The sequence below is a fragment of the Stegodyphus dumicola genome, chromosome 7 (genome assembly GCF_044657685.1).
Source record: "Stegodyphus dumicola isolate Sdum_Otavi_A_Nest chromosome 7, ASM4465768v1".
NCBI classification, from domain to species: Eukaryota; Metazoa; Arthropoda; class Arachnida; order Araneae; family Eresidae; genus Stegodyphus; species Stegodyphus dumicola.
This window is the reverse complement of record NC_140774.1, coordinates 104,815,530-105,293,697: the sequence shown is the minus strand read 5'-3', so window position 1 is coordinate 105,293,697 and position 478,168 is coordinate 104,815,530. Positions and strand designations below refer to the sequence as shown.

Sequence of the window (478,168 nt, the reverse complement as noted above, 5' to 3'; positions counted from 1 at the left end):
TACTTGCTTAAAATGACGTCATACCTCAAAATGAAACTTGTATTCAAATATAATTAGTAAACACCTTGCCTACAAAAGGATGATTTGATATACTTAAAAAAAATAAAAATTATGATTATTCAAGTTCAATTGTGATAAATGCGTCATTATGCTTTTCCACTCAGCCCTACCTTCAGCCACTATGATCTTCTCGGTCATCTACTCATTTTAAGATTATATATATATATATATATATTATAAACTAGGTTGTAAGTACAATACTAAAAAGACATATATTTAATCGCTGTCTAGAACAAAAACGTTATTATTTATTTCACAATAATTCACAGTTTTATGAAAGTAGCTTTTCAAAATATCCAGCAATCTTATTCATTTACCTATCGAAAACATTCTGTGCTTGGCTGTACACATCTTTAACTTTTGAAGTTGAGTCTTAGTTGAAATCCTCTGCTGTCTAATTGTTGAAGTCCCTCTGAAGCATTTTACTTTTATTCACCAGGTATCTGATCATTTTGGCATTATTTTCATTTTTACTTTGCCGGCTTTAACCAGGGTACACTTGAATTTAAGAAAGATTATTTGGCAGCATTTACTGACCGTACCGCTCCCATTTCTTCCGAATTATAGTACAACTCCAATCATCCGAATTCTGACTATCCGAATCGCTTTCAGAATTTTCAGAATCAACCGAAGAAGAGAAGGAAAAGGAGGAAAAGAAAGTTCAAGAAAAGGAAAGGGAAGAGACAGGAGAAGATGAGGATGACGTGTGACTTGAGGAATGAAGAAACAGTCTTTTGAAAATTTCCCTAAGGTTTTTCGTACTATTAATGAATACAAACCACAACTAAGTTATGATAATTTTAGAGTGACAAAATGTTGCAGTTATTCAGTATTTTAGTAGACCTACTTGGAATTTAATGCATCGTCGGCGAAGGTATTTTCTCTTTCTGTCTTGAATACATAAGCGCTACAGGAGAAAGTATTCAACAAGAGCGAAAAAATAAGAACTGGAAGTTTGTGAAATTGATGAAAATTTTTCCAGTTCTTCAGAGACTTCCTGAAATCTTCAGAGACTTGATACAAACCACGAAAGTTATTTATAACGTAAGATAGAAAGAAATCGCATGCTGTAGGTTTTCAATCAAAGAATTCGAAAGAAAACTTAGACAAGGATTTACTTACAAAAAATTCTCTTTGTTCATCGTAGATAAATATCTTAATACTCATAAAATGTTTATGATGCCACAGAAATTCTCTCGGTGGATATTTGAATCTCTGTCTCGTTGTTTCTTACAAATAAGTAAAGGTAAGCTGCCACTGAATCTGAACACATTATTTCATTTTATTTTGTCCAATTTTCGGCTAAGTATTTAAGATAACCGAACACTTGTAGCTCAACCCGGGTTCGAATATAGGTGAATGGGCCGAGTGCATGCATTGTCTGTGTAGTTTCCCTTGTGTGTAATGAGAATAAAATAATTTTCCCTTTAAAGTTCGCATACGAAGGCATCCCCTCTTAATAAGATAGATAGCCTTCGTTTGCTAAAATAACCAAACCAAATTTAATTTTAATTCATATAGATTAAATGTACGCAAGTCTTCAAAGGATTTTTACGAATATATATTATTGGATTTTCTGTATCCAACTACAAAAGAATAGAAAATCAATTAATTTTCATAGATAATTCTATACTTTTGTAAGAATAGTAATTAGGAATTACGAAATAAATAAATAGGACTAAAAACTCGATTGAATTACTTAATTAAGATAAAATACTACAGGATTATTACCCCAAACTCCACCCTGATTTTGATATTATTTCTCTTTGGGATGTAATTCTGCAGTCTCATAGCCCATAATATAAGAAGGATACATGGATTTCATTTGAATGCGTTACCTTTTAGTAGAGATATTGCTATTAGTATAGATAAATTTGTTGTGTTTTAATTCGCTTTTATGCTCATTTTCATAATATACATTCTAAACCAAAGAATCAAAGTAATCTAAATTTTTAGAAGAAAATAAAAGTGACAGAGGGATGAAAATGCATTTAAGATGCAAATCGATGAATGGAATATTCAGTCAATGCTAAGATAAGAATTTAAACCAGTTGTGTATACTTTTATTACTAATATACTGATATTTTTAAATTACGGTATACAAATTACACAAAAAATTACCTGTTATTTTTTATGCTGTAGGATTACTTCTATGTGACAGAATTACCACTAAAGATATATTAATACAGATATTATTCGTTTGATTTGTTTCACATCTTGCAATTTGCAGAGACATGTTGGATATTTTAAAAGTTATTGAAAATTCCAATTGAGAATAAAGCACATTGCACAACTTACATGATTAGACAGAAACACCGGTTGATTGTTCCATGATATCACCAAATAATAAGCCTTACTCCTGCATGTTCCATTTTAAGTTTCGTAATTACACAAAATATCTTTTGAGAAAAATATACACCCTGAAGATCTTAAAAGATTACTGGACCAGCGGCCGAGCAAGAAGCTAGTTAAAACATAATACTCTGATTCCATTTAAAATCACGGCGAACACTTGGCTGCAAAGATACTGCGTAGTTTTCCTCATACGCAACATAACTTTCATGTTAATTCAGAAGTCAAACAACAAAAATCAGCGTTATATTTCCAAATTTTCATAGGACTAGTTTCGATGGTTTTACCGAACCATCTTCCTCAGCTGCAAAAGCGCAAATGTTCAATGCGCTTTTGCAGCTGAGAATGGTGGTTCGGTAAAAGCATCGAAACTAGTCCTGTGAAATTTTAAAAATATAACGCTGATTTTTGTTGTTTGGCTTCTGAATTAGTATTTGTTAGGCGTGTTATTGTGTCTTAATAAGTTTCATGGTTTTGCCTAGTTCTCCCTGAAACGACCTCTATAGCTTTTTCTAGGCAGATAACCCTATGTACTTAAATGTCGTTGCGTTTTATCTCCCTTCTCTAACAATAACATCAGATGAAGTCCATAAATTTCGACGTAGCCAAGAGGCAAAGGTAGCCCTTGTTAAAGCTTACGACTTCAGTCCAGGTTTGCTCCTTTTCAAGACATACGACTTAGGAACCAAAGTGACAGTTCACAGATTTGAAGAAGAATTTCGTACGGAAACAGATCCAAAAGTCTCTTATCGTTCCCCCTCCCCAACCTCACCAGACTAAATCGGAGGACTTTCAACCCGACATTATTTTAAAAGAACCCTATGCGCCCCAAATACACTATACATTTGCAAACATCCATGCCTTCTCCAAACACTTGGTTATAGTACAGGAATTCGCTATAACCATGCCAACAGTACGGCGTACTTTGCAATAATCAAATAAACGACACGGAAGCTTGTGAACTTCCGTGTCGGATTTGCGGCAGTTACTGCTACTTCTAAAAAGGTTGGCTAGCTGAAAGTCCCCTTGAATGATTTGGTGGTAGAGAAAGTGTGGCTGGAAACCCTTAGACGTTCCTTTCTAGTGTGTTCTCCACGAAAATGTGGCTCAGCTGAACATTTACTACTATGGGGTTAACCTGCCTGGCCAATATGAAATATTAGTGTAATTTATCTGTACATATGTCCTTTGTGAAGCTGCACTGGTCAGTATAGTGGTTAGTGTTTCTGGCTACCATATCGTTGGGCTGGAATTTAAATCCCGGAGAAGGTATGGATGTTTGTAAATGTTTAGTGGTGTGCTGCCTGAGGTCAGGACTTAGAATACTGGCCAAGCGAAAGTCCTCTCGAGTGGGTTGGTAGTGGAGACAGGTAGGAGATCTTTGGATCCATCCCCCGGGTCTTTTCCCACCAAAATTTGGGCTATATAGTTGGTGCGGTGAGTTTGTATTTGTACGACTAGTAGTAAAATTCTGATATCCAACCACTACTACTTTTACCTGTACCCGCTGTACAGAATACTGTTAAATCATGCTAATATTCTGATTAAATTTTTATGTAAAATGCTCATGAAAATGTTTTTACTTTTCCCTTCAAATCACCATAGAACCGGTTTCTTGGATGCATTTTTCTACGTATTAAATCACAAAAATAAGTGTAAACATAAGCTTTATTTACCATGAATGCATTCAAGATAAAAGAGTTATTACGCATAGATAATTTACGCGTAAAGTCAGGTATATACCACAAAATATATAAATATATACATTAGAGGTCACATTTGTCACGTTTACAGTAATTGGTAAACGGTTAATGTACAAAAAAATCCATTTCACAAAATGGTTTAATCTAAATTATCAAACAACACGCACCATATTTAATACAAACACACAGCTTCCATAAACATTACAATAGACTCATTTAGGCTTAGTGGCAGTGTTCCATTTGAGCAAAAATATATTATGGGATGTAAAATAAAATAATCATTCTCCTGAGCACATGAATTTTAATTATGAAGCCAAGGCAATACAGATTATTATACTAGTGGGAGTTTTTTGCATAAAAATACTCTAGTCCTGTGCGTATGTGCATACATAAATATTTAGCAGATTCTGTGTTAAAGGTATTCACACTTCAGTAGTTTAACGAACATTAGGTAATATTTTTCCAGAATATGAGATTCTATAACTCTGAGATCGGTATCATTTAATAAATAGCGTTTAATTTGCATACAGCCCCCTGTCATGAATGTAAACTGGAAATATTGTATTTCTAAAAGATCTTAATTTACATCAAAGAAAGGTTCCATGTGTTAAATGAGATTCTTCAATAAGAAAGATTTGTTTTATGGTCGCTATTCTTGTTACTCAACCGTAATCGTAAGCAATGAAATGTAATTATCGGAAACATGTTAAATCAATGAGAATTACGTCTTTGCTCGGATTTTGTGACACGTTAACCTGTCTAAACCTTTGCGTCATCGATTTTGACATGCTGCCAACATCATTTTATTAATAGATAAGAGCTTTTAACATTATCATTTGGAACCAGACCATCTGGGAAAAGATAGTCTCCATGTAAAAATTAAGGAAAACCCAAATTCATATTTACTGATCAAAGGGAAAGAAACTTCAGAGAGCTTTCGCTAAGATACCGTGCAATATCTTTTGTGTGAATGTAACATCAAAGCATTATTTCTAGAGTAATTTAGCTTTAAAATTTAATTTCCTTCCTTTAAATCTATAGAACTAAATGAATAAGTAAATATGTCAAATGAAACTAAATGTCAAATGTTCTCTTTCACTACGAATAGAAATAATAATTCTATTCGCAGTGAAATGAATGAATACTTTGATAAATAAGGCAACGTATAAATGCACTTTATCCATTAGTAGTAACAAGCACTTGTTTCAGTGGTTAGAGAACGGAACAAAATCTAATAAAACAATAAAATTTAAGTCTGAAATATATTAATTTTAAGCAGATTTTTTAGTAGATTTTCAGAATATATTTAAATGAATAAGAATAACATAGTATGAGAGTTACAGAAATAAAATATTGCTAGGAGTGAAAGAGAAAGAAATTGCAAGGTACGTAAAAATAAAGTTATTTTAAAATGTAATTAAACTTGTGCTAATAGTCACAAATATCTTGTGTCATTAATGAAAGAAGAAAAATAAATAATTTCAGAAAATTCATTTCTCTAAAACACATCTAAGAAACAAAAGAATGCAGTATACATAAAACTGATACTTATAATTATGAAGGGATACTTTAATTGTTAAAGAGAGATTTTCCTCAGCTAATTAGCTGAAGAGGCCTGCTAATAGAAATTCTCTGATAGAGGCCAGCTAATAGAAAAAGTCAGTTAATTAGATTGGATAAAGGAATAACTGGTTAATTATTTTAAAAAGTCATACAAAATACTGCTCATAAATTGTCGATAGAAAAACCTATACGTTTGTTAAATATTTATTTGTTTTATAAAAACACTAATTTTTCTTTTCCACAAATTCCAACCATAATGCCTTCTTAGTAACTTTTATTTTCAGTTTCTTCATAATGTTCATTGATGACAGTAATTTTTCAGATTCTCTTTACTAACAAAATATTAAAATTACCTTCTGTAGTCATTTTTTGTAATAAAAGTTTGTATAGTTTTCAGTTATAACTAGAAATTACGAGGAATAAAGAATAGCTGTTATAATGAGATATTTTTTATTTATTATTTAACGAAAATTTAAATTCTTGTAGCAGCACCATCAAAATCAATTGTAATTAGTTATTACGTCGTTTAGCAGAATAAAGCGATAATCCATGTACCTATATTAAAAGATTTTATCTTTTTACTTTACACTTTTCTGCAATATTTACTTTAATAACAATGAAAATACTCAACAATCAATGATGATGGAAATTATATTTGAAAACGTAAACACTGCATAATTTGATTAATATTCTTTAAGACATATTAATTAATTTAAAAAGCATTTAATTAATTTAAAAAAAAGCTCACTAACAAAATAATGGAATTTTATTTTAACTATTAATTTTTCATTCGAAGAAGTGATAGATGCCTTCGTTGTGCTTACATTGAGCTACATTTCTCAAATAAAAGCGAATAATGCGAAATGATTGAAAGTCATTTAATTGGATTTCAAAGTTATATACTATAAATATTTCAGTATAAACATTTTAAATATTTATTCAAAATAACGTATCCGTTAAAATAGCTTAGTTTTCGCATATAAGAAGAATAAAGTATTTTATTTACTACAATATATTAATGCCGAAGTAAGTAATAACGTTTTATAGCTTTAAATTTATTTTGCTTAAAAGGAAAACAAATATTTATTTTAATAGTCAGTGAAAGAAGTGATACTTTTTATACATATTAGTTATGAGAATTAATATATACAGCAACACTGGAGATAATTCTTCATATAATTTAAATTTCAGCAAAATTTGTGAAAAAGGAAAAACGCCTAGGAAAGTTTTCTATTTTGTATGCATATTTTTCTGAAATTTATTATTTATATGATTTTTTATATTTAACTATGTAATGTAAATACGTGCTGTTGTGAGAATGTAATATAAGAACTCTTATAAAAGACTTTGAACTCATTATTTCAAACGTAATTTTGTAAAACGTTGTTTAAATTTCGGCAGTTAAGTTTTAAATTTATTTTACTACAGCTACCTAAAAACTACTTATTTTATATATGAAGAAAATAATTAAAATATGTACTTTTTATACTTGTATATTTAATGATGAATAAATAATTTTTATAAATTGTGTTAATTTAAAGAGCCATTTTTTGACTATACTTGCTTGATATCATTCTATATTGTATTCTTTTATTGACGGAAAGTATGCTAATGAGAATAAAGAATTCTATCAAATTACACATATATTTCCAGAAATCATGAACTATTATTGTTTTCATTTTTGAGCTCATTAAGTTGACTTTATCATCAAATATATATATAGCAAGTTATGAAGTTAAAAAACATAGAATTAAGAATACAATTGAATATAAAAAATATCAAACAACTATCTCATTGTTCTTTTAAAATAAACAAAAGTTTTTTAATGTTAATTTAACGTAACATTTCATAAATATTATTAGATCACAGAAAATTCAAAAATGTATGAAAAGAATCAAATATCTAGAATTTTTATAAATAGTCCTTCAAATTATTTATAAGATCATGCTTTCTTTCATGCATTTAACATGTGACAAACATGTAACAAATTTCCATTCGAGCACTTAAACGTGATATTAATGACGTGATTTAAAAGTGATTAGTTTAAAAAAATTCTTTAATTACATATCAAATACGAAAGTTGATTTCCGGTTATGATAAATGAAAATGTAAATTCAGTAGTTACAAACAGGTCTGCATCAAAGCATAGAAAAATGTCAGCAATGCTTACACTCATTTTGTACAAATATACAAATTAATATTTCAAAAAGGCTTGCGAAATGTATTTTTACTATAGAAAAAAAACTTAAAAAAAGAGTTAGTACTAAAATATAAATAAATATTTGGAAATAATTAATAATATATGGCGTTTGGAAATATAAGTAAACATTTGGCATAAATAATTTTTGTTACCAAACAAAAAAGAAATATATAATTTGAACAAATAAAAGATACAAAAATACTACTAAAATTAATTCTCCGAAAATCATCTAAGCATAAGTTTGAAAACATAATGTAATTGTATGTTATAAATTAGAGGCTAGACATGAAAATTGATATATTTTTTATTCTTCATAACACTGCATTAAAAAACTATTTTAAAAATTTATTAAAGTTATCAGAAAGAACATACATCTGAGTAGCGTTTGCTATATGCAATAAATTTCTATGGATTAAATAATGAACCGTTATATGTATTATATATTCGCCAATCGAAATGCGAAAGGTCTAAGATTATTTAATATATACAGTAACGAACTTCGTGTTACGGTCTCTTGTATAAGGAATTAAGTTAATAACGCATCTAAATAAATCGACGCTACTGAAACTATGCATAATTAAAGTTAATAAATTAAAAGTTAATCTGATTATAACTTATCATTCATTACTAAGTGAAAATGCCAAAACTAGTCCCTAATTTGCTTAAAATATGTTGCTTTAATCATTCTCCATCAAAGCAGTTATGATAATTTTTAATATTAAGACCAGTCTGAAAAGTTTGCAGAATATAAGCCGTGATTAGTTAAAATTAATTACCATTTTCGGAAAACATTTCTCTTCACTCAATTTCATCATGCAAGGAATAACTCAAACAGCATTGCATCTTAAGAATTAATTTTAATTCTAAAGGATTTGCTTATTATGAAACTGTTAACAATATGAATATGTGTCATTGCATCAAAAGAATTTAGCTTATCTCGAAACTAGTATAAGTATGTGTCCTTTCATCAAAATAATTTAAAATTTGTAACAGAAGCAAAACATTATTGCGAACTTTAATGAATTGTTAGATAAAACTTTAAATTTGTATTAACCACTTAGCAGTTCAAGAGATTCCAAAAACCCGGTCCCCAAAATATGTACTTTTATGCCGAAATTATAAGAAAACTGCATTTATTAACAAAATATGTGTACAAAATAATTTATTGGTGAAAAATTAAGTATATATATGTATGTAGAATTATATTGATTATCACAACCACTTTAATGATGCCATTTTGTCATACAAGAGTGTAAAAGTAGTAAACTTATTCTCCATTCCTTGATATTTCCTGTGAATTACAGATTTTGAAATTCCTAGATACAAGTCAAGATTTCAACTCCGTATGATATATTTTAAAACAGGTTACAATACAAAGTCCCGCACTGCAATCCGGATTTGCTTAGAAAATAGGGTCGTTGTTTTCAGAACTTCTACAGTCATTGCTACTGTAGTCAGATTAGGTTCACACACAAAACAAATTAAGAATAAAAACTATATAAAATAAAATTGTAAATCTCAATTATTAATTTTTCATAATAAGCTTCATATAAAATTTGTTATATGGATTAGTAATGCCATCTATGAATTAAACTAGAAGAAATTATACGGATAATCAGTGCCGTGAACTTTGAAAATATGATGCGCGCACCACATACGGGCAAATCACAGTGTGCACAAAAAAAGAGTTATTCTTTTGAGGAAAAACTGCTAAGTGGTTAAATTTACGAAGTAGTAAATAGTTAATTAAAATTCACATTGAAAATTAATTGTTTTCCTATATTTTCCTTAAACTGTAATAAGTTATTTCTAGTACGTAAAATGTGCTCTAATAAATTGATTGACAGAACTTGCAAAACAGCGACAAAACTATCATACAGAGATATGACAGTTTGAATTATAGTAAATTACTGATTGTTTGAATTATAGTGTTTCAGAACAGAAGATTGAATATGTACAAACGATTTCTCTCTTCCAATACTTTTAATTTATGTTTTAATTTTTTATTTTTAATATAATATAAACAGTTTTTTAGTTGTATCAAGTATGAGTTATTTTCTAATTATGCAGTAGGTGTTCACATGTTATACAATAGCTCTATTTATATATAGGATCTTCCTGCATCCTTTTAACCCTCGATTGAAGTATTCTAAAAATACAGAAGAAGGCTCTGTGCATAGGAAAGCTAAGGGCTGTACCGATGAAGGTATTACAGATATTGTATTACGGATTATTGTATGTATTACGGATTAAAAAGTTTTATTATGCATCTAAATAAATAAAAATTGGAGAATTTTCATCTAAAAAAATTAAATAAAGTTTTTAATTACGAATTTCTAGCGAGATTTCAATTCAGTATGAATAGGCCTGCAGTATACACCTAAAAATACTTAAACTAAAATACTAAAACACAGATGATAAAAAGTGAAGTAAACGAAAATCTATTGCAAATAGCTCTTTTAATATTATATATTTTTGTAAAAAGGACCAAAAAGAAGATTCTGATAACACTATCAGTTTTGATGGAATTTTCGGTGCTGAATGGAATATATGTATCCTAAAACAAGGTCAAAGTAAAACTATCTCAAAAGACTCCTTCCTGGGACATTGCTTAATTTTATTGGCTTCAAGGAAAGAAAAGAACATCATCACATTTTTCGAAACTATTTTTTATATCCATTCAAGGTACTGTCTCAGTGAGATAATCCTTATTACACGGATTACTAATTGCTAATGTGCATTTCCTGTCACTTAATTCACATATTTAATTATCCAAAAAAATTATGCAAATGTAGTAGTACATAATAATAAATATAGTATTGAATTTATTTCACTTCTTATCATCTGTACACACGTTATGCGCAAAAGCACGTTTTCCTGTATCAGAGAACTCTCCAAATCTTTGGAAATGTTTACCTCGCTTCCCTTTCGAGATAAAAAATTTAATTTCGTCAGTTTGCTGTCAAAGTCGATATTAATGTCTGGAGTCGGCGGAGGACAATAGGTTTCCTTTCAGTAGATCTTGGCTTCGGTATAAAAATGAAATGCTTACTTAAGAAGTAAGTTTTAACTGTTCAACAATGCTGAGAGAGACAAAATACTTTGAGTGTCCGTAGTGATTTAGAGGAGAACGCTGTTAATGAGGACTGAAGCTTTGATGGCAAAGAATCATATTTTGAAAGAATTTCTAAATGTTGATGAAATGTGATCTAGTATATTAAATTATTTAAAGTTAGCACCGCTGAGGAATATTTGATTGCAAAATACCGCAGCATAAAAAATGATAAATATTTAACTGTATTTGTAAATATGAGAATTCAAATTTGCCTAAATTTAAGTAATTGCAAGAACTGTAATATCAATAAATACAAAAGTGCTATATTTTTACATAATAACAGAAGATAACAATAATTAATTATTATACGGTATCTTACATAAAATAATATGTTGTACGAATAAAGTATGCCATTAAGAAGGTTAGAGGAAATGATAATTTTTCAAAACTTCAATATACCTCCTTATTCAAATTATGAGTTCTAGTGTACTGGTCTTTCTATGTTTTATTGCCTCGTTAAGCTCATGAGAGAGAGAAAAAGAGATGATACAGTTTTCTTTTCTTGCAATTAACGCTTGGCAAATAACTTTTTATTTAAAAATTATCAGCTGCCAATGCTATAAAGTATGCCTTTTGAAGCCATTTCTAATTTGTTGGGCCTTTGTCTTGGGAAGGTGGCCCTCTTGCCTGTAACACATTCATGATGTCAGCGCCTTGATAGCTACAAAGTTCACAATAACCAGGAGCTCCTTGTGGTCCTGGAGGGCCTCTCATTCCAGCTATTCCTTGCTTTCCAACTGGTCCTCTTTCACCAGGTCTGCCAGGAAGTCCCACTCCAGGGGGACCAGGGGGACCTGCAGTAAAAATACGATCAATAGGTGACATGCGCACAAGAATTATGAAGTCAGTATATTTTTAGATAGTACTATCTATTCTACTGTTAATAAATGATACATCGAAAGTATTTAGTAATATAAATTTGTAATTGTATTACATGTATATGAAATGATGCCTAGGGAATGGATAACGACGGATGTCTCAACGAAGAGGTGTCGAAGTTTTGATTATATTAATCAGGCGATTAAACCAGGTATGTCAAACTCACTATCTGGAGCGGGCCAAGTAGTCATTAGTATACACTGCAGGCCGCAAGGTAAAAAAATATATTTTCACACTTAATGATGTATTTTAAAAGTGAGTAAATACTTACTTGAAACACAGATTATATAAAAATAGAAAAAAATAGAAAGCTTTCCAGATGATTGTTCAGATGATGGAGAGACAAATGATTGTTCTTAGAGACAGGTATGAAAGATGAGACAGATGATTGTTCTTCGGGATACCACCTTCACTACATTTTTGGTTGAGGTTTGAGAAAACTTGAATTTCTATTAATTTCATATGTAAATAGGGCCGCACTTTCTTCAAGTAGAATGATAAAATATTTTTAAGGAGAGACAGTCTTGAGAGTTCGTTTCAGCTCCAGAGGTTGTACATACATCTCGGTATTAGGTAGAAATCAAGTTTTTATGAATATATTTTAATTATATACTTTCTGTTATTTTTTGAGGCCAACAGAGGACAGCAAGAAAATGATTCAAGGGCCGCATGCGACGCACGAGTCGCGAGTGTGATATGCCTGATCAAAATCAAAATGTTCTAATCAAAATATTTCACATTTTATCCGCGATTATTTATATTTATTAGTACTCAAAAGATATTCTCTTTGAAGTTAAAAACGTTTCGTGAATAAATCGATGACTACAAGTAATAGACAGTGTTTCGGACAACATATTTATTTCAATTGATGCAAAAGTAGAAATACACTGATGAAAAGCGTTAGCTTTAAAATGTATGAAACACATTCAAGTTTTAATATATTTTATGCGGCAATTCAATATTTTATGATACAATTTTCATCATTCGTTATAGGATAGGCATCTCTCTAGCAGATAGATTAATTTCTGCCCCAATCTGGAAAAAAATGACCGATTTAATTGGCTGGTTGCTTAGTTGATTCGTTCAAGGCAAACTTACTAAAAGCCAAGAAAGAGATGCGTTCAGAGACGGCTTTACAAATAAAATTGGAAAACTATTAATTTTATATATGAGGAAAATGCTCATGTAGTCAGTCCACAGCGTTCTTCAGAATTCAAACTAGCCCGAACTACCGGTATTCAGTAGTGCCTCTCGGTATGTCGGTGAACCTGCTCGATATAATACATTCCACATTAACTGGGATATAGGTTTTGCATTTCACGTACGCTGTCAGAGAATTGTTAATTAAGTTCCAAACATTATATAGACTCATATTATCTAAATAACAGCGTTTATCTTAATAACCAGCGTTATCGTATTCGAATTTCTCCCTATTCTACACACTCATACATAAAAGTACTTTCTGTTGGCAAAATTCTTCTTCTGTAAATTAAAGCCACGAAAGGAAGCTTATACGTCGAAATTCATTAGAAGCTTGACTGTCTAGTCTTATGTCGTATTTGGCGGCACAGGACTGCTACAGCCTTAAACCGTTCATGTGAGCTGTATGCTGCCACTGTAAAGCTTCATAGGATCACTAACTGAAGGCTTCACGAGTGCCAGAAGACCCGCTGTTTTGTGTCCCGTTCGAAAACATGCGCCTTTGATCAGACCTCAAATGGAGCACCGTTCAATTAGTACTTACATTCAGCGTACTCGGAGAGCCTGGAACATGATCATTAAGGTGGTTTTAGATGTAGCAGTATGAGCAGGCATTATGTGGCACGTCCGCACACTCTGCATGTGTTTTCTAAAGATTCTCTGACTTCTGTGAGGTATAGAGAGAAGATCTATATGCCTTTGTTCGCCTTTTTTAAGGTCACAGTTGATCCTGGGTTCCTGTTAGTGGACGGCAAAAGTTGCCCATACAGGTCTTAGCTGGTTGACGATTAACTGGAAAGTGAGAAAATCCACCGCATGTATTGGCCAGCCAAATCCCCTGACCATAACCCTATGAAATATGTCTTCAACATTGTTGAGAGGGTAATTTCATCTTGCCATTCCCCTCCGAGAATCACCCCAAAGTTGAAAACTTCCTTGCTGAGTGGAATCGACTGCTCCTGTCCAATATGTCGTCACGCTGCGTGACCTGTCTGGCTATGAGATAGGATTATACCGCACTCATTTAGAGTTCCATATTACAATGTGAACTTTCAACATCCCTGCACTATGGGCTGTACTGATAATCATATGAGTACTTAAAATGACTTCTGTGAATATATCTCAAATGAAGAGCTTCATATTATCTGATTAATGAAGGGAAATCTAATGTAGTTTATTTAACTAAATAAATCTCATTATTCCTAATAACTAATCCTCTTCGAAAATAGCTTTTGCTCGATCTTGTGAATGACAGGTTCTACTCATATTTTAATTAAAGCACTTTTTACTGACAAACTGCAGGTAATTTAATTACGAATAACGAGACATTGACATTTCAGATGAATCTTCAATGAAAGCGGTGACAACTATCTCAATTAATTAATTTTATCCCACGCTTAAATCCTTACAAATGCATGTTTTCCAAAACAGTCATTTTTAAAATACCAGAAGTAATATGAATTTACTTGTGGAAATGTGTAGAGATGGAGAAATAAACAATTTTGATGTGATTATTTATCTATTCACAAGAGTTCATTATTTTAATGAAAAATGGGGAAAAATGTTTAAAATGCCGTTTAATCAAATTAATCATTAAACTGTAGATATTTACTCCAGAATCACATTTCCAACTGGATTATTATCTAAGCCTAATGCGTTGGAATGTTATTCTGATCATTTTCATTGTAGAGGTGTAGAAAAAAGGAAGCATAGTAACATAAAGAAATACATCAATTTACTAATAAAAAATGGTCTTGAATTCCTGGAATAATTATCGCATTCTTTTTTCCAGTTATAGGCAATTATTAGAGCAAAGCCAAATGTTTATGCACTCAGTTAGCAGATATCTTTAAACTCATTTCCTGACAATTTATAGTAGAATGCTGTTCAGTAAAAATTATTATTTTTTCCACGTTTAAAGAAACGACAGGAAGTCTGAATAGTATTTTTCTGACTACGCAAACTACAGAGAGAAAATAGAAATAAATGGATACGTTGAAGTTTATAAATTTAAAAACATTATTAGCTTTTTAAATAATCTATAGCTGTGCTACAATAACGGGTGAATATGCTTGAGAATTCGTGTCATTAATGCTTTTACTTGACTTTTCCACGGCCACAGCTCTTTGTGTAAATATTTTTTCATAGGTATTCAGTAATTTTAAAACTTTATAATATGAAATTTCTATTTCCCTGCTCTAAGAAAAGCATTTTAATTTTCTTTTCCGGGAAATGAAAACGTATTAAGTACGTATACATCAGTACGTATACTTCATGGTAAGTTTTATTAAATTCCAGAAAAACGATATTTGTACGAATATAGTGTTATCAGACTAATGCGGTAACAGAGATCAGCACGACGATAACGATAATTGATGGTACAATTTATCTTGCTTTATTTGCTGTAATATGCTACCTGATATCCTTTTATAATTTGCTATGTGATTTCAAACTCTTCTCTGCTAAGAAAATAATTATATTACTTTCAAATTTTTATTTTCCTACATTAGTCCTGTCATTATAGGTCATAAACGTATTCGCCTGCAGCCCGGTGCACAAGACGGCTGAAAACAGGTAGTTTGGCCCGGGTTCGATTCCTCGCGAATAGGTTGGCTGCATGCGTGGTTTTGTGGTATTCCCCATGTATAAGAGTCAACTTTCCTTAAAACATCATAAGACATCTACCCTAATCACGTGTGCTTTGCCATAATCGAAATATCCTTAGAATGTCCTGAATGTCCTATCCTAAGACATTGAAGCGGTTAGGAAAATAAATTTAGTGTGCTTTGCCATAAGTTAATTAATCTAGTCCAGTGGTTCTCAACCTTTTGACTAACGCGTATCATCTAAACAAAAATTGAAAACCTTTAGTACCACCACTACAAAGTGCTACTACCACCACCACTCTTGAACAAAGCTCAGATCGCACAAATTTACGAGTGTTAGAGAAACAACTCGATCAAGATGTTGGGGTTTTAATTTTTGAATTGAATAGTTAAAAATACTTTGCTTCTTTGCGTACCACCTATTTTTCTCTTGCGTACCACCGGTTGAGAACCCCTGATCTAGTCATTAACTTTGTTTCTGCGAGTAGTATGCAACAGAACTTATTCAATATCTTGCATGTCATTTTTCGACAAAAGTTTTATATGTTTTCCCCATTGCATCAGAAATACCAGTTCTAGGGTTTTAAATTTTGTCACTAACTCTTTTTAAAATTGCTAACTCACGTCCGACATTAATAATTAGTAAGCATAATAAATGCAAACCGAAAACGATATATTATACGCAGTAAAACTTTATTTAATGAACTTAGCAAAATAAAGAACACTCCTGAGTAATTGAAATTATTAAGATATTAATGGAAGAAAAAATCATTATTAAAATTTTTTAACGTATAATTAATATCTTCGAGAAAAAACAATTTCAATGAGACAATAAACTTAAAAACGATTTCGAATAGCTTTGTTAAGTACCATTAAAGGTTAATTGAAATATTAAAATAAAAATAATCTTTAAAATTAATGAATTCGTGCTTAAAGAAATTTAGAATTCGCTTCCTTTCTTCCGTATCTTTCAGTTTTGTTTTAACCCGCAAGAACGCGCGTCGGGCCTGCGAGGCCCGGTCTTTACAAAAACGTGATACACAAATTTCTCTCTTTGGTGAAATATTTCGACCTTCTCAGTCTTTGAAAAGTTCATTAAAAATTTCAAAAATTTACAGTCTTGGCGTAATGGACCGAAAATCACAAATTTGCTGCAAAAATCAAAATGTTTGTGGCAAACACAGCACGATTATTTGTAAAAAAATCGTGAAATGTAAGTTTTATTTTGAAATTATTGCTGTAAAAATTTAATATTTCATAAATTAGTACTAAATTTCATTTGCGCTCAAAAAGAAATCAGTTTAATTTTTGTTGTTAATGATAAATAATTTCAGTCTTAAAATTGTTTTAAAATACAATTTTATTAGATTTATTAAATTAAAAGTATATTTCTATATTTTATACACTTTGTTTTTATTATTTAAATGTTTTTCTTCAATTACACAAGCAATTTAATTTTTGTTTTGTTAAGAAAAAACGCTTCGGGCCTACGGAGCCCAACGAGCGTCGTCGCGTACCTAAAAGTAGAGCGCGTCTTCGCGGGTTAATAGAACAAGTCTACTTGTTAAGAGGAAACATGAAGTTTCATTATTTTATAATTTCCGGTATTTATATCTAAAATATAGTATGTAAATGTATAATGCCATTAAGAATAATCTACATACATATTTTACATATGTATTCTACATACTACATACTATATTCATATTACATACATATTAGTTTTACATAAATATTTTGTAGTACATTCTACACAGTATATGCATATTCATGTAAATCTAATTATGAAAAGCAGTATACCTTTCGGTTAATTTTTTCTAATCTTCAAAGCAGCAAATAATTTTACGATTATTAAATCTACACAGTTATTTTTCATTCGTAATTTCAGTAACATTTTATATAATATGAATTATTTATCATAGTTATAGTTAAAGTGTATTTACAGCAAAAGGAGCGTTAGCCCAAATGCGCTACTAGTCTCGAAACGAAATTTTGCGTCGATTTACTATAAACGGCGCATCACTTTGAAATTGTTGCCACCAAATATTTATCGCCCTGCATTATTTTTAAAGAAATCAAATAATGAAGAATCTCTGTGAATGTATGCATGTTTCTTGTATAGTCAGCTTCCAGCATGGCTCAAACTACACGTCCTTCGAGCCCAGTGTCCGTCAACTCGGAAAGTATGCTTTTGCCACCGGAAAAAACAGCAACAGTACGCCAAGAACCGCATATAAGAGCCGTAAATCTTTATCATGCATGTCTAGATCTAGCCAGTACTAGACGAGGCGGAAAACGCATCATCCCACCAGGAATGTTCACAAAGCTTAAAAAGATGCTCGATGAGCTCAGAGATATTGCTACAAGTAATGGGATCAGTAACGTAAGCGACGTTCCGTTTCCGATAGGTATTCCGCATCCCTCCCACGCCGTCACATGTCAGTGCGATGATTCCACCACAGACTTAATTAATACAGAAACAATGCCGTCATTATTAGAGGATAATAATGTTCCTAAAATTTCATATGCTGATGCTGTAGCAAAGGTACCAAGAAAAAATAACCCAACTATTTTGCTATACCCAAAGCAAGAGCTAAAATGCCATATTACAGAGAAACTAAATCAGATCCTTCCCCTCAAAGAATTAAATGCCAATATTGATTATATAGCAAATATTAAGAATAGAGGCATCGCGATCAGCAGCACTTCAAAGGAAGAACTCAACAAGATTACTAACGCCTGAAACGTTTCCGAAGAAGCAAATAACTTAATAGAAATAAAAACACCAAGGGTTAAAAAACCGAAAATCTCAATCAATAATATCCCGAATACATTACCACCAAAATTAGTTCTCGAAGAACTAGTTGACCAACTAAGGATTGATAACGAGGAGATTTCACCTCTCTTTTACACAAAAGGCAAAAACCCCAATACCATTAAGTGAGTTCTCGAATGCTCCCCTCGTACTCTATCAAAATGTTTTGAACGTAGGAAAATTATAATTAATTGGAGCATTCTCCCAATCGCAGAATTCTACGGAGTGAGGAGATGCTACAGATGCCAAGATTTCTCACATTCTGGTAGTGCATGCAAATTTAGGACTTATTGCGCTTTCTGTGGCGGACCTCACTCCATAAGGAATTGCAAAGAAGACGTACCGGATTGTATCAACTGTAAACTGTTCAACTGCGCATATGGAACCTACATCAATACTTCACATGCTGCATTCTCCCCCAAATGCCCATTATATCAGAGGGAAATCTCAAAAATTAAAGCTGCTGCAGTTTACACATCAAAGCAAGAAGAATAGTTAGCTTACTACCTAGTTTCTTTTAAGTTAATTTAAACTTCCCTTTCTGTACATGAATCCATCAAGTACTACCGCCGCCCCTTCAATTCCCCAATCTCAACTGTTTACGACAATTTTACACAATAATTCGCCTCCACAGGACAAGCTTAGAATCCTTCAAATAAACTTAGGCAGAGGAAAAAAGGCGTCAGAACAACTTAGTGAAGTAATTGAAAATAACAATCATGATGTAATTTGCATTACTGAGCCGTATTGCGTAAAAGGTGAAGTTAGATGCCTTCCCCTTCACTGGCAAATATTTCAATCTACCGAAAAGGATCCTCTAGTTAACCCACGTGCCAGTATTATAGTCACCAATACCAAATGGTCCCCTACAATTATATTAAGCCATAGAGATGTGATGACGATAAGTATTAACTGTAATTCAGAACAGCTATTAATTACTTCCATTTACTGCTCACCACGAGAGGATATGGGGCCGAATCTCCACACATTAGAAAATATCTTTAGTAATTTCAGAAGATCACAGCACGTGATTACAGGTGACGTAAAGTAAACATACTAAACGTTAATAATATAAAGACAAAACAAAGTTGTGTGTAGCCATTTTAGTAAGAAAACTGAAAATGGCTATGATAAATTGAGCAAAGACTGAAAGAAAAGATGTACACCAACACTTAACGCTGTGCAGGGAATATTAAACATATACTGGTATACAGCTTTTGAATTTTTTAAAATTTTGCTATTGAAATGTATATGGTGTAAGTACAAAGAAATTGATGCTTAGTAATAAAGGGGGAAAAAGAGTTAACAGGATTTGTCACAGTGTGCCCACCAGGAACTGTTGCATTTCCCTTGTGCGATTTTATCGTATACATAATGAACAACTCGAGAAGACAGTTGTAAAATGCTTGATTCGAATCCTGACAATCATAACACAATTCTCTGTTCCTCAAAAACCTTAAAGTTATTTACAAGTTATACTCCAAAAATTGTATGTATAATTCAAATATTTCACATGATGCAAAAGCGTTGTGAAAATACGTATAAAGTGCAATTAATTAATCACATACAGTGAGATACTGCTAATATTAAATAAAGCAGTAATAAATTTACTGTTTAATGCACTGTGCGCTTCAATTTATATTTACAAAATGCTTTCATTTTAATTCTCTCTCTTAATCATTAGAACCACTTTAATCCTTTTAACTTACCAACTAAAGACAGACAATACTACTACTATACTGTACAGAATCGTATACATTTTCACGAGATGGCAGACAGAAAGGAATCACGCTTTCTATCAAGTATTGTATAAGTCGCCTTAAGGTACATGAGGGCGGAATACACGACTGGAAAATAACTGACAGAGCAGATTTTTTTTTTTTTTTTTTTGATAGAGCAGATTTATAAGTCGCCTTAAGGTACATGAGGGCGGAATACACGACTGGAAAATAACTGACAGAGCAGCGAAAAAATGAAACATTTTATTGACTAAATAAAAAAAAATTATAAATTTTAAATTTAGTTTACTAAATGTTTATCAAAACATGCATGAACAATAATAATAATATTGCAAAGGATAAAAATTCAAATCTGTATTTTCGATCTGAAATTTTAAGTTTGGTACGGGAAAAACTTTTCTGTTGGTTACGCTTTCTAATTCAAATATACTAACAGCTAAATATTAAATTCTAGACTGACATTCCTTTCAAATAGTGCTAACATGTTCATTAAATAACTTACTTTAATTTAAACTAAAAATAAGCAAACAATGAAAAGTTTGCCAGCTTTCAGAGAAAACTTTCCAAGTGGGAAAAAACTTAAGAATAAATAATAACAATTTAGTCCCTTTCTCTTATTTATTAGATTTTTCTTCGACTCATAAATAAAAATACGTATGTTTGTATGTAAATAATTATAAACTTCTTTATTTGCTACTATAGCTTTATAATTGATGGCATTTCCGTTCTGATAAAGTTTGTAGCCTTGGACTGAAATTACTAGAAATTACCTTCAACAAGGACTTTAGATGCTGATCGGTCAATCGGGTTTTCTCTTATTAGTTTCCAACTGCGAAGAACGTTATTCACATATACATGTATTTGCAAACAAAGCAATTATTCTTCGTGAAACAATTTTCGTCTATGAGGTTTATTAAGTTTTTGAAAAGTGCAAATAAAAAGTAATATATCTGCATCTTGAAACTTTGAATAAGATATATATCCTACTGTAAATTAATTAATTCCATTTATGCATTTTTGGCGAGCTATTCAAGTTCGTCTTTAATAGACATGAATACAATATTAACTCGAGCTTTAAATAACTAAAATCTTGAACCATTTTAACATCGTTTTTGCAACAAATACATAATTGAAGTGTCTTCATGAGTCGTGTAAAATTGCTTCGGGGACTGCATGCGAACTATGGGCCGCCAGTTTGAGGCCATTGGTGTAAGTAACGGGTCAGAACCGCGCATGTGCATATCTGTTTGTGGTCTAGATTAACAGGATGAGACAATATTTCATACAGATTACTGCTCTATGTTTGGTTTGGTTTAGTTGATTATGGCAAAGCACACTAGAACTATCGGTATAAGGTGAGGGATGACTTCGCAAAACGTTTTCGAAGGGAAACTAGCTTGTTTACACGATACATATGCGTATAAACCATGAAAACTCCCATTCAGCCAGCTCGTTCGCCTGGGATCGAACCCAGGTCGGAATTACCAGAGTTCAGCAATTTTACCGCTCGACCTTCGGTGCACCTTTGCCGCTGTATACAACAGTCAGTTCTCCCTTGGTATACGTTATAACGGTTTATAATGGCTTAATTTTTTAGAATGATTCTTTTTGTTTAACTGGTATTCGAGCTTGAATATGTTATTAATGATGATATATTTCAAGAGTTTCCTTTTTCATACAGCACCTGCTAAATATATTCAAAATAATATTTATTATGTGTTTTAATATGAAGCTAAAATGTACCTGGTAGTCCTCGTAGACCCATGGGTCCTTCAATTCCAACACCTTCTGGTCCTCTATCACCTCTGTCGCCCTTCTCTCCTATTGAATCAGGAATTTTTTTTATTAAAATTAGGAATCTGAATAGCAAGCAAAAAGGCAGAATGAATAACATAGAAATAATATAAAATAGAAATAATATAAAATATATATATGAATAAATAAATAGCATGCGATGAAAGATATGTTTAAGTGTAATGAAGGATGCACTTAATATCTTGAATTATGTATCTAATTTCTATATTGCAATGGCGTTAAAAATTCAGATTAATAAAACTTCATAAAAAGGACATTATAGATGTTGTAATTATAACATCAATAATTATCAAAATCCTTATATACGGATGCTTTATAAATTACTACTTAAAGAAATTTCTTTTTAGTCAATATGATGGTTACGAAAATCAATTGCGAACTTCTAAATCCAATAAAGAATTGAGCCTGCAAGTACTGATTGAGATAATCAAGATGAACAGGAAAAAATGTTAATTGAAGGAAAAGGAAGTAGGAGACAGAAAATAAATCCTCTTGTATGTTTCATCGCAAACTTAATAAGAATAATGTCCGAATGCATGCTGTAAAAATCAGTGTTTTTGTTAATAATATTAACGCTTAAAGCAATGTGTTTTATCTGCTCTGATGGTCTTCCATAGGGCACATTAGTGATTACCATTCCTAATTTTAGAGATTAATGTCTTTTAATAACTAGTAAAAAACTACATTTCGAATTAAAGAGCTATGAAAGAGGTACTGAGAGCCACAATAAAGTTTTTGCAAGGACAATTTAAAACAGTATAATGGGTTTCACAAAAAGAATCACAATTTGCAAGGCATTTTTCCAGACACACTTTCCGCAAATACGTCAAATAATATTTTAAATATAACTAAATATAAAACTATACTGGTATAACAATATAAAAAATATAAAATGAATGAAAAAAGTAATGAAACATGTCTTAAAATCGTATAGAGGCAACTGATGAATTGATTCATGACAACCCCTATTAATTGCTATTTCAAAACACTCAAAATCTTTCTAATCATATGCGAGAAGATGCGACTTTCATCTTTAAACCTCTGAATTGACACCTGTAGATATCACTGTAGATGTTTCGTTATGACAGTTTTCTCTTTACTGCCTTCATTTATCTCCTTGAGATTTTTATGTTATCGGTGAAGCAAATCTATATGAATTTCTTTCCGAATCCGAAGTTCATATGTTCAAAACTGATTTTAGGAGTAATAGAAAGACTTTCATAAGGAAACTATCGCAGAGTTGGCTCAGTGCGATTAGGGCTTCGATATATAATGAGTAATAGTTTTGAATGTGTTGTTATCATAAAGTGTCTGTAAAATGTAGTATATCATGATGTTAATGTTCCATAGGCATAGTATCAAAAATTAATATCAAACAGTATCAGAATTTTTTAAAACAAATTATCCCAATATTAGCAACGCAATATTGAGATTACAATGCAAACATTTGCAATATGTTCTTGAAATATTAATCAGTTCTAGACAAAAAGTAAGAAATTTAGAGCCAAATTCCCAATTCGACGTGGAATAAATGAACTTCAGTAAAATCCAAAATTCCCAATAAATATGTAGAAAAAATATAAATCGCTTGATACCAAACCATACGAATTCCCGAAAATCGCAGCCATAGACAAAAAATAGATAGGAAGAGGAATACAATAAAAATCTGATTCAACTTTATCAATAGGAGGTAGATCAGATTCAACTAAGTCCCTCATCCCAGGAAAACCACTACGTCATATTGTGTTACTCTTCAGTGTATACACTGGTATACACTGAAGAGTAACACAATATGAGATATTAGATAAGAATTCTATTAAAAAAAACTAAAACATTTTGAAAAGTATCTGAAGTAAAAATTTGTAATTAGAAAATAAATCCGCCGATGTTACATTTGAAAAGAAGAAAATTACCCTCAAATTCTATACGGCTTGATGCAAATTATACGCCCATTTAGGGTTGCATTTTTGCTTAATTTTAAATATAAAATTTGTTCGTAACAGCGGAAAGTTTATGACCATAAATCAACCATATAATCAATAATTCTTATCTCATAGCTCAATAATAAATTATGGATGAAAAATAATCGTTGAATTAATTTTCCTACATTTTATTTTATATAAAGGGAGGTAGGAGTGTTGATAGGATTTAAAAGAAACATTTGCAAAATTTGCCTTATATTAATTTCAAAATAATGCGTATTATTTCTTATTTATATAAAATCTAAAAGACTACACATCACAAAACATTATCACATCCAGTACATACCTTTAGGTCCCTGCGGTCCTGTAGGACCAGGCATGCCAGGCAATCCCATAAATCCTCTTTCTCCTGGAAGACCAGGAGTACCTGGATCGCCTGAGAAAAGAATACAATTCACATTTTATTAATTTTTATAATTAGTTACTCTTAAATTAAAAATGTAACAAAAATGTATGTTTTCGTACAATTAATAACACTGCGAACTTCAGTTTGAATTACGTCTGCAACTATTTTGCTTTTAACACTCAGCTGATTATTTTTTACCATAATCAAATACGTAGCTCTTAAATAAATAGCTTTCTATGTGTATTTCACACATCAGAGCAAATGAGTTTAATCCAGATTATTTACGAACATGCAGTGACCAAATATACAAATGCCCTCTCTTCTCGACATTAAATGTCGTAGTTCAATATAAGCGCGATAGCAAATATGTATTTGATCGTTTGGATATGATATAAAGTAACTATGAAGGATAATTTAAACATTACTCTAGCATTTAAAATCTTCTAAAGCAATCTGGAAATATTGTCAGTATTTTAATGATAGCATTTACACATTACTTAATAAGAAAGAAAAATATATATAAGAAATATTACATAATTAGGAAGGGTGTATGAAATAACAAAGTTTGTTAAAATATGGCTATAAATGTAATTTTCAGACAAAAACTATGCAGAATTACTAATTAAAATACTTTATAAGGTATTTCTACCGCCTTCGTGGTGTAGTGGTCAACATGCTCGGCGCGTATTCGAGTGGTCCATGGTTCGAGTCCCGGTGACGGCATTGCTCATTTTTCATTTCTGCTGCTTCCAAAAAAATCCTAATTACTCTACAACTTTAGAATTGTTAAAGAAAAGAAGCTAAATAATTATTATTGTTAAATAATTAGCAAATTTGTATAAATTATTATGGAAATCAGAAAATTTATAATTTCCTTTATTTATTCTATTTTTTAATAAAATAAAGCAGCGAAATCATATGTTGTTAGTCTAAGCATCTCTTATTCTAATGCAGGGGTTCTCAACCGGTGGTATGCGTAATACTGGTGGTACGCAAAGAAGCAAAGTATTTTTAACTATTAAATTCGAAAATTAAAACCTCAACATCCTGATTGGTTTTTTCTCTAACACTTTTAAATTTATGCGATCGGAGCTTTTTTCAAGAGTGGTGGTGGTAGTAGTACTTTGTAGTGGTGGTACTAAAGGATTTTAATTTTTGTTTAGATAGTACGCGTTAGTTAAAAGGTTGAGAAACGCTGCCTAATGGATAAACTGAAAAGCGATATAAATCATCAAAAGGGGCAATGTGCTTTACTTCCTTGAATATTGATCTCAAATTCATTATTTGGGCTACAAATCTTAGTAGCGGGTTATAAATGTACGTATTTCTTAAAATACCGAACAGAATGTTAAGAAACGTTCCAAGCTCTGAAAGTTGGAAAGGTTCTGTAAAATAAAATTCCAATTTTTATACGATCTAAATAATAAAATGGGTGAATAAAAATGCCAACTCGTGAAATATCTTAATTAAGAGTAATGCACTCCAAGTATACATGCAAAATTCAACGGAAACATTTTCGCCGAAAAGAAAAGGATCAGCTGCAAATTTAACTGCGTACAATCTTCACACAGGTAACATCCTGTTCAAAGTACCTAAGCTTCACGGTACTGCCTATTTAAGGCAAAATCAATCATCAGTGAAGAAAACGGCTGTAGTTTTAGATTTACTTTGGTTTACTGCACAAGAGGGTTATTTCGCCTAAGGAAAGACATGCCTTTGTAGCTTTTAAGTAGTAGGTAAAAGTGATCTACTGGTGTAGATGATCATTCCTCTTTGTAGATTTCCGAGCCGTAGGCATATCTATATGAACGTGGAGATCGTCGATATGTATTTGATCTATGAGATATTGCGGACGGACGGAAACAGGGCAGTTGGATAAAGGGGAAACAATTACTTAATTTAAGCGGGTATTTTCTCTGTACCACCTTTGATTATCTGCTTTGTTAAATTCCTGAGCGTCATACATAAAATGTATGTGGGCGAGTTCCGTGTTAATGTAGCGGTGCATTCCGTTCGATCTCTGCACAAGTAATGCTGATTTCAGAGGAAAGCTTTTATCTATCTCTCAACAACTCCCTTTACCACTTCAATATCGTCATTTCCGAGTATAAATTCTGCTGCAAGATTTGCTTGTTTCTAATACACTTTAATTCCTTTATACTTTTGTCAGATATTTTTGAATCACCCCGAAGATGTTAGGCTTAAAGGTGCCTTCACCGTGCGAATGCTAAGGTTAAACAAATGTGTTCTGCTCAAGGAACTCTTGGTGTACAGCTGATTTAACACGGTCAGTATATATGTGTATGCAATATAAAAAATATGTAAAGCAAAATTTTAATTTCAATTTGCAATGGTCCCTTTTCTCTTAATTTTAATTTGGATATTCCGCTTTTTAAGCTTTACACATAACGCTGGATGACGAAAATAATTCGGAACTGAAATTCCAATTGTAAGCTAAAATCCTTGTACACAGGCCTCCATATTGTTCCATGGCTCACTTCGGTTCTCCTTCTCCTAATAACAAGATCTGCTACGGTTTTCCACTTCAAAATTGTTTCTAAAACGTAATCGGTATGAGTGTTATTCTTCTGGAACGGGCACTACGACACCCAGTTATTTGAGTTGGCTTATTAAAATGCTTAGTCAATTAAATAATATCTAAACTTCCTCGATTGTAAGTTTGTTCTTCAGTTAAGTTTGTTAACCTATCAGCATGATTTATAGTATTTCTATATTATACCGTAGCATTTATCGTCAACGGATCTTAATTATTACATGTATATGTAAATCATAATTTACTTTCTGAACTTTTTCGTGATTTCAGGATAATTACTTTACCTGCCATCACTTTCAAAAATATGAATTTAACTAGTTTCACCTGATTTAAAATACACCAACTCTTGCACAATATCAGTCTGCTTGCAATTATTGACTCTGCATCAGTTTAAATTTGCATATTAAATTAATTAGCTAGCATTGGAAATTAGAGTGAAAATAAGTGCTGACTACGATAGAAAGAAAATTTAAGTACTTTAAGTCTATGATGAAGGCTCGATAGCTCATGAGAAAAGGAAAGAAAAAGAAAATCTCACGATAAATAAATTAAAAAAATGATTACCGTTTATTAATTTATATAGGATACCTATTACACATCTTATATAAATTAACGATAAGGATATTATCTTCCTTAAAGCGCTATAGAGATCAAAATATTTTCAGTACCTTTAAAAAAAGTTCAATTTCTTATAGTAAAAGTAGAAAAAATACTAGATTTACTGTAAAACAGGAATATTGGCACTCATTTACTGTAAAACAGAAATATTAACAGTTTTTCACTGATTTCAGTTGAGAGTGCGGTATTTTTAAACCGGTAGAAAATTGCATATTCTGTACAGATTTAATATTATCATTGCTTTCCATTCCTAAAAGATTATAGATTAAAGTGGAAAGCATAGACTACCTTAATAAAATAAATACGTCATTTATTAATGCAACATTTTTGTTAATTAATGCAATGACTCAATACACATTGAGGCAAAATACAGGCCTGCGTTTAAGCAGATTACGATCTACCAGTACAATGTGCTCTGTTTGGCATTTTGTCAAAAAATTTTAAATCCATTCAGGAAGGGATTAGTTATAAACATCAGAACTAAGGAACTCGACGAAGGAATAGCTGAAAACGTACGTTAGAAGTCTTTTTGAACATCATTCTTCCTAAAATCTTGATATCACAGAAAAAGGCACAACCTTTCATTGCAACGTTTTGCAAATTTCAAGGTATGTTAAGAGACGCAGGCTAAGCAATTTTAATTATATTCTCACCAATTACTTCGTTACAGAATATGATAAATGGCTGAAGATTAGTCTGTTAAGCTACTATCAGTTATTTTAATAATCTCATTCCTACTAAGCTAATTTAAACTAATGATCTAAGTTTTCAATAGTAGATAATTAGATATGCTTTAAGGTTCTTGAATAAAGCTTAAGATTAAGGGATTAAAATGGCTCCAAGAATTCGCTCATAAATTTCATAAAACTGATATCTTTAACAATGACTTAATGACGAGACTATGCACAGCGTGATTGTTTTGCGTGGGAAACCAAAATGGTTTATTATAACACAGATCTTTGCGAAGATTATTATAACATAGAAGCGTCGCTATGTAATCTTGCAATGTGTCGCATTGCAACTAAGTAAGGTGACCCAGGTTGATCTCGATTATATCTCAGACATGATGACCCTAAAATAAGAATCTTGATGCTATACGGTAATCAGCATGAACCTTCTTCTTCTACTCAGTGTCATCACACACGTCCTCAGGATGGAATCATAGTTCATTGTGAAACTGGTCACCTGTAATATGCAGACATGCTGATATGTTGATAAGACAATAACGGACTACCGTAACCTGTAAGATATTGTAGTGTATAACTGAATTACTTCTACCTACCCTCCAAGCATATCAAATAGAATTGTTAGTAGAATATGAGTAAAAGCTTAGCAAAAGGCCACACATAACAACCATCAAGGCTATCCTTTGCAAGGTCATGGTGATTCCTGTGGAGCCTGATCGCCAGAAGATACCTCATGAAATCATACTCAGTGGAGCATGAATTTCGTTTAAGTATAACGTTAAATAATTTTCTTGAGCTAACTAGTCTTATTTTTGAGCCTGCAAGGATTGATGAACTTCACAACTAATTATTTATCATGCAACATCCAAATAAGAAACTCATCAGTTCAGAAGTATCCGTTCGCACGGCCTACAACACTTGTAGAGTCATTAGGATTTTTGGAAGCAGAAAAGATGAAAAATTAGCAATCGCCTTCGCCGGGAATCGAACCACGGACCTCTGGACTACCGGCCCAACATGCTACCGTTACACCACGAATGACGCTTGGAAAGTGGGAGAAATACCTTTATACACTTATGACATTTATATTAGATGACGCCTGATGCCAACACTTCTTTCATAATTTAGTCTTACTTTATTTTAATATTCTGGTGGAAGCAAACAGAAAAGTAGGAGCATAGAACAGATTTTAATATAAGCAAAAACGAGTTAGTGAAAACAACGTCCCTTTCGAAATGAAGGCTGAGTGATGCTTCGTAATGACTGCCAAATAAATGATTTTGCTCACAGTTGCATTATCTTTGGAGCTTCAGACAAAATTCATGGTATCACTTTCTTCAGGACAGTATTCATGGTATCAATATGACACCGATATAATTACTGCTTTCCATTAGGTGGATCTAAAATTTCACTCTGTAAATTCGACCACTGCTAGATTGTAATTATTAGCAATCAAAATTTATTTTTAAAACACATTTCTCTGTGCGTGACATTTTGTTCTTTAAAGTTGAAGCATTTTTTATAATGTTGAATTTTTCTGTGAAGCAGTGTACATAGTGCCTAAAAGCTCTCTTAGAGCTGATTTTATATGTTGTCTAGTATTAATAAAATAAAAACGCTGAAAATTTCCAATTGCACAGATCACATTCTTCAAACTTACCTCTTAAATAATTTATTCAAATCGCACTTTTGTATCTATCTCATGATCGTCCTATCAGTGATCATATCGTATTAAAAATATTGGGAATAGTCACTTTAATTTTCTTTTCCCAGAACTCTCTTAGTAAGCTTAGCATGACTCGGCTATTTCATATGCAATGTTTTGGAAAATCGACTTATCAGAATACGAACACTTTGGATTTCAATTGCTAGCCAGATATGCTTCTAATTGCACCATGAAAGCATGCGGTTTAGACTAAGAAATGTCTAAGAAATGTCATTCTCCACTATTTGAAGGATATCTGGGGTGAAGAGAACACAGTCGCTAAATCCAGGTGGTCATGACTTAACTTCCAGCCCACATTTTATTTAGGGCGTTTTTTCTAGAGCAATTCTGATATTTCTGTAGGGCCCAGAAACATGAAGAACCAGCGATGTCATCGATGGGACTCCAACTCCGCACCTATAGCCGATTTCCTAACGGGATTTGTTTCCCAATTACATTGCGTAAGCAAGTGGTAAGAAAGGAGAAAATTCCTTCTAAAGTGACAGTTTCCTCAGTTTCATATAAAATTTATATGTCTAAATTATGTACTTAAAATTTAATGCAAAAATTACGTGCGTCTGCCGTTACTGATTGCTTAACTGCGAAATGCTTTTTTTATAAGTACAGTTACAGTTTTACGAATTTTCGTTAGTAGTTTTTATCCCATTTCTGTGAGAAGAAAATTCTGTTGTGTACACCACTTACTTCTACCAACTATTAAATTATATGCACTTTTTGCTGCATTTCATTTAAACTTATTTCTTCGAATTTCATTAGAAATATATTTCTCATTCAATTAATTCAGTTCTCACTAAGCTCCAAGACAAAAATATATAAAAAAACTTTTTCTTTATATTTTTGTCTTTTTTATATTATAATTTCTCAGTTAAGCAATCAGTAACGGCAAAATATATTTATTAAAAATTGAAAAACATAGAAAATATAAAATACCAAATGAAATAATTAGAAAAGCAATTTTTGCAATTAAAATTAGAGTTTCTGCTCAAAAGCAAGCAATTCGGCCAGTGCGCAAGAAGGCAGATTTTTCGATGCACAAAACTAGCGTTTCGATTTTCCTTTTGGCCCCATTCGGCAAAAAGACTCTGAAGGTGCAGAAACTGACATAATTCGCTGTTTTGCTAAGTTTCATATGTAAACAAATATGGTTGCTATGGTAAAAAAATTAGGCTTTTATATTGTTTATAATTCAACAACTATTGCATGCAGATTAACTAAAGGCATAAAACCCTTAACCGGAAGATAAGAACAACATAATTCAAGCATTTTTAAAGCAACAAATGCACAATTTACCAACATATAAGAATAGAAAAAACGAGCTCATGGAGCCGAGTAATATATTTTTGATACGGCTAATTGCTACCAAAAAGACAGGTGCTCAACTACACGTTATAGTAGTCCTATATATAAAATTTCAACATTCTGAGGCTACTCCTTTATGAGTTATGCGAGATATATACGTACGTAAGTAGTTACAGATATCACGAAAAAAAATCAGTTTTTTTATCAATTTTAAATCCTTTACGCAACCCGTTTTGGGTAAAAGAGTCCTTTATTCTGTCCTTACGTACAGGTGTCACCAAAAAACATCGTTAAATTGCATTCAATAGAGCTCAGAATGCATATTTTGTTGAAATATGATAACCGAAAATTTTCGCGATCACAATACTTCCTTCCGATTACAAACACCTGAGCTCACGGAGCCGAGTAACAAATAATATATATATATATATATATATATATATATTTGGTTCTTTATATATTTTTGGTGCGCCCAAATGCAACCAAAAAAAAAGGGAGGTGCACGACTATATGTTATTGAAGTCCTATATACAAAATTTCAACGTTCTGAGGCTATTTGTTTTTGAGTCAGGCGAAATGCATACATATATACATACGAACGGATGTACAGATGCCACAAAAAAAAGTCTCTTCTGAATCTATTTTAAATCCTTTTTGCAACACGTTTGGGGGAAATGAGTCCTTTATTCTGCCCTTATGTAGATGTCAGTCAAAAATTATCGTTAAATTACATTCGATAGCTGTCAAAATAGATATTTTCGTTGAAATATGATACACGAAAATTTTCCCGATTACAATACTTCCTTTACTTCGTACAAGGAAGTAAATATATAGCTACTGTATAAGTTTGTCTTAATACGAAATTATTACATCCGGCAATGAATTCTTCGTTATAGGAGTAGAGTCATATTGCATCTTAATGAATGCAATGCAGAATAGTATTAAAGTATTACAAATATTAATTTTTAATTCTGAATTAATTTTTTCTTAATTTTCATGGCATTTATATACAAAGGTAAAAGAAGAAAAGTCTTTCAATAAAAACAAGTCAAAAAACAATAGATTTTGAATAAACAAAATATAACAACAAGTTATTTTTTTAAGCAAATTACTTTGAATCTCTGCTCCTTTCAAATAGTAATTAAAATTAATGAGTTATTTACAAATATATAGATAGTATTTTCTAATTTAAAATTAACTCCACATATGTATTTTTATTTCTAGAAGCACGTTACAAGACATCAGTATATCTATAAACTCAGGGCGTTCCTCGCCGACCACTATTCCCATACATTTAGCATGTCACTCCCATATATTCATTCATTTTTAAAACATTGACAGTAAAGCAGTTATTTGCGATGCAATAGCAGAGAAAATTCGAACAATTACACATATTTTAATACCTTCATGTATTTTATTTTCGTATATTCATACAAAAATAAAATAAGCTTTGGCAAAATTAAGCTTTGGCCGTGAGATGATAGGTTAAAAAATGAAAAAGAAAATTAAAAAAAAAAAAAAGAGCTCCTTAAGAGGGGAGAAAGAAAACTAATTTAATGAATACTTTTTCCACCTTTATCTCTTTTAATTTTATTGATATTTTATTTCACGATATTTAGGTAATTACTTAGGTGCAAGCAAAATAAGGATAGGAATATTGTTTCTAAAAGAGCGGATTATTAATCAGCTTGTTTGATACTCTGTTCTTCCAAAAATTCTTCTATACAGACAGCTGTGAAATTTAATACTCTTCACTCTTATGGTGTGTAACGTTTACTTTAACAAGTGTGAAGCAACATGTTATGACAAGAGAGTAAAATTTGTTTAATGAAATTTGGGCCTAGCTTGAATCCGACCGGATGACATTTAACTATTCGGGGTCATATAGCTTCCTTAATAATAGGCCGCGATTGAATGCTCCTACGCTCTTTACACTAACGTCAGAACAAGAGACGATCCATCAAAATCAAGCTTCAAGTAGAGAAAAATAGAGCAATTTTAGAAATATATTAGCGGTGGTACATAGGCAAACCACGGAAGATTAAAGTTACGTCTCGAAAATTTATCACGCGAACTGAAAGTTCTTGCACCCAAATTAATAATGAGCTTTCAAACAGGAATATATTCTTAAAGAAAACAAGTGAAAATTAAGTTTCACAGAAATAAAATGTAGACTAAATAAAATTTCACGATAAGTAATTCCCTTCTTACTTGTCCAAAATTTATATTATTTAATTATTTTGCATTATTTGGTGTATAAAATCAAATCAAATGAAACTTTAATATTTGAGCAAATAACTTGCTTTTGTCTTCTTAAAAACATCTCATTACTCATTTTGGGTGATTTCTAATATATGAAAGCACCTTTTTTTTCATAAATATTTCCTTTTATTAGACACTAAATATTTGTGACAATTCTGTGTCAAAAAACTTGAACGATTATATGTTATAAATGTATTCTCATTTCCTGTCTCTGTCTCATATTCTGGTAAATTTCACATCATTTGAATTATTATTATTACTATTGACATCCTCCGAAACAATTGGATGTTAAACAATGCAAGGAGAAAACATTGTCATACAAAACATCGTAAAGAGAAAAGAAAGTAAGGAAGAAATATCGCAGTTCTTACATTGTGGTAAGAAACATCATCGCAGAAAAAGTAAAGGCAGTTCGAAAAATATTCCAGTTTTAAAATATCACGGTAAAAAATAAAGCACCTAAAACTAATCACGTGAACAACATAGCAGACTTGCGTTTCCAAACTTTAAAAGTTTTGCACATGAAGATGTTAATAACACGTTAAGAAGACAAATAATCTGAACCTCTCCCCCCCTCCCAAAGGGGGAACTGAATGTTTACTCAGAGTATCGGATTATCAAATTAGAAAGGAAATAATTTTGCAGTTCGATAATTAATTAAAAATATAGTATAATCATATAGTTAGTCATCTTCTTTTTTTCACACTCTATTTTTGAACATAAACTTCCAGTTCAGCTTTAAAAAAAAGATTGAACAATGATATTTAATAGCTAACTACATAAGTTAAAAAAAATGCCCACCAGCGGCCGAGCGGTAAAATCACTGAACAGTGGTAGTTCGGTCGAGGCTCGAATCCCGCGAAAGGGCTGACTGCATGTGTGTTTTCGTGGTTTTCCCCATGTGTAACGTGTATACGAGTCAATTTGCTTAGAACGTCCTCCACGAAAGCATCCCTCCCCTTAGGCAGATAGCCCTCGAGGCTTTGCCGTAATTAAGTAACCTAATCTAACCTAAGTTTAAAATTCTTTTAACTGCTGTATCTACCATTAATATCCAGTCATTTTCAGTTTCTGAATGCTTAATTTTCCTTCTTGCGTTTTCAATTAAAATTGTTAGTCAATTCAAAAATATGAAGTACAGTGGTAAAAATATTCCTTTTTCCTTCTTGCTCTCTCAGTTTAAATAATTCACAAATCAAATGCGAATATGGATTTAAAACTTTTAAAGTTTGAAAAAAAAATGTCTGCTATGTTGAAATTAAGTGACGATTTGCAGGTGATTTATTTTTCACCGTGATATTGACTTTTTTACCGTCATAACAACCAAGATTTTCACTGCGAATTTTCCAATTTTCCTTTGCATTTTACGATGAAGTTTTACATTATGAAGTTTTCCATTTATTTTCTTTCCTCTCAGATGTTAGAAAGTCCTCCACGAAGGCATCCCTTCCCTTAGGCAGATAGCCCTAGTGTGCTTTGCCCTAATTAAATACACCACCACCACTTCTCAGATGTTTTGTACGACGATATTTTCCCTTTGCGTTTTCTTCTCCGTGACATTTTCCATCTGCAGTATTTTTTCGCCATTATTGTTATCATCATCATCATTATTTACACATATAAAAATGAAAGCAAATATTGATGATATAACGTCCTTTACATATTTACCTGTACTTTTACTTGATAATGATGAAGAACGTTTACCTGATATTAATAGAGAATAATAATAACAAACCTTTAACTAATAATAACAGCGAAGAAAAATTTTTAGAAGAATTGTATATTATTCTGCATGTTACATCCTTGTTGGGTCCAGATTATCAAATAACAAACGATAACTTAAATAAGTAAAATAAGAAGTCCCAATTAAAAGATACCTTAAAACTGAAACATGATATTAACATAAATGCTGTTAAATCTATTACATGTAACTGAACAATTACAAACAAATAAATATTTACAGTGTTTTTATAAAGTGTACCCGTAGCTGAATATTCCAACTACCACCTCTGTATATAACTTATTTGAAAATCATAAGTAATAGAATATGAATGAAAATTTATTTAAAGACCGGAATATTATTTCAGAATACACATGAAAAAATAACTGAATAAAATGAAAAGCAGGAATTTTGGTCTCATTTCAAAAGCACATTTATATATATTAGCATTGTAAAAATATGGATGAAATCAAAAACAAAACAGTCATTAATAAGCCACTTCTGATATAGTTGTAAGGAATAAGATTCTTCTTTTGATTTTCGATCCATGGATGCGGAGGTCAACATTTCAAAATAAAAAAGAAATAACGAGAAATAATGAAACAGAATAATTTTTTCTATACTTTCGGTAACATTGAAGTTGCCTGTCTAGTTTTTGTAAATAATAAGCTAGTTATCCACTTAAGGATACAGGCAACTTAAGAAATGGCTCACACGTGTGTAATATATACATACCTCTTTACGTAACAAGTTTTAAATTACATTTTGTAACGTCTTGAAATTCGAAATGAATAATATTCATTATTTAAAAAGCAAACCATTTTGTTATTTGAGCTGATTAATTTATTCGGTATGCCATTATTTGAATAACACATTTTTAGCTGCTGCGTTCCTAAAATAAGTTCATAGATAATGTATGTAATTAAATTATTATCATTGCGAAATTAATTATTATCATTGCGAAATTAATTATTATCATTGCGAAGGTGCAATAAATTCATCTGGAAGCTGTAGAATGATAACCACTTTTACAAACAGAATAATACAATGCAAGATGTCTTTCTAAGACTACAAAAACGCAAGCTATACAAAAAAAAAAAAAAAAAAAACCCAGAAAATTGGCTAAGCGTCTTTTCTTTTTTCTGGCGTCATGCTAAGAAAACAAGCCGTAAACTTATCTATGTTGTTTCTGTATATTCGTTTGCCTTTTTTAAATAATGTCTGCCGACTCCTTGCAGTGGTTTTCTCTGCATTTCTATCTCCTACATTTTTAAGTATCAGGGTTGCCGCTAGGGTGATGGCCACTTGTGTGCCCACATAGTTTTCACCGCCCCGTCCCTCCCCCCCTTCTCTAGAGTACAAAATGAAGATCGTTGAAATGGAATACAATTTATGTAAATTTCTACCTTTTTCCAAAGAATAATTTTTCAGCAAATTTGTCTTAAAAATATTTTTCTTTTCAATTATAAAACTTCAAAAGTCAATGTCTTAATATAAAATAGACCTAATTTTTAACGAAATCGTTTTAAAAATATAAAGAAAAATTAGTAAAATTGTGGGAACTAAATCAAACGGATTTAAAATAAACTTACCTTATAATGGTGAAAAAAAGAACCTGGGAGCTTTAAAACACTTCTCAAATTATTTTTAGGATAAAAGTTAAAATTGCACTCTCCGAGATTTTGTTTCCGAAAATTTTTTTAACACACTATTAAGGTCTATGGTATCGCACAATTCGTGTTCAATAGATAGAGTTGCCAAAACCGATAATCTTTCCTGACTCATGGATGATCTAAGATAGTTTTTTATCAACTTGAGCTTGGAGAATGAACGTTCTCCAGTTGCAACAGTGACCAGTAAGTTCAAGAAAATTCTAATTAGTACGGTTAAATTGGGAAAAGATGACGATAAATTATTTTCTAGTATGTATTCAAGAATTCCAATTTTATTCATATTAGTTTTAAGATGGGTTGCAAAACTTTAATTTCTTTGAATAATTCCGCCCCGTTAATGTCGCTATGATTTAGCTTCTTGTCTGTCAAGGCTAGTTCCGCTTCGGCACAGTGGGCTTTCAGTTCATTGTCTTTAAGGTCGCCATATTCGTGTATATTATATAAAATTTTAAAGACGTTAATATGTTGTATAATAATTGAAATCTCTCATTTATAGCTCCAATTAGTCTTACGTGTTTTCCTCGCATATTAGCCCCATTGACATAACCTCGTCCACGTAAATTATTCATATCCAGTTTTAGCTCTTGAAGGTTTTTTCTATAAACTCATATAATCCTTGACCAGTTGTATCTGTAATTGGGCAGAATCCCAAGAAATGTTCATAAATCTTAACTGGCGGGGCGCAAGGAACACATCGAATTATAACAGTTATTTGTTCAGCATGTGAAATATCTGGAGTACACTCTAGAATTATAGAAAAATATTTTGCTTGTCGTATTCTGTCTAATATTTGTTCTTGTATAGTTGTTGCCAATAACTTAATCATTTCGTTTTGGTGTTCCCAACCTAGATAGTGAGGCGCGTTTTTGTAATTTTTGGATTGTATTCTACGTAAATGTTCGGAAAGAACTGCGTCAAATTTGGAAATCATTTGAGACAATAGAAGGAAATTTCCATTATCTGGCTGAAACAGTTTTTGTGATGAACACTTAAAGGCCAAGCACTGACGAGATAATTATCTGACAATAAGCATCAATCTTTCAATAACGGCACGCCAATGATTTTTTTCCAGTTCGTATAATCGCTGATTAGACGAGTCGATTGTCGTACCCTTTTTCAGTGCTACACTCAAATCATGCATTTGTTTAGTATATTTAATATGGATTAATCTGCTCTCATGCCTTTTCAAGATTAAAGATAAGTGTTGCCAATCGTTCACTCCTTCTTTACCATATATACGCTCCTTTTTCTCTGTGACATCGGTGCAAAATAGTTTACATGGAGCACATAAAACACTATTTAAAGATAAAGAATATAATAACCAAGGACGGTGGATTTTTTTCACCATTGCTTAAAAAACGGTAAAAATATGACTGAAAATTTTTATTTTGCTCATCTCTGGGAAATGCTATGTTTTGAACTTGGGAAATTTTCAATTATATATTGTACCTGACTGTGGGTTAGGTTTATAGGCCATTTACCAGGATCGTCAGAAATTAGGCAAAGAGCGTCGTCTTTTTCTAAAGATTTAAAAGTAGTTAAAGCATCCAAGTCTTTACCTGTTTCAGTTGTCTGCTCTACTTTTTCCTTCTCCCATTCTTCCATTTTCTCTTTTTCGTGATTATCAACATCATGATTTTTTTCAGTAAATGAAATGTTTTTCCCTGCTTCCCAGCACACTACAGATTTATCTCTTATCCACCCGGTATCCACAGAAGTTGATGCACCAAAATTTACAATATTTACATTGTCATTATTACTTATATTTCTTGAAATTTCTGTTGTTGATTTGTCACTTTTAATATCACTATTATCACTTCCAGTTTTCAAATATTTTTCTAAGGCACCGCTTTGTTGCTGCTGTTCTTCAAGCCTAGCGTTTCTCTCTTGTTTATATTGATAACCTGACAGTCTTTTAGTTTTTCTGTCAGACATTTTTAAGGGTCGAAAATGAAAACCTAAATAGTAATATACAAAACTGCACTGAATCTACGCACGTTTTTGGTAACAAGTATGTAAGTATCAATGTAACAAAACGGTAGCCCTTTCTAAAGTACAAAGTACAAAAAGTCAGAATATTCATTAAAATATAACATCTTCACATCGCACACGCAAAATCGGCAAAACTATGCGATCGCACGGGGTTGTTTAAGCTAAAATTTAAATTTGTTACCTCACACTTGCAGTGGTCCATTCTTCGCATCTACTACAAATTTACAACGCAAATGTAAGAAAATTAAGGCGCAGCTAAATATATCTGCGCATGCGCTTGGTGATGTCTCCTTTTCGTCTGTCGAGTCTCTAGGAGGGGGAGGAGAACGCCTTCCTCGTATAGGGGAATGCCATCTGTTTGCCACAGCAAGTATTAACCAACAATTGGTTATTTTCGCGAACTAATAACCCCAATTATTAGTGTGGTCCGCTGTAATATTTTTCAATCATCAATTCTTTGCTGCATCGGCGGATATTCCATAACTCAATAAAGAACAAAATTTGACGACTCAAGTGTTTATTTCCTTATGTTGTTACAATACTGTAATACAATACAAATTTGCGAAGAAATACGTTCGGCTTATTTTCGTTATTAAAGCTTAATGAGTTTATGTTTTGGAAGATTTATTTTCAATAAAACTCGGTGAGTAGGATTTTTTGCTTAAAGATCGGCGGTCCGCGGCCGCCTCTCTTAATCGGCCGCCTGTGTGTTTTGAACACACCGCGCACATGGTAGCGGCGGCCCTGCTAAGTATAGAAGGATAAACAGCATTACAGTGAAACAGACCAAGATTCTAACTCCCTATTATTATACAAAAGGGAAGACAACTTTCAATATATTACCAAATTGTGATACCAATAGACTAGTATCTATACAGCAAATAAAGTAGATTGTTTCAGGCCATGATCCTGGGCTCCTCCAATAGACTAGTATCTATACAGCAAATAAAGTAGATTGTTTCAGGCCATGATCCTAGGCTCCTCACCCAGGATTTGGCGTCTGGATCCTCTAGAAAAATACCCAGTCGCTCTTTAAAAGGGGGAGTATACATACTTGCATCTACAAAGAATTAGGAGATGATCAACATTACAGATGCAAGTTCCCGAAGCAAACGACTTCCATATTCTTCACCGGTCACAAATAATTCTAAGAAACATAGTCTTTCTCATCCAAATGAAAGAGCACAAAAGAAACATAATCAAAATAATGAACATGGCAGCAAGGCACAGATTTATGTCATTCCTAATGAAGAACGCTCCATCCCACAACAGATTTAGTGTACTCAACAGTTTCCTTTCCCGCCTTCTCCTCGAAATCCCGTATACAAGAATTATATTGAGTTATTAGCTTCCATATTGCAACTTATAACCTATATTTTAGGGTGGTAACTTCATACGCATAGTGCCGTCAAAATTCGAGGGCCGCACATTTACAACTTATTTTTACGAATACCGTGCTTAAAAATTTACATACAAAACCCGCTTAAGCATTAATGACCAACTTTGATTAAAAAGGCTGTCGCAAATCTTCTCAAGCGCTAATGCTAGTAAAGGAACGCACTCTGAAAAAGTGTTTCAATCACAGAGAGTTCCAGCCGAAAGCTGATACTGGCTCATAGACGGTAAAGTACTGTTGCACTTATCTGCTTTCAGAAAATAAACTATCATTATATACAAAGAAAAGTCAAAAAGTAGATTTAAGTTAATTTATTAACAAAACGTTCTCATTTTGGTTTGAAAACACTTCTTTATACAAAGCAGCCGAAGATAAACCGAACAGGATATGGAAGAGAAATCAATAACCTTTAGTATATTTGCTGACATAATGGAGCGACAAATTCAGCACACACCTTCTTTAGAAGCAGTGTACCAGTTTCACATCTGACAGGATTGTCTGCGATATCCACGACCACCTGATCCATCTAGCTGAGATTTTAATTTGTGAGGCTAACTGAACGCCAAAGTTTACGAGAAGAATTCCACGAACTCTGACTCACTGGAATAGAATATAAGCAATGTCATCACCAAAATTCGACGAGACTAATCACAACAAATCACAATAAAAGTGATTCATCAGGCCAAACTGTTCCTGGATCATGACGGTAATTATAAATTTTTGCTTAAGTTAAATACGATTTGTGTGTGTGTTTTAATCGCTTTCTAATTATTTTTTTCTAATGCAATTGTTCTGCAGCACTTCATTTAATAAATTGTATCATTTGTTAATCAAAACTCGAATTTGAGATTTTGTATTCTGGAATACGATAATTAGCGAAATGGAATTTTAAAATTCTTTTAAACCGTAATGTCTAACTTTTTAGCCGATGCCCTATGGTAAAAGAAAATGTTAGTAAAGCTTTTTTAAGATAGAGGTTTTTCTTAGGTAAAAAGCGATATTTTTTATGATTCCATATAAGGCCATTAATATGCATTTTAATCGAAACTTCAGTTTATTTATTTATTTTACGTTACGTTACTTGTTTTGCTAAACTCAGTGAATTTTCTTTTAAAGCCATCTCAAATAAATCGTTCATTTTAGCCGTTTCAGTCTCCCTTTGCTACTATAGGAGAAACCTCAATAAACCGTCATTCAAAAACCATTATACTTCAGTGGAACGACAGAAAGTTTTAGAAAACTTTAAAGGATACTTTTAAAACATTAAATTCCTGAAGCACTTTTAAAACGTTAAATTTCTGAAGCAAGAATACTTTTAAAACATTAAATTTCTTTCCGAACCAGGTGTAGAGTCTCACACGATAATTTAATACATTCGGGAGCATAAAGGCTTTAATTCACTCTTTCTATACATTCTTGAAACCTTATCCAATAAGCCACACAAGGAGAAAGTATAATGAGAGTTAAATCCATTAAAAGTTACTTTGGTTTGGCATCAAGTTGAACAGTTAGCTATTCACATTTTCTTTCACGGTCGCTTAATGTGATGCAGCTTTAGTATTTCTAATTTCGAAATCTCAATGCGTAGCAGAAAGACTTAACAGGATTACATCTAATGGTTCATATCATTTTCTGTCACTTTACTTAACGGATAAAAGCATAATTTTTCTCATTTACTAAAGAAGACACTGGTGATTTTTATGTATAACTATAATACGTTTAAACTGTGCTTAATGTAGTAGCAAAAGTAGCAAAAATTAATACATTACATATTTAACTTTATTAATCACTTAACAGGTTTTTAGAAAGTAGAATATGAGAGTTATAATTTTTAATCTATTGAATATTTTGCTTTGATTTTTTTATAATTAATTATCTCTCCTTAGTTCTTTCGTTGCATTTTCAATTTATTACAGTCAAAGGCCAGGAGCGGAATGTATTTTTATTATTCAGAGACCAAGTTAGGGGAAAGTATTATGATTATCATTATTAATTGTAAATTTCTAGATACTTGCACATTGAAATTTTTAATCTAATGCGCATTATTATAGTCTAGTAAAGAGATGGGAACAAGCATTTGCAAAATGGTTGATCGACAAAAATACCCCAAAGCTAAGAGGTTTTTAGCAGGATATAACTGCATCCATGACATGTATAAATAGATTGTCTAACTTATAGAAATAATCAGCTTGAAAGTCATGTCGAACAAACCGATTGATTGCAAACCAATTGAACATTTTCAGTAACTGTTGCAAATAACAAGAAAATGTGAAAATTGACTTGAACGAGTTGTTCTTGTTGATTTCAGACTTGAATTGCATTTTAAGTTATAAAAAGCCATTTAAATTTCTTACATGTGTAACCATACATTTCATAGAATAATCTGAAATAAATATAATTATTATACTGAATTACTAAGCATTGCATAATTAATGATTATTATTATAATTAATATGCATACTGAATTAATCACTATCTTTCATTACTGAGTGTATTTTTAAGCACTGACTAAACAAAAGACATTATGCAACCGGGTAGAGGAAATGCATATCCTACAACGACCTCCGTAGAAGCAGAAGTTTACCACATTTGATTTAAGAGACATCACAAAGTGCCTAATTATCAGAAAGAAAACCAAACACCAAACACTTTGCTTTTACGGCGAGGTTTATTTCTTAATCTTTTTTACGTGGGTTATAGGGACCAATGTTTTCAGCATTACGGTTAGTTTTACAGGAAGGAGCACAAAACCAAGTAAACCCAATCTTACACTTCCTACTGCGTATTAAAAAATAAATTTTAAATCTCCGTAATTTACTGAAATTTCTTGAAACTCATTTAAAGAAATGAACGTGCGGGGCATAGATGTCCCAGGCCCTGGAAAAGGCTAAGTCCTGAATACACACGTCATTATTCAAAAGCCAGTATTTTTACAGAGCTAAATAACTGTATTATTTATGCTTTAAAAAGACTCGGGATAAAAAACCTGGAATAAAAAATAAACTCTTTACTATCATCTAACTGCTTATATAAATTACAAAAAATGCATTGCTATTTATATCTTCAATTATTTCGAATATCACGTTCTTCCTTAAAATTTCCAATTGCTCGTGTGGCAGATTAATTTCGAAGCCCATCGAAATTACTTTTTTACAGGTAAAGATGTATGATTAAAAATTAAGAGATAAATAAATTTGTATTTTTTTGTGTTTGTGGGTTTTTTCTTCCTATATGTACATCGTGAATGAAATTCAAAATCTGTTAATAAAAGATCATCTAATAGAATGCCTGTTTTTCAATATTAATCGCAAATAACCTTGCGATTTGCATTTTGTTTACCAATAAGCATTAATAGGGCCATTTGTTATACATAATTTCCAAGCAGTCATTTTTATTACATAAACACATATTACAATATATTTCTTATTGGAAATGTTTTGCAATTTTTTATTTTTTCACAAACAACACACAGACAAGAAATGTAAGTAAAAATTAACGTATTAAATAATAGTTTTGTTAACGCATTAAATAACAGATAACTTATTAAATAACAGTTTTCTTAGAATTGACTCTAACTGCATAAAGGTTTATTTACATGTCATTATACCACCTAAGAACTTAATAAATTCTTCATTTTGTCCCTTCCCCTCTGTTAAGTTAGAATACAGCGCCACCTATTGGATAAGGAGAGAAACTCTCACTTGGCCATCTGGATTCGGCTAAGTAACATGCCACAGCATGTATTAGATCTGAATAGTTAATTACTGTAAATAAATTAGTTTAGTTCTTTTGGTATACAGTCCACTTATTAGTTTAGAATCATAGTACATGGTCAGCAGAACCGGAGAAATGAACAAAATGCTTGCATTAGATAGAAATAAAACTTCGTTAAAAGCGAAACTAACTAGGTTAGAAAATGTAGTGAAGGAATATGATGATAGTTCGAATAAGAATGAAATTCAAATAAAGTATAGATCGCTACAAAGCATTCAAATGGATATTAGAAACTTGAGGATTAGATATTTCGAAAGCGTTGATGAAAAAGATGTCGCAGCCATCGATGAAGAAATCGCCGAAATGGAAGAAAGGACGGAAGTTCTAGAGGTAAGAATTATGGAAATTCTATCATCTATCGCACATTCTGAAAATGAAAATGATTGTAATAAATTTGATCCTAAAGTACAAATACGTTTGCCAGAATTACCAATTCCTAAGTTTTCTGGTAAATATACCGAATGGAATAATTTTAAGTTTCAATTCGAAAACATCATAGCGAATAACACTCAACTGACAGAAGTTCAGAAACTCTACTATTTAAAGGCTGCATTAACTGATGAAGCAAAAAATCTTGAAACTGTTGATGATACTTTTAGTTCTCTATTTAAAGCTCTTCAAGATAGGTATGAAAATAAAAGAATATTAATTGAGACGCATATAAAGTCAATAATGGATTTACGCACTTTAACATTCGAATCGTCTAAAGGAATAAGGTATATAATAGATAATGTTACTAAAAACGTTAGGGCTTTGAATGTTTTAAAATATGAGAAAAATAATTTATCGGATATTCTGTTATTAAATATCGTACTTCAGAAACTGGATTTTGAAACGCGCAAACAGTTTGAACTAAGCATTAATTCTACGGAAGTTCCTACGTTTGATGAATTAATTTCGTTTTTAGAGAAAAGATGCCAGTCATTGGATAACATTAACCGTAGTACTAATAAAATGAAATATCCGTTAGAAAAAAATTCGAAATCAAAGGCTCTGATGGTTAATACTGATAGTGTTTCGATTTGTGTTATATGTAAAAATGATAATCATCCACTGCATAAATGTGATTCATTTTTAAAATTAAATCCAAATCAAAGATATGAAATAGTTAAAACCTATAAACTGTGTCTAAACTGTCTCAGTAACGAACATTTAATCGCAAAATGCAATTCTAAGTTCAGATGTTCGGAATGCCATAAAAAACACCATTCATTAATACATCGCCTGCTCAGAAATGGCGCCATTCAACATAAGTTAGACAAAACAAAAACGGAAGCAACGAGTGACGAAATTATAAACAAGAACGCAGATGTCTCTAATAAAAATCAATCAAGTTGTCTTTTGACACGCAGAAAAAACGTGTTATTCGCGACTGCAATAATATATATTTGCAATTCCGAAGGAAAAAGAATCCCAGTTCGCGCAATACTTGATAACGGCATCATGAGTTGTTTCCTGTGTGAAGGAGTTGCTAATTTGTTAAATATAAAGAATTGCTAATTTGTTAAATATAAAGAAAGAAAGAATTTTTGCATCTGTATCCGGAATTAATGAGAACGTTATAAATATTAATTATCAACTAGATGTACAGATTTCGAATAAGGATTTAACATATGTAAGATCAGTTAATTGTTTGGTTATTTTTAAAATAACCAGTGTAACTCCATCAAGGTGTTTAGATGTGCAGTCATTAAATATTCCCATTGATATTGAATTAGCGGATCCACAATTTGGAACACCTAACAAAATAGATATGTTACTAGGGGCCGAATTGTTCTTTGAGATTTTAAAAGAAGGAAAATTTCAATTAGAAAATCAACCGTTGATATTTCAAGAAACAGTTTTTGGATATATCGCGTCTGGTGCATGCAAGAGTGACTCAGAAGTAAATTATTGTGGTTTAGTTCTAAATAGTGAAGAAAGAGTTGAAGAAATTTTGCAAAGATTTTGGGAAGTTGAATCCATTGAAAATATCGAGGATGCTTTGAGTGAAGAAGAAAAATACTGTGAAGAACATTTCAAGCGTATTCACTATGAACAAAATGATGGAAGGTACGTAGTTCAGTTACCCATAAGGGAAGGTGTAGAATTAGGAGAATCGAAAACGCTGGCTGAGAAAAGATTGCATCAAGTGTGGAATCGACTAGAAAGTGATTCGAATATGAAAACATTACATAATAATTTTATTAAAGAATATAAGGATCTAAATCACATGGAAGAAGTTCAAGAAATTGAAACATCGACTTGCAATTATCTTAGTCATCATGGAGTTTATCGGCCAGAGAAAGCCTCTACCAAGCTTCGCGTTGTGTTTAATGCATCCACGGCTACTAGCAATGGAAAGTCACTGAACTCAATATTAATGAAAGGGTGAATACCTCAAGAAGATTTATTTTCTATTATTATTAGATTTCGAAAGTACAACTATGCATTAGGAGCTGATGTTCAAAAGATGTGCAGACAAATATTTATTGAACCATCTCAACGAAACCTGCAGTTGATCTTGTGGAAGGAATCTGGTAGTCCTGTGCAGACTTACCGTCTAAGGACTCTAACATACGGAACAGCAAGTGCACCATTCCGTGCAAGAAGGGTCCTGAAGCAGTTAGCAATGGATAAAGCGACAGACTTTCCTCATGCCTCAAGAGCCATACTGAAGGACTGTTACGTGGACGACATTATTACTGGAGCTATTACGATGCAAGAAGCCAAGGAGTTGCAGACACAGTTAACCTGTCTTCTAGAACGTGGTGGAATGCAGTTACACAAATGGTGTTCAAGCAATCCAGAATTATTGAAGAATAAAGAAAGTGCTACTCAGGATTACTCCTTTAAAGTTACGGTAAAAGCCTCAGATTACAAAGGCCTTAGGAATGTCATTGGAATATGTCTATAGACTGTTTTTCTTACGATTTAAAGATACCTGACTTTGAAGAAACAGGCACGAAAAGACATGTCTTATCAACGATAGGTCGCCTCTTTGATCCGTTAGGTTTAATTGGACCTGTTACGACAAAAGCTAAAATATTTCTACAAAAACTTTGGCTTCAAAAATTAAATTGGAATACACCTCTTCCTAAAAATTACTCTGAAGAATGGAAGGCATTTCTGCATAGTCTCAAAATAGTCAACGATTATCGCATCCCCAGATTTGTTCTAACCAATGGATTACAACAAATAGAAATTATAGGATTCTGTGATGCTAGTCAGAAAGCCTACGGTGCTGCAATTTATGTGAAATGTATGTCATCTTCAAATGAATGTTCATCAAGACTTCTGTGCAGCAAGTCTCGTGTGTCACCTCTGAAGTCAATTACCATTCCTCGTTTGGAACTTTGTGGTGCAGTTCTGTTGGTAAAACTAATGCAAAGAATACTAGAGGCCATTCAGCTGCCTATAGTGAAGGTGTATTACTTCACCGATTCGTCAATAGTGTTAGCATGGATTAAGAAGGAACCTTATCAACTAAAGACATTTGTTGCTAATAGAGTATCTGTTATTCGAAGCATGACTGCGGTTCATGAGTGGTACCATGTTAGCACTCACAATAATCCAGCTGATTTAATATCACGTGGAGCTGAACCTAAAGATCTTCTTCATAATGATTTATGGTGGTGTGGGCCAACTTTCTTGACTAAGGAGAGGTTTTTGACTAATCCTTGTGAAGTAATTTCATCTGATATGGATGATGTGGAATACGTCAAAGAACTCAAACTTAAGGATAATGACTTAGTTAATCTAAATGTGAACTCTAATTCTCTTGTTTTAGATCATATTCTTAACATTAGTAATAACTATATTCGTATTATTCGTGTGTTAAGTTTTGTTTGTAGATTTATAGCCAATTGTAAGGGAAAAAATTTAATAGGTTCTCTAACTGTTAAGGAATTGGATGACGCTGAGAAAATCATGATCAGGTATGTACAGTTACAACATTTTAGCAAGGATATTCTATTTTTAAAAAATAAGAATTGTGTTTCTTCCAAAAGTAAGTTAAACTTTTTATGTCCATTTCTAGATAATGATTCTCTTCTGAGAGTAGGAGGCAGACTTGCCGATAGTAATCTTAATTACAACCAAAAGTTTCCTTATGTAATGCCAAAAGATCATGTATTTACTAGATTAATTTTTCAGTATTACCATGTTAAATATTTACATCTTGGTGCTCAAGCACTATTGCATCAGGTTCGTAGTAAATTTTGGGTTATTAATGGTCGAGATATAGCTCGAAAGGTTGTACATGAATGTGTAACATGTTTCAAGGTAAACCAATTGTATGTGAACAACTTATGGGAAATTTGCCTAGTGAGAAAGTTAATCCAGGGTTTATATTTAATACGTGTGGACTCGATTTTTCTTGTCCATTCCTCATCAAGTATAAAAATCAGGGAAAAGGTAATTATGCAAGAGTGTACGTTGCTATATTCATTTGTTTAGCTACTAAAGCAATACATTTAGAGGTAGTAACTGATTTAACCACAGATTCATTACTTGCTACTATTAAAAGATTTATTGCTAGACGTGGAAAATGTAATACCATAATATCAGATAACGGTACTAATATGGTTGGTGCAAAATCAGAACTGAAAAAAATTGTATAGTTTAGTCCTTAAATCTAATTCTGATATAGCAGATTTCTTAACATCTGAAGGTATAAATTGGAAACTAATTCCACCTAGAGCGCCAAATTTTGGTGGTTTATGGGAAGCAGGTATTAAGTCATTTAAATATCATCTTCAGCGTACAATCAGCAGTTATAAATTAACTTTAGAAGAATTTTGGACTGTTGTCACACAGATTGAAGGTATTCTCATTTCTCGTCCAATTTTACCTTTATCAACAGATGCGAATGACTTTGAAGCCTTAACGCCGGGTCATTTTTTAATTGGACGTTCCATTACTTCATATCCTGAACCAGGTTTGTCTCATCTTACAGATAATAGACTTTCTAAATGGCAAGTTATTACCAAGTTTATCCAAGTTATTTGGAAACGTTGGCAAACTGATTATTTAAATCATCTCCAACAACGCACCAAATGTTTTATTAATAAAGAAAATTTAAAGGCAGGTATGTTAGTTGTGTTAAAGGAAGATAATCTTCCGCCATTTAAATGGTCTTTAGCTAGAATTCTAGAAGTTTTACCTGGTAAAGATAATAAGGCCAGAGTTGTTAAAGTGAAAACATCAAATGGTGTGTATCTTCGATGTATTAGTAAAATTTGTTTATTACCTATCCAAAATAATAATGCTTAGCTTACATTATTATGTTCTTATTGAAAATTGTGCTTTACATTAAAATGGAACTGTTTAAAGAATAAGTTCGATTGTAGAATAGTGCATGTTTATGTTTTTAAAATGTTGCATTATTTTATATTATATTCATGATGAAATTATCTATTAGCTTTCATATTGTAGTGTAGAATTAGTTTTCCTTGAATTGTTAAATTGTATGTTTGTTTGTAATTTACATGTTGAAATTTGTAATTTCAACGGGCGGCGGCATGTTAAATTAGAATACAGCGCCACTTATTGGATAAGGAGAGAAACTCTCACTTGGCCATCTGGATTCGGCTAAGCAACATGCCACAGCATGTATTAGATCTGAATAGTTAATTACTGTAAATAAATTAGTTTAGTTCTTTTGCTCTACAGTCCACTTATTAGTTTAGAATCACAGTACATCCTCTTTTTTCCTTTTCCCGTTTTGCAAATTCTTAGGAAAATATTTCCTTCCAATACAGTAAAAACGTTTTTTTATTAAAAACTGAACTGAATTTTTTGGATTTCTAAAACTCGCAATCAAAGAAAAATAGAAACACACCAAAGAAAACCTCATTACGTTTGAATGCATTAGAAATAATAATCTTTAACGCTTTCAATTAATCTTCTTTAAAGTATCCAGCATCCTGGAGTATAAAAGTGCAGCAAATCACTTGAAAAATGCCAGGTAATATTAAATATATATTTATTTTAAATATTTGTTTATTTTATACATTTTCTGTAATTACGGAGAATATTCTCGAATTCGGAAAAACATTAATAATTAAAAAAGCGGAAATATAAATATTTCGGGATTATATTACATAGAATCCATTTAAATGTCAAACACAATTTTATTAACGGCAAGTTAGCTGACATATACAGATTACCATGGGACTTTTACGCGTGTGGAACACCTGAGCAAGTGCCCTGTGAGACATGCTTTAAAAAAGCACTGCGTTTAATGATATATGCAAAGAATGATAATGTATATAAAGAAATGCTAATGTATATAAAGAAATTTAATATTATGACAAATAAAACTTTAATGGAGTACGTAGAACAACACTATTTCATTAAGCTCTGAGCTTACATAAAATTAGACTATTTGGAGAAACTTTTTCATGCCGCTCCATGAACATCAAAGTATATTTAACATATAAAATATCTGTCAACTCACTGACTCCCATGAGGACCTTAAAGACATTTTCCCATGAAGACATTGTCACGCTTATTATTAAATATTCGCCTATGCACGTGTTTCTGTAAGAGTTGAAAGAGAAAGAAATCACTGACAGCAAGGTTTAGCAGGTATGAAAGGTGACTTAATAACTCGCTCGAGCAGGGAGGTATGTATATGATGGTACATAATAAACGAAGGGCAAAGTTTCCCGACTGAACGTTTTACATCGCATCCCTTTCGATCAATAGCCAATAAAATACAATTTTTATTAAAAAAATTAAGATAAGCATTTGATTATGCTGGTATAAATTTAGAAAAACAAGTTTTCGTACGTGGCCAAAATTTTGTATTATTTAATTTTGTATTCATACGTGGCCAACTTTTCTATTTTTTGGAAAAACAAATTATGTTTGTTTACAAACAAATGAGCAACCGGAAATGACACTTTTCTAAAATTCATATTTATTCAAAATACGGAAATGGGAGGTGGTCATGTGCTGGATCCATCAAATTTGTTTAATATGCATTTTAACTTCTTAACCTATTAATCACTTCTTAGATAAATATTTACAACTTTTCATTTATGTTTCGTTCCTGTACGGACCTTAATAGAATCTTGCTACTGTTCAAAACAGCAATTAAAACTACTCCAAGCTTGAAGTTTTACAGGTGTTTCTTTTTAAAATCATGACATTATTCAGTTTTTATTACTTTTACGGATGCTATTCTCTATATCTGATTTCGTATATTTGTTCCCGTATTAAGGTTATTTTAGACATTTTGTCGACATATTTGCAACTGTTTCTACAATAACGTTGTAAACAAAAATAAACATTAAACTAAAAACGTTATTTTCTTAAACATTTCTGCGAAACAAAGTATTGCCACCTTACGTTTTAAATTATTATTATTTATTTATTTTTGTATACTACTTGATGTTAGATCAACTCTAGTAACATTGGCGATACTCTCGTAAAACTATCGAGCTTAGTTATTTTAAACACAATTAAGTTAAATTTAACAATCTCTTTCCAATTTCTGTGATGTTATCACTTTAGCAAAATGTATTTAAATTAATCGCATAGTTTTTGAGTTAATGAGATTTTTTTTTCTTTTAGATCAAAAGCTCTAATTTCATATGCAGAGAGAAAAGCTCAAGAAAACCAAATTGCCTCGCATAAAAGTTCTAAAAATTTGAAAACTATTAAGAATTTAGAACGATTTAATTTTCTTTCAAAAGCCTGCTTAAAATAAAATTTACTTGCTCTAACACGGAATAAATAGAAAAATGAATTAGCTATGAAGAATAAGTCACGGATTAAAAAACTTATGTGTAACGAATAAATGCCATATTTTAATATAAAATCTTGAAATAAATCCAAAAGTGAAATATAAAGAAGGAAGGGGCTTAAAAAGAAAAAAAACTATTAAATAATTTTATATATTAAAGTTTAAAATGCTAAAACTATTTAGTAATTTTATATACCAAGTACATTAGTCATTCATCCATTTCTACACACCTTGCTGAACTTTTTATATGCATGTATAATGAGAGCGATTATAAAGGTTGTTTAATAATTAAATATCTCTGGAATCGTAAGACGTAAATTAGTGGTAGCAGTTCAACAAATAGATGCAATACGGTGGGCTTTCTGACTAGCTGAATATTTCAGTTAAATGATGGCTTTTGGTAAAATATAAGAAATAATGAATTACTATGAAAAAGCTGCTATTCATAAATTGTTTCTCATTCTACATTTTAAGGAGTAATACGCACGATTAGAGCTTAAAACTATCAAATTTGTGTTATTTACGCACTTTTATTCGAAGAAAGGTATCAATTTAAAGATTCTACAATAATAAATGTCCTAAAATATAAAATTCTAATTTTAGTATTTCTACAAAACTGTAAATTTAAGTCAATCTATTTTTATGATGTAGATCTATCGTATAATTTCTTCTTTCGACAACCTTCATCAGGATGAAAATTCGGTACGACTGTTAATTTGGTTTGGCTCATTTAATTATGGCAAAGCACACTAGGGCTATTTGCCTAAGGGGAGGGATGACTTCGTGGAGGACGTTTTAAGGAAACTGGCTCGTATACACGTTTCACATGGGGAAAAACACGAAAACGCCCATGCAGCCAGCCCGTTCGCGGGATTCGAACTTCGGGCCGAACTACCAGTGTTCAGCGATTTTACCGCTCGGCCGCTGGTGGGCCGTGCGACTCTTCAAGTCAAGGGTTTCGAAAGTTTTATACATTCAGGAGGCGCAAGACTTTGTTAATAAGGACTGAACAACCTCTACTTATCTGGGGAAACTACGTACCATGTAAATAATGTATGTTATTTGGGGTAATCACTAACCAAAGGCTCAGACGGATTTCTCATATTAAGTATGTTATAGGAAGCGCCTATTGTATCGTCAACTAATATTTAGTACTCCTCGGAAACTACCCTGGACAGTAGGCTTAACAAAAGGCTATTTCTATGCTTCGTATTTTCAGCATGGGCGTTAGCTTCAAATGCGGTCTTCCACCAATTTCAGCTAGTACAGAATAAGATTCTGAGAAGAACTGTAAATGTTAATTACCTAATTAGAAACAAGTTTAGACATGAGGACTTGAAAATCGACTCTACAGTGGACCACATTCCTAAACTTGATAAGCATTTCTTCAACAACGGACATAGTTGTGATGCTGTAAATAATTCAGAAGTCCTTAATTACCAAATAACTTCAGAAGATGATCATTCTATTTGTTGCCCGAATGCTTACTGTGACATAAGCAACTTTATAACACGTATGCATGGACAGCTTTTACATATAGAGCTTTTGGCAGCCAATTCTCGTTAACTTTATTTTTTCCTCCCCAGTTCTGATAAGTTAGTATTATGGCATTTGCCATTTTGCTAGCCGAAGTTTAGTCACGCGATTTAGCCTTTTCCCTCGGGCTATAAAATTTAATTTTCTCCTTATTCGCCCCAGTCTTTAAAGTAGTCAGACAAGAAGGAAACGAAGAGTATTTCGGCAGAGTATGGTACTTGCTACTCTGAATTAATTAAATCGCAAATTTTAAATCTGGATTGTGAACCAAAGTTCCTTGAGCCTTATTTAATGTAGTGAACGCTTGAGATATGCCTTCCAACAAGAAAATGTTTAAGTTTTGGGCCAACGTTCAGTTAGGCCAATTAGTATAATCTCCAGTGACGAACGCATTTTAATTGTAAATTCAACTGTCTGATATTTAATACCCATGTGAGTTTGATTTTTTACGAACAAGTCTTTCCTTAGATTAATTCAAGTTTTAAGAAAAGTTTTATGTGCTGCCTACATAAAAGGAAATAAACACATAACTACATAAATAGGACTTCGGAATATTTTTCAGAGACAGAGCGATAACCTGTTGATCTGTCTAAGTAGGGTCTGAAGAACTTTGAATTAGAATGATACAAGTTAGTACCATATAAAACGGTTTTTGAAACCAATATTTTAATTTAATTTTTCTGCATAAGTTAGAAGTTTGAGAATAAATGTTGATAATTCTCATTCGAAAAAGGCTTTTTTATTTACTCTTTTTCCTAGAGACATCATATAAAAATTTACGTTTGGTAAATTTTTACTAAAAGGTATTTTAACCGAAATGGTCGTAGGCTGAAGGTCTGCTTTATTTTCTTAATTTACTAAACTAGAACCATAAGATTAAGATTTACGTGCTGATGCAATCGTATTTGAAACATCATGCATAGCGGTATCATAAGCTGTACCGAGCAGTACACTGTCGCTGAACGCTAGTACTTCGGACTAGTGGTTTTTGTCATGTGTAACATGAATTCGAGCCGATTTCTTTCAGAAAGTTCTCGACGAAGGAATCCCTCCTCCAGATAACATTGCCGTATTCAAATAACCTATATTAAGCAAACATTAACTCATGCAACCAATTACGGGGTTAATTATGCAACCAGTTACGGAGCTTAACAAGACTTAATTGCTATGATTTGTTTTCAACAACCATGTTACACATTCGGCAATTGGTGAGGTGAGGCAATTGGTGAAGATCGTGTTCAATCTGATTTTATATAACATAACAACCTAATGTGAAACATGGCAAATCTTTTCTCATATTAATGTTATGTAATCTTAGAGACACAAGTTTTGAAAACTGAAACAAAATCCAAAATGAAAACATAAATTAGCAGTATTTTTATAACGCTCTGAATTTTCACAATCAGAAGCATTCAATTAGCATGAAAAGAGGATTTTTGATAAAAATATAGTTATTGTTGTTTTCAGTTCAAACAGTAAAATATGTGCCTTTTTATATGTGCTTCCTCTTAGCTGTATGATAAATTAAAGAAAGTAAAGCTGTTTAGTGCAAGGCAACAGCTACTAAAACAGCCTGAAACTGCTATTTTAAAACAGCCTGAAACTGCTATTTTAAAACAGCCTGAAACTGCTATTTTAAAACAGCAGCCTTAAACTGCTATTTTAAAACCGGAACTTTTAGTCTTGACCTTTTAAATAATTTATCCAGCTCACCAATGGCCGAGCAGTAAACTCACAGAACACTGGTAGTTCGATCCGGAATTCAACTCCCGACGAACGGGCTAACCCCATGGGCGTTTTCGTGCTTTTTGCATTGTTTAACGTGTATACAAGCCTGTTTCCGTCGGACAATCTTCCACGGAGGCAACAGACCCTTTAGTCAGATAGCCCTTGAGTGTTTTGCCCTCATCACATTAACCAAACAATACGTCGTAATTTTAAATGGTTTTTTTTAAGATTTTTTTTATTGTTTTTAGTTAGGACAGCTGCGCTACTTGCGTTTCAAAGGTAGCATATGTAAACTTTAAGTGTTTCAAATGTAATATTTTTATGAGTGCTGTGATTAATGGTTTTAAGATAATTTTTGTGTGTTGTATGCTCATCACAATTTAGGCTCATATAATTCCAAAACAAATGCTTACAAACATGTATCTAATAATAATAAGTTCTTCCGATAATGAGTATTATTAACGGAATACTAAAGACTTTCGGAGAGAAATAAACTAAAAGAAAATATGAAAATGAAATACAAAAAATAAAATATCACTAATTCGCTAATGTAGACGCTAGCTAAGAAAATTCTGTTTGCTGTTATCTGTGACATCTAGCGGTAAAGATACAAGGGTTTTCATCTATTTTCTTATACAAGTATTGGTCTTTCATTTCCAAGCAGGTTCTCGTCTCTACAAGCTCTAATACCAATCATGAAATGTTACAGGTATGATTAAAGAATATAATGATTATTTATCTACAGTGTAATTAAAGCATTTAGAATATAAAAGGATGGTCTTTGGAGGACTATAACATTGGAGGGGTATTGTAACTACAGAAGCTGTTCGCACGATTTTGCTTTGCTGTATTTTTATGAACGGGATTTCTGCAACTGTTCTAGATGCTCTCTGCCCATCCTTTACTCTCTACTCATCCCTGAAAACAACTGTAATAATGAACAGATCTGAAAAATAAACTAATAGAAACATGATATTCATATTTAATGCTTCTGCTTTGAACTTTTTGAAAATAAACTAACTGTATAAAATACTTTACATCACCGTATGTTTGATTTATATAATTATGGTAAAACACACGCTATCTTCCTAAGGAGAGGGATGTCTTCGTGGATAACTTTCTAAGGGAAAATGACTCGTATCCTCGTTACACAAAAGCAAAATTACAAACCGTCCACTCACCAGAACGTTCGCCGAGATTTGAACCCCGGCTGAATTACCAATATCCAGAGACATTACCGGCCTGTGGTAAGCACCTAACTATCGCCTGAATCGTAAAGTGACTGGTAATTCGACGCAGGTTCAAATACTAGCCAAGTATTTAGCTATATGGGAAGCTTCTATGGTTTTCTCTATATTCAACATGAATAAAATTATTCATGTTTAATATTAATTTATGTTTCCCATAAGAACGTCATCCATGACGGTATTCCTCCCTTTTAGGAAGATAGATAGCTCTTATTGCGTGATTTTTCATAAGCTAAATAATCCATGCATAGACAAGTTTGCCAATCATATGGTATTTCTTTCGCTTAAGGGGACTCATACAGCTTAAACCCATAAGATCTTCGAATATCTGACTGTCGCAAGAATTGAGATTACTTATTTATTTTAAGAGCCAGTTTTCCTTTTCCTGTTTAAGAGCCAGTTAGAAAATCCTCCACGAAGGCATCCCTCCCCTTAGGCAGATAGCCCTAGTGTGCTTTGCCGTATTCTCAATACACACTTATTTATTTTAAAAGCAATTACTTGCAACGTTTTACAGCTGACTGCGTAGTTAAACTGCTTTCTGAAATAGTAATCAGAAAGTTTACGTAGCCACAATATTTTTATAATTTGATCCACTTTGTGACAAACTCTTTCGTCATGTTTCCATCTTGCGCGCATAGAACATTCTGTGGCATAATTTAATTTCACATTTAATATATAGCTTTTATAGCATTTGGAAATTAATGTGAACCAAAAATTCTAAGATTTCATGTTAAATTTTTATTTTATTTGGATTTGAGTTTATAAAATGTATTTTATTAAACAAAAATATGTAATGTTTTTGTGCATACAATTTTTTAATAATAATGTTTTTGTGCATACAATTTTTTAATAATAAATTCATCAGATTTTTGGTTCAGTTAGAAAATAGTGCCCATATAAAGAATTCCATCAAATTTCAAGTATGCACCATTAGCCATTTTTAAAATATCATGCGCGCAAGGTGGGAACATGACGAAACATTTTGTCACAAAGCGGATTAAATTACAAAAATATTTGTGGCAACACAAAATTTCTGAATACTAGTTTCCAAAGCAGCTATATATTATGTAGTTAGCTGTAAAAATTTGGAAGTAATGTTTCTGAAATAAATAAATATCCCAATTTTTGCAACAGTCACATATTCGGAGATCATAAGGGATTTAAGGTGTATGAGCCCCCTTAAGAATCGATTAATACACACTGTTAAGTGTAACATATGCATTTAATATTTCATACTTATGATTAGTTTATTAGGCTTCATAGCAAGTGGAGAAGAACCCTGTGTTTTGAATAAATTTATCTTCAATAAAAAATGCAAATTCACTGTGTCTTTTTCTTAGATTACAGTTAATTGTTTGCAAAAATCACTTTCTTGGAATGCAGTAAGATGGAATCTGCAAATGAAAGAGAGGATATAGGTCTTGTTTGATATAAACCAAACAAAACATGGTATACTTTGTATTGCGGTTAAGATTCCTCAAGATGATTTTTTAAATAAATTATATTACAAGCTTATTAATTATACTGACATACGTAACTACCTTGAATTCCTGGTTTACCAGCTCTTCCAGGTTTTCCTATCTTTGAAGGACCTGGATAGCCCCTCGGTCCACGCAATCCTCGAACCAACTCCTGGTATCGATCTGGTAGGTGAGAAGACATATAATGGCATGCATAATTAGTTTTCTGGCTACGAAATATATTGTATAGCCGTGCAACAAGGGCATCCAGGGCAATCAGGATAGACAGGTCCATGCAAAAGATGCGCATGCATAGATAATGTTATTACATTTTCATAGTGCTTGTAATCATTTTTTCTTTCTTTTGCGTAAAAGAAAAAACGTCTTTCTGGAGAGTTTGGTGAAACAGTAAAGCACAAGATAGTTTTCTGAAATGAACATTTCTTGTATTTTAGAAAAGAATCTAAATATACGAAAGTAACGTTTTTGGAAAGAAATCGAAGGTAAAGTAATAAGCGTATGAAAAATAATTTTGTTTTTTGAAAGAAATATTTTATTTAGAAAGTTTCTAGAAGAATTGCTTTCTTTATAGCATCTTAAGGAAGAAACAGAAAAGTAGTATTTGGTCGCAAAAGTTGAAATTTCTTTCCTGCTTACAGTTTTTTTTTTTTTTTTTTTTTTTTTTTTTTTTGAGGATGAGCTATATGTACGTAATATGTACGTAATACGTGCCACAAACTAAAACTGGCCTGTGGCTGTCTTTTAAGCACGTATCGCACTTCATCAAAATTGCGATTTAAATCAATATTGCCCATTTACTTGTTTGCTTATTTCAAATTCTGCCATAGCTTCAAATCAATAAATACACACTGTTATTTGTCATATGCCTACGAACTCCTTCGCCATTCTGCAATTAAATTGCCTACTTGCAAAGAAACACAGATTTGGGATGAATATTCTCAGTTTTTCCTTAGTTCCTCTCTTTGATAAAACTGAATATCACCATTCGTAACTCTCAATAAAGATTTGTTGTATTGCCAAATAGTTACAGAGAGTTGTTTTCTATTTAGTCAAAACTATTTATAAATGAATAATTGAGAGTTTAGGAGGAAAATATTATGGATCATCCCATAAATAATGTGGTTTCTTTCAGTTGTGAATGCTTCTCTCCCCTCATTTAACTGAAGGTTGGAAGAGAACGAGATAAAATGCCTGCATCAATCAGCTATAAATGCAGGTAGTAATTTTACTTTATTCTTTCTTTTAGTTCAAGCTTTTAACAGTGCAGTTTAACTTTAAGAACTGCATTTTCAAAGTTATAATAAAAGTGACAAAGTAGTATATTGTGATTCTTGAGTTCAATTAGATAATTATTAAGAGGAATATTAAGGTAATATATGGGGACTGGCCATAAGCTAGTATTATTGGTGTTTCTTGAAATTTTTAGCCGAAAAATACAGCCTAAAAGGTAAACTTCGTTCTGAAAGATCTGTAGATCTCGACGAGGGCGTCCTACAAACTCTGGTGGAATCTCATCGTAACTACTGTGAAACTACCACAGGATGAACGACGGTAAATTTCAATTTAAAAAAAACTTTCTTACTTAAATTTGGAAACTAAAAGAAATCTAAAAATTTCATTATTTATAAGATGTCGAATATATTCAAAATCAAGAAAGATGATGGTAATGGCAAACGTCAACCGATTGTCTGCATGGGACGCTTTAGATTGTTAAACATTTTACTTCTGACTGCTAAATGACTATAGACTTTGTTCAGTATAAATTATTCTTAAAATATTATATAAATTCATAATTATACTATGTTTATTATACATATATAAAACTGAAGCAAGTTTTGAACCAAACATAAACCCTAAGATTATTAGTTTACATATTCAAACGTTCCAAAAACCAAAATCTGAGTTCAAGAAAGGATACTCTATTTGCAGTGGTCTAAGACATATATATTTATTTTAAGTGGGATGTATATTTTTTAAATTATAACGTTTCATTTTTCCGGCGAACAAGAAATATATATATATTTTTTTGATGAATTAACTTACTTAAAAGATAGTTCTTGGCATAACTAGTGCATATATATTTAAGGTTCATACAATTTGAGAGAATGTAGAGTCTGGTTGTGGAATATCAAATATAGAAATAGTATAATGTTTAAAAACATTGTTTGAACTTACTTACTGATTTTATAAAATTAACTACTTAAGACAATATGCGTAATGAGTAAAATAAATCTTGTGTGATGGAAACGAGAATGAAACGATTTCACCATGAAAACAGTAAATGTGAAAAATTTTTCCCAGAAGGAATTAATACCTGATGGGCCCTGGAAACCTGGTGGGCCTGGACGCCCTGGCTTGCCACGACCAGGAGGGCCTGGAGGCCCTCTTAACTTCGCAGTTAACTCTGTTAATTGTTCTACAATAAGCAAATAAATTTGCTGAGTTAAAATGTACACAGTTTGCAATAAAGATAATCATTAAAATGGTATAAATTAATTAAAACTACTTTGTAGGTATCTGAATAGAATTTCAATGCTTACTCTATAACCTATGAATTTTACAACATTACATACCAGTTTATAATTTAATTAACCTACAGTATGCAAAAACATTTCGTAAATTTCAACTAAATGATTTTCATGAATGATAGCCCTAAAAATGTGCATTTCATTTTATTATAATGAACTAATTCTCCTTTTACATATTTACAGATATTAAAGATATTTCTATTAAGGTATTTAAACATATTTTAAATTCTTTTACCAAAGAATGCTTTATATTTTTTGAATTGCTTATAATTATATAGCTAGTAAAGGAATTTTTTGTCATCCATTAGTAAAATTTTATTAGATAATCTGAAGAACAAATGATTTTCTTAAAGATTACAATATTATTTTTACAAATATTTTAGCTCTTTTCTATTTTTAAATTTTCTGTTTAGATGGTAATTTCCTTAAAATGTGAGAATAAACATTTCAAGGCCAGAATTGCAAGTGTGAATATTCAAACACAAGTTATGTGTATTGTAAAAAGAGCATGGGCGGTTTCTCATATAAGCAAAATGTTCAATTACATTCATAGCCAATAAAATCCACGTCATAAAATTAAAATGTCCTATAACTGAGAAACTATATAAGTAGGTTTAGTACGAATTGGTATGTTAATAGTAACGATTTCATACAAATGTGCATGGTAGTACAATTTACAGAGGCACTACGAACAACCATGACTGGCAGTCGGTCTTATGGGATTCTTAGTCGACATCCCAGAAACAAAAGCAGCACCGGTAGGTGCAAATGAAAGTACGAGATGAGAAGAATGCCAACTGGACATCAAAATCGTCGATTTGTTAAAGTCTCCAAAAAGGGGATTTATCTTTGGGTTAAAAAACATGCACAGTGATCGTGATCGGCGCGTCATATAGCTCAATAGCGGCACACTCAAAGGAATACTCTGGACAGATCATGGGTTCCACTGGTAGAGAAACGGAAGGATCATGCGGCAGACATGTGTAGATTTCTCACTGATGAAGACTACTTCACAGACACATGTAACAATTTCGTTATCCCCACGATCCACTGTATTGTGAAAGCGAATTTATGATTAAAGCGCCTGTTACGGAGCCTCTTTTTAAGGACAGATGATAACTGCTTTCAACTGTGGATGAAGATTCCATAAATTACTCAGCGTCGCTGTTGAGCGGCACATGTATCCCACTGACAGCATTATGGATTGAAAGGCCATAGCTTACGACAGCTTATCCACTTTAGCAATGGTACATAAAACAGTGATGACCTAGAAGTACGAAGATGTGATCTTAATCTCCTTTTTTATGGTAAATATTCCAGATGCGATACAACAGCAGGTTGAGGCCCAACCGTTCACGGCCACATTGTAACCAGATATTATCACAGCCACTGCCAGCCCGCTCACCGAGCATATCACCTACTGAGCCGATACTAGACCAGCTAAAATGTCTGATGCCCAGCTAAAATGACCAGCTAAATGACCAGCTAAAATGTCATGCCGCAATACCTGGGATTTGGAAGATATCATTCAAGAGATATTGTCCATTCTTGCCGTAGGAGACCAAACACCTGCTTGATTCAGTATAGGATTTTATTGAAGCATGTATTGCCGCATGAGACAGTGCGATGCTGTATCGAATATGACAAAAGGCGTACTGAACAGCTTTCCTTATTTCCCTATTGCTCTGCCAACAAACATATCAATCAGGTCTACATACGTCGATAAAATTTCTGTTTAATCTCATTGTTCTTTTTTGTGCATTAAGAGTGTACTTTCTAATAATCGTGAAATAGAAATTTCTGTAATAGCATGCTCTGGGCACTACATGAATGTTTTTAATTTAAATGTGTCTCTTGATTAACAGCACTGCTTATTACTTATCGCGGGTAAAACAACCTATTATGAATGAGAGCTGTCTTTTTCCCAGCTAATCATTTGCCTCAATAATGCTTACATTTTGCATTAAATCTTATGTCCCTCTCTCCCTCACTTCCGTCTTATATATATATATATATGCATCTATATAAACTAATAATAAATGAAATTATGTTCAGCAGAAAAAAATATTTCTATTTTGTTTAGAAAGTCTATTTTAACACCTTACACTTTTTTCGTATTTTACTATGTGTGTTTGTGTTTCTATATATATATACATATGACATGTATGTGTGTATATGCATAGATAAATCTAAAAATAATATTTCTTGTCCATAGCAAACTAAACTTATACTGTATTTATTCGCGTAACCTCCCTCTCTTTTTTAGTAACTTCGTTTTTTGATAAAAAGTTTTAGATCATTTTTGGTAATTTTATTTTTTGATAACCGGAGGAGGAAATTTATACGTTGTTTAATCACTTCTGTGAAGAAAGCTTAAATTAACAAATTATGAATTTAAGACGAACGTTTATATACATTTACTTGTATTACATATTTCACTTGTATTGCATATTTCAAAGTAAATTAACATTATGACTTTCAATGATATTCTTTGTACTTAACACAGTACTTTCCTATCTGCGAATACATTTCACACTGTAACCATAAATTAGAAGTTTTCAAATGATATACTGGCAGGAAAAGCAGCGAGGGAGGGACATATGTGAGTGAATACGGTTATTTACCATACTAAGCATAGCTTTAATCGCAATTTGTCAAATAGCAACCAATATTCCGCAAGTGTCGACTATTGTTCTGAGTTCTCCATTGCAAATTGCACTTCGTTTACGTAACAGATCTTCGAGGAAATCACTATAGAATGAGAGATTATTTAAATGAAAAATTCTAACTTAGACTTTTCTTAATACATTAGAAACATTACTAAAAGAATCTTTACTTTGAAGGATTATTAGATTAAATTTGTTTATTCTGTTAAGGAAAGGATTACTGCACTTATCTGCCTAATTGATACTAATTCTGACCGAACAACACTTCAAGGAATAGAATATCACGATCTCCAAGATTTATTTTCTCTTAATGGTTATCGCTGGCGAGAGCATTCACACTGATAGATTTGTCGACTCTAAAAGACGATGCAATCCAAATGTTCACGATTTATTTAGGGAATTAGACCTCTATCCATTTGTGCTCTAGCCAATTTCCACAGGCATCTGTCAAGGTCCGTAGACAAACAAGGTTATGCTTTTCAATGAAACTCTTCTCTCACCAGACAGTGAAATTTAAACTCTCGAGCTAGTGATGTATTTTATCCATCTGCCTCAGATTTACCAGTCAAAGACGTAGACAAGCCTTTGCTAATTGGCCTTGATTGAGAAGATCAAACGTTGCGGTATATTAACCTTCGCATTCTGACCAGGATGGATGGAAGTTTATTGCGAATGTAGACACTAATCAAGCAAAAGACTGTCAGACAGGGTAAAGAATAGTATTGTCTGGAATTATACTATACTTTTAGAATGAAGGAATTGCTAGCTCAGACCGATTATACTGCAAATTTCGGATTGTCGATGTGCTTCAGATCAGTTGTTATCATGAAAATATGTTGAGAAAATTTTATATTTGTGAAGAAAGGATGGCATGTACACTCTCTGAGATTAAATTATTAATTCTATTTCTTGATGTGATTTTTACTATTACATGTTACAGTACGTACCTGTATGTTTTTAAAGTACTTGTATTTCAAATATTCAATTTTTAATTTCTTAGCCTTTATATACATATCAAAATAGATTAATTAGATGTGAAATTTCATTAAAACATTATGCAGAAAGAGGAAAAGTAAGTATATATATGTATATATATATATATATATATATATATATATATATATATATATATATATATATATATATATATAGTTAAAAGAAAATTCCTATTTCGTACGCTGAAAAGTTGCTTAAATACTGTGGTTCCGATATATGTACATAATTTCTCTTGTGCATTTCAGAATAATACATTAATTTAAAATTTTTATTAGTTTTCTGTCACATAGTATAGTCCGTTAGTTTAAAACGGGCACTTTAAGGTCTTTCCGACTCTTCCTCATTTGCGATCGTAAAAACATGTATCGTCATTACCAAGGAGCACTTATTTTCTCCAACTCATTTGAGACTGAACCTCAAGTCAACTTTCATTCGAACTCTTTTCACCAAGCGAAACATACTAAACAGAAATTAAATGAGAAAAACAGGTTGTTCTACCGTCTACCTCAGCTGTCACTACCATGGTTATAAAGCAAATTAGAAGAAAAAATGAACTTGAAATGCTTATTTCAACATTTCTTATTAACATTACTTAAATGCCTATTTTTATTTAAAATAACATTTGTGGTAAAATAGCAACCTAAATGAAATTGTCTAATATTTAAATAGTATGATAATAACACGAATAAAATAATCTAATACTTAATCAATGTAATAATAAAGTAAATAAAATCGGCTAATATTTAAATAAATCAATTGACAATAGTTTAACACAGATACTGTTTATGATTAAAATAAGAAATTAAAAATTAAATTTAAGTAGAAATTCAGAATTAATTAATTTAGAAATTTAAGTAATTCCAGTTAGTTTTGGAAAGAAGCTACAGTACAGTACAAATCTAAAATAAAAGAACATATAATTTCACCATGGTCGGTAAATTTAGGATATGATAAAACACTAAATATATTTAAAATAATATAAGCTCGTTATATATATATTTATTATCTACAAGAACAATAAACTATGATTTCTTTTTATATTTATATGAAGAGAGTTTATTCATTATTTTTAATATTCAAACACAATATATAAATATTATAAGTATTACCTCTTAAGACTGAAGCGCATATTTCTCGCATTTCTTCTTCTGTAAATCCCCTTCCCTACAATATAAATCCAGTTACGTCACAAAAATAAGTATATTACGGACAAGAGGGGAAAAAGTACTTTGGTATGAAAAAGAAATATAACTTTTAATCTTTCCTTTCGAAGTTCCGAGGGAAGAGTTCGAACTTCTTTAATCAAATGAAACTAATGGAAAATCAATTAGAATTATGTCAGAAGCTCTGTTAAGCGAACGCTGGATCTCCCATTTAAAAGAAATAGTTAATTGAATTACTTACCGGCGGACCTGGTAAACCTGGCATTCCTGGACTACCCCGATTCCCAGGGTTACCTGGAATGCCGGGGGGACCAGCAGGACCAGGCATTCCTATTTGTCCAGCTGTTCCAGGGGAGCCTCTTTCTCCGGGCGGGCCACGTTCACCAGGCTACATACAAAATAAAGGAATTTTAATCACAGTTACTCTCTTTACTTTTTAAGACAATTTTGAAAATGAGGAAAGTATTTTGAATTTTTATTTGAAATAAAGAATTTTGCAGTAAATTCCTAAGCATGTAAAGCATGTCGTGTCGAAATTTTTTACGTTAAATAAGTCGCTGTGAGTTCAAAAATAGTTTACGGATTGATTTCTTAATTTAAAGGATAAAAAAAGTTCATCCTATACATTTGAATTTACACATCTGAATTTCTTAAATCAAATTACCTCAAAACGTATTGTCACGTGATGTTTACTCCCTGTTGTATAGTAATTCAGATTCTCGTGCAGCAGGAAAATTTGATAAACAACTATCTTCATGGCAGGAACTGAACCGGGGACTCTTTAATTTCTCCCAGAATGTGATAATCACTACACCACAACTGCAGCATGCAAGAAAAAGCCAGAACAGCATATAAGGAATGGTTGTCTTCTGCCGTGTACTCTATCATGATTTTAGTAGTTTGCCTTATAGTTTGTGAAGTGGAAATTATAGCTCGAATCTTGGAGAGAATACACTTAATTTTTTATGTTTTCTGCTCTGAATAAACTTAAGAGCCTCTAAAAAGCGTTAACAGACTTTCTAAACATTCTGTTTTGAAGCTGTTAAGGAATTATTAAATTTAGCAAGCTGTATTAAATACATAAATATGGACTAGAACTTAATAATATTTTTATTTTATTTTTAACGCAAAACATCATTTTGATAAATTATTCATGTGATATGATTGGTAAAATTCATTACTCTTTCCTGGGAAGAAAAATACGAAATGGTTGTAAAATGTATAACTAGTTAGATAATTTAAATTTCATTGCCCAGAATCAAAGAATTTTTCATGAAACTTAGATATCTTCAGAATGCACTTAAATTATATTAACGAATAATTTTATTCTTAGGAGTAATTTAAGGTACTATGATTGTAAATAACAAACAAAAAAAAATTGGTAAATATTTTTCACGTTAGTACGTAAAGATTGACTCATGATAAGTGATTTTAATCTATTATTAAGTTACATTCTGTGTTATTAATGAAGAATTATATGACTCATATGCCTTTGGTTTCATAATTAACGTCTATAATTATTAATTTACATCACGGTTTCCGAGACTAATAATATGGATAAGCATTTGTTTAATAATGAAGCAGAAATATAATAAGAATGGGATTTCTGATTCCCTCAGCAATTATAAGTTTTTAACACTTTTATATTTCACTTACAAATATGATTTGGAAAATTAACTGAAGGCTATTTATAATAAATTGACTTACGGATAACTTTCAGATTCATAATTACTCTTGGGAGGAAGCGCACGCAGTTTAAACATTTAAAATTTTCTTATTTAAATTAAGCGTTTTCTATCTAGAAATGTTCTTCTTAATATGTATTTATTATTCTCAAAAATGTGCGCGAAAATAATCTTTAATAATAATTTCCTTTATTGAGTTAGTTTTAAAACAGTTAATGTGTCTTTTGTATCCAATTTCATTTTTGGCATGATTTTCAAATTATTTAGCTACGTGAAATTTAAAAATAAAACTTAATTAAAATATAGGGTTCGGATTGTAATTTGAATGTGCTCATGGTTACTTTCTGAGAAACTCAAATCATAAACAAGTGAAACTTCATAGTTGTTAGTTCTTTGGGAGTAAAAATTCTTACATTAGTTTACTGGGAAAGCTTCAGCCGCCTTAAGAGTATACAAGCAAAACTTATTTTGTACAGAATCATATGTTCATCTTTATGAACAGAAGCATCTCTGGCATTGGCGATTTTCTACAACATTCGAGGCAGATATTTGATCCCACCTCTAAAGAATTAAGATAGCTTCAGAAACGAAAATATCTACCAAACACTCATTCGCTAATGTTCATAAACAATTGCTTGTCCTATGAGCACTGCAGATCAGCGAGTGGAAAATATAAATAGTCTGTTAGTGTAGGTATGGAATGTATTGAAGAACCTTGGGTATGTGCTGTATTGCAAATAAAGGGAAACTTCTCAGCTGCAGCTTTAGTAATTTTTGACGAATCGCTGAAAGCACATGGTGTCTTAAACTGTTTTCAAGGAACTGAAAAAAATGCACCTAATGCGCAATTCAGTGTTGTCAAAAGACGCTATGTAAGACGAGGGGTAAAGTTTGACAATGATACTGGTGCGCAGTGGACGCAGCTGTTCACAAGGCTGTAACTCACGATACTAACCAAAAGTACGACGTCACTTCAATGAGTGAAATCTTATTTCCTATGATGCCTAAGGTGCTCTTTTCACTTTATAAAGTTCTTACATTTGACGCTCAGGTAGAGATCTCATTCTTGTGAAGATTAACTCTAATTAAGTGTTGCTGCAGATATAAGCAACAGAGAAACATATACTTCAGCACACAGATTGCTGGTAGCTGAATCATACCCTAACAAAAACTCTTTCACTGTTGCAGGAGTGTACAAATAGCCGTCATAGGGATATTATACAATTTCTGGTGTCCCTTTGAAATTTTTCCTACCGTTCTGTGTTGTTCGGCTGCGGTTAAACGTCAAAAACTGTCTTGAATTAGACTTCAAAACTAAAATTACCGCAGGGAAGTCTGTAAGTTAATAGAGGCTTACACTAAATTATCTTAGTATATCTACTCTGAATGTGGTGAAAATGCAATGAATCTACTCAGTGACAAGTGGGATTAAAGACAACTTAATAGTACATGTGTTATAAAGTCTAAAATAAGACAAAAGAAATACTGTAATATTGCTGCAGCTGAATTAATGCTAATACATACCATTCCTGGCGGGCCCATTGCACCAGAATTGCCCTTAAAAAGAAAATATTATGTTCATTAATAGTATTCAAACCTTCGTAAAAAATTAAACAATTTATTTTGTAATAGGAAATCAAACATTTAATTTTTGCAGTGGCAATTTGTTTTTTAAATATTCCATGTAATTGAAATAAAATTCTTTCCTACCCACCTGAGGTCCTGGTAAAGACACCAAACCTTCGATATCATAACTTACAAGATTGCTTTCTCCCTAAAAGAGAAACGAATTAGACAATGTTAATTGAAATACAAAAATATAGATACACCCAATTAATTCGTTAAATACACTCACTTCCAAACGTCAAGCACGAAGATGTAAAATGCAGAACAAATCAACAAATACTGCTTTGATTGACACAAAATTTGGCAGGAAAGTAGCATATATATTTATGCATAAAACAAAATCAATAATTATATACATAGATGAAAACAATACTAAATTTTTGTAGGTTATCAGTAAATGACATACTGGAGACTTAAACAGAATTATGTATAAAGTGAAAATAAACAGCATAAAATGAAAAAAAGGACATTAATGGGGTATGTGATCCCCCCATCTGTATACAAAGTTTACACCTTGTGACCATGCTTTCAATTAGGTGGTCAACCACCGCAGAATTAAACAATCACCATTCTTCTTGTAGAGCAGTTTCCAGCTCAATAAGAGTGGCTGGAGGTGGGAAACGGGAAGATACGATACGAGTGAGAGCATCCCAATGATTTTCAATGGGATTAAGGTGGGGCGAATATGCTGGCCACGCCATACGCGCAATCCCTTCACTCTCCAGGTAGTCATCAAAGATGTCAGCTCTATGGGGACGTGCGTTATCGTCCATTAAAACAAAAGTAGGGCCAACTGCTGCATCGTAGAATCTCGCAATGGGTTCTATAATTTCATCTCGATACCGGACAACCGTCAAAAAACCCCGTTTAAAGATGTGCAGGTCGGTACGGTATCCTAATAAAATCCCTGCCCACACCATAATGATTCCGCCTCAGAATGCGTCATGTTCGGTGATGTTTTCGAACTGATTGCGTGTTCGTTGTTCACGCCATATCCTTATAAGCTTCTCATCTGGCTCCAGAGCAAATCTTGACTCATCATTAAACATGACATTGTCCCAGTCAGACATATTCCAATTGACATGTTCCAGGCACCACTGTAATCGTGCCCGTCTTGATTGGACAGATAGACGAACACAAACTAGAGGTACCCGGGCGTACAGTAGCTGCAAATATCGCCTTACCAATGGACGCTGTAACTATAGATGTCACACTTGTGGAGGTCGCTCTGCGATTCCGCTTGGCTACACTAGCAATATATCGATCTTCCGCGGGAGTTGTAACCCTTGGGCGACCGGCTACGGGTCTTCGGACAACTGTCTGTGTGGTTTGGAATTGTTTCCATAAACATGAAATTACAGAATAATGAACGCCGAAGAAAAGAACAACATCTGTGATCGACTGTCCTGCTTCAATGCGGCCCACAGCACGCCAGCGCTCAGAATCTTCCATTTGTCTTCTGGAAGTCATAGAAACACGTATGTCATGAAAACAAATTGTACGAAAGTTTTAAACACCTTCTATCAGCACTTAGAATCAACTTCTGTAACCCTTCATAAATCTGGCTTCTTATAAGACTGCCTTTTTTGCATATTTCTTGACATAAAAGCACGTTTGGCTGTTACCTAACATATTTGCATACTTCCATCTACCTCTGAAGCAAATCGCATCATCTTCAATTCTGATTGGCTTCCGGAAATTAGCATTTTCCTCTCCGTGCTTAACTTTTGGAAGTGAGTGTAATGCATTCGAACATTTCCATACACATTTACTTATATGCTTGCCTGATCCACTCTGATCATCGTTAGTTAAAATCTTTAAACAATATAACTATAAAATTATAATAAGCATCCTTTGAACAAGTAATATATAATATTGTTCTAAATAAATGGCAAGCCTATTTGAAACAGAGAATTTCAACGTGAATTGTTTCTATGAACAAAAGAGCAACACACGTAGAGAAACAAATCGCATCTGACTGCATAAATATCTGATTATCTGAATGAATAGAATAAATCGCATTTTATCTCACAAATTTCAGTTAACTTGACATGCGTTAAAGCATCAAATATGAAACAGCATGTTTTCAGCAAGTATAATATCAAAATGTCATTAATATGATTTATTACTCAGAAGAAATATTTTAATAACATATAATGCTCTATTATAGAACAGCACGGAAAGAATACCCGTTTAAAATGATTAATAATACATTAAAGCAGCTAACAGGTAACGATAATAATTAAAGTGCTATTAATATTATCATCTAAGGTCATCAATTATAAAAATGAAAAACCAGGAACATAAATCTCATATTACCCGAAGTTTCCAAAATAGTTTCGTAGGCTTTTTTATATTTTCTTGAATAGTTTTTCAGTACTACTTATTTAAAAAAATTGGTTTTCTCAGATACTTTAAAAATATCAGTAATGGTTTTATTTAATGTGATGCTATGTAATATATACGATGGATCTGTTTAAAGGGTTCTTGGTAATGTCAGGTGCATGAAACTTGCCCTACCAGATTTGGCTGCTAGAAAACATAAGCTAAAGAAGATACTCTATAGAAAATAAATTTATGAGGTAACGCTATCTAAAAAAGCAAAGTTCATGCTGAAGACCAAACGGAATTAAAACATATTTCAAGCAGTCAAGAAAATACTGTACTTTGAGCAAAGACGTATGGATTTTTTAATAAGATAAAAATCTTTGTTATAATCTTAACTATTTTATTCGGCAGCAATTTTATCCTCTTACTTCTATACTTCAGACAGTTCAAAACATCCAAAACTACGCGATGGTTAATGTATAACAGATATTAATAAACACGTTCTATAAAAGCTTCCAGAAAAGTAAGAAGCACTGCAGCATGCATGTGCGCTCCGATGAATGTTACGTCCATAGTTAATAAAACATAATTTTTTATTTGCCCTATAAGAATTTTCGGCGAATGCTTTTAAATAACATATTTTGCACTGAGACTAAAATGTATTAGCATACCTTTAATGACACCAAATGAAAAAAAAAAGTAAATAAATAATTAAACCTTACCTTTGGCCCTGGTGGCCCTGGTGGACCTGGAGGACCCTGAAAGTAAAATACTTATTAAAAGTTTTAGGCATAGCACTGTAGACTTTGAAATAATTTAATCTACAAGGTATGACAATAAAGTTCTGGGAATGATGTCATTAAGTATAATAGGATGGCATAGTAAATAAGCAGTGTGTATTTCTATTAGGAACACTCTACTATGCAGAAGTGCAGCAGTGGTTGTGAAATGAAGCAGTAGATAAATTTAAAGTTCTCTTTCAGATTAGTAAATCTGAAGATGAAAGATATGGCAGGATGAAACGGGATTACATATATAAAGTATCTTTAAGGTTTCTCCCGCGGATCGACTGGAAGCAATCCCATCATTCTGGTTAGGTAAAAATCTAGACAGACTCGACTTCTGGGAAGAATGCATTAAATAAGTGAAGGTAATTTTAGACGAAAAAAGCGACAATGTAGATATGGCAAATTTATAGGCAAAGATCTGTCGTGTACGTCCATAAAAAAGCAATTTGGACTGTTCGTTCTTTCTTCATTATACTGCCTGGAAACATTCGGCCTTCACCATGAAAGAATTTATGGCCTGTAGAAGAACTACAGCTCTCGATCATCTACAGAACTATCTGATCCTGCTTCAATAGACTTCTTTCTGTTACCAAACCTGAAATGAAATCTAAAATGAGAATGTTTATTTGGATATTCTAGGCGTTCAAAGCCAAATAACGGAGGTTTTTCATGCGATACTGAAAGGGGAATTTGTTCCAAGTTTTCAGGAACTGTATAGTCGTGGTCAAAAGTACATTTCAAAAAACGAAGGAGTTATTTGAAATGAATATTGTTACGGTTTTTGCATTTAGTTTGCTACTTTTATTAGAATTGTAATTAAGTTGTTTCATTTTCCTTTTCAATGCTGCGCGCGACGAGTTTTAAGAGAAAGCTACGTCGAAAAAGTAAAAATCAGGAGCACGTGCATTTAACATTTCATAAATAGATATCACGTAATTATACTCTTTTGCTTTCCAGAAACCTTGAGAAAATATCAGAATGTTCCCGTGCATAATTAAAAAGCTTATAAAAGCCGGATTAAAACATCTCAGTTCAGTTGTTTACTTAGTGCTGTTATTGATTGTAAAGAATTCGCGGTGAGATCGAATTAGCTTTCTATGCTTTGAATTGTGTTCTGTTTAACGTTTTAGTAGTTTAAAACAGTATTTTGTTTTATTTCTCGTGATAAGAATAAATTTTATTAACTTTTTATCGACTTGCGCATTCGATCCATTGCGAACCCGTATGCACGCAATAATATTTTAATTGATATTTTATACATTGTTCTATACTCTGTTCCATTTATATATATACCTATAGAATATTATTTAAGGATTCCATATTAAGTACTATATATAAAACCAAAAAGTGCATCAATAATTTATTTTTAAGTACTATTAACTTGATTCTGAAGAATTTTCTGCAGTCTAGTTTGTGTCATTTTATTCATAAGTCTCAAATTAAAAACAATTCAATGTTTATGTGACATTAGAAAAATTAACCAAAAAGCAGCGATTGCAATGTAATTGAAAAACAGTCCTTTAGATGTGAAAAGGTTGAAAGCCATTTGGTTTGGGACTATTTTCTTAGATACTCAGATACTTCGCATACATATAACATAGCATTAGAAATGCAAAACTCGGTATTTACTACAGATTCATTGATGTAATAAATATCTTTCTATTCCTATGGATTTTAAAAAAAGACGTTGCTTGTCTTACAATTTATCGTTCAATAATCCATTTTTATTGTACAAAATTGCATTCATTCGAAGAATTCAGGCATTCAGTCTACTCGGCATTGACAAAACCCAAACGACGCTCTTACATTCCCAGTCGGACAGTATGGTCGAGAAGTTCAATCGAACCATCCCTTAATAACCTCTCATTGGTGATTTCCAGAAACCAGCAGGACTGGGACAAGAAGTTGCCACTGTTTTTATACGCTTACCGCAGTGTTGTCCGCGAGACTACCGGCTATTCTCCATCTCAGATGCTCTTCAGCCTTGACCTTCGTCTGCTTTATAATCTCTTGTTTGGTCGCTCTCTGGATACGCCTTCATCGCTTGAGGAATTCATTCTAGATCTCCAGGCCCGGTTTGAAGTGATACATAAGTTTGAACTAGAGCGAGTTAACTTGGCGACGCAGAAGATGAAGACCCGATACGATACCAGAGCTACAGGACATACATTCAACGAAGGAGACAAGGTGTGGTTGTGGAATCCGACTCGACTGAAAGGACGCTGTCCGAAACTACAGTCACCTTGGGATGGCCCGTATACAGTCTTAAAAAAGCTGAACGACGTCGTGGTTCAAATCCGTAAGCCATCGAACTCAAAGTCTAAAAGTCATTCATTACCACAGGTAATCCGATCTCACTGCGAATTCGCTACAATCAAAAACAGCACTCAGTAAACAACTGAACTGAGATGTTTTAATTCGGCTTGTATAAGCTTTTTAATCATGTACGAGAATATTCTGGTATTTTCTCGAGGTTTCTGGAAAGCAAAAGAGTACACTTACGAGACAGCTGTTTATTAAATGTTAAATGTGCATTCTCCTGTATTTTTACTTTTTAGGCGTAGCTTTCTCTTAAAACACGTCGCGCGCAGCATTGAAAAAGAAATTGAAACTATTTAATAACACTTCTATGGTTACTTACTATGGTTATAGTACCATAGTACCATAGTCCTTACTATGGTTATAGTACGTAATGTATATAATTGTAAATAGTATAAGAACACGGACTTTTTTTTTTCTAATTGTGTATTTGATTTTATTTGCATTTAGTATTTGATTTGTTTAAAGTTACTTATTGCAATTATTGTTTATGTTGCTTGCTACCGTAATGCATAGTTTATTGTTGCATTGATGCTTTATTTGTAAGCATCCTGTTCGTGGATTGTTCCTGTTCGGGGACTGTTTCCTGTTCGGGGATTGTGCTGCCCGGGACGTGCAGTCCTTGCGAAGGGGGCAATGTTACGAATTTTGTATTTAGTTTGCTATTTTTAGTAGATGTGTTATTAAATAGTTTCATTTTCTTTTTCAATGCTACGCGCGACGTGTTTTAAGAGAAAGCTACGCCTAAAAAGTAAAAATACAGGAGAATGCATATTTAACATTTAATAAACAGCTGTCTCGTAACTGTACTCTTTTGCTTTCCAGAAACCTCGAGAAAATACCAGAATATTCTCGTACATGATTAAAAAGCTTATACGAGCCGAATTAAAACATCTCAGTTCAGTTGTTTACTTAGTGCTGTTATTGATTGTAGCGAATTCGCAGTGAGATCGGATTATCTTTTCCTGCGTTTTTGAATTGTGTTCTATTTAAGGTATTAGTAGAAATTATTGTATTAGTATTGTGATATATTGCACTAATATCTCAGAGAAAATATTTCAGCATTTTGTTTTATTTCTTGTGATAAAGAATAAATTTTATTGATTTGTGCATTCAGTCGATTACGAACTCGTACGCACGCAACAATATAAAACATTTTTTTTTTAAAATTTAGGCAAGAATATTTCGCTTTATGAACATACTCAGCGAATTTCATAGTCATAGCATGTACAATTTATACTTTTAAAAGCAAATGTCGGTAAATCATTTAATCTGATTCGAGTTCCGGTGGCAGTCTGAAAATCTTAATTTCTTGCAGTCACTTCAAGGTTTCTTCAAAATCACAATGACAGAAAACCGTCTTGGAATGCAGTTGTTGCTTTTGACAGCCTTTAACCAGTCTGTCTATTAAATAATTTGTTAAAAATGGTTATAAGTAATTAGTGTGACACTTTGAGGGATATTCAGAGCTTGGTCGATCTCTAATTTTGTTTGTCTGATGGAGTCTATCAATTAACCACCTCTGCCCTTCATTTAAAGGATGTCAAATATTAATAACTAATGAACACTGCTAACTCTCTTAAACCACATTACCTTTAAATAACACTGCTCGTCAAAACTCCAGCATGGGTTCATTGTGCAACACGTTATCAGTTCTCTAATTTACATATTGCATGCTGTAACCTTTATGCAGAAGTTTTAATTTTGTATTTAATTTCTGATAATTAACTGATGATTTTAATTAGATACATATGTTTCCAGATTATGCTCTTCTTGACGGGAAGTGCATAGTTTCAATTATCGCATTTGTAGTGTGTGATTATATCATTACAGCAAATTATTTGAATGCATCAGAATGTTCCATAAATTAGTTTATCTACAAATCACTGATAACTCGAGAAACACATATGCATAATTCGAGAAACACATAAGCGTCGATTTTAAACGGACATTTTTAGCATACACTCTTGTTTAAAGTCTTCAAATTTACGTTAAGCCTTTCTATAAAACTACATATTCTTTTTTAGCATATGTGTGAATGTACAGTAAGCCCTTGCCGAATGTGGACCTGCGGAATGCGATTTTGCGTACAAGCGTTTCCTTAAGTATCTCCATTTAATTGACCCAATGCGAGAATTTCAATAATTTGAGGTATGCTGAAAAGCGCCGACCACATTGCGATAGTTCTCTTTAATGACTGGTTTGAAAATCCATTCGTTAAAGAAGCCAAGCATTGCTTAGAGCTGCAAAATCTCAGCTTTAAAGTTATCCTAATTCTCGATAATGCTCCAAGAGACGGTGCTGAAGCCCTCACATTACTTTCAAAATGCGTAGATTTATTTCTTCCACCTAACATCACTTCCTTAATCCAACCAATGTAACAAGGAATGATAAAAACCCAAAACCTATTATGTCAGGCATGTTTACGATTCTGCAAATAAAGCATTAAACGAAGGAAAACACGACACAGTAATAGCATTTGGGAAGCAATCCAATACAATTCATCGCATACAAATTATTAAATTCCCATGGAAACAAGTGTCATCAACAATGAATGCTTACTGGCATCAACGCTGGCAAGAAGTTGTCAATAATGTTAAAGGACTTGAAGTCAATAACGTTAAAGGACATCGATTGAAAATGAAGGCAAAGAACTTGTATAAATTTCAAAAGCAACAGGCTGTAATTGATTTTCGGATATGGAAGAAGAAGAAATCAAACACTTAGTCGAGATTGACGATCATGAAATAAAAATAGAAGAACTGAACGATCTTGTAACACCAACAGAGAATGTATTAAAGAGCCTTCAACTTTGCATGAAGTTAAACGAATTATTAAAAAATCTGATGTGTAGACCACATGTACGGAATATGAAACTATATTCATTTCTCCTGCATTTAATTTAAATTTATTTCCCCGACTTTCATTAGAAATATATTCCCATTCAATTAATTTAGTTCTCACTTTGCGACAAGACAAAAATACATAAAACGTCAAAACATCTTTATTAAAAACTGAAAAATAGAGAAAATTATAAAACATAAATACAGTTAAAACAATTTAAAGAAAAATATTTACAAATAAAATTAGAGTTTCTACGCAAAAACAAACAATTCGGCAAGAAGGCAGATTTTTCGGTGCACAAAACTGCAAGTTTACTTTTGGCCTCATTCAGCAAAAAGACATTGAAGGCGTAAAATCTGACTTAATTTGCAATGGACGCTATGTTGAGTTAATATACTATATTAGATAATTTAATTACTTAAATGGATTAAGCATGATTTAATTCGCAATAATGAAAAAGACGTTATCTTTGTTGCTACGAGGATTAGTTTCTCTAAATTGGAAACAAATCCACTATTATTCTAAGTTTTAAATGTAAACAAATATGACTGCTATGGTAAAAAAAATCAGGCTTAGCCGCACTTAAACAATTTTTAAATTGTTGATAATTGTACAACTATTGCATTCAGAGAAACTAAAAGCATGAAAACCTTAATCGGAAGGTAAGAACATTACAATTTAATCATTTTTAAAGCGAAAAATGTACAGTTTACTAACATATAAGAATAAAAATCTGAGCTCAAGGAGCCGAGTAACTGAGATCACAGAGTGGTTATATATATATATTTATATATGCCCACTATATATATATATATATATATATATATTTACATACTTTCGGTGCGGTCGATTGCCATGAAAAAGAGAGGTACATAAGCTACATGATATAGCAGTCCTATATACAAAAATTCAACGTTCTAAAGCTACTCGTTTTTGAGTAATTCGAGATACGTAGTACGCACGTACGTATGTACAGACGCCACAAAATATCTCGTCTGAATCCATTTTAAATAAGTTTTATAAATCGTTTAGGGAAAAAAAGTCGTTTATTCTGCCCTTACATACAGATGTCACGCAAAAACAACGTTAAATTACATTCGATATCAGTCAAAATGGTTATTTTGAATAAACTGAATATATAAAATATGGTAATCGGAATTATGCGTGATCGCAATACTTCCTTTACTTCTTACAAGGAAGTAAAATGGTCCAGGAACAATGCAATGGAAAGTGACCCAAATTGAAGAAATAAGAAGATACTTTATAAGAAATAGTTGAAAATTTTGCACTCCTTACGGCAAAACGTTTTATGAGTCTGTCCAGACTTTGTCTTAAGCAAAAATCACTATTTATTTAAAAAAGTAGTATTATGTACTTACTTATTAAACAGTAATAGAAATCCTTTCAATAACATTTGTTTCAGATCTCCTACTTAGGTTTTTATAAATTATACAGACTTTCTCAGTCTGAACTATACAGCGAAAAAAAACAGGTCCATGGAAAGTTCATTTTTCCCCGGAACGCGATTTTGCCTTACTCGCAATAATTCGCGTATTTCGGAAGGGTTTACCGTACTACATTTTCTCTCCTCAACAAAAATTTATTTTTCATGTAAAAACCTAAATTGCATACGTACCGCAGGTCCTGGAAATCCGACTAAACCAGGTAATCCTGGTGGGCCAGATGGTCCAACAGGTCCAGGAGATCCCTAGAAGAAAAACGCAGAAAAACAATTGAACTATAAAATGTATACAATGTAATATCAAAAGCTTTATCAGGGAAAGAAAATAACGAAATGTGTATATCAAATAACAGTTTGCTTTTAAAAATAACAAATATTTTGAATAATATTCAACGAGTAGCAAAATTTGTATAGCTAATTACAGTTCCGTTTGAGTTTATTTCAACCAAAGCGTTATTATTGAGGTAGTATACGCTTGATGCGGAAGCTGTAGTGCTTGTTCCGAAGAAGAGAGTTGGGGCTAACAAGAGGATTCCATGTGCTTTCCACACACACATTCTTTCATTACACTTCAATACAACAAACACTGCACTTTTACAGTGTTTAACACTGTTACAAAGACGTTTAGATAATGTTGTACTAAGCACGGAATAAGGAGGAAATATGTTATCACAGTTTCGTCAGCCATAAAATTTTTGCGTGTTTGTGCTAACTATTACGTTGAAATTTTCTATTGTTTTTTATATTAGATGGAAAAATGCTATTTTTTTCAAATACTTAATAACTCTCCAGGAAGTTTCCAATAATCAGTGACATCTGAGAAACGTTAAATGACCGATTTTTGTTTTTGGTTGTTGTTGTTGTTTTATTTTTTAGGTAGAGATAAATATTGTTGAGTGATAACAATTTGTTTACAAATATCTATGTTAAATCTTTTATTGTCTGGAATTATGAAAGCTAAAGATACGACAAAGTTTAAACAGAGTCTTCAAATATAGTAGCTGCAGACTCTTATTTTCTTAATCATTTGTAGAGTCTTTTTATTTCGTGCGCCACTCGCAGATTCAGAAAATATTTTTGAAGCCGTGAAAAATGGGCAGTGCCGCAACCGAGATCCGAATATCGTATCTTCCGCTTATTAGCTTGGCGTACTATCCAGTTACACAGTGAACGCACGGAATAAGGAGGAAAAAATGAAAATACCTTATACATTGTTTCCAAACATGTACTACCTCCAAATATAAATTGTTTCCACGTTGATAAAATGCACTATACTCGGTAGAAATGCTATAATTGGTCAGATTTATGACTTTGGTGAGCAAATCAGCATTTTGTTTATTTAAACATATTAAAACATGATGAATATTTTATTATGTGACCATACTAAAAACTGAATCTGATATTTACAGAATATTCTTATACATAGTACTAACTGCTTTTATGATTACGGTTTATACTTTTATTTATTTATTTTGATAAACGTTGTAGCTGGAAGTATATGTATAAGATCAGTATTCAAGGAAGTAAAATTTGTAAGCCACCTTTTCGAACACTGTAGAATGCCGAATTTATTATATACGAATAATAGTTACAAAAGACAATTTATTATATTGTTAAATTAAGTTTTCTGAGGAAGTATTGAAACGGATAAGTGTGAACGTTAAAACTTGGCTGTCAGGCACAAATTAAAATTTATATAACGTTACTGTATAAAGAAATGTATCTATAAGACATAAATGCACTTACGGAAATTAATTACAACACATCTTTTAATTAAAGGTTTTTCTCACTGTAGCTTCGAAAATCTGAACGAAAGTCTACTGAAACAGAGAACTTAGAAAAGTCTGTCTAGAACTAAATGAAATACTTCGACATAGTTTTACAATAAGCAGAGATAATATTTACAGAAGTATTTTCCTAAATTATAATGAATCTTTATTTAATTAAGTCTCAGATTCATAAAATAATCCAGAAACTTTACAGCAAATAAATTAATTAAATTAGGAAATAACAATTTAAATACGATTAAAATGTGATTCTGAAACCCACAAAATTTGCAAATGTTGCAACTTCTTATCTTTATTAAATTACTTATTCAGGTTTCCTCGTACACGGGTGACGAAACGCTTTTCCTGAATTGAAAAACAAACACGTTTAATTTCATCAAGGTATTATAAGAACATTACTCAAAAATTAATACTTCTTACGCAACCACAAATAAATATTGCGAATGTTCTCTCGTACACACACACACACAACCATATAGACAGCTAAGGCATAAAAGATTGCGTAAATATTCGCAAACAATTACTATTTCTTTTTCTGTTGTATATACGTACTTTCAGGAGAAGGACTCATTTTATGTGAATAGATTCAATTATTGTGCCTAGGACTTCAGCGACATCTTTGCAGCCATAAACTTGGAAGTTAGAAGTTTTAGGAAATGATGGCGTTCTTAGAAGTAATCATCAGAAAATAAATTCCAAATTTTTGAAAACATTACCCACGTTATCTCACTGTATAAGCACTTTGGTGGAACTGAGCAATGAGCATTTGACCAAAATCAATCAGCTAAATTGAAAAAGAGAACGAAACAATTTCCGCATTGCCTTAAATTTCGAATTTTTTAGTTTTATCAGGATACTGATCAAGATGATGCTGTTCTTGTGTTGCCGTTTCTGAAGATGATAGAAGAAATGCTAATGATACTCAAAGGAAGCTTCCTATTCTGAAGCGCATGTCTAGAAAACGCGACGTATTATATTCTTGAAATGACACTTGGCATGTACATACCAGATGCAGTATTACCATCGTAAAATAGTGAATTAAAATACTTTAGCTTGAAGTTATTCAAATCATTTCAAATCCCCATTTTTCTCGAGTTTTACAAAGTTTCCCTTCATAGTGTCTCTTTCTTAGCGTTGTTTTACAAGTTCAGAGTTTAGTGCAGGAGTTTTAAAAATATGTACTCTAACACGATCATTATGTAATTATTTTCTTTTTCTTATGTATTAATATTTCTATGTTTCTTTTTTGTTTGTTGTTTTTCTACTAAAGTTTCAACTTAAATGTATTAAACAGTTTCTGGAATTAGATATTCGACTTCCTTTAGAGACACGAATTTAATATTGGTTCAAATCTCAGCGTTATATAAAGGACACATACTTTCAGACTGCAATGTCTAAAAAAAGATTTTTAAATTTCGTATTAAATTTCTTAAGATAATTCTATGTAAATATTTGAATTTCAATTAAAAAATTCACTTCCATGTATCAGGGGTTAAATATTAACCCCAAATTCAACGTTATAACGAGAAAGCCCTGCAAAAAATATGCTTTAGTGGTCTTTCTAAATGCGAGGTAAAATATAATAATATTCAGATTTTCAAAACGTCAAAAAAGAGAATATTTCCACTTCACAAACATGCACATAAGAATTTAAAAATATTTGGCAGGCAGTTTACGAGTCAGTGATTTATATCACTTGGGACGCAGAAAATATATTCTAGGCATACTCGGAGATCTCATTTGTTATAAATTCGATTTTCAGATTTCAAGGAGCTCGAATCAAAATATGCCAAGAAAATGAAAGTTGAATTTTCTACAGTGACTCTTCTTACTACGAAAGATGGATAAGCAAACAAAATTGCTTTTATAGCTTTCTCAAAAAATGTCAGATTAAAATTTCCATTTAAAATTTTACCTAAGAATAAATATCGAGAGAAAAATTAATTTATCAATTAATATTTTTAAGACTACTATGCCAAAGAAGTAAATTAGCTTCAAATTTTTAAAATTTTGGAGCAGCTGTTTGCTATATAAAAAGCGCAGTATGAACCATTCATTTCAAAACTATGAAAGTCTGTTGTATTCTCCTTCAGATTCTTAAGCATTTTCGAAAAATCTGGTAAAGTTTCCAGATTTACCCACATTTCCATTAATTTAAATGGCAATGTGGATGAATAGTTGATTAATGTGGATAGAATAATTGATTTCCATTGATGAAAAACAATGAAAATATTCATAATAACTTGTTTACAAACAGTGCGAACTTTACCAAATATGATCATATGCCAAGTAAGTGAACACCGTGTGTAGTATAAGAATAGATTGTATCAATTGAAGTAATTAGATAGTAGTATAAAATGAACTATTTGAGAGAGGGTCGTTGTTTTACGTTCTGAATATAAATTAGGAGAAAAAATAGTTATTTTTAAGTAAAGACTTACATACATCATTTATTAAACGAAATGTAATGGAGTACTCCCACATCGCTCAGGCTCAGATAATGAAGGTCTGGATTTGACAGCCCGTAGAAAACAAATATATTCAAACATCTCGTCAGCGGACATTCATGGGCTAAAAAGTTTGTTAGTTACCGGGTAGTTTTCCATTAAATGGGAGTGCACTGATTTCTTTTTGCGAAGATCCAAAGATTCAGGAAGTGCTCATAAGTGGGGAGTTTCAACTAAAGCGAAGGGTTCCTAAATAGAGGATCGTTTGTAAATGCTGTTAATTTTTAAGTGAACCAAAACCAGCATTTGAACTCAACTACATCTTCTCTCTGCAGCAGCTACCATACCATCTCTTACTGAAAGGAAAAATTATGATGGAAGGTAAGATGTCAATAATTAACCAACTTTTAATTCACGTAATAGGTGAGAGTTACTGAACTACCTGCAGAATGAAATTCTTTCTCGTACGTAGTAGCCGCCTTATTCTCCCGACCTTAATCTCATCCAAAATCTACAAGGATGCTTTCGGGCGAGCTGTCTTTGCATAGGTTTCTCCTCCAGTCAGTCTTAGATGTTTGGAAATTGCCCTAATGGAGGAATGGTCATTGGTAACGTGTGGGATGGTTGATCACCTCAATGAAAGCAGGGGCAATAGCTGTAAAGTGAAGGTCCGAGGTGGTTGCATAACTTATTGATGTAAGTTTTGTTTGCTTGTTTTTAACTTTAACGTAAATTTTATAATGAATCATAATGTGACGTCATCACACAATTTACAAAAATTAAATATTGTTTTCATTTTAAAACATAAAGCTTGTTTGCTATTATGTACGAACACATTTCATACCTTCACATGTGCAATATCACATAAATCAATGCATCATCCCCCCTTTTTTTAAATTTTACCGTCGTTTGCTTAACATTTGAAAATCAGTTCAAGTGAATAATTGAAATATCATTTTATATATTTTTAAATATAAGGGGTTCAGAAGTTTTCCAGATATTTTCAAATCCTGAAGATCGCTTCTATGTAGTTTGTGACAAATTTAGAATATCGTCCAGCGATATTTTGTAAACTCATAGATTCTTTTATTACTTGGCAAGTATTACTGTATCACGTGCATCACTTTCCCTCCTTATCTTACTATAGCGTTTAATTGGACAATGGAAAACGAGGTTCTGTGAGCTTTCATAAAATACGATTATGACATTTTACTTACTAAAACTTTTATAATTGAACAAAGCAGAGATGATTTAGACTAGAAATGGATTAGATTGGCTTAATTAGTGTAAAGAATTCTAGAATTATCTGTCTAAAGGAAACTGACTAATATATATAATACACATGCAGAAAACTACGAGCAGCCAGTCCGTTTGTCTAAATTCGAACCCGGGACCGAACTACAAGGGTTCAGTGACTTAACCTCTCGACCACTGGTACATCCTATTTTAAAATAGAAGCTTCAGATTATAAATTGCAGTAATAATGAATAAAATAATTTACGGTAAATTATAAATGTTTTGTCAAGAAATTGACTCATACCATTTTTCTAATAAATTAACTTTATAATACCTGTTAAATGCATCTACTTATGATACAAGAAACATTCGATTTTGTCTGAATTTCTTTTTATATCTATGGATGTTAGTTAATACAATGCTCCCATGGGAGAAGGTTTATTTAAATCACCGTGAAATCATTCTAAGAAATTCATTTACGTCGTGTAATGTTCCATATAAAAATAAATGTCTTATACGTGATGCATCCACTCCCTAAAGTATTAATTAAAGAGGAAATATGTTCCGTTTACTTTCATTTCATTCTTTCTTGAATATTTTCACTCCATTTTAATTTTATTTTCAATGATGCCCTTTTTGGCGCGTATTTCCAGACAGACATTATGCAGACAATATTTTCCCTTTCCTTCCGACATTTTTGTTTTATAAATACCTTTATACGTATTAATCTGTAACGGGAAGAAAGAGTAAAAATTTACAGCTTTGAGCTTGTGGAACGACACGACGCTGAAACTTTTAATGATATATAGAGTATTTTTCAAATATCTCTTGAATAACCGATCGTAAACTTCTGGTTCCAAATGAAACGGATAGGATTTCAGACCATGGTGTTAAGTTTAGGATTATGTATCCTTAGATTGCCAATAGATGGCGGTAGTGTTTGAAAACGAAACTGTGATGTCATAATTATGTATATGTATCAGTTCGTCAATAAACGTTCTGTGGAACAACGCTCCTCTGTTTATTACTTTACATTCGATCCAGTCTCATTTATTAGAGACTTACATATATTTTGTTTATGGTGCCGAAACTCGGGATTTTTACAAACCAGAAAATCGACAGACTGAATAGTTCGAAAATGGAGGGCGTTCTTGAAAATTTGCAAAAGAAACGATCGGTTGTTAGACAATTAACTATGAAACTGATTACCGAAGTCGAAACGAATTTAGCAATTAATATTCCGCTAAATGAGAAAATTGAGATAATCGAGGATTTATATGAACAGTTAATTGAGAAAATCAACGAACTGAAAAGTTTAGATTCAGAAATAGAAACGAAAGTAACTTCGGAGGAGATTGAAAATGAAGTTACTTTAAGTCAAGAATACCAGGATAAAACTGTTATATGGAGAGAAAAGATGCAACGATTTTTGAAAAAGAATTCGAAATCTTCTAGAACAGTTCATCAGAACGAAACGGCTAATGTTATACTTCCAGCTGAAGCGAAAACAGTGAAGTTACCACGTCTGCAAATCGGAACTTATTACGGAGATTCGCGTAAATGGTTGGACTTTTGGAACCAGTTCGAAAATACAATTCACAATCATAGTGGATTGAGAAAAACTGAAAAATTTGCGTACCTAAAATCCTTACTTGGCGGTAATGCTTTAGCTGCCATTTCCGGGTTCGCTTTAAGTGACCAGAATTATGATTCCGCAATAGAAATATTGAAAGAACGTTTTGGAAGACAAGATGTTGTTATCACTTCGCATATGAATAAATTATTATCTCTTGAACCAGTGGGGAACATTTCAAATGTTAAAGCACTGCGTAAGCTGTACGATGAATGCGAAGTCAACATTCGAAGTTCAGAATCGTTAAACGTTACTTCTGGAAGTTATGGAAATATTCTCTGTCCTATCATTTTGCAGAAATTTCCAGAGAAATTAAATTTGGAATTTAATCGAAGTCGAAAATTGGAAGCAGGATTTGATATAAAAGAACTTATAGAATTCTTAAAAAAGGAAGTTAACTGTCGAGAAGCTGCAAGTTTAATGATCTCTGCGAAAGGCGAATCATAAACCATACATTCGTGAAAATGAACAACGCATGAAAGCTTATCCGAATTATAAGCCGAAAGTTCCGACTGCTTCAGCTTTATCAACAATTGGATACAAATGTATATTTTGTGACAAAGAAGATCATACGAAATATAAATGTATTGAGGTGAATTCTGAAGAGAAACGCAACATATTGAAACGTACGGGAAAATGTTTTCTGTGTTTTGGATGTAAACATTTAGCTATCAACTGTAAGAACAAACAGTTTTTCTGCAAAACGTGCCGCGGTAAATATAATGAAAGTGTGTGTCTAAATCTCGCATCAGCTGTCTCCAGTGTAAAAAATAAGGAAACCGAAACATCGGCGGAAATTGTTCAAAATTCTTCTGCCAAAACCGGATCTAATATTATGCTTCAAACGGTGTATGCTGTGGCTGAGGGCAGAAATAAGAATTTTATTGTGAGGTGTCTTCTTGACAGCGGTAGCCAAATCTCTGCAATTCGAGAAGATTTATCAAGAAAATTACAGTTACCAGTGAAATGAGAAACTGTTTTAAATCTGCATACCTTCGGTGGAAAGAACGGGAAACATTGGCGTCGAAAGAAAGTTGAACTTACGCTCCGAAATATTAATGACCCTGAAAAATCCATAAATCTCATTGAAGTACCAGTCATAACAAATGCCGATATACGGGTACCAGATGTAGAAATGAAATCCAACCTCCAAGCGTTCGGCATCACTTTGACAGACTGCTGCGGCGCCGATGGAATGAGTCATATTTTCATTTTAATCGGCGCGGACAGTATGTGGAAAATAGCAAGCGAAGAAATAAAAAGGATAAACAGAAATGCCGTAGCGATGGAAAACTTTTTTCGGTGGTGTATACAAGGCAAATTTTCTTCATCAGACTTTGAAATCCATGATGCGTGTTTAAACGAGCGTTGAATCGTGTTGGGATATTGAATCTATAGGAGTTAAAAATATTTCTGACGAAGAACAAAATGAAATGGCGTTGCAAATATTTAACAACTCGATTACACAAGAGAGTGATAGATACGAAATAAGACTTCCATGGAAAGATCAGAATGCGACTTTAAGAGACAATTTTAAGAATGCTGAAAGACGATTTTTAAATCTGATCGAACAATTTAAATCAAACTTGAACTTTTATGCGCAATATAAAGAAGTGATTGACTATCAGATTAAGGAAGAAATCATAGAAAAGGCCGATCTTGTTTTTCCATCTGGGAGACGAACTTACTACATACCTCACCCTGCTGTCATCCGTGAAGATCATAATTCTACAATACTTCGCATTGTTTATGATGCCTCTTCAAAGGAAAAAAATCATGAATCTCTAAATGATAATTTACTACAAGGACCAAATCTTCTTCCTGAACTTTTTAAAGTTTTAATAAATTTTCGACTTCATCGAATTGCATTTACGTCAGATATTGAGAAGGCGTTTTTGCAAATTTCTGTTGCACCTGAAGATCGAGATTCAATGCGATTTTTGTACATTGATGAGAATTCAAGTTTGAGCAATCTGAGAATTCAAGTTTATCGGATGTGTCGTGTAATTTTTGGAGCAAAATTTAGTCCATTTTTGCTGAGCGCTTGCATTAAGCATCATTTAAAGAAATTTGAAAACATCTATCCCATAACTGTAGAAATGTTAGAAAACTTCATGTATGTTGACGATTTTATTTGTGGATCAGATACGAAGGAGGAAGCTATAGAAATATATCATGAAACCAATGATATAATGAAAAGGCATCAATGACTTTGACCAAATGGAATTCTAATTCGGATACTGTAAAAAACCAGTATAAATCAAGTGACAACTTCGTCAGCTTTAAATTGCCTGACTGTGATTCCCCCTCAAAGATTCTTGGACTTCAATGGGATACAATTAAGGATATCTTCTGTTTTAATGCACAAGACGTTATTGATTTCATTCAGTCAAATGACCAAACAAAACGTTGTGTTTTAAAAGCCGCTTCAAAAATCTTCGATCCTGTTGGGTTTCTTGCTCCATATGTTATTCAAGCAAAAGTTCTGTTTCAGGATTTATAGCTGAAAGGTGTTGATTGGGATTAAATTATACCACCAGAATTGCAAGACAAGGGGAACAAATGGTGTAGGCAACTATGTGATCAACCTAATATCCAGATACCTCTTGGGTATTTTCGTGATGTTGATGAAACGCCTGAAGCACTAGAACTACATTGCTTTTGTGATTCATCTCAAAATGCTTACGCCGCAGCAGTGTATGTGAAATTCCGTAGCTTAAAATATTCTGGAGCAAGTTTAGTGATCGCCAAGAGCAGAGTGGCACCCCTGAAAAAATCATCTTTACCAAGACTCGAGCTTATGGCAGCAGTGTTAGGTGCAAGACTCTTAACTACAGTCCGTGTGCATTTTCATCAAGCTAAGATTCATTTATGGACAGATTCTCTTATTGTGCTTCATTGGATAAAGAACTCACCACGGCGACGAAAAACATTCGTACAAAATCGAGTGTCCGAAATTCAAGACAAAGCATCCCCGAGTATGTGGCATCATTGTCCTGGCTCAGATAATCCGGCCGATAAAATCACACTCTGTGTTAAAGTGAGTGATGTTGTAGTAGATCAAGTGTGGTGGCATGGACCTCCATGGCTTCATCAAGATGAAATAAATTGGCCTAAAGTGAACGAGCATTGTAACATAGTAGATAGTGTTGAAGAAAGAGTTGTGACTCAAGTTACTAGCAGTGTTCAACAACCTGTGTTAAAAATAGAAAAGTTTAGTGACTTAGGAAAACTTTTAAGAGTCACGTAATATGTATTTAGATTCATTAATAATTTAAAGTCACAGAATAGAGTGATTGGTCCTGTGACCAAAAATGAAATATGTAATGTGTATGTGTTATTGTATTATCTTATCACAAGGTGAGTATTTTTTTGCAGAATTGAATGATGTTAAATGTAAAAAATCATTGCCTCATAATTCCAAATTGTTTGGGTTAAATCCAGTAATGGATGAAAAAGGTTGTTTAAGAGTTGGAAGTAGATTAGTAAAATCATCATTAGATGTCGATGAAATTCAGCCTGTAATATTACCAAATAATTATTTTTCTCGTTTAATTATTTTGAATTGTCATGAAAAGGTACTTCATAGTGGTTGGTGTAAATGAAACTTTAGTGCAACTAAGAGGATTTTGGATTTTAAAAGCTAGACGTTTTATAAAATCTGTGTTACATGATTGTAGATTTTGTAAAAAATATGATGCTTAAGCTGGACACGAGATATCGGCTCCTCTTCCTGCTGACCGAGTGGAGAAAGCTCAACCATTTGAGGTAAGTGGCATAGATTTCGCTGGCCCTTTGTATTTAAAGGATAGAACAAAAGTGTATATTTCATTGTTTACCTGTGAAGTAACTCGAGGAGACCATTTAGAATTGTTATCAAATTTAAGTACAGAGTGTTTCATTCAAGCCTTACGTAGATTTTTTGCACGTAGGGGTATTTGTAGAGTTATTTATTCTGATGATGCTAAAACCTTTAAAACTGCTGATCGTGAATTAAAATATTTGTATACATTATGTAATGATGAAAAGGTTCTAAATTTCCTTGGTTAAAAATAGGTTTGAATGGAAATTTATTGTAGAAGGTGCTCCTTGGTGGGGCGGATTCTGGGAACGTTTGGGAAGATCTGTAAAAACTTGTTTAAAACGTATCTTAGGTAAAGCTTCTTTATATTATGAAGAACTGTGTACAGTTTTAGTTGAAGTTGAAGCTGTTATTGATTCTAGACCTATAACTTATGTATACAATGAACCAAATGAACCTGATCCTCTTTCACCATCTCATTTTTTAACTGGATCTAGATTGACTGTTTTACCTTCACCTGAATCTAAACTAGAATCTACAAGATCTCAGTTGATTAAATGATGGAAGCATAGACAATTAATATTAAAGCATTTTTGAAAAAGGTTTTATAAAGAATATTTGTTAGAATTAAGATCAGTCATGTTTTCAAAAACTCCAAAGAATTCTCCCGTGTTTAAAATTAATGATGATGTACTTGTACGAGAAGATAATGGGAAACGCTGTAACTGGAAGATAGGTAGGATTAAGGAATTATTTCATGGAAGAGATGATAGAATTAGATCTTGTGAGATTCAGTTGCATAAGGGTGTTGTTAGAAGACCAACTGAAAGACATAATCTTGAAGTTCAGTAAAATTGATGCATCCATTAACGGATGCATGGGGGGGGGAGTGTTAAGTTTAGGATTATGTATCCTTAGATTGTCAATAGATGGCGGTAGTGTTTGTAAAAAGAAACTGTGATGTCATAATTATGTATACGTATCAGTTCGTCTTTGGTGTTCGTCAGTAAACATTCTGTGGAATAACGCACCTCTGTTTATTACTTTACATTCGATCCAGTATGATTTATTAGAGACTTACATATATTTTGTTTACATGGAAGCTTCGGTCACGTGGTTCTTATAGGAATAATCCGGAATTTATATATTTATGTGATTAAGTACAGAAAAAGTTCCTAGCAATATTTGTTTTATTTCACTAACAATTCTTCAACATCTAAATCGTTCAAGAGTCATCCACACATCCAAAAGTCCAAATTGAAACGAGAAAAACTTGTTTTGGAAAACATTTTGAACATTACATAATTTTCAATCAAAGAAAACAACATCAAAAAGTGTCACGCCAAATTACATTCAAACTAAATTTCGTTGCATATAAAATTCTGAATATGATCCTTTCTGTAAATGATTATTTGACATTGATTCTTCTGCATTAATTTTTTTGTAATACAAAAAAAGTCTTACGTTCTGTCAGAATTATAATGCTCTAATTTACAAATTCGCATGCGAAAAATGAACATGCACAACTTTTCTTAGCATTATATGATTACGTTACTCAAAAATTTTAAGTACACCTCGTATAATTGTTGCCCCGCGATGGCTTTTTATATTTTCATTTTTAAAATTTCTTATTTTTATTTATTTGTTAATTTACTTTGTACAGAGATTAGGTTATTTCCTGGCAGAAGAGATGAAAAACGAGCAATGCCCTCGCCGGAACTCGAACCTCGGACCTCTCGAATGCGTGCCAAGCGTGCTGACCATTACACTAAGAAGGCGGGAGGAATACATTATATACTTTCCCTTTTAAAGGGCGACTGGGAATTATGAAACCCGGTTGACAAATTCTGGTGGTGGAGAATCATCATCCGCCACATTTTAGTTCGGATTCCACTGTAGAGACATTAGTTTATTTCCTGGCAGGAAAGATGAAAAATGGGCAATGCCCTCACCGGGACTTGAACCTCGGACTTCTCGAAGACGCGCCGAGGGTGCTGACCATCACGCCACGAAGGCATGCTAAGAAGCGGAACATTGTCATTGTTATTGGTAGTATTAATGTAACTTCTCTTTAAATCTGAATTGTTTGTCGCTGAAAACGTTGTTAATTTTCCTCAAGTGATTGACAACTGTCCAACATATACCGTATTTGACGGCATATAAGACGCACTTACTTTTCCTAAATTTGGCCTCAAAAATGTTACCTGCGTCTTATACGTGAAGGTAATTGCATTCAATAATTGTTTATTTGGCTTTTACGAAACGTGAGAACTAAAAGAAACCACGCTATTGAAACTTTTTTTCCTTGTGTGTGGCCCTCTAAATACGGGTGCGTCTTATATGCCGTCAAATACGGTATGAACTTATATTCAAGTTAAAGCATTAATCTGTGTTACCCTCCCCGATTTAAGTTAACATAAAAACTATGTTTAGAAATGAATGGCGTTTCTTCAGTGGTCCCAACAATTTACGCAAATAAGGAAAATATTATAATGTATCACTCATTTATAGGGTTATTGCTCGCACGACGGAATATCCCCAAGTATTAAATAATAATAATGAAATAAATGCTTTGCAAATTTTCTAATTTACAGCATTTCTCAATATGATTAATTACGGCATCCAACATAGTAAAATTAAGTTAAACAAATATTTTTTAACAACATGCTCCATGTGGAAATTTGAATTTCGGTTCATTCTTTCAAAGATAGCAAGTGATTAGCATGACTGCAGTTGAACGAATTATCTTCTTAATACGAAACCTCGTAAGCTAACCATTGTTGAGATATCCTTTTGCATAAGCTGTTTGAAAAACTCTACTCTGTACGCTATTCGGTTTTGTGAAATAGAAAGTGCGTATGAAATTCTAAATAAATTGTCTGCTTTAATCAATGGATAATTTCAATACTATAAACGCCCAATGAGTTTAATGCTTATATTATTTCATTATCCATAATTTATTACATATATATAATTGTTGTTTATGAAAACATTTTAATTACTAGTGCTTGAGAATACCTATTTATTTACTAGATGTTTTTAACGTTTTTATTTTAGCCCACCAGCTTTAGATTATTTGTGTACCTACTATTCTAAAATTCGTTTATTGGAAAACAACTAACTGAGTGTTATAAAACATACATCCAATCCGAGAATCATCCAAAATTCTCGTACTACATTTTTATGACAGTAACATGGAATCTATCTTGGACTACTAAATAATTCCTTTCTGGCTCATTTTTAAATCATGTCCTGAAAAGATTTAAAAAATCTTTTTTTAAGTAAGTAAAAAATATAGATTTTTGGTGGTATAACCTAAGCAAATTGATGTTTGCTTGAGAAAGAAAGTTTTATAGCTTTCAAAACTTTCTGAAAATTAGTGAATGGTAAACTAACTTTATAGAAATTTTCTCTAGCTATGGCTGAGGCTTAAAAAGCTTTTACGTTAAAGTTTCCTTTGTAAGCAATAATCTGGTGTTTAAAAACTATAACTGTATTTTAACCATTTGAAAAAGAATAAATCTAATATTATTATACTTCCACATTATACAAAATAACAGTTTAATTTTTAAACAATAAATATATTCTGTTGTTTAATAGATGAAAATTTGAAACGTATTTAAAACATAACAATATTTCAAATTATGCATAAAAGCAAACTAAATTTATCGTAGATTTAAAATTACATTTTGAAGACTATCAGATAGAGATTTCTAGAACGCTATCTATTTTGAGAGCGATTTTCTTCAGGGCGATTTTTTCGTTGGGTTTTTGTTCCTCCTTACCACTCCAGTATAAGACCGCCACTGAAAATGATCACTACTTCTGGAAACATAAGCATCAACATCGACAAATATAACAATTTTCTCTGAAACGTATATCCTTTATTCCATTTTTTAATGAAATATATTATAACCTCAGTTACCACAAAGCATAATTTAGCGGAACTATTTTATATGCTATAAAAATCAAGAAACTATATTTTCAACTTTTACTAGAGCAACAAAAGTATTTTTATACAAAACAATCATTCCTGAATTACTTATTGTATCGTTTCTTAGTATAATGTAATACTTCATGTGGACTTCATTTAGGTTAATGGTAAAGACACGTCCTTCCTCACATTCTTAAACTGTTTAGAACCTTTTTCTGTTCTTCATTCATTCGGTTATAGTTAATTCGAAAATGACATTTTAGTGAATGTACGTTTGCATTGTTTATTTTTTGTTTTCTGAATCTTAAATCATTGACTTTGCATTAAGGTGCTTGAATAAGTGTAAATTAAGACGTCTATAAAACAAAAACAAAAAAATTAAAGCTTTAAAATTTGGAAAACTGAAAGTTATTGAAGGTGTTGCTTGCGCTTTTTCTAAAACGAAGTTGGCAGGATAATTATTTTTTTATGATGTTCACATTGTTGTAGATAATAAAGAAGAGGTTAAATAAAAAGGAGCATCATGCAAACATTTATTGGACGAATTTTACGGAAGCAGCATAGTTAGTGCTTTTGAAACTGCTAAAAAAAACAAATAATATAAGAGTTCTGTGATACATTTGCTTTAATCATAAGATCCATTTTCCATTTTGCATCATTGCACCCACTTACAGTAATACAGAAAGTCAAGAAACCTGTTTTTTTGGTTAAATTCCTGGCTTTACATTTACTTCATTAACTAGAAATTTTTTTTAGCTCACCAGCAGCCTAACGGTGAAATTGCTGGACACTGGTAGTTCGGGTTCGAATCCTGGCGAACAGGCTGGTTGCATGGGCGTTTTCGTGGTTTTCCTATGTGTAACGTGTATACGAGCCAGTTTCCTTAGAAAGTCCTCAATGAAAGCATCTCTCCCGTTAAGCAGATAGTGCGCAAAAGCTTCTCCATATTAAAATAAATCATACCAAACGAAACGTAATTTTATTAATATAAAACGTAATTTTATTAATATTAATATAATATTGCACTAAATGAAATGTAAATCGAATATTAATAAACCGATTTATATTTCATTTACTGCAACATTTTACTTTAACAGACTCCGGAATCTTCGAATAGGCTGAATCCTTTGTGCAAATAATGGATCGTCATCAGCTATAAATATCTTACCAAACAGGACTACGTTCAGAAATGTCTAAAACCACCACTAAAGCCGCTCATTGTCTTCTTAGAGAGGCGTTCAGAGAATTTCAAGAAAAGCACTTTAATACATGCCCAGAATTGATGTATATAATTTATTTATCTATTACAAATTACTTCACCTGACGGCTGAAACAAATGCAATATATTTCTTCTGATGTTTTAACGGCCTATTCCTAAATTTAAAATTTTATCAAAATTATAAATGTGAAACTGTGGATTTCTTCAAGATACCTTTAAAAGAAGCTCAAAATCACCACGTATTACGCTTTAGGCTGTAGAATCCATATACTATGAATATATATGGACGTCCGCTTTCTTTCTCAATAATCAAACGACTATATTTTATATCATGCATTGTTACAAATGAATTACACAGTCAGTCTACAACTCAATGTTATAATCTGTAAAAAAAAGAAAGGAAAAAAACCACTTCGTGTGATTAAAGATTAATTTTATGAAGATAAATATTAAACATAAAATAATACTTACTGATGAGCCGGGTGGGCCTCTTATTCCTTCAAGTCCTCTAGGTCCTTTGTCGCCTTGATCACCCTAAAATTAATTAAAAAGCTTTGAATAACGAAAACTATTTTCAAAAGGAAGCCAGGTTATTAATAAACAGATGTGATAAGTTTACATATTGAAGACGAAATATAATACAATTAAGAAGTTACATTTAAGTTTATAGTGGAATCTCGGATCACCAATACCTCGCATTATGAGAAAATCGGTTCACGAACAAATTATCTAGAAAAAAATAACTCGGATCACGAATTGTATCTAGACATACGAACACTCAAGTAGGCAAGAAGTAACATTTAAAGGTACTTGAGTGACATTTGATACAAAATTAACACTCAAGATTTCTAGAAACATTATTTTAATATTTTTCTTTATTTCATAAGGATAAGTTTTCCTTATTTCGCTTGTCTTTCATGTCGCAAGCCTGGTATTAAATGACGTACAGGACTATGACCTGGAGACCAAACTGTCTTTAGGCAGAGGTTTGACGGCCATTGACGCAGAAAATGTTTTATATATGATATTTTATCACTGACGTAAAAACGAAGACATGGAAGGGTTACTACGGGGTCATAAAATAAGCTCAAAAAGAAATAACTGGAAAAACATCACAAATAGCAATACGCAATTGTAGAGGAAGTGTCTTTAGAGGGAAGAGCAGATGAACCTAGTACTTTGATCCCTGAAATTTGTACAGAATGGGTTGACGTGCAAAATTTCATGCAATGATGTTGTTGTAATAAAGCAATAGCAAACTACAGCATAAATATATTCAGTGGGGCAACCAACAATAACAAACCACATTAGAAAAATCCTGATTGAAGCGGAGGCTGTTTGAATTTGAAGAAAGGTTGAGTAGCACTAATAGACAAAGCAAAGATTAAAAGAGCTTGCACCAGAAAGACATTTGCTTGATGTTTTTATGGAAGGGGGACTTTTCATATAATGATTAGGTCTCCCTTTTATTTTCGCTTATGTTGTCCACTTTCTTTCTTATGGGTACGGTAAAATAAAATTTAAAAAAAAAATCGTGTATTTTATTTTTCTAGTATCGGTTTTATCTTTTTACTTGTCTTAGGGGTAATTATGAACTTACTCAAAAAATATTGCTGCAAATTTTAAAAAAGTCATCATTATTAGCTTAGGAACGGATTAATCTGTTTTGCAAGAATTTTTGTAGGAAGTATAATTTCGGTTTACAAAAATATCGGCGTTTAGGAAAGAATCAAGTTCGTGAACCAAGATTTCACTGTATTTATATTTAATTAGAAACTAGAATATCATACTTTTGGTCCGGGCTTTCCAAAGGGACCTGGTTTCCCAGGTATACCAGGCTCTCCCTAAAAAGTAGATAAAATATATAATAATATATGGAAAGTCAATTCTGCTTATTGAATTGTTTACTTTTGTACAATAACTGAGATTTTCTTACTGGTAATCCATCTGGTCCTCTTGGTCCGACATCACCTTTAGATCCTTTTGGTCCCTGAATAAGAAGAAAAGAAAAGCAAAAAAAAATAATTATCTAATTAATTAATTTATTATTTTATGTTTGATAAATTAGAATAAACCAAAGAAATTTAGCTTTAATTTAACAGCGTTTTGCTTTCAATTTCAAATTTTGAATTCTTCAAAAAATTTGCATAGTAGATGTAATTTATTTAATATGTGAAAATTTTATTTTAAAAGTGATATGTCGGTTTAGGAAATGAAGTCAAAGATAAGAAAATTAGACGGAGACATTTTTATTCCCTGCTAAGCGTTGTTTTAATCATGAAAATAGCCATTGCGCAGCCCAGTTAGTTACTCCATTATTTAAAAATTATACCGTCGTAAAACTGCTGCTTGCATTGAATATTTATGAATTAGAAGAATACGATGCGCTAATAATAAATACACAGCTGCAATCCTTATTCAGATAAGAAATCCGTAAAAACTAAACAGTTTAATAATGAAAAAACTCCTGCATGTGTGCAGAATATGTGGTATTTAATATATATTTTATTTTAATATTCTGTATAATATATTCAGTTACTTGCAGGTTCCGAGAATAATCGATTCTCATTAAATTAGAACTTTTTTTTTCTAGATGAAAGATTTTATTTCGTTTAGTTTTTGAAGAACTGTTGTGAGAAGTATAAAATGGGTATCTAATTAGTGCTTTTTAAAAATACCTCCAAAACTTTACTGAACGTGTTTTAATGTACAGGCAAATGATTAAATATTTGAGAATTAATTTAAGTATATTTTATAAATATTTGTGTGTAAAAAAAAAGAGTCCAAAGAAGATTGAATTATCAAGTGTTTTTTCTGAGTGGGGGTTAACTAAATATAATTAAAGGGTCGACCAACTGAGATAGTGGTTAGTTACTTTGACTGACGTGCCAAAGTGCCCGGGTTCGAATCCCGGACATGGCGTGGATGTTTGTAAACGTATAGGGTCTGAGAGGCATGAGGACACTCTAAACATGCGACGAGCAGAAAGCCCTGTCGAGAGGTTTATGGTAGGAGAAGAGAGATGGAAAAACCTTGGACCCATCCCTCCGAGGTGCCCTATTTCAAAATTGGAGAGGGGCGGAACTGAGCAAAGTCGTATATTCACCTGTATGATGGACAGGGAATCTTGCCAACGACAGGTGCAATCTTGCCTCCTTGCCCCGATGAATTTCGCAGTATACTCTGATATCAGACAAGCGAGATTAGTCACAACAACACAGTTATACTAAAGCCTAAAAAAAATTGTGCATATGCTGCAGAAACATATATGTTAATTATTAGATATCCAGCCTGATACAGAAAAAAAAAATCCAGCTGAAAATTTTATTTCGTATTGCTTAAATTAAATATTTAGGAACAATTACTAATTTTTTCACATTTCTCTATGATTAGGGGATTTTCGAAGCAATACAATCTCTTTATAAACACCTTCGTTTGTAATAAATAGTAAGAGAAATGCATTTGAATTAATTATATTAATTTAATTTATACTCCCGCTTATGCGTATTTTCTGTAAATTATTTTTGCTCAAGTGAGTAGTTTTAGGAATTTCAGCATTAATAAATCACGCAATTTCTAAAATTAATTTGAAGAAATCTGTTTAAAAATGGAAGTCATATAAGTAATTTGGCATTATTATACACATGTACAATTTAAGCACCTAAGACAGTTCCTTATTCCTAAAATATAACAATTTTTAATAACTTTGATACCTTTGTGCCGTTCTGGATTTTGGTTATGAATTTAAATTCCCACGGAATTATCTTTTTACGAAAAAATTTCCATCCATTCGTATTCTTGCTGTTGCTGTATCCCAACAGTTTGTGAAGGATGATGGGTTTGAAAATGGATGTGTGATATTTTTATGCAGTCTGTTATATCATTAATCAGAAACTTCAGTCATTAATGCAGACAGAATACCGCACGGGATCTAGAAACCTGAAGGATTAGTAGTTTCAGGTTTTACAATCTTTTTCTCATACCAATAGTTCTTCTCGAAAATCTTCATACTAACATATATCTCGTACCCTCATTCTCTGTACACAAAATATCTCTATATTACTTGGGATTCATATCAGAACTCATTATTATGAGATATATTTTCATTTATCAAATACTGACCAGTCTATATCATTACAAACGGAATCGTAAAACGAACTTGTGGAAGGTGAGTTATTCAAATGTTGTATCATTTTGCTATAGTGGATGTTTTGGTTCCAAGTCTATTGTTGTTCATACATACATTCTTGTAATTTGAATTTAAATTTAAAATACATTGAGTAAAATCCTAAAAAATATTCTTTTTGTATCTGCCATTCTTTTTGTATATACGAGGAGCATAAAATATCGCTCATTTTGCTTTTTATTATAATTTTAGATAATATTTATATCTAACATCATGCTTGATTGCGATATTTACTTTACACATTGATGAAGAGCTAACAGTAAATTTTTTCTCGAATTATAAATAAGTATTCTCCATAAATACGAATGGCTTTTATCTGATACTTTATTTATATATTTCTAACCTCTCAGCTAAGGTATAGATTTCTAGATACAGGTAACAATAAATCGGGCTATATATCTTTACGAGATTACGTTTCCCAGTCCATACAAACAAAGAAAGGAAAAACATTCTTACTTCCGCTCCTTCAATTCCTTGAGGGCCTTGCGGTCCGGCGGGACCCTGCAATAACAATAAAAAAATATTAATATGATGCAGTACTTAGAACACGACATTTCCCTTAAGCTAATGAGCAGCAATAGTCGAAAGAGTAATAGATCAAAACAGAAATCACTAGCTGAAAAAGTTATGGAAAAACACGAATGCGAAGCTTATATGTTTCCTTTTTTTTATGAAAATAATATGGAATAATTGGTTCATTCATTTAGAAATGCGGAATTATATTATTGTTGATGGAGAAAAGCAGTAGAAATGATACATTAGAAATAGTGAATCAAGCTAAACAATTCATAGTTAGTTTAACAAACCCACGCTGCAGATATCATGTAAATGTTATTACTTCAAAAGATAAAAAGTAATTATAAATTTATTTTTTATACTTAAAACAATTTAATTAGCTAGTTACAAAGAACTTCCTTTGAATGAACATAAATACTTATAAAATTAGAACAGTTGTAAAAATATACATAAGGATGATCAGTAGGTAGTAATTATGTTTATGCTAGCTAGTCTTGCAAGAAGTAAAAATATTTTAATTTGTTGAATATTTATTTCTAAAATAAAAAATGTATATGTATCAGGTTTTGGTGTATGTGTGTGTCTACGTGTGTACGTATGTAAGATACAAATATGTAAATAAATGTTCTAACTTTAATTTGCAATAATCCCTTAACTCTCTATTTTAGTTTCGTTATTTCCGCTTATAAGGGTTTTCTGCTTCCCTTCCGCATCCCTTCGTTGTGTAATTGAAAGCACACTCGACGTATGTTCCAGAGGTCCTGAGTTCGAGTCCCAGTCAGGGCATAGCACAATTCTCACGTCTCTTCTGCTTCAAAAAAACTTAATGGCTCTACTGTGGCGCCCAAACTAAAATGTTGGGGGTCGGTTTGGCGATTGGGTCCCCTAGTCTCCAATCGCCCTTTAAAAGGGGGAGTATATGAAGCAATTTCTCCTTCCTTTCCGAATGCAAAAGAAGACCGGAGTTCGAGTCCAGGCGAGGGCTTGTCACATTTTTCACGTCTAAAAAACTATTTAAAAAAAACTAATAACTCTACACGCTTGCCGTCTTAAAAATAGTAACTGCTTACAACAAATACCTCTAAACTGCGTTGTTTCAAAACTGATCCATGTCATAATGATCCTTGCATAAAGCTAATGACGCAGGTACTTACACAAGGTCAATAATAAGTTTTAATTTGCAAATCGATCATATAAATTTTTAAATAATTCTGAGACATTAAGCAATATCTGAAACTTATTCTAATATTTACCTTAAATTATTCATCTCATAATTAAGGCATTCATTCACCATAATTTCAAATTACTATTTTTAAACATCTAACTTTTAATTACACTACCAGTAAGATATGTATTATAATCATTCAATTTCATGAATCATATCGGTATTATAAGCAGCTACTATTTTCAGGATGGAAATGAGAAGTAATCAGAATAAAAGAGAGAGTTTAGGGACTATCGCAAATTAAAATTAGAATTTAGAATTTAGAATTTTCATTTATATACTTTTTATCTTGCATGTGTGCTAGATAAATGAAATGTAAAATAAAAACCTAACGTTAATTTATAATATCTCTTTAAGTCTCCTATTTAATTTGGTTGCCCTAAATACAGTAACATGTGTATAATAAATCTAAACTGTGTCTTTTCAAAACTGATCCTTGTCACATGACTCTTATATTATGCTAACGCCACAGTTAATTGCATAATACTTCAGCCATCGTAATGTTAAATTTTGCAGACTAAATTAGCTAATATGAGTAAAATAAAATTATATATCACATGATATATAATTTTATTTTATTTAAATAAATATATATGAGTAAAATAAAATTATATATTATCCAAGATGATATGAAGATTTTGTATGCTCCTGTAAATAAATAATATAATACTCTATAAGAATGCTAAGCTTTAATAAATTTACACACTTAGTAAGCTCAAAACTAAAATTCTTTACATTTTCAAGCGGTTAATTAGCAGAGATATTTGAGAGCAAATTTACTGATTTAGATCACACAATAAATATGAAGCATCTTCACTTAGATTTAAAAAGAAATTGCAAAATAAACGTTACTCGCTTTGGCAATTATCAGTTCTGTAATGGATGGAACAGTTTAATCTATTAATTTCGAAGGTGATTCATGATGAAAATATCGTATTTATTTCATTCTAAGACGGCATGAATTGAAAAGTGCAGTTCTTAGTTTTAGTATCAAAATAAAACAAAAGAAAGCAAACAAAACTCTTTAATTCTACAATATATAAAATGAACGAAATAAGAAGGTTTAAATGTATCTAGCTAATATTTTATTCAATATATTAAAAGTAATGACGTAATTGTTTTAGTGAACATTATAAAAAATTATAATGCTGAAATATAGAGTAATGTGGGGAAAATATGGGATTTTAAGAAGATGCCGCGGATTCTGAGGCGCGATTGCCACTTCTAGCCGTATTTATATGAAAAAAATATTGCATATTAGAAGCAAGGAAATAACGTTATTAAATGCCCCTGCATCGCACATTTTGGTTGCAAATGTATAGAATGTAAGATGCGAATTAATATTTAGTATTTCAGTTTTTCACCTCAGGTGTATTTAATTATGGCAAAGCACACTAGGGCTGTCTGCCTAAGAGGAGGGATGCCTTTCGTGGAGGACTTTCTAAGGGAAACTGGCTCGTATGCACGTTACACATGGGGAAAACCACGAAAACACCCATGCAGCCAGCCCGTTCGCGGGATTCGAACCTCGGACCGAACTACCAGTGTTCAGCGACTTTACCGCTCGGCCGCTGGTGGGCCGTTTTTCACCTCAGAATTATGTTTAAAAAATTAGATTTAGAAACTTAAAAGGTTTGATGTTGAACTTTCCCAAGTTCAAGTTCACAATAGTGTCATAATAATCTCTTATTTAAAAAAGTTCTACAACTGGAAATATTTGTCTAAATTAAATATAAAAAGGACTGCGGTCAACTCCTTTTTTAAAAGATTTAGTTTGCAATTTTTAAAGCAACAGTTTAACTGTAGAAGAAAAGTGAAATGTCTCTTACTATATCACTTCATCATAGAAGAATTTTCATTTTCGTATTCAGGGAAGAAGGTGTATTTAGTTAATGGTCCAAGTTAATGCGGATAATATATCTCAGTTAATGGCCCTGAGCAGCTTGAACTAACATTCGTAGCGCTCTAAGAATGTTACTTACTCAGCATATGTACATATTTATAGGTTTCAAAAGAGGAAAGGAAAATATGGTTGATCTTCTGACAAGGTTTTAAACATACCGGCAAGAATATTTGCATATACTATATATACAAGAAAAGCACATTCTAAGTAAATATATATTAAATGTAGAAATATTCAATCTAAGAAGTATGAAAACGTGAAGTTAAATATTTATGCAGGAAAAGTAAGATCAAATGAATAACTAATACCGAGAGAATATCTCCATCATTTATTGATGTATATGTCCATAAATAAACATGTAATGCATAAATGCTTATATACGGTAAAAGCGAGATTACTTTCAGGCAAACGGTTGAGAAAGGCAAACGGTACTAAATTACTTTATCGCAGCGTGATTTAAGTATTAAAGATAATAACAGTTATCTGCTTCATTGTTTTTTTTCCAGTAACATCCACGTATAAACAAATACAGGCATACAGGCATAGGCGTTGAAATAGTGGAATAATTGTTTATATAATAATGTAAGAAACGTTAAGCATGCAAAATGCACGTAAAACGTTTTAGGACTAAATTCATATAAAATCTAAAGTTGATGAAAACAACATTCTTATTGTTTAATCTTCAATATAAAATCCTTGTGAGTCTGACCAATTTTTGGCATGTTCATGCAGCTAATTGAATTACTTACTCAAAGTTTAAGTATTTGGTTATGACTTAACGAATCTTTTCAAGGTTATTAATGTAATGACTTCTGAGCCGCCCAACCGGAATAGTGGTTAGCGGGGCGAGAGGAAATTCCTCTCGAGAGGTTGATGGTAGAGAAAGCGGGGTGGGAGACCGTCGGAGCCGTTCCCCCCACAGTACTCTCCAAAACTGGGAGAGGAAATGAGCAAAGTTGTACAATCACCTGTGTGATGCTCAAGGCTCTTGCCAACGACCTGCCCAATCTTGCATCCCCTGCAACGATGGATTTCGTAGGCTTGTTCTGATGTTACTGTCAGACAAGACAGATAAATTACAGCAACAACAACAACATTAATTCTGAGGTAAGACCTTTTTAGGGAAGAGAAATTAGTCTTCAGGTGCCAAATATAGCAAATAAAGAAGGTTTTTGAGAACTATAATACTTTTCTTTGCCAAAAATTCCTTCACTGGAATGGAACTTCGTGATGCACATTGTCGTGTAGCAGAGAATAGTTACTATAAGTAGAATGAAATGTTCAAGCCTAACACGTTATCTTCGAAAGGATGTCCGTCCACTGCGTCTTTATAAAATGGGAAGCCACTGTCTGTACACCAGAAACGCATTCCTTGATATCAATAAAAATGTCCCTAACAAAGTCTTTGTTCGATGTTCTGAAACCAGAATTTCTATTATTATTGTAAACCTTCTCTAATCCAAGCAGATGAATGTCATTTTGTTTCAATCTCATAAGCAAAATGCTTCAGCCACAAGTTATTTGTAGAAATCAGAATTAATGTCTGCTGTTTGGATCAAATTACTTGTTCAGTTTTAGAATTCACGGCAGCAGATTTTCATTGGACAGAAGCAAGTAATTAACTCCATAGAAAATTGTATCCATAAACAATCGTTATTTTAGGACAAGCAATATAAAGTGTCACAAAAATAAATGTCACTAATTGTTTGGCAGATTTAATGGAATGTGCAAAAATTGATCCTACAACTTTGTACACGTATTGTGTGTTATTGCAATTGTAGATATCAAAAATAGATTTTTACCTTACGAACTCAAAAATACATAATATGAGTATGAAATTCTCTTGATTTATCTTTAAATCATACAACATATGTCCGCAGGATTAGCTTCTATTTTGATTACACTGCGTACACTGCTTGTGTATAAATCCGTTTGTATGATCTTTTGCGCTCATTAACTAAAAGCAGATATATTAAATAGCTAGAAATATTATTGGAACGTTTCAGATACTTACAGGAAGTCCTTGAGGCCCCAAGGCTCCAGGAGGACCAAGTGGACCTGGAGGACCCTAATGATTATAAGAGAAAGGTTACATAATGATAATAAAAATTTATCATGATTTTCAATTCCATTGTGATAAAAATGAGGTAATATTTAAAAGTAATATTTAAATAAGTAATATTTCAAGCCATTTTTTATCCAAATTTCCTCTTTCATATGTTTAACGTATTTTGATACATTTTCTTAAAACAATTTTAAATTTATTCGATTATTAGTTGTCATTAAAGGAATTAATTAGCGTCACAGAATCAATTATTGAAGTATTACATCTTGATTTATTCCTCAATAAACCATGTGTAAATAACCAAAATTTACAAGAATCGTAATCAGGAGGATGTTAACTCATACTTACGAACCCTAGTATAATTTTTGCCTCTGTTAGAACTACCGGCTATAAACTGTAGTTAGTAAGAAACAGACGGATAACATGTATATTAGATCGTACATATTATTTATACACTATATACATTTTAAGTTATATTTCTGTTATACGTTATTATCAATGGAAACCGACATTTAGGGGGGAAACCTCACAGTTAAGATAAAATGCAGTTATGAAACATTACTGCATTCATAATTATCATAAGTTTCGGTCATCCCTTTATAAGACTGCCATTCCTATTACCTTATAAAAAACACTACAGATGTTACACAGGAATTGAAGAAGTTATGCCGAGTAGGGCAGAAGAATGTGAAATAAAAGTTTAAGCACAGTTGAAATATTGATGTATTGAAAACGGTTATCGATATGATTATTTTATAACAAAGTTATAAATTACGTTATAAATTCATTGTAATAAGAGCGAGGTACAGAGTCTGACACAGAGAGTTCTTCGCCACGAACTTCTCCCGTTCCATAATGTCGGTAGATTTGAATGGAAAGAAGTTTTATTATAAAATGATTGAGGAATTACGTATAGCTAGCTGTATATGATTGTCTACTACTGCTGTTCTGAGTGAAGTGTTGCGCGGTTACGCTGGTTTTGATGTGGACGTTGCAGATGAATCTAGATTAGATTTTGGTAAGTGGTACGTTTGAGTTCTGTTGCGGACAAGGCAAGCCTGTAGCTTCTAGCCTAGTTGGATTTATTTGTTGAATTTATAGTAATTGCGAAACAGCTGATCCAGTTGATAGGCAACTTTACTTTTATATATTTTAATTTAACACCCTAACAAATGGTGAAATAAACTAAATTTAAAATGATTTTACTTCGGTTTGCTAAATAGTTCTAAATGTTTATAGTGATAATTCATTTTAGAATTTAGTTAGCGATTTATTATTATGGAAATGTGAGCTAACTAAATTACTTGTACCTACACAGCTGTTACCGTATTAGAATTTGAACACAAAGTGCTATCCCAAAGCTACTAAATGCATTTCAGTAAAGTATTTAAGTGCATTTACAGCGAATGATAAGGCATATAAATCTATAAAATTGTGGTTAAATTATTATCATTTATTCTAGATGACTTTGGACCTTGTAATCCTGACTACATGACTCTGAGATTATTGTCGGTATGATATGCTAGTATTAAATTATTCTGTTACAAAACAGCATTATTCGTGGAAGCAAAAACAAGCCCTAGATTTATTGATATTCATTAAGGATCGAGCTTTACCCAATACTGCTTTTCCTGCACACTAACCTTGCTGCACACAAACCTTTCCAGCTTCTGGAAACAATGCAGTAGCAAGCTGTCACTTTTGGTACATATGGTCATCCAGACCTATGATTTTTATTACCGAATGCTTGAAGACAGACTACCCCAGTGATCCCCCAATGTCAGTTTCAGTGGTAAATACATTATCTCCCGCATGTATCCATCCCTACAGAAAGGATATTTCGTAAACTTCATAATAACTTAATTCCTCTCTAAGTAACACTGAACAATGTTAGCAACTAGATGCAAAGTTTATTCGATATACTTCGCATTCTGTTGATGAAAGATCATGTGGTAACCGTAAATTAAATTTAAAAAGTTTGCGTTATAAATTACGTTACTGTAAACTGCGAGGTCACCGAAACATTAATTTCCTATATGTTTCCTAATTTTGAGATTAGCTTGTGGCTTAAGTTTCTTAGATTTGAATTTAAGACGTTAAGTTCATAACTTACGTGATGTATAAAAAGGTTTATATGACAGCTCTGGTGTTTGAAAAATGTTTATATGCCTCATTAAATACATTATCTAGTGATGATTTATGGATCTTCAAAATCAATCATTCACTGTATATTTAAATGATGGAGATTAGAATTCAACTGATCAGCTTTTCGATAAATTCCTTTTTGCAGAATTTCGTTTAGTAGTAGTGGTTTTCGTTTATTATAACCCTGATAACAAAAGTTTCCTATGCAGCTACGCCTAATGAAAAATCGATAAATATAAAAAGTGTATTTGAGAATATTATGTAGAATAATTTAGGCTTTAAAAGAGCTCGTTATACTCTTCTCCATCTCAAAGTGGGGCGCATGTTGTGATCCCATGAAGTTTAAAATTTAAGCCTCATAAAAACGAAGGAAGTAGTTTCCTCGCCTTTGTTAGACGTCGGTTCTTTCAAACTACATACTTTTTTCCGAAAGGTAGGAGACCATTACGCAAAAAATAAGGAAATATAAGAGATTAATGTTATTACTAATTAAATTATTTCATATATATGCATTAATCATCCTTTATAATTGATAGAATTTAACGTAATTAAATAAATATCAAATCAATAAACACAAATCAGGAAATTTTGTAAGATATTAATATTTTAGAATCAGTTTTTCAGGAAATATGCTAATAACTTAATTTTTAATCATTTAATGATAAATGATATATAGATATTTTAGAATTAGTTTGCTTAGTATTATATAGAAGTCAGATAAAATGCATTTAATCTCTCATAGCCATTATTATGACGACACAGAAAAATCTGCCTTCTCTGTTTATAAAGAGATTTATGTATTCAAATTTACAAGTAAAAAAAGATAAAGTTTTTAGTTTCACTCTAATTTGTATGTGATTCACATTTATTGTACTAACGTTTTCAGCATTATACAGAGTAATGCTAAAATTCATCCGCAATCCAGCATGAATAACGTAAAAATTATTTGCATTCAATCTGTTTATATCCACTCATGTAGTAGTATTTACCATCTTAATCCTGCATTCGTGTCAAGCTAGCATAAATAGTAAAATTTTATATAGAGAGAGATACTGATTTAAATTTATAAGATGAATTTAAAAACAAAAATTACGTACTTTAGCTCCATCAATTCCTGGCTCACCGGCAGGACCTGGAGGACCTGGTGGACCCTACAAAAAGTATTAAATAAATATTTATTCACCAAGTTTAGATACTAAGGGGGAAAGGAAATTCATATGCCATTACATCAGTAAACGAAAGTAATAATTTAATTGGTTTATTATTTATTTATTTAAATAATAAAATAATTTCTAATACATTTTCTGAAAATGTGATAATATGTTAACTACCAGAGACATTTACACCATTTCTATTATAGCAAGCACTAATAATAACCCTTAAATATATATATATATATATATATATATATATAATGATATTTTTAAATCAATTGATTAAATTCAATTCTAATCATATTACTTAATAATGTGTTGGCGATTCTCTACCTAAATTGCATCCCTGTTCCTAAATTTTGGCGAAATCCTTACTTATAATAAATTACTTTATTATAAATTATATTAACCTGTTGGCGCCCGCCAAATCGCCAAACTCATAAATCTGTCATATTACATAAAGTCCTTAAGAACACTTCTGATGAGGAGATAGAGGCACATCGTGATTTCAATTAATATCGCTGATTGGATGAGCACCATGAAGTACACATATCTATAAATAGGGCTTCTCCTAGAGGGACAGGAGGAACGCTTGTGAGATGGTTGCCAAAATAAACGTATCACTTTATAATTCCAAAATTTGTCTCATTCCTGTTACTCCGGCTGCACAACACACATAATGTATGAGAAAATGCATTTCATATATATAGAGAGAGAACAGAAGTCGGAGTGAAATATATCTCATATATTATAATACACAGTATGACTCATACTGGCAATTATTTATCGATAAGTCATTAGTATGCATGTTTACGTTTTACTAACGAAATGTTATTTTAATTTATTTCTTTCCTTTCTGCTTCTTTTCATTAATAAACTCGCTGATTTCAGAGTTTATATAGATTTGAGTAGTAAGTCGATTCACTATACATTTTAGAAATTTACGAATAGAATGTGAAAGTTTGGCCTGCCTTTTGCTGCCCTGACGATTAAAGAAAAGAGACTGTTGTCGACTCCAGTGCTGGTCTTGCTGAGGACACTTTAGACTGAGTTTAGATGATATTTGGTATGTGTATGTTCGAAATTCTGTTGCTGCCTAGGCAATCTTGTAGTCTCTAGTCGAAAAAGATTTATTTAAAAAAAATTATATCCAATTTGAAAGCGTCATGCTGAAACCGGTTCCAGGTTGGTTTGTAAATTTTATGTTTGCATATTCTAATTTAACCTCTCACACGTAGTGAGGTAGAAAAACATAAGATTTTAATTGTTAGTCTGTTTGTTTGCCAGTTAGCTGTTCTGGCGGTTATAACTAACCACACAGAAGAAACGTAACACCTTATTTTTGTGGTAATTTACATTAGTTATTTAAAAGAGACAGCAAGTGCTACAAGTTAAAATTGAAGTATGTCTCCTTCAATCAAACCTCAGTCGTTCTCTTTTAATACTTCCCAGAACGTTTTAATTTAGTTGTTGGCGATGTATCAGTTTCAAATATACTTATTCTTTCATAGAAAAGCAAATTTTCAATAAAATCGAAATGTAGTTGAAATCATGATTGTATAAGGAACCATTAATAACATATCTAGGTAATTTTATCGTTCACAAATTATTTTGAATTTTGCACCAAATGCCTCATTTACAATTCTTAACTGTATAAATAAAAATAATTGGGGAACAGCTAAAAATCGACTTAAGTAATAATACCTGTTTTAGAGATACTAATCAAGAAACATTGTTAAGTATTATTGAATAATAATACAAATTAATACAAATTTGTATAGCAACTTGTAAATTTTTATACTAACTTTTATAGTAAACGTTTGAGCATCCTTTCTTCGGTCTGGCATACAAAAACATGTAAAATATGACAAACGAAAAAAGAAAGATTAAACTAAAAACACTAAAATCAGGACTTGGTGCTCTTAAAGAAAATAATACCGTATTTCCGCGCATTTCCCTCATTTTTATTATTAATTTTGTCGTCGTAAAATGTAAAGGGAAACCTATCAGAGTAATTTAATTTCCGAAAACCGCGGTTTCATAAGCACATATCAAATGAAAAGCAGTCATGAATAATTCGATATCTGCTCTGTGTCTGCTCGTCTCTCTAATATGAGATGAGCTCACATGTCCACTCACAGAGTTTCTGTTTTTTAAAATAGAGATATGATAAAAAAACATATTGTTTAGTATTACTGAATACTGTAACAGGAAAACTTTAATGAGACAGTTTTAAAATTTTTGACATTATTCTAAATTTACGCGGTTAATTGGTTAAATATTTGTTCTCCAGAAATTATCCGCGACGTTTCTTCAATGTTGTGAGCTGGATTTTCTTAGTCTTTCCCATTCACATAAATATACCCCCTTTAGCCAAAGAGATTAACACTAATCTACTTATTCCCAGCTCATTCAAGATTTTAATTTCTCGCATTTTTTCAACTTTTATTGCTGTTTTCCTCGAGCGATGGCGTTACGTTCGATTCCTGTTTGCTCTGTTTTTTTTTTTTTTTTTGATTTCCTTACAAAGGCTGTTATTTCTCTCCCCCCCCCTCCAGCAAAAAATATTTGCTTCTGACCTAAGACATATCTATATCAGATCTCATTCGAAGCTGACAGAGTTTTGTTCAATATCTGTGGGAATAAGTTTATTCTCTAATTCAAACTCCAGTATGTCATTTACTAACGTTACAATAGAGTGGTACTTCCGTATACGTCATTAATCCCTTCCGGATCCTTGACGTACACCAAACGAACTTTCCCAATAAGAAATAAACGGAAAATGATTAACCCGTTCTTACGAAGAAACTCCTGCTGTTAATCTCACAATGTTTAATACTAAAACACAAACGGACTGGGCGAAATATATACTGTGCATAGAAGCACATGATACTAAGCATATACGAAATATTGTGCATAAATATTTTTCTGTTATCCAAATTAAAAATATTTCTGCTCTAATGTCTTTGCTCCTTGTTTGGTAATCAATTTCAGCCTTTCGCAACTTTAGCAGATTCAATAGCGTCTTTGTTTTTCACAACCGCAAATACCGTCGTTCTTGGCGCACAGTACGCAATAGTTAGGTCCCAGATAAACCATGCCACCTTTACACTTTTCAACAATCTCTTTTTCACCTCCGTGGTCATCCTAACCATTTTCTTCATACTGCTTCACTCTTTTCAATAACTTTTTTGAAACACATTGTTAACGTATTTACGGAAAATATACTCGAAAAAAAAACTCAAAATCAATTACAAATTCTGAGTTATAGTTATGATTGTTTCCTGAATAGTAGCAACACACGTAACTGATGCTTTTGGGTGGTGGTAACGTTGTCTCGAAAGAAGTAAACAAGTGCAGCGCCCCATGCAGACGTGACTCATCGAATTCGAGTCGTGTTCGAAGCAAACATCGTATATTTTTGCGTCCAGACAGGGCGTATATCAAGTTTGATGGATTTCAAAGAGGGCGTATATCTTAATGGCTAATAATAATAGATAATTTTATAAATTTCCAGCTAAACGCAAAACTTTATCAATGATAGTCAGATTTCATAAACAGCAAAAATTAATTTTCCGAAACATCCTATCTGATTTAAAAGGATTGTTCACAACTCAGATTTTAATAATCAAGAAACGACAGAACCTCACCCACTGTAAGCTTCTCGAAAATCTAGTGGAATTTCATAAATTAGTGTTCAGTATTTCAAGGTATTTTTCAGCTTACAGAACATTTTCCATTGACTTGTTGCCATATATGTACAATATAAATGCTGTTTAAATATGATGTATTCAAAAACCAAATAAAACTATACTAATTACTTACACAAGGCGAATATGTTCTTGTTATACCATCTTTTACTAAGAATTTTATAAAAATGTTTTAGGAATATAATCTATAATTAATGATCGAAATGTTAAACCTGCAAGCTCACCATATCTGTTGGTATAAGGAAGGTATAATTAACGCAGATGTTTTGGGCAGAGGGAGGACCGACAATAAGATAAAATTGCATTCATTATGAGCCCTCATTAGTCCAACTTAATTATTTCAGTTTTACTAAATTAATGAAGTTCATTTTTGCTGCTATGGAGTCTTAGGGTTTTAAGCTTGTAAAATGAAGTCGCCATTTGCTAACTTGAGCTTTGCTAGTATGAACATAATTCTGTTAAATCAACGTAACATTCTAAATGGAGCAGTTTTAAGTAATTTTATTTAATTATACCTGCAATTAAATGTTGTTTGAAGCATATCATAAAATGCATAATATTTTGATTTTTTGCAGAAATAATTCACTGTAATTGTGATTCTAAAAGAGCTAAACATTACGAAAGAACTTTGTTGTGATATATTAGGCGAGAAGAGTATATTTTGCTCTTTAAATTCAATTAATAAATATACCATAGTGCTTTTACATTCATAATTAATTGAAATTTTCAAAACCGTATTTACCGAATACGTTTGTTAAAATATCATGTTGTGTTGATAAGACCGTACTTTGAAATTGATAATTATTTTGATCTAAATATATTTTAAAGTTTTTATTGTAAACTATAATATATAATAGTATATTTTTTCTTTTGTTTTCCTATTTATTCCGCATTTTATTTTACTCAGTTACTCGCAAAGAAGAAGTCAAGCATATTTAATTATGCTTTTCATACTTTAATCATCCGATCATGATGTCTAGGTAATAACTTTTTCATACAGACTGAAACGAGTAAAATCTGCGATATACTCGTAGACCTTGACCGATCTAAAATATTTTTACTTTTACCAAAAATGTAGAATATGTGCCAGCAGCGTCTCTTTTCGAGCAATTGTTTTGTTCAGATTACCACAACAGAATCAAGAAGTTTATGGTGCATTGCGCTTGTTGCTTTAATTTTAGTGAAGAAGGAAGAAAAATATCTTTTCATGTATCGTATTATTAACCAAGATTATCTGAGAAGTAAAAAAAAAAAGATAGTGACAAATATCCTTCCTGGTGCATTTTATTTACCACGAATCACATCCATAAATTTCAGAATTTAGAGACAAACTAGATTCTGTATTTTTATTTTGATACCTTCATTTCTAGAAAGGTAAATTTTTTGGAGATCGAAGAATAAAAATTAGCAAAGACTTCCTTTTCCAGGCCAAATTATTTTTTCATATAACCAACTAAGAACAACATTTTAGACCACTCTATTTTGAAAGGATTGTTATTTTATATGATTTTCATGTAAATAATTTTCGCCCTTAAAATGAGAAGCATAAAAAAACCTAAAATAATCCTCCAAACGTAATCTATCTGTAAATACGTAACTATAAGATTGCTGAGCAAAGTTTGAATTATATTTTAATTGATCAACCTTCGTTTAATATTTATTTATTATTTAATTTTTAATGCTTCTTTATTCTCATGGACAACTGTTAAAATATATATACAAATTTAAAGCTGGATTTTCTTCTCTACTTCTGAATTCTCCCATTCTCATTCCGATGTAGTATTTCATACCGCAGAGTGTGTCACGCATTCGCTTATTCGATTCGTTGCAGAATCGAGGTCTAGGATTTATAAAACTGGACTTAAATTTTTAATTTAGATTTAAGTGCTTGCTGAAGCCAATAATTCGCTAACAAACATACAGTCTGATTTAAAACTTCTTAGTGGAAACAACCAGAAGATACGTGCTTTAATCACATCTGGACCTTCTAATATTATAAGGAAAATGTCGCGAAAATTTTCTTATAATTGTGTTAAAGGAAATACAATCAAACTAAATGTGTGTGCTTTCCAGACGGTAGAATATAGACACAAACCCCACTTGCTTCTTTTGATTAAAACTCTAAACATAACGTAATCTCATTAGATAACGGATTCAGCGTTTTCTAAAACATTTATCGCTGAAAATAGAAGGAATAAGAAAAGGATCAAGTGATTACAAAAATGATAAAATGATGTAAAACGTTACATAACATTAAATCATGTTTTTACAGAAAAGATAATTTAGGTATTATTATAACTACATTGTATTACATCCTTACTTATAAAAGAAGACATATTTTTTTTTCATTTTCTTTAAATTCTTATTATATGAATCAAAGTATCATGTGTAATTATGGTTAACTGAAATAGTAATTTAACTTTTCCTTAGAACAGTTTTTTCAAGTTATATGATAAAACATCAATTTTCTATGAAAACTGAGAACTTAGAGATTACATGACACTTTTAAAGAAACTTAAAATTCTTTTATTAATGAATTTAATCAGGCAAAAGTGTTTTAATTAAGGATTAATTAAATAACTCAAGATTGAAAATTAATAAAGGTTTCATGGCTTAATGTTCCACCCGTTAATGATCGAGTTTAAAAATTAGCCTTATAAATAAAAAAGCAAAAAAATCCCATTTCTCTACGTTTAAAAATGTTTAATAGATTCTTAAATGAATATTCATGATGCGAAAAAATGAAGCTTCATTTATATTCATTTGTTACATTTATGTTATCAGTAACGTATAATTATACACACACACACACATATATATATATTGTTGTATATATATATATATATATATATGTTATATATATATATATATATATACATATATACACAACCACACACCTTTAAAACACTTTTGAATAATGTTTTTAAAGGTCTGTGGTTTTGTATTTAAACGGGTGTCGATACACTACAAATTTTAATTTGTTTGATGGAGAATAAAACAAAAACTAAGGAAGAGTTTTGGTACCTGCCAATAACTACTCTTAAACTTGAATTATTGTTGAGTAGCTAGAATTATTGTGTTAAGTGTGTTTCTATATGCTTGGCTATACAAAATCTGGTTGCGTTCTTAATTGGATTTTTTTGTTAATGATTTTAATTTAATATTATCTGGGGAGAATCAGTTTTTTTTCTTTCTCCCCCACTATTTATTTTGATCCAGTTTGTTTCACGTAAAAGCCGTTTAATGTAGTCATTTGGTGAAAATATATCTAATTCAAATAAATAGTTCTTAAAATGTATTATTAAAATAACATATTTAAAAATATATTCGGAACGCTAACAGTTTGTTTAATATTATAAAACTGATTTGATTTTAGATTTTACACAGATGAATGTGTCTATTGTCAAAAAGTGAAAACATGTAAATTCTAGTTAGTAATTCCTTATATGTAAGTAATATGTTTCCATTTGTATTTTAGATGTGTGATATATCATTTACCTTATAAAGATTAATCTGTTTTTCACGTTTATTTATTTATCATATTTTTAAATCCTATAATAAACTAAAAATATACTTTAAAAATAAAAAAAAAATACATATAGATCCAATCGAAGATTTTAATATGACTTTTTCGAAAAACAGCTGATTATCGGTTTTCTCGTCTGGCATCAAAATTCTGCTTTTCCCATACTCCATATCTGGACAAGATTTTTGAAGAAGCCTGGTAACGGTGAAAAAACAACACTGAATATACTTTTTTAGGAAAGTCTAACATGAATATTCGAAAAATATCACGGCTTAATTCTCAGGATTCATTAAAACTAATGCGAACTCAAAGAACCGAAAGCCTTTTCAACAGAATTTTAAGCAGTTTCTTTTTTCCTCCACATGTCACCAAGATTTTAAAATAAGGTTTGACAGCAGCATAAAGAGATTTCATGTTCCTATGGAAACGTGTTTAGAGCCCTGTATTTTTTTTAACGTTTTGAGTAGCGTCGGAGAAATTTAAACTCTTCTCTTACCATAAAAATAAAAATTTATAATGCCCAAATGGTTTGCAAGAAATTAAATGAAAACTTGTTTTCTAAAGTTTCTATCTTGTTTGCTTTTGTTTAGTCTTCATTTGTTGATACTACATAATGCTGGAAACATAAACATGTCTAACCACTGTCATAACTACTACTATCATAACCACTTTATGGTTAGCTCTTGAAGATATAAAATATCCTGAACACTATGGTGGTCAACCGACGGATTGTCAGTCAGAATTTCACGATGTTTTATCAGTGGTCGAGTCATTACGGTCCCTGAATATTGGTCTGAATGGTTGGTAGACTAACAGTCTACATATGTTAACTTAAAAAAATTCTTTCAGGAGGAAAAATGCACAATTATCTATCAGTACTTTATTAGAAGACTTTGTTGGAATATATCAAAAATGTATTACATGGAGCGTCGGAACCCTGTTCCTTTTTCAATAACTACAGCAGTAGCTTTAGAAATATAAATAATGCAGTTTATGCACTTTTTAACTTTAAAACCTCGTTGTAATGAAGAAATGGATTTTGTTGAATTCTTTTAAATAGGCATAAAACACTCCCTGATTATGTAATGGGTCGCTTTTAAAATTTCCCTTACTTTTCTTATCTTTCTACTTTCATCCTAGAACCTGGAACAGCCATAAACCCTATACTAAAACTTTCTTTTCATAACAGGAACAAGCTTTTCTACCTTTTTTCGTATGATTTTTGATTGTAGGGTTATTAACACTATTTTTCACAAACCAGTTATTTTATGTTTCGGATCTTTACTGTCACTTATCTTTTCTGTTCCCCAACCAGAATATAAATGAGGTAAAAAGACACAATATTTAAAGGAAGTTTTCTGGAGTTTAATTCAGAGCGTGTTTTGACTCAGGGGGTCGCGGTACTCGGTTAGCTAGCTCATATAAGATTTTATTATTGAGCTTTACATTATAATTGCTTATATTTAAATTGCTACGCCAGTAAGAAGTTTTGAGCCAGTTCCACATTAAATCCTGTGTGCAACCGTTGCCTAATAGACATAATTTAAATTTGAAATTTTAATTTATTATTTTTTTAAAAGTTACGTCGCCACAGGTGATTGGCTGATTTGTAAGCAAGCTTTGTGCATTGATGTTCAAAAGTTCTGATTTAATAAAAAGATTTGTGTAAACCTCCTCAGGCCTCTGTCGTTGACTACAGATGGAGCGATAATTCTTTCCCAGTCTGTTAACAGTTATTACTTAGCTACTAAAGCAAGCGATACTTTACACGATAACAAATAGGTCCCCAGTCTTTTAGGTAAAGCGAAGATTCATGATGGGTCACAATGTATTTCACTTTATCTTGTGTTAAATATTATTTTCGAAACATTCTACAACGTTTATGCGTTCAGCCACATGTCTGGGCTGAATTAACATTCTAATATTAGCTTTTTCAAGTTGTAAATCTTTGTCCATTATTCATTGACTTTCATTAGAAGTTTACCATACTTCTGAGCAATGTTCTTATAGAGTATTCCTTCCATGTGAAAGTAACGGCTGGCGGTTTTTCCCTTCCCAGCAAATAAATATTGGGTAGAAACTTAAGAATTTTAAAACAATGTGCTTTATTTCGTTTTTGAATTGTGCATTATTAATATATCGCTTCAAGAAAAGCAAAAATACATCATTCAATCCATAACTTGTTTATATGCAAGAAGAAGAAATTTTAAGGTTATATTTTCCTTTAAAGTTACACATTTGTCAAAATTTTTATTTTTTATTCCAAAAATTAACACTTTTTATTCCTTCATCAAAATTGTTCTAAAATCAGTTATCCTAATAGTCCTCATTTTAGCAGGTAAAATAGCAGTTTGCTTCATCACCATTTAAACAAAAGTAACACTTATCAGCAGTTGAGGACTTCAAGTTGATCCAGTGAAGAAAATTTTAAAAAAATTGCCGGAATATGGATAACAACTGAAATAACAGATCAAATGGCATCATTGATTGCAATATATGCTATAATACCGAAACAATTAATTTAACAAGTATATTCACGAAGTCTACTATTGAAATAGGATGGGAACTACTTAGTGTAGTAAAATGTATTATATAGTGTGAATTGATTCAAATTACAGCCTGTCCGAGTTCCGCAACACAAAGAAATCAGTATATGTGTAGCTGCTATGATTGGGAATAACTGCTGCAACACATATCGGTATTTCAAAGAAAGAGGCAATGTCAGTTTAAGCCGTTTTGGCTATTCGTCTGAAGTAGCCGTGGGTAGCATATGCTAGGTTACTCATTTTCCATTCGTTGACCAGTCATGTTCTGTGGCTAGCGAAGAACTGTTAAACGTTGCATGCGATATACTGTCACGTATTGTCCTGTTGAAATTTAGTCCTAGCAAACCTTGCAGTTATGAAGTACAACAGGCTCCAAAACTTCAGAGGTGTAATAGTGCCAGTAATTCGTATTAGACGGTGCAGAAATAAAGTTCCGTGGCACTCCAAATAATGAGCCGTCATTTTGATTCAGAATGCAAGAAACGTGATACCTGTCACTGCGTTGCCACCAGACTCTTATGCGACCATCCCGCTGCTGTAGATAGAATCAAAATGAAGCTGTAAAAACCGTGCAGAGAACCCTGTTCTGAACAGAACGGTGAACAGTTCACGTTGATTCGGGTTATTGGACAAAATTGCAAACTAGTCCAGCTAGCTATCGGGAGTTTCGAAATTCGAATCTTCATGAGGGCACTGCATGTTCATCAAGTTTCCTTCTTCGACAAACTTAATTGTCTCTACATATTAAAGAACAATAAATAAAAAAATAAGCAATTCCCTTCCCGGAATTGGGACTCCAAACCTCCCGACTGCTAGCCGAACGTTCTTTCAATTACACCGTGATCGAACTCGACAAGAAGGGAGAAAATACCTTACATTCTCCCCTATTTAAATGGCGACTGGGGATAAGGGGACTAATTTGCTAAATCAAAATGATAAAGAATTATAGTCCACAACATTTTAGTTGGCGGGGCATTGTATAAGAACTAGGTTTATTTCCGAGCAATAAATATAAAGAAATGAAAAAAGCCCTCTGCGGAACTGCCGGTGAGGGGAGAGAAAAGTTAAAAGGTAACTTTCAAAATACACTTTCATTGATGGATTATGTCAATTAAAATTAAATTTGAATTATAAGAGTTCTGCAAAAGCAAGTATAGTTTAAAATAACGGGGGTATCAAAAGTTTTAGCAAATTATAAAATACATTTTGTAATATATCACTACTGAATTTATGCATTTATTTAAGAAAATTTTGCTGTGGATTATCGCTGATGTTGACAATATTTTAGAAAATAATTTCGGAAAATTAAAAATTATTTGCAGGATTTTATTTTAATTCCTACGCTTTTATTTATTGCACTTTATTTTTGTAAATGTTTAAGTATTTAAACTGTACTACACTTAACATGAAACATAGATTTTTGAAATTTCATCATTAGGACATTGGTTAAATAATTTTAAAATAACCACAATTAAAGTAAAAAATAACAAGATGTTTTTATTATAATCCCATATTACTTCTGTTATGAGTTTAAAGGAAAACCAAAATAAGAAATATCTCGAGATTTATTTTTATTCAAAATTAATGCGATTGTTTAAATTGATGTGCACAAAAGTGAGCCATTTTATACATTTTTATGAAACACAGCCTGACTAGGAGTTACTCAGAAAATACATAATATGAAATAGTTTCCTTTAAATTAAATCGGATAAACGGAATTATACTGTATACTGTACTTTTTAATTCAGTAAAATTTTAGAAATTATTAAAGCATTTTGTTACCATTAAATATGTAATGAAACGGAATTCGTTACCGGGAATAAAACGATCATAATTAAATATATAGGAAACCAAAATTAAAAAGAAAAAGAAAGATCATAATCATTCGCCTCTTGTGACGGATTCAAAACAAAAACTACACATTGTATGCAACATAAAATACATTAAAATATTGCGGAGTCATTGGGAAGGACGAATCGCTGGATTCAAGCTTGTTTGGCGAGCATTCAACAGTAATCCTTGAAGAATAGGGTGATGGATGTTTATTTCGTTATTATTCTTGGTAGATGTTAAAGATAGGCGTTCATGCGTAACTGTTATTTCTTACTCTGTTGTATTTATGGCACTCAAGAATTACTTTTTTACGAATCGGGTTTTATTACTGATTACAATTTACATTCTTGGTTTCGAATTCTAGAAAGAATTACCAAATTTAGTTTTCTTTAGTATTATTTCAATAAAGCGTAATGATAACTTATGATCAACCTAAACATTACGATAAGCCACAAATGAATCCATTTATGATATTTTAATTATGATCTGCTAATTGTAACATGGATGGATCTTATTGGTTAATTGTTATGTACACTGTGCACTGCACTAACACTTACAGGAGCAGATATAAGAAAAATATTGTACAAGTTGATTTCTAAAAAAAATAAAGCGAGTTTTCTATGCATACTTTTTGTATGGGTCAGAAACTAATAGCTAGAAACTGTCAAGAACTTCTGAAAATTTGCTTTCACTCATGTTGAATGAATACGCATCACCTTATCATGTCTTAGAATTGATCTCATCTTTCTCGCACATATGTTGTTCTAAGATGGATGCTATAGTAATTCCCCGAGGAAGTGGTTTTTCCGAGACTTTTGAACAGCTAGATGATGCAAAGGCGTCCAGACTGGTACAGGTGGTCAGCACCACCTACCAATCCCGACGTCTTTCAGTGAACTCAAAAAAAAAAAAAAAAAAAAAAAAAAAAAAAAACGTTTTATAGCATGTCATGGACAATAAAAAATCTGAATATCAAGAGATCACAAGAAACAGTGATGTTGCCATATTATACCATTCTACCGATTTATCAAGAAACAACTAGCACCGAGTCCTTAGACTCTTGCTGAAAATTGTTGATCACTTCCAAAATATAACGTGATTAATTTCATGCAGATTCGACAAAAGACGTTACATTCGCCCGTATGTTACAGCGGATGCTCAATAATGCTCTTTGTCATATTCAGGCATTTAGTTTGAAGTAGTTTGAAAACGTGGGAAATTCCTAGAGGAGCAGTAGTAGCAATTGTTTTTTAAAATTTTGTCAGTAAAGTATTTTTTGACAACCGCATATTTTTAAACTAAAATATAATGCTACTAAATCATTAAAATAATTTAATGATACGATTGAAATGCGGTTTGGCCCACTGCTTGGCGATTGTTTTTCAATGGGCAATAAACGTGCCAACATGGCTAACCCGATGTTTTAAAGCTGTGTTGTTATTCTGTCTGTTGCCACTAGATGTTATCGCCCTGTGTTATATTTAAAGAAATTAAATATTGAAAAATCTTCATAAATGTTTCTCGCATTGTGATAAAACAACGGTACCTAGAGCCATCAAATTGTACATAATCATAATAAATTTTGAATAACTAATATGGGAATCTGAAAGCCCAAACTTGGAATTTGGAATTTTTTTAATTATCTGATTGATATTTTGTAAAACTTGAACGAATTTCTTATTAACAAGCTCAAAAGATTTCAAAGCGAACAACGGCAACACAGTGCGTGTAAAAAATTTAAAAAAAAAAAAAAATTACGTGCAAAGCGCAAAACTGTGTATCGGAAATTCAAAAGATATGCTCATTTTAAAATTTTTTTGCGATATTGCTGTTGAACTGACTTTTATGGTTTAAGTGTAAAAAACATTATATTTGATAAAGAAAGGTAACACACAAAACGTTAAAAAACGCCCCTTCGGGCGTAATGTAAAATCTGAAAGCTTTAATTTTTTTTTTTTTTTTTTTTTACTTGGTAATTTGAGCAGTTAATTCCGTTGCGGTTTGAATGTTCTTATGTGGTGGTTCTTTTTCGAGTATTTTTCCACCAGTGTGTTTTTGCCTTTTTTCTGTATATATTACGGAAACGGAGTATAAAACGTTAGTAAATTTATTTAAAGATTAGAGGGGTTCCAAAAGAGTTTCCCCCTGAGATAAATCCCGAGTTTGTGCAATTCTCTGATGTTTTTTTAAGTGAAAATAGATCGATGTGTACATGGGCAAACCCAATGCAGTGCGCAATGCCGAGGTTGTGCGCGATGCCGAGTTTGTGCAATTCTGCGATGTTTTTTGAAGTGGAAATAGATCGATGTGCACATGGGCAAAGCCAATATGGGACGCAATGCCGAGGTTGTGCGCGATGCCGAGTTTGTGCAACTCTGGGATGTTTTTTTAACTCGGCGGAAGGCGCACCAAGAAAAGTTACTAGAACGGGCGCGTGGGGTATCACATACCCCAATATTTAAAATAGAATAAAAATAGTTTATTTAGTTTAAAAACTTTTTTTTTTGTTTGTTTTTTGTTCTCGTGTATTATAAATAAGTGAATAATAATTGGGTTTCAAAAAATTAATTTCCGAAATAATCTTAGAGTTAAAATTAAGATAAATGAAAATAATAAACATCATGCCTCTAAGTTTCATTGCATCTCTAATACACCATGCTTTTTTTATTTCTTCACACTTTGAACGAAATACAGTCATGTGTTCTTGGCACAGAATGTTTTCATATTTTACACATTGCATTCACGTTCTTCTGTCCTTGGCGCGAGGGCAAAAAATTTATCACATCTTTCATACTTAGTTGTTTCTAATTTCATGTATTTGTTTTAATTCTTCATCGAAACTTCTGCTTTTGTTTTGCATGCAGTACGTAAAAGTATTAATCTCTGATCTTTGTTCAATACTTTTTTTCATTAATTGTAATGCTAAGTCCTTCAAAAACAGACTTCTGTTTCTTGTTGGTGGATTAGCATTTGAATGTAATATAATTCAAGCATTTATTACAGCAACATTCAGTGCAGGAAAGAAAATTACCATTGGCCACCTTCTCGTTATTCTGGCAATTGAATAATTGGCTGACATTTCATCCCCCATATCCACTGCTACTTTAATCATATTATTAAAACATATAATTCCTAACGTTTTATTTTCTCCAATAGTATCATCTATAGTATGATCGTTATATAATGTTATAATGTTATAATGATCGTTATATAAAGCATAAGAAGAGTTTTTCCTTTTTTAGGAACATCAGGAATTAATGCTTTATCTTTTTCGAAACCAAAACATTGTAGAAAATATTCTTATTTTCATCTTCAGTTTCCGAAATGCAATCTTCATCGCTTTCAAATCTTTCTAATAAATCTCGCATGCGTTGCATCTCCAGTTCATAGGGACTCCTTCTTTTTACCATAATGCAGTTAGAAATTTTTAAGAATTTAATGTCAAGTACTTTAAAATCACTTGCGAGTAGAAATATTTACTGTTTCACTCTAGAAATAAATTTCTGAACTAAATATTCAGTCAGAAAAACACTTACACGGACAGGCGCGTGGGGTGTGTCATACCCCAGTTCCAACAAAATACCGATAAATCTTTTTCTGAAACACACAAGCAAAGAAAAAGCGGTTCTAAAAGTCAACCACAACTAGAAACTCAGCTACTGAAAGCAGCACAGAATTTCAGTTTCACAAGTTAGGAATAATCCACTTTTATGTAGGGTTGGGGTATGATACACCCCACGCGCCTTCCCGCGGGTTAAGTGAAAACAGATCGATGTGCACATGGGCAAAGCCAATGCAGTGCGCAATGCCGAGGTTGTGCGCGATGCCGAGTTTGTGCAATTCTCTGATTTTTTTAAGTGAAAATAGATCGATGTGTACATGGGCAAGGCCAATGTAGCACGCAGTGCCAAGTTTGTGCAATTCTCTAATGTTTTCTAAGTAAAATAGATCGACTTGCACATGGACAAAGCCAAGGCAGTGCGCAATAAGTTTGTGTAATTCTCTGATGTTTTTAGTGAAAATAGATGGATGTGTACATGGGAAAAGCCAATGTAGCGCGCAATGCCGAGTTTGTGGAATTCTCTGATTTTTTTTAGTGAAAATAGATGGATGTGTACATCGACACCAAATTTTTGCAATTCTTTGAAGTTTTTCGAGCGAATACATATCGTTGTGCACATGAACAAAGCGAGGCTGTATGTTATACCGAGCTGTAATGTAACATATTTTATATGCAATGTTTAATGTGCCGTTTGCGTATTTTAAATCTGCATTGTTGTTTTAATTGCAAGTTATACTTTAGACATCTTTTTTTTATTGTATTTTTAATTGTTTGGTTTTGATATGTTGATAATGCTTTCCGAAAAATATCGATAATCCGACGATCTACTCAATAGTAGCAAAATTTGACCCTATAAATAACTTATACTTTTTTTATTTTAATACCCAGTATTTGCTATCGGATTTGCACTTGATAATATGAGTTCATTGATAATATGTGTGTGTGTGTGTGAAGCATTGCTTAGTGTTCCAAATTTGTAGTGTTTATTTTCTTTTATTGTGAGAAATTAGAATTTTTTTATTTGCAGAATGTATAGAATTCTAGTAAGACTATAGAATATGACGTGATTTAAGAATTTAAAAAAGAGTGATATGAAAGCTGTGTATGATGTTGATCAGCAATAAAAATATTTTTTTTTATTAATGTAAAGTTTAAAATTTTTAGAAAATAATGAAGATTGTCTACTTACTAGTACCTAAGGGATTGTGTCGTTACGTAGCAACAAGGTAATTTGTAAAAATGATAAATTAAAATGCTCGTTAATATGAATTTAAATTTGTTGGCAACTATTCCGTTAAAAAAAAGAAAAAAAAGAGGGAAATAGTTTTTGATTCGAGCGTATTGGCAACAGAGAGAAACCAGACGAAAACCGTCGAACTAGCGCTTTTTTTCAGAACTTGATCTCGATTTTTGGTAGTTTTTGAATCGGCTGTAATCGGATATTGTTCTTTAAATGATTATCCGAGCTGTAATGTAACGTATTTTATATGCAAATTATATGGAATTTTAATGTAACGTATTTATTTTTAAACTAAAAATGTAAATAATATTATGGCAATATAAACCCTCCAAAAAATCAAAACCATGTGTATGATTTATTTTACGTTGATTCATTCACAAAAGAAGAAGTTAGTATTTTTCTAGTAGCTATCCGGAATATAATCCAGCATCAAAAAAAACCATGAAAGGCGGTAAGTCTTGAAATTTATTAAGCCCTTATATTAATTGATTTAATGTAATTTGGAATACATACTATTTTATAAGACACGCTATAATTTGCAACATTCTGATATAATTGCCGCAATAAATTTAATAATAAAAATCTTTTTTTATTTGTATAAATTCTAAAATCTTTGAAAATACTGAAGCTGTATGAAATACAAATATGAGAGACTGCGATGTTGTTTACCGTTTTAATAACTGGTACAATTCACTTACTGCATTATTATAACTTAATATATAAAGAATTTATTATACTTATTTCTATATCTATAGCGAATACATTGTGACGTCACAATTTTAGTCGCACCCATTTATGGACGTCACTTAGGTCCGCCTTAGCAACTTTGTTTACGCAACGTATTCTGAGATTTTACTGGCGTTTTGCATAAAATCGCTACTACTGAAAATCGCCAAGCAGTGGGCTAAAGCACATTTTCACCAATAATAGGAAATGCGGCATGAAAGTAAATTCTTTAAATTAGAATGCAAAATAAGCTTTCGTAAGTGTAATTATACATAAAATATATTTATGTGCATAAGTATGTACTATAATTTAAATTAAATGTACGTGTGCCTTCTCCCTCAACTCTAAAAAGCGGAAATGTATGATAAAAAATATCTTCTTTGTTAAACTAGGAAACAAATTACTGCATGAAATTGTTAGATCCAGCCTATTCTGTCTGCCTGCCAATATTAAATTTCTACCTTTCAGCCAAGCATTTCAGTAAACAAAAGAAAATTCACTCACCAATTATTGGAAATGTGAATTGGAATGCGAAAATCTTTAAGATGGTCATTCAGTATAATTGGATATGGAAGAAACCCAGTGATTTGAAATAAATAAATGAGATTCTTTTCCCCCTTCCTTTGAAAAAGGAATATGGGACTTAGTAAAAAGTAAGAAATTTATCGTTAATCTTGAAAAAGAAGAATATCTCCGAGAAAAATTCCTTGACTCGTTCTCTCTGTTTTATAATGAGAAAAGCTAAATTATGTTTAATTTTTAGATTTCCTATTATATACCAAGGTGACTTTAATAATTAAATGTGTTTATTTTTCGTGTTTAATGTCACTATGGTGTACTATAGATATCTATAAGTTTACGAATGATGCCTATTAATTATTGTCTTAATAATATTATATTTGAGATCTCCAGCTTTATATTACACAGCGATTTCTTAAATATATTAACATATATTTATATATACTGGGTGATCCAAAGGTCACGCACATCCAACGTTCCAAAACTCTGCAAATTGTAAAATGGAATATTATGGACAAATAGTTTAAACAGATAATTACCGTATACTATTACATGTACTATATCACTTGTACTTACAGTAATACGACAAACTGGCTGCGTGGAAAAACTGAAGCTTTCTAATGTTTTCTAGAAGATACTATGAATAAGAGCTCCTTTTTTCATTACGAAATATATTCATCGCTATTTTTCCCAATAACTGGTGCAGAAATGCTCAAGTAATCTTAATTTCGTAAGAATGTTAATAACTTCTTTTAGTGTTTGAAAACTTACAAATTACTTCTGTGAAAATTCTTTCGCCATACCAAATGCAGCAAAGTAATAAATTAAACACACTAGTAAATCGTGAAAGAATATCATTGAATGGCATTTAAGAATTTAAAAAAATCAAGCTTGAATTATTCTGATTTATTTATTAATTGACTTCTCAATGCAAACTGAATATGACGTCAAAAAGCGCACATTTTAAAATTAAGAATCTCGATCAACTTTTCTCCCTGAAAATAAAATTTTTTATCTTTTGTTTTTTACAATGAGTGTAAAATTTTCATAAATAAAAGTTACATGATCGAAGCAACGTATAAAATGTTATGTCTCGTAATTTTTATAAAACTGATGCGTTTAGATTTCTGATCGCCGAAACACAAACATTTTAGCCATTTAAAACAATGCTGCAAATGGAATTATATGTCTGCAAACAACGGTTCCAAAATGAAGGTTGAATAAGGACTTTTGCGGAGATGGGGTATATGATGTTTTCAAATCTCTCTCATTTTAAAGTAAATGTAAAGTCAGTCTCATGTAAAATCAGTCAATTGTTGTATCAAGCTTATCTATCCTTATTATTTTATCAAGGTCTGCTTTGAGCCTAATTACTTTTCACAGAGACGGATTAATTCTGGTATAAAGTGCATTTTAGTTCAAATTTGCATCGGTAGATAGCGCTGTTAATTGAGAATAAAACTGAGAGAATTATGAGAATACAATTATAAAATTAAGATTATACAGCATTTATTTATTTGCATTCGCGAACGTAAGTGTACAACATTATTCAAAATGCACATATCCTCATACGTTCTCAGTTCCATATCTTCTTTTAAAGGTTTTTCTGGAAAAATTGCGTAAAATAATTTTGGGCCTTGATGAAAGCTGACCACTGAAAAATTAATTTGAAAGCTAGAGAGTTATTGTATAAAATCAGCATCAGTTAAGATTCTGCTTCATTTAAAAGCGCATAAATTTATACATAACTTATTACACTGCATAACGCACTTATTTATCATTATGTTACACATAACTTAGTGTCCACAAGCGGCCGAGCGATAAAATAGTTATATACGTATTGGTAGCTTCGAGCTGGGTTCAATTACAGACGAAAGGGCTGTCTGAATGGGCGTTTTCATGGTTTTCACCATGTATAATATGTATACGAACCAATTTCCGTTAGATAATCCTTCACGAAGTATCCCTTTCTTTAGTCAGATAGTTCTAGTGTTCTTTGCTATAATCAACTAAACAAACCGAACTACAAGTTTGTAATATTTCTTTTCTTTATTTTACGGAAGTGAATAAAGCCTCAACCTGCTGACTTTAAATATATTGCAAACTTAGAATCATTGGCCTGAGTAAAGTATTTTAAAATGCTATATAAGCAAAGAAATATAATCTGCATCGAAACGTTTTAATTTTCGAAACACCGAATCGCTATATTGGTCGATAATATCCAAGAATAACTATTTCATTCTGAAGGTTGTACATTAGGTTGCAAAAAAACATGCACATCATTTACTTAGGTTCATACGTATCATCCACATAGGTTGTTGGAAATTCTACAATTCTCAGCCTTAAATAAATTACTACACACTTTAAATATGGAACAGTTTTGTGTATTTTTATGCGCCTTTTATAATTTGAAATCATACGTTTGGCAACTCCTGTTATCGAAACACCTTAAGTAATTTTATGCTAGCTGATTTCTTTTACATTGAAATTGCACTTGTTTTTGGTAAGCTAATATCGAAACAGAGAAGATATTATTAACTTCTGCTTGAAGTTAATAACTTAATAACTACGATTATCTTCAAAAAGAAAGAAGCTCAAAGCATAGTACGACAATCCAAATCAAAATATTATGTGCAGTATAAATATAGAAAAATAAAATGATGCTTCTGGTACACTTACAGGATCCCCTGCTTTCGCTACTTCTCCTGGAAGACCAGGCTCTCCAGCATCGCCCTGAAAAAAATGGAAAAAGTACAGTACAGTAATTACATATGTTAGACAACGCAGACATGAAATTTCATGTCACAGCTGTTTTATCATTCCAAGCAGCTTACCTAGCCTTACTATTTTTATCTAAATCTTTTCCTTCTCTAATATGTTTTATTTTATATGATATTTAAAACTGTTGAAATTAAAAATTTTCACTCTAATCATAATAAATAACATTTTAAAAATGAAATCAGTCTTCAAACTAGACAATTCATCAATACTTTCAAGTACGTCCAATTCTGCTTTTGATATTAAAATGTCTTTAGCGTAATTTTTCTAATTTTTGTAGCTGTTACGTTATATTACACTAAGATTATCAAGTATTAAAGGAATTCCTACACACACACACACACACACACACACACAAAAAAAAAAAAAAAAAAAAAAAAAAAAAAAGAATTTTTACAGAATTGTGGGAAATAGCCCAATCACAGATTCAATTCTGTTGCTTTATAATAAGAGCACTTTCACGTCGTACTGATCCTGCCCTCATTTACGATTGTAACGTGTGTTAACATTACTGCACATAGGGCATTAGAGGCTAGAGTAATCGGCCATTTTCCGCAGTGGTGGTTACCATGGTTGCAACGAAAGCCGGAAGCAATGGAAACGACCTTGAAGCACCTATTTTAAAGTAACAGTTTTCTATTAATTTTTTAATAATTTCTATTATAATAGCTCAAAATATAATTCAAATTTTATGAAAAAGAAGATTTAAGACGTGGTACAGTTTAGACCTTAAGGGACTCAAAATATATAATATTAGGCGTCACGTAAGCGCAGCGAATTAATGTAAATGTTCTTGGAAATGCTCTAAGGCAGGTATTGTATAGAATACTAGGCAATGTATAGAAATCTCAAAAGTTGGGCCTCGGTGTAAAGGATTAATACTTGAAACATTTCTAACGCATCTTATGCAATGTCAAAAGACAAACCAACAAAATATAAAGTATTCCCGCTAATAGTGTCACATGGTAAGGGATATGACACTGACGCTGGCCTCAGAAACAGAATTCTCCATCTGAATTTCATTCTTTTTTCAGAAGTGAAGAAGTATTCTACTTTGTGTTTTGTTAAGCAAAGCCTGTAGCCCACACTCATCCGAGAAGGAATCAATCATCGTATGTTGACATTCAATGACGAGTTTACGATGAATTATCTAAAGTTCGAACTAATGTTTTCATAAGTGAAGAATTCTTACCCGAAGATATTAAGGAAAAGGCCCAGATAAGTACTAAGAAGGAACCAAGGCACTATTGGTCACTGAACTGCTAATCTATGATGTTTGTTGAAAAAAATAAACTAATTAAAGAATTATTTAAAGGATTAATTAGTTTATTTTTTAAAGCTTTAGTGCCATCTAGTTTTAGATCTTGTTTTTGATAATATACATATATATGATATTGTTACGTTATATTCTTCATTCACGTTCGTACGGGGTTCGTAGATTTGGAGGGAATAACGTTGAAACTTGATGAAGTATCGAAACACACTTTATTTACCAATATTAATCAGATAGCTCCGAAATCACTTTTATAGTCGTCGAACTGTTATAAACATGCTGATACGTTCAGCGACACAGCCTTCACACTGTCAGGTCCACACAGTCCACACTAACGGTGGAGACAGCTTCACTGCAAAACACCCTTGGTTGTTCTCGGAACTCCAAGTACTCTCGAGACTCTCCACGCGATACACTCGATGATATACAAGAGTATAGCTCTCGACTCAGCACAGTCTAAGACAAAACTCGACGATGCACTAATTCGCGATGCACTAAAAGACTCTCTCGATGCACTTGGCGCTAGACTTCGAGACACTCGCTCAATGACTGACTATCGGCTCGTTAGACGAGGCACACACACTAACTGACTGCGGACCAGCAGGGTTTATACAGTTTTTGGCTTGTGTTCGAGAACATTCTGGGCTAAACCGGTAAGAATTCGTTCCAGAAGGTTCTCCATCCGTCCATGGTATATCGCCAATTTTGTGGCCAAATGGGCGATTTCTCGCCAAATGTGACAACTCTGCCTCCCTTGCCATTTTATGGCAACCCTAAAATTACTTTGCAGGGAAACATCTCACCGCGCCTGTACATTTCGTAACAATATTAAAAAAAGTTCAGATATTGCATACTTGACCCGAAAGCTCCAGGCATTCTATATATTGCCTAGACATTCTTGGCTAGATTGTCTGGTTTTCATGCGTTGCCGTTAACATATACATTTTCTTATCTACAGAGTTAAATATAATGATATTATATATTATATTATAAAATATATAAATGCTGCACCTTTATTAAATACATAAATTAAATCTTATTTTACATATACCATTTTAAGCAAAAATAAAAATTTTCCGTCAGTCTTATTAAATAAATGCACCATTTTATTAAAAAATTGGACGTGTCATTAATCAATTACGCGATTGGGCAAGTGTTGCATGGTATCTGTCGTTACATCAATTTGCCTTCCATGTGGCAAGGAAAAGAACCAGCTCGTGAAGTTTTGTCGATCCGTGGAACATACCACCTTTAATTTACCTTCATAAATGTACTAATACTCCGTAACAAACTGAGCAGTTCAAAAGCGAAAAATGCACTTTTTAATAATTTATAGCTTTTAAAACAGTGTATCCATCTGATACATTATGTTTGTACATTTAATTTACGTTGTATAAAGTTATATTGTTATAAGCAATCACAGCTTTATTATGATTAAAAAATGGATTCCTAAAGACATGTATTGTCCACCCTAACTACAAAATTGTTTCGCTTTTATATGGATTATTCTTTCATGACTTTTGTTCATATGGCTTCGAAAAAAATCATATTTTACTTCGAAAGACCATATTCTATAGTTTCTTAGAACAACCTTTTCAAAAATATTGGACATTGTATTCTTGCGCTGTATGATATTACCTTATGCTAATGTATTTATCACTCATGCGTCTTGACAAGCATTAAGATATTTGGTCTATCTTCTATTCAGCGTGTTCTACTGCAAGGTTTCTTACACTTTTTTCAATCGCGACCCCTTTTTATCACTGAGATTTTTTCGCGACCCCAGGACCCCATAATATTTATAAAAATTTTGTGGCACCCAAATAAGTATTGTCCAATATTTTTATTATATAATATTCCCAAATAAGTACAAATCCGACACACGCGTGAGTTAAACTGTCAATGTTTTCACTTGTACTGTAATATACTATTGCAGTTTTATTTCATTAATTTTAATTTCTAATTTTAATACATAGAATAATGTGAAAATTTTAATAACGAAATGACAACGTCACATGCAAAGCAAGGAAAATGAACATTTATATTATAAAAAGAATGCGTCGAAACGTTTTCGTATTTTTCTTGGTCTATATTGTCTTATCTTTATCTATTTTCAGATACATTGTGTAAAAATGTTTGGTAATTGTAAAATTATTATAATAAGTTAAAGAAATATCAAAACTGCTAAAATTTTTGGCGACCCGCTGCTGCAGGTCCCGCGACCATTACAAGGATGTCGCAACCGACAATTTAAAGAAACCCTGCTTTATTGAAATATGACTTGATGTAGCATAAAACTTTAATTTAGACCTCAAGTTATAAATTCTTAACAAACTGAACACTTTGAAAACAATAGATGAATTTTTTAATACTTTAAAACTTAGCCCATTTTAACAGTATATTTAATTTCATTAATTAATTTTACATCTAACTGATAGCATTTTCAGTTGAACAGTATTAATGGTTGATATAATATTGTTATTTATAAAATACGTTATAAAATGCTTAACAAATTAAAGATTTATAATTCTAAAGACTTTTTATTATATTTAAATTTTATAATATATCATTTATTTAAATTTTTAATTTAAAGAGAATTTAATGTATAATAAATTTAGTCTTTAATTAAGAACTTATTAATTAATAAAAAAAGCTTTCTAATTCAGTACACTACGTTCTCTGTTTAAGAATCTTTCGCTTTATTCTTTTTACACCACTATTTTCATCCAGCACAAGATTAAAATGGCTACTTTTTAAAAACCCCAAATTGAATTAATGCTGAGAAAATATTCCTTTTAAAATTCCGAAATTTGAATTTGTACTAAAAATGTCACTTATCATTAGATATTTCAAATACACTCATGTCCATAAATTAAGGATAATGCAAAATCAAGCAAAGGAAGAGTTAGAAGCAAAACAAACTTGACTTATTTGTAAAGCTCATTTATTAAACAAAAGGTGAAGAGTAAAAAAAAGATGCTATATGTTTGATATTATTAAAAACGTTAGCGATTTTTTTCTCCCTGAAGCAAATTAAAAAAAAAAAAAACTTATTTACAAAAAGCCAATATTACATGGTTGGTATGATTGTTAATAGTATCAAATTATCGATCTGATCTTGGGGGATATTGCACCACTCAAAACACAATGCTCTCCGAAGTTCCGGTAGACATATAGGAGGAGGTTGACGGGCTGCAACTCGTCGGCCAAGCATGTCCCACACGAGCTCTACTGGATTCAAGTCCGGTGAGAATGCTAGCCAGTCCATGCGGGTGATATCCTCCGATTGAAGGCATTCGCTTACGATGTTTGCACGGTGAGGACGGGCGTTGTCATCCATAAACACAAATTGTGCGCCCATGGCGCCCCGAAACAAACTTACATGTTGTTCCAGAATGACGTCACGATAGATTTGGCTTGTCATGGTTCCAATTTGAACATGGAGGTAAGTTCTGGAACCCAGAATAATTCCACCCCAAACGAGCACTCCTGCACCACCGTAACGGTGTCGTTCAATGATGTTTTCTTGGTGGTAACGGGTACCTGGAGTTCTCCATATGAAAGTCCGGCGAGAATCAGACTAATACTCCGTAACAAACTGAGCAGTTCAAAAGCGAAAAATGCACTTTCTAACAGAGTATCCATCTGATACATTATGTTTGTACATTTAATTTACGATGTATAAAGTTATATTGTTATAAGCAATCACAGCTTTATTATGATTTAAAAAATGGATTCCTAAAGACATGTATTGAAAGCTAAACTTGGACTCGTCGGAAAACATCACACAAGCCCACTGTTGCGGTGTCCACAATGCATGCTCTCTATTCTAGGCTAACCGCAGGCGACAATGAGTTGCAGTAAGTGGAACGCATGTGATAGGTCTACGAGCATATAGACCAATCTGCCCTAAGCGTCTGTACACGGTCTGCCTTGAAATTGTCGTACCAGTTGCTGAAGAGAGCTGACGAGACAGGTCTGAGGCTCTGCTCCGCCGGTTTCTTTTGGCCGTAACTGCCAAATACCGGTCCTTATTCCGCGTAGTAACTCTGGGGCGACCTCTGCTGTAACGTCTACTCACATTACCATCATCTTGGAATCGTTGCCAAAGCATGGAGATGACACTCTGGTCAATTCCAAGTTCGTCTGATACTCCCAGTTGAGTACGCCCACATTCCAGATGGCCGATAATTCTACCACGTAAAAAGCATCCAAATGCGTCCTTTGTGTCATAACTATTCGGTTATTGCACTGAAATTCTTATAAAGCGCCTGCGAACAATTTTGCTTCTTTGCCTGTATTCCTTATATATCACTCTCTTACACTCTCGTCATTGTGACGTACCATCGGTGTCATCTGGTTACTTCCTGAAATTTGCATATGATTCTTGAAGATGTGTGTAGTGATTTTACAGGTGATATATTTATTTTAGAGTTCGATTTTCGCGTGACTCCGAATTATCCTTAATTTATGGACATGAGTGTAGTTCTTTCTAATAATTGGATACACACTTTCTCCATTAAATGCTTAAAATAGAATCTATGCTAATATGATTAGGTAATTACGTAACAAGTTTTATCAATTTTAATCTATATAACCAGTAAAAACATTCTCTGTTTCTCGAAATTTTCTGTTCGATTAGTAGAATTTCGAAAATAAAAATTAATTTATGAGGAATGAATGGGGAATGAATGAATTTATAAGGAATGAATGAATTTATAAGGAATGAATGGAAATGTTAAGTTAGTTTGAAATCATGATTACGAAAGTACCGTAAGAAATTGATTTTATTCAATAAGATATGTCATGGAGTATCTGTTTTCGTGTATGAAGTAAGAACTATTTAAGCATTCATTTATGTGAAAGCAGAATGCGCTGGGACGTTTACATGACTAGCAATTTACGAATGCGCATCTGCACATTACAAGCCAGAACAATGAAACCTTAAAGCAGTATGAAAAGGTGGCAAAAGAAGGGATTTTTCTTTCGGAAAACACATTTATTCCTTATTTTGTGCGTTAAGATTATATTATGCTACTTTTTAAGAAAAAAGGCACTAGTACTAGTGGAGTTTGAATTCGTACTAGCATAGTCAAACAATCTCGCTCGCTGCCAAATCGTAGACTACTACCGGATTATCTAACCCTGCACTTATTGTTTGGGATCCAGTGACTGTATTTGCAGTCATTGGGTACAGAAAGGCCACAATGAGCATCGTGGGAGATCTCGTTGAATGCCTTCCATTTACTAATATCCGAGATAATTGATTTCTTATCCACATCGCTGTCAGGATCATACAACTACAACAAATACCCTAGTTCAGGAAACCAGTGTTTTTATATCATCAAGCAACCGAACATGCTATGAGACAACATCTGCAATTCCACGTATTATCAGCAAAGCGACCTTTGCATGGTCGGCTTCCTTTGAAGCTACAGGGCAGGCGTCAGAGCACCTATTTACAATGGCGATGCTCATAGATGCATCAAATGCTTCATGATTTCTGATGAATTCTGTTTCTGATTGGAGTACGTGATAGCTTATCCGTACCAAGTGAAATGGTTGTTGAAAGGTATATTCTTAATCATCAAGCTGGTCCAGCATCTGGGATGCCATCCATTCCATTTTTAGATCGCAAAGTTGGCACTTTGACCATCCACATCAACATTACTGCAGCACCGTAACTATCATCTAAAATCTGTTCCACTTCATGACCAGCTGTGTAACAGCTTCTGTTGCCACATGCAGATGCTCTGGATACTGATTTCTGCATATTTTGTACCTCAAAATGCCCTGATATTTTAATTATTTCATACTTCTATTCTAAGATATCGTATTACATATTCAATGTAGAATAACTATCATATACATATACATCTTCTGTAAAAGCAGAATCGGGTATACTTTTATGACCTATAACAATTTAAGGTAAAATATAGAAATCTGATAAAAAAATTCACGTTTGAAACTGTTTTATTTAATGATTCTTCTTACCTTATCACCTTTTGAACCTGGAAGGCCGTTTGTTCCTGGTATTCCCGAAGGTCCCTTAAATATTGGAAAGACAATTAAAATTATTAGTGGAACTTTAACAATTCAATATTTTCAATAAGTCGAATTGAATGTGTTGTACAAACAAAATATATTAAGAATTAATGCTAATTATATAAAAACATATATTTTACCCCGTACATTATGCTGTTACGTTAGCATGATACTTACCAACTATTCGAACTATGTTTTTGCATAGTAGTGTTACCCTTAGGAAGGTATTGAAAGGTAATTTATTGTACACAAGACCGGGTGGACAGCATGTTTCTAAAGAGTTGCCATTTGACTAGAGATATATCTTTAATTTTATTTAATAATAATCAAACTATACCTCCATTGCTTAGTGAGAAATTTGAAACTAATAAACATATTCTAATAGCTTAAAACTTCACTTTACTTTTTAATAATATTACAGATTAATATAATTTAAAACATATTTCTATCTTCTTAAATTTCTTTTGCCATTCTTATTCAATTGGTTCGCTAATATCTGCACAACAGAACAATTTCAATTGACCATAAATAATAATTGAACGTTTGTACTGTAAACTGATTTCCTTCGACTGAATAACTGACATTATTCTACAAACAAACTCATACTCAGTAGTTTCTAAGCACAATATTAGGTAATTTTCCAGCTATTAACCTGGTCGATATATAGAGAGGTTGCTGCATATTTTAGGAACCGTCAGAGTAAATAATTCATATTAAAAATGAAAAAAAAATTATTTTCAAAATGATATTTCAAAGAATTTCCACAAATTCATACAGTAAATGTTCAGCCATATTAAGTTAAATCATGGATCAATTTATAACGCGATTCAGATTTCACAGAACTTCGAAGCATTATGGATATGCGCATTTTTATAAAGATTAAATATCTGTTTTAATGAAAGGGAAAACGACAGATGACATGGAACGACTTCATCATAAAACTATTAAGTATTTCAGAAGAAGAAATACCTCCGACTGCGAAAACATAAATCTAAGTTAGTATAAAAAATTAAATTAAAGCAGACGTTGCTTATTTTTTCTTGCACGTTCTTCTCTACGAACTTATTATGTTTTCAAACGATCCCATTTAAAGCTATTTCATTCAATAACATGCTAATCGAAAGGTATTCTTTAAAGAGACCCATTTAATGCTATTTGAGTTTTATTTTTCTAGGGAAGCATTCTGAGCAATAATTGGTGTTTATAGCATTATTATCATATACATAAAGAATCCTGACATAAGATTAATCTTCTGAAAGTGACGTATATTTTTATGAATGGATTTTTCACTTAAATTTCATCTTATCGAAGATCGGCAGCATTATGTTTGACAATGCTGGAGACGTTTGTTGATAATAAGGAAGATTGTTTTAACAGTGCAAAATATTTACCGGCATCCCAATTAATCCTGGTTCTCCTCTAAGCCCTGGAGCACCTGGAAAACCCTGAAATGAAATGAATCATACAAATATCGAAAAACTCTAGAATGCAATTCTCAACATGTAGATATGTAAGAAAAGGTTAATTCACACATACTCTTTCACCTTTAGCACCAGTGTTACCAGCCGAACCAATCTCTCCTTTATCACCCTATAAAAATTGAAGTACGATATCACTAAAAAATAGCAAATTAATCATTAAAATAATTGCCATCATTAGAGAAATCATTTTTGATAATCTAAATAAAAACCTGCCATTTTAATTTTCAAGGGAATATGAGCCGTATGATTTGCGTAATAGCGATACTTGTGATAAGGCTTGGCTCATCCTAAGATGGATCATTTGTACAAAAATATGCCTCAACTATTAGAAGACATGAAAAATAACATTAATATATAGCAATTTGGACAGCTGATAAAGACATTCTGCGGAGAACCCTTGGTGAGATAAAAATTCGAACGTACTTTGATATAATACGTTCGAACCATGCGCACTGCGTGAGAAATTTGCACTATTTATGAGAAATGCATATACATTAACTGTAAATTTAAAAAATTTTTAATCTATGAAAACAATCGAGTGACTGTTCTTAACCTTCCAGTGAAATAATTCCAGATGCAGAAGAAAGTTTAAAAACATCTCTTTTACGAGTTTTGGTCTACCAGTTCTGGCTCAAACCCATAACCTAGCTGGCAAATATGGTTATCAGGTTAAAGTCGAATTCAAGCAAATTCAGAAACTTTGAAAAAATAATGTCGAGACGCGAATGTTACTGGAGAAGCTATCCTGAAACTCAAGAACTCTTTATTTTGATATATTAACTATTTTGCGTCCTAGTGGAATCCGACGAAAGTGACAGTAAAATTATAAGCTGTAAAATTATTAACGGATTAATGGATATAAATATCCACATGCATGCATGGGTAGCACTATTTCATTAAAAAAATATTTGAAATGTCTATATTTTTGAATTAATAGTGAATGGTGAAATATACACATACACTGATGCCGTTCAGGTAATTAAAATTCAGCTCTTACAATAGAAGTGTATACAGTATACAGCGGATAAACAGATGCCGACCTTCACAAGATAACAAAAAACCTTTGTTTCCTTAAATATCGAATCTATGTCCTTTTTAAATAATGGTGTAGACATAATAATTTTAAAGAACTGTGTATTTTTTCAAAATATGGTGTAGAATTGTATTAAAGCAGTCCCAACAATACTGGGTAAAATATAAATAAATAAAATTAGCTTTTATATATTGCTTCGTGCAGTGAAAAATGCCAATCAGTAAAATATTCGATACTCTTCTGTTATCGGGACCGGATTCAGAAATATCTGTGCAATATAATTAAGCATTATGGTGGTGCTGCAAAAACTTCAAAAACTGCATTAAACTGCAAAATTTTAGCATATTGTTTCGTGCGTGGGTTCGTAATAAATTGAATTCAAAAGTTCGATGAAAAGTGAATAAAATTTATTATTATCACAACAAATGAAACAAAATGCTGAAATTTCTTCAGAGATATTCGTACAATATCGCAGTATCTCACAGTAGTAATATTTTAAACTACTAAAACGTTTTACAGAACACAATTCAAAACAGAGAAACGTAGACAAAGTTAATCCGATCTCGCCGCGAATTCGCTACAGTAAAACACAACAGTTTTCTAATCAACTCAATTGAGATGTTTTATTCAGGCAAAGCAATTACGAGCTATCTATTTATTAAATGCGCGTGCTGCTGTATTTTAACTTTTCCGGCTTAGCTTTGTCTTCAAATATGTTTCGCGTTGCATTGCACGGGTATATAAAACAATTTTTAATTCTACTAAAAATAGCTAAATAAATACAAAAATCGTAACAATATGTATGGAACTGTGTGTTTATGTATGTATGTACATGTACCTACGTATGTATGTATGTGTACACACACAGACATATCCTCTCAGACATCTAAACACACGTGCATATATACATATACAGTGGTGGCCAAAATTGTGGACACTTTTGGAAATTTTTGTTTTTGAACTTTGTATGCTTATAGAAAATGTTACGTTTCGCAAACAGCAAACTTGTATATATCATTTTAAAGAGAATTACAAAACACAAAATTCAATTATTTGCAATACAAAAAAAAGTTATATGTACTTTAATATAAATAAAAAACACAGTTATGAAGTGGTTTGTAATGTCTAGCTTTCCTGGCCAATCTCTGTTCTTGTTCTGAGAACCAATCAAATGTTAATAACTGTCAGTAGAAGCTGACATCATGTTTACACTTGAAACAATTCTTCATTATTTTGCTTTGTTCTATAGAAGGATGACCTGTTTCTTATACACTGGAATTACAAGTAGGAAGTTTTGTAAAAAATTTTAATACTTAGTCAAGAAGCAATGACATCAAATAAAAGAGTAGATTGGACACCTAGAAAGAGATGTAATATTATTGTGTTACGAGAAAGTGGTCTTTCCTATGCTGAAATTGCAAGACAGGTGGGTGGTTCAGTGACTATATCTGGAGTCCGAAAGTTTTGTTTACGATATCAGGACACAAATTCAATAAAAAACAAAGAAAGAAAAGGCCGAAAAAGGTGCACCACATCTATTGATGACAAAAGAATAAAAGGACTATGTCTCGAAGATAGAAAAATGTCATCAGCGGCCATCAGAAGTGATTTGAATGATGCTGGTGTTTCTGTCAGTTCAAGAACAATCAGAAGAAGATTAACAGATGTTGGACTGAGAGGTAGTATTCCACGAAAAAAGCCTTATCTTAATTTTCAGCAACAAAAAAAAAAGACTACAGTGGGTAAAGGAACACATTAATTGGGCAGATGATCAGTGGTCACAAGGTATATGGAGTGATGGAACTAAGATATCGTTATTCGGTAGTGATGGGCGAAAATATGTAAGACGTAGAATAGGAGAACAGCTACATCCTGATTGCATTCAAGCAACTGTGTTATGGTTTGGTCATGCATGTCAGCAGATGCTATTGGTCGCCTTCATGTCATCGATGGGACACTGCATGCCAGAAAATACATTGACACTATTCTAGAACCAAAACTTCTACCTTCCATCAGAGATCTCTTTCCCAACAATGCTTCATTTATTTTTCAGCAGAATTCTGCTCCTTGCCACACGGCCAAAATATCGAAAGAGTGGTTTGGTACAAAGAGCATTAAATTGTTGTCATGGCCAGGAAACAGTCCTGACCTCAATCCTATCGAAAATTTGTGGCGCCGTTTGAAAACTCTTGTCCGAATGAGGCGCCCATCAAATAAAAGGGAACTAATTGAAGCTATAATTGTTTCCTGGCATCATGTAATAACGAAAGAAGAGCTTAAAACTCTTGTCAGCTCAATGAAACGTCGATGTGAAGCTGTAATCAAAAATAAAGGGTACCCTACTAAGTACTAATAACTCACTGCAATCATCACTATCTAATGTATATCGATAACTATTATCGTTTAACTTTTTTTGTATTCCAAATAATTGATATTTGTGTTTTGTATTAAATGCAGTAATAAATTCTCTTTAAAATGATATATACAAGTTTGCATTTTGTGAAACGTAACGTTTTCTATAAGCATACAAAGTTCAAAAACATAAAAATTTCCAAAAGTGTCCACAATTTTGGCCACCACTGTATTTTTGAATCAGGTCCTTATAACATAAGAGTACCGAACATTCATTATGATTTAATTGCGCAAAGCAAAATTATCCATGTACGTGGAAATTTTGCAGAGATATGCTTAATAAATAAATTACAGGAAAAGAATAAAAATATGATAATGCATTTGGTTAATTTTTTTTTTCTTTAAGGGTGTAAATGTGCTTGTAACAATTCTTAAATATCCTTTAACAGCTTTTCTCAACCTCTGGTCTTCAAATCGTAAGTTGTCCTTAAAACATCCTCTTGTGGTCCTTCAGGTATTTCTTGAATTATCTTGTATTATCACGAAACAAGAGAATATTCATATAAGTAGAGAGAGTATTGAATTTTATTTCCCCAAACGACGAATTCGTTGCAGCCTGTAGCTGAATATCTCACAAAATTACACATGGCATTCATCTGCCACGCTTTCAAGGGTAAGTTTTCGAAATTTTGTTACAGATTGCTTCCCACTTTGGACTTAGAAAATAAGAGGAATTTAAAACACTATGACTAAGGTGCTTTTATCAGCCTACAGCCAAATATAGAAAAGCTATACAAGCTATACCAAATATAGGCAGTCTCCTCCCTCTCATTAACGTGACTATCAACATTTTTTTAATCCGTAGTTAATATGGTAAGGATTATTCAAACTGTAACAGCTTGAATTGTTAAATACAAATATATTTTTTCTATTATTTTAAATACTAGTACTAATATAAAATTACTTAAATTTTAATGAATTGTACTTTAAAATATAACTATACTCAAAGCTCATATGCTAGAAAATTGTTAAAAAAGGGGGGGGACAAAAGTTAAGGAGGTCCGCAGAATAATCTTGTTTTTAAAAGTGGTCCCACTTAAGAGAAATTCGAGAAAGGTTGCCCTGTAAAATTTCTGCAATGTAATTGATACTTAACGTTCACTAACATTTTCTTAAAAAATACAGCATGTAAGTGATAACAATATGGATTTATAAAGTATTTCCATCACTTTATAAGTTATGTGTGAATCATAAATCCTTTCCCCTGTCTAGAAATAATGGAGAACGGAATTTAATTCAAAAGTACCATATGTCCACAATATTTGGAGGTGTTTGACAGATAATTAGCCTTATCTCATAGCACTGTTTACTAATTTCTTTGTATTATTTTTGTGCTTATTTAATAAGATTTCCTAAGATCATTCGATAACATTACTTACCTTCTGACCGTCAAGACCGGAAAATCCTGGATCTCCTCTTTCCCCTTTGTCCCCCTATAATAAGAGATGCAATATATATATATATATATATATATGAAATTTAATAGTGCAGCATATTGGTTTTTGCTCTATAATTTCCTATGAATGAATAGTATGGAATAAATATCTCTCTTTCTCATTCAATACTGAAATAAATTATGAAATTGCAAATATAATTTTAAATAGTCAATAAGCCTTAAAATTAGCAAAGCATAATAACCTAGTGCTTGGCATAAATTATAGTCAAGACTCTATCGATTTTAGGGGGCAAAACAGGTGCAGGTCCCTCTTTATTAGGAGCAAAGAAATCTGCAACGAAGGGAAAGTCACGGTTGTACTTATACCCAAAAAGGCGTAAGGCAAACAAAAAGGACCGTGTATCTATCAACTCTTTGTTGTCGAAATGGTTATTTTTGCTTTATTGTTTTATATTCTCCATTCATGCTTCATTTCATATATAAATAATAATATGCATGTCGTTTTAGCACATAATGTAAAAACGACAATTTTACTTTTATATGCCAATTAAAAATCTAAAGTACTTCACTTGTTATCTTTGCATTATTAGGCTGGTAATACGTAATTGGCATTTATCCTTAATAATTTCTAAGAATCGTAGCTGCAACCTCTGAGATAAACTATTAGAGGAATTTATATGTACTAAAAGACGCATGCCCTGAAATTAAATACTGTCTAATCCCCTATTGTTCAGATTTAGCCCGCCAGCGGCAGAGTGGTAAAATCGCTGAACACTGATAGTACCGACTTGTATTTGATTTCAGGCGAACGGGCTGACTGTATGGGCGTTTTCGTGGTTTTACCTATGTGAAACGTGTATAGGATCCTTAGAAGTCTTCCACGAAAGCATCTCTCACTTTAGGCAGACAGCCCTAGTGTGCTTTGCCATAATTTGCTAGATGAAGCCAAATCAGATTGTTTAGTGTTGTTATTTGAACAGGAAATGTGTAGTTATTTAAATTTAACCGCATTTATATCTTCGAAGCTCATGTACGACTGTTAATCGTTTGAACTCTGGACGTTTCTGCAAAAGAAAGAGACCAGTGATTCAGGTGAATTTTTTACATACGTTTATCCAAACATAAATATGAGTTATTTAAAAAAAGAGAAAATTAGTTTTATCTGTCAACGTTTTCATTGAGTTCTGTATCATTTCCTTCAAAATATTCCACGGAGCGATAATGAATGAATCCCTTTTCCTTAGACATTTCACTCTAAACTATTGTTTTATAAGCAACGCGTAAGCTTTTTTGAATTGGTTCTGTACTGAATTCTAAACAATACCCTTATAGACAAAATACGAAATAGTTATCAAACTTTATGATTTCTCATATATATATGAAAAATAATGAAGTACTTAATGAACTATAAAATAAGAATTGTAATTTAGTTTATTGTAACTTACTTTTAAAATTTTTAATTAAAAAGAATTCAGGATTTATACAATACACAATAAGCATTCATAGGTAAACAATTAAAAGGATATTTCATCTAAAATATCTAGTGGGCAGGAGCAAAATAATTATATTTCTAGAGAAAGTTTTTTCTAAAGTTTCTGTTTTCTCTAAATATATGGAAGGAAGAACAAAATCATATATTTTCGAGTTTTTTTTTAAATCCATCTGTTAAAGGCCATATACAATAATTAAAACATTGCATTCAGGACATTGATAGGTTTTGCATTCTTACCACATAACGTCTTGACATAAATAATAATAATAATAATAACAACAATAATAGTAATATAGCGGAACACTTTTGTCATTATTCACAAATAGGTTTAGATTTTAAGTCAGAATAACACATTTTTATTTAAGTGTAAATTTTTTTCGTATAAATTATTTTTATTTTTTGCATGTTTCTAGATTAAATATATGTTTCACATTTGTAGCTTAATTATTATTAATGGTGTGGTATATTTAATTACGGCGAAGCACACTAGGGCTATCTGCCTAAGGGGATGGATGCCTTCATGGAGGACTTTCTAAGGGAAACGGGCTCGTATACACGTTACATATGGGGAAAACCACAAATCACCCATGCAGCCAGCCCGTTCGCGGGATTCGAACCTTGGACCGAACTACCACTGTTCAGCGACTTTACCGCTCTGCCGCTGGTTGGCCCAGTTATTATTAATGTCTTGAATTATATTTTAACTAAACTTTATATAACTTCATTTATGTTTATGTTAAACTATGTTGCTGTTAACTTTAAAATCAACACGATATAATTACCTTTGGTCCCAGGGCTCCAGGTATTCCTGTATCTCCTCTTGAACCCTTTTCTCCCTAAACAAAAAGAAAGAAATAATTTCTAACAACACACAGGTGACAGAATATTAAACTAAATTCTAGAAAACATTAAAAAGAAACATTTTTTTCGAATAGGCTCGAAATTTTTTATCTAAATTAGTATTTTAGACATCCTTAATAATTATCACAAGAATGGTCAAAAGCCAAATTTAAATATCAAGAATAAATGGAAAATAATATTATTAAAATTCGTCAATATTATTACAAATGACAACAAAATTAGTCATACATTTCTTTATACTGTTAATATTTCCGGCCATTCCTACGGAGCCTTATTCTGTAGATGATCATTGGATGGTCGAAAAATTGTAGTAAAATAATGCAATATTTTATATTGTTTTGGGAAGTTTTTTTTTTTTTTTTTTTTTTTTTTGTGTGTGTGTGTGTGTGTGTGTGTGTTTATGTTTAATTTACTCTGACACTTCATTTAAAATTCAGGCTTAAGTAATAAATGTTAATAGTGCTTTAATAGTTATTTTCCTTCTTCTTAATTTAAATACAAATATATCTGAATTATTTTATGCTTCTAATATTGGAAATTTAACGTAAAAAATATATTCCCAGCGTAACAGATGTATATAAGAAAAATTAAAAATTATTGTAGCGATTGCAGTTCCTGATAAAACATATGCTAATAATAATAATTTAAATAATAAAAAATATTTTGGTAGTTACAAGAATATTAAAGAATAAAATATTACAAGAAACAATATACTCACTCTTACTCCTGGTAACCCTCGTTCTCCTTGCTCTCCCGGCAGTCCGGGAGGACCCTGAATTAAAAAAATAAATAAGTGAGCAAAATTATAATGTAGTACACATAACTAATAGCAGAAAATCAGCATGCTGCACATTAATAGATGTAATACTCCGATGTTTAAAAAAGGGCTATATACGAACAGCTAGACAAGAATAGATATAGCCATAGAATTTATTTTAAATGCTGTTCAACACATGCCCTTTTAATTGCCAGACTTCTCAAACCATGCTTCAGAATCTTATGAAAACAAATTCGGCATTATGAGTGAGAGCGTAAATTAAATATAATGTTATCCTAATGCAAGTTCTCTGTAGGGTAAATTAAATACAAAATGTTTCATAACTTTAAGTTAAAAAAATTCTATGATGTATTTGAGAATTAATTTACAGCCTTATATCACGTTTCCTGGCCGAATTACAGACCTCAATTAAAAAAAAAATGTTGAACAAATCTAAGCACTAATTACAAATTATTTCTTTTTTATTTTGGAGATTAATTATTAGGTTGGTACAAGAGGTTGTGAAATATCAGTTGCCCATATATTTCAATGAAGTTTTCACACAATTCTATGGATAGGTTTGCATTTATCTTTATTAAAGCATAATTAGCCGCCCTGATCTATACATTGGTAAACATTGTTGGTTGACGTATCTTCGGACTCCTATTTAGAAGCTTGATGTTTGCATGTGCGTTTGATTTTTAAAAAAGCCTAATTTGATTTAGATAATTAGGTAAGCCTGAAATGGCATTTAGGTAATTTAAACATTTAGGTAAACTTAAAATCGGGTATAACTGTAGAGTCATTAGGTTAATTGGAAGCAGAAAAGATGAAAAATATGCAACCGCCTTCGCCGGGAATCGAACCACGGACCTCTGGAATACCGGCCTAGCGTGCTACCGTTACACCACGAAGGCACGCTAGGCAAGTGGGAGAAGTACCTTATATAACTGAATAGGTGTTAGTTAGATTTGCTAGAGGCAAGAAAATCAACATACATGGAAGTTTCAGAATAAGAAGTAAAACAAAACTGTTAACCATAATAAAGGAATTTCTTAGAATGCTTGTTCGGTCTTGAAACTTGTATTTCTGTTGCTAATAAATTGTTGTAAATTTGTGTCGCAATACATGTCTTAATACATCATTCTTTGAATCAGTTTACTTTGGTCATTCCACTATTATGCATTTTTTTCCTAGTTATCTTTATTTGATTATTTTTATGTGTGGTAATCTGCTTAGTACATAAAATCAAACATTGCAACGTATGCATTGAAATTTTATTTAATATATAGTTTTAAAGCAGATTCAATTTAAGGGGGATTGAGAAATAAATGAAACAACATCCGCTTTAAATGCCTTTACATAAAGTATGTTTAGCTTAAAATAAAATTTAGAGCTTCTGTGAATAAATAAAAAATTAAGTACTACAGAAACATCAAAGACTGAAACAGTTTCACAATCAATTTTTTTAGAATACTTGAATTTATTTCTCTTCAAAAAAAAAATTCAAGATGTCTGCAATTCAGTTTACACTTGAAGAGATTGTAAAATTGTTTACTTGCCAAATATTATCTTCATTGAGATGCCAAAGAATATAAATACAAACTGGAGAATTTTGCTAGTATAGTAGAATTTCAAATATCTGAATTAACCGGAACTCCATCCACATATTCGTAATTTCAAATAATTATGTCCTCCATTTTCAGAGGTTTAAATTTTATATTTACTCTATAACAGGCGAAGCAGTTTTATTTAACATATTATATTTATTATATTTTATTTTAAGAGAGAGTTTACATTAAAAACGTATTTTCTTTCCAATAAAACAAAGCATAAGATTTTATTCAACAAATTAACAACTAAAATTTATTAAACATATCTATTTCTATTTTATCTTAATTAAAACAGTGAACATTATTTCATTTAGCCAGAAGTTGTAAACCTATGCACATTATTTCTACTTTTATTTTTATGGTATTAGAGTTAAAACCTAAAACAATACTTATAACCTTCTTCTCTTCAACTAAAATTAAACTAAACTTTTTATTGTAAAGTAGTAAACGTAAAAATTAAATAACCGTCAATAAATGTTTTATTTACTGTTTATATAATATTTGTTCTTCTGATTAGGCAAAGATTGAAAAGACAAATGTTTTACGTCATAAAGTCAAAGCAAAATTCGTAAATGCTTAAATAAATTACCAACAAGCTTAGCACACGTGATCCAGATAACTAAAATCCTGAATATCTGCAATCCGATTAATTAGAGCTGTTTACTATTGAGGTTTTTAATAAACAAACTAACAGAACATAGATGACAGATTTTTCAACTACAAATATATTTAATTTTAAACGTATTTAAGCTGTGTTTACTATCTACATTATTTCCATATTATTTTTTATTTTATTTCTAACCTGATAATGCAAAAAACTAGAACTTAATGAATTTTATACATTACTAGGAAAACTGTTGAATTTAATTTATAATTCTTTACCAGAAAATACATTTCCTGAATATTTCAAATACTAAACGTAAGTACTAAGGAAAATATATTTTTAGTATTACAGTTTAAAGACATTTTCTTGACAATTTCGAAAACGAAAATGGAAATATTACAACAATAGAAAGTTCTACTAATGGAATATAAAGTGCTTTTAGTATAGATCGATGGGAACTACTTTAAACTATTGCTGAACACTATTTTCAAGCTATTCCATGGATATTCCGAGCAGCTGAAGCTATGACTAGGAAACTATATATTGGGGAAATGATATTTTGAAAGACTATATATAAGAAAAACTATATATCGTTTTTATTTTTCTCATAGAAATTTTTCTACAGCTCTTATGTTTGTAGTATACACTGCGATAAATATACTACATCGCATTTTTCATTTTGTTACTGCGTATGGGCAAAACGCACATAAAATGGCTAGAAGTGTATGTTTTGCAACGCCTTGTATTTATAGTTATAAAAACTGAATTCCTTTATTGTACTTAGAAATCAGTTCATTTAATTTACTTGTAAATAATCAGAAAGAGAGTAAAAGGTTGAAATAAATTTCTTTACTTTTATATCTCAGACACAGCTTCGAATTTCGATACTGAGTTTGTAGAGACATTAGGTTCATTTTAAAAGAGGAGTCGGGAAAAAGGAGCAATGTTCTCGCCGGGAATCGAACCACGGACTGCGCCAAGCGTGCAGACCACTACAACACGAAGGATACTAAGATGGCGAGAGAAATACCTTATAAGTTTGGGTTTGAAATGTTATTAATATCCTCGATAATCTGTCTTTAAATTTTGCAATGCAAATAAAATTACGTATTTCCAAACAAAACTATTTCTTGTGATAAAATATTTAATATTTCTTATAGCTATTTGATTAATTAAAATGACAATTTCGATTAAAATGCATCAGAATGGAATGACAACAGCAAAAGTTAATTTGTCACTGGAAATTATAATGCCTGTATAAGGATGAGTAGTTAAATGACATCTTCATTATCTTGCAAAGAATGGAAGTTTTCCAAGAGAACTCGAATATATGAATTCGAATAAACCTCTGCAGCACTCTTTAATCTGATTTTTGGATTGTTAATTTATATTCTAATATAAATGTATGACAAAAACAATAAAAGGTTGACATATTTACGTCTGAAACATGTTTCACAGTTAGTAATTATATTTTAAAACAAATACGGGGAAGAGAAATTTAAAGCTATTTAATGTAATTAAAAGCATATAGTTTAATATTTAAAAATATGAAACTATTTCATGTAAAAAAACATTAGTGTTAAGATATGCACACACTGGCAAATGAACTAGAAGCCCAAGATCAATATTTTATTAGACCACTTTTTTGCACGATAACTGCTCTGGTTCGTTTGGGCATCGAGTCTACATGCTTTTGGAGTGCATTTACGTCCAGATAATATGCAACTTTTTAGATCTTGTAAATTAGATGGAAGAGGGGAGTGCTGTCGGATGTGTCTTTTCACCATATACTTCACATTTTTATGGGCTAAGATCCGGCCTTGCGGTGGCCAAGAAAGGTGTTGGAAGTCAGAGTGATGTTCAGTGAACCAGCTTTTAACACTTCTGGCACGGCACGATGCATAGTTGCATTATCGTCCATGAAGAATCTGTCGCCATCAGGGTAAAAATGCAACATTGCAGGGGGCACTTGATCTACCAGCATATCTAGATATCTCATGGCTGTTTGTTTACCCTTTTTAGGGCACCACTTCCACGACAGCAGAACATGCCCCATATCGTGACATTCTCACTAGACACTTGCACAGTGCGAGTAAGGCAAAATGGATTCATAGCTTTATGGGGTTCTCGCCAAATTCGACGTCTTCCACCAGTGCAAAATAAAGTGTAGCGTGATTCATCCGACCACATTAGTCGTTTCCAATCCTCAGATATCCAGTATTTTCTTTCCCGAAACCACTGCAAACGAATTTTTGCATGTCGGGTAGAAATGAGTGGTTTTTCTCATAGGCGCCCGATTAGGCATTCCTATCTTCTGCAATTCTTTGCGCATGGTTTGAGATGAAACCTGTTTGGCAGAGCCTTGGTTGACGATCTGTGTCAGTTCAAGCAGAGTAGAATCCCTGTTCTGCCGTACTATTCGTAGGAGATGACACCGATCATTCTCTTGGAAAACTCTGCTCGAAACGCTGTTACGTCTTCTAGACAAGGACTATGGGTTCTGATTCCAAGTTTTGAAAACCTTTGATATGGCTGCTTTTCAGAACCCAGTAAGATTTGCTGTGTTCGAAATCGAGTCCCTGTTAAACTGATACCAACAATAAGCTCTTTTTCAAATGGTGAAATATATGTTGTTTTTCCCTTTCTACTTCATTCATCCTGAAAAGCACTCTTACATCTTAGTTATACTAGCATTCTATTTACATGCAACATACGTAAGTCATAAGAAAAATTTGCATACTTCATCCCTAACACGCATTCAAATGAAAATCTCACACATTTCTAATTCATTTGCTAGTATGTGTATAAAAAGATTTTAGAATATTAGAAACATAAGCTTTTAACTATATACTTATCATTATATGCACACACACATAATCACTAATATCTTGAAGATCAGGAGTGATCAGGATCCTGATGGTGTCAGGATGTATCATGGGCTCAATATGCACCAAACGCTTTTAATACTGTTTGAAATTTACATCTTAGACAACGGAAGAAGCACAGAGGTGAACGACGCTTGTTAGAAAGGGCGAAGGAAAGGCGGAAAAGTAAATTTGCCTTTAATATGCATTTAACAGGGAAGTGAGAGAGAGGTAAAGAGTCGGTTCTCTGTTAAAATTTTTATCTGTGATTGGATAAAAGATATCCGCTTCGCTACGGGTTACATAAGAGAAAGAATGAAAAATCTTCATTTCCTCATTTAAAAAAAAAGCATTAAACTTGGAAATCAAATCATGTCTGAAACAGTGTGTAGAATTTTAATGTCTTAAATGAAAATTTAATAGATACTTTTTTCGGTTTGTGATCTCAAATGAACCAGGAGAACGAAACACGTTTCGGAAACATATTAATCGACTTTTATGAAGATTCAATTCCTTTTTATCTAGTGAGTTGTGAATTGGAGTTTCAGTAAAAAGGAGAATAATTTTTATATTTTTATTATGTTGTAAATTTTTTCCTTTTGAATTTTTCTCTCTCTCTCTCTATATATATTCTATTCATATATATATATATATATATGTCTAAGATACAAAAAATGTGTAAACGAAAAGTCTAACTTAAATTTCCTATAGTTCCTTAATTCTTCATTTTAATTTAGGTATTTTCCCTTTCTCTTCTAAAAATAGTAATAACAATAACGTTTCTGAATGCCTTCACTTCTAGGTTAACCCATAATCCTCTGATGAAAATAACTAACTTCTCGCCCTAGCAGGATTTCTGCTTTCTGTTTCTCTTCTTATCGTAATGTTATCAAAAATTTAAATGTTCTGGAACAAGCACGATTAGTGTTACCAAGTTATTTGTGGCCGCAATTGTTAACTAAAATAAAAAGATTTTAATAGTCCCATTAACTTGTCTTTCTTTATAAGCTGAGGGAAATTATGGTTACTTCTGATTTTTGTTTAAAAGCTTTTATTACTTCCTTGTATGAAGTAAAAAAAAAGTATTGTAATCGCAAAAAATGTCGGGTATCATAATTCAACGAAAATATCCATTTCGACCGCTATCGAACGAAATTTAACGATGTCTTTGCGTGACATTTGTACGTAAGGACAGAATAAAGGACTCTTTTCCCCCAAACGAAGTATAAAACTGATTTAAAATGGATTCAGAAGAGATTTTTTTGTGGCGTCTGTACATAGGTACTTATGTACGTATGTATATATCAAACACGCGTAGCCCCATAACGTTGGAAATTTGTATATAGGGCTGCCATAACATGTAGATTTGTATATCCTATTTCAGTTGCAACTGACCGCACCAAAAGTATGTAAATATGTACATATATACCCACTCTGTGATCTCAGGTTTTTATTTTTATATGTTGGTAAACTGTGCAGTTTTTTGTAAACTGCGCATTTGTTTCTTTAAAAATGATTGAATTACGTTGTTCTTATCTTCCGGTTAAAATTTTTATGCCTTTAGTTAATCTCAATGCAATAGCTCTACAATTATCAACAATTGAAAAGTTGTTTCAGTGCGGTTAAGCCTAATATTTTTACCACAGCAGCCAAATTTGTTTGCATTTGAAACTTAAAAGAATGGTGGATTTGTTGTCGTAAAACTTTTGTTGCCAGTTTAGAGAAACTAAATTCGCAACAACAAAGTAACGCATTCTTTTATTATTGGGAAATTATGCTTAATCAATTCTGGAGTATAAATTATGCTTAATCCATTCTGGAATTGTCATTTAAGTTAATAAATTATCGGATATTTTGACACAGCATACCGTCCACAACAAATTAAGTCAGTTTCTACGCCTTCAGTGTATTTTTGCTAAGTGAGACCAAAAGTAAACTTTCAGTTTTGTGCGCCGAAATATCTGCCTTCTTGCCCGTTGCCCAAATTGTTTGTTTTTCCGTAGAAACGTAGAAACTGTAATTTTAACTTAAAAAATACTTTTTTTAATTGTTTTAACTGTATTTGGTGTTTTATGTTTTCTAGATCTTTCAATTTTGTCGCGAAGTGAGAACTGAATTAATTGAATGAAAAATATATCTGTAACGAAATTCGAGGAAATAAGTTTAAATGAAAACCAGGGGAAAATGCGTATAAATAAATATTCCGTACAAGTCATATGGTGTACACAGTTTTTTTTTTAAATCTTAGATTTAAATCGAAGCTACTGCAGACACAGTGATCACATGGATTTATTTAAATAAAGTTCTGATTTCAGAGCAGTATTAATTTTAGAGATTATGTTTTGATTCAGTCTGATTACAATTTTACGACAAAATTTAGTAAATATTTATATAGTGACTCTTAAACCTTAACTAAGTTTTACCGCACGGAATAAATGAAGTAATATAATCACGTAAGAATTCCGGGTATCATATTTCAACGAAAATGACCACTTTGACGCTACCGAATGCAATTTAACGATGTTTTTGCGTGACATCTGTACGTAAGGATAGAATAAAGGACTCTTTTTCCCAAAATGAATTATAAAACTTAAAATGGATTCAGAAGAGACTTTTTTCGTGGCGTCTGTACGTATGTACGTATGTATGTATCTCGTATAACTCAAAAACGAGTAGCCTCAGAACGTTGAAATTTCGTGTGTAGGACTGCTATAACATGTAGTTGTGCACTTCTCTTTTTGGTTGCAATCGGCCGCACTAAAAGCATAGGTATATATACCCACTCTGTTACTCTGCTCAATGAGCTCAGTTGTTTATTCTCATATGTTGATACATTGTGAATTTTTTGCTTTAAAAATGATTGAATTATGTTGTTATCTTCTGGTCAAGGTTTTTTATGCCAGTTAATCTGCGTGCAATATTTGTATAATTATCAACAATTTAAAAGATGTTTAAGTTCGGATAAGACTAATGTTTTTTTATATAGCAGCTATATTTGTTTACATTCAAAACTTAGCAGAATAGTGAATTAATTCTTTCTGCATCTTCAGTGTCTTCGTGCCGAGTGGGACCAAATGGAAACTTTGAGTTTTGAGGACACCGAAAAATAGCCTCCTTACCTGCTGGCCAAATGGCTTGTTTTCGCGTAGAAACTGTAATTTTAAATTGTAAAAATTATTTCAACTGCATTTGGTGTTTTTTGTTTTTCTATATGTTTCAATTTTTAATGAATGTATTTTGATATTTTATGAATTTTTGCTTTGCTCGAAGTGAGAACTGAATTAATTGAATGAGAAATCTATCTCTAATGAAATTCTAGGAAATATGTTGAATAATGCAATGCAGAAAAAATGCGTTTAATTTAGTATTCCGTACAAGGATGTCATGTGGTGTAATACACCAGCTTTCTTAAGATGTGTTGCACAGATCTCCGTATGGAATTCATAATCCATCTAGAACTTACATCTCTTATTTTCTAAAGATTTCTCAAGGAACAATCTTATTCTTTCTATAATCAGGCCAGATAGCAATCGTAAAAATATTTTTTAATGAATTATGTACAACTCATTACATTTTTTAAATTAAACTACAAAATGTAATTAGAAATAGTAAGTTTTCTGCACATATTTATAAACTGACCGTCAATTAGCGCAGGAGATTTAATATACCAGAGTAGCATTAGTAATCGAATTAAGGAATTTTTTTACTTCATAGAAATATTTTATATCAATATATTAAATGCTGTAAATTTTTTAGTTTACAGTATCTGAGTTTTTCTAACATTGTTGCGTGGGAATGGTAAACAAATAAATTTGTCTAATATTTCAAGTATGATTGGAACAAAAGTTCTTTTAAATATGTAGTTATACATCAGCTTTGTTTACCTGCAATACTGTTAAATTGCAGTGTTTCGTAACTGGAATTCAATGTTTGGTACCTTTAGAAACATTTTGAAAACTTATGTTACATTAGCAGTAATTTTTGCTTTTAAAAACGCCTTGAGAAGAAACTGAACATTTGTATAACTTTTTCCTCTGAATAAATAGTAATATACGAATAAGACGCAATGCTCCTATCCCGCTTTGTAACATTAAGCATACTGCAGCTCGTCACCACTGTAGAGTAGAGCCATTGAAAACAGCCGTGTATTATAATTTAACTCTTGTTATATTACGTTCCAAGTAAACATTAAAGATAAGAAAGTTTAATAAAAAGGAAATTTGTTTTATAATATTAAAAGAAAAAAAAAACATTTTATAGTCGTGTTCAGTCTTTAGTAGAGTATAAATACATAACGACTGATAAAATGCGAGACCTCCAAAGAGTGACCTTAACATAGTACATCATTTTTCTTTTACCTCTTTATGGTGAATAGAGTGTGTCTCTCCAGTTTTGGAGCACTAGAGACAAGCGTAGAGGATGTACAAAAGTAAATAAATTGCTGACACAGAAAAAAAGAGCTCCAGATTTTTATCTCAAGTGCAGTAGTAAGTATGTAAACAGCAGTCATCAGAGAAACTGCAGCGTTATACATTAACCCCAAACATGAAGGGCTGCTATGCCTTATCTAAAGAAAACAAATTTCAATGACAATCATAATAACATACGTACGCTCAGTTATTTTTGAATAAAACACAAAATATATCTAGGAAAATTATACCTTTCTTTAGCGCTTCTTTAGTATACACTTCTCTTTTTATATTTATTTTTTACTAACATTGAAAGATTTAGTGTAGTTCAAATTTTATTTCTTGTATTAAAAACTCTGTCTTTCACTTCTACTGTTTCGTCTAGCCCAAAAAAGTAAATAAATTTTTAAATAAGTACGAGAATTAGAGTTAGGGAGAGAGGTTTAGCAACATCAGCTTGATTTGAGGATATCCCTTTATTATTATTTAGTTTAAACTATGTTGCTGCCACGTGATGAGTTTGTCTTCAATTGAAAATTAAAGTGGTAGTCTTGGAATAGCAGTCTCATTTTTTAGCTTTTAAACTTGAATAATTGACTAGTAAATAAATATTTCGAATCATTGTTGTTTCTTAGTCTCATAAGAAAAAACGTTAAGTTTGATAATTGTTTTAGCTCTTTTCTTCAAACGGAAGTTCTAATAAACTTTTGGTTGTTTTATTGTTGTTGTATTCACTTAGTGTTCTAGTTGAAGCAGTTAAGACGAAATAAATCTGATAAGTTATTTCTCCCGCCATGTTAGCATGCTATCGTGGTGTAATCACCACGCTCGGCGCGTATTCGAGAGGTCGGAGGTTCGAGTACCGGCAAAGGGCATTGTTCATTTTTCAAGTCTGCTGCTTCAAAAATAATCCTAATTACTCTACAGTGGCGCCTGAACTGAACAAGATGGTGGATGATGATTCTCCACCGCCAGGATTTGGCGATTGGGTCCGTTAATTCCCAGTCGCCCTTTAAATAAGAGGGAGCATATAAGGTATTTCTTCCGCCTTCTTAACATGCCTTCGTGTTGTAATGGCCAGCACGCTCGGCGTGTATTCGACAGCTCCAAGGTTCGAGTTCCGGCGAGGGCATTGCCCGTTTTTTGCATCTCCCGTATCAAAAAAATATATGTTTCTACAAACTTCGTCTGGCAGTCAAGAAAGCTATCAAACTGAGTTTTACCTTATAAACTAACACTGAAGAAACAAAAGAAATCTGCAACAAGAATTACTTCTGTCTACGCTCAGTAATATCTAAATACTGCTAAACGATTTCATAATTACTCTAAAATTTATAAATCGAAACTTCTGATTCATAAATACATGATCTATTATTCCATGTCACGAACAATTTTATTTCACGCGCGAAGGGATGCAGTTTATGTATTACTTGAAAAAAGGAAAACTAAAAAGGAAACCTAAAAATGAGTAAATAAACAAAAAGGTTTATTCTCAACTAAATATATATTAACTTTTTAAATAAAACGGTTTGCAACATTTTTATGAGTTCACAAAATTCAAATTATTGATTCCTAGCACCTTAAGCAAATCCTGCAGCTGAAGTTTAATTTTTCTCAGAAATTTAAATAGCTTCTTGAAAACTTTGAAGACTATAATGAAAACAAAAGACTAATTATGCTCATAATAGATATTTTCGGAAAAGAATGTTTATGGTTTGGGGCAAGGATTGTGAGAAAAAAGTAAGGTTTTAGCATTTCCCGCTAAATCCATAATATGCTTTATAAATGGCAGGTAAGAAATTTTAAAATCTTGTTGTACTCTGTAGCAATATTTCTTTTATTTTCTGCGGCTGAATATGTGGAAAAGCTTTTGCGAGTCTGCAAGTACTATGTGTAAAAAAACAAACAAAATTTGAAGGCACAATTTAGAATTTTGATACTCTTACTCGTAAAATCCAAAATTACTTGTATATTTTACATGTATTCATCTCTAAGTAAGTTAATACAAACGAAGGTAGTTAATTGTAGTTACCTCGACCAGAACTGTGAACAGAGTTTCGCGCATGCATAATATTGATTAGTGATAATGACTGCCTTACTGAAGGGCATGGGTTCGAATCCCGTGGAAGGTATGAATGTTTGTAAAGTTCTAAAGGCTGTGCGACATGGGGCACTCAAAATATACGAGCGAAAAGTCCTCTTGAATGGTTTAGTGGTAGGAAAAGAGGGGTGGGATATCCTCGGATCCCCTTTCCCGGGTGCTCTCCTACAAAACTGGGGTGGAGCTGTGAAAAGTCCGACCGCCACCTGTATGATGTACAAGGGCTCATGCCAATGACAGACGCAGTCTTGCATGCTTTTTCCAGAATAAAACCGATTAGGTCAGGAAAGTGCTATTAGTCACAGTAGCATATTATGAGCATTCCATTCAATTCCTGAACTATTATGAGGTTTTCCTGCCTTCTAGAAACTGTAGTTTGTGTTTGTGTATATGTGTAATGTGCACTTTGTTACACAATGTTATTTTCTATGCCAAACAGTCAAACATTTAGGGTTAAAAACTGCCATCCCCCTCCTTAAATCAATGAATTCTATCAACAGTTCTTAAATTTCCGAGAGCAAAAAAAATATTCTATTTGAGACGTATTGAGTTTTAAAGCTAGCCGAAAGAAAGCCTTTCGGAGCACAAAATTAACTATTAGCCCAAAGGGCGTTAGCCCGGAAGGGCTATTAATTTCGTTTTGGCGTTTCGCGCTGATTCACTATATACGGCGAATCACTTTTTAAATTGTTGCCACCAAATATTACAGCCCTGTATTATATTTCAAGAAATTAAATAATGAAGAATCTGCATAAATTCATGTATGTTTCTCGCAGTGTGATAAAGCAACGGTACCTACAGCCATCAAATTTTGAATAAAGTACGTCTCCACCCAAATATGAACATTTGAAAGCCCAAATTTTGAATTTGGAATTCTGTTTTATTATCTATTTCATATTTTGTGAAACTTTAACGAATTTTTTATTAACAAATTCAGCGATTTAAAGCGAGCAATGAAAACACTGTAAAGAAAAAAGAAAAACATTTTTATCTCCAGCGCACGAGACTGTGTATCGGAAATTCTAAAGATATGCTCATTTTAAATATTTTTTTATACTGCTGTTGAATTGAATTTATGGTTAAGGTATGGTTTAATTTTATGGTTTAAGTGCGAAGAACATGATATTTAATAAATATACGTAACACACAAAACGTTAAAAAAAACGCCCCTTTGGACGTAATATAAAATCTGAAAGCTTTCGGACTTTTTGTTTCTTATTATTTGTTCAGATATCGCTTTTTAAAGTCATTCATTTAACCCTCAGTTATATCCTTAGCTAAAATTATGGCTATTTCATTAATTTACTGAAATCTATTACTGGCATGGACAGCTGATTTTAAAATGGAAACTGTCCGTCTTAAACACAGACGGCATGGTAATCTTAATATTGAGCATATGTATAACATTAAAATCATGGAATGCTCTTAAAAATAATTCTTTTTAAATAAATAAATCTTTGAGGTAATTTTAGGTTTTTTTTTTCACTTGTTTATACTATATTCTTAGTAAACTCGAACGATAAAAAATTAAAAGGACTTAATTTTAATATATTTATTTCTTTTTCCGCTTAAAAGCATGTTCAGTGATGAAACAATTATGTGTTTTAACAACCATGTTTCAACATTACTTTGATAGACATGGCTCTATGAAAGATTTATTTTCATTTGACTACAGATGATAGATAGATAGTATTCAAATTAATACGGGCATCTGGCACTAGAAGCCAGAAGGAAGAAGCTATGGTTCAAAAATAGGATCGCCGCGACTGAGAAGGATGATAACCAATGAGTAGTGTATTTGATTAAATATCATCGATATTTAATATTAATAATCCTCAAGTATTCAGTCAGCGGAGTTCTAGGAACTGGAAGAACATGTGAAAAGTTAAATTTCGTAATATTTACAAAATTTATTCCTTAAAGTTTAAAAATGCCACGTTAAGATATTTTTGTGTCATTTAAGACATTTTTGTAACTAGAAGTTTATGTTTGCTACCAACGGTTGCAAAAATAAACACCAGAGTAACGAGATTTGAGGACACGGTGTATACATTAATTAAGCAAAATTAAGAGAATTTGCATCCATCAGCGGCCGAGAAGTAAAGTTACTGAATATGAGTAATTTGGTCTAGGGCTCGATTTCCGGCAGACGGACTGGCTGCATGCATTTTTTCGTGTTTTTCCCCATGTGTAACCTGTATACGAGCCAATTTCCCTTAGAAAGTCCTCCCTGAAGCCATCTTTTCATTTAGGCAAATAGCCCTCGATTGCTTCGCCATAAAAAATAAGCCAAATCGAGTAGGAGAATCTGCATATTATGACCAATTTCTGATAAGCTACTGGACAGATATTAATTAATGTACAATTAATAGCAGAGAAAGAGATGTATCATTGAAAAGTCATTTCGTGTAGGCATGATTATCAATAAAGCTCATAGTGAGAGATGTCCAAAATCCACGTTATGATATCTAATTGGAAATACGTCTAATACGAGGAATGCTTTCCTCTCACAGCCAGAGAGGCATACTGGACAAAAGGCAGCTGAGAAATACCTGTGGCAGTCCATTCCATTCCCGCAGCAAGGCTGTTATCAACTCTGGAATAGGCTTTCAGAGGGAGATCTCTTTCAGTCATCCATACTTTCGTGGCTATTCATTTTAGGTGATATCTTACCCAAGTCTGCCGAAAAACACGGCGAATATCATGATGGAATGTGAGCACACAAATAGCCGAATCCCCTTCTTACGTCCCTTACACCTCCGCAGACACGGGCGCGTGCACTTGCGAATAAGACTCTGAATATTAGCAAAATGCTTCAGCGGCTAATTAGTACCTTTGGTTCAATATTTTTCATAAAATTAGGCATAATGTGAAAATTCTCTCAATTTTGTACGCAAATATATATGTGTGTGTGTATATTCAAATTTGAAAGATTTTGCAGAGACAATAATGAAGATTATAAATACGAACAAAGATAGAATTGGAATTCGGCACTGCGACTCAGATGTTGGACTTCATATGTTTTTTCTTATGTTTGTTTTTTCCTTGGCAAGCCCATCTTTGATCATAGGGCCGGCTTGTGCCGGCTAGGAAGATCGCGCCTGTGCTCTTATAATGATATATTGATATAATGTGCGTGCGTATACATACATGCATACATATATATACTATATATATATATATATGCATGCTGTAATGTAATCACACACATATATGTATATGATTACATTATATATATATATATATATATATATGTATATGTATGTATGTATACATAAAATCATAAACCATAAAATTCCTTAAATTTCTTTTTATCGATTAATGATTTTTCCTTTTGCTATTGCGTTTATCCTTCACATAAACGAGATAGCTCAGGATTCCTTATTTCAATGAGTCCTTTCTATGCACTAATTGCTGTCATGGTTTTCTTTTTCAAAATGTCATTATATTTTATTGGTGATGTTCCAATGAAATTCATGATTTTGTTAGTAAAAAGAAGGAAGCCAATATGTCTAATAATATATTGTCTAATAATAATAATACACTGTCTAATAATACTATTTCACGACTCAGGTTTGAGCTGAAAGAAATTTGTGCTCTTAGAACTCCCTCTATGAAAACAGAGTTCCAACTCCAATGAAAGTATTTCAATCACCTAACTTCGTTTTTCCTATTGTACTGATTTCATGAAATGTCTTCCTAATGTCATCTGAGCTTATCCAAAAGTCCGTTGCTGAGTGCAAGTCTACTTTAGAATATAGCGAGATCTGTAAATAAACTGCATTAACGTGCCCCCTTCTTTATGCCTAGGGTTGCTTAAGAAGATTAAAGAAATGTTTATGTTCAAGTATTTTGTCAGTCTCTCTCTACTTGCCAGATTAGGCGTTCATTTCTTTTAAAACTGTACATACAAATGAGATTCTGTTGATTAATTTTGATTAATACATATAATCTATTATTGATTAAAATTTTTGTAATGCAAGTAAATGATATCCGATACTTTCACTCCAAATTATTAAAAAGGAAACATTAACGCACTTACCGGAATAACAGCTACTTCAGTACTTGTACCAGGGATTCCATCTCGTCCAGGTAAACCCTATAAAATTTTATCAGTTATTTAAACGAATTAGTTATTAGATAAATGCATTATTAATATTTTTAAATTTCCAGTTGGAATTTGCTGAAATGAAGATACGTATTAATATCTTCTAGACACTGGTATTTTATTTCATAAGAGACATTTCTTATATCATAAAACGTATACTTATTTCTATTTCTGGCCTAGTAAAGTTAATCTAAGCTTTAGAAAGCCTGACGATGTACGTTTTCTTATTAACAAAAATTTATCAGTTGGATACTTAGATTCTCCAAACGATTTTAATTAATTGTTTTAATGTATCATTTCCAAAAATTAATGTTTTGAAAATTTAATGTTTTGAAAAGTTTTTTCTTTAAATTTATATACATTTATGTCACGACCTTCTCTTTTTGTAAGACTATTACAGTAATTTTTTTTTAATTTCATACACCTTTATATGTAGACATTAATTTACGAAATCTGTCAAATACTTTTCTAATATTGTGTCGAAATTAGAACTGATAACAGTCTCATTGTCTTTAAGTGACTGAAGTCAAATGTTAGAAAGAAGAGATGCACTTCTCTCATTTCAAGGCAAAAGCTAAAAGTCATTAATCATACAAAGAATGGCATCTTGAACGCCGAGACAATCTAAAATAAGGCCTCTTACGCCAAGCATTAAAACGAGCCGTGAGAAAGGAAAGAAAAAAAATTCTTGAAGAATATTCAAAGTTCTTCTCCAGACAACATAGCGAACTATAAAAAAGTAAAAATGACTTTCTATTTGATAGATTGCAATACAGAAACAAAACGTTTCGATGTGGGAAAAAATTATACTTCTCATTTTACCACAATTTTTGTTTTACTGAGCGAACTAGAATTAAATCTGTAATGTATTTACAAGTACTCGAATATATGGTGTGGCGTGGTGTATTGAGAATACGGCAAAGCACACTAGGGCTATCTGCTTAAGGAGAGGGATGCCTTTGTGGAGGACTTTCTAAGGGAACTGGCTTGTATACACGGTACACATGGAGAAAACGCCCATGCAGCCAGCCCGTTCGCGGGATTCGAACCTCAGACCGAACTACCAGTGTTCAGCGATTTTACCCCTCGGCCGCTGGTGGGCACTCGAATATATGTGAACCATTTATAGCACTGTTACACAGAAATAGAGAAACTCGCTTTTAATTTTACCGCTTCGCTTTTTCATCGTTGAATCGTTGTTAGGCGAAAGACATTAAAATGCGATAAAATGTGAAAGTTAGCTGGCATTAGATTTGTAGCGTAGGGAGATGGGTTATTTTATATTCAGCGAAATGACTTAATGGGTGTTTTTGAGTATAAGTAGCGCTTGTGTGATCCAGCTTTGTGATAAATTACTTCGCCATCTTAAGTAAGCATTACACTCCTCTTGTGTTAAATTATCTGAAGCCAATTTTTAGAGACTGACAGTAAACATCTGAGCTTATCCTTTTTCCTGGATGTAAAAATTCTATAAACACAGTTTCATGTTCATCCCCAAGCAACTCTTTCGTAATCTTCTTTCTTACACTTCCGAAGTTTACCTTTTCTGAGATTCGGAAAAGCCTATTATATTTCGTAACCTGACATTCCAATTCTGGAATTATAGTTGGAGAGGATATCAATATTTTGTTAGCTGTAACAGTGTAGTTCTTCAAGAAACCATCGCCCAGTTCTATTCCATAGAAAAAAGGAGTTTGTAAAACGTCCACTACTGCTTTTTAATGTCTTCTTCAGAAAGCCTTTCTAGAACCCATCGAAGCATAGCTTCGGCTGAGGCAAACTCGATGAGGTTCGCAGATACGGGTGCCCGCGTGTAGATGTTATCCCGGCGTAATGATTCCGACTTTCGAAGTTCGAACATTTTATGAGTCATATCAAAGAAAATGAAAGTTCAGAACAGTTCACAGTCTGGGTGAGCACATAAAAGAGTCCAACAGAAACACACCTGCGGTGCAGGCTATGGCGAAGATAAGTGCGCGGATAAGCAAATGGCGTGGAAAAGAAATGCCTTAGCTCACAGAATTTGAGAGTCTCTCATGTGTAGTGTTTACATATTAGGAGTAAATAACATAAAATGACAGTAAACATAAATGCAGAATGAAAATATAGGAAAATATATAAATATATACATTATATACAGGTAAATATATACAACCATTAGCAGCTGACCAGAAAAATAATACAGTATGAGATTGTGCATAGATATAATTAATGTGGGACAACTGGGTATACGAATCATTAGAAAGACAGTTAATGATCAAGGTATCTGAGGACCGAAAGCGGCCGTTTTCGTTTGCTGTCAATATTCCAATCATAATTTAGCACTGGTATGGTGCTTTTATTAACATTTGGTATATTTTTGAAACATTTATCTGCAAGACTAGCAAAGTAAACATATAAAGTTGGTACCTTAAGCTCTTGGTGAATTGCCGAGTTTCTGACGAAACATCGACAATTCGTCGCTTGTCTGAGTAAGATATTCTGCAGTATTTGGAGTTTCTTTACATTAGTAAAACTAGCATATAGGAATATCTGTTTGGGGAAACAGGACAGGCATATGAGAGGATGGGACGCAAAAGGGTCTTGTAAATGAGTAATTTGTTGTCAATAGAAAGAACTGAGTTCCGGTCAATTAAGGGGGTAAGTGTTCGTTTACGGAACTTGGCTATAATCTGTGTAATATGTGGGGTCCAGGTGAGTCGCCTATCCAAAATAATTCCAAGGTATCGGACTTCCTTAGTCCATTGAATAGGGATGTCAAACACGTGGATGCAGTCTACATTATCGATGTTAGTCCTTTTGTTGAACCAGACGGCCTCAGATTTATCCACATTGATCTTTATTTTCCAGGCGTTTAGCCAGGACTCAAGTGTATGGATGTGTATTTGGAGTGCTTGTATGACTGGGCCAGGAGATGCATTTTTTGAGAGAATTGCCGTGTCATCGGCGTATATAGCCAGGGTAGTGTGTGGTGATTGTGGGATATCGTTCGTGTAGATATTATAGTTTTGTCCATATGTAATTGTGTCTGTATGTCCTTGTTTATATGTAATCGTACCCATGTATCTACTAGTATTATCAAATATCTTGGCACTGTATAGTTAATATACATCTATTACACACTGAATAATCATGTACCTAATGTGTCTGTACTCAAAATGTCTGTATATATATATATGAATTTATGTTCTGTATATATGACAATGTAATTATGCATTTGCACATTTTATCCTGTAACACAACACCGTATCGCAAAAATCAAACTAGGGTCCCACTCTAAAATTAGTTGCACCAATCATCTGTTCAGCATTGTATTAAGTACCTATTGTTAATGTATGTTGAAGTAGCACTTACCTGCCGCTTGGGTACCCACTGATTAACCTAATACACGTGTTTTAATATCTTTGTACATTGGTTAATGTACTTAGGAAACAGCACAAATAATCCAGTAGCAAGACACTGTACCACACAGTACTAATCTAGAGTCTAACTTTTAATTCACTGTACTAATTACTTATTCCAGCATAACATTGCGCACCTAATATTTCAGTATATACATGTCTTGTGTATCTAATGATAATGCTTCAAAGGATCATAGTGTATTCAACATATGAGTACACACGTTATATATATATGCTACCGTATCCATGCTTTTGCATACACCTTGTAACATGGCAATGTATTATCCAGTGTTTAACATTAATTAGCTTTAACGCCACTGTATTAAGTACCAAATTTGTATGTACGCTTATGTGTTAGTGTATTAGCACAATTTCCACGTATGGTTATCTAGATAAAGGTGGACATGGCGCTATACCGATTAACCGTATTGGTAGAGGGGTGGTGCCCACGCCCTCCGTTGCATGTCGCATGTAGATATTATAGTAAATGGGCCCAAGGAGGCTCTCTTGCGGGACGCCAGCCTTGATAGCCCGTGGGGTAGAGAGTGAATTGCTTACACGAACGATAAAGTGTCTATCCTTAAGATAGGAATAAGTGGTGGCTATGATGTACTCTGGGAAGCTCAGAGTGATGATTTTGTGCATGAGGCCCGCGAGCCAAACATGGTCAAAGGCTTTAGCTACATCGAGGAAGATGGCACCTGTAGTCTGATAATCTTGGAGGCCTTGTGAGATCAGCTCAGTGACCCTATACAGCTGGTGTTGAGTAGAGTGCTTCTTACGAAACACATGCTACTGTGGAATAATGATGTTTTTTAATTCAGTGCATGCAAGGATTCTCTGCAAGATGATAAATTCTGCTACCTTGCTTAGTGAATGTAAAAGGCTGATGGGTCTGTAAGATGATGGCTCCGATGGTGGCTTTCCAGGCTTTGCGACTGGAGTGATGATGGCGATTTTCCATGGCGAAGAAAATTTTCCCAGGCGTAACATGGCATTGATGATTGCAACAAGTTTTAAAAGCATAAGAACCCCTATGTTTTTGAGCATCTTGTTTTAAATTTTATCCAGTCTAGGACTCTTCTTGACTTTCTCGATGTAGCCGTAAACCTCTGATGGTTTGACAGGAGTAATGTTGTTCATGCGTGGTTTTGAGAGGAATTGTGTTAGTGTGCTGGTAACCAAGTGTTCCGTGGAGAGTGGGAGATGTTGTTTGTGCAAAATTGAGAAGCATAGTGATCAGCTAGTGACTCAGCGTTCTCAAGTTCTGTGGTGGCAATTTGTTGTCGGCCGTTTAAGGGCGGAATGTTGGTGTAGCAACTCTTTAATTTTGCTGTCGCCTTCCAAACTGAGCTTTTCTCATCTGAGAGGGAAGAGAGATAAGTGGCTTAGTCGCGTTGTGCGTGTTGACGCGTAAGACCCTTAACCTGATGGTTTAATCGATTTAGTGCAGTCTGCACTAATGCGCTGGATATCTGTACCTTTGCCATTACTTGCGTGCAGCATTTCGTTTTTGAATGAGCTTTCTAAGTTCAGGATCAGTGGCTTTTTTCCTATGTGTAACAGGCGTGCTGTTGCCATCAAGAGCATTTACCAGATCAGTAGTGAAGCTGGTGACCAATGCGTCTAACTCATCACCTGTGCGTGCTGTTGGAATGTGTAGTGTAGTGTAGTTTAAGGCTTTGGCATATCCTGCTCAGTTAGTAATAAAGGCCTTTTTGTGTGGTGTGCTACAGACAGAGGTCTCCACTTTAATCATGACCGGGTTGTGGTCAGAGGATAACTCGTTAAGAGTTTGGATGGATCTTGAGGAGCAACCTTTGAGAAGGAAGAAATCCAGAACATTGGCTGATCTGTCATTGTAGCGTGTTGGAGTATCTGAAGCTGCAATAGTAATTCCTGCCTCGTTGGAAAAACCGTAAATTACAGAACCTAGGTATGTGGAATGGTTGCAGTTCCATGCTCGATGTAATGAAGTCTCCGCCTATTATTGTTTTTCTGTTGAGTTGGAATAGCGCTTTAAAGTCACGCGCAGTATTCGCTTGTGGTCTTTTTTTGCTTGGGACATAGGCAGAGATAACTATAAGTGGGTGTGAAGTGAGTGTAGTGACTGTAATAGCTAGGGCATCAACGGCTAAAAGCTGTGGCAATGTTGTAAGGTGGTGGGTGATGGAGCGTTTAATGAGGATGATGAGCCCTCCTCCAGGATGCCTGATACCTGTGGGTTCACGATCATATCTATAGAGGCAGTAGTTTGCAATCTGGAAAGTAAGTTGTGAACTAAGCTTGTGTTCTAATAGGAGTAAAATATCAGGGCAATACTCATTTACAAAGATACGTAATTCATCTAGTCTATGGCGTAACCCGTTAACGTTCCATGTTAAAATTATAAGATTAGTATCCATAAATTAAACATTATTAGCTAGCCCGTGAATTTCTTCAAGAATAATATGCAAAACATGAATTTTGCCTAATATGTTGTCACATTTGCGAAGTTCGGGTAGCTTACTTTTATAAATATAAGTAATTTGGCTGATATTACATCCAAATATGCTTTCAAACTCTTTCATGATTTTAATTAACTCAAATATATCATTTGTACTATTTTTTGCAGAATTTGAATTAACAGGGGGTAATTCTTGACTTTTAACATTTGCAATAATACTATTACCCTTATTAGCAGGAATATGAGAGGAATTAGTTGATTCATTTTGCATAGTAGCGTTACCCGCATCCGCAGAGACATTGGTGGCAGAGGCCTTGCTAGAGTTTGTTGTAGGTTTTATTGCTTGGGCATAACTAATCCCTGGCTTGACATTAGATGATTTAATAGACTTTTTATAGGTGGGGAACCTAAGGCAACCCCTATAGGACGCGACATGAGGCCCAAGGTAATTTACACAGACTGTGTTATCAATTCTGCCAGGTTTGTCACTAAGGCCAGTTTTCGAAAACTAGCACATTTGACGCACCTGGGTGCGACATGGCAATTTTCTGACGAATGGTGCCACTTCTGGCAATTGTGACATTGTGGCACCTGGTTCTTAGATATATATTTTTCTATAATAACACTGAAGTACATGAGATGTTTAACTTTATAGATTTCATCAATGTTCTTATCTGGAAATATCTGTGCCTGAAAAAGCGGCATTAAAGCTTTAGTGCGGAATCTCGTTAATTGAACAACTTCGTTTACATTGTAATTTAACTTGCGCGAGTTTCAATGACAGATTTTATTTCGCATTTAGTTTAATTTCTTATATATTCTAAGGTATCAGAACGGCATAAAAGTATTTTTGAATTTCAGTAACTATATCATTCGGTTTGCAAGAATAATTCAAAACGAATCACCTTTTCGTTTTCAATATAATGGAAAACGAATCAATATATGCACAATTTGTAGCAATTATCGTTTAAGAAATGTTGCCAAACAGAACCTAAACTCTGAATGTATATTATTTATGTTAATACTCATTCCATGCACTGAATTAATAGGAATTCAATAGAATAATTTCCATCATGAAATTACTCGACTGTGTCTCATTATGTATACTTGTCTGTAAACCAGAATCCCACTGAAACTGAATTTCACAACGATGTATTTCGTAATCGATAAAGAGATCGTCCTTGGATTGAATTGAATACTTTATACAAACAAAATCGATATTCTATCGTCATTGGGTTGAACTGAAACCGTTATAATAGCAAAGTCAATATTCTAATGCTGTCTGTTTTGTAGGAAATAATTAGAAGTTTTTAAATAAGCTGATGAATAGAACAGAATGTTATAAGGAAGTTCGTATTCGTTCATGAAAGAAGGCGCCAATTCATAAGGTGCCACTGATTTATAAGTACGTTTATGATTGTACTTCAGTTTATGACAAATTTCAATGTGCTTAATGAATATATCTTCTGTAGCCCTGTTTCATGAAAATGCATCCCATTATCTCTTTCTTTCATGAAATATGAAGTACTTAAAGCGTAGACAGTTTATTAAAGCAAGAGGTAGAGGTTCGATAAATTTGACATCTGAAACTTCGGTGCCAGTACTATTTTATTTCGGTTTAGAGGATGAAGATGATTTGTTTTTTAATTGACTCATATACCAAATTTCATATTTTTCATAAATGAAACCCTATTCCATTTAAGAATTTTTATTTTAATCGAAAGGTTACATCATTTTAAGATTTTACATCTAGCTCATGAACTGAAAAGTAGTCATAGGTACATTTCTAAAAAAATAATAATGAAGCTATGAGACATGACGTGAAGGGGTGAAAATTTGTAACGAGTAAGGCATCTGTCGTTTCTAACAATTATCGTATTTAGGTATAACGGAATTTTATACATATTTTTCCATTCATATTCCGTTCTGCATGCTGCCCTATATTTTTAATTTCAAATACATGTTATTTTAAAGCCTATGAAAGTTGTATTTTGTATTCATCGCTCAGTTTTCTTTGTAGGGCAACAGATAATTGAGTTATTTTATTTTTATTTTATTTTTATACTGTATAATATAAGTGCCTACTTCATACTAAAGGCCTACTTTATACTGTATAATATACTGTCTACTTCATACTACTTCTACTAAAGGCCGCAAAGAATTATAATGAAAAACACTTCTTAAGATTTTACAGAACTTAATATTTTATAAAATAAAAAGAAAAAAGAATTTAAAGTACGAGCTACGTTTTGGGTATTTCACCTTTCCGTTTTAAAAACATCAATTATCGATTGCTTATGATTAACTTTCTCTTGGCTATGTTACTCGTATTTCCATATTTATGTCTTTATGAATTATCTAATCAAAATAAAATCGAAATCGAAGTTTGCCTTCTTTGAATTAAGATTTCATTCTGAATACATCACAATGCGCTTCTGATATTCGGCCTAACTAGATTGCTGCAGATCTTCTTACTGCAGCGATATCAAAAATAACATGATCTGCATCGACACATTTAATGTCTAAAATAAAATGAATTTTTATTTAAATCTGCTACGACTGTTTCTTATTTAATCTGCCCAGCCGCCAAGCTTGCACTCCATTACGTATTTATGAATCAACAATTACCCAATCAACTTTCCTACATGATCATATATATATATGTGTGTGTGTGTGTGTGTGTGATGTACCAGCTTTTGTGCGGAATAAATATATTGGTGAAGAAATATAGATGTAGTCGTAGCTTAAATTATCAGACGATAAGTTTAAAAAACAGGATCCATTTATTATTGGTCAGGAGAAATAGCAGTTACAAAAATCATATTTCCGGAGTAAATAAAAATGAATTACTAATAAATTTTTGTATGAAGTTTACTAAGAAAAGACCGCGATATTCCTTTGCGAGTCCTTTTATAGCCTCTGGAAAGGCGGAGCTTCAAAGAAATGACGTCAGCCTCGTCAGCCATTCCAGTTCGCTTTAAATATCTCCAGAACATTCTATAACTGTACGTGTAGAAAAAGGCGGGATAAACAACTTGACTACGGGGCTGTGGATTTAATTCCACGTACTTTCAAATAAGAGACCGTCGCCATTAAAAAATGAAAAGAACATACAGTTAGAATTTTAAGTGTATTTTTGACAATGGAATTTTATTATTACATGATGTCGATGGCATAATAATGTATTTGCAAGTAAGAGAAATAATTGCTCTCATTGTCGATTTCCTTATTTCCTTTTATTCTTTTAATTAACACTTTTCTAGTCAGTACCTCTAAAACGGCATAAAAAGCGCTTAATCTAGAATTTTTAAATTTTTTAAAAAGAAAAAAAGCAGTGACTAAGTAGCAAGAGACGCTGACAGCGAATGCGACGTGTTCAAGATCAAATGAATCATTCAGAATGAATAAGTTTCGGTTTTAGACGTATTCTGATTAATTAATTTTGAGAGTCTAAAATTATTATTAGGTAAAGCATTTACGTAAGGGCCTGCGTCATTAGCGTTATGTAAGAATCTTAGCCATTAATTCTGAAATTGCGCAGTTTCGATAGGCTTGTATAAGTAGTCCCAGTTTTTAGGACAGAAAAGGAAAATATACAAATTAAAATAGAGAAATAAGAGACTATTACAAACTAAAGTTAGAATATTTCGTTACATTTTTTAATATCCATTATAGATATGACAATAAAAATGGTTTAGCATTCTAAATGCATTATGTACTAAATACATTAAAACAAGCAAAATGCAAGATATTATAAGTAAAACATTATTGTAATAATACTTACTGGCAGACCAGGTGGACCTACAGGTCCAGGAGGTCCTGACTCACCCCTTTCACCCTGAAAAAGAGAATCATCGAAAATAAGATTTCTAAAGAAAATGTGATTAATATTGAAGCTTGTTAGCTGTGTCTATACGTCTGCATTTGCTGCTTTGGAAGAAAAACCACACAACTAGAAAACTACTAGTTTAGAGAACAAAAAAGATTTAATCAAAGTGTAACTGAATATTAAGGGTGTCACTAAGAAAAATTAGTGATACCGTTTCACATAAAATATAGCACATTTTTGTTTTGACTATGACATAAGCGAATGTCACAATTTTTGAGTTACGCCGGTTTTCTTCAAAAGCAGCGACATCCTTTCGGCTGTTACTCAGAAAATTCATCGAAATTTCTTTTTATTTCCATCTGAACCATAATGTTTGAGCACATGCATAGCTGATACAGTAGGCGCCGCTTTATGTAGTCGCTGTTCATGTTATCATTCGGATATTGTTTTCGAATTGCTGAAGTCACGCTCATTTGTATACTGAAGCACGGAAAATGCATCGCTTATTGTGATCAAGAAGTGCTTTATCAAATATGAATGTTATCAAAATATTATAAAATGAATTTTTTTAACTGAAGTAAAGTCGGTAAAAAATGTTGAAACACAGCAAGGATCTCAAATTTTTGCCGCATGCACCCCTTTCATTATTGTTAAACGATATTTTTCTCTCTCTTTCCCAAACTCGAAAAATACATGTACATTTATTTAAACTTAGATTATTTTAATGTGTTTATTAACAGTGTAATTATGTGTAAATTAAACAGAAAATTAATTTTAATTAAAATTTAATTTTAAAATATTTAAAATTTTAATGTGTAAATTAAACAGAAAAGTATGAATACCAAAATTTGAATAAAGGTAGTTTTATATATTCACAAACAATAATTAAATAATTAAGATTTAAATGAAAGGGTGATGGCATTCCATCTGTAAAACTGTGAATTCTTCCCTAGAAGAGAATTCCTCTTTGGTTGCGAAACCCTGAAATAGAGCAACTTTATCGTCAAATGACACAGCTATATCACCAAATAAGGGATGAAGTCGCCAAGCATCTCGATTTTGATTTAGTTGTTGCCATTGAGGTAAGTATGAAGTTTTAAAAGGAAACTATGACGATCAAGGGGTCGAATGTATATAGAATATACACAGCAAAAATTTAAACATAATCAAGATCCTATAGTTTACAATAAAAATATTAATTATGTTCATATTTAAATATTTATTGATATGGTATATCATGATTATTTTCGGTTTTCTTCCGAAAACTGACTGGTTTATCTCGAGACTGAATCGAAATGAATTCCATTATTTTGATAACTTAATGCGATTGTCCTTATTGAAAATCATTCATTTTCTCAGAATATAAATGAAACGTCACTCCCGTTTTCAGGCATAAATGCTAAGCATTTCCATAGTCTGTAACTTTAAAATAAGAATTTCTAGGTTATTTTCCGTCATCCGTTTTCGACCACTGCTGCGAAATCATAGAAATCCACAGTTGCAGAAAAAAGCGCGGTTCCCTTAATTTTTGTTTTCCCACCTCATTGCCATGTTCGCTTCTTCATGAAAAGCAGGCAAGTGAGGGCTGACTTGAAGTGCAGTCTCAAATGGCGTATAGAAAATAGATACTATGTGCTGATGACGGTACCAGTTACCATTGCATAAGGAATAGAGGTGCTCCCAACAATACTGAAATGCCTATTTTATTGCTATCTGCAAGCACTGCACGAAATTAAATATGAGAAAATTGTGACTGCATATATGACCAGATTATAATTTATCTCCGAATAGTCACGTTTCGGCATTAGCCTACTATTCCATTTTAGGTTCTCACGTTTTGTGTTCTAAGTTATGATATTTTGATATTTTATATGTGTGTGATAAATGCTCCATATTTAATCCAGAAAATGTGTTTGATAAAATAAATGTGAGATTAGAAAAAGAAATTTGTCTGAGCAAGTCTCATGCATGTGGGTTATTGGGTAAGTCAAATATGTAGTTATTCTTGTCACTAGGGTTTAATTTGCAATGTACTACCACAAAGAATTCAGGCCAGTAAATATTGCGCACATGTAAATTTAATTAAGGATTTCTAGATAGATATTTGGTTAGATTGTCACATTACAACGCCTCCTACACTGACTACCAATAAGTATTTGGACACCTGTGATAGAAAAGAAAAACTATTCAAAATCAATAGTTGGTAGAGCCTCCACGAGAGGTAATTACAGCGTGGACCCTCCGGGGTATACTTTCCACAAGTCTTTGTATGACAGCTAGTGGTATTTTCTTCCACTCGGCTTGGAGAAGACATAGGATTCCGTGAAAATCCGTGAAGACATCCTTCAGGAATTTTGCACGGGTAGTGCACCCATGAATTCGGCGATGCAACTTGTCCCAGAGGTTCTCGATAGGGTTCAGGTCTGGACTCTGGGCAGGCCAGTCCATTCGATGAACTCCATTGGCACCATACCAAGCCTTGGTTAACGTCGAAACATGACAACTGGCATTGTCGTCCTGACAGTAACAGGGGTCAAACCCGTAAACCTGCCACAATGTAGGAAGCACATTGTCATCCAAAATAATGCAGTAGGTATCGGACTTGAGCTTACCATGAGTGGGACCAAGGGTCCTAGCCCATACCAGGAGAAACACCCCCAGACCATAATTCCATCCCCGCCGAACTTGACTGTTGGCACAATGCATTCTGGCAGGAGACGTTCTCCAGGTAGACGTCAGACCCAGACCCTGCCATCCGAAAGGTAAAGGGTGAATCTTGATTCGCCACTCCAAAGAACCCGTTTCCACTGATCTACGGTCCAATTTCGATGTGCCTTGCACCACATTAACCGAGCAGCACGGTTGGACTTTGTTATCAAAGGCTTATGGGCAGCAACACGACCATGAAAACCAAGCAGATGTGCTTCCTTACGGATGGTATTCATTGAAACAATACTCCCGGAGGCCTATTGAAACTCCTCGCGGATGAAGGCTATCGTGTGGGTGCGGTTCTTCCGAATTTCTCTGAACAGCACTCGTCGGTCTCTACCCCCAGTTTCGTTGGTCTGCCGACTCGGGGCACATTCCGACAATCACCACTCACCTTCCACTTCTTAATCACATAGGCCACTGTCCATATTGGGTACTTCAGATCGCTAGATATTCTCCTTAAGGATCGGCCACATTTGTGATACCCGATAATTATACCTTTCTCGAAATCAGAGAGCTCCGAACTGCGAGGCATCTTGCATGCGACTAAAGCCGATGCTGTTACCTACACGATATATACCGGCGTGTCCGTGGCGTACCTTGGGACCGCAGATATCGTCATTTGCATAGGTGTCCAAATACTTATTGGTAGTCAGTATAGTAGTGTACACCACTACAATCCACAACGACGACTGAAGATCGTTATTTGGCACTTTCAGTTCTACGACAGAGGACTGCTATAGCTTCAAAGAGCTCTCAAATAAGCTGCTGTTGGAGCCCAAGTTTGGGCCCACCAGCGGCTGAGCGGTAAATTCGCTGAACACTGGTAGTTCGGTCCGAGGTTCGAATTCTGTGAATGGGCTGGCTGCATGGCCGTTTTACCCATTTGTAACATATATACGAGACAATTTCCCTTGGAAAGTCATCCACGTTGGTATTTGTTCCTTTAGGCAGATAGCCCTCGAGAGCTTTGCTAAAATCTAATAAACCATGGCACCTGAGTTTCACAGACTATGCTCACTGCAGCTGTGCTGCTCACTGTAGCACACAGGAAAGCGCCTTTAGCATGGTGCAAAAAACATGCGCTTTGTATCAGATTTCAGTGTAGAACTATGTTTTTTACAAACAAATGGAGATACAGGCTAGATGTGGATTATCGGCGTATCTGTATCGGGAGCGAAACTGGAACACGGTAATATATTATTAGGTATTTCTCCCGCCTTCCCATTACACGACGAAGGCACTTTCGCCGCGTGCCTTCGTGGCACGCGGCAGAAGTGCTTTCGTGGTGTAGTGGTTCTGCACGCTGAGCCGGTATTCCAGAGGTCCGTGATTCAATTCCCGTAGAAGGCGCTTGCTAATTTTTCATCTCTCCGGCTTTTCTAATTACCTAATGTCTCTACAGTGGCGCCCGAACTAAAAGGGTGTTTTCTCCACACCCAGGATTTGGCGATTGGGTCCCCTGGAAACCCCAATCTCCCTTTAAAAAGGGGAGTATATAAAGTATTTCTCCCACTTTCCTAGCTTGCCTTCGTGGTGTAGTGATTCTCCACGCAGGGTCGGTATTCCAGATGTCCGTGGTTCGATTCCCGGCGAAGGCGTTTGCTAATTTTTCATCTTGCCTGCTTCCAAAAAAATCCTAATATCTCTACACTATCTTCCTTGTTAGGGAACAGGAAGATTACGGTGGAGGTATAATCTCAAGTCTTATGTTCGATGGCAGTATACCTCAGCATGTTTTTGACAAATACTTCCTTACTGCTTTGAGATACAGGGAGGAGATCTTAGAGCCCTATGTTCAAATTTTCAAAGGCGCAGTTTCTTCTGGGTTCCTGTTAATAGACGACAACTCTTGTCTATATAGAGTTTAGCCGGTTGACGATTACCTACAAAGGGAAGATATTCGCTACGTGGACTAGCCTGGTCATTTTTCTTTTCTTTTCTTGAATTTTAAAATAATTTTCAACCTTGATTACGATGATTAGCGTATTAAAAGTCATAAAACTACCAAAATTTTCTTATTTCCGATAGCATATTAAAAGTTATGAAACATCCAAACTTTCTTATTTTATACTTATTAAATTAGGTTTATTATAGAAATAAGTCGTTACTAGAAATATAATTCCTGAAATTTCATTGGCTTGATATTACTTTATCATTGTTTTGCCTTTATAAAGTTTCTGCCTGATTGCTTTATTGTTACTTTCCCTTAAGCATATTCGTATTATATTCATACATGTGTCTTTAGTTATTCGCATTACAAGTACGAATTTCAATACGTTTAACTTAATCTCTACTAACTCAGCTTATTAGTCATCACGCTGAAATAAATAATAACTCATTCCCCATTAAGAGAACATATTACTATTATCATCTTGATGTAATTATTTATCTTTAGCACTGATATTATTCTGAATGGTGTAGAGCAGAAAAATAGAAATTGGAAGCTTATATTATTTGGAACCATTCTTTATTTATTAGAGGTCTGAATAATAATTATTATTAAAAATCAGCATTTTTATATTTTGAGATAAAAATTTACTTACTGGAAATCCTCGTTTTCCTTCTGGGCCTGGCAATCCAACTGGGCCTGGTTCCCCCTGAGAATATGATTTTGATTATTAGTTTTAATTTTTATAGTTTCTTCAAAATTCAAAGATGCATTTTTGCTAACAAAATTCAAAAATTGTACAAATGTCAATACACTGTCCACAAAAGATTTTACCTGGCCTTTATTTTCGCAACAGTTGGTCGCAGGCATATGTTTTAAATCACAAAAATGCTTTAAATGACCCAAATATATATGCTTTGGCATTATTAAATAAAAAAAAAGAATTAATTTTGTAAAAATTGCGATGTCTAAGTTTTTATACAGTCCTCTTTGTCCCTATACTTATGTTTACGAAAATTTTAGAGTCATTATAAAATATATATATAAAAAAAAAGTTTGTCCCGTAAGACAAAGTAAGTTGATTTAAATATTTAATTTCACTATTTGGAATATTCGGCGCTTATTTTCGGCTTACTTTGAGGAGTCTGTTAATAAAAAAATTAGAATAAATTGAGTTAAATTGTTTCCCTTGAATGCCGTCCAGGGATATTGCTTTACGCTTTATTAATTTATAACATTCTTTAGATTATAATTTTTTATCCATATGACAAACGAAATTTCGCACAGGAAATTTGGAAGTTTCCGAATGCTAAAAGTACATTATTAATATTTTTGTGCGTTTCAAATCATAATCTAACAGTCATATCAAAATTCATTAAACTAGAAGTTTTTTTTTTTTAATTTATGCATATATAATATTACTAGTTAGCTATGTGACAATACTGAAAGCAGTCGGATTTTCTTCAAAAAAGAATTGCTACGAGATTATGAAAACAAAATCTCATTTTAAAAACATTATGCTGATCAATACTTTTCACGGCAGTCTGCATATAAATTCCCGTCATTTAACAAATTTACTTATCTGAGATTTTCTAAAATAAATATTTAATTTTTACTTACGTTGAAATGCAAACGTTTCGCTGTTCGAATCGTATACGGGCCATTAATATGATCTATAACTTTAGAACGAGATTTCTCAGCACAGGTTCTATATTTTAATTTTTAGAATGAGTACAAATTTTTTCTAACTATAAGTACAGTTAGCGGGAAATATACAAATATCTATATTTCAGAATTACTGAAAGCAAATGTCTACGACCAAAGGATTAGAAATAAAAGGACAGGTAAGGACTTCTGTATGCAAGGTACATACAGGGTGGTCATAAAAAAGCTTCTCCGGTGTATGAACCCCTAGTGGTCTATCCGTTTAACCAATCTAAATGAAATTTCTGATAGTTTTATTTGAACGTATGCGGTCGAGATTGTGATTTAAAACAATAGAGCTCTCACAGTTACGTTTACAATGAATGCATTTCGAAATTTTCGAATGACAACACTCATATTTTCCCTGCTCAAATAGATCAACACACTAAAAAGCCATAAATGGCATTGAAACCATACACGTAAAAAAGACGGCAGCTGCTGGCATATAACATTTGTAAACAAGAGCACTGTAAAGGACCAATGACAACACAAGAGAGAATAGGGAAAAATCTTTTATCAGAATTAACAAGCTTTCAACGTGTATTACGCATAAAATAGAGTCGTCGCGATAGCCATCGCGATCCCATGACCTCACTCCAAAGGATTTCTGTTTCTGATCCTTAGATTTCGTGTAAACTAATGTTACATCAAATGCACTAGATCTGTGAGACTTGAAATATGTCATAAAACTTGAAGACATAGACGATTCATCCTGTGATGTTATGTTCGTCACTGTTATTAACAATCTCCCGCATGCAATGCGTTATCCTCTGCGAAGGTGGACACGTTGAAAACATCTAATAAATTTTTCCCCTGTTCTCTCTTGTGCTGTCATTGGTCCTTTACAATGCTCTTCTTTGCAAATGTTTCACGTCGATGTTTTCCTCGCACGTGTATCGCTTCAACACCATTTATAGTTTATTAATGCTCCGATCAATTTGCTCGAAATGTTTCTACTGCAACCATAATCGTAAGATCTATGTTATTCTAAATCACCACAATTTCGAGTGTATACCTTTAAATAACAAATATATGAGAATGTATTTCGATTGGTTGAGCGGTCAGGCCGCTGAGCTTTCATACATCGGAGAAGATTTTTTTTATGATCACCCTGTATATATTTAGTTATACATGGTTACAAGATTAACAATTTGAGAATTCTAAATCAGTATGAAATATGTACAGTTGCTTCCTCATTCATTTGAGAAATACCTGAATGCAAAATATTACTCTGTTCTTTTTTAATATAAATTTTCTGTATATTTCTGTTTTTTTTTAGGGGGTCATCATCTAGAACGATTTAAGAAGCTAAGGTACAATGAAAGAGTTCCTTAAAATGATATTTTATTTATAACGTTTCAAGCACATAAAACATTTCGAAAGAAATAGCTGCCAAGGTATTTTAAATTATATTAAATATTTTAATATGCTTCATAAATTTAATTCTTGAAAACAAATTAATCCACTTTTTGTTAGAAGAAACTTCTTTTTTCACATTCTAAAAAGCTGCTAAAATATTTACATTTTTTATTTTTTGTTGCTTTGGTAGCAGAAATTTAACTCTGAAGTTTCTCATATTTGTATCTGAACACACATAAACAATATTTCTTCTAAATAAAGCTTTGGGGCCAATGTAAAATAAAGAATTTGAGTACCGTATCTTTCATTCATTCTTCATGATTTACTTTAAAATAACTTATGTTTATGTCATAGTAGATCAGTGTGCAGAAGAATTATGTAAAGAAACTATAGTTCAAATTGATTTTGGATAGAAATATAAGTCGTCTTTCTGGTTCCACCTAAACCACAAGCATAATTAAATGGTCTAAATTTAAAGTTATTCGAATGAATAAATATATTCGCATCTAAATCGCTTTACACTTGATGCTCTGTTCACTTTCACTGTATGTTACGCAAGAAGGAGCTACGTTAACACTATATTATTAGTATGTGAATGTTATCATTCTTGGATTTTTGATATCAGATGACCTGGTCACATATGAACTGATTACGGCTGATAACTGAATTATCAGCCGGACGTGCTTCCAATCGCATCACGAAGGCAGTTGGTAAAGAGTGAGAAAACACATTCCATTTTCTGTCATTTAAAGGGCGACTCAATCGTTAAATCGTGGTCATAACGAATTATCGTTCACGACATCCTTGTTCGAGACAATATAGATTTATTTTAAGCAGAAGACATAAGAAATCAACAATGCTTTCTCCAAGACTTGGACTCCAGATCTTCAAATGCCTGACGAACGTGCTTTGTACCACAAAGACATGCGGCAAGATGAAAAAAATACCTTACATTTATATCAAATTCCATATATTAATTTCTCGGCTACTTTCCATGTGAAATATCTCAGATATGAAAAGTACTGTGCTTTAATACTAAAAGGGTATTTTATTAGATAGTTTAGATATAGAATCAGCACTAATTTTTCTCCCCATTCTACATAAAAACATGGATTTTCTTCTGTTTTCAAACGACTTTAAACTTCTGCAACAATTGTTGGTGATGTAGAGTGGCTTTCCAAAGGTTAACCACGCTATGCAGATTAGTAATTTTGAAAAGGTAGTTAAATCTGGGTAGTTGACGATCGTTTCATATGAAGACAGCAATATGTAAATATCATATGTTACTCTTAATCACAATTGCGTGTCCGAACTAGTTAGTCATTAAAGACGTCAGCATTCTGAAAGGTTTGAGGAGGTTCATTTAAATGTTGATAGGAGGCTTTTGCGAGTTTCGAAGCAAATTGTTAACGATATTCTTGCTTCTACGGCTGAAAGCAGACGAATGGCAGATGGTGAACTGTGGCATGCTATCAGATCCATTGATGCATGACAGTCAATCAAAGATATCGTTCTTTTCATTAGCGTTAATTATTTGGTAACTTTTCGAATGTGGAAACAATTCCGAACAAGTTAAACAGTTGTCTGAGACACGTGCCCTGTCATCCGAAGGTTACAACCCCTTCTTAAGATTGTTAAATTGCTGTCAATCGGAACTGGCTAACGACTTCCATATCTGCTACATTCATGGTTCCAGCGTCAAGATAATATCTGCAAGTACTGCGCATTGAAAGCTTAACGTGAAAGGAATATATGTCCGAGTATTAAACTGTCGCAGATTAGCGCAACATCCTGTTCACTTACAACTAAAGACTTGCCCTGGAATCATATGATAAGCTTGTAAGAGTCTGTAGAGAACGAGGCACAGAGAATCAGGCCCAGAACACCATCGAATTCAGACCATTAGGATGTGGGCTGGAATTTCAGAGGAATATCGCTCCATCTGAAAATATTTAAAAACGGCTGCGCGGTATACTATGACTGCTGCGGGATATCGTGATGAAGACTATACTATGACTATTTAGGTACTGCTGCGGGGGGCACACACTATTGTGAGACTACGATGCAGCTGTTGGCCCTGATTTTCTCCGTATGAATAATAAGATAATGCCCGTCCCAGTCGAGTTGAATGATACCTCAAGAGTGAGGGCATTTCTCGTATGAACTGGAATCCATATTCTCCCTAACTTAATCCCATGAAAAGTCTTTGGCATATTCCTGGGAGTGCTCCTGCTGTTGTGTAGCCTTTTTGCTATCAGTTTCAATGATTTAATTCGGTATTATTTTAATTTGTGTAGCTGATTAACTTTTAATTTAGAGTGATTTTAATATGTTATTCATTACTCTTGATTTTTTGAACAGCTTTAAGAACTTGGTTTAAGAATTAAGGAGTTTTCGATTCAAGAATTTGGTTTAAGAATTAAGGGTTCGAGTTGCAATTGTTTTATTTAATTTGTAATCGTTATTGTTAAAATATCTCAATATTTTTTTAAGAAATTCAAAGCATATTTTTTTAAAAAATTTTTTGGAAAGCTTAACTGTATGGTTAACTGTGTTTTTGCTTTAATTTCTGCCCTCATTCTATAAAATTTACGGATCATTGATTTCTGACTCAGATGGTATATTCGACCTTTAGGATATTATTTTTAGACTTTTAGGTTTAAACATTCCTTTCATCTTTGTACGAAATTCTTGTTTGCTTTCATGCATAAATACGTTTGCTACCTTCGTGCCCAATTTAATGTTAGTTAAAGCTTTACTTTTCAATTTTTGTTGATTTTACGTTCTTAAATTCTTGGAAGTCAGTGTATACGGGAGAGTAACAAATCTCTCTATGTAGCAAGTGCATTATGCATTTGCTTTGCTTTCTAAACAACGTAAGTTATTTCTTCTCCCGATTTTAATTCTTCAGAATTTTTTTTCCTTTAAAAGGTGCATAGTATTTTTATCTTAGGAAAACACTGCTTTCCCTATATGGAAGTACTGAATCCAGTATAAGCCAAACAGTCTGTAATGCTGTTGAGACATGCTGCGAAGGAATTATACGAGCGTCGGGTTTATATATAATTATGTGTTGGCGAGAGGAATTTCCATAATTTTCCGTGAATGCTGCTACATTCTCATGCACTGCGGTACAATGCTAATCTAATGTTATGTCTCTACATAGAATGTGTTTCAAAACTTTTTTTATTTTGGTGGGTCAATCTAGGGCTCGAAGCCTTCAATAATTTAAATTATATATATACAATACTGTAAAAATCATTTAAATAGGTAGTTCCTTGACATTATCAGCACAACCAAGTTCTTTTTATATTAATATTTTAATTTTTGAATTTAAGCTTTTATAAAATTAATAACTGAAGCAATATTATTTATTACTGTTTTTTCTCTCGCTTGATAGAAAACAGCTAATAAAGACAACTGCGAAGAAATACTTGCGAGAAAGATACACTTATTTTAAATACATATCTTCAATAAATAAATTTCAGAATACCAAGCGGATAATTTAAATTATATTTACCTTATTACCCGGAAAACCTGGAGGACCAGGAAGTCCTTGTAAACCTTGCTCACCCTATACAAAATTAAACATTATTAATAAATTATAAAAGAATGTTCATAGTTACGGTTTAATTAATTAATTATTAAATATAAATGATTACAAGTTATTTAAAAAAATAATAGTTTTATAATCCTATAATCATTTCCAATTCCTGAAGCTTAAACAAGCGGCTGAATGTTCCTGAATTTTCGTTAAAGTCTTTAACAAAGTGAAATAGTTAATTGTTTTGGAAAAAAAGATTCAATTTAAAAAAAAAGTTATCTTACTTGAGGGCCCAAAGCACCTGGTTCTCCTGGTAGTCCAGTAAGTCCTTCTACCTATAAAAATATTCATTAATTTCATATTATTAGCCTTCTGGACGAATGTGTATTATTATTAATTTTTTCATTATTATACACTACTGCAATCGTCTCAGACTACATGCGGGCCGAATGCACGATCTAAAAGCAGCTGAATAGCCAGAAAGATTTCTTAACAAATTTTAAAACTCTTTTAGCAAACAAAAAAGCATGAAACTTAATGAGAAATTTTACTTAAATATTTATCAAAACTTACATAACAAAAGTAATAATGCAAAGGAAAAAAATCAAATTTTTATTTATTTTCTGTCTCAATTTGTAACTTAAGCGCACTATCAGCTAAATATACAATTGTAGACTGACAAGTATTTTAGGTAATTCCAATATGTTGAATTAATTACTAAATACCTTCTGGTAATTCTGGTTTTCGGGCTGATAAAATATACTGACTGTAAAAACTGTAGTTTATATTCTGTCACATTACACTAGTCACGCTCCTCTTGTACAATATATAGAGCTTAAAGCCCCCGCCTATATATTCTATCTTTTTGTCTTAGCCTACTTATTCTATCTTAGTTTTTATCGTTCTTCAGTGTTTATTTTAAAAGAAAAAAAGCAAAATTAATTTCTGATTTTATACAAAAATTATTTTTCGGGAAATTTTTCAGAAACTTGCACAAGTTCTTAAAAAATAAAAACAAATATTCTTGAAAAATTCTCTACGAATTTAAAGCGGAATACAAATCAAAGGCCGCTTTTGTTATACATTGCGTTATGCTTCCTTTTGTTAGTAGTGTTCTTATCCTGCAGTCAGAGGAACTTATATCCGTCAGAGATATTGTATAAAAAAAGCACATTATGCAAAGATTATTTAAATTATCTTTACTTACAAAAGTGTACGGATAAAAAATATTTAGGAAACTGATAATATTTATCTTCCAAAAAGTGCTAATAAAATTTTGGAATATATTCTTTTAATTATAAAGTAAATGAATAATCTCAATACATTACCTCTGAATTATAAAAACACGATTTAAATTGTCATTTTTGTAATTGTTTATCAGTGTCTGATACTAAAAGCTAAATTACTAATAAAAAAGCTCTTATCTTTTCACACACATGCCTCTAATTAACCATCTATAGAAAAACTGTTATGTTATCATAAAGAAAATTATCTTTATTTTGTGGAACTTTACTCACTACAACCGCATCTCCAGGTATACCAGGAGGCCCTCTTGGTCCCATAGGTCCAGGAAAGCCCTATTAAAGAGGAGAAAAGGGTATTTTATAGCAATAAGTATTAAATGTACGTTTTAGTCTCTTATCAAAAGAAAATATAAGAAACACTGTTAATGGAACCTTAAGAATAAGATTAATTATACTGTCTCTAGTAATTCAAAATAGAAATAATATTTGTAAAGAAAAAAGTACAATGATTCTGGAAAAAACAGTTGTATATTATTATTATTATTATGATTTGCATTGTATTTGATCACAACGGGCCTTTTACACTTAAAATCACCGAAGACGAATAAGACCCAAAGATTAACTCTACATAATTTATTTTAAAACAGGTCATCCCATAAAAAGTATCTGTGTACTTCTTTTGTTTGGGAAAATTTAACATAAACTTATTTATTTTTTAATTTAAAATGTACTCCCTTTCATTCTTTGCTGGCACCTTAATTGTTACGCAGAGATTTTGTTCCACCAGAGTTTGCAAAACGTCCCTACCAAGTCTATAGATCTTCCAGGATGATACTTGCTATTTAAACTATATTTTCCTGCTTGGAACCACCGTTGACACCGGATTAGTTTTGTTGTCCGATACTCATTACAGCATTAATATCCTTCATAACTATATTTTATTGAACTCAAAAATAAGAACACCTAATATGCTCCATGCTCATTTTTATTATAGCTTTCAGAAATAAATGCTCAAATCGAATTGCGCTCTTCAAAACTTGCATTAAGAATAAGGTAAAATTACAGTAGGTCGATACAGGTAAATTATCCTGTCGCCCTCCAACTTTCATACAAAGGGAAAAAAACGCATTATTTATGGGATGATCTAATACCTTTTTATATCACCTTTTCTTGGAATAAACAGTACTCAGCATATGCTCTAGAAACTTTTGATATCTGCAGCTAAGGCAAAAGAAATTGTGTATTCTCTAAACATGCATAAAATGTGGTTATTATAATTGATAGATTCAATATTTTGTTATAATTCATAGAATAAGATGAGCTCTATAACAGTGCCTTTTTAGATCATCGCAAGAGAGATTTTATGAATATCCACAGCACTGCTGCAGGTATTTGCAGAATAATTAGATTCTTGTAATTATTCTGCAAATACCTGCAGCAGTGCAGTTGATTTCTTAATAGATTCTTGTAACTCAGGAAAGAAATTCAATGCATAAATATTAATATTATTTAAGACTGATTAAGGTTTCGATTCTTTTAAATCCTAATCCGACCAAATTCATGCTGGGTAATTAAATTTTAGCTTTTGCAAAGGCTCTGCGTAGCAAATGCATAATATGCTTGTTACAGATATGTGCATGTGGAAGTAAATTCACATAGTCCAATCAATTCTTCCACTGGGGAATTATATAGAAAATGTTGTACAGATAATAAATGCACAAACATACACACACGCACACCAAAAAAATATTAACATACAAAACAGATTTAAGTAACTCAGCTAATTTTCTCATACAACTTATATATCCTACGTTCTTTAAACTTTAAAATAACGGGGCAAAAGGTAAACATCATGTTTATTAAATGTGGTTTATAAATTATATTTTTATTAAAGTTAATCCATATACAAACCGGAGGCCCTGGATCACCTTGAGGTCCTGGTTCACCTTTCTCTGCTTTCGGTCCCTGTCAAACAAATAATAATAAATTAATTTGAGAAACTTAAATGCAGAATATAAATACGTCTTCCCTTAGGTAATATAGCTTAATTTTTAATTTAAATGATAAAATATAAGTATTCCAAATAAGTGAGGTTGTGCAATCCTAAAACTTATCACCTATGACAAAAGCTCTGCAACCCAACTTCTTTATTACCAGATGTATGAAATATTGTGTGAAAGCAATAAATGAAACAGAAGACCGAAATGTTTAATGAAGCAGACAGGTACAGAATATGCAACCTTAAATTGTTCGATTAAAAGCTATTTTGGAAACATTTGTTCAATAAAAAAATGTCCCAAACATGTTCAACGCAATCTAATATTGTAACGGCACTTTATTGAGATATCATATAACTGTGTAAAAAAACTGGACCGAAAGAATTCTGGGATAAAATGATTAAATAATATCAATTACTTGGTGTTGAAGGTGACAGATCAGAACTGCACAACATAAAGAACACTAGATATAAATGAATAATAGGCGTACGTACTTAAGACGTAATACGGTAAATGAACAATGTACTTAAACTTATGAGACGTGGAAAAAGAAGAAAACATAAACAAATGTTGAGTGGATCATGATAACTGCTGTGCCATGTTTATCGGTCCACTTAACTAAAATGGGATATGTTGCTATATAGTATATACCGACCGAGACTTGAAACTGACACTCTACTGGACTCCTACTAACGCCCATGTCTTCTACAGCTACATCCACGTTAGCATTCCATGCCTCAACGACGACGAGAGCTAGACCCACGTCAGCCAGGCTGCTACTAGGACTTAAACACAGTTCCATATTTCTTCCTTTCCAGCACCGCGTAGACGCAAGGGGAAATGCATGTTTCCCGACAATAATAATAATAAGATATAATTATTTATCAATGATACGACTAAATTGGTTTACTTAAAAATACGTGATCAAAATCAGAAGCAAACTCACACATATAAATCAGCTGTTATAAGACAATAAATAATTTTATAAAACTATTATCCTTAATTGTGACTGATAATCATAATAACGGTGATGCGTGAAATGAGTATCCGTTATTTCCTTGGGCAAGGAATTTGCCAGTCGTATTTTATTTCAAAATGTGGATTTCATTTCCAAAATTTCGAAAAATTTCATTTCCACTGTTTTTGTTTTTCTTGGTGTTTGTTTTTCAAAACTTAATATTTTTCTCAAAGGTAAAAAAATGTGATGATATGAAGGCGTGTCCTATACTTTCAGAACTACTGTTGTACGTAACACATTTATTTCCTTAGACAGTGAAACACACAGGTGGAACAAGAGACTTGTTTGTCAAAGTAAGGATATTTTACGACTATTGATTTTTCTATCATAAGCTTACTTCGGCAGAAAATGCACGCAAAGGAAGTTATTTCTAACGATAACATCTTTTTTTTAGGATAATAGAATTATTTACTTACCGGCACTCCAGGTAGTCCAGTAGGTCCAATATCTCCTTTGATACCAGGCACACCCTGAAAAAAAAATATCTATTATTTTCGGATTTGTAATCGATTGCGCGTTATTGAAGTGCCATTTAAATTTGAGCGTAATTTTTTTATAAATTACACGAATACGTAATAAGATATGTAAGAATCAAAGGAATGATCTGAAAGTTTTTAACTTACGCGGCGTAACTTTAATTTCATAAATACTATTACAAAATTATATATTAAATCAAATTAAAAAACCGGTTTATTTTTAAGAGATTTGACTTTCATAATAAAATTAGAATAAAAAGAAGTTAATGTAGACTAAAATTTTGAATATCTTTCGCTCATTCGGCAGTCAAAAGGATCATAAAAGCTAAAACACTTCGAAAAAACAGTTAACCTTTTACTTCTTTGATACGTTCTTTTTGTCACATTTACGTTTTGAATGGCTGAATAGAAACACACAGTTATAGTTTAAGAAATACGAAAGTTAGTCTTTAGCCTTGACAGTTTTGGTATAACATGAAGTTTATTTTTTACATGAAAGAAAAAAAAATCTTAGTAAGTCATGCCTTGTTTACCTCTTTTTGTTTTCTCTATAACTGCTCACAAACATCAGTACTCCTATTTGGACTATTCAGTAAACAAAAAGGTTCTAACTCTGAATTTTCAAGTAATTTTGTGTTTTTTCGCGTAAATGTGTTGTAAATTCGTTAACAATGAGTTTTAGGAAAGTTAATGAAAGGAATCAAGCAACGAAGAAAATTGTTAGGATCAATATGCAGGTTAAAAATGTGCTGCTGTAAAATATGAAGATAACGTGTTTATCCGATACTTCGCTATACAATACCGTATGACGCGTAAAATCGTGTCTAGAATCGTGAGAAACAAAGATACCATTAAGGCAGCTAAGATGGCAAACGGGTTGAAATCTATTGCCAAACTAAGGTCAGAGACGCTGCTGCATGCTAAAAAATTGCTTTTGATTTGGATAACATCAAAACATTTACGTACAGTATAATTTGCAATGCTTCATTTATATATAGTATATATTTTAACAACTGCATTAGTGTATGATTATTTTCATAGGAACAAATTAGTGATTTTCCCTTTATTGAAAAAGTTCGTAATTTCCTTTGGTATACGTTCAAGACCTGAAACAGGCTAATAACGTATACTATTGTGGTTGTAATAATGATTTGCATTTATGGGGTAATTATAAAATTTCTCGGGAATATATTTTTCTGTACTTAGAGCGAACTCGCAGATCTTTAAACTAAGCATAAATAAGTATATACAGTGAGAAAAGTGAAACTTTTTCAAAATCCCGGTACTGCAATTTAAAAATAAAATTTAATTTTCGGAGCTTAGTCTTATTGTTCGCACTACTTTGTCAGTCCTACAAGACAATCTTAGAAGCTTTTAAAATTTTTCTGCCAAGAAATCTCGTTAATGACGTAGTTTCTCCTTGGATGCTGTCAGATTTTTACAATTCCAAGTGAAACACAGCTGCAACTGCGCCCGCTACTTCAACAACAACGTTATAATAGTTACACCAAGCTCCAACGAAACTGCAGCTTGCGATAGATTTTTGACTACATCTGCTAGTTACATCGGACCTCTTCATTTATTTACTCTGCGAAAATATACAAACTGTATGACTTAGATCCCTTTCTAGCGTTTCTGCAAATGTGAATGGAATCCATGATTCTAGTTTCCAGTACCACCCTTAAAAGGCATTTTTTATAAATTATTCTTTTGAAACTTCTGCGTATCGTTATAGTCACAACTATTTACACTCGCCCCTGCCCCCCGAAAAAAATTAATGACTCTGGTAATAATATGAGGATGAAATTTTTTTGTTGTCGTTGTTCGACTAATAGGATGAAGAGAAACATTTTTTACATCCGCACCTCTTTTACCCTCTATAATCTATATTTTATATATTATTTATTCTGTATTTCTATATTCGTATAATCTATATTTTATATATTATTTATTCTGTATTTCTATATTCGTATAATCTATATTTGATTGTGTATTAGAAAACATTCAGTTGTAGCTGGATAAAGTAAAAGGAGCATTATCATGTTTTAATTAGTCTACAGTTAAATAATTTTATTTTTGATAAGTTATTTTAACTTATAAATCTTTTCTTTTAAATTTTTATGTAGATAATTTGCTGCTCCTGCTAAGTTTGCATCTTATGCGAATGTTTCTATCTCCCTATTTTTCTTTCGATCGGGGATAATATAACCAGTGCCATGTAAACACTTATATAATAGTCTCATATACATCTTAAAAAAATTAATTTTCTCTGGGCAAGCTTATTGTTAATTAGAAATCTTCTCATAATCTTTTATGATTAACTTTGAAATATTAAGAAAGGGAACCGTGCTTATAGGTTTTTTATTTGCATTTAGAAAATTCTTTTCATCTCCATAATTTTTAGAAAACACCTTCATTACATTTAGCACCTATTTCGAAATTATGTAATCTTAAACATTCCTAATTAGTCAATTCTATGGATACTTGATTGCGTATACTTGAAAAGTCTTCGGAAAAGAGTAATTATTTTTTTAAAAAGTTCCACAGAACTGATTCATACTCAGTTAAGATTAAATATCATCCTAAAACTCCGGATATCAATAAACTGAAAGTAAAGGTATGATTACATTGCAAATAAAAACAAAATTTTATGTAAATATAAATTATTTATAAAATAAAGAATTTAAGTCGCGTTTTTGAAAGAACAGCCGTTAATTTTAAGAGTGTTTCGTGAGTATATTAACATAACACAGCATTAGATGAGTGATATTTTAATAGAGGAACTTAGTTTGTTTATTTAACTTATTAATGTATAAACTTATTATCAATCTCTTTTTATTTTATAATTATTTTTACAATACCAAACGGGTTTCATTCAGTACATTTTAAAGATTTTTTAAGAGCTATGTAAATATTGTGATTACGTCATATTGTCTTCCGAATTTATTGTTCAAAATCAGCCATTCCGCATACGCACTCTAAAACCTTCACATAATTATTGCTTTGCAGTAGAAATCATATCAGAGAAATCACAAGTGTAGTATACCTGATTTATCTTTTCTATCAGAATAATTATAAGGTATTTCTTAAGGTATTTTCTTATTTTAATAATTATAAGGTTAATTATAAGGCTCCGTGGTGTAGTGGTTTCGAACACTGGGCCGGTATTCCAGAGGTCCGTGATTTGATTCCCTGCGAAGACGTTTGCTCATTTTTCATCTTGTCTGTTCCCCCAAAAAAAGTATCTAATGTCTCGCCATTTCGGACGCCACTATAGTGGCGTCCGAAATAAAAGGGTCGTGTATGATGAATCTCCACACCCAGGATTTGGCGATTGGGACACCTAAAACCCCAGTCACCTTTTAAAAGGGGAAATATATAAGGTATTTCTCCTGCCTTGCTAGAGTGCCTTCCTGGTGTAGTGGTTCTGCACGCTGGACCGGTATTCCAGAGGTCCGTGGCTCGATTCCCGGCGAAAGCAATTGCTCATTTTTCATCTTGCCTGCTCCCTTTCCCCACCCCAAAAAAATACCTAATGTCTCTACATAATAATTCTTTTATTCTTATTTCTTTCATTATAATATTTTTCAGTTTGCAGTTTTGGATTCTGATTTTCTAATAAAATATTTCCTCCAGGTATATTTCTTTTTATTGCTATACATATGTTTTAGCTTTTATGCCTCATCAAATGTTTATTCTATTTGCTTGATATTTAGCTAAAGATAGCCCTTTCATTCTAAGTAATAAAATGAAAGATTAAGTACATCGTTCATTTTAAATTTTGAAGTGATCTTTCAATATATCACAAAGCAGATTCTCAAGTTGCACTCGATATGCTTGCTAATTCTCTGAGCCGATTAGTTATCCTTTTGTTGTTTCACATCAAATATTTATTTTGTGAATAGACGGATCGAAGTGCTGGGATACAATTTAACTTATGGATAGTATATAATATGAGTTTACCTCTTGTCTGTTATCTCCAAAAAAGCGGAAGTAATTTTGCATTGCATTTTTTTTTTTTTTTTTTTTTGCAGATAGTTGAAGTCTAGAGAACATATTTCAATTATTTTATTTTATTCGTTTGTTGCGCGCATTTGGGACTGCGATACAAGTCGTAACGCAAATTCGTATGCCAGGCTTTGTACCTTTTTTTTGAAGTTTAGATAATCTCTTGTTTTAGAATAGGCATATCAAGGGTATTTTCTTCGCAAACCGTGCCCCATAACCACGACAACGACGGCTGTGGAAAAAATATCGAGTTCTTTAATTTGCTACAACCCCTTTATTTCAGTCGCCCGGCGATGACGACGCACATTAGGATCGTAAATAAGGGATGTTCACGGCGGCCTTGATGTGCAGAATTAGAATATAGTAGACTTCGAGGAATAATGAGTTTAATATTATAAGTCAGCATTTGGCTATGCAATACAAAGAAATGAGAAACGTTTTTTACAACACAAACATTGTAATGTTTATTATATAACTGCATAAATACTTGCCAGGCTGCATTAATTATACATTGTAAAGTAACAATCCCTCGAAAACGAACTTCAAGGAACTGAAAGTGGGACTCACTACTCGGGTTAAAACAGCTGAAGTCCCTTGGTATACCGAATTCAAAATCAGCTTCTGTTAATTCCTATCTCACAAAGACCCACTCTAAAATGGGTTTCCGCTCTACTGACCTTCTGGCGAAGCAGGCAGCTAATGGCACGGGATTACTAGAAGACCAACTTAACTTCCTTGGCCTCAGATTAAACGAGCAACTTTGATAAGCTTACTATAAAACTGGCAAAGTAGATAGATGGTCGGAGGCAACATAGAAATCAAGACTCATCGTGCTAGCCTAACACAATTCGTGACAGGTCATGGGCCACTCCCAGTATATTTCAACAGATTTAGGCTTAGGGCTACAGTCTTCTGCGAATGCGGAGAGAAAGGTGACACGGACCATTATTACTTTCATTGTGGTAATACACAGAACATGGCAATTAATGAAGCCAGCGGACTGTGCCTGGGTAATGTGAATGTCTAACACACTCAAAAACGCAGCAGCCCTGGGTAAAATAAAGAAAATCTAAAGACGCGGAGTAAACAGAAATCACCATGTTTTGTTACCTATTGTGTGTGAAATTATCAGAGTTTAAAGCAGATAATCAGGATAACGCTAGGAGTCTGCAGTTAGCAAGCTAAATCAAGCCCCGAATTACTAGTAAATTTATCATAGATTAGTAAGGCTTGTTTTCATTCAACAAAACGCATAAATTTAAACGATTGTTTCAGTTGCTTAATACGATTATTGATATGAACTTATAAGGTATTTCTCCCGCTTCCTAGCGTGCCTTCGTGGTTTAGTGGTTCTGCACGCTGGGCCGGTATTCCAGAGGTCCGTGGCTCGATTCCCGGTGAAGGCGTTTGCTCATTTTCCATCTTGCCTGCTTTCCCCCCAAAAAAAACAAATAAATCGCCTAATTTCTCTACAAACTAATTTTGGCTAAGAAAGTGTAAATATAGAAGTTGCTATATTCAACATTAAAACTTTGAAGATTTCCCCGCTATGATGGTATATAATTCCGTTTGGTTCACTTCTTGTTGTCGGAAAAACCATCATAGCGGTGCACTCTCACTCACACGATCGGATAAAGAAACTGGATTATCTCACAAAAAATTTAAAAGTTGATTGATGAGTAGAACGAAATTGATTAACGTTGTCATGTATATCAAACGAAATGAATAACTCTAATTTAAAGATATATTTATTGTTTGGTAATAGTTAAATTTGTTTTTCGACCCTTTTCAGTTTCACCATATGTTGGTAATTTTCACGATAAATTATTTAATCTAAAAATCATGGTTCACATATTTTCCTCAATATGCATGATTTCCTGTACAGCACGTATTTGTAATAATAAACATTCGTTTTAGTGGCAATGTATAGTAGTATCATAAGATATGTTTATTTTATGTTCTGGGATTCAAAGAATTGTGTGTTACACCCGTCTTGCAGAGACTTTGTTTATAATACAAAAGAAAGTGGGGGTACGATATAGCTAAAAAATAATACAAGGATGGTATTCCCTATAATAGTAGCCGAAACAAAGGATTTTAAGCATTAATAATCTTTTAGTTAAAATTTGCCGAAATTTTGAACCAAAAGAAATGAAAACTGTAACATAAAATAATTAGTAGGAGACATTCACAGAGCTCGTTATATCCGATTTTTATACGTTTAGAGGTTTGCTATAGTTATAAAAAATAGAATTGATAGAGTATGTCTCTCTTGTTCCACATAAAATAGAATAGACCTTATAATGACTTCAAATTCTCGCACAGACGTGAATAAAACTACTGACTCAGACGAAGGGTAAAAATAACCCTTTATTAATTCAAACTAGTTAATAGAAAGGCACGGACTTCGTGCGTTACAAAGACACCGTCAACTTGCGGTGGAAACTAAAACGTAGAATATAATACGAGTCAAACGTGAAATAAATAGTCCAAGATCGCACTTAAGTTACGCCTAAGAGGTGGACTCACAGGAATCTAACCGGCGTGATACTAATCTGATAAGGCCAAGAGGCTTACTAGCGTGGCCGCGAAATAACAAAGAAACGTGCAATTGGCTAGTGAAACACGCTCTGAAAAACTCAGATATTCACCCGTTTAAATAAGCACTTTACTTAACTTTAAATTTACATCCTGGCGAGAGAATGTGACGGGAAGTTGACAAGTCTAGAATAGGTATCAAATTTAAAATAAATTATGCAAAATAAGGAAAACCCTACAATATGAGTTTATAAGAAATTGAACGGTGTCAGAGAGTTCCTTCGTTATTCCTGAGTTTTGTTACAGCGGAGAGTAACTGTGCAATGTAAAGACTCAAAAATACGGAGTAACTCTACTAAAGATGCTTTTAACATCAAACAATTATTAAGATACAATTCTAGCCCAGATAATAAGCTGTTTAAATATACAGAAAATAATAGCCTACCTCTTAGAGAGCATATGTCATAGCTCTTAAAAAATGTGCAAACATTGCTGATTTTAGTTTGCCTGTGATGTTCCTTTTTCAAAAGCTTTACAAATGATGGTAAAAAAAAGCTTTAAAAATCACTATCTACTATTTAATGCTCTATTAATCCCTTTCATAGTTTTACTGTAGATAAAATATTCATTAAATGCCTAATCTTTTCACTTTCATTCAAAAACAGTCTTTTAAATACCTTTCGTACATTTTAAATTTATGAAGTCATCTTCGGTTTCTAAGATGATCTTTATTCTGTCAGTGCCAGTCAATAATACTTTCGTAGTATAAATAAATAACTTATTCGGAAAACAATAAAAATCACGTAAACAGATTTCTAAATATTATTAATATCATGAAAAGATTTAATTCTTTGTACTTAATATATCTATACAATAATTAATAGCATATTTCAAAAGTAAAGAAGTGTTTAATTACATTTTTTGAAAAAAAAAAAGAAATCATAAGATGCAAGGTATCTAATAATTATTAAAATAAATAATAAATGCGAAACCAATTACATTTATAACATGAACTTTGTGCTAACATACGTTTGCGAGATCAGCCAGAAAAAAAGTACATAACTTGAAACATTTCACTTATTTTGAAGACTGAGATCAGTAAATTCGAATTTTGTATAAATTTTTACTTTAGATATAAGCAGTTTCCGTTTTAAGAAGTTTAATTAAAGAGATTTGCTTTTCGAGAAAAATGAAGAATTCACCAAAGGAAAACTTCATTAAAATAAACGCTCGCAAAATTCCAAAAGTGATTATTTTCTCTCTTTATGCATTAATTGCGCTCCACCTGTAAGTGTAATTAACTCCATCTGTTATTCTTCGAAATCTAATACAACATTAATACCAAATGTGGAAATCAAGCGAAGGGATTTTCCGTGTAATGAGTTAGCAGTAAGTCTGGAATGGAATTATTGAGAAATCGATCAAATCTCTTCCGTGAATATAAAGAAAGAATATAAATGATGTTCATAAGGAAAACCTGAAGAATTAATCAGTAACAAAGTAAAAATGATATGTGTAGATCATGTGTTGCTACGGAAGCAACCGTAGAAACAACTTACTTACTTAAAGTGCAGCGTGAAAGCCATGAAATAAATAATTGTTATGCATCTTTTCTTCTGTTTTCTAGACCATAAAATATTATTAATTTACTGATTTGTAATCTTTTTCGCCGAATTAAACAAAAGGTAAATAACAACGTTCGTATTTTAAGAAGATTTTCATTTAGTTTAAATGAATATATACCCTAGGTATTGGCCTAAAATACTCGAAAAATGTATAACCTATTTAACTTTATTAGTTTATTTATTAGTATTTAACGAAACAAGTTTTCTTTTCTTTCTAAAATCAGACTGAACAAACATGGTGGCGCTGTGTCAGCTCTCTTTCCCCACAAGAAATCTCTATAATAGAATATTCAACACAAAAACGCAATCAGCTATTTTCAATTAACCTTCTGATATACGTCTCGTTCTTTTTATCATTAGTTCCTCATTCTGGGTGATAGAATGTGATATTTTCCCTTTGAGACGAAGTGTAAATTTATGCATATTTTATTATTTTACGGTTCAGATTTAGGATTTAGAAGAGTAAAAATAAATGTAATTATTTACTTTTGTTTGAAAAAAATTGCATTGCTTGTTTCAGCAAACTAAAAATAATTTCTACATTTAATATATTTAAAATAAATACATTTTGAATATGGTTTCATGAAAATATTTTCGCTTTAAGTTGCATTTCAGTAAATACATATTTTGCGAATAGAAAGAGGACAATGATTTTATCCGGATTTCGAGATTAATCGTCGTTTCCTCCTTAATTCGGATATCTGTAACTGTAATACAATCTACTGTTAATTTGCAAGAATTTAACTTTAAACTTAATTGATAGTCATAGATGCAATAGCTGATGCAATTTAATAGCACATTAGGGTAATATTGTAAACGTTAATACAGCTATTATCAGCTTTTTAAGGAATTAATTTTATTGATTTTGCTTTCGTTTACATGTTTTAAATGATAGTATATGTTTTATCATCTATTTTTTAATTTTTCATAAATACTTTTCTTGTTAATTTCTACCTATCTTTTTCCTAACATTGTTTGTTTTTCTTAAAACGTAATTTTCTTTAAATATGTTCTATAGATTTTATTCAGAGTATTTTAAAGATGTGTTTCAGAACAAAGTAAATTTGTGATTACATCATATTGTGTCCTTAAATTATTGTTTAAAATCATCAGTTCTGCATTTATGCTCTGAAATCTGTACATGATTGCAGATTTTCAGTAGAAACTAGATCACAAAACTCCCACTTTTATACCTGATTATCTTTATACACGGAAATAAATTACCACCCAATTATTCCTTTGTTCTTATTTCTTTTGTTAAAGCATTTCTGATCGCAGTTTTGGTTCTGGTTTTCTAATAAAATATTTTTCAGTACGCATTTTTTTATTGTAATATATATAGTTTTAAGCTTTTATGCCTTTTACATTTACTAACATTTTATTGATTACTGTAAAAATATATTTTCTTCCGTTCTGCATTGTCTTGTAACCTCACTGTCATCTTCCATATATTTTTGTAAGCTATTTCTGTAAAAAACAGCCATTTAATATGTCTCTTCTTGAAAACCCGCATGCGAAAAATTGCAGATTAAACTTTCAAACCCAAATTTCTTTATCATTTTCTTATTTTTCACATGTTTGACTAATTTGTAGGATAGAGTGGTACAGAGAACGACTCAAAGTCCCACCGCGTGAAACATGAATGGCCAGTTTTTACGGTCTAGGACTTTTCGTCGTGGGGGGTTCACCGTGGCCGTTCAGATTTAGATCAGAATCAGATTTATATCGCGGAATAATCATAACATACCGGGACTATGGACTATCCTACTGCGAGATTGCTCTTCGCGATAATCAACTTCCAGTTACTCTTATGATAATTTTCAACTAACGAGTAAAGGATGGCATACCCAACTGTCATTTTTCACCTGTAGTTGAAATTATAGACATTTTGACCGCATTGCTATTATGGATCCTGCATCCACATCCTCTAAACTGGGACAAGAAGTAATTGGGTGAATTTCGCATCACAAGTATCAGCATATATGGTGCGACGATGCCTGCAAAGCTATGGATTATTAGAAAGTGCATCATTCCTTCGACTTACCTCGATATTACAGAAGTGTCTATAACGATACATTCAGTTTTATTCATCAATGGCGTATGTCGTTTTCTCAGACAACTTCACTTTTGCTTATACCATTAGGAGGGCGGATCCTTTGTAAAGACATAGAAGAGAATGACAGTTGGAAGCTTGCATTCTTCATCTTCATAGCATCTGGATATATAATATAGTCCAACTGTATATACATCCCTTCGTCTCTAGTCTGCCCGGTAAAATAACAGCAACCATCGCAATACTTAAATGTGAATCTCCCTGACTGTCATATATTCGGAGCCTTTGTCGAATATCTTTTTAGAGTGATAGAGAAAAGTGAACGGAGAGCCAAAACTTCGCCAATGAACTTACGGGTGTGTTGTTTTGCCACACAAATACTACATACAACACTAGAATAATGTCCACCACAAAGACACACAGCGCCGAGTCTCAGGAACTGGCCCATTGAGGAATCCACCAGACAGCTGGCAGTTTTCTCGCCTTTCTCCCACAAGTCAGCTCCTTCGCGTTCCCGGTCTTATTACCATACCAAAATGCCAGATTGCATGTTGCTAAGATTGCCCTACGCTTCTTTAACACCTAGCCGTATAACATCTGCTAATACTGCGAGAAGCGGAAGCTCGGGTTGCGAAACATAGGGATTACTGTACGTTCTGTTCACCAAAATGTTCCACACCTGCCTTCGGCTGCGAGTTCTCCATATCCTTCCAGGCAAAGAAAAAGGGCTGCGCCTTAATAGCAATGGCGTTTATAGACTTAATTTATTTGTTTAAATTCTGGATCTACGACTCAGTGTAAGATATCTTAATGCAGAAAGATTGAACAAGCAAGCATGAACGAAGTAATTTCGAAAGACGCAGTCCAAAAAGTTTTTGTAGACAATTTATTACAGAAAGAGGAGATAGCCAAATTAAAATGGGAAATAAAAAAAGATTATTGTCAAATTAAAGTTAATAATTTTGGAATACATGTTTTATACCTTGCAGATAAATATATAAACTTAAACAATTTAAACAAATTTAATAAATTTAATTATAGCTAGAAACAGAAAGAGGTCATTTCATACAATAACATACACCGAAAATTCATTTTACCCTTTCCTCGCGTAAGTCAAAATCATGAAATATACCCAACTAAAGGACGTTTTCTGGAGAGGGAAATCTAATGTTATATTTTACATTCGCATGTTGTTTTGGAAGGTTCCTAAAACGACAAATGTTGAATTAAGTCGAACAGTAATAAAGTCTTTCGAACTTTCCTCTGTTTGCAAAGTTAGGGAAATGATTGTCTGAAAAATGTTTTGTCTTTCATTTTAGAACAATAGATTTCATACACTGCTGACAATTTCCACACAATACATAGATGTTAGAGTCCCGATTAAGAAATAATATATTTTTATCCATTTTTGGAATTGAAACCGGATGCAAATTTGCAGTCGGAGCGACAACTCCTTTCAAATGGAAACGAATTCCTTTAAACAACTCATTTTGAATGTAACAATGGCTTTTAAACAGAAACGAAGTGCGAAATGATAAATAGTTCCTAATAAGTGAAGGTCTATATGAAACCTTGCACGACCGAATAAACACAAATATTGAATTTAAGAGGCAAACACATTTATTTTCTAATCGAATAGAAGTTTATAAATTAAAGTTTGTGATTCTTACAGTCAGCTTGTGATTATCACAAGAAAAAATTATTTTTAGTCTGAATTTTCTACCAGTTTAGGCACATTGTGATGATAATCCAATTGATTCTTACTGCCTAACATCTATTTTTGTAAGGCACTAGCGTAGTCTTTCAAACGAAGCCCCTTCAAACTTGCGAGTATTTGGATGTGACTAACGTTGCCAGTTCAAGCTCTGATTAGCTGAGATCTCAGTAGTGGGCTCAAGAAACAGTAGAAAGAACTTTTGGATGCATATGTTCATAAACATCTCAATCTGCCCTGACTCTTAAACTGATATTTCATTGTAGCTGAATGAGTTGAGTATTATCAAGTATAAGGAAAGTAATTATTAAGTGCGATTAGAAGGACTAATGTATGTACAATAGAAATCGCTTAATGTGATCACGGTTAATGTTATCACTTAGATATTATTATCTATTTGACCAAGGCCCACGCCGTTTGTATATGAAAGTATGTATTGTACTGTATGTATTTTGTGGGAAATACATCGCTTATTTCTATCAACATTTCAGTTAATATGATCAAACTATTGCTGAATACATTTTTAAACTATAATGATCAAATAAAAGGTAAATTAGCCAAATAATGTTAAAACAGATTATGAAATTGTTGTTAAGTGTCAGAGAAATGTCCCCAAATTAAGAGTTAAGTCGCCGAAAAGCATGGTTTCGATTTCAAACAACCGTTTAAAATTAGCAAAAGAGTAACCTTAGTTTGACGTGTACTTTGAATAAGTCTATCAGTTTTGACGGAAATTAGACACAAGTCCTTCTTCGTCAGAAGCAATAATTTAAAATTTTATGCATATAAATATTTCGTGGAATATTATTTTCCAATGAGGAATGCCGAATATTAAGATTAGGGGTTCAGCATCGGTTAAATAATTTCCAGAAATGTTATGACTAGTTCATAAATGAAATTTCGTATTAGAGACATTATGAACAGTTCATAAATAAACTTTTATTATTTTCATAATTGAAATTCTGTAAAATTAGTTATTTATAGAAATGATCCTATAAAGTACTTATTTATACATCTTGGTATTTTTATATTAAATTAATTCCCTGTTAAATAAGATTAATCCTGTCTGTCATTCACAGACCAGTTTATTTTCTACCGTTACTAATGATTCAAACATTCGACAGAACCCTTCTTTACGAGTATAAAGCATCCATCCATCCATTTGCAAAGCATGCACAAGCAAATCTAATTTTAAACGATTATCTTTACAAAATCGTTTAATAGAATCAGTACAATATTTTCGAAAAATATTTTTGAATTACATTATTAACTTTCTTAATTAACAAGAAATTAAATAAAGAAAATCTGAAAGCTTTCAGATTTTATATTACGCTCAAAAGGGCGTTGTTTTTTAAAGTTTTGAATGTTACCTTTATTTATTAAATATCATGTTCTTCGCACTTAAACCACATAAAATTCAATTAAATAGTAATATCACAAAATATTTTAAAACAGTATATCTTTTTAGAATTTCCGATAGGCAGTCTCGCGCACTGGAGATATAAATGTTTTTTCATGTACAGTGTTGCCATTGCTCGCTTTGAAATAGTTGAGTTTATTAATCAAAAATTCGTTAAAGTTTTACAAAATTTGAATCGGGCTTCCAAGTGCTTTTGCTCGGTTGGAGGACTACGTTATTCAAAACTCGATGGCTCTACGTACCGTTGTTTTTTCATAATGCGAGAAACATTCATGTAGGTGTTTCATTGTTTAGTTAATTTAAATATAGTACATGGCGATAATATTTGGTGGCAACAGTTTGAAAAGTGAACAATCGCAGAAAGTGAAACGACGCAAAATGCAATACTGTTTTGTGACTAACAGCCCTTTGAACCTAATGCCGATTTGGTTTACTAAAATAATTATGTTAGGACATCGAACAGTTTAAGTTTACTTATAACTCTGTAAAATGAAATAAAATAAAATAATTATTTTCCTTTGGACATTAAGTATTTTTAGTTTACCATATTTCATATATGTATATATTATTTGCGTAAAAGCCACCCCACTCGTTCGCAAGAACTGAGCGTAGATCATCAGCCGTGCTGTGGCCACCCCTGCTTTGGATTCATATTTAATGATGACAGTGATGCATTAATACTATTTTTAACCCTAAATTGAACAGTTTATAACAACTTTAGCCTGAACCTGTGATAAAAATGGGTTTCATTAATAATATGGGATCCCATCCTGCATACTATTACATTTTTAATAAGTTTAAAATCTTTTGTATTTTTGCTCAAGATTTTTTAAAATTTTAGATATGTATTTTTTAGGAAACGTAATAAAAAATTAACTTGAAAGATTTTTTTGCACATTTCCAATATAATTACCAAGCTCTCTTCAGTTCGTTTTATTTGGCCGATTTCCAAAAAGCCTCTGAAGATAACAAAATAATTTTCGGAGGAATTTCTATCATGGGTTTGTAAAATAAACGAAATTAGTTTTTGAAATGTTAGTAGAGCAGTTTTAGTAGATCATCTATATCTCTTGAATATCGATTTTTGAGCCTTGTTGAATGATTGATTGAAAAGAGTTACTAGTCATATTGAACTGCCGAAACACAAGGCAGAAAGCCAAACAGGAGGGTTCGTTACTACGGCTTTGTATTTCACATATTCTCTCATATGATACATTTCGAAAATTCTTCATTTATGCCAAAACAAACGCCAGATTCGAAATTTTAATTCCAAAGAATTACAGTATTATAGAGAGTCACAAAACAAACACTTGATAATTACAGATGTGGACTGGATTTCACTCCATAACAAGACGTACAATTCATATTTAAATAAAAATAATTAATTAAATTATTAATATTTCATTTTTAATAAACTAATATTATAGAATTCTGTATTAAAATCAATCATAATTATAAACTCACAAAGGTAAAACTTTTGCATGATAATGTTCTTATACCATATCCCTTGAGTATGGGATACAGAATTTAAACAGCGCAGTTTTGTAGCAAATGATCTTAGGATATCCAGTTAAAGTGAAGCAAGTAATTAATAACATATCACATCTTGTATTTAAAGTGTTCATGACTAATTGCGATTTCATAACATTTTATCTGTAGAAGTTGTAATATGTGTGTTCAAACTTTACTTTTCATCAGTCCCTACTTATGAAGTGCTCCAACGAAATCTTCAAGTACGCAGTAAACACAACCTTTCGATAATACTAGGTAACATCATGAAAGGAGCCTAGCGCCGGTTTTTACTAAATACTTAACTCAAAATTCTTTTCAATTGTTTTCATAATTTGTTTATCAGGATTTTTCTTTATTTTATAATGATTTTAAGCTTTTTGTCTCGAAAGAAACAAGCATTCTCCTAAAACAATAATAATAATAATGCTTTGTTAGAGTTACTAACTTCAAATAATCGTTCACGATACAGTTTTTAACTCTATTTAGTCGACCTCTTGGTGTTTCAAGCTCATCGACGTTGAATCGAAAATGCACTTGTTCCAGAGTACGAAAATGTGCAATACTTGCTTGCAGTTTGTACTTAACTGGTACTATAAAACTCAACAGGTTCCACAGCTTGTTACTTTTAATCTATAAAGCCCTTAATTAAGAAATCCCACAACATGATACTAACTATACTACGCTACTCAAGAGGTCTTGCAATAAGGTATTTTTAACTGGTACTGCATCTCAACAGGTATCGCAACATGATACTAACTGATCACAACAATAAAAAATCTCGCAATAAAAATTCATCTATCAACAATCTCACAATATGATACTAATTGGTACTATGTTACTCAGGTACATGTAATTGCACTACGTTACTCAGTAGGTACATTTAATTGTACTATGTTACCGCAACATAATATTAACTAGAATTTTCTACTTAACACTTCCTGCAACATACTAGTACTAATTGAAAGTACGATACTCAACAGATTCCGCAACATAATGTCAACTGGTTTATAAACGGCCTCGTAACATGATTTTATCTGGTACTGTGATACTCAACAGACCCTGCAACGTGGTAAATATTAGTACTATGCTACTCAGGACCTGAACCGGCTAAAAACTATTCAGTGCATTTAAGTTTAAATATAAGATGTCTGAATAAAAGCGTCGGATTTAATACGGTAAATCAAATCCTTTATTTTTAGAGAATGGAAAATATTTTTACATGCTTATAAAAAATAAACGTTCCGCTTTAAGAATAAAAAATAATGTCTGGCATGTGTCCCCCATGCTCTCGAGCATTGTACTCTCTCGAGGAAATTAGTAATCAATTTTTCACATATCTGCCTATCGAGGTGGCTGATGAAGTGTTAACTATCTTCTTTAAGTTCTTTGTTGTTTCTCATTAAGTTCGGATATTTTTTTTTATTCTTACCATAACGCTGTTACGCACAATAGCGATGTTTTCAACAGACCGGGTGGGTCGACAGCATGGTGATTTAAGTCTGCTGTCGAAACTGTGTCCTCAAATTTCATTATCAATCTGCGAATTGTTGTTTCATTAGATGCACTTTTACGTCCAAAGATTGCGCAAGGCTTCCTAACAGTCTACGCATAACACTCATAATTCTTGTAATGAATTTTCACCATCAAAATTATCTGTTTCTTTGTGCAGTACTCCAGGTCGACTCCAAGGCTCAATGACGCAGAAAATAAACTAACAGCGATAAAATGCCTGGGTTGCCAGATGAAATCAAACTCGATATTTTTAAATAGAAATATTTACTGATTGTAAGTAACAAAAGTATTTTCCATTTTGTAAAAATTAAGTACTTTATATGCATTTTAAATCCGGCGCTTTTCTTGGGACACCTTATACCAAAGATGCTATGAGTGTGTTCTATATATCTGTCAAAGACAACGCACGAACTTTCCGTGACCGATATTGAATAAATTCTGCTTAGTTAAAGAGCATATTAAAATGAAATTAAAAGAAAGGAAAGCAAGCACCTCCTAAAATAAGAAAGAACTTTCAGCTTAAAGTAGCATTAGTATTCTTTACATTTTATCGCTTGCGGATTTGTGCATATGATCTGCCAAGGAAAATGACAGCACTACAGACTTGAAATCTTCAGTTTGCCTCCCGCGGCAAGCAGCTATGTTTTATTTAAATCGCGTTATTAATTTGTTTATTATTTTTTAATTTAATATATTATTTTTAATTCAACTTGCATATGAGACATACTTTTTATAGAATGATGTGAAAAATGATGTTAACTACGTATGAATATTCGGTAATTAAAACATATGCAGAATTTCCTGCTAATTAAAACAAATGCAGAATTCCATAATTTCATCAAAAAATAGTTTTATATAGAAGCTGCATTTTAAAATACGCCAGGAGGCATAACAACAACTTTTTTTTACCCTTAACGTAGTATTATTGTTACGACCTGTCTTCCTTTTTATTATATTGTTCTTTCTTTTCATTACTTGATTTTTTCCTTCATATTTTATTATTGTTACGACCTGTCTTCCTTTTCATTATATTGTTCTTTCTTTTCATTATTTCAGTTTTTCCTTCATATTTTGAAAGGCTTTATCAAAATCTTCTTATTCTTAATTTTTGCGTCGTACAACACAGACTAAACTTTCTGTAATTAAAAAAAATTAAGTTATTTTTTGTTATTAAAATAAGTTTATGAAGCAGGAATGTGCGCTGGAATAAAAATGCGGGTCAATCTAACATTTTATGGGATATAAAAGAAAGATTTTATAAATTTTAATATACCCTTGAAACGCTTTCTCAAAAACTTTTATCTGTAATAAACAAACACTTATTTGACTTTCTTCATGTAGGAATATTTTCAAAGTTATATGACAATTTATTTTCTATTAGTCTTAAATACAATGTTTACTCGCTTATTCTCTCTTAATTTTTTGTTACGATTGCAATCTGAAAAATCGAGATGGGAAACTTGTTTAGTGTATACAGTTTCTGGGGAAAGGCACAGATGAACTTACATGATTAAAAACGTATAGGAATTCTGTCATAATATGTTAGTTATTACCTTCAGTATTGTTTACTGATATCGTAGTTAATTATTTTAGTAGTGCAAATATTTATGAACGCATTCCTGAAGACTGCATCTCTAGAGTGTTATGGCTTCATTTTCATTATCCCTGCTGGCTAATTTGCGTAACGTTTTTACTGAGATAGAAAAGCTCCACGTACTGGAAAGTGATCAAATGCTTAAGTAACATGTATATATTAAGTAACGTATCATGAAATGTCCAGGTAAACAAGAAAGCATTATATTAAGAGCTGTTTTGTTTTCCCTCTGAAGTGATGAAATGGTTCATGCATTTGTTGACACTGTAATTTCTATTTTTAAACCTTTCTGTTGCTGGATTTTAACTGTTAGCCCAGTGCCAGTAATGTTGATTAATATTCCAAAACAGTTTGTTTGTTTGATAGTTGTTGAATGATAATTTTTTCTTTAAAGTAAAAGTAGCCGATGGTTTGTTTGTGTGCAATTTCAATGCTAGAATAATATCGTCTCTAAAAAATGGTAAAGATTTGCAGAGATATAATTTTAGACTGGAATTTTAAAAGGAGAAATAAGAACAATTATTAAAATGGAAATATAATGTTTTAGTGGCGACAAAATTGGATTACAGATTTCCAGAGTTTTGCAAATTTCAAACATTTATCTCCTACATGTTGGTTTACTGTTGTAGATAACTTTAGGAAATGCTAACTACTCTATAAATCGATCACAAAATCTTTTATTTAAAACTGAAGCCCATCAGTGACACAAATCGAACATTCCGACATTAGAAGCAATCATAACGCTAGATCACAAATCGATCACAAAATCTTTTATTTAAAACTGAAGCCCATCAGTGACACAAATCGAACATTCCGACATTAGAAGATATCATAACGCTAGATGAATCAATATTAGAAGAATTCTTGAAGTTTATAATGTAATTTTCCTAAGATAATAGAAATATTTAAACGCATCCTCAACAACTCATATTTCTAAATTCAATTATGAGAAAAACTTCAGTAAGATAGGTATCAGCATTGCCTGACAAGCAACTATGTTTATTATAAATGTTTATTATGACATTAACTAAAGGTGGCAAACCAGAACAAATTATGGAATACCTGAATTATTCTGGAAGAATATGAAGCTAAATCCTATGTTAGACTAAGGTTTTGTTTGACGTATATACCTTACTCGCAACACATTTGACACGTCTCACTGTCCCTCCGCTGCATAATTTGAAAGGCATTTTGCTGGAATCAATAATATGGTATCACAAAATGTTCTTCAATACAAACTGAGATTAAATAGCAATTAAGAGATTTACCGAGGTACAAACAAATCCCCAAGTACTTTAGGAGTAAACGAAAGATTTTTCAATTTTTTTTTTTTTTTTTTTTTTTTTTTTTTTTTTTTTTTTGCTGCTGGTCACTAATGAAGAGTAAACTCAGAATGTGTAAGAAAATTATTTTCATTGAACGCCCCGTTAGTATAAATATTTTAGTTTATTGCAAGGAAAAATACATTTGTAATTTGAATGACACATTTAAAATGAAACTTTTACATCTTTCACATAACAATTTATTACTATTTCTAGCCTTTGTAAGGATTTTAAATAAAAGTTATTGAAATATCATGATTTGATTAACTTTGAGCTTCTTTAAGGAAAAATATTTCAAAACATTATCTATGTTATACGCATCAAATTATAGAATGCAAGATATACAAGACTGATCACTTTGGTATCCTAGCAATTAATTCCTTCATTAGAGACCTGTCAAAATATATCGCTTTCTCTATAAGTTTCCTTAATGGACTGTAATTTGCGAAACAACTTAAACTCTGCCTTATCTCTGGTATGCATGCGTTCCAGATGCTGCTACTAAATGATTTACCCGCTCCATCCTTAATGATTATTCAACATACCAGTAAAGAGCATTTTCTTCTCATGAACTCAGTTATTGTAGGACGCAAATATAGTTATGTTCCCAACTCATTCAGCCGGCATAAATACCAAAATATAATGAGTTCTAGAAATTAGAATGTGCTATTTTGTTCATGCTTTTAATCTTTGTCTTGCCTCTGAGACATTATGACACAGTATTTAATAAATTTCGCATTAATATTATGAAAGGCCTATTTTTGGTTGTTCATTAATAACAAAACATATTAATCATATAACGCTGACATATTTCAAGTGATGAACACTTTAAAAGTTATTGAAAATATTTTTTCCCTATATAATGGGAAAATTAACTCAAATCTAAAATACTGAAGAGGAATCTAAGTACAACGAAGAACTTCAGATAAATGAAGTAAAGAATTTTTCATAATCCATAAATGTTACGGACCTTTTCTACAACCGTATTTGTGCAATTAGTCAATGAATATTAGTCAAGGTATTCAAAAATGAAACAACGTTACATATAATAGTAGCCTTTCATATATATAAAATGCTATGTAAAATTAAATTTTTATCTGAAATGTTTAAAAGATAGAAGTTTTATCAAATCACCAGTTACAGTGAAGACTACCCTTCTTTGAAGGGATGCATTCGTGTTAGAAGTAATAAGGTAAACTAGATTGTACTCATGTAATGTAGATTAAGATTTTTCTTAAACAGTCAGTTCTTAATATCATTCATTATACAGATATGAATTCTGAAATGAAATTCCTTGGAGGTTCGAGATAAATTCTTAATTAGATAAAATACAGTTTTTTTCCTATACATCGTCTTATTATATTATTGCATATAAAATGCGTAAAAACTCGGCAAAATTTAAAAGCAATATTTTCATTCCCTATTCACTAAATAACTGATTTAAATAATTAGAAGTTCTTATTACTTATATGAAGATGAAATGTAAGAAACCTCTGCATATTTATTGCTGCACTATGTCAATCGAACTAACAACAGCAAATTAAAATATATTTCATGATTTCATTTACGTTAACTATTAAAAAAAGTGACAATTAATTTCAAAACTTATCATACCAAAAAAAAAAATAAAACAATAAGATTTGAACAGAAAATATTGCGTTTTATTTCATATATCACTAATCATTAAACCTTTTAATTTGACTAGCATTTCTCTGAGAAGTTAATTAATTAAACTTTTAGAAAGTCATAATAAATCAAAACGGTTTAAAAAGCAAATTTCATATTACTTTATTTTAAACTCATGCTTAACTAAAGCAACAAGCGAAGGAAAATTTTATCTTAACGATGTTACTTTACTAATTTCTTACTCGTAATTGCTTTTTCCCCCTCTTCGTGCATTTAAACTTCAAGAATCCCAATTTGTGAAAGAGGTTCTTTTTTATTTCTTTATCTCTGAAAAGCTTCAGAAATTTCATGCTTAGTTTCAAGAAAGTAAAACGAAGAGAAAAGTTAATTAACCTTCTCATATAATGATGTAACTCTGCTCTCATAACCGTCTCTGACAGTTTGTTTGAGTGAATGTATGCTCAAGCAAGATATTCTTACTTGTAGTTAGGTTTTAAAAGGCTCATTCAAAGTAATTTCATGATGTTCTTATTTAAACTTACTACTGTTTTTCTATATTATATGTCTTTCTCAGATTTATCTTTTCTGAAGTTTTGGAAGTATAATAATTACTTTAAGAAATGCTTTTTTTTTATTTCTTAAGGATTTGCGGTTCTATTCTAGGAACAAAATATAAATTCTAACTTCCACATGCAAATATTTAAAGATTCACTGGTATAATATAAATTTTGTAACGCAGTAATCCAAACTGTAATGTTAGCTTAAGTAAGTTATGTGAAATGGATATCCTTAATCGCATTATTTTATTTCCTGAATATTTATGACTTTATTAATTCGCTTCATCTTTCACCGGACATTTTATTTAGCCTGCTTATAGAGCAGAAAGTAAATTTTTAACACAAAATTTCACTAATCTCCAATTTTTATATTCTGTTCTATTAACATTTATATTAATAGTGAACTTACAATGAATATAAGCAACGTAGGTCTTCCAGAAATCTCTTGAATAATTTTGAGTTTTCTACAGTGGGTTTGATGAATGCAGGTCTTCTGGAAATATCTCCAATTTTGTGTTTTCAAATACTAATTATCTCCAAGCAGATTGAGAGACATAACTCAAAACAGAATCGTAAAATTTTTCACTTTTATTGCTTAAATTCTGCTTATTTTACTAAAGATTCTATGAGTTATTCCGAGAGAGTATTTTCTCAGACAAAATTTAATAAAAGGGCTGAGTTTGTTACAGGAATTCTTTAATTATACGTTTTCTAAATTATGCTAGGGCTTACCGGTGACCGAATTTATTACTTTTAAAGTAAATAAACAATGATAGTTCAGCCAGGAATGGCTTCTATGCCTATTAATAAACATTTGTTACCGTCTGCAATAGATCTATAACATACACTTGTAATCATTTACAATAGATGTTTAATATACACTTGTTACCATCTAGAGTGGATCTATAAATACGCTTGTTATCATCAAAAAATGCATATAAGAAACGCCACAGTCGTGGTTTTAACTTTTAACTGAAAGTTGAAACCACGCAATCATTATTTCCAAGTTGAGTTAGTTCAAAATAGAATCCTGAAATGTCTAGGCTCCTTTGTGCCATCATAGATTATAAGCGTTCTATCTGAGACCTTGATTTCTAATTCTGAGGGAAGATTTGGCGCGGTAGTTGTTTTTATTAGAATACTTGTCCAGTATTTTTTTAAATATGCTAAGGCTAACCAGTGGCAGAATATCAGAGCTCAAATTGCGCAGGAGCCCACCGGAGCTCTAAATAAAAGGAACTTCTTTTACATAAATGAACCAGAATTCCAGCAAACAAATTTTATTTCTCGAAAATTTAAAAAAAAAAAAAAATGATTCTAACTTCTGAATTCATGCTTGTGTTTTCCTCGGAAAGAAACCATTTGACGAAGGTTGAGACTATTAAGGTAAGAAAAGCCCCTCCAACGCACATATGAAAAGCTTATTCTCCATAATGTGCAATAAACTGATGACAGAAGGTAAATTTCTAGTTTCTGAAAGTGTACTTTGGTCGAGAGCATACAACGCTAATGATTTTCCACCACAGAAAGCTTGCAGACTTCTTGAAATAATGTAACGAAACATGGAGAAAGAAAACTGTCGCTTTTGCAGAGACGTTACGTTAGTCTTCCATATGTTTTTCGAAATTTTCTCCCTTTTCGTATTCCGCTTGACGACTAGAATTACGTCGGCAGGGCATCAGGGTCAGAAGATTTTGAACTTTTCTCTCTCTGTTTTCGAAGCTATGCTTCTCCACTAAAATTTCATTCCATATTCTTCTACCAAATATTATCGCCCTGCAATATGTTTAAAGAAATTAAATAATGAAGTCTGCATGCATGTACATATGTTACTCGCATTGTTAAAAAACGACGATATTATCAAATTTTGACTAACGTAATCCTCCACCCGAACATATCCAGCTGAAAGTCCGAATTTTGAAATTCCAATTTTATATTTCATATTTTGTAAAACTTAAATGAACCTTTAATTAACAAACTCGACGATTTGAAAGCAGGCAATGGCGAGACTGCACGGAATAAAACATTTTTATCTCCAACATGCGAGACTGTCTTTCTGAAACTCTAAATGTATACTGTTTTTAAGTATTTTGTGATTTTGCTGTTGAATTAAATTTTATGTGGCATAAATAGTATGAAGGACATGATATAAAGAAAGTTAACGTAGAAATCATTAATAATAAAAATACAAATACAAACTTTTTCACACTATCTTAGTAAGAAAACGGAACATTGATATGAGTAGGAACTGAAAAAAGACTGGAAAAAAATAGAGAAACAATTAAAAAAAAAACTGAAAGCTTTCAGATTTCAACGGTCATCCAAAGGGTTTGTTAATTTTTTTTTTTTTTTTTTTTTTTACTTTTTTACACTTTTGCTAAGCTCGCAGTTTACTAGACTGCTCTTGCACTCACTCCTCCTAACCCATTTCTTTTTGTCTTTTTAGTTTTGTTATTAAGCATCATTTTCTTCGCACTTACGCCATATACAATTCAACAGCAAAATTACAAAAATTTTAAAAGCAGCATAACAGTATATGTTTGATATTCCCTATGCATTGTTAAGTGTTGAAATAACATTTTTCTAGATTTTCAGTCTTTTCTCAGTTCATCATATCACTGGTCAGTTTTCTTAGTAAGCCTGCTTACGAAACTTCTTTTTTGTCGTTTATGAGTTAACTTTATACATTAAATATCATGTTCTTCGCATTTCTGCCGCATAAATTCAATTCATCAGCAAAATAAAAAATATTTAAAAACCGTATAGCTTTAAAATTTCAGAAAGACAGTCTCGAGCGCTGGGGATGAAAATGTTTCATTCCATACAGCGTTGCCACTGCCCCCTTTAAAATCTTTGAATTTATTGAGCATTAAAGTTTTACAAAGTAGGAAATTTAAAATTCGGGCTTCCAAGTGGTTATATTCGGGTTGAGGATTACGCTATTCAAACCTTTATGGCCCCCGGTACCGTTGTTTTTTAACAATGCATGGATCATGCATTCATGCAGATTCTTCATCATTTAATTTCTTTAAAAATAATCTAGGGTGAAAATATTTGGTGGAAAAAATTTGAAAAGGGATTCGTCGTTTATAGTGGATGACCCAAAATCCCGTTTCGAGACTAATAGCCCTTTCGCGCTAAGGCCCTTTTGGGCTACAAATGTATGCCAAAACTTAATACTGCATCAAGAATTCTAAACATATGCTGCTTTTAAATATTTTAAAATTTTGCTGCTGAATTGTATGTGGCATAGATACGAAGAAAACAATGCTTAATAAGAAAACTAAAAGACAAAAAGAAATGGGTTAGTAGTTTAGTGTTGTTTAAAGCTACAATAGTTGATAGACTTCCCGTCCAACGAGAGTGTACAAAAATGTTACTTAAACCCTCTTATGCGACACTTAAAATTTGAAAGTTTTAACATTTTTCTTTTCCTCCATGTGGTCTTGAGTGCTGTTCTCATAATAAGTATTCAAACCAAATCCTGTTTACTTGAGGGTATCTTCACAATCTAAAATGTAATTTTATAATCTAGTTGGCAGGACTTACTAATAATAATCGCTGATTAATTATAATTTCCATATAATCAAGAAATAATAGAAATTTCATATAATCTCTGTTTTTAATCAACAGGAAAAACATAATATTTTAATCATTATATAATTTTACTCATTTTCCATCAACGTTTGTTTGTACATTCTGATATATATCATGAGAACTTATGAAGAGGACACTATAAAACATCTAAACTGAAACAAGCTTATTGAAACTATCAAATCTTCAGTTTTCTTGACTAAGGAAGTTATTTGCAAGGATATACTTTTGGTGTTAAAATTTAAATATTTCCATTAATATTAACTTGACAACAATGTACCCTTTTCCTGTATCTCTTATTAATTTTTCCTTCTGAAAATTTTTAAGTGTTTAATTCTTATTCTTAGATATTTTTATATTACTGTATACAGTAATAGTTTCCAAGTTACTCTTTTCTGTTTTCTGTATTGTAGAACAATGTAGCATTTCAAATGATCGATGGTCATTTTTATAAATTTGTAGATTTTCAGTTATAAATTTGCATTTTCTGCTTATGTTTTAAATAATTAATTAGTACGAACAAATAAAAATTCATATAATTACAATGGATGGGATAATTTCTCACTTAATGTTAACAGGTTTCGAAATGTCTGCATAACTAACAGTGAAAAATTTAGAATTATTGTTACTGCGTTTTCTTCAAAAACTTTATTTTATAAAAGTAAATTAATATCGAATCTTCCCCCCACGATGCAAACATTTATCTATTTATTACATACAAAATTCTTATAATTTAGACAAAACAAAAAACATTAATTTCATTACATAATGCTTATTTTCTTTAAAAGTAGCATACACATTTTTGAGATCAAATTCAATCAACAGCATTTTCTAGTAATGATAATAGCAAAATGCTTCCTAAATAAATTTTAAAATGCCGTAATAAATTACATAAAAAATAACGATTATCCGTTCATCTTTAAAAAACTTTGTGATATGATACTAAAAGCTTTAAATAGTAATTAAGGAAGTTTGATAGAGAATATATGTAAAATTTTTCAAAGGACTATTAAAAAAGTCTAAATAATTAAGAAAAGAAAATTACTAGCAATTACGATAAATCGCAAGCGAATAAAGAGTACACCATTCAGATCAAAGTCTTTCTAAATCTTTGCAAGGAAGATACAAATAAACAGTTTTTTAATCTGTCTTTATGTCATAATTTATTATTATAGTTTTACATTATGCAGCAATTGTTATTAATTATCTTTATATATTTCCACGCGTATTTCTCTCACAGATATTTAGAAGCGCGGCTTTTCTTTAATTATAGTTTATAGAAAACATTCACAATTATACAAACATTAATATTATAGTTTATATGCAAGGTCTGTTTACTTACTGATCTTCCAGGTGGCCCGATGGGACCTGGAGGTCCTATTGGTCCTGGTAGACCCTATATAATAAGGAAAAAACAAATATTAATTATCATTTATCAAGTAAATGAAGAATTTTGAAAGAGGAGAAAAATATAAATTATAACAAGAAGAAAAATCTAGTTTAAATGTAGAAACCGGATTTAGATAAATGAAGAAATTTATTATCCAAAGGTATTCGGACTCTTTTTGCTCTGATTTTAAATATTGTCGCATAAGGAAATAGAACTGACGATATTTCCAAAATTAATCATTCAGGAATTCGAGATTTAGACGTTTAGCTATTATTAGAAATTTCTTTCTTTTTTGCTTTTCTTGCATAACCCTCTCTCTGATTCCCTGAGAAAACCATCACGCATTGATTCGCAGGAGTATGCTAGGCTTCTTCAAATACAATATGATTAGCCGGACCTCTAGAAGTAAATACTTGCAGATTTCATTGCAAAGAATATTTTCTTCCGCCCCCCAAAGCAACCACTACTAATCAGCGCTAAAAGAATGTAATGAAAGTAATTTTCAACTTCAGAGACTTTTATAGAGAACAAAACTCTCCGTCTCTTTTTTTGGATGCTTGCGATGCTTTAGAAGTTATTTGTGAATCGATACCGCAAGACTGAGATTTTGCACACTTCGCAGATCAAGGAAATGCAGTGCCAGGCGGCAGGAAAGCTAACTATATTTGAAGCGGACGACAAATTTATTTATGATTGCTTACTGCTGCAGAACGAAATTCATTTCGTTGAGCTACTGTTTATTGAGTTAAAACAGCAAAATAGTATTTGCTAACTCACGGTACTGAATTTTTTCAACTGTAGATCTGAGATCCCCTAAAACCCGTTTCTTCATAAAATGAACAGTAAAATTCTAAGATCAAAATATATTTTTAAGTTGGGAAATGATAAAAATTGAACAGTTTTAACACGGAAGAGTAAACATTCTTTTCATAGCTAAAATGAAAATGGAACTTTACTAGCACGCTTCCAACAAGAGTTCTCGGCGGAACTCTAAACGAGCTTCGCTTTTTTTTTTTTTTTATAAACATCTTTTAAAATTTTTTTTGCTTGTCTCTCATTTACAAAGCTTGGCAACAAGTGACTTACAGAGCCATGAATTCTGCCTTGAGGAAATCTGCCCAAATTGAGTTGCAGCAGATATTTTAAAGGTTTTGAGAATTTTGTCACCTAGGATACTATGTCTCTAAGCTTGGAAGTTTAAACAATGAACACGTAACCACTTACTAGGGAATGATAAAAATGAGATCAAGAAAAGAATAATCGAAACACCTTCAGAAGCAGACACAAAACGCGATTGTGCAGGAAGTGTCTTCAGAGAAAGAGTTCGAACATTGCATTCGGTCTTTGATCACGTTGGATAAATTGTGAGCGAAGTGGAGGATGAGCGGTCTCAACCAGTGGTGCGCTAAGACACAAAGAAAACGTAAAAGAAGATTTAAAAAAAAATCTAACTGATGTTTTTATAGAAATTCTCATCTAAACAATAATATCTCTTTGTTTTCCCCTCTTCATCAGTTTTCAATTATGTTGTTTATTCTCTTTCGTACAGATATGATAAAATTTAAGTTAGGTTTTCTTTTATTTTTCTGTTTATTATTATGTTTACTTTTTTGTATGACTGTCTTAGATGTATTAACTTATGTAACGGACATTATTTTTGGTACAACGTAATTGTGCACAAAGTACTACGATAAAGTTTAAATAAGGAATCATTTGAGGTCTAGAAACGAATTAATACATTTTGCGTTTATTCCTGTGGAGGGGGAAGTTTAAGTTTACGAACATTTCGTATGATCAATGGCCTTTAGAAACGAATTAAACTCATGAACACAAATTTCACTGTATTTCATGCTACCACTTAATGCAAATGAAGTTGTAGGGTTTATATTTATTTTAACTAACATTTATTTTAAGTTTAAGCTAGCTTTCCTGTCAAGCCTTTACTTATCCCTAGAATTGCCAATGCCAGAGTAAATCGTAGTAGAACGCGCAGAGTATTCAAATTTTAGCAGAAGTAATTGAGTTTAAATAGAAGGGAAGCGAGATTGTAAGTGTGCTTCTTGAATCACGAGCGTGAAGGTTGCTTGGTAGAAAGTTTAAGAACCGCGCGTTTCGGCCTGTGTGCCTATTTCGACAGTTCGTTGAATCTTTCAAATTCTTAATCAGAAAGTTTGCTGAATCTCAGCTGTATCTTAGAACGCGGTTAGGTTAGTTACGATTAAAGAGCCTCGTAGGTAGTGACTTCGTTATTTATTCATCCTGTCATTTATTTTTAGTTGCATTTTTGTCTATTTTGTTCAACCGCCGGGTCGGCGTAGTTTGTGAGCGTCAAGTGAACGCAACTGTGATTTCTAAAGTGAAATAAAAAGGGAGTTAAACCCTTTTAAGAGTTTGTGTAATTTCCAGTTCATAGCAGTCACTACTACTGTTGCTGACAAGTTGGGGGCTCGCAACATCATAAATATAAAGCAATATCCGATTATTCGGTAAGATGTCTCATAATGAGCACAAATGTGTGGGTTTCATTGACGAGAAACAGTTTCCTGGCATACTTCAAATGACTCCTCCTTGTTGATTTGCCATGTTTCTCCTTCCTTCACTTTGTGCTCAAGGCGCTTTTGTGAGATAAGGGTTTTCCGATGGATGCCGTTTTGAAAGCGACTAAGCAATATTTTGTTTTACATTTCAAACAGCAAACATTCAAATAACGTTTTTTTGATTTTCTGAATGTAGATATGTATACCTACGAAAGAAAACGTTTTGTATTGAATTCAATATCTACTAACTGCAACCCAGCCCAAAATTAGAATCTGCATAAACCATTACTGGCAGCGTGGTTCCAACAATCTTGACTACAATGCCAGGTGATACAAGAAGACCAAAAAAGTAGTTTACAAAACCTTCACTAGATCTTTTTGCGAAATTTAGGAAAAGACTTACATATTCTACAGCTGTGATACTTTGTCTATCATTTGTGTAACCTCAACCAAACAGAGGCTGTGATTGTTGTTGTTACAGTATTATGCTTTTATGCTTAAACCGTATTGCTTAAAGTTTTAACTATAATCTGTACCTTAAAAAATCTTATTAGCTTGACCTATTCCTGTGTTGCACTCGATTGTGGCTAGATCAAATAACAGCTTCATTGGGTTTAGTTGCCAAACTTATGTTTTTGCGTAACGGATACTTTCAACATTAACTGCTCAAATTTAGTGTATTTATAAACTATGCGTTAATATACTTACGATAATAACATAAAAAGCATTTATGCTGATCCACGTTAAATACAAAACAGAAGCAAAATCCATCAGTAAGCCATAGCAAAGGGCATTTAACTCAAAATATTGCATACACATCTCGGCACATTTTTCAGCAAAGAAAACGGTAACCAATTCTCCTTCTTTTAACAATATTAGTGATAGTTTTTCATTTCTAAATGCTAAACTAACGAAACAGTGAGTTCTACCTTTTCTCGAATACGAATCCAAAACTTTAAAAGTGCTTTAGTGCTCACAGAGCTTTCTAAAGTCTACATTCTCAAATAATTTATATAATAATAAGGATGATGATGATGATTATGATAAAAGTTTTTTTAAAAATGTTCTGTTAAAAGAGAACTACAAATCTGAGTGAAATGAAAAAAGTTGAAACAAAGTTAGAAGTTTTCAAAATATAATTATTTGTAATAAAAGAATGCAAACGAAATTTGATAATTGAAATATCTCATCATTTGATAAAAGTCTTGTAACTTAAAGTTCATTTTCTCAATGTACTAAACTGACAAAAATTCTGAGTAAGAATTCTTTTTATATTTATCCGTATTCTTTTTAAATCAATGCGAATACGTAGAGGGGAGAAATTTTTTCAAGAGTGTTTGTTAAACCAAAAGGTATTGGATTTACACGGAACACTGAATTCTTTTCGTAAAATTAAGATTCTAGCTTCTCATAATGGTTAGAGTGTTACATTTAATGATCCAGTCCCATTAAAATTGTAACTATACTATTTTGTTTTAAAATGAAAGCTTCTACTGGGCCTCAAAAAACTCACCTTCTAATCGTCTTAAGTAAAATGCTGAGCTTTTTTTGTTAAGATTCGAAATGTTCAAACGAGAAAAAGCTTTATTTATTTTCAATATGAGAGAATAATTACATTTATTATACAAAATATTACTTACATTATTATACAAAAATACTATAATATACAAAATATTTCATAAATGTAAACATGAGACAATAATTCTGAAAGGTTATTATTCAAACACCTTGGCGTTTTTGTTTCTTCTTTTGTTAACATACAAGTCCCTTAGTCTGCAAAAGCATGATTTAACCAGACATTACGATTCTAAAAATAGAGTATACAATTCATTTAAACAGAACTCGCTTTTTTTTTTTTTTTGCTTTCTTTCTCTCTCTCTTTTTTGAAACCTCTATCTGTTTGCTGGAAATACGCCAAGGACCATCCAGTTATGCTAGATGAGATTAAAAACAGCTTTGTTCATTTTTAATTCCTTAAATATTTTCACGTGCTGCATTTTAGTTTTTAGGAAATAATAAGCTTATAATAGCTTATCGTATACGAATACTTCCAGATGTATCCCAAAATATATTCAGGGTAGAATTTTTCAACAAATCTGTCAAACACATAAACACATGTAAGGCCACAATCTTTTAGCAATTAGCTCACTGTTCATTAGACTGCTATCGTAAAAAACTTTTCATAAAAAATAAATGAGCTTTCACTATTTCTTGACGAATTCAAAATAATTGTAGAAGCTTCTACTTGGGTCAAAAAAACCTTAAACATCAATCTAGAATTGATTACTAATTGTAATTATTCTCTCATATTGAAAATAAATAAAAAATTGAAAGACAGCATATTTAAATTAAAAGAATGTTAAAGTATACATTGTCAGGCTACTTGCAAGAGACATCCCAAGAGAGAGAGCTAGTTTGCCGTGAAAGCCGTGAAATTTTAGCTAAAAATCACATAAAATTTCACGGAATGCTGTAATTATCTAGAATTTAATGCTTAGATTTGAAACATTAGATTTAAAATGTCTTAATATTTCTTTTCATAATTTTTCGATTTTAGAATAACTTCGAGATAATTGTGGAAAAAAAGTAAAATATTTTAAGTAAGTAGGAAATACATAAAAAAAATCTTATAACAAGGTGAAATTTGCGGTTGCATCGGTTTCTGAATAGTAAAGCCGCTAAAAACTGGTTGTTTAATCTGGATTCAAAGCCAGGCTGACGGGTAGGCTGCATGAATGTTTTTGAGATTTTCCCAGGGATGACATTGAATACGAGATAGTTTCACAAACAAAATCCTTCTCGAAGGTATTTCGCCTCTTAAACAAATAACTTACGTGCCTTTAGCTATAACCAACTAAACCAACTAACAAACATACTACTTAAAAAATTAGAGAAGTGTATGAATATTTGCAAATGCTGAGGTAGAAGAAAATGACGAGAAAAAAAGACATAACTGAATGAAAAATTTACTCTGGTAATAAGATTAAAAACAGACGTCATGATTAAAAGTTTTAAGGACGTGTGCAATTACAATTGTGAGAATGCAATGCACGGCAGCCCATTTGCAGTGCCGAAGATGTGAAAAATGAATAACTGCATTTAATTGTTTTACATTTTCCGAGAGAGGCTAATAAAAACAAGCTAAATTTAAGGCTTATTAATAGAATTAAGATAAGATGTCTGTAGAGAATGTAATTAAATGGTAATTAATAAATAATTTCTGAGGGTACATTAATGATTCTGACTTAAATTTGTGACAGCTATTTCATTAAAATAAACTTTTCTCGTCTGTTTATACTTAAATAATAAAACTTATAATTGGAAATTTAGAAAAAGAGTTATTTTAAAATACATATATTCCTGGCAGTATTTCAAACACATAAAATTAAGCACTTTATCCATTAAAACGCGCTTCAAAGATTATCTTCTGATGACTTTGGTTTTAATATAGCAATAATTTAATACTTAAATGAACGTAAGAAAAAGGTATAATTAGGATATAATTCGAGCAAGATGTAATCTATGATTTTCAAATGATATCCGAGTAAAGTGAGAAATCAGTGAAAGAGAATAAAGGTTAAATACTGAATTACAAAACACTTCTTAATTATATAAATAAATAATATATCTGTTAACAGATAATCGAATCACATTAATTATTCACCAACATTTCACTTTCTTGCTCTACGTGTTTAAATTTCTGAAATAATGGACAATAACTTACCGGTATTCCTGGTAAGCCAGTCTCTCCTCTAGGTCCCTGAACGCCTGGCACTCCTTGTGGTCCCCGTTCGCCAGACAAACCAATTGGTCCAGGAATTCCCGGAGGACCCTGAGAATGTATAATAACGGAAAGAATTAGATATTTACACATGAAGTGTTACTTGTGAGCGTAGTTTATGGAGCCAAAATGCTATAAATTCAGAAAATTCTGCTTCGTAAATTGCATTTTGGGGCTTTCCTGAATTTCACTTCAGACTTCATGAAATGAACCGTGAGTCAAAATAATGATAAATCCGATTTTTCCTTAAGTATTTCTGAAACTTTTAGAGCTATATGTGCAGGTAAAGACGGTGAGACGAGCGCTCTGTATCACACATCATGTAGCGATTGTTTTTCTCATCTAGTTACATAGAGTCTCTACATATTCTTATATTATTCAAAAGCTACTCACATGCCACCTACTTGTAGGTACGTTTATTAACAATGTCAATGCTCAATGCTTAGCATATTTTATGCTACAAGAAATAGCAGGAAAGTATGCGTAGACAATGCAAAATACAAATATAAGAATTCTAAGCATTTGCGATATTTTGACAAGCAAGAGTTAAAGTAAAATCGAAGCCAAAATGTAGGGTACGCCAGGGTAGTGCACAAAATATCATTCCATTCAATCATCTCAAAGTTTTTAATATTTAATATGGAACATTAAAAACGAGTATTTGAATGCATTTGCTCATGAAATATTGAGTAGATGTCAGCATCCGGTTGAAGTCAGTATCGGACTCTAATTTTCCGTGAAATGGCAGTCTGCAAGATGACGGATAACGGTCGGTTGAGTGTTGAAGAGAAAGTAAAACTTGTAATAATGTTTTTGATGAAATTTTAGAGGCGACACAAAGAAATTTTTGTACACACTTTGGTAAAAATGGGTTCCTTGTAAACATATCATTCACATATTGTATTAACGAATGGAAGCCCCTGACTCTGTGATAGAGAAGACTGGATGGCGCCCATCGAGTGTTTCGCACACCTGAAAATAATAACACGTCTCCCTTTGCACACTGAGCGGTTTGTGCCAAACGGAACCTGCACATACTCGTCAAACATGTTCCTTGAATTCTTGTATTAGATATTTAATGTGCTTGTAATGCCTTATTGGTTTTATAAATGTTACGAAGATGGGAGAGAGTTGCACCCGCATAGTCCCGATTTCTTTTTATAGGCATTTTTAAAAATAAGGTATTCGGAAGAAGCCTGAAAATGCAGCCGAAATTAAGACTAATATCGTTTAATTGTGTCGTGCAATTCCGGAAGACGGGCCCTGGAGGTTTCTGAGAAACGCACATACTAACTTACAAGAGGTAGTGAAACAAAATAGTATATACATTGAACATATTCTGCACTGAACTCTCCTTCTATACTCAGCAGCGGCCGAGCGGTAAAGTCGCTGAACACTGGTAGTTCGGTCCGAGGTTCGAATCCCGCGAACGGGCTGGCTGCGTGGGTGTTTTCGTGGTTTTCCCCATGTGTAACGTGTATACGAGCCAGATTCCCTTAGAAAGTCCTCCACGAAAGGCATCCCTTCCCTTTGGCAGATAGCCCTAGTGTGCTTTGCCGTAATTAAATACACCACACCTTCTATGCTCAGAAAGTGAACTTTGCATTCATATTAGAATATTCGAACAATACATAAATGTGTAATAAAGAAACCTAGGGGTATGACATTTCGGGTGGCACGCTGTGCCTTCAAATTTCGAATTTCGAATCATTTTTGGCTAACAATTGCAATTTGGTAACCAACATAAATAATGCGCTGTATTTCGCTTTCCAGGTGTCCAAAAGCTAAAAAATATACTAATGTTAGTGTTTCCGTATACCTGTTCCATTTTTCATTACGTTTCATACTTTTCATTTCCTTTCATATCGCATTAAAATAACACTTCACTGCCTTACCCTTATTTGCTACAGGCAACCCATTTTAAGTAATCCATTGCATTCTTTTTGTGCTACACGTTGTTATCCGCAATTTGGTCACAGGACGGTAAGTGATAAGTTTCGAACTCTGCAGGATAACTCTAACGTTTTATAAATGCTTTATTTACTACACTAAATATATACAGCATTTACATATCATTTCGGAGCATTCTTAACCTCAATCACATTCTCTCGCTTCCGATTCTCGATTACAATCTTGCGCCCTCTATCGGCGACAATTTTTACAATGCCATCTATCGGCTGATAAAAATATGATTATTTAAAATGTATTAGTATTCAAAGTCTTTATCCTTTCTAGTATGTGCATCCGGCAAAGTAAATCAACACTCGATATCTTCCGTTCTACGAGTAATATACGGGAATGCTGAAGGTAGTGCTCTTGTATGGGAAGAATTATTTTACGTAGAAGCACAGACCTGTGTGTGTTGTCACATGGAACTCACAATATTCAAAGGTATAGAAAGGACGTACTGGATATTGTTCGTCTGTGTGTTTCACATTTAGAGATACTTTCGTTTTGCAAGCAGATAATGCCTTCCATCACATTGTTCGCCTCTTACATTAATGTCTTGAAGAAAGACTATAGTCCAAATCGAATGGCCAAAACGCTATCTCGACCTTAATCCCACTGAGTATTTGTAGTATTCTCCGGCTGGCCTCCACCTTTCGAAATCCTAAATAGGCTTAGAACTATTCCACGTGGTACATGGACACAGCTACCCAACCAATAAGCTTATTGACATCATCATAAACGGCATGACACATCGCTGTCAGGCTTGTATTACTGTTCGAGGTGATCAAAATCACTATTAAAAAATGTCAATGTATTTAATTTGTATCGTTGAATTTAGAAGACTTCCAATTGATGTCACGGAATTTTAATATTTTGTAGAACATTTTCTTGCGTTTTTAAATTTCAAGTGGTATAATAATATTATTACCAAGTTTCGTCCAATTTGCTTGCATACTGTTTTAGTTATCATCAGTTTTCTGTTTGTTGCTTAACTTTTGGACACCTCTTGTATACTATATACACACATTAGCAATTCTACAAGTTTTCTAGAAATCTTAGAAGAATTTTAAGATAGGTCAGCACTTTAAAAATAAACTATTTTTCATAAAATTATTCTGTCTCACCACCTTGAGTGCTCTAAAGAACTTTTAACAGAAATTGCATTAGAAGGATAGGAAATTCAAGGTAATGATGTTTAAAAATGGCATTTTTCACTTCGTCATCATGACCATTCATATCAAAAAATTCTAATAACGTTTTCTTCTGGAAATATCAATAATGTAGACTGTGAGAGCCATATAGCCTCTGAATATATCTTCATCACAGAATATATACTTTCTGAAATTACAAACATATGTATGAATATTAAACACGTTGATTTACCATATCTGCATTATTTTATCTTTTTTTAGAAATTAATTCTTTAGGAAAACTGAGATAATATTTCTAGGATTCATTTTACAATATATTTACTCTTCCTTTCCTAGGTGATAATCGAAAATAAAAGTTTATTGCAAAATCTAAATTTATAATCTTTGCAGAGATAACTATAGATTTTTACCCTGAAAAGTCCAATTATATTGTTTGTTTAGTTTATATGTAGCGGCCACTTACAATTATAGATTATCAGAACCATGCTTAAAAATCTAAAAAATCGTTTAAGATTTAAACATTTAAATGTTTGATAAGGCTTTAAATTTTTGAAATTTTGCGAAAGGAAGCAATCAAGCAATGCAATCCTTCAGCAGTATAATCGACAAAATGTCTGAATTCTACTCCCATAAAACAGGGAAGAGTCTTCGTGGAGTGAACTCGCTTAAAATCAATCGTCCCGGAAGTCCTTTTGAGACAGCTATATTAGAAAAAAGAATAAATACCTTCAAATACCATATGTCAATATTATCTTAATAATTAGGATGGAGCTGGACAAAATCATACTGCCATCAGTGGTGGTAAAAGCGCTATTGGTAAGATGAAGTGTTCAATAACACTCATTCCGGTTAGCAACATCAAAATAATTATTTTATACGTTTCTCTTAGCACCGAATATGAAACCTTAACATAATTATATACATTTTATAAGCATCTTGTTATTTCTCTATATTTAAATGAAAGTAATGCATCAAAAATATGCGTAATCCGTGAAAACAGTGAAAGAATCTTATTCTTGGCGAAGTCCCGGCGATATATGGATCGCAAGTAGACATATATTTAAAATCTGTAGAAAGAACTACATTCTAATACTTACAAGATTCATTTAAAACATTATCAAAAATAATAACGGGTGGCCATAATTAAACTGACAGCGCTCACAGTGTTCTGTAGCGCGATCTATTTGTGAGAATGACGCCACATTTTGTAGGAAGATTAAACAAGACGGAGGACGAAGGATTCCGCGAAAAAAAAAATTAGTTCCAAAATTCACCACTAGGGGAATATTTGGCTCTGTGTAATAGAAAATGGAGTGTTAATAAATGCAAATTAATACGGAATAAAATTACCTTTTATTATGGATATGCCTTATGGAATATGGATATGCCTTACATTACGGTATGGAAAACCTTACGAAAGATTATCACCTTCTATCCGTACAAGATCAGCCGTATACAGGAGTTACTGTACCCCGACCATGATAAGCGATTGACTTTTGCTCTCCCCTTTCTTGTCAGAATGGAGGTGGATGATGCTTGGCCGTGATGGATGATCTTATGGGGAGACGAGGCCCACTTTTACCTGAATGGAACTGTCAATACCCAGAACTGCCGAACTTGGGATGACAAACCATCACATGCAGTCACAGCAATTCCCTTACATTCACTAAAGGTAACTGTTTGGTGTGGGTTCACAGCGGAATTTATCGTAGGTCCATTCTTCTATGAGAACATTACCCCGACAGGACCGGAAACCTGTTCTGTTACCGGAGAGAAATATCGCCACATGTTGAACAGCTTTGTCATTCCGGCACTTCAGCAAAGACAATGCCTAAGAGAAATGATTTTCATGCAAGATGGAGCCGCTCCACACGTTGCTGTACAGGTGCAACAGATGCTACGACAGAAATTCACAACAGAAAGAGTCATTACCGCTACTTTCCAACTGCATGGCCACCTCGGTCGCCTGATCTTACCCCATGCGACTTCTGGCTATGGGGTTACCTTAAGTCCAAGGTCTATCAAGGAGTGGTCCAGGACCTGGCTACGTTGAAAGATAACATATCACGGACTGTACGGGAGATTCATGCAGACATGTTACTTTCTGCGGTTGTGCATACTGTGCACAGAATGCAATATGTGGTCCAGAACAACGGCAGTCACATTGAACCTCATTTGAATGCAAAATAAAAGGTAATTTCTGTATTGATTTGGATTTGTTAACACTCTATTTTCTATTACACAGCGCCAAATATTCCCCTAGCGGTGACTTTTGGAACTAATTTTTTTTTCGCGGAATCCTTCGTCCCCCGTCTTGTTTAATCTTCCTACAAAATGTGGCGCCATTCTCGCAAATAGATCGCGCTACAGAACACTGTGAGCACTGTCAGTTTAATTATGGCCACCCGTTATTTAGAAGCAACAATAACAAAACGACATAAAACCCGCCAGTAAATGAACAGCTATTAAGCGCAGCAATATAGCGAGTCTTTTCTTTCGCAGTTTAATACTCACGTTCGGTGTATTCTAAGATAAACAGCTTATAAGTTTGCTGTGACTTGATGAGTTTATTTAAAAATTCAACGTGATCTTCTGCTTCAGCCCGTCTCGAGTGACTTCCTCATTAAAATTTCAGGCTTAAGCTTTTAAATGACACATTCTTTAGCCGAGTTTCGTTTGAGTAGGCAAATTTTCGTTTTTAGCTTAAAACTGCAACTTCTAGTATGTCTACTTGAAATTTAATGAATTTCGTAATAGAAAGTAAAAGTTATTTTCGCATGTTAAAGGATTACCTCTGTTCCATTGAGTCCTGGAGGACCAGGAGGGCAAATGGGGCATTTATCATCCATGGGCTTTTTCTTTTTTGGCTGAAAAAGAAATGTGAGAGCTCAGATTTATCTGAAAGTGAATTGATCTACTACTAGGATAAAATATTAAACAGCTTAATTACACAGAATATGGTATACAGTGCAACAACCTTATAATATCCATGAGACTGAAGAATTGACAGTAACTGGAAAAAGATAATTGGTTTGATATTTAAATTAAAGCTTTTATGACCGATTAGGGAGCATGATAGTTTAGTCACCTAAGACCGTCGATAATTTATTCATTGGACTGTTATCAGCAACCAACAATGAAAACTTTCAAACAAATTTATATTTGAAATTTGAAATAACATCTGTATGAAAAAGAAAAGATTTAGCTAAATACTTTAGATAATTATATTTTTATTTCTAATAATAAGTGTGAATAACGTATACAACAGTAATTTTAATACAAGTTGTTAAAATATTTATATCAAGGTCTGATAAGAATTTCGTTTTCATTTTTGTAACAAAGTTGTTAATTTTCATAATGTAAATAATATTTTTTCTTCAAAGCATTTCGCATTTATTTTATGATATGTCTTGCAAAGTGTTGCAATTTACAATTTTCTTAAATATTCGTTAAATGTTTTTACTTTTATTTGTATTTTAACTATCAGAATTTCATTATCTCAATGATTCCAAGCTGAACGTATCATTCGTTTTTTAAATGCTAACATAAGTCGTCTTATGTTAGCATCTAAAAAAAATAATTTTAGCATTTAAATCCATTAAAATTTTGTAAGACCTGCAAAAAAATTCTCTAAATGATATAAGACGTGGCATAGATATCGAGACGATGTTTTAACATAAGATTTAAATTTCGAAAGATTACATTTACACAGCAGAGTTTAGGAAGTAGCACGGTCTAAATACGAATGCAACGGATTCAGTGACTACTGAGATACTGTGCCTGTGTACTTTAAACCACATGGTAGAAAAACAAAATTCCCGGCTCATCTTCCCTGCAAAACACTGCATAATATTCTTTCGACGAGTAATCATGTTTCATAATTTGTCCAGTATCAACGGATGTAAGTATCTTGATGATCCATAATTATTTAGATATTTTGCTAAGGATACCTGCTGGCGTTACCATAGCTCTCTCTATTCTATTGGAAAATATCATTTGCTATAGACGAAACGTGTGATAGTAAAAGCGTGATTGCGTGACTGTGTATACTGATAATATCTCAAACGTGTGACTCTCAGCAATGGAAAAAGTATCAGTCTGATTGCTATATCGTTTTTCACTCAGTAATTATGCGTTTCAGAATCAAGGCGAATAATTTGCTATTCGTTATCGCTGGCATTATGAAATGTTGCAAGCATTCAGGATGATAATTCGGTGTTAATGACAAGGACAGCGAGGTTGCATATCTGATCGATAAAAAATTATACCAATCGATATTGAAATACTTAATAGAAGTATTGTTAGATGTGTATTTTAAGACCGAATTGTGTCAGAGGCATCAATCTGTTTGTTCTTAATTGCAGACTAACTTAAGGTGGCAAATTTTTATTTTCTTATTCTAATTACCATTTGAAAATCTGACTTACGTTTCTAGTGTCACTTTGCAGTTCTTCTGCAGTGTCATGAAAATACTATTAGGTTGTTTGTAGGCCTATAAACCTCGAATAAACATCTAAGAGGCAGATAGCCTTCGCGGGCTTTGCCACAATTCAATAAACTAAACCAAATATCTAAATTCGACGAATTTGTAACAGGTGACATAAGGAAGCCATTTTCATCTCTTAAGCACAACAGATTTAGATTTCTCTTTTCATGACGTTCTTAAAAGACAACATTGTTCGGAAACTGCAAAACGTTTAGCAACTTATGTATCTAAACATTAAGACGATTGAACATGGCATTTTCAAGAAAATCGCTTTAGTGCTCAGCTTTAGTGTCCAGCGTTGCATTTTCTCTGTGGAGTAGTGTATAATAAAACTCTTTGCATGCTTGAACAGCAACTAATATAGTCTAACTGGCTTAAACAGCCTCTTTGAAGCAACAGTAAATATGGAAAACTACCAGTGGCCTTCTCGGAACTAGAACTCCGGACCTTCCCATTTCTAGACAGACGGGATTCCAATTACGCCACGAAGCTACACAATGAGAAATAAGAAAATTCGTTATAAGTTTTGGAAACGATTCCACTAGATTTTAAATCTACCTATATTTCAAAGCCTTCTGTTAAATTATTCCAAAAGTTCTCAATCACATCTTAAATGCAGAATTGCGTGGATGATTAGAAAATAATAGACTCAATAACACCGTACAAATGCTATCAGATACTTAATATTACTCTAGACAATACAAATTTAGTATTATTGAATAATAACAAAGCAATTAAATTAGCTAATATACAACAAATACAAAATTTGTTAAACTATACACTAAATATCAAAAAACACATGTTTAATAATAATATTAATACATACCAAAATATAATAAACAAGTAATTAAATAATGCTAAACCATTAACGTTACCTGATGTTGACAAGTAAAAGACAGTATAATGATTAACTATGTTTACAATACAAAACATTACGGTGTTAGAATCTTCACTCACACATTATTATTACATTGCGTTATGAAATTTAATAAGAAACTTGGAACACGATAAGGCGTAAAATCATGCTTAGATTATTATTGCGTCATTCAATGTGGCATGACTGCAAAGGCAAATACTTTTGAATCGCTATCTGACATTTTAATACATACGAAAGTATTAATGCAATATCGAAATACACAGTTTTAGTAAGAAATATTGATCTTTAATACATTGTATCTGTTTGACAGCTTAAGATTGAAGAGTTGTAATTAACAAGGGTGTAAAAGTTGAGGTTAGTTGATGTTTAAACTTTAAATTCATTGATTGATTGGTTCATTAGTTCTCATAATCATCAAAACGCAACATTTTAGCACAAAATACTCAAGTTCTTTCAATACAGCAACCCATCTTGACAGTTTAATCTTAACTAGATGATTTTATTTGCGAACTTTGAAAACAGGTTAAATGATTCATGTTTAACAGAAGGATTAATTTTTAAAAGAGCTGAAGTTATTTAGTTTAAATCTGGAATTTGTTAACTCTCATAGATTGAATCTTTAATTCAGTACTCTGCTGAATACACCAATTAATGAGTGGAAATTGTTTCCGGACAATTCAATGACAGAAACGTTTTTTCGCTATTTTATAGTACTTGTTTAAAAATTCATTAATAATGTATTAAGTGGAATCACATTAAATATAGATTTTTAAACCAAGATTATTGCTTTCTGAATACAATTAATTCTTTCCTTGTATTATGTTTATCATTAGGCTTGTCGGTTTTTAGATTTCTCACTATTTTATAATTATGTATACTTCTTTTATTATATAATTTATTAAATAAAGTTTGAAAATATTAAAGGAAGAATAGTTTGCAAACAGGTTATCCTCTCCACACCTTGAACAGCAATATTTAATATTATCGTATAAAATTAACTCATTATATCATTCGAAACCTAATCAAGCATAACATAGTACTCTTTCAGCCAGCAACCGAATAAGTAAAACCATTGGTAATTATGAATACAGTGGTTCCATGATTTTCTCCGAATTCAGCATTAAGCAGCATTCGGCTCCGGTCTTTTTTCCTTCTGAAAATATTCAAGGTAGCACTTCTCTTAGCATTGGCATTAGCCCACGACGTCAAGATAAATATTTCTCATGTGCATTGTCATATTGAATTATACTGATTAGTGTTATATACATGTTTCCAATAATAAGGTTACAATCTTTAAAGATTTTCTCTATATACTAAAAACGTTTTGGCATAGTGAAAATAAAAATTGATTTCTTTCTATGAATTTGCATAATCAAGGACAATAAAATGAATCCTTTTGTTAGCTATCTGTATATTTGCAAGAGAATTCACTGATTTAATATGCTGAGGACTTAATAATTTCAATATGATCGAAAATGTGTACTCACAGCGGAAGTTAACTCTAAGCCATTCTTAGTGAAATTCACACAGATTGTAATAATTGTAATAAATTTTAATACTTCTTTAATTTCTAGTTTAGGAAGTATTTTAAGAATTCCTAAGAAAACGTAACTTAATAAATCAGTATTACTGGGCTTATTGAAGCAGGTAACACAAATCTTTGGGGAAAAAGCCGAAAGGCTTAAGGAAATAAAATTTAAACTTATAATTTCATTTTCTTGGTTTTGATAAACTTGGTATTTAGAAGTTGAGGTTTTACCTTTCGTAAGAGTTTGACATGTTATCATTAATTCCGCGAAACATTAAAAACATCTTAGCAAATAATGTATGCATCTGATAACACGTTTAATTGCATTAAGCTAAATGTAAATGCATTAGATTTCTATGCCGCGCTGGGAACATTTACTCGGCTGGCTTGGTCTTTGATGCTACAGTTCAATCAAAGTAGTGATGACTACCTCTTTCATTAACACTTTTGTCCTGTTTGCTATTACAGAGACTGTCATCGAGACCATTTGCAAGAGAATTTCACTGAAACTTTGCCCAAAGACAAGAACTATTTATAAGAGTATCTGAGTTAAATTTTGCCTTGCAGTCGATGAATACATGAGACAAAACGATGATGCGTTAATACTGTGGCTACACTGGACTTCGTATTTAATCCCATTTGTCATGCTGCTTAAGGTAAATAGTTTCATAATTAAACTGCTATATTTATCAATGATGTCTACATTAACTAGATTTGACCTGAAAATTTAGTATATTGACTGTTAAATTCAGAGGAATGACTGCAAAAAAAATTATATAATATAATTCTGTAACAATCTTATACTGGAGGAAACTTTATGGACAATATTCAGTTTTCATCTGCACGTCCTATATCATTGTACTTTAGATCTATCATTGGAAGTTTAAAGTTACATTTAAGTAAAATCCTTAATACGCTCAAAACCGTAAATTCATTCAGAAAAATGAGTTAACGCATAAGAATAATTTCCAAAAGTTCTTATTGTCTACGTTTACACACGTTTACTTATGATGAAAAAAATCTTTCAGAGATTTCCGTAGCTAAAGCTCCAAAACACTTCCATTCTAAATATTTTCCAGGTAGGTGATAGTATGTTACTTTAGAAAATATATATTTCAATGTCTTTACGATCCTCCCTTATTTACGATTATAAGGCATGTCGTCATAAACTCACCGCGCTCATGTCCTCCCTCTCATTTTAGACTATAGTTCAAGTCAGTCTGTTCGCATGGTTATCATGAAGCGAAACAAGCTGAAAGGAATAAAGAGGAGACAAAAATGAGGGGATTCAAGCATCTTTCACAGCTGTCGTTGCTACGAGGCAAGTCGAGAAGAAACACTGACCTTGAAACGCCTATTCTATAATAACTGGTATTAATTGATTAAAAATACGGCCATGGTCTTAATTTTTATTTTGATTACACTTGTGCACACATTATCGAAACATCTGTATTAAAGGAGGTGAGGGCACATCGTTCAAGCACATTTTTAAAGCATTTGCTTTATCGAATCTTTTCGCAAAGTGCTATTATACTAATAAATTTGATTTGCTGATTTCAAAAAATCAGTATCACGGTTAAAAGAATGTAAAAAAGATTAAATTAGCTTTTTTACGATCTTCTTTATTAAACAAAACATTAAAGCAAGAAACCCACATTTACAAGCATTACTTCCAATCAATATTTCCCAGACATTAATTTAATACTGAGTCATATTTATCAGATACTAATTAACTTCAACATAACACATTAATTGTTAATATGATCCAGATTATCATATCCTGTTCAACTTATATCCAGTACTAAATACTTGGTGTTGAATATAATAAGTTGCGTTAGTCTTAAAGTATATCAGTTTTTTTTATTTGAATTTAAAAACAAATACAGATCTACCATCTTATTTCTTGCTTTCAGAAGTTAAAAATAAAAAGGGTTCTTTGAAAATTTAAAAAATATATTTCGTTGTATTTTTTTTTCTCTGGTTCGGTTGAAATACCGGTTTCCAATGTAATGCAAGTAATAAGAAAATCAAATACTCTTCGTGATTTACTCCTTGAGCAATCTGAGGAAAATCACGACTAATTAAAAAGAATTACATTTCATGACTAATTTTGACTGATTTTCACATGCATTTAAACATATCTAAAAACATTTTTCTAAAACATTTAAATTTCTTTGAAGGTCTTCATTAAAAATGATTGACTTCATAAACTAAATTCACAGTAATGCTGCTAATATTAGGTTAAAAGTTGCGCTCTGCATGCATATGAAAACATTTATCAATCATGGCTGACAAGTTGATCACTAAAGCAATCTTTTCTTTGATTCTGGCTAAATGTTTGTATAAATTCTTGGCAAGGGCATACATATTTTCTTCCATTAATAATATTTTAAAGGAATATATCTGCTGGAATTCATTAACAAATATTTATTTATTTGTTACACATTTTCGTATACATTCAAACTTACAGTTTTATTGTATATATTATTATATTATTTAATGATATGTATTTTATACTTCATTTCTGTGCTATATTATTGCAAAGGTTTTTACTCTTCCATATTTGATCCTATCATTACTCGCGAATAATATTTCATCGAAGGAAGTGATTCCAACAACACATAAATTTTCCGCTCCTGAATATATTATATGTACATAGTATAAGCATTATCCTATGCGTCATGAGCATTATGCGTGGGTCATAATTAGTAATTTTGAAATGACGCAGTTTGTTAGAAGCATTTATCATTTTAAGGACAGAAAAGGGAAGTACCCAAATTAAAATGAAAAATTAAGGAATTATTACGAATTAAAGTTAATATTTCGATTTACACTTTTTATCTTACATATATATATATATATATATATATGTGTTACATATATATATATATATATGTGTGTGTGTGTGTGTGTGTGTCAAATGCAATCAAATATAAATCATTTTATCATATGTAATTGACTTACAGGCAATTCGTCACAAGTTTCCCTCTCTGGTCTTGTTGGATCACAACTCATAACCATCCACTGAAGCTCTAACTGAAAAAATTTGAAAAAAGGTACCATGTAATCTTCCCTTATTAAGAAACATATAAATTCATGGAATGTAGTAACTGAACACTTACAGGAACAGTGTCACTGTCGTCTTCGTATTTTGCAATCATAATGTCTCCGTTGACATCAATTGGCCCTCGAGGATCAATAGCCAAGGAAGATTGTTTCTCGCAGTCCATGTAAAGTATTACTCTGTCTTGGAAAACGCTTAAATCTATTTTGTGCCACTGGTTATCATCAACCTGGAATTGAAGAGTAAATTCAAAATGTAAATTAGTATTATTCTTGAAACTTGATAATATATATTATGTTTACAAAATTATGCATCTGCAGCTGTCAGCATGAGATTACTATTTTCCCTTAACCTCAATTTAATTTGATTTATAATGTAAAATGGCTGTAAAATTAGATATGCATTAGTTGGGGAAGTTAATTTCTGAAAATAAATAAAAAATTGATAAAAGTTACAAATAAAAAATACCTTAACATTTATCATTTACAATTAAAATTATTTTATTATCTTAACATTTATCAATTATCCTAAAAGTCATCGTTTATCTTAACACTTATCAAATTTCTTTTCCAAATTATATGCCCATGATTTGTTTATATACAATAAAGGGCATGCGGATACTTGAAGAATATGATCATCCATGGACGTAGTAGACTCAAGAGAACATCAATGCAATCGAAATTAAGTTCCGGCAGTAGCAATTTAGATCACCACTTTGGGAAATTTTGCTGTATAACTGAAACATTTATCTTGAAATTAAATGTAAATAATTAAACTATTACATCATATATAACTATTACATCATACATATTATATTAAACATGTTACTTTTGGGTATCATGAACACTTATTTAAACATCTTTCCAGTTTTTATTAATTAACTTTTGTTCCATTTGAATCATGCGATTTTTATCACAAGAAATATCCGAATTAATTTCATTAAAGGGATCAGATATTTAGATACCCGTGCTGCATTTTGTTGCGTAAGCAGTTATTTGAGGTTTTATAGCTTTATTATGCCCCCAAAAAGAGATGAAACTGGAAAAAAAAAACTTGCCAGTGTAAAATTTAAAATTAGGTAATAAAGCAAACTTATTTTGGCATAAAGTTTGAATAAAACTCTATATATTTCGCAGGCGATTAGATACAGGTCTATCTTCTTCGGAAGCAAACAAATTCTGCAAAATGGGAGCAGTGACGACTCGAAAACAACAGAAAGTATTTATAGCAGAGCAAATTATAAATTAATATTTTAATTTCTTGTGTCTTACTGTTTTCCTCGAGAAATAGCGATGCGTTTATGTTCGCCTTGTTTTGCCCATTGCTTTCGATATAAATACATCGCTGTAATTCTGCAGCTCTTTTCTTTTCCCTTCTTTTTTTTTTAACTCCTGAAAAAAAAAAAAAAAAAAAAAAAAAAGGACCCATGTCTCACCGTCCTCGATATCAATAGAGTTTTATTGAAAAACTGTGCCAAAATAAGGTTGCCTGAAATTTGTTATGCCTGATTTCAAAAGCAAATAATTCAATTGAACGTATGCATTAAATGAAAAATTTCATTTAATAAATAATTTTTAATTGCGTAATGATTAAATAAAAAGTTTCCCTCAAATTATTAAATTACTTTAACTAAGCTATTATCTCTTTTATAAAAATTATTAGCTCAAAGGGGCGTTAGTCCAGAAGGGCTATTAGTATCGAAACGACATATTGTGTCGAATGACTATAAGCGGCTGTACCACTTTTCAAATTGTTGCCACTAAATATTAACTTCCTGTATTATATTTAAAGAAATTAAATAGAGAAGAATCTGCATGAATGTATATATGTATGCTTCTCGCACTGCGAGAAAGCGCTATTTAGAGCCGTCAAATTTTGAATAACGTAGTCCTCCACCCGAATCTTGAATTTCGAATTCGCTTTATAATCTATTTTATATTTTTTCAACTTTAATGAATTCTTGGTTAAGAAACTCAACAATTTCAAAGCGAGCAGTGGCAATATACTCTACAGAATAAAATGTATTTATCTCCAGGGCGCGACACTGTCTATTGGAAATTCTAAAGCTATGTTGTTTTTAAATAATTTTAACCCAAAGGGGAGTAAGCCTAAATGCTCTCGAAGCGAAACGTGTATGTGTATGTAAATAGGGGGGGAAGGCCCGTTTGGACGTAATATAAAATCTGAACCTTTTTAAGACATTTTTTTTTTATATTTTTTATTTTTATAACCATTCAAGCTAAATAAATAAAATGTTCTAAGAGTAATTTATAAATTGTCATGCACATACTCTGTAAGGGGATGCTACCGACAAAGTCTGCCGGAAGAAAATTTAAACCAACGACTTATAGCTGAAAGGAGAGAGGAGAAAATCTGGCAACGAGAAGAAAAAGCGTGCTTGATGCGAGAAGAACGGCATGTTCGTGTGAAAAAAACAGTTTATCTGAAAAGAGAGGGCACAATATCTGGCAACGAGAAGAAAAAGCATGCTTGATGCGAGAAGGACGGCATGCTTGTGTGAAAAAAAAACAGTTTATCTGAAAGAAGAGGGGAAAATATCCAACGAGAAGAAGAAACGTGCTTGATGCGAGAAGGACGGCATGCTCGTGAGAAAAATTTTGAAATTACTTTGGCTGTATTCCGAGAGTAGAGTTGGTCCTTTTTTTTTGTTAAGATCTGAGAGATGCAATGTATTACTTGTGCGTTTGATGTAAATGTGAATAAAAGCAATACTTTGTGAAAGGTTAATGTGTATTTACAAAATTAAAAATATAGCTCATGTTATTCTTAAACCTGCATAAGTGTCCCAGTTTATTTCCTGCAAATAGAGTTGACTAATAACATTCATAAGTGGATGGAAAACGAACCGACAAAGATGAATTGATCAAAGAATCGATTTATGACAGTGGTGGCAGCGGGTCGGATGCATATTTGTCGACTCGGAAAAAGCTCAAGTGAATTCCTTACGAATGCTGCGAAGCTTATTAAGTGGAATAGTTATCTTCTACCAGGTTCTCTCGTTAAGTGATTTATTTATGTTTTTGTGTTTATGAAAAATTTGCTGTTAATGTAAAGGTACACTTGAACAAGTATTTTATAAGACAAAAATTATCAGTGTGATTATCATATAAGACTTGAATTACCTTGCAAGTGCATTTATCTTTTATTATATGAGTGAATGATCATTAATTTAAGTAATGCTTGTGTTTTATTTATGAGATATGATTACATTAATTCTCAAATGCTTATATATAAACATACATATTTTTTATTTATTGAGTATTTGGATGTTGTGCATATTTAATGCAGTACTATGTGTTTATGATTCAACAGAAGTTAAGGATTTAACTTGATGTATAATTTTATGTAAGGAAATTTAGTTTTAATTTTCTGTTATTTTAATTAAGTTGAACATAAAGTCGCATAATGTCATTTTTGGCCAAATCTAGAAAGGCTGATCTAGTCGCCCTTGCACAAGAGTTTGGTGTTGAAGTGTTGCCTACATTTAGGATTTTGGACTTGAGGGAAAAGATTCTTGCTGGTGAAAGCTATGAGGAACAGGTAGCAAAGGATCTTCTGAGTGTTATCATTACAGATAGGGAGGCAAAGGAGGAGAAGGAAAGACAGGAAAGGGAATATAAACTAAAGTTAGAGGCAGAGGAGCGGATTGCCATTGAGAAGTATAAGGTAGATTGCCAGGATCGTTACTCGAATAGGAGTACTACACCCGAACGGGGGGAGAATGGGAAGGAAAGATCAGTAGAAGAGTTAACGAGGATAATCAGATTATTGACAGTAAAGGTTCCAAGTAAAGCAGATGGCTGGGACTATTTCTTCTCCAGTTTAGAAAGAGCTTATGTCAATGAAAGTGTCCCTGATGAGCATAAGGCCAAAATTTTGATTTACCTTTTGGGAGATAAAGCGGCAAATTTATTAGCATTGATAAGCGAGGATAAGTATGGGAATTATGAGGAAATAAAGGAAATTGTGTTGAAAGAATTTAAACTTTCACCTCGGGTATGCCTGGAGAATTTCAGAACGGCAAGACGAAGTTCAGAAGAGACCTTTGGCCAGTTTTCTACTAGAGTTACTGCCATGTGGGAAAATTATGTGAAATCAAGGGGGTGACAGACTTTGAAGGTCTTAATCAGTTGGTGGTAGCGGACAAAATCTACCAGACCCTTGATACGGAAACTGCAGTACACATAGGTATAAGACAGGGAGACTCGTGGTTCAAGCCAAGAGAGCTTGGAAAGGAGTGTGACATATTCTTTGCGGCTAAAGGGAAGTCCTACAACGTACGTAGGGAAGCTTGTGAAACTAAGATTTTAAATCAGGCAGTAGGTGAGAAACCTAAGGTCGAAGAAAGACGAGGCAGTCGGCATACGTCAGATACCATAGGGAAAACCACAGGGAACGTTAAAGTTTTAACATGTTTTGTATGTGGTTCAATTTCACATTGGTGCTACTTTGGTAGACGGTTGCACGGATTTTGGCGATTGTTTGGCGAGTAATACAACTTATGGTAAACCCATTGCTGGGCAAGTTATTTATGGTAACCGATACTTCGTTGTCATTTTATTAAAAAAATAATGCGTTTTATTATGCATAACTTCCGTGTTTTAAATATTATTTATGGCTTCTAAATATTAAAAATCAATTTAATTTTACATTTTTATTTGAAATAAAAATTTTGTTGTTTATAATATTTTATATAATTTTATGTTGTTGATGATGTAATCAATGACGTCACCTTACTTTGTATTTGGTTTTATTAATATCTATAAATTTAATCTAATGTTTTAAACATTATTTATGGCTGTTAAATATTAAAATACAATTTAATTTTGCATTTGTTTTAAAAATGATTTTATTATGAATGATTATTTAAATAATTTTAATTCTATGCGTAATATAATCAGCTGCCTGATTGGTTACTGAATATTTGTGCATTACCGCGCCATTTTAAAATTTTATTATTCATCTCTTCGAATTCGTCAGATTTCAAATGGAATGAATATCTTCGTTTCGAAGATGAATGTTGTTATTGGTAATTACCAAGAATTATTGGTATTGGAATAAAAAAATTGCGCTTTGAGACCTTATTTTGGCCAACCTGTCTTTCTTAATCAAAGATTTATTTAGAAATTGTTAATAGCGTCAGAGGAAATTTATTTTAATTTTTTTGAGGAAACCGCGCTAATTGTTTCTTCAATGAAGTGCGAGATATGTGGATAACAGATGAAGATGGTTAAAAGAGCCAATTCAATTATGATTTCGATTTTTTTTGTGGTACTTATCAATAAACAAGAGGTTAAATTACTCAAAAAATGTAAGTACATATTTTTCTTTTATTTTATAATTGTATACTTCAATTTTTGTTAAAAAAATTAATGCACTATTTCCAAAAATTGCTGAGATAATTATTGTCACATATGTTTTAATGTTAATTATATTTTATATAATGTATTTTAAAGTATTTGAATTTAATAATATTCTAATTCTTTTAAATGTTGGTAGGATGGTTTTTAATTCGATATTCAATTTCAGTAATATTTTAATGTAATTAAACGTTGGCACAATGCTTTTATAGCGGTGTTTTTATTCTTTTTTTCGCTATATGAAAGTAATAATAGCCTTACTTTAGTATTTTATACTCATAGTAAATGTATTTATTTACACTTGCCTGCCATCTTAAAAAACAACATTTTCAACAAAAAATTAATCTATTACTTTTAACGATATTTATTTTTTTTTAAGTTTCAAATACTTTAGTATGCGTAGAAACAGCGTTTTTCAAGATGGCTGATGATTGTAAAAATCGCTCCAACAATTGCGCCAACGTAAATCGCCAAAAATCCGTGCAACCGTCTACCAAAGTAGCACCTTCACATTTTAAAAGGCACTGTCCTCAGATTAAAGGTTCTAGGCAGTATAACAGAAATGAGGAAAAGGATAAAGCCAGGGTAAACTGGGTAAAGAAATATCAGGATAATGATATCCTAGAGGACAAAGTTGTGGTAGCTCGTGTGGATCCTTTGAGGAAGTCAGGGGATGTAAACGACTATAAGCTGTGTGAGTTGAAAAGGGTTCCTATTAGTGTGAATGAAACAATAGGGAAGGCCCTCGTTGATTCAGGAACAGAAATTACGGTGGTTAAGAAAGAGTTAACCAAAAGTCTCCAACTGAAGGAAGGATCTAATATATATTTGAAAGGTATATTTGGTCCAGCTGTTAAATGCCCTTTGGTAAGCATTCCACTGAGTATTACTGTAGGAGAAACTGCTAGTGTTACACATCAAGAGATTTTGTGTGCAGTTGCAGAATCGCTGGCAGAGGATGTGTTGTTTCCTCCGGAAGTATTCACCATGTTAGGAGGTTGGTTATATGACACAGGTGAAGGGGTGGAAAACTTACCTGAAGAAACCACAAACATCCCAGAGTGCAATCCGAGAGTCCAAGCAGAAAGGAAAAGTCTGTGAAGGTAAACACAGGGAAACTAGAAGGAAACGCTAGTATGGGAAGAAATCTCAATGAGAAAGGGAAGGTGGAATCAAGTGAAAGCCAAGAACCTTAGCCAGGAAGACTATGTACAGCGGATGTATTTAGAAGAGAGCAGGAGACTTGTGAATCTCTGGTAGGAGCATGGGAGAATGCTCAGAAAGGAAAGGGGAATTATTATACAGTGGATAACTTTCTCTTTCATAAGGACAAAATTCTTGGGGAAAGGGTGGGGCAATTAGTTATACCTAAGAGTCGAAGGGAGGAAGTCTTGCAGTTAGCACATTGCTCGGTGTTTAGTGGCCACATGGGTGTAAAGAAAACTGTGGAGAGAATTAGATACTTCTTTATTGGGAAGGTCTGAGGTTAGACGATTAGAAATTTTGCGAGGCATGTAAAGAGTGCCAGTTGCCTAGACCAATTAAAACTGTTGATAGGACACCAATCACCCCAGTAACGAGGCCAGATCTGCCCTTCCAAATTGTAAACATTGATGTGATAGGTCCGATTGATCCTCCCAGTTCTAAGGGTCATAAGTATATATTATGCTTAGTTGATCAGCATACCAGATGGGCAGAAGCAATACCTCTAACTAGCCTCTCCGCCAAGTCGACTTGTGAGAAGTTATTACAGATTTTTTCAAGAACGGGTATTCCAAATGTAATTGCATGTGACAATGGAACAAATTTTAAAACAGATTTGACTCAAGAATTTGAGAGACGAATAGGGGCCAGTCCTAAGTTTTCGACCCCTGGATATCCTCAAGCTAATGGATTAGTTGAACGGTTTAATGGTACTTTAAAAAGAATGTTGCATCATGTCATCAGAGAAGAAGGTAGAGGGTGGCATTTGCAAATTCCTTATGTGTTGTGGGCTTATAGAGAAGTACCTAACTCAACAACTAAGGTGGCTCCATTTAAACTCATGTACGGCAGGACACCTCAAGGACCTCTGTCGATATTAAAATCATCATGGACAGGGAAACATGAAAATTTACAATTAGATGCAACTCCTGTTTATACATATTTACAAAATCTAAAGGCTAGGTTTGAGAAGGCAGCGGAGCAGGCAAAGCTCACAGCTAAAATTCAACAAGAGAGGACAGCACACTATCATAATTTAAGGTCTACCATAAAAGCCTTTAAGGTGGGATATAAGGTGATAGTCTTGATTCCCGATTCTAATAACAAGCTTTATGCTAGGTGGCAGGGTCCTGCAAATGTATTGGAGCAGAGAAGTTCTAACTCATTTGTAGTACAAATGCCCGATGGGACCAAAAGACATGTTCATCAGAATAAGATTAGACCTTATGTAGTTAGATCCCAAGCAGTAAATGTTATCTTGGAGGGGGAAGAAGAGTTTGGGGAAATTGAATCTATACCTGTCAACAAGGGAGAAAAAAGTTTTTCTGAATCTCTGGAAGGATTAAAAATGTCTAATTTAGATTCAGTCCAAAGGAGTAAACTTTTAGGGCTACTGAGGAAATATCAAACATTATCTACACGTCCAGGGCAACCAACACGAGTAGGTACACACAAGATCGAACTTATTCTTACTGTTATTAGGAAGAAACCCCACTGCTATGGAATACCCATGGCATTCCGCAAAGCAGGAGATGAGCAGATACGTGAGTTGCTAGAATTAGGATTAATTGAACCTTCTGAGTCAGAAATTGCTCATCCTATAGTTTGTGTCGCGAAAAAAGATGCTACAGTTAAAATGTGTATAGATTTTAGATCATTGAATGGCGTAACGAAAACTCCAACATTTCCCATAAAAGACATGCAGGAATTGATTTTTGTAGCGGGTGCAGCAAACTGGCTGACAAGCATCGACCTTCGAAAAGGGTATTGGCAAATCCGAATGGATGAAAAGAGCAAACCTTTGACTGCATTTGCAACGTGTAATGGAGTGTACCAGTGGAGAACAATGCTTTCGGCTTATCAGGAGCCTCGGGGACATTCCAGAAGGAAATGTATTGTGCTTTGCAGAGTCATAGTGATTATGCTCAGGCATATATAGATGATGTGGTGATTTTCTCGAAAACATTTGAGGTACACTTGAAACACATTTCTCTGGTTCTGGAAACTTTAGAAAAATTAGGATTTTCTGGTCGTTTGGACAAATGTACTTTTGCAGCTAAAAAAATCAAATATTTGGGGCATATAATTGGAGGAGGCAAGCATGGTCCTGATGAAGAAATGGTCAAAGCAATTAGAAAACTCGTCAAGCCAGTCACAAAAAAGATGTGAGATCGGTTTTAGGATTAATGGGATTTTATCGATCTTATATTCCCAGTTACGCAGAAATATCGGCAACATTGACAGAGTTGACGAAGAAGAGGCAAGCCAATACTGTTCTATGGGGGGAGTTGGAACAGAATGCTTTTAACAAATTAAAGATACTTTGTGCCAAGTGACATCTCTGGAAACACCAAATATAGGAAAGCCATTTCAGATACATTGTGATGCATCCAATTTGGCGGTAGGTTGCTGTTTAACCCAGATAGACGAGAGTGGTAACTATTGTCCTATTGCATTTGCAAGTCAAAAGCTTTCTCAAACTCAGAGAAATTGGGCAAGCATTGAGAAGGAAGCTTGGGCAGTCTTATTTGGCCTGAATAAATTTGATAAATGGATCTATGGAGCTCAGGTAGAAATTATAACGGATCACAACACTCTCAGATATTTGAATGAAACTACACCTCGAAGTCCCAAATTGACGAGGTGGGCTCTGGCATTGCAGAAATGGAACTTGCGGATTAGTCATAGGCCAGGGATCCAGCACCAAAGTGCAGATGCACTCTCACGTCTGGATCAAATATGATATGATTAATATAATTTGATTGTTTATTCTTTTTCTTTGTTTATTTGTATGATTGTAATAATTTATTGCTTGTTCTGTTTTGTTTTATTTAATACTGTACGAGGTTGGTATTTTGTAAAAGTAATGTACAGAAAATTTGCTTGGACATTGATTAATGAAATACGTCCCAAAGAAAGGACAAATTTCATTCTTGGCAGGGTCGTGTCATGCACATACTCTGTAAGGGGATGCTACCGACCAAGCCTGGCGGAAAAAAGTTAAACCAACGACTTATAGCTGAAAGAAGAGAGGAGAAAATCTGGCAACGAGAAGAAGAAGCGTGCTTGATGCGAGAAGAACGGCATGCTCGTGTGAAAAAACAGTTTATCTGAAAGGAGAGGGAAAAATATCTGGCAACGAGAAGGAGAAGCGTGCTTGATGCGAGAAGGACGGCATGCTCGTGTGAAAAAAACAGTTTATCTGAAAGGAGAGGGGAAAATATCTGGCAAAGAGAAGAAGAAACGTGCTTGATGCGAGAAGGACGGCATGCTCGTGAGAAAAATTTTGAAATTACTTTGGCTGTATTCCGAGAGTAGAGTTGGTCCTTTTTTTTTGTTAAGATCTGAGAGATGCAATGTATTACTTGTGCGTTTGATGTAAATGTGAATAAAAGCAATACTTTGTGAAAGGTTAATGTGTATTTACAAAATTAAAAATATAGCTCATGTTATTCTTAAACCTGCATAAGTGTCCCAGTTTATTTCCTGCAAATAGAGTTGACTAATAACATTCATAAGTGGATGGAAAACGAACCGACAAAGATGAATTGATCAAAGGATCGATATTATGACATAAATGATAATTTTAAATAGTTTATAACTTTGAACTATATTTTATTTGAAAACCGGTTTCATTAAGTAAACAACTTTAATTGCAACAACAACGAAATTTTTCCATCTCAATTTTATACTGTTTATCAATGTAGTTTTTTTTAAGACGGCTCCGGTCACCTTTACACAGGTTGCTCACCAAGCATTGCAAAATTCCAAACGGTTTCGCATATTTTGCAATTAAAGTACTGATAAACTTGAAATATGATCATAACTGTGAAAGGTTGCAGTTGAGTTTTAATTCAAAGAGGCAAAACTTCTGGAATATGCATGAAAATGCGTTTATGCATACGAGAAAATTAGTTTTATTCATGAAACTTTAGTTTCAGAAGTCTCGAGTAAATACCATGTTAATATATTATTACCACTTTATTGGTACAAAACAAATCACAAGGAGTTTTTACATGATGACTGCAGAGTGAACTCATTATTATACAAACAAATAACTCATTGAGTTTTGAAAATAATTAATGGAAAAACTGGATCAGCTAACTTTTTTTTTTTTTTATATATATATATTCTCTTGCCAGGGTGTAATTATCCATCACCAATTTAAAGTAAAGGACTGTATAACTGCTTCTAATTGTTAACATTTTCGCCAGATTTTATATTTCCAGGCTGCAGAAACTACAGTTTTTGTGTTTTAGTTTGGAATTTTAGTTTTATTAGTTAAACAAATATTTATTGCTTAAATGTTAAATCTTATGGCTTCGTCTATTGAATTATCAAGCTATATCTTGATTTTTACTATAAAATATCATTTCTTAAAGTTAGTGGAAGAACCTTACTTAAACTTTCATGTACATAATATGTATGTAACTTATATATACATAATATTTATGTAACTTATATGTACATAATATGTATAACTTATATGTACATAATATATATAACTTATATGTACATAATATATACTTTCATGTACATAATATATATAACTTATATGTACATAATATATACTTTCATGTACATAATACGTATAACATGTACATAATATATATATATACAACTGTTCAACTTTCATGTACATAATATGTATAACTCGTATAACTTATCCAATATTTTAGTCCGGTATTTAAAAAATGACTATTATTAACAATCCAAAACCAGGGCAGCTGCTTAACTAGATAGAAAAGAACAAAAACCGAGCAAAAATTGTAAATCAAGCCCAATCTCTTTTTTACTTCCTTGTACGAAGTAAAAATGAAGTATTGTAATCGCGAAAAGCTTCAGGCAGCATATTTCAACGAAAATATCCACTTTGACTGCTTTCGAATGCAATTTAACGATGTTTTTGCGTAATATCTATACGTAAAGGCAGAATAAAAAACTCTTTTCCTCCAAAAAAACTAAAAAACTGCTTTAATTAATTCTGAAGAGAATTTTTCGTGGCGTCTGTACGAACGTATGTACGTACGTGCGTGCGTACGTACGTATCTCGCATAACTCAAAAACGAGTAGCCTCAGAACTTTGAAATTTTGTATATAAGACTACTATAACATGTAGATGTGCACCTCATATTTTGGTTTCAATCGGCCGCGCCAAACGTATGTAAATATATTTATAAATATATCTACTCTGTTACCCGGCTCAGTAATCTCAGTATCTTTACTCTTATATGTTTGTAAATTGTACATTTTTTGCTTTAAAAATGATTGAATTACGTTGTTTTTATCTTCTGGTTAAAGTTTTTATGCCTTTCGTAATTCTGGAAGCAATATTTGTACAATTATCAACAATTTAAAAGCTGTTTAAGTGCGGTTAAGTTTTAAATAACATGGCGGAGATATTTGTTTACATTTGAAACAGCAGAATTGTAGATTTGTTGCCAATCTAGAGACACTAAGCTTCGCAACACAAAAATAACGCCTTCATTTATTATTGCGAATTAAATCATGCTTAATCCTTTCTGGAATTTTTTCGAGGAAATAAGTGTTTAAGATTTACTTCGTAATTTTTAATACAGATATTTTGAGTTTTTATGTATTTTTTCCCTTGTCGCGAAGTGAAAACTGAATTAATTGAATGAGAAATACTCAATCGTCTGTGAAAAAGTGTTTCTTTTTCGTTTTGTTTGCTTAATTTCTTTTATACATCGTTCTAGCTTTGTTATAGTATTTGAATAGAACATGTGGCAACGATTAGATAATTCTTTAAATGATACAAATTTTATGCATTCTGAGTTATAATATAAACGAAATATAATACTGTTAAGTAAACCTAGTGCCAGAGTGTCGCTATGGTAAACAAACTAAATTTTAAAGAATGCATTTATTCTATTGTGGTTTATGCGCTGTCGGCGAAAGTAGGTTTAATTCAATCTAATAAGTTAAATGAAATGCAAAAAAAAATGCGTATAATTTAATATTCCGTACAAGGAAGTCATGTGATGTACACATCAGCTTTTTTTAATAAATTTTAATGGTAGACTTTAATATGTGTTCGTAAATAATATCATAATAAACTTGTGTTGTTTTATGGCTTTGCGTATAAATACATACGATTCTTTTCAGTAATTATGGATTCAAGGTATTGCAGTAATATCAATAGTTGATTACAACATTCATTTCAGCATCGCTTGGCAGTAATATACCCTAGCAGAAGAAAAAGCAAAACTCATTCGCCATTTTCTGAAATGTTTTTATGAACAACTAGACACATTCAGAAGTCAAACAACAAAAATCAGCGTTATATTTTGAAAATTTTCACAGGACTAGTTTCGATGGTTTTACCGAACCACCATCCTCAGCTGCAAAACTGCAAATGAACAAGATAGGAAATAATTATTACATAAGGTAAGAAAGCCTGGACAAGAATAAGCAAGTAGTGCCATCTGTTGGTGAAACCAGAACCAAAACATAATTTCTTTAAAGGCCGAAGGCAAACATGGATTGGAATTAGGATCGTTAACTAGAACAGAAAGATTTTTTTAATGTGAAATGCCTCTAGAATATCCAGTTCTCCAATGGAAGATGTTTTTTGAATAATTTTGGCAGCAGAAAAATTGAAAGTGTGATTTTCGGACCAACAATGTTGACCAAAGGAAGACTTCTGTGTTTCCTTTTTCTAACATATGCCTCATGTGCCTTGACGCCAAATTTTAAGGCTCTCTTAGTTTGGCCAATGTAAATTAAACCACACTGGCAAGGAATCCTATAAATACCCCAGGAATTCATATCCGGAATGGGGTCCTTGAGTATGGAACTCGGAATTTTATTGATGGGAGAATAAACAACTCGAAAGTTAAATTTCTGCAAATATGTGCAACTTTATAGCTAATTGATGGAAAGAAGGGAATGACAACAGAATTTTTATAATCTCCTAAAACAAGAGTGTGTTGACATGAGAATTTTTTAACTGCTTGATTAATACTGTTGGGTGAAAAGCCCCTGTCAATAGCTATTGCCTTTAAATAATTGAGTTCTTCATCAAGGGATAATTTGGAGGAGCAAACTTGAAGAGCACGGAAAACATAGGAATAAAATTATGCTAACTGTTGTTTAACTTGTTTAGCCGAATGGCATGATTTAAAGTGTGGTGGAAGGCAAACCGATGAAGGTTTACGGTAAACCGTAGAACTGAAGTTGGATGTGTTACGTGTGACCAGAATGTCGAGAAACGGAAGAGAATTCCAAGTCTCAAGTTCAAAAGTGAACTGAATAGCAGGATCTATAGAATTCATTGTTGAAAGAACTTTATTTAAATAATCTTTATTACATTCAAACAGCGTAAAAGTATCGTCTACGTAGCGGAACCATGCCGGGAAGTTTAAAGTTTCAAACAATTTTGATTCATAATAATGCATGTAGATATCAGCCAGGATGGGACTGAGGGGACTTCTTATGGCTAATCCCTCAGTTTGTTTGTAATATTTATTTTGGAAAATAAAATGTGTTTGTTTCAAACAGAGTTGAGTGAGAGAAATCAGCTCATCAATTCATCAACATCTTAATCAACTTAATCACTCATCAACATCTTAATGCACCCTCCAGTGGAACATTGGTGAATAATGATTTTACATCAAAAGAAAGCATGAGCAAATTTCTTGGAGAAATGTTTTTAACCTTTTTTACAAACTCTATTGAAATTTTTATGGTGTAAATGTTATTGTCTAATAGAGTTGAAAATCTAGAAACTAAATATTTAGCTAATGGATACGAGGCGGTACCTAAATTTGATACAATAGAGCGGAAAGGAATACCACCTTTATGAATTTTGTGAAGAGCATATAATCTGGCACAATTCGCAACAGATGGGATAAGCGAATGTTTTAAGTTGCTTGAAATGATTTGTGAAGATTTGATCGCAGTTTTTATTTTTGACTAGTCCAAAGGTGAAGGATCTTTATTTATCGGATTATATGGTCCTTCGTTCAAGAGTTTAGTGACACTATCGATGTAAGTGTAATTATCCATCACGATTATCTGACCACCTTTGTCGGCCTTTGAAATGATAATATCCGGGTTAGATTAGAATGAATTTCGCGTATTGTAGCTCTTTCCTCTCGCAGTTAGATTTGGTTTCAAAGGTTTATTATTGAATTTCACATTATGAGCGATAAGATGCCTAATCATTTCTTTCTGTGAATATGAAATTTTACTGAACTTGAAAGCTTTTTCGATAGGAGCCAAAATCTTTGGAATCGAGGGTTTACAGGTTTATGAGAAGTTAAAATTATATTTTAGAATTCTCTCTTGTTCTTCTGAAAGACTAACATTAGAAATATTAACTATTCGCTTGATGTTTACAATGGGAAGATTTTTTGAACTACTTGAACTGGAAGATTGTAAAAGAAGTATGTTGGAAATGTTAGAAAAAAGGAAACACAGAAGTCTTCTGTTGCGCAATATTGTTGGTCCGAAACTCACACTTTCAATTTTTCTGCTGCCAAAATTATTCAAAAAACAACTTCCATTGGAGAACTGGATTTTCTAGAGGCATTTCACATTAAAAAAAATCTTTCTGTTCTAGTTAACAATCCTAATTCCAATCCATCTTTGCCTTCGGCCTTTAAAGAAATTATGTTTTAGTTCTGATTTCACCAACAGATGGCGCCACTTGCTTTTTCTTGTCCAGGCTTCCTTATCTTATCTAATCATTATTTCCTGTCTTGTTCATTTGCGGTTTTGCAGCTGAAGATGGTGCTTCGGTAAAACCATCGGAACTATCCTGTGAAAATTTTCAAAATATACCGCTGATTTTTGTTGTTTGACTTCTGAATTAGTATTTGTTCGGCGTGTTATTGTGTCTTAACTAGAAACATATTTTGTAGCGCATTTTCCTTTCTTTTACAATGGTAAATCGAACATTCATATGAGTGTTATTTTTACTCTATTGGCGCAATATGTTTTAATTCATCTAAATTATTTTGATAGAAATCTACTGCGTGTTTCAGCATGCAGTCATATCTCTAAGCAAACAAATAGAATGTTACACTTTTGAAAGCTTCTGAAAATGTAAATCTTTATTTCTCACTTGGCTTATCACTGATAAAATGATACTTCAAGTTAAATCGATCGTTCTTTGACTCAGTACTTTATTTGAGAATAGAGTTTTAACATTTGAAATAGTTGTAAAATGCGCCTTCTTCGAATATTCGTTTATTTCTTATTGAAATAAGAGTAATAAATTAGATTGTCATAAATAAATTTAACACTTAGTCTAATGCTAAACTGGTTTATAACAAAAAAATTTTAGAAATAATTATTTCGTAATTTTCATTTAGAAATGTTTTAATTTCGTGATGTTTTCAAATTTTCGTAACTGAAGAATAATAATATTTTCCTCAGATAAAGAAAAACATGGCATTAATCCAAATCAATAATTTAGTTTAAAAAATGAGTGCTACTGAAAATATTTTATTTTAGAATGTTACAATTTTCGTTAATTTTGTAAATGAATTCCATGTGTACGAACGATCTGTTCGAAAGTACGTAAAATTATTCTGTACTTTCTTTTGTCTTAAAGTAGGATTTCATCTTAAATTATGCAATTTAAACAATGTCAGCGCGATTCAGCTAGGGAAGGAACTTTCGAATCCTCCAATCAGGCAATTTTCGAAAAATTCAATATTTGAAAAGTCGAATCTTCGGGATCAAAAACTAGAATTGTTTAGTTATTCGGAACTTTCGGATTCACACCTTAAATACTACTAAACTTTCCAAGACCAAACATTGAAAACATTTGTTTTATAGGAGCCCTGTAGAAATATTCATGAGAAAACGAATACGATTGTTGCAATTTCAGAGGTATTTAGGTCTTTGATAGCATTTCATTGGCACCCTATGTAACTGTACATTCTAAGTAAGTACATTTCGTTATAATATTTCATCTAACGAAATCAGCTGATATTTTTCATTAACAAGCTCCACTTTCCAAAAATTCCCGAAAATAAGTTTCGAATCATCTCAGCATTTCGGGACATACATAACCTATTACGAATAATCTTTGATTTTTGAGCAATTAATGCCGTGGTATACAAACCTGTGCCACATACACGACTCTAGTGCTTTCTGCAATTTGAACAATTCCGCTACAAATGTTTAATTTTGACCTGTTAATTGAAATATGAAATCTACTTAAGAATCTTTTAGTCAAACTACGTTGACAAAATAAACCTCAAGTTTCAAGAGCTTTAGTTACGTTATCAGGACTGGTATTCCTCTTTACTTGCTTTAGAAACATTAACTGTCCTGACTCGGAACAGGGAGCCTACTCAAGCTATGTTCGATAAATTGTGAAGTAGACAATACACACAGGAAGGGTATACGAAACCCTTTATTTTTTTATCTTTACAGAGCTTTCCGGAACTTCGGAATACAGAGACCAACCACTTGTGGTCTGAACGTAAGAATATAAAAATACTAACTAAAACTCTAACTAAACTAACTTTGGATTAATATACAAGTGCCTACTTTAAGATTGGCCGTAAATTAACAAAAAGCCGTATGTAGTACAGAGAGCTGCTAAAACTACGATACGTTTAAAATTATCACTAGGATTAAACCTCTGGCCTTGAAGGCAACCAGCAACCGAGTAAAACTACTATGGCAAGCGGCCTGCTTCTAATAACTCCTTCCTCTCTCTTGCTTGGCAAAAAGCCACAACTTAAGTACTTGGCGTTAGTAAGACAAATTTGCATAAATAAGTTAAAAGCTTTTAATTCTGGCCGGAAGTAGAAAATAAGAAGTGATAGTAAAGATTTAAAATAAAATAAACGTTAGTAAAACTTAGGATCCTTACAACGTATTTATTAAATTTTACTTTAAAATACTTTTAAAAACTCTCTTTTTACATTCTTTTTCAAATTTTACTTTATTTAAAAACCTGTAACATTGAATAAAAGTTTTATTTTAAAGGATTCTAGAAAATTGGACTTAGAATACTCGAGTGATTGGATATCCTTTTAGTATTCGTATTGGGTTCGGATTCAAGCAAATTTAGGATTTCTCGCACTTCTACTTCCATCATTTGAATTCTACAAAGGCATCAAGGACTCTAGAAATGTGCCCAAAAAATGTATATTGTCAGCGTAGAAGTACTAAGTAGTATTTCTGTCAAATCTGTATAATTTATTATGCATTCATCCCTTGCAGACGCACTATACGTACAGGGTTATCCAAATTAAACTTCCCCAACTCAGAGGCCTATGCAGAGTATTGTATGGGTCATAATGTGATGAAATTTTAAAAACAGACACTTCAGATCATGCGCTCGAGATTTAGTACACAAAATTAGCACAAGAAGTTGCCGATAGGCGCTGCAACACTAGTAATGTGCATATTGCAGCAACGTGATTTGCAGAAATAAAGCTTCTGTGCAATGTATCCAAAAGACGAGCCCTACAAAAGTGGAAGACAGGCCTTACACCAGCATTAGTTTCCAGCTCGCTGATGCACAATGGCGACTTTGAAAGACAAAGCTCTGTTAGTGAAACTTTTCTACCAGAATGACAAGAACTCCTATGCTGCGATAAGAGCATTCCGTCGGCTGAAGATTTTACGCCGAGGACCAATGACACCACGCGATCTACGAGACATGATGAAGAAGTTAGAAAGAACGGGACAGCTGGGAATTTTACCAGGTAGAGGACGATATGTTGTGGAATCTGCACGCGTAGAAGACATTGCTTTGGCGGTCGTGGACCCCACTAGCCAATCCCCACATGGTGTTGTCAGTGTGCCAACTCCTTCTCGTGGTATTGATATGCCCTATACGACCGTCTGGCGTGTGATGCGTCGAATCCTCGGTTATTTTCCTTACAAAATCCATAGTCGTCATCGGCTGTCCGACAGGGATCCTGTAGTTCGGGAAACATTTGCGTTGCAGTTCCTTGGCAGAATGGAAGTCGATGCTGCTTGGCCGTGGAACATCCTTTGGACGGATGAGGCCCATTTTCACCTGAATGGTCAATTGAATAAGTACAACTGCCGCATTTGGGCAAGTGAAAACCCTCGCGCAATCCATCAAGTGCTCTTGAACCCTCCAAAAGTTACTGTGTGGTGCGGTTTCACTGCAACATTCGTCATTGGGCCTTATTTTTTTGAAGAGGTGACCTCCAACAGGGTTCAAAACCTGCTCTGTCACAGGAAAACGGTATCAGGACTTGTTGACAGTGTTTATTATCCCTGAACTGCAATAACGTGGCCGCCTCCAGGACACGATATTTATGCAGGATGGTGCACCTCCCCATATTCTTCGTGGCGTTCAACAGATGTTACGGGCAACTTTTACCGATGCACGTGTGATCAGCCATTGTTTTCCTACAGCTTGGCCTCCCCGCTCGCCTGATCTCACGCCATGCGACTTTTGGTTATGTGGATTCTTAAAGGATCGGGTCTACCGAGAATACCCAGCAACCTTGGCACATCTGAAAGACGCAATTATTCGACATGCTCGTGGAATTAATGTGGACTTACTGCGTTCCGCTGTAGAACACACTGCTTTGCGAATGAAAAGAGTTGTGGAGAACCACGGCACACATATAGAACATCTGGAGAATGTCTTGTTGATCTGCAGCGCCACCTATCGGCAACTTCTTGTACTTTTTTGCGCATGATCTGAAGTGTCTGTTTTTAAAATTTCATCACATTATAACCCATACAACACTCTGAACAGGCCTATGAGTTGGGGAAGTTTAATTTGGATAACCCTGTATATCTGAATTTTTATTTTCATTTCCGCGGGAAATGATTAAATATTTTATAATTTAAAAATTGTAGAATTATTAATAGTATTTCCTCTAATATTTCCGCCAGAATTATTTTTCTACGTTGATGGAAGCAACTTTTAAAATAATGTAAATATTAGATTTAAAAATTCTCTAAAATATTTTTAATTTCTCATATATTGAAAGAAAAATGTTATAAAAAACTGAGTAGTTTTTTACGCATTTGCATGGCATATTGAACAAATTACCTAATAATTTGTTTCATCATTTTCATTTTGCATCTACTTCTATAAACAAAATATAGCACAGAAAGTTTAATTTTACATATATCTTGACGAGCTCTGAGGCTACAAACAAATTATCAGCTAATCTACCAGCCTGAAATATTCGTCAAATTTTCTATATATACGGGTGCATCTGATAGACATTTTAATTTCGTATGTCACTTAAGTAGCATCCAATAATTCAATAAAATACATACCAAAGTTAGATAAGTTGTATTTTGCACTTGAATCGCAGAATTCTGTGGCGCGTGATAAACCATGAATCTGAGTTTGATATATTAAAGCTCTTGAACACACTGCAAAGCAAAGTGAAATCACGTTCTGTCAAGAACCAGACGTCAAATTTTAATTCAGTTTTCTCTACATTTGACGTCTGAAATTATGTCTAGTGGCTTACGATGAAAATTTCGATCGATACGAAAGGGGCATGGAGAAACGCTTGAGTAGTATATAATATTCCATTAGATTTTCATGTCTGTATTAAGGCAAGGATATATTATCATGGCTTTGGATTTCCCAACTGAATATGTACGTTATCTCGCCCAATTATGTTATCAATATTTGTCAATTTAATGGTGTATGTATTTAATTCAATTCGATAGCACTGCAGATTTATCAATTATTCTATATGATGATTGCAGTTAAGGTTACCTGTAAGTTATAAAGATATTATTTAGTATTTTGTAATAAGTAATCACCCAAGAAATAACCAACTAACCGTAGCTGTCATTCACGGCATGTATTTCAACACCTGCGATATATGAAGGCTGCCTTTCACAAAAGTCCATGAAGTTCCAATACTATTGCCAACTTCAAAACCGAATAACTATCCTCTATAAATTTCGGGCTTTTTTAGTGCTACTCTGCATCGAAATAAAGTTAAATTAATATGCATTTGAAATAAACGACACAATATAATTTGTGAGTACTTTTTCTGCATTTATATATCTGATCGAAGGGAATACCGGAAAAAACTTTCTTTCACATTGTAAAGTCTATGTCTCTTTGGGAACATAAACTTTTAAAAGGACTGTTGAAGAATTATCTTCTAGCTTTGTGAAAACAAAACAGAAATCAGAAGAAGGGTGTGTAAGACAAAACCCTTTTATTCAAGCATAAAATTAACAAATGACCCAACTTGAGTTACACTTCTGGCATACGTAACGAATAATACTTTCAAGGTGTGATAGATTAGCCTAACTGCTCACAGAATATTTTAATGCGTAGAAAGAGCTCTGGTTTGTCGTAAACCGGCGAGCCAAGCATAATGGCTAGAATGCCGCTGACGCAAGTAGCTAATAATCACAGCAGAAAGTGGCCTGGAATAGGTATACAAGCTCCGAAACTAATCGGGTTCCAGTCCGCTAGTCGCCGCGATTAACATGTTAAATGCATGTTGTTTACCTGAAACTAACTTCCGAAGCTCTTGCTTAAATAGCACTTAATTCTTTCTTATTCTGAATAAACTCTGGCTATCTCATTTATATTCTGGCATGAAAAGCGTGGGTAGAAAAAGAGTGATTAGAAAGGCTTTTCAACTTAAAATGAACTATTAATTAAAAATAAATCGATAAACCTTACAACATAATGAATAAATGCGGATGAAACATGTAGATTCATTGTATTACTGGATAACGGCATTACACTGGTGTCCAAATTAAAAGCTAATTGTAAAATTGCTGCTGACTGTCCAAAGATTGGTTAATTCATTGAGTGTAATTATTTATCGAAATTACATGCTATTAAACACATAAATTTAATGCTGCTCATGTATATGCGCATGGAATATACAAATACGATGAACTGGAGTAATTATAAAAGAAAATATGTTTAATGCTCTTAGCTGTCACGCACATATCTTGGAAGAAAGTAAAGTAAGTCTAAAAGTGATCAAATGTTAATCATTCTGTGGCATTATATCTGAGCTTCAATTTTCAAACTTGTTTTTAATTTACCTCTTTATTATTCCCTCATTCGTCGCGATTTGTTTCTTTCAGAATATTTTGCAGATTTGAGTGGCAAGCAGTTTAGTATAAAGTTGGTGGAAAAGCTCGTAGCGTATGACAGTTTGGACTAACATTGGATACCCAGCCGTCCAGCTTGTCATTTGGTAAATAGCCACTGCTACATCTAAAAATAAAACTTCTCAATGATTATTTGGTTGATAAATAGAGATCCTGAGTAGCTGTCAGTTGTCAATTCGAGCTTTTACTTTCTCTTAGAAGTACTGACCTTTGTAACTTTTCAAAGACAGTTCAAGAACTGTTTAATTTACTTCCGAGTCAAGATTACATGTGTATGTTTGTTTCTGTTTACGTTATCCTTCCGAAGAGGTAATAATAGAATAAATCTGAATTAAAAGTAATATTGGTGTCTGTTCTCTTTTAGAGCTTAATTATTAATCAAATAACACCTAGGATAGCTGTATTTGAGACAGCAAAGATACAATTAAGACCCAGGGTGGTGTTACAAGTTTAAAGAATGCTACTGATGGCCAAAGGTGGTGAGAAAGCAGTAGATTCGAATCATCTCAATAAACACTGGGCGTGTGATTTCAAGAATTTGGAACGGTGTGTTAGAACTGGCTATTAGTAGCTGACACTAGCTGTAGCATATGGAGGTTTTTATTTCTCATTGCTGTCATGATGAATCTGTTACGCAGTCTCTGGAAAGAAACGTAAACCTTCAACTAACAGGCTTATTAAACGTCAGTCTGAGTTTATTGACAATTTACTGGATATGTACTCTCACGGTCCAGGATCTGAGGTATGCATAAATCGACTTCCTATTTAGTATCCTCCGATCAGTTTGTGCGGTGGACCAATCTTTCGGACGTCGGTTCTAATATGAACAATACCTTGAGATGTGCTGAGACATAATATGATTGATGTGTATCCCTCGTTAAGGTCGAGAATGGCTGTCTTAGGGCTTGAATAATATCGTCCTTCTGAAAGCCTGATCTCGTTAATAATAGAAATCCTGCTGCGTTATAATAGGAAATCCCGCAGTGTCATTCGGCGAGCTGGAAACACTATATCGTCAATGCCGACAATATAACATTGACATTCCGCATGCATGTATTGTAATTATTAATGGTAATGTAATGGGGTAGCAGCAAATGAGAAGTACAACTTTATAATACTTAAATAAAATTTATTCATTGGTATGCATCAGTCTAGTAATTTGATTTAACTTCGTAGAAGCATAGTCGTGATTTAAATAATGCAAAATAAAATGTATTTAAGTAATGCGAAATGTGGCAGTTAAATGTTTTTGTACTTGATGCAGAACAAGACATGCAATAGTTCTACAATTATATAGTATGTATTTCTTCTTAAAGAATATGAGATCATATCTAAACTAAATATCATTCTATTAATATATAAATAATAATGTACGATTCAAAATTCAAATAATTCAACTGATATATCAATAAATTAAATAATATCTTCTATAATTCAAATAATATATCATTCAAAATTATCCAAGTTATTTTAAACACTTAAATAAATCTAAACATTCTGAATGCAAAAATCAAGATATCTAATCTATTAGAAAATATGAATTAAAATAACTCGCCGTATCTTATTGCTTAATGGATGTAAGAAAAAGCCATAGGGCTTTAGACGTGAATGCCATAACTTTCTTGAAGGATATTATAGAAATTTATACATATTGTAATATATTTAAATTAACTGTATAGAAGGTTATGAGGAATCCGAACAGCAAGTGAAATTCCTAGAGATTGCCAGCTAAGTATAATTTACAAGGATACAATTGTGTCTTTTTTAGTCTTCGCTATCATCAAATCAGTATTAATTTCAAACTGTGTTTTGAGTTACTTATATGCTAGAAATATATTAATTGACATTTGACACGCCTTGGGTGCTCTACTCAAATAGTCTTTATTAAATAAATAATGAAATAACCTACATGATCTTTAACCGATATTAACATATCCTAGAATAGTATAATTACCATAAAAATGTTTCTCGCATTCAGATTTGTATTAATGAAATTAGTTTAGTATTTCATTTAAATATCATTTTCAAATTATCACTTTTCATAATTAGCTAACATTTATTAATGCTTAATAATCGAGGTATTTTTTAAAGAGCTAGACAAAAGATGTGAATTTTTTACAAACTTTCAAGTGAAAAACAAAATTTCAGAATTTTATTTTCTTTTCTATTTTTAGCTGTAAATTCTGAAATCGATTTTATATTTTTACGGGAGGTGCATGAATACATGTTTTCTACTCTGAATAAAGAACAGTGTTTATCTATATATATTATTTCATCGTACTAAGTAGTTCATAAATTCATTTCAGACTTATGCTGTGATTACTGCGTAACTTTCCATTTTTATAATTATCGTCACTTTTTAATATCGTTATTTCTTTAAAAAAATCTTTTGCAGTGTTCTAATTTAGAAATAAAATTACCGTTAATTTTTAAAAGATAAGTTCTGCTTATTATACTAACTGTTTCCCTGATTATACTTTGCTTGGAGAGTGAAAGATATTCGAAAGATTTACATTTGATTAATGGAAAATCTTCGATATTGTTTGAGCAACAAAAAGTTAATTATTTTATTATTAGAATGCAGAGATCAGAATAGTGAAAAGATCAAATTGTTCAGTTTGACACTTCAGTGTATAATGTCTTTCAATATTAGTCAACAGTACCTCTCAGATTCAACCATCAATTGTAAGTAGAAAATATACATTATGAGTAATCCCTTTCAATCTCTAAACATTACTGCTACGTGAAAAGAGGAAGGATAATTTTCGATTGTTTTTCCAGGATTTTCTTAGAGAAATCTAAGTTTAGGCTTAACAGCTGAGCCTTTCCTTTATTTCTGTTTTAGTACAATGTATGGATTTAAACTAGCTGAGTGTCGTAAAAATTAAAATTCTCTCTAATTCTCGGACCTTGATTTTCTAAGCAACTGAAGGAATTTCGAATGCAAGATTTGAATCTTTAAAAGTTGATATTATTTTAAATATTTATCCGTTTCATTATCAGTAACCAAATTTTTAAATAATTAGAATTTTCTGTTTGTAGAACATTCCATTGAAATTTTATTTATCATATTCTTGAGCTTGGGAAAGCTATCTACGAATTTGAATAGTTATCATACAAAGTTTATTTTATTTCTCTGAACAACTGTACTAGAGCGCAAACTAGTTCGAGAGTATATAAGGTAAAATTTTCGTACTGTAAGACGGAGCGTATTCATGCCTCTCAGGTCGAGAAGATAAAGCACTGTGTTTCGCTAACTTAGATACAATCGTATTATTCCGCTTTGCTTTATGCTTGTTGACATTTTAAATTCTTACACCAGTGAGAAGTTTGAACCAGGTTTGCGTTAATGTGAATTTTATCATTAATGTGTATATAGCATTTGGCGTTAATGTGTACATAGCATTTGGTTATCAGACTTAGTTTTCAATATTGAATTTGCTGTTACTTTAAGTTACATAGCCACAAGTGGTTGATTTGTATATGTTTCAGTTTTCATTAAAACAAAGAATATGTCTTTTAACACTTGAAGACTTTGTAGTCCATTTAAGATGAAGCGATAATTCTCTTCAAGTCTACTAGGATTCTGGATTTAGTTTATGCTGGCAAAGAAGACTAAACTCTATAAAGTACTCGGAATAAAATACCACTATTAAATTGAAGCAGAGCATTTATAGCGAGGGCCTTCTTTCTTCCTGTTGCATATAACCTCTTCGCTGCACGCGTGAAAAGTGCATTCAATTGCTGAAAGAATAAAAATAAAAGACCTAAAGTGAATACGATTTTTTGCTGTGCAACTTCTGTTTAACTAATGTTTTCTTACTAAATGTTTTAATCAAGATTTCAAACTGTTCTCTTTTATGTTGAAGATTTATACCGATAATCATATATACAAACATTTTTCATAAATGTTTTAAGTTTTTATTTTTAACCGTTGAATCAATTAGTCACCAATCTCCAGTGCTTCTGTTTTCTGTTCATCTTTGTAACATGAGTGAAATTCATAATAAACTCAATTTGTTTTTTTTTTTTTTGTAAGCTATTATAAAGATTTTGGTCTCAAACAATATCTGTTTATAGAGATTTGAGTAACAAATAGGAAATCCTTTATAGTTTTATAGAAATCCTTTATAGTTTAAGAGGTAAAGCTTTTCTTTTATTCATACTGTAAAGTTTTATATATTATTTTATTAATTTTCATTTTCCAAATAATAAGCTTTTAAGTTTATAAGACTACTACAAACATATATTAAACTTTAACAGAAAAATATTGGCTACTGTACGTGTCCTCCTTAAGTTTTTTAAAAATTTCTGGTAATAAATTCCAATATGCAAGACGTTTCATTCTAGTAATTATCATTTGTTCTGAAATGTTGCTGCTTTTTTCGGCTCAAATGTTAAGCGTTATATAAATTGAAAGGCATGTTGCGAATTGCACAGCTGCATATACGTTTGATAAATAAATTGAATTCAACAGATAGAACTTAAAATAAATCTTAGATGCGAAATTGGTAAGCATATTTTTTCTGTATGTCTTTCAAGCTTAAAGATGGTTTAAAAATACCTTACTAAACTGGATAATTGAAGTGTTTTCGGAAATATTCAAAAAGGCTTTTATTAACTGGCATACTTTTTTTAGCTTCTCTGAACCTGTTTACATGCTTAATTACTCCCAGGAAAAAGTAATAAACAGTGGAATTTTTCTTGGTTTTCATTAGTTACAACATGCTTGGAATTCAATCTTTTTAATGAAGTTTTCTGTGAAATATATACTCCAGTCGTTCCAAATGTCGTCAATTAGTTTGCCGAAACAAATAAATATAATGTAAAATAAAATTAAAACTTAAGTGACAGAATTTTTAGGAACGCAGATGTGAAAAGTAAGTCATTTTGGTTTCCATAATTTCCATTAAATATTGTCCAACTACAGTTAGACTCCCGTAAAGTCAACATTCGATTGCTCGGCAAGACCACTTTATGAATTGTGTTGTGTCGCAAATTTTAACTGTACTTATTTAATTTAATTAATCACTATTTAGCTATTTCATTTAACTGAAATTTAAAAGAGTGTAGTGAATGTATATTTTTTAACAGTTAAAATCAGTTTTTTAACAGTTAAAACAGTTTAAAAAAATTTTAACAGTTTATTTTTCGAAGGTCAAACTTTATAACAAAGATAGGGAGCATTTCTTTCTGAACATCTGGACGGAAACGAGGATCTTTGTTCCCTAACTGATATTGTGTATAGCATTTACGGTAAAATAAAAGTCTGGCGGTATAATTTCAGCCTTCACTACAACTTCGCTTTTCCGTTTCTTCACCAGAATATGAAAAGATTTAAAGAGTATGAAAGCTGAGATTTCTGGATTCTAACATAGAGCTTGTTTCTGCCTCTCGAGGCCACTGTACTTAGTATTACTAGATTTGATTGTTGTAATCATTCGGCTTTCCGGTATTTGCTGTCAACATTTAAATTGATACGCCGGTTAAAGCTTCTTGAGCCAGCTTAGATTTAAATATAATTGATTAATTACTCCCAGGAGAAAGTAATAAACAGTGGAAGTTTTCTTGGTTTTCATCAGTTGCAACATACTTGGAATTCAATTTTTTTAATGAAGATTGTCTTGGATTACTAGTCCACGTTTTAAATTTGAATTTACTGTTGCTTTACTTCAATCGCCAGTAGTGATGGTTGATTTTGTGATGCACAAGACGTGCATTTATGGTATAACTTCTGTTAAGTAAAAATATTATTTTAAACCTTTTCAGGTTTCTGTCGTTGTCTTAAAAACAGCGATAATCCGCTCTAGGTCTGTTAAGAATTTAGAAATTATTTCTGCACCCAAAGCACAAGAAACTCTATAAGTTCGTTTAAACCTTCATACGCTTTTGAGTTAGTTACTTACATAGAGAGGATAATACCTCATATGCCAATCTCGGCCCAAGTAATTAACTAAATGAAAAGAACTATATAACTGTATTTGCGGGTTTATCATTGACAATCTACCACATACTGTACTAGGGAAACTGTTATTTTTGCCATGTACCATTACTTCTTAAAGCTGTGGTCATCAGTCTTATTAAACCCTGCATATAACAATTACGTTTTTTGCTATAAACCTTTGTAACCATTTGTTTAGAGATCCTTTTGATTCAATATGTAATTGATTTAATTAACAAGAAAAATGCCTCAATATGCCCCAGTGAGCATTATTAAAACATTATTCTTGTTATATTTTAATAGTGTTGTACATTTTTAATAGTTTATTATTCCCATTTTTATGATTATAAGACCTTTTACTTTAGCTAAAGAAAAACTTGAATGAATGCACAGGTGGCAAATTTTTATGTACCTCAACGTCTCCAAACCTGGATGTTTGCAGTTTGCCTTCGAAGTCCAGAGCATAAAATTCCAGCATTTGCTTCCGAGGATTAAGAGTAATTCCAAACTGTGGCTTTCCTAAAATGTCGTTAATCCGGATCAGAAACCAAGGATCTTTCCGGCCATTCTTTTTCCTGAAAGTGGCGACGAATGAGAATTCTTCCGGAAGACCAAGTGGGAATATTGATCTGAAAGAAAAGAGCGATATGTTTCAGAACTCGAAAACATGGATACTTCGACACTGAAAAGGGGATGATAAATGAAGTGTTTACCCAGCGGGATATTCTGGCGCGATCATTGAAGGTTGTGAAATAAATTCGAGTACAGATTCTATTTCAAACTCTCCATCGATTTTTGCTTCAGGAATAATGCTTCGCTGGCTGGCACTGATTCTCAAGTGTTAAGTCACGCATGGCTGAATATCCGATCTTGCACATTGAATTCCAATATGTATAGCGATAATTCGTTAAAGATTACTCGTAAGCACTTGTTGGGGAATAACGGCGCGTTTAAATCTATGTATTAAATATCTTTGTCAAGCCTTTTAATTCTTTGATAAATAGAGGAACAGAAGCATAATTAATTGGAAAGATTTTTTAAGGTATCGCATATCTGCACTTGGGTGCAGAGAATTAATAGCGTTTCCTTATTAGATGGATTTAATTGAATTATTCCCTACTAACGCTCTATTATTTATTTACGTCCTTTAACTATACATTAATTTAAGTAATACGCGCTCACACACACACACACATATATGAAAAGAACAAACACTGAGAGAAAATAAATAAGTAGCTTTCAGCTGCTATTCAATGGTCTTAAATATACGTTTGATCGTACTGTAAGGAATAGTGAAGGACCAATAAGTTCTATCCATCTCACCATCGAGAACATTGCCTAGGGTGTACTGCAGAGGAGTAGAGGGACTTTGTACCCTCGAGAAGCGGGAAGGCGAAGAACAGGAACAAGTTGGGCGGAACATCAGAGCTTCACTAATGATTTCAAAGGTATACTTCTACAGCAATAATTATACAGCAGTTTCACCTCAAACTTACGAGAGGGGGCAACCATTCCACTACAGAGGCTTTTCAGCTAATCAATATTTTAAATGTGCCTATGTCGCAGATATACTATACATTCACAAACATCTAAGTCTTCTATGAGACCCGAACCAGGCCCAGGAAAGCGAGAGCCAGTGTCACTAATCATTAGAGTGATCAGGACGGAAGGAGAGACCCAGGTATAGGTACAGGTTCAAGCAAGGCCGGCATCTGTGCATTCCGGAAGGTACATTAATTATCACAGAGCCTTACTAATTGTTAAGAAAGCTACACCAGCAGGGGACCCCCACGATAGCCGCGTGCCGGTTCTTTCCCATACTTGACTACTTCACTAACTAAAACTAGTCCGGTGAAACAACCCACCTGGATGCCGGAGTTTTGTCATTCTCGTCTACATTTATTAAAATATCAGTGTAGCCCGTAAATTTACAGATAGTAATCATGTGTAGAACTGTGTAAATATTAAAGCAACGTATACATACAATAATTTTATAATACAGCATCACAGAACTACCTTATGCCTTATAAGGTATTTCTCCCGCCTTCCTAGCGTGCCTTCGTGGTGTAGTGGTTCTGCACGCTAGGCTGGTACTCCAGAAGTCCGTAATTCGATTCCCGGCGAAGGTGATTGCTCATTTTTCATCTTGCCTGCTTCCAAAAAAATATACCTATATCTCTACAGCCTTGTTGAATCATGTTCATTTGCATATCTAGTTGGTCATGTTTTTATGTCATTCGCATGTGTAGGTTGTTTCTATGAGCTCCGGCATTTTCCTCATTAGAAGCGGAAATATTCAGCGGATTGTCTTAATTTTAATTGCTATGTATAGCCAAGACGTTCAGCTTTAATTAGACACCAAGTTCGTCAAGATCGGATCATCCAGTAATTACTAAGAGACTAATTACTGCCTCAACGCGTCGTGCACGTGGTAATTCATATCGAACTGTGCTTCCAGATTCGCATAGCAGCCGCCGTTGCCCGATGTCACTGGTGTTTAGAATCGTCGGATGCGGTATTTTACGCTGAGCAATTTGACAGTAATTATGTATGTGTACGGTCAATGGATGCCGAGTAATTGATTTTTAATTGCTTTTACAAGTTTTTCACCGTGAACTTTGACCTTTTCCCCGTCCCTACGGTCAGTTAGAAGCATTCGACCCCCGTCGCCTGTTAACCCGAGTGATTTCCTGTTGTCAACAAAGGGAGAAAGAGGTACTGGAGGCAATTAAACGAATCGCTAATTAAGCCCCTAATTGGCCTAGCGATTTTGTTCAAACGGATTCTTCTGTTTCAAGCCATGGGCTGTATGAGATTGTAAATTTGAAGAAGATCGGTCTGCTACTTCAAAAGTTACTGTTTTTCCGGCATTACCAGGACTTAGGATTATCGTCTTCTACAATAGTGATTAATGCAGTGTGTGTGTGCTTTTTAATTAATTCTGTGCCTGTCTTTATCAATTGGATTACTCCGCAGAACTACCTATAGTGTACAGCTGATGCACAGAAGAAGTATCGCAGCCAAGCGCATTTCTCTGCAATTTGCTTGCTAGTCACTATTGATTATAGCACTCAACATTTATGTAATAAAATGTACCTGTTACATTCAACCCAGCAATAATACCAGTATTTCCTAATAATATACAAGGCATTTTTGCGGTGTTCTTAAAGTGGAAGTGTGTTTTTGGGTCAAATTAACGTGAAAGTTATGTACGTGGTACAGGTGAAAAGTGATTTAAAGTGTTAACGTGGAAGTGTTATCAAGTGTTGATATTGCATGGTGAAAGTGTTTTCAAGTGTTAAGTGATTTACGCGAAAAGTGATTTAAGGTGTTTACGTTCCGTCAACGGTGATTTATAGTGTGATTTAAAGTGATTTAACGTGATTAAAAGTGATCCAAAGTGTTAACGTGTCTGCAATTTGCGTGCTCGTCACTATAGATTATAGCACTGAAATTTATGTATTAAAATGTACCTGTTACATTCAACCCAGCAATATTACCAGTATCTCCTAATAATATACATGACATTTATGTGGTGTTCTTAAAGTGGAAGTATATTTTTGTGTCAAATTAAATTGAAAGTTATGTACGTGGCACAGGTGAAAAGTGATTTAAAGTGTTAACGTGAAAGTGTTATTAAGTTTCGATATTGCACGGTGTACGTATTTTCAAGTGTTAAGTGATTTATGCAAAAAGTGATTTAAAGTGTTAACGTGAAAGTGTTATTAAGTTTCGATATTGCATGGTGTACGTATTTTCAAGTGTTAAGTGATTTACGCAAAAAGTGATTTAAAGTGTTTACATTCCGTCAACGGTGATTTATAGTGTTATTTAACGTGATTAAAAGTGATCCAAAGTGTTAACGTGTCTTCAATTTACTTGCTGGTCACTATTGATTATAGCACTCAATATTTATGTATTAAAATGTACCTGTTACATCCAACCCAGCAATAATTCCAGAACTTTCTAATAATATACAAGGCATTTATGTAGTGTTCTTAAAGTGGAAAAGTGTGTTATTGTCAAATTAACGTGAAAGTTATGTACGTAGTATTTTCAAGTGTTAAGTGATTTACGCGAAAAGTGATTTAAAATTTTACGTTCTGTCAACGGTGATTTATAGTGTGATTTAAAGTGTTTTAACGTATTTAAAAGTGATCCAAAGTGTTTACGTGAAAGTGATATTACGTGGTGAATTCCATCAACACTGATTTAAAGTGATTAAGGGGATACAAGTGTTAACGTGAAAGTGATATAAATGTGTTATTAAGTGAAAAGTGCTCAACGTGTATCGGTGATTCAAGAATGACACGTAATTCATCTGCACAGTCGGAAGGAGAGCGTCAGATGCAAAGGTCGGATTTCGATCCGCAAGAGATACTCGACAGTGACCAAGACCATCAAGGCAAAGTTCACCTGCTCTACGAATTTATAAGAAAGACAGCCAGCACTCATAGAAGGGGCAAATTCCTCCTACCTCAAGATCTTCGTGAGCGACTGCTATGTGCTCTGGACGCTCTGGAAACGCTAGCCTTGAGAGGCCCACACCTTGCAGAGAGTCCAACCCTAGCAGACATAGGAGTAAACACGTCGACGATTCTTTGTTGTGAACTTGCTCACTCGATTCAGCAAAATGCAAAAAGACAGGTGAAGCAGCTCCATGCAAGCAAAGATACTATACAGCAGGATGAGCACCCGGTTATAGAGGGCAAAGATGGCCAACCTACGTACGCGCAAGCGGTAAAGCGGAGATGGAAAAGGAAAGTCACGAACATGCCGACACTGCTGATCCTCCCTAAACGTGATGAACAGAGTGCGGATATACGCGGGGTACTAGAAAAGCATGTCCAAATTGAAGATCTGTGTGTCAACCTTCGGGGCATTACGAACTTAAGTAGTGGAGGTGTGGCGGTGCGATGCAACAACAAGGATGAAGTACAGAAGATAAGTCAGTTCCTAGCTCAGCACGATAACCTAAAGGATACAGTACGCACGCGTATACCACGGAAGAGAACACCGAAATGCACAATCGACAATGTACCGTACGGCACCTCGGAGGTGGAAGTACAAGAAATGCTACAAAAGTCTTGCAATCTTGGGAATGAAGAGTGTAGAGTCCTCTTCAAGCGCCCGGACAGAAGGAATAGAGCCACAAAGTGGGTGATTGAATGTACCCCTGGTGCCTTTCATGTCCTCATGTCCAAACGAAGATTGTTCCAAGGATGGAGGGAACATAGTATCTACGAGTTTACAGGAGCCAAGCGCTGTTTCCGCTGTCAGGACCTGGAACATACGTCGAAAGACTGTTGGCACAGGCCTTACTGCGCTTACTGCGGAGGCTGTCATGACATTAACGAATGTAAGGCGGACTGCCCTGAATGCATTAACTGCATCATAGCAAACAGAGATTCAAAAGTTAAAGTGGATACACACCATGCAGCGTACGCAGCAAACTGCCCAACATTCCATGCGCACATCCAGAAGATTAAAGCACGTACTGACTACGGCGAGGACAACTAATTTAATAGCCCAGCAAGCAAGGCATCGTCTACCTACTACAACAGCCAGTTCACTTAATAACAAGCGCAACTCTCTAGGAAGCAAGTCAAGTATTTTCACAGTTAGTAATTTTACCTTAAAAGTCAATTAATTTACAAAAGTAATGGAAGTGAATTCAAGAACAGAGGAAAGCAATGTGCTCAAGTTTGTCCAAATCAACCTCCAAAGAGCGCGCGCGGCTACTGCACAGCTAGTGCAATATGCTATGGAGGAAGAGGCGGACTTCCTTTTAATTCAAGAACCTTTTCTTTATGCAGGGCAAGCAGCAGAATTTCCCCTCCAATGGACCGTCATCCAGGATTCAGGAAGTGAGGGAACAAGAGCGGCAGTAGTTTGTTGCCACAGCAGATGGTTGCCAGTTGTGCTAGCAAAGTCAAGAGACATGGTCACAATTGCAGTCGAGGCTATGGGACTGAGTGTCCTGGTCACGAATGTTTACATTCCACCTACAGTAGACGTTTCTCCCACATTAGATGCCTTGCAGAATATACTTACGTCCTACCCGCATGCACACCATGTATTGGCAGGAGATTTTAACTCTCATGCGGAGGACTTCGGATATCCGACCACAGACCCAAGAGGCAGAGAAGTTGTGGACTTCATTGCATGCAACGGACTCATTCTTCATAACGTGCCGGACAGTCTGCCGACCTTCGAGACCCAAATGGGAAAAGGATGGCCCGACATCACTCTGTCAACAGCGCGTCTGGCTCAGAAAATACAGCACTGGACCGTAAGTGACACTCCCTCAAACTCGGACCATCGCTATATAACGTTCCAGATAGGTCAGCCACATGCGCAGTTTATGAACAAGCGTTACAGAACCAATGGCAGAAAATTAAAACAACTTGTAAGCAGGCTAGGACCAGTACTAGAGCAGGTGGACGAGGCACTTATGAAATGTCAGAACATAAAGGATGCTGACGACTTAACCACCAGTATGATACGAGATATTCAATCTATCTGTGATGCCACCCTATGCCTGAAATCACCAAAAGTTTTAAGAGTGGCAAACTGGTGGACGAAAGAGCTCCGTGCACAGCGCAGTCGCACCAGGGCACTTAGGCGTAAGATGAAGAGCGAAAGAGACCCAGACAGGAGGCAAGCCCTTAGTGTTCTTTATAATAAAGAGCAAGCTCAGTACAAAAGGGCAATTGCAGCCGCAAAACTTGCCAGCTGGAGGGAGTTCTGTACTAAGAATGTAGAAGTCTATGGTGCTCTCCACAAGATAGCTTCGAACAAAGTTTACAGACCACCAGAGCTAAGAGCCTTTGCAGGGCAGCAGGCTGGACACATAACAGAAATCACGCTCAGGACAATTCTTGACGCCGTACTTCCGGAAGAGGATATTACAGATCCGTCCGACCACCAGGCTTATACGCTGCACACATCTGTCCCAGATGATATGCCATTTACGGAGAAGGAAGTATCCGCAACGATCAAAATTCTCCCGAAAATTAAAGCCCCTGGTCCGGACTCAATAGACTATCCAATCTTGAGAGCAATACATAAAGCAAGATCCGGCTTTCTCACGCGTTATTTTAACAAACTGCTAGCACTGCAAAGCTTTCCGGAACCTTACAAAACGGGGCAGGTTGTGCTCTTTAAGAAAGAAGGGAAGGATCCAAACAGCCCATCCTCGTTTACGCCGATTTGTCTTCTCCCGGTAATAGGGAAACTCTATGAGAAGCTCCTAGTCCAGCGGCTTAAATTTCATATGACGCAGAGTGGGGCAATCTCTGACGCACAATAGGGATTCAGAGAGCTACGCTCAACGATTGCTGCCCTATCAAAGATAAGAGACTATATCAGCCACTTGCATGAAAGGAAACAGCATGCAGCAGTCCTAAGTCTGGACCTGCAAAGCGCATTTGACTCTCTGTGGTGGCCCTCAATTTTAGAGGCACTGCACCAGGCAAGGATCTCTTGCAGGTTTTCAAGCAATACCTGTCCAATAGAAAGCTCATAGTAACACACACTGGCGGTGTCATAACCAGAAGCCAGACAAAAGGCTGTCCACAGGGATCGTGCGCGGGTCCAGACTTGTGGAATGCAACTTTCGAATCCATCTTACGATACGAATGGCCGTCCCATACCCAGATAGTAGCCTTTGCGGATGACGCGACCTTTGTGGTGGGCGGCAAGAGTAGAGATGAACTGCAGCAAAACTGCAATGATGTAATTGATACCTTCTCTCGGCTATGTCAGGAGAAAAAGCTAATAATTTCTGAGGCAAAATCGAAATATATAATTTATCATAAGCCAGGCCAAACTTTAATAAGAAACCCAACCATACAGCTTAATGGGAAGACCATCAAAAGGGTCAGAGAACTAAAACTCCTGGGTATTATATTGGATGAAAAGTTCACCTGGCTGCCTCACCTTAAAGCCCAAAGAGAAAAGGCTCGCCGAATCGCAAACAATCTGCAAAAAATGCAAGGCCCGCACTGGGGCCTTCGGCCCAATATCTACAAGATACTTTACTCCACTGTCGCGGAGAGGGTCCTAACCTACGGAGCAGCCATCTGGGCAGCCCCGATGACAGTCAGAAAGGCAAAATTGCTAAGTAGTGCACAGCGAACATTTGTCCTGGCCATAACGAAGACATACAGGACAACGTCGACTGCGGCCGCTTCGGTATTAGCAGGGCTTATGCCGCTCCCAATCAAAGCGCAGCAAGAAGCCTCAATTGCAAAGGTGACGCAACTCCAACAACCATGCACATATGGGGATACATGCTATCTGCCAGAAGTCTACGAAACACGCAGGTCCAAACTAAGCACACATCCGTCGGAATATGGACTGGGCATAAGGACTTTCCACTCACCAGCGTTAACCCCGCGCTTAGACGGACCAGGGGCCGTGCTTTATACAGACGGGTCAAAAATTGATAACGCTGTAGGCAGTGCCTATATAGCCTATATAAATGGAAACATAGCAAAGGAATGGAAGGGCCGTCTGGGAGCACAGAACTCAGTGTTCCAAGCGGAAGTAGTTGCCCTCACAAAGGCAGTGAAATGGGCAATTGACACACGGCAGAGTCGAGCTACGATATTTACTGACAGCCTGTCAAGCATTTATGCTATCAACAACCCTCTCCAGCGCTCCGCACTAATCTCGCACCTGCAAGAAGTCCTCCGTCTACAAGAAAAGTCAATGAGAATCCAAATTTCCTGGGTGAAGGCGCACGCCGGAATCCAGGGAAGCAGATGCTCTTGCCAAGAAGGCTGCCCAAAATGAGGAAACGGAGCAGATTCAGGTGCCCCTGCCCCGGTCATGCCTAAAGAGGCAAATAGAGGAGTCCGCCATTGGAAACTGGCAGAATGAATGGGACCAAATCCCGCAAGGCCGCAGAGCATATGAGTTCCTGCCCAAGGTAGAGGTGGACCGGCTCATCTCATCGCACTACCTCACGCGATATATAACAGGCCACGGCCCCTTTCCGACGTACTTTGCAGAAAGGGGTCTAGCAACAACTGATATGTGTGTTTGTGGCAACGTGGGCTCACCAGACCATTATGTCACGGAGTGCCCCTTAACAGCAGAATGGCACATAAAATTCCCAACTACCAATGTTCTGCCTTTCAAACGCCTTCTCATAAAACATCGAGGCACGCGGCAAAAGCTTAAATGCATAATGGCCAAACTAGAAAAATTGGGCATAGACCTCTGCAGGCCGGAATAGGGCACCTGCAATAAACATAAAAGCATCTTACAACTGTGAAGACTAAAGATGGTTGCAGGGCCAGGGTAATACCCGAGTAGTCATAGAAAGCCGTCCGGGTGCACTGTCCTGCTGTCACCTGTCACCTGTCACCTGCATATCTAGTTAACAAAAAACGGTACGTTTGCATTTTAAAAGTTCTTTTCTGCTACAAGTGAAGGAATTTTTACACCGATTTCTAGAATGTAGGAAATCAGTTATTCTTAGTAAGGTCTTTTCTTCTTGCATCAAATACTTCTAGGGAACGACAGCGCCCCTTCTCAAATATAGTATTTGCAGTTTTGGATGCCCTTCAGTAGAGTACTGAGAAATCCACCCCTTTAAGCATTGCTTTGGCTGTTATTCATACATGCTTGCGAGTAGATTTTTTTTTTAAATTATATACAATCCAACAATTGTAGATAAAAGGAGTACGTACGAGCATGAGGAGCTCGTATATTACCAAACTACTCATAAAATTAATTTATGAGTAGTGTAGTAAGAAAGTGTTAATACATATAAACAATAAAAAAATAAACACACAAGTAATATTAAATACTTATTTTCGATTCATTATCCTACTATTATGTGCATTTCAGCATTCATACATTGCCAGAAATCTCAAGTTCCCTTTTGCGAGTAACTTACTATATACACTGGACTATATAAACCATATTATTATGCAAAAATGAGCATTCAGCATGGATTTTGCTTACTTAGTAATGTGAACATTGATATCTAAGGATTTTCAAGGTACACTGATTCAACTGTGCTTGATGAAGTCCTATTCATCATACCTGACATAAGTCAAGGCCAAGGCTTTGAAGGTTGGGAAGAGTTTTGCGGATTTTTTCCTTGAGACGTCTGTTCTTGATTGCAGGTCAGGTGAGGTCAGATCACATCGATACACATTGAGTACCCAGTGTTTAACTATAAAAATATGTGGGTAAAGTCCAACAGCACTAATCGCAGCAATAGTATTCATATTTTTATTTACACAGCAACACACCCCAGGGCCCGAAAAAGGCTCCCTCCGAATACCTCGAAAACTGTTTTGCAGTTAGTGCACTTTCGAAAATTTTAAATAGTTTGTGCCTTCCGAAAAAGCACAAATTTGGAACAAGGGGTGCCTTTTGTACTTAAGTAACTTAATAACTTACAACAATAGGTTTCTTTCGCACTTATAAAAATTTACACTTACAAATCTCCTTTAATTCATGTAGTTTGAAACAAATACTTATTTGTTGCAAAATACCATACACAATGGATACGTATTATGCATTATTAATCTTTAATACAAAACTTTTATATAAAATTTCTAAAAGCAGTTTTTTTGTGCTATGTAAACTTCTTTGCTATGCATCGCTTTTTTTTTTTAATTCCTTTACCCGAAGTTTATTTGTGTAGATATTATTTTGTTAAAATTTCATTTATGCAATGCTAATGCAATGTAAATTTACTCTATGCAACGTCCTTTTATGCAAAATTTCTTTATATAAATTTATTTTGCGCAAGATATGAATTCCTTACTATATTACTCATTGTTCAATAGTAAACAATGTAACACTCTATTGTTTAATAGTAACAATGTTTAATAGTCTGTTGACTTTTCTTGAAAATATATGTTTGTTTAATTTGATGCACGTATTTTCACTCTTTTACTTGAAAGATAGTTCATAATTGCCTTTCTTTTTTTATAGTTTGGTTTTTATTGCATAGTCGATATATTCGTGTTTATTGGTTTTTCTATGTCTGTGCTATTTTAGCTTCGTATGATATTTATTTGTCAGGGATCAACTGATGAGAAAGTGATCTGGACCACTCCCATTTTCCTCGTAGGCATGTATCTGAAGATACAATATTTCTTTCTTGAAAGTACGTGGGGAAGGGACCATGGTCTGTTAGAAGTCAGTTTAGATGGCCGTTAACTTAAGTTCTTTCTATATAAACTTGAGGGAATAAACGAAAACGTGGTTTTCCAGTTTCTCCATTTCGCCATTTTTTCTTCCCATAATCCCATTTTCGTAGATATTTACGTTTCCTATGGAGATAAGATTTCGGTCAAGACAGATCTAAAATTTTTGCTTTATCAGAAATTATTGCTAATTTTGCTGCTTCTCCTGCATCTTCATTTCTTGATGTTCTTACTAATGCTCTTACCCAAGATAGACAGTCTGTGTATATTTTAATATTTTTTAGATTATTTTTAGTTCAGTACACAAGGGCCAACTTGAACACACGGATTTCAGCTTGAGATATACTATTTCTGTAAGTAACCTTTTAGAACTACTTTATTTTGAGCAACGTTCAGAATAATACAGGTACATCCTGCACATGCTTATAGTTTGGAACCATCTGTATAAAAACAAGTGTCTCGGATTGTAACAGTATATTTTTGTATCTGTTCGATGCATGTCATTGATAAAGTTATATGGAAATTCAAATATGTTTCTTATTTAAGTTTTAGTTTTTCTAAGTTTTGGGGTAACTCCTTTCGCGTGACCAGTCTCCGCTATGATGTTCAAGAAGGGGGGTTATTCCCACCTGTCTCGCATACACGTTACACATGGGAAAAACCACGAAAACGCCCATGCAGCCAGCCCGTTCGCGGGATTCGAAAGTCAGACCGAACTACCAGTGTTCATCGTCTTTACCGCTCGGCCGCTGATATGTTATTCGAAGGAGAAAATAGCTTTAGTTTCCTTTCTTTTGGTCATGGGAACAACAGTTCAACAGTAAATGCAGAGACGTCTGTTTGAGTATGTTATTATCAGCAAAGTTCCAAGTAGACGAAGCCGAGAAAAGGGAAGTGTTAACTTTGTGAGGAGGGGGTCAAGTGTACCACAAATAAAGAACCTTTAATTATTATAATTACAAGCTTTTATTTCGCCTATAATTATAAAAATTAAAGGTTACTCATAGAACGTAGCTCACTCATAAGCTTTGACACTGTCGTCTAAAATATGTCATTGATTTTTATGCTACTAAATTATAAACTATAGGGTTCAACTTTTGTATAAGCTGTTTGTGGATGTCAATGTAATGTGGTGAAGCAGTTTATTTAAAATCTGATTTTTTATTTTTTTAAATTTAACGCTGAAACAATTTTTAGCGCATTATTGTTATTATTTCTATTATTATTAATAAGGTTATGAAGTTCTGGATAAACGCTGAATATTAAAGTTTAATTATATATTGCGTTATATTTTTAGAGATGTGAACATTATGAACTGAATATGTGTTTAACAGGCACATCTAAATATAATACGAAAATACTACAGGAAGGCATTCAAGATCACAATCATCACACACATCAGTTCTTTTGGAGGATTTGAGCTCAGTCGTAAGACTTTGGTAGCAGGCTCTTATAACATCATGCGAACAGGCCGGTGCAGTTTCTGTAATTATACTTTTCAAAAATTTTCTATATTAATTTTTATTTTATGGTATTTTTTTTCATATTAGCCGTTGTTCGCTTTACAGAGTGCTTTTTAATTTTGCGCTTTACATATATATCTCCTTATTTATATATCTATATCAATCTATCTATCTATATCCCTCGCTCTCTCTCTATATATAGATAGAGAGAGAACTTTATTATTAATAATACGTATAATATTTTGGGAGCAAAGTGCCAGCTGGACGTATGCCACAATAGCAAGCAAAGAAGAATGAGATAATTATTAACGTTATTCGCTATTTAAAGGGAGTCCAAGAGAGGGACGAGATCCAGTCGACCAGATTAAAGTGGAGGAGTTATTGTCTGCCTCACGCGATAAGAAAGAAGAAAATTCCTTATATTCTCCTCTTCTTAAAGTACAACTGGGAAGGAGCGGTCTAAATCGCCAAATCCAGGTGAGTCCATCGCAATTTTTAGTCGAGCGCAACTTATAGAATCGCTAATTTATAATTTTTTTTAAGCTGGGAAACATGAAAAAGCAGCTCTTGAATTTAAACTCCGAATGTATCGATCGACGTATCAACTGAATCCTGAAATATCAACAGAACATATGAATTAAATCCTGTTGCCATGAAAGGATTCCGGGCAGTTTTGCTATTCATTCCATATCTACTACAATTTAATCTGTATTGTAATAGGGACTCTGTCAGCTAAAGCTTTACTTTATATCAATTGATTCGTTATATTAAATTTGAAATCGGTTCTTTAAATTTCTCTCACAGTATAGATAATATTACATAAATTTGTGGATGCCTAATTTAAATAGGATTAAATGACTAAACGGCCATTCAGCTTTTCTAGAAGCGACAGAGAGACTCTCTTCATATTCTTTTACTAGTTCGGTAAAAAGATGCATGTCTCCATACTCTAAGCCTGTTTTCAGTATGAGCATCTTAAAGCAAGGATTAAATTAAATTGCTACTTTTTCACACCTGTAAATACTCTAGGTAGTCTAGTGCCTTCTACATTCTTTGTTACCTTTTAACTCGTAAATTAGTTTAAGTTCTTATGTAGTCTACCCGATTTTAACGATAAATTTTTGCACGCAACTATGTCTGCTTCCTTGGCATTCTTCTTTCAATTTCCTTTATGCTGAAATGTAATGAAATATCGATAGTTGTCTTGAAGTTACCAAGTATTTAAATTTCTGGATTCCAGAAGGAAAATATATGCACTCTGGTTTAACAGCTGCTGTTTTATTTTTTATCAGAAACTGGATTTTTATGACTTCATAAATAATAAAACTACTCACAGAACTAGAATAATTGATCATGGAAAGAAATCATATTTTCTCCGCAAGGAAATGAGAAATTCCATTTTTCCAAGTTGGATGGCATAATGAAATTACTTTAATTTTTTTATACATTTTAGCAAATATGCATGAGCGATTTTATATAGATATCCTACTTTTTTGTCTGCATTATTGCCTTTGATATCATTTCCTTCCACTTTATTATTTCATCTCTTTAAAGTAATTTATTATATTTAGAATATAATTCAAATTCATTTCTTTCTTATACAGTTTTCCGATGTAACAGTTTTGAACAGAGTTTATCATTATATTAACGAAATAAAATACTCTAGTGATTTGATCAGAAATGATGATTCGCTATTATGTGATCTATATGTGTGTACTCCAAAAGAAAGCTACTCTGATTGTTATAGTGACTGCCATATCCTTGGGCCAATGTTCCTAAAGGCAAGGATGTTAGAAAATGTATAGTATGTGGGCGGTACTGGAACACTTAAAATACAAACGAGCCAAAATTCCCCTCGGGTGGTTGGGTGGTACAGGTTACAGGTCGAAGCAGGTGAGATACCAGATGCCTTTTAGATATACTATTACCTTAAAATTTTTTCCTAATGATAACTTGGAGTATAATTCCTCTGGCTAAAAGACTGTGGTCTTACTTATTAAAAGACTGTGGTCTCTTCATGCCTTTTGTGCAGTCGCACAGTAACTCAATTTTGTTACTTTTTATTCACAAAAATGCTGGTGAAATGATACTATATGCTAGTGACTATAATTCAATATTTTTACTAATATTTCTTCTTGAAAGTCAAGGTGAGAATATTAGTTGACTGAAAATAGTTACGTTGGTAAGCATCTATCATTAGTGAATTAACGGTTATTTTAACTTTATAAAGACTAAAATAAAATTTATCTTCCGTACTTTGGATGTGGGGGTCATAATTTGTAATTTATTTTCTTTTCGAAGGACGTTAATCGTTAACCGTAGAAGGAATTTCTCCCACCTTCTTGGCGTGCCTTCGTGGTGTAGTGTCAGCACACTCAGCGCGTAATTGAGAGGTCCACGGTTCGATTCCCGGCGAAGGCGTTACTAATTTTTCGTCTTTCCTGCTTCCAAAAAAATCCTAATGTCTCTACAGTGGCGCCCGAACTAAAAGAGTGTTGGATGATGATTCTCCACACCCAGCATTTGGCGATTGGGTCCCCTAAAACCCCAGTCGCCCTTTAAAAGAGGGAGTATTTCTCCCACCTTCTTGGCGTGCCTTCGTGGTGTAGTGGTCAGCACACTCAGCACGTAATTGAGTGGTCGACGGTTCGATTCCCAGCGAAGGCGTTGCTAATTTTGCATCATGCCTGCTTCCAAAAAAATCCTAATGTCTCTACAACCGTTTGTTCCCATTTTAATATCGCTGTGTTTATGTGGTATCTAACAGACATCCTGTATAATAACTACCTCTGGGTCGTGCAATATTTAACAGAGAGAAATCAGCAAAGAAAATAAACCAGATATTTACTTCCTACTTTCATCTAGATATTTCAGTTAAATTACTAGAAACGCAGGACAAAAATTATTATCGCAAAACAGTAATTATTTTATACTCCAGCAAATTAGGAAATGATCTGAGAGAAAAAACTTGTCAGAGGACCAACTGATTTAGCAACTGCAGGATTATCGGAGCCGCCTTGTTAGCATGGTATTAGGTGAGCTGGTGCCGACTCGTATCCTGGATAAAAAATCATGGATATCTGTAAATGCCTATACTAGGCACAGCTTGATGTGATCGCATTCCTCAACGGTTATTTTGATAATATATACCAAGTAATAGCATTCAAAGATGTGAGAACATTGTGGCTACATCGATTCTTGTATCGTTATCACGCGCGAGCACGTGCGTCGAAAGGTATAAATACTGGAAGGACTGGTTTGTCTCTCTCTCTTTTTCGTTTTTCCCCTCTTGCTGCCTGACGTCGAGTTTAGCGAGTGTGTGGGCCTTCGGGCCACACACACTCAGCAGTCGCCATTTGTTCCTGTCTAATTTTGCCGAGAAAGAAGCAGAATGAAGAAATCCAGTACTTAAAGTAAAAGTTTGATTTGTGAATAATATAATATACGCGCAAGTGTGTGGAATTTGTGAATAAAATAAACGCGCAAGCAGAATATAAGTAACTGTTCGACTTCAAGATGTGCTGGACCAGCAATGGGTCACCACGTGCGATGTGTGTAAAGATCATATGAATGTAAAAGGAAAAAAGAAGAGCTTATAAGTGTGTAACCAGACAGCGCGATAATATGAAAATAGAATTCATGAAGTTTCAACCGCAAAATTATTCGATGGAACAGGATTGCGCGAATAGACACGCATCGGCACTCCACGGACATTCCATTTGAGTTATCGCATTGCGAGTATCTAAGTTATGATATTTTAGTATGTATATGTGTGTGATAAATGTGTCTTATTTAATCCAGAAAGTATGTGTATTGAAATAAATATGTGATTGGAAAAAGAAAATAATCGGCTCATGCATGCATCAGTGGGTAAGTCTTGTTAATCTATTTAGTAATGATTAAGCAATGTACTAAACACCAAATTTTAGTTTAAGTATTTACGCAAAATTAATTTGTACTTGATATTCTTAGTATCGACACTTTATACGATCACGGCCAGCAACACCACATTTATGGTGCCGTGACCAGGATTATAATAATAAAGGCACATTATGGTGCCGTGACAAAAAAAAAAAAAAATGGGAAATTAAGTTTTAACTGTTTCATTTCAGGTAGAGAACCATTTTATGCTTATGCCTAAAAATATAACTACACATGTGATTCCAGTTTGATAATTGCTTAAATATTTTGGAATTTTGTGATGATGTCTGATATCAAATAGGTGAATTTTAGTAATGATTGGATAAAATTTTGAATTTTGTGTTTATATGATATGAATCATTAAGAAAAAGTTGAAAATTGCATATGTAAAAAAAAATATATATATATATATAGAATTCCATATGACTGTTTCCTGCTAATGTGAAATAATTTAATGATAAAAAATAGATATGTGAAAATGGTAATATCAATTCAAAATTGGTCAGTATTTAAGAAATTATTCCTGAATGTATATCATATTGTGTGGCAAGGAGTATGTAATAACTTGTATCCATGTGAAAAATTTCGATAAGTTACAATAGTGTATTTATGAATGTACTATACATTAGAAGTAATAATAATAGTAATTTAGAGTGGTACTAAAGTATAGTAAATTGATTCAGAATGGCTAAGAAAAATAATGTAATGAATATGAGTCTGGCTACTGCTCTGCATACTTTTTCAGGGGAGCATGACGAAAATATAACTTTTTTTTTAGATCAGTTATGCCAAATGGCAAATTTAGAGAACTGGAATGAGAACAGAAAAAGTTTGGTGTTAAAAATTCAATTGAGGGGTAAAGCATTAAAATTTGTAATTGATAATGAATCATGTAAAGATATGTCATTTGATGATTTAAAAGCATTACTAAATAAAAAATTTGCAAAATCTCAGTCATTTGACACAATTCAAAATAACTTTAACTCAATTAGACAGACCCCAGATCAGTCAGTCGAGGACTTAGCGGAAAAAGTGAATACTTATGCCACAAAATATTTTGGGTGCTATCCTAGTTCGAGTGAAGAGGTACATAACCTCACTCAAAAAGCAATGCTTTCAAAATTCTTAGAAGCTCTCAGACCAGATTTAAGACTGGAGGTTAAAAAACTAGGACCTATTGATTTTGCTACTGCTGTTAAACAGGCAAAGAACATAGAAAAAGCATTGGAGGATTCTGGTAATAGCTCACAGACACATGATTTTTCACCTGAATTAAATACATTAATTATGCAACAAATGCAAAATAATAGAGCCATTGAGGATTTGTCAAAAAAATTCAATGAAATTTTACCTAATGTTAATGTAAACAATGTAACTAGCCTAGAAAATAATGCTACACAAAGTAGTAGTAATAGAGAGTCTTGTCATATTTGCCAACAGAATCATTGGACTACAGAGTGTCCTTATTTTCCTTCAAACAATAATTTTCAATATTATAGACAGGCTAGAAACAACCAGAGAAGAAAATTTTATAGGGGTAACTTTATCAATAGAAGGAATAGATATAATAGTCGGTATGCTTTCACGCAAGGTAATAGACCACAGAACAGTAATAGAAATAGGCCTCAATACAGAAGATACAATACTCGTAGAAATAATTTAAACTAATGAAGGGTACTTGCAGATCTCCCAGATACACAAAGTATTACTCAAGTGCCCATAAAAAAATTTGGGGGAAACAAGACAAAATAAAAAAAATAAGGAAATCAAATAGGCCAAATACACATGAAAGATTCAGACACAAAATTAAAGAAAGTAATGAACAAAAATTGGTAGCTTCTTGCCAGACTAATAGTATCACAGAATTACCAGTAATAGAAATCAAATTTGGCGACTTTGTGGTAGAAGCATTACTTGATACAGGTGCAAATTTAAGCTTAATACAGCCAGACACCTTGCAAGTAATAAAAAATTACACAAAGATTCATTACTTAAGCAGATCTGTAAGAATACATACGCTAAATAATGCTACTATCCCATATGTATCTGCTGTAAACTTAAAATTTCGTTTAGGAAATAAATGGCTTGCCAACCAATTTTTTGTTACACAACATAATTGGAACACAAATTATCAAATGATTTTAGGGTATGATTTCATTCAAAAAAATAAGATACTTATGGATGCAGATAAAAGTCAGTTAATCATTGATAACACATATTTTGATCTTTTGGACAAAAGAAAAAACTGTACTGATATTAATGCAAAAAAGGTAGACAAGAATAGTAGACCAGAGGAGTCGGGTATTGTAAGAGTAGTATTGAATACCAGAATTGCGCCAAATACAGCAGAGATAGTAAAGTTAAGCATTCCAATTAATATGCAGAAAGAAAAGCAAATAATGTTCTCACCAGACAGGCGAAAAGTGGGCAAGATAGGTGTGACTGATTCAATTCATGAGATAAGTGACAGGCAATATATATTCACCATAATTGAAAACAATTCCAATGCCGCAATTAATCTAAGAAAGGGTGAAAAGATTGGTAAGGTATATAAAGTCGAAGAAAAACAATTTGAAAAACCTAGAGAGCAACAAAATTTGCAGATTAACCATATAACTTTAAAAGAAATTAAACAATTAAGAAAGGAGGAATTAAGCCCAGATGATTTTGATTTAAGTCATTTAGAAGCAGAACAAAAAAATAAGATGATTGAAATGCTCATGAAAAATTCAGCTGTGTTTTCAAAATCTTACACCACTCTGGGTGAGACTGATGCTGTCGTGCCACAATTTAATTTATTACATAACTTTCCAATTCAAACTAGACCATACAGTATTCCTCGCATTGCTAAAAAATATGCCCAAGAGGAGATAGCCAAATTGTTAGAAGCAGGTATTATAGAGCCATCGACATCGAGTTACAGTTTTCCAGTAATTTTTGTCAAAAAGAAAGCACCACCTAATACTGATCCTAACAAATTAAAATTTAGAATGGCAGTAGATTATAGATTGTTAAATTGCATAACTGAATCATATCAAATATGTCTACCTAAGATTGCAGATATTTTGCATAATATACCAGGTAAAAGTTATTATTGTGTGCTAGATCTTAAGTCAGCATTTTTTCAAATAAAGTTAGATCAGAAAGATAAAGAAAAATTAGCCTTTTGCACGGAACTTGGCAATTTTCAACCAACACGGTTACCTTTTGGTGCAAAAAATTCATCTGCTTATTTCCATACTCTAATATCAAAATGTTTAGGTGAATTGCAGGGTCCAAATTTACAATATTTTCTAGATGACATAATTGTTGCAGCTAACAGTATAAATGAACTAGTAATTATTTTACAAAAGGTGTTTGACAAGTTAAAAAATTTAATTTAACATTAGACCCAGCCAAATTGCAGTTATGTATACAAGAGATTACGTATTTAGGTTTTTCGGTTAATAAGAATGGTTTTGCTCCTTCAGAGGAGAATATTCAGAAAGTAGCCAAATTTCCTAGGCCAAGAAATGTGAAAGAGGTTCAAACATTCATAGGCATGGTAAATTATTTTCGACACTTAATTTTTAATTATGCAGAAATTGTCAAGCCAATAGTAGATTTAACAAGAAAGAATATACCATTCGTGTGCAACGAGAGATGCCAAAATGCATTAGATAAAATACAAGAATTAATTTTAGAAAAACCCACAATAAAAAACATAGAAAATGATAAACCTTTATATTTAGTAACCGATGCTTCTAGATCAGCCATTTGTGGCATATTAATGCAAAAAACTGATGAAAAGTTTTTCCCAGTACAATTTTACTCAAAAATTTTAACACCTGCTGAGGCTAGATCTCCTTCAATTAGGAGAGAACTTTATGCAATCTTTAGATCAGTAAAGCAATTTCACGAACATCTGTATGGGAAAAAATTTATAATATTAACGGATGCTAAACCTCTGACTTTCCATATTAGTCTTGACAAACAGCCAGATATTGTAGCACGTTGGTTGTTATATTTACAGGAATTTCAATACACGATGGAGCATATTCCTGGTTTCAAAAACCCAGCAGACTACTTGTCAAGAGTTTCAAAGGATGTAGTGGTAAACAATGTAAATATATTTAAGACCAATGATAATTTGTCTATTCAAAACATAATTAGTAAACAGCAAAGTGATCCAGACATAAAATCAATTATAAAAAAATTACAGGATAACAACAAAGAAAGTGTAGAACAATATTTTATTGATAGTCATACAGATGTAGTAATGATAAAATTAAAACCTGTAAATATGAGAAAGAAAGACAGAAGTGTCCAGAATAAAATTCTAATTCCTAAGGCATTAATTAAAGATGTATTACAGACAGTTCATGCGCCTCACTTTGGTATTCAAAAGACATATGAGTTTGTAAAGGCAAAGTATTATTGGAAAGGTATGTACAGCGATACGAAAAGTTTTGTAGAAAATTGTTCAGATTGCTTACAAAATAAGTCTAGACCTCACAACACTCTGCCACGTCTAATTCCTAAGAAAGATCTTGCTCCTGGAGAGATGATAGCTATAGACATAGTTGGTAAACTGCCAAGATCCATAGATAATAAATTTTATGTACTCACTATCATTGATCATTATTCCAGATATTTGGAAACAGTTCCGTTAAACAACTGCACTTCTCAATCCATCATAAAATCTTTAAATGATTATTTTGCCAGATTTGGCATTCCAAAAATTTTGTTATCAGACAACGGTTCCTATTTTTGTTCCACAGAATTTACTCAATTTTTAAAATCGCTTAAAATAGAACACAGAAAAAGTTCAATTTATTATCCACAGTCCAATGGGTTGATTGAAAGAGTTCACAGGGTAATGAAAGAATCAATTGCAGCAATATCAAACAAAATATTTGAATGGCCACAAAAAGTACTGATGTTTAAACTGTATTATAATAATGCTAAACATTCTGTAACTCAATTTTCACCAGCAGAACTATTTTTCGGTAGAACATTAAATACTCCTATAGATAGCAATGATCCTCTTAAATTAGCAGACGATTTTAGGAATATTCCAAAAGAATAAAGGAACAATTGAGTAGAGATAAGCAACAAGTAAAATTAAATGAGGATGAATACTTTAATTGTGCAAAAAAATATTTAAAAGGGAGAAAAATTCCAGAATTGAAATCAGGGGATAAAGTTTTTATGCAGGAATTTACTGATAGAAGGGTGTTACATCCAAAATACAAGGGGCCATATGAGATCATTAAAAAGCTACGAAATGATAATTATATAATACAATTAGAGAATAAAACCACTAAAGTTCACGTAAGTAAATTGTTTTTACAAAAGCCTTCAAGAGAAGATTCAACACAAAATGAGGATTAGGAGTGTAACACAATTGTAAATTGTCGATCAGCAAATCAAAAAAAAAAAAAAAAAGTGTAAAGAAGTTGTGATTATGATAGGAATGTAGTATGTGTACAAGCTAGATAATGAATGATGATCATGTGTGGTATGGGTAAATTTAGTGTAATAAAGCGCTAATTGCACGATTTTGGTAGAGTTGGCTGGTCCATATACCAGAAGAATTGAGTTGTATTATGAAGGGTCTCATTGATTACTAGGTAGCAGAAAAAAAAAAAAAGTGTGGTTCTAATCTCCTTGTCTTACTGCTGAATCAAATGGAAGGTATGTAATTTAGTAGTGGATCTAATACAATTGTAGCTTGTAACAATGTCATGACATATTGGTATATGAAATGTATATGTAAAATGAATATGATCCAATGATAAAAGTAGATATGTAATGAAATAGTGAATGTGATTCTAAAATGTAAAGAATGAAATAAGGGAAACAATGGTTAAGAGGAGTTCCATCAAAATTGATAATGCAAATGTTCTTAGTTTAAGTGATTCATTGGATATTTAATCATATGTGAATTGTAAATTATGTGTCGTAAGTGCCAAATTTTCATTGCCTGGAATCGCATCTGTGGTGATATTTTAGGAAAGAGTAGACATGCATGAGTACGTAAAAGAATAATACTAATGTAAAAAATATATATCACAAAATGTTTAAAATGCTGTGTTTTTTTTCAAGCAATGTGAAATATTAACGTGAAATATGTGTGATAGTGCATACGAAAGCTCAACTGTGTTCATAGAATGAGGAATGTATGGAGTGCCAACGAAATGATAAACTGCAGTGCCTTTGCAAATGATGTAAAGATTGGTGTGAAATGCAGACGAAAGTTCAAGTGTGTTCAGCAGAGAGGGATTTCATTTGTCCAGTGATGGGACAATTTTTTTTTTCTTCGGCCGGAGGGAATGTGAGAACATTGTGGCTACATCGATTCTTGTATCGTTATCACGCGCGAGCACGTGCGTCGAAAGGTATAAATACTGGAAAGACTGGTTTGTCTCTCTCTCTTTTTCGTTTTCCCCCTCTTGCTGCCTGACGTCGAGTTTAGCGAGTGTGTGGGCCTTCGGGCCACACACACTCAGCAGTCGCCATTTGTTCCTGTCTAATTTTGCCGAGAAAGAAGCAGAATGAAGAAATCCAGTACTTAAAGTAAAAGTTTGATTTGTGAATAATATAATATACGCGCAAGTGTGTGGAATTTGTGAATAAAATAAACGCGCAAGCAGAATATAAGTAACTGTTCGACTTCAAGATGTGCTGGACCAGCAATGGGTCACCACGTGCGATGTGTGTAAAGATCATATGAATGTAAAAGGAAAAAAGAAGAGCTTATAAGTGTGTAACCAGACAGCGCGATAATATGAAAATAGAATTCATGAAGTTTCAACCGCAAAATTATTCGATGGAACAGGATTGCGCGAATAGACACGCATCGGCACTCCACGGACATTCCATTTGAGTTATCGCATTGCGAGTATCTAAGTTATGATATTTTAGTATGTATATGTGTGTGATAAATGTGTCTTATTTAATCCAGAAAGTATGTGTATTGAAATAAATATGTGATTGGAAAAAGAAAATAATCGGCTCATGCATGCATCAGTGGGTAAGTCTTGTTAATCTATTTAGTAATGATTAAGCAATGTACTAAACACCAAATTTTAGTTTAAGTATTTACGCAAAATTAATTTGTACTTGATATTCTTAGTATCGACACTTTATACGATCACGGCCAGCAACACCACAAAAGACGAGAAAATGTATCCTTCAGAAACATAAAGGAATTTAACTAATTTAATAGAAATGCAACAAGAAATATATAAATAAGTACCTTCACATAATTTTAATTGGGAAAAGACAAAATATTGTTTGAGAACTACTGATAATATCTTTATCGCAATAGTTCATTTATGAACTGTTCGTAACATTCCTGGAAAATATTTGACCTATGTTATAACTTTAAATCTTAATACTTGGAGGGCATTCCTCATTCACTGAAAGAGGAAATGCCAATGCAAAAGGTAAAATTAGGGAAAAAACAACCTTATTTTAGCATAGATGCTTTCAAGGGAAGTATTTTTAAGGATCAGGAAAAACTATATCTGTAAATATTTTTTTACTCCTGAAGGAGCCATATCTGTCTCTCATCCTCCTCAAAACCAGTCGAATTATTCAAAATCTAAATCAAATTAAGGTTGCTATTTTGTCTAATTTTCAGTGGTTGGCTAAAGTCGGAAACAAGCTGTTTAGTACTTTAATCCGTTAATTGGCGACATTTTTCTGACACTTGGCGATTTTCTAATCTGTATTGACCTTATTTCGTAACTTTACGTCAGTCAAGATTATTTTTTGATACCTTGATTCTATCAACCGAATTGTTGATTACAATAAACAGAGTGTTTTTGTTAGGTAAGCAAAAGGGTTGTCAGGTTCTTTACGAGGTTATTTTCTGTACCTTCGTGTGAAAGGATTCTTCATCAAATAAAGCTCTGCAAAAATCGAACCGTCTTCTGTATAGTGCCCAATGTCCAAGCCACACAAGTACTATCTCTTTCTCTCTCAGAAAAGAAGAATAAGAAACAACAAAAAGGGTACTCAGGTTATTTATGAGCTCATTTTCAGTAAATTCAATTCTGTTGACAAATAAGCAGATAATCGAAGAAACACCCTGAATGTTAGAAACCAGGAATGCAATTAATGTATGCAAGTAACGTAGATTTATTCTGTATCTCAAATTTACTTTTAAAAATACTGCATAAACAAATAATCGCACAGCAGATAATACTCTGTTAACTATTTTGCTCCAAATCAAACAATATAATTTAACAGTTCATTCAGAACAAAGCTCTTGACTAAGTTATTGCGAGAGTTATGATTTTAGTTGATGCCAATGTTTAAAATCTAATTAAAGACTTTAAATGACAAAACTTAAGTTAGTAGTACGACTTTAACGATTTAAGCAATTATGTTATTAAATAAGTCTGTAAGTTTATAACAGCTTTTTCCTGTTTACCGCGTCCCTTCGTGGCGTAATTGGAAGCGGCTAGCAGTCGAAAGGTCGAGTGTTTGAATTTCGACGAAAGCATCGCGGATATTTTATGTTACATTTTTCTAAAATGCCTATTATATTCAACAACTTTGAAACCTTACATTGGGAAATGATAATAATCAATATAAATGTAGTTTCGCTATACTAAGCATACAAATTTATATTTCATACTTGCAGTTACAGCTGCCAGCAAAAGAAGCTTTTCCGTTTTCATCATTCCTTGTGTTATTAATTCTATATTCTAATCACCACCCCTTATCAATAACATAGTTATTTTATATTTAATAACAGTGAAATTTAAAACGTATTTAATTACATAATGAGTTTTATATAAGAATATTATTTCTTTTTCCAAAGTAAAAAGTAAATATTTCTTTTTAAATTTATATTAACTATCCTCTTCCAAACTGTTTTAAACATAGAACTTACAGACAGAGATTAGCTATCTCTCATGCAGATACATGCTACTTAACAGATAGCGAGTGAAACTATTTTAAACTTTCATTCTTAACTGTAAAGTTATGCCTTTAATCGGAGCTTGCAACTAACAGTGAAAATCATGGAAGGATTAATTAATGGTCAAAACACATTTTCATAAATCCTATAAGTAGTCGAGATTTGAATATTTTTCTACAAATAGTACGTAAATTATTTGGTATTTACGAGGACTCAAATAGAAAAAAAATCATTTTAATCAGATGTGAAGTAAAAATATTGGAACAAGTTTTTGAATTCCACAGGAAAAAAAAGAAATGTAAAATCAATTCCAACCAGAAATGAAATCCACCACGCAAAATAAGGAAAATAATTTGTGGGAAATAATTAAAGTTCTGCTTGAAAAATAATCAAAGCTTTGAGGATATAAAAGGAGAAAAGTTTTTTTTTTAGAGGGGCAATGTGTAACGAACGGGAAAACTAATCAAACTGGTCAGAATTTTCAAGATTACTTTCCCAAGACTGATATTTCTAAACGAAGACCGTGATACATGAAACTTGTCGAACACATTTTTTACCTGCATCATGCCTAAGGATAACAGTTGTTAGGGACTGCTGAAAATTTTGTTTAATTAGCTCGTAATTTATTCGATGGAATATTTATATCAATAATTTGTTTTAAATCTATAAGAATATGAATTTGTTTTATCTATTATTCTAGTTATCGAGATCTTTTACGTGTAAATATTTCGGCTAATAAAAAGTGCAAATACCTTATGTATACAAGCAATGCATGCTGTACATCATGCATATAAACCCATTTGTTTTGAATTTTAATATAGAGTTAAAAGCTTAGGTTAAATAACTAAAGGAATTTGAGAGAAATTGGCAGAACTGATTCGAATCTATGTTACATATAGAGAAAACCACAAAAAAAAAAAAAAAAAAAAAACGCATGCAGCCAGTCCGTTTGCTGGGACTTGAATCCCGGTCGAACTACCAGTGCCGATTTTGCCAACATAGTTGGAAAGTTGCATATGATCTTTTCGGTTATAGGACAACGCGAGCCAAACACTTTTGGAACAGCAAGACTTTAGTAAAGGGTTCATTTCGTCTTTATTAAATTTTTTCTAAATAAAAGGAATCATAAAAAAATGTACCTCTTAGTTCCGTGATGGACAAATTTCTTTGAGAGCGGACCAAAAAGCAAAAGCAAAAAATTTAGTGGCCAATATAATTTTTTCGGAAACTTTAGAAAGCGTGTAAAATTTTTAATGTGATAAAAGAAACTGAAATTATACTTTTAAAATCTGTTTAAATTTAGATTATAACCCCAATGTACTAATTCTGAGAAGAGATGCTTAATGCTCAGTCTATTATTAAATGCTTAGTCTGATGCTAAATGCTCAGTATATTTTTATTAGAAATGTCAGTCTATTTCTAATAAAATTCTTTCTAATGAATACGATAGAAAACACTTGTTTGTGTATATAAGATGAAGCAAACATAGAGCTCATTTCCTGGGCGTGAGGTATTAAATTTGGGAACACTGCTTTCGGTAACGATTGTAAAACCCTAAGTTTGGAACGCCGAGAAACAAACAACTGCTTGAGATAATTATAATATATTATATTTACGATATTAGCTGTATATAAATGTAATATTTTTTTTAATTTGCAGAAGGCCTGATAGACCCTTCAGGTGGGCTGGAGCTGGTCCGCGGCTATAGTTATTCTATTAAAGGGAGGATGAACTAGAATGACACCTTCTGAAAACTTTTGTGACAATATTGCATACTGAACACTGTTTTAAGGGGACAATCTACACATTAAGACATTTAAGTCAACGGTGCTAAATGAGCGGCGTTGACGCATTTGAGTGTTATCCTATAACGGAAGAGATTTATTGTATATCTGTGTGTGCGTGTGTCCGCATGTATATGTGCATATACTCTAAATATTTGCTTGTGTTATTATTCGCCGAACGCTGATATTTAAAATCCTGGTGAAAGGGCTGTAACGGGATCGTTGGAAGTTTAAATGGTGTTTCTCTATAAATAACATGAATAAGAGCCAGGGCTTATTTTTTAAAATAGAAATGTCCCATGGAAGACCATTAAGAAAATTAAATAAAAATCAATAACTAAAATAACAAAATAGAAATGAGACATAAAAATTAAATGTTCGGTAAATTTCTAAAAAAAATAATAAATCAAGTTAAATTAATTGAAAATAATTATATATTAATTTAAATATAGGAGTTCATCTTATTGGGGCTCCAATTTCCGATTTTTTACAAAAATTGAATATGTTTGGACCGAGCTCCAAGTGAACGTAAGCTCTTATAGAAGCCGGTTTTTCTTAAACGTGTGCCTCGACAACATTTCTCTTAAGCACACCTAAAATCGTTCTAGCACATCTTGCCGAAATTCAAATTAATAACACCCCTGTGTAACTAAAAGATATCAAGTCTCAAATTCAGTTGACATTTGAAGCACGTTTAGTGGCATATAACTGCACAATTCACAAAAATTCACTGTTTATTATGTTTTATAATTATCAGTAACAAAAAATAATGATAATTATCCAGTGATGAAGTAGATTGAAGCTTAACAACTTCACCGCGCATTTTAAACACTAAGCGAGCTGAGACGGCTGGAATTGCCCTTAGTCATCCTCTCATACTATAAGATGTAGATGAGTAACAAACATTTCGAGGTTAAGGACGTTAGAACTAGCCAGCTGCTGTTTAAGCTAAACCAACTGCTTAACACCTTTAAAATGCAAACTACGCAAGAGATGGGAACAAATATATGAGATAATTCTCCAAGTGCATCTTCTCCGCAAGTATCCTATGTGAAGAAATTCAACCCAATTAATGGGCAATTATCATTAATTAAAGAGCTATATGCGTAGCTCATACTAATGCTTCTGCTTCCCATATTTTTGACATACACAGTAATTTTGGTATCGAATTATAGAATTAGTTTCTACTGTATGAAGGATTTTACAGCTGTGACATTATCAATTGAAACGTATCTACTTCTCTGCTTCGATCGTTTGAGAGATTTAGTAAAGATTAAGGTTTTCCTTACCGTTTTAACTATTCATACAGGATATCAAGTAAATAGTTAATTCTACAAAAAATATCTTAGAAAGCAACATTATTTTTATTTCCATTCTGTATAACGAGAGGTAACGTTTTCTGCCCAAAACTTCGGTAATGAGCATCAATAAATAAGCACGAATAAAGAGGAACACAACACGTTTTTATTGTTTTTGCAATGATGACTGTGTGCAATGATGGCTGTACGTTTACAATGACGACTCTTAAGTGTGCGACGATTTTTTTCGTTAATGATAACTCTTATACGAAAATCCTAAAAATTTAATTTTCGTTTTTAAGCTTTCTGCATTCATATCTAAAGCCATTTAAAATTTCTTTAAACTGTACAACCAGAGCAGGTACTTTAGAGGAAGCCCATAACAGGCTTTTAGCGTTATTATAAATTCCGTATAGAAGCGCGGTTTCTTATTCATTACTACCAGCTTTTACTGTTTCCGATTTCGAGTTGGATGTGTATGGGAAGGAAAGTGAACCTAGGTACAAAGCGAAAGATTCGTGTTTTTAATTTGATCAAGAAAATACCATTTATTCATGACATTTTAATGAACTTTAAAATTGCAGGTCTGGACCCGTAAAGCTCAGAGGGTTAATGGACAGCCAGAAATGGTACTTTACTTGAAGTCCGTAAGTTTTTAACGAAAACCTATATTGAAATATAAGAAAAAAACTTTCCAGTTTTAGTATGTAAGACTTTTTATATCAATGGCAACAGCGTATTAGATTTTAACTAAAATTAATGAACTGAAAGTAATACTTTACTTGAAGCTCTGAACAGATTTTCATAAGAAATATATTAAAGACAACTCAAAACTTCTCAGATTTGGTATTTAAAATGGATGTGTGTTTGAGGACATATTAGATTTAAAATCTTTAAAATTATTCTTTGGATTATGTTAAATTCAAGTAGTAAAATCTCATTATAAAGACGAGGAGTCGTCAGGGAACATTTGAAATGTATAACCTGTTTTCGTTTCATTTTTGTGTGGAATCACTTTTCAAGTAAACCGATGCTGCCATCAAATGTTATTGCAATGCATTTAAAAAAAAAAAAAATATATAACAAATAAAAAAAGAAAAGTCATTGAAAGAAAGGTGTTCTGAAAAGTCATTGAAAAGAAAGGTGTTTTACGCTCTAGCTGAGATCGCAATCTATACCACTCAGCTGTTTCACTCACTCCCGCTAACCCATTTCTTTTTCTCTTTTTAGCTTTATTATTAAGCATGTGTACATTGAGAACGAATGCGTACATTAACAGGCAAAGTTATCATGGTCTAATTTATGGGGAATCTATATGTAGTTATATATGTATTGGTGTTTCTCGCTTGTGGAAAAACGGCGGCCCCTAGAGCCACCAAATTTTGAACACACAATCTTCGACCCGAACATGTACACCTCGAAAGCCGGGTTTTGAATTTCGAATTTGTTTTTATTTATTGCATATTTTGTGCGAATTTAAGTAACTCGGTCTTGTTATCGATTGAACGGTAGGATGCTCCAAATCTAATCAGAAAAGAACTGTGTTGCCGCTCTGCAAATCGCAAGATATTTGTATTTTTTTAATTTAATCTACACACTGGAAAACTTATAAAACTGTTTTGCCCGCGCTCAAATTTAAAAAAAAAATTATCTTTCAAGCGGTAGTGTGTTATCATTCGGAAAAAGGTAGGATATTTAATTTTTGTTTCAAATTTATATAGTTAGTTACAAACTAAGCGATTTAAAAGCAATAAGTGCAGATTTCTGACATTTAAAATATCATTTTTGTTTCGAACATGAATAATTATTGAGAAATACATTTTTGCTTAAATTGGTACAACATTAGGCGGGGTAAATGGGCCACACAATTTCCATATGCACAGTTTACATTTTGAGCAATATAAAAAGAATCTTCACGAAGAGACGTGACTTTATTTCTTTATTTGGCAGAGCAAGCAGCAAAACAACGATGCGTAATAACTTAGCAAAATTTATAAACTCGGAACGTATTTGCTTTAATCCTGAGCAGCAATTCAATAAAAGATTTCGTATTGAGTAACTGTAGGGAAAGCGTGATCTGACAAGGTGCAATAGGAAGCCTTGAGAAGGGGATGTGTGCAATTAAAATTAAAAATATTACAATAAGGAGCTCAAGTGAAAATATAAAAAGCGCAAGATTTCGACTGTCATTAGCAAGAGCTTTGAGCACCGTACAGATGACAGTACAACTTTGCTCAGTTCCGCTCCCAACTTTGATGGAGAGCACGCCGGAGGGTAATGGGTCCAAAAGTCTCCTACCCCTCCTCCCCTGCTACCAAACTCTCGAGAGGACTTTCAGCTCCCCGCATATTTAGAGTGCCCCCATACCGCACAAACATTATATATTTACAAATATCCATGCCTTCTCCAGGATTTGAACCCGGGCTTCAGTACGGCAGTCAACATCGTTAATCTGTATCTCAATTGGGCAGCTGAATCACTTCACATACTATATTTAAGTTCAAACAATTTTGTGACTGTAAGTTAATTTTGTCAGTTAATTGTTCCTGTTTTATTGCAAAAATCATTATTTGGCTCATAGTATGTAAATTTATAATATAATTTGACGTTTAATGAGACTTTTTTACAACTTGCTATTATCTCACATTTTCGCTTACCCGACGTTCTAGCTGCCCGTTTATGTCGGATAAACGAGATCCTACTGTATTCTACTTGAGACAATGGCAGCACATTGCTTCCAGACAACTGTTTTTATTAAAGTTGAAAGACAAATCTCACTTTTTTGCAAAAAAAAAAAAAAAAAAAAAAAAAAAAACAGTCTATCACCCTGGAGATAAAAATGCTTTATTTGGAACGTGCTGTTAGTTTTCGCTTTCAGGTTGCTAAGTTTGTTAATCAGAAATTCATTTAATTAATGAAAATATGAAATAAATCAAAAACAAATTCCAAATTCTATATTCGGTCTCCGAGATTCCATGTTCTGGTAGAGAACTACCAAAAATTCATAGGCATCGTACTTAAATTCTGCTTTAAAAGTTCTACACAGTTCTTAAGAGTAAGCGAACAAGGCACCATCTAGTGGTTTAAGTAAGAGCTGGAGACGAGAAAGCAACACAGGTGACGGGAACCTAAGATCGATTTGATTACAAAACTGAAAAAATGTAGAAATATTAACATTTTATTTTTGTAAAAAAGAACAATTAGAGAATCCTTGCTGAGCATTTAAAACTCCTACTGACATACTTAACGCAACAACCTCGAAGTGAATCTAAGGTGGATGATGATAGCTCAAAGTTCTAAAATTTGCTAAGCGTGGATCCGTGAGTAGGATTTCCGAAATTTTACGTAGACAGTGACCCCTCTTATTTTAAAGATTCGGTATGCATAATTTCATCAATATCGGAATAAAACTGTATATTTGCGTGAATTACATACATACACAAACAAAGAAATACTCTTCTACATATTTATAGCTTTACATAGTTACGAAATGCTCAGCTGCGGTAAGATAAGTTGCAATATTTGGCGCGAAATTGCCCACCTGGAGACAAAATTGGCGATATGCCATAGACGGAGCCAGAACATTCTAGAATGAACTCTTACCGGTAAGATAGGTGCAGTATTTGGCGTGAAATTGCCCATCTGGAGACAAAATTGGCGATATGCCATAGACGAAGCCAGAACATTCTAGAATGAACTCTTACCGGTTTTCCGAAGAATGTTCACCAAGACAGGTCAAAAGCTATAAATACCCTGCCTGTTCGCGGAGTAATAGTTTATCGTGAAGGGTATCTTGAGTGTGCTGAGTTCAGTAGTAGTCCTTTAAGCTCAGAGAGCGATCAACCGAGTCGGGACCTGTACTTTAGTGCTTTGCCGTGAAGCTGTCTTCACCGTTATAACATTATAGCCTGAAGGCTGTGTTGCTGATAGTTTCAGTGTGTTTATCGTAGTTTTTCGAAGACTGTAACACAGCTTTGGAACTGTCCTGTGTAATACTGACGAATAAATTGTGTTTTGGTTCTTCATCAAGTGTTGTCATCAATCACTCCAAATCCACGAACCCGTAGAACACAACAACATATGTAGATGATTTTAATGAATCATCCGGTTAGTGTAATTTTATGAATCTAGTTAATAAATAATAATAATGTTAATTAATATTTCCTTATTGCACTTAAATCCATCAGTTTCTTTATTAATAACAGAATGAATTTGAAAGAAAAATTAAATAGCTTAGTTTAGCTTATTTGATTATGGCAAGTAACCTAAACGAATGTAATATTGTGTTACAACACGGTTCGAAAAATATATCAAAAATGCCTCATGGTTGGCCATGATTCATCAATTTAAACTTTACATTCTGTTTTCTTTCTCCCATAACCTAAACTTCTGCAGTAACTAACTGTAGAAGTAAAATATCGCAAACAGAAAAGTCTCATAGAATTGAAAGTATATTTGGCAATGTACTTTTATTTTCATCTGATATCATCTTATCGTTGCAATGAATTTGGATCAAACGAAACACATACTTTACAAAAATACAAATCAAAATTTAATGAACAAAATTGATTCAGTGTCCTACACACTTTGTTCTGGATATCACAACGAGAGATATCAAACAATCATCGCAGTTCCATTCAGAAAAATCAGTTGAAAAGGAAAATCTCTCGAAAATCTATTATTAGGAAGTCAATAAGAACCCAATTTGATTTCGCGATTCCTAAAGGCAGGAATTCCGCTTTCGTAACAATGTTTCCTCCTTTTTATTGAAAATGTTGAGATTCATTCTGTTCGCCTTGTTAGGATCGACTTTTAGTTTTCATCTTAGTGATCACATGCTTTTTTCCTCTTCTCTCCAGAAAATGAAAAAGATTTCTTATTTGAGTGTTTTTTTAAAGTTTTATCCAAATGGAAAAGATAAAGGGAATGTATCCTGTTTAAGAAGAATAAAAAGATAGCAACTTGCATATAACGGAGTTACAATATGCTAAAAAGAACCACTACTGCGCTTTAATGAGACTTAGGTTGATACAAAATAGTTTCAAAGGTTCAAAAAAGTGTTTAATTTTTTTTCAAACCAGTAACCATGCATTTCTTATACGGTAACTTAGCATTTCGCATGTAGAAACTATTAAGTTTTTTTAGAACGGGAAACCGCCATAAATCATTTGTGCTATTACGAGGATTCGACTTTTTGTTCTTCTAATAGGATATGGGAACTACTTTATACCGCAGGAGGTCGCCCGATGGATTACGATAGTTCTTTACGTTTTCCCAAGCCTGAAGAATGACTAGGGAAGAGGCACGAGACCCATCGTGCCTCTTCCCTAGTCATGCCAAATACTGGCAGTGCCAAATTATCGTAAATCCGCTATAGTTTGTGCGCCAGTATAGGACATTGGATCGAATTTGGTTATGACAGCTCCCGAAAATAAAAGGGATGCCTTTATAGAGGACTTTCTAAGGAAAACTGACATATTTACGTTACAGAAAAAGCCGAGAATACTGTCATGCAGCTAGCTGAATTGCCGGCATTTTAATCAGGATTGAACTATCAGTCTCGGCCGTTGGTTAGCGCTACTCTAAAGACTCTTACTCCAAATTATCTTTCGGCACACATTTTCTTATCAGAATTTCTAAACAACACACTGAAAGAAAAAAATCGAACATTATGCTAATGCGTAACTGTTACTTTTTGAACTAATTATTAAACCTACCTATTCATTTTTGGTTTGGTTTATGTGTTTACGGCAAAGCTTCGATGACTATTTACTTAAGGGGATGCCTTCGTGGAGGACTTCTAAAGGAAACTGGCTCGTACACACATTACACATGGGGAAAACTACGGAAACTCGCATGCAGCCAGCCCGTTCGTAAATTCGAAACCTGTAACCGAAGTACCAGTGTTTTGTGACTTTACCGCTCGGTCGCTGGTGACCTATTCGTTTTCGGAATTATCTGCACCTGTTTCTTATACTTACTACTGTACACATATTACACAGTTTCCGGGTAGCTCAAGCGATGAAAGCGACGTTATATCAAATGAGTACGTTTATTGTTCGATAATGAATAATCTTTGTTACAATTTAAAGTATTTTGTCTAAATGTTATTTTTATTAACATGAAGGTATAATAAACAATCAGAAATTTTATTTATTTGTTATCCTGAATTTATTCTTATAGTACAAGGAAACCTATCCACCATTATTCTTCATTTTCGCATATTTTTAATCGATATTACGCAGAACATATTCACCGTATAAAAACATAATCCGATGTATTATGATACTTAGTACTGTGAAATGGAAGAAAGTCTTTTGCGAGTTTGCCAGGATTGGAAATATGAAACTGCCAGCTGCCAGCTGGAGGGCTAACCACTTGCACCATGCGAGCAAACTTGAGGGAGGGTATTAATTTCTTACACATAAATTGAAATATTAAAAGTATTAACTGTGTATAAGTAGGATTATTTATTGATTTTTTAGATGAATCGCTAATCATAATGTGAAATGTATATAATAATAACAATTATGTATGCAATAAGTAAATTGTGTAACATTTTTATTCATCTGTAAGAAATCGCCAAATTGCGCCAAGATGGTTTCGATAACATGTAAGTACCGTTATTTTATTTTGAAAGAAAATTTGCTACTGAAAATTATCTTTAATAGAAAAATTTGTTAAAACTGAAATTAATTTGTAAAACTTTCCAAGGAATATTCGGGTGTGTTATTCTTATATTTTTCTCAGTAATTTTTTTTTAATTTACAAAAATAAAAATGTTATTTTTTATCTTCTCACGAAGTAATGCAATCAAAAATCATTTTTTGAATATCACTAGCTGAGTACTCCACTATTAGAGCTCACATCTCATTTCACATAGATATCTGATAAAGCCATTTTTATAGATACTTGAAAATCTGGTTTCTGATAAGAAATTTTTAAAGTGCTCCAAAAAATTTAAAAAGTAATAAGCCATTAGCCATTCAGTGACTCCGAAGACAAAATTTTACATTTCCAGTATCTTTATGATAAAGGTCCATAAAAGAATCCAAAACACCTCCCGATAAATTCTGAGCTTGCCAAAACGGTTATTGAATGCTGCTTGAAGACAAACTAAAGATATTCATATGCCTATTAAACAAAGATTTTATTTAGTGATATCTAAATAAAATCTTTGTCTAAAAGATTGCTGCCGGATAAAATCAGTGACATCAAGTGATCTATGCTCGCGTCAGAACTCAAGTAAATCCATAATAAAACATAATCTGACCTGACGTTTTGAGATCTGGATGGCCATTCACGATGAAGGTAATTGATTATTATTATATTTATTCCAAAATTCAAAATAAAAGAAGTACAGTAAGGGATTATATACCGTCTTGGCTGAATGTTACAAAATCGAATAAAAAACTTTCTTTCAAGTTACAAAATGCATTGTTTTCTAATGTTTTGTTAATAAGAAACTGAATTTTGACAGTACTAGTTTAAATGCAGGGTCATATATCCAGGTACACCTAGTCTGGTGACAATTAATTATTATATATAATAAAATGTATTAAATAAATTTCCTAATTCCATTAGCACTGAACTACTCATTTTTAACGACAACTGAAGATTGATAATTTTGTATACAAAATTGTTAGGAAAATTCGGTCATTTTCAGTTTTTTAAAATGTTTTTTGTAGAAAGTTTTTGCACATTTTTGCTGTACGGATATAAAAAGAGGAAACTAAAGCAGCACAAAAAAAGTGTGTTCAGATTAAATACATTTTTTATATATGAGTTGTGATGGTCCTTTCAATGAGTTCTTTTTATAGCTCTCTTTCCTATGGTTTCACACTAACAGAAGACAAGAAGAATCGAAAGGAAGGTACAGGGACAGTATTTTTAATTTTGAACTTCGGCATTTGGAAGGTGGATTACGGCACGTCCATATATAATTGCGTTTGATCTTGGAGATGCAGTGTCGCTAAAATTAATCACTTGCATGTATTAAGCCTATGAGAATTGTCGAACCAAATTCGCCTACCTTGACCCCTTGAGGTATTTTGATGTACTGTTTAGAATCTGTATCCTGACAGTATTGGAGAGGTTAAGCAAATAAAAGGATTTGCAGTGTAAATAAGTTTACGTGGGTTAGTGCTTCATGTGATAGGCCAATGGACCAGGCAGAACGCCTTTCAGGTGTGCTGTGTTTCAATGTCCTCCAATATCAGTTTTTGGAAGTATCAGTTCCAATATCAGTTCTTTACTTCTCTGAGGTCCATGCAATTTACTGCCGCACAGATGCCTGGCTTTATTCCATCTTTCCGAAGGATTAAAAACAGTAACTGTATGTTATCGTGAAAATGAAATGAACTTTGATACAGTTAAGATGAACAACTTACGTGTTAGCCGAAATAAGGATCCACCCACTTAGAATTCACCCAGCTCAAGACTTTAAGAGCTGCATCCTCCAAACACCAGCATTACTGACAAATCTACTGTTAGCAACTATAGCATTTCTCCTATAAACTTTTTAGCATAGCTCGCAGTGCACTAAGATCGTATCCCTGAGTTGCAACCCAATATCGCAAGCGATCGGAGCGACAGGGCAAAAGTTACTGGAACTGAGCTGCTTTTACTGTGCAAGCCTATTTTTGCACAAATAGATACCATATATCCCCGTGAATCTGAATAACTCGTCAGCAGACTTATTCATTTATGTGCTAAATTTCTGATAGAAGGCTTGGTGATGCTTGAAAATAATTAGCCATTAGTCCATGACTGTTTTTTAACGGAAAATATCTATTATCTCTCAAAACATGTATTACAAACATATACACAAACGAACATATACATGTATGTATACAGGAATTAAGTGAAATTAAATTACGTGAAAAATGTCCTTACCTGGTAGGCAAAGTCAAATCTGCCCGCTTTGAAAGCCTGTAAGCTGTCTGCATCCTATTCGATCCTTTCACTTTCTTTACGCCTGGAAAGTCAAACTCGAAATCGTCCAATCGAAATTTTCGGATAAAATCGAAACCTTTAAGAGAGTTATGTAAAACACATTTAATGAGCGTTTTGAAAAGCGATTATCTTATTTGTATATAAAGCAATAATTTTATTTAATTAACCTAAATATTTTGGTGGAAAAAAAATGGAAAATTCTGATATTTAAACAAGTTTCTCGAGCTAATTTTTATTTTCTTTAAAACAAATGCTTAGTTTCAACGTTCTTATTAATTATAAACTTTTGTTTAGTTTACTCATGGTGTTTCACTCAGTTCGGAATTTCGTCATCGTTTTTAACTTGTTTCCTGACAAACAACCGGGTTCAAAATTGTTCATACAGTATTGGTCGATGACAATGCTATTTGGTGAAGCAGTTTTTAAAAATCGATTTGGATTTTTTTTAATCGTTCAATGATTTATTTCAGATATCTTAGTTTAAGGTAGAAACTAAAAAATCAGAATATAGTGTTTGCATCATCGAGTAGAACAAAGAAAAATTTTTAAATGAAATTTTCATGAATATTGTAACTTAATTTCTGAATTTTTCGAAAATCTCTCTATTTTTCCGACGATTTGTTTAGTTTAATATTTCGACATCTAAAAATGTGTCCGGTATAAAGTTTTGAAATTTCACAGATTATAAAGATTACAGATTTACAGATTCATATCAGATTATAATATAAAGTTTTGATAGTTCTGACAGGTTATTATAAATCTTGTTTTTAAAAAGGGCAAAATGTTTGCTTTTGATTCATAGAATTATAAAGCAAAAAACTTTAATTGACCATTTCCTATATTTATTTTTAAAATATGCTGTAGTTTCAAACAGAATGGGGAAGCAATTTCAGTCTCGTGCAGCCACTGAGGGGAAAATCGGTGCTTTCGGGCCATCGCAGCGGTTGTAAACGTGTTACTTTCAAAGTTCTGATGTCATTATGTCATATGCTTCCTATTGCTTCTGCGCAGATATCTTTTCATATAGTATTTCTGAAAATTCTAATGCCCAAAACTATACTTGTTAAAAATTTGAAATTTTCACAGATTATGAAAGAAACACCTCTCCTCATTTAAAACAAGAGTAATAGAAGGGTAAGAATTAAGGTACTTTCTAGAACTCATAATTTTAACAAGTAGAGTTTTTTTTTAACTCTCTCATGGTTTTTATCACTATGATAAAAACTCTGTTTTTATCATAGTGATAAAAACCATGAGTTTAAACATGTTTTTTGATAAAAACCATGAGTTTAAACCATGAGTTTAAACAAAACAGTTTAAACCATGAGTTTAAACAAAACAGTTTAAACCTCAGTTTAAACTGTTTCCTGATTAACCGTCAAACTCATATTTTACCCGTATACTCATTGCCGATGAAACTACGATGAGATGAAGAGATATTTTCTAAATTGGATTTAGAGTTTTTAAAATTCAATATCGAAACGATTTTTCGGACATATCACCGTTTGAGGAATAAACTAAAACTCTCAAAATTAAGTTTATATAGATTTTTAACGTCATTTATAACGTTTAGGAAAAATCCCTGAGTGTTTTCAACCACTGACGTAACAGAATTCATGGAAGTGAAATAGTACTTTTTAAATTGAATAATTTAACTGACAATGGGTCATTAAAATTTAAAAAAAATGAAATAAGGTTAATTTAAAAAAAATAAACTTTTATTTAAAACTTACCACTAAGAAGAAAACAAAGCTAAAGTAAAAGAAAAGTAATTTATCCTATTTTCTTGCGAACAAAAAATAAATAATTTTCTTATTCATCCAGGTTTATGACACCATTAATAAAGGCGCAGGTGCCGAAATAACAAAACCGAAAAATCGAACTGCATTTCAAATCTATAAGCTGCTCTATTTATGAACTTTTCAAGAGTGCTTCACACTTTTATTATTCGTGATATAAAATCGTAGATGATTTTTAAAGAGAATTATTTAATACTTTGTTCCTTTCTATAGTGTATGATGAGTTATTTTTCTTCTATTAGTTCATTGATTATTTTATGTGTTTTAAATAAAAGTTTCTTTTATATAATATTTTTTTTTTACCTTATTCTATTTTTTATAATGTTTAAATAATTAGGAGATAAAAAATATAATGAATTTGTTTTCATTCTGCAAATCCTTAAAGAGGAATTTGGATAATTAATGTTTTAGATCTTCTTTCTAATGTAAAAGGCACAGCAGAAAAATTAATCTAAGCTCTTATTAATAATTTAGATGTAATTGATGTTATTGCTTCTGAATAACAGTTTATTACTTGTTTCATTGAAATAAAAATATTATAACATCTTGAATACATGCATCCTTAGTATTCAGAACCCTAGAGAATAACTGAAATTCCCAAATTGCAACTCATATTTTCCCCATTTTTTAATGATTTTAGATAACCATAAAAATCATAATTAATGCCATTTGTAGCATTTGATAACACATACGAAGGCTAAATAACTCTTTTTTATATAGAGAGATCAAACACAGGCGTGCAATAATTATATTTCACAATACATCATGCAAAATTATTTCTTTTTCCTCTCCCAAGCCACATGTCGGAGATATATGCTACGAAAGTTTTATTGTGTTACATTAAGTATGCAAATTCCATATGATGATGATTGATGATACATACCACAAAATACTCAGTAATCTCTGAGAAGGTCTATCGTCCCTGTTACGTATAACTGTACTCATCTCGTATATAAGATAACACGTATAACTGTACTTATCTCGTATATAAGATAACACGTGTGGTGTGGTGTATTTAATTATGGCAAAGCACACTAGGGCTATCTGCCTAAGGGGAAGGATGCCTTTCGTGGAGGACTTTCTAAGGGAAACTGGCTCGTATACACGTTACACATGGGGAAAACCACGAAAACGCCCATGCAGCCAGCCTGTTCGCGGGATTCGAACTACCAGTGTTCAGCGTCTTTACCGCTCGGCCGCTGGTGGGCTAAGATAACACGTATAACTATACTCATATCGTATATAAGATAACACATATAACTGTACTCATCTCGTATATAAGATAACACGTATAATTGTACTCATCTCGTACAACACACGTATAACTGTACTCACGTACACGTACAACTGTACTGTCACGTACACGTATAACTGTACTGGCACGTATAACCGTACTCATCTCGTACATCAGATGTCAAGCTGCACTCTTGTCTGTGGATATCATTAATTGTTCACCATTTCTGATTTTGATACTAAACCGTAGGGTTATCCCATACTAAACACTCTTATAAACTCTACGACATAACCTCATCTATACTATTGTGTTGGAAAGTTCCCAAACTGCAGTAATATGCAATCGTGCAAATGAGAGTTTTAGGTAATCATATTCTTCCAATTTGCATACTCCCTTCGTATCGAATTTCCTGTTCTTGATTGTCTTGAAATACATACGTCTATTTAGTTCATGTACTTCATTTTTTATCCAAAATTTGCATCTTGGGAAATAAAGCAATGAACTGTTCAGTAATCTTTAAATTCTACGTCCAAGTGGAAAACGGAAAAAGATTTTCTTTATGCTTTTACGCAAAGCATCTTCTTGTATGCTTAGTGCATTAATTATTTTGATTGCCCTGCGTTCAACAATAGTGTAAAATAAACGACAGAAGTATATCTATGAATTTCTCATCGTGATGAGACAGGTCTAAAATGGATTACGCGTCAGAAAACGGATCACTGATAACCAGCGTACCTTTAAGCTGTCATGGAAATAATTTTTAAATAGTAACTCCTGAATGGAATTTCCTAATGAATTTCTGAATCAAAAATCGAAGAATTTATTACAAACCTCTTGGTAGGCTTATAAAGATTACAAATGAGAAGAATACGACCCCATCCACATGGTCTAAAAATAGACCTTATGATCTTGTATGGGTCGCCTAAAAGGCTTATAAAGGTATTTTCTCTTTCCTTTCTACATGCCGTCGGGGTGTAACGGTAGCACACTTGGTGCATAATCGAGAGGTCCACGTTCGAGTCCCGGCGAGGGCATTGCTCATTTTTCATGTCTCATGTTTCAAAATAACCTAATAACTCTGCATTTTGATGCTGAGTAATATCATTAGTTCTAAGAAAATCTAGATTAGTAAGTTTAAAAACATGATGTTGTTTATTCCTAAAAATTATACTAACTTGAGGCATTACTTAGAAAATACAAAATAGAATTATTTAATGCTGCCGAGCACAAATTATTTGGTGTGTAAAGAGTTATAGAATGTTTACCTTCAAAAACGTTTTCTAATTTGTATCACTAAGTGAGTCATATGACAATGCGAGACTAATGACTTTTCTAAATACCCAGGAAATTCACTGCCATCTATTTTTAAACATATCCAAAAATGTCCTACATCTGAAAATATAAAGGTCATTCAGATGAAAATGTATCACCCTGCAAAACCCTTTATGATAGTCAGACGTTCGTAAGTTTCCACTTTAATTACCAAGGCATTTGTATTATTGGACAACTAACTTTAAGTTTGCTTTTTGCCATATGCTTCGTATTATGCCATAATTAATTTCAGTTAATTTCTAATCTGAATGATCATCTATCCGTTACTGAATTCCATGTAGGTGTTCTTCCAGTTGCACAATACAAAGGAAATGCAAATCTACAAAAACGGTATAATGAGAGGACTGTTCCACTGAATTGAAAATCAACAAATCAGGTATAATAAGAGAGCTGTTCCACTAATTCCTTCAGGAAATCACCCATTAGGGCAGCGATATTGAAACGAGTGTTATTTTATAACCAGAAAATTCTTTTTTTATTCATCTTTACCCTGTTGCATTTAATTGCCAATCATAAAAATTTTTAAGTTCCAAATTCATATTAGCGTGTATGGCAGAACCTATAGGTACGCAATCGGTGAAGGTCCTTTTCCACACACATGTGGGTGGGAGGAGGGATTATTAAAGCTTCCACTTCTGTTTTATAAAATCTTTAACATGAAAAGACACCTTTCTTTAATTTTACATCTCTCCGATGCCAAACCCCATAACTTTCCTTCCCGATACTACCGCCTCATAGTTGTATAATAGTACCTCTTACAACCGGACGAATGAAATATGCGTCACCAAGTGTGGCTGAAGCACGATCGTTCCTTTCAATTTTAGTGACCTTTAAATGCATCTCAAAATTATTCTATTCAAAGCTATTTTCAGTAAATACACTGTAATATTTCTTGACGAAAGATACATGCGTTATTACTGACTTATAAATATTCAAGGGATAAATTTTCCACATTTTTCGAAATAATAGACATACTATGAAGATCATTATGATAACAACCATCACTTTTGCTCGAAGAAAGTAAGCGGAGCCACCCGGCATGGGTGTCGTCTCTATTGTCTCAAGTGCTTTGGGAATAGATTACAAATGATGTAGCAAGGATTATATAAAGCAGTTAGAGGTATTTAATTTAGGAAATACTTCTACTACTTTGCGGAAGTGGTAATTTGTTATCTAAAACGGTAATGAAATGGAAATAATGACATCTCGTGTTTTTTAAGAGTAGAATGTGTAAGATATTAGTGTTTCGGAGACGAGAAATCTATCTGGCGAAAAATACGTATTAGATACACATAAAGTATTCAGTTACTCAGTTTCTTGAAAAAGGAAACGGTTGAAATCAGTGTTGATTATTCTTTGGATGCTGACTTACAAATGATTAATTATAAGTCTTACATCTGAAAGAATCGAAATCGTAACTGGAACAGAGAACTTGAAAGGTTTCTCTGCAGAAGTTTCGTTTATTTGTTTACGTTTCAAATAAAAATTGCCGTAAATTCTTCCGATTTGTTTGAAGGCAGAGACGAAGTTAAAACTTTCATAGTTTTCAACGCGCTTGAAATTATATTTCCTGCATTGAATACTGGTTTGATTAGCAGACGAATGGATTATTGGCTGCATGGTTCGTTTTCTTAATTTTCATCATGTGTAACATGAATACGAGTCAATTTCCCTTATAAAGATCCTCCAATAAATCACCCCTCCCCTTACTTAGATAACACTGAAGTGCTTTGCCATATTCCAATAACTAACCTGTATTTCTTTATCCTATTAATTAATTAAACCATAAGTAGTTTAATTTACATTAATTTCATTAGGTTTACCAAATTGTTGATTGCATCTTAGGGAACAATAGCCACTCTTCTTAAAGTACAGTTTTCAAATTAATGAATGAACTGAAGAGGCACTTAACATGATACGATTTAGCGGTCTAGGGCAACCCACAATATTCAAGGTTCATACCTGGCGAGTAAGCTTGTCAATCTATTTGGGTTAGGCCCACCAGCGTCGCAATGGTCAAATTGATGGCTACTGGTATTTGGCCCTAGGTTCAATTCCAGGCGAATGGGCCGCCTGCATGGGCGTTTTCGTGGTTTTCTCCGTATGGAACAAATCATTTCCCTTAGAAAGTTCCCGCGAAGGCATAGCTTCTCTTAGCCAAAGAGCCCTCGGATGCTTGTCATAATCAAATAAACCAAATCCACCTTCGGGTCACATCTTCTAATTCCAAGTATTCTGACACAACACATGCTGGATGCGGACGAACGCTGTCATCCTTCAAAAACCTTTTATGACAACTCCATCCCTAAGCAGCCTCAGGTGATTTCAAGATCTTTTCCCCACGTGTGTGACCGTTTAAGTATCTTTGTCAGAGGTATGCTGATTGGCGTAGCCATCTTTGATAATTCAAAATCCAAACCTTTGTACCGCTTCCCTAAATACAGGACCTTTAACTGACAAGGTAAATCGTTGCTAATCCTTACTTCCTCCGGATAAAACCATGTCTAGAATAACAGTTCAGGCTATATCTAGACTCGTCAATAAACAGTACATTGCCATATTCTTCTTCAAGCCACTAAACATGACGACAATACTATCTTTAACGGCCTTTTTGCAAGATGAGATAAAGAGGACTCAAACCATTAGTTTCCTCTCATAGCATCCGAAGCCAAAAAGCTTTCGTGCGACAGTAGAATAGCTGAATCGAACTTCTGTGGCAATTTGACGGCTAGAACCATAGCTTTTGCTGATGTTTCATAATTTGTTCAAGACGAAGCACAGAAAACTGCCTTCGGACGCAGTTGTTTATTTAATAAACATTCCTAAACCAGTAAATTACGAAAATTATTTCATTAGCTATCATGCTGCACACAGTCAAACCCAACAAATTTGATGCCTTGACAGTCAAATCAGCGAATGCAAATCATGCCATCCGAAAACTCGAAGAGTTAATACCAATGACTAAAGACTGGTGCACAAAATGGACAATATTCTTCAGTGCCCATAAATGGTAGTTGTTAATTATTCCTAAAAAGAGCATGAATATTTTACCGGAAAGATCACATCGAAAATGTCATGAAAAAAGCCACGAAAATCGTCGTTGGCGTTTTCCCAATTACTGGAAATTATTCCAAATTATATTTAAGGAATACATGTCTCATTTATATTTCAAATGTGCGACGGGTCCTTACCTATTCATTATCGGCTTGGTCTACTCTTACCAAAAATGACCTACTCAAACTCCAAAAAGTGCAGAATAAGTATCTCTGCAATTTGATAAATCAATAGAACCGCAAACTATTCATAAACTTCTCAATAAAACCATTACAAATTTCTATAAAAAAGCTATTTCTTGTAAACATCTCACGAATTTCAACATGTTTAAATACAAAATACTACAAGAAGGCAAAGAATTACGTCCTTATGCCGCACATCTCAATTGAGTTAAATTTCCCAACGTAATTTCTGTACTTGCCCTCTTGTGTTTGTACATATTGTATATATTACACATAGCTATTTTTCTGTCTCTTTTGAATTTCTTGTTTATATATAATGTGTATATTTTATCTGCATTATTAATTTCAACTCATACTCCAGTACCTTATGTTTTAATCTTTCAAACCTAGGAGAAATATGCAAAATTCGTAATATCGCGGCATAATGTTACCAATACCGAAGTTACACAGAATGTGTTCTTTCCTTCAAAAGGAAAGAATGCGTTCTTTCCTTCACTCGATACTCCATTCCTTCAAGGAATGGAGCATCGCGTGAGATTATCTCTACGAATTCCAACGATAATCGGAGATAAAAATTTCATTTTTAAGTACATTATAATCTGTTTCTTTGAATTTGTTGCTGCAAGCTTTTTTTAATCCATCTGAGTATATTTTTCAGCCATAAGCAGCCAAATGGTTAAAGCCTATGAATACTGATAGCTCGGCATGGCTTTGTTGAGCTGGCCGCATTAATGTTTTTTTACAATTTCTCCCTCTGCGAGCACAAATAAGGGTCAGTCTCCTGTAGAAAATACCCCAATTAGATATCTCTACCTGTGGGCAGGTAGCCTTTCTGCGCTTTCCATTTTAGCTAAACAAACAATTATTAATTTTAAGATATTGCCAAAAATTTCTCAAAAATCTTTTTAATATCAAAGTGCTAGAAATATATTATTCTTGTCTTCAAACATTTCAAGAGCTTTGATTAGACACACAAGTCTGAAACTATATTTTCATCTATAAGTGTTATATCTAAAATGAAATTACACTTAGGGTACTAAAAAATTAGAAAACTTATTTGCTAAAAGTGAAATTATAAATATTACATTCTGAGACAGTGTACTCAGAGTATTCTGAGACAATTCATACTAAGTATGTGGATTATCAGATTTTGCTAACAAATAATTTATATCATTTATTTTAACACGTAGTTATATTAGATTAATGTTATCCTGTCGCATTAAATATTACAATGTATCAACTAGTAATAAATGCAACGTACTAATCAATGCATCAGTTTTTTTATAATTCAGTTTTTTTACCACTATAATATAAATCCAAAAATGGCAAGTGAAATTTTGTAAAGAAAGATGCATTCACTTGCGCAAAATTCCTGTTCTAAAAGAATAAAGAGTATGTTTAGTGAAAGCAATAACGGGGAATGGGAAGGAGAAACATGAATGGAGTATAAACATTAGCACCAGTTTATAATATTACAATGAGAAATATACAAGTGTACTTTCTTCTCCTTTTATCCTTTTTCCACGCTGAAAATACATTAGATTGGAATGTTGAGATACAATGCGGCTACTATTAAAGTCATTCCTAAGAAAACGCAGTAATGAAATAACTTGGCACATTGATGTTCTACAGAAAACGAATAACTTTCTTTTACCATATAATAGCAGATATGAAGCAGTTTTATGGTCCTCCTTCGTAATAACATTCATTCTCATATCCTAACATTCATTTACTGAAGTTATGAATGCGTAAGGAAATGAAGTACAGGTAATAAATGAAAAGAAATTGCATTAATGCGTATTAAGTAAAATTTATATATGTATTGAATTGCATTACGGCTTTACTCAGCAAAAATTTGTAGAGCCGATTTTTAATATTTTGCGACTGTAAATAATAGTTGACTTTTCTGACGCTCGTGTAATTTAAATAAGTTTAATAGTCAAGTATTTACTGAAAGTAATATGTGACAGTTTAACATGTGCAAATTTAAAAACGGATCAGTAAGAAAGATCTTCAGCAAAGACGAATTTTCATTCTGCATAATAAATTAACTCTATATTACAAAGGGCACTTTTATGAAACATTCAGTAGCATTTCTCGTCCTATGCCCAACTTTGTTTTTACATCAATAAATACATTAGCAAAGTTAATAGTTCATCTTCGTCAATTAAGAAAATTATTTCCTCAAAATGATGAAACGAAATTTTACTATTTAAATAGTGCAATTCTGATAATGAGAAAAACGAGGAAAAATTAATTTACATGCAAATTTCAATTAATGAAATTTTTCTGTTACAAATTAATGTTCTCAGCATTTTATTTGTTTCGAATAACTTTTTGTTATATTTACCACTTCAAAACTAACATCTGAAACCCAGAAATGCATGTAAAAGATTTTTCTCCCCTAAGTATAAATTTTACTTAATTAAAATTAAAAAGAAGTTTAAAGAAAAATTCACTAAACATGCATTATATATACATATATATATATATATTATATTATTATATATATATTATTTACAGAGGGTGTTCACACATTTTTGTAACGACTTCGTAAAGATTTATATATATATATATATATATATATACGAACTATAGACTTTTATTTTCTAATATGTTCAGTCTGATAGTCCTTTTGTTGAACTATCATATTGCATCTTGATTTCCAAGATAAAAATCCTTCTCTTAAAACATCAAGGTTGGTTTTATTCCACTCCTTCTTCACAATCTTCCAAACAAACAAGATATTGCCAAAAATTTCTCAAAAATCTTTTTAATATCAAAGTGCTAGAAATATATTATTCTTGTCTTCAAATATTTCAAGAGCTTTGATTAGACACACAAGTTTGAAACTATATTTTCATCTATAAGTGTTATATCTAAAATGAAATTACACTTAGGGTACTAAAAAATTAGAAAACTTATTTGCTAAAAGTGAAATTATAAATATTACATTCTGAGACAGTGTACTCAGAGTATTCTGAGACAATTCATACTAAGTATGTGGATTATCAGATTTTGCTAACAAATAATTTATATCATTTATTTTAACATGTAGTTATATTAGATTAATGTTATCCTGTCGCATTAAATATTACAATGTATCAACTACATACAAGACACATCAGGGAACTTGGGTGGGATGCATTTAAAAGGAATAGCTTCAGTTCTGGTCTCATTTCTTATTTCTTTCAAAAAATAGAGCAGTAGATTTAGAGGTAGAGCTTGGAGCCTTATCCTGATAGAACTTAATATTGTGAAAATTGTTTGGTTAAAGAGATAGAATTTCTTCTTTAAAAATAGGTATTAAAACGTATTTCGGATAGTAATCCGAATTAATTTTGACATTTTTTCTACTTTGCTTATCTTAAGTTCCGTTACAAGAAAATCCAGTAATAACCATAAAAGCTTTAAAACTTTCCTTGTTTTCTCTGAAGCAACATATTAAGTCTCTTTCTGATATAAATACATACATATAAAAATTAATGCCTCTGATTTAACTATTTATTCTGCACATTTTGAACCCAAAATTAACATTGATGTAGAATTATTAAAACTTCCACGAATTTTAACGATTTAAAAACCATGTCACTTTTCTCTCAGGTATTAGTGTTCACAGTGTCTGGAAAAGTATATATAAGTATGGAGTAAAGACCAATTTTGCGAAAAGGAATAAGATTCAGAATTAAACTCCCGGATGACAGTGTCACTTCATCACTAAGTGATACTATTTTTGCTATTATGGTAAAGAATTTTCCAAGAGATAATGCGCGTGGTGGTAAGAATTCTCACTAAACTTAACGTGCTGAATAAGAGGAGAATTAGCTTAACGTACTTAGTAAGAGGAGCTATAAATTTGATTTATTGAATTTCAGTTTTCTACTTTAGAAGTTAACAGTGTTATTAAAAATCTTTAGAACATTAAACGCAAAACGCAATCTTTCAGCTTCAGATGCAAGAATTCCTTAACTAGACAATATCAGGTGCATTAATTTATTACTTACTTTGGGAAAATGCCTTGAAACTCTCTTCATTAATGGAATAAGTTGATATTTGAGACATAAGCATTTTTATAGTGATTCATATTTCGGGTTTAATCCTCGGAAGTCTACTCCAGATGCCCTCTTTCGCTTTAGGAATATCTTGCTGTATCGAAAGCAAATGAAATTTACAACAGTTCTTATTTTTCTGGATATCGAATGTATTTTTGTTATTGCTTAGTGGCTATCTATGTTAAAAAATTCTAAAGATACTAGTATTCCATATAATATTTGTAGACTGCTTAAAAGCTTTTATTTATTTTAAATGAGAGGACCGCTGAACTTCTGCATGGATCTAAAAGTAAGATTAAAATAAAGGCTGTCGTGTTTTTCTGCAATAAAGGCTGTCCTCAAAGCTCTGTGTCCTGTCCTACTCTTCCGAAAGTAATAATAACTGATCTTTTAAGGTCATCTGGACGGTTGTTTAAAAATTGAATTTGCAGATGATTTACTTTTAATTTTCCAAGGAAAGCAGTTAACTAATACTTTTTGAGAGCACAAAGCAGTGCTGGATTTTGTTTACAATTGGGCGATCTCTCAGGAAATCACTTTCAATCCTTCAAAAACCTACATTTGATGGTCCTAGATTATGCTTACAGAACGATTTGAAAATGTTCGGAGTGACTTGGCCAGTGAACTTATCTGTTTTCGTGAAGTCCAGACTGCTGTTCTCTGCTTTTGTTCGCTTTATTTATGCATGTAATTTTTAATGTTTATTTATACATGTAACCTTTAATGTTCTAGTTAACTTACTTCTGTAAGCCCCGTGTTGTACATATGTGGTGCACGGGGAGTCTGTATGTTCTCAAAGGAAAAAAAAATCCTTCAAAAAGTAAATCTATGCTTGTTTCCAGAAATCCTGATCAACAAAATATCGCTCTTTTGATACTCGATGTCGCCCTTGGAATTTGTAGAAAGGATTACGTATTTTGGTTTCATACTTCAAAAATTAGCATGGATAAAGCACAGCGAACTTTTTTCTACTAAATGTCAAAAAATTATTAAGGCTTTTGATTGAATTGCCAGAAATAATTTTGAAGTAAGCTATGATGTCAAGAAATTCATGCATAAGCAATGTATTATGCTTTTCATTTTCTCATGCTTGTGGGCATGTTCTCGCAGAGAAGATTAACAAAAGGAAACTGAGAAAGATTCAGTGGAGAAATATTTTTCACATTATTAGTGGCTCTAGAACACTAAGTTATGAGGCTACATTTTGTTCTTGCAGAAGTTCCGCCTATTGATTTGGAAACTGAATATAGGAATAATATTTTCGAAGCAACGGCAGCTGAAGACTGCATAAATGGAAATATCCCTTCCCCCGATATTTTTCATCCAGCAGATTTAGAGCCCATAAATTTCTGTGATTATAAATAGACTATTGAAAAATGTTTTCATATGGTTTGCTTTACAGATAGCAGTAAATTGAATAATAAGGTTGGTCTAGCATTTGTTCTTTTTGAAGACTAATCTGAGGTTTGCTATTTCAAAAATCGTATTCGAAATTAATGCACAGTTTTTGAAGCAGAACTTCTCCGTCTTGTCGTCAAGTGGATCAAGGGTAAAAAGACAGCATTCTCTGAGTACCTTATATGATCTGATCCTTTTTCTTCTCTTCACCTTTCGAACAGTATTACCAGCAGCGACAAACTAGTAATCAAAACGGTGTTAGCTGTTAGTTCGCTTAGAAGTAGGGGAATTGATACCCGTTTTGCTAAAGGCTAATAAAGCCTTTTGCGTCTAAAGCCCCTTTGGACTAAAAATGAATACGCGAAAAGGAAATAAGTATAAAAGAAATAAATGAAACAGCTAAAAAATGCACGTATTTTGCTTACGTTTTCCGATAAATAATAATAACATATATTACCTGGTAAATCATCTTCTCCTGACCTGATCTCGGGACATATACTGAGGCTGTTTGATGAGTCTTCTGTGAAATAAAAAACAAATTGATCATAGGCATTTTTTCATTTCAGTAACACAGTTTCATTTAGTAATTTCAGTAAATATTTGCATATTAATATTACTAGAATGAAAAGCAATTAATAATTAAATGCAAAACAAAATATAGAATACTTCTTGTTTAAACTGCAGAGATAGTTCTTCGTTTGTTCCAGTGGAATGGGAAGTCTAATTTTCAGATAAGTATTTCTGTTTCACATTTATAATGTAACTAACATGTAACCGAAAACTTTATTTTTTTATTTTCAGTTATTTTCCTTTTCTATATACTTAACTGTACTACATACTTTACATAAAAATCATTGAAAATTAATGAATAACTTCTTAATTTTTAAATACCGACTTTTTACCTCCCGCTAACCGGATAAGAGAGAGAATGTTTTCGGTCAAAAATTCGATGGCGAGTTTCCAATGAATAAGCACGAATTGTGTCCCCTCAACGTGTTTTTACTATTTGCCTCCCATCAACCTGTTTACACAGGTAAGGGAGGTAATATTTTCCATCCCAAAATCCGAAAATAAGTTTTCATAATAAGCAAGAATTAGGATCCTCACAACACTTTTTTATTATTTTTACAAATATGCCTGTCGCTTTGCATGCATATGTGTGACGATTTTTTCGTCCACGATAACTCTGTGTCAAATTCAAGAAATTTCTGTTTTTCGTACTAAAACTTTCTGCATGCATGTAAAGAATTGATTATATTTTGAGTAGAATTCGACAACCAGAAGAGGTACATGAAGTTTATAACACTTTTTAGTTGTCAATCGGAAGTGGTACTTTACTTGAATCCCGTAACATTTTTTAAGCAATCAACACAACCTATTGTTACATATGTAAACGATAATATGCATATTGTTGGGTATATAAACATATTGCTGCATACATAAGCCATATATGGTTGCAGTTGAAGGAGCAATGTCTTTTGATACCTAAATATAGTGGGGATACGCGTGCAAATGAAACTGAATTTAGATTTGTTGAAACTATAATGATAATAAAGTAGAAAAAAGTTATGGTGTTCGTTTCAAGGTATTTATTTTAAATATAAAAGTACTCAATTTTCGGTAATTAAAAACCAATTAAAATAATATTTAACTGTCCACTAAAATGTAGTTTTTAATAAAAAAATAAAAGAGTAAACCTTTGATTAAATTTATATATTTAAAATTGGCCAATTGTGCCTAATAAAAGATATACTAAAAAAGTTTGCATTACAGACCTTTGAATTTGTTGTGTGATAAGGTCACATAAAGGAAGAAGAAACTGAAGGACAAGGATGTCTCGGTCACATAAAGGAAGAAGAAACTGAAGGAATATGGACAAGGATGTCTCGAGAGCATAAGATGAATATTATCATTATTTAACTTTTATACGTTTTCAATAAATGTTAGGTTAAATTAATTGTTTTAAAAATAATATTAAAATATTGGCATTGTTTCAAACGCAGGCTCGAGAGCCACGTATTTCTCTCGCACGTAAAATGTAGAGAATATGAATTTGTTTATAATAGATAGGTTTTTCTCTTGTTGATTATATGTAGCCTTTTATTTTGGGCGTTCAATAAAATTTTCATGTGGTGTTCTATCATTAGAGTTTTCATTGGAGTTCAACACCACACCGTTGAAGCATCAACACCACACCACAATTGCAACAATAAATTAGATTTCGTTCACAAACGATCAACTGGAAGTAATACTTGGTGAAAATGTGCTTTAGCCCACTGCTTGGCGATTTTCAGTAACGGCGATTTTTTGAAAATCGTCAGTAAAATCTCAGAATGCGTTGTATAAACAAAGTTGAGAAGGCAGAGCTATGTGACGTTCATAAATGGGTGGGACTAAGATTGTGACTTCACAATGTATTCTCTACAGATGTAGAAATAAGTATACTAAATTTTTGGTATTTCAAACTACACTGCTCAAAACAATTAAAGGATATTGCGGTTCTAGGTGGATCTTGTGGCTGGGAAACATTTTACCTGATTGATACATGGTCGACAGACGTAGTAGGTTATATGAGAATAAATAACACATGTTTGGCAGAAAAAAAAATGCATTTCATTCCTCATTTGTGTACAAAAAGAAAAAAACACAATTTGTGCATATGAAAAAAAAAAAAAAAAAAAAAAAAAGAATAAGAAAAGGTGTTTTCTTCAAAGGACATCATTTTCAGTAAGAGGTATGGTTTCCATGGACGACCAGCAACGTTGAACACCTTTGAGGCATGGAGTCAATGAGGCTATTAATCACAAGTTGGGGTATTCTGTCCCACTCTTCCAGAAGAGCTCTTTCCAGTTCTTGGAGAGTTTGTGGGGGTGGTTGGCGGCCAGCAACTCGTCTTCCTAGAGCGTCCCAAACGTGCTCTATTGGGTTCATGTCTGGAGAACACGCTGGCCATTCCATTCGTACGTTTCCTTCCTCGAAAAGGAAATCCTCCACCAGGTTAGCACGATGTGGCCTGCAGTTAGCGTCCATTAAAATGAAGTCATCTCCGATTGCTGCAGCGTAAGGGACTACAGGTGACAGGTGACGGAGGACGGGGACGCCTGACGTATAACTTAGGTAAACAGGCATATGTCCCACGTCCTCCACTATCTCGAAGAAGCAACTCGCTGGAGCCCCGTGAGGCTGCACCAGGAGTTTACATGGCCATACAGGGGCTAGATGTCGGGTAGTTTTTACATAAGACGTTGTAATAACACAAAGTAACTTAGAAAGAATATAAAGGATAGCATTAAAACACTAAAACACTCATATAAGCTGAAACACATAGATATACAAAATTAAACGTAAAAGCATAAAAACACACTCGTAATTACGTAACATAAAGACATAAAAACACACACGAAAATACATACCATGACACATAAAATACATATGGAAACACGTAGAGCACATAAATGCAAATATTACACTCAGAGGAAACATATAAGACATAGTAAGGTGTGCGTAAAGCAGTAGTGCTGTGCGGAAATATGCTCAGTTCCCATAATACATAATGTACATACTTTCATTAGGGGCTTCTGTTGCATGAATTACATATTTCGTTGCATACACTACATTCGTGCATGCATTGTACGGATATTATATATTTCGATTTACGATAACAGATCATTCCATTGGGTGCCCAGTGCTTTACACTGATAAACATGTCAGTAAAATTATATCTGCAAGTTGGTGGCTATTGAAAGCAGATGTTAACACGAGGCTCGAAATTGAATGTGGAATGTGTATTACAGAATGTGTACATACTGCGAATATCTAATAGTTGAGTACATTGTCTGCAGTACCATGCTACTGTGGCTCGCAAATGTCTTGCCCTAGGGCGTTGATTTGCTGTACAACTGCGCAGATACTCCTTATAGCTGGCGGGTGTTTGATTATGAAACGATAGTAAAGTGTTCTATCATTCGTTGGATGTGGTAAGTGGTGGTTTGTTGTTAGACTGCAGTCAAATAGATAGTGCTTGGGAGAACCTAGCATGCCACAGACACAATTGTCAGATGCTGAGATGCCATGACGCATAAAATAAGATGAAAATGGGCCATGACCCGTTATGTACTGTGTCAGTGGGGCTATTGTTATAAGACGTTCCGTGTCTACCTTTGGTAGGAAGTTATACGTCCTTCTCCCTGTGTCGCCACTATTCCATTCTTCTTGCCACTTTACAGATGTTACGCAGAGTTTTCTTGAGGTGTGAGACGGGGGTAGGGGCACTTATAGTTTGAGCGTGGATGTTGTTGGCAGCCTCATTAGCCAGTCGGTCTGCGACGTCATTCCCTTCGTTGTCGGAGTGTTCTTTCACAGGTCTGAGGATCTCATCCCTATATCGGCGACCAGTCAGAGGTCCATCTCGAAAGATGTAGAGGTCTGTGCGCCCGTCAATGGCGATGCCACCATACACCAACACTCCCCCACCGCCAAATCTGACACTTTCCTACAAGAACGCAGGATTATTCCTACTGCCACGGTCCCTCCAGATGAAAATACGCCTATTATCAGGATGAACAGAAAAAAGGAACTCGTCAGAAAAAAGAACATTGCTCCATTCATTTCTCCTCCAGTTCGCATGCTCTGTTGCCCACTCCCTGCGGTCGCGACGATGCCTTGATGTTAGTCTAACACATACCCTCGGTCGGCGAGCATGCAAACCTACACTATGGAGCCGGTTTCGGACAGTCTGAGTTGAAACCTTGGTGTCAGTAGCCGAGCGAAGGTGTTGTTGGAGAAGAGTAGCATTCATATATCGGTGTCTCCGAGCCGTTAACACTAAATAACGGTCTTCATTGGGGCGTTGTTGCCCGTCTACGACCTTGCCCTGGTCTTCGCCATGCACTTCCAGTTTCCAAAAAACGGTTCCAGATCTTGGAAATCACACTTTGTGACACTCCAATGGCTTGCGCTACTTCGGTTTGAGTTTGGCCCCCTTCTAACCTATCAACAACTCTCCAAGCTTCTGAATCGATTAAATGACTTCGCTGAGACTTCGTATTCATCGAAACAAAGCAGTCATTGAATGCCGATCATCCTTGTCTTCACTGTCTTTTATTCAGTTGAAAGTCAAATTTCATTCGCTGCCGCTGAAGCGACGTTTTTGACGTCGAACTCAGAATTAGCATACTCCACAGTTTGAAAATCAGAAAAATTTGCATTTGTGATTCTCTTCTTCCATTTTCGGCAAAAAAATTTCGCTTATATCTTTATTTTATATAAAACTTACAATATCCTTTAATATAATCCTTTAATAATATAAAACTTACAATATCCTTTAATTGTTTTGAGAAGTTTATTAAATACGGCAAGTGAATTGTAACAGTTATTAAAACTGTAAACAACGTCGCAGTCTCTCATACAGGGTAAATATTTTTAAGCTTTAGTATTTATACAAATAAAAACAGATTTTTTTAAATTTTAATTTCATATTGCGGAACATTTTAACTTTATCATCTTTACAAAATTACCTTGTTGCTACGTAACGACACCATCTCTTACATACTAGTGAGTAAACAATCTTCATTATTTTCTAAAAATTTTTAAGCTTTATATTAATAAAAAAAGAAAAATATTTATTATTGAATATCAACATCATACACAGCTTTCATTTCCATGTTTCTTAAATTCCTAAACCACGTTCTATACTTTCGTATTAGAATTCTACACATTAATAAATTTTAAAAAATCTAATTTCTCACAATGAAAGAAAATAAGAAAATATTAAAAATAAGCAATTTTAAAAAGAAAAAATATTTTCGCTTACCCTTTTCAGGAAAATAAAAAGTCTTTTTCACAATGACGGCACGTTTCCCTTGCATTTCCAATAAAGTAATAAATTTACATGTACATTCACTCACCTCTCTCAGCATCACAGATAAATCCATAGCGATTGTTCATTTAACGAAATATATGCAGAAAAATGGCAAAAACACACAGATAAAACCACTCGATTGATAACTACCACATAAGAACATTCAAACAGCAAATGAATTAACTGTTCAAATTACGAAGTAAAAATTCCAAAAGAAATCGTCTGCTTGGAAATTCTTTTTAACTGCAAGCATAGTTTTGAAAGCATAAATTATCGTCTGCTACTTGACAATTTGTCTTCGGACATTTATGCTCTCTTCGAAGAAATTTATTCGTATCTAGTTATTAAAAAACGCTGTGAAAGGCATGGTTTTTCGATATCTAAAGCTACGATAGGTAATATTATCAACGATAGAAAATTTAAAAAAAGACAACAAATATAATGAAATTAAAAAACAAAATAAAATCTGAAATTTAAGATTTTACATTACGCCCCAAAGGTGCGTTTTTTTAACACTTTGCGTGTTACCTTTATTAATTAAATATCATGTTCTTCGCCACTTAAACCGAAAAATTCAGTTCAACAGCAATATCACAAAATACTTTTAAAAAAAGCATATCTTTAGATTTTCCGATACACAGTCTCGCGCGCTGGAGATAAAAATTATTTTATCTGTAGAGCATTGTCATTGCTTGCTTTGAAATTCCACAGTATGTTAATCAAAAATTCGCTTAAGTTTTATAAACTATGAAAACGATAATAAAACTAACTCCAAATTTCAAATTTGGTCTTCCAGATGCCCATTCACAGCAGGATGATGTTATTCATGACCATTCGCAGGAGGATGATGTTATTCAAAATTTGATGTTTCTAAGTACCGTTGTTTTATCAAAATGCTGAAAACATACATACATTTATGAAGATTTTTAATCGTTTAATTCCTTTAAATATAATACAGGGCGATAATATTTGTTGGCCACTATTTGAAACATTGGCTACATTGGCTTTTCCTATGTATACATCGATCTATTTTCACTTAAAAAAAATCCCAGAGTTGCACAAACAAGGCATCGCGCACCACATTGGCTTTGCCCATGTGCACATCGATCTATTTTCACTTAAAAAAAACATTATTGCACAAACTCGGTATCGTGCACAACGTCGGCATTGCGCACTGCATTGGCTTTGCCCATGTACATATGGATTTATTTTCATTAAAAAAACATCAGAGAATTGCACAACGTTAGCTTTTCCAATCTTCTAGGATTGAGCCAAAAAGAAATGCAAAATATTAAAATAAGCACCTTTAAAACGAACCATACAAGAAAATTTTTTTCACTTACCCTTTTAAAAAAAATGTAAAGTCTTTTTGAGGGGATTTATATATGAATTTATTTCAGGGGGAAACCTTTTTGGATCCCCTCTCATCTTTAAATAAATTTACAAACGTTTATACGCCGTTTCCGTAATATATGTAGAAAAAAGGCTAAAATCCTCAGGGGGGAACACTCCATTAAAAAAAGAAACCACATAAGAACATTCAAACCGCAAGAGAATTAACAAGTAAAAAAAAAAAAAAAAAAAAATTAAAAAAAAATAATGAAAGCTTTTAGATTTTACATTACGCCCAAAGGGGCGTTTTTTTTAATTTTGTGTGTTACATTTCTTTATCATATAATGTTCTTTACACTTAAACCATAAAATTCAGTTCAACAGCAATATCGCAAAATAATTTTAAAATGAGCATATCTTTAGAATTTCCGATACACGGTTTTGCGCTCTGCACGTAAAAATGTTTTTTTTTTTTCCCCCGTACTGTGTTGCAGTTGCTCGCTTTGAAATTTTTGAGTTTGCTAATAAACATTTCGTTCAAGTTTTACGAAATATCAATCAGATAATAAAAAAAATTCCAAGTTTGGGCTTCCAGATGCCCATATTAGGTTGGAAACGTATGTTATTCAAAATTTGATGGCTCTAGGTACCCTTGTTTTATCACAATGCGAGATATATTTATGCAGATTTTTCAATATTTAATTTCTATAAATATAACACAGGGCGATAACATTTAGAGGCAACAGAATAACAACACAGCTTCAAAACATCGGATTAACCATGTTGGCGGCTTTATTGCCCATTGAAAAACAATCGCCAAGCAGTGGGCTAAACCGCATTTTAACCTAATACTTTACTTAAATCTTGTTGGTATTTAAAATTGTAATTGGTGAAATGCTCTAACCGCATCAGACATTTCTGCATATCTTATTATAGAAAATATAATTTAGTTTTAGAAATTGGATGTGTGCTTTTTTTTTTTTTTTTTTTTTTTTTTGTTTGTTTGTTTGTTTTGCGATCTGAAACTTTGCAAAAGCTTAGCACCCATTGTTCAGAAATAAGTGAGAAATCTGATCTGACATTCTTCTTCTGTCGCCTGAAAGACCCATGTCCTGGCTGGCAACATGCAAGGTTAAACTAAGAAATTCGTAAATCAGATACCGCATCTGCAACTCTGCTTCCTATTTCAGTAATTAATTATTTAAAGCTATCTTGAAATATTGTAAAATATTTATGAGAAATTATTTGTAAGGTAAAGCATCAAAAATATTATATTATTAAAAATTTGTGTGATTTTTTTAAAAAATTTTAGCTTATATATTTCCAGATTTATATACTGGTTTGAAAAAATATGTTTTACTTGTGAATTGTAGGGTAAACGTGAAAATCATTCGTTGTAGGGAGTAAACGAATGCGGTAGCTTCATAAAAAACTACACTGACTACCAATAAGTATTTGGACACCTGTGATAGAAAAGAAAACCTAACTTTATTCAAAATCAATAATTGGTAGAGCCTCCACGAGAAATAATTACAGCGTGGACCTTCCAGGGCATACTTTCCACAAGTCTTTGTATGACAGCTAGTGGTGTTTTCTTCTCACTCGGCTTGGAGAAAACATAGAAGTTCCTTCACCGATTTTGCACGGGTAGTGCACCCCTGAATTCGGCGATGCAACTCGTCCCAGAGGTTCTCGATAGGGTTCAGGTCTGGACTCTGGGCAGGCCAGTCCATTCGATGAACTCCATTGGCACCATACCAAGCCTTGATTAACGTCGAAACATGACAACTGGCATTGTCGTTCTGAAAGTAACAGGGGTCCAACCCGTAAAACTGCCACAACGTAGGAAGCCCATTGTCATCCAAGATAGTGCAGTAGGCATCGGAATTGAGCTTACCATGAATGGGGACCAAGGGTCCCAGCCCATACCAGGAGAAATACTCCCAGACCATAATTCCACCTCCGCCGAACTTGACTGTTGGCACAATGCATTCTGGCAGGAGACGTTTTCCAGGTAGACGCCAGACCCAGACCCTGCCATCCGAACGGTAAAGGGTGAACCTTGATTCATTACTCCAAAGAACCCGTTTCCACTGATCTACGGTCGAATTTCGATGTGCTTTGCGCCACATTAACTGAGCAGCGCGGTTGGACTTTGTGATTAAAGGCTTATGGGCAGCAACATGACCATGAAAACCAAGCAGATGTGCTTTCTTACGGATGGTATTCATTGAAACAATACTCCCGGATGCCTTTTGAAACTCCTCGCGGATGAGGGTCATCGGTTGGGTGCGGTTCTTCTGAATTTTTCTGGACAGCACTCGTCGGTCTCTATCTCCCAGTTTCGTTGGTTTGCCGACTCGGGCCACATTCCGACAATCACCGCTCACCTTCCACTTCTTAATCACATGGGTCACTGTCGATTTTGGGTACTTCAGATCGCTAGATATGTCCTTTAAGGATCGGCCACATTTGTGATACCCGATAATTATACCTTTCTCGAAATCAGAGAGCTCCGAACTGCGAGGCATCTTGCATGCGACTGAAGCCGATGCTGTTTCCTACACGATATATACCGGCGGAGTCCGTGACATACCTTTGGACCGCAGGTATCGTCATTTGCATAGGTATCCAAATACTTATTGGTAGTTAGTGTATAGCTTGACATGCAGCATGGCGCCATTTGTTACATAAATGGTCCTTGGTCTATTGAAAACAGAAGATTAGACAAACGTATTATATTTTTAGAAGCATTTTGTCGGGGTGTGAAATTATCCTGGAGAATTCGCTCGGCGAGCATTAGGAAAAAATTCCCTTACCCACCTTTTCTTAGGGCGATGTAGAAAGATATGTTTGGCTTTTATTTCAATTGCTACGTCGTTATAATTGAAAAAAAGAGAAAGTTTGTAGCGGACTGTGATTGACCAATTAATGGTTGAAGTGAGGCGTAGGTCGCAGGATAAGATGTCTTATAGTTAATTCTAGAGTTAAATAATTAATAAATTTAATGCTTTAGAAGCAACTCGCAAATGTGTGTGTAGCAAACTGGAATAGCTGAGGCATGAAATTTTACTATTAAATCTGCTTGAAACAAAATGAACACAATTTTTTAGATGCTAAAAATTGAATTACCAGAGAATTAGTTCGTACAGTCAAAGTTTGATTACTTTGTCGAAAAATGTGGACACACTTTTTTTGGGTTAGCTTTTGACTTGCTTCGAGTTCGATAAGGAGGTTTAGCGTTAATGAAGAAGGAGGAATAAAGGCAGAAAAATGCGAGGAATAACTAGTATAAAGTATAAGTATATAACTTTTTATGAAATGAACAAAAACCTTTTATTGGAGATGAGTTATTTGAAAAGACAGGACGATAAAGGTTATGAAACGCTGAAATATTCCAGTTTATAGGGGTTTAAGAAATGACTGAACAATGAAGGTTCCTGCTCAACCAATGATAAAATGTTTCACTTAAATAATGACTGAAAAGTGAAGTCTCCTGCCCAGCTCTGATGAAATGTTTCAGTTTTACAGACACTTGAGAAATGACTCGGCGATAAAGGTTCCTGCCCAAAGCTGGTGAAGTGTTTCAGTTTTACAGACGTTTAAGAAATGAATGAACGATAAAGGTTCCTTCCGTACACTGATGAAAAGTTCAAATTTTACAGATGTATAAAAAAAGGACTGAACAATGAAGGTCCATGTCCTACACTGATGATGTGCGATTATCCCGCCGTTGTTTTCCAGTTCCTGATGTATTACAAACAGACTGTTTCTAAGTGATATTTAGATGTTGGGGAGCACCGCTGCCATCTACGAACAATAACGAACAGTATTAAAAACTGTCAGTGACTGTGTGTTTATAGTTTACATTATTCTAGTTGCATCCTGACCCTCGTGTTATCCATCAGAATCGCGTAAGATTTTAGATTCCAAATTCCCAAAACCTGCTTGTGCAATTACTCTTCACTTCCTCTTAGTTTGTAGTCTTGATTACGTAAATCTGTACTTTTGAACGTCAGTATGTGTTAAAGAAATTTATTCTGAGATTAGGATAAAGTTATTATTTGTGAGTTTATTGTGAATTTAACATGTTATTTTACCCTTAGATATATCTAGAGAAGTTAGTATTTACATAACCATGATTCTGTACATGTATGCGCTATCTATCCACAGCAGTATAATTAGAGAATTTTAAATTGTGTTATGCGAACGAAACTGGGTTAGTGATTTGCGGTTGAACTGTCAAAATGTTCATATGAAATGATGATTCAAAATATTGGCGAGTTATCCATTTTGATGCGATTATTGCACCATAAAATATTCCTACACAACACAATTTATTTCTCTACGGAGCGCCCTATCTCATCTCACTTATCTTACACTTTCCAAAAGACTGTGTAGGGGTTAAAAACAATGGATCGGGTTTTCAAATTAGTGTGTAGAGACATAAAGTTATTTCGAAGCAGGAGACATGAAACATATGCAAAGCCCTCGCCGGGACACGAACTACGGGCCTCTTGAATAAGTGCCGAGCGTGCTGCACCTTATAAGCGTTTTATTCTTCGCAAATGTAAAGCTTTTTACGTTGTTATAATTGCAAAGATTATTAGAATATCTTCTTTCGAGTTTAGTATACATCTGGATAAAACCATTTAATAATTATAAAAGAAGGAAAGGAAACCAGAAAATGCTTGTTTTCTGTCTGAAAAGAGAATGCTCAATTGCATCATACTTTTTTTTTTTTCTTTTTTTTTTTTAAATTTGCGTATCATAGGAAATGCGAAATTCTCATTAATGTATTTCAAATGTTTCTTTTCACGAAGGCATTTTTAAACGATGTAAATAAAAAAAATTTTGAATCTTAAGAATATCTTATTACTCTTTCGGAGTTTCCTGGATACTGAAATGCGGCTTTCACTGTCCTGAAGTTCGTCCATCCCTGGTATATAGATGTATATTTTATGTAGTTGATGCAGTATTTCTTTATTTTTATATAATACAATATACTGGCTGTTTGGTAACGACTCTCAGACTTCGTTGTGTGCTGTCCGATTTTATCCGGCAGTTCCAAGCAAAAATACAATATACTAATTGACAAGAATATACCATTGACTATGTACGTTCCGTTGTTTAAAAATAGTGGACTGTAAATTGACTTGATATTACTTCAGTATAGAACCCAAAAAACCTCAGACTCATAACGTTGACCGAAACTTCTTTATTGACTTTCAAATAGTAAGTTAGTTGAGGAACGGCGAAGACCACACAAACTCCGACTTCAGTGGCGGCTTACCAACACAAACTCAAAAGAACCTCTGCCTAGTTGAAACTCCAGTAATTCAGAGCAACCTCAAAGCTCTAAACGCGAGCTTTAAAAACCTAACAAATTTGCGTCTGCGCCGCTCCTCGGTACAAAGAAAGAAATACAATTTGCATAACATCGAACATACCCCCAGCCTTGAAGTCCCAAGGGGGTTCAAACAATAAATTTAAACTGTTGAACTGCATAAACCTGAAAAATAAAAATTAAAGTCTCTAAATCGGGAATTAAATGGCAAAGCGCATAGCTTTGCTATAGGTCGTTTTATTTCAACATTAGACGTGCGTAAACTCACCACTCGAACTTTCTCATCCAGACCAGGATACACTTTAATAATTCTACCTAATTTCCAACGTAGCGGAGGTAGATTTTCGTTCTTAATAAGAACCATATCACCAATCTTCAGGTCTTGTTGTACCTTGCACCACTTGGGTCTCTGCTGCAATCTAGATAAATACTCACTGCTCCAACGATTCCAGAAATGTTGAAATAACCTTTGCACGTTCCTCCAACGGCCACTGCAGCTCATGGTTTCTTGAATTTGGTTAGATTCTGGAATAGCGCTTAAAGCCGTTCCGGTTAAAAAGTGTCCTGGTGTTATCGTCTCCAAGTCGCTACAATCACTTGAAGCTGGTACTAAAGGCCTAGAATTCAATTTGGGTTATTAATGTCAAAAATTCCTCGTATGTTAAAATAAGTGTTCCTAAACATCTTTTTAAGTGATGTTTCATAGACTTGATACCCGCTTCCCAAAGCCCTCCAAAATGAGGGGAAGAGGGAGGATTAAACAACCATTTAATATTTTCTGAAGAAATAACCCTGTAGCTGTTCATCACGTTGAACAATAGAAAAGGCTTTCCTTAATTCTTTATTAGCTCCTATAAAATTCGTTGCACAATCACTGTGAATTTCACACGGTTTGCCTCTACGAGCTATAAACCGCTTAAGTGTCGCGAGGAATGATTTTGTTGAAAGATCTCCAACTAATTCTAAGTGTATTGCTCTTGTAGTAAAACAAATAAATAGACATAAGTAACACTTAAAGATTTTGACTCCTCTACCAGGACGATATTTAACGTTAAATGGTCCTGCTAAATCAATCCCTACACGAGAAAAAGCTCTACTTTGAGTAACTCTTGAAGCGGGTAAATCTGCCATTAGCTGAGTTGCAGTTTGCGCTCTAACTCTACGGCAGATAACACATTGGTTTATACACTTTCTTATAATATCTTTAGCATTCACAATCCAAAATCTATGTCGTATGACAGAAGTGAGTAGCTGCGTACCTGCGTGAAGATACGTGTCATGATAATGCTTAATGATTAAACGCGTAATATTGTGATCCTTAGGTAAAATCATAGGATGTTTCTGATTATTTGAAACTAGAGTTTCTGAGCCTTCCGCCTATACGCATTACTCCCGCGGAATCCAAGAAAGGACTTAAAGACAGTAATTTACTTGATGTCTTCAAGGGTTTACCAGATTCTAAACAGAATAATTTTTCTGGAAATTCGGCTCTTTGCACAATCCTAACAATCATAGAAGTAACTTCACAGATTTCTTCAGTAGATAAATAACCCTTTATACGCTCTGTAGGTAACTTACTACAATTATTTCTAAATCTTAAACACCACGCTAACACCCGACATAACTTTAACCATGACGAAAATCTTGAAAACACACTAGACTCTTCAAATTTGGAAATATTTGAACTGAAACTCTTTTTCAATTCCTTCAACATAACCTCACCCTCTAATTCTACACTTGAATTCTGCTGTACATGAATTACGGATTCGTTTAACCACTGCGGTCCCTTCATCCATAACTCACATTGTAGGAATTCTGATGGAATAAAACCTCTGGTCCCACAGTCTGCAGGATTTTCTTTCCCAGCAACATAATTCCATTGAATAACTGGAACAGCTTCTTGGATTTTTGCAACTCGATTTGCCACAAAAGGTAGCCAACGGCGAGGTTCGGAACCCATGCCAATGTAACCCGCGAGTCGGTCCATGCGTAAATATTGTTAATAGGCAGTTCTATGCATGATAATACTGCATGTAAGAGGTTGGTTAAAAGTAACGCAGCACACAACTCTAGTCTCGGAAGAGACTGGGTTTTTAAGGGCGCTACTCTGGTTTTCGATGTCATAAGGCTGACTTTGACTGACGAATCAAGGTTGATTGTACGGAGATAGATGACTGCACAATAAGCCTTTTCTGAAGCGTCGCAGAAAGCATGGATTTCTATAACTACTGCCTTCGGACTCAAGACATACCTCGGAAATTGTAAGCTTGAAAGTAAGGGTAATTCTAGATAGAAACGCTTCCATTTTCTACTTATTCTCTTATCAACGAGTTCATCCCAACCCAGCTGTAAGTTCCATAACTCTTGTAATAATATTTTCGCGTATATTATTGTTGGCGCTAACCATCCCATTGGATCAAAAATTTTGGCTACTTCTGATAAAATAGTCCTCTTAGTAAACTCTTTATCACTTATGCATACCGAAAAATGAAACGTATCACTAGAGTTGTTCCAATTAATTCCCAATACTTTTACTTTCTTGTCACTGTTTATTTCAAGAGAAATACTGGATTCTCGTAAGCACTCGGGAATATTCTCTAAAATAGCTGAATTGTTTGAAATCCACTTCCTTAAGCGAAATCCACCCCTTTTCATCATTTCATTCAACTGCTGAACTAGAACATTCGCTTCCTCTTCACTTTGTGCCCCTGAAAGCAAATCATCAACATAAAAATCACGAAGGGCAATTTTTGATGCTAAAGGAAATCTCGCTTGTTCATCTAATGCAAGTTGTTTCATTACTCTAGTAGACAAATATGGCGCACTGGCAGTCCCATATGTAACTGTCACTAATCTAAATGTACTCAAGGGCTCACTAGGACTATCTCTCCAAAGCATTCGTTGCCAATTTGTATCTTCTGGGTGGACACGAATTTGTCTGAACATCTTCTCTACATCGGCACATACTGCAATTTTGTGAGTTCTAAACCGTAGAAGAATTGGAAACAGCTCTTGCTGAACTCTTGGCCCAACCATCAAAATATCATTCAATGAAAGACCCGATGTCGTTTTAGCTGACGCATCGAAAACAACTCTCAGTTTAGTCGTAGTACTTGATTCCTTTAATACGGCATGATGAGGCATGTAATACGTAGAGTCAATAAGAATCTCTCCCTCAGGCACTCCCTCCATATGTCTCAGCTCAAGGTATTCCCTCATGAAATCCTTATACTGTTCATATATCTGAGGCCTTTTTAGAAGAGAATTTTCTAAAGATTGGAATCTACGCATAGCTAATTGTCTGGAATCTCCAAGCTGAGAAGGCGGAGAGTGAAACGGTAATTTCACAGTATATACCCCCACTTTCCTCTCTCGTATATGTAGATTTGAAATAATCTTCACATGCTCTCTCCGATTTAGTAAGCATGTCAAACGTAGGTACAGCATCCAATTTCCAAAAGTCAGACAGCATCTGATCAGTTTCCACTTGTATATTATTAACATAGATAGTAGGATTAATTTCTGCTGAATTATTCACACTACCTGAAATAATCCATCCTAGTTCAGAACGAGAAGCTACCGGTTTACCTTCTTCGCATTTAATTATTTCTCCCTTTAAAAGAGGTAAGGCAATATCTACGCCTAAAAGTATATCAACAGGCCCACTTTTGTAAAACGTTGGATCTGCTAACATTAAATCATTATATTCCTCAACATACTTCTTATCCAATGTAAAATGCGGCAAAGTTCCAATAATTCTATTGATGATAAATACTGGTGTTTTAAATGACACTTTCTCCGGAAAATGCGGAACGAAGTTTATTTCCGTAATCCCATTAGTTTTCGTATCCAAAGACCCTAAACATGAAATAAAAACTTTGACATTTCTTCTTACTAACCCTAGCCTTTGTACACAATCTTCTGAAATCAGGCTTGCTTGACTGCCAGGGTCAAGGAGGGCTCTACACAATTGGTATTCACCCGATGAATCTAACACTTTAATAACAGCCGTACATAATAAAACTTCACTCTGAAAATTAAAGTCTGAAACACAAGATTTAATTACTGGACTAGAACTTGAGATATTCTCCCCTGACCCAGCCGACTGAGCGCGAGGTTCTGGCCCAGGGAAAAATGGCTTAGCCGTCACTGATAATTCATTTGAACTGTTCGAAACTCCTTTAAGTGCCTTTGGTTCATTTTGAACTCTTTCGAAATGCAGTAGTGTGTGATGATTTTTAAAGCACTTTTTACATTTATGTGTACTTCTACACTCGAAAGCTTTATGGTTTGAAACCAAACAATTAAAACAAACATTATTTCTCTTGACAAAATTAACACGTTCCTGAACATTCAAATTTAAAAACTTATTACATTTAAAAACTGAATGACCGGCTTTACAATACATACACTGCGCGCGAATCTCTGAAGCCAATGAAGTTAATTTGTCTTTTGTAACTTGTTTTTTAACACCTTGCGTTTTACCTGCTTGCAAGGTTCTGGCATGAGATTTCAAGAACTCTAGCAGATTATTAAGTGTTGGTATTTCCTCACTCTGTAATGTTCTTTCCCACCATCCTCTCGTCGAAGAATCCAATTTAAACTGTACTATTAACATTAAAATAGTGTCCGCGAATTGCTCCACTTTGAATCCTAGATTTTCAAACGAACATACACACTCTCTTACAGTGTCTACTAACGCTAATATCTGACTAGGAATTTCAGCTTGTAAATTTGATAAATACAAGATTTTCTTTAATAACGATGAAAGTAATTCTCTCTTATGTGAAAATCTTTGACACAATAAATGCCGCGCTATTTCGAAATTCCTGTCACAAATAGTTAAAGCTTGAACAATCCGCAAAGCATCTCCTTTTAAAGAACCCTTTAAATATTGTAGCTTTTGTGCACCTGATAAACGGTCATTATCCACTATCGCTGTTTTAAATAAATCAAAAAATGATAGCCATTCTTCAGTACTGCCACTAAATACAGGAAGAGTTAGCTTAGGTAAGCGTATACTCGCTATTTCACAAGATTTAGTTTCCACACTAATGTCTTTAACATTCTTAACTCTGGTTAGCATTAAAATTAACTCATCAACAGTATCTTGTATGACCTGTTGTTCTTCTATAAATACATCAATATCTTTTTCTTCACACACTACAAATATGTTACTAAAAATATCCGAAAGTTCGGTCATTAAATCCTTTAATCTAGATTTAAAAAGTTCCAACTGATCAACATCAGCAGAATCGTAAGTCACTGTAATTTTCTCTTTCAGTTTACTTAACTTAGCTTTAGCTACACGCTTTTTAGTCTTAAGCGTTGTAAATTCCATTATCTAATAAGAAAGATAAAAAAAACACACTGACTCACCAAATTTACTGCGACTCCGTAGCTGGCGGACCATGAAACATGTACGTTCCGTTGTTTAAAAATAGTGGACTGTAAATTGACTTGATATTACTTCAGTATAGAACCCAAAAAACCTCAGACTCATAACGTTGACCGAAACTTCTTTATTGACTTTCAAATAGTAAGTTAGTTGAGGAACGGCGAAGACCACACAAAGTCCGACTTCAGTGGCGGCTTACCAACACAAACTCAGAAGAACCTCTGCCTAGTTGAAACTCCAGTAATTCACAGCAACCTCAAAGCTCTAAACGCGAGCTTTAAAAACCTAACAAATTTGCGTCTGCGCCGCTCCTCAGTACAAAGAAAGAAATACAATTTGCATAACATCGAACAGACTATAATTGTTTTCCATCGCCTATAGTTTCTAACAAAAATAGCGTGCTCTTTAAAATTCATAAAATTTCATTCGAACCACCTAAATCTGTTCATTCTAATTATTATTTTATTTTTTATTCAGGCTTTGCATAAATATATGGGCTACATTAGGCAAAACGGAATTTTAGATTACAGCAGATTTTACATACAATTTCATCAACTTCTAGGCACTGTTCTAAATCCCTCTACTTCATATAGCAAGGAGGAAGGGGGGTAAACTAGATAATATTAGTGATTATGATAAATATCGGCTAATTGCTTAAGAATTTTATGCTTTAGAAGCAACTGGCAAATGTGTAGCAAACTGGGACAGCTGAGGCATGAAATTTTACAACTAAATCTGCCTGAAACAAAATGAACACAACTTTTTAGATGCTAAAAATTGAATTACCAGAGAATTAGCTCGTATTGTCAAAGTGTCATTACATTTTACTGAGTACTAATGTATTGTCAAAAATAACTTCTATTTATTACTTAAAATTTAAAATCATATAAACACAAATAAACTAATTACAATTTATTTCTTTGATACGTAAATAATATTAAAGCTATCAAACATAGTTTTTATTGCTTTCGAATTGACTATTATCTTTTTTTAAAACACATTTATAATTTTTACTAAAAATGCAAATAAAAATGACATTAAGGCAACATGCGGTAAGAAAAAATTATTTCATCTTTGATTATTTTAAATTACCTCTGCAACACGTATAAGTAAGATGCATAGTAGTGTGAATACATTTTTCAAGAAACACAAAAGCCAGATTTCTCTGAAGAAATGTAAAATAAAATGTTGGAAAAATTGACAAAAAATTTTCATATGCCACCTACCAATTGTTATAATCTTTGAAGTTTCCAGCAGATGGCAGCACCAGTTACTTTAGCTTGATATTCATTAAGAAATATCTAAACCTCAATTGAATTCAATCTGTGTATAGTGAAAAATATTTTAAGGCAAGTTTTACGTGTTTATAACTTTAGTGAAATTTATTTTTATAGTAGCAAATCCAATTTATATAAAGTCATTACGATTAATAAAGAATAATTACTAAATCGAGACAATATATTTGAAAACATACTTTTCTAGTATGTGCTGCCATCTACTGATAGTCATAAAAGTAGACTGGTGTAATTCATAAAAGAAATTACATCTTTCCTCCGTTTACCATTTTATCGCCAAATGGTAAGCAAAATAAGTTAAAAAAAGTACATAAACGTAAAAAACTGCAAAACTACTTAAACCAACATTATTTATGAAAATAAAGTTCAATGTTGGATTTATGAAATGGGGAATCTTGCAATTTTTCAAAGACTAATAAACCTAAATTTGGGGGTTCTCCCAATTGCAATGCGTGTGACCCACAAAATTTGCCTTAAAGTTATGAGAGAAATAAAAGCTGATGAATTGGAACCGATGATATGGTAATATAATTAAAGTAGAAAACTATTTCTTGACTTTTTTTTAGGTGATTATAATTGCAAATATTTCCAAATCCACAGTCAAAGAATCATTTATGAAATGAGATTAACAATAAGGAAACTAAAACGCGAGAGATGAACGTTTATTAAACGTTTTCAATCTGATTTTCAGATTTTAGAATTATATTCTAAAATAATGATTGCTTTATATATTATTTATTACTTTATGTATTCAACATACAAAATATATTCTAAATATCATTCATATGACAAGTATCATTAAAACATATTTGTCATGTTTCAACACCATAAATTTTAAAAATGAAATGCCAAAATATTTATTTTAGCATCATAAGTTTTGTAATTAATTGAAATTTATGAATTTACATATTAAATAAATAGTTAAGAGATATTTTATTGCAAGAAGAAAGATATAAAAGAAAATTTCTTTCCTGATTTTTTAATTTGCAGGTTAATACCTAAGTGCTGACAACATAAGTATTTGCAGTATGAAATGTGCGGTGTGGTGTGGTGGTGTATTTAATTATGGCAAAGCACACTAGGGCTATCTGCCTAAGGGGAGGGATGCCTTCGTGGAGGACTTTCTAAGGGAAACTGGCTCGTATACACGTTATACATGGGGAAAACCACGAAAACGCCCATGCAGCCAGCCCGTTCGCGGGATTTGAACCTCGGACCGAACTACCAGTGTTCAGCGACTTTACCGCTCGGCCGTTGGTGGGCTCGTATGAAACGTGCGAAACTGAATGATTCCTAAAAAATCAACATCTGTTTTTGAGAAGAAATTTTTTTCTTCTGGTTTCATATTATTTGTAAATTAAAAGAAAGATACCTTGTGGAATTTGAAAATTATGCCTAGTGGGTTGGTAATTAATTTACATTAAGTAATAACTTATATAAAGGACTCATATTTATATATAGTATTATGATTTGCACATTGGCAATATTTACTGGTTTGATAAGCTGTGCTTTTTTTTCGCACTAAAAATGTCATACATCAAGTGTTAGTTATTATAGTAATGTTCACCTTTTAATATTCCTTCAAATTTTAACTTCTTATGAGAATTTTTAACACCCTACTACTCTGTAATAATCTTTATATTTTGCTAATATTGTGAAATGCAGATTGTTTGGCCGAATTCTTTCATTCTGTATGCGATATATACTCAAATTTCTGTTAATACAAATAAACGAAAATTAACACCATATGGAAGTATTTATAGATTGCAACAATAGGTGTTTTTATAAAACGATGAAAACATAAGCCATCTTTCTAACAGTATTCTAGGATAATTTTTTTGACTGCTCGAGCGTTGTATTCTAAGTTGCAATTCTTCTGCTTTAAGAGGGCTTTCTGAAATAGATTATAACCCACTTTGAGACTGGAACATGAATTACATAAAAAATGGGCATTTGTTCGTGGTAGAACTAACTAACGTAATCTTTCCTTATTTCCCTCCGTAACGTTTTAGCGCCAGGTTTGGAAAAATCTACAAACTATTCTTGTAATTTCCCCCCTTTCTGATTGTGTTCATAGAACGAGCTCCCCTAAATTTTAAAATGGATTTGTCCCCATAATTATTGTTTTACATTTTATTAGCAAAGATACACCTTCGCAAACTACCTGCGGAGGTGACGCCGAACGTTTCCTTTTTACTGTCAAAGCCTAACTGAAAGAACAGACACATCAAAATGAAGCAAACATGAACTGATATTCAGTATACACGATAACGCTGAGTCGGCTGCAGAAATTATGGACAATTTGGGACCTGAGGCATAACAGGGACGACAATAAGAACAAGCGTGATTCAAGGTACAGCGAAATAGAAATTAATTTATGTTATGAGTGGAAAGGAAAAGCGTGTCGCAGAAAGAGAGAGCGGCCTTCTACGATGCTGAACGATAGAGCTTAAAGAGAAAGTAGTACTCTAGTTGGTTAGCCCATTCTCATTGAATTAAACAGCCGGTTACAGGATGCAGAAAAGTCAGTAAAATGCTGTAGAAGAAATAAAGGTGATCATTCAGTGTATTATGAAATAGTAAATACGTAACACCTCGTTTATAGAAGTCTTCAGCCTCATTAAGGGACGTAATACATTCCGTGTGAAGGTACAACGTATCGTCATCGCGCAATTTTAACTAACTTCATCTTGACAGGATGGATCCATGGCTCTGTGCTGTCAATGCCTCATCCCTATGCTCTCAAGATCCTTGAGAAACAGAGAACAGGTTGTTATCCAAGAATATGACGCCACTCTGAAGTCTAATTCTGATATTCACAGGGTCAAACATGGCGCAAGGTATAGTGCATAGCTCACACTGGACACGAATAAATAGATTATGCAATATGCATAATATCATTAACTGGCTCTTTACCCTATGGACTTGGTTGTGAGCCTTATTGGGATCTTATACTTCATTCTTTTTAAACCAATCTAAACAATTTGCATTGATCCTGTCACCAAGATGTAAGGCCGCTGTTAATCTATTTACTGCCAAATTTTTTCTCTCAATCTTCATTTATTTCTTGGTACCTAGATTGACATAGAGGCTGGAAATTGGAATATAAGTGAAATATAGATGGAATCTGCCATGAGCCCCAAATGGGGATCGATATTCAAGTAGCCCTCACCGGAAAATAAGATTCACATTGACAATAAAAAGTTAGCAAAAATATATTCAAAAACCATTAGAGAACACTGCAGCACACAGGAGTTGGAAATGATGTACATAATAATATGAGATATCGCGTTTTGAAAATGTTGAAAAATTGAAACTCAAAAAAATTTGACTTCTTCTCACAAATAATACTCTCCAGCTCACTCATTTAATAACTACTGCTCAACAAAATATGCAAAAGCTTAAAAAAGGTTTAAACAACAATGAAAAAAAAAAAAGAAGCCATCGTTGCCAACCTAATTAAAGTTACCAAATTTCAGCTACTAAGACAAATCCTCATATGGGGATCATGGCCGTTAATGGATTAAGCGTGGGTACATCTACGGTGCGTATCCTTGTGTTTAGGTTTAGATAAGGCTATGTTTGCGAATCCTAGCTGATTGAAATTTCATGGATGAAATAATCATCTCTCTTGCATCATCGTGTGGCGAGGGTCGCAATATCTGTAGGTTTGAGGCATTCTCTCTTCAACGAATACAGTGTTATGACGGCTATAATTTCATTTCTTCATTCAATTTCTGTAGAACCGAACTCTACCAACGCTTTTCAATCGTGTTACGTTTCTTCTGAACTTACATAGATATGCTTCTGAGCTCATGAATACTCATGGGCATACTCATGGGCTTAAATACATATGTTGGAGAATTCATGCCACTTTGTATTCTATTATGCCATCAATCACAAGATGTCTGACAATGTGCCTAATTTTATTGGGCATTCTCTTTCATTTTTTAGTAATTTTTGCTATGGACTTTGGTCGCTTCTACGTGGTAAACGACTTCCATGCAAAAAGATTTTCAGTGCACCTTGGCACCATTTCGTAATATGCATTTCTGCATCACCTCCATCACTAATATTTGTACCACAACCTAATATTTGAAAGTCATTTAACTAACCGTAGAACATACGTATTATTCTAAAAAATTACTTGTTAGCTGTGATGCATGCCCATACTCTCTATCACATTACTTAAACAATAACCACGTACGACGCGTATGCTACCTACCAGGAATGTGCCTTCTTAGACAATAATGTAAATCTTGGTTACATTACGTTTGACAATTTACGAGTGTTCTATGCCTGCACATACTGCGAGTGCGTGCGCCAGTTTATACGCATTATTCTGAAGATGGCGGGGGAACGAAATGTCGCACTTTGCACCAGGTACCTTATTCGCCTACTTGACCACACTGGAAGTTTGATAGCTTTCCTTGTGAGGTCGCCATATTTGCCGACTTTTTTATAGTTTGATATTTTTACTTACATGTTTAGGTCCACTCTACTGTCTGTTTTAGACATTGTTTCTAATGATGTATGGATATGTAGCAAAATCTTTATGTTTTATATATATTAATCAATTTTGGGTAATTTCTTAATTTCTCTTGTATTATTAATAACAGTTAGATTGAATTTAAGTGTAATATCCTGGAACTGCAAGAAGGACTGTATCAAATTGTTAACCTAAATTAAGGAGAGGGATCGTTATTACCTGTAAACTGAGGTCTGAGATCTTTTGACCGTGAAAAGGGAAGAAATGTGGCAATCTCGTACTACATATTATTGTCAATACTTGGGCCTCCAGGGGTTGACTCAGGCGAACGCCTGGAAAGTAATGGTTAGAATCTGTACCTAGGCAGTCTCAACCACGGGGGCATAATAAGACTTCAAAGAAGGCCTGAGGGCTCTCGGGACAGAGTAAGGCCGGCAGGGACCGTACTGGTACTGCCTTGTTTGCCCTTCCTCTGTGGGGTCGCAACATTGTCCATTGATCAAGGGCGGGGCGGTACTTAATCCCGTTTGGCGCCTATTAGGTCGCATTAGATCGTGAGCCGTCTCGTTCCATCAACGTTGTCAACTACTTGGATCTACATATTGGATTTAATTTTTTTAACTATCAAGATGAGGAAATTTATAGAAATCATGCACAGTAGAATGCCATTTGATTAAAAGACAACTTTTCTTAAATTTTATACTGCTCATGTCTTGATCATTTCTTTTCGTTCTTAGTTATTTTATAAGCATCGGAAACGTACGAATAAACAAAACAAAGTTTAAAATTTGAATTATAGAAAAAGATGCTATTTAAATTTGAAAAGCTAAAAATTCCAAATTAATAAAAAATTATAGAAATAAGAATTTCAATTGGATGCGCTAAAGAAAACGTGAGACGCAGGCGTTTTCCAAAGATCGACACTAATGACACGAAAATGAAATTCTGTTGTTATTGGATGATAGAAGGCTTGATAAATTAGTTTGAAAATATTTCTAACTTTCACAGTGGGATTCCAATTAAAGTCTCCTTATCTCGAGAAATTCTTTTAGACTTGCTGAAAGCTCTTTGAGATTCAGATATTGTTGATTAGTTGAAATGGCTCAAAGCCTGGCGTAACATCTGTTTTAGAAGCGTTTGAAGTTGAGCATGTCCCTTTCAAATTCAAGAAGAATGGAAGAGTAATAAATGAATGTAGATTACTTTCTGTTTACAATGCGTATAATTTTAACTTGCATTACGATACGTAAGTAATCTGCATAATTTTAATGCCTATTTTTTTCGCTCTTTAAAGTCGGAATAAGTGAAATGAATTTTTTTAGCAGATGTCTGCGATTTTTATTTTAAACCTGATATTTCTTTATGTAATTTATATTATGTACCTTTACGTAATTTATGCCATTAAAAAATGTGATCATTTATAGTATTAGATCAGAAGGAAATTGCAAAATATTCTTGTTCCGAAGTAAAATTTAGTGAGGGGCACGTTTAGTTATCTTTGGAGCAGACAGCGCAGTTGAGTAAGAAAGGTGTTCGTTATTGTATACATGTTAAAGTGATAGCAGCTAATGCTGTTATTTGGATATTGTTACCGAACTGCTGAAGTTTTGCTCATTTGTAGATGGAAAACATAGGGAATGCGTCGTTATTGTGTTATGTCAATAGTTCGGTTAATATGATAATGATTACAGGCTAATTAATGGTTATAGAATAATTAATTATATAATAAATGATACAGAATAAATATTTCAAATCGAAGTAAAGTCGTCAATAAGATCAAAATAGGTTATAAAAACTGCCAAGCGACAAGGAAATGTCTCTAAATAAGGAATTAAATTGCTAAGCAGCTTGATTTTGTTGTTAGTCAACCATTTAAACTAGTCAAAAAAGACCTTAATTTGATGTGGATTTTCAATAACTCTATCGATTAAGAGTGCGATCAGAAACTTCCTGTTCTTCAGAAGCAAAAAAATTTCTGCAGACGTTTTTTCGAAAACATCCCTGCCATATTAAGACTGCATCTTTTGCCTAATTTTAAATCATACATTGGCATCTTCTCTTAAAATGAGGAATGCCCTCTAAGTATTAAGATTAGGAGTACGGAATCGGTCAAATAAATTCCGAAAACGTTATGTACAAGTTATAAATGAATTATTGCAAAAAGACATTGCAAACAGTTAACAAAAACATTTTTGCGTTTTTCTAAATAAAAGGCTGAAAGTACCAAGCTATGTGCTTCTAGCTATATTTATATTAAATTAGTTCAATAACACTGCTATTTTGAAGAATATTTTTTCTCATCGTTCTATCTTTCGGTTAATGTTATAAAAGGAACTGGTGACAAAACGATCACATTAAGCAGCGCTGCTTAATGTGATCATTTTGTCACCGGTTAATCTTTAACTACAGGCGCGCGCCTATAGTAAAAGAATAAACATATTAACGACTACGAAAAAATAAATCATCTGTTTTCAGACTGAGGAAAACTTGAAAAAATATGGATGGCTTAAACAATTTTCATAAATTTTATTGGTATAGTACGCATGTAAAATTGATTCAGAAATCTATCCTGAGCACCATAATGATACAGTAGCTTACAAAAAACAACTGGCAGTTTACAAAAAATCAACTGGCCTACTATTTTGCATGGGTTCGAATCTTCGAAAAGACATAATCGTGTAGTGATGTGTAGTGAAATAAATTTTGAAAAATATGTATTGAAGCATTCATATAAATTTTTATTCGTGATCACCTCTTTTGAGTCGCGAAAATTTGAAAATGTGTCCTCAGAAGTTCTGCAATATCTTTTCGTCAGGCAGAAGTTTTATTAAAAAAATTTAAGGAAAATATTCACTTTGAATTAATTCGGCCATGCTTCTTTTTTAGGTTATGTAAACATTTGCAAAACATTTAAAACAAATTCTGTCGTGCATCCCTTGATTACTCTTCATTGCTTCGTTTTACTGGATTTAGTCGCTATGCCTTTTTACAAAATTCGAAGTTCTTGCAAGCAAATTTGCATCAAGTCAGTGAAGCGATGCTATTTGTCAGTTACACTTGACCTCTTTGCGTCTCTGTTGAATCTTATAACTTTTCTAACATTTTTACGTATTATCTTAATAAAATTAATTAGGCCAAGCAAAATACACAGAAATTTCTAAGCATTCAGTAAAAATATTGCCTTTATGCCTAGTTTACAACAAAATTTATGCCTAGTTTACAACTTTATGCCTAGTTTACAACAAAAATTATTAGTCAATTTTGCTAAAATAAAAAAATCTCACGGATTTCTTTTTTATATATATATAAATGTACATACATTGCATAACTCCCATAAAATCAAGTAAATCTAATCTTATAAACTGCATAATTTCAATATAAAAATCGGTAATTTTGGCAACGTCTAAAATTTTTATGAATACTGTTCTGCCATTTGGTCTTAAAAATCTTATGTTTTCCCCTCAACATATGAATAAAACGAAAATACCCAAACCTAAGAATTATTGCTATTAGAGCAAATGATTTTATCGAAAACCAAGGTAGGCCAAAAACTAGACTGTGTTAAATATAAGGTGTATGGGAAACAACTAATTTTTCAAACGGAACACATATCATCTCTATCTGGTATAAAAACTGTAAGGGTGGTCAGTGCAATCAGGAATTTAGTAGAAGATGTAACTCATGTAACTCTAGTCAATTCCACATCGCATTGTCGTGTCTGAGTCATTAATGCCAATAAGGACATTTTGTTTATTTACCGAATATCTTATCATTTTTCCTGTATAATGATTTAAATTTCGTAGGCTCCTATCAGGATACAAATCATTCAATGTTCATAAGAATATAATTCTTGAATTTAAGATGAAGGTTTTTTACCAGGAATTCTTAACTGTTTCAACACTTTTAGCCCGCTTGTCAGTTTACTTTAGCTTCTGCTAGACATATCTGCTGCCATGAGTCTAAATTCTCAGCCAAAACTGACATATTTCCTCTCGCATTTTATTTCCTTTTAGCACAAAGTTCTGAAAATTAAAAATTATTTGCTCAAGTTTTCCCTTCAGTGCATTCATAAAACGAGCTTCTCTAAATTTTAAAATGGATCCGCACAGTATTTTTTTTTTCGTGTTAACAAAGAACAAACCTTCTCAAACTACCTGTCAAAAAAATATATTTGCTTAATTGTTGCTGTGGTGTAGCGGCTGAAACCGTTACACAAACCCCGGATTGTAATACAGGGTTGAAATGAACTTAAAAATCAGGTTGTAGTAATAATATGATTTTTAATGAAATAAAAACATTAACAGTTTCGATAACAGTATGGGACTTGGATACATTTAGTTCCCTAATTTCAGAATTTTGTTACAGGAAAAATGATCTAACGCATTTATATAAGAGGAATGATCGTTCTTAGCAGGTCAACATGCCCCTAGCTCTAAACACGAAAGTTGTTCTCTCTTCTCAGGAAACCACCTTATATATCTCCCTGTGTTTACTTGCGCTGAACTCCCGAGGGGGGAGGAGATTCTTTCACTGAAACATAACAAAGTGTCCATCTCCTGACCCTGATGAAATGACTTCTTTTATCTCTTTGTCTACTGGAGCGACCTTCGAGGCTGCAACCGGAACCATTAAAAAAGCACCGTATTTCACCAGTGATATGAAAATTATTGCACTCTGAAATCACTCATCCTAGACAAAGAACCTTTAGATCACCTTATCACATTGTACTTACTATATTACAATGGAGAGTCAAACCAACTCGTAATATCTCTGTATACCTTCTTTAATCAAATATTTTACGCGAGGATTAAAAGATACTACCCTCAAGTCAAAAGAATGTTATTAATACAGTTTTTTAAACGGATTCTGTAACTTTTCTTTTTATTTGTTGCAGCTGGACTCCATTTGCAAGGCATTTGGAGGGCAGACTGGGTTAGGATATTCGAATGTAGAGAAGCGCTCTAGGCTATATGCTTACATGGAGGAATGCCTTCATAGAGGACTTTCTAAGGCAAAATGGCTCGTATTCACATTGCACATGAGGAAATCCATGAAAACCCCTATCCAACTACCCTGTTTGCTTCAGTTCGAACCCGGGTCTATTTGCCAATCCGCTGTCTTAACCACTCGGCCACTGGTAGTGTCTGCCTGTTGAAATACAACAGAATGAATAAAGCCAATCACTGGTAATTCGTTCTAGGTTTAAATTCTAACACACAGCCTGGGTAAATGGAGATTTTATGTTTCTGGCCATGTTTGACGAAAATACGAACTCGTTTCCAAGAGGAAGAGTTCTGTGAAAAAGCGTCTCTTTACAAGGGCAAATAAATCCCTCTTGTTTCCTTAATTAATTAATCAACAAATTATCTATCTGATTGAAAGGTATAAAGTATTATGAAAGCATGAACTGATAAAATGAACCATTTGTTAATATGAATAAAAAAAAGGGTTGTTGAAGAAAAGAGTTTTGAAAAGAGTTGTAGAAGAGCATTTTAGAAATTGACCTCATCTCAGCATTTTACGCATAAATTATTAATCAAATTTTGGTGTTGAAAACTGTAAAAGCAAGCTTTTGCACTGCCAATTCCATGAAATTAATCGTTATCGCTAAGCGCGAAAGCATAAATCGGACCGAACCGATTTTGTGACATATTATTCCACCGACAGCTGCAAGCAAACGAGGCCGAATTTCTTTTTTTTTTTTTTTTTTTTTTTTCACCTCTCCTCGTCCCTTTCGCCACTTTTTGTATTCACGTTAAAGTGAATGTCTCCTCGATATCTTCTTCAGATTCCAATTTTTCTACAAAAGATGAATAATTGAAAATATGCATAGAACTAATAGGAATTTCTTCATGCTTGATTCCATATGAAAGGTGAGATGAATTACACTGCTGGCCATTAAAATTGCAACACCAGGAAGGAATGATCTGATGAACGTCAAAATCACATGAAAGGAATGAGGTTGTAATATGCAAATGAATATTATTTCAGCGCATTTAGACGAGGCAAGGAGAAGCACTGCATAAAAGATAAGTTGTGTAGTGAATTTCTCATTCGGAAAGCGCTTTGTAGGGGCAGAGTTTGTTCAGAATATCTTGTTATGCCTCGAATAAGAAGACGAACTGTTTACCAGCAAGTGTCGGAATTCGACAGAGGCACGATCGTTGCCTATCGAGACTGTGGATTATCGTTCCGTGATATCGCCCGTCGCACTGGTCGACATCCAACCAATGTCATACACGAATATGGAATCAGTGGGTTGCTGAGGGTCACACTGAACCATATGCAGGATCTCAATGCCCTCCGATGAATAACGCCCGAGAAGACGGACATAATGTGAGACCAGCCCTGCAAAACGATACAACCACATCATGAACTTTTAGTCAGGAAATAAGCATGTTTGCCAGTATCCGCTCGTACGGTGCGTTGATGTTTGCAGCAGTGTGAACTATCAGCACGGCAACCATTACTTCGGCTTCCCTTGACAATGCAGCATATGGAGAGACGGCGATTCTGGTGCCCCAAACTACAAAGCTGGATGCCAGGAGTGGCAAAATGACGCCTTTTTAGACGAATCCCGGTTTTAATTCAGCAATTTTGATGGCCGTATACGTGTCTGGAAGCTCCGAGGAGACCACATGCTGCCTGCTTGCATTCGATATCGGCACAGGGGCCCTGTACCTGGTGGGATGGTTGGAGCAGCAAATAGGTACACGACACGCACATCCCTAGCTCGGATCGACGGTAATTTGAACGCAAAATCGGTATATTTCTGACATGTTAGGTCTAGTGATTGTGCCCTACCTTCAAGGCCTGCCAAACGCCATCTTCCATCAAGATAATGCAAGATCACATGTTCCGCGTCTTGTTTTGCCCTTCCTCGATACACAGGATATTCGATTGCTGACCTGGTCAGCACGGTCTCCAGATTTGTGACCCATTGAAAATATCTGGTCATTGGTTGCTGAGAGACTGGCCCACCAGCCCTCCCCAGCTTTAACCTTGATGAAATGTGGCATAGACTTCAAACAACATGAAATGAGTTATCTGTTTCTGTCATCTAAGCCAGTCCCACTTCATGCCTAACCAGGCAAGGGTTGTTTTAGCTGCCAGCTGTTTCTACTAATTTTGCACCCCTGTAAAACCCTAAACTGCTTGCAAATTTAATCATTTTGTCTTCGTACCATACTGTTTATGTATAATAAATATCTTCTTATTATTTGCTTTCCTTCATGATGTTGCAATCATAATGGCCAACAGTGTATTACCCGCGACTTCGGTCAGCTTCATCCATCGTTCACCATGTGCTGCAAGTATTGCGAACGCATATGTAATGCTTAAAGAACTCTTCGTACATACTAAAACATCGCTTCTGATTTGAAGAACATGTCATTCACCGCGATGTGTCAGCATATTTTGTGTTTTCTTAATTAACTAATTGAGATGTTTCAAGATATGAATCTGTGCACGTCGTAACTTAAAAACCGAAGCCATGAATACGATCACGATGTGCATTTTCTTTCATTCAGTTATGAACGATAACTTCTGTGTAACGATAAATTGTTACATATAATGAATATTATAGTTGATAATTCCTGTATTTTAACAATTGGCTTATTGTGCCTTCATAACGCGTTGAGATTTATTTTCCAGTTGGAATAAAATTGCTCATTGTACACATTCGATTACACTTTAAGTAATTATTCGTGAAGATGATTTCTTGTATGTTAAAATTACATACCATAACATTTGGCCACCGTCTCCACTACAAAACCAAAACTAATTTGTTTTCAAATGATTAGTTTAACATTATTTAAAAACACACAAAATGTGCTAATAGGAATTCGACTCTTTTGTTTCAACAAGCAAGCTACATTTTTCAGACCTGGAAAGCGCAATCACAATACCTAGGAAATAAAATGTCATCTCAAAGACAGCCATATTTCCCAGTTTTTCAAACTCTCTTCCTTTTTAACTCTGAAAACAAATCTTCCATAAAAGTAAGTAGAAAGAAGAATAAATTGTTGCTACGCAGCTAAGGAGAAAGGAATGCATTAGGAGAAAAATGTCACTCAAATATTATTAATACACACAGAAGAAAATATGAAATCCTTTTTTTCCCTCAAGCGCATAACAACACATTTTTTCTCACCTTGGAGTTGATATACATATAATACATAAATGCATTTTTAACTTATTCAAGTTTTAATCAAATGCACTAAGTGTAAAATACAAATAGTTTTCTTAATTAGTATTACATAGCTGATCATATCTGACTAAACTTTAAATCGTAAAGAGTCTACGAATCGAAATAGGGCATTAATAGAATTTTAAAGAACAGCATCAATAATGTACACTACGAGTATGTCTCTACCAAAGTCCTTACACGGCATTTATTATCGCAACCGTTGGATGTAAAGATTCACTTCCAGTTACAGAAATGCTTTAAGTGAATGGATTCATATTTTTCGTTCATAAATATCTATTAAATATATTTCATGAAAATTATGAAACATTTTTTAAACTATGCTGCGGTCACTATAATTACATTTAATAAAAGTTTATAGGTATCCTTAAAAAAATTCAAACAAGAAAGTTTTGACTTCCGTAATCTTGAGCAAGTGTCTTTTCCATGTTAGACATTCTCGCTACCTATGTTAACCTATGTTCACACATAATGCTACCTATGTTTAGTTATTAAAGTGGTTAGCGGTATAGTGGTTAGCGTCGCTGACAATCGTGCCGAAGGGCTCCGGTTCGAGTCCTGGAGAAGGCAAGGGTGTTTTTAAATGTATAGTGTCGGTGCGGCATCGTGGCACTATAAATATACGGTGAGCCAAAAGTACTCTCGTGTGATTTGGTAGTGGAAGGAGAGATCCGTGGGAGACCCTCGGACATTTTCTTTCTTGTCTTTTCTGGTAGTTGTTTCATTTTCAAAGTAATATTTATCACCGCACAAATTTAGCATAATCCTTAGAAGATCATCTCCAAGACCGGTATTTCGTAGCCATTATGTTAGCATGCTAATATATTATGGTCACTTGTTTACATGGTAAAATACGTTCTATTTAATTTTGAAAATGACAGGAAAAAAGTAGCTTCATTTAAAAATGCTGTAAATGATTACTTTTAGGTTTAACAGTTGAGTTTTAATTTACTTCATCACTTCGATTAAGGTTAAGAGATATTTTTCTCTGTATAAAGAGCTTAGTTATTCTAAGTTCTTCATATCTGACATAGATTCTACACACTATTGTTGACCATAAATAGTAATAAAATTTTTAACTGAAAATTCAGCTCTTGAAAGCTAAACGCTGTATTAAAGCTCGCATACAGGAATCATCTTAAACGTTTAATGGTATTTGGAGGGAGAAAACGACAAGAAGGGGGCAAACTTGGCTTTTAATCTGAGGAATAAAAGAATTCAAGGTCAACCGAAGGAGTATAGACCTTTTTCCTTTGTGCCAAAAACGGTCTACATAGAATAAATTCGTTTAATGTCAGACAAGCACTTAGTAATGTGAAGATATTTTATTTATTTTTTCTTTTTCCCCTACGCTAACGTCTATTCTGCTTTTTCCCTCCAAACTCTTCTTTCAATTGCACACATTTTCTAATGCGTTTATGATTTAAAGATATAAAAATTCACCTTTTGAGGGAATGGGTATAAATTCTGATAGGAGGAAAGATATGAAATATGCAGAAAAAACAAAAGAATGAACACAAGATTCACAAAAATATTAAACTATTTTGCCTGTTTGAAAAAGTGGCATGGAATTTTGGTTTACCAATGCCTTGAATCACGAACAAATTTTCCTAACGAAAACGTTCTTGGATGGCGAACGAAGTCTCGAGATATGAACAACTAAGATGGCAACAAATGATACTCCGAAACGCAGTTAATGGGGTGAAGAGATATCTTCAGACGAAGAAGATGAAAAGGTGGTGTGGTGGTGTATTTAATTATGGCAAAGCATACTAGGGCTATCTGCCTAAGGGAAGGGATGCCTTCGTGGAGGATTTTCTAAGGGAAACTGGCTCGTATACACGTTACACATGGGGAAAACCACGAAAACACCCATGCAGCCAGCCTGTTCGAGGGATTCGAACCTCGGACCGAACTACCAGTGTTCAGCGACTTTACCGCTCGGCCGCTGGTGGGCCAGAAGATGAAAAGGAAAATATTCCTTATTAATTGAACCTGGAAATTTATTGAAAACGGGGTAAAGTTCAAAGAACAGAGTCATGTCTTTCATTAGGAATATTTTAAAACAGAGACAGAAAGAAATCATAGTGGATAAATGTTTAATGCGAAAAAGGCTCAGTGATTCTCAAGTAGAGCAGAAAAATGGTAACACAAAGAGAAAAAGGGAGGGGAAACAAAAGAGATACCAACTGCTTGATATTTTTACAAAATAGGATTTCCCTTTGAAATAATAACATTTTGCCTCTTAGGCTTCTTCATTATATTCTATTTACGACATCAACATTCTTTCACTGAGACGCGGTAAATTTTAATTTAAGTTTTGTTATTATTTGCATGCTTAGTAGATTAAATGAACTTCTTTAATTCTGCATAACAAAGTTATATATATATAAAGTATTTTTTTAAGCCATTATTTAGGTTCCGGAAGCGGATTAATTCATTTTACATTAATTTATATAGAAAAAATTGTTTCAGTTTACAAATATTTCGGATGACGAACTAAATTAGGAACGAATTAAGTTCGTGATCCAAGATTTTAATGCAAGTATATGAACAAAAAATTAAACAATATAAAATGTTATTTTTTATGAGTTATGGAAGCAAACTCATCCAAACTTTTAGACATTTCTTGGAGAAATGACACTTTAATCTCTGTGTTCAACCTGTTAATATTTATTTTTATTTACCAGGAATACTGGATCTGAATAAGTTTTAACTATTTTCAGTATTGAAAACCATTCTTCGATACTTACGACTGAATCTGGAATTACAAACATATTCGAAGTAAAAATGATTAAAAGTACACAGACTCTTTCTACTAACTTTACATATTTCAGGGAAATAATTAAAAAAATCTTAGCAAAGAAATTGTACAGCATGTACAAAATTTAATTACACTGATAGATAGGTACACTCATTATCTGTTATGCCATATTTCGTAAATGTTCTACACATGCTTCTATGCTGATGCAGCAGCATCTATGCATCACTGGAAATATTTGTAGGATTTTAGTTATATAAAAGTTTAAATTAATATCCTTTAGACCCTACTAGACTGAAAAGCGAGTTATCACTCTATTGTGAATCAATATGGCAAAGTACTGAAAGGAGTAAAGTAAAATTTACTCTAACTATTTAAATTTAACAGAACGCATCTCTTGTGCTCATAAATGAAACCCCGCCACTTGCGGGTATTTAAAATAACATAAGTAATTCAAATCAAGTAAAGTAGTGGAGAGTACATAGCATGATCTACTTAACCCCTTAACCGTCGCACCTATTTCACATACGGGCTGCCATTCCAAACTAATTTTGTCTCGTCCATTCATCTTCCAGGCTCTGTTCTTCATCAAATTAATAGGCAATTAAAAATACTCACAAAATATTTTTAAAATAAGCTTTTATGTTAAATTCAAGTGTTTCAAAAGCGCGTTTTTAACATCGGCTAGAAAAATGGCTAAAGCCGGATTGTATGCTCGTGAGGACGACGGAAAGGAGAAGTTATAGTAAAAGTTTAAGTCATAATAATTGGTTAATTAATATAAAATACCTCATAGATTAGCTTGAACATATTGGAAAGCTGATGAACTGACCACACTTGAATGAACAGTTATCGTTTTTTCAAGAAGCAGTTCTTCGGTTTACTACCACAAAGACTATTCGAGCATTTGAAAGAACCTTACTCAAAACAGAAAACCTTACTCAGAGATAGAAGCAATAGATATATTTTCCTAATGACAGAATGTGCAGTACCTATCATTTTTATTTAATGCGTATAGAAAATTATAACCATATATCCAGGTAAACCATAAGTCATCACTCAGATTATATTTTTACAAACATCGGTCATACACAAATATTTCCAATTGCAAAATTTCTTTAAATGATCCAAATATTCAGGTTTTGGTAGTTTTACATTGATAGAAATTAAATGTTTTAAAATATAAACATACGAACTCTAACTTTATATACGGTCCTCCACTCCCTACACCTGTATTTAGGAAACATTTTCAGTCATTTCAAAAAATGAAAAAACAAACGCTTGACTACTGTACAACAAAAATTAACCGAGATTTTTAATTTTAAAATTTTGAATAGTTGATATAATTTTTCACTTTCCTTGATGAGTCGGTTAGTAAATAATTTAGAATAATTCGAGACTATTTTTTAAATGTTTGAATACCAATTAATGACATTCTTATATAATTTAATAATGTGCAACATTCTGTGGAATTCGGTTAATAAATAAATTAGAATAATTCGAGATTGAATTTTTTAATGCTTAAATGCCAATTAACGGTACTTTTTTGCGATTTAATAATATGTAACATTTTGTAATTTAAAATTTTGCTTACATATGATACGTTGGAAGAGTCTTCAAGCAGTAATTTTTAAGTTATTTAAAAATACTTAATTTACATTCTCTTCCAGTTTTGCAGCTCCACGATAATTATCTGATAATTCTACAAAAATTCGTTAGACTGGAAATATTTTTAATTTTTAGTTAAAGCAAATATGACTAAGAGTTCATATTTTTAATTTTTAGTTTAGGCAAATATGTTTAAGAGTTCACTAATAACCATATTTGACTCATAACCATATGAGTCAATATTGAAGCCTCCAGTTTTTCTAGAGCAGGGCTTCTTAAACCTTTTTCAATAGCGACCTCAGATATTAAATATAAAATAATGATATAAAAATAAATATCCTCCCGTAAATAATTTACTTCTTTGGTAGACAATACATATATAAAAAGAAGTATTTTAATATTTATTTTAAGCAACCAAAAATTAAAGAAAATCCAATGAGACAGATGTGCTCGTTTTCTGCTGCATAACAAATCAAATGTTGGTGCGGTATTTGACACTTCTGGGGCATATCTTCAACATGTTTTAACATTGAACGAATTCTGGTTTTAATTAGCGCTAAAGCTGAAAATGTAGTTTTATAAAAATATATGGTGCTGATTGAGAGAAGAACATTTAATGCGATATCAGAAATAGTGAGAAATCTGGTTCTAACTAATCCAGAACTCATCAAGGATTTTTGGGAAAACTCACGTTTTAGGTTTGAATGGCTAGATAGCTTTTCAAATTCTTTTGCACTTTATTTAACGGGTAATAAGTCTCTCTAATATGAATTAATGTAATGTCTTTATAAGTCTAATCTCATGAATGTCAATTAATGTCTTTAAAAGCTTTATTAATCCAGTTTCTTTAAATTCAACTATCGAATTCAATTTTAGCAAAAACGATAATTTCGCTTTGCGACCCCATTTGAAATTGCGACCCATAGTTTAAGAAACACTGTCTTAGAGGATGGAACGCGCATATGTAACATTATGTGCATTATTATAGATCTCCTTTTTGAAAAAAAAAATATTTATCATTATTTGCCACAATAATCGTCCTGGAAATTCTCATAATTTAATCTATTAACATCAGAAACCTTTTCAAAAAATATAATTTTTTTTTCACATAGTACGAACGCAAACATTTTATACATTAATTTATGTACGATCCCTGTATATGATTTAAAACTTTAAAATTAATTATCTGTGTCAGTTTTTTTACAAGGTCATACTTTTTATACTTTAATTTTTAAAATCGGTTTACAATTTTTCTCAATATATGTATAGCGACTGAAGACAGGTAAGTTAGATTTCATAATTTTTAAAGAAGTTTAAAGCAGAACCATGTAAATTTCTTAAATTTATATCATTTAAAACATTTTGTGTAATTTGAAGTGTATGTTTACAACCAACAACAGCTGCGAAAACAAAAACTGGGTGAAAACTTTAATGGATATGGTGCACAGAAATGAGCAGAGCATCAGAGTTATTTTGAGTTATGAATTAGAATTATTTTGGAAGATTATTACTGAATGTACATTTTCTCTTCTTTAACATTTTAAATTTATGCGCACAAATGAGAAAGAAGAGCAAAATTAAAACTTAAAAAGTTCTTTTCTTGAGTATACGGTATAGAGAGAAACCTCGCACAGTGTAAACTAAATCCACAAAATAGATGCCTATTGAATACATCCAGATGTTGCAAATTTGTAATTTTTCTTTGCCATGTGAGACATGATCAGCGCATCTACGCTGAAATGATTAAAACAGGGCAGCACAATAGTTCAATATAAAGTACATACTTCGTAGCACATATTTAAACAAAGGAAAAGTGGGATCAAAAGAGGGAATTTAGAAAATGATGAGAGGAAGAGAGGGCAACAAAGGGGCAATTTTTCTATTCAGAATAGGTAGCAATAAGCCTATGTGCGAAGAATACAAAGTGTCCACAAAAGTTCTTACGTCGCCTTTATTTTAGCAATCTTTAGTCGTAGATATATACTTCCAATCACAAAACATGTTACATTGATTTTAAAGTTAGACATATCCAGGGGCTGTATACAAACTGCAGAGCGAAATGTTTGTACTCGTACGTAACTAAAAACGAAATATTAATTTAGAAAATGGTTTCTGAGGTTAACATATTGTTACGAATTTGGTATTTAAAAAGCTAATGTTAGTTCAATTATAAATTAAATGGTTTTATTTCTCGCGCAGTGCAGCGCGTGACGAATATTAAAAGAAAGCTAAGCCGGAAAAATTAAAAATACAAGAGTGCGTGCGTTAAATAAATAAATATCTCTTTTTGATTTCGAGAAAGTGCTGGAAAATTCTAGCGCGTGATTTTAAAATCTTATAAAAGGAGGAAAACATCTCAGTTTGTAGTAGTTGCTTAGTTTGTTGTTGTTTAGAAAACTGCCGTTGTTGATTATAGCGAATTCGCGGATTAGCGTTCTTTAGCTGTTTTGAATTACGTTCTATTGTACATTTAAGTAGTTAAAAGATAACTACTGTGAGATATTGTGATACTGCATGATAATTTGAGAAAATTTAAGCATTTCTGTTGTGATAATAATAAATTTTTGTTCACTTTTCATCGGACTTGTGCATTCATTTCATAACGAACCCGTACGCACGCAACAATTTTTGGTGTCAGGAGTGGGGTTTTGAATGCCAATCACAAGAGCGATGGAAGAACAGTTAAAACAATTCATGGTAGCCTTTGCTACATTTAAAGAAGAAATGAAAGACTCTGTTAAAGAAGAAATTAGGTCCGTTAAAGAAGAAATGAAGTTGGGCCAGGAATCCGTTAAAGGAGAAATGAAATTGGGCCAGGAATCCGTTAATCCGTTAAGGAAGAGATGAAATCTCTTAAAAATGAGATGAAAGCAGGTCAGGACGAAATGAAAAGAGAAATTACCTGCGTAATAGAAAATAAATTTGAGGCTATGGAAGGCAGAATAGACGCGGTTGAAACTAAAGTTGGACAAATAGAAGAAAGAGTTTCTTCGGTAAAAGAACAAGTAGAAGAAAGAATTTCTTCTGTAAAAGAACATATAGAAGAGAGAGTTTCTGCTGTCGAACAACAAATTGATGATAGGGTTTCTGCTGCCGTCGCCAAAGAAGTTGACAGCCTAAAGAAGTGCATAGCGACGGTAGGAAACAATTCTGAAGGTTTCAAATTTTTATCGATGCCTGCTCGTTCCGTTCTGAAACTATCTACATATCATGGGAAGACCTCCTGGCAGGTGTATAGGACACAATTTTCTATCGTTGCGGATGCGAATGGATGGGATTCCCAAGCTAAGGCCTGTCATCTCGCCGCTTCTCTGAGAGCAGACGCAGCGGATATCCTGCAGACGCTTCCCGAAAATCAAAGGCTAGATTTCGAAGCTCTATCCGGTGCTTTGGAGCTGCGCTTCGGCGAGAAATGTTTAAAAGACTACAGCAGGCTCCAATTAAAATCTCATCAACAGAAGCTCACCGAAACGCTTCAGGAGCTCGCCACGGATGTTGAAAGGCTGTCACATCACGCCTTTTCGGAGTGCCCGACAGAAATAAGGGAAATCCTGTCCCTGCAATATTTCATCGATGGCATCCGGGACCCTGAAATACAGAAAGCACTGCGAATGGCGGATGTTAAAGATCTGAAAAGCGCTTTAGTGTATGCCATGAAATTTGAGGCAGCCCAGCAAGCCACCCGTCGAGACCGCCATCCAGTCAGAGCTGCTCAAGTTCAGGAGCCAGGGGATCAAGTCACTGCTCGTCTAGACGATTTAACTAGACAACTGAACGCCTTGAGACAGAATATTGGTGACAAGAAACCGACCGTAAAGTGCTGGAACTGCGGTGCTAAAGGACACATCCGACGAAACTGCAGAACATCCCAGGGCACGGATGCTAAGACCGCTCCTAAAAACAGCAGGGAAACTAATTAGTGGCCATCTCGCGGGGCGGAGGTTGCCAGATCATGAAAAGCCCCAGTTTAAAGCGCTTCAGATTTCTGCAGTGAGAGGCGGCAGTAATGGACTTTTCATAATAGGACATATTAATGGAGTTCCCTGCAATATGACGATAGATACAGGAGCCAACGTTACCATCATCCGAAAAGATTTGGCTCAACAACTGGGAAGCAAACTTATCTGGACGCCGCCCTGCGTTACCCTACAGACTGTGTCCGGTGAGAAGATCAACATCGATGGAAAAGTAAATGCTAACATCACGTTTGGAAGTGCCGCTTACCATCACACGGCATATGTAGCAGAGATCACTGATTCTTGCATACTCGGATTGGACTTTCTAAGGAAATACAATTTTTCCTTGGACTTTAAAAATAACGAATTGCATTCTACATCTGAGGACATAGCGTTATTTGGAGTCAATGATGAAGTTAAATCTGTCCATAAAATCATAGCACAAGACAATATCACAATACCGGCAAGAACAGAAATTTTACTTCCTGGATCCATAGCCGAAAACAAAAATTTCCGCTACGGCATCATAGAATATCCCAATAACTGTAATAGCCCAAAAGGAGTACTAGTAGCCTCAACACTCGTCGACCTATCCAGAACGGTTATCCCGGTGAGAGTCGCCAATGTAACTGAGAAGGGGAGAATTATTAAGAAAGGTGAAGTGGTTGCAGCATGTACTCCAGTAACCACCGTTGAAAGAAAGAGTAACATCCAAGAATCCGTGTCCTCAGAGAGAATTACATCGGAGTTATTGCAGAATGCGCAATTAAACGATAAAGAGAGGAATGCTGCCGATCGCGTCATTAAAGATCTTCAAATTGTTTTCTCCCGCTCGTCTTCTGACGTGGGTCGAACTAGTTTGACACAACATAGAATAGATACCGGCGATCAGCCCCCGATCAAGCAACATCCAAGACGTCTACCGTTTGCTAAACAGGAAGAGGTGCGAACACTGTTAAAAGATATGGAAGAAAGCGATGTCATCGAGCCTTCAGTAAGTCCATGGGCATCTCCCATCGTCGTAGTCAGAAAGAAAGACGGCTCAACAAGATTTTGCGTCGACTATCGCCGGTTGAATGAGGTTACGAAGAAAGACAGTTACCCTCTTCCTAGAATTGACGACATTCTAGACACTCTTTCTGGCAGCAAGTGGTTCTCAACACTTGATTTAAAGAGTGGGTATTGGCAGGTAGAAATACAGCCTGAAGACCGAGAAAAGACGGCATTTACTACGGGACAAGGGCTTTGGCAATTCAAGGTGATGCCGTTTGGACTGTGTAATGAGCCTGCAACATTCGAACGTCTTATGGAGACTGTTTTGAAAGGCCTTTCCTACGAAGCCTGCCTGATATACCTGGACGACATCATCATCGTCGGAAAGAGTTTTGAAGAACATTTAGAAAATCTTAGGAAGGTGCTTCAGAAACTGAAAGAAGCCAATCTGAAGCTGAGTCTCGCTAAATGCAAATTGTTCAGAAAGGAAGTGACTTACCTGGGACATGTCATCTCTGCAGAAGGTGTGCGCACGGATCCTGAAAAGGTATCAGCGGTTAAATCCTGGGAACGTCCCGAAAATGTCCATCAGCTGAGAAGCTTCCTAGGTCTTTGCACCTACTATAGAAGATTCGTGAAGGACTTTTCTTCCATCGCAAGATCCCTTCACAAGCTGACAGAGAGCAAGCAAAGATTCTTGTGGACAAAAGAATGCGAAGATGCATTTAACAACTTAAAGGAAGCTTTAACATCTGCTCCAATCCTGACGTATCCTCAGCTCGATAGACCATTTATTCTCGACACCGACGCGAGCAATGAAAGTGTTGGTGCTGTTTTGTCCCAAGAAATAGACGGCCAAGAACGTGTAGTAGCTTACTGGAGCAAGTGCCTGTCTAAACCGGAGAGGAATTATTGTGTCACCAGGAAAGAGTTGCTCGCCATAGTTAAAGCTGTAGAACAGTTCCATCACTATCTATACGGCAGAAAATTCCTGCTCCGCACCGATCATGCATCATTGACCTGGCTTTTAAATTTCAAAAATCCTGAGGGTCAAATAGCCAGGTGGATACAGAGACTCCAAGAATATGACATCACTATCCGTCATCGTAAGGGATCATCACACGGAAACGCGGATGCCCTGTCTAGAAGACCTTGCCAAGAAAACTGCCGATATTGTTCCAGGGTGGAAGCGAAATACGAGCTGCTGACTCCGGTCGCAAGACAAATTACAACATCAACATCGGCTGATCGAGAACCGTGGAGTGATGATGAAGTCAGGAAAGACCAGCTGGAAGACCGCGACATTAAACCCGTAATTGATTTAATGGAGTCGTCAAACAGAAAACCTACCTGGCAGGACATTTCTATCTGTAGTCCTACAACCAAACAATATTGGGCACTCTGGGATTCACTTCACATTCGAAACGGCGTCTTATACCGGAAATTCGAATCGGATGAAGGGAAGACGTTCCGATGGCAGCTGATACTTCCAAGATCCCGCATTCCTGATGTCCTTAAAGAACTACATAACAGCCCTACGGGAGGTCACTTTGGAATAATGAAGACCTTACAGAGAGTTCGTGAGCGCTTTTACTGGAATAATGCAAAGGATGACGTGCAAAAGTGGTGCCGATCTTGCGATGCCTGTGCAGGTCGGAAAGGACCGAAGACACGCAGCTGAGGCAAGCTGCAACGTTACAACGTAGGGGCGCCTTTTGAACGTATCGCCTTTGACATCCTGGGACCTCTGCCACGAACTGCTGATGGCAACAAATACATACTCGTTGTCGTTGATTACTTCACCAAGTGGCCTGAAGCGTATCCTATTCCTGATCAAGAGGCTGTTACAGTAGCTGAGGTGATGATACAGCACTGGATTTCCAGGTTCGGAGTGCCTCTTCAGTTACATTCCGATCAGGGAAGGAATTTTACCTCGGTAGTAATCAAAGAACTAAATAAACTACTCGGCATTGACAAAACTCAAACGACGCCATTGCATCCCCAGTCGGACGGCATGGTAGAGAGGTTCAATCGAACCATCCTTAATAACCTCTCATTAGTGGTTTCCAGAAATCAACAGGACTGGGACAAGAAATTACCACTCTTTTTACTGGCTTACCGCAGTGCTGTCCACGAGACTACCGGCTATTCTCCATCACAGATGCTCTTCGGTCGTGACCTTCGTCTGCCTTGTGATCTATTGTTTGGCCGCCCTCCGGATGCTCCTTCATCGTCTGAGGAATATATTCAAGATCTCCAGGCCCGGTTTGAAGTGATGCACAACTTTCACGAGAGCGAGTCAACTTGGCGACGGAGAAGATGAAGACCCGCTACGACACAAGAGCTACTGAACATCAGTTCCACGAAGGAGACAAGGTGTGGTTGTGGAATCCGACTCGACGGAAAGGACTTTGTCCGAAATTACAGTCACCTTGGGATGGCCCGTATACAGTCCTAAAAAGGCTGAATGACGTCGTGGTTCGGATTCGTAAGTCTTCGAACTCTAAACCTGAAGTCGTTCATTACGACAGGTTAGCTCATTACTATGGCCATAGTACGTAATGTAAATAATTGTAAATAGTATCAGACCATGGTCCTTTTTGTTTATAAATGTGTATTTGATTTGATTTGTATTTAGTATTTCATTTGCATTTAGTATTTGATTTGTATTTAGTATTTGATTTGCATTTAGTATTTGATTTGTATTTAGTATTTGTTTTGTATTTAGTATTTGATAGCATTTGATTTGTTTAAGTTAGTTATTGCATTTATTGTTTATATTGTTTGATATTGTAATGTAATGTTTATGCCTCAGTTGCATTTATGCCACAGTTGTAAGTTTAGCTTCCTGTCCAGTGATTGTACTGCCTGGGACGTGCAGTCCTTGGGAAGGGGGCAGTGTTACGAATTTGGTATTTAAAAAGCTAATGTTAGTTCAATTATAAATTAAATGGTTTTATTTCTCGCGCAGTGCAGCGCGTGACGAATATTAAAAGAAAGCTAAGCCGGAAAAATTAAAAATACAAGAGCGCGTGCGTTAAATAAATAAATATCTCTTTTTGATTTCGAGAAAGTGCTGGAAAATTCTAGCGCGTGATTTTAAAATCTTATAAAAGGAGGAAAACATCTCAGTTTGTTGTAGTTGCTTAGTTTGTTGTTGTTTAGAAAACTGCCGTTGTTGATTATAGCGAATTCGCGGATTAGCGTTCTTTAGCTGTTTTGAATTACGTTCTATTGTACATTTAAGTAGTTAAAAGATAACTACTGTGAGATATTGTGATACTGCATGATAATTTGAGAAAATTTAAGCATTTCTGTTGTGATAATAATAAATTTTTGTTCATTTTTCATCGGACTTGTGCATTCATTTCATAACGAACCCATACGCACGCAACAATATTAAGAGATGAGCATTTCTATGTCGTGAAAAGTATTGATCAATATAAATTTCTTCCAAAAAGAGATTTTATTCATAGAAACTTACAAAATTCGTGTTCTAAAGGACAATAATAGGCTTCCAGTATTGCCGCATAGCAAACTTTTTACATTATTTGCAGGAATAAAAATTTTTAAACATTTCCAGTTTATTAAATTTGCTATGTGATTATTAGATAGTGATTCTAAAGTAATAAAGCTAGGTTTGAAAATTTAAAGGAAATTGTTTCTGAATATCAGTCATAACAAAATTTACGCTAGCATATCACGAAAGAATATCATTGAGTGGCATTAAAGGAGAAAAGAATCAACTTCGAATTATTATAATTATTTATTAACCGATCCTTCAAGGCAAGTTGGAAATGACTTAAAATATCTCAAATATTGAAATGAATTACTTCGCAAATGCTTGTTAAATGAAAGTCAAACTTTTTATCATTTGTCTTTTTATAATGAGTATAAAATTTTAAATAAAAGTTAGAGACGAAAGCAACGTATAAAATTTTTGGTTTCGTAATTTTTATAAAACTGATGTTTTTAAAATAGTAAATGCGGAAACATGAATATTGAAGCCATACGGAACAATTTGCAATTCGAAGCATATGTCTATGACCAACAGGTACGAAAACGAAGGCCGCCTAAGGACTTGTATGAACACGGTGTATAAAAAAACAAAAGGTGATCCGATGAAAACATGAGACATAATTTTCCTTAATATTCAGATTCAGCTTTGAATTCCTTTGAAAAGTACCACTCTTAATACTCTGACAGTTTAGGAAATAAGAAAAATTAAACAATGTCCTTTAATAAAGTTTGGCACCGGGTAAAAAAACATGTTGATTTTAAAGGAATTGAAGAAACAGGTTCTTATGCCAAACTGGCAACTGATCAAAGAGAAATCAAATACTCTTAAATATTTCAAACAAGTTATGAAAATTAAATAACGAAGAAATAAAATGATGGTAACCAGATGGGATTCATCTGAGAACAGAACATTCTTGTGCGAAACTTGGGTTTCTTTGATACAAAACTGAAACTAGTACTTTACTGATAAAACGATTTCAGAAATATCTCGGCTTTTCCTTGGGAACAGAGATATTCCTTGGGATACATTGAAATACAGTAATTATATACGTTATTTATTTGAATAATTTATCTTCGTATAATATATATGTGAACAATTTCAAAAATTTCTTTTTGTAGAAAACTTTAATCTTATTTTCGCTATCGAGTTATTAGCAAACAAATGATGACAATATTAATTTATTAAAACAGGTACTCACATTTATTCTTTAAATATGCTAAACCGCAAAGTTTTGTAATTTAAATTCTGAATAGTATTCCTCCTTTATGCAATAAAGAGCTTGTCCAAGTTATTTATCATACCCAACACTCTGAAAATTTTCCATTTGCTCTGTCGAAATTTTCATATAGAGTTCTCTATATATCCTTTCATTCCCATATTTTTCGGCCTAGAGCAAGATTATGAAGTCAACAGACGGTATAGTGATTAGGGAAGCCTACTCCAAAGTACACGGGTTTGAATTTCGGAGAAGACATGGATGTTTGTAATTGCATAGTGTCCGAGAGACATGAAGGCACTCTAAATATGCGGCGAGCCGAAAGTCCCCTCGTGTGGTTTGGTGGAAGGAGAGAGATGTGGGAGACCCCAGGATCTCTCCCTCAGAATTGGAGGTGGAAAATAAAAGTCCAACCTCTCTTTGAAGTAGGCTCTGGCAAACTTTGTTCATGTAATATGGACAAGATAACAACAAGGTTTTGAATTTTTTTTTTAATAATCATGTAATTTTCTCTTTTCCTCAAGGCGTTCAGAAAGCGAGCTGCCACAGATTGATTTGCTCATGGATTTTGGTTGCATAAGCTCTGACTGATCGAGAAGCAATAGAGAAAAGATTTAAGAAAACAGGACTACCAAATGCACATGAGGGTTCTGAAGGTGATTATACCGACAACTTGTAAGTTGAAGCATACAGCACAGGTAACAAATCCAGCAGCACTTTAACCGGCCTTTATTTACACAATCGTTAGTTGTAGACATATATTTCCAGGTATAAAAGTGTTTTCATTGATTCTAATATTGCTATTCTGGTATTTTCAGATTTAAATGAAAATTATAAAAGTTACGAAATCTAAATTTTAATACTGTCCTCTGATCCCTATACGTATATTTAGGAAAATTTTATAACGCAAATAAAACGCAAAAGGTTTGACTCCCGTTAAAATAAAATTGACAGAGATATTTTATTTCAAAGTCTTGGATATTTGATGTCATTTCCAATCTGCCTTGAGGGATCAGTTATAGAACAGCAGTTATTTATTTAAAATGCTATCAAAAAAGAAACATTTTCGACATAGAATGACATCACATGCAATCGCATGTTTTTTCATCATCGTCAGAATGTGACCTTATATAATAATAATATGTTTAATATTTAGCAATGCTGTTTTTAGTTTAAATTTTGTAAATCTTAAAAATTTTTGATTAACAAACTCTATGATTTGAAAGCGAGCAGTAGCAATACATTTCTAAATAAAGCATTTTTATCTCAAACGCGCGAGACTGTTGCCACTCGTAAAAATCAATGTAAAAATTAGCGTTTTCAGAGTTTTTCATTATATCTCGGCTATTTAAAGTCGTACAAAATGGAGAATGGTCGAACGGATTCTCACGAATTTTCGGGATCCGGGGGTACCTCTTTCGGAACTCAACCTCCCTCCATTCCGGAGGTGATGATGCTATAATCAAGCAAACAGACAGACTCGCACATACATTAATAGTATAGATAATAATTTAAGTTTATTTTTTCTCCTTTAAATGTTACGCAGGTATATTCTTTTGTGATTTACAAGTGGTTAATATAATTTCATTTATAATTTTACTGCAGTTGACATATCAGAAGAATTATCACAGAAGTAATTTATAAGATTTCAAATGCTAAAAATATGTTACTAATAGTCCTATGAAGTTGTATTACTTTGAAATTATTATTTAATAATCATATAAAAATTTCATTAAACTAGAAATATTTAAAAATTTTAATTACTGTAAATAATTTAAGATTTGGCTATGTGCCTAAGAACTTTTATGAATTGGTTTAATGTTAAAGCTTGCCACCGTTTTCTCCAAAGACAAATTTTATAAGATTGTTTGAACAAGATCTGAAACCATTTAAAAAAAAAAAAAAAAAAAAAAAAAAACATTTATTCTGATCAATTCTTTTCATGGAAACCCACATAGAAATTTTCGTCACTTAATCTATGGTCAGCAAAACTTGTTTTCTAAACTTAAAAGGTTATTTTTATAAACGTGTCATTGCAAACATTTCTCTCTTCTTTTTGCGTATGGTCTCTGTATATAATCTCTAAATTTAAGAATGATATATCTATGTCACTTTTTTGTAATACGGTATATATATATATATATATATATATATATATATATATATGTAAGATAAAAATATATGAATCAAAATTGAAGTTTAAACTAAAAACATTAATTCTTCCTCTCTATTCTAAAATCGTAATAACTTCTCTGCATTGCGTCATTTCTAGATCACTTTATGGCCCGCGCAGCTCTGATGACGTAATAATTGGGAACTGAAGCTGCATTTGCAAACCAAAACTTTGCTCTTCGCGTGCTTCCATCTTGCATAACTACGCACTTCAGCTTTTTCAACAGCTCAAAAATTATTACATTCGTGTGAATATAGCTCAGGAACTAAATTATTTAATGTGCTGCGGATTCTATAGTTTTCATTTCAACTTTGGTTAAAATTTTTGCAATTTGTTTTGAGAAAATCTGAAATTCTTGTTCATTAATTTTTCTAATTTTTCATAATTATGTGTGAGCAAATTAAGTTACGAATTCTAAGCTATTTAAATTATTCATAGGGAAGGATATTAAGATAAGTTTTTATGTTTTTGAAATTTTGTTGAGAATTTTGAATACGAATCTTATAATTATTCTAAAAATGAAATAAGTGTAAAAAATAAGTGAAATTATTACAGATACGTAATATGAAATTATGGTAAATGCATGTTAAATTTATGGGTGATTGTATGTGAAGTATAGTGTATGTCGAGGGAGTACTGGGTTCCTAAGCAGAGGCCTGTAATTACCTCTGTACAGTTGTTCCCTTCACCCTCTTCAAGTAAGATAGTTGTGGAGTATAGTAAGTGTTGAAGGCTCTCATTTTATGTGTGTGTAATTTTTTTAATATTATTATTATTATATTTTTTATTATGTAATGTATTAGTGCTAGTGATGGGCAACTTCGGTACTTTCTTGTACCCGGTACGAGAGTAACGGGTACAGACAAGTACCCGGTACAAAATACCCGTTACTCAAGTAACCGTTACTTTGAAAAGTACCGAAAACCGATTTCAACTACCGAGTACCCAAGTAACGATTTGGAGTACCGAAGTAACGAAATACCGGAGTAACGGTTTGCTGTACCGGAGTACCCTAGTAACGATTTGGAGTACCAAAGTACCCTAGTAACGATTTGGAGTACCGAAGCGCCCTAGTAACGATTTGAAGTACCGAAATACGCAGCTAACGATTTTGCGCACTGAAGGAACTCTGCCACGTCACCACGTGTTTGATTTTATCTGTACGGAGTAGATTTTGAATATCATAAAACATGTCAACTACGGAAGTGTCTGAGGAGCAGGCCATTCATGGACACAAGGAGCGCATATCACCATTTCGCAAATACAACCAGATACTACTGTCCTCGTACCAAAACCGAAGTGAGCTGAACCATCATCAATCGTCCAATAATGAATACCGAAATACCGAGAAGAGACGCATATTTTCGTTACAAAGTAGCGAATACCGAAAAGCATCCGTTTCGGTACAGAAGTAACGAATACCGAAAAGTGCCCGTTTCGGTACAGAAGTAACGAATACCGAAAAGTACCCGTTTCGGTACAGAAGTAACGAATACCGAAAAGTGCCCGTTTCGGTACAGAAGTAACGAATACCGAAAAGTACCCGTTTCGGTACAGAAGTAACGAATACCGAAAAGTACCGATTTTGGTTCTGAAGTAACGGTACTTGGATGTACCGATTTTCAGTACCCGTTACAACTAAGTACCCGTTACAAAATACCCGGTTAGGTAGTACCGACTCATCACTAATTAGTGCAGTTCTCAAAGGCCAGTTACCTTAATGCAAGGAACGGAGGCCTTTTCAAGTAACTGTCTAGGCACCCTGGGCCACCAGTGCAGAGAACACACTGGTTAGCTCAAGGGGACAGCCCTATTGATGGATATGTTTGTTTAGAAGTATTGCGAGGCCTTCGAGTATGGTAAAATAAAGGAATTGTAAATGAAAGATGATAACGGTGAAACCATAAATTCTGAAAATCTTAATCCTATTATTATATGGTATTAAAATATAATTTATCAATATGAAAATTAATATCATAAATATTTATGTGCATTTAATTATAAGTAATGATTATGCAAAAGTTTATTTTGTGATATTCTGTGATAACAAAAACCTTCCCTGATGAATTATGATTATGTGAACTCTGAAACAAAAAGACTTTTGGACTGAAATGCTGAAAAATTCAATAGGACTCTAAAAATTAAGAACCTACTTTAAAAAATTGATATTTATAAATTATACTTTATAGAATCAAAATTTTATCATTTATTTATTTATTTTTATTTATTTATTTATTTTACATTTTCTAGTGTTTTAACTCTTTTTCTTTAAAAAGGCTTCTATGTCGCTACGCCTTTTTCTTTTTGAACGGGGGAAATATGTAAGATAAAAATATATGAATCAAAATTGAAGTTTAAACTAAAAACATTAATTCTTCCTCTCTATTCTAAAATCGTAATAACTTCTCTGCATTGCGTCATTTCTAGATCACTTTATGGCCCGCGCAGCTCTGATGACGTAATAATTGGGAACTGAAGCTGCATTTGTAAACCAAAATTCTCTTCGCGTGCTTCCATCTTGCATAACTACGCACTTCAGCTTTTGCCCTCTACTCTGCTAAGATGTAATTTCGCTGGCTTGCTTTCCTTCTCAACAATATCAAAAATGTAAATCTTTTGTGGAAAGGCACGACTAAAGTGCAAAGTGATTGTGGCCACAAATATCAGTTGCAAATAAAAATGGAATTAAAACTGCCTCGACTGTCAAGTTCTTTAGATATTACCAAGTTAGCATTCTAGCATACTACGCAATCAAATTCTTCTTCAATATGGATCTAAGCACGCATCGACACTGCTCCGGCTTTTCCTTTTGCTTTTATTATGACATATATATATATATATATATATATATATATATATATATATATATATATATATATATATATATATATATATATATATTATAACGAGTATATATATATATTATAATCAGCCTAAAACCTTCCTAAATGTAAGTATAGGGTCTAAGGAACGTATTAAAATTAAGATTTCGTAATTTTTATAAAACGGAGTTTTAACATTAAAAAACGACAAAATATGAATATTTGCGTCACTTAAAATACTTTTTTTTTAACTGGAATTATATGTCTTTGACGGACAGTTGTGGAAGTAAAAGGAAAGTAATAACTTTCGTGGATACAGTGTATAAAAGATTAATCATAGACTTTCTTAAGTTATACATTTATTTCAAAGAATTTTAATTAGTTTATTTCGCCTTTAAAATATATTTATGATTTTATTATAACAACCAATGATTGCCTTTCGTCAGGCAGTTAATAAATGTGAAAAATTACTCACTCAGTGATGATAATAGCAGTTGTCGGTCTAAATTAAACTACGAATTTTTATAATTATAAGCTTTCACGCAGCATTTAACAGTAATTAGGTAGTAAATTGCTTAATAACTCACAAAATAGTTAAGGATTTGTACAAATTAAAATTCAACCAATCCAAATTGAAGTTCAGCCAAAGGCAACGCCAAAATATGAATATTTGCGTCACTTAAAATACTTTTTTTTTAACTGGAATTATATGTCTTTGACGGACAGTTGTGGAAGTAAAAGGAAAGTAATAACTTTCGTGGATACAGTGTATAAAAGATTAATCATAGACTTTCTTAAGTTATACATTTATTTCAAAGAATTTTAATTAGTTTATTTCGCTTATAAAATATATTTATGATTTTATTATAACAACCAATGATTGCCTTTCGTCAGGCAGTTAATAAATGTGAAAAATTACTCACTCAGTGATGATAATAGCAGTTGTCGGTCTAAATTAAACTACGAATTTTTATAATTATAAGCTTTCACGCAGCATTTAACAGTAATTAGGTAGTAAATTGCTTAATAACTCACAAAATAGTTAAGGATTTGTACAAATTAAAATTCAACCAATCCAAATTGAAGTTCAGCCAAAGGCAACGCCGTCTAAATACCTCTTGAAGGTTAATTTTTAGATCCATTAACCCGACTTAAAAAAAATGGATGAAGTAAAGTAAACCTTTAATGCTAGTTTTGAAATTATGATACGGAAACTAATATTTTTATAAGTGGAAAATATTTTAACGAAAACAATTGTTTTTCATAACATAAATCAAAAACAATTACATGTTTGCGCTATCAAAATTACTCGAAATACTATTAGTTAAAATTTTGAAAAACAGTACACAAATACTAGTGAACACAGTTACACATGTTAAATTTTCAAATGTAAATTTTTTAAATATTTATGTTAAAAAACTTGATTTTAAATATCTAGATTAATGTCTGGATGGTCTGCTAGCTGAAAGTTTCTTTATACAAGGCACTTTTAAAAATTTAAATATTATATATTTTTATTTAAAGACTAGACTTGACTAAAATTATAGCATACCTTTTTTGTTTACGTCCTTTTCATTTTGATTCATTCATTCAAAAAAATAATAATAGTTCAACTGGTAAAGGGAAATTTCGAATCTTTTCCCCACATTCTCAACTTTACTTGCGTTACCTTAAAATAAGCAATTCAAGGGATAGCGATCCTTACCTCATTTACGATCATAACGAGCGCCATCCTCGTCGAATAGAGTGAATTATGGAATTTTAATCAATTAAACAATTCGACGCTTTTTTTTTCTTTTGCAGCGGTCGTTGTTGCCATAGTATGAATCTTTTTTGGAGAGGAGAAGAAACGATCTCGTAGCGAGGATTCTAAAATAACAGAATATCGTGAGGAGTTAAAGTGATGTTTCTTAGTTATAGCTCTGAAGTAAAATGACATCCATTTGCATGTATAAAAGATTTCTCTCTCAACAGGTCTTAGAAGCAGAAGAAGATAATGAAGCTTCAAGCACAGATAGTGTTAAAGATGTTTTGACTGAGAAGATGTCATTCAAAAAGAATTTTTATTTTAGAAAGAAAAGATTATATATGCCATGCTTTACAAAAAAGCAATAGACCTAACGTCTGAAAATAATTTACTGCTTCAGGTCATATAAGCACCCGCGCATCATACAATTGACATCATACAATATCTTTAAATATTGAATGATCATACATTCAATATTTAAAGGAATAAAGCCATTCCTCCTGCAGAGCGGTCTCTAATTCCGAAAGTCCGGTTGGAGGTGGAAATCGGGAACGAAGTTTGTACTCCAAATTATGCCTATAAATGTTCAATAATATTCAAATCCGGAGACTGGGGGAGGCCAAGCGCGATGTTAAATTGCTTCGTCATGCTCTTCGAACCATTCTTGAATACACCTAGCAGTGTGGATAGGGGCGTTGTCGTCTTGAAAAAGCGGTCGCTCCCCAGGGAATACAGTCTGGACAGAAGGATGGACATAATCCCCTAGAATGCTTAGATAGTGATTGGATGTGATCCTGCTATGCAGAATAACAAGTGATCCAAGACCACGCCAAGATATCGCACCCCATACCATAATGGCGCCACCCCCATGCTTCACAGTCGGCAAGAGGGAGTCAGGTTCACAGTCGGCAAGAGGGAGTCAGGATAAAACGCTTCTTTGGGCGTTTCATCCTGACTGCCTCTTACCCCTTGCCAACTACTCCAGACATAAATGCGTCCGGTCGTCTGAAATAGGGTGAATGACTATTCATCTGACCATATTACCTATTGCCACTGCTGTGCGGGGCCAGCCTTTGTGATCTCTGCACCATCGGTGTCATTTGAAATCATTAGCTGCTGTCACCAAGGGTTTACGAGCTGCCACTCTGCCATAAATGTTCGCAGCATGAAGTTCCCTTTTGACAGTTTTTGTTGAAACGAGGTCCTGGAGATGAGTATTTATCTCGGATAACGATTGCTTGTGCTTTCGGGCTACTATGAGCTTCAAAACCCGTCTATCCCTATCAGCCAGCTTTGACTTTCGGCCACTGTTGTGCTTTGAAGACGTCGTCATACCCTCTTTCGTGTACGCTGTCATAACGCCTGATACCATACTCCTTGCACCCCCCCCACAAGGTTTGCTATTTCCGTAACCGATACTCCACTTAAAAGCGCTCCAACTATCATTCCTCTTTGGAACTCTGACGGGTCTAACATTTCAGCTTCTCACAGACAGTTCGATCGAAGCATGCAACGCAGTGTTGAGAGACTAATACCTCCTCTTCACACTCACTAGGTGGCAGACTTCTGTTGCAGGTGGCGCGGCTGTACTGCAGGTGTAAAATATGTCATACGTTTTCACAAATGTTCGCATTATTTTGTCCTCCCTCTCTATTTCGCAATGCAGAGTTACAGAACATTCTGTGCACAATCTGTACATTTAGAGCAATATAATGCGATCATGCGAATTACAATGAACGGCGAACTGCGGACTTAAGCAAACTCACTGCATTTGTATTCATCTAAACTCCCGAAAGGTGCTCTCATGGAGCTCCAGGAAGTTGTTCTTTTAACCAGAGGAGTATGTGGAACTTATACCTGCTCACTTCTATTAGCCCTATCACCTGACACCTGGCTTCATTCTGACCAGAAGTTACCAATAATCTGCAGGGAATCAATTCTCATCGACTCAAAATGAAGCCAAAAAAGTGATAGAAGTAGCAAAACCAAATGGCAGTGAAGGATTTTCAAATATGTAAAAAGGAGAATTCAAAGATTTTATCCAGAAATGTCGAATGAAACTCGGATGACCTTTACAACACCAGAGCAATGATCATGAAGAAGATAAAGGGCCTTTAACTCAAAAGACGTTAAATTAATTGTAAAGGCATGGGAAATGATTTATTTTGCAATAAAGACCGACCGAAATGAAAAAAAAAAGAAGAAGAAAAGGAACTCTTTATAAGACCCATTGAAAAAAATCTACGTTCTTCATGGCGAAACTTTTAAAGAGCTGCGTCAACTTTGTCCCATGCAAAAACCCTCACCTTTGAATAAATAATTGCATCGTGCACCTATTAAGCAGTAATAAAAATCCTTTCAATTAGTATTTGTTTCGGTTTTTTTCTTTTAATTACAAAATAATCAGTTTTTATTTATATAGCTACTTCCTTAACTGAATTATACCTAACACATTTTTTTTCCGTACGCGCAATGCATTAATGACGTAACCTCCGCGTTTGGCAAGGGTTTAGATAAACATATTTGTTTTGTATTCTTATAAAATAAAGATAAAAAATTATAAAACTAATAAACTATAAAGAATTTTCTGCTAACATTACACATTGAGACCCTTCCTTACACTGTTATTAACAGAAAGTATTTTCTAAAACACATCCTCCTAAAACACAATATTCTTCTGATAGTATCAAATTGTTATCTTTGAAACTAAGATCTTCTCATTATTCCCCATATAAACTTAAATCATAAAGAATCACGATTTTGTGGGAAAAATGGTGGCAGCTGTTGTTTTTCTTTTAATTCTGAGTACTTATTTTTTTAATCCCCAAGGGTCAAAAAGCTCTTTGTTGTGATACACCTGATGCTCAATCTCATGTCTAAAAGGAAACTTCATTAATAAATCTTCTTAAGAACATAAAACATGGTTGAAGCTTCTGTTATTACAGCCTGCTCACGTTCAGAGACTGAATGTATTGAAAGAGCAGGTGCATTAAATGAGAAATTTTATTTTGAAAGGAATGGATAAAATTTTATATTAAAAACATGCAAGGAGGAATTCTTGCGTTTCCTTTATCAGTAAGATCAAGATGTTTATGCAAGTATCCAAGTAAGAGATAAATTGAAGAATAAATTTTATTTGATTGTTTGTATAACTAATTGTATAAACTATCTGTCATTTATAATGATAAACAACATTTTCAAGTTAATTTCAGTTCTTAGAAATGAGGTCGTTGAATTCTCCGGCAAAGGGGGAAAAAACTTTTTTTCACACAGTTGGGCTATGGCCAGACAAAAGGGGACTTTAATTCGCGCAGTTGGGTTACACCGCCCGAAAGAAGGTAATTTTTTAATAAAGTTTCTTTTTTATTTCTCTTTCTTTCCCTCTTTTTTTTGGGGGGGGGAGGGTTCCTAGACATTTGTGATACGAACGCTAAAAAACGTTCTGTAGATTGTGGCCAGTTTATAGTAAGAAATAGGTAGAAAAACATTTTTAAAACTTGTTTTCATAAACTGAAAGATACATGATAATTTTAATATAAATCTTAAAATTCAGTGTTACACTACCATTAATTTTAATGTACGCAATGCTCAGAAAATGTTACGTCTGCTTTACTAACTTTAGTATACCCTTAGTATACTATAATATTTTATATACCCTTAGCATAATATTTTAGCTATAAAATTTCTCAAAATAAAGTAGATGTTATAAAGCAGACACTTTTGCCCCTGTAAATGTAAAAGTTCTACGTCTACGTGGCCCCTGTTGAGCAAAAAGTCCAATTAGTAAAACTTAGAAACTTCTTCTTAGAAACTTCTAAAGACAGCATTTCCTTCATATATCCCTCTTATGCTTTGGCATGGTCGATTAAATAAACAAACAGATTAATAAAACATTCATTACGCTTTAGGATGTTAACAAAAAGTGTTCCAAATTCAGACAAAGAAGAAAAGTCAAAAACGAAATTAATATAATAGAAGTAAACTAATGCATAAAATAATAATAATAAAAATAATAAACTCTTTTTAAGTTCGATGAAATTTATGTACAGTCCTTAAAATCCTGCACTAAACCTGAATTCAACGTTGTATTATATTTGCCAAACGTGGTTAATAGTTCTCAATATGAATGATGCTACAGTGTAATTACAACATGAATCTCAATCAAGAAAACTAATACTCTAGGCTGCATATTGTTGGTAGTTTCTTAGTATTCTATCTGTGTCCTCTCGAGATGTTGGTGCTAAAGAAAGTGGTTTCCATGGATTCTAAAGATAAAAATTTGAACGGAGCTGGGTGAAATAGCTCCCTTTTTCCCATATAAATTAAACAGTCAGTCTGCTTGAGTATAGTTCTACATTTTTTGCAAAAATCTCATACACCTCAATAAAAGCTCATGTAATTAAGGATTACCCCAGTCCTTGTCAATTTGGTTAAATTTACTAATTTTATTTAACAATTTAGTCAATAGAGTTAAGTTAGAGTGCTCCAGATAATTGGAATTATAGCTATAGGAACACATCTTCTTTACAATCCAAAAAAAAAATTAAGTTTTTTTTCGTTAATTTCTTTAGTTGTTGAAAGCTTTACGTATTAATATTTTGAAGAAGCAACTCAATTAATTTTGAAGAGTCTATTACTAACTGTAAATGAAAGAATTTTGTAATATGCATTTTATTACTGCACACTTCCATAAATATTTGTGTTTACTTGACTGTATTTTGATTTCTATGTATTGTTTTTTGTTGGAATTTGCACTCCTCCCGTTCTCGCCTGCGCTGAGCGAAAAAGATGAACTATGTAATCAGTAATAGAATCCTCCCGACGGAGAGACAACAAGAATGTGGTGTCGACTGTGTGTCCTCCCGGTTCTGCTGAAGACTGTGTGCTCTTCTGATGATGGTGAAAACTGTCCTTCCTGATATGCCTATCCAGGGTGTTTGTCGACGTGGCCAGTAGCCGTGAATCTCTCGAGCGTGGTGCGGCAATGTGATGCATGGAGTCCTAACATGGAATTCGCAGTGGAAGATTATATTGTAACAAGAATCTAACCCAAGTATTTCGGATAATTTTACTACACCGCCAAGTACCTGCCTGACTGAATGAACTGTAAGCAGACTCATGTTGATACCAGTCAAGTACATTCGTATGTTATCCATCGCATGATTTCACTTAAGTGTCATAGTGTGATATGATATATTCATCTATTATGTTAAACTTAAGAAATATCACCGATTAAATCTTATGTTTTCAGGTTAGTGCAATTTGTACTCCTTTAGAAAAAGAACCTCAGTTCTACACGTACTACTGCACATAAATCTCAAGGCCCTTTAAAGAACAAAAATTTCAAAACATCAGTTTTGATTTATTAGTCCAAAGATGCTTTGTCCCTGAGGGACTATTGTTTTTCGTTTTGGGATTTCGCATCGAATCACTCTGAATGTCCGTTTCACTTTTCAAACTGTTGCCACAAAATCTTATCGCCCTGTATTATATCTGAAGAAATTAAATAATGAAGAATCTGCATAAATCTATGTATGTATCTCTCATTGTGATAAAGCAACGGTACGTAGAGCCATCCAATTTTGAATGACGTAATTCTACTGCGAATATGGGCATCTGGAAGCTCAAATTTGAAATTTGAAATTTGTTTTATTATCTATTTCATGTTTTGTAAACCTTTAACGAATTTTTGATTAACAAACTCAACGACTTCAAAGCGAACAATGGCAAAGTTGTACAGGAAAACATTTTTATCTCCAGCGAGTCAGACTGTGTATTGGAAATTCTAAAGATATGCTCAATTTAAAATTAGTTTGCGATGTTGCTTTTAAACTGAATTTTATGGTTTAAGTGCAAAGAACGGGATATTTAATAAATAAAGGTAACACACCAAATGTTAAAAAAACGCCCCTTTGGACGTAATTTAAAATCTAAAATCATTCATTCTTTTTTTATTTGTTGACTTTTCATAGTTTGTTATTAGTTTTATAGTGTATTTTAGATTTATAGAACTTGTGCAATTTGTTATGTTTGTATGTGTTTATTTTATGTATTATGCTGTAGATTTTGTAATTCTGGATGGACTGACATAAAGGTAACTGAGATAAGCTCAGAAACTCTTCTGATGGGCCTTAGGGACAATTTTTATTGATTTCTTTCCAAATTGGAAACATTCTGAAAGTTTCCAGAAAACTCACTTTCGTAGCCGTTGGAACGATATTTCTTGGAGGTTCCGTATATTTTCAGAAAGTCTCTAAAAACCGCCACGTTTGAACTGATAGTCGGATAGCTGAATAACTCAGATGATAGCCGCAAGTCTGTACGGAGTGTTTGCTTAAAGATTACTGCTTAAAATTTTGCTCTGCGAGTAATTTTGTTTATCTGCGATATCCATCGCGTGTTTCTCTATGTCGCGTTTTTCTCTATCGGTTTTTCTCCTTGCGTTATTTTTAGCTGTTTAAGTTGATCCGGAGCTGTTATTTTTTCAATAAAGTGTCGATTTCTATCTGTTTACATAGCATAATTATTAAAAAATATTCTTAATTTTATCGCTTTTAAGTTACTTAAAATTTAATGTCTGAATTTAATTTAGTGGGTTTAGTATAGTTTTGTTTCGCAAAAATAAAAATCAGTTTTCTTATTTATTGTAAACTTAATGTCGTAAAAGATTTAATTTGTTTATCATACTCTTTCTTATTTATTGTAAACTTAATGTCGTAAAAGATTTAATTTGTTTATCATACTCTTTCTTATTTATTGTAAACTTAATGTCGTAAAAGATTTAATTTGTTTATTATACTTTCAAGCTTTGGGCGAACGTAAGGAATATTTAAATTCCATTAATGAAAATAGAAAAAATTGTGTATTTTAAGCAAATAAAAATAAATTCATTACTTACTTTTATTGAAAAAATATTTTTTTCACTTTAATTTACAAAAATAAAAATATTTCACATTTTATCTCGAACTACATAATTTTAAATTAAGAAAAACTGCAGTTAACAGAAACTAAAATCCTCTCACTTGTTTGACGTGCTTGATCCGCAGGAAAAAAAATTCATATAGATATTTCAAATATCCGAATGTAACATGTATGTTGTGAATTCGATTCTTATTCCAATATTTGCTTTTTCACAAACTGGACTTTATAAACTTGATTTTCCTCTTCTTCGCCATTCTTTTCTGCCCTTCCTCCTTGCAAAACCGTCAGTCTCGCTCTTCAGCCTTTGAAAGATAATATTTGCTTAAAAATGTATGCTTGCTGTTTAAAAAAGGAGAGAACACATTTTCCTTGTAAATGTCTTAATAAAAGTGTCAATAAAAATTAATGATCAGTAGTATATTTTACTATTTAGTGCAATGTAAACGAAGGACTGTCTGTTCTTACGGGCCTGAAAAGGGACTTTAGTGGAAACAAAATGTCCCCCATTAATGGAACATGTTTAAAAGAAACCAAGGTTACTATACTACAAGGTTTGTTCTTCTCTAGCAAAGTCAACCAGCATGTGATGTCGACATCCTTGAGTTCCTAAGTCTGCTCAAAGAAACAATTTTGTCTTTGTTTCTCCCACCGCTATGAGTAAAGTGACATCACTGAGGAGAAAGATAAGGCATGTCACTATCTCGAGCTTTGGAAAGAGGAAAATCTGACCCTGAATGAGCATAATCTTGTCTGTCTACTGGCCTTGGTGAAGACCACGGAAATTCTACACAACTAGCCATTTCAGGTATCGTAGCGAAATCCGTACCAGCATTTAGTGTTTGCGTTTGATATTCTTTATTTCCTTGATCTTTAGATATTTACTTACATAAAGTCAATGAATTTATCATGGCTAAAAGCAAGATTGTCGTTGCCCAAGGCCAGGGACACACTACAGATGGCAGTATGCCTAGTTTCATCTCCGTTTTAATGAAGTTTACACTGGAGAACGCTATGCAAGGGTTTCTTTTCACTCATCCACTGGCACAACCTCTTGGGGGAAATATTGGGTCAAAAGTGCTTCAAACCCTTCATGGCATCAACGCACTACTCATTTACGAGCATTCATGCTTTTTCCAGCATTCGAACCTGAGGTCCAACGATACTCTAAAGGCAACAATGCTTAAATATAGTTGGAAGATCCGCTACGAAATTTGGAAATGTTCAAAGAACCGATTCACTTTATTGAGCGTTTGGACAGCTGATTCCATAAATCGGAGGGGGAGCTTTTTTATAGTTCAAGGAAAGCTCTTGTTGGAAGCAAGCCAGGAACAGAGATGTGTTATTAGTTCACGAACTCTTTCACCTTACTTAGCGAGTAAATAAGAGGTTCGTTAAAAAAAGAGCAGATCTATTGTTGAAAGCGTGCCAGGAATTTCGATTTCCATTATAGAGGAGAAAAGAATTTTTATTCCCCACGTTAAATGTGAGTTTAATTTTTGTCATTCCCCAACTTTTTGAACAGTTTTTTATTCTAGAATTTTATTATTGGGTCTATGAAAAAAAAGAAGGTTTTTCGGGAATTTCAAAACTACAACTGAAAGAAATCAGTATAGAGAGTCAGCATTTGATTGAGTCGATTCTTCCGATCCCACTGCTCAGTCGATTCTTTCGTTCTTCGCTCTATCCTTACTAATCGCTATTGCTTCACTCTTTGTTACCAATGCTTTTAATCAAGGTTTTTGCTAGTGTGTAGTGAGGCATAAAAAAAAAACCTGACTGAAGTTCTGCGAGCGAGCAATTTTGATCCAGTCCCATAAAAGAGAGGTGCTCTCCATCTCTAGTGCTTAGTGGTCTTATCTACTGGATCAATGGTTACAAATAGATTGTGGACGAATAAGCATGATGCATATTTTGTGCAGATACTAAATAAATACACATTTCTTAAGTGCATACAACATAAAACTACCCTCATAAACCGCCAGAGGGCCAGAGAAACTGGAAATGCACTTCGCAGCTAATATTTTAAATAACATTTTAATTTGCGAAAAAATGAATTTTGGAAAGGAAATGGTATTTTAAAGTAAATAATTAATTTTCAAAATCTTTTAAATTGCTGTGTTTAATCTCAAGAACATAAAATTTTTAAAGCCATAGACGATGTTATCCATTTTTTCTATAAATCATTCTTTATTTCCAAAACTGAATTATAAAGAAACCTTACACAGAATAAAGTAAAAGCCATGTTTCTAATTCAAGATTAAACGTCCTTGTTAATTTTAATCATGATTTACAAGATGTTACCCAGAAGCTCTCGTTGTTTGTTGCCCATTTTCGTGACAGCAGTATGCTTCACAGTTAAGTACTTAGGCCACGCTGTGAAACTCTTTGTCAAACATACATTTACTTTTAAAGGCTAGATTTACTTCAGGTATCTTAAACGTAATCTGGTTTCTATTTAAAAAATGTAAATCGCCGTTGTCTACTTGTGGAGCATCCGTTTTTAGCGCACGAGAAATGAATTACCGTTAAGAAAAGGGCAGGAGGGAAAAGAGAAATAAAGTACAAAATGACACATTAATCGTATTCTTGGCAATAACCGAGTGAAAATATGGTCGTAACCCGTCATGGAATATCAAACAATCTTCCTACGTTTCATCGACTTGAATAGATAACCTTGAAAACTTCGCTTCTGGGATCAAATGTGGTTTTTCCATAAAGGTTTGTAAGGCTAAGTACACTTTGGTGTCTGTCTCAGCATATAGGACAGTTTGTTTTTATTGTTTTTCCAAATGGTTTTATTGATGGTCTAACGAAGAGTTTTCTAACTCTCGATGACAAGTATCATAAATTCGATCCAAATGCCTGTTCTACTGTTACACGGACGTTATAGATTCGTATGATAGATTCACTTCATTTTAATTCTCCTAGAAGTGGAAATATGATATTTATATAGCATTCAAATTATGCGAACAAGTAGGTTAACCTGCGTTAATTTCTTACAAATTTCTTTAATTTTTGCATGGGGCCAAATATTTTACCAGAAGAATCTGAACAATATTTTAGACTCATTTAAGGTTATCAGTTTTCATTAAGGTTATCATTTAATGTTATCAGTTATCAGTTTAAGGTTATCAGTTAAAGCAACGAATAGAATATTATTTATACAAATTTTGATTGCTGTTTATACAAGATAACTTTCATTACATTAAGAAATAAAGACTGTATTAAGACAAATTAATTTTTTTTTAATTAAAAGTAATGTGCATTTACTAAATAGAGGAAATAATAAAACTATAAAATAATGAGCTGGTATTTCAGTAAATTTTACAAGCTGCTAATAAACTAAATTAAAGAACTGGAAATAATTTTCCCCGTTCGACTAAATTAAAATTAATATTATACCTTTTATTTCAATTATCATAGCGAAAGATTTTAATAAAATGTTTTATGGAAATCTATAATCTACGTATTATATGTTATCAGTTTTCTAAATGATATCCTATATTAAGAATACAATTCAAAGTTTATACTTTTGATGAATTATCTAGCTTTTGATTTGGAATAAAGTAATAAAAGACACGTTCAGTATTTTAAGTTTAAACAAGTTTACTTACTCAGCTTCAACAAAAAATTTTATAAAACGAAATTACTTATTATCATGCGTTGCCAAGTAAAGAAATTTAACAAAGCATTCCGCTTACTTTAATTTAAATTAAATTTGAGCAGAATATGATTTTTTTTTTTTTTTTTTATTTTCAGAAAAAACTTTCAAAGTGGCACAAATCTGAGAATTAATAATTACAATTTAGTTCCTTTCTCCTATTTATTAAATTTTTCTTCAAGACATATGTTTAAAAATGTTTGTTTGTAAATAATTATAAACGTTTTTGTTTATAATTATTTACAAATAATTATAAACACCCCCCGTTTTTGTTTCTTACTACATCTTGATAGTTGGCCTTTCGTTTCTGATTACGTTTGTAAGAAAATGCTGGAAATTACCTTGATCACGTACTGTAGATGCTCAATCAGATGATCAATCGATTCTTTTCTGATTAATTTTCAACTCTGAAAAAAAATCTGTTCACATCTAAATGCTTCTAAAGCAAAGTGATTACACTTAGTTAAAAAATTCCTAACCAAGCACACTTGTTCTTTTGCCACGTACGAACAGAAGTTATAAGATTTTCAGATCTAATCAGATATTCAAGTTCGTTATTAACGGTATTAAAAACAATGTTAACTTGGAGGTGAGCAAACTAAAATCTTTTGAAATATTTCCAACAAATAAGCAATTGAGATCTATTCACGGGCCGTATAAAATTGCTTTGTGGGCCGCTAGTTTAAAAAACTGATATACGGAGTTCTCATATTAATGTCATTGCCTTAAACCGCGAATTAACCCCCCCTAAGTCTCATATTACGGGGGGGGGTGAGATTACTGTAATAACGGGATGCTGTCCAGTGCTATCAATAAAGTTATGCATATCTTTTGTTTAAATTTATATTCAGAATACAACAGAACATCGAACATCTTGAATAATTATGTTTTTAAAGAAAAATTGTGTGATACTATATATATATATATATATATAATCAATTTTAACGAAAGGTAAATATAATCAAATACTAAGGCATGTGTAAAAGGAAATTTTAATTATCCTGTCTAAGGAAAGGTGTGGTGAAGTACTATTATTAAACCCACTGCATGTGAAACAGGAATCGGAACAACTTTAAGGTTATAAAGTGTGATGGTCTGCCATCGTGTTGTGATGGTCTGCACGCTGGGCGCGTATTTCAGAGGTCCGTGGTTCGATTCCCGGCGAAGGCGTTGCATATTTTTCATCTTGCCTGCTTCCAAAAAATACCTAATGTCTCTACAAGGTGTACTAAAATTCATCAAAGTAACAGCGAAAAGTACATTTGATTGCAAAAAAGTGGACAAAAGAAAAACATAATGTTGATCTGCCTATTTACCTTTTCAAACAGAACTTGTCAACGGAAGAGTATTTGAAACTTTAAGCTTGGTCGATTAATGAGTTCCGAATACATACTTCATTCCTCTAGACCATCTGAGACTTAAAACCGTTCTGCACAAATTTCCGTAAAAATAATCAATAGTATAACAAGTCCCAATTGAATTGAGAGATTCACTTATATGCAAACACACTCTAAGAAAACAAGTATACACTCGTACCAATAATTAGTGGTAAATACCTATGCAAAAAGAATAATAAAAAGAACTCAAAACTACGTAGAAAGTAAACGAAAATGAACAAAAATAATGCAGCAGTATTGAAAGTTGGAAAACGGTTAGCCATAAAGTATTAATTTCTTTTTCATTAAACTGGAAATTAAATTTTAAAACAGGTTCAAAGAGTTTTACTTACGTGCAAAAATATAGTCCAGAGATTTAAAAAAGGCGACTAGATGTAAAATAAAACTGAGCTGTATGCCCACCAGCAACCTGAAATATAAAGAAAACACAATTTAATTGCATTAATAACTTAATAAAGAGTATTAAATAATTTAATTGATAATTAAATACAAATGCAATACCATTCAATAATTAACTGGAAGGAATTTTACGCGAAGTTTAATGTAACGTTTTAGCCGCATTTTAAGTAGTAGCATATCCCGTAGCTTATAACGGGACTGAATTCAGATTTTGCAAAAGTTTTAGAAGTGCAGTAATCGCTTAGCATAAGCGTGATTACGTCTACGGCAAAATCACGTTTCGCAAATTTAATTTCGATCTTAAAAATGTATTAGGTAAGAAAAAGATTAAGAAAGTAAGCATAACTTAAACAAACCTAAGTATTGTTGTAATCAAAAAGGAAAAAATGAAGCAAATGCTCATTTAAAGGATTTTTATTACTGCTTAATAAGTATATGATAAAATTATTTTTAAAAATTATACTGAATTTTGATTGGGACAACGAGAGACGCAACTCTTTCGTAAAAAGGTGCCCAGAGGTTTTCAATGCCTCTGATGTAGTGTCCTCTGCTTTCTTCATTTCAGTCAATATCCTTTGCAAACTCAGATAGTTCATGTGCTTTTCTTAACAATTCTCGTAAATCAAAGGCGATTTATCTTCTTCACTATAACTGCTTTCACTGATTTCTGGTGTTATAACATCATCCAGTTCTTCATTCGTCATTTCTCAATTAATTCTTTGACTTCTCGTTCTTTGAAAATCCTTCCCCACCTGTTACTCAATTTGTACGATTTCTTTGGTTTCATTTTCCGTCGATAGAAATCCTATAAAATTGCTGGTAACATCTAGACAGACATGATGCGAGCAAGCACCCAGAGAAGATGAATGAACGTTGAACCGCGTGTGAAATTCTGACGTTGGGTAAATTAAATGGAAATAAATAAGACAAAGTCTATACGCGAAATCGCATTCCGCAAATCTGCTTTCGGAAGAAAATCCTATCTGAAGAAGAAATAACAGTATCGGTCTTCGTTGAGATTCAGAAATTCTTAAATATAAATGAAAACTCAGAAATATGTGCAGATTCTAAAAGAGAACTAGATTGGACTTAGTAAAGAAATACACGAAGGTAATGAAGTTAAAGATAAAACAGAAAAATAACTGGATTAAAGAGCTAGAATAAATAGGTTGGAGCGAATACAAGTTGTAAACCTAAGTGAATAAATAAATTTTCTTTAAATTCAATGGTATTTTTCAGCTTTGCCCAGTTTTTGTCTTACTGTTTGAATGAAGTATTCAGACAGTGTAATAATAAATTTACAAAAATGAATCATTTCTACTCTGTTAACACACTTTCTTATAAAGTATTATTGTAAATTTCTATAAGTATTGAAATTCTTTCATTTGCATTGTTGCTTTGTGAATTTGTGTAATATTGTAAATTGTTTTATTTAGTTTTTTTGCTTATTTGTTGCTTATAGATTAAGGAGATTTAGGATTTATTTTGATTGTTATTCAGCGTGTGACTACATGATTCCTATATAAAGGTCTAGTTTTTATATTCGTTTGTAGATCTTCCAATCCTAAAGCGAATAATGCTTAAATTGTTAAAATAGCTAAGTCAACACTCCAAATATGAGCGAAAACGCTCCTGATGGGCCTCGTCGAAATTTTGTGTCACCGTGTTGGTACCAGTTAAAAATACTAATTCATAAGTCAAACAACAAAAACCAGCGTTATATTTACAAAATTTTCACAGGACTAGTTTCGATGGTTTTACCGAACCACCATCCTCAGCTGCAAAACCGCAAATGAATAAGATAGGAAATAATGATTAATCATTATTTCCTACCTGTGAAAATTTTGTAAATATAACGCTGGTTTTTGTTGTTTGACTTCTGAATTAGTATTTATTCGGCGTGTTATTGTGTCTTAACCAGTTAAAAATGTTTTGCTACCCTCGCTGATATTTTGAAAGATACTCGAAAAATAAGTGATAGTAGGACTTCGCCTAGTTTTGCTCGAATTTTAAAAAAGAATATCCATCGGAATGGTCTAGGGATCTCCCAGCCTTCCCTACCACCAAGCCACTCTTTGACTCGATGTGTATTTTAAGCGCCGTCCATGTCGCAAACTCTTATACGTTTACAAACATTCAAAACTTCTCCGAACAAGACAAATGGGTATCAGGGTATCAACGCTATCCACCATACCTGTTAAGACGGCATTATAATTTAAATATTAACTATTAAACGTTATTTTTCTTTTTAAATTTTAACGGTATAATATTTAATATTAAATGTACGTATGATGATGTAATTTAAAACATTAAAGAAATATTCAGATTTCAAACAAAACTAATACTGTGAATTTCTTTGTCATTTACCTGTTCCGTAACGTCATTGATATCTCCAAACTCCAAGTTCTTTTGTTTATATTTTTCTCTTTCTTTGAATGAAAGGACAGAAACAGCATTGCTTAATGATACTAAAGAAATTTCTCAAAGTATGGTTAAACCCCAGCTTAATGAAAACTAATCCATTACGCATCATCGACTCATCCATCTCATCTCGATCTAATCCAAAACGGTAAACCGTAAAACCATTCTTGTGCTTATTTTTACTTCCTTGTACGAAGTAAAAAGGAAGTATTGTAATCGCGAAAAGTTTCAGGCAGCGTATTTCAACGAAAATATCCATTTTGACCGCTATCGAATGCAATTTAACGATGCTTTTGTGTGACATCTGAACGTAAGGACAGAATAAAAGACTCTTATCCTTCAAAAAAATTATAAAACTGCTTTAAAATAAATTTTGAAGAGTTTTTCGTGGCATCTGTACGAACGTATGTACGTACGTACGTACGTATCTCGCATAACTCAAAAACGAGTAGCCTCAGAACTTGAAATTTTGTATATAGGACTGTTATAACATGCAGATGTGCACCTCGTATTTTGGTTGCAATCGGCTGCGCCAAACGTATATAAATATATTTATATATATATCCACTCTTAGCCGGCTCAGTGATCTCAGTCTCTTTGCTCTTATATGTTTGTAAACTGTACATTTTTTGCTTTAAAAATTATTGAATAATGTTGTTCTTATCTTCCTGTTAAAGTTTTTATGCATTTCTTAAATCTGCAAGCAATATTTGTACACATATCAACAATTTAAAAGCCGTTTAAGTGCGGTTAAGCCTAATCTTTAAATAACATGACGGATACATTTATTTACATTTGAAACAGCAGAATAGTAGATTTGTTGTAAATCTAGAGAGACTAAACTTCGCAACAACAGAGATAACGTCTCCATTTATTATTGCGAATTAAAGCATGCTTATTTTTTCGAGGAAATAAGTGTTTAAGATTTACTTCGTAAATTTAATATAGATATTTTGAGTTTTTATGTATTTTTGCCTTGTTGCGAGAAATGAATTAATTGAATGAGAAATACTAAATCATCTGTAAAAAAATGTTTCTTTTTTGTTTTGTTTAATTTCTTTTATACATCGTTCTAGCTTTATTATAGTATTTGAATAGAAGTGGCAACGATTACATAATTATTCTAATGATATAAATTTTGTGCATTCTGAGTTATAATATATAACTCACTTCACCTGCCTGCATGCTTCAATTTAATGCCATTGCTTATCACTGTACACTTTTTATGATGGACGCCTACTTTCGTAAGTATTAAGATACGCCTGCTCACGCAGCTGAATTTTCTTCGCCCACGGGTGTTGGTACTTCCCTAGTACCATTTATTTGGAAATATCTTTGCCTAGTGCACTTTAATGCGATCTACTGGCGAAAACTCTATAGTAGTTAATGACCAGAAAAAAGTAAGTCATAAGAGTTATAATATGAAAAAAATATAACGCTGTTAAGTGAACCTAGCGATGAGTGTCGCTATGGTAAACAAATATAGTGAATTTTAAAGAGTGCATTTATTCTATTGTGGTTTATGCGCTATCGACGAAGAGATTTAATTCAATCCAATACGTTTAAATAAAATGGGGGAAAAATGCGTATAATTGAATAATCCGTTCAAGGAAGTCATGTGGTGTACACATCAGATTTTTATTTTGTAACTTATTATTAATTTATAATAAGTTATAAACTTTGTAATGAAAACAGATGTACTAAGTTTACGCTAAAATAAACACTTGTGAAATAAGTCTCTGTTCATAAATGGCTTCAGGTACCTAACTTAAGTAAATGTATTATGGCAATAAAAATTAAAAAATTGCATTAAAATTGCTAAAATACGGAAAACGAAAATTTTAAATGTTATAGTATATTATAAAATTGTTTTGGTGACAGTCAAACGTTTTCATCCTATAAGGAAGTTCTTCAATGGATAACTGCTGATACTGGAAGTAATTCAGGAGATTTCTGGGGCTGAAAATTTATAATTAGATATGGGTTCAAATAAAAAAATGAAGCAGTAAATACTCACCCGTCCAAATTACAGTTCTACTAAAACTCAGAATGCGTTTTTCCATCTTCATTGATTATTGATTCAACAATTACAAAATAATGCTAATTTCAACAAAATCAAAAATTTTATTATTTTCCTTCTTTGCAACAAAAGCTTCATATTATTTTCTTTATTTGATTTATCTAGAAATGAAATTTCAAAAAAAATTCTAAAAGGTGAATTTTATTAACGAATGTATTAAAAAATCTGTATTGGAAAAATGTGAGCAAATATGAACCATTTCTACTAATGAAACATTCCTTGACACAGCAAATGAGGCAGTTGTTATTCTGTCGTGGGAGGTTGAAAGAAAAGTGACAAGGGCTTCAAAATATGATATATCATGATTTAAAATAATATAAATATATAACTCATATTTTACCTTATATATGTAAACATATTGAATACATGTAAACGTACTGAATCTATACGTAGATATATTGAAATTTAGATATGTAAATAATACACTTTAAATGTGAAATGATATATGAAAAAAATTACATAATAGTGTTTTGGCAATCTATTTTTATTTTGAATTATTTAAAATAATTAACAGAGTAACTAATCAATTAAATAATTAGTTCGAATAAATGAGGTACTGTCACAGTTTCAAAGAAATGAACTATTTCGGTTCAAGACATGTTGTTTCAAACTTCAGGATGAAGAAATTACAGTAGAATCCCGAATATTTGGACTAGCTGAAATAAGAAACAGTTTGTAAGTGAAAGTATTGGGACATAACTTAGTAAATTCAGTTCACTTACTGATATCCGGACACTTTGTTCACTAAGACACTAAAATTATGAAATAAATAAAATGCATTTAAAAAGAAGGTTTATTTAAAATTGATAAGGTAACTGATGTAATAAATGCAAAAAATAATTTATCAAATAATTTAATGGGAATAAGAGATTAAATGATTCTATTTACAGAATTCATCTACAGTTTTATATCTCGAATAATAAAAGCGTGAGTTGCCCATGATACATTAAAAAAGATAATGGCTTATACATTTGATAATACTCTTAAATTAATAGATTTCGATAATTATTATTCCCGGTATAAAATTGTAGATTCATTTAGTAAAAAGAACTGTTTAATTCATTATTCCCATTAAATTATGATCAATTATTTTTCTCCGTTTAGGGCATTAATTATCATATTCATTTTAAATAAAAGCTTATGATATGAATCACCTTTTTATAATTGTATTTTTTGTTTCTTAGTCGCAATTATACGTAATCAATGAAGAAAGTTTTAATCATTATTGAAACACAAGCAATATATTATAAGAAAATCATGAAAAAAAGAAAAATAACGTCATTCAGAGAAAGAGGAAATTGCTTTGTATGTTCATTTTCGAAAACTGATGTAATAATTGTGTTACAACGACCATTTTACTTTTAAAATGAAACAAAAAGAAAAAAGAAAATCCTCCATTAACTTTCGTTCATGGCAAACTTAAAAAGCTGTTTTCCCCTATCTGCCTCACACTGCAACACATTTATAAAAACATGTAGAAAATCGCTCGATTAATATTTTCTTATTATTCTTGCTTTTAAATAAGGCGAAAGTCTTGTTTTATAAACTGAGAAAATTTCAAACATTTAAATGCTATATAGTACTTTAGATGCTGTAAAAGTCATAAACGTCAAATAGTCTAAAAAATAGAGCGACTTTCAAAATCTCGCTAAAATTTTCAGAAATTAATTTACTATTTTCATGTAATATACATTGAAAAAAATTTGTTCTGATACACTTGGTGGTGGAAATCTTAAAATTTTGATATGTTTATAGTGGAACCTCGTTTAGAGGGCATAATTTGTTCCCGAAACTTGCTTGTAAATAGTTGCAAAATACTCGCTAATCCAAACAATTTTTATTACAAGAATCAGTGTAAAATAGGCTAATACAGTTCATTCTGAAAACAATACTCAAAAAAATTTGTGATAATGTAATTTATTATTTATAATACATCCATCTTTATAAGAAAGTTGTTATTTGTTTTTGCCTTGGCTTTAAAATTTGGAGAAAATGGCACAACACTATCGTTTAATAAAGTTTCAGAGCGCATAGCTACTGCCTTATTAGGGTGATGTTTTTCGACATACGATGCAGCAGTTTCCCATGATTTCAACTTTTCCCATATCTCACTGGAGAAGTTGCTGCTTTACTGACGCTATTACTTCTTCCTCCCCTGATGAAATCTGCTCTACAACTTCTTGTTGTGATACAGAATGTAGCTTCATAAGCTTTTCAGTGGTCATCTCCTGACTATGCTCTTGCACTAACTTATTGATGTCGTTGTTACTTAGCGTCCACATCAGATATTTTACTTTTCTAAAGGAACGATTTTTTTCTTTCGTTGTTTATCGTATTTTATTACAACAAAGGTTTATCTTATTAGTCTTTACCTCCATAAGAACAAAATAAAAGCTTTTATTAGTTAAAACAATTAAAATATAAAGTTTTTTATTTGTCGAAAAACACACCATTTTAAACAGAGATTTTTTATAAGATTAAAAAGATTTTTAAAACGTTTTATTGTTATAAAATAAGCTTTTATTTAAATCTCATAAAATAACTATCAAACTAAAATGGGAAAAGTGATTTATCATAGTTTAACAAAAGAAAAATAATTTTAAGAAAATTTATCTGTAATATTATATCACGAATAATAAAAGAATGGGTGCTAAATAACTATATCGAACTGCATTGTCAAAAGATAAGCCGTTACTGTATAGAAAAATTGGGGGCCATTATTAATGGCACACTAAGTTTTTACCATTTGGTGATAGAAATTCGTTGATGACTTTTGCAAGGAAAATTTGTTCATTTCTCGCTTCCATTAAAATATATTATTTTAGGAGATTTAAATAAAAGCTTACTAATAAAAGCTTTTATTAACTTTTTAATTTTAATATTTCTTAGTTTTAATGATACTTAATAATCAAATTATTTGAAAATCTATTTTTTAGAAATGAGTAATCAGTATTTTATTTCCAACAGTTCTCGTACTCTAATTGATAAAAAAATCCAGCGATTTTGCAAGAAATTAGAAATTATGTTAAAATCTCATATAAGCTTTCTTTAAAAGACTTTTTTTCGGATGATACAACCAGTAAAATTCTGAAATTTTTAGATTTTCCCTGATACAAAAGTATGCCCCAAAAATCATTTCAACATTCAATTTTAAAACATTTAATTCAAATTTTGGAAAAAAAAATGTCATCAGTACATTGTGTTGCAGTCCAGAATGGGTGTGTGTGTAGAATCCAGAATGGATGTACATTGCTGACAAAAAAAAGGGGGAGACAGTTCTATATCTTCCTTTTTACTGGGCCGATTGACGAAATTCAAATTGCGTTTTACATGTCTCGTAAGCGCGACTTAGGATATGTATTAGATTTATATATAGCATTGCTCTAATAGAGGTATTTTGACATAAAATGGGACTTTTTCTGAAATAACATGCCAATTTTTTCCCTATTTCAATTCTACGTCTCAAAATATGCCAGACTGCAAGTTTGCAAGTTTTGTAAAAATCGCACGAGCAGTTTTTTAAACATTAGCTTTCAAAATTTTAACTTCTCAATGTTAATTGAGTTTGGTAAATATTTATTAATATCTCTTTTTTATTAAAATTATTCGATTCTTCCTTTCATATGTCGAAATTTAGGTTCATTCCAAATAAAATTTGCCCAATTTTTATGAATTATTTTTAAAATTTGTATTTGTAAATAATTTGTATTCATTTTTCGAAAACAATATTGAATTATAATGTATAAAACTTTTACCATCATCTTAAAGTAGATGTAGATACCTGTAAAAAATTAAAATTTTTTATTCAAAATATCCGATGATATACGTGAATTTATATATTGGTTTAGAAATTTGGCTTATATGTTGAAAGCAATAATAACATGAAATGTGGTTCAGGCACTTTGTTAAAGTTAGTTGAAAGGAGAACGATGTGACTTTTATTCTGCTCACGCACAATGTAAAAAGGTAGGAATGATGTGACGTTTTTTCGGTCCTTCACGATTGAAAGGAAGGGAAAATGGGTTGCCATATATTAAGAAGTTCGCCAAGTGAATTATTCTTGGCGCAAACTAAAAAAAAGACGCCAAGATAAATTTGGAATTTCTCCGTAAATTTCGCACCGAATTTTACAAAATTTAATATTTAGGCATAATTTGAATTGTAGAATTGAAATATGGAAAGGAATCGGTATGTTATTTCAGAAAAAGTCCCATTTTGTGTCAAAATACCTACGTTAGAACAATGCTATATATAAATCTAATATATATCCTAAGTCGCGCTTTCGCGACATGAAAAACGCAATTTTAATTCCGTCAATCGGCCCAGTAGAACGGGAGATATAGAACTGTCCCTTTATTTTGTTCGCAGTGTACATGTGAGCTGAATAGCTCATCAGAGAACAGTTTATAAAAATGGACGGCAAAGTTTGAAAATAAATTTTGGTCGGAATGCTAAATATCATCAGCGAGTCAAATAAAAGCTTATAAAGACGCAGCTAATTTAAAAGAAATCTAGAAAGTCGCCACATAAATATTATTTTTATTATTCCCATTTTAAAAGAACATGAAGAATTTCTTTTATTACCTTTGCGAATTTCAAATCGATATTGAAATACATTTTACAAATCCCATAAAAGTACATAATATTACTTACCACTATAAAATTAATAAAATCAACTGTTAAAAGTGAAATACTAAGAAAAATATCTATAAATGGAAAAGTGTGTAGATTTATGGGAAGAAGCTATATTTCATTTCTTGTTAACATTGTAGCATATTCAATTTTAGTATAGAAAATCGTTTAATTAAGGGGTTCTCAACCGGTGATATGGGTACGACTGGTAGTACGCAAGAGAAAAATAGGTGGTACGCATAGATGCAAAGTATTTTAGCTATTAAACTCAAAAATTAAAGACACAACATCCTGATTTTCCTGATTCTGACCAACATTTTTTATCATTCTTATTTTAAAAGAAAGCGAAGTATGTGTTTTATAATCTGTGAAAAGTTAAACATGTTTAAGCCATATATCTTTAAATGTTGAAATTTTAAAATCACAAACTTCAAACCGTCGCTTTTTGTGATCAACAGTTCGGCTAATATGATCAAACTACTATAAAATAAATTTTTTAAACTCATGTCCTCAGATAAAAAGTAAATTTGCCAAATAACGACAAAATAAATTATAGGTAATGCCAAGTGACAAGAGACTACTGGGTGAGCAGCTGCGCCGCCATGAAGACTGTCAGCTTAATTGCTCACTCAGTGGGACCCCGTTTACTTAAAATTTTATATTATAATAAAAATTTTATTTTGATGTATACATAATTTTGACATATACTTGACATACATTGGCAGAATTCATATAAATATTAACATAAATTTTGATGGTACGTACATAGAATATAGAATGCATAATGTAGAATACAAATAAAGATTTAGATACAAAATTTTGGTTCTATATGTAATAAATAATATAGAATTTTGATGTTTTGTTGAAATGTAATAATAGTTCACAGTTGATAAAGAGTTTATAATTCATAAATAGTTCTCTATTCATAAACATTCACAGTTCAACTGTAAATGTTTATGAATAGAGAACTACTCATAAACTCCCCTGGGGAATACTTATACAATGCCAAGTGACAGAAGAATGTCTCCAGGAGGGAGCAGTGAAGTCGTGAAGCAGTTTAGTTTCCATTTCAGTCAAGCATTTAAAATTAGTCAAAAACGCCTCTTTAATTGCACGTACATTGAGTAACTCATTCGGCCGCTTTTGAAGGCGATCAGAAACAACTCTTTAATCTTCGGCGGGGGAGGGGGGAACTGCACTTTTGCTGGACATTTTTTTTTCCCTCGGAGGGGAAAAATTCATAAAGACTTCTACGATAAACTAACGTAGCCTTTTTCTTTAATTTAAAATTTTACTTTGGTATTTTCTCTTCTATTGAACCATGCCTTCCGAATATTAATATTAAGGGTACAATATCTGTCAAATAATTTCCAGGAACAATATAAACAGTTCACAAATGAAATTTTGGATTTAAGACATAATGAACAGCTCGTAAACAAACTTTTGCGTTTTCCTGATTAAAATGCAGTAAAAATGCCTCTTTAGTATACCTTCTTTGATATCTGTATATTAAATTAGTTCAATTCCATTGCTAAATCGAAACCTTTTCTTTTTCGCATGGTATAATATTATAATTTGATTAATGTTATCAAAATAGCCATGTAAAAATGAGATCGATCTAAACGGCATCTACTACGACGTCTTAAGTAATAAAAATTAGCAATACTGTAGCTCCTTATAGAAAATTATATCATATTATCACTTACATTATTTATGTTATTACTTACCTTATTTATGTCAACAGAAAAAATAATTAAATTACTAAAATTATGTGAAAATTCACGCCTTTTATCTGCACGAAAGTCGCGTAAAAATTACATTATCTCTTAATTTCGCTTGGTCTGAATTACCTGGACAAAATATCCTCAGGTTTTTAATTTCATTTGAAGGTCTACATAATGTAATAGCCTAGATCAGTGGTGGCGAATCTTTGTTAGTGCCGCGTGCTCAAAATGGAATGGCCGCGTGCCATTCCTTTTAAGATTAAATTAGAATTATTCATAAGTTACCTCAAAATGCTTATTTGGAACTGGAATTCATTTAACAATGAAAGTATTAAAAATCACCGGCAGTCTGTAATAAATTTGAATTCGTTTTAGCAAACATTAGCTGCTTCAACTTTGGCGTATTCTTTGCCAAGTAACAAGTAATATGATTGAAACAATTGAAATTTCATAAATTGTGTCAATACATATGTATATCATTTCTATGGCGATATATGAAAATCTTATATCTAGGCTTAGGCCCTATGCCAGTGGCATTATGTGATAAGTAAGTAAGTGAAACGTTCAAGAACAGACTATATCAAATACTTATTTAAATTACATAGTATCATATTATTGTGATTGCTGATTAAGGAAATGATATTTTATTCGCGTGCCGGCTGGTGAGGCTCTGCGTGCCGACTGTGGCACGCGTGCCATATTTTCGCCATCACTGGCTTAGATAAATGGATTTCTATTGCATTTCGAATCTGTTTGCCTACTTGTAACGAAGGTAAATAAATGGTAGAAGAAAACCAGAAGCCGCTCCGAAGGTAACGAATTCCATTCAGAACGGCGCCATGAGCCGCACCATCATTCACGCGACCGTTCATCGTCGTGACAGTTATTCGGTCATGTGACGAAGCGTCCCGAGGATGAAGCGTGACTCACATACGCTCACTTTTGAAGCCCAGTTGACATCTAAGAAAGGATTTCATTATTCGTTTCTGGAAAATCCCGCCACTGCTTGTTTGGTTTCGCGAATTGTATTCCAGATGCAAACCATTTGCTTCGTTTTCTAAAGAACAGTGTCTATGAAGGAATATATTTTTCGTTTTCACTTTTATCTTTCGAAATTTTAAACGGATGAAATTCAGACTGATCTTTGAATAAATTTTTATTTTCATCTATTGCGTAAGCACTTTCTCAGTTATTCGACTTGTATATCTTTTTAGTGATATAGCAGAGTTCCACAAACTCGACCTAGTGTGGACTGAGAGGGTAACGAAATATCGAACTGTTTTCCGGGAAGTGTTGTCCAGCGCTTAAATTCTTGACAGTTTTATTGATATTTTTTCCTTTGTCCTGTATCTTAAAGTATCTAATTTCATTTCTGTTGTCATGTTAATTTACCTTACAATCTGAATGTCCTTTGACTCGCCGCCATCATATCACATCACCGGCTCCTGAATATTAGACGGAGTATTAGACAAGTTAGAGGGAACATTGTTTTCGACTGTATTTTAAACGATTTTTAGCTATTTTAGGTATTCTTCAGCTTGTGTAACTTAACACTGCATCAGAAAATACTCTGTAATTATACAACAAATGCATTATGCACATGTAATCATACGTGACCAACCCTAACACGAATGCGATATACATGCAGCATTAATGGATTATGCATTTAATCACTTTAAAGTCTGCTTTATAGGCACTTCAGAGTCACAGCGACTCGTCGCTTATTTTCGATCATAACGTGTGTTGTCATCGTTGCACAGAAGGAATTAAGGTGTAGAGTCATTAGGTTTTTTTTGGAAGCAGGAGTGATGACAAATCAGCAACGCCTTCGCCGGGAATCGAACCACGGACCTCTTGAATACGCGCTCAGCGTGCAGACCACCACACCACGAAGGCATGCCAAGAAAGGAATATTAGGAAATACCTTATAAAGGAATATTAGGAAATTAGAGTTTTTTCCCCGCAACCTGGGTTATGAGGCATGATATGGGGAGAAGAAAGGCCTTGAAGTTCCTATTCTAAAGCAACAGATTATAGCAAAGTTTGCTCTGCATTTATTTGTTTGTGGGTGACTCGGCTTAACTTACTGTTGTAAATACTTAATTTTAGCGCCAGAGGTGATATTAATCAAGATCCTCACGTTTCTGTCCGTATCATATTTATAATACAAAAACGGAAAAAAAAAAAAAAAAAAAAATCGGTCGGTCTTAAACAGTTGCCCAGATGAGGTTTTAAGGTTTTTCTGTTATCACTGAGCTCGTAGACTACTTTTCTGCTGTTGCGTTCACATCTGCTGACCCATTTATTTTTGTCATTTTAGCTTTATTATTAAACATAATTTTCTTTACAGTTACGCCATATGCTATTCGACAACAAAATTACAAAAATTTCAAAAACAGCGTTCCGGACGAAGTGTTAAGTTTTGGCATACATTTTAAATTTTTTTTTTAATTCTTTTCCCAGTTTACCCTCTCTATATTCAGTTTTCTTAGTAAGATGGCTTGCAAAACACTTTTTTTTTGTCTTTTTAGTATTAACGTTTTATGTGTTAAATTTATTAATTAAATGTTATTCGCACTTACGCCACATAAATTTCAGATGAATAGCAAAATCACAAAATATTTAAAAACAGCATATATTTAAAATTTCCGATATAGTCTCGCGCGCTGGAAAAAACAATATTTAAGTCAATCCTTACAGTGTTGCCACTACTCGCTTTCAAACCGCTGAGTTTGTTAAAATTCATTAATTAAAGTTTAAAAAATATGAAGTTTAAAATTCGAAATTCGAAGTTTGGCCTTCCACGTGCTTCCACATGTTTAAGTGGAGGACTAGTTATTCAAAATTCGTTGCCCGTATGTATATTCGTTTTTCACAGTGCGAGAAACATGCATATAGTTATGCAAATTTTTCATTATTTATTTTTTTTAAATATTACTGGAATATAATATTTCGTGGCAACCATATGTAAAGGGATACGCCGCCAAACCTCGTTTCGAAAATTATAGCCCATTCGGGCTACCGCTCATTTGGATAAATATTAAGTTGTTGCCAAATGTTCTCGTCATGTATTATTTTTAAACACTGCGTAAAAAATGGTAAAGCAAAAAAAAAAAAAGAATATTGCTATCAAATGATATCGTCATGTATTGTTTTTAAAGAAATAAAGTGAATGTAAAAAAATGTATGGCAATACTTAATACTTCGTTAAGAATCGGAATTCTAAATCTATGTTCTTTAAATATCTTGTGATTTGATGGTTGAATTTTATGTGACATAATGCGAAGAGAATGGTGTTTAATATATAAAATGACGAAAAGTTAATAATAAAAAGACGAAAAAATGTTGTATAAGTCATTTTACTCAGAGAACTGGGCACTAATGTGATGAACTGAGAAAAGTCTGAAAAGATAATGGAAATATTTAACACAGTGTCAGGAATTCTAAACGTATGCCATCTTAAAATACTGTAATTTTGCTGTTGAAATTTTGGGGCGTAAGTGTGAAGAAAGTGTAGCTTAATAATAAAGTTAAAAATACAGAAAAAGTTGTGTAGGTCATTTTGGTAAGAAAATTGAACATTTATATGACGAACTGAGAAAAGGCTAGAAAAAAAATAGAAAAATATATGGCAGCATATGACACTCTACCTGGAATTTTGAAAATTTTGGTATTTCACTAACGAACGTTTTGCAGCGCAAAGTCAAAGAAAGCAATCTTTGTTAACAATGAAGTTAAGGAGACAAAAAAAGGTTTCGTTTCGTTAGTAGGTGTATCGAAGAACAGATCGGCTCAGCGAGAGCACACAAAAACGTTAATAAACTTTCTGGTGTGACGTTAAAAATTTGAATCCTTTCAGATTATTTTTAAATGCTTTATTTAATAAAATCGAACTCAAAATTTTTATGCGATTTTTGCTCGTTATGTAATTTTGCAAAGAAAAGAGCTTTATGAGTCATGGAAACTCCATCTAAGCAATTAGAATCAAACTAAAAGGGTCTTAGTACAGTAATCTTCCTTTTCCTGCCTGTCTAGTTTTTCATCATAAACTTCAAGGCGAAGAGCAGAAAAATAATACAAATCATTCGGAAACGAATAACAATACAAATCATTCGGAAATAACAACGCAACTGAATAACAACACAAATCATTCGGAAACGAAAGGTGGGATGATATCTGCATAGAAACGACTCCACCTACAGACCAAAAATGGATCCAGATACGATCTTCACAAGCAAGAGGTCGTACATCATTTTTATCTATTGTCAGCGAGAGCATCACGATACAAATCTGATGATAATCCAGTTATAACCCTCCCTAATAAACTACACGATAAGTAATGCCTTGCCATCTGATATAAAACACACATACCCACTCACTTGTTTCTACCTACGAGATCCATGTTTTCACTGCTGTTAATAGATTCGATTTCTTTCATGGGTGTTAGATAATCCTTTTTCAAATGCATTTAGGATAATTATAAGTTACAGCTCTGAGTCATACTGAGTTACTTTTAAATGGAAAACTCCAACGCTATTCTTAACATCCAAATATATTTAATCTCTTTTATATAATATTTTTATAAGTCCTATCGTAAGAAAATTTATTTTAAATCACTAACCAGACGTTTCTGAAAGCTACCAATCTACTCTGTGTATTCTTATTTCAAAATATGCCAAAGACCTCCTCTCCATCACCAAAACGAGGTTATAAAAATAGTTGAGATAAGCAATGAGACTTTCCTCGGCATGCATGCAGTTAGCTATAATTGTCAATTAGCATAGTAATTTTATAAGTTTGGATTATTTAGATAATCGCAAAGCATACCAGGGCTTTTTGCCGAAGGAGAAGGATGTTTTATGAGAGAAACTGGCTCGCATACGTTACGGTTAGGTGAGACAGAATATAACAAAGCACACGAGAGCTCACTGTGGCATATATTCACGTTTAACTTGGGGAACACCTTGAAAACCAAACATGCAGCCAGACTTTCCCCGTGGTCTCGAACCCACACCAAACTACCAGTATTCAGCTGTCTTTACCATTCGGTTATTAGTGAAACCTCTACGTTGAATACGGGGAAAGCGACGAAAATTTCAATGCAGCCAGATTTCCACTATCCTTGTGTCTAACTTTTATACAAATCCACAGTTTTGTCCGGATCTTGACGAAATTTCGTACACTTGACATTTCAAGAAAAGAGGAAGGTCGCTGTTTTCACAAGATTTCTCAAAAATGTTGTATAAGTCATTTACTCAGAGAACTGGGCACTAATGTGATGAACTGAGAAAAGTCTGAAAAGATAATGGAAATATTTAACACAGTGTCAGGAATTCTAAACGTATGCCATCTTAAAATGCATACGTAACGCACATTCTTTACAAACACATAGTTTACGCTAATTTAACGAGCCATTGATTAACCATGTAAGACACATGATTGGCTTTATCCGGTCATGTCATTTTGTCATTTGGTACATATTAGCCTGTAATTTAAGAAATTTTGCTTTTTAAATTTCTTTAATAGTAATAATGTCATCTTAATGAATGTAAGTTTATGAAAAAGAGACTACAATAAAAAATTATAGATTTTTTTTTAATAAGCGCTGTTTAAACATAGGTCTTCATGAGAGATTCAAAAACCCACGCCGCTCAGAGGATTTTAAAAAGACAGCGATTTTAAATCCTAGATATGCATTTCCTTATATAAATTAAACTAGAAAGCGCTTTTTTAGATATTATAAATAGTAATTAAAATGATTTGTGCAAATGTGTCTGCTAATTCGAACTGAATAACCCAGGGCAGGCGGCGAGGACGCCCCTTTGCTTGCTGCCCCATGCGGTTTTCCCCTTCTACTTGCTTAATTGCTTAGAGTGCAATGAAGGAAACCACTGGCGGTACATTTCTTAAGAGCCACCGCTAACTCAATAAATAAAGGTGATTTAAATAATAAAATGTAAATTCACATGTCAAAGATCTTATTGTACACAACACTTCTTGTGTAGATCTTTCCATCACTTTTAAGCTCGCCTTGCAGAGGACCATCCATTATTTTTAATTTTATGTCAGTTCTTTCCCGAGCTCTTGAACAGGCAATATAAAGTTGACCGTGTCCAAATGCAGGCTCAGGTAAAAAAATGCCAACACGCTTAAGCGTTTGGCCCTGAGACTTATTGATGGTCATAGGAAAGGCAATTTTTACAGTAAATTGTCTACGTCTCAATTAAAACGGCAACGTTGTGCCGTTTCAACGTCTTCCCATTGGCTAGTACAGTTACGCAAGCAACCAATAAACTATCGGTGACAAACAGACACTTAAGCCGGACAACAGACAAACAGACACTAATATATATATATATATATATATATATACTATAATTAAACTTAGGAGATAATATAATCAATTAATCAATATTATTTAGTAAATAAATTATTACATATATATATATAGGATGAAGTAACATCATCTTCTCCGAAACGGCTCGCTCTCGGGCTTTGCGAGGCACACCATTGGATTCCGCAGGTCCGTGGCACGCCGTTTTGACCATTCGCGTCTTCGTGAGACTTTAATTAGCCGAGATATTAATTGAAAACTAATTTTCCCCTACATTTTCCACTTTCTTTGTTGAGTTTTCCCTATTTGAGGGATTTGGATACGCGCCAAATTCTTTTTTCTCGAATATCTACGGAACGGCGTCGAGTTGAAATACGAGACGCGTCTCCTCGGATTCCAAAAAATTCTCCAAACCCATCGATACCGTTCTCATCTTCATATGACTTTAATCGGCCGAGATATTAATTAAAACTGCAGAAACGTTAATTTGCGAGCTCATTTTTCCGAGTGGCAACAATAAACTATAGGCGACACACACTTTAGCCGCTTATATATGCCTATGTTACTACATGATGATCCAAAAGTTACGCACACCAAATTTTCAAAAATTGCGGAAATTTCCAAAACAAATATTAATGACAAATCCTTTCAATGGATGACGCTTCTATACTGCAGCAAGTACTACATAATTTGAAATTTCATTTGCAGTTTATTTTATTAGCATTGAAAACCTTTTATTTGATGCAAGATGGAGATAAGTTTTCCCTAGTAGAACGAATTTTTAGGACTGAGCATAACTTCGCAACGCGTAAATTTAAACACAATGCTCTCTTTTTCACAATCTTTGTTGGTAATTGCAGTATTTTAACTCCTCCCATTTTGTACGAACTCAATACACGAGCTATTACTTCATTTCTTACGGTAAACTTTTCCAATTTTTCCAAATCATTTTACCAAGCAGAAAATCATTGTCTAGTTAGATTTGCGAGGTTTTCAGAGGGTCTTTTTAAGCGCTTCAATAATTTTGCGTTAGAAGACGTTGTAAAGTAATACTCAATTATAGAAATTCGTTTTTTCTTGGAGAAAACATTTCGCCATCCAAATTGCAACAATCAAAACGGTTTTCAAGGCTAACAGCATAAACTGCAAATGAAATATCGAGTGATATATCTGTAGGGGTTTATTTTAATTTTCTAACAGTTACTTTATTTTTGAATAAGCTGTCTTTATATCCTTGTTTCCCACCTACAGTTCCCTGCCAGAATGGGTTTTCAGGATTACGTTTTAAGTAAATGAGGAAGAACCAGTATTTAAGTTGAAGTCTCGGTCACTTCAGTAGAGGGGCTTAGAATTCTTAGTACAATGTATTCTACCTTCTCCCCACGTCGTGAATTTAAGCCTTATCTTACTAGATTCAGCTGTACTGTTAACGTGCCTGCTAGTATTCGCCGGTGAGCTGTAAATAAGGGCCAACTTTGTTAGTTAATTCTGTGCAGCTTCAGCTGGATTTAGTTTAGTTAGCATTAGATTAGTTTCTTGTTTTAAGTTAAAGCGCAAGTGGAGGCTTCCTGTAATCCGAAGAAGGGCCACCTGTGAATCCTTATCGAGTTGAATAAAGAGGTAATTTAACTCTTCTTTGGACTTGTATTTCCCCCGTGAACTCAAGGATAATTCGCTGCACATTTCATAAGTATTCTAGCTGCCAAGGACTGTAAATTTAGCTAGAATATTATATATTACTTTAACGGTATAGAGGCATCACCTATAAAATGTGGCATCAATACGTATTTTAGAAAATTTTATGTGCCCGATTTTTTAATTACCCTGTATATTTACAATAATTTCGTAGAAGTTCTGGAAATTTGAGAAGGAAATGGTATCATTTACAACTACAATTATATTATTTAAAAATAAAAATTTAAACAGTGAGCCTATTGTGAGTGCATGTCTCTTGTAGAAGCATGTGTCATCAAAACACCAATTCATGTACCGAGTAGGTCAGAATTTTCCCATTCCTGATTGCATTTATCGCAAGTAATGCGATACTGCATACCAAGGGAATGTTAAGAAAAACAAGAATAAAATATAGAATTTATTTCAGAATATCGAAAGATAATAACAGCCATGAAGATGAAAGGAGCTATAATAACAACAATCACTTAATAATTAGAGTGTTCGTCTTTCTGTCGTGCCTCGACAAGATCGAATGCGGACATACTCTATTCTTTCAAAGGAAATTTTATGTTCTTACTGCGTTAGATGTTATTTACAAGGTTTACTGCAGTTCATCACAACCCTTTTCACTCCTAAAGCTATCATAATAATCATTTGTCTTCAGAAGGAAGAAATATATTGCATAAGAAAGAGGTAGTTGAATAATCAGTTTTACGTTATTTTTACTAGGGGAGTTTAGAGTGCCCTACCTTTTATTTTATCGTAATAAGCATTTATAACATGACTCGATAGCAAAGCTAAATTAGGTAAGATAAAAAAGTATTCTAAATAAAATGTTCTCATTATATTAGTTGTCAGTGCAAGGAGGAAAAGATTAATTTCTTCTACTATATACGCGACGAAATTCTTGTTTGTTGTTAGCATTTTAAACTGCGAGTAGCTTCACTCGTAAAAGATTCCAAGTCGTTATTCCAAGTGAAAACACAATATACATCACAGTGTCCTCAAAAATCCTTACTTTGCAGTGTCATTTGTTTATTTTGAAACCAGGAGATGTGAAAAAGGTTCAATGCTCTCGCCTGGACTTGAACCTGGACTTCTTGAATACGCGTTAAGTGTGCAACCACAAGGGTACGCTGAAAGGAGGGAACAAATACCTCATGAACTAGCCTTTATTTTCGAAATTGTTGCTCGTAGATATACTTCCAGCTACAAAAATGCAAAGTTTCATGTTTTTATATTTTCAAATTGAAAAAATAAAAATTATCAAATCTAGCTTTTCATACGGTTTTATATTTAGGAATATTTTATGCGCATCGTAAAAAATAAAACACAAATAATTCCTGCTTGACACAAAGTGGCCGAGATACTTAATTTTAGAATTTGAGATACCTGACCCCATTTCCAGTTTTCCATGATTGTATGAGATTATATGGTATTCTTTTGCGATTTACTAGTGTGCAGAAATTTTTATTTATAATATTGTTACAAAAGGTATGCTAAAAGAAATTTCATTTAAACGCCATAATTATGTGACTGTAAATTTCATGGAGTTTTATTCCTTTTTAATCATTATCTAATAATTTCACAAACATTAAGTAGTAAATTGTTTAAATTTTTTACTCTTGCAAAAGTTTTATGAACTGGCATCCTCATAACTTTTGGAGAGTCGTTTAGTTTTCGGAAACCGGAAACATAAAAAACATTCAAATACCTTTATCGCTATTCAAACTCTTAGCCTTTCGACTACTAGCTGGACGGGTTTCCAGTTACATCACGAAGGCACGCGGTAAGCAGGGAGAAAATTCGTTACATTCTCCTCCACTTACAGAACGACTGGCGGACAGAGACTTACTCGCCAAGTCCTGGTTATGATAAATTATCGTCCACCTCTTTATAGTTAAGGCACCGCTGTCATTTAAAATGTTTCGAAGAGACTCTTTGGTAATCAGAATCCGGATTTCACGATTGATAGTTGGACACGGTTCCAGTTACATCGAGAAGGCAAGCCTTAAGGAGAGTACAATTGAATCTGTTAACATCACAAGCCTTTTACGAAACTGATAAATAAATTTTAGTTACTTTCAAATGCAATTATTTTGCTACTGAATTTGTATTCGGCCTCTCATTATGATCGTCAAAGGTAAACTGAAATAGTATCAGAATTTTTATTATTCGGAAATGAAACTTTCTTTTTTAATTTTTTTACTTATTTATTTACTTTGTTTCGTTTTATAATGAGTATAAAATATTTTTAAGTATAGGGACCGATAAGAATATATAAAAAGTTAAATTTTGTAATTTTTAAGTTATTTTCTTAAATTTAAAAAGTCGAAATACAAGTCCGGATAAGGGATTTAGTGTATAAAGCAATCATGCGTCATACATGGTAGACCATGGTTTCAAATATAATTTACATATCGCATAACAACAAATGCTGAAAATATTCATCTTCTTCCTTACAACTACCTGGCACAGAACGGCGTTTTATGCTTGGGAACGCAGCTATGAATGAATGCAAGCTGATGATGTACTCTTTGCCATTTTAATATGGAATCTAGCAGAGGCAGAATGGGGCATCGGAAATTAGGGAATTTTCTGGCTATGTAGCCGCACAGTCGCCCAATATCTATGCTTTAGAAGTTGGTGATTAAAATGAATCATAACCCTTGAGTTCATACAGCATAATAGACAGGTAAGAAAAAGATTTAATGACACTCCAAAAAAATGCTAGAGTAATTAATTGAAAGATAAAACGAATGGTAAATGTTTTTATCACGAAAAACTTATAAAGCTGTAACCTTCATTATCTCGTCAAAACTTCATCATTATCTGATCTAATTCTTTAATCTCTTGTGCAAAATTTAGGTATTTCCAAGTCTTGCCCCGGAACATCTTCGAAATTTTGCGTCTCTTTAAAGGTGCAGGTTGCTTTATGCTAATCGGACGCTGTTTACCTAGACAGAAGCCTTCAATAAAGTCTCCGAAATAAAATTACAGGCAACTTTGTAAAGGTTATATTCTTCAAATTAAAATCTTAATTTCAAAAGCAGCTGCAATGATTTCGTCAACACAAAAACGGAATTCAAAGCAGCTGATATACATTGTTACCAAAGTCATAACGCAAACCCGAGCGAGTTTACCACAGAATGTCTTCCACAAACGGTGCATTTTCCCTTAAGCAGATTACCCTCTAATGTTTTGCAATAATCAACTAAAAAAACCAAAATAGTAATGAATCATTGCCATTTTCTTTTGGATGCAAAATAAGAGTATGCATTTTACGCAGTTTTGATTGATTTATTAAGGTATAATTAATTCAAAAGATGATAAAGTTAAAACATGGACTAATTATTTGTGACTTATATTTAGGTAAGTTTGTACAATGCTATTTGAAGTCACATAATAAAATTTAAACAGTGATGAAATTTGAAAAAAAAAAAATTAGTTTTAAGAACCATTTTATTTGAAGAATATTTTATTAATTATGCCATATTTATGCCAAAATTCACTTTTAAATATCTCACGCAAAATAGCTGTAAAAATTAAATACAATATCGTTGCGTAAAGATTATTAACATAAAAGGGGAAGCAAAATAAAATAAAAAGGATTTTCTAAAAATTTCTTTAATAGCTGAAGCTGAATTACCTTTCAAGTGATAGTACTTAATCGAATTTTGTGTATATCTGCGAAACATGTCTATAAGTTAATTCCCCCATCTTTCATGTAAATATATGTTATAGTCTGTTACTTTACACTAGGCAGTTCAAAATCATTTTTCTCGCCCGGCTTGCTGTAGTAAAGACAGCTGAAGCAGTTTTTTTTTTCCAATTTTTTCCGTTTACTTTGTTTCGGGTCATGAGGAACGCACGAATGAGAACCGACATGAACTACAATCTCAAATGAGGTGGAGAAAATAAGTGCGATATGTGTTACGATAGCAAATGGGGTAGGGGAGTGCTCTTTTAAAGTAACGAAGTAAAAAAAATGGTGACAGAGCACGAATTACTTTTCTAAGTCAATTTAAGCCCACTAACGGCCGAGCGGTAAAGTCGCTGAACACTGGTAGTTCGCTCCGAGGTTCGAATTCCGCGAACGGGCTGGCTGCATGGGCGTTCTCGTGGTTTTCCCCATGTGTATCGTGTATACGAGCTATACGAGCCAGTTTCCGTTAGAAAGTCTTCTACGAAGACATCCTCCTCTTAGGCAGATAGAAATCGAGGCTTTGCCATAATCACACACACACGGCCGAGGTGGCGGTTCTAGCCTAACACTCTTTTCTCCTACCGAAACTCGGACTTTTCTACTTTCTTCAAAGTAGAAATTTGCATTCCTTCACGCTTCTACAAAATTTAAATATTCTGCCACTGACAAATAGAGAAATCAGGGCTTATAGGAAAGTTTCAAATTAAACTTTAATTTGTTAGTTAAAATAAATATAAATCCCTACAAACCTTTTTTTTAAACTTTTGTTCATATTCTCATTATAATTTTTGTGCTTAAGTTATTTATGTGGAATTATTATTATAATTATGTTGTATGTGTAGTATGCTGCGTATTATAGAGAGAATGCAAGGGTATCTATGAAGAAAACCATTCTCTTAAAATGGATCTATGCAAGAAAAGGTTTTCCCCATGTGTAACGTGTATACGAGCCAGTTTCCCTTAGAAAGTCCTCCACGAAGGCATTCCCCCTTAGGCAGATAGCCCTAGAGTGCTTTGCCATAATTAAATAAACCAAACCAACTAAGTCAATCTAATATATTTTAAACGTATAGCTTACATTAAGTGCATTGTATTTGAGTATCCCCTAATAAATAATTAAATTAGTTTTCACTTTTCAGAGTGGAATCTGAATTTGTTGCTTATGTATTAGAGCAACTTTTTTGGCGCAATTTACAGATGTTTGACATCTGGCAAATTTTTAGAGTTAAAAAATGGTGATACATAATTAAAGAATGTTACATACGCATTTTACAATTTAATTAACCATTTATTCTAATAATCAATTAATAAATCTAATCGAAGCGGGGTTTCGTTTCTTATGTTTTGATGTTCACTTTAAGTATAAATTCAAAACAATTGTTCTCTTTTGCAATATGAAGGTAAGGAACCAAATTCCTGCAGAAATTTTACTGCAATGTTTTCCTTTGCAGGAAAACCATACAAACGTATATTTTAAAATTAAACTTAAGACAAAAAATATCATTATTTGTTTATAAAAATAAGAACCTGGAATGCGACAAAAAGAGCGCATTCGAAAACGGCGAAGTTGTTCATGACAACTGAAGAATTATTCATACGGTTGCTTGAAAAATTGTTAGTGCATGATTTTCAGAGTTTGACGCATGCTGAAAATTTAGCAGTTTCATATTTGCGAATTAAAAGGTTCATATTAGCACCCCGAAGCAGCTGCATTCGGCTTGCTAATATGTAAGCACCCCGAATGCAGCTGCTATCATTTTTTATGTAAATACTTTCATTAACTCTGGTATCCGTCAAGATGATTTGCATTGTCATTGAAAATTCTTCTTCGAAATCACATTCGAACTCATACAAAAAGCAATTTATTTTGCGAAAAGCAATCAAATTATTTTATACTGCAAAAGAGAATAAAAGCAATAAAACTTATCTTTGCGTTCTTAATTAGGATAAATATACTCTACTACATTGAGGAAAAAAAGGTTATCGGTAAAGTGCACCAGACTGATTGTAACTATAGAAGCGAATACATAATTTGGCATTGAATAGTAACACAGAAATAAATGTATCTCAGATAATACTCACAGATTAACAGGGTACGAAACCACATGTCTAGTTCAGTTAATATAAAAATCTAATTGGAAATGAGAAAGCAGCAGTTATGAATTTTGAGAAAATGAAAAATAAAAGTTTTTCTCTGAGTAAAACATAAAAAATTTAACTACTCATGAAACTAGATATCTAGTAATTATATATAATCATCTTACGATGAAACGTCTCTTTGTATTCGCCCCGCTTTGTGTACTTGAATCCTAACCTCCCGTCCCTTAACACCTAATTGAGAATGCACTACGTGTTTCTCAAAGCGTCAGAAAGGATTGACTATTTCCCAGACCAAACAATGATAAATCGCATCGCTTTAACAGGAGACAAAAACAAAAGCTCTTTTAAGCAAGCGTGCTAAATCCGGTCTTCTTAAAGAGATAAATGCAAGAAAATTGATACCTTTTAACCTTAGTAATACTTATCCAGTGACAACTTCTTCACCGAAGCTGTTAATGAATCATTTTTATTAGAGTTCATTGGCAGCAGGTTAATTATTCTCCTCTAGATTTAATTGTTAGGGTGGTTTCTTATTATTAACATAAATTGTTATTTTTGTTTAACTTAGGGTGTGTTTAACCTATATGTTAATCGTTTTAAGACTTCGAAAGGCTTCATAGAGTAAGAAAGCCTATTTCCCTTTAAGAATATTCTGAAAATATGTCTGTAATTTAGTTTTATTTGCGTTCGTAATTAGTCAGATGTCTATTGAATAATAAAATCAGTGGGATTCTGTGTACGATAAAAATAGTTAAAATTTTTATTGTACACAGATAAAAATTTTTAATTCACAGATAAAAATAATTAATAATAATTAATTAATAATAAAATTTAAAATTATGTTAAAATGTTTATCGTAATAGTTGGCTTGGTTAGAGCTCACAAACCTTCGCAGAACTTAGAAGAAGGGGCTTTTTCGAAGTTCTTCGCGAAGGTTTGCGAAGTTACACAGAAGTTCACGTTTTGCGCTATTATCTACCGTCAGTATTTAAAACATCCATGGAAATTTAAGCCAATGTAATCGGTAGCTGTATTCCTTCACAGTGCACCTATATTTCTGATGATTCTGCCAAAATATTTTTAATTCGCGATGGTCATAAAATTCTAGAAGAAACATACTTTAACTGACCATATAGCTAGAGCTAAATTAAAAATTTGCATCTAAATGTACTACTTATAAATAAATTGTAAATATTTTAAAACAAAGTCTATTCTTCTCGCCACATTTTTTAATTTGAAGGATAGTCAGGACATCCAGGTATTTTCTGAAAATTGTATTTAAACTTAAGCTATAGCAGTGTTGGTTCATTTAGTAGTCTAGGAAAAAAGATCAAAAGGGTTGCCTTAGCTTAAGTATTCCATGACACAATAAAAGTACTTAGCCTGAGGAGTACTTAGAGTGTTTTAGCAAGATGATTCTTGCTGTTTTCTAGCATATGTATATTCTTAAAATGCTGTCAGGATTATCTGTTCTTCCTTTCAAAAATCAGGTAATAAGGATGGCAGTGTCGACTTCATTGTATTTTAACAAATTATGCGGATAATAGCCACGTAGTCTTTAATACAAAAACGACTTCAGTTAACGCTGGTCTACCGGTACAGAGATCCTACAAACAGCTAAGGAATCGAGGGCTCAGAAGCATTGTAGAGTCAAAGGCACAAAGTCTAAGGTGCGAAAAGGAACCTTTTGCTTACAGCAGTTTCCGTTTAAACCGTTTAACCGTTTAAACCTAGCTTATGTTATCATCTTCAGCTTCGTGGAAAATAAGAAATGCAAATTTCCATTATAGGCGTTGTTACACATACAGTTTAGATGTTGCCATAAATGTCACATGAAAGGGAAGAAAATCATCAAATAACTCGGAAACCGGAAATTAGGTACATATTACGAGAATGGAAGGACAAACCTTCAGGAAGCATTCTATTAAATGTACTGTTTATTTAAAAATTTAGATAATAATGCATAGTACTGTTTTGATATCCAAATAGAAGACGTACTTTGTTCCATTGAAAACGAATTCATCATCCTCTACTTTTTCAGGCTGTTGTCCTCATCTTTAGTGGTTAATACTCTTAGCACAAGAACGTGCATTGATGCTGTAATTTTTGTGTACTAAAAAAGGTTTGTTTAAACCTTTTCAATTCTCTGTAAACAATTTCTTCAGACACAGTGGTCAGCTTTACGTCTGATGGTAGGAAGTGCGGAATTTAGTCTGAAAATAGTTTATTCTCTATTGATATATCATTTTTAGGTTTTCATTTCATAATTCTTTAATTCTTATTTTGCAGTTATTGGATTTTTTAAAATTTATTTGTTGAATTTGACTCTTTTTTGGGTCTTTGCGTCGATTGGGTTCTAAATTTCTTACTTTTTATCTGTATATATATATATATATATGTAATAAAAACAAAGTCAGAAGTAGCCAAATACTCTATAAAGTATGATTATAGAACTTGACTGCTACATTTGAATTTCATTATTACGAAAATTAGTTTCTAGTTCTTGCTTCGATATATTTATGGATTATATGAAAATAGCTCATGCAGCGTCAAAAATTGGGATGCAATATCAGCTCTTATCTGCAGCAAAAATGTGAACATACGGAAAAGACGAAAATGTACATAAAAAGCCATGAAACATAGTTTTTCAAAGCAGAATATTATTGGATTTTTTCCACTACACTATGTTTTGACATAATGATTTTACATGCGTGTTAGTGAACAGAATTAGAAAGTTATGCATTAAATGGCGAATGTTTTAACTTATATCAGATTAATATTTTCCGTATGTAATGTATCTCTTAATAACGCTTAAATCAGATTAATAATTTCCGTATGTAATGTATCTCTTAATCACGCCTACATCAGATTAATATTTTCCGTATGTAATGTATCTCTTAATCACGCACAAAATAAGCATACTTTTCTTTTTGAGAATGGGATAGACAAGGGCATTTCTTTGAAATTCGACGCCGCTAGGCGAGGCATGGTTTATTCACCTGTTCTCTTCTCATGGCTACAGCTATCGTGACTTAATTTTATTGGCATTAAATTAATATTATTTAAAACGCATGCAATTAATCATCTTTAACTGATTTAGAATAATTTAATTAAAGCTATGCTCAGCGTTATTTTATTTTGTTTCATATTAACAAAGGACAGATTATGAAAATAACCAAGCTTGTTTTTTTTCCTAATACTTCTTTTGCTCAAGCTTCTTTGCTTTTCTTTTGCTTTGTTTTATAACGTATTAGATTTCACAGCCCTAGGACATTTCATTTGAACCTTAGTATGTCTTTCTAACCTTGTGGTACTTCAAAAGTTTTTTAAGTATTTAGAACTTTTCGGAATTAAACTTCCTACATATGGGTTCACTACTTTTTATATTTCTACTAAATTTATATTAGAAGATAATATAATCAATATTTCTTTAAGATATGATTTGTGATATATATATCACAATTTTTTATTAAAAACATAATTATTTAAAGTGTTTCCGCGCAACGTGCTGCTGAAAATTGATCAGCATAAATAAAAAGTAAGAAATTTAGAACCCATTCAACACAAAGACCCGAAAATAGTGAAATTCAACAAATAAATTTTTAAAAACATCTAATAACTACAAAATGAGAATTAAAGAAATATGAAATTAAAACCTAAAAATAATGAATACTTCAAAAAAATATACCAATACCAGAAAATATGAACAATAGGAATTCAATGAGATCTGTTGTAACGTTATGAAGATAGTTAGTTGATAGTTGACGGGGGACGTGTGCACCATCCCTTTACCGTAATGGTTAATTGGCATATGCAACACGTCCACCTCTATCTTGAGCCAGATGGGCCACACAGGCGCCTCGCACCATACACCGAAACCAAGCGACCAGGCCATCCAGATGGCAGTCCAAAAGACCAAAGAAGGCCCCAGAAGCATGTTCACACCAACCGCCCGGGCCTAGTATTTATTGAGTCAAAGTTCAACAAATACATGGCCAGACAAGGGCTCAAAAAAAAAATAATAAAATAAAATAAATAGATAAATAAAGGGTACATTTGAAGTTTTGACAAAGCATAAGATTACAAAGGTGCAAGTGCCAGTTTTGAATAAATACTAGAATCACATGGACATAATTAGAACAAAACACATACAGATAGCGATAACAATAGAAAACTAAAGGAGTAAACACCATTACAAAACTACTACTGCTACATACTACAATACTACAAAACTACTACTAGAATACTTACAAACAGTACTACAAACTGATACAATGCTAAATATTACAAAACTGCTACTGCTGCTACATACTAGGCTGATAATAATGCTGATAGTATGATATCGATGATGTAATGATCTTAATACTGATGGTAAGTTCAATACAATAGTTAGTGTACAAAGCAAGGATACAATACATAAATACATTATGCAACTATATAAATACCAATGCAAGGTAAAGAGGATACATTATACAACTATATATACACGCATACACACATATATACATACATACACATATACAGATATATACCAATACAAGGTAAAACGATACTAATGATTCTGTACGAGATGCAAGACAAGATTGATAATTCAATATAAGATCAATAAGCCATATTGTTCAATACAATAGTTAATGCAAAGTTAATAAAACACTATTTATATTACTATACCAACTGTATATTTCCTATATTAGTGCAATTTTATACGACGCATATCTATACGATGCTCACAATTTAATATATATTACACAGTACTGTATTGCAGGGAACTTATAATTCAATTTTATACAAGATGATACATATCTATACTATGCTCACAATTTAATGTATATATTATATAATACAGTATACAGTACAATATGATTTACAACTAATACGTAAGATAATGGATGCTATATCATTCAATTACAAAAGTTAATGCAAAATTAATGATACATTATTTACTATATTACGATACCAACTACACATTTCCTGTATTGCAGGGGACTTATAGTGCAATTTTATTATGTATACGATGCTCACAACATTGCAATTTCATATAAGATTAAACATATCCATACGAAGCTCACAATTTAATATATATATTATACAATACGGTTATACGATATAATATAATGTACTGCAAATACGTAAGATATGTGATACAATAGGTAAATTAACATGCTTACAGGGTTAGTATACAAGACACAACAATAGGTACAATACAATACTAAGAGTAAATAAATAGAGTATGTGACAGTATATAGACAAATGCAATGTAGAAAAATACATATTGTCAAGGAATTGGTAATAATTCTATGCAATATGCAATACAAGACATATGATACAGTATAAAATCGATAAGCTACGTCTATGATACTATTTATAATTTAATGGAATATTTAAAGCAAAAAGAGACCAAAATACTACTTTAACTTTCATACAGTATTTTAACACAATTGCTAGTTCAGTAAAATAATTAATACAATATTTAATTCAGTACGTATCTCAGGGTATAAAAAGAAGTGCAATATATATATTCTTAATAGTATGATGCCTATAAGGCAATGTTCTTAATAACTAAAGCGAATTAAATGCAATACTTTGTATACAATACACAAGAGCAACACTTCAGTACAATACTGAGGATAAAAGACATATTTAGCAACAGTATAAATATACAAATGCAATGTATAAAAATACCTATGATCGATTCAATATTATTAATTCTGTGCAATATGCGATACAATGCAACAATATAGTTATACCAATATCTAAAATCTAAAGTCTAAAATTCTGCATGTAATTCAATAAAATAGTTAATGCCAAGTTGAATCAAGACTACTTATAACGTTATGCTAATAATCCAGCTAATAATCCAGTTTCTGTATTGCAAAGAATTTAATTTACAGTTCCATACTAAAGCATACATAGCGATACGATGTTCATAATTTCAATATGTTGCATCACATATTCTTAGGGTAGAGCTTATAACTCAACATAATATTACATAACTACCAGTTATTACAATGCTCGATACAATATTTTTGATATATAACCAGATTAGAATACTTAATATTTAGCTTGTAATTCAGTAAGATAGTAATACCATATCTATAGTTTGAGGTTGCGAGTATAATACTTATTGTGCAATATCTTATAGTGCATTTAAAATACAATACAATTTTTAATAATATTTGTAACAATACTGGGACTATTAAAAAGAAAGAATATAGTTATAATATGTAAATAGACAAGAATGCAACTGGAGTGTACAAAAATACAATTGTATTATGAAAACACTATGTAAACAGACAAGAATGCAACTGGAGTGTACAAGAATAGAGTTGCATTATGAAAACAGGACAAAACCATTAACATTAGACAACCTGACATAGATCAGATCCATAACCGTGGAGAATGTCCATAATTTTTGAGAGTTTTCTGATAAGGTACTTCTGCTTAATTAAAAATTTACTAAATGCTAGTTGATTATTCACAGGGAAAGGAATGTGAAATTCCTCCGTTAACGGGCATGTAGTAATATAATGTTCAGGTATGCCTAGAGTTCCGCAGACACAATATTCACTATTTGCAATTCCATGCTTGTAAAAGTAGCTTGGAAATGGACCATGCCCCGAGATATATCTTACTAGTTGATGATTTGTTATCTGACGACATTGATCCACATACGTAATATGATTGTACGTTCGTCGACCGGTTTCATCAGTATCCCATTCTAGTTGCCATTGGGATATAACTTTTAAAAGAAGAGCTCGTTTTAAGTGAGATGTTGGCCACTTAAGAATCACTTCTTCAGCCTCGGCATCGGTATTTTCGGCAGCTGATTTGGCTAACTTATCTGCCAAAGTATTACCGTGATCCCCAGCATGGCCCTTAGTCCAAGCTAGCGTGATGTTATTATTTCCCACTTGATTACGAAGTTCACATTGGATGTTCGAGATAAGCGAAGAAGAATGTCTGGGGTTTTGAATCGCTTGAAGCGACGAAAGACTATCAGTGATAATTATTGCCTCCATAGCACCACTTGTTTTACAGTGTTGAACTGCTTTGAGGATGGCTAGGGCCTCCGCTTGAAATACACTATTATTTCCATGGAGATGACCCAGCCACTGATAAATTGACTGACCAGTATGAAAGGCTACAAGGGCACAGCCTGTCTGTTGATCTATTTTAGATCCATCAGTGTAATATTGAATGCTTGGGATAGGTGGCAGTGTTACGTCCTTAAGGAAAATCCGAAGTCCTGTTCCTTGAAGGACTGGATGCACATCCAAATGTTGTGAGGGTTGTTCATAGTGCAATGGTGTGAAAAGTTCATCAAATAGGATGGAAGGTTTTTTCAAAACCTTGACGGATTGTATTGCTGCTTCCTGCAGAATACGTAGATGAAGAGGGATCAGTCCCGCCATGACATTTAATGCACTGGATGAGGTAGTACGAAACGCCCTAGTTATCTGTAAGGCAAATTGACGCTGGAGACTTTGCAAGTGGCGCACTTTGCGACCCTGCATGGGTTCAGCCCATATAGCAGCCGCATAGGTGACCATTCTCTCGATAACGGTGAGATAAAGAACCTTTTGTATATAGGGACTAATTCCCCATCCACGACCCTGCATTTGACGCAATTTACATGCAATTATAACAGTTCGTCTCTTTAGTTCCAAAACATGCGGCAACCAGTTCAGTTTCTCGTCAAAGATAACGCCGAGAAATTTGAGCTGCGGTTTGATAGGTATACGTGTACCATGAATGGTGATTCGAGGCCGTCGAACCAAAGATCCTCCTTTTTTAGGGATTAATAAAATTTGCGATTTTGGTTCGGAAATTGTTAATTTAATTCTAGAACATAAGTTATAAAAGAGATCACAGGTTTCAATAGCATTTCTTTGCAACTCTTCTCGAGTTCGTCCTTGAATGATAAAAACTGTATCATCTGCATACGCATATGCCCGGGTATGTGCTGGCCAGTTTTCGGCAATAACAGAATTAAATGTTATATTCCATAAATCAGAGCCAGCACAAGAACCCTGCGGACAGCCTCTGTTTTGTTGTCTTGTAATAATGCCATGATTAGTGGAGTAGATAATTTTTCTTTCCGACAAGTAACTTTGAAATGCAAGAAATAAATTCTGAGGACAATCAGCTTGTCGAAGTGCCTCCAGTATTGCAGGCCACCACAGTGAGTCAAAAGCATTCTTAAGATCTATACTGATGAAAGCACTGTGGTGACCATTGTTGCGATTACGATGTATATCTTCTGTAATTTTTGATAATACTTGTAGGGTAGACCTACCTGGTCTAAAGCCATATTGGTGATCACTTAAAAAGTGAATTTTGTGAAGATAATGTTTTAAACGGTAGACAATAATTCTTTCATAAACTTTCCCCAGAGCAGATAGTAGACATATAGGTCGATAAGATGTGGATAATTGCGGATCTTTGCCTTTTTTGAGAAAAAGAACCACTCTTCCAGCTTTGAAGATACGAGGAAATACACCATTAAGAAATAACTTATTAAAATAATCACAGAAGAAGAAGATGTGGGAATTAATGATTACACGAATTATAGAATAGTCAATCCCGTCGGGGCCTGGGGCCCGTTTTTTTTGGAATACTTCGAAGAGTGGTTTTAATTTCTGTAATTGTAATCTGTGGATCATCCTCTGTGTTAGGAATAGAAGTTTGCTGCCTAATTGACAAGTGCTCTGGGGAGTCATCTGTAATATCATCCTGAGGAAGAACTGATGCTAGAATATCATTAATAGTATTTTCTATTGGGCTAGACCCAGCAAGTGATGATTCTGAAAGATACGTTGATGCAGGCTGGAAAAGCTTATCTCGAGCGATCTTATAGGGTAAGCCAAATATTTCTCTATTTGATGTGCAGTATTTTCTCCAAGCTTCTATTTTGCTCTGCATAATCATCCGTTTATACAGAGCACGCTCTCTTTGAAAAACTTGAAGAGTATTAGATGTTATTCCATTGCGTCGTTCAGATTTTAATCGTCGCCTAAGCGCACGACACTTCCGCTGTTGTATGCGAAGATCAGAGTTCCACTAATGTAAAGTATGGAGCTGCTTGGTAGTTCGCTTTGGAAGTATTTCGTGACAAATATCTTGAAGATTTTGCATTAAGGACTCTGAAAAACGTTCAATATCTTCAGATATGGTTAAAGAGTTGATTTGGTGATGAAGACGATTAAGAGTTCCACGAACGTTTCGACTAAACTGATTAATTTTCCTGCCAGGAAGATTATAACGAGGTAAGATAGGTAAAGAACTATGTTGTGTTACTTCAAAAGTGATATATTTATGGTCAGATAATGAAATCTCATCTCTGACCGTCCAATTACTTGTTAAGTGAGAGGTATTGGCGGATGTAAAGGTCAGGTCCGGCCAACCCACAGCATATAGTCTGTCGAAAGTAGGAATTGTATTCGTGGCATTGAGTAATACATAATTTTTAGAAGATAAGAAGTCTTCTAACAGACGGCCTTTGGGGTCTGTTGTTCAATAGCCCCAAGCAACAGAGTGAGCGTTAAAATCGCCGCTGATAATCTGATGTTTATTACCAAGAACTCTTGTATAGTGTTCCAGGAAAGAGATTGTAGTGCTGATATCATCTGAGGGACTGGAGTAGATCGAAAATAATGCTATAGTAAAATTTTCTAATTCTAATAAAAGTGCTACTTGATCTTTAGTAATAGTAATAATTGATGGAGAGAATTGAGGGTTACAATTAATTATTGCTGAGCGTGGAGATCTTCTGAATTTTCTCGATGATATACAGTCCATAATAAAGGAAAACCAACCACTTTGCCATGTCTAGTATATGGCTCTTGAACGAGAATAGAATCAATTTTGTTGCTTAACGCAAACTCTATTGCCTGGGCAGTTGCAACTTGAGCTTTCTGAAGATTAATTTGCAAGAATTTGATGTTAGGAATAGAATTACATGAAACATTATACTGGGCATCTCTACTCATAGGTGGTGATGCTTCGGATTCTGTCAATATTACTTTGGTAGCAGTAACAGGTGTTGGAGTTTGCTGCGTGGTCAATCGGGACTTGATATCTGCTGCCGTTGTTATAATCGATGCAATTGATGCATGCTGCTGTATCGGCATCGGCCGAACAGTCCTTGGTATCGTATTGTCCAGCACACAATGCGCAATAGTGGACGCTGCGGCAGTCTTTTTGCAGGTGCCCAAAACGTTGGCACTTGAAACATCTTTTGACATTAAAGTGCTCAGTGATAAGGTGGCCTTGCCAGCCGATGTAGATGCGAGGGTTGCACATGAAGGTTTGATATGCTCTTGGGCTGCACTCGGCAACCCACTTGACATTGCGTCGCTGCTTTAGACGAAACATAAGTTTAACTTCGTCACTAGTGAGGCCAAAGTCTTCTTGTATGGTAAGCTGTAAATCCTCCTGTGTCAGATCTGGGGATAAATTATGAATTGCAATAAGGGGTTTTTTTGTTGTGGGATTCTTTACGTTAACAAATGTAGCTGCGTGATCAGACGTTAAAGTAGCTGCTAATTTTTTCCGATCTTCTTCCGACTGGCAGACCACCGCCAGTCCACCCCGTTGGATAGGTTTGATCCGTTTAACTTGGACTCCAAGTTTCGGCAAAGGAAATTCCTGAGAAAGTTTATCTCTAAGCTTCCTGCTAGTTGTGTTCTCTTTTGGATATATTAGTAAAGTAGGTGTAAGAGCTGGCGGAAGGGATTGCTGTAATGCAGATGCGTAAGAGTGTCCAGGAGCTGGAGAAGGCAAAGCAGAGGGATTTGGAACTAAAGGAACTTGCTGCAGAGATGAAATAATAGGTGGGTTATGAATAACTTCACAGCAGACCACTGTTGATGTATTCACCTCAGCCTCAACTGTGGCTGGTTTCGGGATGTAATCCGGGCCCTGAAGAGCCAATTGCCGTAACGCATCCAATGAATGGAGCAATTTTTCTCGTGGTTCGAAAGGAAGTGTATACTTTCATCCTCGATAGAGAGTTGCAATGGCACGAATATGATCGTATAACAAATTAACTTTGTCACTATAATTGTTATCAGTTGCAAGCAATGCAGTAGGATCAAAGTTGTCATTCACTGGGTCATCCGTAAACGAAACTGATTGTTGAGGCATAGCGATGCGTGAATATTACATAAGCTCACACTAGGTAATTAATTTCCCATAAGAAACAGACTGGTATAATATAATTACAAACGACGTTAATATGCTTTATATCAGTAAAACATAATGAATGTTCAATATAAACAGAGAAATAATATATTATTACATAATAATATATAATCAATCAAAAATATGTATACGATATGTAAAGGCACACAGAAAAGGCTCAGAAAGATATAACACAGTTAAAATAGCAGTAAATAGTCTTAAAAACTATGGAGAATACACTGTAAGGAGTTTGTCGAAATTGCACTCGACGACGTGAAGGAGTTGTGTCGAAATTCACAACGTTTCGACAAAATCAAGTATCATGTTTAAACTAGTATTCCGAGCTCAATGAACAAACCCTTTGGTGTTACTAGCATATTTTATAAAGTTTCAGAGAGCAATCAGCAAATTAAGTTTATTTGGGTCCAGATTTTAGCTAGGTTCCAGAAAAGGTTAGTCTTAAAATACTAATATCGAAGATAATGCAGTTATAGCCATATTGAAAATATAATATAATAGTATATGAAGTAATTTTTTCGACGAACTTCCTAAGCCTAGTACGGCAACCACGTGGTGGCCGGGCGGCACCCTTCCGTTACAAGGACGGCATATGAGGTGAACAAAATTATTGAACACACTTTTTTACAAATTTTTTGAAAACTACGATGCACACATACTAATGTGATGTATCCTTGGATTCAGCTCACATTCACGCACAATTTGATTTATCACACGCACTTCGCACTGTGAAACTTCCACTTGAAAAATCGAAAAATAGCAGGAGCGCAACGCAGCGTGCTCTTCACAGGTCGACTGTCCAAACCGGCTCTGTAACGTTATGAAGAGAAGGATACATTAGACCCAATTACAATCCTCTTCCTACTTGACAAATTAGTGTTTCTATATTCCTTTTGAGGCTCACCAGCGGCCGCGCGGTAAAAGCCGCTGAACACTGGTAGTTCGTTCTGGGGTTCGAGTCCCGGCGCACGGACTTGCCTGCATGGGCGTTTTCGTGGTTTTCCCCATGTGTAACGTGGATACGATCCAGTTTCCCTTAAAAAGACCTCCACGGGGCATCCCTCCCTTTGCGTGTAGTGCCTAAGGGCGGAGCACGTAATAAATAAATAAATAAAATAAATATATTCCTTTTGAATCTAACGGTTCTGCTCATTGTTTCTAGTTTTATAGTTTCAGTTTGGCGTTCTCACATCTTTTCTAGTAGATTTTATATCTACAATTTACTTATAATATTACTTTGTGTAAAAAAAAAATTGCTTAAATATTTATTTTATTCAAATTTGAAAAATTCTTCAAATATTTGTTTACTATTTTTAATTACCAGATTGCTACTTCGTCCTCTGAGTAAGTTTTAAATTCATGTTCTCGATTTATTTTTTATTTCTTACAATTTTAAATTAAGGTCTATTCCCTTTGCGTCGAGAAGAACTTCAAAATTTCCGGATGATGATTTTAAAAATACTTTGGAATAGTTCATTAGCTTATTTTGAAGACAGAAACCCAAAGGTTTTCAAGTGGGAAGAGGACTGTAATGAGTCTGATGTATCCTTCGTTTGATAACGTTACATCAGATCTAATTGAATTCAAAATTTATTTCTGTATTGGTATATCATTTTTAGGTTTTAATTTCATATCTCTTTAATTCTTATTTTGTAGTTATTTAATTTTTTTTAAATTTATTTATTGAATTTGACTCTTTTTGGGTCTTTGTGTCGAATGGGTTCTAAATTTCTTAGATTTACCTGTGTATACATGTAACAAAACTAAGTCAAAAGTAGCTGAAGAGCAGGAGGAGGAATTTGGATGGCGAAGAAAAGTTGATCTATAATGAGTAGGAAATTGGAGGCGAACGCAGATTAAATCTTCAGTTTTATTTTCAGCAACATATTCCGGCTACACACAAGTCGGCACATTAAATGTGCCTGTTCAAAAGGCTTACATTTTTGATAACTTTGTAGCAAGAAAGCAGCAGCAGACAAACAGCAGTCTAGCTAGGCCAAATCGTGGAAAACAAGTGCGTAATGTTCAGGATGAAATCTCAAGTCAGACTGAGTTAGTTTTGGTTTTCAAAGCATTTTGATTGGACAGTTAATATTGCTATAAAATTACTATTGGCTGATTGAGTTTTAGTTCCATTTATATCATCATGATTACGTAAGAATCATATGACATAGAATAGTCTCGAAATGACGCAGTGCAGAGATGGGTTACTTTTTTTAGAATTGAGATGGGAAATTTGCATTGCTAATTTAATCTTTTACGTATTCTTTATTTTTCTTATATATATACTTTTATTATGCCTAAAGTTACCAGCGAAAACGTACTATACAAGTATAATTCGTTTAAAACGATTCCTTTTTGTATTTTGAAATTGTTGCGTCTGAATGTTAACAATGATTACCTTATAAAGCCAACAAAAACGTGACCTTTCTCGAATTGTATTTGTTTGTTCCTCACCCAGGATCACACTCAAGTAGTTTCCAGAATATTTCAAGCATTTTCCTGATTATTACTTTGGAATTAGAACAAATAACAGCTGTGCGATGGCATTTAAATATTTAGTGATTAATATTTTACTTTAAAATAAAAAATAAGCTTTAAATTGACACAGATGTTTTTCTTAAAATTTTTAATCAGGGTTTTATGTAAAATATATGCCAATTTAAGTTTCCTTTCCTGATAATGTTTATATCTTACTCTGGCTTTTCGTTCCAATATAATGCCATATTCACGGTTTAAATCTTCCAAAGATTATTATTTAAATTTGGGTATTGATAAGCTCTCCGAATATATGAATTGCTCTTTTCTCAGAACAATACACAATACATATTTCACATATTTATGATCTTTATATATATAAGCGGCTAAAGTGTGTGTCGCCGATAGTTTATTGTTGCCACTGAGAAAAATGATTGTGAAAATTAACGTTTCTGTAGTTTTTAATTAATATCTCGGCCGATTAAAGTCATACGAAGATGAGAACGGTATCGATGGATTAGGAGAATTGTTTGGAATCCGAGGATACGCGTCTCGAATTTCAACTCGGCGCCGTTCCGTAGATATTCGAGGAAAAGAATTTGGCACGTAGCCAAATCGCCGGACCTGCGGAATCCAACGGTGTGTTTCGCTAAGCCCGAGAACCAGCCGTTTCGGAGGAGATGATGTTACTTCATCCTATATATATATATATATATATATATATATATGCGGCTTAAGTGTCTGTTTGTCGCCGATAGTTTATTGGTTGCTTACGTAACTGTACTAGCCAACGGGGTGACGTTGAAACGGCACAGGGTTGCCGTTTTAATTGAGACGTAGACAATTTCCTGTAAAACTTGCCATTACTATGACCATCAATAAGTCTCAGGGTCAAACGCTTAAGCCTGTTGGCATTTTTTTACCTGAGCCTGCATTTGTTCACGGTCAACTTTATCTTGCCTGTTCAAGAGTTCTTGAAAGAACGGACATAAAATTAAAAATAATATATGGTCCTCTGCTAGGCGAGCTTAAAAATGATAGAAATATCTACACAAGAAATGTTGTGTACAAAGAGATCTTTGACATGTGAATTTACATTTTATTATTTAAATCACCTTTATTTATTGAGTTAGCGGTGGCTCTTAAGAAATGTACCGCCAGTGGTTTCCTTCATTGCACTCTACTTTAAGCAATTAAGCAAGTAGAAGGGGAAAACCCCGTGGAGCAGTAAGCGAAGGGGAAAACCCCGTGGAGCAGTAAGCAAAGGGGTGTCCTCGCCACCTGCCCTGGGTAATTGAGTTTAAATTAGCAGACACCTTTGCACAAATCATTTTAATTACAATTTATAATATGTAGAGCAGCGATCATTTCATATGACAGCCGGGTTTTCTAGTATAATATAATTATTCTATATTTCACATATTTATTACATATTTCACGTAATATTTTTGGTGATATTATATTGAAATTATTTCGAAAATTATGGTTATTAGTATAATTCCATAAGTGCTTCTATTTAAACTCAAAGAAACATCTCGGATTTCTCGTTTTAATTTAAAATCAAAATATTAAATATTATAAATTGGAGCATGTCAGAGTCAGATCAAACGATATGATTGTTGGGTCAAATAGTTAACCTAGTTGTGAAGGAAAATGTAAAATTATATATACGTATAACTATGGCATAAAAATAAAAGGTAATGCTTTTAAAAATGAAAAATGAAATTTAGTTTCTAAGACAGTACAGTGAAGCACCAAGAAGGTGCTTCTTATGTGCAAGGAATGATCCGAATGGTACGACATTGCGGATGCCACTACCTTGCGATACGATATGCAAATTAACTTTTGACTGTGAATAATAATGAAGAGTATTTAACTCTTCTCAAGCTTTATTACTATCTCAAGCTTTATTTACTATCTCATGAACTCAAGCGATTAGTCGGTTATCAGTTCTTAAGGTTCTTCAACTTTAACTTAAAAGTACAGAATCTTACATAGTGATGATAAAATATGGTTTGTAACATAGTTTCTCCTCCATACCATGCATATTTGAATGAAATTAGATGCTCCACTTTCTAGCAGTCGGGAGTTCTAGAGTTCGAATCTCTGCAAGGACACTGCTAATTTTCCATATCTTCTGCTTTGACAAATCTAATAAATCCAAAAATTAATGAAAATCAAACTCATCTGCGAGATATAGAAGAGAAATAAGACGGTTTCCATCAACTATCACAAACAGCCTGAAGAAGGCTAAACAAATAACAAATTTTCAAATGAATTTTTAATGAACCTATTTGGAATGTTGTGTGAAATGAAACATAATATATGTTCTCCTGGCTCATGCGTTAGCTGAACATGCTTGGTGAAACGATATTGTGTTTCTCATGTACAACGCCAATATAAGCCAGTTTTCAAAACCTCTTCCACGAAGAAATTTTTCCTTTAGCAAACTCTCACAGCCTTGGTTAAAATTTAAAAAAAAAACCAACCAACCAAAGCTTAATTCGAAATTACAGAAGAATAATTTTCTGAATTCATCAATTCACAGGGGTTAAAGGAACTAGAATCTAATGGTTCTTACTATTAATATCAAAATATAAAGGCCAGTGTTCATAAACATGAAGCTTATTACGAGTCGTAAAACTTAATTTTTTATGGGGGAGAAGGGTAATAGCGTGAAGGGGTGATACCGGATTTGAGATTTTATATTTATTTAATCACTTTAATTGCTTGAATTAGCACTTTATTTTTACAATAGTGATGATTCAATAGAGAATAAACAACCTCGTCTCTTGAGAATAAATTTAAGATTCTGTAATGATTTTTAAAAATTTTTCAACTTATAAATCTTCAACAGAGTTAAAGTCTTAAACTTCACTATCAAAGGCAGTAAAACAGACACTGTTTTGCCAAAGTTTCCAATGTCAAATCTTTTTTTTGGCCTTTTTAATTTGTCCTCTTATTAACGTTACTGTGATCATAACTTAATTCCTACTCGCATTTTTTATTTTGGAGAGTAAAGATTCGATAGAGTAAAGAAGGTATAACTATAATATGTAGCTATTGAAATCTCACAGCGATTTCTTCGAATACTATACCTAAAATATAAAAAAATACTCTCATTTTCAATATCGTATGGCAAAAGAAAATCTCTATTTTTATCACTTGCCTTGATGATCCAAGTGACTAAAAATGCCGGCTTCAAAATGTGCCACTCGGGGATGGTCACCCCTTCACGCTAAGTCACTGAAAGCAACAGTAAGCTACGCTGTTTGAATAACAATGTTTTACTCTTGAAATATTTTAAAAGGTAGACACCAACATATCATTCTATTTTTTGAATTTTTTTTTCGAGTGAAACGGAGGCTCAGTGTGTCTCATTCAGAGCCTAGTGACATTTATAAATAATGAAAGTAAAGTTTTACGTACTCTTAATGTTTTTACGGAAGGGAATTTCGCTTTCAAAGAATAACATCTTCCTTCTTATTTTCCTTTAGGTCTTTTACTTTCTTCGTACAGGTACAGTAAAACTTGAATTCAATTTTTGTCTATTTTATCTTTAATACCGTGCTTATCTTTTCCATTTCATATTTACTGATTTTCAATGGTTTTGATTTATGAATTTGTGCACAAAATACTGTTGTAAAATTTTAAACATGCAATCATATGGGATCCAGTAATGATCGTCATTTGATATTAATTGACAAATTTTGGGCCTTTATATGGGAATGAAGGCAAAAAACGGCTTTGAATTAAAATTTACACTGCCTTATAATTCTTAAATTTACAATTTGGGGATTTTGTGGATTTTTCAAAGTATTTGAATGAATAACAGTTACGATTTATAGCTTTTCATTAAAATTCCACATGCATGAAAACCGAATTCAATACCTTTCCGCTTTTATTTTCATGAATCATTATTTTATTTCACTTTATTTTTATTAAAAAATTCAGTTCACCGGCATAAAATAAATATTTTCGTTTTTTGTTTCCTCACAAGTATCTGATTAAGAACCGTCGTCTAATATTCCCCTTTGTAATCATTCACTGTAACCGGAGAGACGTTGCTACTGTGGCGTACTTTTGATAAATGAGTGGTCGCATGGCTTCTGTCATGAGTTTTACGTGGGGGCGAAGTGTGCTTCTGCCAGGTGCCCAATACGCCAACACATCTTCATGTGGTCTTTTTTTTCCGCCTCTTTTGCGCCTTACTCTATATCATAAATGATAGGCAGTGGACAGCATAGGATGTACTTTTTTTAATATTGATGATATAACGATATTTTTAGACATAAACGTACAAGTAAATCATGGTTATTTATCTTTAATGTTTGGACATTTTCAAACAGAATCTTAGTAATAACTTTATGACTCTTTCGCTGTCTGCATTGTTCCCTTTAAAAACTTTCTTTGACGGAACGCTACGTTTTATCTTCGAAAACTGAACGTCTGCATTTAGTGCCAAGAGGCAAGATGTTCATTCCTTTACTCGTGTGGAGAACGAGGATCACTACTATCATAAATTTCCATTTTTAGATTAAAATGTTTCTTTTTATTGAAGAATATCATCTTCTTTCTTTCGATGAATATAATCACTGAGCTTTCAGTAACAGGTTTTCTTTGCAAGTTCTAGCAAAACTCTAAAAACCGCTTTTTAAGCAACAGGAAATCTTCAATAACCATAATTATTACTAAATTGCTCTTCTTGCATGCAGAAAGAAATATAGAATATAGAAAGAAGGATGGTTTAATTTAAACGCAGTTAAGCTGATATGAATAAGAATAAGAATGCAGTGTAATCATAACATGTTCTTTTTAAAAATGAATACTGAATTGAAAATTGCAAGTGAGAATAAGGAAGTATAAGAAAAGTCATGTCGTAACCAATCCTATCTGCGAGATTACGATTCCGAGTGCCAATATAAATTTTATTTGTTTAACTGTGTGATTGACTTTCTGATTTCATTTTAAGATGATATTTCACAAACACTCTTTTATGGAAATAGATTTATTTAAAGAAGATTATTTACCGATAGATTTTATTTTAAATTTAAAAAAAACTGTTGAAATTCTTTTAATATTGACACGCTTTGGCCAAAATCATAGTACTTTTTTACCAAATTTCGGAAAGGAGGGAAAACTTGTCAATCCTAATTTCAAATATTATTGAAATGAATTTGGATGAGGTTTTGGTTTTAAAACTCCAGAAATCGAAGTTTTTGCTGTATTGTTAGAAAGATAAGTTTTCTTTGATACTACAAGGAATCAGTCCAAATATGCATCATAAGATCACATAGCAAATCTGTACTGAGCATTTTATTTTAAGGATTACTACAGATTTGTAAGGTGGAATCGCCTCCATGTTTGCTCTTCAAACAACAAAAACCATTGTTTACAAAAGCTAACAACAAGGTTAAGAGCCATCAGCAAGGTCAAGTCTGAGATTGTCAGCAACTGTTCTCGAAAAGAAACAAATGTTTTTCCTTGTTGTTTATATTCCTCACAAAAGACAACCGTTGAGTACAGGAAATAGACTGCCGTTGTTTAGTCTTAAACAAGGGAATAGATTTCCAAATTTTAGAAGCTTATTATATTATTAGAGACTGAATTATGTCACAGAAGTACAACACACTCGAACCCTACTGCAGTAAACGTCCAGATATAATGAAAAAATTTTTTGTTCCCATCCAATTTCTTGTATACTTGATGTTATTTTATACTGTTATAGCGAATTTCCGTGAGTATGAAAATCGGATCTAATAACCAATATAGATGTTTTTTTAGAGTGAAAACTTTTTTTTTTAATTTTCAAATTTTTGCTGTTTAGGGTGAGCAGAAGTACTAAATCTTGTTAGTTTGCGGTTTTACAGTTGATTCTTCTTTTAAAAAATGAAAATTTTTATCCTTGTCTTATTTTGTTTGAGTATAAATGCTCTACAAGTTTCATTCTCCGAAAAGGAGCTTTTGCATTCAATAGTTCTTTCGCAAGACATATGATACTCATTATTAGCGTTACTGAATCGTAATGCTACAATCATACTATCTTAAAAAAAGTGATATGTGCTGTCACTAGACATTGGTTAAGACACGAGAGTGAAGAAATTACCTTCCTTCTTCGGCTTTCCAGAAGAGCAAAACTTTCGCATAGTCTTTGACCACACTCCCTCACATTCTGTAAAAAAATATCATCCATGTAGTCCAGCATGAATCATTTATCACCATGGCGACTGTGCAAAATGCAAAACTTAGCCAGCAAAATCGATACCTGCCAAAAATATTCTTTATATAAACCTACAGTTAGAGCCATATGAAAAACTGAAATGCTATAATTTTTTCCCATACAAGAAACTTGGATGCGAAAGATTTAGAAGAAAATTTGGATACAAATGATAAAGGTACAGAATTTGAATTTTAAGCAAGAATTTCTGGACTGGTTTGCCATTGAAAGAAGACTTAATTTGCCATTATTTGGATAAATGCTTAGACAAAGATTAGTGAATTTGCCGGACAATTCTGGAGAAACTGAGAAAAATGAACAACAAATTTAATAGCTGAATGTAATCCTTATATGATATTAATCGGATTAACTTAATTAAAAATAATATGGAAATAGAATTGCAACTGATTTTTTTAATTAGATTTATACTTCTTTAGATGTGACAGTTTACTAGTTATCTTCTTTACTGATCATTTAATTTTCACATGTTTTTGCAAGTTAATTCATTTTTTTTAACCGGATCGAACACAGCGAACTACTGGATATATTGAATCAAACTTCGGGTATCTTAAAGTTTTTATAGCAGGGTTCGACCTCACTTTCTAACATTTTACAGCATATAGTACTAGACTATCTGCGTTCGCTGAGCTGGGAATAACTTTCAAGGAAAATGGAATACAATATTTTTAGGACTTAATGAAATTAGATATAGCTGTAGAGACATTAGGTAATTTTTGAAAGCATGTTAGATGAAAAATGAGCAAACGCCTTCACCGGGAATCGAACCGCGGACCTCTGGAATACGCGCCCAGCGTGCAGACCACCACACCAAGAAGGCGGGAGAAATACCCTGTATAGTCTCTCTTTTAAAGGGCGACTGGGGTTTTTAGAGGACTCAATCGTCAAATCCTGGGTGAACAGAATAATCATCCAACACCCTTTTAGTTCGGACGCCACTGTAGAGACATTAGGTATTTTTGGAAGCAGGTAAGAGATATTGAAAAATTAGCAACGCCTTCGCCGAGAATCGAACCGCGTATCTCTGGAATACCCGTCCAGCGTGCAAACCACTACACACGAAGGCATGCCAAGAAGGCGGAAGAAATACCTTATATAGTAATTGAGCAATATAGAAGCTAATATCAAAAGTGCATACTAATTCGGACACACAAATCAGTTGCTGCAGCGGACGCACTTGAAATGTTAATAAATTAAATTTATGTAATCGTGATTTGTTGTTAAAAGAGATATATGGTTGTGAAAAGAAAATAACGGTAACAAAATGGATTCTATTAACTTGTTTTTATAGCAGGCTTACGTAATCAACTAAAATAAAGCAGGATTAAAAAACTTCGAATATCTGAGGACTGTCGGATTTCTTAATCTACTGCTCCTTATTTTATAAAATTATGGAAAGTGAATGAATGCTTTGAAAGCGATTCGCAAACATATATTGTAACACAGAAATCCGATAATTAATAAATTAAATTTTAACATCGATCTTGGTTACGGTAATTTCTGCGATTTATAACTGTTCGTCATAATTAACAGGGAATTTTAAGCACATTTAATGAAGTCTTTTTAATTAAAAATTTATATTAGAAAACGCGAAGAAAAAACTGTGTGGAGTGTGGACGCACTCTGCTAATCAATGTTTGTTAATGTTTAACTAGGTTTTTATCGAAAACATTGTGTACCATGAAATTGATTTTGTTAACTTTACTGCTTATTGTTGCGCAAAATTTTATTTATGCTATAAAATAAATCAATAAATTTACTGATACACCTACGTTTAATATTTTATTTAATATTATTTATTATTTAATCTTTGTTTAATCTTATCGCCAAGTCTCAAAAATATATATGCAACTTTTAACTCAAAATATATAAGTCAAACAACCAAGTCTCAAAATATATAAGTCAAACAACAAGTACTATATGCAATGTTAGTAATATATGCAATGTTGAATTTACTTTCTACTTTTTAATTCTCTCATTCTCATTCCCATGCAATTAATACCGTAGCGAATTTCAAGCATTCGTTTATTCATTTCGTTAAAAAATTGGGGGCTTACTAGTTTCAAAATAACATCAAAATGGACACGCTTATACACTAGTAAACACAAAGTTCTACCTTTCCAAACTGCTATCAGTTCAGTGAAGAGAAAATAAGAAATAAACTTCTGCGATGCTATGATGTATACAAAATGCTGCTGAAAATCTATAGAAAATTGCTTCTCAATTGACTTGTTAACCCCACTTGGAATACGTACTCAAAGACTCAAATTTTAAGATGTTTAGTTTCCATTATGTCATTCAGCGTGGGCGTGCCATTTAAAAAACCATTATTTTCCCAGACAGTTGTCTGTATTACGCAGCTGCCAAATTACCTATAAATGCCTTAACTGCATTTCTCTTTTCTTTTTGTTCTTCAATCTTCTTCAAGAAAGTTGCAGCAATAACTATTAATGCAATGTATTTAATACCTTTTTCTTGTGAATATTCACAACTGCTCATTCGAAATTATTTTACCTATTGTTTTCAAGCGTATAAATATATATTTTGGTGATACTGTACTCGTATAGTTAGAATCAAATATTTGTACCGTTAAAACCAAACATTTAGTTTTGATTGTTAAAAAACCTCTTATTGTGTTTGACATTGTTTTCCTTCCCATCCCCCATCGACAGAGCAGTTAGTTCCTTGGGTTAGGTGCTCATCAGCCTGTTGGACCCGTGGATTGAAATAAAACAAAAACTAGAGTTTAGTGCAATGTCTTCCAAGCCTTGAGTATGTAAAATGAGGAATAACAGAAGGGCCAGAGGAGGGAAAGCATATGATGCGAACACTATGCTGTAACGAGTTGGGCACATAAATATAATAAAGCCAGGTGGAGATATAAGTACATATGTAGAGTTGAATGAGTATAAATATTTGAGCATTATACATCAAACAAAAAGAAATTTCAAAATTAAACCGAGGAACTTACTAAATTTTATTTATAAAACTGACGGCCAAAAAATTGCTAAAAGAATGAGTTGATGAGAAACCGAAACGAGCTTACATCATGTGACCTAAATTGTTCGCCTAATACAGTTTGGCTTATTCTTTTCGGAATTTAACAGTTTTTGATTTCGTTTTAATTGATTATGGCAAAGCCCAATGGGAAGGATGCCTTCATAGAGAAATTTCTAAAGGAAATTGCCTCGTATACACGTCACACATGGGGAGAATTACGGAAACGTCCACGCAGCCAACCCGTTCACCTGGAATCCAGGTCGGACAACCATGTTAAGCGATTTTACCGCTTAACTGCTGGGGAGCCTTCGGAATTCAACAAGCTATCAGGAACGAATATTGAAATTTATCTATCCTTAAAGTAGATTATTACTGCTGCGAAATATTACAAAATACACGTTAATTTAATAGCGAAAAATAGTTTTAGTGAAAAGTGATTTCCGAAAGCTTTATTTTTTCTTAAAAAAGCCTTATTATAATTCTTCTTAGAAAATGTTATGATAACAGAATTGTATATAATTTGACTAAAGTTGTTCATATTTTATAATATATACTGCCAATTTAGGGAAAAAGGGTTTGGCATAAATTTGTCTCCGAAAAATGGGTGTGAAATTAGCTATTTAATTCTTTATTACTAAAGAAAATACTGGCTCAAAATAACTCTCTTTAATCAAGGTAAATGTTTAATGCTCACAATTTCTTTTAGCTTTTGAGAAAATCCACAAATTTCGCAAACTCATTTTGTGGAAGAAAAAAAGACTATATTTGTCCTTCTAAATTTATTGTTTTAGAAAGCCTTTATAAATACACTCAGTTTACAAATAAATAAGTAACAATCCCGTGTGCCTTTGAAATACCAATAATTGAATTTAACCTCGATATACAACCTATTGTCATTGCTAAATCTGTTGTAAGAATGTGTAGAAAACACAGCACCTGTCAAACGTGAAGTCGAAGCCAATAAAAGCAGTGAGTTTGCCAAGTTCACGTTCAACAGGCCAAAACAACAGAAACAGAATATTTGACTTTGGTGTGTGGAAACTAATGTAACAGTTCTGAAGCTCAAAATGTGACAGATACCACATTTCCTTGCGTATTTTTCGCCTTCCAGTAAACCCCACTCTCTAGCTGCTTACCGTTAGGTTCTAAACATTTCTAAAATATTCGCTTTCTCCTTCCTCAATGCATTCCAAAATTTCCCGTCCTAAATGCGCTCAGAAATTTTCCTGTTCCCCCAGTGCGTTAAGAAAAATGAAGTCCCGTAAGTTTTGAAATGGATTCTTACACGTAGTGATTGTTTTTGTCTTGCTAACAAAGAAAAGTCCTCGCAAACTATCTGCGAAGGTCACGCCGAACGTTTCCCTTCTAACTGTTACGGTAGCCTATTACAAATATATACACCTTACAGCAAAGCAAACACAACCCGACATTCAAACTACGATTTCGCTGAATCAGCTGAGTATTCACCTTTAATTACATGAATGATTTGAGACCTTAGGATTAGCAGAGACACCATAAGAACGGGCGAGATTCAGTTTACCCAGGAAGCAGAAATGAAGCTATCTTATCAGATATTGTTTTGCTCGTACTACTATGTATTCCTATTGGAATATAGTTTCTTTCAAAGAAATGATATTGTGATATTAAGAATACCTCCACGGGTATGCCCCCACGGGTATGCCCCGTGGAGGTATTCTTAAGGGAAATTGGCTTCCTTTCCGTATAGTGCCTAAGGGCGGATCACGTAACAAGTAAAGAGAGATTTAAATTATACAGCTATGCTCTCTGCCTTACAAACAGAAGCGGATATTAAGAAATGAAATCAAAATGGAAAAACTTCTTCAATCAAATATTAAAAATCAGATTGCTTACATTTTGAACCAAGTCTTGGGAAGACGTAGATGGTGCAACGGAATGTTGCTCAACAAGAACTCGAAAATTATTTGATTTTATCCGAAAATTATGCATATCTGACGAAAAGGTTAAGAAGGCTTTGTAAGATTTCCTCCATTTTCATTTAAATTAATTTACTTAAATTCTTAGATTTTTTTAAAATTAAATTAAATTTATTTTTAAATTTCAATTACTTCGGTGCCTACATATTTTCTCATCGGGAATTTAAAGTTAATGAAGTCTCCCCAAATTTGCGAAAATCAAAAAGTTTGTGAAACTCGAAAGTTTGTGAGAAGAAAACTCTTTACTTAGTTACATATCAACAAATACAAGTTACAATTTAAAAGCAATGCTTAAATAAACGGGAATTTGCACTAGTTATGCCGGCAGAAGTTTGGTAGCAAGAGATCTTCATTCAGTTAGATAAGCAACAGATAAAGTGGCTTATAAAGGATTAATTGGCGCTACTTGAAACCGAAAGGAAACTCTTACGAGTGTTTTTAGACCAAAGTCCCCATCCTCCCGAAGATATCTTCAAGGGACTTTGGTTTTGACGGAGTTGCTCATCCATTACTGGAGTTAAATCCCAATATTTGGAGGAAGATATTCTTTTCTCAAAATAGAAAGCGGAAAATATTTTAAGTACTGTATCTTCTTCAGTTTTTACATAGCTTATAGAAAATGCTCACAGTTTTTCAATGTAGGGCTTAATTCTGGATGTAGTTACGAATTCAGGATAGATCGGGAAAATATTGAATGTCTGATAACCCTGTTCATGTATTAAGGAAGACGGTTAAGTTACTTGATTGAGGCAAAGTAAATCAAGGGATAACTGCCTATGGCAAGGGATGTTTTCGTAGAGGACGTTTCAGGAGAAACTCTCTCCTATCAGCTTTACACATGAAGAAAATTCTGAAAACTTTCTTTCAGCCACCCTTTCGCCGGAGTTCGAACCCGGGTTGAACTTCCAGTTATCACTGTGTTTAGCGCCCAGCCGTTGACGGGTGCAAAAGAAAAGAATATATTAGACGTGTAATATCTTCAGCGAAATCTTCCTGTCACCATGTGACCACATTCAAAACTGAACTTAAGAATCTGTCTCTTGCGATACATACAAGTAGCCTAATTCCCTAACGCAGGATGAAGAAAAGCTTGAAAATGGTATGCTTAGTAAAATCAAAATTCTGAAAAATCTTAAAGTTTCTATTTATAACACTGCTTTTTGGGCGTATACGGACAATGCCATTCTTCAATAATGAAGGTTAACGTTACCCATTTCACAATTATTAACCCATTTAAAAATTCGTCATGGTATCAGAACTTAATCACAGATAAAGCTATGCGAAGTAAGAGTTTCGATTGATGGGTGAAAACAGATCACAACTTTTGTTAATTACTTCACGAAGTCGAGCGTGACTTCTTTTTGATGCATTGCACTCACCTTGAACCCGAAGGTGTCTCTGACCTCTCACAGCGCAGACAACTTGCTTAAAGCCGTTCAACTAAATCAAGAACGTTGGCGCCAGATATTTAAATATGATATTGCTGAGGTCTAGTTCTTGCCCAGAAAATTCTTATTTCCTCTCGGAATACGCAGTTGATGTCAAAATTTCCCCAAATTCTTCACTTAAAAATAACTAACATTTAAGCGAGCAGAATTTAAAAAGTTAATTCAAATTTAATTTAATGTGTAATGGCCATTTTTGGTAAAAATAATAAAGTTAAAATTAATATATAATAAAATTGAAAAAAGAAATTTTAAAATTTTAAAATTAAAAAAAGAATTAAAGCGAAATGAATACACAGAAACAAGTCTCAAATTTTAAAATTTTATTTTTAGTGTCCCATTTTACTATTGTTACTTTACAATTGTTAATGATACATCATATCATTTAGCATAGTTAATAGCTTATTACATTATTTAGTTTGTTTTTTCAGTACTTTTATTTCGAAGTGCAATTTTCCAATGGCTGTCATTCAATTGATAGGCATGGTGACAGGCATTTTGGACTCATTCGGTTGACCGACATTTTGTTTAGCGATTTATGAGTGCAAATCTGAAAAGGAACCTAAGAGTTTTGATGCATGAAAGGTGCAAATAATTCTCATTTAAATTTTATACACGATGATACATTTTGCTTGGATAATGACTATGCAAATGAAACAATGTACAGAATCAAATGAATTTTAAATTTGTTAACTAGTCTAGTTACGAAATGTAAAGTAGAACTAATACAAATATCAGGGTTAATGGAAGTCACAGCTTCTACAGGTGTTCAAAAAATTCGTAAAATTGAATTGTCTTCACGTGCACAATTAATGCCGCTATACCGCTATTTACTAGACTGCAAGTGTGAAGGAATTCTATCCGTCCCTCCTCATATAGTGTTATTAAAATGTTAAAGTTGATAAAGAATGAAATTCTTTCATTCCGCATCTGAGGTTCCTTTAATTTTAATAACCAGTTATCTTATGTTTTATATCTGCACTGTCAATTCTCTCTTTCCTTTTTTCCAGCTATAATGCAAATTAATTCGGGTGTATTTAAATCAGGTTTTGAGACTGTTAATTCAGAGGATGTTCTGCTTCTTGAGGCTACATTGCTAGGTTTGCTGCTTTAGATAAGAGTTCCTGTTTTCGGTTTTGCATTATAATTGCTGATAGCTGAAACTCACGCTAGAGAAATTCTGAGCCAGTTTTAAATAGTTTCTATGTATTCTTTAGTTATTAGTTCAATTTAAATATAACTTTACATTTGACATACTGCTTTTAAGTTTTTTCCCATAAATGCTGGTGGAGTTGTAAGCACTAAAAGTGCTTTTTGTTTGTCTCATTTAGATATAAATAAAGGGTCTTTTACACCGTTCTCAAGTTTCTGTTGTACTTTAGACTTAGCTATAAGTCGCTTAAGGTCTATATATATTTAACATTGATACGCCAGAAAGACTTTAAACACAAAAAACAAAAACACACACAAAAAAATAAAAACCGAGCAATTTTCGATCAGATGAAAAGACTGATATGGTTCGAGGGGGAGGAGCCACATAAGCTCAAGTAAAACATTTTCTTACCTAAGTAGCCCCTAAAACTAAACACGTAAAAAAACGTAATACCGTATTATCTTATTTACCTATGTTGCATCATTAAGAAACAATTCATGTTTTTATTTATTTCTCTTATTTTGGGCAAAGCAAAAAGCATAACTAGTTTTTGTTGAGCTAGTATCACATAGTAAACAAGGAACACTAAGACTACATAAAACACTCATTTGCTTTTCCGTTAATATGTTTAGAGGCTGCGTAATTACTGAATATTGAAGCCAATCCACGTCCTTAATATTTATCTAAATGCATTTAATAGCTACCTTACTTTATTTTGTATTATCATTTTACAATGATTAAAATAATAGCAAAAGCCAGAATGGATTTATTTAATAATAAACTTATTTCTCTTGTTCTGCAAAGAGGATGAAGCAATGCAGATAACCGGAGTTTCAGATACCTGGGATCCTGATACTTTGGAATTCTGCTGTCGCTGCAATTTGCAGTCCGAAAACTTAAAAAAGAGTAATAGCATAAAACTGATTATCCAAGTTACAGGTCATATTTCAGCTTTATGGTAAATAAATAACTACCTGATCTAGTTACTAACCGCTTTCTCATTTCATAGGAATTCATCCAGTTAATAGATAACTGGTAATAATTATACAATGTAGTCAAATGCATATCTGCTAGTAGTGTAGATTACATATGTTTCTCAAAATTGTAATTAATCCCCCAAATTGTGGAAACTATGTATGCTTGACCAAGATCGGGTTATTCTGATGAAAATGTTTACTGAAAAGCAAGAAGGAAAATTAAACATCTAATATCTGGAAATTAGTAAAATTTAATGCTACATATAGCAGTTAAAAGAACTTAAAATTATATTGCTGATTATTAAAAGTCACCATTTAAATAATATCTTTCATAAAGATGTAATAGTCGATTTACCTGAAAAAATACATTATTAAAAAATTAGAGAAAGGACTGAACATAAGTTTAAAATTCTATTAAGTTTTGAGCGCTCCTTTAATTTTTTACTAATTTCTAGATTTTTAATGTTTAAATTTTTTTCAGTAAACATTTATTAATTAATATAAAAATGCGAAGCGATATTATTATCATGCGATGACTTCAGATGTTTCTATTTTTTACCTCGACTATTTGTACAGCGATGCTCTTGCATGTTTTTTCTGCCTACCAAGATGTTTTTTTTCACAGTGTTCTAGAAATTCGATATTTTCTCCTTGCAGTCTTTTCTTCCACAATATTTATTACAACGAAATTTCCTTTGGTATTGTTTTCTTTAGTAATGTATTTTTTGTGTGCTGTTTTTGCACTATTTACCTGTTACTAGAAATGGGTAAAACCGCGCTTGTGGGATTGAATGAGAACGATTTGCTCACTGAAATGAATGAGTTCATTTTATGACTCACCACTCACTAACATTAGTCTTGATCAAATAATACGTAACAATAAGAACTCGGGAAAAAAATATTCGCGAGTATTACTGATTTCCCTTGCACATGTTCTAATGTTGCTGTATTTTCCAATGATTTCATTAAACTGATTTCGGAATCGATTAATAGAGATCTTGGAAACGTCAGAAGATTAATCAGAGAGCGTATGTAATAATATACAAAAACCAAAATTTGCTAATATTGATTATTTTCGTTGTACTCGTATCTGTTACTATATTTCTCCAATAATTTCTTTGAACTGATAGCCGGCTGGCTTAACAGAGACCTCGGTTTAGAGAGGCTCGGTTTATAGAGGTTAACCGGGCTATATTGTATTTCTTTGGAATTTTCCGTGTTTGCGTTGCCTATTAAAAATTATTTATTACGTTTGAAAGCATAAAATTAGCAAAATTCCTGGAAGATTAATATTGTTCTTAACATCAGCCAAATGCATATATTTTCCTAGGCATACTTTATTTAAATTATATCTTTTACTTGATTTTCTGGTGGAAATGAAATATTAAAAAAAATACTGAACTAAAATTTGATGCTTATTATTTTTATTTGGAGGAGGTAAATTTACTAGGCAATATAGATGAAGTTTTCCAAGGCAATGAATTAGTTAGCGGTTTCTAACTCTTCTGGCGATATTTGTGATACTAATAACCTACAAAACGATATTTTCTTAAAACCGCCAACTGATAAGCTTTAGCTTACTCATAATTATTTCAAATGCAGCCTTCTAAATGACTTTTTTATAATCGTAATCGATATAATTGATATCTACTGTTAGTCGACCGACTTCTCTGTTGTTTTGCACTTACTGAGTTTCTAGGAATTAAAACGAAAAATGAGTCATCACCTCGATATTTGAAGGCACCCCGACGACGTGGCGTCCGTAATTGCTGTAGGCCTAATTTAGTGTCGTGTATTGTTGCTAACATTAAGATATAGCTTCTAAATATAATATGGAAAGGAAGCATTAACAGTAGAGAATAAAATTATTTATAAAGCACTTGAAAGTACCGTCATCTCTCTGAAGGCACAGCACTTCCGACCACTTTAGATATCTCCATGAGAAATAAAAGTATTTACGGAATGGATTACGTCATGGGAAGGTAAAATTATACAGCTGAACCTCAATAGTAAGTCACTTTCAAGGATGATTAAAAAGTGACGTATATGGATGGATGATTTCTAGAGAGGAAAAACTAAACTGATTTTTAGAATTTTTTTACGAAATTTTTAATTTAGGAAAAAAAACAATGATATTTTAGTTAGTTGTGCCTCATTTTAAAATTTATTTAAAATAGATATTGATCAGATTTTGATTACATGCAGAATCAAAAATCAAAATGTTTCATCCATTTAAGTTCGATGTGAAGATTCTCTTCGTCTTTTACCATTTTACCCAGAATTGAAGATGTCACACTTAGAAACAAAATCAGATTTTAATGTGTCCTAGTTAAAATCTTCAGAAATATCTTAGCTTTTTCGTCTAATGTCTCTGGTGTTATCTTTTCCTTAGATATATTCTAGGATTACACATGATCTAATAATGTCTTATAACCCTTAAAGACATGGAGCGAGTTATCGCTACGTCTGAGAACAACGACAAAGTTTTGAGAAAGTTCTAATAACCTTTTTATTTGAATAGAACTTGGAAGAGAAGTGAACGCTCTTGTGATTATTTAACCACAACTCATAGTGATGCAAATAAATAGCACAATAGAATTTAAATTAAGCATTGAACAGTAGTCAAAGCCTACACAAATAAATACTACCTTAGAAACTGGCTCAATAACTCTGGCGGCGTCAGATGAAAAGCGTCGGCACGAGACCGCAAAGCAGAATAGATATAATTGTTAGAGCTGACAGGAACTAACCACGTAGCGTGCATACGATGGCAGAAACACTCTCTCTCAAAACCAAAAATCTCAGTTTAAATACTCACAATTAATTTGCATTTAAGTGAAGAAGACGTAAAGGAGAAATTACAGTAAAGACCGAAATTATAGTAACTGGTTAATTAACATAAGGTACGCTGCAATATTTTTTAATGGTTTTGATCTTATTAAAGAATTCTTTATAGGAATAGATAACATATAATCGCTTAAAATATGAATTAGAATCAATTCTTTCTTAGAGCATTTTCGAGCTAAAGAAAAAAGTAAAATCAGTAAATTATTTTCAAATTTTCAAAAGTAATTTGGAACAACATAATTATTTGAAAACTAATATCATTTATTATAATTAAAGCAGAAAAAGTTGTAATAATTTTGGATGTTCAGAATTAAATGAAATACAAAATTCTAAAAATACGCAAAACATAGAAAAACAGAACTATCTTTCAATTTTTAAAATACGACCCTTACATTACGTCCTACCCTTATCCAACTTAAGGTCACTGAAAAGTACGACTTTCAATCGGTTCGATCCCAAATGAATGGGATTGTTGTGTGATTGGTCTTCGTGCTTTCCGCGGGTTTAAAGTTAATATAAGCTGGTTTTACCTAGAATGGCCTTCACGAAAACATCCCTACTCTTAGGCAGATCGCCCTCGTTTACTTTATCATAGTCAAATAAACAAACTTAGCCTAACTTTCACATTAGAATGGTTTAAAGTACTAATTAGATTGCATGTGGAAAAAGAAATTAAAGAAATTCAGATTATGACGTTGAACTAGGATTATTTAGATTAGGCAAACAAGTACTATATACCTAAGGATAAGAAAGCCTTCACGGATGATGTTCTGAGGTAAATTAGGTTGTATCGACGTTAGACACGAGGAAAACCACGAAAACTCTCATGTAGCCAAGCTGTTCGCTGGGGTTGAACCGTGAGCTTCGGGAATTTTGTTCTGCAGATGGCCGAGTTTGAACCCACAAATCCACCAGTGGCCGATACGGAGGAGTTAGATTATTGCCTTATCTTGTCTTAATCAAAACCTGTGGCACTGACAGGCTTTTGAAACAAACTTATTTCACCAAAAAGGGAATTATGAAAGTGACCATTCAAGCATACATTTAATTTACAAAATTAAATTTGTAAATTAAATTTAGGAAATAGTAAAGGATAAAAGAGTAAAATTTGTTAAAAAGCAACTGAATATTTTCGAGCTTCGGTTGTCACATAATAAACGTGTAATAATATATTACTTAGATAATGTATTAAAATTACAAGTATTTAACTGTTTTGCATAACAACAAATAATTGAATGAAAGTAAACAATATATAAATAGGTTACATACTGTAAAAGCAAGTAAAATTAATGATGCTGTAAAATGCTAAATTTAGTTATATATCATTGCCTAAATCAATACTCGCAAATAGCAGTAAACTGATATTATATTTCTTTATCTGGTAATTATTCCTTTCTGCATGCTATTAATCCGAAAAAGGTAGTAACGTTTGCAGGAAAAAAATCCTTAAGCATACTTCAAATAGAATAAAGACACATTACATAATTCGTTAATCTAATAATTACTGCTTTCAACATTTCTAAGCATTTAATACATCAGAACTTTTCTTTCAAAGGAAAGAATCATTTAAACAAGTTTGAGCCAATTAGGATCCAGTTTGAGCATCACAGCAGTTTCTATTTTGGCATCAAATTGTTGTGTTCACTCTTACTCCCGACTTAAAGAGATTTTGATACAATTAATCATTATACACAGATACAGTGCTAAAGCAATAAACCTTTGAATAAAGATTAATTAGCATAATGCAAAGAAGTATATATTTGTATAAGAAAAAATAGATTTCTTAGAATTATAAAAATAGTTCTAACTCTTTTATTTCTTAGGATTTAATTTGATTATAATAATTTTAACTTTTCGACTAATTCTATTATAGCGTTTTTATACGATACATTAAATCACGTTTTATAAACGTTTTAAAAATAAAATTTATAAATTGAAATCATACAATTATAAGTTATTATTATTTACAAATATTTTATTTATTTTATTTACAAATATGTTAATTAAATTTTATTATTATTATAAATTATAAATTATTATTATTTACAAATTTACAAATTTATAAATTTGTAAATTCATAAATTTAATTTCAGTACAAATTATTTATAACTTGAATTCGAAAAATATAAATGGGATTATTGTTGCCCTCAACTAGTGAAATATTAATGAATAAAAAATATCACAAATACGGATAAAACTGGCATATATGTTCTTAATATACTGGCATATATGTTCATAATCAACTACTATTTCTCTATTCTTTGAAGAAGCAATTATATTCATGAGTTAATTAAATATCCTTTTCGGCCTCAAAGATTATTAGAGCAAAATACTTTATAAAATTCATATAATCTCTCTCTTTTTAGTACAGTTAGAAGAGAAACTTTATATTACACACTTTATATTATTTATAAAACTTTTAACAAACTTATTGTAACGCACGTACATGAAGTACTCATTGAATAAAATTTTATAATTAACATTTAATATGCAACATTTGTTGATCCTATTACGAGTAGAAATGTGTTACGGGGATACCTATAAATATTTAACCGTCTTTCTCAAAATAATGACCTTGACTATTTATAACACATTTAAATTATCAAGAAAAATGGCTCGAAAACTTTTAAATACAAGCAATTTAAGATTTTAATTAAATATATATTTTTAGAAGAAAATTAATTTTGTGGTCTCAGATATTCGAGCCCATTTAAAATGTCAGACGTTTCATCTAGCTAGAAATGGAATATAATTCGTACTAAGGGGCAATATATAAGAAAAGGAAAAAAACTTTGTATCAGAAAATTTCTATAATCCTTTTATCATGGATCATCATTTTGATGAAGAGATTTTCAGTGCCAAAATTGAGCTTTAGCATCACGGAAAAAGGCAGAATTACTGTAGATCTCGTTTTACCTGTCATAAGTATTAAACTTTAAACCACAGATTGCATGAATACTTTTTTCCCTTCAACCACAGCTGTTCCTAACGTTTTCAAAATTAAAAAATAAGTATAATTGTACTTGCTTACTATAAATATTATATATACTTAATTAATATTACACTTGCTCGTCCTATAACCGCGAATACTGAAAATCGAAATATGTGTAACATTCCCCTCCCCAATCAAGTAATGCTGATCTTAGCTTATCAAGTATTAAAAGAAATGTATTTGTGTGGGTTTGTAAACACAAATACATATCTTATATACATACATATTAGTTTATTACTTTGCAGTTCTAACGCAAGTCATAGGCTTTTTAATTTAATTACTTTATTTTGAATTTATGTGTATGTATAATTATTTAACATAAATTTGGAATTAAATATGAAAATAAGGACATTCGAAACTAAAAACAAGCCCTAAAGCAGCTAAGATTGAATAAATAATTTAATTAAGGAAATAAATCACAACTCAACAGGGCACAAAAAGTACATAAATAAATAAATAAATAAATTTAAATGTATTATTAAAAATTCAAGATTATGGAAGTGCTAAGCAAAACAAATTAATTAAAGAACGAAAGTTTGTGAAAGTAAGCCTCAGGCTAAAAGTAGAGAAATGAATGACGGCAAAATTCTGCAGAGTATATATATATATATATATACACTTTTCAGATATGATGATATGAATCTGTGTGTATGGATAATGAAAGAAACTGACTATTCTCGAAATAAATGATTTTAGAGCAGAAAAGTAAAATTTTAATTCTAATTAGAAGTAAATAAATTTGTTTTATTTAACACAGACTTTGATATTGCGGAGGATGCACTCTGATAAGGCTTCCTTATCTTAAAATTTTGATGATCATTATTTCCCTCTAATAAATTAATGAAGGAGAAATAAAGAGTTAGTATACTAATTATAGTGTATTTAAAGAAGAATTTCATTTCTGTTGTTTTTACCTTAGAGCTTTGATGATATTAATTTCACTGTAAATAAACTATCTGAAGGAGGCGTTAAGAATTAGTATACTACTTGCATTATTTTTAAAGAAAGTTTTAATTTTTGAATTTTTTCCTTTAGCCTTTTTTTTAGAGTGAAACTTTTATTTAGCGCAGATCCTCTTTTGAAGAAGACAGTTAAAGCAATGAGCACTTTGATTATAAATAAATGGTTTAACTTGCTAACAAAAAAGTATATAATACAATCATGTAGATACCAAATGATCCTTCAGAGTAAAGGCGATTTTTAAAATTGTGTACATAACAACTGAAATAATTTTCAAAAGGAAAGAAAAATTATTTATTTTTCAATTTATAATAATGATGAAGAACAAAGTAAAACAACCTCATTTATTAACATTCAAAACTCATGTTTAAATTTTATAAACGATCATTATTTATTGCTATAAAAATCTCCCACAGTGAAAAACAGTGAGCTACACACAGAAATAAATAAATTAACAAAATATAAATGTATGTACAGAAATATTTTATAATTTTTTAAAATGGCATTTCATTACCTCATATTATAATGGTCATATTATTGCATGCCTCCTTGCAGTTGTAATAATTTTGCTTAAGGAAAAATTAAAGGACTTACCTCTCGAATCTCATTTTAGAGATATGGTGAAGGGGAGATTCTTCTGATGAGAATAAAAAATGGAAGTTCCTCTATTGCTGTGGTTACGTTTTTTTTTTAAATCTTTCACGTCACATAATAGTTGATAAATTTGATTCAAAACTGACGGTTCTGGACGGACAGCACACCTTTAAATGCTTATGATGCGAAAGAATGACAAGTGCATTGATGGAAGTACTAAAAGAAATATAATATTAAAAGTGTGATCTTGCTGTTATGGCGCAAGTATTATTTTGAGTAATCGTCACAATTCTTCTCATTATATGAAATGCAGAAATTTATGTGCACGAAATTCTTGAAAAATATGGAACATATGTAATTACAGAGATAATCTTAATAAGAAAAAAAAATATTCTTGAATAAAATTTCACACAAATAAAATCCGTGTTCTTCACGAAAGTCATAAAGGAAAGGGAATACTTTTTTTTTAATTTTCGTTCGATATCACATTCGAAAATTTTCTTTTTCGGGTAAAGCAGTATGAGGGTGTTACACTTCTGGGAAGCGAAAACTTAGTCCGTCTTACCGCGCGTCTTGTAAAACACACGCGCGCGCTAAGGTAGAATAAAGAGAGAAGGAGTGTCAGTCCTGGGACCCTAAGAGTAGGGGTAGGGTGAGAGGAAGATTCTGCATCGTGGTTGGACAGAGAAGTTTTCTCTCCGCTTTGAGAAATCAACTTGGATCAGATTACTACTTCATTCATGAGTTTTTAACAAGTGGTGCTCGGAAAGGGCAGAAGTGCATCCAGAGGGGAGGGGGGATGTAAATTGTTCGCTGAATGTAGTGCGTTAAGGATGTTAACCTTTTCAACAGGTCTCATGCTTTTTTTCTTAGTGTAATTGCTATTCCAAATGAGAAATACGAGCTTTACTTTTTGTACTGAAAAGAAATAATTCGCTTTTAAAGTTACTTTAAAATTTTAACCCTTTGCGGCATAGTGTGTCCGGTCTGGACACACCTAAAAATTTCCTTCTGTACGCACAAAAAAATTGAATGAAAAAGGATTTATAAGTTACTATAGGTTACACTGAACCTTCTTTATTTATAGCAGATGGCAGCTGAACACAAACCAGTCCATATATTTTAGCCATGTTTAGATTTTTTAAGACCCTCATTTTTCAAAGATTCTTCCAGATTTTTTTAGGATGTAAAAGCAATTGTTTGAAAAGAAATTTCTACGTTATGTTTTTAGCTGCATGCTAATCTCCTTATTCTATATTATTTTCAAATTTTTACCTTGAAATCTTGCCTAAAATCAAACGGCTAACCCTAGGTGTGCCCAGACCGGGCTCACCGATAATCTAGGACAATTGAGAGTCTGTAGTCTTTGTTTCTCCGCATCTCATCGGTCGGTTCATTCACAACAATGCTCGTTTCAGCACTCTTTTCGAAGCTCTATTCAATCAGTGTGCCCACTTTGGGCACACCCACAGAATTAAAAGATAAGTGATATCTTCACAAAATTTTACTTGTGTACTCCTCTAGGCCTAATTAGACTGTCTACTTTTTTTTTTTTTTTTTTTTTTAATAAAAACTCCAACTTTTAAAGGTAGCGTGCCGGAAAGGTTAAATCTATTTTCATAGAAAGAGAACACGCTCAGTTTTAAATATCTTATAAAGGGAAATAAATGAATGAGTTTATATATGTATACGTAGTGGCGTAGCTACAGCTTCTTCCGCAAGGGACGGTGCCTGAATTCACTGTTTCTTTTGAAATACAGACAAATAGCTAAATATCAAAATGATATAATCAGAAATAAATTAAAACTCCATGCTTATATCAGAGAAAAACTTTGATTCCGACTTCCATGATTGCTTGTATTTTATTAGGTGACATTGTAGAGGTCTATGCAGTTGCTCCAGTTGCTATATGTACACTGCATAGAAAGATTTCTGAAATGCAGAAAAAAGTTTGAAGTTTAAAAAAAATTATAGAAATTTTAATTAGAAAACTCTTTTCACGACTCATAGCAGTTACAGCCGTTGTGAGGAAAATTCATAGTAGTATAACAATATTGGAACTTTGTTTTGGAGATTCTTCTCATTATTCTGCATTACTACTGTAATGGAAATTAAACTCTGAAATACTTCCTTCTGAAATAGCAGTTCTTCCTCTTTAATTTCATCGTGATCAGAATTTAGTTGCTATTCGTAATTTTCATTCAAAGGTTTCGGCAGAACAAAGAAAGAGTAGTTATAACAAGATTTATGCAGCTGTTGAAAACTAGTGGTGATTCCTTTGAATATTTTGTCGAGAAAAAAATAAAGCCTTTTTTAAATTTAATTCCGTGTGGGAATTCAGAATCTCATTATTCTTCTCATTATTCTTCATCTGCTTCTACGATCCACGTGGAAAACCTATGCAAGATATTGTTTCACGCAAAAAATTGCTGCCCCAAAATTGTGTCTCCCGTGGCGGACTACATATCCGCCTTCCTTTAGCCTCCTTTCCTTTTTTTAGTTGTGGTGATTTTGAACATGATGATATAGCTGATGAATAAAGTATATTCAACTAAAGGGTATTAAACCCTTCTTTGTTCTTGATAAAGCATTCCTGAATGAAAAACATGCTTAACTGTTTCAAAATGTACATTAGTATTTTTAAGAGCATTACAACGTTATACATTCATATTTTTAAGAGCATAATAATATATTTAGAATGAGAAAGAGAAGTGGTGAACTGCACGTTAGAACAGAGACGCTGAAATGAAATGCGTTAGATAATAATAGAAATGTTATTGGAAAAGATATAATTCTGCTTTATTTCTAGTCGTTAATTAAGGTTTTCGTTTTCAAAATTTAAAAGTATTTTGATTAAAAGACTTTCTGCATCATGAGCATAATGTAAAAATGAAATGACAGGAATTTTTGTTTAAAATGGTACATTTCAAACAGATTTATTTAAAGTATGTTACTCTTTTAAAGTTAGAAAAAGGAAATAACCAGACTGAAAATGAGAGTTAAAGGTTACTACAAGTTAGAAATTTGCCTCTGCCCAGACGGTAAAGTGGCTAGTGACGCTGACTGCCGTATCGACGGGCCAGGGTTCGGATCCCGGAGAAGGCATGAATGTTTGTAAATGTATAGTGTATATATGTGGCATGATGGCAGTTAAGAAATACGGCGAGCTGAAAGTCATATCGAGAGGTTGATGCTAGGAGAAGAATATTGGGAGACTCGTTCCCCAGGGTGCTCTCTTTCAAAATTAGGGCGGAACTGAGCAAAGCAGTTTTGTCACACGTATGATGCTCAAAGCTCTTGCAACAGAACTGATGTAATCTTGTACTATTTATTGAATCTAGGAAAGTAGTAGTTAGTTCTGAAATTTTTAAAAGAGCATCTTTTTGTGATTACATTTTTGACTTAAGAAGGTCTATATTCCAAAGAAATAAAATAATGCTTAGATTATATATACACTGATTCTTCTCCAACCTATATTCTTCTACTGTGAAGGACTGGAGGAATTTCGTATGAGTGGAGAAACCCTAGAAAGCGATTCTCCCGAGATCAAACGCTGGAGACAGCGGCATCAGAAAACATTTTTTATGTCCAAGAAGGAAATACTCAATGGTTGAAAATTAAAAATCAAGGAGCTAGCACCAAAAGTGGATATATCTAAACCAACTGTTGAGCACACTCTTTTGTGAATATTTTCCTGTGAACAAAGGCTCTGCAAACCCCAACTTATTTCAGCATCTCTAAAACAGCAACTTACACACTCCTTTAAAGGTCAGTTCAGATCTAAGTAATTTTATCATTTCTCCAAAGTGAAAATTGACCTTCAAGAATGGAGATTCAATAGTTCGCTGATTAAATGATGTGAAAAGTGTATTGAGGAAATTATACAGAAAAATAAACTTTAGAGTAATTAGAATTTTCGATGTTGGAGACGGGAAAAACGTGCAAAGCCCTCATCGGGACTCTCGAATGTACATCGAGTATGCTTTTAATTACATCACGAAGGCACGCGGAAAGAAGGCAAAAGATACTTTATAAAACTATTAATTTTTTCCTATTTCTTTTATAAGTATATCAAGTTAAACTTTCGGATCTACCCTAGTAGTTCACGACTTTTTAAAATCTTATAAGAAGGCTTTCGATCACTAAACAGCTCGGGTTTAATTGCACTACTTTACTGACAATTTGTTCTATAAATTCATGGGAAAATTATTTGGAAATCTGAGAAAGAATGAAAAACTAGTAAACAAAATACAATATATTAATAAATAACCCCCTCTTATTTTTGCATGGGATAAACGCGTAAAATGTATGCGGATATTGATCTATTTTATGGTTTACTCCCATATAATATACAAATCTATTACAAAACTGTTTGTTTCTGTTAATTTCTCTACATAACGTTTGTAACATTTATAGTGGTTTCATGAAATTGATGTAGGTATTGACAGAGATGGTTCGCCTTACAAACAGAGATAGATTATCAATGTTATACATTTGCGGTATATTTTGCCCATCGAATATAAAATATGAATTAATTTACCATTTATATTACATGCAAAGCTTCCAATCAGCAAACTAAAACTGTTTCTATTTATATTAATTTTAAATTCACTTTATGTACTTATAAATAATAAAATAAGTGTCAATTATCTCTCTGTAGATATTTTTCTCTAAAAGTGTAATACATAATATTTTAGAGAAAATAACTGATGCTAAATTGATTAATATAGCAGCCTAAACAATCAATGCCATTTATGCAATTATTGTTGTTATTGTTGCTAATGCTCACTTGTTATACAGTCAGTCCAAGCCCATGAAATTCCTCTAAGGAGCACAAGTTTACGCCTGTTGTTGGCAACAGCCTTGAGCTCCATGTAGGTGACAGCGCGATTTAACTCAGTTCCGCTCCAATTTTGGTAAAGAACACCCCGGGAGGAATGTGTTCGAGGGTCCCTCCTCCTCTACCACCAACCTCTCGAGAAGACATTCGGCTCGCCGCATATTTAAAGTGCCTCCACGCCGCACGGACACTACACATTTACAAGCATCCATGCCTTCTTCGGGATTCGAACCCCGGCCATATATGCCATAAAGCACAGTAGTGACAGTCAACAGTTCGAAAGTAAAAATCCTGAAATGTATTAATTATCTTGGTTAGCTAATGCAATAAGCCGCAGATTATAATCCACATAGAGTTGCATAAGGGATTAAAATAGCAAATAATATTTGATTTTGGAAGGGGCAGAAGTAGCATTACATCCCCAAGTGTTTAAAATAGGAAAAACGTTGCTAGTGGTTTCAAAGTTCGTATGTAAAATAATGAAATAAGAGAAGTTTTGTTCAAAACAATGATGATGTGTAAACAAACCTCACCCCAAAGAAAAATCAAGCATCTAATTTTTTTTTAAACTAGCTTCAACTTAATTCCCAGAGTAGAAAAAGTATATCAATGTATGTTTAATCTACACGGTTTTCAATAAAAGTAAATAAATAGTAACAAGTTTTTGGTTAATTAAATTAGTAATTCATTGATGTATGACTGAAAAAATAACTTTAATTTTTAACTAAAAATCTAAAGGTTACAACAAATTAAATCAAGCTCAATAAAAAGTCAATGCAGGAAATTACATGGAAGAGAAAAGCATCATTTTGAATTTAAAATGCTTAGTTTATATACGTTTCTAAAATCAAAACTTGTAATTGTGTGTACTTGTATTTGAACCAAAATAAAAATATGACTTATGATAAAAAAAAAATTCAGGAAATGTTTCTAAAATAAAGCTACAGAAAAGGTAATTTCCCTGACTTGATATTTTCCTTTTTACACGAAAATAGTTAAAAAATTATTGACAGTGAAAAAATAAATAAAATCTTGTCGATTTGTTTTCTTTTCCGTAGTTCAGTCTAATCACGACAACAGTCACTAGACTGATCGTTGTCATGACTAGAGAGTATTATTTACATTTAATATAAAATCTTAGCGAATACTATTAATGTGACCCGAAAATTATCTCAAGATTTACTGCTCGCTCTTAGATACTTATCTATGTTAATAAGTAGTTAACATTCAAGTATTATGTGAGAATTTTACTTTGATTCAAATTTCACTGAGATTGGCTAATTAAACGCAGAAGTTCGTAAATGAAAGTAGTAGAAATAGTCGGAAGTTCGGGCGCCACTTGTAAAATCATCGAGAAATTTTGTTTGAAGCAAGAAATATGAAAAACGTTTCAATGCCCTCGCCTCGAACTCTGGACCTTCCGATTGGTAGCCGGACATGCTTTCCTATTATAACACGAAGGTACACGATAAGGAGGGACGTACACAGTACATTTCATTCTTCATATGTTTAATTTAAAAGGCGACTGGAGAGGGGGGACCCAGTCGCCAAAACCTGCCGCCACTTTTTAGTTGCCAATGTAGGATAATTAGGTTAGTCGAAGAAAAAACCAAAATAAATTATGAAATGAAACATATAATATTAATGAAACATGTGCAATGCCCTCTCCAGAATTCGAGCTCCAGACCTCCCGATGCTAGCCAGACCTGCTCTCAATTACGCAGCGAAGGCACACGGTAAGAAGGGCGTAAATAACCTTACATACTGAACATAGTATTTTTTTCTAAAGGTTAAAGGGATCATTATATTTTTCGAATTATTAATTTTTATCAAGTAAAATAAATATTTATTAATCATTTAACAATATATTTAAAATAGCTTGAAAAACGAAATGCTTAGTCCAAACTAAGATGTGTAACATATGAATTTAGAAAACTCTTTTTGTTAATTAGAGTAATACTGAAAATATTCAAAAACATTATGACCAGAATATGTTAAAGTTACATCTTTTAGGTGTAGTGTTGAAAAATGAAAAGGCGATATAACTTGCAGAGTCACCAGATTATATTGAGGCAGTAAGTGCTCCCGCAGGGATTCGAATTCCGAACCTTCCGAACACACGTCGAACATGCTTCCAGTTACACTAGGAAGGCATGCGGAAGGGAGGAAGATAATACTTTATATATTATCCCTCTAAAGATAGATTGGGCATTAGAGGACTTAATCGCCAAATCCTGGTGATGACGAATTATCGTCCACCATATTTTAGTTCGGGGGCCACTTGCCGTTTTTTTAAAATAATTTTTTAGTGTTGTGAAACTAAAGAAATCCTCAGTGGCTTCGCCGGGATTCGAACTGTGGACCTCTCGAATATGCGTCGAGCGGAACATCCAGTTGCACCCCTAAGATATGTGGAAAGGAGGGAGAAAATACCCAGAGTATTTAATTCCCAGAGTAAAAGTCTTATCAACTTTTATAACTTATCAACTCATAAATTTATTATTTTAAAAGTGTTTCTTTTGTGAATCAAGTTCATTGCATGTTGAACGATGGATTAAAGATCTTATGCTATGTCGAGTTGCAACATTTTAAGAAGTGGCATATTGCCGAGGTGGATGGAAGATAAATTAAGAAAACTTACTGCGCTTAGAATATAACTCCACAGAAATGTGGAAGACTCAATTATAGACATTTTTTACTACAAAAATTGACTTATACTAAAAGAACAAAAATTGTTTTTAAGGCTTTCAACACTTGAACCCTTTTTCCTTTCTCAATAAAGGAGATGGGATAAGAACTTAAGAGCAATTGTTATAAAACTAAAAGCTAAACATAAATTAGAATAAGTAAAAATATGGAAAGAACTATTATAATATAAATTATGTACTAGAGGAAATTTTCGAAAATCGACTTGAACTTTAATAATGGTATATTTATTCTTTAATGACACTGTATGCCAGGGGTGGCCAACTTTTTTGTATATAAGATCTACTTTTTATCTTAAAAGTGTGTCGCGATCGGTTTGTTGTCATAGGTGTAGTCTAAGGGTGGAGAAGGGTGTAAAATACATACAGAGTTTATACTCTGTGTTTCAGTATAAGGGGCGTTCCAGCGAGGTATGGGTAGATAAGTAAAATATACGTTCAAAACTATTTTTTATTTTTTAAATCACTTGTTAAGTTTTCGCGATATAGGAAAATAAATTTCCAAGAAGAAAATAAATTTCGAGATCCAGCTATTAATAGCAGCATTCCGTACATGCGGTACCTAAAAAAATTCGATTTTCCTATACCTTTTCAAGATAAATTTTTACTAACTTTAAATGCAATTTAAATTTTCAATCTATCAATAGCTCGCTGAGCATACCTCGTACTGAAAAATAGATACAAAATTTATCTACCTACGTAAAAAACAACAACGATAATTATTTAAAGATAAAAAAAAATCATGTCAAAGGAAAAAAAAAGAGCATGGATAATTATTAACAATATTTATTAATTCAAAAGTAGTTACAGATAAAGAGAGATTTAGAATTTACTTTGTTGCCTTAACATTAATGGGAAGATAACCGCAGTTATAACCGCAGTTTAGCGATCTGTTGCCAAAAATGCTCACTTATCAAGTAAATAGATATGTAAGAAAAGCAATTTGGTTTAAAACACAAAAAAGGTACTTACATTTTAAACAGAAGAAAAAACTGAAACCAAAAGCGGTCACTGAGGATAAATAATATTGAATAATAATAAAACCGTTAATACAAAAGAAAAGAAACTACCCTGTGACACTACCAAATATTCAAGCTAACTGATTGTTCATACGTGCGTCCGGTGACAAGTGTAAAATATAAGTCAAAATGTATTGTTCTGGATGTGCGAAGATTACAATGTCAGGTTTTCCGAATTCTAGGAATTTATGATTCGGCAAATTAAACTATTGCTAAAAGGTTTTGTCTTCTACAGTCGCTTCAAAGTATGTTGTATACGGAATTCCACTCCAGTCAATGCGAGCAATCGACGATCGACGAAAATTAGCCTCGCGATCGACTTGTTGGCCACCCCTGCTATATGCGATCTCTATGTATTAGGAAAAATAACTTTTTATAAATCTGCATGGTGGTGTAAAAATTTTGGAGGGGAAAAGGGGAAACATGTTGGAAAATGTTATATAGCAACACTAACGCACTGAAAGAAAATAATTCATAAATCGAAAACATAAAACAATACACTTTCAAAAAACAAAGTAGGATTCAAGTGCGAAATGAGTAATTTTAATTTAACTGAGCTCGTATAAAAGTAAGCAGAAGGAAATAAGTTCATACGAAATTCGTGATCATTCTAAAAGCACTTTTTGCTCCCACTATGAGGGAAAATGCGCATTAGATAGGGATATTCAATTAAAATTTTCAAAATTCTGCTCTCAAGAAATGCTGAAAAATATCAAGCAAGCCCTATTTGAAATTAAAAGGTAGTCTTCCAGTTTACTTTCTCGTGAAATGCATAGGACGTTTTAACAGATATCACGTTAAAAGAGTAGGTTTTCCAATTAGTAATATCTTTACAATTATTCAGATACGACCCAGAAAAGACAGATAAATATTTCTGAAGGAAAAACATTCTACTAGCTTGAATCTTATAGCTGTTGTTGCTGATTGTAAAAAACTGCATCAGCTTATGAGCAGCCCTATCATAAAATGCTCTGACATCAAAATCCCAGAATATTTTTTGTTAAAAAGCTGTGCGTAAAAATTAACAATGCTTATAAAAACATTATTAACAAATAAACAGAGAAATAAATTTGTTTAACAGATGAATTTAGGAGAAAAAGTGCAGATGTTTATAGCTGATATTCGCACTAAAAATCCTACAAGGATGAGAGCAGCCAGTAGTAAGAAAGGCCAAATCTTCTGAAGTTATTCGATCAGAATTAAATATAATGGCACAAAAGCGTTTGAGGAAAGGTAAAAAACAACAGAAGTTAAAAGCTATTATAAAAATGAAGAAAAGAATAAAGATAACAGTCAGTCTGAGAATGGCTTCATAAAACCTTACAAATTGTCAACGAGTATGAAAGTTTTACGACGTAAGAAGAATAAACGAAATGACCAATACCAAACCAATAAAGTATTTCATACAAATTTATGTAAGTAGAGCTATGTGATGATTCTACAATGTGCCATTTTAATGGCTGGTGTTATCTCTACAATATGGGCTTGGAGAATTTTTCTTGATGCATTTTACATTGCAGACAGTTAGTCGTTCCAATTACCTTCAAAATGTTTCACACTTATAAAAAATGCGTTGCTTTGAAAGTTTTTACATGGTGAAAAAAAGTGATTACTGATGTAGGAACACCGAGACTTATAAACGCAGAAATACTGTTGGGGAAGCACGTAGATAATACATTGAACAGGAAGAATTCCGATTGCATGGAATACTAAAATATTGAAACCGTAATGACTAAAAAACCTTTCAGCCGAGTAAGAATAAATATTCATTTTTATTTCAATTGACATTTGTGGCCACAACTTACTTGTCACTCTAATCGTGCCTGTTCAAAAACATTTATACTTTTGATACTATTGCAATAGAAAGAAAAGCAGCACGCCAGTATCTAAACAACAAGAGCTAGAAGCAAAGTACTTAATTATCCAATATGGAGGCTCACCAAGAGGAAGGTTTGGTTTTAAGTTAGAAAGATTTCAGTTCTCGAAAGCTTGAGCTTCGGTTCCGAATTAGTCACGCCATATATATATATATGCAATAATAATAAGAGCACAAGGAAAAGGCGGAGCAGTGTCGATGTTCGCTTAGATCCATATTGAAGAAGAAATTTGATTGCGTAGTATGCTAATGATGTTAACTTCGTAATATCTAAAGAAGTTGACAGTTGAGGCAGTTTTAATCCATTTTTATTTCCAATTGATATTTGTGGCCACAATCACATGGCACTCTAGTCGTGCCTCTCCACAGAAGATTTACATTTCTGATATTGTTGAGATTGAAAGCAAGCCAGCGAAATTACATCTTAGGAGAGTAGAGAGCAAAGCTGAAGTGCGTAGTTATGAAAGATGGAAGCCCGCGAAGAGAAACGTTTTGGTTTGCAATTTGGTGATTGGTCAAGAGGCATCTGCATTAAGGGTTACGTAAGATCGCGTGATTAATTTCAATGACACAGTTTAGACTAAAGCGCTATTTTTAGGACAGATAGATGAAGTTCCCAAATGAAATAGAAAATAAAAGACGTTATAGTGAATTAAATTTAGAAGTTTGCTTTCATATTTTTATCTTATATATATATATATATATATATAAGTAAAGACAAAAAGTATTTTGTAGATGAAAGATTTCAATGTTCCTCCCACCCTGACGAAGTGACATTGAAGTTGACTGGATTCCTCTTCTGTTATGTTCTTTTTTTAATTGTGTATGCAATAAAAATACCGTGATACATAGAATTTGGTACTAAGGAAAATACTATATTTAATTTGATAACATTTATATAAACTTTATAAAAGCAAATCTGTTTTTAGAGGAATATTTGGTGATTTGCAGTATACAGTAGAGTTATAATATTTAGCAACAAAGCGGCAGTAACTGAAATGCTAGTGATCTTGTAACAATTTACACTACCATTTAGACTCTTCGTATGAGACCTTGGTCTTATTTATTTAATAGATAACGGGAAAATATTAGAGGACTTTCTATCTAATGATACTAATACTTTCACAGAGAACCATTTAAGGAAAACTGTCTCGTATCTGTGTTATACGTGCGGAAAACACGAAAATCTCAAGTAGGCAACCCTGTCTCTGGAATCGAACCTTGTCTGAAATACCAGTAGACAGTGGTCTAATACGCTAACATATTGGTTATCCTGCACAAAATTATAAATTAAAATTCTAAAATTCTAAATAAACGAAGTGTCTTACCTCTATACTTCAAACAATTCAAATTGCTTATTGCTAACTTCAAGCAGATTTCATCAAGCAACGCTATAAATATCCTATGCTAGTTTAATGTAATATTTACTAGAAGATACTATATGTACTGTATAATACTACGTATATCTTTAATTAAGCACTTTTTAATATTTAAAAACATTTAATAGGTTAAACTAATAATTTATGGCATTTTTATTTCTTGTTTTAGTCCTTGAAAAAATATCGACGTTGCATTATCTGTCTTTTTGACGATCATTCTGTTTTAATGGGTCTGTATTTGTTTGCATGCATTCTGCTATTGAATCGTGTATTTAACATCATAAATAACGAATATTTTTTTTATTCCAACATAATTATTTTCTGTTATTCTTAAAATTAAATACAGTGTATGGAATTATGGTAATATCGTATTTTAAAACTGTGTATACTATTGGGCGAAAAGCGACTAAGGTTAGTTTCAGACTGATGTGATTAATTTTGAAATATTTGGAAAAACTGATTTTAAGCAGATACTGTTTAACAGAAAGGAGAACCACCAAATTTAAAATGAAGAGTTAAGGAATGAGTGTGGTGTGTGCAATTCATATATATTGTTCCGTTTTTCTTTTTCTGACACCGCAATTGTTACGTTATTTTCTTCCTTCACGTTCGTACGGGGTTTGTGTGGATTTGGAGCGAATAACGACGACAGCACTTGATGGAATATCGAAACACACTTTATTTACCAAAATTAATCAGGACATCTCCAAGACACTTTTACAGTCGTCGAAAATCTATTATAAACACTCTGACACAATCAGCGACACAGCTTTCAGGTTATCAAGCTATCACGATGGAGATAGCTTCACTGCAAAGCACCAGAGTACAGCTCCCGACTTTGCTTGGTCGTTCTCGGAACTCCACGTACTCTCGAGACTCTCCACGCTACAACTCGTGATGCACTCGACGACACACAGAGCACGGTTCCGGACTCTTCGGTTCAATCGTTCCCGGAACTCAACACGCTCTCTCGACGATGCACTAACCGCGATACACTAGGAGACTCTTCGATGCACTCGACGACCCAGTCGGCACTTGCTGCCCGGCTGTCAACTCTATCGACTCCGCAGGAATTGACTCGCTAGACGAGACACCAACTCGATACTAACTACAACTCGTAACTGCGTACCCAGCAGGGTTTATATAGCTTTTGGTTGGTGTTCGAGAACATTCTGGGCTAAACCGGTAAGAATTCGTTCCAGAAGGTTCTCCATCCGTCCATGGCATTTCGCCAATTTTGTCCCCGAAAGGACGATTTCTCGCCAAATATGGCAACTCTACCTTATCTTGCCATTTGACGGCAACCCTAAAACTGCTTTGCGGGGAAGCTATCTCACCGCGTCTGTAAATTTCGTAACAATATGTATATATGAATGATATACTCTGTTAAAGAAAGAAAAATAAAGGAAAACACTCAACGATGTCGCCCGAGGCAGCAATACACAAAGATTATTTTCATGCAATGATAATTAATTAAGAGATATTACCAAAACACGGTACACAAAATTAAATCAAAATAACAAAACAGTATTTGGTTATAATGCGTGCAAAGTGCAATAAGCTGTGTGTGTCGATAAAACTTGTGCATGAAAATTAAAAAAAGTAATCAAACAAAACATTACTAGCAAGACCCGGACCATACCAAACTTTTAAATGTCTAAACGTTTTATGAACACGAATTGATATTATGGAAAAATAATAAGTAAATAAATCAATTATAAAATTGAAAGAATTAAAAAATAGTATTCGTTCTTTATAAGTAATTAACAAATGGAATCGTTATTAAATGAATTAAGTATATTTATTTATGTTTATATATATATATATATATATACCTCTTTGTTCTAAGAAATTCACCAATACTTCATAATAACTTCTTTTCGAGTTTCGCAACGTGTTGTTTTCAGAGGTAAACTTCATTAAATAAAAAATTACGTAACATTTTACCTTATTCTTAGAAATACCTTTAAATTCATATTTCTTAGCCATCATGTATTTTATTTCATCTATGATATCTGTATGTTGGAAAAATTTCTAAAGTTGTGTCATAAAATAATTTCAAGTTCTTGTGACATTTTAATTATACTTCACTGAAAACGTAATTCGATATTAGCGTCATTTTATAAAGTTACGGTTACATTATAAATCTGTTCAGATTCTATACCTCATTCCAAGCATATAATCCTAAAAACCGTCAAATTTATCAAAATTAAATCAACATTTTTATTGCAGATGTCTTTCCCAAATCTTATGGAAGTAATGTATTACACAATAGTAAAAAAAAACTTCTGAAAGAATACACCTATGTTTTTTTTGGTAGAATTTATAACAGACCTTAGCTAATAAAAAAGAAACCTTTCCTTTTGGGAGACAGATTTTAAACACGTCTCTCAGAAGGCGCGGTTGAAAGTTAAGACGCGGAAAAAAATAAACTAAAAAAAAAAAAAAAAAGTATATATCGGAGAATTACGACTCCGTTTCATTTATTCTGTCCGTGTAGTTGAAGTAGGATTGGTTTTTCGAAATGCCCAATTTACGTGAAAAATCATGCTTCTATCGGGGGCGTTAAGAATATCAGATAGTCGACGCGTAATAAAATAGTTCATTCTCGCCATATTCTACGCATACGAGTAATTTACGTGGAAAACGTAATACAAATACAACGATACAGCAACAGTTAATTGTTATGTGAATTTTTCCGCGTTTAATCACCAAAAATGAAAATAGCGTGGGTTTTTAATGGACAAAATGGCCTTCTATACATCCGGAGGGTCCCTGGGTAGAATCTTGTTTGGTCACCTTCGGCAAAAATTTGTCTTTATTAGAGCATTTTGGTTATTTTATTTCGCTTTCGTTATCTGTAGCAATACACGTGACAAATCAGCAGACTACAGACGCCATCTTAATTGTTTGATTTTCTAGACGGAAATGTTACTTAAAATTCGTCATTATCTGTATCCTTTTTATACATTCGAAAACTTTCTGAAAATATAGCAATAAGAGTCCAAGAATTCATCGAGAGTTTTGAAATACTATTAAAAATTTTAAGTTTAAGACGAGCAATTCATCAAAAATTTGGTTACATTTCAGAGATGAAAATTTTTTGCGTTCCATTCTGGAACAAAACTTTTATTGCATATTTAGTTAGGGCAACGGAAACAAAATATATTCCATGTATGAATAATCTATTAACATAGTGCAAGTTCCTAGAATTCTTCCTAGAATTTATTTTGATTTCATTCTTGCTTCATTTAATTTTTAGGAGTTATATGAAATTCGTTTTTAAAGGTATTCCTCGTTAAACTCCTAGAATTGTCCCATAAAGATGTTTTTATGAGCAATTTCTAATTGAATTTTGTTTAAAGACGTTGCTGGTCTTCTATTTCGCATTAAAATTTTAATAAATTAAAAACCCTAACGAAGATTTTTGAGATTTCAGCTATTCAAAAGCAATGAAAGAAAGTTATTTTTTCTGACAGGAGGAAACAAATTTGAACCAAGAGAGACTTACAGATGGGGAATTTCTAACATCTATACGCAAATATCTCTGTTTAAACGATAAAGTATGCAAAAGCATTGAAAATAGACAAAATAGAATAAATATTATTAGAAACTACTTACTACATTTGTTGCGTAGTGAGAGAACTGGTTAACTCGTCAACGTACACCAAGGTATTATCTATAATTCTTGAATTAGTACGTATTAAAATTCTTGAAAATGTCTTCATCTTTAACGAAATATATTACCGATATATATATATATATATATACTCAAAATATTCTTTATTCTTCGTTATTGTGTTCTTGGACATATTAATTTCTTTTGAAGGATTTCCTTATACATACATATACACCCATATAGTATATAAGAATGTAAAAATCAAAATTCTAATATTTTCACTTCACAATAGTTCACTAGTATCTGTGAAAAAAAATCTCTAACCTGTGCTATTGCAAAGTTAATCTTTTTCTCATGATACTCACTTAAATGTTAATATCGTAGAAACATGGAGAATATTTCAACCAATAATAATTTTATATTTGGGTGCCGAAACTATTAGCAACTGAGAGGCTCAAAACTATCATATCTCACACTGAATCGGGTCTTTATCTTGGATACATTGCATTGTCTTTCGTTAATCAACTGTAATACGCAACTGCCTGTTGCTAAATATATTTTAAAAATATACTAGGTGTCGATGTTTAAGAACGGGCGTATTTAGCAGCAGTTTAGTGATATATCAATCATATTCGTCTACAATAAAAACATTGTTTTGTCACAAAATAAAACACTAGTTCTACTGGACATAACTGTCAGCATATTCTTCTCTTCAACATCTAAATCAGAGGTCTTCAAACCTTTTAGCTCACGGCCCATATTGGTTCATTGATAAAGCTTCGAGGGTTAAGACGTAGTTAGTTCACCAAACCATGGCGAAGAAGTTGTAAGGATCTTAAGTTTTACTAACGTTTATTTTATTTTAAATCTTTACTATCACTTCTTATTTTCTACTTCCGGCCAGAATTAAAAGCTTTAACTTACTTATGCAAATTTGTCTTGCGAACGCCAAGTACTTAAGTTGTGGCTTTTTGCCAAGCAACAGAGAGGAAGGAGTGATTAGGAGCGGGTCGCTTGCCATTGCAGTTTTACCCGGTTGCTGGTTGCCTTCAAGGCCAGAGGTTTAATCCTCTTGATAATTTTAAACGCATCGTAGTGTTAACAGTTCTCTGTACTACATACGGCCTTTCTGTTAATATACGGCCAATCTTCAAGTAGACACTTGTTTATTAATCCAAAGTTAGTTTAGTTAGAATTTAGTTAATATTTTTATATTCTTACGTTCAGACCACAAGTGATTGGTCTCTGTATTCCCAAGTCCGGAAATCATTGTAAAAAGAGAAAAATAAAGGGTTTCGTATACCCTTCCTGTGTATCTTGTCTACTTCCCACATTTATTGAACATAGCTTTAGTAAGCTCCCTGTTCCGAGTCAGGTCATTTAATGTTCCCCAAGCAAGTAAGGAGGAACACAGAACCTGATAGTGGCGCCCGACGAAGAAGAATAACCATGGCCGAGTTTCAAGAAGAACCTGTGCTGCCTGCAGAAGCGGCTCAGAATCCAGTAATGCCAGCTGCCGCCTTGGAAAGATTTGGTTACATCGTCCAGACCATGCGCGCATCGATGAAACCAGAAGCAACATTTAATGGAAACTCACCGGTAACCAGTTTTTTGGAAAAATTGGAGGACCACTTCATGATGTATTCCGTGCATGAGTTCCAGAAAGTCACCTTAGCTACCAGCGCTTTGAGGGGCCAAGCGCTTAATTGGTTCAAATGTATAGGCAGAAGTCTCTTGGGTTAAGCGGGAAGTCCCACCTATACTTACGAAAATTTCAAGACTGCCTTAGTAAAAGCCTTCCCTGTCGTAAGGGATCGTGCAAAATTAGAAACGGAACTTTTCAGCATATACCAGAAACGAGTTGAAAATCTCTCTAGCTTTATTTTAAGAAAAATTCACGTCTTCAAACTCTTGTATTTAAACCGCCGGATCCTGAGATAATTCAAGTGATTTTGCCGAGGTTACTTCCCCAAGTACAAGACTTTATTGAATTAAGGAATCCGACTACACTGGAAAAGTTATTTGAGCTAGCAATCCAGTTTGAAAGTAGAAGAACGGCGGACATTGAAAGAAGACGCCAGTATGAACAACGGAACCAATTTGGTGCGCCAAGACCACAGCAAAGTCAAGAACACGGCTACGGAAGCAAAGCGAATCAGTGGGCAAGGAAACCCGAGTATCAAAAAAAAATACCGGCGAACGCCGACAGTTCAATAGTATTCCAGGAAAAAAGTCTGAAGGCCAGTGGAAAAAGAAGAAAAGCATGGAAATGAAAAAACAAGATTTAAACTAAAACGGATTTCTGCTGACGGGAGGGTGCGGAAATCCGAAGGTCAAGAAAACCCCTCTTCCTTCAAGTTAAATACAGTGATGGTGAAAAATTTGACTCTTCCAAAGATTGAAGTGTTGGTGAATAACATCCCAGCCACCGCACTCCTGGATACAGGCGCGCAGTGTTTCTGTGTGGCAGAAGATTTTTTTAGGAAGTATTTTCGGAAATACCGCATATATAATTCGGATAATACGACATTGTTAGCTGCGCAGGGAGAAAGATGCAAGTGCATAGGTAAATTACCGCTATACGTTCGTATCAAGGACGAACAAGTAAAGATTATGTTTTTTATAGTAAAGAATCTGCAAGCACATTTAATTTTAGGAATAGATTTTCTTTCAGAAGCACAAGCTACGCTGGATTTTAATGAAGCGTCCCTTAAGCTGACAATGAAACCAGTTCGTACAGAAAACGCTGAGCCGCCGATGTTAAAACTTGACCACCTCCCTAATGACGAGCAAGGAAGAATCCGACAAGTGGTAAGTGAATTTGCTTCGTTATTTAGTGATATTCCAGGATTTACTCAGGTTACTAACCATAGTATTGACACCGGAGATGCAATGCCAGTTCGCCACAAACCATACCGGTATGATAAGAATAAAGAAAAAATTATAGAGTGGCACATTAGAGATATGTTACGTAAAAAGATCATAACGCCCATCTCAAGTAGTTATGCTAGCCCGGTTGTTTTATGTAAGAAAAACAATGACTATCCAGTAACACATCCAAAAAGGTGGCGTTTTGCGATTGACTATCGTAAATTAAACTCCATGACTAAATATCCGGTATATCCGTTACCTATTATTGAAGAAATTCTAAGGAACATAACTTCTACCAAATATATGACTACTTTAGACTTAACGACTGGTTATTTTCAAATAGGGGTTAAACCGGAAGATGTGCCTAAGACTGCTTTTATAACCAAGTCTGGCACTTATGCATTCCTGCGTATGCCGTTTGGCCTTTCAGGGGCACCGGCAACATTTCAACGATGTATGGACATTGTGCTAAGGCCTGTTCTTGGAAAGTCCACATTTATCTATTTAGACGATATCATTATTACTAGTGATAATCTGGACCAACATGTACAGGATTTAAGACAGGTGTTTTCATTATTAAATGAGGCCGGTCTAAAAGTTAATGTCGAAAAGTGCAAATTAGCAGCACTTGAATTAAAATATTTAGGTTACAAAATATCTCAGAAAGGAATAGAGACAGACGAATCAAAAATAATCGCTGTACAAAAGTATCCGACTCCAAACACGGCGAAGAAGCTCTCTTCTTTTCTAGGACTTTGTTCATATTATAGGTCCTTTATAAAAGATTTTGCAGCTATTGCTGAACCATTGTTAAAATTAGAAAGGAAAAAGGCAAGATTCTCGTGGACGGCCGAAGCCAATAGTGCTTTCGAAAAATTAAAGCAAGCATTAACGCAAGCCCCTGTTTTGAAATTTCCTAAAAAGGATGAGAATTTAGAAATTTCAGCGGATCCTTCGGATTATGCGGTAGGAGCGGTACTTTCGCAAAATCACCAGCCCGTGGCATTGTTTAGTCGAACTTTAAATCAAACACAAAGAAATTATTCCGCGACCGAGAGAGAGGCATTTGCAGTTCTGTTAGCAGTGCAAAAGTTCCGAGTCTATTTTGGAAGGGCGCCAATAACAGTGTATTCTGATTATGCGGCGGTAACTAGATTGTACTCAGGGAAAAACTTATCCCGGTTAATAAGATGGGCACTCAAGTTACAAGAGTATAATCTGGTAATCAAGCACACCCCCGGATAGGAAAATATCGTAGCAGATGGCCTATCCAGAATAAAAATAGATGAAGAAGGTAATACTGTACAGGTGGCAATGCTCACAGCATGTACAATAAATTACCGAGAAACTGTAATAACCGAGCTGGGTAAGGATCCTGAATTTAGAAACATTTATGAGTATTTAAAGGATCCTGAAAATTTAGGCCACCAAGATATTGTGGCGATAAGAAATAGGGCGGCCCATTACGAACTAATAGATGGTCTATTATTTTATACAAAAACTACGAATTCCAACAACGAATTTCGACCTGTTATCCCAGCTAGTCTTAGATTAAATATCCTGCAGGGGTTACACGACAGCCCTTTAGCTTCTCATGCTGGTATTCGAAAAACTATCCAACGCGTACGCGAAGCAGTGTATTTTCCTGAACTGCAAAAGTTAACAAGGGCGTATGTCCAGTCCTGCCCAACATGTCAAGCAGTTAATTATATTAATTTCCGCCCGGCCGGGTTTCTAAATAGCATTAAATCCGAATTTCCAAATGAAATAATTGGCATCGATTTATTGGGCCCTTTCCCAAAAATTTTCAGTTAAATAAAAGTCGGTATCTCCTTGTTATGGTTGATCATTTTAGTAAATGGACCGAAATTGTTCCCTTAAAACGAGCCTCCGCGAAATTAGTTACTGATTCTATTTTAAATAAATATATTTTAAAATACGGGGCGCCCCTAAAAGTTATATCGGATAATGGTCTTCAATTTGTAAGTAATATATTTGAAGACGTGTGCCAAAAACTGGGCATACGTCATTTAAAAATGGTCCCGTATCGGCCGCAATCAAATATAGCGGAACGGGTCAATAGACGTATAGTGAAAATTATCCGTAGTTATGTTAAAAATTTTCATAAAAGCTGGGATAACTATGTCAATGAATTAGCTTTCGCCCTTATGACCGCAAAACATGATACAACGGGCAAAACTCCTGCTGAGTTATTTTTAGGCAGAAAGATTATAACGCCGTTAGATAAATTATTTTTTGTTCAACAAAGAGCCCCAGAATTTAAAATGGGTGATATAGAAAAATTAATTAAAGAAGCAAAAAAGAACACTGAAGTAGCACAGAGAAAACAAAAACTTTATTACGATTTGAAACGACGGGGAGTAACTTATAAAGTAGGAGATGAAGTATTAAAAATTAGCATTCACTTTCTTCAGCACCAGAAGATGAAACTGCCAAATTTTTTCCACGATTTGAAGGACCATATGTCATAGAAAAAATAACTCAGGCTGTAGTGGTGTTAAAAGCCAGAAATGGTGAAACATGCTCCGCAAACATTGACCAGATAAAACTATTCTATGACCGTAATAAAATGCAAATATTTAAAATCTTTTGCAGGATCCGGCACGGCAGGCACTGCAGGCACAAGCTCCAGAGGTGGAACAACGACAATCACAAGGGCAAGCCATTAGGAGGCAGGAGCAATTGAAAAGAAAGTTTCCCCGTTGGAAAATTGAAGGTAACAAGAAAAAGAAGCCGTTCGACCGACCAGAAAAGAGAGAGCACGACCACCCCCAGAATGAAGAAGGGAGAAGTACGACGAATGCAAAGAGAGCCAGGAGAAATAACGACAACTATAACCCGGCTCCCAAACGGAAGATCTACCCATCGGACAGGAGTCTACGCAGCAAATGTCGACGAATTGCGGAAGGAACACCAGCTGCGGAGGCAAAGAAACAAGGAAAATTTGAACAGCCAGCAACGAGATCCAAGCAGGAACGAGAGAGAAGTGTCCCGATTATGCCAAGACCAGCTGCCATCAAACGGCCAAGACCACAGGCAGGGGCGAAAAAGAAGGTCTTCAAGGGTGACCGAACTGGAAGGAAAAGAAAGCTCATAGAGGAAGGAACTGAAGGGCGAGCCCGCACAAGAAGGAAGATAAACCAAACGCTAATCTTCGCGACCTTCCAGGACTGGGCAGAAAAAAGAATGTCCGAATATCACAAAGATAAGTAAAACTTTATGTTACTTTGCAACCTTAAGTTAATCTTTCATTCTTACTGCAAGTGGCAGAATTCAAGACGTTTTACCTCATGTGAGGTCTACCTTTATCGCCAAAAAGGCGAGAAATGAGTTGTTATCAATTTTGGTATTATGTTTTTCAATTACTCGCGAGTAAAACTAAAATTAATATATAATAGGAATGTGTAAATACTTGAATACTGTAAAAGTTATTGTATAAAATTCTATTTAAAAGATTCTGGCAAGAAAGAAGTTTTAGTCTGAAAGACTTTTGAAATGAAGTATTTCAATGTAGAAGAATTGGCACTTGCTTGGAAAAGAATAGAAGTTAACAATGTACTACTAATGTATGTTTTAAAATGCGTAAAATTGGCATGTTAATATGTTCTTATATACAATGTGAACTGTTATTTTAAGCGTTAAGAAATACTGTGATATGTTAAAAGTGAAAGTAATGCCAAAAAATTTTAACTTATTCGTGTGTCTGTAAAAAGAGAAAATTATTGTGAATATGTGTTTAAGGTTGAATGAATGTAGTTAGGCTCTCTGACGCTACACTTCAGAGTTAGCCACTGTCAGAATAGTACCTCAGGGTTTAGAGATGAATATAAGGTGTGTTATGAGGTCTTGTTATGTTGAATTTTAACACGTTAGTGTTTTGATTGCAGGCGGTAGTGTTGAACACTTGTACATAAACACATTCGTGTTTGGTGTTTTCTTTTACAACACATGTCAGAGAGCACGTGGAGAGATAATTAATTAAAGTCGTGAATGAAAAAAGAATGTTAAGAGAAATATAAATATTCATGTTACTTGCCATTTAATTGTGTAAAATTTCATTAAACTAGTTTTCCTTCCAGATCTCTAGAAGGAACCAGATTTCAACTAAAAGCTCCTGTTTAGATGCAGTACAGATGAAAAGTAATTGTCCATGGAGTTGATAATGTAAAAAACGATTTTTTTTTAAAATTTCTAGTTTCTAGTGAGAAATGTTTGTAAAAGATTGGCCTCGCGTTAGATTCTAGAGCTAAAAGTTTTCAACAAGGTCGTTTTAGACCTCAGTTTCAAACTAATTAACTCTGGTGGGAAGTATGTAAGGATCTTAAGTTTTACTAACGTTTATTTTATTTTAAATCTTTACTATCACTTCTTATTTTCTACTTCCGGCCAGAATTAAAAGCTTTAACTTATTTATGCAAATTTGTCTTGCGAACGCCAAGTACTTAAGTTGTGGCTTTTTGCCAAGCAACAGAGAGGAAAGAGTGATTACGAGCGGGTCGCTCGCCATTGCAGTTTTACCCGGTTGCTGGTTGCCTTCAAGGCCAGAGGTTTAATCCAAGAGGACTTGATAATTTTAAACGTATCGTAGTGTTAACAGTTCTCTGTACTACATACGGCCTTTCTGTTAATATACGGCCAATCTTCAAGTAGACACTTGTTTATTAATCCAAAATTAGTTTAGTTAGAAATTAGTTAATATTTTTATATTCTTACGTTCAGACCACAAGTGGTTGGTCTCTGTATTCCGAAGTCCGGAAATCATCGTAAAGAGAGAAAAATAAAGGGTTTCGTATACCCTTCCTGTGTATCTTGTCTACTTCCCACATTTATTGAACATAGCTTTAGTAAGCTCCCTGTTCCGAGTCAGGTCATTTAATGTTCCCCAAGCAAGTAAGGAGGAACACTGAACCTGATAAAGTTATGATGAATAGCGTAACATATTTCTGAACAAGGAAGACAGATTTTTGCGAATGGATCTATACTACTATGATAACACGAAGAAACTTTTTAAAAAAATTTCATGCAGTTTCCTTTAACATAAATTTCTTAAAACTGTTTAAACTTTTGCAAAAATATTCTTGTCCCAGAATATGGGCGATGTCTTCGGTTTGGAATATAAATTTACTTTTTTAAGTGAATTTACCTCCCCGCTGTAAAAATATATTAACGCATTTGGTTTACTTTTTGATCAAGTGCAAACTTTCGCTCACTATGTCTTTCTTATTCTAAACAAGTTTTGTGTGGGAAAAATATTTCCAAAATTCAAATATATTATAGTATACACAAAAAATTAAGATTTAAACAAATTCTCTGCTGAAAATATATGTGAAAAACCTAGAATATTAACCGAAATTTAGTATTAACCAGAAGGTATAAATGTTAACTGAAACTAAATCATATAGAATAAAGTCTTCAAATTTCGGCACGTCCCATTTGTTCTCTGCTTCTCTGTCTAGTCAGAAGATATCTATCACTACTTATCTTACTACAACTTTTTAAAAATGTAAATTTCATTCAAGAGTGGGAGTGCAGATTGAGCCCGTTACTCTGTGTAATTAAATTTAAGAATGCGCTTCTCAAAACTAAACAGAAATAATAAATTGGCCGCTATAACCGGACTTACTTCTAATGTCTTCAACATTCAAGTTAGTTCATGTACGAGGTATTTGTCTTAAATAATTTATTAATTTTCGACCATTACATTACAAGGTTTCTCATGATTCTACGACATATTTTAATACTTTGTAACAAATAAAGTAAGCATTTTATTTCTTGATTCGTGCTCATTCACTGATTGCTTTTGCCGGAGGGACGGTGGTGTTACGAGAATGTTGTGAGGCAAGGCGAAAAAAAGAAACCAATCAAAGCTAACGACGTGATTTAGAAGCAATGACAAATACAGGGTATCTTACGTGTTCTTATAGATACAGCCTAATAGGTCACTTGTTAGAATATTAAAATTCATGAAATTTGTTCGAACATCGAAATTTTAAAATCGGGCATAACTCCAAGGTTCTCCTGTATTTATCAACATAGGCATCCCAAATTATTACAGTTTTTATCAGTCGGTAAGATGCTTTTGCGCGAAATTCCCGCTTCACCGAAAACATTGCCGCTAGTGCCTGTCATCTCCAAAAGTCAAGAATTTTCATTGATGTATCAATATTTTAATTTCACTTGTTAAGTGCGTTGTCAGTGTGCACGTGATATGAAAGTCATCCAGTATCGTGTTTCTGATTAATGAGCGTATAAGACAAGAATTCCCAGCGGAGTGGGTACTAGATCTTCTGGTGGTCAATGACCATAAAAGGTTCGATCGGAAATGGATACCCGAATATACCTTAGCAAAATTGATTGGCATAATCAAAATAACATGGATTACCAAAATATTATTAATAAAATTGATAACTAATTGTACGTTGATATAAAGTTACATCATGTAGCAAGAAATAAATCATATAAAATAAATTTCAGAGAGGAAATACACAAAATGATTTAATATGTTTTAAAAATCAATGGTATTTAAAAATATGTATCCCCTTTTTGTGCATTTAGGGCAATATAAAAAGTATGAAACCGCTGAACTGCCTCATATTTGATCTTGATATTATGATGCACGAAGAGTTTGATTGCACTGAAGGAGGATTTTCCGGTGTCCGAGAGATATATCCCAAAATAAATGAAAGTTGTTATAGAAACCAAAATAACTGAATCTTCCATGTTCTTACATAGTCAAAGGCAGGCTTTATTTAAATTAATAATTTAGTATGGAAAACAAGAAGCAAGTAGAATATTTTTAGTGAGATGATTTAAGAATTGAATTGTGCAATTTTGTGCCAAATGTTAAAAACATTTGCATAAATATACTAAAATCGGAGCCATAACAACAATTAAAATACAAATTTTATGCAACTAGAACCTGTGATTTTTTGTTTCTGAAAACGTGTTTATATTTGTAAAGTTAAAATAAATAATTAATTAAAAATAATAATGAAAAAATAATACAACATAAATCTAATGAACCTGTAGAGTCCAACAGGTCCACTTCCGCATGAAAGACTGGAGTAGTAGTAACTACGCAAGAGAAGGGTTAAAAGTACACTTCTTTTAGCCCTTCTCTTGAATTAATTCTTTGAAATTTATAATGCGTTAACTCGACGCTAGCAAATTTCGCCTCTGCTTGGACGGTAACTGAAGATATTAACAAGTGATCGAACTAACCTACAGAGCTCAGCGAGATCCCTTAACTTAAACCTCCTTCGAAACAAGTGGCAGCAAATAAATGCAATTAAGCCACGGGAATCAGGATTAAGTAAACGTATTTTCGGCCGAGGTGGAGGCTCACCAGCGGCCGAGCGGTAAAGTCGCTGAACACTAGTAGTTCGGTCCGAGGTTCGAATCCCGCGAACGGGCTGGCTGCATGGGCGTTTTCGTGGTTTTTCCCCATGTGTTACGTGTATACGAACCAGTTTCTCTTAGAAAGTCCTCCACGGAGGCATCCCTTCTCTTAGGCAGATAGACCTCGAGGCTTTGCCATAATCACACACACACGACGCGAAGTGGCGGTTCTAGCCTAACTCTCTTTTCTCCTACCGAAACTCGGCTTTTAAATACTTTCTTCAAAGTAGAAATTTGCATTCCTTCACGCACGCTACAAAATTTAAATATTCTGCCACTGACAATTAGGGAAATCAGGGCTTATAGGAAAGTTTCAAATTAAACTTTAATTTGTTAGTTAAAATAAATCCCTACAAACCTTTTTTTAAACTTTTGTTCATATTCTCATTATAATTTTTGTGCTTAAGTTATTTATGTGCAATTATTATTATAATTATGTTGTATGTGTAGTATGCTGCGTATTATAGAGAAAATGCAAGGGTATCTATGATGTTGGTGTTGGTGTATTTAATTATGGCAAAGCACATTAGGGCTATCTGCCTAAGGGGAGGGATGCCTTCGTGGAGGACTTTCTAAGGGAAACTGGCTCGTATATATGTTACACATGGGGAAAACCACGAAAACACCCATGCAGCCAGCCCTTTCGCGGGATTCGAACCTCGGACCGAACTACCAGTGTTCAGCGACTTTACCGCTCGGCCACGGGTATCTATGAAGAAAACCATTCTGTTAAAATGAATCGATGCAAGAAAAGGGTTGGGATTTCCTGGTTTAAACATTCAGCATTACATCGATGTTGAAATTCAGTGGTTACAAAAAAAAAAAAAAAAAAAAGCTTTCAATCGCCTGTCCAAAACGCTATTCTTCCAAGCTTGATTTACAAGTTTTGATTTACGCTATATAGATGATGTTTATTTATGGTATCGATAATTATTTCCTTTCAAACATATTAAGAATACATATTAAATTATATTATCTTCGGTGAAATAAAATTAATTTGAGTGTCATGGAAAGTATTCTTGTTTAAAATTAGTTTGATTTTGCTATTTAAAAAAAAAATTTTAAATTATCTTTAAAATGAAAACATAACATAATTTAAATACTTCTTAAAATGGTTTTGCATTTACAGATTTTGTTATTATATTGAATTTTATTACCATGTTTATGGTGTGTTTGAAAATGTTATCAGATTAAAATTTTGTGGTGTTAGCAATTTAATTTTCAATAATTAATTTGAATAACCTTAATAACGAATTAAACGTTTTTCAGACATTTTATATATCAGTTTAATGCAATAATAATTTTAAATTATTTTTAAGATTTTCGAATTAATTTGCGAAGGAGCTAAGTATGAAACGGAAAAAAAAAAAAAAAAAAAAAAAACAACTTGGGATATTATTATAGAACAGGGTTTCTCAGTCGGGGGATCCCCCTAAATTTCATAGTTTCAAGAGGTGAGTTCCGTCAGCCCTTTATTTACCTGTTAAGTATTTAGTTTTAATTTATGAATATATATATATGTATATGTATATACATACATAAAAAAGGAAAAGAACTTTGTTCATGTTTTTGTATTTATTAGCATTATCTGTAAATTTTCTTGTATAATTATAAAAGCACATTAAAAATAATCTAAATTAAGTAAATGCATATGCATTTCTCGAGTTTCTAAAGTGAGGGTAGGGGAATGATCATCTAGCAACGGTGAAAAGGATGCGTGAGGCAACAAAGGCTGAGAACTGCTGGCATAGAAAATGATATAAAAATTATGTTTTTGAATATGTTTAAAATTTATGATTCTAAATGTTATTATAATGGAAACAAGAACTTATAACAATTTAAGAAATTGAATAATTACAATCAAATTGAATATCGGAAACGCAGGGTAATGTAATTTAAAAAAAAACCTCTGAAAATAAATTATTCTTTTCACCCTTTCAACACGAATAACATTTATATCGCCATCAACACTCTCTACCCATAATATGGGAACAATAATCAGTTCGAACGCGAGTTACAGACCTGAACTGTTATACTGTTTGCATGTACTCCTTAAACTTTAATTGTTTTATATAATTTTATATAATTCTGTTCGGCCTTTTGTGTATATTAATGTTAGGGGTTAATAAAATTTGATTTAAAATTAAATCCTGAGTTTAATGAGTAATACAAACAGATATTACAATACTAAAGTAAGATGTTACAATACTAGAGTTACAACTAAGATGTTGCAATACTAGAGTTACAAGTAAGATATTACAATACTCATAATGTTAAAAATGTGATTTATAAATTGAAAATTGTGTTATAATATCTTGAGATTTGTTGTAATATATTAATAGGAGTAATGGGCACACAGAGTGTTTAATTTTCGCATTTTCCAGAAATAAAAATGATCCCTGAAGAGATATGATTATTATATGGGAAGGGATATTGATTATTATTTAAATAAGAGCTATTTCTAATGAAATTTCAACAGAACCCTGCATTTATTTTCAAAAATATAATGCACAAAATTTCTATTCTGTATTATTTGGAAGTTATTATTTATTTGGAATTTTTATGATTTATGCTTTCAATAGAATAGTATTTCCCGTTACAAATTTGTCACTGGCTATTAAAAATTTCGATATTGGCTGTGTGAGTTTCAGTTTGTAATTATCTGTGGTACCGGGCTTCACGTAAAGATTGAAAATGAGAAACACCCAGATTAAAGTAGAGATTTAACGCATTATTTAAAGTTTAAATTTTAGTTTATATATAAACATGTATATATATATATATATATATATATACATATATAAACTTAACAATTTTGGGTTTAAAAAGATTAAAACTTGCGCTGAAGCCGCTAAGTAAGTAAATATGAACTTAATGAACTTATTTATCAAGTCGTTTTTGGACTATCGCTTAGGAAAAAATATTGTGAAGATTATTAACAAAATTCAAGAATTGTCTGTATATAGAAAGGAAATAATTCATTAAAAGTAATATTTGTGCAAAATTAAAGTGTGAGCCACTTTTATAAAAACAGTGCAAATAAAAGTAAAAATTGGAACAATTATTGGTATTAATTGACTTTTCAAAGGGAACAAATCATTTTTGATTAAATTAGAGTAATGATTAAGAGCGAATGCGTTTCGTCATCTTATTGTGCAAGAACTATTCATAAAAACCAAATCGTATAGAAAAAAATATATATCATAGTTCAAATCAAGCGTAAAACTTAATATTTAAATATTCATTTATTAATTATTTATTATATCATTATCACTAGCAGCCCCGATCTTCCTAGCCGGCACAAGCCTGCCCTATGATTAAAAAATGGGACTGGCCAGAAAAAAATAAATTCAAGAAAAAACAAAAAAAAGTCCAAAATCTGAATCTCATTTCCGATTTCCAATTGTATCTTTGTTCGTATTTATAATTCTCATTATTGTCTCTGAGAAACCCTTCAAATTTCAATAGTTCCTTTTAAAATCTTCCTTAAAATTCTTTCTATATTTCTCTCTTGTTTTCCGGGTACGCGTACATTCATCGACGAAGTGCCTGGCGTTCCCAAACTTGTCACATATTAAGCATTTATCAATATTCTTTAGATGGAACTGATTAAAATAAGCTGCGAAAAACCGATGATTAGTCAGTACCTGATTTATATCAACATTATTTATAATATTTACCTTCTTGTTTAACTTTATATTTTTCATTAACTCTTTTTCATAGTAGACGACTCCCAGAAAATTATTTATTATATATTTAATAATTCATTTATTAATAAATATTCATTTAATTCATATTTATTAATTATCTTATTATTTATTTAATTATATTATTCTTCATATTTATTAGTAAATTAATTATGATTTATTATATATTTAATTATTCATATATTAATAAATATTCATTTAAATAAAAGATTTAAATATTCATGCACAAGAGGACCAGATCCCAATTCATTCGCTGTTTCGCTCAATTAAATTAATTTCAAACAAATGTTGCAAAAAGAATTAAACAATTCAGAAACAAAAGGAATATAAGAAGGATATAAAAATAGTTACAAATAAAAATAAAATTAAGCTTTCTTATTTTACTGAAATAAAAATAAAACATCTTTATAAGGATGAAATAGTCTTTTATAATAACAAAAATTAATTTGAGTTAATTCCTGAAAGGAATTAACTTGCATGTTTGCTAAATTGAATCGGACAGCAAAATGGCATGTAGTTCGATGCTCGCTGTATTGGAACGCAATTAGGGTTTTCTTAACTTGGAGATAAAGAGAAGTGGTGTTGGAGAAATGTGCGTGTAAAAATGTAGCTTTATACAGGCTATTTTAGAAAGGCATGAAACATTAGAGGGTGTTTGGGCTATTATAAATGTTGGAGAATAAAGTCTTGTTTAAGCTAAATTGGATTCAGACAGAAACAAACAAATGTTATTAACTTATTTCTATCTAAAGATCTGAATAATAAAAATTAGAGCTAATTAAATCTGATAAAATCTTATTAAGTGATCTGAAGATACAAATTTGATTAACTTGTGTTACTACTTGTCAAAACCTCAATTATGAATTTGTGTAATAATACAAATATCAATCTGCAAAGTTTAATATTTAGCTGTCAATATTTTTGAATACAAATCGTGAACAATAAAAATTGCTTGCAAATATCAAAGTTTAGCTTTCAGGCAGAAAATAAATATAAATTTGAATTTTATTTTTGAATCATTTTTATATGTATGTTTATACAATTATCTAATACATTTCTTCTCAAATTAGCTAACAATTTTTTTTTTTTTTGTTAAAAAAAAGCAAAAACACATAGTTCTTTTTTTTAATTGCAACCCATCAGCTGCTTTCAGATCTTGCATTTGGACCGCGTGCAGTTTGAGACCACTGTAATGCAAGTATTTTAAAAGAACTGGATGCACTTATTTTATGATAGAACGCTATTCCTTTTGTCTCACAGCTGCTTCAGTTAAAGAATAGCAAACGTCTAAACAGCTTATGCTTAATACCACGATATGACCCTATAATATTGTTCATATGCGTGTAAGGTCAAAGCCCGGCTTATTTAGCATGCATGATGGTAACTGATAAAGTCAAAGAAAGAGCTGGTTTATTATTTTTATCAGTATTTTAATTTCCGTGGCATTTTTCGTCTTTTTCTCGGGGAGGGAGAGGGGATGAACAATGACATTGAGATGACAGTTTGCAGCCCGAAAGAAGAGACAATCTCCCAAGCAAGTATCAAATTGACATTTAATTACAAAGGCGAGAGATCAGAGATAAGCCACTAATTTTATGGTAATTAGGACATAGTTGTTCTGTAACGTGGATGGTTCTACTACGTGCCACTATTTCCTATATTCTTTTCAGCACTGCCACAAAAAATATTTTTCTCAAGTGATACATAGTTAGCTTTAAGGCTTTCACTCACTAATGCATAGTGTTAGCAATTCTGGTTAAAAATTTAACCTTTTTTTTAAAGCTTTCAAATATGAAAATATTCAAGAATGTTTTTTTTTTTTTTTTTTTTTTTTTTTTTTTTTTTTTTTACTAAGCAGATTTCTTTTATTTTTCCTATCATCCAAAATCTGTAGGATGATATCTACATTTTGCATTTTTTATAATCCAACTGATTATGTGAAATGTTTGAATGTTTCCAGAATATCAATCACTTCATTTTCTGAAAAGATTTATAATCATTTGCGAACTCTTTCACAATATGGTCATAAATGAAATTGATTGGTCTGAAGCGGAGGTGTCCGACCCGGAACCCAAAGCAAATATGAATGCGGCCCAAAAAGCGAGTGAGAAGTGCAGAAAAATATCAAGACCCCATTTTGAATGATATATTTTACTCAAGGTTCGAAGCTAGATTACTATCTAGGTTCGAGGCTGGGTTTCAACATGGACGGATGGGTTATTTGACGCTCCGAGTTCAAACGAAATAAAATGCGTTTTGAGAGGAGTGGTGGTCCCAAATTTTCTTTTGACTTATGCGCGAAATAATTATATTCATTTTGACCCAGAGACAAATATACCTCTCTGAACAGTCATGGGATATGCATGTTATCATTTGGCAGTACATACATTTGCGAATAAATTTTCGAAAGTAAAACACACTAACAGTAAAATTAGAACCAGAATATCGGATTTTGTGAACTCGCAACCATTTCAATCGAACCAGACCCTGTTGCATTAGTTTCTCAAATTCGAAACCAAGTATAACATTAATTTTATGATTTCTTTATGATATAGCAAAGGGGTTGCCTCAGGAGATTCATTTTTAAGTATTAAACTTTGTTGGTTCAGAAACAGGCTGTTATTTTTACTTCTTTCGTTGCACCACTTCCCTTGACTTGACTTGTGTCGAATGGAAAGAGAGTGACAGCGAGCTTTTACTCTGTATCAGATAAAAGAATGTCTGGAACAACAAAAGGAAAATATGAAGAATCAAGATGGTAGAATGAGATATTTCACTTAGCCGCCATGAGTCGGCGAAGAAAGATGAAATGAATGAAGATAGACCAGCAATGTGAAAAAAGTTGGATCAGTAAGGTAGTAGGTACTTCAAATAATTAACAAAATGTTAGGTTAGAATATACGAAGGATATTTGTGTTTTGCTATAGGAGAAGATGAGCATCGCAAAGAGCTGATACAGCTGTTTGGACGTAATAGTACAGAAAGGAAAAAAATTGATGCAAGTTTTTTAATATAATTTTGTACAGTATCAATTTGAAGATCTCTGTGAATATATGAATTTGGGATGAACCAGGGTGCATTAATAATTTCACGAAGGGTTTTATTATGAATAACTTGGATCTTTCTTATGTGGGTTTTAGCGGCGTGCCCCCATACTAGAATGGAGTAAAGTAAAGTAGGTCTAAGGATGGCCTTGTATAAAATAAGCTTATTGTTGAAATAAAATAAGCTATGTATGCCGAGGAGAGGACGCATAGTAGCTATTGAGATATTGAATTTCCTGACAGTTTCATGTAAATGTTGCTGAAAAGTAAGTTTTTTGTCAAGTGTGAATTCGAGATACTTCACTTGATCCGTTCACTGAATTTCGTCGTCAAAGATGACGGGATTAGGCGGAAGGAAGTTTGTTTGTCCTTTTCTGAAAAAAATGGCTTTGTTTTTGTTAGTGTTAACGGCAATTGTTCACAGCGTCATCCGATTTTCAAGAAGCTCCAAATAGTTTTGTAGAAAAATTTGTATAGTATTGATGGTTGAAGCTTGAGATAAGATAGCGGTATCGTGGGCAAATAAGGCAATAATAATATGAGATTCTTTTGGAATGTCTTGAGTATAAGTATTGTAAAGAAAAGGAGAGAGAACGGAGCCTTGAGAGACACCTGCAGTAATATTTCTAGTAGTTGAGAGGGTGTTTCCAACTTTGACAGCAAAAGTGCGATTTCTGAGGTAAGAGGCAATAAGTCGAATAAAGTGGTTCGGGAAATTGAGTTGAATTAGTTTGAATATAAGTCCTTGGTGTCACACTCTGTCAAAGACTTCGGCAATATCTAAGAAAATTGCGCCGGTAGGAAATTTGCAATTGAATCCATCGGTAATGCAATTGATAACGCTGAGAAGCTGATTCCCTTATGCAGCGAAAGATGAAAATTTCTTTTCTGCGTTTTCAGTTTTGGTTTTAGTAATTTTTTGCCCATTTCATGCAGTTTGCTATTTTTTATGGCATATGGTTTATTCCGAGTTGTATATGGGATAGATTTTAAAATTCATTTTGCTTATATATATATATTGAATGTTCTACATCGAGCAATATTCAAACAAAATCATATCAGCTGTTCCAAGGCCTGACTTCAAATTTAAAAGGTAATCAGATGCTTAGAAGCAACTGCACTGACCTGATTCGTGTGTAATTGGTTTTAATTTCATTCAGACATTGGGAAGTTTTTCTTCTGTGTGATTTTCCGAAATACATTTAGAAATTTTGTATAAATTTTCTCTGGAAGAGTTTTTTAAGTAATTTTATAAAATGTACTGAATAAGATTAGTTGTCGACTGCTTGGAGAAACAGCTCACAGATAAAGGTATGCCCCCAGAGCACTAAAGAAATACGATTTCAACTATTAAATGCATGATGGAAATATTTCTCAAATATTTAATATTACTATATGAATTTTACTTCGTATGGTAAAGCAAACATTCGAGCAAATATATTTGATAATACAATGAATTGTATTAATATAACGAGCGCACAGTTAAGCTAAATAAGTATGCGATTGTAATACCAAGTATACAAGATTACAGTAAATAAAATAATGTGATCTAATAAGCAAGTGATTATTATTATTAAGCAGCAAAATTGAAGCAAGTGATTATTATTAATAAGCAGCTAAATTGAAGCTAACTGTTGTTATTACAAATAAATATACGGCGAAAAAAAATAAAATTATACTACGCTAATAACACTTTTAGAATTTTCTGAAATTTTGATATTTTGCTAATTTTACCCCCTCCCCCCAAAAAAAACAAGGAATGGAATAAAAAAAGAATTGTTACTTATTTATTACAAATTAGTATCACTTTAAATATCTTCTTTAAACATTTAAAACATGTTTTAAAGTTAATCATAGAACGATGTAGAGAAATTATAATCTTCAACATTCAAAATGAAACGGATTAATAATAATTTAATGTTTTAAAGGAAATTTAAAATTTCAAAAATAATGAATTATAGTATACTGTTAACCAAAACATTTTTAGACACTATTTAAGAATTTCATTCGCTTTTCATATACTTTCGTAGCTCTCAATTCCTTTATATATGTTTGTTGGAACTTTTAAAGGTAATTTATTAGAATTGCTGTTTTAAACGCCAATATGTCTGCTTCAATATTTTAGGTGTCAGATGTAAATCAAATACAGGCTTCCAGTCTCAGTCGGTTAGCAAAATATTGCTCAGAGGCCAGACCTAGGTAACCTCATCCCACAGATCTGTCTTTAAGAAATAATTTTCACTAGGCACAAAAATACTCCATCACATGTACATGGGATCCCTTATGAGTAATAGCCACTCCTTCCAACAGCACTGCTACTACGTACTAAACTTAAGTATTGAACCAAACCAGTTGGCACGCACTCCCACGGTTTATCTGTGTACCCCCTACCAGGTTACGTGGGCTCCAACTGGACGAAGGGTAGGCTTGGGCAAACTTTACGCGTAAGGCCTTTTCTTTGCAAACTTCTGTTTGCCCCCTTTTCAGATGTAAAAGTAGTTTTTGTGGAGTAATAAAAGAAAATGAGGCAATAACTTAGCACTACTGACTTAGAAGAACTTAAGGACCCTAAGAGGTCTAAAAGAAGTCGCGATCCTTCTGCTTTGCGAGAAGTAATGCCAAGTTATTTCAAGCTGAAGTATCTGTGTATTATATAAACCCAACGGGAGGATGTAAAAATAAGATTAAATGTTAATTTCATTGAGTCTGTAGATAAATTCCTCAATGCTGATAGAATTTCATAAATTTTTCAAAGTATACAGCGTTTTTTAGTTTTTGGCCAGGAAGTGGAATCAGAATAAAACACCAGCATTATTCTGATAGTGAATTCTCAGATAAATAAATTTCTACGTTTATAGAATTTCAGAAAAAAAAAATCATACATATCTATGCGTGTGCGTATATATTTAACAGTGAACCTCAAAAGAATTTTTCTGCATTTTATGTGAACAGAAAGAGCCAAATGAAGCACAAATTTCAATACATATAAAATATAATGATAATATATATAATTTATTTTCTAGTAGATCATACGAATAATTAACTTGTTTACTTAAATATTATATATATTTATAACAAAAGAAAAAATTTACGCTTCGTGAATACATTTATTCATTTAATGCACAGAAATTTTACAACATTTTCGGATTATAGAATAGAAATATTTCACTTCGGAAAGCGCAGAAAAATCTCTGGCTATCGTACTGAAAGATTACGTTGATTAATGAACATAATTTTGGATATGCAAGCTAATTTTCTCAAAGGAATCTCAATCCTCACTAGTAGTGGTTCTGGAATCCACTTAGTGTACAGAGAAATAAGTAATTTCTTACAAACAACAAAATGCCCATGAAACTGACCTAAGAGTCATTTTATGCAAGAGCATTCTGCGCAATGGCAGAACAACGCTTCATGTCTTTGCAATAGATACCGTTATATCCCAGCAGTATTGCTCCGAGATTCTCCAGAGCCATGCATATTTTTCCGCGATGCTGTAGTCCAGATTTTGAACAATGCACATCAGCACATGAAATCTGATGTGCTTAAGACATTGAAAAGGAATAATACTGAGTGCATAAAACGGCTTGTATATTTAGCAGACTTTAATTCCATATATAACGGGCTTTACATAGCAGGCTCTCAAAAGATGCACTGCACAAAGAATTTACTGTTATTGAATCGTGCAAGAACTCAAAAATGTGCTTGACAGACGAATGGAGCAATATTCTGCAAATTATCCTCAGTACTTTAAATGAGAACATGCATAATAGATATCAAATGTATGTTAGTGGGTGTAAAAATCACGCTTATCTCTAAGTGGCCCGAGTCTAACTGTTAATGCTCGAAATTCGAACAGAGGAGCTCTTAATTTCGTTTTGGCATATTGCGTTGATACACTTTCTGCGTTAATTTACCTTTCAAACTGTCTCCACCAAATATTACAGCCCTGTATTATACTTAAAGAAACTAAGTAATGAAGAATATGCATAAATGTATGTATGTTTTTCGCATTGTGGTAAAACAACGGTACTTAGAGCCATCAAATTTTTTTAATAATGTAATCCTCCACAGAATATGGGCATCTGGAAGACCAAATTTGGAATTTGAAGCTTGTTTTCTATCTATTTCATATTTTGTAAAGCGTTTATGAGTTTTTGATTAAGAAACTCGACGATTTCAAAGCTAGCGATAGCAGTACTGTACGAAAATAAAAAGACATTTTTGTCTCCAGCCTGCGAGACCGTATAGTGGAAATTTTAAAGACATGCTCTTTTTAAATCATTTTGCGATCTTGGTATCGAATTGAATTTTGTGATTTAAGTGCGAAAAACATGATATTTAATAAATAAAGGTAACACACACAGAGTTAAAGAAACGACCCTTTTGGGCTTAACGTAAAAGCTTTCAAATTTTTTTGTACTTTGCTTTTCATTTATAATGCTTTTTTTCGGAGGAGGGAGGAAGCGGCACAGACTTTAGGAGATTTTTATAAAAGTTTTTTGAGTCATTCTTAAAATAAAGTTTAAAAGATTTTAGTCGTTTAAGCATTTATTTTTTATTAATGCAAATATATCCTCAAAAGTCACTAAGCAACCTTTATTTTCGCAACCATTATTCTTTATTTCCTTTTTTTAATTATGGCAAATATTCAGAATGGAGTCTTTTTTTGAATTTAAAAAGTAAATTTTAAAAAATGACGAAATTAAAATTTTATACGGTCTCCTAGATTATAAAGTTATACTTAGAACACAATATCTTGAAAAATAGAAAATAACAATTTTGACTCCTGTGCACAAAACTAGCGTGAGACATTAATATTAAAATTATGTTTCTTGAAACGTATGTGGTCTAAAGAGCAAAATAATTAAATTTTTACCTATTAAAGATATAAAATAGCAGTTTAAGAAACGGTTCCTGATGTTAATACATTAAGTGACAAACGCTGATATGCGGACTGTTGTGACAAAGATTTTTTTAAGTGTTCTTAATCATAGACTGTTACAGTATTCCTGATCTAAAAAGTAATGTCAGATTTCATTGAAAGCTTGTAAATCACTTGTGTGAAAATGCTTTCGGCGCACCAAATATAACAAAGTTATAAATTAAAGGATGTTACATACTAATAAATCATAGAGGAATATAACTGCATAAAATTAAATAGAAAAAAATTATCAAGTTCAAATTATTCGAAATTATATTTTTAACCGAATCCCCAAGAAAATGATAAAACCGGTGCTCTGACAGCTTATATGGTGATCTTTGAGAATCCTAAATTTTAAAACTACATATCTGAGTCATTTTTAGTCATATAAATTCTTACTTACTCGAAATCTTATACCTAGCTTACTCGAAATCTTATACTCGAAATCTTATACCTAGCTGCGTCACTTTTAGTCATATATAAAAACAAATTATTTGTCTTTTAACTTTTGAAATGAGTATAAACTCATATTGAATGTAATTTAATAGGCTAAGAACTATAAAATATTGAATTTCTTATCTTTTACAAATATTAATTTTTGTTAACTTTATAGAGATTTATTTAATTTACTAACAGTCATTTTTAGTTAAAGCAACTTTCCTTTCAGTCTCATTTTCCCTCACGCTTTATTGCCAGAATATTAATAAGCTAGCGTGCGTTTATTCAAATGAGGTAGATAGAATATCTACGTAACGCTAGGTTTCGGATGGTGACTTTAGAGCGTGTTATACCTGCTTGAAGGCCACTTTTCAATTTTAAATTACTAGTGATTAGATTGCTGTGGCGCTGAGTACTTCTAGTCATTAGGGTTTTTTCCACCGACGGCTACGAGTGTAAAGACTTTCTGCGCGTTACATTATCCTATGCGCCGTTAGGCTAAATTTACAATAGTTTATTTTAAGTTCAACCGTTAGCTGTTTTGAGTTAAGCCAGAAATTTTGGCTTGTGTAAGCCCAAATGGGGCCGTCTGTTAAATTATATTGAGGGAATAAAGGGTTCTTTATCCCCTTCTTCTGACTTTCTGTTGTACTTAATAACCTTGGGATAATTCCTGTCGCAGCTTTTTAGAGCTCATCAGTTTATGCTCCCAAAGAGAACGAGACTATATAACTTCCTACACCATAACAAAAATATTTAGGGTGTTTAAAACATTCCTGAAATAGAAAATATATGCTTGCGAAAAATATGATTGGAAAAGTATGTATTTCTAAATTAGTATTGGATACACAACTAAATTCTAGGTTTTTTTCCTAAGGGGAAAAAAAAAACCTGTTATTATTATTTCTGATTTAAGCATCAGAAAATAACATTTTTTTTCAGAAAGTTTTATTAAGAAAGATTTCTGAATGAAAAATTTTTGTAATGTATAATATCAAAATGGGATCTTAGAAAAATATTTACATTCCTATACATCGTAAGCAACGTAGATAAATTTTTTACATTTATGAATATTATTCTTATGGTCAGTAACAATATTATTTCGCATGATAATAGGATACGTGATTAAATAAATGTCCAGAAACTTCAAGCTGAGAAAAACTGTAAAATTTAAATTTTCCATATTCAGAAATTGGCAAAAAAATAATACCAAAAACGTAAAATCTGTATGTAAGTTAAAAGTATATAAAAAAGTATTCATCTCCACTATCATCCAGTAAAAACTATACTATTCAAACTAAGTAAACATAGTAAAGACTAACATAGTAAACTAAGTAAACATAACAAAGTAAAATAAGTGCGCATAGTTAAAGAAAAAGAACGAATTCAATGCTATAGTTAATAGTTTTTCTTTTCAGACGCTTCAGGTTGAAATGCTCCCAGAAATTCACAATTCTGTTTATTTGATGTACTTTGGCACATATCCAGAGACGTGATTCTTTTCAAAAACATGAAGCTAAAATTGAAGTTTTAACACCCCAAAATCAACAATCTGCCTACGTAAAATTTGACCGTTAAAAATGTTTTTCGTGTCATAATGTTTACCTTTTGAGGTTGCATTGTTTGTATTAGTCATCAAGTATATTCTATAATCACAAAAATCATTCTATAAGACATAATGTTCATTCCTCTGTATTCGTAGTATTTACTGTTTTCTTTTATAAAATTAAAGAGGTAAATGGTTTTAATTTAGGAAAGGCTTGCACAACAAGAACGGAATTAGCATACTGTTATTATTCAGCAATCCCCAAACATAAACTCAAAGATACGTGTGATTTTGACCATTAATTTATTGTTTATTCCGTGCGTTAATATTCTTACTATTTGTTGGTTCCTTGAACATTGAATTAATTATATGTTGCTCAGAAATAGTGCGCGTTTCATTATTTTTTCATGTATTGCATATTAGACTAAAACATTACAATGCTTACATTTATCACTATAAACGAAAACAAGTGAATTATAACTGTACAATACAGCATAAAATTTTTTTTATAAAAATGCTGAAAATACTTTTATTTATTAATGAATTTTGAAAAATATGCATAAATGATAAGTACAGTTGGCTGACTGCGAAAAGTCTGAATTAATTTGTGCGGCCAGTATTTTAATCTTCAAAAAAATCAAAACTTAAAAATATGAAAACTACAAATAAAGCCGTGAAGTACAAATGATGTATGACAATTTCCATTAAGTATAACCATTAGGATTCTCAATCATTTTTTACTTGTGGAACACCTGTGCCACAACGTTAAATATGTGGATCATCATACACATATGTATTCCTAGATAAAATAATAAGATGATATAAATATCCAAAATAAGATGATAAAAACACAATGACATACTTCAGCTTTCTCCTATAAAAGCGGATATTTGCGTACATTTACCGTATTTTTTCACATATTACACTTTTTGTTTCTGAAAAGAATTACGACTGTTTCTTCAGACAGCAGTTCAACAGTGCTTTACTAGTATTGTTAAATTATTTTATTAATAACCTCTTCAATCATATTATGCCCCTCCGAAATATAATATTTTTCTTGTGGATCCCTAAAAGCTTCTACGGACACCTGGAGGCCCATGTGGTTCCCAGTCGGGAAACGCTGGTATAAACTAAGATGCTATGTATTCGAAATCTTATACCTAGCTGCGCCAAGTCTCAAAAGGAGAAAGTTGTGATAAGCTTAATTTAAAAAAGACCAGTGGCAACGTTTTGAAAATGTAAACATGGCTCGGAATAACTCATCCTAGTATGACGAACTGCGACTTAGTCATACAAAGTAACAGGATATAGAAATACTGCCACAAGTTCATACACATCCTATGTGCAGATACATATACATATATATAACTAGAAGAGAAATTTGTTGTTCTAATAAATAACAACTCCCCTCCTCTGCACAATCAGGAAGTTTCAGTCACTATGTATAGAAACCGGGCAGCAAATTTACAGCTTTTCATAATATGGGTAGGCATTATGACGCTAGAGATGGAGTTTATGCCGCGATTTATGCCCTTGTAGTGGGGATGCTCAAAGAGGTTTTTCCCGTTTTACGGTTATACGGTGATGGTCGCAGTTTACGACAAAAGGAAGTATGAATTTGCTATCAACTAATGAGGATTATGGAGCTTTTGTTTCCTCTTACTGAAGGGTAGAGGGCCTGTTTGGAAAATGAGAATAAGCTGTGATTAACTGTGGGGGAGACGACGATTTATATACGCGTCTTCCAATTCAAGAACTGTGTGAAAGGGATTTATGGCACAAAAAGTTTGAAGGCTACAAACTAAATAGAATATGCATTACATATATTTTCTTTTTTCAGTTATCTCACACATAATCTTTATACAGTAATATAACTTTATACAGTAACTGAGCTTTATTTTCTTCCACCATAGAGCTATCTGACCAAAGGAACAAGAATTTATTGCCTAATGTTATATCTGATCAATCTGAACAACATTAGGAAATAAAATGTTTTATCTTTGAAATGACAAGAAACGATACTTACATATTAGCATAACCACCTTAGAAGAAACTGAGAAATTTTAGGGTTGTGTTAATATCTGGCAACCATGCGCATAGCAATGCTTCAATTTTTAGCAAGCAACTTCATTATTTTCATATTTTGTTTGAAGGGGTTACAAATCCAAATTCTAGAGGTTTTTGTAGAGAAATTGTGACTTTTTTTGTCTTAATCTCAGTCGTAAAATATGTATTTGTGAGATCTGCTTATAATGGAGAGATTGCAGTAAAATTTCTGCGTGAGCATAATATTTTGCCGTAAAATATTTAAAAGGCAAAATATTTTAAAATTCCTTCTTACAACAACTGTAAAAGTTGTACCCATTTTTTTTTCAAAACCTTTTTTCCAAAATTTTATAATTATGTAAGTAAACAACTTTTGCAATCCATATTTCATCAAAACATTGTTCCATGTTTATTGTATTATTTCAGACATTTCATTAACGTTTTTCGTCTGAACCTTCAGTTTGAAGCCATATTATTTCATTATGGTTTACCCATGTAAAATATTCTGCTCCATTAATATTATCCTCTCATAGCTCAATGTAAGAAGATATCTGTCATAAAATACTGTAATTGTATTGTTTACTGTACGGCTGTATTGATATTAATAATTCCATTATCTTCTAGTATCCTAAATCGTTTCTTTATTTCTTGAACGGCACGTTTATTATCATGCCTTTCCTCGGGGTTTGGTTTTAATTTTCCAATTTCATTGATAGTACTAGTTGCACTCGCTTTTGTACTTTCCATTATCAAAATAGATTTGTTAAATAATTTGTGCTGCATTTCTAAAACGGTATAGATATATTTCACCACAATCATTATAAAAAACGTTGTTTAATCATCATTAAACAATATTCTGGTGAAATAAAATAAGAATTCAGTTCTTCGGAGATTTCATGTAATCTGTCAATAGTTGGAAGTATTAAAATAAAACGTGTGTTACTATGTTGAAGAATCTTCTTATAGTCTGCAAATACATATTCATGGAGCTCTTTTAGTTTAGTGGTTCGAACCGTGTAAATATGGAAATATTTATAAATTTTTACCTCTAAAGCTTCTGTTCCAATAGGTAGAGCCTCAGCTGCAGTTTAAAGGCAGTTGTGTACATGTGAGCATCATAACGAATGCCAACAATATTTCTTCCTAAT

The 478,168-nt window shown here is 33.0% G+C and overlaps 1 protein-coding gene across 2 annotated transcripts; it reads right to left on the bottom strand.

Moving 5' to 3' along the window:
• Nucleotides 1-4,062: 4,062 nt before the first annotated feature.
• LOC118195415 (uncharacterized) lies at nucleotides 4,063-436,197 on the bottom strand. 2 transcript variants are annotated; one of them, XM_085820678.1, is made up of 41 exons: nucleotides 435,591-436,197; nucleotides 375,018-375,094; nucleotides 310,441-310,503; nucleotides 296,873-297,008; nucleotides 259,833-260,049; nucleotides 231,864-232,034; nucleotides 231,706-231,777; nucleotides 224,643-224,717; nucleotides 218,693-218,800; nucleotides 212,384-212,437; nucleotides 185,907-185,960; nucleotides 184,387-184,440; nucleotides 182,749-182,808; nucleotides 181,516-181,566; nucleotides 181,208-181,261; nucleotides 175,280-175,333; nucleotides 169,980-170,033; nucleotides 160,283-160,339; nucleotides 144,611-144,664; nucleotides 143,814-143,867; nucleotides 141,523-141,576; nucleotides 136,754-136,807; nucleotides 136,609-136,662; nucleotides 135,167-135,220; nucleotides 127,801-127,854; nucleotides 107,403-107,456; nucleotides 104,110-104,163; nucleotides 98,908-98,952; nucleotides 96,202-96,255; nucleotides 96,056-96,109; nucleotides 94,737-94,799; nucleotides 78,382-78,453; nucleotides 71,517-71,552; nucleotides 68,555-68,614; nucleotides 68,365-68,397; nucleotides 65,397-65,543; nucleotides 65,102-65,156; nucleotides 60,117-60,218; nucleotides 24,316-24,405; nucleotides 21,976-22,053; nucleotides 4,063-11,787 (listed from the first exon to the last, which is right to left on the bottom strand). In XM_085820678.1, the coding sequence occupies exons 1-41, from the start codon at nucleotides 435,602-435,604 to the stop codon at nucleotides 11,579-11,581; spliced, it is 3,009 nt and encodes a 1,002-aa protein (XP_085676804.1). In that variant the 5' UTR covers nucleotides 435,605-436,197; the 3' UTR covers nucleotides 4,063-11,578. The 2 variants fall into 2 exon arrangements, with proteins under 2 accessions (XP_085676804.1, XP_085676805.1); XM_085820679.1 differs by lacking the exon at nucleotides 60,117-60,218 and adding an exon at nucleotides 57,863-57,964.
• Nucleotides 436,198-478,168: the final 41,971 nt, after the last annotated feature.

Bases quoted from the DNA above. Each gene is read 5' to 3' on its own strand.
- LOC118195415 (XM_085820678.1), bottom strand. The intron at 232,035-259,832 runs GTACATAAAAAT...CTTCAATTCCAG, and splicing joins CCAGGTTTGGAGACGTTGAG to GTTGATGATAACCAGTGGCA. The intron at 135,221-136,608 runs GTAAATATTTTG...CCAATATTTAAG, and splicing joins CAGGATTAATTGGGATGCCG to GGACCTTCGGGAATACCAGG.